We start from the raw sequence: 549,569 nt of genomic DNA, 5'->3' as shown, positions 1-549,569 counted from the left end.
CCCCCAAATGTCACCCCCAGTGTCACCTCTGTCACTCCCCCCAGTGTCACCTCTGTCACCCCCCAGTGTCACCAGGGCCCTGTCACCCCCCCAGTGCCACCCCCCAGTGTCACCTCCGTCACCCCTCCCAGTGCCACCTCTGTCACCCCCCAGTGTCACCAGGGCCCTGTCACCCCCCCAGTGCCACCCACCAGTGTCACCTCTGTCACCCCCCCCAGTGCCACCTCTGTCACTCCTCCCACTGTCACCCCCCCAGTGTCACCCCCTCAGTGTCACCTCTGTCACCCCCCCAGTGCCACCTCTGTCACTCCTCCCACTGTCACCCCCCCAGTGTCACCCCCTCAGTGTCACCTCTGTCACCCCCCCAGTGCCACCTCTGTCACTCCTCCCACTGTCACCCCCCCAGTGTCACCCCCTCAGTGTCACCTCTGTCACCCCTCCCAGTGCCACCTCTGTCACTCCTCCCACTGTCACCCCCAGTGTCACCAGGGCCCTGTCACCCCCCCCAGTGTCACCATGGCCCTGTCACCTCCCCCAGTGTCATCCTCAGTGTCACCTCTGTCACCCCCCCGAAGTGTCACCCCCCCAGTGTCACCTCTGTCACCCCCCAAGCGTCACCAGGGCCCTGTCACCCCCCCAAGTGTCACCCCCCCAGTGTCACCAGGGCCCTGTCACCCCCCCAAGTGTCACCCCCCCAGTGTCACCAGGGCCCTGTCACCCCCCCAAGTGTCACCCCCCCAGTGTCACCAGGGCCCTGTCACCCCCCCAAGTGTCACCCCCCCAGTGTCACCCCCCCATGTCCCCGTCCCCCCCTTTTGTCCCCCACCTTGCGAGCTCGGTGGCCACGGTGACGTTGGGGCAGGTGACGAAGGCGGCGGCCACACTGCCGGGGACGTAGGTGTCCCCGGTGTCCCCGGGGGGGTCGGTGGCCCCGGTGGTGGCCGCGGGGGGGTCCCGCGAGGCCATGGCGAGGAAGCGCCGCCCCAGGCCCTGCAGCAGCGGCACCGTCACCAGCGCCAGGACCAGCACCTGTGGATAGGGGACACCGTCACGATACAGACCGGCACTGTCGCGATACTGCTCCTCCTATCGTGATAGGGGCCCTCCCCGTCGTGACACAGCTCCCTCCTATCGCGATATGGTCTCTCCCTATATGATACAGCCCCTTCCCATCACAATATGGACCATCCCTGTTGCGATATGCTCCCCTCCTCCTCACGATACGGACCGCCCCTGTTGCGATATTGCTCCTCCTATCACGATATGGCCCCCTCCCCATCACGATATGAACCCTCCCATCACAATACAGCTCCCTCCTATCCTGATAGGGCCCCCTGTCACAATGCAGCTCCCTTGTCACAATATAGCCCCTTCCCACAGCAATATAGTCCCTCCTACCACGATGTGGATCGCCCCTGTTGTGATATGGCTCCCCTCTATCGTGATATGGTCCCTCCTCCCCATCACGATATGTAGCTCTGTCATGATACAGACTACCCCTATCACGATATGATCCCCCTCCTATATCAATATGGACCCCCGTCACGATATGCGCCCCCCCATCGCGATATGGTCTCCCTGTCGCGACCCAGGGCAGCCGTGGGGCAGCCACTCACTCACCCCACAGGCCACTTTCATGTGGGGCAGGAGCCGGCGAACGCCCTGCGGGAGCCGCAGCCTCAGCAAACCCGGCCCCACGGCCGCCCCATAGCTGCCCCATAACTGCCCCCACACTGCCCCACGGCCGCCCCATAACTGCCCCGCGGCATCCCAACAACTGCCCCATAGCTGCCCCACAGCCTCCCCACAACTGCCCCACGGCCGCCCCATAACTGCCCCGCGGCATCCCAACAACTGCCCCATAGCTGCCCCACAGCCTCCCGACAACTGCCCCTCAGCTGCCCCACAACTGCCCCCACACCCCCCAAACTGCCCCCACACCCCCCAAACTGCCCCGCGGCCGCCCCACAGCTGCCCCTTTATTGCCCCCCAGGACACCCCCCCAGTCCCTTTATTGCCCCCTATATCGCCCCCCCACCCCTTTATTGCCCCCCAGGACCCCTCCCGACCCCTTTATTGCCCCCTATATCGCCCCCCCCCCCCCCCGTCCCTTTATTGCCACCCCGGACCCTTATTGCCCCCTATATCACCCCCAACCCCTTTATTGCCCCCCAGGACCCCCTCCCAATCCCTTTATTGCCCCCAGGACCCCTCCCAACCCCTTTATTGCCCCCCAGGACCCCCTCCCAATCCCTTTATTGCCCCCCAGGGCACCCCCCAACCCCTTTATTGCCCCCCAGGACCCCCTCCCAATCCCTTTATTGCCCCCCAGGACGCCCTCCCAACCCCTTTATTGCCCCCCAGGACCCCCTCCCAACCCCTTTATTGCCCCCCAGGACCCCCTCCCAACCCCTTTATTGCCCCCCAGGACCCCCTCCCAATCCCTTTATTGCCCCCCAGGACCCCTCCCAACCCCTTTATTGCCCCCCAGGACCCCCTCCCAACCCCTTTATTGCCCCCCAGGACCCCCTCCCAATCCCTTTATTGCCCCCCAGGACCCCTCCCAACCCCTTTATTGCCCCCCAGGACCCCTCCCAACCCCTTTATTGCCCCCCAGGACCCCCTCCCAATCCCTTTATTGCCCCCCAGGACCCCTCCCAACCCCTTTATTGCCCCCCAGGACCCCCTCCCAATCCCTTTATTGCCCCCCAGGACCCCCTCCCAATCCCTTTATTGCCCCCCAGGACCCCCACCAACCCTTTATTGCCCCCCAAGACCCCCACCAACCCCTTTATTGCGCCCCAGGACCCCTCATAGCCCCTTTATTGCCCCCCTTTTTGCCCCCTCAGCCCTTTTATTGCCCCCATTTCGCGCCCCCCTCCCCCCCCCGTACCCGCCACGCGCCGCTCGCTGCCGCCCCACGTGACCCGGGCGACACCACGTGACCGTGGGGGCGGTCCCCGCCTCCCACGTGACCCAGGGCGGGGGGCCTCCACGTGACCATTGTGGCACCGCCCCCTGCACCCTCCCGCGCGACCGGAAGTGGAGGAGGGAGGGGGGGAGCGCGGGGAAGGGCGGCGCAGTGTGAACTGGGAGCGACTGGGAGCGCTGGGGTGGGGGCACTGGGAGCGACTGGGAGCACTGGGAGAGCGAGTGCAGGGTTACTGGGAGTGCTGGGAGCTACTGGGAGGGCAGGTGCAGGGGCATTGGGAGCACTGGGAGCTACTGGGAGGGCAGGTGCAGGGGCATTGGGAGCACTGGGAGCTACTGGGAGGGCGAGTATAGGGGCACTGGGAGGCAATGGGTGCTACTGGGAGCACTGGGAGGGCGAGTTCAGGGGTACTGGGAGTGCTGGGAGCTACTGGAAGGGCAAGTGCAGGGGCATTGGGAGCACTGGGAGCTACTGGGAGCACTGGGAGGGCGAGTATAGGGGCACTGGGAGGCAATGGGAGCTACTGGGAGTGCTGGGAGCTACTGGGAGGGCAAATGCAGGGGCATTGGGAGCACTGGGAGCTACTGGGAGCACTGGGAGGGCGACTATAGGGGCACTGGGAGCTACTGGGAGCACTGGGAGGGGCGAGTGCAGGGTTACTGGGAGTGCTGGGAGCTACTGGGAGGGCAAATGCAGCAGCACTGGGAGCTGCTGGGAGGGCAAGTGCAGGGGCACTGGGAACACGCCTTACTGGGAGCACTGGGATGGGGACACTGGGAGCGCTGGGAGCTCAGGAACGGCTGGGTGCAGGGGCTCGGGTTACTGGGAGCACTGGGAGAACTGGGAGGGGTGAGTGCGGGGCTACTGGGATGGGGACACTGGGAGCACTGGGATGGCGTCGCTGGGTCACTGGTTTTACTGGTGTCACTGAGTCGCTGTTGTCACTGGTTTTACTGGTGTTAATGGTTTTACTGGTGCCACTGGGTCACTGGTTTTGCTGGTGTCACTGGTCTTACTGGAGTCACTGGGTCACAGGGTCGCTGGTTTCACTGGTGTCACTGGGTCGCTGGTGTCACTGGTGTTACTGGTTTTACTGGTACCGCTGTTGTCGCTGCTGTCACTGGTTTTACTGGTGTCACTGGTTTTACTGGTGTCACTGGTTTCGCTGCTTCCCCTTCCCCGCCCCGGTTCCTCCCCCGCATTCTGGGTCCCCTCCCCCCAGTTCCCACTCCCACCTCACTCCTCCCCCCTCCCCCCTCCGGTTCCCCGCCCCCCCCTCGGCTCCGCCCTCCCCCGGTTCCCCCCTCCCCCCCGGTCCCTCCCCCGGACGCTGGGTCCCCCGCGCCGCCCGTGCCGGCGCCCGGGGGAAGCGAGCGGCGGAGGAACCATGTCCTATGTCCCTTTCCGAGGTACCGGTACCGGGCGGCGGGGGAGGGGGAGGGGGGGGCACCGGGGAGGTGGGGAGTCGGCCCTGACCCCGCTCTGGAACCGGGAGGCACCTGGTGGGGCCGGTTTCAGCACCAGGGACAGCGGCACCGGCGGTCCCGGTACCGGAGGGGGCTGGTGCAGCACCAGGGACAGCGGCACCGGCGGTCCCGGTACCGGAGGGGGCTGGTTCAGCACCAGGGACAGCGGCACCGGCGGTCCCGGTACCGGATGAGGACGGGTTCAGCACCAGGGACAGCGGCACCGGCGGTCCCGGTACCGGGTGTGCTGGTATTGGTGGTTCCCGGTACCGGATGACGCTGGGATCAGCACCAGGGACAGCGGCACCGGTGTTACCGATACCGGAGGGGGCCGGGTTCAGCGGCACCGCGGTTACCAGTACCGGGTATGCCGGTATTGGTGGTTCCCGGTAGCAGATGACGCTGGGGTCAGCACCACGGAGAGCGGCACCTGGGTTACCGGTACCGGAGGGGGCGTATGGATTAGGGTTAACGGTACCGGGTGGGGTGTGCAGCACCAGGAACAGCGGCACCGGGGTTCCCGGTATCGGTGGGAGCCGGGTTCAGCAGCACCGGAGTTACCGGTACCGGGTGTGCTGATATTGGTGGTTCACGGTACTGGATGAGGCGGCTTCAGCACCAGGGACAGCCGCACCGGCGTTCCCGGTACCGGGTGTGCTGCTATTGGTGCTTCCCGGTACCGGATGAGGCGGCTTCAGCACCAGGGACAGCGGCATCGGGGTTACCGGTTCGGCCCCGGGTGGATCAGGGTTACCGGTACAGGGGGAGGGGGCGGATTCAGCACCAGGGACAGCGGCACCGGGACCGAGTGGGGCGGAGGGGACTGGGGTTACCGGTACCGGTACTAGGGGCTACTGGTACCGGTGGGATCGAGTCCGTGGGATACTGGTACCGGGGTGGGGCTTGGAACCGGGGATGCCGGCACCGGGAGAAAGATGTTGGTACCGGGGGTGCCGCTACTGGGTGTTACCGGTACCGGGGGAGGCTGCCTTTACCGGGAAAGGGGGGTCGGTGTCGGAGGATGCCGGGACTGAGGGATGCTGGTACCGGCGGGGAGGGGAGGGGGGGGGTCCCCCCAGTACCGGGAGGAGGTGAGACTGGAGGGGAATGCTGGTACCGGGGGTTACTGGGAGCCGTTACTGGGGGGAGGCTGCTGGTACTGGGGTTACTGGTACTGGGGGAGGATGCCGGTACCGGGGAGGATGCCGGTACCGGTATGGGAGACGCTGATACTGGGGGATACTGGGACTGCCGGTACTGGGGAGGATGCCGTTACCAGGGAGATACCAGTACGGGGGGGGGGATGCTGTTACTGGGAGGTGCTGCTACCCGGGAGATGCCGTTACTGGGGGGTACTGGTGGCCATTGACAACGGTACTGGGGATACTGGGGCTTATTGATGCTGTACTGGGAGAAGGTGCTGTTACTGGGGGATACTGGTGGCCATTGATGGTGTTACTGGGAGAGGATGCTGTTAATGGGAGAAGCTGGTACTGGGGATACTGGTGGCCATTGATGGTGTTACTGGGAGAGGATGCTGTTAATGGGAGATGCTGGTACTGGGGATACTGGTGGCCATTGATGGTGTTACTGGGAGAGGATGTTGTTAATGGGTGATGCTGGTACTGGGGATACTGGTGGCCATTGATGGTGTTACTGGGAGAGGATGCTGTTAATGGGAGATGCTGGTACTGGGGATACTGGTGGCCATTGATGGTGTTACTGGGAGAGGATGTTGTTAATGGGTGATGCTGGTACTGGGGATACTGGTGCCCATTGATGCTGTTACTGGGGGATACTGGTGCCCATTGATGTCGTTACTGGGGGATACTGGTGCCCATTGATGCTGTTACTGGGAGAGGATGCTGTTACTGGGAGAGGATGCTGTTACTGGGAGAGGATGCTGTTACTGGGGGATACTGGTGGCTGTTGATGCCAGTACTGGGTGAAGATGCTGTTACTGGGAGATACTGGTGCCTATTGATGCTGTTACTGGGAGAGGATGCTGTTACTGGGAGAGGATGCTGTTACTGGGGGCTGCTGGTACTGGGGGATACTGGTGCCCATTGATGCTGTTACTGGGGGATACTGGTGCCCATTAATGCTGTTACTGGGAGAGGATGCTGTTACTGGGGGGATGCCAGTACTGGGTGATACTGGTGCCCATTGATGCTGTTACTGGGAGAGGATGCCGTTACTGGGGAGATGCCAGTACTGGGGGATACTGGAGCCCATTAATGCTGTTACTGGGGGATACTGGTGCCTATTTATGCTGTTACTGGACAAGAATACCAGTATGGGGGGATGCTGGTACTGGGAGATACTGGGATCAGGTAATGCCGGTGCTGTGGGCAGCCTGGGGGCTTATGGGGTCGGGGGGGGGTTTATGGGGTCGGGGGGTGCTTATGGGGTCGCGGGGGGGGTTGTGTGGCCGAGGAGGGGGTTATGGGGCCAGAGGTTCCCCAGAGACCAGTCTGACCCAGTTTGGAAATGGGGCCGGAACTGGAGAGGGAGGGAGGAACCTGCCCTGAGGCCGAGAGACCTGAGGGGTTTTTTGGGGGGGGGGGGGGGAACAACACCAGGGGGTTTTGGAGGAGGATCCGGGGGGTTTTGGGGGGCACCAAAGGGTTTTGAGGGGGGAGGGGACGCCCAGAGGTTTGGGGGAGACCCAGGAATCCGGGGGGGGGGGTGTCCAGGAATCCGAGCCTTGAGCATCCTCCGTGTGGGAGGGCGAGGGATCCAGGTGCTCCAGATTTTGGGGGGGCACTCAGGCATTTTTGGGGGGACCACCCAGGTATATAAAGGGGGGGGTGTCCAGGATTTTGGGGGGGCACCAAGAAAGCCAGAAAGGACCCACGAATCCACGCCTTGAGCATCCTCCGTGTGGGAGGCTGAAGGATTTGGGAATGGGGGGAGGAGATTCCAGGATTTTTTTTTTTCGGGGGGGGGGGGAAAGGGGGGGGTAGGATTTTGGGGGGGCTCCAGGATTTTTTTGGGGGGGGCACCAAGACAGCCAGAGGGGTCCCAGGTGGGATCCAGGCCTCGAGCATCCTTCATCCTCAGCATGAGGTTGAGGGAACCCAAGTGTTCCGGAGTTGGGGGGGGTTCCAAGGATCGGGGGGGGTCCAGATGTTTTTTGGGGGGGTACTAAGACAGCCATGAGGGATCCAAGTGTTTTTTGGGGGGGCACTAAGACAGCCATGAGGGATCCAAGTGTTTTTTGGGGGGGCACTAAGGCAGCCAGGAGGGATCCAGGAATCCAGACCTTGAGCATCCTCAGTGTGGGAGGTCAAGGGATACAGATGTTGGGGAATATTGGGGTCCACGTGTTTGGAGGGGGGGGGAATCCAAAGCTTTTGGGGGGGGGGGTTGTCCAGGCGTTTGGGGGGGCCCAGGATTTTGGGGGGATGGGGGCCACCAAAGCAGCCAGGTGAGATCCAGGGATCCAAGCCTTGAGCATCCTCAGCTTGGGGGGTCAAGGGATCCACGCATTCCAGATTGGGAGGGGGGGTCCAGGCATTTTGGGGGGGTCCAGGCATTTTTTGGGGGGGTCCATGCACTTGGGGGGGTTCCAGGGTTTGGGGTGATCCAGGAATTTTGGGGGGGGCACCAAGGCAGCCAAGTGGGATCCAGGGATTCAAGCCTTGAGCATCCTCAGCTTGGGGGGTCAAGGGATCCAGGCATTCCAGGTTGGGGGGTGTCCAGGCATTTTGGGGGGTGTCCAGGCATTTTAGGGGGGGTCCAGGCGTTTGTGGGGGGCTGCCAAGGCATTTTGAGGGGGTCCAGACACTTTGAGGGGCCCCCAGCGATCCAGAGGGGCATCCAGGCATGTGGATCTTGAGCATCTTCAGCGTGGGAGGGCGAGTGGTCCAGGCTTTTATTTTGGGGGGGTGGGGGGTGTCCAGGTGGGTTTTTTTTGGGGGGGAAGAGGGGGAAAAAGGGGGGGGTCAGGAATCCAGGAGGCACTCAGGGGTCCGGAAGGGACCAAGGAGGGATCCAGGCATCCGGGCCTTGAGCATCCTCAGCGTGGGAGGTTGAGGGATCCAAGCGTTCCGGAGTTGGAAAGGGGGGGGGGGGGGTGTTGGAATTCAGGCATTCCAGAACTTGGAAGGATGGGGGGGGGGTCTCCAAGCTTTTAAAGCCAGGGGGGGGGGGGTGGAATTTTGGAGAGGGAGGGAGGAGGGGGGCCAAGAATCCGGAAAGGATCCAGGAGGGATCCAGGCATCCGGGCCTTGAGCATCCTCAGCGTGGGAGGACGAGGGATCCAGGCGTTCCGGGGAATCCAGGCGTTTCGGGGTGGGGGGGTGTCCAGGCGTTATATTTTTTGTTTCGGAGAGGGGGGGGTGCGATCGGTATCCAGGCGACCCCAAGAATCCCAAGGGGGGCCCCCCCCAAGATCTCTAGGTTTTCTTCCCCCCCCCCCCCCCCTTTCCCTTATATTCCATCCCGTTGGGCTGCGGCGAAGCGGAGCGATGCGCGAACCCGGCACCCATGGGTGGGGGGGGCAGCCGAGGGGGTGGGGGGGGCTTCCAGCTGTGAACCCCCCCTTCCTGCCAGATGTGCGAGGAGGACCCCCCCCCTTGGCCCGTGGGCCTTACGCCCCCTCCCCTTACGAACGGCCCCCCTGGAACCCCCGTTTCTGCATCATCTCCGGGAATCAGCTGCTGATGCTGGATGAGGAGGAGGTGAGTTTTTATTGGGGGGGGTCTTCATATCTCTTTTTTTTGGGGGGGGGGGTTAGGATATAAAATGAAAAGGGGGGTGCCTCTTCTTCTATTTTAACCCCCCCCTTTCATCCTCATCATCTCAGATCCATCCTTTGCTTCTCCGGGATCGCCGGAGCGAACCGTGTCGGAGCAAACTGCTGCGCCGAACCGTCAGCGTCCCAGTTGAGGGGCGCCCCCACCCCGAACACGGTACTGGGATGGGATAAGGAGGGAAGGGGGGGGGAAGGAAATAAATTGAGAGGGGACCCCCCCATACCCCCCCCCCCCAAGAAAAAACCCAAACCCCAAACCCCTTTGAGGAGGGAGAAAAAGGAGGCTCAGCATCACCCCCCGCCCCCCCCCCCTTCCCCCCATCCCCCCGGTTCACCCCCCCAACCCCCCCAAACGCCCCCCCCCCCGGTAAAAGCTGAAAAGAGCCATCCCATAATGCTCACTGGAGGCACGCATGGCTGCTCGGCAACGGTTGCCATGGAGACGGCGCAGGGAGGCGGCTGGTCCTACCCCCCCCCTCCTTTTAACCCCCCTTTTCCCCCCTTCCTTTTCCCCCCTTCCTTTTTCCCCCCTTCCTTTTCCCCCTTCCTCTTTCCCCCCTTCCTCTTTCCCCCCTTCCTTTTCCCCCCTTCCTTTTCCCCCCTTCCTTTTCCCCCCTTCCTTTTCCCCCCTTCCTTTTCCCTTTTCCCCCTTCCTTTTCCCCCCTTCCTTTTCCCCCCTTCCTTTTCCCCCCTTCCTTTTCCCCCCTTCCTTTTCCCCCATTCCTGTTCCCCCCGTCACTTTCCCCCATTCCTCTTCCCTTTTCCCCCCTTCCTTTCCCCCCTTCCTCTTTCCCCCCTTCCTCTTCCCCCCTTCCTCTTTCCCCCCATCCTTTTCCCCCCTTCCTTTTCCCCCCTTCCTCTTTCCCCCCTTCCTCTTTCCCCCCTTCCTCTTTCCCCCCTTCCTCTTTCCCCCCTCCTCTTTTCCCCCTTCCTCTTTCCCCCCTTCCTTTTCCCCCTTCCTTTCCCCCCCTTCCTTTTCCCCCTTCCTCTTTCCCCCTTCCTCTTTCCCCCCATCAATGGCCCCCCGGGGGGGGGGTTGGGGACCAGGAAGGGGTTTTGGGGACACTCGGGTCCCCCCATTCCCCCTCCCTCTCCCCCCCCCACTTCCAAACCGGCTCCATTTTTCCCGGGATGCTGAAGCGTCTCCATGGCAACGGGGGGGGGGGGGGGCGAGAGCCACCCCCGCCACCACTGTCCCCAGTGTCCCCAGTATCCCCATCACTGTCCCCAGTGTGGTCCCCAGTGTCCCCAGTATCCCCATCGCTGTCACCAGTGTGGCCCCCAGTGTCCCCAGTATCCCCATCGCTGTCCCCAGTGTGGCCCCCAGTGTCCCCAGTATCCCCATCGCTGTCCCCAGTGTGGCCCCCAGTGTCCCCAGTATCCCCATCACTGTCCCCAGTGTGGCCCCCAGTGTCCCCAGTATCCCCATCGCTGTCACCAGTGTGGCCCCCAGTGTCCCCAGTATCCCCATCGCTGTCACCAGTGTGGCCCCCAGTGTCCCCAGTATCCCCATCACTGTCCCCAGTGTGGCCCCCAGTGTCCCCAGTATCCCCATCACTGTCCCCAGTATCCCCAGTATCCCTATCGCTGTCCCCAGTGTGGCCCCCAGTATCCCCAGTATCCCCATCGCTGTCCCCAGTGTGGCCCCCAGTGTCCCCAGTATCCCCATCACTGTCACCAGTGTGGTCCCCAGTGTCCCCAGTATCCCCATCACTGTCACCAGTGTGGTCCCCAGTGTCCCCAGTGTCCCCATCACTGTCCCCAGTGTCCCCAGTATCCCCATCACTGTCACCAGTGTGGTCCCCAGTGTCCCCAGTATCCCCATCACTGTCCCCAGTGTGGCCCCCAGTGTCCCCAGTATCCCCATCACTGTCCCCAGTATCCCCAGTATCCCTATCGCTGTCCCCAGTGTGGCCCCCAGTATCCCCAGTATCCCCATCGCTGTCCCCAGTGTGGCCCCCAGTGTCCCCAGTATCCCCATCACTGTCACCAGTGTGGTCCCCAGTGTCCCCAGTATCCCCATCACTGTCACCAGTGTGGTCCCCAGTGTCCCCAGTGTCCCCATCACTGTCCCCAGTGTCCCCAGTATCCCCATCGCTGTCCCCAGTGTGGCCCCCAGTGTCCCCAGTATCCCCATCACTGTCCCCAGTGTGGCCCCCAGTGTCCCCAGTATCCCCATCGCTGTCCCCAGTGTGGCCCCCAGTGTCCCCAGTATCCCCATCACTGTCACCAGTGTGGCCCCCAGTGTCCCCAGTATCCCCATCACTGTCACCAGTGTGGCCCCCAGTGTCCCCAGTATCCCTATCACTGTCACCAGTGTCCCCAGTATCCCCATCGCTGTCCCCAGTGTCCCCAGTGTCCCCATCACTGTCACCAGTGTGGCCCCCAGTATCCCCAGTATCCCCAGTATGCCCATCGCTGTCACCAGTGTCACCAGTGTCACCATCCCTGCTGCTCCCAGTGCTCCCAGTGCCCCCCCAGTGCCCCCCATGCCACCATCCCCAGTTTCACCAGTGCTCCCAGTACCACTCCCCCTCTGTTCCCAGTGCCATCAGTGCCACCTCTACTCCCAGTGCTCCCAGTACCACTCCTACCCCATTCCCAGTGCTCCCAGTACCACCCCTACCCCCACTCCCAGTGCCCCCAGTGCTCCCAGTACCACCCCTACCCTCACTCCCAGTGCTCCCAATGCTCCCAGTACCACCCCTACCCCCACTCCCAGTGCTCCCAATACCTCCACCCCCACTCCCAGTGCTCCCAGTACCCCCCACCCTCATTCCCAGTGCTCCCAGTTCCCCCCACTCCCACTCCCAGTGCTCCCAGTACCCCCCCCACCCCCACTCCCAGTGCTCCCAGTACCCCCACCCTCCTTCCCAGTGCTCCCAGTACCCCCCACCCTCACTCCCAGTGCTCCCAGTACCCCCCCACCCCCACTCCCAGTGCTCCCAGTACCCCCCCACTCCCCCCAATGGGGACCCTGCTGACGTCACCGGGGTGGGGTGGGGGGGGTGTTCTTTCCCGCGGTGGCGGCGGAGGGGGCGTGTCCTGTCGCCATGGCAACGTGGCCCCGCCCCCTCCCTCGCTCTCTCCCCCCCCCCCTCCCGGGCCGTGGGGGCGGGGCGAGCGCGGGGCGGCGGCGGCGGCGGCGGCGGAGGGGGGGGTGAGTGAGGGAGGAGGGGGCGAGTGTGCAACGGAGGGGGCGAGTGTGCAAGAGATTGAGCGTGCAAAGGGACGGGGGGGCGGGGGAGCGTGCAAGGGAGCCGGGGGCGAGCGTGCAAAGCGAGGGGCGAGCGTGCAAAGCGGGGAGGCGAGTGTGCAAAGGAGGGGGCGAGTGTGCTAAAGAGGGGGCGAGTGTGCAAAGGAGGGGGCGCGCGGGGTGCTGAGGGGGGCGGGGGGCGTGCGAAGGAGGCGGTGGCGAGCGTGCAAAGGAAGGGGCGAGCGTGCAAAGGAAGGGGCGAGCGTGCAAAGCGGGGGGCGAGCGTGCAAAGCAAGGGGTGAGCGTGCAAAAGAGGGGGCGAGCGTGCAAAGGAGGGGTCGTGCGAGGTGTCGGAGGTGAGGGCGAACGTGCAAAGGAGGGGGTGGTGAGTGTGCAAACGAGGGGGCGACGGAGCCGGGGAAGGGGGTACTGAGCGGAGGAGGGGATGAGTGTGCAAAGGTGAGGAGGAGCGTGCAAAGGAGGGGGCGAGCGTGCAAGGGGAGGGGGGACGAAGTGGGAGAGAGGGAGCCTGCGAGGTGCTGAGGGTGAGTGTGCAAAGGGGGGGGTGAGTGTGCAAAGGAGGGGGTGTGCACGGTGCTGGGCTGAGCGTGCAAGGCAGGGGGTGAGTGTGCAAGGAGGGGCTGCGTGGGAGGCTTCGGGGGCACCGGGGAGCGTGCAAGGTGCTGGGTTTGAGTGTGCAAAGGCTGGAAGGGATCGCGCGAGGCTTTTTGGGGGGTGCCGGGGAGCGTGCAAAGAGCTGAGGGGGGTGTGTGTGTGCAAGGCTTTGGGGGTGCACGGCTGGCATGGAGCGTGCAAGGTGCTGCAGGTGAGCGTGCAAAGGGCTGAGGGGGGGGAAGGTGAGCGTGTGAGGCTTTGGGCTGAGCGTGCATGGCTGCTCAGGTGAGTGTGCAAGGCAGGAAAGGGGGTGGGGAGCAATAGGGGTGAGCGTGCAAGGCCGGGGGGGGAGTGTGTGAGGGCTGCGGTGAGTGTGTGCGGTCTGAGGGGAGTGTGCACGGGCCCGGGGGGGGGAGTGTGAGTGCACAGAGCTCGGTGTGAGTGTGCAAGGCCAGAGGGGAGCGTGCATGGCTCCTGGGGCGAGGGCGAGTGTGTGCAGCTCCAGGAGCGAGTGTGCAAGGCCTGGGGCGAGCGTGAGCAGCCAGAGCTGAGTGTGCAAGGCCTGAGGGGAGCGTGCGTGGCTCCGGGGGGGAGTGTGAGCGTTGCACGACCCGGGGGGTGGGTGTGCGAGGCCAGGAGCGACCGTGCAAGGCTGGGGGTGAGCGTGCAAGCTCCAAAGTGAGCGTGCAAGCTCCAAAGTGAGCGTGCGAGGCCCCGTGGGGGAGCGTGTGAGAGCTCAGGGGAGCGTGCAAGGTTGGGGCTGAGCGTGCAAGGCCAGGGGGAGTGAGTAGGAGCTCAGGTGAGCGTGCAAGGCCAGGGGGAGCGTGCACGAGCTCAGGGGAGTGTGCAAAGCCGGCGCTGAGCGTGCACGAGCTCCGGGCAGCGTGCGTGAGTGTGCAAAGCCGGGGCTGCCGAGCGTTCACGAGCTCAGGGGAGCGTGCGAGGCCAGGGGTGAGCGTGCAAGGGTGGCGTTGAGTGTGCAAGGGTGGCATTGAGCGTGCAAAGCCCCCGGCGAGCGTGCATGACCTCCGGTGAGCGTGCAAAGCTAAGAGCGAGCGTGCAAGGCTAAAAGCGAGCGTGCAAGCCCCTCCCCTCCCTTGCACACGCGCGTGCAAGGATGCTGCCCGTGGCCCTGAGCCCCCCCAGGGGCTCTCGGGGGCCTCTCGGGGCCCCTCCGGGGTGGCTTTAGGTACCCCCCCCACCCCCCCACCCCCCAAAACTAAAGGTCAGGATGTGGGGGTCCCCCCCCCCCCCCCCCCCCTTGGGCGCTGAGGGGCACTCTCGGGGCCCCCCCCGGGCCCAGAACGAGCCTCGACCCCACCAGCAGGACCCTGGCCGGTAAACTGGGGGGGAAGGGGTTAATATGGGGGGGGGGGTTAATATGGGGGGGGCAGAAATGGGGGGGTGGGAAATGGGGGGGGGGGAAAAATGGGGGGGAACGAAAAATGGGGGGAACTGATGTGGGAGGGTGAAAAATGGGGGGAAGATGAAAAATGGGGGACGAATATGGGGGAATGAAAAAATGGGGGGAACTGAAATAGGGGGGAAAAATGGGGGAATGAAAAATGGGGGGAACTGAAATAGGGGGGAAAAATGGGGGGAATGGAAAATGGGGGGAACTGAAATAGGGGTGAAAAATGGGGGGAAAAAATGAGGGGGGTGTTAATGGACCCCCAAAAATGGGGGGGGAATAATAAGGGGGGGAATAATGGGGGCAAAAATGGGGGGGGGAAAAATAGGGGTAAAAATCGGGGGGTAAAAAGTAGGGGGTCGAAAATGGGGGGGTTAAAAAAGGTGGTAAAAAGGGGGGGTGTAAATGGACCCCAAAAAATGGGGGGGGAATAATAAGGGGAGGAATAAGGGGGGCAAAAATGGGGGGGGGAAATAGGGGGGTAAAAATGGGGGGGTAAAAAATGAGGGGTAAAAAAGGGGGGTCAAAAATGGGGGGGTAAAAAATGGGGGGTAAAAATGGGGGGGTGTTAATGGACCCCAAAAACGGGGGGGGAATAATAAGGGGAGGAATAAGGGGGGCAAAAATGGGGGGGGGAAAAATAGGGGTAAAAAGTAGGGGTTCAAAAATGGGGGGGTTAAAAAGGGGGGTAAAAAGGGGGGGTGTTAATGGACCCCCAAAAATGGGGGGGGAATAATAAGGGGAGGAATAATGGGGGCAAAAATGGGGGGGGGAAATAGGGGTAAAAATGGGGGGGTAAAAAGTAGGGGACACCGGAATGGGGGGGCAAAAAAATGGGGGAAGGAAACTTGGGGGACCCAGAAAGGGGGGGGGGGCAAAAAATAGGGGGGGACCCAAAAATGGGGGGACCAAAAAATAGGGGGACTCAAAAGTGGGGGGGACCCAAAAAATGGGGGGACTGAAAATTGAGGGGACTCAAAATGGGGGGGAACCAAAAATGGGGGGGACTCAAAAATGGGGGGACTCAAAAATGGGGGGGACCAAAAATGTGGGGGACATAAAAAAGGGGGGGACCAAAAATGTGGGGGACTCAAAAGTGGGGGGATTCAAAAAAAGGGGGGACCAAAAAATGAGGGGACCCAAAAATGAAGGGGAGGGAAATGGGGGGGGGGGCAAAAAATAGTGGGGGGCAAAAAGGGGGGGGCAAAAAAAAGGGGGGGGCAAAAATGAAGGGGGACTGAAAAATGGGGGGGCCTCAAAAATGGGGGGGGCAAAACTGGGGGGGTTGAGGGGGCAGAAATGGGGGGGGCAGAGTTAGGGGGGACCCAAATATTGGGGGGGGGGCAAAAAAATAGGGGGGGGAACCCAAAACTGAGGAGGGAGGGGCAAAGTGTGGGGGGGGGCACCCCAAAACTGGGGGGGTGAAAAGGGATTTGGGGGGAGGAGGAGGGAGGGAAGCACCACCCCCCCCCTCAGGGCCCCCCCAAATCCTTTCTGGGTGCTGAGACCCCCCCCAAATTCCTCCCCCCCCCCCCCCAACTCCTGCCCCCCCTTTTCTTCCCCCCCAACTCCTCCCCCCCCCAAATTCCTGCCCCCCCAATTCTTCCCCCCCCCAAATTCCTGCCCCCCCCCTTCTTGCCCCCCCCCCCCCCAAAATCCCCCCCCACTTCAATCTTGGCCCCCCCAAATCCTTCCTTTGGTGATGGGGGGGATAAGGGGTTTTGGGGGGGATGGGGGGGCTGTTAAGGCTGATGGGGGGGTTTTGGGGGGATTCTGCCCCTCCTGCCCCCCCCAAACTCCTTTTTGCCCCCCCCTTTGCCCCCCCCTCCAAAATCCCCCCTCCCCTTCAATCTTGGCCCCCCCAAATCCTTCCTTGGTTGGGGGGGGGGGGGGAATGGATGAGAGATGGAGATGGGATTTGGGGGGATGGGGGGGGTGTTTAAGGCTGATGGGGGGGTTTTGGGGGGATTCTGCCCCCCTGCCCCCCCCCCAAACTCCTTTTTGCCCCCCCCTCCAAAATCCCCCCCTCCCTTCAATCTTGGCCCCCCCAAATCCTTCCTTGGGGGGGGGAAAGGATGGGAATGGGGATGGGATTTGGGGGGATGGGGGGGGTTAAGGCTGATGGGGGGGTTTTGGGGGGATTCGGCCCCCCTGCCCCCCCCCCCCAAACTCCTTTTTGCCCCCCCTTTTTGCCCCCCCCCCCCCAGATTACCACGGCGGCCGCTCCCGCAGGAAGAGCGTTCCGGGCGGGAAGCAGCCGAGCATCAGCATGGAGGGGCCGGCGCCCCCCCTTCCGGCCCTCGGTGAGTGCACACACGCCTGTTGCCATGGTTACCGCATCCCTCACACGCCTGTCGCCATGGCAACCACCCCCCCCAACATGCCTGTTGCCATGGTTACTCCACATCCCCCCCCCCCAATCTCTGCTATGGGAACCCCCATCCTGTGGTACCCGTTGCCATGGGAACCCCGTCCTTGGGGTAAGTGTTGCTATGGTAACCCCGGTTGCCATGGGAACCCCATCCTTGGGGTACCTGTTGCTATGGTAACCTCGGTCCTCTGGCCTATGGTAACCCCCTTAGTTGTTGCCGTGGTAACCCCACTCTATATGGTGACCCCCTGTTGCCATGGTAACCCCATCCTATATAGTGACCCCTATCCTGTTGCCACGGTAACCCTATCCTATATAGCGACCTCTATCCTGTTGCCATGGTAACCCCATCCTATATAGTGACCCCTATCCGTTGCCATGGTAACCCTGTGCTATATAGTGACCCCTATCCTGTTGCCATGGTAACTCCATCCTATATGGTGACCTCTATCCATCCTGTTGCCATGGTAACCCCATCCTATATGGTGACCTCTATCCATCCTGTTGCCATGGTAACGCCATTCTATAGTGACTCCGGCCCTATATGCCTTGTTGCCATGGTAACCCTATTCTATAATGAACCCCGGTCAGATGTATCCTGTTGCCACGGTAACCCCAGCCATGGTAACTCAGGCCCTGTGGTACCCGTTGCCATGGTAACGCCACCCTCCCCATCACCCTGGCAACCCCACTCCTACAGGATGACATTAGTCTTCCGCATCTCGTTGCCACGGTAACGCCAGCCTCCCCATCACTGTGGCAACCCAGGGCCTATGGTACCCGTTACCATGGTAACCGCGGCCCTATGGTACCCGTTGCTATGGTAACCGCGGCCCTATGGTACCCGTTGCTATGGTAACCGCGGCCCTATGGTACCCGGCTCCTTCTCCATCCTCATTCCCACCACCAAATCCCGCTCCCCCCCCCCCCTCCCCTGGACTTTGGAACCCCCCCAGGACCCCCCGAGGACCCCCCCAGGACTCCCTCAGGACCCCCCATGATCCCCTCAAGACCCCCCTGGGACCCCTCAGGACCCCCCATGATCCCCTCAGGACCTCCTCATGACCCCTTCAGGACCCCCCACGACCCCTCAGGACCCCCCTATGACCCCCAAGACCCCCTCAGGACCCCCCATGACCCCCTCAAGATCCCCCTGGGACCCTCCAGGACCCCCCAAGACCCCCTCAGGACCTCCCTATGACCCCCAGGACCCCCCCAGAACCCCCAAAACCCCCTCAGGACCTCTTAAGACCCCCCCCAGGACTCCCCTGGGACCCCTCAAGTCCCCCCATGATCCCCTCAAGAGCCCCCTGGGACCCCCAGGAGCCCCTCAGGACCCCCCTATGACCCCCAAGACCCCCTCAGGACCCCCCATGACCCCCTCAAGATCCCCCTGGGACCCTCCAGGACCCCCCAAGACCCCCTCAGGACCTCCCTATGACCCCCAGGACCCCCCCAGGACCCCCAAAACCCCCTCAGGACCTCTTAAGACCCCCCCAGGACTCCCCTGGGACCCCTCAAGTCCCCCCATGATCCCCTCAAGAGCCCCCTGGGACCCCCAGGAGCCCCTCAGGACCCCCCTATGACCCCCAAGACCCCCTCAGGACCCCCCATGACCCCCTCAAGATCCCCCTGGGACCCCCCCAAGACCCCCTCAGGACCTCCCTATGACCCCCAGGACTCCCCCAGGACCCCCAAAACCCCCTCAGGACCTCTTAAGACCCCTCCAGGACTCCTCTGGGACCCTTCAAGTCCCCCCATGATCCCTTCAAGAGCCCCCTGGGACCCCCCAGGACACCCCCAGGACCCCCTCAGGACCCCCCTAGGACCCTCAGGACCCCCTCAGGACCCCCCTATGGCCCCCAAGACCCCTCTGGGACCCTCCGGGACCCTCCAGGACCCCCCAAGACCCCCTCAGGACCCACCAGGACACCCTCAGGACCCCCAAGACCCCCTCAGGACCCCCCAGGACCCCCTCAGGACCCCCCCAGGACCCCCAAGACCCCCTCAGGACCCACCAGGACACCCTCAGGACCCCCAAGACCCCCTCAGGACCCCCCAGGACCCCCTCAGGACCCCCCTGGGACCCTCCAGGACCCCCCAAGACCCCCAAGACCCCCTCAGGACCCCCCAGGACCCCTTCAGGACCCCCCCAGGACCCCTCAGGCCCCCCCGGGGCCCCCCCTCATCCGCCTGTACCCCAGCAAGGCTTCCTGAGCCGCCGCCTCAAGAGCTCCATCAAGCGCACCAAGAGCCAACCCAAGCTGGACCGGACCAGCAGCTTCCGGCAGATCCTGCCGCGGTTCCGCAGCGCCGACCACGACAGGTGGGGGGACACGGGGGGACAGCGGGGGGGACAGCGAGGGGAGGGAGAGGGGAGGGAGAGGGGACAGCGAGGGGACAGCGAGGGGAGGGAGAGGGGACAGCGAGGGGACAGCGAGGGGACAGCGAGGAGAGGGAGAGGGGACAGCGAGGGGACAGCGAGGGGAGGGAGAGGGGAGGGAGAGGGGACAGCGAGGGGAGGGAGAGGGGACAGCGAGGGGACAGCGAGGGGAGGGAGAGGGGACAGCGAGGGGAGGGAGAGGGGACAGCGAGGGGACAGCGAGGGGAGGGAGAGGGGACAGCGAGGGGACATCGAGAGGATGGAGAGGGGACATCGAGGGGACATCGAGAGGATGGAGAGGGGACAGCGAGGGGACAGCGAGGGGATGGAGAGAGGACAGTGAGGGGATGGAGAGAGGACAGCGAGGGGATGGAGAGGGGACATCGAGGGGACATCGAGAGGATGGAGAGGGGACAGCGAGGGGACAGCGAGGGGAGGGAGAGGGGGCAGCGAGGGGACATCGAGGGGAGGGAGAGGGGGCATTAATGAGATGGAGAGGGGACATTGAGGGGACATTACTGAAATGGAGAGGGGACATCGAGAGGATGGAGAGGGGACAGTGAGGGGATGGAGAGGGGACATTGAGGGGACATCGAGAGGATGGAGAGAGGACAGTGAGGGGACATTGAGGGGATGAAGAGGGGACATTGAGGGGACATCGAGAGGATGGAGAGAGGACAGTGAGGGGACATTGAGGGGATGAAGAGGGGACATTGAGGGGACATCGAGAGGATGGAGAGAGGACAGTGAGGGGACATTGAGGGGATGAAGAGGGGACATCGAGGGGACATCGAGAGGATGGAGAGAGGACAGTGAGGGGACATCAAGTGGATGGATAGGGGACATCGAGGGGACATCAAGAGGATGGAGAGAGGACAGTGAGGGGACATCAAGAGGATGGAGAGGGGACATCGAGGGGACATTAAGGAGATGGAGAGGGGATGGAGAGGGGACATTGAGGGGACATTAAGGAGATGGAGAGGGGACATCGAGGGGATATCAAGAGGATGGAGAAGGGACATCGAGGGGACATTAAGAGGATGGAGAGGGGACATCAAGGGGACATCGAGAGGATGGAGAGAGGACAGTGAGGGGACATCAAGTGGATGGATAGGGGACATCGAGGGGACATTAAGGAGATGGAGAGGGGACATTGAGGGGATGGAGAGGGGACAGCGAGGGGACGTTAAGGAGATGGAGAGGGGACAGTGAGGGGACATTGAGGGGATGGAGAGGGGACAGTGAGGGGAGGGAGAGGGGACGGAGAGGGGACATCGAGGGGACGTTAAGGAGATGGAGAGGGGACAGTGAGGGGACATCGAGAGGATGGAGAGGGGACATCGAGGGGACATCAAGGAGATGGAGAGGGGACAATGGGGGGATGGAGAGGGGACAGTGAGGAGACGGATAGGGGACATCGAGCGGAGGAAGAGGAGACAGTGAAGGGACATTAAGGGGATGGAGAGGGGACATCGAGGGAAGGGAGTGGGGACAGCGTGGGGACATCGAGGGGATGAGGTCGGGGCACAGTGGAGGCACCGTTGTGCGCTGGGGGAGAGGTGGTGGACGTCGGTGACGTGGGGACAGCGTCGGCCAAGTGGCACCAGGATGGGCTTGGGGACAATCCCAAGGTGGCACTGGGTCACGTGTGGGGACTTTGATGTTCAGGTGACACCAGGGTGGGCGTGGGGACAACCCTGTCCGGATGACACCAGGGGGGACACAGCAGTGGCCCTTCTCTTTGGGTGTCACCAAGGATGGGGTTGGGGACAGTCCTGGGTGGCCCTGAGATGGGTTTGGGGCAGAGGTGTCGTCCCCCGGACACCTTGGGGACACCTTGGGGACAGAGTGGCCGGGCCACCAGCCCGGTGTCACCATCACCGTCACCACCCATGGGGACAGACCCTGTCCTCGGTGTCCCCCGGGATGTCCCTCGGCCCCAAAGGTGTCCTTTGTCCCCAGAGATGGGGTCTCCTGTCCCCAAGGGGTGTCCCTTGGGGTGTCCTTTGTCCCTTGGGGTGTACCTTTGTCCCCAGGGGTGTCCCTTGGGGTGTCCTTTGTCCCTTGGGGTGTCCTTTGTCCCCAGGGGTGTCCCTTGGGGTGTCCTTTGTCCCTTGGGGTGTCTCTTTGTCCCCAGGGGTGTCCCTTGGGGTGTCCTTTGTCCCTTGGGGTGTCCCTTGTCCCCTTGAGGTGTCCCCTGGGGTGTCCCCAGGGATGTCCCTTGTGCCTTGGGGCGTCCCTTGGGGTGTCTCTTTGTCCCCTGGGGTGTCCCTTGGGGTGTCCTTTGTCCCCAGGGGTGTCCCTTGGGGTGTCCTTTGTCCTTTGGGGTGTCCTTTGTCCCCAGGGGTGTCCCTTGGGGTGTCCTTTGTCCCTTGGGGTGTCCTTTGTCCCTTGGGGTGTCCCTTGGGGTGTCCTTTGTCCCCTTGGGGTGTCCCCAGGGGTGTCCCTTGGGGTGTCCTTTGTCCCCTTGGGGTGTCCGTTGTCCCCAGGGATGTCCCTTGGGGTGTCCTTTGTTCCTTGGGGTGTCCTTTGTCCCCTTGGGGTGTCCCTTTGTCCCCAGGGGTGTCCCTTGGGGTGTCCTTTGTCCCTTGGGGTGTCTCTTTGTCCCCAGGGGTGTCCCTTGGGGTGTCCTTTGTCCCTTGGGGTGTCCCTTGTGCCTTGGGGTGTCCCTTGGAGTGTCTCTTTGTCCCTTGGGGTGTCCTTTGTCCCTTGGGGTGTCCCTTGGGGTGTCCTTTGTCCCCTTGGGGTGTCCCCAGGGGTGTCCCTTGGGGTGTCCTTTGTCCCCTTGGGGTGTCCGTTGTCCCCAGGGATGTCCCTTGGGGTGTCCTTTGTTCCTTGGGGTGTCCTTTGTCCCCTTGGGGTGTCCCTTTGTCCCTTGGGGTGTCCCTTTGTCCCCAGGGGTGTCCCTTGGGGTGTCCTTTGTCCCTTGGTGTGTCCTTTGTCCCCTGGGGTATCCTTTGTCCCCTGGGGTGTCCCTTGAGGTGTCCTTTGTCCCTTGGGGTGTCCCTTGTCCCCAGGGGTGTCCCTTGGGGTGTCCTTTGTCCCTTGAGGTGTCCTTTGTCCCTTGGGGTGTCCCTTGTCCCCAGGGGTGTCCCTTGGGGTGTCCTTTGTCCCTTGGGGTGTCCCTTGAGGTGTCCCTTGGGGTGTCCTTTGTCCCCTTGGGGTGTCCCCAGGGGTGTCCCTTTGTCCCCAGGGGTGTCCCTTGGGGTGTCCTTTGTCCCCAGGGATGTCCCTTGGGGTGTCCTTTGTCCCTTGAGGTGCCCTTTGTCCCTTGGGGTGTCCCTTTGTCCCCTTGGGGTGTCCCTTGGGGTGTCCTTTGTCCCCAGGGGTGTCTCTTGGGGTGTCCCTTGTCCCCAGGGGTGTCCCTTGGGGTGTCCTTTGTCCCCAGGGGTGTCTCTTGGGGTGTCCCTTGGGGTGTCCCCAGGGGTGTCCCCAGGGGTGTCCCTTGGGGTGTCCTTTGTCCCCTTGGGGTGTCCTTTGTCCCCAGGAATGGGGGTTCCTGCCTTTGGGGGGGGTTATTTTTAGCCCTGCCACCCCCTCGGACGGGGTGCGGGTGACAAAGTGCCGGTGACGGCGTTGGGGACAGCGTTGGGGACACAGTGGGGACGATGCTTACGCAGCTCCAGCGATAAAAATAGCGCCCGGAGGCGGTTTCGCTGCGGCAGCGCCCGAAGAGGGGGGAAAGGGGGGGGGGAGCCCTCTTTGGGGGGGCAAAAGTCGGGGTGCGCCTGGATTTTGGGGGGCAAAGGTCTGAATCCATGTGTTTTAGGGGGCAAAAGTCGGGGTCCCCCTGTTTTGGGGGGGCAATAGTCGGGGTCCCCCTGTTTTTGGGGGGCAATAGTCTGGGTACCCCTGTTTTGGGGGGCAAAAGTCAGGGTCTCCCGGTTTTGGGGGGGACAAAAGTCGGGGTCCCCCTGTTTTTGGGGGGGCAAAAGTCGGGGTCCCCCTGTTTTGGGGGGCAAAGGTCTGAATCCACCCGTTTTGGGGGGGCAATAGTCGGGGTACCCCTGTTTTTGGGGGGGCAAAGGTCTGAATCCACGTGTTTTGGGGGGCAAAAGTCAGGGTCCCCCTGTTTTGGGGGGGAAAAAGTCGGGGTACCCCTGTTTTGGGGGGGCAAATGACTGAATCCACCTGTTTTGGGGGGGCAAAAGTCGGGGTCCCCCTGTTTTTGGGGGGGCAAAGGTCTGAATCCATGTGTTTTGGAGGAGCAAAAGTTGGGGTCCCCCTGTTTTTGGGGGGGCAAATGTCTGAATCCACGTGTTTTGGAGGAGCAAAAGTTGGGGTCCCCCTGTTTTGGGGGGGCAATAGTCGGGGTCCCCCTGTTTTTTTGGGGGGGCAAAAGTCAGGGTCTCCCGGTTTTTGGGGGGGCAAAAGTCAGGGTCCCCCTGTTTTGGGGCAAAGGTCTGAATCCACCTATTTTTGGGGGGGCAAAAGTCAGGGTCCCCCTGTTTTTGCATCTGGTTTTGGGGGGCAAATGTCGGAATCCACGTGTTTTGGGGGGCAAAAGTCAGGGTACCCCTGTTTTGGGGGGGCAAAAGTCTGAACCCACCCGTTTTGGGGGGGAAAAAGTCGGGGTCCCCCTGTTTTTGGGGGGCAAAAGTCAGGATTCTCCTGGTTTTGGGGGGGGCACATACGTGGTCCCCCTATTTGTGAGGGAGCAGATATTGGGGTCCCCTTGACTTGAGGGGGACCGATATTGGGGTCCCCCTGGTTTGGGGGTGTTTGGATGTCTGGGTCCCCCCCCCTTGTTTTGGGGGGGGGCAGATACTGAGGTCCCCCTATTTGGGGAGGGGCAGATAATGGGGTCCCCTTATTTTGGGGGGGCAGATAATGGGGTCCCCCTTTTTTGGGGGGACTCATATACTGTTTTGGGGGGACGGATTTTGGGGTCCCCCTATTTGTGGGGGCAGATACTGAGGTCCCCCTATTTGGAGGGGGAGGGCAGATATTGGGGTCCCCCTGTTTGAAGGGGCAGATATTGGGGTCCCCCATTTGGTGGGATGGGCCCGATCCTGGGATCCCCCTTATTTTTTGTGGGGGGGGCCCCGATCCTGGGATCCCCCTTATTTTTTGGGGGGGGGGCAATCCTGGGATCCCCCTATTTTGGGGGGGCCCGATCCTGGGATCCCCCTTATTTTTTGGGGGCCCGATCCTGGGATCCATCTATTTTTGGGGGGGCCTGATCCTGTGATCCCCCATTTGGGGGGGGCCCGATCCTGGGATCCCCCTTATTTTGAGGGGGGGCAATCCTGGGATCCCCTTATTTTGGGGGGTCCTATCCTGGGATCCCCCTTATTTTTTAGGGGGCCCAATCCTGGGATCCCCCTATTTCTTTGGGGGGGCCCGATCCTGGGACCCCCCTTACTTTTTGGGGGGGGTCCTATCCTGGGACCCCCCTTATTTTTTTGGGGGGGCCCAATCCTGGGATCCCACTATTTCTTTGGGGGGGCCCGATCCTGGGACCCCCCTTATTTTTTAGGGGGCCCAATCCTGGGATCCCCCTATTTTTTTGGGGGTCCTATCCTGGGACCCCCCTTATTTTTTAGGGGGCCCAATCCTGGGATCCCCCTATTTTTTGGGGGGGGCCCGATCCTGGGACCCCCCCTTATTTTTTAGGGGGCCCGATCCTGGGATCCCCCTTACTTTTTGGGGGGGTCCTATCCTGGGATCCCCCTTATTTTTTAGGGGGCCCAATCCTGGGATCCCCCTATTTTTTAGGGGGCCCAATCCTGGGATCCCCCTTATTTTTTAGGGGGCCCAATCCTGGGATCCCCCTATTTTTTTGGGGGGGCCCAATCCTGGGACCCCCCTTATTTTTTAGGGGGCCCAATCCTGGGACCCCCCTTATTTTTTTGGGGGGGCCCAATCCTGGAATCCCTTTCTTTTTGGCGTCGCTGCCCTTCAGTTTTGGGGGGGGGGGATCTCCCCATGTCCCCCATGTGGTGGTCTCCGGGGGGGGGGTGTGTGGATATTGATATTGGGGTGTAGTGGTGGTGGTGGGGGGGGGGTCTCTCTCTCCCCTGATTGCCCCCCCCCCCCCCTTTTGCCCCCCCTGACTCTCTCTCTCTCTGTCCGTCGCGGCGCCGCGGACGCGTCCCCAGGTCCCGCGCGGAGGCCCCAGGTACCCCCAAACCCCCCCCAGATGCCACCACCACCACCACCACCACCCCAACAACTCGCATGGCACCACCACCACCTTCTCCTTGGGCACCACCACCTCCCCTCCCACCCCCCAACTTCCAAACCCCCCCTTCCCCCCAAAATTCCACCCCACCCCCCAACCACCAACCCCCTCCCCGAGCGTTCCCCCCCCCCCTCCGCAGGGCGCGGCTGATGCAGAGCTTCAAGGAGTCGCACTCGCATGAGTCCCTCCTGAGTCCCAGCAGCGCGGCCGAAGCGTTGGAGCTCAACTTGGATGAGGACTCCATCATCAAAGCGGTCCACAGCAGTATTTTGGGCCAAGAGTTCTGCTTCGAGGTACGGTTTCCACCTTCCCGTCGTCCACGCGGACGTTGTTATGGAGTTCCGTCACCCGTTGACCGTCGCCCGTAGGTGACCACGGCCTCGGGGACCAAGTGCTTCGCTTGTCGCTCGGCTGCCGAGAGGGATAAATGGATCGAGAACCTGCAGAGGGCGGTGAAGCCCAACAAGGTGAGGAGGAGGAGGTCGTGGTGGGGGTGGTCAATCGTTGGAGGAGGTCAACTGATGGAGGGGAGGTCAACTGGGATGGATGGAGGGGGTCAATCGTTGGAGGAGGTCAACTGGGGTGGATGGAGGTGGTCAGTCATTGGAGGAGGTCAACTGGGATGGGTGGAGGTGGTCAACTTGGAGAGATGGAGGTGGTCAATCATTGGGGGAGGTCAACTGGGGTGGATGATGGTGGTCAACTTGGAGAGATGGAGGTGGTCAGTCATTGGGGGAGGTCAACTGGGGTGGATGATGGTGGTCAACTTGGAGAGATGGAGGGGGTCAATCGTTGGAGGAGGTCAACTGATGGAGGGGAGGTCATCTGGGGTGGATGGAGGTGGTCAACATGGAGAGATGGAGGTGGTCAATCATTGGGGGAGGTCAACTGATGGAGAGGAGGTCAACTGGGATGGATGGAGATGGTCAACTTGGAGAGATGGAGGTGGTCAATCGTTGGAGGAGGTCAACTGATGGAGGGGAGGTCAACTGGGGTGGATGGAGGTGGTGAACTTGGAGAGATGGAGGTGGTCAGTCATTGGGGGAGGTCAACTGATGGAGGGGAGGTCAACTGGGATGGATGGAGGTGGTCAACTTGGAGAGATGGAGGGGGTCAGTCATTGGGGGAGGTCAACTGGGATGGATGACAGTGGTCAACTTGGAGAGATGGAGGTGGTCAATCATTGGGGGAGGTCAACTGGGGTGGATGGAGGTGGTCAACTTGGAGAGATGGAGGTGGTCAATCATTGGGGGAGGTCAACTGGGGTGGATGGAGGTGGTCAACTTGGAGAGATGGAGGTGGTCAATCATTGGGGGAGGTCAACTGGGGTGGATGGAGGTGGTCAACTTGGAGAGATGGAGGTGGTCAATCATTGGAGGAGGTCAACTGATGGAGGGGAGGTCAACTGGGATGGATGGAGGTGGTCAACTTGGAGAGATGGAGGGGGTCAGTCATTGGGGGAGGTCAACTGATGGATGTGGTGAACAGGTGGGGATGGGGCTGATCAGCTGATAGGGGTGGGGAGGGTCAAGTGTTCGAGATGGGGAGGGTTGGTCAACTGGTGAGGATGGAGAGGGTCAACTGAGTTATATGGAGAGGGTCAACTGGTCGAGATGGAGAAGGTCAACTGGTTGATATCTGAAGGATCAACTGGTAGAGGTGGAGAGAGTCAACTGAGTTATATGGAGAGAGTCAACTGGTAGTGATAGAGAAGGTCAACGGGTAAAGATGGAGAGAGTCAACTGAGTTATATGGAGAGAGTCAACTGGTAGTGATAGAGAAGGTCAACGGGTAAAGATGGAGAGAGTCAACTGAGTTATATGGAGAGGGTCAACTGGTAGAGATGGAGAGAGTCAACTAAGAGATATGGAGAGGATCAACAGGTAAAGATGGAGAAGGTCAACTGGTTGATATGGAGAGAGTCACCTGAGTTGTATGGAGAGGGTCAACTGGTAGTGATGGAGAAGGTCAATGGGTAAAGATGGAGAAGGTCAACGGGTAAAGATGGAGAGAGTCAACTGAGTTATATGGAGAGAGTCAACTGGTAGTGATGGAGAAGGTCAACGGGTAAAGATGGAGAAGGTCAACTGGTCAAGATGGAGAGAGTCAGCTGGTAGTGATGGAGAAGGTCAACTGGTAGATATCTGAAGGATCAACTGGTAGATATGGGGAGAGTCAACTGGTAGAGGAGAAGAGGGTCAACTGAGTTATATGGAGAGGGTCAACTGGTAGTGATGGAGAGAATCAACTAAGAGATATGGAGAGGGTCAACAGGTAAAGATGGAGAAGGTCAACTGGTAGTGATGGAGAGAGTCAACTGAGTTATATGGAGAGGATCAACTGATTTATATGGAGAGGATCAACTGGTAGAGATGGAGAAGGTCAACTGAGTTATATGGAGAGGGTCAACTGGTAGAGATGGAGAGAATCAACTAAGAGATATGGAGAGGGTCAACAGGTAAAGATGGAGAAGGTCAACTGGTTGAGATGGAGAGAGTCAACTGAGTTATATGGAGAGGATCAACTGGTAGTGATAGAGAAGGTCAATGGGTAAAGATGGAGAAGGTCAACTGGTCAAGATGGAGAGAGTCAACTGGTAGAGATGGAGAGAGTCAACTGGTAGATATCTGAAGGATCAACTGGTAGATATGGGGAGAGTCAACTGGTAGAGGAGGAGAGGGTCAACTGAGTTATATGGAGAGGTTCAACTGGTAGAGATGGAGAAGGTCAACGGGTAAAGATGGAGAAGGTCAACTGGTCAAGATGGAGAGAGTCAACTGGTCGAGATGTAGAGAGTCAACTAAGAGAGATGGAGAGGGTCAACTGGTAGATGTGGAGAAGGTCACCTGGTAGATATGGAGAGGGTCAACTGAGTTATATGGAGAGAGTCAACTGGTAGAGATGGAGAGGGTCAACTGGTAAAGATGCAGAAGGTCAACTGGTAGAGATGGAGAGAGTCAACTGAGTTATATGGAGAGAGTCAACTGGTAGAGGTGGAGAGGGTCAACGGGTAAAGCTGGAGAAGGTCAAGTGGTTGAGATGGAGAGAGTCAACTGAGTTATATGGAGAGAGTCAACTAAGAGATATGGAGAGGGTCAACTGGTAGATATCGGAAGGGTCAACTGGTGGAGATGGAGAGAGTCAACTGAGTTATATGGAGAGGGTCAACTGGTTGAGATGGAGAAGGTCAACTGGTTGAGATGGAGAGAGTCAAGCGGTGAGGCCGGAGAAGCTCAACCGACGCAGCTAAAGAAGGTCACGAAGGACACCCCATTGCCCTTCCCCATCGCTCCCCCTTCCCTTCCCCCCTCCGTGCAGGACAACAGCCGCCGTGTGGACAACGTCCTGAAGCTGTGGGTGATCGAAGCGCGCGACCTTCCCCCCAAGAAGCGCTACTACTGCGAGCTGTGCCTGGACGACATGCTCTACGCCCGCACCACCAGCAAAGCCCGGACCGACAACGTCTTCTGGGGAGAACACTTCGAATTCAACAACCTCCCGTCCGTCCGCACCATCCGCCTCCACCTCTACAAGGACACGGATAAGAAACGGAAGAAAGACAAAAGCAATTACGTGGGGATGGTGAGCATTCCCATCGCCAGCGTCACCGGAAGGCATTTTGCCGAGCAGTGGTATCCTCTGAGTCAACCGAGCGGCAGTAAGAGCAAAGCCGGGTGTCCGGCGCTGCGGGTGAAGAGCCGTTTCCAAACGATGAGTATTTTGCCGATGGAGCTCTACAAGGAATTTGCGGAATACGTGACGAATAATTATCGGATGCTCTGCGCCGTCCTGGAACCCGTCCTGAGCGTCAAAAGCAAAGAGGAGGTGGCGTGCGCGTTGGTGCACATCCTGCAGAGCACCGGGAAGGCCAAGGTGGGAATGGAGGGGGGAAACAGGGAGAGAGGGAGGGGTGAGGGATGGATGAGGGGTGAGGGATGGAGGGATGGATGAGGGGTGAGGGATGGAGGGATGGATTGAGGATGGATGGATGGAAAGAGAGTGGAGAGCAAAGAGGGCGTTGGTGCACATCCTGCAGAGCACCGGGAAGGCCAAGGTGGGAATGGAGGGGGGGAACGCGGGGAGAGGGAGGGAGGAGGGATGGATGAGGGGTGAGGGATGGAGGGATGAAGAATGGATAGAGGAGGGATGGATGGAAAGACAATGGTTAAAGGATGGATGAGGGATGGATGGATGGATGAGGGATGGATGATGGGTGGATTGAGGATGGATGGAAGGAGGAAAGGAGGATGGATTGAAGGAAGATGGATGGATGGATGGATGGATGGAGGGATGGATGGATGGATGGATGGATGGATGGAGGAGGGATGGAGAGTGGAGAGCAAAGAGGAGGTGGCGTGCGCGTTGGTGCACATCCTGCAGAGCACCGGGAAGGCCAAGGTGGGAATGGAGGGGGGAAAACGCGGAGAGAGGGAGGGGTGAGGGATGGATGAGGGATGAGGGATGGATGGGTGGATGGAGGATGGATGGATGGATGGAGGAGGGATGGATGGAAAGAGAATGGTTAAAGAAAGGATGGATGGATGGATGGAAAGAGAGTGAAGAGCAAAGAGGGCGTTGGTGCCCATCCTGCAGAGCACCGGGAAGGCCAAGGTGGGAATGGAGGGGGGAAACGGGGAGAGGGAGGGATGAGGGATGGATGAGGGATGAGGGATGGAGGGATGAAGAATGGATGGATGGAGGAGGGATGGATGGAAAGACGATGGTTAAAGAAAGGATGGATGGAAGGATGGATGGATGAGGGATGGGTGGATGATGGGTGGATTGAGGATGGATGGAAGGAGGAAAGGAGGATGGATTGAAGGAAGATGGATGGATGGATGAGGAATGGATAGAGGAGGGATGGATGGAAAGAGAATGGTTAAAGGATGGATGGAGGGATGGATGGATGGATTGAGGATGGATGGATGGAAAGAGAGTGGAGAGCAAAGAGGAGGTGGTCTGCGCGTTGGTGCACATCCTGCAGAGCACCGGGAAGGCCAAGGTGGGAATGGAGGGGGGGAACAGGGAGAGAGGGAGGGGTGAGGGATGGATGGAGGGATGAGGGATAGAGAAGGGATGGATAGAAGAGGGATGGATGGAAAGACGATGGTTAAAGAAAGGATGGATTGAAGGATGGATGAGGGATGGATGATGGGTGGATTGAGGATGAATGGAAGGAGGAAAGGAGGATGGATTGAAGGAAGATGGATGGATGGATGAGGAATGGATAGAGGAGGGATGGATGGAAAGAGAATGGTTAAAGGATGGATGGATGGATGGATGGATGGATGGATGGATGGATGAGGGATGGATGATGGGTGGATTGAGGATGGATGGAAGGAGGAAAGGAGGATGGATTGAAGGAAGATGGATGGATGGATGATGGATGGATAGAGGAGGGATGGATGGAAAGAGAATGGTTAAAGGATGGATGGAGGGATGGATGGATGGATGGAAAGAGAGTGGAGAGCAAAGAGGAGGTGGTCTGTGCGTTGGTGCCCATCCTGCAGAGCACCGGGAAGGCCAAGGTGGGAATGGAGGGGGAGAACAGGGAGAGAGGGAGGGGTGAGGGATGGATGAGGGATGAGGGATGGATGAAGAATGGATGGATAGAGGAGGGATGGATGGAAAGACAATGGTTAAAGAAAGGATGGATGGATGGATGGATGGATGGATGAGGGATGGATGGATGATGGGTGGATTGAGGATGGATGGAAGGAGGAAAGGAGGATGGATTGAAGGAAGATGGATGGATGGATGATGGATGAATAGAGGAGGGATGGATGGAAAGAGAATGGTTAAAGAAAGGATGGATGGATGGATGGAGGATGGATGGATGGAAAGAGAGTGGAGAGCAAAGAGGAGGTGGTCTGTGCGTTGGTGCCCATCCTGCAGAGCACCGGGAAGGCCAAGGTGGGAATGGAGGGGGGGAACAGGGAGAGGGAGGCGTGAGGGATGGATGAGGGATGAGGGATGGATGAGGGGTGAGGGATGGATGAGGGGTGAGGGATGGATGGAGGGATGGATGGATTGAGGATGGTTGGGTGGATGAGGGATGGATAGAAGAGGGATGGATGGAAAGACAATTGTTAAAGAAAGCATGGATGGATGAGAGATGGATGATGGGTGGATTGAGGATGGATGGAAGGAGGAAAGGAGGATGGATTGAAGGAAGATGGATGGATGGATGGATGAGGAATGGATAGAGGAGGGATGGATGGAAAGAGAATGGTTAAAGAAAGGATGGATGGATGGATGGAAGGAGGAAAGGAGCATGAATGGAAGGAAGATGGATGGATGGATGAGGGATGGATGGAGGGAGGGATTGAGGATGGATGGATAGATGATGGAAGAAAGAATGGATTGCAGGAAGGTGGATGGATGAGGGATGGATGGATGAGGGATGGTTGGAAAGATGATGGCTAATGGATGGATGGATGGAGGAGGGATGGATGAATGGAGGGATGGAGGGATGGATGGAGGAAAGGAGGATGGATGGAAGGAAGTTGGATGGATGGAGGAAAGGAGGATGGATGGATGGGTAGAAGAAAGATGGACGGATGGATGGATGATGGAGGAATGATGGAGTGATGGGTGGAGAAGGAAGGAAGGAAGGAAGGAGGATGGATGGATGGATGGATGGATGGATGGATGATAGACGGATGATGGCTGGAGCAGGATGGACAGACGGGTGGGAGTCGGGTCGAAGCCAAAGAGAGGACACCTGGAAGGTTGGCGAGAGGATTGGGTGGAGGATCGGAGGGGTGAAGGAGAGCCCCACGGAGGGTGGATGGATGGATGGATGGATGGATGGACGGATGGAGAGAAGGAGGAAGGATGGAGAAGGGCAAGAGAACAGATGGAGAATGGGTGGAGGATGGACGGACGGACGGACGGGTGGAAGATGAAGACCCGAGGATGGACGGAGGGGGGGCTGCGGCGGCCTGGGGGGGCTCCGGGACGCCCTGACGGCCGTGGGCAGGACTTCCTGTCGGACATGGCCATGACGGAGGTGGATCGTTTCATGGATCGGGAGCACCTGATCTTCCGGGAAAACACCCTCGCCACGAAAGCCATAGAGGAGTACCTGAAGCTCATCGGCCAGAAATACCTCAAGGACGCCATCGGTGAGCGCCAGCGGCCACCGGGAGGTCCTCGTCACGGCCGGGGGTCCCCAAGAATGCTGGGGGGACAGTGGGTGGCCTCCACGCATGGCCGTGTCCTCCTAAAGGGACAGCTGAGGGGTTCCTGGGCCCTCCTCGTAGCTGGGTCCTCATGGGCGTGGCCAGGGGATGGTTGGGTGGTGCCTTCTCAGGGCCAGGAGGTGGTTGGGTGGTCCTTCTCATGTCTGTGTCCCCTTTGTTGTGGTCATGGGGTGGTTGGGTGGTTCCTTCTCATGGCCATATCTCCTTTGTTGTGGTCATGAGGTGGTTGGATGGTCCCTTCTCGTGGCCATATCTCCTTTGTTGTGGTCATGAGGTGGTTGGATGGTCCCTTCTCATGGCCATGGGTTGGTTGGGTGGTCCCTTCTCATGGCCATATCTCCTTTGTTGTGGTCATGAGGTGGTTGGATGGTCCCTTCTCATGGCCGTATCTCCTTTGTTGTGGTCATGAGGTGGTTGGGTGGTCCCTTCTCATGGCCATATCTCCTTTGTTGTGGTCAGGAGGTGGTTGGATGGTCCCTTCTCATGGCCATATCTCCTTTGTTGTGGTCATGAGGTGGTTGGATGGTCCCTTCTCGTGGCCATATCTCCTTTGTTGTGGTCATGGGGTGGTTGGATGGTCCCTTCTCATGGCCATATCTCCTTTGTTGTGGTCAGGAGGTGGTTGGATGGTCCCTTCTCATGGCCATGGGTTGGTTGGGTGGTCCCTTCTCATGGCCATATCTCCTTTGTTGTGGTCATGAGGTGGTTGGATGGTCCCTTCTCATGGCCGTATCTCCTTTGTTGTGGTCATGAGGTGGTTGGGTGGTCCCTTCTCATGGCCATATCTCCTTTGTTGTGGTCAGGAGGTGGTTGGATGGTCCCTTCTCATGGCCATATCTCCTTTGTTGTGGTCATGAGGTGGTTGGATGGTCCCTTCTCGTGGCCATATCTCCTTTGTTGTGGTCATGGGGTGGTTGGATGGTCCCTTCTCATGGCCATATCTCCTTTGTTGTGGTCAGGAGGTGGTTGGATGGTCCCTTCTCATGGCCATATCTCCTTTGTTGTGGTCAGGAGGTGGTTGGATGGTCCCTTCTCATGGCCATATCTCCTTTGTTGTGGTCATGAGGTGGTTGGATGGTCCCTTCTCGTGGCCATATCTCCTTTGTTGTGGTCATGGGGTGGTTGGATGGTCCCTTCTCATGGCCATATCTCCTTTGTTGTGGTCAGGAGGTGGTTGGATGGTCCCTTCTCATGGCCATATCTCCTTTGTTGTGGTCATGGGGTGGTTGGGTGGTCCCTTCTCATGGCCGTATCTCCTTTGTTGTGGTCAGGAGGTGGTTGGGTGGTCCCTTCTCATGGCCATATCTCCTTTGTTGTGGTCATGAGGTGGTTGGGTGGTCCCTTCTCATGGCCGTATCTCCTTTGTTGTGGTCATGAGGTGGTTGGATGGTCCCTTCTCATGGCCATATCTCCTTTGTTGTGGTCATGGGGTGGTTGGATGGTCCCTTCTCATGGCCATATCTCCTTTGTTGTGGTCATGGGGTGGTTGGGTGGTCCCTTCTCATGGCCGTATCTCCTTTGTTGTGGTCAGGAGGTGGTTGGGTGGTCCCTTCTCATGGCCATATCTCCTTTGTTGTGGTCAGGAGGTGGTTGGATGGTCCCTTCTCATGGCCATGAGTTGGTTGGATGGTCCCTTCTCACAGCCATGGGTTGGTTGGGTGGTCCCTTCTCGTGGCCATATCTCCTTTGTTGTGGTCATGGGTTGGTTGGATGGTCCCTTCTCATGGCCATATCTCCTTTGTTGTGGTCATGAGGTGGTTGGGTGGTCCCTTCTCGTGGCCATATCTCCTTTGTTGTGGTCAGGAGGTGGTTGGGTGGTCCCTTCTCACGGCCATGAGGTGGTTGGATGGTCCTTCCTCCCGAGCCGGTGGGATGGTCCCTCCTGAACTCTCCCCTTTTCCATCAGGTGAGTTCATCCGAGCGCTGTACGAGTCGGAGGAGAACTGCGAGGTGGACCCCATGAAGTGCTCGGCCTCCACCTTGGCCGACCACCAAGCCAACCTCCGCATGTGCTGCGAACTCGCCCTCTGTAAGGTGGTCAACTCCCACTGGTGAGTCCCTCAAGACCTTGAGGACAACCCACCGCCTTCATCCGAGCCCCATCCCAACAACTCATGGACCTTCTCCGTGGTCTTCACGCAGCGTCTTCCCTCGAGAGCTGAAGGAAGTCTTCGCTTCGTGGCGTCTGCGTTGCGCCGAGAGGGGTCGGGAGGACATCGCCGACCGCTTGATCAGCGCTTCGCTCTTCCTGAGGTTCCTGTGTCCGGCGGTGATGTCTCCGAGTCTGTTTGGGCTGATGCAGGAGTACCCGGACGAGCAGACGGCGCGAACCCTCACCCTCATCGCAAAGGTCATCCAGAACTTGGCCAACTTCACCAAGTGAGAGGAACCGGGGGCGGAGGAGAAGGGCGGGAGAAGGGGGAGGGGAGGGGTGGGGGAGGAGAGGGGGGAGGAGGTGGAGGGAGGAGGAGAAGATGGATGGGAATGGATGGGAAGATGGGTGAGAAGATGGATGGAGGGATGGATGAGGAGAAGATGGATGAGAAGATGGGTGGGAAGGAGATGGATGAGAAGATGGGTGGATGGAGGGATGGATGAGGAGAAGATGGATGAGAAGATGAATGGATGGGTGGAGAGAAGATGGATGGATGCATTGATGGATGAGAAGATGGGGAGAAGAAGGGTGGATACATTGATGGGGAGAAGATGGATGGATGGATGGAGGGATGGAGGGATGGAGGGATGGATGAGAAGATGGATGGATGAGGAGAAGATGGAGAGATGGGTTGATGGGAAGGAGATGGATGAGAAGATGGGTGGATGGATGGAGGGATGCATTGATGGATGAGAAGATGGGGAGAAGATGGATGGATGGATGGATGGATGAGAAGATGGATGAGAAGATGGATGGATGAGGAGAATGTGGAGAGATGGGTTGATGGGAAGGAGATGGATGAGAAGATGGGAGGATGGATGGAGAGAAAATGGGTGGATGGATGGATGGATGGATGAGAAGATGGGGAGAAGAAGGGTGGATACATTGATGGGCAGAAGATGGGTGGATGGATGGATGGATGGATGGATGAGAAGATGGATGAGAAGATGAATGGATGGAGGGATGGATGAGAAGATGGATGGATGAGGAGAAGATGGAGAGATGGGTTGATGGGAAGGAGATGGATGAGAAGATGGGTGGATGGATGGATGGAGAGAAGATGGATGGGAAGATGGATGGATGGGAGGATGGATGGATGGATGGATGGGAGGATGGGAGGATGGATGAGGAGAAGATGGATAAGAAGATGGATGAGAAGATGGATGAGAAGATGGATGGAGGGATGGGTGGAGAGAAGATGGATGGGAAGATGGATGGATAGATGCATTGATGGATGAGAAGATGGGGAGAAGAAGGGTGGATACATTGATGGGGAGAAGATGGATGGATGGATGGATGGATGGAAAGGTGGATGGATGAGGAGAAGATGGAGAGATGGGTTGATGGGAAGGAGATGGATGAGAAGATGGGTGGGAAGATGGATGGATGGAGGGATGGATGAGAAGATGGATGAGAAGATGGATGAGAAGATGGATGGGAAGATGGATGGAGGGATGGATGGATGAGAAGATGGTTGAGAAGATGAATGGATGGACGGATGGAGGGATGGATGGATGGGAAGATGGATGGATGAGGAGAAGATGGATGAGAAGATGGATGGATGGATGCATTGATGGATGAGAAGATGGGGAGAAGAGGGGTGGATACATTGATGGGGAGAAGATGAATGGATGGATGGATGGATGGATAAGAAGATGGATGAGAAGATGGTTGAAAAGATGAATGGATGGACGGATGGATGGGAAGATGGATGGATGAGGAGAAGATGGAGAGACGGGTTGATGGGAAGGAGATGGATGAGAAGATGGATGGATGGATGGATGGATGGAGAGAAGATGGATGGGAAGATGGATGGATGGATGGATGGATGGGAGGATGGGAGGATGGATGAGGAGAAGATGGATAAGAAGATGGATGAGAAGATGGATGAGAAGATGGATGGAGGGATGGGTGGAGAGAAGATGGATGGGAAGATGGATGGATGGATGCATTGAGGGATGAGAAGATGGGGAGAAGAAGGGTGGATACATTGATGGGGAGAAGATGGATGGATGGATGAATGGATGGAAAGGTGGATGGATGAGGAGAAGATGGAGAGATGGGTTGATGGGAAGGAGATGGATGAGAAGATGGGAGGATGGATGGATGGATGAGAAGATGGATGAGAAGATGGATGAGAAGATGGATGGATGGATGGATGGGTGGAGAGAAGATGGATGGGAAGATGGATGGATGGATGCATTGATGGATGGATGGATGGATGGATGGGGAGAAGAAGGATGGATACATTGATGGGGAGAAGATGGATGGATGGATGAGAAGATGGATGGATGGATGGATGGATGGAAAGGTGGATGGATGAGGAGAAGATGGAGAGATGGGTTGATGGGAAGGAGATGGATGAGAAGATGGATGGATGGAGAGAAGATGGGTGGATGGATGGATGGACGAGAAGATGGATGGGAAGATGGGTGGATGGATGCATTGATGGATGAGAAGATGGGGAGAAGAAGGGTGGATACATTGATGGGGAGAAGATGGGTGGATGGAGGGATGGATGGATGGGAAGATGGATGGATGAGGAGAAGATGGAGAGATGGGTGGGTGGGAAGGAGATGGGTGAGAAGATGGGTGGATGGATGGGAAGATGGGGAGAAGAAGAGTGGATACATTGATGGGGAGAAGGTGGGTGGATGGATTGATGGATGGATGGATGGATGGATCGGGAGAAGATGGGTGGATGGAGGGATGGATTAGAAGATGGATGAGAAGATGGAGGGATGGATTGATGCATGCATTGATGGATGGATGAGAAGATGGATGAGAAGATGGATGGATGGATGGATGGATGCATTGAGGGATGAGAAGATGGGGAGAAGATGGATGGATGGATGGATGGATGAGAAGATGGATGGATGGATGGATGGATGGATGGATGAGAAGATGGATGGATGGAGGGATGGATGGACGGAGAACGAGAGGACAGCAGCCCTGGCTGAAGCCCAGATGTGGCTTTATGAAGGACCACCTGGAAGCTTGAGGAGCAGCAGGTTCCAAAGATACCAGACGAGGCCGATGGGGGGAGGGGACCACCGGGACCGACCACATCCGGTGGGAGGGGACCGGAGAGGACCTCTCTGAGCTGCCACCCACAGGTTTGGCAGCAAAGAGGAGTACATGGCCTTCATGAACGAGTTCCTGGAGCTGGAGTGGACCAGCATGCAGCAGTTCCTCTACGAGATCTCCAACTTGGACACCTTGACCAACAGCACCAGCTTTGAGGGCTACATCGATCTGGGCCGCGAGCTCTCCACCCTCCACGCTCTCCTCTGGGAGGTCATGTCCCAACTCAGCAAGGTACCTCGGCCACCACAGGTCCCCACCGCCACACGGGTCTTCTCCTGGGGGACCACCAGAGGGCCGCGGCCCATCAGAAGAGGCCCTTGGAGTCCCACCTATTGATGGCCACCACGGGAGAGCGTGGAGGTCCCATCCAGCCGTGTCCCACCAGGGGAGGTTCCTCAGGGACCATCCAGCCATGTCCCACCAGGGGAGGTCCCTCAGGGCCCATCCAGCTGTGTCCCATCAGAGAAGGTTCCTCAGGGCCCATCCAGCCGTGTCCCACCAGGGGAGGTCCCTGAGGTCCCATCCAGCCATGTCCCACCAGGGGAGGTTCCTCAGGTCCCATCCAGCCATGTCCCACCAGGGGAGGTCCCTCAGGGCCCATCCAGCCATGTCCCACCAGGGGAGGTTCCTCAGGGCCCATCCAGCCGTGTCCCACCAGAGAAGGTCCCTGAGGTCCCATCTACTCATATCTCACCATAGAAGATCATTGAGGTCCCATCCAGCCACGTCCCACCAGGGGAGGTCCCTGAGGTCCCATCCAGCCGTGTCCCACCAGGGGAGGTCCCTGAGGTCCCATCCAGCCATGTCCCACCAGGGGAGGTCCCTCAGGTCCCATCCAGCCATGTCCCACCAGGGGAGGTTCCTCAGGTCCCATCCAGCCATGTCCCACCAGGGGAGGTCCCTGAGGTCCCATCCAGCCGTGTCCCACCAGGGGAGGTTCCTCAGGTCCCATCCAGCCATGTCCCACCAGGGGAGGTCCCTCAGGGCCCATCCAGCCGTGTCCCACCAGGGGAGGTTCCTCAGGGCCCATCCAGCCGTGTCCCACCAGGGGAGGTTCCTCAGGTCCCATCCAGCCATGTCCCACCAGGGGAGGTCCCTCAGATCCCATCCAGCCATGTCCCACCAGGGGAGGTTCCTCAGGTCCCATCCAGCCATGTCCCACCAGGGGAGGTTCCTCAGGTCCCATCCAGCCATGTCCCACCAGGGGAGGTTCCTCAGGTCCCATCCAGCCATGTCCCACCAGGGGAGGTTCCTCAGGTCCCATCCAGCCGTGTCCCACCAGGGGAGGTCCCTCAGGTCCCATCCAGCCATGTCCCACCAGGGGAGGTCCCTCAGGTCCCATCCAGCCGTGTCCCACCAGGGGAGGTTCCTCAGGTCCCATCCAGCCGTGTCCCACCAGGGGAGGTTCCTCAGGGCCCATCCAGCCGTGTCCCACCAGGGGAGGTCCCTGAGGTCCCATCCAGCCGTGTCCCACCAGGGGAGGTTCCTCAGGTCCCATCCAGCCGTGTCCCACCAGGGGAGGTCCCTGAGGTCCCATCCAGCCGTGTCCCACCAGGGGAGGTTCCTCAGGGCCCATCCAGCCATGTCCCACCAGGGGAGGTTCCTCAGGGCCCATCCAGCCGTGTCCCACCAGGGGAGGTTCCTCAGGGCCCATCCAGCCATGTCCCACCAGGGGAGGTTCCTCAGGGCCCATCCAGCCGTGTCCCACCAGGGGAGGTTCCTCAGGTCCCATCCAGCCGTGTCCCACCAGAGAAGGTCCCCGAGGTCCCATCTACTCATATCTCACCATAGAAGATCATTGAGGTTCCATCTGCCCATGTCCCACCAGGGGAGGTCCCTGAGGTCCCCTTCATCCCTCTCCCACCACAGGAGGTCCCTGAGGTCCCATCCACCCATATCTCACCATAGAAGATCATTGAGGTCCCCTCCATCCCTGTCCCACCAGAGGATGTCCTCGAGGTCCCATCTACCCATATCTCACCATAGAAGATTATTGAGGTCCCACCTATCCCTGACCACCACAGGAGATCCCTGAGGTCCCCTCCATCCCTGTCCCACCAGAGGAGGTTCCTCAGGTCCCATCCACCTGTGTCCCACCACAAGAGGCTGTTGGTGTCCCACCTATCCCTGACCACCACGGGAGATCGTTGAGGTCCTCTCCATCCCTGTTCCACCAGAGGAGGTCCCTGAGGTCCCATCTCCCCATATCTCACCATAGAAGATCGTTGAGGTCCCACCTATCCCTGACCACCCCAGGAGATCATTGAGGTCCCATCCACCCATATCCCACCAGAGGAGGTCCCTGAGGTCCCATCCACCCCTGTCCCACCACAAGAGGCCATTGGGGTCCCACCTATCCCTGACCACCACGGGAGATCATTGAGGTCCCATCCACCCACGTCCCACCAGAGGAGGTCCCTGAGGTCCCCTCCATCCCTCTCCCACCAGAGGAGGTCCCTGAGGTCCCATCCATCCCTGTCCCACCAGAGGAGGTCCCTGAGGTCCCATCTACCCATATCTCACCATAGAAGATCGTTGAGGTCCCACCTATCCCTGACCACCCCAGGAGATCATTGAGGTCCCATCCACCCATATCCCACCAGAGGAGGTCCCTGAGGTCCCCTCCATCCCTGTCCCACCAGAGGAGGTTCCTCAGGTCCCATCCACCCACGTCCCACCACAAGAGGCCATTGGGGTCCCACCTATCCCTGACCACCACGGGAGATCATTGAGGTCCCATCCACCCACGTCCCACCAGAGGAGGTCCCTGAGGTCCCCTCCATCCCTCTCCCACCAGAGGAGGTCCCTGAGGTCCCATCTACCCATATCTCACCATAGAAGATCGTTGAGGTCCCACCTATCCCTGACCACCCCAGGAGATCATTGAGGTCCCATCCACCCATATCCCACCAGAGGAGGTCCCTGAGGTCCCCTCCATCCATATCTCACCATAGAAGATCATTGAGGTCCCATCCATCCATATCCCACCAGAGGAGGTTGCTCAGGTCCCATCCACCCCTGTCCCACCACAAGAGGCTGTTGGTGTCCCACCTATCCCTGACCACCACAGGAGATCATTGAGGTCCCATCCACCCATATCCCACCAGAGGAGGTCCCCTCCCCTCGTGTCCCCCCGCCCCGGGCAGTTCCTGGAGCTCTGGTGGGTACCCACAGGGGTTGTCCCACCCGCAGGAGGCTCTGCTGAAGCTCGGTCCTCTGCCGCGGCTCCTGACGGACATCAGCGTAGCGCTGCGCAACCCCCACCTGCAGCGGCAGCCGAGTCAGGGCGAGCGGCTGCCCCCGAAGGGCTTGGTCCTGCGCGGGCCCTCCGCCGACCTCCAGCCCTACCTCGTCCGCGACCTCAACAGGTGGCCACCTCCTCGTCCTCATGGTTCCTCCTCATCCTTATGGTTCCTCAACATCTCCATGGTTCCTCCTCATCCTTATGGTTCCTCCATATCTCCATGGTTCCTCCTCATCCTTATGGTTCCTCCACATCCTTATGGTTCCTCCTCATCCTCGTGGTTCCTCCTCATCCTTATGGTTCCTCCACATCCTTATGGTTCCTTCTCGTCCTTATGGTTCCTCTTCATCCTCATGGTTCCTCCTCATCCTTATGGTTCCTCCTCATCCTTATGGTTCCTCCATATCTCCATGGTTCCTCCTCATCCTTATAGTTCCTCCTCGTCCTTATGGTTCCTCCTCATCCTTATGGTTCCCCCTCGTCCTTATGGTTCCCCCTCGTCCTTATGGTTCCTCCTCATCCTTATGGTTCCTCCTCGTCCTTATGGTTCCTCCTCGTCCTTATGGTTCCTCCACATCCTTATGGTTCCTCCTCGTCCTCATGGTTCCTCCTCGTCCTCATGGTTCCTCCTCGTCCTCATGGTTCCTCCTCATCCTTATGGTTCCTCCTCATCCTCATGGTTCCTCCTCATCCTTATGGTTCCTCCTCATCTCCATGGTTCCTCCTCGTCCTTATGGTTCCTCCATATCTCCATGGTTCCTCCTCATCCTTATGGTTCCTCCTCGTCCTTATGGTTCCTCCTCATCATTATGGTTCCTCCTCATCCTTATGGTTCCTCTTCGTCCTTATGGTTCCTCCTCATCCTTATGGTTCCTCCTCGTCCTTATGGTTCCTCCTCGTCCTTATGGTTCCTCTTCGTCCTTATGGTTCCTCCTCGTCCTTATGGTTCCTCCTCGTCCTTATGGTTCCTCCTCGTCCTTATGGTTCCTCCTCATCCTTATGGTTCCTCCTCATCCTTATGGTTCCTCCTCATCCTTATGGTTCCTCCTCATCCTTATGGTTCCTCCTCGTCCTTATGGTTCCTCTTCATCCTTATGGTTCCTCCACATCTCCATGGTTCCTCCTCGTCCTTATGGTTCCTCCTCATCCTTATGGTTCCTCCTCATCCTTATGGTTCCTCCTCATCCTTATGGTTCCTCCTCATCCTTATGGTTCCTTCTCATCCTTATGGTTCCTCCTCATCCTTATGGTTCCTCCACATCCTTATGGTTCCTCCACATCTCCATGGTTCCTCCTCATCCTCATGGTTCCTCCTCATCCTTATGGTTCCTCTTCATCCTTATGGTTCCTCCTCGTCCTTATGGTTCCTCTTCATCCTTATGGTTCCTCCTCATCCTTATGGTTCCTCCTCGTCCTCATGGTTCCTCCACATCTCCATGGTTCCTCCTCGTCCTTATGGTTCCTCCTCATCCTTATGGTTCCTCCTCATCCTTATGGTTCCTCCTCGTCCTCATGGTTCCTCCTCGTCCTTATGGTTCCTCCTCATCCTTATGGTTCCTCCTCATCCTTATGGTTCCTCCTCGTCCTCATGGTTCCTCCTCATCCTTATGGTTCCTCCTCATCCTTATGGTTCCTCCTCATCCTTATGGTTCCTCCTCATCCTTATGGTTCCTCCTCATCCTTATGGTTCCTCCTCATCTTCATGGTTCCTCCTCGTCCTTATGGTTCCTCCTCATCCTTATGGTTCCTCCTCATCCTTATGGTTCCTCCTCGTCCTTATGGTTCCTCCTCGTCCTTATGGTTCCTCCTCATCCTTATGGTTCCTCCTCATCCTTATGGTTCCTCCTCATCCTTATGGTTCCTCCTCATCCTTATGGTTCCTCCTCGTCCTTATGGTTCCTCCTCATCCTTATGGTTCCTCCTCATCCTTATGGTTCCTCCTCATCCTTATGGTTCCTCTTCATCCTTATGGTTCCTCCTCGTCCTTATGGTTCCTCCTCATCCTCGTGGTTCCTCCTCATCCTTATGGTTCCTCCTCATCCTCGTGGTTCCTCCTCATCCTTATGGTTCCTCCACATCCTTATGGTTCCTCCTCGTCCTTATGGTTCCTCCATATCTCCATGGTTCCTCCTCATCCTTATGGTTCCTCCTCATCCTTATGGTTCCTCCATATCTCCATGGTTCCTCCTCATCCTTGTGGTTCCTCCTCATCCTTATGGTTCCTCCTCGTCCTTATGGTTCCTCCTCGTCCTTGTGGTTCCTCCTCATCCTTATGGTTCCTCCTCGTCCTTATGGTTCCTCCTCGTCCTTATGGTTCCTCCTCGTCCTTATGGTTTCTCCTCATCCTTATGGTTCCTCCTCGTCCTCATGGTTCCTCCTCATCCTTATGGTTCCTCCTCATCCTTATGGTTCCTCCTCGTCCTTATGGTTCCTCCTCGTCCTTATGGTTCCTCCTCGTCCTTATGGTTCCTCCTCATCCTCATGGTTCCTCCTCATCCTTATGGTTCCTCCTCATCCTTATGGTTCCTCCTCGTCCTTATGGTTCCTCCTCGTCCTTATGGTTCCTCCTCATCCTTATGGTTCCTCTTCATCCTTATGGTTCCTCCTCATCCTTATGGTTCCTCCTCATCTTCATGGTTCCTCTTCATCCTTATGGTTCCTCCTCGTCCTTATGGTTCCTCCTCATCCTTATGGTTCCTCCTCGTCCTTATGGTTCCTCCTCATCCTTATGGTTCCTCCTCGTCCTTATGGTTCCTCCTCGTCCTTATGGTTCCTCCATATCTCCATGGTTCCTCCTCATCCTTATGGTTCCTCCTCGTCCTTATGGTTCCTCCTCATCATTATGGTTCCTCTTCGTCCTTATGGTTCCTCCTCGTCCTTATGGTTCCTCCTCGTCCTTATGGTTCCTCCTCATCCTTATGGTTCCTCCTCATCATTATGGTTCCTCCTCATCCTTATGGTTCCTCCTCGTCCTTATGGTTCCTCCTCGTCCTTATGGTTCCTCCTCATCCTTATGGTTCCTCCTCATCTTCATGGTTCCTCTTCATCCTTATGGTTCCTCCTCATCCTTATGGTTCCTCCTCATCCTTATGGTTCCTCCTCGTCCTTATGGTTCCTCTTCATCCTTATGGTTCCTCCACATCCTTATGGTTCCTCCACATCCTTATGGTTCCTCCTCATCCTTATGGTTCCTCCTCATCCTTATGGTTTCTCCTCATCCTTATGGTTCCTCCTCGTCCTTATGGTTCCTCCTCATCCTTATGGTTCCTCCTCGTCCTTATGGTTCCTCCTCATCCTTATGGCTCCTCCTCGTCCTTATGGTTCCTCCTCGTCCTCGTGGTTCCTCCTCATCCTATGTCCGCCCCGGGTTGTCCTCTCCCACCATGGGACCCATCGTCACTCGGTCTCTGTCCCCACAGCTCTGTGGACCTCCAGTCCTACATGGTGCGCGGCCTCAACAGGTGGGTGGGGACACGGGTGGAGATGGGGAAGGAGATGGGGATGGAGATGGGGATGGAGATGGGGATGGAGATGGAGATGGATGGGATGGGGATGGAGATGGGGATGGGGATGGGGATGGAGATGGGGATGGAGATGGGGATGGGGATGGAGATGGGGATGGGGATGGAGATGGAGATGGGGATGGAGATGGAGATGGGGATGGGGATGGAGATGGAGATGGGGATGGGGATGGGGATGGAGATGGGGATGGGGATGGAGATGGGGATGGGGATGGGGATGGAGATGGGGATGGAGATGGGGATGGGGATGGAGATGGAGATGGGGATGGGGATGGGGATGGAGATGGGGATGGGGATGGGGATGGAGATGGGGATGGAGATGGAGATGGGGATGGGGATGGGGATGGAGATGGAGATGGAGATGGGGATGGAGATGGGGATGGAGATGGAGATGGGGATGGAGATGGAGATGGAGATGGGGATGGGGATGGAGATGGGGATGGAGATGGAGATGGAGATGGGGATGGGGATGGAGATGGGGATGGAGATGGGGATGGAGATGGAGATGGGGATGGGGATGGGGATGGAGATGGGGATGGGGATGGGGATGGAGATGGGGATGGGGATGGGGATGGGGATGGAGATGGGGATGGGGATGGGGATGGGGATGGGGATGGAGGTGGGGATGGAGATGGGGATGGAGATGGAGATGGGGATGGAGAGGAGATGGAGATGGGGATGGGGATGGGGATGGAGATGGGGATGGGGATGGGGATGGAGATGGGGATGGAGATGGAGATGGGGATGGGGATGGGGATGGGGATGGAGATGGGGATGGGGATGGAGGTGGGGATGGAGATGGGGATGGAGATGGAGATGGGGATGGAGAGGAGATGGAGATGGGAGGGATAAAGATGGAGATGGGTTGGATGACGATGGAGATGGGGATGGGGATGGAGATGGGGGTGAGGATGGAGAGGAGATGGAGATGGGGATGGGGATGGATGGGATGGAGATGGGGATGGAGATGGGGATGGGGATGGAGATGGAGATGGGGATGGAGATGGAGATGGAGATGGAGATGGAGATGGAGATGGGGATGGAGATGGGGATGGGGATGGGATGGGGATGGAGATGGGGATGGGGATGGGGATGGAGATGGGGATGGGGATGGGGATGGGGATGGAGATGGAGATGGAGATGGGGATGGAGATGGGGATGGAGATGGAGATGGGGATGGAGATGGAGATGGAGATGGGGATGGGGATGGAGATGGAGATGGAGATGGGGATAGAGATGGAGATGGAGATGGAGATGGGGATGGAGATGGGGATGGGGATGGGGATGGAGATGGGGATGGAGATGGGGATGGAGATGGAGATGGGGATGGGGATGGGGATGGGGATGGGGATGGAGATGGGGATGGAGATGGGGATGGAGATGGAGATGGGGATGGGGATAGAGATGGAGATGGAGATGGAGATGGGGATGGGGATGGAGATGGAGATGGGGATGGGGATGGGGATGGAGATGGGGATGGAGATGGAGATGGAGATGGGGATAGAGATGGAGATGGAGATGGGGATGGGGATGGGGATGGGGATGGAGATGGAGATGGGGATGGAGATGGAGATGGAGATGGAGATGGAGATGGGGATGGAGATGGAGATGGAGATGGGGATGGGGATGGAGATGGGGATGGGGATGGAGATGGGGATGGAGATGGGGATGGAGATGGGGATGGGGATGGATGGGATGAAGTTGGCGATGGGGATGGAATGGATAGGATGAAGATGGAGATGGAGATGGGATGGGGATGGATAGGATGGAGATGGAGTTGGCGATGGGGATGGAGATGGATGGGATGGAGATGGTGATGGCGATGGGGATGGATAGGATGAAGTTGGCGACGGGCCTGGGCCTCTCCGCAGCTCCATGGAGGTTCCCCGGCTGCCGTCGCCACCGCAGGAGAAGGGTCCTCAGGAGGTGCTGGTGCTGAGCCGCCCGCCCTTGGCCCGCTCGTCCCCCGCCTACTGCACCAGCAGCTCCGACCTGACGGAGCCCGAGGGCGGCCGCGGAGCCCTCGGCGTTGGCAAGAGCGTCTCCATGTTGGACCTCCAAGACGGCCGCGTGGACAGCGTTCCCAGCTTGCCGGCCGAGCTCCTGGCGGCCGGAGGTCCTCCCCCGGGAGGCGCCGGAGGAGGGCTTCGTCCCGGTCGCCTCTCGCAAGGCAGCGCCTCCAGTTTGGCTCCTCCTCGCCTCGGCGTCCCCGATCCGGGGGGACCTCAACTTCGAGTCCCTTTATCCTTCCAGAACCCTCTTTTCCACCTGGCGGCCGACGGACCCCTTCGAGGTCCCGAAGGAGGATCTTCCGGAGGGGTCGGAGAGGTTCCGTTCGCTCCTCCGCTTCACGGTTACAGCAAAAGCGAAGAGTTGACGGCGCCTCCGGCAAAACACATCACCCACAGCCACAGCTACAGCGATGAGTTCGCCCGGCCCGGAGGGGACTTCGGAAGGAGGCAATTATCCCTTCAGGATACTTTGGCTCCTCCTCAGATCACCATCGGAGCTCCTCCGCCACCGACTCCTCGCGGCGGCCGCGCCGGCAAAGGCGGAAGCGCAGCGGCTCTCGGGGTACCCAGCAAACCGCGTCCGGCCAGTGGGAATCTGTTGGCGTCTCCCGAACCCACCTACGGACCTCCGCGATCCCGGCAGCCGTCGTTGGCCAAGGAGGCGTCCGTGGCCGGAATGAAAGCGCCCGTCACCAAACAGGTCCCGGAGGCGACGGAGGAGGAGGAGGACTTGGGAGGAGGGAAGGGTGGAGGAGGTGGGAAAGAGGATGGAGGAAGGGATGGAGGACAGAGGGATGGGGAACGTAGGGATGGAGAAGGTGGGACGGATGGAGAACGTAGGGGTGGAGGGTGGAGGGATGGAGAACTTGGGAGGGATGGAGGACGTAGGGATGAAGAAGGTGGGAAAGAGGGAGGAGGGAGGGATGGAGGAGGTGGGAAAGAGGGAGGATGGAGAAGGTGGGAAAGAGGAGGGAGGGATGGAGGAGGTGGGAAAGAGGAGGGAGGGATGGAGGAGGTGGGAAAGAGGGAGGAGGGAAGGATGGAGGACAGAGGGATGGAGAACGTAGGGATGGAGGGTGGAGGGATTGAGAACTTGGGAGGGATGGAGGACGTAGGGATGGGGAAGGTGGGAAAGAGGGAGGAGGGAAGGGTGGAGGAGGTGGGAAAGAGGGAGAGGGAAGGGTGGAGGAGGTGGGAGGGATGGAGGACAGAGGGATGGGGAACGTAGGGATGGAGAAGGTGGGACGGATGGAGAACGTAGGGGTGGAGGGTGGAGGGATGGAGAACTTGGGAGGGATGGAGGACGTAGGGATGGAGGAGGTGGGAAAGAGGGAGGAGGGAAGGATGGAGAAGGTGGGAAAGAGGGAGGAGGGAGGGATGGAGGAGGTGGGAAAGAGGGAGGAGGGAAGGGTGGAGGAGGTGGGAAAGAGGGAGGAGGGAGGGATGGAGGACAGAGGGATGGGGAACGTAGGGATGGAGAAGGTGGGACGGATGGAGAACGTAGGGGTGGAGGGTGGAGGGATGGAGAACTTGGGAGGGATGGAGGACGTAGGGGTGGAGGAGGTGGGAAAGAGGGAGGAGGGAGGGATGGAGGAGGTGGGAAAGAGGGAGGAGGGAGGGATGGAGGAGGTGGGAGGGATGGAGAAGGTGGGAAAGAGGGAGGAGGGAGGGATGGGGAACGTAGGGATGGAGAAGGTGGGACGGATGGAGAACGTAGGGGTGGAGGGTGGAGGGATGGAGAACTTGGGAGGGATGGAGGACGTAGGGATGGAGGAGGTGGGAAAGAGGGAGGAGGGAGGGATGGAGAAGGTGGGAGGGATGGAGGATGGAGGGATGGGGAACGTAGGGATGGAGAAGGTGGGACGGATGGAGAACGTAGGGGTGGAGGATGTAGGGATGGAGAAGGTGGGAAAGAGGGAGGAGGGAGGGATGGAGGAGGTGGGAAAGAGGGAGGAAGGAGGGGTGGGGAACGTAGGGATGGAGAAGGTGGGACGGATGGAGAACGTAGGGGTGGAGGGTGGAGGGATTGAGAACTTGGGAGGGATGGAGGACGTAGGGATGGAGAAGGTGGGAAAGAGGGAGGAGGGAGGGATGGAGGAGGTGGGAAAGAGGGAGGGAGGGAACGATGGAGGAGGTGGGAAAGAGGGAGAAGGTGGGAAAGAGGGAGGACGGAAGGATGGAGAAGGTGGGACAGATGGAGAACGTAGGGGTGGAGGGTGGAGGGATGGAGAAGGTGGGAAAGAGGATGGAGGGATGGAGGAGGTGGGAAAGAGGGAGGAGGGAAGGGTGGAGGAGGTGGGAAAGAGGGAGGAGGGAGGGATGGAGGAGGTGGGAGGGATGGAGGACAGAGGGATGGGGAACGTAGGGATGGAGAAGGTGGGACGGATGGAGAACGTAGGGGTGGAGGGTGGAGGGATTGAGAACTTGGGAGGGATGGAGGACGTAGGGATGGAGAAGGTGGGAAAGAGGGAGGAGGGAAGGGTGGAGGAGGTGGGAAAGAGGGAGAAGGTGGGAAAGAGGGAGGAGGGAAGGATGGAGGAGGTGGGAGGGATGGAGGACAGAGGGATGGGGAACGTAGGGATGGAGAAGGTGGGACAGATGGAGAACGTAGGGGTGGAGGGTGGAGGGATGGAGAACTTGGGAGGGATGGAGGACGTAGGGATGGAGAAGGTGGAAGGGGCGGAGGACATAGGACTGGAGGGACCTGGGAGAGATGGAGAAGGTGGTGGAGATGGAGGAGACGGTTGAGTTGAAAGCTGAGAGGATGGAGAACGCGATGGAGATGGAGAAGATGTGGTGGGGATGGGGCAAATGGAGCCCCGGGAGGGATGAAGGACATATCGGGGACACGATGGGGACATGGGATGAAGGACGTGGTGGAGACGGAGAACATGGAGACACGGAGAGGCCACACACGGGGGAACACGGGGGATGAGCGGGAGGAACGTGGTGAGGACGTGGAGATGGGTGGGTTCGCTGAGGAGAAGAGTGGACACAGAAGGGGTGGGACAAGCGAGAGGACCCAAGAGCATCTCGAGAGGACCCAGGAGCATCTCGGTGAGCTCCTCCGTGTCCTCCAGGCGTCGCAGACGCCGTCGACGCTGAACCCGGTGATGCCGGCGGCGGAGCGGACGGTGGCGTGGGTGTCCAACATGCCCCACCTCTCGGCCGACATCGAGAGCTCCCACATCGAGCGGGAGGAGTACAAGTTGAAGGAGTACTCCAAGTCCATGGACGAGAGCCGGCTGGACCGGGTAGGGACCACCGATGGACCCGCGGGGCCACCGCCGGTGGGAAAGGGCTCCCGGGGACACAGGGGTCCACGTCCCACGAGGTGATCCTGATGGTTCCAGGTCTCCAGGATCCAAGACATGACCCTGGTGGCCCTGAGACCCAAGTGTTCCAGGTCCCAGGAGATGATCCTGGTGGACCCAGGTCCCAGGAACCCAAATGTCCAGGTCCCAGGAGATGATCCTGTTGGACCCATGTCCCAGGAACCCAAGTGTCCATGTCCCAGGAGATGATCCTGGTGGATCCAGGAACCCAAGTGTCCAGGTCCCAGGAGATGATCCTGGTGGATCCAAGTCTCCAGGATCCAAGACATGACCCTGGTGGCCCTGAGACCCAAGTGTCCATGTCCGAGGAGATGATCCTGATGGCCCCAGGTCCCAGGAACCCAAGTGTTCCAGGCCCAGGAGATGATCCTGGTGGACCCAGGTCCCAGGAACCCAAGTGTCCATGTCCCAGGAGATGACTCTGATGGATCCAAGTCTCCAGGATCCAAGACATGACCCTGGTGGCCCTGAGACCCAAGTGTTCCAGGTCCCAGGAGATGATCCTGGTGGACCCAGGTCCCAGGAACCCAAGTGTCCATGTCCCAGGAGATGATCCTGGTGGATCCAAGTGTCCAGGATCCAAGACATGACCCTGGTGGCTCCGGGAACCAAGTGTCCATGTCCCAGGAGATGATCCTGGTGGACCCAGGTCCCAGGAACCCAAGTGTCCAGGTCCCAGGAGATGATCCTGGTGGACCCAGGTCCCAGGAACCCAAGTGTCCATGTCCCAGGAGATGATCCTGGTGGACCCAGGTCCCAGGAACCCAAGTGTCCAGGTCCCAGGAGATGATCCTGGTGGACCCATGTCCCAGGAACCCAAGTGTTCCATGTCCCAGGAGATGATCCTGGTGGACCCAGGTCCCAGGAACCCAAGTGTCCATGTCCCAGGAGATGATCCTGGTGGACCCAGGTCCCAGGAACCCAAGTGTCCAGGTCCCAGGAGATGATCCTGGTGGACCCAGGTCCCAGGAACCCAAGTGTCCATGTCCCAGGAGATGATCCTGGTGGACCCAGGTCCCAGGAACCCAAGTGTCCAGGTCCCAGGAGATGATCCTGGTGGACCCATGTCCCAGGAACCCAAGTGTCCATGTCCCAGGAGATGATCCTGGTGGATCCAAGTCTCCAGGATCCAAGACATGACCCTGATGGCTCCAGGAACCAAGTGTTCCAGGCCCCAGGAGATGATCCTGATGGCCCCATGTCCCAGGAACCCAAATGTCCATGTCCCAGGAGATGACTCTGATGGATCCAAGTCTCCAGGATCCAAGACATGACCCTGGTGGCCCTGAGACCCAAGTGTTCCAGGTCCCAGGAGATGATCCTGGTGGACCCAGGTCCCAGGAACCCAAGTGTCCATCTCCCAGGAGATGATCCTGGTGGATCCAAGTCTCCAGGATCCAAGACATGACCCTGATGGCTCCGGGAACCAAGTGTTCCAGGCCCAGGAGATGATCCTGGTGGACCCAGGTCCCAGGAACCCAAGTGTCCATGTCCCAGGAGGTGATCCTGGTGGACCCAGGTCCCAGGAACCCAAGTGTCCAGGCCCAGGAGATGATCCTGGTGGATCCAAGTCTCCAGGATCCAAGACATGACCCTGGTGGCCCTGAGACCCAAGTGTTCCAGGTCCCAGGAGATGATCCTGGTGGATCCAAGTGTCCAGGATCCAAGACATGACCCTGGTGGCCCTGAGACCCAAGTGTTCCAGGTCCCATGAGGTGATCCTGGTGGACCCAGGTCCAAAGAACCCAAGTGTCCATGTCCCAGGAGATGATCCTGATGGCCCCATGTCCCAGGAACCCAAGTGTCCATGTCCCAGGAGATGATCCTGGTGGATCCAAGTGTCCAGGATCCAAGACATGACCCTGATGGCTCCAGGAACCAAGTGTTCCAGGCCCAGGAGATGATCCTGGTGGACCCAGGTCCCAGGAACCCAAGTGTCCATGTCCCAGGAGATGACTCTGATGGATCCAAGTCTCCAGGATCCAAGACATGACCCTGGTGGCCCTGAGACCAAGTGTTCCAGGTCCCAGGAGATGATCCTGGTGGACCCAGGTCCCAGGAACCCAAGTGTCCATGTCCCAGGAGATGATCCTGGTGGATCCAAGTCTCCAGGATCCAAGACATGACCCTGGTGGCCCTGAGACCCAAGTGTTCCAGGCCCAGGAGATGATCCTGGTGGACCCAGGTCCAAAGAACCCAAGTGTCCATGTCCCAGGAGATGATCCTGATGGCCCCATGTCCCAGGAACCCAAGTGTCCATGTCCATGGAGATGATCCTGGTGGCCCCAGATCCCAGGAACCCAAGTGTCCATGTCCCAGGAGATGATCCTGGTGGACCCAGGTCCCAGGAACCCAAGTGTCCATGTCCCAGGAGATGATCCTGGTGGACCCAGGTCCAAAGAACCCAAGTGTCCATGTCCCAGGAGATGATCCTGATGGCCCCAGATCCCAGGAACCCAAGTGTCCGTGTCCCAGGAGATGATCCTGGTGGATCCAAGTCTCCAGGATCCAAGACATGACCCTGGTGGCCCTGAGACTCAAGTGTTCCAGGTCCCAGGAGGTGATCCTGGTGGACCCAGGTCCCAGGAACCCAAGTGTCCGTGTCCCAGGAGATGATCCTGGTGGACCCATGTCCCAGGAACCCAAGTGTCCGTGTCCCAGGAGATGATCCTGGTGGCCCCAGGTCCCAGGAACCCAAGTGTCCATGTCCCAGGAGATGATCCTGGTGGCCCCAGGTCCCAGGAACCCAAGTGTCCATGTCCCAGGAGATGATACTGGTGGATCCAAGTGTCCAGGATCCAAGACATGACCCTGGTGGCCCTGAGACCCAAGTGTTCCAGGTCCCAGGAGATGATCCTGGTGGACCCAGGTCCCAGGAACCCAAGTGTCCATGTCCCAGGAGATGATCCTGGTGGACCCAGGTCCCAGGAACCCAAGTGTCCATGTCCCAGGAGATGATCCTGGTGGACCCAGGTCCCAGGAACCCAAGTGTCCATGTCCCAGGAGATGATCCTGGTGGACCCAGGTCCCAGGAACCCAAGTGTCCAGGTCCAGGAGATGATCCTGGTGGCCCCATGTCCCAGGAACCCAAGTGTCCAGGTCCCAGGAGATGACCCAGATGGACCCAGGTCCCAGGAACCCAAGTGTTCCAGGCCCAGGAGATGATCCTGATGGACCCAGGTCCCAGGAACCCAAGTGTCCAGGTCCCAGGAGATGACCCAGATGGACCCGGTTGTCCAGACTCCAAGAGATGACCCGTGATGGGCCCCAATCCTGGGATCCAGGTCCCAGGAGATGACCCGGATGGCCCCAGGTGTCCACACATCACCACGGTTGAGTCCCATATGTTGGAGCATCGCCGTGGTGGACTCCCAAAGTGTCGTTGCATCCGTGTTGATGGGACGTAGGTCCCTCTATGTCACCGTTGGGCGAATGCGGTGGTGGTGGTGGTGAAGGTGGGGAGATGCCACCAGGCTCCTGCAGTGTGGACTGTGGCAGGTGAAGGAGTACGAGGAGGAGATCCATTCGTTGAAGGAGCGGCTTCACATGTCCAACCGTAAACTGGAAGAGTACGAGCGGCGTTTGGTGTCGCAGGAGGAGCAGACGAGTCGCATCCTCCTCCAGTACCAACACCGCCTGGAGCAGAGCGAGAAGCGCCTGCGGCAGCAGCAGGCCGAGAAGGACTCCCAGATCAAGAGCATCATCGGCAGGTGAGGGAGGAGCCCGGCCCCGCCGGCAGAGACGGGACACGGGGACGCTGGGAACGGCCCGCGACGGCGACGGAGACCGACGGGGTGGAGGAGACGGGAGGAGACGGGAGGATGGAGAGGAGACGGGAGGAGACGGGAGGATGGAGAGGAGATGGGAGGAGACGGGAGGATGGAGAGGAGACGGGAGGAGACGGAAGGATGGAGAGGAGACGGGAGGAGATGGAAGGATGGAGAGGAGACGGGAGGAGATGGAAGGATGGAGAGGAGACAGGAAGGGATGGAAGGATGGAGAGGAGACGGGAGGAGACGGAATGATGGAGAGGAGACGGGAGGAGATGGAAGGATGGAGAGGAGACGGGAGGAGACGGAAGGATGGAGAGGAGACGGGAGGAGACGGGAGGATGGAGAGGAGACAGGAGGAGATGGAAGGATGGAGAGGAGACGGGAGGAGATGGAAGGATGGAGAGGAGACGGGAGGAGATGGAAGGATGGAGAGGAGACGGGAGGAGATGGAAGGATGGAGAGGAGACGGGAGGAGATGGAAGGATGGAGAGGAGACGGGAGGAGACGGGAGGATGGAGAGGAGATGGGAGGAGATGGAAGGATGGAGAGGAGATGGGAGGAGATGGAAGGATGGAGAGGAGACGGGAGGATGGAGAGGAGATGGGAGGAGATGGAAGGATGGAGAGGAGATGGGAGGAGACGGGAGGACGGAGAGGAGATGGAAGGATGGAGAGGAGACGGGAGGAGATGGAAGGATGGAGAGGAGACGGGAGGAGATGGAAGGATGGAGAGGAGATGGGAGGAGACGGAAGGATGGAGAGGAGACGGGAGGAGACGGAAGGATGGAGAGGAGATGGGAGGAGACGGAAGGATGGAGAGGAGACGGGAGGAGACAGAAGGATGGAGAGGAGACGGGAGGAGACGGGAGGATGGAGAGGAGACGGGAGGAGATGGAAGGATGGAGAGGAGACGGGAGGAGATGGAAGGATGGAGAGGAGACGGGAGGAGATGGAAGGATGGAGAGGAGATGGGAGGAGACGGGAGGATGGAGAGGAGACGGGAGGAGACGGGAGGATGGAGAGGAGACGGGAAGGGATGGAAGGATGGAGAGGAGATGGGAGGAGACAGAAGGATGGAGAGGAGATGGGAGGAGACGGAAGGATGGAGAGGAGACGGGAGGAGACGGAAGGATGGAGAGGAGACGGGAGGAGACGGAAGGATGGAGAGGAGACGGGAGGAGATGGAAGGATGGAGAGGAGACGGGAGGAGATGGAAGGATGGAGAGGAGACGGGAGGAGACAGAAGGATGGAGAGGAGACGGGAGGAGATGGGAGGATGGAGAGGAGACGGGAGGAGATGGAAGGATGGAGAGGAGACGGGAGGAGATGGAAGGATGGAGAGGAGACGGGAGGAGATGGGAGGATGGAGAGGAGACGGGAGGAGATGGAAGGATGGAGAGGAGACGGGAGGAGACAGAAGGATGGAGAGGAGACGGGAGGAGATGGGAGGATGGAGAGGAGACGGGAGGAGATGGAAGGATGGAGAGGAGACGGGAGGAGATGGAAGGATGGAGAGGAGATGGGAGGAGACAGAAGGATGGAGAGGAGACGGGAGGAGATGGGAGGATGGAGAGGAGACGGGAGGAGATGGAAGGATGGAGAGGAGACGGGAGGAGACGGGAGGACAGAAAGGACGGGGACGGGGTGGAGGAGACGGGAGGAGACGGAAGGATGGAGAGGAGACGGGAGGAGACGGGAGGATGGAGAGGAGACGGGAGGAGATGGAAGGATGGAGAGGAGACGGGAGGAGACGGGAGGACAGAAAGGATGGAGATGGGGTGGAGGAGACGGGAGGAGACGGAAGGATGGAGACGGACGGGGTGGAGGAGAGACGGGAGGAGATGGAAGGATGGAGATGGGGTGGAGGACATGGGAGGACGTGGAGGAGGAGATGGAAGGACGGAGAGGGTGTGGAGGACACAGAAGGATGGGAAGGATGGAGAGGGGGTGGAGGAGATGGGAGGAGGACGGGAAGGATGGAGAGGAGACGGGAGGAGACGGAAGGACAGAAAGGATGGAGACGGACGGGGTGGAGGAGATGGGAGGAGACGGAAGGATGGAGAGGAGATGGGAGGAGATGGAATGATGGAGAGGAGATGGGAGGAGATGGAAGGATGGAGAGGAGACGGGAGGAGACGGGAGGACAGAAAGGATGGAGACAGACGGGGTGGAGGAGACGGGAGGAGACGGAAGGATGGAGAGGATGGAGACGGACGGGGTGGAGGAGACAGGAGGAGATGGAAGGATGGAGAGGAGACGGGAGGAGACGGGAGGAGATGGAAGGATGGAGAGTAGACGGGAGGAGACGGGAGGATGGAGAGGAGACGGGAGGAGACGGGAGGACAAAGGATGGAGAGGAGACGGGAGGAGACGGGAGGACAAAGGATGGAGAGGGGGTGGAGGACATGGAGGAGACGGAAGGATGGAGAAGGTGTGGAGGACACAGGAGGACATGGAGGAGATGGAAGGATAGAGAGGGGGTGGAGGAGACGGGAGGAGGGGGAAGGATGGAGAGGAGACGGGAGGAGACGGGAGGACAGCAAGGATGGAGACGGGGTGGAGGACATGGAGGAGGTGGAAGAATGGAGAAGGTGTGGAGGACACGGGAGGAGGGGAAGGACGGAGAGGGGGTGGAGGACACAGAAGGAGGGGAAGGACCCGCGGTGTCCCCAGAGTTGTCCTTGGGTGTCCTCATGGGTGTCCCCATGACCCGGAGTGTCCCCAGAGTTGTCCTTGGGTGTCTCCATGGGTGTCCCCATGACATGGGGTGTCCCCAGGGTTGTCCTTGGGTGTCTCCATGGGTGTCCCCATGACCTGGGGTGTCCCCAGGGTTGTCCTTGGGTGTCTCCATGGGTGTCCCCATGACCTGGGGTGTCCCCAGGGTTGTCCTTGGGTGTCTCCATGGGTGTCCCCATGACCCGGGGTGTCCCCAGGGTTGTCCTTGGGTGTCTCCATGGGTGTCCCCATGACCCGGAGTGTCCCCAGGGTTGTCCTTGGGTGTCTCCATGGGTGTCCCTATGGCCCAGGGTGTCCTCAGGGTTGTCCTTGGGTGTCTCCATGGGTGTCCCCATGACCCGGGGTGTCCCCAGGGTTGTCCTTGGGTGTCTCCATGGGTGTCCCCATGACCCAGAGTGTCCCCAGCGTTGTCCTTGGGTGTCTCCATGGGTGTCCCTATGACCCGGGGTGTCCCAGGGTTGTCCTTGGGTGTCTCCATGGGTGTCCCCATGACCCAGAGTGTCCCCAGCGTTGTCCTTGGGTGTCTCTATGGGTGTCCCCATGACCCAGGGTGTCCCCAGGGTTGTCCTTGGGTGTCTCTATGGGTGTCCCCATGACCCAGAGTGTCCCCAGCGTTGTCCTTGGGTGTCTCCATGGGTGTCCCCATGACCCGGGGTGTCCCCAGGGTTGTCCTTGGGTGTCTCCATGGGTGTCCCCATGACCCGGGGTGTCCCCAGGGTTGTCCTTGGGTGTCTCCATGGGTGTCCCCATGACCCGGGGTGTCCCCAGGGTTGTCCTTGGGTGTCTCTATGGGTGTCCCCATGACCCGGGGTGTCCCCAGGGTTGTCCTTGGGTGTCTCCATGGGTGTCCCCATGACCCGGGGTGTCCCCAGGGTTGTCCTTGGGTGTCTCTATGGGTGTCCCCATGACCCGGGGTGTCCCCAGGGTTGTCTTTGGGTGTCTCCATGGGTGTCCCTATGGCCCGGGGTGTCCCCAGGGTTGTCCTTGGGTGTCTCTATGGGTGTCCCCATGACCCGGGGTGTCCCCAGGGGTGTCCTTGGGTGTCTCTATGGGTGTCCCCATGACCCGGAGTGTCCCCAGGGTTGTCCTTGGGTGTCTCCGTGGGTGTCCCCTTGACCCGGGGTGTCCCCAGGGTTGTCCTTGGGTGTCCCCATGACCTGGGGTGTCCCCATGACCCGGGGCGTCCCCAGGGTTGTCTTTGGGTGTCTCCATGGGTGTCCCCATGACCCGGGGTGTCCCCAGGGTTGTCTTTGGGTGTCTCCATGGGTGTCCCCATGACCCGGAGTGTCCCCAGGGTTGTCCTTGGGTGTCTCCATGGGTGTCCCCATGACCCAGAGTGTCCCCAGGGTTGTCCTTGGGTGTCTCCATGGGTGTCCCCATGACCCGGAGTGTCCCCAGGGTTGTCCTTGGGTGTCTCCATAGGTGTCCCCATGACCTGGGGTGTCCCCAGGGTTGTCCTTGGGTGTCTCCATGGGTGTCCCCATGACCCAGAGTGTCCCCAGGGTTGTCCTTGGGTGTCTCCATGGGTGTCCCCATGACCCATAGTGTCCCCAGGGTTGTCCTTGGGTGTCTCCATGGGTGTCCCCATGACCCGGGGTGTCCCCAGGGTTGTCCTTGGGTGTCCCCATGGGTGTCCCCATGACTCGGGGTGTCCCCAGGGTTGTCCTTGGGTGTCTCCTTGGGTGTCCCCATGACCCAGAGTGTCCCCAGGGTTGTCCTTGGGTGTCCCCATGGGTGTCCCCATGACCCGGTGTGTCCCCAGGGTTGTCCTTGGGTGTCTCCATGGGTGTCCCCATGACCCGGGGTGTCCCCAGGGTTGTCCTTGGGTGTCTCCATGGGTGTCCCCATGACCCGGAGTGTCCCCAGGGTTGTCCTTGGGTGTCTCCATGGGTGTCCCCATGACCCGGGGTGTCCCCAGGGTTGTCCTTGGGTGTCTCTGTGGGTGTCCCCATGACCCGGGGTGTCCCCAGGGTTGTCCTTGGGTGTCTCCATGGGTGTCCCCATGACCCGGAGTGTCCCTAGGGTTGTCCTTGGGTGTCCCCACGGGTGTCCCCATGACCCGAAGTGTCCCCAGACTGGGTGTCCCCATCACCCAAGTTGTCCCCATGACCTCGAGTGTCTCCAAAGGGGTTGTCTTTGAGTTCCCCGGAGGTGTCCCCATGCGGGGTTGTCCCCAGGGGCGTCCCCGGGGGTGGCAGCGGGCCCCCGGGGGGTGTCCCCGTTTAGCCGGGGTGCCCCCCCCGGGGGTGGCAGCGTGACCCCGGTGAAGCCTGGCCCCGCAGGCTGATGCTGGTGGAGCAGGAGCTGCGCAGGGATCACTTGGGCGCCCACGACCCAACCGAGGGCCGGCGGCGGCTGCTCGACGCTCAGGTGGAAATTACAATGTCATTGCTCTGCTCCGTGTGACATCGGCCATCCCACGCCGCGCTGGGGGCGGGGCCCCTGGGGGGGGGGGGGGGGGGGGGGTAGAGGGGAACTGGGGGGGGCTAAGGAGGGAGATTGGGGGTGTTTGGGGGGGATTGGGGTGGTCTATAGGCGGTGTTGGGGGTCTATAAAGGGATATAAGGGGATATCGGGGGTCTGTGGGGGGCATTGGGGGTCTATAGGGGGATATTGGGGGTCTGTGGGGGGATATTGGAGGTCTGTTGGGGACATAGAGGGGTCTATGGGGGGATGTTGGGGGTCTATGGACGGTATTGGGGGTCTATAGGAGGATATTGGGGGTCTATGGGGGGCATTGGGGGTCCATTGGGGACATAGAGGGGGTCTATGGGGGGGATATTGGGGGTCTATAGATGGTATTGGGGGTCTATAGGGGGATATTGGGGGTCTATGGGGGGGCATTGGGGGTCCATTGGGGACATAGAGGGGTCTATGGGGGGGATATTGGGGGTCTATGGGGAGGTTGGGGGTCTATAGGGGGATATTGGGGGTCTATGGGGGGATATTGGGGGTCTGTTGGGGACATTGGGGGGTCTATGGCGGGGATATTGGGGGTCTATGGACGGTATTGGGGGTCTATAGGAGGATATTGGGGGTCTATGGGGGGGCATTGGGGGTCTGTTGGGGACATTGGGGGGTCTATGGGGGGGATATTGGGGGTCTATGGGGAGGTTGGGGGTCTATAGGGGGATATTGGGGGTCTATGGGGGGGCATTGGGGGTCCGTTGGGGACATAGAGGGGTCTATGGGGGGGATATTGGGGGTCTATGGACGGTATTGGGGGTCTATAGGGGGATATTGGGGGTCTATGGGGGGATATTGGGGGGTCCGTTGGGGACATAGAGGGGTCTATGGGGGGGATATTGGGGGTCTATGGGGAGGTTGGGGGTCTATAGGAGGATATTGGGGATCTATGGGGGGATATTGGGGGGTCCGTTGGGGACATAGAGGGGTCTATGGGGGGGATATTGGGGGTCTATGGGGAGGTTGGGGGTCTATAGGAGGATATTGGGGGTCTATGGGGGGATATTGGGGGTCTGTTGGGGACATTGGGGGCTCTATGGGGGGATATTGGGGGTCGGGGGGGGGCATTGAGGGTCTATTGGGGGATTGGGGGTCTATGGGGGGCATTGGGGGTCCATTGGGGACATAGAGGGGGTCTATGGGGGGGATATTGGGGGTCTATGGGGGGGTTGGGGGTCTATAGGGGGCATTGGGGGTCTATTAGGGGGATATTTGGGGTCTATGAGGGACATTGGGGGGTCTATGGGGGGAATATTGGGGGTCTATGGGGGGTTGGGGGTCTATAGGAGGATATTGGGGGTCTATGGGGGGATATTGGGGGTCTATGGGGGGGCATTGAGGGTCTGTGGGGGGATTGGGGTCTGTGGGGGGCATTGGGGGTCTATTAGGGGGATATTTGGGGTCTATGAGGGACATTGGGGGTCTATGGGGGGAATATTGGGGGTCTATGGAGGGGTTGGGGGTCTATAGGAGGATATTGGGGGTCTATGGAGGGATTGGGGGTCTATGGGGGGCACTGTGGGTCTATTAGGGGGATATTTGGGGTCTATGGGGGGCATTGGGGGGACATTGGGGGTCTATGGGGGGTTGGGGTGTCTACAGGAGGATATTGGAGGTCTAGGGGGGCATTAGGGGTCTGTGGGGGTATTGGGGGGGTTATGGGGGGTATTGGGGCTCTATGGAGGCATTGGGGGGCTATAGGGAGATATTGGGGTCTATGGGGGGATATTGGGGCTCTATGGAGGCATTGGGGGGCTATAGGGGGATATTGGGGGTCTATGGGGGGTATTGGGGGTCTATGAGGAGGCATTGGGGAGTCTATGGGGGGGACATTGGGGTCCATGGAGGACATTGGGGGTCTATGGGGGGGACATTGGGGGGTCTATGGAGGCATTGGGGGGTCTATGGGGGGATATTGGGGGTCTATAGGGGGTATTGGGGGCCTGTGGGGGGATATTGGGGGTCTATGGGGGGGTCTGTGAGGTGTTGGGGGTCTATAGGGGGATATTGGGGGTCCGGGGGGGGGTATTGGGATCTGTGGGGGGTTGGGGGTGTATGGGGGCGCATTGGGGGTCTATGGGAGGATATTGGGGGTCTATGGGGGGATATTGGGGTCTATGGAGGCAGAGTTGGGGGTCTATGGGGGTATTGGGGGTCTGGAGGGGGTGGGAGGCATTGGGGGTCTATGGGGGAATATTGGGGGTCTATAGAGGGGTCGGGTGTCTATGGGGCGCATTGGGGGTCTATGAGGGGATATTGGGGGTCTATGGGGGGATACTGGGGATCTATGGGGGCCATTGGGGGGTCTATGGGGGGATATTAGGGGTCTATGGGGGGACATTAGGGATCTATAGGGGATATTGGGGGGTCCATGGGGGGTATTGGGGGTCCGTGGGGGGATTTTGGGGGTCTCTGAGGGGATATTGGGGGTCTACAGGAGGATATTGGGGGTCCAGGGGGGGCGTTAGGGGTTTATAGGGGGTTTGGGGGTCCATGAGGGGATATTGGGGGTCCGTGGGGGGGTTTGGGGGTCTATGGGGGGGCATTAGGGGTTTATAGGGGGTTTGGGGGTCCGTGGGGGGCTTTGGGGGTCCATGGGGGATATTGGGGGTCTATAGGAGGCTTTTGGGGGTCTATGGGGGGGCATTAGGGGTTTATAGGGGGTTTGGGGGTCCATGGGGGGTATTGGGGGTCCGTGGGGGGCTTTGGGGGTCCATGGGGGATATTGGGGGTCTATGGGGGGTTTGGGGGTCTATGGGCACCCCTGGGGGGGGGGTTGGTGGCTCTTGGGGGGCACAGGGCCACCCTAGAGGGGACACAGGGATTGGGGGGGGACGACAGTGACCGTGGCCTCTGGGGGGGGGGGACACAAAGGGACAGAGCCACCCCTGGGGGGGACATGGGGACACGTGGGGGGGGGGGGTGAGGGGACAGGGCCACCCCTAAGGGGGACAGGGCCACCTCCAGGGGACACCTGGGGGGGAAGGGGGGGACAGGGGGGGACAGGGCCACCCCCAGAGGGGACAGGGCCACCCCAATGGGGACAGGGCCACCTCCAGGGGACACCTGGTGACCTGGGGGGGGAAGGGGGGGACGGGGGGCAACAGGGCCACCTCAGAGGGGACAGGGCCACCTCTGAGGGGACAGAGCCACCCCCAGAGGGGACAGGGCCACCCCAATGGGGACAGGGCCACCCCAGAGGGGACAGGGCCACCCCAATGGGGACAGGGCCACCCCAGAGGAGATAGGGCCACCTCTGAGGGGACACAGTTGCCCTTAGAAGGGACAGAGCCACTCTTGAGGGGACAGGGACACCTCTGAGGGGACACAGTTGCCCCTAAAAGGGGACAGGGCCACCCCCAGAGGGGACAGGGCCACCCCCAGAGGGCACAGGGCCACCCCTGGGGGGACAGGGACACCTCTGAGGGGACACAGTTGCCCCTAAAAGGGGACAGGGCCACCCCCAGAGGGCACAGGGCCACCCCCAGAGGGGACAGGGCCACCCCTGGGGGGACAGGGACACCTCTGAGGGGACACAGTTGCCCTTAGAAGGGACAGGGCCACTCTTGAGGGGACAGAGCCACCCCTGAGGGGACAGGGACACCTCTGAGGGGACACAGTTGCCCCTAAAAGGGGACAGGGCCACCCCCAGAGGGGACAAGGCCACCCTGAGGAGGCCTAAAGTCACCCCAATGGGGACAGGGCCACCTCTGGGGGGGTCACAGTCACCCCCAGTGTGGACAGGGCCACCTCTGAGGGGACACAGTTGCCCCCACAGGGGACAAGGCCACAACAGTGGGGACAAGGTCACTTCTGAGGGGACAGGGCCACCCTTGAGGGGACACAGTTGCCCCCAGAGGGGACAGGGCCACCCCCAGAGGGGACAGGGCCACCCCTGAGGGGACAGGGCCACCCCCAGAGGGGACACAGTTGCCCCCAGAGGGGACAGGGCCACCCCTGAGGGGACAGGGCCACCTCAATGGGGACAGGGCCACCCCTGAGGGGACAGGGCCATCCCCAGAGGGGACAGGGCCACCCCTGAGGGGACAGGGCCACCCTCTGAGGGGACACAGTTGCCCTCACAGGGGACAGGGCCACCTCTGAGGGGACAGGGCCACCTCTGAGGGGACACAGTTGCCCTCAGAGGGGACAGGGCCACCTCTGAGGGGACAGGGCCACCTCTGAGGGGACAGGGCCACCTCAATGGGGACAGGGCCACCCCTGAGGGGACACAGTTGCCCCCAGAGGGGACAGGGCCACCTCTGAGGGGACACAGTTGCCCTCAGAGGGGACAGGGCCACCCCTGAGGGGACAGGGCCACCTCTGAGGGGACAGGGCCACCTCAATGGGGACAGGGCCACCCCTGAGGGGACACAGTTGCCCCCAGAGGGGACAGGGCCACCCCTGAGGGGACAGGGCCACCTCCAGGGAGGACACTAGAGGGACACAAGGGGGTGTGACAAAGCCACCATCTTCCCCCCCACCCCCCAACCTCCCCCCCCCAGCTTAGGGACAGGGCCACCACCGTGTCCCCAAGGCCACCACCTCCAAGTGACCTCCACCTCGCTTCCCTTTCCCCCCCCCCCACTGCCCCCAAAGGCCACCAGCGGGACACGGAGTGTCCCCAAGTCCCCCCAGACCCCCTCATATCCCCCCCACCCCCCCGAAATCCCCGTGGGGACGCGCGTGTCCCCCGCGGTGGCCCTGACCCCCGTGTCTCTCTTCGTCCTAGCTGTCCGTCAGGTAGCGCGAGCCAGCCCGGCCCTTGGCACGGGACCCTCGGCCTCCGGGGACACGCCAGGTGGGTCCTCCCGTCCCCGTCCCCGTCCCCCACCCCACAGCCAGCGGCTCTGGGGGCCCCATGGCCCTCAGGAACACTGGGAACCCCTTGGGGACAAGGGTCCAGGTGTCCCCATGGCCTTCAGGGTCATCGGGAACCCTTGAGGACAAGGATCCATGATGTCCCTAAGACCCCTTGGTGTCCCCATGGCCTTGAGGGTCATCGGGAACCCTTGAGGACAAGGATCCATGATGTCCCTAAGACCCCTTGGTGTCCCCATGGCCTTGAGGGTCATCGAGAACCCTTGGGGACAAGGATCCAGGTGTCCCCATGGCCTTGAGGGTCATCGAGAACCCTTGGGGACAAGGATCCAGGTGTCCCCATGGCCTTGAGGGTCATCGAGAACCCTTGAGGACAAGGATCCAGGTGTCCCCATGGCCTTCAGGGTCATCGGGAACCCTTGGGGACAAGGATCCAGGTGTCCCCATGGCCTTGAGGGTCATCGGGAACCCTTAAGGACAAGGATCCATGATGTCCCTAAGACCCCTTGGTGTCCCCATGGCCTTGAGGGTCATCGAGAACCCTTGGGGACAAGGGTCCAGGTGTCCCCATGGCCTTGAGGGTCATCGGGAACCCTTAAGGACAAGGATCCATGATGTCCCTAAGACCCCTTGGTGTCCCCATGGCCTTGATGGTCACTGGGAACCCTTAGGGACAAGGATCCAGGTGTCCCCATGGCCCTCAGGGTCATCGAGAACCCTTAGGGACAAGGATCCAGGTGTCCCCATGGCCTTGAGGGTCATCGAGAACCCTTGGGGACAAGGATCCATGATGTCCCTAAGACCCCTTGGTGTCCCCATGGCCTTGAGGGACATTGGGAACCCTTGGGGACAAGGGTCCATGATGTCCCTAAGACCCCTTGGTGTCCCCATGGCCTTGAGGGACATTGGGAACCCTTGGGGACAAGGGTCCAGGTGTCCCCATGGCCTTGAGAGTCATCGGGAACCCTTGGGGACAAGGATCCAGGTGTCCCCATGGCCTTGAGGGTCATCGGGAACCCTTAGGGACAAGGATCCAGGTGTCCCCATGGCCTTGAGGGTCATCGGGAACCCTTGGGGACAAGGATCCAGGTGTCCCCATGGCCTTGAGGGTCATCGGGAACCCTGAGGGACAAAGATCCAGGTGTCCCCATGGCCTTGAGGGTCATCGAGAACCCTTGGGGACAAGGATCCAGGTGTCCCCATGGCCTTGAGGGTCATTGGGAACCCTTAGGGACAAGGATCCATGATGTCCCTAAGACCCCTTGGTGTCCCCATGGCCTTGATGGTCACTGGGAACCCTTAGGGACAAGGATCCAGGTGTCCCCATGGCCTTGAGGGTCATCGAGAACCCTTAGGGACAAGGATCCAGGTGTCCCTAAGACCCCTTGGTGTCCCCATGGGCCTGAGGGACATTGGGAACCCTTGGGGACAAGGATCCAGGTGTCCCCATGGCCTTGAGGGTCATCGGGAACCCTTGGGGACAAGGATCCAGGTGTCCCCATGGCCTTGAGAGTCATCGGGAACCCTTGGGGACAAGGATCCAGGTGTCCCCATGTCCCTTCTGTCCCTCAGGGACACTGGGAACCCTTAGGGACAAGGATCCAGGTGTCCCCATGGCCTTGAGGGTCATCGAGAACCCTTGGGGACAAGGATCCATGATGTCCCCGTGTCCCTTCTGTCCCTCAGGGACACTGGAAACACTTGGGGACAAGGATCCAGGAGTCCCCATGGCCTTGAGGGTCATCAAGAACCCTTAGGGACAAGGATCCATGATGTCCCTAAGACCCCTTGGTGTCCCCGTGGCCTTGAGGGTCACTGGGAACCCTTAGGGACAAGGATCCATGATGTCCCCATGTCCCTTCTGTCCCTCAGGGTCATTGGGAACCCTTAGGGACAAGGATCCAGGTGTCCCCATGACCTTGATGGTCACTGGGAACCCTTAGGGACAAGGATCCAGGTGTCCCCATGGCCGTGAGGGTCATGGAGAACCCTTAGGGACAAGGATCCATGATGTCCCCATGGCTCTCGGGGACATCGAGAGCCCTTGAGGGCAAGGATCCATGGTGTCCCCAGGTCCCTCAGAGTCACTAGGAACCCTTGGGGACAAGGATCCATGATGTCCCCATGTCCCTTCTGTCCCTCAGGGACACTGGGAACCTCTTGGAGACAAGGATCCAGGTGTCCCCATGTCCCTCCTGTGTCCCCATGGCCCTCAGGGACATCGGGAACCCCTGGAGACAAGGATCCAGGTGTCCCCATGGCCCTCAGGGACATCGGGAACCCCTGGGGACAAGGATCCAAGTGTCCCTGTGTCCCTCTTGTGTCCTCATGTCCCTCATGGATATTGAGAACCATTGGGGACAAAGATCTCGCTTGTCCCCAAGACCCTCTGGTTGTCCCCATGTCCCTCAGGGACATGGGGATCCCTTGGGGACAAGGATCCAGGTGTCCCCATGTCCCTCCTGTGTCTCCCAGGTGTCCCTGCTGTGTCCTCCTGGCCCTTGTCCCCTCCTTGGTCTCCCCCATCCCAGAGGATGTGGCTTTGGGATGTCCCCATGTCCCTTTCCTGTCCCTCACCCATGTGGCACTGCGGTGACACAGGTTGGGATGTCCTGGCCAGGACGTTCCATAGGGACAACCTTGTCCCCTCCTGGTGTCCTTTGTCTCTTGTCCATCTCAGGGGACGTGGATCCAGGTGTCCCCATGTCCTTCCGGTGTCCCCATGGCCCTTAGGGACATTGGGAACCCTTGGGGACACAGATCCAGGTGTCCCCATGTCCCCTTTAGCCATGGATCCAGGTGTCCCCATGGCCCTCCTGTGTCCCCATGGCCCTTAGGGACATGGGGAACCCTTGGGGACACAGATCCAGGTGTCCCCATGTCCCCTTTAGCCATGGATCCAGGTGTCCCCATGTCCTTCCTGTGTCCCCATGGCCCTCAGGGACATCGGGAACCCTTGGGGACACGGATCCAGGTGTCCCCGTGTCACCTTTAGCCATGGATCCAGGTGTCCCCATGGCCCTCCTGTGTCCCCATGTCCATTAGGGACATCGGGAACCCTTGGGGACACGGATCCAGGTGTCCCCATGTCCCCTTTAGCCATGGATCCAGGTGTCCCCGTGGCCCTCCTGTGTCCCCATGTCCATTAGGGACATCGGGAACCCTTGGGGACACGGATCCAGGTGTCCCCATGGCCCTCCTGTGTCCCCATGTCCCCCTTAGGACATGGATCCAGGTGTCCTCAAGTGTCTCCTGTCCTCGTGTCCCCCTCAGGATGTGGCTTCTGGTGTCCCCATGGCCCTTAGGGACATCGGGAACCCTTGGGGACACGGATCCAGGTGTCCCTGTGTCCCCTTTAGCCATGGATCCAGGTGTCCCCATGTCCTTCCTGTGTCCCCATGGCCCTCAGGGACATCGGGAACCGTTGGGGACACAGATCCAGGTGTCCCCATGTCCCTCCTGTGTCCCCATGGCCCTTAGGGACATCGGGAACCCTTGGGGACACAGATCCAGGTGTCCCCGTGTCCCCTTTAGCCATGGATCCAGGTGTCCCCATGTCCCTCCTGTGTCCCCATATCCATTAGGGACATTGGGAACCCTTGGGGACACAGATCCAGGTGTCCCCATGTCCCCTTTAGCCATGGATCCAGGTGTCCCCATGGCCCTCCTGTGTCCCCATGGCCCTCAGGGACATCGGGAACCCTTGGGGACACGGATCCAGGTGTCCCCATGTCCCCTTTAGCCATGGATCCAGGTGTCCCCATGGCCCTCCTGTGTCCCCATGGCCCTCAGGGACATCGGGAACCATTGGGGACACGGATCCAGGTGTCCCCATGTCCCCTTTAGCCATGGATCCAGGTGTCCCCATGGCCCTCTTGTGTCCCCATATCCATTAGGGACATCGGGAACCCTTGGGGACACAGATCCAGGTGTCCCCATGTCCCCTTTAGCCATGGATCCAGGTGTCCCCATGTCCTTCCTGTGTCCCCATGGCCCTTAGGGACATCGGGAACCCTTGGGGACACGGATCCAGGTGTCCCTGTGTCCCTCCTGTGTCCCCATGTCCCCCTTAGGACATGGATCCAGGTGTCCTCAAGTCTCTCCTGTCCTCGTGTCCCCCTCAGGATGTGGCTTCCGGTGTCCCCATATCCATTAGGGACATCAGGAACCCTTGGGGACACGGATCCAGGTGTCCCCATATCCCCTTTAGCCATGGATCCAGGTGTCCCCATGTCCCTCCTGTGTCCCCATGGCCCTCAAGGACATCGGGAACCCTTGGGGACACAGATCCAGGTGTCCCCATGTCCCTCCTTGTCCCCATGTCCCCCTTAGGACATGGATCCAGGTGTCCTCAAGTCTCTTCTGTCCTCGTGTCCCCCTCAGGATGTGGCTTCCGGTGTCCCCATGTCCATTGGGGACATCGGGAACCCTTGGGGACACGGATCCAGGTGTCCCCATGTCCCCTTTAGCCATGGATCCAGGTGTCCCCAAGACCCTCTGGTGTCCCCATGTCACCTTTAGCCATGGATCCAGGTGTCCCCATGGCCCTCCTGTGTCCCCATGTCCATTGGGGACATCGGGAACCGTTGGGGACACAGATCCAGGTGTCCCCATGTCACCTTTAGCCATGGACCCAGGTGTCCCCATGGCCCTCTGTGTCCCCATGGCCCTTAGGGACATCGGGAACCCTTGGGGACACGGATCCAGGTGTCCCCGTGTCCCCTTTAGCCATGGATCCAGGTGTCCCCATGGCCCTCTGTGTCCCCATGGCCCTTAGGGACATCGGGAACCCTTGGGGACACGGATCCAGGTGTCCCCATGAGGCTCTGTCCCTGTCCCTGGGGGTGACAACGGTGTCCCCTGGGGGTGGGAGGGCCACCACCGTCCCCAGCGCTGGCGTCACCCGCCTCGTCTCCATCCCTGTGTCTCGTGTCCGTCCCCATCTCACCTCACCGGGGAGGGGGGTGACACGCGTGTCCCCTGTGCCGTGTCCTGTCCGGGGGAGGGGGGGACAGGACAGGGGACAGGGAGGGGGACATCATGGGGGTGGTGGTGACACGCGTGTCCCCGTGCCATGGCTATGGGGAGGGGAGGGGGGACATTGGGGAGGGGACAATGGTGTCCTTGTGCCATGTCCTGTCCGGGATGGTGACACTGAGGGAGGTGACACACGTGTCCTCGTCCCGTGTCCTGTCCTGTCCCGTTTGGGGACACTGAGGTCACTGGAGGGAGGTGACACGCGTGTCCCTGTCCCATCCCTGTCCTGGATGGTGACACAATGACACGATGGGGACATTTGGGTGCCAGTGGGAGGTGACACGTGTGTCCTTGTCCCGTGTCCTGTCTGGGGAGGGGGGGGGTGTGACATTGAAGGGGTTGAGGTGACATTGAAGGGATTGAGGTGACATTGAAGGGGTTGAAGTGACATTGAAGGGGTTGAGGTGACATTCAAGGAGTTGAGGTGACATTGAAGGGGTTGAGGTGACTTTGAAGGGATCAAAGTGACGTTATAGAGGTTGAAGTGACATTGAAGGGGTTGAGGTGACATTGAAGTGACATTGAAGGAGTTCAGGTGACATTGAAGGGGTTGAAGTGACATTGAAGGGATTGAGGTGACATTGTGGGGGTTGAGGTGACATTATAGAGGTTGAAGTGACATTGAGGGTGTTGAGGTGACATTGAAGTGACATTGGGGGGCGTGGGGTGACATTGAAGGGGTTGAGGTGACATTGAAGTGACATTGAAGGATTTCAGGTGACATTGAAGGGGTTGAGGTGACATTGAAGGGATTGAGGTGACATTGAAGGGGTTGAGGTGACTTTGAAGGGATCAAAGTGACGTTATAGAGGTTGAAGTGACATTGAAGGGGTTGAGGTGACATTGAAGTGACATTGAAGGAGTTCAGGTGACATTGAAGGGGTTGAAGTGACATTGAAGGGATTGAGGTGACATTGTGGGGGTTGAGGTGACATTATAGAGGTTGAGGTGACATTGAAGGGATTGAGGTGACATTGAGGGGGGTTGAGGTGACATTGAAGGGATTGAGGTGACATTGAGGGGGTTGAGGTGACATTGAAGGGGTTGAGGTGACATTGAAGGGATTGAAGTGACATTGAAGGGATTGAGGTGACATTGAGGGGGTTGAGGTGACATTGAAGGGGTTGAGGTGACATTGAAGGGATTGAAGTGACGTTATAGAGGTTGAAGTGACATTGAAGTGACATTGAGGGTGTTGAGGTGACATTGAAGGGTTGAGGTGACTTTGAAGGGATTGAGGTGACATTGAAGGGGTTGAGGTGACATTGAAGGGATTGAGGTGACGTTATAGAGGTTGAGGTGACATTGAAGGGGTTGAAGTGACACTGAAGGAGTTGAGGTGACATTATAGAGACTGAGGTGACATTGAGGGGTTGAGGTGACATTGAATGGATTGAAGTGACGTTATAGAGGTTGAAGTGACATTGAAGTGACATTGAGGGTGTTGAGGTGACATTGAAGGGGTTGAGGTGACACTGAAGGAGTTGAGGTGACGTGATAGAGGTTGAGGTGACACTGAAGGGGTTGAGGTGACGTTGGGCAGTTGCGTTATTATTATGGGCTGTCCCCTCTCCAGGTGAGTGTTTCTCTGGGCCAATGGGATGGATTTTGGGGGGGGGGGGGATTTGTGGGTTCTTTTCGGGGGGGGTCCTTTGGGGACCGTCTCTTTGCCGGGGGGGGGGGGAACGGAGGGGTTGAAGGATCCCTCTGCGGTGCTTTACAGGAGAGGCAGTTTTCCGCCGTGGGTGCAGCAGACATTGAGGGGGTTGAGGTGACATTGAGGGAGTTGAGGTGACATTGAGGGGGTTGAGGTGACATTGAAGGAGTTGAGGTGACATTGAGGGGGTTGAGGTGACATTGAGGGGGTTGAGGTGACATTGAAGGGATTGAAGTGGCATTGAGGGGGTTGAGGTGACATTGAAGGGGTTGAGGTGACATTGAAGGGTTGAGGTGACATTGAAGGGATTGAGGTGACATTGAAGGGTTGAGGTGACATTGAAGGGTTGAGGTGACATTGAAGGGATTGAAGTGACATTGAAGGGATTGAGGTGACATTATAGAGACTGAGGTGACTTTGAAGGGGTTGAGGTGACATTGAAGTGACACTGAAGTGGCATTGAAGGGGTTGAGGTGACATTGAGGGGGTTGAGGTGACATTGAAGTGACATTGAAGGAGTTGAGGTGACAGTGAAGGGATTGAAGTGACATTGAGGGGGTTGAGGTGACATTGAAAGGATTGAGGTGACATTGAAGGGGTTGAGGTGACATTATAGAGGTTGAGGTGACATTGAAGGGATTGAAGTGACATTGAAGGGATTGAAGTGACATTGAAGGAGTTGAGGTGACATTATAGAGGTTGGGGTGACATTGAAGGGGTTGAGGTGACGTTATAGAGGTTGAGGTGACACTGAAGGGGTTGAGGTGACATTGAATGGATTGAGGTGACATTATAGAGGTTGAGGTGACACTGAAGGGGTTGAGGTGACGTTATAGAGGTTGAAGTGACACTGAAGGGGTTGAGGTGACATTGAAGGGGTTGAGGTGACGTTGAATGGATTGAAGTGACATTATAGAGGTTGAGGTGACACCAAAGGGGTTGAGGTGACGTTGGGCAGTTGCGTTATTATTATGGGCTGTCCCCTCTCCAGGTGAGTGTTTCTCTGGGCCAATGGGATGGATTTTGGGGGGGGGGGGGGGGTTTGTGGGTTCTTTTCGGGGGGGGTCCTTTGGGGACCGTCTCTTTGCCGGGGGGGAACGGAGGGGTTGAAGGATCCCTCTGCGGTGCTTTACAGGAGAGGCAGTTTTCCGCCGTGGGTGCAGCAGACCCGGGTGTGAACTGGGTCGGGGGGGTCCCCGCGCGACCCCCTCCTCCGCCCCCGCCACCCCCGATCACGGCCAACGGCGTCGGCCCCGTTGTTGAGCACTGACCCCCCCGGGGGTCCCCGGGAACCCCCTCCGCCCTCTGCGGCGCCCGGAGACCCCCGAAACCCCCCCCCAGCCCGGGGGGAGGGGGAGAGGAGAGGAGAGGAGGAGGGGGGGACGACACCCCCCGAGATCCCCGATACCATCGTCACCCCCTCCTCCCTCCCACCCACCCGATGGCCCTCTGGAATGGAGGAGGGGAGAGGGGGGGGGATCCCCTCCTCGTGCAAAGGGGCCTCGTGCAAAGGGGCCTCGTGCAAAAGCTCCTCATGCAAAGGGAGCCGAGGGGCCTCGTGCAAAGGGGCCTCGTGCAAAGGCTCCTCGTGCAAAGGGAGCCGAGGGGCCTCGTGCAAAGGGAGCTGAGGGGCCTCGTGCAAAGGGGCCTCGTGCAAAGGCTCCTCGTGCAAAGGGAGCCGAGGGGCCTCGTGCAAAGGGAGCTGAGGGGCCTCGTGCAAAGGGGCCTCGTGCAAAGGCTCCTCGTGCAAAGGGAGCCGAGGGGCCTCGTGCAAAGGGAGCTGAGGGGCCTCATGCAAAGGGGCCTCGTGCAAAGGGGCCTCATGCAAAAGCTCCTCGTGCAAAGGGAGCCGAGGGGCCTCATGCAAAGGGAGCTGAAGGGCCTCGTGCAAAGGTGCCTCGTGCAAAGGGAGCTGAAGGGCCTTCTGCAAAGTCTCCTTGTGCCAAGGGTCCTCGTGCAAAGGCTCCTCGTGCAAAGGCTCCTCGTGCAAAGGGAGCTGAAGGGCCTTCTGCAAAGGCTCCTCGTGCCAAGGCTCCTCGTGCAAAGGCTCCTCGTGCAAAGAGAGCTGAGGGGCCTCGTGCAAAGGTTCCTTATGCAATAGGAGCTGTGAGGCCTCGTGGAAAAGCACCTCGTGCAAAGGGAGCTGAGAGGCCCCGTGCAAAGGCTCCTTGTGCAAAGGCTCCTCGTGCAAAGGGAGCTGAGAGGCCTCGTGCAAAGGCTCCTCATGCAAAGGGGGGGAGCTGAAGGGCCTTGTGCAAAAGCTCCTCGTGCAATAGGAGCTGAGAGGCCTCGTGCAAGGGCTGCTCGTGCAAGGGGAGCTGGGCGGCCTCATGCAACGGCTCCTTGTGCAACAGCTCCTCGTGCAATGGGAGCCACGAGGCCTCGTGCAAGGGCTCCTCATGCAACAGCTCCTCGTGCAACAGGAGCCACGAGGCCTCGTGCAACAGCTCCTCATGCAACAGCAGCCACGAGGCCTCGTGCAAGGGCTCCTCGTGCAACAGCAGCCACAAGGCCTCGTGCAAGGGCTCCTCGTGCAACAGGAGCAGTGAGGCCTCGTGCAACGGCTCCTCGTGCAAGGGCTCCTCGTGCAAGGGCAGCAGGGAGGACTCACGCCACAGCTCCTCGTGCAACGGCACCTCAGGCAACGGGAGCCCTCGTGCAACGGCTCCTCGTGCAGCGGGGGCGGCGAGGCCTCGTGCACCTCTCACCCCAGGACCAGGGGGCGACCCTCGTGCAACGAGACTCAAGGGGGGGGGGGAAACAACACAGCCCTCGTGCGACACGCTCGGGGCGGCCTCGTGCAACGGCTTCTTGTGCTCCAGGACCGGCTATCCCTCGTGCGACACCTCCTCGTGCACCAGGACCAGCTCCTTTCCCTCCTTTTCTCCTCGTGCATCACTCTCCTTGCACCAGGACCGGCTTTTTTTCCTCCCCCTTTCCACCCTCGTGCATCGCCTCGTGCACCACCGACCTCCTCGTGCACCCGGAACCTTCTCCTCCGGCGTCACACACACACACACACTCACATGGAGCTTCCCTCGTGCACCACCACCGGAACTTTCCTCGTGCATCGTTCACCCCTCGTGCATTTCCTCCTCCCTCCTTTTCCTTCCACGTGCACCGGGATGGAACCTTTCGCCCTCGTGCACCATCGCCCTCGTGCACCATCGCCCTCGTGCACCCACCGACCTCGTGCCCCAGGACCGGAGCTCCTCGTGCAACACCTCCTCGTGCGACACCACAGGGGGGGGTCCTCCCCCCCCCCTCCTTTTCCTTCTTTTTCTCTCGTGCATCGCACAATCCCTCTTTTCTTCTTTTCTCTCGTGCATCGCACAATTCCCCCCTCCTCTTCCCATCCTCGAGCCCTGCACCGAGGGATCCTCGTGCGACCAGGAGCGGGGCGTCGCTTTGCACCATTGTCCTCGTGCGACACCATCGCGGAGTCACTGTGCACCGGGGGGGGGGGTCCGGGCAGTGGGGTTTGGGGGAGTCCTCGTGCATCGGAGGGGGTTCCTCGTGCATCGGGAGAGGTCCTCGTGCATCGGAGGGGGTTCCTCGTGCATCGGAGGGGGTTCCTCGTGCATTGGGAGAGGTCCTCGTGCATCAGAGGGGGTTCCTCGTGCATCAGAGGGGGTTCCTCGTGCATCGGAGGGGGTTCCTCGTGCAACGGGAGAGGTCCTCGTGCATCGGAGGGGGTTCCTCGTGCATTGGAGGGGGTTCCTCGTGCATTGGGAGAGGTCCTCGTGCATCAGAGGGGGTTCCTCGTGCAACGGGAGAGGTCCTCGTGCATCGGAAGAGGTTCCTCGTGCATCGGAGGGGGTTCCTCGTGCATCAGAGGGGGTTCCTCGTGCATCGGAGGGGGTTCCTCGTGCATCAGAGGGGGTTCCTCGTGCATCGGAGGGGGTTCCTCGTGCATCAGAGGGGGTTCCTCGTGCATCGGGAGAGGTCCTCGTGCATCGGAGGGGATTCCTCGTGCATCGGGAGAGGTCCTCGTGCATCGGAGGGGGATCCTCGTGCATCAGAGGGGGTTCCTCGTGCAACGGGAGAGGCCCTCGTGCATCGGAGGGGGTTCCTCGTGCATCGGAGGGGGTTCCTCGTGCATCAGAGGGGGTTCCTCGTGCACCGGAGGGGGTTCCTCGTGCATCGGAGGGGGTTCCTCGTGCATCGGAGGGGGTTCCTCGTGCAACGGGAGAGGTCCTCGTGCATCGGAGGGGGTTCCTCGTGCATCGGAGGGGGTTCCTCGTGCAACGGAGGGGGTTCCTCGTGCATCGGGGAGAGGTCCTCGTGCAACGGAGGGGGTTCCTCGTGCAACGGAGGGGGACTTTGCACCATCGTCCTCGTGCGACACCATTGGGATGTCCTCGTGCACAAGGACCCCCATTTATTGCCCCCCCCATTGCACAAAGACCCCCCCCAGTGCACCAGGACCCCCCCTTTTAGCCCCCCCATTGCATCAGGACCCCCATTTTTGCCCCCCCATTGCACTGGGACCCCCCAATGCACAAAGACCCCCCCTTTTAGCCCCCCCATTCCACCAGGACCCCTATTTATTGCCCCCCCATTGCACTGGGCCCCCTCTCAGTGCACCAGGACCCCCCCTTTTATTGCCCCCCCAATTGCACAAAGACCCCCCCAATGCACAAAACCCCCCCTTTTCACCCCCCCCATTGCATCGGGACCCCCATTTTTGCCCCCCCATTGCACTGGGACCCCCCTATTGCACAAAGACCCCCCCTTTTCACCCCCCCATTCAACCAGGACCCCCATTTATTGCCCCCCCCGTGCACTGAGCCCCCCCCCATTGCACCAGGACCCCCCCTTTTCACCCCTCCATTGCACTGGGACCCCCCCAATGCAAAAAGACCTCCCTTTTTCGTCCCCCCCATTCCACCAGGACCCCCATTTTTGCCCCCCCCCATTACACTGGGACCCCCCTATTGCACAAAGGCCCCCCCTTTTCACCCCCCCCATTGCACTGGGACCCCCCCCATTGCACAAACCCCCCCCTGTTCACCCCCTCATTCCACCAGGACCCCCATTTTTGCCCCCCCAAATGCACCGGGACCCCATTTATTGCCCCCCCATTGCACAATGACCCCCCCCAGTGCACCAGGACCCCCATTTTTGCCCCCCCAAATGCACTGGGACCCCATTTATTGCCCCCCCATTGCACAATGACCCCCCCCGGTGCACCAGGACCCCCATTTTTGCCCCCCCCCCAGTGCACTGAGCCCCCCCAAGAGCACCAGGACCCCCCCATTTCGCCCCCCCATTCCACCAGGACCCCCATTTTTGCCCCCCCCATTGCACTGGGACCCCCCATTGCACCAGGGCCCCCCCTTTTCACCCCCCCATTGCATCAGGACCCCCATTCTTGCCCCCCCCAATGCACTGGGACCCCCATTTATTGCCTCCCCATTGCACTGGGACCCCCGCCATTGCACCGGGACCCCCATTTATTGCCCCCCCATTGCACTGGGCCCCCCCCAATGCACAAAGAACCCCCCTTTTAGCCCCCCGATTGCATCAGAACCCCCATTTTTGCCCCCACCATTGCACTGAGCCCCCCCAAGAGCACCAGGACCCCCATTTATTGCCCCCCCATTCCACCAGGACCCCCTTTTTGCCCCCCTCATTGCACTGGGACCCCCCCCATTGCACAAATCCCCCCCTTTTAGCCCCCCCATTCCACCAGGACCCCCATTTTTGCCCCCCCCCAGTGCACTGAGCCCCCCAAGAGCACCAGGACCCCCATTTATTGCCCCCCCATTCCAACAGGACCCCCATTCTTGCCCCCCCCAATGCACCGGGACCCCATTTATTGCCCCCCCATTGCACAATGACCCCCCCCCAGTGCACCCAGGACCCCCCCTTTTCACCCCCCCAGTGCACCAGGACCCCCCCTTTTCACCCCCCCATTCCACCAGGACCCCCATTTATTGCCCCCCCATTGTACTGGGACCCCCCCATTGCACCAGGACCCCCATTTTTGCCCCCCCCCCATTGCACTGGGACCCCCCCCAATGCACAAAGACCCCCCCCCTTTTCGCCCCCCCATTCCACCAGGACCCCCATTTTTGCCCCCCCCAATGCACTGGGACCCCATTTATTGCCCCCCCATTGCACAATGACCCCCCCCGGTGCACCAGGACCCCCATTTTTGCCCCCCCCAGGGCACTGAGCCCCCCCAAGAGCACCAGGACCCCCCCATTTCACCCCCCCTCAGTGCACCAGGACCCCCATTTTTGCCCCCCCATTGCACTGGGACCCCCCCAATGCACAAAGACCCCCCCTTTTCGCCCCCCCATTCCACCAGGACCCCCATTTTTGCCCCCCCAAATGCACTGGGCCCCCATTTATTGCCCCCCCATTGCACAATGACACCCCCCCGGTGCACCAGGACCCCCATTTTTGCCCCCCCCATTGCACTGGGACCCCCCATTGCACCAGGGCCCCCCCTTTTCACCTCCCCATTGCATCAGGACCCCCATTCTTGCCCCCCCCAATGCACTGGGACCCCTATTTATTGCCCCACCATTGCACAATGACCCCCCCCAGTGCACCAGGACCCCCATTTATTGCCCCCCCCATTGCACTGGGCCCCCCCCCATTGCACCAGGACCCCCATTTATTGCCCCCCCATTGCACCAGGACCCCCATTTTTGCCCCCCCCATTGCACTGGGCCCCCCCTCAGTGCACCAGGACCCCCATTTTTGCCCCCCCCATTGCACTGGGCCCCCCCTCAGTGCACCAGGACCCCCATTTATTGCCCCCCACATTGCACCAGGACCCCCATTTATTGCCCCCCCATTGCACTGGGACCCCCCCCATTGCACCGGGACCCCCATTTATTGCCCCCCCCATTGCACTGGGCCCCCCCTCAGTGCACCAGGACCCCCATTTATTGCCCCCCCATTGCACTGGGACCCCCCCATTGCACCAGGACCCCCATTTATTGCCCCCCCATTGCACCAGGACCCCCCTTTTTGCCCCCCCCATTGCACTGGGCCCCCTCTCAGTGCACCAGGACCCCCCCCTTTTCACCCTCGCAGTCGCACCAGGACCCCCCCCCCATTTTCGCCCCCCCCCCCAGTCGCACCAGGACCCCCCTCATTTTCGCCCCCCGCCCATTTTTGACCCCCCTCGCCCATCGCACCGGGCCACGCCCATTGCACCAGGCCCCGCCCCCCCCAATTTGGGGCTCCCCCAATCGCCCCGGGCCCCCCTCCCCCCCCCCTCGCTTTCCGGCCCCCCCCGAAGGCGGCGCCGTTGGCCGCGCCCCCACAATGGCGGCCCCAGGGCGGGTCTGGGCTGGCTCCACCCCCGCCGGGGCCGCGGCCCAGAGCCTTTAATAAACGCCAGCGGTCTTGTACGGGCGCCTCGCGGAGGGGGCGGGGCTTGAGGGAGGGGGCGGGGCTTGACGGAGAGAATGGGGCTTGAGGGGGCGCTGTATAAGGTGGTGTCGGGGAGGGGCGGGGCTTGAGGGAGGGGGCGGGGCTTGAAAGAGGGGCGGGGCTTGAGGGAGAGAATGGGATTAAGCAGTGCTGAGAGGGAGCGGGGTTTGAGAGAAAGAACGGCATAAGGTGGTCCTGGGAGGGGCGGGGCTTGAGCAAGGGGGCGGGGCTTGGGAGAGAATGGGGCTTGAGGGAGGGGGCGGGGCTTGAGGGAGAGAATGGGGCTTGAGGGAGGGGGCGGGGCTTGAGGGAGAGAATGGGGCTTGAGGGAGAGAATGGGGCTTGAGGGGGTGCGGTATAAGGTGGTGTCGGGGAGGGGCGGGGCTTGAGGGAGGGGGCGGGGCTTGAGGGAGAGAATGGGATTAAGTGGTGCTGAGAGGGAATGGGGCTTGAGGGAAAGAACGGCATAAGGTGGTCCTGGGAGGGGCGGAGCTAGAGGGAGGGGGCGGGGCTTGAGGGGGGCGCGGTATAAGGTGGTGTCGGGGAGAGGCGGGGCTTGAGGGAGGGGGCGGGGCTTGAGGGAGGGGCGGTGCTTGAGGGAGAGAATGGGATTCAGTGGTGCTGAGAGGGAGCGGGGCTTGAGGGTAAGAACGGCATAAGGTGGTCCTGGGAGGGGCGGGGCTTGATGGAGGGGGCGGGGCTTGATGGAGGGGGCGGGGCTTGAGGGAGGGAGCCTCCTGGGACCCCCTTAGTGTCTTCTAGAAGCCATCTAGAGCCCCCCTGGACCCCTCGAGAGCCCCTTGGGACTCAATTAAGACCTTCCCGGAAAAATCTGGGACCTACAGGACCCCTCTCGAGCCCTCTGAGACCTTTTTAGTGCCTTCTAGGGGCCATCTAGGACCACAAGAACCCCTCTGGAGCCCTCTGGGACCCCTTTAGTGTCTTCTAGGACTCATCAAATACTCTCTGGACCACTCCAGAGTGGACTGGGACCCCTTTAGTGCCTTCTAGAACCCATCTAAGCTGCCCTGGACCCCTCTAAAGCCCTCTGGGACCCCTTTAGTGTCTTCTAGAAGCCATCTAAGCCCCCCTGGACCCCTTTAGAGCCACTTGGGACTCTATTAAGGCACTCCAGGACCCCTCTATGAACCCCAGGACCCCTGTAGAGCCCTCTGGGTCATTTTAGTGCCTTCTAGGTGCCATCTAGGACCACAAGAACCCCTCTGGAGCCCTCTGGGACCCCTTTAGTGTCTTCTAGGACTCATCAAATACTCTCCGGACCACTCCAGAGTGGACCGGGAGCCCTTTAGTGCCTTCTAGAACCCATCTAAGCCGCCTGGACCCCTCTAAAGCCCTCTGGGACCCCTTTAGTGCCTTCTAGGACTCATCAAATACTCTCTGGACCACTCCAGAGTGGACTGAAAGCCCTTTAGTGCCTTCTAGAAGCCATCTAAGCACCCCTGGACCCCTCTAAAGCCCTCTGGGACCCCTTTAGTGCCTTCTAGAAGCCATCTAAGCCCCCCTGGACCCCCCTAAAGCCCTCTGGGACCCCTTTAGTGCCTTCTAGAAGCCATCTAAGCCCCCCTGGACCCCTTTAGAGCCACTTGGGACTGTATTAAGACACTCCAGGACCCCTCTATGAACCCCAGGACCCCTGTAGAGCCCTCTGGATCATTTTAGTGCCTTCTAGGTCCCATCTAGGACCACAAGGACCTCTCTAGAGCCCTCTGGGACCCCTTTAGTGCCTTCTAGAAGCCATCTAAGCCCCCCTGGACCCCTCGAGAGCCCCTTGGGACTCAATTAAGACCTTCCCGGAAAAATCTAGGACCTACAGGACCCCTCTCGAGCCCTCTGAGACCTTTTTAGTGCCTTCTAGGTGCCATCTAGGACCACAAGAACCCCTCTGGAGCCCTCTGGGACCACTTTAGTGTCTTCTAGGACTCATCAAATACTCTCCGGACCACTCCAGAGTGGACTGGGAGCCCTTTAGTGCCTTCTAGAAGCGATCTAAGCACCCCTGGACCCCCCTAAAGCCCTCTGGGACCCCTTTAGTGTCTTCTAGAAGCCATCTAAGCCCCCCTGGACCCCTTTAGAGCCACTTGGGACTCTATTAAGACACTCCAGGACCCCTCTATGAACCCCAGGACCCCTGTAGAGCCCTCTGGGTCATTTTAGTGCCTTCTAGGTCCCATCTAGGACCACAAGAACCTCTCTAGAGCCCTCTGGGACCCCTTTAGTGCCTTCTAGAACCCAACTAAGCCCACCTGGACCCCTCGAGAGCCCCTTGGGACTCAATTAAGACCTTCCCGGAAAAATCTAGGACCTACAGGACCCCTCTCGAGCCCTCTGAGACCTTTTTAGTGCCTTCTAGGTGCCATTTAGGACCACAAGAACCCCTCTGGAACCCTCTGGGACCCCTTTAGTGTCTTCCAGGACTCATCAAACACTCTCCGGACCACTCCAGAGTGGACTGGGACCCCTTTAGTGCCTTCTAGAAGCCATCTAAGCACCCCTGAACCCCTCTAAAGCCCTCTGGGACCCCTTTAGTGCCTTCTAGAAGCCATCTAAGCCCCCCTGGACCCCTCTAAAGCCCTCTGGAACCCCTTTAGTGCCTTCTAGAAGCCATCTAAGTCCCCCTGAACCCCTTTAAAGCCCTCTGGGACCCCTTTAGTGCCTTCTAGAAGCCATCTAAGCCCCCCTGGACCCCTCTAAAGCCCTCTGGGACCCCTTTAGTGCCTTCTAGAAGCCATCTAAGCACCCCTGGACCCTTCTAGAACCCCCTGGAACCCCTTTAGTGTCTTCTAGAACGCACCTAAGCCCCCCCATGTCCCCTCTAGAGCCCCCTGGGACACATGAAGGCCTTCCAGGACCCCTCTAAGACCACCGGGACCCCTCTAGAGCGACTTAGGACTCTATTAAAGGCACCCCAAGACCCCTCTCGAGCCCTCTGGGACATCTTAGTGCCTTCTAGGTCCCATCTAGGAGCTCCAGGACCTCTCTAGAGCCCCCCTGGGACCCCTTTACTTTCCTCTAGAACACATCTAAGACCCCTAGGACCCCTCTCGGGCCCTCTTCCTCCTCCCCCTTCCCCTCCTCTTCCTCCTCCCTTCCTCCCTCCTCTTCCTCCTTCCCTTCCCCCTCCTCTTCCTCCTCCCCCTTCTCCTCCTCCCCCTTCCCTTCCCCTCCTCTTCCTCCTCCCCCTTCCCCTCCTCTCCCTCCTCCCCTTCCCCTTCTCTTCCTCCTCCCGCTCCTCTTCCTCCTCCTTCCTCTCCTCCTTCCTCCCCTCCTCTTCCTCCTCCCCTCTTCCCTCCACTTCCTCCTTCTCCTTCCCCTTCCCTCCTCCTCTATGGTCATCAGTCCTCCAAACACCCGGAAGCGCTCCTCTATCCTCCGAGGCTACCGTGCCACTCAGTCCTCCAACCTAATTCTCTATGGTTCCTCCGGGCCTTCCCTTTCTCCCCGCCCGGCGCCATCTTCTTTGCGCGCCTGCGCGTTGCGGCCTCCCCGCCCCTCGCCTGTCGCTTCCCGTGGCGCTGCCGGAGCGCCGCAGGGTCGGACCTCCCCCTCCCTCCTCCGTCCCGCCGTTTGGACGTGGATTTAGGGTGGGGGAGAGGGCGGGAGGGAGGGGGGGTGTGGGGGGGGAGTGTTGCCGTACAACGGCGGCGTCAAAATGGCGGCGCGCGGGGGCCTGCCGGTGTGGAGGCCCCGGATGTGAAGCGCCGCGCTGATTGGCCGCCGAGTGCCGTACGGTATCATGGCGGCACCCGCGGCCCTCACTTCCGGTCCTGCGCACAGCGGCAGCGGCGGCGGCGGCTTCGGTGGTGGCGGCGCCGGAGAACGGAGAGAAGAGGCGGTGAGGGCGGGGCCGGGGGGGGGGGGGGAGGAGGGGGAGGGGGGGGGAACGGAGAAGAAGGGGGGAACGGAGAGGGAGGGGGCGGGAACCGGGAGGGGGAGGGGGGAGGGCGGGGCCGGAGGAACCGGTACCGGGATGGGGGGGGCGGGGAGGGGGAACCCCCATACCGGGAGAGGCGGAAAGGGGGGGGGGGGAAAGGGAACCGGTATGAGGGGGGGCAAAAAGAGGGGGGGGGGAATAAAGGGGGAGAACGGGGAGGGAGGGAGTGGGGGAAGGGGGGGGCAATAGGGGGAGAAATGGGGGGTAAAGAGGGGGGAAAATGGGGGGTAAGGGGGGGCAGTGGGGGGTACAGAGGGGTTAAGGGGGGGCAATAGGGGGAGAAATAGGGGGGAATGGGGGGGTAAAGGGAAAATGGGGAGTAAGGGGGGCAATAGGGGGTAAAGAGGGGGGTAAGGGGGGAAAGAGGGGCTAAAGAGGGGGTACAGGGGGGCAGTGGGGGGTAAAGAGGGGGTAATGGGGGTTAAGGGGGGAAAGAGGGGCTAAAGAGGGGGTACAGGGGGGCAGTGGGGGGTAAAGAGGGGGTAATGGGGGTTAAGGGGGGAAAGAGGGGGCAATGGGGGGTAAAGAGGGGGTGCGGGGGGGCAACAGGGGGTAAAGAGGGGGTAATGGGGGGTTAAGGGGGACAATAGGGTGTAAAGAGGGGGTGCAGGGGGCAATAGGGGGAGAAATGGGGGGAAGAAGGGGGGAATGGGGGGGTAAAGGGAAAATGGGGGTAAGGGGGGGCAATAGGGGGTAAAGAAGGGGTACAGGGGGGCAATAGGGGGTAAAGAGGGGAGTAATGGGGGTTAAGGGGGGCAATAGGGGATAAAGAGGGGGTACAGGGGGGCAATAGGGGGTAAAGAGGGGGTACGGGGGGGCAACAGGGGGAGAAATGGGGGGAAGAAGGGGGGAATAGGGGCTGTCTGTGTTGTGTTTTTGGGGTTCAGGGTTATTTTTGGGGTGTCCGTGTTGTGGTTTTGGGGTTCAGGGTTATTTTTGGGGTACCCGTGTTGTGTTTTTGGGGTTCAAGGTTGTTTTTCGGGGTACCTGTGTTGTGTTTTTGCGGTTCGACGTTGTTTATGGGGTACCCATGTTGTGGTTTTGGGGTTCGGGGTTGCTTTTGGGGTACCCCTGTTGTGTTTTTGTGGTTCGACGTTGTTTTTGGGGTACCCGTGTTGTGGTTTTGGGCTTCAGGGTTATTTTTGGGGTACCCCTGTTGTGTTTTTGGGGTTCAGGGTTATTTTTTGGGGTACCCCCATGTTGTCTTTTGGGGTTCAGGGTTACTTTTTGGGGTACCCCTGTTGTGGTTTTGGGGTTCAGGGTTATTTTTGGGGTGTCCGTGTTGTGTTTTTGTTGTTCGGGGTTATTTTTTGGGGTACCCCTATTGTGTTTTTGGGGTTCAGGGTTGCTTTTGGGGGGTTCAGGGTTATTTTTTGGGGTACCCCTGTTGCGTTTTTGGGGTTCAGGGTTATTTTTTGGGGTACCCCCATGTTGTCTTTTGGGGTTCAGGGTTACTTTTTGGGGTACCCATGTTGTGGTTTTGGGGTTCAGGGTTATTTTTGGGGTGTCCGTGTTGTGTTTTTGTTGTTCGGGGTTATTTTTTGGGGTACCCCTATTGTGTTTTTGGGGTTCAGGGTTGCTTTTGGGGGGTTCAGGGTTATTTTTTGGGGTACCCCTGTTGCGTTTTTGGGGTTCAGGGTTATTTTTTGGGGTACCCCTGTTGTGTTTTTGGGGTTCAGGGTTATTTTTTGGGGTACCCCTACTGTGTTTTTGGGGTTCGGGGTTATTTTTTGGGGTACCCTTGTTCTCTTTTGGGGTTCGGGGTTATTTTTCGGGGTACCCCTGTTGTGTTTTTGTGGTTCGACGTTGTTTTTGGGGTACCCATGTTGTGTTTTTGGGGTTCAGGGTTATTTTTTGGGGTTCCCGTGTTGTGTTTTGGGGTTCAGGGTTATTTTTTGGGGTACCCCTGTTGTGTTTTTGGGGGTTCGGTGTTATTTTTTGGGGTACCCCTATTGTGTTTTTGGGGTTCAGGGTTATTTTTGGGGTGTCCGTGTTGTGTTTTTGGGGTTCAGGGTTATTTTTTGGGGTACCCCTATTGTGTTTTTGGGGTTCAGGGTTATTTTTGGGGTGTCCGTGTTGTGTTTTTGGGGTTCGGGGTTATTTTTTGGGGTACCCATGTTGTGTTTTTGGGGTTTGGGGTTATTTTTTGGGGTACCCCTGTTGTGTTTTTGGGGGTTCAGTGTTATTTTTTGGAGTACCCCTATTGTGTTTTTGGGGTTCAGGGTTATTTTTGGGTGTCCGTGTTGTGGTTTTGGGGTTCAGGGTTATTTTCGGGGTACCCAGGTTGTGTTTTTGGGGTTCAGGGTTATTTTTTTGGGTACCCCTGTTGTGTTTTTGGGGTTCAGGGTTATTTTTTGGGGTACCCGTGTTCTCTTTTGGGGTTCAGGGTTATTTTTTGGGGTACCCCTGTTGTGTTTTTGGGGTTTGGGGTTTTTTTTTGGGTACCCGTGTTGTGTTTTTGGGGTTCGGGGTTATTTTTTGGGGTACCCATGTGGTGTTTTTGGGGTTCGGGGTTATTTTTGGGGTACCCCTGTTAGGTTTTGGGGGTTCAGGGTTGCTTTTGGAGGCTTTAGGGTTATTTTTTGGGGTATCCGTATTGTGTTTTTGGGGTTCAGGGTTGGTTTTGGGGTTCAGGGTTATTTTTTGGGGTGTCTGTGTTGTGCTTTTGGGGTTCGGGGTTATTTTTTGGGGTGCTGACCCCCCCCTTTTCTCTCCCGCAGGAGCCCCGCCCCCCCCACTTTGGGGGCGCCCCCCGCCATGGCCGCCGCCCCCCCCCCCGCCGAGGGGGTCATCGTCTTGGATGAGGATGAGGACGAGGGGGCGCCCCCCCTGCACCCCCAAAACCCGAAGCCCCCCCAAAACCCGAAGCCCCCCCAAAACCCGGGGCCCCCCCAAAACCCGGGGCCCCCCCCAAAACTTGGGGCCCCCCCCGGCTGAACCCCGCGGCGGCGCCTACAGGGAGGACAACCAGCGGCTCTTCGGAGAGGTGGGGGTCCCCTCTATTTTGGGGGGGGTCCCCTCTAGTTTGGGGGGGTCCCTCCTCTATTTTAGGGGTCCCCTCTATTTTAGGGGGTCCCTCTATTTCTGGGGGGTCCCCTCTAGTTTGGGGGGGGTCCCTCCTTTATTTTAGGGCTCCCCTCTATTTTAGGGGGGGGTCCCCTCTAGTTTGGGGGGGTTCCCTCCTCTATTTCTGGGGGGTCCCCTCTAGTTTGGGGGTTCCCTCCTCTATTTTAGGGGTCCCCTATAGTTTTGGGGGGGACCCCTCTATTTTAGGGGGCTCCCTCCTCTATTTTTTGGGGGGGTCCCCTCTATTTTTGGGGGGTCCGTCCTCTATTTTAGGGGTCCCCTCTATTTTAGGGGGGTCCCTCCTCTATTTTTGGGGGGTCCCCTCTAGTTTGTGGGGCTCCCTCCTCTATTTCTGGGGGGTTCCCTCCTCTATTTTAGAGGTCCCCTCTATTTTTGGGGGTCCCCTCTAGTTTGGGGAGTACCTCCTTTATTTTAGGGCTCCCCTCTATTTTTGGGGGTCCCCTCTAGTTTAGGGGGGTCCCTCCTCTATTTTAGGGGGCTCCCCTCTATTTTTAGGGGGTTCCCTCCTCTATTTTTAGGGGGTCCCCTCTATTTTTGGGGGGTCTCTCCTCTATTTTAGAGGTCCCCTCTATTTTTGGGGGTCCCCTCTATTTTTGGGGGGGTCCCTCCTCTATTTTAGGGGTCCCCTCTATTTTAGGGGGGTCCCTCCTCTACTTTCGGGGTCCCCTCTAGTTTGGAGGGGTCCCCTCTCTTTCGGGGTTATCACCTCTTTTTGGGGGCTGTCACTTCTAGTTTGGGGTCCCCCTCTATTTTGGGGTCCCCCTCTATTTAAGTGGGGATCCTCTCTATTTTGGGGGGGGTCCCATTCTCTTCCACTCTCTCCATATCTCCTCAACACCTCCGTATCTCCTCAACTCCTCCATATCTTCTCAACGCTTCCATGTTCCTCAACATCTCCTCTTCCACTCTCTCTCCACATCTCCTCAACACCTCCATATCTCCTCAACACCTCCGTAGCTCCTCAACACTTTCGTGTCCCTCAACATCTCCTCTTCCATTCTCTCTCCATATCTCCTCAACGTCTTCATATCTCCTCAATGTCTCCGTGTCCCTCAACATCTCCTCTTCCACTCTCTCCATATCTCCTCAACACCTCCATATCTCCTCAACACCTCCATATCTCAACACCTCCATATCTCTTCAACACCTCCATATCTCCTCAACACCTCCGTATCTCCTCAACACCTCCATATCTCCTCAACACCTCCATATCTCAACACCTCCATATCTCCTCAACACCTCCATATCTCCTCAACACCTCCGTATCTCCTCAACACCTCCATATCTCCTCAACATCTCCATATCTCAACACCTCCATATCTCCTCAACACCTCCGTATCTCTTCAACACTTCCATATCTCCTCAACACCTCCATATCTCCTCCACTCCTCCGTATCTCCTCAACGCTTCCATGTTCCTCAACATCTCCTCTTCCATTCTCTCTCCATATCTCCTCAACACCTCCATATCTCCTCAACACCTCCATATCTCAACACCTCCATATCTCAACACCTCCACATCTCCTCAACGCCTCCGTCTCCTCTTTCACCCCACAGTTCGTGGAGCTCTGTACCCGCCTGACAGAGGAACACCCTGAGGTCATTCCTTTCCTTTCTGCTCGCCATCAAAAAGCCAATCCGGACTTTTTATCCTCCGCCGAATTCCGCAACATTTTGAGCCGTTGCCTCGGCCGCGTCCGTTCTCATCGTAACAAAGTCTACGTTTACATCAATGAGCTCTGTACGGTCCTCAAAGCCCACACTCTTCGCCGGAAATTAACCCTCACCTCCGCTCCGGCCGCTTCTTCATCTTCTCCTCCATCTCCATCATCTCCATCTCATCCTACGTCCTCACCACCGCCTCCGCCATCACCTTCCCCTTCCTCTTCACGTCCTCCCGGTGGTTCCAAACGTCAAATCCGTTATTTGGAGAACCTCCTTCGCGTTTACGTAGGGGAAATCCAACGGTTACAAGAACGGGAATTAGATTTGGCCGAATTGGATAGCGAAGACTCTTCGTACCTCCAAGAAAGTCGTCTCAAGAGGAGGATGATCCGCATCTTCCGACGCCTTTGCGAGTTGAAACGGTGCAGCAGTTTAACCGGACGCGTCATCGAACAACGCATTCCCTATCGCGGCACTCGGTATCCCGAAGTCAACCGTCGCATCGAACGTTTCATTAACCGCCCGGAAGCTTTTCCCGATTACGCCGATATCCTCAAAGTCATCCAAAAAGCGAGCGTTCGCCATAGCTTAGGATTGGCCCAAAAGCAGATGGAGAATATGGCGCAGGACGCTTTCCGCGAGGTGGGAAACCGCCTGCAGGAACGGAGGCACCTGGATTTGGTCTATAACTTCGGCAGTCATTTGACGGATCAGTATCGGCCCGGTGAGGGGCGCGGTGGGGACGGTACAGGGGGGGGAACGGGTGGGTTCTGGAGCTCAGAAAGAGGTTGTGGAGCTCAGAAAGAGGTTCTGGAGCTCAGAAAGAGGTTCTGGAGCTCAGAAAGAGGTTCTGGAGCTCCTGGAGAGGTTCTGGAGCTCATATAGACGTTGTCATGGAGCTCATAAAGAGGTTGTGGAGCTCAGAAAGAGGTTGTGGAGCTCATAAATAGGTTCTGGAGCTCCTAAAGGGGTTGTGGAGCTCCTAAAGAAGTTCTGAAGCTCCTAAAGAGGTTGTGGAGCTCCTAAAGAGTTTCTGGAGCTCAGAAAGAGGTTCTGCAGCTCCTGAGGAGGTTGTGGAACTCATAAAGAGGTTGTGGAGCTCATAAAGAAGTTCTGGAGCTCATAAAGAGGTTGTGGAGCTCATAAAGAGGTTGTGGAACTCATAAAGAGGTTGTGGAGCTCATAAAGAGGTTGTGGAGCTCAGAAAGAGGTTGTGGAGCTCAGAAAGAGGTTGTGGAGCTCCTAAAGAGGTTGTGGAGCTCCTAAAGAAGTTCTGAAGCTCATAAAGAGGTTGTGGAGCTCATAAAGAAGTTCTGGAGCTCATAAAGAGGTTGTGGAGCTCATAAAGAGGTTCTGGAGCTCAGAAAGAGGTTGTGGAGCTCCTAAAGAGGTTGTGGAGTTCATAAAGAGGTTGTGGAGCTCATAAAGAGGTTGTCATGGAGCTCCTAAAGAGGTTGTGGAGCTCCTAAAGAGGTTGTGGAGCTCAGAAAGAGATTCTGGAGCTCATAAAGATGTTGTGGAGCTCCTGGGGCGGTTGTCATGGAGCTCCTAAGGAGGTTGTGGAGCTCCAGAGGAGGTCTGCAGGAACGCAGACACCTGGATTTGGTCTATAACTTTGGCAGTCATTTGACGGATCAATATCGGCCCCGTGAGGGGCGCGGTGGGGACGGTACGGGGGGAGGATGGGTGGGATATGGAGCTCAGAAAGAGGTTGTGGAGCTCAGAAAGAGGTTCTGGAGCTCCTGGAGAGGTTTATGGAGCTCATAAAGAGGTTGTGGAGCTCAGAAAGAGGTTGTGGAGCTCATAACAAGGTTGTCATGGAGCTCCTGAGGAGGTTGTGGAGCTCCTAAAGAGGTTCTGGAGCTCAGAAAGAGGTTGTGGAGCTCATTAATAGGTTCTGGAGCTCAGAAAGAGGTTCTGCAGCTCCTGAGGAGGTTGTGGAACTCATAAAGAGGTTGTGGAGCTCATAAAGAAGTTCTGGAGCTCAGAAAGAGGTTCTGCAGCTCCTGAGGAGGTTGTGGAACTCATAAAGAGGTTGTGGAGCTCATAAAGAGGTTCTGGAGCTCAGAAAGAGGTTCTGCAGCTCCTGAGGAGGTTGTGGAACTCATAAAGAGGTTGTGGAGCTCAGACAGAGGTTGTGGAGCTCATAAAGAGGTTGTCATGGAGCTCATAAAGAGGTTCTGGAGCCCCTGAGGAAGTTGTGGAGCTCCTAAAGAGGTTGTGGAGCTCCTAAAGAGGTTGTGGAGCTCATAAAGAGGTTGTGGAGCTCATAAAGATGTTGTGGAGCTCCTGGGGCGGTTGTCATGGAGCTCCTAAGGAGGTTGTGGAGCTCCAGAGGAGGTCTGCAGGAACGCAGACACCTGGATTTGGTCTATAACTTCGGCAGTCATTTGACGGATCAATATCGGCCCCGTGAGGGGCGCGGGGGGGACGGTACGGGGGGGGGGGACGGATGGGTTCTGGAGCTCAGAAAGAGGTTCTGGAGCTCCTGGAGAGATTCTGGAGCTCCTGGAAAGGTTCTGGAGCTCATATAGACGTTGTCATGGAGCTCATAAAGAGGTTGTGGAGCTCCTAAAGAGGTTGTGGAGCTCATAAAGAGGTTGTGGAGCTCCTAAAGAGGTTGTGGAGCTCATAAAGAGGTTGTGGAGCTCCTAAAGAGGTTGTCATGGAGCTCCTAAAGAGGTTGTGGAGCTCCTAAAGAGGTTGTGGAGCTCCTAAAGAGGTTGTGGAGCTCCTAAGGAGGTTGTGGAGCTCCAGAGGAGGTCTGCAGGAACGCAGGCACCTGGATTTGGTCTATAACTTCGGCAGTCATTTGACGGATCAGTATCGGCCCCGTGAGGGGCGCGGTGGGGACGGTACAGAGGGGGGGGGACGGGTGGGTTCTGGAGCTCAGAAAGAGGTTCTGGAGCTCCTGGAGAGGTTCTGGAGCTCCTGGAGAGGTTGTGGAGCTCATATAGACGTTGTCATGGAGCTCATAAAGAGGTTGTGGAGCTCAGAAAGAGGTTCTGGAGCTCATAAATAGGTTCTGGAGCTCATAAATAGGTTGTGGAGCTCCTAAAGGGGTTGTGGAGCTCCTAAAGAGGTTCTGGAGCTCCTAAAGAGGTTGTGGAGCTCCTAAAGAGTTTCTGGAGCTCAGAAAGAGGTTGTGGAGCTCATTAATAGGTTCTGGAGCTCAGAAAGAGGTTCTGCAGCTCCTGAGGAGGTTGTGGAACTCATAAAGAGGTTGTGGAGCTCATAAAGAAGTTCTGGAGCTCATAAAGAGGTTGTGGAACTCATAAAGAGGTTGTGGAGCTCATAAAGAGGTTGTGGAGCTCAGAAAGAGGTTGTGGAGCTCCTAAAGAGGTTGTGGAGCTCCTAAAGAAGTTCTGAAGCTCATAAAGAGGTTGTGGAGCTCATAAAGAAGTTCTGGAGCTCATAAAGAGGTTGTGGAGCTCATAAAGAGGTTCTGGAGCTCAGAAAGAGGTTGTGGAGCTCCTAAAGAGGTTGTGGAGTTCATAAAGAGGTTGTGGAGCTCATAAAGAGGTTGTGGAGCTCAGAAAGAGATTCTGGAGCTCCTAAAGATGTTGTGGAGCTCCTGTGGAGGTTGTCATGGAGCTCCTAAGGAGGTTGTGGAGCTCCAGAGGAGGTCTGCAGGAACGCAGACACCTGGATTTGGTCTATAACTTTGGCAGTCATTTGACGGATCAATATCGGCCCCGTGAGGGGCGCGGTGGGGACGGTACGGGGGGGGGGGACGGGTGGGTTCTGGAGCTCAGAAAGAGGTTGTGGAGCTCAGAAAGAGGTTGTGGAGCTCAGAAAGAGGTTGTGGAGCTCCTGGAGAGGTTCTGGAGCTCATAACGAGGTTGTCATGGAGCTCATAAAGAGGTTGTGGAGCTCATAAAGGGGTTGTGGAGCTCATAAATAGGTTCTGGAGCTCCTAAAGGGGTTGTGGAGCTCATAAAGAGGTTGTCATGGAGCTCCTGAGGAGGTTGTGGAGCTCATAAAGAGGTTCTGGCGTGCAGAAGGAGGTTGTGGAGCTCCTGGAGAGGTTTATGGAGCTCCTGAGGAGGTTGTGGAGCTCCTGGAGAGGTTTGTGGAGCTCTTAAAGAGGTTCTGGAGCTCAGAAAGAGGTTGTGGAGCTCCTAAAGAGGTTGTGGAGCTCATAAAGAGGTTGTGGAGCTCATGAAGAGGTTCTGGAGCTCAGAAAGAGGTTGTCATGGAGCTCCTAAAGGGGTTGTGGAGCTCCTAAAGAGGTTGTGGAGCTCCTAAGGAGGTTGTGGAGCTCCAGAGGAGGTCTGCAGGAACGCAGACACCTCGATTTGGTCTATAACTTTGGCAGTCATTTGACGGATCAATATCGGCCCCGTGAGGGGCGCGGTGGGGACGGCGGGGGGGGGGGGACGGGTGGGTTCTGGAGCTCCTGGGGAGGTTCTGGAGCTCATAAAGAGGTTGTGGAGCTCCTAAAGAGGTTGTGGAGCTCCTAAAGAGGTTGTGGAGCTCCTAAAGGGGTTGTGGAGCTCCTAAAGAGGTTGCGGAGCTCCTAAAGAGGTTGTGGAGCTCAGAAAGAGGTTGTGGAGCTCCTGAGGAGGTTGTGGAGCTCAGAAAGAGGTTATCATGGAGCTTCTGGGGAGGCTCTGGAGCTCAGAAAGAGGTTGTGGAGCTCTTGGAGAGTTTCTGGAGCTCCTGGAGAGGTTGTGGATCTCCTGGGGACATTCTGGAGCTCCTGAAGCGGTTCTGGAGCTTATAAAGAGGTTCTGGAGCTCCTGGAGAGGTTCTTGAGTTCCTTGAGGGTTGTGGAGCTCCTGGAGAGGTTCTGGAGCTCCTGGAGAGAAATTCTGAAGCCTCTGGAAGGTTCCAGAGCCTCTGGAAGGTTCCGTAACCTCTGGTCCATCTCCTTTTGGTTTTGTGGTGTTTCCCCGTAGGGACGGATCCGGCGTTGATGGACGCCGCGTTGGCCAAACGCCTTCGGAAGAACCGAACGGTGGAGCTCCTGGAGAGGTTCTGGAGTTCCTTGAGAAGTTCTGGAGCTCCTGGAGAGGTTCTTGAGTTCCTGGAGAAGTTCTTGAGTTCCTTGAGGGTTGTGGAGCTCCTGGAGAGGTTCTGGAGTTCCTTGAGAAGTTCTGGAGCTCCTGGAGATGTTCTGGAGCTCCTGGAGAAGTTCTTGAGTTCCTTGAGGGTTGTGGAGCTCCTGGAGAGGTTCTTGAGTTCCTTGAAGGTTCTGTAGTTCCTGGAGAGGTTCTGAAGCTCCTGGAGAGGTTCTGAAGCTCCTGGAGAGGTTCCTGAGCTCCTGGAGAGGTTCTTGAGTTCCTTGAGTGTTGTGGAGCTCCTTGAGAGGTTCTGGAGCTCCTGGAGAGAAATTCCAGAGCCTCTGGAAGATTCCAGAGAATCTGGAAGGTTCCGTAACCTCTGGTCCATCTCCTTTTGGTTTTGTGGTGTTTCCCCGTAGGGACGGATCTGGCGTTGATGGACACGGCGTTGGCCAAACGCCTTCGGAAGAACCGAACGGTGGAGCTCCTGGAGAGGTTCTGGAGTTCCTTGAAGGCTCTGTAGTTCCTGGAGAGGTTCTGGAGCTCCTGGAGATGTTCTGGAGTTCACAGGGGTGTTCTGGAGCTCCTGGAGAAGTTCTTGAGTTCCTTGAGTGTTGTGGAGCTCCTGGAGAGGTTCTGGAGCTCCTGGAGATGTTTTTGAGTTCCTTGAGGGTTGTGGAGCTCCTGGAGAGGTTCTTGAGTTCCTTGAAGGTTCTGTAGTTCCTGGAGAGGTTCTGAAGCTCCTGGAGAGGTTCTGGAGCTCCTGGAGAGGTTCTTGAGTTCCTTGAGGGTTGTGGAGCTCCTGGAGAGGTTCTGGAGCTCCTGGAGAGAAATTCCGAAGCCTCTGGAAGGTTCTGGAGCCTCTGGACTGTTCCGTAACCTCTGGTCCATCTCCTTTTGGTTTTGTGGTGTTTCCCCGTAGGGACGGATCCGGCGTTGATGGACGCGGCGTTGGCCAAACGCCTTCGTAAGAACCGAACGGTGGCTCTGACGCGTTTGGACGACGTTATTTCTCACTACGCCAAACTGCAGGACGAGGGCGAAGAGCAGGAGCGGCGGCGGAAGCAAACGGCGCGTCAGGAACCCCTCCGGAACGCGGTGAGGAGAAGACACCGGGGGACCTCAAAGCTTGGAAGGAGGAGAGGTCCTCAAAAGTCCGATGTCTTCAACCTCCTCCCCAACCTCTGTGGCTTCAGGGACGGAGGGAACATCAGGAGGAAGAGGAAGAGGAAGAGGAGGATTCGGAAGAGGAAGAGGAGGAGGAAGAGGAAGAGGAGGAGGAAGGTTCTTCCGATGGAAGTGGTGGGAAAGGCCACGAGGAAGAAGAAGAGGAGGAAGAAGAGGAGGAGGAAGAAGAAGAGGAGGAGGAAGGGAGCGAAGCGGCGCCGGCACAGGGTGAGGAACCTATAGAGCCCCATAGAGCTCCTAAAGGTCCATAGAGGCCCTATAGAGACCGTAGAGGCACCTACAGACCCCATAGAGCCCCTAAAGGTCCATAGGGACCCTATAGAGACCATAGAGGCACCTACAGACCCCATAGAGCCCCTAAAGGTCCATAGAGCCCCTATAGAGACCATAGAGGCACCTACAGACCCCATAGAGTCCCTACAGCTCCATAGGGTCCCCATAGAGCCCCTAAAGGTACATAGAGCCCCTATAGAGACCATAGAGGCACCTACAGACCCCATAGAGCTCCTACAGCCCCATAGAGCTCCTAAAGGTCCATAGGGACCCTATAGAGACCATAGAGGCACCTACAGACCCCATAGAGCCCCTACAGCCCCATAGAGCTCCTAAAGGTCCATAGGGCCCCTATAGAGACCATAGAGGCACCTATAGACCCCATAGAGCCCCTACAGCCCCATGGGGTCCCCGTAGAGCTCCTAAAGGTCCATAGAGCCCCTATAGAGACCATAGAGGCACCTACAGACCCCATAGAGCCCCTACAGCCCCATAGAGCTCCTAAAGGTCCATAGAGCCCCTATAGAGACTATAGAGGCACCTACAGACACCATAGAGCCCCTACAGCCCCATAGGGTCCCCATAGAGCCCCTATAGAGACCATAGAGCCTCTACAGCCCCATACAAACCATACAGAGACCATAGAGCCCCTACAGCCCCATGGGGTCCCCATAGAGCCCTATAGACACCATAGAGCCCCTACAGCCCCATAGGGTCCCCATAGAGCCCTATAGACACCATAGAGCCCCTACAGCCCCATGGGGTCCCCATAGAGCCCTATAGACACCATAGAGCCCCTACAGCCCCATAGGGTCCCCATAGAGCCCTATAGACACCATAGAGCCCCTACAGCCCCATGGGGTCCCTATAGAGCCCTATAGACACCATAGAGCCCCTCCAGCCCCATAGGGTCCCCATAGAGCCCTATAGACACCATAGAGCCCCTCCAGCCCCGTGGGGTCCCTATAGAGCCCTATAGACACCATAGAGCCCCTCCAGCCCCATAGGGTCCCCATAGAGCCCTATAGACACCATAGAGCCCCTACAGCCCCATGGGGTCCCTATAGAGCCCTATAGACACCATAGAGCCCCTACAGCCCCATGGGGTCCCCATAGAGCCCTATAGACACCATAGAGCCCCTCCAGCCCCATGGGGTCCCTATAGAGCCCTATAGACACCATAGAGCCCCTACAGCCCCATGGGGTCCCTATAGAGCCCTATAGACACCATAGAGCCCCTACAGCCCCATGGGGTCCCTATAGAGCCCTATAGACACCATAGAGCCCCATAGGGTCCCTATAAAGCCCTATAGACACCATAGAGCCCCTCCAGCCCCATGGGGTCCCCATAGAGCCCTATAGACACCATAGAGCCCCTACAGCCCCATAGGGTCCCCATAGAGCTCCTAAAGGTCCATAGAGCTCCTATAGAGACCGTAGAGGCACCTACAGACCCCATAGAGCCCCTACAGCCCCATAGGGTCCCCATAGAGCTCCTAAAGGTCCATAGAGCCCCTATAGAGACCATAGAGGCACCTACAGACCCCATAGAGCCCCTACAGCCTCATAGGGTCCCCATAGAGCCCCTAAAGGTTAATAGAGCCCCTATAGAGACCATAGAGCCTCTACAGCCCCATACAAACCATATAGAGACCATAGAGCCCCTCCAGCCCCATGGGGTCCCCATAGAGCCCTATAGACCCCATAGAGCCCCTCCAGCCCCATGGGGTCCCCATAGAGCCCTATAGACCCCATAGAGCCCCTACAGCCCCATGGGGTCCCAATAGAGCCCTATAGACACCATAGAGCCCCTACAGCCCCATAGGGTCCCTATAGAGCCCTATAGAGACCATAGAGCCCCTACAGCCCCATAGGGTCCCTATAGAGACCATAGAGCCCCTACAGCCCCATAGGGTCCCCATAGAGCCCCTATAGAGACCATAGAGCCCCTACAGCCCCATGGGGTCCCCATAGAGCCCTATAGACACCATAGAGCCCCTACAGCCCCATAGGGTCCCTATAGAGCCCTATAGACACCATAGAGCCCCTACAGCCCCATGGGGTCCCTATAGAGCCCTATAGACACCATAGAGCCCCTACAGCCCCATAGGGTCCCTATAGAGACCATAGAGCCCCTACAGCCCCATAGGGTCCCCATAGAGCCCCTATAGAGACCATAGAGCCCCTACAGCCCCATGGGGTCCCCATAGAGCCCTATAGACACCATAGAGCCCCTACAGCCCCATAGGGTCCCTATAAAGCCCTATTGACACCATAGAGCCCCTACAGCCCCATGGGGTCCCTATAGAGCCCTATAGACACCATAGAGCCCCTACAGCCCCATGGGGTCCCTATAGAGCCCTATAGACCCCATAGAGCCCCTCCAGCCCCATGGGGTCCCCATAGAGCCCTATAGACCCCATAGAGCCCCTACAGCCCCATAGGGTCCCTATTGACACCATAGAGCCCCTACAGCCCCGTGGGGTCCCTATAGAGCCCTATAGACCCCATAGAGCTCCTACAGCCCCATAGGGTCCCTATAGAGCCCTACAGACACCATAGAGCCCCTACAGCCCCATAGGGTCCCTATAAAGCCCTATAGACACCATAGAGCCCCTACAGCCCCATGGGGTCCCCATAGAGCCCTATAGACACCATAGAGCCCCTCCAGCCCCATGGGGTCCCTATAAAGCCCTATAGACACCATAGAGCCCCTACAGCCCCATGGGGTCCCCACAGAGCCCTATAGACACCATAGAGCCCCTACAGCCCCATAGGGTCCCTGTAGAGCCCTATAGACACCATAGAGCCCCTACAGCCCCATAGGGTCCCCATAGAGCCCTATAGACACCATAGAGCCCCTCCAGCCCCATGGGGTCCCTATAGAGCCCTATAGACACCATAGAGCCCCTACAGCCCCATGGGGTCCCTATAAAGCCCTATAGACAGCATAGAGCCCCTACAGCCCCATAGGGTCCCCATAGAGCCCCTATAGAGACCATAGAGCCCCTACAGCCCCATGGGGTCCCAATAGAGCCCTATAGACACCATAGAGCCCCTACAGCCCCATAGGGTCCCTATAAAGCCCTATTGACACCATAGAGCCCCTACAGCCCCATGGGGTCCCCATAGAGCCCCTATAGAGACCATAGAGCCCCTACAGCCCCATGGGGTCCCCATAGAGCCCTATAGACACCATAGAGCCCCTACAGCCCCGTGGGGTCCCTATAGAGCCCTATAGACACCATAGAGCCCCTGCAGCCCCATAGGGTCCCTATAAAGCCCTATTGACACCATAGAGCCCCTACAGCCCCATGGGGTCCCCATAGAGCCCTATAGACACCATAGAGCCCCTACAGCCCCGTGGGGTCCCTATAGAGCCCTATAGACACCATAGAGCCCCTGCAGCCCCATAGGGTCCCTATAAAGCCCTATAGACACCATAGAGCCCCTACAGCCCCATGGGGTCCCTATAAAGCCCTATAGACACCATAGAGTGCCTACAGCCCCATGGGGTCCCTATAGAGCCCTATAGACCCCATAGAGCCCCTACAGCCCCATAGGGTCCCTATAAAGCCCTATAGACACCATAGAGCCCCTACAGCCCCATGGGGTCCCTATAGGGCCCTATAGACAGCATAGAGCCCCTACAGCCCCATAGGGTCCCTATAGAGACCATAGAGCCCCTACAGCCCCGTGGGGTCCCTATAGAGCCCTATAGACACCATAGAGCCCCTACAGCCCCGTGGGGTCCCTATAGAGCCCTATAGACCCCATAGAGCCCCTACAGCCCCATGGGGTCCCCATAGAGCCCTATAGACACCATAGAGCCCCTACAGCCCCATGGGGTCCCCATAGAGCCCCTATAGAGACCATAGAGCCCCTACAGCCCCATAGGGTCCCCATAGAGCCCCTATAGAGACCATAGAGCCCCTACAGCCCCATAGGGTCCCCATAGAGCCCCTATAGAGACCATAGAGCCTCTACAGCCCCATACAAACCATATAGAGACCATAGAGCCCCTACAGCCCCATAGGGTCCCCATAGAGCCCTACAGACCCCATAGAGCCCCTCCAGCCCCTTATGGCCCCTATATGGCCCCTATAGGGCCCCTCTAGAGCCCCTGTACCCCCCCCCCCCCTTTCCAGGCGCGCCCCCCCCCGCGGACTCGGAGCTCTTTGTGTTGGAGATTGAGGCAGCGCTGGAGGCGGGTGAGACCCCCCCCTCATCTCCGGGGGGGTCGGAGGCCACCCCCAAAGCGGCCCCCCCTTCACCACCACCCCCCCCCGCCCCCCCCTCACCTGGGGGTCCCCCTTCCCCCGTTTCTTCCCGGACTTTACCCGATGGAGACCCCCCCTCACCACCACCACCGGTCCCCCAAAAAGGGGCGAAGCGCCCCCTTTTCCTTCTCCTTTCTGACCCCCCCGGGAAAGAAGAGGTGGCGGCGGCGGTGGTGACGGCGGCGGCGGTGGAAGTTGGGGGGGTTGGGGGGGGCGAGGGGGGGGGCGGCACCACCATCAGCTCCACCAGCTTCAACGGCACCGCCGAAGTCGGGGGGGGACGGGGGGACCACGACGACGATGACGATGACAACAACCTCGCGCCCCCCCGGAAACGGAGCCGGAGGGAGACGGCGGGGGGGGGCAGGTATGGGGGAGGGGGGGGGCTGAGGGCTTTCTTGGGGGGGGTCTGGGGGTGCTGGGAGGGGTCTAGGGGGGGTTTTGGGGGGGGTCTGGAGGTGCTGGGAGGGGGCTGAGGGGGTTTTGGGGGGGGTCTGGAGGTGCTGGGGGGGGCTGAGGGGGTTTTGGGGGGGTCTGGGAGTGCTGGGGGGGGTCTAGGAGGGGTTTTGGGGGGGTCTGGGGGTGCTGGGGGAGGGTCTAAGGGGGGGGGTTTGGGGGGGTCTGGAGGTGCTGGGGGGGTCTAGGAGGGGTTTTGGGGGGGTCTGGGGGTGCTGGGGGGGTCTAGGAGGGGTTTTGGGGGGGTCTGGGGGTGCTGGGGGGGGTCTAGGAGGGGTTTTGGGGGGTCTGTGTGGTGCTGGGGGGCTTTATGGGGTGCTGGGAGGGGTCTGTGTGGTGCTGGGGGGGCTTTATGGGGTGCTGTGGGGGGTCTGGGGGGGTTGGGGGGCTTTATGGGGTGCTGGGAGGGGTCTGAAGGGGTTTTGGGGGGTTTTGGGGGGCTTTATGGGGTGCTGGGAGGGGTCTGAGGGGGTTTTGGGGGGTCTGTGTGGTGCTGGGGGGGTTTATGGGGTGCTGGGAGGGATCTGAGGGGGTTTTGGGGGGTCTGTGTGGTGTTGGGGGGGCTTTATGGGGTGCTGGGAGGGGTCTGGGGGGGTTTTGGGGGGGTCTGTGTGGTGCTGGGGGGGTTTATGGGGTGCTGGGAGGGGTCTGAGGGGGTTTTGGGGGGTCTGTGTGGTGCTGGGGGGGCTTTATGGGGTGCTGGGAGGGGTCTGAGGGGGTTTTGGGGGTGCTGGGGGGGTCTGAGGGGGTTTTGGGGGGGTCTGTGTGGTGCTGGGGGGGCTTTATGGGGTGCTGGGAGGGGTCTGAGGGGGTTTGGGGGGGTCTGCGGGGGTTTTGGGGGGGTCTGTGTGGTGCTGGGAGGGGTCTGAGGGGCTTTTTGGGGGATCTGTGTGGTGCTGGGGGGGCTTTATGGGGTGCTGGGAGGGGTCTGTGTGGTGCTGGGGGGGCTTTATGGGGTGCTGGGGGGGTCTGAGGGGGGTTTGGGGGGGTCTGTGTGGTGCTGGGAGGGGTCTGAGGGGGTTTTGGGGGGTCTGGGGGTGCTGGGGGGGTCTAGGAGGGCTTTTGGGGGGGTCTGGGGTGCTGGGGGGGCTTTATGGGGTGCTGGGAGGGGTCTGAGGGGGTTTTGGGGGGTCTGTGTGGTGCTGGGGGGGCTTTATGGGGTGCTGGGAGGGGTCTGAGGGGGTTTTGGGGGGTCTGTGTGGTGCTGGGGGGGCTTTATGGGGTGCTGGGAGGGGTCTGAGGGGGTTTTGGGGGGGTCTGGGAGGGGCTCTATGGGGTGCTGGGAAGGGTCTGAGGGGGTTTTGGGGGGGTTTGGGGGGTTTTGGGGGTGCTGGGAGGGTTCTGAGGGCTATTGAGGGGGGCTTTGGGGTGCTGAGGGGGGTCTGGGGGGTTTTGGGGGGGTCTGTGTGACACTCGGGGGGGTCTGAGGGCTTTTTTGGGTGGGGGTTCAGGGTCTCAAGGGGGGGATTGGTTTTGGGGGTCTCAAGGAGGGGATTGGTTTGGGGGGGTCTGAAGGGTGGGATTGGTTTGGGGGTGTCTCAAGGGGGGGATTGGTTTTGGGGGGGTCTGAAGGGGGGGATTGGTTTTGGGGGGGTCTCGAGAGGGATTGGTTTGGGGGGGTCTCAAGGGGGGGATTGGTTTTGGGGGGTCTCAAGGGGGGGGATTGGTTTGGGGGGGTCTCAAGGGGGGGGATTGGTTTTGGGGGGGTCTCAAATGGAGGGATTGGTTTGGGGGGTCTCAAGGAGGGGGATTGGTTTGGGGGGGGTCTTGGGGGGGGGATTGGTTTGGGGGGTCTCAAGGGGGGGGATATTGGTTTTGGGGGGTCTCAAGGGGGGGATTGATTTTGGGGGGGTCTCAAGGGGGGGATTGGTTTGGGGGGGTCTCAAAGGGGGATATTGGTTTTGGGGGGGTCTCAAGGGGGGGATTGGTTTGGGGGGGTCTCAAGGAGGGGGATTGGTTTGGGGGGGTCTCGGGGGGGGATTGGTTTGGGGGCTCTCAAGGGGGGGATTGGTTTTGGGGGGGGTCTCAAGGGGGGGATTGGTTTTGGGGGGGTCTCAATGGGGGGGATTGGTTTGGGGGGGTCTCAAGGGGGGGGATTGGTTTTGGGGGGGTCTCAATGGGGGGGATTGGTTTGGGGGGGTCTTAGGGGGGGGATTTGTTTTGGGGGGGCCTCAAGGGAGGGGGATTGGTTTTGGGGGGTCTCAGGGGGGGGATTGGTTTTGGGGGGGTCTCAAGGGGGGGATTGGTTTGGGGGCGTCTCAAGGGGGGGATTGGTTTTGGGGGGGTCTCAAGGGGGGGATTGGTTTGGGGGGGTCTCAAAGGGGGATATTGGTTTTGGGGGAGTCTCAAGGGGGGCATTGGTTTTGGGGGGGTCTCAAGGGGGGGGATTGGTTTTGGGGGGGGTCTCAATGGGGGGGATTGGTTTGGGGGGGTCTCAAGGGGGCGTTCTTGGGGTGACATTTATCCCCCCCCCCCTTTTCCAGCAAAGTGCACAGCGCAGGGTCGGAGGAAGAGGAGGAGGAAGAGGATGCGGATGGGGGGGGGTCGCACGGGGGGGTCCCCCTGGGGCTGCGCCCCCCCCCCCCGGCACAGCCCCCTCCCCGACTCCACTCGCGCCGATTCCCCCGGGGGGGACCTCGTCAGCAGCTCCCAGGGCAGCCCCCGGCGCCCCCCCCGCGCCCAGAAAGTGAGTGACCCCCCCCCCAAGAAAGTGGGGGCGCCCCTGTGCTGTTTGGGAGGGGGGCCCTGTCCTGTTTGGGGGGGCCCTGTCCTGTTTGGGGGGGGTCTTGGGGGATCCCTGTGCTGTTTGGGGGGGGGGTTGTACCATGGGAGGGGTCTCTGTCCTGTTTGGGGGGGTCCCTGTGCTGTATGGGGGGGCCCTGTGCCATGGGGGGGGTCCCTGTCCTATTTGGGGGCGTCTTGGGGGGTCCCTGTCCTGTTTTGGGGGGGGTCCTGGGGGGGTCCCTGTGGTGTTTCGGGGTGGTCCTTGTGCCTTTGGGGGGGTCCCTATGTTGGGGGGGATCCCTGTGCCTTTGGGGGGGGTCCCTATGTTGGGGGGGTCCTGGGGGTGTCCCTGTTCTCTTTGGGGGGGTCCCTGTGTTGGGGGGGTCCTGGGGGGGTCCCTGTGCCTTTGGGGGTGTCCCTGTGTTGGGGGGGTCCTGGGGAGGTCCCTGTTCTCTTTGGGGGGGTCCCTGTGTTGGGGGGGTCCTGGGGGGGGTCCCTATGTTGGGGGGGTCCTGGGGGGTCCCCTGTTCTCTTTGGGGGGGGTCCCTATGTTGGGGGGGTCCTGGGGGGGTCCCTGTGTTGGGGGGGTCCTGGGGGGGTCCCTGTTCTCTTTGGGGGGGTCCCTGTGTTGGGGGGGTCCTGGGGGGGGTCCCTATGTTGGGGGGGTCCTGGGGGTGTCCCTGTTCTCTTTGGGGGGGTCCCTGTGTTGGGGGGATCCTGGGGGGAATCCCTATGTTGGGGGGGTCCTGGGGGGTCCCCTGTTCTCTTTGGGGGGGATCCCTATGTTGGGGGGGTCCCTGTGTTGGGGGGGTCCTGGGGGGGGGTCCCTGTGTTGGGGGGGTCCTGGGGGGTCCCTGTTCTCTTTGGGGGGGTCCCCATTTAACCCTTTCCCCCCCCAGACCAGCGTGGCGACGCAGTGCGACCCCGTGGAGATCATTGTGCTCTCCGACTCGGAGTGACCCCCCCCGCACTGGCCACCCCCACCTTGTGGCTAGCCACGCCCTCCCCGGGATAGCCACGCCCCCCTCGGGCTAGCCACGCCCCCTTTCGGACTGGCTGAGCCCCTCCTGACTTGACCCCACCCCACCCCACCCCTTCCCTTTTGGACTGGCCACCCCCAGTTTGGGGCTAGCCACGCCTCTTTTTGGGCTAGCCACGCCTACTTTTGGGCTAGCCACGCCCCCTTTGGACTGGCCACGCTCCCTTTTGGACTGGCCATGGCCCCTGACCTGACACCCCCTTCCCCTTTTGGACTGGCCACCACTGGCCCTCTCGGACTAGCCACGCCCCCTTTCGGGCTGGCCACGCCCCCTTTGGGGTTAGCCTCACCTCCTTTAGGGCTAGCCACGCCCCCTTTGGAGCTAGCCACGCCCCCTTTGGACTAGCCATGTCTACCTTTGGACTGGCCACATCTCTTTCAGGTTTGCTGTGCCCCCTCTAGCCACGCCTCCTTCGAGGCTAGCCACGCCCCCTTTGGAGCTAGCCACATCCCATTTGGACTAGCCACATCTCTTTCAGGTTAGCTGTGCCCCATTTGAGGCTAGCCACGCCCCCTTTAGAGCTAGCCCCGCCTCCTTTAGGACTGGCCACGCCCCCTTTGGACTGGCCACGCCCCCTTTTAGTGACTGCTTTGCCTGTGGTGGCAGCGCCGCGTGACTGAGCTGCCGTTGCTGGCCACGCCCCCTTTCATTGGCAACTGTCCGCTGTGGCCACGCCTCCTCCGTCCTGGCCACGCCCTCAACGGACTGACCGCGCCCCCTCTGGACTGACCACGCCCCCTCCGACTCCCCCATCCCTTTCATTGACAGCTGTCCTCGTGACCACACCCCCCTTCGAGCCTGGCCCCGCCCCCTTCGGGCCTGGCCCCGCCCCCGACACCCCCCCGCTCTGATTGGCCGCAGTCTCATCCAATAAAAGCGTCTGTTTTTATGGCTCCGCCCCCTTTTCGGAGCGATGACCCCGCCCCCGGGGTGGGCGGGGCCTTGAGGGGGTAAAGGCGGGGGGGGGCTCCTTCAAGGAGGGGGCTTTGAGGGGGGACACGGAGGGGGGGACATACGGGGGGGGCTTTAAGAGGGGGAGAGGCCCATTTGGGGGGGGACACACGGGGGGGGTTAATGGGGGGCGCTAAGGGGGTAACAGCCTTCAAGGGGGGGTTTAAAGGGGGGAGAAACCCCTTCAAAGCGGGGGGGAACCCTTTTGGGGGGGAACCTTTAAGGAGGGGTTTTAAGGGGAAGGTTTAAGGGGGGGGGCACTAAGAGGGGTAACAGCGGGGGGGGGCTTTAAGGGGGGAAAAACCCCTTCAAGGGGGGGAACCTTTGAGGGGGGGAACCTTTAAGGAGGGGTTTTAAGGGAGGACACGCATGGGGGGGGGCCTTAAGGGGGGGCACTAAGGGGGAACAGCCCCTTCAAGGGGGGGGGGGGGGAGCGGCTTCTTTAAGGGGGGGCGGGGCCGAGGCTCCAAGATGGCGGCGGCGCCCTGAGCTCTAGGTACGGGGCTATAGGGGAGCCTATAGGGGGCGGGAGGGGGGTATAGGGGAGCCTATAGGGGGCGGGAGGGGAGGTATAGGGGCTATAGGGGAGCCTATAGGGGGCGGGAGGGGGGTATAGGGGCTATAGGGGAGCCTATAGGGGGCGGGAAGGGGGGTATAGGGGCTATAGGGGAGTCTATAGGGGGCGGGAGGGGGGTATAGGGGCTATAGGGGAGCCTATAGGGGGCGGGAAGGGGGGTATAGGGGCTATAGGGGAGTCTATAGGGGGCGGGAGGGGGGTATAGGGGCTATAGGGGAGCCTATAGGGGGCGGGAGGGGGGTATAGGTGCTATAGGGGAGCCTATAGGGGGCGGGAGGGGGGTATAGGTGCTATAGGGGAGCCTGGGGGGGGTATACGGTGTCTTTGGGGAGCCTATAGGGGATATAGGGGATACCTGGGGAACCTGTAGGAGGTATAGGGGTTGTTTGGGGAGCCTATAGGGGGCATCAGGGGTGTATAGGAAGCCTATGGGGGAGCCTATAGGGTGTGTTTACACCTGTGGGGGTGTATAGGGAGCCTATAGGAACCATAGGGGAGGCTGTAGGGTGTATAGGGAGCGTTTAGAGAGCCTCTGTGGTCTATAGGGGTTGTTCGGGGTGTTTAGGGAACGTATAGGGGCGCCTATAGGTGCCTACCAGGGGTATATAGGGAGCCTATAAGGGCTATAGAGGGGAACCTATTGGGATCAGCCTATAGGGGTTGGGGGCTATAGGGGGGGTCTGTAGGGGCTATAGGGGTGTGGAAGAGTAGGGGAGCCTATAGGGATCAGGCTATAGGGGCAGGGGGTGTTTGGGGAGTCTATAGGCGCTGAGGGGAGAGGGATTGGGGGCTACAGGGGCTCTATAGGGCCTCTATGGAGCTGTATGGGGCTATAGGGGATCTATAGGGGCTGTATGGGGTCTATAGGATCTCTATGGGGCTATAGGGGCTCTATAGGGCCTCTATGGAGCTGTATGGGGCTATAGGGGATCTATAGGGGCTGTATGGGGTCTATAGGATCTCTGTGGGGCTATAGGGGCTGTATGGGGGCTATAGGATCTCTATGGGGCTATAGGGGCTCTGTAGGGCTTCTATTGAGCTCTAGGGGGCTATAGGGGATCTATAGGGGCTGTATGGCACCTATAGGATCTCTATGGGGCTATAGGGTCTCTATGGGGCTGTCGGGGCTCTATAGGGGCTGTATGAGGTCTATAGGATCCCTATGGGGCTATAGGATCTCTATGGGGTTATCGGGACTCTATAGGGCCACTATGGAGCTCTATGGGGCTATAGGGGCTGTATGAGGTCTATAGGAGCTCTATGGGGCTATTTGGGCTCTATATTGGCTCTATGGGCTCCATAGGGGCTCTGTGGGTTGTATGGGCTCTATAGGGGCTCTGTGGGGTGCATGGGTGCTGTGGGCTCTATAGGGGCTCTATGGAGCTGTATGGGTTCTGTAGGGGCTCTGGAGCTGTATGGGGTGTATGGGCTCTATAGGGGCTCTATGGAGCTGTATGGGGTGTATGGGCTCTATAGGGGCTCTATGGGGTCTATAGGGGCTCTACGGAGCTGTATGGGGTCTACAGGGCTCTAGGGGTTGTATGGGCTCTATAGGGGCTCTGTGGGGTGCATGGGCGCTGTGGGCTCTATAGGGGCTCTATGGAGCTGTATGGGGTGTATGGGCTCTATAGGGGCTCTACGGGCTCTAAAAGGGCTCTGTGGGGTGTATGGGCTCTATAGGGGCTCCTTATGGGCTCTATGGGCCTATAGGGACTAAAGGGGCTCTATGGAGCTGTATGAGGTGTATGGGCTCTATAGGGGCTCTATGGAGTGTAGGGGCTCTATGGGGTGTATCGGCTCTATAGGGGCTCTATGGGCTCTGTAGGGGCTCTATGGGCTCTATAGGGACTCTATGGGGTGTATTGGCTCTATAGGGGCTCTATGGGCTCTGTAGGGGCTCTGTGGGCTGTATGGGCTCTATAGGGGCACTATGGGGTGTATGGGCTCTGTAGGAGCTCAATGGGCTCTTTAGGGGCTCTATAGGGGCTCTGTGGGCTGTATGGGCTCTATAGGGGCTCTGTGGGCTGTATGGGCTCTATAGGGGCTCTGTGGGCTGTATGGGCTCTATAGGGGCACTATGGGGTGTATGGGCTCTGTAGGAGCTCAGTGGGCTCTGTAGGGGCTCTATGGGCTCTATAGGGGCTCAATGGGCTCTGTAGGGGCTCTGTAGGGGCTCTGTAGGGGCTCTATGGGCTCTGTAGGGGCTCTATGGGCTCTATAGGGGCTTTATAGGGGCTCTATGGGGTGTATGGGCTCTATAGGGGCTCTATGGGCTCTTTAGGGGCTCTGTAGGGGCTCTATGGGGTGTATGGGCTCTATAGGGGCTCTATGGGCTCTATAGGGGCTCTATAGGGGCTCTATGGGGTGTATGGGCTCTGTAGGAGCTCAGTGGGCTCTGTAGGGGCTCTATGGGCTCTGTAGGGGCTCTATGGGGTGTATGGGCTCTATAGGGGCTCTATGGGCTCTTTAGGGGCTCTATAGGGGCTCTACGGGGTGTATGGGCTTTGTAGGAGCTCAGTGGGCTCTGTAGGGGCTCTATGGGCTCTATAGGGGCTCTATAGGGGCTCAATGGGCACTGTAGGGGCTCTGTAGGGGCTCAATGGGCTCTGTAGGGGCTCTATGGGCTCTTTAGGGGCTCTATAGGGGCTCAATGAGCTCTGTAGGGGCTCTGTAGGGGCTCAATGGGCTCTGTAGGGGCTCAATGGGCTCTATAGGGGCTCTATGGGGTGTATGGGCTCTGTAGGGGCTCTATAGGGGCTCTATAGGGGCTCTATAGGGGCTCAATGGGCTCTGTAGGGGCTCTGTAGGGGCTCAATGGGCTCTGTAGGGGCTCTAGGGGCTCTATAGGGGCTCTATAGGGGCTCTATGGCCCCTCCCCCCCTCCCCCGGGCCTTCCTTTAGTCTTGGAGACTCTTCGAGGGGTGCCCTTTTGGTCCCTTTTTGGGTGGAAAGAAGGCGATTTGACGCCTCTGAGCCCTCATTATTTTTCCCCCCCTTTCCCCGTCAGGAGCGTCGCCGCCGGGGCAGCGCTATGGAGGCCTCGTGCGGCGGCGGCGGCGGCGGCGGTGGTGGCGGTGGCCTCGTCCACGTTGACTTCCCGGAGATCACCAGCGCTTTATTGGCCAACCTCAACCAACAACGCGTGGAAGGAAAGCTCTGCGACATCTCCATCCACGTCCAAGGGAGGGTTTTCCGCGCCCATCGCGCCGTCTTGGCCGCCTCTTCGCCGTATTTCCACGACCAGGTCCTCTTGAAGAACATGACCTCCATCGTTTTACCCAACGTGATGGATCCCGGCGCTTTCGAGACCGTTTTAGGTTCAGCCTATACCGGACGTCTTTCTATGGCTCCCGAAGAGATCGTTAACTTCTTGACGGTGGGCAGCGTCCTCCAGATGTGGCACATCGTGGATAAGTGCACCGAGCTCCTCAAGGAAGGCCGAGCAGCTCCGGTTCCTCACGGACCTTCTTCTTCATCGTCTTCGTCGTCGTCATCGTCGTCTTCTTCTTCATCCTTACGCCCCCACTCCGGCCGCGCCAGTGAGAACCAATCCCCCAGCAGCACCAACTACTTCAGCCCTCGCGACGCGGCCGAAGGCGCTTCCGAAGCCCTCAAATACCCACCGCGAGGAGGAGGAGGAGGAGGAGGAGGTCCGGATGAAACCCCCAAAGGAGAAGCGACGGCGGATGACCTCCTGGAAGAAGGAGAAGAAAGTGGCGAGGACGGCGCCCGCCGCCCTCTCTACGTCCAACCCAGCATCGTTCCGCACAAGCAATGGGTTTACGTCAAACAAGAATGGCTGCAGGAGGACCTCGTCCTCACCTGCGAGGAGGACGAAGAACCGGCGGACGGCGACGGCGGTGGCGATGGCGCCTCCGTATCGACGCCGCGAGCCAAGCTGGAAGACCAAGTCAACTTCTGCGAATCTTCCGATGGTTTCTCTTCGCCGTACGAGGCTTTGGATGAGGCCGGATCCTTCCCTCCTCGTTCCCTCCTCCCTCTGGACATGCAAGGCAACCAAATCTTGGTCTTCCCGCCTCAAGCGGCGGTGGAACACGGCGCCGTCCAAGTGGCGGCGGCGGCGGCCGACGGCAATAAGATCTTCATGTGCCATTGCGGCAAAGCCTTCTCCCACAAAAGCATGAGGGATCGGCACGTCAATATGCACCTCAACCTGCGGCCCTTCGCCTGCCCCGTCTGCAACAAGAAGTTCAAGATGAAGCACCACCTGACGGAGCACATGAAGACCCACACGGGCCTCAAACCCTACCAGTGCGACGCCTGCGCCAAGAAATTCATGTGGCGCGACAGCTTCATGCGGCACAAAGGCCATTGCGAGAGGCGCCAGCGTTTGGCCGCTGTCCTTCCGGCTTCGGCGGTGCCTCCTCTTCCTCCTCTTCCTCCTCACGGGAGAACCGCAACGGTCCAAAAGGAGCAAAGGGTGGGGGGAAGCGGCGGAGGAGAAGGGGAGTGGGGGGGGGGCGGTGAGGGAAGGGTCGCCGAGAGGGGAGGGGGGGGTGGGAGGAGGGAGGGTGTGAAGAGGGGGAGGGGGGGGAAAAGGGGGGAGGGGGAAATCGCGGCGGATCGGGGGGGGGGTGGAGCGCATCCCGCCTGGAAATGGGGGTCGCGTCCTGTCCAGATGTTTGGGTCCCATCCCACCTGGGTCGCCTCCTGCCCAGATGTTTGGATCCCATCCCACCTGGGTGGAATCACAGCCAGATGTTTGGATCCCATTCCGCCTGGAAAAGTGGGTCCTGTCACGCCCAGATGTTTTGATCCCACCTGGAAATGTGGGTTGCATCCTGTCCAGATGTTTGGATCTCATCCCACCTGGAATCCTGGATCGCATCCTGCCCAGATGTTTGGATCCCACCTGGAAACGTGGGTCCCGTCACGGCCAGATGTTTCAATCCCACCTGGAAATGGGGGTCCCATCCTGTCCAGATGTTTGGATCCCATCCCACCTGGAAATGTGGGTCATGTCATGCCCAGATGGTTGGATCCCATCCTGCCCAGATGTTTGGGTCCCATCCCACCTGGAAACGTGGGTCGCGTCCTGCCCAGATGTTTGGATCCCACCTGGAAACGTGGGTCCCATCCTGTCCAGATGTTTGGGTCCCATCCCACCTGGGTCACCTCCTGCCCAGATGTTTGGATCCCACCTGGAAATGGGGGTCGCGTCCTGCCCAGATGTTTGGATCCCATTCCACCTGGAAAAGTGGATCCCATCCCACCTGGAATCCTGGGTCACATTGTGCCCAGGTGTTTGGATCTCATCCCACCTGGAATCCTGGGTCCCATCCTGCCCAGATGTTTCGATCCCACCTGGAAATGTGGGTCATGTCATGCCCAGATGGTTGGATCCCATCCTGCCCAGATGTTTGGGTCTCATCCCACCTGGAATCCTGGGTCACCTCCTGCCCAGATGTTTGGATCCCACCTGGAAACGCGGGTCACATCCTGTCCAGATGTTTGGGTCCCATCCCACCTGGGTCGCCTCCTGCCCAGATGTTTGGGTCCCACCTGGAAATGGGGGTCGCGTCCTGTCCAGATGTTTGGATCCTGCCTGGAAATGGGGGTCGCATCCTGTCCAGATGTTTGGGTCCCATCCCACCTGGGTCCCATCCTGCCCAGATGTTTGGATCCCACCTGGAAATGTGGGTCCCATCCTGCCCAGATGTTTGGATTCCATCCCACCTGGGTGGAATCACAGCCAGATGTTTGGATCCCACCTGGAAACGTGGGTTGCATCCTCCCCAGATGTTTGGGTCCCACCTGGAAATGTGGGTCGCATCCTGTCCAGATGTTTGGATCCCACCTGGAAATGGGGGTCCCATCCTGTCCAGATGTTTGGATCCCATCCCACCTGGAAATGTGGGTCGCATCCTGCCCAGATGTTTGGGTCCCCATCCTGCCTGGAAATGGGGGTCGCGTCACGCCCAGATGTTTGGGCCCCATCCCACCTGGGTCCCATCCTGCCCAGATGTTTGGATTCCATCCCACCTGGGTGGAATCACAGCCAGATGTTTGGATCCCACCTGGAAACGTGGGTTGCATCCTGCCCAGATGTTTGGGTCCCATCCCACCTGGGTCGCCTCCTGCCCAGATGTTTGGGTCCCACCTGGAAATGGGGGTCGCGTCCTGTCCAGATGTTTGGATCCTGCCTGGAAATGGGGGTCCCATCACGCCCAGATGTTTCGATCCCACCTGGAAATGTGGGTTGCATCCTGCCCAGATGTTTGGATCTCATCCCACCTGGAATCCTGGGTCCCATCCTGCCCAGATGTTTCGATCCCACCTGGAAATGTGGGTCATGTCATGCCCAGATGGTTGGATCCCATCCTGCCCAGATGTTTGGGTCTCATCCCACCTGGAATCCTGGGTCACCTCCTGCCCAGATGTTTGGATCCCACCTGGAAACGCGGGTCACATCCTGTCCAGATGTTTGGGTCCCATCCCACCTGGGTCACCTCCTGCCCAGATGTTTGGATCCCACCTGGAAACGTGGGTTGCGTCCTGTCCAGATGTTTGGATCCTGCCTGGAAACGTGGGTCGCCTCCTGCCCAGATGTTTGGATCCCATCCCGCCTGGAAATGGGGGTCCCGTCACGCCCAGATGTTTGGATCTCATCCCACCTGGAATCCTGGGTCGCATCCTGTCCAGATGTTTGGATCCCATTCCACCTGGAAATGTGGGTCCCATCCCGCCTGGGTCACCTCCTTCCCAGATGTTTGGATCTCATCCCACCTGGAAACGTGGGTCGCCTCCTTCCCAGATGTTTGGATCTCATCCCGCCTGGAATCCTGGGTCCCATCCTGCCCAGATGTGTGGGTCCCCCCCGGACTCTTGGGTCCCACCCTATCCAGATGTTTGGGGCCCCCCCTGGACTCTTGGGTCCCACCCTATCCAGATGTTTGGATCCCATCCTATCCAGATGTTTGGGGCCCCCCCGGACTCTCGGGGGTTCCCCCGTTTCGGTGTTGGTTTCTGTGTAACGACCGGTGCTGAGCTCGGAATCGTCCTCGTTCCCCCCCTCTTCGGTACGGCCTTGGGGACCCCCCAAGTTTTGGGGTCCCCCCCGAGTTTTGGGGTCCCCCCCGGGGCTTAGGGTTACCCCCTCGGCTTTTGGGGTCCCCCTCGGGGTTTTGGGGGTCCCCCCCGAGGTTTTGGGGGGTCCCCCTCCTTTTTTTTTGTATTTTGGGTCGATTTGTGGCTTTTTTTTAATCTGTCGATAAATGAAGAGGAGAACGAAACGGCGGAAAATGGGGGAGAGGGGAAAAGGGGGACCCCAAAATGGGAACTCTGGAGATCCCGGGAAGGGTCTGGAGGGTCTCAAGAAGGGTCTGGAGATGCTGGAAAAGGGTCTGGAGGGTCCTGGGAAGGATCTTGAGATCCCGGGAAGGGTCTGGAGGGTCCTGGAAAGGGCCCAGAGATGCTGGAAAAGGGTCAGGAGGGTCCTGGGAAGGGTCTGGAGATCCTGGGAAGGGTCTGGAAGATACCGGGAAGGGTCTGGAGATGCTGGGAAGGGTCTGGAGGGTCCTGGGAAAGGTCTGAAGATCTTGGGAAGGGTCTGGAGGGAACTGGGAAGGGTCAGGAGAGTCCTGGAAAGGGTCTGGAGGGTCCCGGGAAGGGTCTGGAGATGCTGGGAAGGGTCTGGAGGGTCCCGAGAAGGATCTCGAGATCCCAGGAAGGGTCTGGAGGGTCCTGGGAAGGGTCTGAAGGGTCCCGGGAAGGGTCTGGAGATGCTGGGAAGGGTCTGGAGGGTCCTGGGAAGGGTCTGGATGATCCTGGGGAGGGTCCTGGGAAGGGTCTGGAGATCCCAGAAAGGGTCTGGAGGGTCCTGGGAAGGAAGGACATGAGCCCCAATCCTCGTGCAAAGGCTCCATCTGAGCCCCAATCCTCGTGCAAAGGCCCCATCTGAGCCTCATCCTCGTGTGAACGTTCCCCATGACCCTCATCCTCGTGCAAAGGCTCCGTCTGAGCCCCATCCTCGTGCAAGGAGACACCGCATCCCACTCCCTCTTCCCCGTCCTCGTGCGAAGCCTCTGTCCCCCCTCGTTTGAGGCTCCGTCCCCCCTCGTGCGAAGCTCCCGTCCCCCCTCGTGCGAAGGCTCCGTCGGTGGTGTGAAACTCTCTCTTTCTTTATTGGTGTCACTTTTTCTTGGACACTCCGACGGTTCTCCCGCGTCGTCCCGTGGTTTTCGTGTGCTGTCCTCGCACGCGCAGCCTGCGCACACCCACCGCGGTCACCAACGCCGCCCCAATGCCCTCCAGTGACCCCAAATCCCCCTCCGTGGCCCCAAATCCCCCTTTAATGTCCCCAAACCGCCCTCTGATATCCCCAAATCTCCCTCCAATGGCCCCAAATCACTTTAATGTCCCCAAACCGTCCTCTGATATCCCCAAATCCCCCCTTAATGTCCCCAAATCCCCCTCCGGTGGCCCCAAATCCCCCTCCGTGGCCCCAAATCCCCCCTTTAATGTCCCCAAATCACTTTAATGTCCCCAAATCCCCCTCCGTGGCCCCAAATCCCCCTTTAATGTCCCCAAACCGCTCTCTGATATCCCCAAATCTCCCTCCAGTGTCCCCAAATCACTTTAATGTCCCCAAACCGTCCTCTGTTATCCCCAAATGCCCCTCAATGTCCCCAAATCCACTTTAATGTCCCCAAACCGCCCTCTGATATCCCCAAATCCCCCTCCGATGGCCCCAAATCCCCCCTTAATGTCCCCAAATCACTTTAATGTCCCAAAATGCCCCTCCAATGGCCCCAAATCCCCCCTTTAATGTCCCCAAACCGCCCTCTGATATCCCCAAATCTCCCTCCAATGGCCCCAAATCCCCCTCAATGTCCCCAAACCGTCCTCTGATATCCCCAAATCCCCTTTGATGTCCCCAAATCACCCTCTGATATCCCCAAATGCCCCTCCATGTCCCCAAACCCCCCTCCGATGTCCCCAAATCCCCTTTGATGTCCCCAAATCTCCCTCCAATGTCACCAAATCCCCCTCAATGTTCCCAAATCCCTCCTCAATGTCCCCAAACCACCCTCTGATGTCCCCAAATCCACTTTAATGTCCCCAAACCCCCTCTGATGTCCCCAAACCACCCTCTGATGTCCTCAAATCCCCTCGATGCCCCCAAATCCCCCTCCGATGGCCCCAAACCCCTCCTTGATGTCCCCAAATCCCTCCTTGATGCCCCCAAATCCCTCCTTGATGTCTCCAAATCCCCCCTTTGATGCCCTCAAACCCCTCCTCGATGTCCCCAAATCCCCTTTGATGTCCCCAAACCCTTCCTTGATGCCCCCAAATCCCCCCTCGATGTCCCCCGTGTCCCCTCACCCCCAGAAGTGCCGCAGGCCGCGATGCGCTCGGATCTTCTTGAGCCGCTCCAGGTCCTCACGCAGTTTGTTGTCCAAACCGTTGGCCAAGACCTGGGGACAAAGGGGACATCGGGGACATCAGGGGACAAAGAGGGACACAGAGGGGACATCAGGGACACAGGGGACAAAGAGGGATGTGGGGGTGACATCGGGGAATCAAGAGGGACACGGGGGGACAAAAAGGGACACGAAGGGACATTGGGGGACATCAGGGACACGGGGGACAAAGAGGGACATGAGGGACATCAGGGACACGGGGGACAAAGAGGGATGCGGAGGTGACATCGGGAAATAAAGAGGGACATGGGGGGACATCAGGGAATAAAGAGGGATGTGGGGGAACAAAAGGGGACAAACAGGGACCCGGGGGGACATTGGAGGACATTAGGGACACAAAGGACAAAGAGGGACATGGGGGGACATCAAGGGGACAAAGAAGGACACCGGGGGACATTAGGGGACATCAGGGGACAAAGAGGGACACAGGGGGACATACAGGATATCAGGGATACAGGGGACAAAATGGGACATTGGGGACATGAGGGATACAGAGAACAAAATGGGACATTGGGGACATGAGGGATACAGAGAACAAAGAGGGACATTGGGGGCCAAAGAGGGCCATGGAGGGCCAAAGAGGGACATTGGGGGTCAAAGAGGGACGTGGGGGGTCAAAGAGGGCCATGGAGGGCCAAAGAGGGCCATGGAGGGCCAAAGAGGGACATTGGGGGTCAAAGAGGGATATTGGGGGCCAAAGAGGGACATTGGGGGCCAAAGAGGGACATTGGGGGCCAAAGAGGGCCATGGAGGGCCAAAGAGGGACATTGGGGGTCAAAGAGGGATATTGGGGGCCAAAGAGGGCCATGGAGGGCCAAAGAGGGACATTGGGGGGCCAAAGAGGGATGTGGGGGGTCAAAGAGGGACGTGGGGGGCCAAAGAGGGACATTGGGGGGTCAAAGAGGGACATTGGGGGGCCAAAGAGGGACATTGGGGGGCCAAAGAGGGACATTGGGGGTCAAAGGGGGCCATGGAGGGCCAAAGAGGGACATTGGGGGTCAAAGAGGGACATTGGGGGTCAAAGGGGGACATTGGGGGTCAAAGGGGGCCATGGAGGGCCAAAGAGGGACATTGGGGGGCCAAAGAGGGACATTGGGGGTCAAAGGGGGCCATGGAGGGCCAAAGAGGGACATTGGGGGTCAAAGAGGGACATTGGGGGTCAAAGAAGGCCATGGGGAGCCAAAGAAGGCCCAAGATGGCCACCAGGGCGCCCGTACTTGGCTGTATTTGCCGTCCTTGACGTCCTTCTGGCGATTGAGGAACCAGTCGGGGATCTTGTACTGTCGCGGGTTCTGCATTATGGTGATGACGCGTTCCACCTGTCGCGACCGCAAAGCGCCACTGAGCCAAACCGGCCCCAAACGGACCCGAAACCACCCCAAAACCACCCCCGACCGCCCCAAAACAGCCCCAACTGCCCCAAAGTGGCCCCAAAATGGCCCAAACTCCCCCAAAACGGCCCCAAAATTATCCCGATGCTTCCTAAAATGGCCCCAAAACAGCCCAAATATGGCCCAAAGTGGCCCCAACCACCCCCAAAATGGCCCAAACACCCCAAAATGGCCCCAAAATGGTGCCGATTACCCCCAAAATGGCCCAAACGCTCCCAAAACGGCCCCCAAATTATCCCGATGCCTCCTAAAATGGTCCCAAAATAGTGCTGACTGCCCCAAAAAGGGCCCAAATGCCCCCAAAACAGCCCCAATATGGACCAAAGTGGCCCTTAAATGGCCCAAACCACCCCCACAATGGCCCAACCACCCCCAAAATGGCCCAAACGCTCCCAAAACTATGCTGATGCCTCCTAAAACGGCCCCAAAAAGGTGCTGACTACCCCCAAAAAGGGCCCAAATGCCCCCAAAACAGCCCAAATATGGCCCAAAGTGGCCCCAAAACACCCCCAAAATGGCCCAAACACTCCCAAAACGGCCCCAAAATTATCCCGATGCCTCCTAAAATGGCCCCAAAAAGGTGCTGACTACCCCCAAAAAGGGCCCAAATGCCCCAAAACAGTCCAAATATGGCCCAAAGTGGCCCCAAAACACCCCCAAAATGGCCCAAACACCCCCAAAACAACCCCAAAATTATGCCGATGCCTCCTAAAATGGCCCCAAAAAGGTGCTGACTATGCGAAAAAGGGCCTAAATGCCCCCAAAACAGCCCCAATATGGCCCAAAGTGGCCCTTAAACGGCCCAAACCACCCCCACAATGGCCCAACCACCCCCAAAATGGCCCAAACGCTCCCAAAACAGCCCCAAAATTATCCCGATGCCTCCTAAAATGGTCCCAAAATGGTGCTGACTACCCCAAAAAGGGCCCAAATGCCCCCAAAACAGCCCAAATATGGCCCAAAGTGGCCCCAAAACACCCCCAACCACCCCCAAAATGGCCCAAACACCCCCAAAACGGCCCCAAAATTATCCCAATGCCTCCTAAAATGGCCCCAAAACGGTGCTGACTACCCCAAAAAGGGCCCAAATGCCCCCAAAAGAGCCCAAATATGGCCTAAAGTGGCCCTTAAACAGCCCAAACTACCCCCAAAATGGCCCAACCACCCCCAAAATGGCCCAAACGCTCCCAAAACAGCCCCAAAATTATGCCGATGCCTCCTAAAATGGCCCCAAAATGGTGCTGACCACCCCAAAAGGGCCCAAATGCCCCCAAAACAGCCCCAATATGGCCCCAAAACAGTCCCAACCACCCCCAAAATGGCCCAAACGCTCCCAAAACAGCCCCAAAATTATCCCGATGCCTCCTAAAATGGTCCCAAAAAGGTGCTGACTACCCCAAAAAGGGCCCAAATGCCCCCAAAACAGCCCCAATATGGCCCAAAGTGGCCCCAAAACACCCCCAACCACCCCCAAAATGGCCCAAACGCTCCCAAAACAGCCCCAAAATTATGCCGATGCCTCCTAAAATGCCCCCAAAAAGGTGCTGACTGCCCCAAAAACGGCCCAAATGCCCCCAAAACAGCCCCAAAATGGCCTAAAGTGGCCCCAAAATGGCCCAATCACCCCCAAAATGGTGCTGACTACCGCAAAAAGGGGCTCAAATGCTCCCAAAACTGCCCCAACACCCCCAAAATGGCACCAAAATGGCTCCAACCACCCCAAAAATGGTGCCAATTACCCCCAAAATGGCCCCAACACCCCCAAAATGGCACCAATTACCCCAAAAATGGCCCAAAATGGCACCAAAATGGCTCCAACCGCCCCCAAAATGGTGCCAATTACCCCCAAAATGGCACTGAAACCCCAAAACCGGCACCAAAACAGTGCTGACTACACCAAATATGGCCCAACCACCCCCAAAATGGCGCCGATTACCCCCCAAAATAACCCAAACGCCCCCAAAATGGCACTGATACCCCAAAAATGGCCCCAATTACCCCAAAAATGGCCCAACCACCCCCAAAATGGTGCCGATTACCCCAAAAATGGCTCAAGCGCCCCCAAAATGGCCCCAATGCCCCTCCAAACAGCCCTATAACAGCCCCAACCCCCCCCGATTTGCCCCAAGACCCGCTCAGATTTGCCCCCCCCCCCCAATTTACGCCCCACCCCCTAAATTTACCCACTTCCTTACCCTCCATCAGCCCCCCCCAAAGCCCCATATCCGCTCAGGCCACTCCACCACCCCTCAACCCCCCCAGGTTTGCCCCAAGACCCCCACAGATTTGCCCCCCCACACCCTAAATTTGCCCCAAGACCCCCTCAGATTTGCCCCCACACCCTAATTTGCCCCCAGACCCCCTCAGATTTGCCCCTCACCCCCTGATTTGCCCCCCACCCCCCAGATTTGCCCTCTACCTTACCCTCCATCAGCCCCCCCAAAGTCCCATATCCGCTCAGGCCACTCCACCACCCCTCAACCCCCCCAGGTTTGCCCCAATACCCCCACAGATTTGCCCCCCATACCCTAAATTTGCCCCAAGACCCCCTCAGATTTGCCCCCCACACCCTAATTTGCCCCAAGACCCCCTCAGATTTGCCCCCCACACCCTAATTTGCCCCCAGACCCCCTCAGATTTGCCCCTCACCCCCTGATTTGCCCCCACCGCTCCAGATTTGCCCTCTACCTTGTCCTCCATCAGCCCCCCCAAAGTCCCATATCCGCTCAGGCCACTCCACCACCCCTCAACCCCCCCAGATTTGCCCCCCACCCCCCAGATTTGCCCCCTACCTCCCTGATTTGCCCCCCACCCCCCCCAGATTTGCCCCCCCAGCCCCTCACCTCATCCTCAGTGAGCTCTCCCGCCCGTTTGGTCAGGTCGATGTCGGCTTTACGCAGCACCACGTGAGCGTAACGGCGCCCCACGCCCTGAGGGGTACAAAAAAAAGGGGGTTTGGGGGTTAAATGGGGGTCTTACCCCATTCCTGCCCCCCCCCCCCCCCCCCCCGTGACACCCCCCCCTCTCCTCACTTTGATGGCGGTGATGGCAAAGGCGATTTTACGGCGTCCGTCGATGTTGGTGTTGAGCACCCGGAGAATGTGCTGGAACTTCTCGGGGATCACCAGAGACTGTGGGAGGGGGGAAAAATGGGGGGGACACACGGTTATGGGGGGCAAATACGGTTATGGGGGGCAAATACAGTTATGGGGGGCAGAGAGGGACATGGTTTTGGGGACACACATGGTTATGGGGGGCAGAAAGAAGGGAACATGTTTGGGGGGTGGGGGCGACGTAGGTTTTGGGGGGCAGAGGAAGAAGATGCGGTTATGGGGGGCAGAAAGGGGGGGCCACACGGTTATGGGGGGCAGAAGAGGGGGACACACCCGGTTGTGGGGGACAGAGAGTGTGGACACATGGTTTTGGGGGACACACACAGTGTTATGGGGGACACACACACGATTATGGGGGGAATAGGGACACACACGGTTTTGGGGGGGACACACGATTATGGGGGACACAGACACATACGGTTATGGGAGGCAGAGACGAGGGACACATGGTTTTTGGGGGGACACACGGCTATGGGGCGCAGAAAGGGGGGACGCAAAGAAGGGAACACGTTTAGGGGGTGGAGAGGATGTGGGTTTTGGGGGGCAGAGGAAAAAGACGCAGTTATGGGGGGCAGAAAGGGGAGCACACAGTTATGGGGGGCAGAAGAGGGACACACACACGGGTTTGGGGGGGACACGGTTATGGGGGGCAGAAGAGGGGGCCACACACGGGTTTGGGGGGGGACACGGTTATGGGGGACACACACATGGTTATGAGGGGCAGAAAGGGGGGACACACTCGGTTATGGGGGGCAGAGGGGAACACATTTGGTTATGGGGGGACACATGGTTATGGGGGGCAGAGGAGGGACACATACGGTTATGGGGGAACACACGGGGGACACATACGGTTATGGGGGGACACACGCACGTTTATGGGGGGCAGAGGGGGACACACTCGGTCATGGGGGACACACACGGTTATGAGGAACACAGTGGAAACACATACGGTTTTGGGGGGATACAAACGGTTATGAGGGGACAAAGAGGGGACACACACGGCTTTGGGGGGGCACAGACGGTTATGGGGGACACACACGGTTGTGAGGGACACACACGGTTATGTGGGGGACGGGGGAGACAGACGATTATGGGGGGCACAAGGGGACACACACGGTTATGGGGGGACACACACGGTTATGGGGGACGGAGGGGGGACACACGGTTTTGGGGGACACACACGGTTATGGGGAATGAGAGAGGACACACGGTTACGGGGGGACATATACGGTTATGAGGAGCAGAGGGGGGACACACGGTTTTGGGGGGCAGAGGGGGACACACACGGTTTTGGGGGGGCACACACGGTTATGGGGACATAAACACACACGACTATGGGGGGACACACGCGGTTACGGAGTTAAAGGAGTAACGGGGGGACAACGGCCGCCATGACGGACCAGGCCTCGCCAAGGCCGTGAGGGGGGGGGTGTGGCATGTCCGCCCCCGTCCCGCCGCCATCCTTGCCCGCCGCCATCCGTTCCCGCCGCCATCCCCTCCCTCCTCGCCCGCCGCTCCCCCTCGCCCCCTCGCCCCCTTCCCGCCGCTCCCCCGCTCCTCCCGCACTCGGATGGCGGCAGATTCCACCGAGCGCTCACCATGGCGGCGGCGTCCTCCTCTCAGCGCTCAGGCGGGAAGGGAAGGGCGGAAGTGACGTCACCGCGGCGGGAGGGGGGCGCGAGTCACGTGACGGAGGCTGCGGAGAAAAGTGCGGAGGGCGGTGTCACGTGACGGGAAGCGCCAAGCGGTCTCACGTGACCGGGCGTCGGCGTCACGTGACGCGACGGCCATGGCGGAGGAGGAGGCGGCGGTGGTGCGGCTGAGCCCGGGGGGCAAAGGGGGGTTTGGGGGGGCAGTGGGGGGGGTTGGGGGACGGGGGGGAGAAATGGGGGGATTTGGGGGAGAAATGGGGGGATTTGGGGGGTCAAAGAGTTTGGGGGGGAAATGGGGGGAATGGAGGTTTGGGGGTTCAAAGGGTTTGAGGGGAAATAGGGGGGAAAATGGGGGATTTGGTGGGGGATCACTGTGAGGGACTGGGGGTCCCTGGGAGGTTTTGGGGGGTCCCTGGGAGGTTTTGGGGGGTCCCTGGGAGGTTTGGGGGGGTCCCTGGGAGGCACTGGGGGGGGCACTGGGAGGTTTTGGGGGGTCCCTGAGAGGTTTGGGGGGCACTGGGGGGGTCCCTGGGAGGTTTTGGGGAGTCCCTTGGAGGTTTGGGGGGCACTGGGAGGCACTGGGAGGTTTTGGGGGGTCCCTGGGAGGTTTGGGGGGGCACTGGGAGGTACTGGGGGGGCAGTGGGAGGTTTTGGGGGTGTCCCTGAGAGGTACTGGGGGGGTCCCTGGGAGGTACTGGGGGGGCACTGGGAGGTTTTGGGGGTCCCGGTGAGGTTTTGGGGGTCGCTGTGGCAGGTGGGGAGCGCAGAGGTGGGGTCGGACCCCCCCGAACTGGAACTGGAGCAACTGGAGGAACTGGAGGAACTGGGACTGGAGGAGGTGGACGGTACTGGGGGGAGAGACTGGGGGATACTGGGAGGGACTGGGGGGGGGACTGGGAGGGATGAGAGGGGGACTGGGAGGGACTGGGGGATACTGGGGGGGATACTGGGAGGGATGAGAAGGGGTGCTGGGGGGGCTGGGGGATACTGGGGGGGACTGGGGGATAGTGGGGGGGCACTGGGAGGAACTGGGGGCACTGAGAGGGACTGGGGGATACTGGGAGATACTGGGAGGGACTGGGGGGAAGTGGGAGGGAACTGGGGGGCACTGGGAGGGACTGGAGGGGGGGCTGGGGGATAGTGGGGGGGAACTGGGAGGGACTGGGGGATACTGGGGGGCACTGGGAGATACTGGGGGGGACTGGGGGATAGTAGGGGGGAACTGGGGGATAGTGGGGGGGACTGGGAGGGACTGGGGGATAGTGGGGGGGGAACTGGGGGATAGTGGGGGGGACTGGGGGATAGTGGGGGGGAACTGGGAGGGACTGGGGGGGAACTGGGGGATACTGGGAGGGACTGGGGGGGCACTTGTGGGTCAGGGCTCACTTGGGGGGCAGTTGGGGGTCATTTGGGGTCACTTGGGCAGTGGGGGGGCAGTTGGGGGTCATTTGGGGGTAGTTGGGGGTCAGAGCTCACTTGGGGGGCAGTCGGGGGTCACTTGGGGGGCAGTTGGGGGGCAGCCGTGGGGCAGAGGTCTGAGGCGCCGCCCCCAGTTCACATTCAGGCCAACCTGGAGGATGCGCTCGTGCAGGAGGCGCTGCAGACGGTGAGCGCTTGGGGGGCTGCCCCACACCCTGCCCCACACCTGCCCCACACCTGCCCCACACCTGCCCCACACCCGCCCCACACCCGCCCCACACCCGCCCCACAGCTGCCCCACAGCTGCCCCATAGCAGCCTCATGGCTGCCCTTATGGCTGCCACACACTCACCCCAGAGCTGCCCCTTGGGTGCCCCACATTCTGCCCCACACTCTGCCCCATGGCTGCCCCACAGCTGCCCCATGGCTGCCCCACAGCTGCCTTATGGCTGCCTTAAAGCTGCCCTATAGCTGCCCCACGGCTACCTTGTAGCTGCCCCACACTCTGCCTCACAGCTGCCCTATAGTTGCCCCATGGCTGCCCCACACTGTGCCTCACAGTTACCTTATAGCTGCCCTATAGCTGCCCCACGGCTGCCCTATAGCTGCCGTACATCCACCCCATAGTTACCTCATGGGTGCCCCACACTGTACCCCACACTCTGCCCCACGGCTGCCCCACAGCTGCCCCGTGGCTGACCTACACTCTGCCCCACGGCTGCCCCACACTGTGCCCCACTCTCTGCCCCATGGCTGCCCCACGCTGTGCCCCATGGCTGCCCCATGGCTGCCCGACGCTGTGCCCCACACTGTGCCCCATGGCTACCCGACGCTGTGCCCCACACTGTGCCCCCCACTCTGCCCCCCACTCTGCCCCCCACTCTGCCCCCCACTCTGCCCCACTCTCTGCCCCACACTGCCCCCCACACTGTGCCCCACACTGCCCCACACTGCCCCCCCCCACTCTGCCCCCCACTCTGCGCCCCACACTGCGCCCCACTCTCTGCCCCATGGCTGCCCCACACTGTGCCCTACACTGCCCTACACTGTGCCCCACACTGCCCCACACTATGCCCCACACTGCCCCACACTCTGCCCCACGGCTGCCCCACACTGCGCCCCACACTGCCCCACACTGCCCCCCCCACTGCCCCACGGCTGCCCCACCCTGCCCCCCCCACTGCCCCACACTGTACCCCACGCGGTGCCCCCCACTGCCCCCCCCCCACTGCCCCACGCGGTGCCTCTGTCTCTCAGGGCGTGGATTTGCGGCAGTTTTCGGCGCAGGTGGAGCTCCAACTGCAAACGCTCGAGAGGGCGACGCTGCGCGACTGTATCCCCTCAGGGGCCCCTCAGTGTCCCCTCAGTGTCCCCAATGGCCCCTCAGGGTCCCCACAGTGTCCCCTCAGTGTCCCCAACGGCCCCTCAGTGTCCCCAATGGCCCCTCAGGGTCCCCACAGTGTCCCCAATGGCCGCACAGTGTCCCCTCAGTGTCCCCAATGGCCCCTCAGGGTCCCCTCAGTGTCCCCAACAGCCCCTCCTGTCCCTTCAGGGTCCCCTCAGTGTCCCCAATCTCCCCTCCTGTCCCCACACTGTCCCCAACAGCCCCTCCTGTCCCCTCAGGGTCCCCTCAGGGTCCCCAATGGCCTCTCAGTGTCCCCTTCTGTCCCCTCAGTGTCTCCTCAGTGTCCCCACAGCGTCCTTACGCTGTCCCCAAGAGCCCCTCAGTGTCCCCTCCTGTCCCCAACGGCCCCTCCTGTCCCCACAGTGTCCCCACAGTGTCCCCACAGTGTCCCCACAGTGTCCCCTCAGGGTCCCCACGCTGTCCCCTCTGTCTCCGTTGTCCCTTAACGTCCCCTCAGACATCCGAGAGAGTGAGAACATTGCGGCGCTGCACACGCAGATCACGGCCTGTGACGCCATCCTGGAGGTGACACCCCTGTCCCCTCTGTCCCCTCCCCTGTCCCATTGTCCCCTCTCCTGTCCCCTCTCCTGTCCCCTCTGTTCCCTCTCCTGTCCCATTGTCCCCTCTCCTGTCCCCTCTGTCCCATTGTCCCCTCTGTCCCATTGTCCCCTCTGTCCCATTGTCCCCTCTCCTGTCCCCTCTCCTGTCCCCTCTGTTCCTTCTCCTGTCCCATTGTCCCCTCTCCTGTCCCCTCTGTCCCATTGTCCCCTCTGTCCCATTGTCCCCTCTGTCCCATTGTCCCCTCTCCTGTCCCTCTGTCCCCTCTCCTGTCCCCTCTCCTGTCCCCTCTGTCCCCTCTCCTGTCCTATTGTTCCCTCTGTCCCCTCTCCTGTCCCGTTGTCCCCTCTCCTGTCCCGTTGTCCCCTCTCCTGTCCTGTTGTCCCCTCCCCTGTCCCTCTGTCCCCTCCCCTGTCCCATTGTCCCCTCCCCTGTCCCTCTGTCCCCTCTTCTGTCCCCTCTGTCTCCCTGAGGTGACCCCGAGTCCTCTTCATTCCCTTCTGAAGTCCTCAAGATGTCCCCAAGATGTTTCTGTGTCCCCTTTCGTGTCCCCAAGATGTCCCCAACGTGTACCTTTGTTTCCTCTTGATGTCCCCTCTGGACGTCCCCTCCTGTCCCCGTTTGTCCCCTCTGGACGTCCCCGTGACGTCCCTCTCAATGTCCCCTCTTGATGTCCCTCTTGATGTTTCTCCTGATGTCCCTTTCAGTGTCCCCTCTGGACGTCTCCTGATGTCCCTGTTTGTCCTCTCTTGATATCCCCTCTCGATGTCCCTCTCGATGTCCCTCTCGATGTCCCTCTCGATGTCCCCTCTGGATGTCCCTGTGGTGTCCCCTCTCAATGTCCCCTCTCGACGTCCTCTGATGTCCATTTGTCCCCTCTGGACATTCCCTGATGTCCCTCTTGATGTCCCTCTTGATGTCCCTCTTGATGTCCCCTCTCGATGTCCCCTCTGGACATCCTCTGATGTCCATTTGTCCCCTCTGGACATTCCCTGATGTCCCTCTTGATGTCTCCTCTCGATGTCCCCTCTGGACGTCCCTGTGATGTCCCTCTTGATGTCCCTCTTGACGTTCCACTCAATGTCCCTTCTCGATGTCCCCTCTGAACATCCTCTGATGTCCATTTGTCCCCTCTGGACGTCCCCTGATGTCCCTCTGGTTGTCCCCTGATGTTCCTCTGGTTGTCCCCTCTGGTTGTCCCCTCCGGTTGTCCCCTGATGTTCCTCTGGTCGTCCCCTCTGGTCGTCCCCTCTGGTCGTCCCCTCTGGTTGTCCCCTCTGGTTGTCCCCTCCGGTTGTCCCCTGATGTCCCCCTGGTTGTCCCCTCCGGTTGTCCCCTGATGTCCCCCTGGTCGTCCCCTCTGGTTGTCCCCTGATGTCCCTCTGGTTGTCCCCTCTGGTTGTCCCCTCTGGTTGTCCCCTCCGGTTGTCCCCTGATGTCCCTCCGGTTGTCCCCTGATGTTCCTCTGGTTGTCCCCTCTGGTTGTCCCCTCCGGTTGTCCCCTGATGTCCCCTCTGGTTGTCCCCTCTGGTTGTCCCCTCTGGTTGTCCCCTCTGGTTGTCCCCTCTGGTTGTCCCCTCTGGTTGTCCCCTCCGGTTGTCCCCTGATGTCCCTCTGGTTGTCCCCTCCGGTTGTCCCCTGATGTCCCTCTGGTTGTCCCCTCCGGTTGTCCCCTGATGTCCCTCTAGTTGTCCCCTGATGTCCCTCTGGTTGTCCCCTCTGGTCGTCCCCTCTGGTTGTCCCCTGATGTCCCTCTGGTTGTCCCCTCTGGTTGTCCCCTCTGGTTGTCCCCTCCGGTTGTCCCCTGATGTCCCTCTGGTTGTCCCCTCTGGTCGTCCCCTCCGGTTGTCCCCTGATGTCCCTCCGGTTGTCCCCTGATGTCCCCCTGGTTGTCCCCTCAGCGGATGGAGCAGATGTTGAGCGCTTTCCAGTGTGATCTGAGCAGCATCAGTTCCGAGATCCGAACCCTTCAGGAGCACTCGGTGAATATGAACCTTCGGCTCCGCAACCGACGCTCCGTCCGACGCCACCTCAGTCACCTCCTGGACGAGCTCGTGGTGCCGGCGCCCATGATCAGGTGGGACACCGCCCCCCACGTCCTCCTTGGGCCCCTTTGAGGGCCTCGTTGGTCTCCTCAGATCTTTGTTGGTCCATTGAGGTCCTTTTTTTGGCCCTTTGAGGTCCATTTTTATTGCTTTGAGGTCCTTTTTGGGCCCTTTGAGGTCCTTTTTGGTCCTCTGAGGTCCATTTTTGGTCCTCTGAGGTCCATTTTTGGTCCTTTGAGGTCCCTTATGGTCCCCTCAGATCCTTTTTGGTCCTCTGAGATCCATTTTTGGTCTTCTGAGATCCATTTTTGGTCCTCTGAGGTCCTTTTTGGTCCCTTTGAGGTCCTTTTTGATCCCCTCACATCCTCCTTGGGCCCCTTTGAGGGCCTCTTTGGTCTCCTCAGATCCTTTTTGGTCCATTGAGATCCTTTTTTTGGTCCTTTTTGGGCCTTTTTGGCCCTTTGAGGTCCATTTTTATTGCTCTGAGATCCTTTTTGGGCCCTTTGAGGTCCTTTTTGATCCCTTCAGATCCATTTTTGGTCCCCTGAGATCCATTTTTGGTCCCCTGAGGTCCATTTTTGGTCCTCTGAGATCCATTTTTGGTCCTCTGAGGTCCATTTTTGGTCCATTGAGGTCCTTTTTGGTGCCTTTGAGGTCCTTTTTGGTGCCTTTGAGGTCCATTTTTATTGCTTTGAGGTCCTTTTTGGTCCTCTGAGGTCCATTTTTGTTCCATTGAGGTCCTTTTTGGTGCCTTTGAGGTCCTTTTTGGTCCCCTTTGAGGTCCTCTTTGGTCTCCTGAGATCTTTTTTGGTCCATTCAGGTCCTTTTTTTGGCCCTTTGAGGTCCATTTTTATTGCTTTGAGGTCCTTTTTGAGCCCTTTGAGGTCCTTTTTGGTCCCTTTGAGGTCCTTTTTGGCCCTTTGAGGTCCTTTTTGGCCCTTTGAGTTCCTTTTTGATCCCTTCAGATCCATTTTTGGTCCCCTGAGGTCCATTTTTGGTCCTCTGAGGTCCTTTTTGGGCCCTTTGAGGTCCTTTTTGGCCCTTTGAGGCCCTTTTTGGGCCCTTTGAGGTCCTTTTTGGTCCTCTGAGATCCATTTTTGGTCCCCTAAGGTCCATCTTTGGTCCTCTGAGGTCCTTTTTGGTCCCCTGAGGTCCTTTTTGATCCCTTCAGATCCATTTTTGGTCCGCTGAGATCCATTTTTGGTCCCCTAAGGTCCATCTTTGGTCCTCTGAGATCCATTTTTGGTCCGCTGAGATCCATTTTTGGTCCTCTGAGGTCCTTTTTGGTCCCTTTGAGGTCCTCTTTGGTCTCCTGAGATCCTTTTTGGTCCATTGAGGTCCTTTTTTTGGTCCTTTTTGGCCTTTTGAGGCCCTTTGAGGTCCTTTTTGGGCCCTTTGAGGTCCTTTTTGGGCCTCTGAGGTCATTTTTGGTCCCTTTGAGTTCCTTTTTGATCCCTTTGAGGTCCTTTTTGGTCCTTTGAGGTCCTTTTTTTGGTCCTTTTTGGTCCCTTTGAGGTCCTTTTTGGTCCCTTTGAGATCCTTTTTGGTCCATTTTTGTTCCTCTGAGGTCCATTTTTGTTTCCCTGAGGTCCTCTTTGGTCCCCTTTTGTCCTTTGAGGTCCTTTTTTTGGTCCTTTTTGGTCCCTTCGAGGTCCTTTTTGGTCCTCTGAGGTCCATTTTTGTTTCGCTGAGGTCCTCTTTGGTCCCCTGAGGTCCCCTTTGGTCCTTCGAGGTCCTCTTTTTGGTCCTTTTTGGTCCCTTTGAGGTCCTTTTTGGTCCCTTTGAGGTCCTCTTTGGTCCCCTCAGATCCTTTTTGGTCCTCTGAGGTCCATTTTTGGTCCATTGTGGTCCTTTTTGGCCCCTTGAGGTCTTCTTTTGGCTGTTTGAGGTCCTTCTTGGTTTCCTGAGGTCCTTTTTTGGCCCTTTGAGGTCCTTTTTGGTCCCCTGAGGTCCCTTTTCGGTCCCCTTTGGGTTCATCTTTGTTGTCCCCTCTGGGCAGTACCATCCTGGAGGTTCCGGTGACGGAACCGGAGTTCCTGGAGCAGCTGCAGGAGCTCAACGGGAAGATCAACTCGGTGAAGGAACAGGCGTTCAGGGACACAGTGGCCTGCGCCGACGTCCAACACGTCCTCGAGAAGCTCAAGATTAAGGTGAGGGACCTTCAGAGGGCAAAGGAGCTTCTCTGGAGTCGCAGGAACCCACCCCAGATCCAGGGGGACCTCCAGGATGGTCCAGAGGAACCTCCTTAGATCCAGAGGAACCTCCAGTGGATCTAAAGGGACTTTCTCAGACCCACAGGAACCCCTCTTAGATGTGAGGAACCTTCTCCGAGATCCATAGGAACCTCCTCAGACCCACAGGAACCCCTCTTAGATGTGAGAAACCTTCTCTAAGACCCACAGGAACCCCTCTTAGATGTGAGGAACCTCTTCCCAGATCCATAGGAACCTCCTCAGATCCATAGGAACCTCCTCAGACCCACAGGAACCCCTCTTAGATGTGAAGAACCTTCTCCGAGATCCATAGGAACCTTCTTAGACCCACAGGAACCCCTCTTAGATGTGAGGAACCTTCTCCGAGATCCATAGGAACCTCCTCAGACCCACAGGAACCCCTCTTAGATGTGAGAAACCTTCTCTAAGACCCACAGGAACCCCTCTTAGATGTGAGGAACCTCTTCCCAGATCCATAGGAACCTCCTCAGATCCATAGGAACCTCCTCAGACCCACAGGAACCCCTCTTAGATGTGAGGAACCTTCTCCGAGATCCATAGGAACCCCCTCAGACCCACAGGAACCCCTCTTAGATGTGAAGAACCTTCTCCGAGATCCATAGGAACCTCCTCAGGCCCACAGGAACCCCTCTTAGATGTGAGGAACTTTCTCCGAGATCCACAGGAACCTCCTCAGACCCACAGGAACCCCTCTTAGATGTGAGGAACCTTCTCCGAGATCCATAGGAACCTCCTCAGACCCACAGGAACCCCTCTTAGATGTGAGGAACCTTCTCAGATCCATAGGAACCTCCTCAGACCCACAGGAACCCCTCTTAGATGTGAGGAACGTTCTCAGATCCATAGGAACCTCCTCAGACCCACAGAAACCCTTCTTAGTTGTGAGGAACCTTCTCTGAGATCCATAGGAACCCCCTCAGACCCACAGAAACCCTTCTTAGATGTGAGGAACCTTCTCTGAGATCCATAGGAACCCCCTCAGACCCACAGAAACCCTTCTTAGATGTGAGGAACCTTCTCCGAGATCCATAGGAACCTCCTCAGACCCACAGGAACCCCTCTTAGATGTGAGAAACCTTCTCTGAGATCCACAGGAGACCCCTCAGACCCACAGGAACCCCTCTTAGATGTGAGAAACCTTCTCTGAGATCCACAGGAGACCCCTCAGACCCACAGGAACCCCTCTTAGATGTGAGGAACCTTCTCCGAGGTCCATAGGAACCCCCTCAGACCCACAGGAACCCCACTTAGATGTGAGGAACCCTCTCCGAGATCCATAGGAGACCCCTCAGACCCACAGGAACCCCTCTTAGATGTGAGAAACCTTCTCTAAGATCCACAGGAACCCTTCTTAGATGTGAGGAACCTTCTCTGAGATCCATAGGAACCTCCTCAGACCCACAGGAACCCCTCTTAGATGTGAGGAACCTCTTCCGAGATCCATAGGAACCCCCTCAGACCCACAGGAACCCCTCTTAGATGTGAGTAACCTTCTCTGAGATCCACAGGAGACCCCTCAGACCCACAGGAACCCCCTCAGACCCACAGGAACCCCTCTTAGATGTGAGGAACCTTTTCCAAGATCCATAGGAACCCCTCTTAGATGTGAGGAACCTTCTCCGAGATCCACAGGAGACCCCTCAGACCCACAGGAACCCCTCTTAGATGTGAGGAACCTTCTCTGAGATCCATAGGAACCTCCTCAGACCCACAAGAACCCCTCTTAGATGTGAGGAACCCTCTCTGAGATCCATAAGAACCTCCTCAGACCCACAGGAACCCCTCTTAGATGTGAGGAACCTCCCTAACCCTCATCCCTTGGTCCTTCCCAAGGCCGTCTCCAAGATCCGGGAGTTCATCCTGCAGAAGATCTCGTCCTTCCGCAAACCCATGGCCAACTACCAGATCCCCCAGAACGCTCTCCTCAAGCACAGGTGGGGAGCGGTCGATGGGAGAAGGGACACCAAAGGGGGCGTCGGGAGACCTTCGGCCGTGGTGGGACCTTCTCGTCTTCTCCTCCGTCTCCTCCCGAAGGTTCTTCTACCAATTCCTGCTGGGCCACGAGCGGGCGGTGGCGCAGGAGCTGCGCGAGGCCTACGTGGACACCATGAGCAAAATCTACTTCTCCTATTTCAAGTCCTACATCGGTCGTCTCATGAAGATCCAGGTGGGGGCGCGAAGGGTCCCATCCCCTTCCCATCCCCTTCCGATCCGGTTCTGATCCGGTTCCGCTCTGATCTCACTCCGATTCCGCTCCGATTCCGCTCTGACTCTGCTCTGATCTCACTCCGATTCTGCTCCGATTCCGCTCTAATTCCGCTCTGATTCTGCTCTGATTCCACTCCGATTCTGCTCCGATTCCGCTCTAATTCCGCTCTGATTCTGCTCTGATCTCACTCCAATTCTGCTCCGATTCCGCTCTGATCTCACTCCGATTCTGCTCCGATTCCGCTCTGATTCTGCTCTGATCTCACTCCGATTCTGCTCTGATCTCACTCCGATTCTGCTCTGATCTCACTCCGATTCTGCTCTGATCTCATTCTGATTCCGCTCTGATTCTGTTCCAATTCCGCTCTGATTCTGCTCCGATTCTGCTCTGATCTCACTCTGATTCTGCTCTAATTCCACTCCAATTCCGCTCTGACTCTGCTCCGGTTCCACTCCGATTCTGCTCTGATTCTGCTCTGATCTCACTCCGATTCTGCTCTGATTCCACTCTGATTCTGCTCTGATTCCGCTCCGATTCTGCTCTGATTCTGCTCTGATCTCACTCTGATTCTGCTCCAATTCTGCTCCAATTCTGCTCTGACTCTGCTCCGGTTCCGCTCCGATTCTGTTCTAATTCCACTCCGATTCTGCTCTGATCTCACTCCGATTCTGCTCCGATTCTGCTCCGATTCTGCTCCGATTCTGCTCCGATTCCACTCTGATTCTGCTCTGATTCCGCTCTGATTCTGCTCTGATCTCACTCTGATTCTGCTCTGACTCTGCTCCGGTTCCGCTCCGATTCTGCTCTGATCTCACTCCGATTCTGCTCTGATCTCACTCCGATTCTGCTCTGATCTCACTCCGATTCTGCTCTGATTCCACTCTGATTCTGCTCTGATCTCACTCCAATTCCGCTCTGATCTCACTCTGATTCTGCTCTGACTCTGCTCCGGTTCCGCTCCGATTCTGCTCTAATTCCGCTCTGATTCTGCTCTTATTCCATTCTGATCTCACTCTGATTCCGCTCTAATTCCGCTCTGATTCCGCTCCAATTCCGCTCCGGTTCCGCTCCGATTCTGCTCTAATTCCACTCCGATTCTGCTCTAATTCCGCTCTGATTCCGCTCCAATTCCGCTCTGATTCCGCTCTGATCTCACTCTGATTCTGCTTCAATTTCACTCGGATTTTGCTCTGATCTCACTCCGATTCCGCTCTAATTCCGCTCTGATTCTGCTCTGATCTCACTTTGATTCCACTCCACTTCCACTCCGATTCTGCTCCAATTCTGCTCTGATCTCACTCCGATTCTGCTCCGGTTCTGCTCCGGTTCTGCTCCGGTTCTGCTCCGGTTCTGCTCCGATTCTGCTCTTAATTCCGCTCCAATTCTGCTCCAATTCCGCTCCAATTCTGCTCTAATTCCGCTCCGATTTTGCTCTAATTCTGCTCCGATTCTGCTCTGATCTCACTCCGATCCTGCTCCAATTCCACTCTGATTCTGCTCTGATCTCACTCCAATTCCACTCCAATTCTGCTCTGATTCTGCTCTGATTCCGCTCCAATTCTGATCCTGTTCTCATTTTATGCCATTTCCTCTCCGATTCCACTCTACTTCCGCTCCGATTCCGCTCCAATTCTGATCCTTCTCTCATTCTATGCCATTTCCTCTCCAATTCCACTCCATTTCCTCTCCGATTCCACTCCACTTCCGCTCCAATTCTGATCCTTCTCTCATTTTATGCCATTTCCTCTCCGATTCCACTCCACTTCCGCTCCAATTCTGATCCTTCTCTCATTCTATGCCATTTCCTCTCCAATTCCACTCCATTTCCTCTCTGATTCCACTCCACTTCCGCTCCAATTCTGATCCTTCTCTCATTTTATGCCATTTCCTCTCCAATTCCACTCCACTTCCGCTCCGATTCCACTCCACTTCCACTCCAATTCTGATCCTTCTCTCATTTTATGCCATTTCCTCTCCAATTCCACTCCACTTCCACTCCGATTCCACTCCACTTCCACTCCAATTCTGATCCTTCTCTCATTCTATGCCATTTCTTCTCTGATTCCACTCCATTTCCGCTCCGATTCCACTCCACTTCCACTCCAATTCTGATCCTTCTCTCATTTTGTGCCATTTCCACTCTGATTCCACTCCAGTTCTGATCCTTCTCTCATTCTATGCCATTTCCTCTCCGATTCCACTCCATTTCCACTCCGATTCCACTCCACTTCCACTCCAATTCCACTCCAGTTCTGATCCTTCTCTCATTTTATGCCATTTCTTCTCCGATTCTGCTCCACTTCCACTCCAGTTCTGATCCTGTTCTCATTCTATGCCATTTCCTCTCCGATTCCACTCCATTTCCGCTCCGATTCCACTCCACTTCCACTCCAATTCTGATCCTTCTCTCATTTTATGCCATTTCCTCTCCGATTCCACTCCACTTCCACTCCGATTCCACTCCACTTCCACTCCAATTCCACTCCAATTCTGATCCTTCTCTCATTTTGTGCCATTTCCACTCCGATTCCACTCCAGTTCTGATCCTTCTCTCATTCTATGCCATTTCCTCTCCGATTCCACTCCATTTCCACTCCGATTCCACTCCACTTCCACTCCAGTTCTGATCCTTCTCTCATTTTATGCCATTTCTTCTCCGATTCTGCTCCACTTCCACTCCAGTTCTGATCCTGTTCTCATTCTATGCCATTTCCTCTCCAATTCCACTCCATTTCCACTCTGATTCCACTCCAATTCTGATCCTTCTCTCATTCTATGCCATTTCCACTCCGATTCCACTCCACTTCCACTCCAATTCTGATCCTTCTCTCATTCTATGCCATTTCCACTCCGATTCCACTCCACTTCCACTCCAATTCTGATCCTTCTCTCATTCTATGCCATTTCTTCTCCAATTCCACTCCACTTCCACTCTGATTCCACTCCAATTCTGATCCTTCTCTCATTCTATGCCATTTCCTCTCCGATTCCACTCCACTTCCACTCTGATTCCGCTCCAGTTCTGATCCTTTTCTCATTTTATGCCATTTCCTCTCTGATTCCACTCTACTTCCGCTCCGATTCCGCTCCAATTCTGATCCTTCTCTCATTTTATGCCATTTCCTCTCCAATTCCACTCCATTTCCACTCCGATTCCACTCCACTTCCACTCCAGTTCTGATCCTTTTCTCATTCTATGCCATTTCCTCTCCGGTTCCGCTCCGGTTCCGCTCCACTTCGCCTCCGCTGGGGCCGCAGTACGAGGAAGTGGCGGAGAAGGACGACCTCATGGGGGTGGAGGACACTGCCAAGAAAGATATCCTCTCGTTAACGAACGCCATAACGAGTTTTGGGGCTCCGTTTGGATCGGTTTGGGGGGCATTCCCGGATCTCCTCGTTGCTTCCTTGACTCCGGATTCCCTCACGGTTCTTCTCGAAGCCCTCTTTGAAGAACCGCAACACCGTCTTCACTTTGGGAAACCGAGGAAGCGTCATCGGAGCCACCGAACTGGAAGGACCCATTATCGTCCCCCACGCGGCGCAGAAGAGCGACGTCCGGGTGAGGGCCTCACCGTCCCCTTCCCGTGGGGAGGAGCTCCGGGAGGGTCTCCAGAGGGATCCGGAAAGGTTGGATCCGTGGGGGGAGGGCAATGGGATGAGGGCAATGGGATGAGGACAATGAGGTCAATGGGGTCAATGGGATGAGGGCAATGGATGAGGACAATGGGGTCAATGGATGAGGTCAATGGGGTCAATGGATGAGGGCAATGGGGTCAATGGGATGGGGTCAATGAATGGGGTCAATGGGATGAGGTCAATGGGGTCGATGAGGACAATGGGGTCAATGGGATGGGGTTAATGGGGTCAATGGGATGAGGGCAATGGATGAGGGCAATGGGGTCAATGGGGTCAATGGGATGAGGACCATGGGGTCAAAGGGATGAGGTTGATGAGGTCAATGGGGTCAATGGGATGAGGGCAATGGAGGAGGTCAATGGGGTCAATGGAGGAGGTCAGTGAGGTCAATGGGGTCAATGGAGGAGGTCAATGGGGTCAATGGAGGAGGTCAATGGGGTCAATGGAGGAGGTCAATGAGGTCAATGGGATGAGGTCAGTGGGATGAGGTCAATGGGGTCAATGGATGAGGGCAATGGGGTCAATGGATGAGGGCAATGGGGTCAATGGATGAGGTCAGTGGGGTCAATGGATGAGGGCAATGGGGTCAATGGGATGAGGACAATGGGGTCAATGGATGAGGGCAATGGGGTCAATGGATGAGGTCAATGGGGTCAATGAGGTCAATGGGATGAGGTTAATGGAGTCAATGGATGAAGTCAATGGGGTCAACGGATGGGGTCAATGGATGAGGGCAATGGATGAGGTTTGGGGCCTCCATCCATGAAAGTCATTATCCTCCATCCCCGGAGGTCGTTATCCTCCATCCATGACGGTCGTTATCCTCCATCCCCGGAGGTCGTTATCCTCCATCCCCGGAGGTCGTTATCCTCCATCCATGACAGTCGTTATCCTCCATCCATGACGGTCGTTATCCTCCATCCATGACGGTTGTTATCCTCCATCCATGACGGTCGTTATCCTCCATCCCCGGAGGTCATTATCCTCCATCCCTGGAGGTCGTTATCCTCCATCCATGACGGTCGTTATCCTCCATCCATGGAGGTCGTTATCCTCCATCCCCGGAGGTCATTATCCTCCATCCCCGGAGGTCGTTATCCTCCATCCATGACAGTCGTTATCCTCCATCCCCGGAGGTCATTATCCTCCATCCATGGAGGTCGTTATCCTCCATCCATGATGGTCGTTATCCTCCATCCCTGGAGGTCGTTATCCCTCTTTTTCCGGGCTGGGATGTGGTTTCCGGGGCGCAGTTCCCGTTCGAGTCGCTGTTCCGCAGTCAACACTACGCCCTCCTGGACAACAGCTGCTGTGAGTTCCTCTTCCTCTGCGACTTCTTCCTCGTGACGGGAAACGGCGCCATCGACCTCTTCCACTGCGTCATGGGCAGAACCCTCAGCCTCTTCCTGGTACGGGAAAAGATGGAAACGGGGCGGGAAATGGGGAAACTGAGGCGAGAAATGGGGAAACTGAGGCGAGAAATGGGGAAACTGGGGTGGGAAATGGGGAAACTGAGGCGGGAAATGGGGAAACTGGGGCGGGAAATGGGAAAAGTGGGGCGGGGAATGGGAAACTGAGGTGGGAAATGGGGCGGGAAATGGGGAAACTGGGCGGGAAATGGGGAAACTGGGCGGGAAATGGGGAAACGGGGGTGGGAAATGGGGAAACTGGGCGGGAAATGGGGAAACTGGGCGGGAAATGGGGAAACTGGGCGGGAAATGGGGAAATGGGGTGGGAAATGGGGAAGTGGGGCGGGAAATGGGGAAACTGAGGCGGGAAATGGGGAAACTGAGGCGGGAAATGGGGAAATGGGGCGGGAAATGGGGAAAATGGGGCGGGAAATGGGAAAATTGGGGAGGGGAATGGGGAAACTGAGGTGGGAAATGGGGAAATGGGGCGGGAAATGGGGAAAATGGGGCGGGAAATGGGAAAATTGGGGAGGGGAATGGGGAAACTGAGGTGGGAAATGGGGAAACTGGGGCGGGAAATGGGAAAAGTGGGGCGGGAAATGGGAAACTGGGGTGGGAAATGGGGAAATGGGGCGGGAAATGGGGAAACTGAGGCGGGAAATGGGGAAACTGAGGCGGGAAATGGGGAAACTGGGGTGGGAAATGGGGAAATGGGGCGGGAAATGGGGAAATGGGGTGGGAAATGGGGAAACTGAGGCGGGAAATGGGGAAATGGGGCGGGAAATGGGGAAATTGGGGAGGGAAATGGGGAAACTGAGGCGGGAAATGGGGAAATGGGGCGGGAAATGGGGAAACTGGGCGGGAAATGGGGAAACGGGGTGGGAAATGGGGAAAATGGGGCGGGGAATGGGAAAATTGGGGAGGGGAATGGGAAACTGGGGTGGGAAATGAGGAAACTGGGGTGGGAAATGGGGAAACTGGAGTGGGAAATGGGGAAACAGGCAGGAAATGGGGAAACTGGGGCAGGAAATGGGAAAACGGGGGTGGGAAATGGGGCGGGTAAGGGGAAGGAAGAGGAAGGGGAAAGGAAGGGAAGGAGAAGGAGAAGGGAAGGGGAAAGGAAGGGAAGGAGAAGGGGAAGGGAAGGGGAAAGGAAGGGAAGGGGAAAGGAAGGGAAGGGGAAAGGGAAGGAGAAGGAGAAGGGAAGGGGAAGGGGAAGGAGAAGGAGAAGGGAAGGGGAAGGAGAAGGAGAAGGGAAGGGGAAAGGGAAGGGGAAGGAGAAGGAGAAGGGAAGGGGAAAGGGAAGGAGAAGGGGAAGGGAAGGGAAGGGAAGGGGAAAGGGAAGGGGAAGGAGAAGGAGAAAGGAAGGGGAAAGGAAGGGAAGGGGAAAGGAAGGGAAGGGGAAGGGGAAGGGAAGGGGAAAGGGAAGGGGAAGGGAAGGGGAAAGGAAGGGAAGGAGAAGGGGAAGAGAAGGGGAAGGGGAAAGGAAGGGAAGGGGAAGAGGAAGGGGAAGAGGAAGGGGAAGAGGAAGTGCGAGGCGGCGGGGCGGTTGTGCGGCAGAAGCACATGGAGTCGTACGTGAGCGACTGCTACGACGCCATCGCCGTCTTCCTCTGCATTCACATCGTCCTCCGCTTCCGAACCATCACGGCCAAACGCAACGTCCCGGCCATCGACGCGTGAGGCCCGCGGCACCCCAAAAACACCCCAAAACCAGCCCTGAACCCCAAAAACAGCCCAAAACACCCCAAAAACAACCCTGAACCCCCAAAAACTGCCCAAAACACCCCAAAACCAGCCCTGAACACCCCAAAACCACCCCTGAAACCCCACAGCCCCCGAAAAACACCCCAGAAACACCCCAAAACCACCCCTGAACCCCAAAAACCAGCCCTGAACCCCCCCAAAACCAGCCCAAAACACCCCAAAAACAACCCTGAACCCCCAAAAACACCCCAAAACACCCCAAAAACACCCCAAAACACCCCTGAACCCCAAAAAACACCCCAAAACCAGCCCTGAACACCCCAAAACCAACCCTGAACCCCCACAGCCCCCCAAAACCACCCCAGAAACACCCCAAAACCAGCCCTGAACCCCAAAAAACAGCCCCGAACACCCCAAAAACACCCCAAAACCAGCCCTGAGCACCCCAAAACAGCCCAAAACACCCCAAAAACACCCCAAAACCACCCCTGAACCCCCCAAAACCAGCCCTGAGCACCCCAAAAACAGCCCAAAAACCCCCCCAAACCACCCCTGAACCCCCACAGTCCCCCAAAACCACCCCAAAACCAGCCCTGAACCCCCCAAAACAGCCCAAAACACCCCAAAAACAACCCTGAACCCCCCAAAACTGCCCAAAACACCCCAAAAGCTGCCCAAAACACCCCAAAACCAGCCCTGAACCCCCCAAATCCAGCCCTGAACCCCCAAAACCAGCCCTGAACCCCCCCAAAACAGCCCGAAACACCCCAAAACCAGCCCTGAACCCCCCAAAAACAGTTCAAAACACCCCAAACCAACCCTGAACCCCTCAAAACAACCCCTGAACCCCCATAGCCCCCCTAAAACAGCCCAAAACCAGCTCAGAACACCCCAAAACCAACCCTGAACCCCCCAAAAACAGCCCTGAACCCCCAAACCCAACCTTGAACCCCCCAAAACCAGCCCAAAACACCCCAAAACCACCCCTGAACCCCCACAGCCCCCGAAAAACACCCCAGAAACACCCCAAACCCAACCCTGAACACCCCAAAACACCCCAAAACCAGCCCTGAACAACCCAAAACACCCCCAAAACAACCCTGAACCCCCAAAAACAGCCCTGAACCCCCGCAGCCCCCCAAAAAAAGCCCTGAACCCCCCCTTAGACCCCTCCGAACCCCCTTTGGACCCCCCAAAACCCCTTTAGACCCCTCAGAACCCCCTTTAGACCCCTCAGAACCCCCTTTAGATCCCTCCAAACCCCCTTTAGACCCCTCCGAACCCCCCTTAGACCCCTCCGAACCCCCTTTAGATCCCTCAGAACCCCCTTTAGACCCCTCCGAACCCCCTTTAGACCCCTCCGAACCCCCTTTAGACCCCTCAGAACCCTTTTAGACCCCTCCGAACCCCCTTTAGATCCCTCCGAACCCCCTTTAGATCCCTCCGAACCCCCCTGAGATCCCTCAGAACCCCCCTGAGATCCATCAGAACCCCCTTTAGACCCCTCCGAACCCCCTTTAGACCCCTCCGAACCCCCTTTAGACCCCTCAGAACCCTTTTAGACCCCTCCGAACCCCCTTTAGATCCCTCCGAACCCCCCTGAGATCCCTCAGAACCCCCCTGAGATCCATCAGAACCCCCTTTAGACCCCTCCGAACCCCCCTTTAAATCCATCTTTTTCTTTTCCCCCCCCTCTCCAGGTATTGGGAGGCTCTTCTGGAGCTCCTTTGGCCGCGCTTCGAGTACATCCTGGAACTCAACATCCAAAGCATCCAAAGCACCGACCCCCAGAAACTCGGCTTCCTCGACACCCGCCCCCACTACGTAAGGGGGTGGGGATGAATTTTGGGGTGTCGCCCCCCTCCTTTCTTCATTAAACCCCCATTTTCATCCCCATTTCTCTCCTCCAAGATCACACGGCGTTACGCCGAGTTCTCCTCCGCCATCGTTAGCATCAACCAGACCTTCCCTAACGAGAAGACCAACGCGTTGTTGGGGCAACTCCAGGTATTTTTGGGGTGTTTGGAGGGGACCTCAAGGATCGGCTCCCCCAAAACTTTCAAAGGGGACCCCAAAACTCAACCCCCTCTCCCCCCCCTTTTTCATTTTCTCCTTTTCTTTCCTTCTTCTCGAAGGTGGAAGTGGAGAACTTTGTGCTCCGCGTTGCGGCCGAGTTCTCCTCCCGCAAAGAGCAGCTCATCTTCCTCATCAACAACTACGACATGATGTTGGGGGTCCTCATGGTAGAGAGAGAGAAGCCCCCCCAGATCCCTCAGAGCCCCCCAGATCCCTCAGAACCCCCTTTAGATCCCTCCAAACCCCCTTTAGATCCCTCAAAACCACCTTAAACCCCTCAGAATCCCCTTTAGATCCCTCCAAACCCTCTTTAGACCCCTGAGAATCCCCTTTAGACCCCTCAGAACCTCCTTTAGATCCCCCAGAACCCCTCGTAGATCCCTCCGAACCCCCTTTAGACGCCTCCGAACCCCCCAGATCCCTCAGAGCCCCCTTAGACCCCTGAGAACCCCCTTTAGATCCTTCCAAACCCTCTTTAGATCCCTCAAAACCACCTTAAACCCCTCAGAATCCCCTTTAGATCCCTCAGAACCCCCTGTAGATCCCCCAGAACCCCCTTTAGATCCCTCAGAACCCCCTTTAGATCCCTCAAAACCACCTTAAACCCCTCAGAATCCCCTTTAGATCCCTCAGAACCCCCTTAGACCCCTCAGAACCCCCTTTAGACCCCTCAGAACCCTCTTAGACCCCTCCAAACCCCTATTAGACCCTTCAGAACCCCCTTTAGACCCTTCAGAACCCCCTCAGAACCCTCTTTAGATCCCTCAGAACCCCCTTTAGACCCCTCAGAACCCCCTTTAGATCCCTCAGAACCCCCTTTAGACCCTTCAGAACTCTCTTTAGATCCCTCACAACCCCCTTTAGATCCTTCAGAACCCCCTTTAAATCCCCCAAAACCCCCTTTAGACCCCTCAGACCCCTCAGAACCCTCTTAGACCCCTCCAAACCCCTATTGGACCCCTCCGAACCCCCTGTAGACCCCTCCAAACCCCCTTTAGATCCCTCAGAATCTCCTTTATATCTCTCCGAACCCCTCTTAGATCCATCAGAACCCCTTTAGATCTCTCAGAACCCCCTTAGACCCCTCAGAACCCCCTTTAGATCCCTCAGAACCACCTTAGACCCCTCTAAACCCCTATTAGACCCCTCAGAACCCCCTTCAGAACCCCCTTTAGACCCCTCAGAACCCCCTTTAGACCCCTCAGAACCCCCCTTAGACCCCTCCAAACCCACTTTAGGTCCCTCCGAACCCCCTTTAGGGCCCCTCAGAACCCCCTTTAGACCCCTCCGAATCCCCCTTAGACCCCTCCAAAACCCGGAGACACCCCAAATTTCAAGTTTGGGGGGGTCCTCCAAACCTGTGTCCCCCCCCTTTTTTTTCCTCCCCCCACTTAGGAACGAGCGGTGGAGGAGAGCAAAGAGGTCGAGGGCTTCCAACAGCTCCTCTCCGCTCGCACTCAGGTGAGTTCCGTCCATGTCCCCCCAGTTTTTTGGGGGGGATCTTTGAAGTTTGGGGGGGACGGGGGGGTCCCCCATTATTTTTGGGGGGGTGTTTGATGGGTTTTTTGATCCCTCCCCCCTCTCAGGAGTTCATCGAGGAGATCCTGTCCCCCCCTTTCGGGGGAATGATCGCCTTCGTCAAAGAGGCGGAAGCGCTGCTGGAAAAGGGGCAGTTGGAGCGGCTCCGCGGAGAGGAGGGTGGGAGAGATTTCGGGGTGTCCCCAGCACCCCCTCTTTTAAACAACAGGATCCCCCCCCCCCTTCAAAACTACCCTATGCCCCCCAGGACACCCCCAAAACCCCTCTGTGCCCCCCAGGACACCCCCAAAACCTCTCCAGTCCCACCCTCAGACCCCTCTGTGCCCCCCGGGACCCCCCAAAACCCCTCTGTGCCCCCGAAGACACCCCCAAAACCTCTCCAGTCCCACCCTTAGAGCCCTCTGTGCCCCCCAGGACACCCCCAAAACCTCTCCAGTCCCACCCTCAGACCCCTCTGTGCCCCCTGGGACCCCCCAAAACCCCTCTGTGCCCCCGAAGACACCCCCAAAACCTCTCCAGTCCCACCCTTAGAGCCCTCTGTGCCCCCCAGGACCCCCCAAAACTCCCCTATGCCCCCCAGGACACCCCCAAAACCTCTCCAGTCCCACCCTTAGAGCCCTCTGTGCCCCCCAGGACCCCCCAAAACTCCCCTATGCCCCCCAGGACACTCTCAAAACCTCTCCAGTCCCACCCTCAGACCCCTCTGTGCCCCCCCAAAACCCCTCTCTGCCCCTCAGGACACCCCCAAACCCCTCTATGCCCCCCTCAGGACTCCCCCAAACCCCTCCAGTCCCACCCCCAGGACCCCCCAAAACCCCTCTATGCCCCCCAAAACCCCCTCAGACCCCTCTATCCCCCCAAGACCACCCTCAAACCCCTCTATGCCCCCCAGGAGCCCCCCAAAACCTTTCCATTCCCACCCTCAGACCCCTCTATACACCCCAAAACCCCCTCAAACCCCTCTATGCCCCCCAGGAGCCCCCCAAAATCTTTCCATTCCCACCCTCAGACCCCTCTATGCCCCCCAGGACCCCCCAAAACCTTTCCATTCCAACCCTCAGACCCCTCTATGCACCCCAAATCCCCCAAAACCTTTCCATTCCAACCCTCAGACCCCTCTACGCACCCCAAATCCCCCTCAAACCCCTCTATCCCCCCAAACCCCCCCCAAACCCCTCTATCCCCTCAAAACCCCCCTCAAACCCCTCTATTCCCCCCCCAAAACCCCCCCTCAAACCCCTCTATCCCCCCCAAAACCCCCCCCCAAAACCCCCTCTGAAACCTCTCTATCCCCCCTAAAACCCCCCTCAAACCCCTCTATCCCCCCCAAAATCCCCCTCAAACCCCTCTCTTCCCCCCAAAATCCCCCTCAAACCCCTCTATCCCTCCTAAAACCCCCTCCAATCCCCCCCTAAACCCCTCTGAACCCCTCAATTTTGGGTTTTGCCCCCCAGAATCCCCCCAAAACCTTTCCAGTCCCACCCTCAGACCCCTTTGTGCCCCCCAGGAGCCCCCCAAAACCTTTCCATTCCAACCCTCAGACCCCTCTATGCACCCCAAAACCCCCCTCTGTCCCCCCCAAAACCCCCCTCAAACCCCTCTATCCCCCCCAAAACCCCCCTCAAACCCCTCTATCCCCCCTAAAACCCCCCTCAAACCCCTCTATCCCCCCCAAAAACCCCCCTCAAACCCCTCTATCCCCCCCAAAACCCCCCTCAAGCCCCTTTTCCCCCCCAACACCCCCCTCAAGCCCCTCTATCCCCCCCAAAATCCCCCCTCAAAGCCCTCTATCCCCCCCAAAACCCCCCTCCATCCCCCCCCAAAACCCCCCTCAAACCCCTCTATTCCCCCCAAAACCCCCCTCAAACCCCTCTATTCCCCCCAACCCCCCCTCGAACCCCTCTATTCCCCCCCAACCCCCCCTCGAACCCCTCTATTCCCCCCCAACACCCCCCTAAACCCCTCTATCCCCCCCCAAACCCCCCTCCATCCCCCCAAAACCCCCCTCAAGCCCCTCTATCCCCCCCAAAATCCCCCCTCAAAGCCCTCTATCCCCCCCAAAACCCCCCTCAAACCCCTCTATTCCCCCCCAACACCCCCCTAAACCCCTCTATTCCCCCCAAAACCCCCCTCCATCCCCCCCAATACCCCCCTCAAACCCCTCTATTCCCCCAAAACCCCCCTCAAACCCCTCTATCCCCCCCCAAATCCCCCGTCAAACCCCTCTATCCCCCCCAAAACCCCTCTCAAACCCCTCTACCCCCCCCCAAACCCCCCCCGAACCCCTCAATTTTGGGCTCCGTCCCCCCCCAGCTCGTGTCACCCAACTGGCTCGAGGCTTCTCCAGCACTTGGAAGGCGGCGGTGGAAGCTTTGAGTCAGGACGTGATGCGTTCCTTCACCAACTTCAAGAACGGCACCGGCATCATCCAGGTTGGATGGAGCATCTTCAAGGGGGGTGGTGGTGTTTTTTGGGGTTCAAACCCCCCCTTTTAACCCCCCCTTTTGTTTTCCCAGGGGGCTCTGACCCAATTAATCCAATATTATCACCGTTTCCATAAGGTTTTGGCGCAGCCGCCGCTGCGCTCGTTACCCGTTCGCGCCGATCTCATTAACATCCACCACCTCATGGTGGAGCTCAAGAAGCACAAACCCAACTTCTAAAAGTTGGGGGGAAAGGGAAAGAATCCATGGGGACCCCCCCCCGCCCCCCAAAATCAATTGGAACCCCTTCCCAGTGTCCGTCTGTCCATCCCCATCCTTTGTCCCCTATGGATGAAGGACGGAAGGCGAAAAAGAGGACCAATGGGGTGGAAAAGACACTTTTGGGGACCCCCCCCCAGGGTGGAGGTGGGACCCCCAAATCCATCCCATGTCCGTCTGTCCCCCCTAAATCCATTCCATGTCTGTTTGTCCCCCCAAATCCATCCCATGTCCGTCTGCCCCCCCTAAATCCATCCCACGTCCGTCTATCCCCCCATGAATAAAGACCAGGAGGTCTCTAAGTGATGGTTAATTAGGATGGGGGGGTTAATTAAAGAGGGAGGGGGTTAATTAGAGGGAGGGGGTTAATTAGAGGGGGGGAAGATACTTTTGGCCCCCCCAAATCCATCCCATGTCCGTCTGTCCCCCCAAAATCCATCCCACGTCCGTCTGTCCCCCCATGAATAAAGACCAGGAGGTCTCCAAGTGATGGTTAATTAGGATGGGAGGGGTTAATTAAAGAGGGAGGGGTTAATTAAAGGGGGAGAAGATACTTTTGGCCCCCCCAAATCCATCCCATGTCCGTCTGTCCCCCCTAAATCCATCCCACGTCCGTCTGTCCCCCCCATGAATAAAGACCAGGAGGTCTCCAAGTGATGGTTAATTAGGATGAGGGGGGGTTAATTAAAGGGGGAGGGGGTTAATTAGAGGGGGGAAAGACACTTTTGGCCCCCCCAAATCCATCCCATGTCCGTCTGTCCCCCCAAAATCCATCCCACGTCCGTCTGTCCCCCCATGAATAAAGACCAGGAGGTCTCCAAGTGATGGTTAATTAGGATGGGGGGGGTTAATTAAAGAGGGAGGGGTTAATTAAAGGGGGAGGGGGTTAATTAGAGGGGGGGAAGATACTTTTGGCCCCCCCAAATCCATCCCATGTCCGTCTGTCCCCCCAAAATCCATCCCACGTCCGTCTGTCCCCCCATGAATAAAGACCAGGAGGTCTCCAAGTGATGGTTAATTAGGATGGGAGGGGTTAATTAAAGAGGGAGGGGTTAATTAGAGGGGGGAAAGATACTTTTGGCCCCCCCAAATCCATCCCATGTCTGTCTGTCCCCCCTAAATCCATCCTACGTCCGTCTGTCCCCCCATGAATAAAGACCAGGAGGTCTCCAAGTGATGGTTAATTAGGATGGGGGGGTGTTAATTAAAGAGGGAGGGGGTTAATTAGAGGGAGGGGTTAATTAGAGGGGGGGGGAAGACACTTTTGGCCCCCCCAAATCCATCCCATGTCCGTCTGTCCCCCCTAAATCCATCCCACGTCCGTCTGTCCCCCCATGAATAAAGACCAGGAGGTCTCCAAGTGATGGTTAATTAGGATGGGGGGGGTTAATTAAAGAGGGAGGGGTTAATTAGAGGGAGGGGGTTAATTAGAGGGGGGGAAGATACTTTTGGCCCCCCCAAATCCGTCCCATGTCCGTCTGTCCCCCCAAAATCCATCCCACGTCCGTCTGTCCCCCCCCTAAATCCATCCCACGTCCGTCTGTCCCCCCATGAATAAAGACCAGGAGATCCCTAAGTGATGGTTAATTAGGATGGGGGGGTTAATTAAAGAGGGAGGGGTTAATTAAAGGGGGAGGGGGTTAATTAGAGGGGGGGGAAGACACTTTTGGCCCCCCTAAATCCATCCCACGTCCGTCTGTCCCCCCCCCCAAATCCATCTGTCCCCCCATAAATAAAGAAGAAGAGAACCCCAAATGATGCTTTATTGCTCGGGGGGGGGATGGAAAAAGAGATATATTTTGGGGGGGTCACAATCTTGGGGGGTCCCTGGGTTTGGGGGGGCAATAGGATTGACCCCCCCCCTCCGCCCCCCCCCCAAAAGTCCTCTCTGCCCCCCAAAAATGGGGGCAGGCAGTAGGGGCTTCAATCCATAAGGGCTTTTCTAGGGGTTCTGGGGGTCCCCAAAGCCCCCCGGGGGGGGTCTTTGACCCCCCCGGGGGGCTTTGGGGACCCCCAGAACCCCCTAAATTTTTGGGGGGGTGGGGGACCCCCCTTTATTTTTGCTCTTTTGTGGGGGCGTAGTAGAGCTCGAGGGGTTTGCTGACCTTCCAGTACTTCTCGTTCACCAACTCCAACGTCAGTGATCCGTTGAGTGTCTAAAGAGGGGGGGAAGAAAAAGTGGGGTGACCCCCCCCCCCCCCCCCCAAAATCCCCCCAGGAACCCCCAAACCCCCCTGTACTGGGGATGGAGAGTAGGTTTGGCTTCTGGGACCCCCCAAAAAACCCATGCAGGACACCCCAAAAAGCCCTTTAGGAATCCTCAAAAGCCCCTTCAGGACACCCCAAAAGCCCTCCAGGAACCCCCAAAGTCCCCCAGGAACCCCAAAACCACCTTCCAGGACCCCCCAAAACTCCTTCAGGACCCCCCAAAACCCCTCCAGGACCCCCAAACTCCCCCTCAGGACCCCCAAACCCCCACCAGGACCCCCCAAACTCCCCCTCAGGACCCCCAAAACCCCTCCAGGACCCCCAAACCCCCTTCAGGACCCCCCAAACTCCCCCCTCAGACCCCCAAACCCCCACCAGGACCCCCCAAACTCCCCCTCAGGATCCCCAAACCCCCTTCAGGACCCCCAAACACCCCCCCAGGACCCCCAAACCCCCTCCAGGACCCCCCAAAACCCCTTCAGGACCCCCAAACTCCCCCTCAGGACCCCCAAAGCCCCCCTCAGACCCCCCAAACCCCCTTCAGGACCCCCAAACCCCCACCAGGACCCCCAAACTCCCCCTCAGATCCCCCAAACCCCTTTCAGGACCCCCCAAACTCCCTGTCAGGACCCCCAAATCCCCTTCAGGACCCCCCAAACTCCCCCTCAGACCCCCCAAACCCCTTCAGGACCCCCAAAGTCCCCCCTCAGACCCCTCAAACCCCCTTCAGGACCCCCAAACTCCCCCTCAGACCCCTCAAATCCCCTCCAGGACCCCCCAAACTCCCCCCCAGGACCCCCAAACCCCCTCCAGGACCCCCCAAAACCCCTTCAGGACCCCCAAACTCCCCCTCAGACCCCCCAAACCCCCTTCAGGACCCCCAAACTCCCCCCCAGGACCCCCAAACCCCCTCCAGGACCCCCCAAAACCCCTTCAGGACCCCCAAACTCCCCCTCAGACCCCCCAAACCCCCTTCAGGACCCCCCAAACTCCCCCTCAGACCCCTCAAATCCCCTCCAGGACCCCCAACCCCCCCCCCTCAGACCCCCCAAACCCCCTTCAGGACCCCCAAACCCCTTCCAGGACCCCTCAAACCCCCTCCATGACCCCCCAAACTCCCCTCTCATACCCCCAAACCCCCCCTCAGGACCCCCAAACCTCCTTCAGGACCCCCAAACCCATCCCAGAAGCCCCCCAAACCCCCCCCAGGACCCCCCAAAACCCCTTCAGGACCCCCAAACTCCCCCTCAGGACCCCCAAAGCCCCCCTCAGACCCCCCAAACCCCCTTCAGGACCCCCAAACCCCCTTCAGGACCCCTAAACTCCCCCTCAGGACCTCCCAAACCCCCCCTTCGATCCCCCAACACCCCCCCAGAAGCTCCCCAAAACCCCTTCAGGAACCCCAAAACCATCCCAAAACCCCTCCAGGAACCCCATATCCATTCCAGAAGCCCCTCAAACCCTCTCCAGGACCCCTCAAATCCCCTCCAGGACCCCCAAACCCATCCCAGAAGCCCCTCAAACCCTCTCCAGGACTCCCCAAACCCCCTGCAGGACCCCCAAATTCCTCCAGGACCCCCAAACCCATCCCAGAAGCCCCTCAAACCCTCTCCAGGACCCCCAAACCCCCTCCAGGACCCCTCAAATCCCCTCCAGGACCCCCAAACCCATCCCAGAAGCCCCTCAAATCCCCTCCAGGACCCCCAAACCCCCTCCAGGACCCCCAAACCCATCCCAGAAGCCCCTCAAACCCCCTCCAGGACCCCCCAAACCCTCTCCAGGACCCCCCAAACCCCCTCCAGGACCCCCAAACCCATCCCAGAAGCCCCTCATACCCCCTCCAGGACCCCCAAACCCCCTCCAGGACCCCCAAACTTCCCCCTCAGACCCCCCAAACCCCCTTCAGGACCCCCAAAGTCCCCCCTCAGACCCCAAAACCCCCTTCAGGACCCCCAAAGTCCCCCCTCAGACCCCTCAAACCCCCTCCAGGACCCCCAAACTCCCCCCTCAGACCCCCCAAACCCCCTTCAGGACCCCCCAAACTCCCCCTCAGACCCCCCAAACCCCCTTCAGGACCCCCAAACCCCCACCAGGACCCCCAAACTCCCCCTCAGACCCCCCAAACCCCTTTCAGGACCCCCCAAACTCCCTGTCAGGACCCCCAAATCCCCTTCAGGACCCCCCAAACTCCCCCTCAGACCCCCAAACCCCCTTCAGGACCCCCAAAGTCCCCCCTCAGACCCCTCAAACCCCCTCCAGGATCCCCCAAACTCCTTCCAGGACCCCTCAAACTCCCCCTCAGACCCCCCAAACCCCCTCCAGGACCCCCCAAATTCCTCCAGGACCCCCAAACCCATCCCAGAAGCCCCTCAAACCCTCTCCAGGACCCCTAGGACCCCTCAAATCCCCTCCAGGACCCCCAAACCCATCCCAGAAGTCCCTCAACCGCCCTCCAGGACCCCCCCAAAGGCTTTGGGGGTCCCCCCCGTACCGTGAAGGCGCCGCCGGCGGTGGTGATGTAGATGGTGTATTGCTTCTCGCTGACCCCCTCGAGCCCCGCGTTGGCGTCGGGCCCCGCGTTGGCCTCTTCCAGCGCGATGCGCAGCGCCAGGTACTTGGAGAGGTGGTCCACCGTGGCGTTGGCCGTCGTCTTCACGTACCTGACGGCGAGGAAGAGGAAGAGGAAGGGGAAGAGGAAGGGGAAGAGGAGAAATGGAGGAGGAGAAGGAGGAGGAGATGGAGGAGGAGAAGGAGGAGGAGAAGGAGGAGGAGAAGGAGGAGGAGAAGGAGGAGGAGAAGGAGGAGGAGAAGGAGGAGGAGAACGAGGAGGAGATGGAGGAGGAGAAGGAGGAGGAGAAGGAGGAGGAGAAGGGGAGGAGATGGAGGAGGAGAAGGAGGAGGAGATGGAGAAGGAGATGGAGGAGGAGAAGGAGGAGGAGATGGAGGAGGAGAGGAGGAGGAGGAGAAGGAGGAGGAGATGGAGGAGGAGATGGAGGAGGAGATGGAGGAGGAGAGGAGGAGGAGGAGAAGGAGGAGGAGAAGGAGGAGGAGATGGAGGAGGAGATGGAGGAGGAGATGGAGGAGGAGAGGAGGAGGAGGAGGAGGAGAAGGAGGAGGAGAAGGAGGAGGAGAAGGAGGAGGAGAAGGAGGAGGAGATGGAGGAGGAGGAGGAGATGGAGGAGGAGATGGAGGAGGAGATGGAGGAGGAGATGGAGGAGGAGATGGAGGAGGAGATGGAGGAGGAGATGGAGGAGGAGGAGAGGAGGAGATGGAGGAGGAGGAGGAGGAGGAGGAGGAGAAGGAGGAGGAGAAGGAGGAGGAGAAGGAGGAGGAGGAGAAGAGGAGATGGAGGAGGAGATGGAGGAGGAGAGGAGGAGGAGAAGGAGGAGGAGAAGGAGGAGGAGATGGAGGAGGAGATGGAGGAGGAGGAGGAGGAGGAGGAGAAGGAGGAGGAGATGGAGGAGGAGGAGGAGATGGAGGAGGAGAAGGAGGAGGAGAAGGAGGAGGAGATGGAGGAGGAGAGGGAGGAGGAGAGGGAGGAGGAGAGGGAGGAGGAGATGGAGGAGGAGATGGAGGAGGAGATGGAGGAGGAGATGGAGGAGGAGAAGGAGGAGGAGAGGAGGAGGAGAAGGAGGAGATGGAGGAAAAGGAAAGGAAAGGGAGGAGGAAAAGATAGGGAAGAGGAGGGAGGAGAAGGAGGAGGAAAAGAAAAGGAGGAGAGGAGGAGTGAGAAGGGAAAAGTGGGAGAAAGGAAAAAGAGGGAGGGAGGAGAAGGAAAGAAGTTTTGAAGACCAATTCTTGGCTTTTAGGGGTTCCTTTCTGGTTTTGGAGGATCTCTTTGGCTTTTGAGGGCCAACCTTTGGCTTTTGAAGACCAACCCTTGACTTTTAGGGGTTCCTCTCTGCTTTTGGAGGATCTCTTTGGCTTTTGAGGGCCAACCTTTGGCTTTTGAGGGCCAATTCTTGGCTTTTAGGGGTTCCTCTCCGGTTTTGAAGGCCAACTCTTGGCTTTTGAAGCCCAACCTTTGGCTTTTGAAGGCCAACCCTCGGCTTTTAGAGGTTCCTCTCTGCTTTTGAAGGCCCTCTTTGGCTTTTGAAGGCCAACCCTCGACTTTTAGGGGTTCCTCTCTGCTTTTGGAGGATCTCTTTGGCTTTTGAAGGCCAACCCTTGACTTTTAGGGGTTCCTCTCTGCTTTTGGTGGACCTCTTTGGCTTTTGAAGGCCAACCCTCGACTTTCAGGGGTTCCTCTCTGCTTTTGGTGGACCTCTTTGGCTTTTGAAGGCCAACCCTTGGCTTTTAGGGGTTCCTCTCTGCTTTTGAAGGCCAATCCTTGGATTTTAGAGGTTCCTCTCTGCTTTTGAAGGATCTCTTTGGCTTTTGAGGGCCAACCCTCGGCTTTTGAAGCCCAACCTTTGACTTTGAAGGCCAATTCTTGACTTTTATGGGTTCCTCTCTGCTTTTGGAGGCCCTCTTTGGCTTTTGAAGACCAACCCTCGGCTTTTAGAGGTTCCTCTCTGCTTTTGGAGGATCTCTTTGGCTTTTGAAGGCCAACTCTTGGCTTTTAGGGGTTCCTCTCTGGTTTTGAAGGCCAACCCTTGGCTTTTAGGGGTTCCTCTCTGCTTTTGGAGGATCTCTTTGGCTTTTGAGGGCCAACTCTTGGCTTTTGAGGGCCAACCTTTGGCTTTTGAAGACCAACCCTCGGCTTTTAGGGGTTCCTCTCTGGTTTTAAAGGCCAACTCCTGGCTTTGAAGGCCAACCCTTGACTTTCAGGGGTTCTTCTCTGGTTTTGAGGGCCAACTCTTGGCTTTTGAAGCCCAACCTTTGGCTTTGAAGGCCAATTCTTGGCTTTTAGGGGTTCCTCTCTGGTTTTGAAGGCCAATTCTTGGCTTTTAGGGGTTCCTCTCTGGTTTTGAAGGCCAATTCTTGGCTTTTAGGGGTTCCTCTCTGCTTTTGGAGGATCTCTTTGGCTTTTGAGGGCCAACCCTCGGCTTTTGAAGGCCAATTCTTGGCTTTTAGAGGTTCCTCTCTGCTTTTGGAGGACCTCTTTGGCTTTTGAAGGCCAACTCTTGGCTTTTAGGGGTTCCTCTCTGGTTTTGAAACCCAACTCTTGGCTTTTGAAGGCCAATTCTTGGTTTTTAGGGGTTCCTCTCCGGTTTTGAAGGCCAACCTTTGGCTTTTGAAGGCCAACCCTCAGCTTTTAGAGGTTCCTCTCTGCTTTTGGAGGCCCTCTTTGGCTTTTGAAGGCCAATTCTTGGCTTTTAGAGGTTCCTCTCTGCTTTTGGAGGATCTCTTTGGCTTTTGAAGGCCAATTCTTGGCTTTTGAGGGCCAACCCTCAGCTTTTAGGGGTTCCTCTCTGCTTTTGGAGGCCCTCTTTGGCTTTTGAAGGCCAATTCTTGGCTTTTAGAGGTTCCTCTCTGCTTTTGGAGGATCTCTTTGGCTTTTGAAGGCCAATTCTTGGCTTTTGAGGGCCAACCCTCAGCTTTTAGGGGTTCCTCTCTGCTTTTGGAGGCCCTCTTTGGCTTTTGAAGGCCAACCCTCGGCTTTTGAAGGCCAATTCTTGGCTTTTAGGGGTTCCTCTCTGGTTTTGAAACCCAACTCTTGGCTTTTGAAGGCCAATTCTTGGCTTTTAGAGGTTCCTCTCTGCTTTTGAAGGCCCTCTTTGGCTTTTGAAGGCCCTCTTTGGCTTTTGAAGGCCAACCCTCAGCTTTTAGGGGTTCCTCTCTGGTTTTGGAGGCCCTCTTTGGCTTTTGAAGGCCAATTCTTGGCTTTTGAAAGCCCATTCTTGACCTTTAGAGGTTCCTCTCTGCTTTTGAAGGCCCTCTTTGGCTTTTGAAGGCCCTCTTTGGCTTTTGAAGGCCAACCCTCGGCTTTTAGAGGTTTCCCCCGTGTGGTTCTCGAGGTCCCTCCGGGAGGTCCTCTCTCCTCACCGTGTCTGCGAGTACTCTCCCTTCTCCACGAGGAGCGGATGCGGACGGAAGACGAGTTCGATCTCGCTGCCTCCGGGTTCGGCCTCGGGAGTGGCTCTGCCGCCGCCGCCGTCCTGCGACGCCTCCGGATCGGGATCGGCGCCGGAATCGTCGGACGCACGAGACCTCTTCCGACTGGGTCCGGCCTCGGGGTGACTCGGAGCCGAGGCGTTACTGAGGTGCGAACGACTATCGCAGTTGTCTTCTCCACCGCTGAAGGTGGCGTTGTCCGATTCTTGGTGGAGTTTCCGAACCCTTTGCGCCCTACGGAGAAGGTAAAAAGAGGACCTTAGAAAGCCTTTGGGTTTCAGAAGGAGCTTCCAAAGGGTCATGGAAGTCCAAGAAAAAAGGGTTTCGAGGGATGGAGGATCTTCCATTGGATCTCAAAGATCATCCAATTCAACTTTGAGGGGTTCCGGGATGGAGAATTGTCCATCAGAGGCCATCGACGCAACCTTGAGGAGCTCCAGGATGGAGAACTGACCACCAGATCCCATCAACGCAACCTTGAGGAGCTCCAGGATGGAGAACTGACCACCAGATCCCATCAATCCAACCTTGAGGAGCTCCAGGACGGAGAACTGACCACCAGATCCCATCAATCCAACCTTGAGGAGCTCCAGGAGGGAGAATCTCCCATCGATCCAACCCTGAGGAGCTCCAGGAGGGAGAACTGACCACCAGATCCCATCAACCCAACCTTGAGGAGCTCCAGGAGGGAGAATCTCCCATCAACCCAACCTTGAGGAGCTCCAGGATGGAGAACTGACCACCAGATCCCATCAACCCAACCTTGAGGAGCTCCAGGATGGAGAATCTCCCATCAATCCAACCTTGAGGAGCTCAAGGAGGGAGAACTGACCACCAGATCCCATCAACCCAACCTTGAGGAGCTCCAGGATGGAGAATCTCCCATCAATCCAACCTTGAGGAGCTCCAGGAGGGAGAACTGACCACCAGATCCCATCAACCCAACCTTGAGGAGCTCCAGGAGGGAGAACGGACCACCAGATCCCATCAATCCAACCTTGAGGAGCTCCAGGATGGAGAACTGACCACCAGATCCCATCAATCCAACCTTGAGGAGCTCCAGGATGGAGAACTGACCACCAATCCAACCTTGAGGAGCTCCAGGATGGAGAACTGACCACCAGATCCCATCAACCCAACCTTGAGGAGCTCCAGGATGGAGAACTGACCACCAGATCCCATCAACCCAACCTTGAGGAGCTCCAGGAGGGAGAATCTCCCACCAATCCAACCTTGAGGAGCTCCAGGATGGAGAATCTCCCACCAACCCAACCTTGAGGAGCTCCAAGAGGGAGAACTGACCACCAGATCCCACCAACGCAACCTTGAGGAGCTCCAGGATGGAGAACTGACCACCAGATCCCATCAATCCAACCTTGAGGAGCTCCAGGATGGAGAACTGACCACCAGATCCCACCAATCCAACCTTGAGGAGCTCCAGGATGGAGAACTGACCACCAGATCCCATCAACCCAACCTTGAGGAGCTCCAGGAGGGAGAATCTCCCATCGATCCAACCTTGAGGAGCTCCAGGATGGACAATCTCTCATCAATCCAACCTTGAGGAGCTCCAGGATGGAGAATCTCCCACCAATCCAACCTTGAGGAGCTCCAGGATGGAGAACTGACCACCAGATCCCACCAACCCAACCTTGAGGAGCTCCAGGAGGGAGAACTGACCACCAGATCCCATCAATCCAACCTTGAGGAGCTCCAGGATGGAGAATCTCCCACCAACCCAACCTTGAGGAGCTCCAGGATGGAGAACGGACCACCAGATGCCATCAACCCAACCTTGAGGAGCTCCAGGATGGAGAACTGACCACCAGATCCCATCAATCCAACCTTGAGGAGCTCCAGGAGGGAGAACTGACCACCAGATCCCATCAACCCAACCTTGAGGAGCTCCAGGATGGAGAACTGACCACCAGATCCCATCAACCCAACCTTGAGGAGCTCCAGGATGGAGAACGGACCACCAGATCCCATCAACCCAACCTTGAGGAGCTCCAGGATGGAGAATCTCCCACCAATCCAACCTTGAGGAGCTCCAGGATGGAGAACTGACCACCAGATCCCACCAACCCAACCTTGAGGAGCTCCAGGAGGGAGAATCTCCCACCAATCCAACCTTGAGGAGCTCCAGGAGGGAGAACTGACCACCAGATCCCATCAATCCAACCTTGAGGAGCTCCAGGATGGAGAATCTCCCACCAACCCAACCTTGAGGAGCTCCAGGATGGAGAACTGACCACCAGATCCCATCAATCCAACCTTGAGGAGCTCCAGGAGGGAGAACTGACCACCAATCCAAGCTTGAGGAGCTCCAGGATGGAGAACTGACCACCAGATCCCATCAATCCAACCTTGAGGAGCTCCAGGATGGAGAACTGACCACCAGATCCCACCAATCCAACCTTGAGGAGCTCCAGGATGGAGAACTGACCACCAGATCCCACCAATCCAACCTTGAGGAGCTCCAGGATGGAGAACTGACCACCAGATCCCATCAACCCAACCTTGAGGAGCTCCAGGATGGAGAACTGACCACCAGATCCCACCAATCCAACCTTGAGGAGCTCCAGGATGGAGAACTGACCACCAGATCCCACCAATCCAACCTTGAGGAGCTCCAGGATGGAGAACGGACCACCAGATCCCATCAATCCAAGCTTGAGGAGCTCCAGGACGGAGAACTGACCACCAGATCCCACCAATCCAACCTTGAGGAGCTCCAGGATGGAGAACTGACCACCAGATCCCATCAACCCAACCTTGAGGAGCTCCAGGATGGAGAACTGACCACCAGATCCCACCAATCCAACCTTGAGGAGCTCCAGGATGGAGAACTGACCACCAGATCCCATCAACCCAACCTTGAGGAGCTCCAGGATGGAGAACTGACCACCAGATCCCACCAATCCAACCTTGAGGAGCTCCAGGATGGAGAACTGACCACCAGATCCCATCAACCCAACCTTGAGGAGCTCCAGGATGGAGAACTGACCACCAGATCCCACCAATCCAACCTTGAGGAGCTCCAGGATGGAGAACTGACCACCAGATCCCACCAATCCAACCTTGAGGAGCTCCAGGATGGAGAACTGACCACCAGATCCCACCAATCCAACCTTGAGGAGCTCCAGGATGGAGAACGGACCACCAGATCCCATCAACCCAACCTTGAGGAGCTCCAGGAGGGAGAATCTCCCACCAATCCAACCTTGAGGAGCTCCAGGATGGAGAACTGACCACCAATCCAACCTTGAGGAGCTCCAGGATGGACAATCTCCCACCAACCCAACCTTGAGGAGCTCCAGGATGGACAATCTCTCATCAATCCAACCTTGAGGAGCTCCAGGATGGAGAATCTCCCACCAACCCAACCTTGAGGAGCTCCAGGAGGGAGAACTGACCACCAGATCCCATCAACCCAACCTTGAGGAGCTCCAGGATGGAGAACTGACCACCAGATCCCATCAACCCAACCTTGAGGAGCTCCAGGAGGGAGAATCTCCCACCAACCCAACCTTGAGGAGCTCCAGGAGGGAGAACTGACCACCAGATCCCACCAACCCAACCTTGAGGAGCTCCAGGAGGGAGAATCTCCCACCAATCCAACCTTGAGGAGCTCCAGGATGGAGAACGGACCACCAGATCCCACCAACCCAACCTTGAGGAGCTCCAGGAGGGAGAATCTCCCACCAATCCAACCTTGAGGAGCTCCAGGATGGAGAACTGACCACCAGATCCCACCAACCCAACCTTGAGGAGCTCCAGGAGGGAGAATCTCCCACCAACCCAACCTTGAGGAGCTCCAGGAGGGAGAACTGACCACCAGATCCCACCAACCCAACCTTGAGGAGCTCCAGGAGGGAGAATCTCCCACCAACCCAACCTTGAGGAGCTCCAGGATGGACAATCTCCCATCAATCCAACCTTGAGGAGCTCCAGGAGGGAGAATGAAGGAGTTGTGGAGGACCTTCAGATGACGGTGGAAGACAATATGGACCCATTGTGGTTGGAGGATCCATCCTGAGATGGAACCATTGACCACAACCCTTTGGTTGCCACCGTCCACCACGTTCCTGAGGGTCAACTCCACCCAACGAAGAGGTTGTGGAGGTCCTTCAGATGACGGTGGAAGACATACGGACCTATTCTGGTTGGAGGATCCATCTCTGGATGGAACCATTGACCATAACCCTTTGGTTGCCACCATCCACCACGTTCCTGAGGGTCACCTCCACCCAAGGAAGAGGTGGTGGAGGTCCCACCTGTGCATCGCCTGCATCTTGAGGCCCTCCTCGATGCTGCTGCTCAGGGCCTGTTGGTTGTGGAGACGACTGAGTTTGGCCAAGACTCGGTCCTGGTGGGCCTCGTACTCGTCTCGGCTCGGGTAGATCTTGGAGATGAGGGCATCAAAGTTGGGATCCGGGCGTAAAGATCGTTTGGAGACCAATTTCTTCCGACAGGTGGGACATTCCTTGTTCCTGGGGGAAAGGGGAAGAGAGGACAATGTGGCAGAGAAAGGAGCTCCGAGGTGGGACCAAAGGGACCTTCAGGAGGGGATCTGAAGAGCCTTCAAGGTGGGATCTAAAGAGCCTTCGAGGTGGGATCTAAAGAGCCTTCGAGGTGGGATCTAAAGAGCCTTCGAGGTGGGATCTAAAGAGCTTCCGAGGTGGGATCTAAAGAGCTTCCGAGGTGGGATCTAAAGAGCCTTCAGGATGGAACCTAAAGGACCTTCAAGATGGGATCTAAAGAGCTTCCAAGGTGGGATCTAAAGAGCTTCCAAGGTGGGATCTAAAGAGCTTCCGAGGTGGGATCTAAAGAGCTTCCGAGGTGGGATCTAAAGAGCTTCCGAGGTGGGATCTAAAGAGCCTCCGAGGTGGGATCTAAAGAGCCTCCGAGGTGGGATCTAAAGGACCTTCAGGATGGAACCTAAAGGACCTTCAAGATGGGATCTAAAGAGGTTCCGAGGTGGGATCTAAAGAGGTTCCGAGGTGGGATCTAAAGAGGTTCCGAGGTGGGATCTAAAGAGGTTCCGAGGTGGGATCTAAAGAGGTTCCGAGGTGGGATCTAAAGAGGTTCCGAGGTGGGATCTAAAGAGGTTCCGAGGTGGGATCTAAAGAGGTTCCGAGGTGGGATCTAAAGAGGTTCCGAGGTGGGATCTAAAGAGGTTCCGAGGTGGGATCTAAAGAGGTTCCGAGGTGGGATCTAAAGAGCCTCCAAGGTGGGATCTAAAGAGCTTCCAAGGTGGGATCTAAAGAGCTTCCAAGGTGGGATCTAAAGAGCTTCCAAGGTGGGATCTAAAGGACCTTCAAGATAATACCTAAAGAGCCTCTGAGGAGGCATCTAAAGAGCTTCCAAGGTGGGAACTAAAAAGCCTCCGAGGTGGGATCTAAAGGACCTTCAGGATGGAACCTAAAGGACCTTCAGAATGGGATCTAAAGAGCCTCTGAGGTGGGATCTAAAGAGCTTCCGAGGTGGGACCTAAAGAGCTTCCGAGGTGGGACCTAAAGAGCTTCCGAGGTGGGACCTAAAGAGCTTCCGAGGTGGGACCTAAAGAGCTTCCGAGGTGGGAACTAAAGGACCTTCAGGATGGGACCTAAAGGACCTTCAAGATGGGATCTAAAGAGCTTCCGAGGTGGGATCTAAAGAGCTTCCGAGGTGGGACCTAAAGAGCCTTTGAGGTGGGATCTAAAGGACCTTCAGAATGGGATCTAAAGAGCCTCTGAGGTGGGATCTAAAGAGCTTCCGAGGTGGGACCTAAAGAGCTTCCGAGGTGGGACCTAAAGAGCTTCCGAGGTGGGACCTAAAGAGCTTCCGAGGTGGGACCTAAAGAGCTTCCGAGGTGGGATCTAAAGAGCTTCCGAGGTGGGATCTAAAGAGCTTCCGAGGTGGGATCTAAAGAGCTTCCGAGGTGGGATCTAAAGAGCTTCCGAGGTGGGATCTAAAGAGCTTCCGAGGTGGGATCTAAAGAGCTTCCGAGGTGGGACCTAAAGAGCTTCCGAGGTGGGATCTAAAGAGCTTCCGAGGTGGGATCTAAAGAGCTTCCGAGGTGGGATCTCAAGAGCTTCCGAGGTGGGATCTCAAGAGCTTCCGAGGTGGGATCTCAAGAGCTTCCGAGGTGGGATCTCAAGAGCTTCCGAGGAGAAGAAGGAGAAGGAGGAGGAGAAGGAGGAGGAGAAGGAGAAGAAGACATCTCACCCACTGCGGAGAGCGGTGACGATACAATCGGAGCAGAACCGGTGGAGACATTCCTTGGTGGTCATCGTGTTCTTCAACATATCCAAACAGATGGGACACATCAACTCGCTGTGGAGACTCCGTGGGGACACGGCGATCTCCGTCCCATCCATAATGGCCTCCTGGAGGAGAAGACAATCCGTCACGGAGGTTGAGGGGACACTTGGGATGGTCCTCACTTTGCTTTGGACCATCTCAGGTCACGGAGTCACCTCCAAATGGGGATCTCGTGGGGTTTAGGAGGACACAATGCGGTTCTCCACCCCACGATGGACACTCAGAGGTGGAGACACCTCCTTTGAAGGACATCTTCTGGAGGTTTGGGGGGACACAACGTTGTGCCCCACTTCGTTTTGGGGTCTCTGTGGTGGTGACACCGCCTCCAATCCACATCTCCGGAGCTTTGGTGGAACCTCACTGAGGTTTTGGGGGTTCCGCAGTGGAGGAACCTCCATGGATTGAGGATCTCCTCTGGGTTTGGGGTCACCTCAGCTTTGAGGACACCTCAACTCTGTCCCTTCTGTGGGACTTTGGGGGACACCGAGTGGGTCCCCACTTTGTTTGGACCATCTCAGGTCACAGAGTCACTTCCGAATGGGGATCTCATGGGGTTTAGGAGGACACAATGCGGTTCTCCACCCCACGATGGACACTCAGAGGTGGAGACACCTCTTTGAAGGACATCTTCTGGAGTTTGGGGGGACACAACGTTGTCCCCCACTTCGTTTTGGGGTCTCTGTGGTGGTGACACCTCCTTCAATCCACATCTCCGGAGCTTTGGTGGAACCTCACTGAGGTTTTGGGGGTTCCACAGTGGAGGAACCCCATGGATTGAGGATCTCCTGTGGGTTTGGGGTCACCTCAGCTTTGAGGACACCTCAACTCTGTCCCTTCTGTGGGACTTTGGGGGACACCGAGAGGGTCCCCACTTTGTTTGGACCATCTCAGGTCACGGAGTCACCTCCTAACGGGGATCTCATGGGGTTTAGGAGGACACAATGCGGTTCTCCACCCCACGATGGACACTCAGAGGTGGAGACACCTCTTTGAAGGACATCTTCTGGAGTTCTGGGGGGACACAACGTTGTCCCCCACTTCGTTTTGGGGTCTCTGTGGTGGTGACACCGCCTCCAATCCACATCTCCGGAGCTTTGGTGGAACCTCACTGAGGTTTTGGGGGTTCTGGAGTGGAGGAACCTCCATGGATTGAGGATCTCCTGTGGGTTTGAGGTCACCTCAGCCTTGAGGACACCTCAACTCTGTCCCTTCTGTGGGACTTTGGGGGACACCGAGAGGGTCCCCACTTTGTTTGGACCATCTCAGGTCACGGAGTCACCTCCTAACGGGGATCTCGTGGGGTTTAGGAGGACACAATGCGGTTCTCCACCCCACGATGGACACTCAGAGGTGGAGACACCTCCTTTGAAGGACATCTTCTGGAGTTTGGGGGGACACAACGTTGTCCCCCACTTCGTTTTGGGGTCTCTATGGTGGTGACACCGCCTCCAATCCACATCTCCGGAGCTTTGGTGGAACCTCACTGAGGTTTTGGGGGTTCCACAGTGGAGGAACCTCCATGGATTGAGGATCTCCTCTGGGTTTGGGGTCACCAAAGGCTCCACTTCCCCCATTCCCAACTCTAAAGGGGTCCCCAGTCCCTCCCAGTCCCTCCCAGTACTATACTGGGAGGGTTCCCAGTCCCCATGTGCCGTGTCCCCAACTCTAGGAGTGTCCCCAGTCCCTCCCAGTCTCTCCCAGTCCCTCCCAGTACTATACTGGGAGGGTTCCCAGTCTCCATGTGCCGTGTCCCCAACTCTAGGAGTGTCCCCAGTCCCTCCCAGTCCCTCCCAGTACTATACTGGGAGGGTTCCCAGTCCCCATGTGCCGTGTCCCCAACTCTAAAGGGGTCCCCAGTCCCTCCCAGTCTCTCCCAGTACTGTACTGGGGGGTTCCCAGTCCCCATGTGCCGTGTCCCCAACTCTAGGAGTGTCCCCAGTCCCTCCCAGTCTCTCCCAGTACTATACTGGGAGGGTTCCCAGTCCCTATGTGCCGTGTCCCCAACTCTAGGAGTGTCCCCAGTCCCTCCCAGTGCCTCCCAGTGCCCCCCTGTCCCCCATCAGACCCTCCCAGTGCCCCCCCGTCCCCCTCCCAGTGATCCCAGTCCCATACTGGGATAGTTCCCACCCCCCAGTCCCCCCACCCCCCGCCCCGGAGGTGCCCCCATTTCCCCCCCAGTCCCCTCCCAGTCCCTCCCAGTGCTCCCAGTCTCTCACTGGGGGGGTGTTCCCAGGCCCCCTGTAACCCCCCAGTCTCTCCCAGTGCCTCCCAGTCCCTCCCAGTGCTCCCAGTCTCTCACTGGGGGGGGTTCCCAGGCCCCCCTGTCCCCCCCAGTCCCTCACAGTCCCTCCCAGTCCCTCCCAGTGCCTCCCAGTGCTCCCAGTCTCTCACTGGGGGGGTGTTCCCAGCCCCCCTGTCCCCCCCCAGTCCCTCCCAGTCCCTCCCAGTCCCATACTGGGATGGTTCCCACCCCCCAGTCCCCCCACCCCCCACCCCGGAGGTGCCCCCATTTCCCCCCCAGTCTCCTCCCAGTGCCTCCCAGTCGCTCCCAGTGCTCCCAGTGGTACCTGCGGGGTGCGGTGCAGTTCGTACAGACTCAGTTCCCAGGTTTTACTCGCGCTCTGCGCGTTCCCGGGCGCCGCCATTGCGCTCCCGGGGCGGGGGGGTGGCCCGGCCACGCCCCCCTTTTCCGTCACTTCCGGCGTGCGTGCGTGCGTCGTGACGTCACGGCCACAAAGGACACGCCCGCTCCTTCCTCTCTGTCTCCGCAAGCGGCGGCCAATGGGAAACCGCGCTTTGGCGGGGGGGTGGGCGTGGCTTGGAAAGGGGCGTGGCTTTGGCAGCGGCGCAGCCAATGGGGCGTGGATAAGGTAGTAGGGGCGGGGCTTTGGGGTAAGGAGGCGTGGCTTGGTGCGGGCAGGGCGGGCAATGGGGGCGCAGCCAAGGGAGCAGGGGGCGTGGCTTGAGGGCAGGGGGCGTGGCTTAGGAGCCACCGGGATTCACTGGGAGAGGGTCGGGACCCACCGGGAAAGGGACGGGATCGACCGGGAAAGGGTCGGGATTTACCGGGAAAGGGTCAGAATAGACCGGGAAAGGGTCGGGATCCATCGGGATCCACTGGGAAAGGATCGGGACCCACCGGGATCCACCGGGAAAGGGTCGGGATCGACCGGGAAAGGGTCGGGATCCATCGGGATCGATTGGGGAAGGGTTGGGATCAACCGGGAAAGGGTCGGAATTGACTGGGAAAGGGTCGGGATCCACCCGGAAAGGGTCGAGACCCACCGGGAAAGGGTCGGGATCTACCGGGAAAGGGTCGAGATCCACCGGGATCCACCCGGAAAGGGATGGGATCGACTGGGAAAGGGTCGGGATCCACCGGAAAAGGGTCAGGATCGACTGGGAAAGGGTCGAGATCCACCGGGATCCACCGGGAAAGGGTCGGGATCAACCGGGAAAGGGTCGAGATCCATCAGGATCCACCGGGATAGGGTTGAGACCCACCGGGATTGATTTGGGAAGGGTTGGGATTGACCGGGATCCACCGGGAAAGGGTTGGGACCCACCGGGATCGATTGGGGAAGGGTTGGGATCCACCGGGAAAGGGTCGGGATCCACCAGGAAGGGGGTGGGATCCACCGGGAAAGGGTCGGGATCCACCGGGAAGGGGTTGGGATCCACCGGGATCCTCCAGGAAAGGGTTGGGACCCACTGGGATCCACCGGGAAGGGTCGGTATCCACCAGGATCAACTGAAAAGAGTCGGAATCCACCGGGAAAGGGTCGGGATCCGCCAGGATCCACCGGGAAAGGGTCGGGATCCACCGGGAAGGGGTTGGGATCCACCGGGATCCTCCAGGAAAGGGTTGGGACCCACTGGGATCCACCGGGAAGGGTCGGGATCCACCGGGATCAACTGAAAAGAGTCGGAATCCACCGGGAAAGGGTCGGGATCCGCCAGGATCCACCGGGAAAGGGTCGGGATCCACCGGGGGAGGGTTGGGATCCACTGGGACCCCCAGATCCCCCCCCTTGTCACCCCAATAAGAGATGGGGACCCCCAGGACCCCCCCTTGTCACCTCAATAAGGGATGGGGACCCCCCCCCCGTCACCCCAATAAGGGATGGGGACCCCCCTTGTCACCCCAATTAGAACTGGGGACCCCCAGGACCCCCCCTTGTCACCCCAATAAGGGATGGGGACCCCCCCTGTCACCCCAATTAGAGCCGGGGACCCCCAGGACCCCCCCTTGTCACCTCAATAAGGGATGGGGACCCCCCTTGTCACCCCAATTAGAACTGGGGACCCCCAGAACTCCCCCTTGTCACCCCAATAAGGGATGGGGACCCCCCTTTGTTACCCCAATTAGAACCGGGGACCCCCAGGACCCCCCCTTGTCACCCCAATAAGGGATGGGGACCCCCCTTTGTCACCCCAATTAGAACTGGGGACCCCCAGGACCCCCCCTTGTCACCCCAATAAGGGATGGGGACCCCCCGTTGTTACCCCAATTAGAACCGGGGACCCCCAGGACCCCCCCTTGTCACCCCAATTAGAACTGGGGACCCCCAGAACCCCCCCTTTGTCACCCCAATAAGGGATGGAGACCCCCAGGACCCCCCTTGTCACCCCTCCCGGTGACAGAGGGGACAGCAGAGACGGTGGCAGCTTTTTTGGGGGGGGGGGTGTCCCCTCGTTTATTTTGAGGGGGACGGACACGGGGGTGGGGACACAGGGACAGATCCGTCACATGAAGAGACCCCCTGGAATGAGAGAGGGGACATGGGGACAGGGGGACATTGCGGGCACAGAGGGGGACAGGGGGATATTGGGGGGGACATGGGGACAAGAAGACAGGGGGATGGGGGACATTGGGGGGAAAGGGGGACATTGGGGGGACAGAGGGACATTGTGGGGACAGGGGGACATTGGGGGGACATGGGGACAGGGGAATGGGGGACATTGGGGGGAAAGGGGGACATTGGGGGGACAGAAGGATATGGGGGGACAGAGGAATATGGGGGGACAGGGGACACAGGGGAGGTGACAAGGACACGGGGGGGTGACAAGGACACGGGGGGTGACAAGGACACGGGGGGGGGTGACAAGGACACGGGGGGGGGTGACAAGGACGCCGTACCTGTCACCTCCACGCTGGCACCGGTGATGTAGGCACTGTCCCCCGAGGCCAGAAAGGCGCAGACATCGGCCACCTCTGGGGGACACCGGGACAGCGCTGTCCCCTCGTGTGTCCCCACAGCCCCACTGCGTCCCCCCATATCCCACATATATACCCCATATCCCCCATATCCCCATATCCCCCATATCCCCATATCCCCATATCCCCATATCCCCCCCATATCCCCATATCCCCATATCCCCCATATCCCCATATCCCCCCATACCCCCCATATCCCCCATATCCCCCATATCCCCATATCCCCCATATCCCCCATATCCCCCCATATCCCCCATATCCCCTATATCCCCCATATCCCCATATCCCCCATATCCCCCAATCCCCCATATCCCCATATCCCCCCATATCCCCCATATCCCCCCATATCCCCCATATCCCCCATATCCCCATATCCCCCATATCCCCCAATCCCCCATATCCCCCATATCCCCCCATATCCCCATATCCCCCATATCCCCCATATCCCCATATCCCCCATATCCCCATATCCCCCATATCCCCCAATCCCCCATATCCCCATATCCCCCCATATCCCCCCATATCCCCCATATCCCCATATCCCCCATATCCCCCAATCCCCCATATCCCCATATCCCCCATATCCCCATATCCCCCCATATCCCCCATATCCCCCATATCCCCCATATCCCCCAATCCCCCATATCCCCCATATCCCCCCATATCCCCATATCCCCCATATCCCCCATATCCCCATATCCCCCATATCCCCATATCCCCATATCCCCCCCATATCCCCATATCCCCCCATATCCCCATATCCCCCTATCCCCCTGTCCCCCCGTGTCCCCCCGTGTCCCCCCATGTCCCCACTCACCCTCGGGGTCCCCGAGGCGCCCCATTGGCACCAGCCCTGCAAACTGAGCCAGGATGGGGTCACACACGCGCTGCCGTGTACCCCCCCCCCCAGGTGTCCCCCCAAGTGTCCCCAAGTGTCCCCTCACCTTAGCCAAGACTTTGGGGGGCACCTTCTGGCTCATGGGGGTGACGATGAACCCCGGCAGCACCGCGTTGCACCGGATCCCGAACCTGAGGGGACAGCGGTGTCACCCCCCCGTGTCCCCATGGACCCCCCACCTCTGTCCCCCCTCCCCAAGCCACCCCCCACCCCGTCCCTCTTGTGTCCCTGGGTCCTTGTGCCCACCCCTTTGTCCCCTCTGTGCCCCCCTCTGTGCCCCCCACGTCCCCTCTGTGTCCCCCTTATGTCCCCGGGTCCTTGCGTCCCCCCCCCCCCCATGTCCCCTCTGTGTCCCCATGATGTCCCTTTGTCCCCCCATGTCCCCATCTCCCCTCTGTGTCCCCCCACATCCCCCATATCCCCATATCTCCCCCATATCCCCATATACCCCATATGTCCCCATATCCCCATATCCCCCATATCCCCCCATATCCCCCCATATCTCCCCCATATCCCCCATATCTCCCCCATATCCCCCCATATCCCCCCATATGTCCCCCATATCTCCCCCATATCTCCCCATATCTCCCCCATATCCCCCGTATCGCCCCATATCTCCCCATATCCCCATATCTCCCCCATATCCCCCATATCGCCCCATATCTCCCCATATCTCCCCCATATCCCCATATCTCCCCCATATGTCCCCATATCCCCCCATATCCCCCATATCCCCCCATATCTCCCCCATAACCCCCATATCTCCCCCATATCTCCCCATATCCCCATATCTCCCCCATATCTCCCCCATATCCCCATATCTCCCCCATATCCCCCATATCTCCCCATATCTCCCCCATATCCCCCATATCTCCCCCATATCCCCCCATATCGCCCCATATCCCCCCATATCCCCCATATCGCCCCATATCCCCCCATATCCCCATATCTCCCCCATATGTCCCCATATCCCCCATATGTCCCCATAGCCCCATATCTCCCCCATATCCCCCATATGTCCCCATGTCCCCCCGATGTCCCCGATGTCCCCACCGGGAGAGCTCTTTGGCGCAGCTCCGCGTCAGCCCCTCGACACCGGCTTTGGAGGCCGCGTAGTTGGTCTGACCCACATTCCCCACCTGTGGGGACAGCGGTGACAACAGGGGACACCGGTGACAATAGGGGACACCGGGGGCGGGGGGGACACACACAGGTGTAGGGGGAGGGGGACACGATGGGGACAAGAAGAGGGGGACACGAATAGGGGAGGGGGACACAATGGGGGGACACGAGGGGGGACGAGAAGAAGGGGACACGAATGGGGACGAGGGACACAAATGGGGTGACATAAATGGGGGTGACACGAGGGGGGACAGGAAAAGGGGGACATGAAGAGGGGAGGGGGACAAGTGGGGACGGGTGACACAAAGGGGGTGACATGAGTGGGACGAGAAGAGGGGGACACGAATGGGGACGAGGGACACAATGGGGTGACATAAATGGGGGGGTGACATAAATGGGGGGTGACACGAGGGGGGACATGAAAAGGGGGACATGAAGAGGGGAGGGGGACAAGTGGGGACGGGTGACACAAAAGGGGGGTGACATGAGTGGGACATGAATGGGGACGAGGGACACAAATGGGGTGACATAAATGGGGGTGACACGAGGGGGGGGACAGGAATGAGGGGTGACAAGGGGGAGGTGACACGAGTGGGGGGGGTGACACAAAGAAGGGTGACACAAGGGGGAGGTGACACCAATGGTTGTGTGATGAGGGGACACAAGGGGGGGGTGACACGACCAGGGTGACACGAGGAGGAGGGGGGTGACGGGGGGGGTGACAGTGGGGGGGTGACAGGGGTGTCCCTTGTCCCCACCTTAGCGACGATACTGCCCACGTGGACGATGGAGCCTCCGGTCCCCGCGGCCACCAGCGCTCGGGCCACCGCCTGTGTCACCAGGAATGTCCCCTGGGGGAGGAGGTGACAATGTCCCCTGTGTCCCCTCTGTGTCCCATGTCCCCCCATGTCCCCATATGTCCCCTGTGTCCCCTGTGTCCCCTCATCCCCATGTCCTCCATGTCCCCATATGTCCCCTCTGTGTCCCCATGTCCCCCCTCTCCCCATATGTCCCCTCTGTCCCCTCATCCCCATGTCCTCCATGTCCCCATATGTCCCCTCTGTGTCCCCATGTCCCCCCTGTCCCCATATGTCCCCTCTGTCCCCTCATCCCCATGTCCTCCATGTCCCCATATGTCCCCTCTGTGTCCCCATGTCCCCCCGTCCCCATATGTTCCCTCTGTCCCCTCGTCCCCACATCCTTCATGTCCCCATGTCCCCCTGCTGTCCCCATGTCCCCTCTGTCCCCATCCCTGCTGTCCCCCTGATGTCCCCATGTCCCCCAATGTCCCCATGTCCCCCCGTCCCCCTCTGTCCCCCTGATGTCCCCCTGTCCCCTCTGTCCCTGCTGTCCCCCTGATGTCCCCATGTCCCCTCTGTCCCTGCTGTCCCCGTCCCCCTAATGTCCCCATGTCCCCCCGTCCCCCTCTGTCCCTGCTGTCCCCGTCCCCCTAATGTCCCCATGTCCCCCCGTCCCCCTCTGTCCCCGCTGTCCCCCTAATGTCCCCATGTCCCCCCGTCCCCCTCTGTCCCCGTTGTCCCCTAATGTCCCCATGTCCCCCCGTCCCCCTCTGTCCCCGCTGTCCCCCTGATGTCCCCATGACCCCTCTGTCTCCTCTGTCCTCGTTGTCCCCCTGATGTCCCCCTGTCCCCCCGCTGTCCCCATGTCCCCTCTGTCCCCAAGTCCCCCTGTCCCCCCTGATGTCCCCTCTGTCCCCCCATCCCCACTGTCCCCCTGATGTCCCCATGTCCCCTCTGTCCCTGCTGTCCCCCATCCCCCTACTGTCCCCATGCCCCCTCTGTCCCCTCTGTCCCCGCTGTCCCCCTGATGCCCCCATGTCTCTTCTGTCCCCCTGTCCCTGCTGTCCCCTCTGTCCCTGCTGTCCCCCTGATGTCCCCATGTCCCCTCTGTCCCTGCTGTCCCCCCACCCCCCTACTGTCCCCATGTCCCCTCTGTCCCCCGTCCCCCTCTGTCCCCGCTGTCCCCCTGATGTCCCCGTCCCCCCTCTGTCCCCTCTGTCCCCCCATCCCCCCTGTCCCCCTGATGTCCCCGTGTCCCTCCGTCCCCCTGATGTCCCCTGATGTCCCCTGATGTCCCCCGTCCCCCCTCTGTCCCCTCTGTCCCCCCTGTCCGCCTGATGTCCCCATGTCCCCTCTGTCCCCCCATCCCCCTGCTGTCCCCCTGCTGTCCCCATGTCCCCTCTGTCCCTGCTGTCCCCCCATCCCCCTACTGTCCCCATGTCCCCCGTCCCTCTGTCCCCCTCTGTCCCCACTGTCCCCTGATGTCCCTCCGTCCCCCTGATGTCCCCCTGTCCCCCCGCTGTCCCCATGTCCCCTCTGTCCCCCCATCCCCCTGATGTCCCCATGTCCCCTCTGTCCCCCCGTCCCCCCGTCCCCCTGATGTCCCCATGTCCCCCGTCCCCCTCTGTCCCCACTGTCCCCCGATGTCCCCATGTCCCCTCTGTCCCCGCTGTCCCCCTGATGCCCCCATGTCCCTTCTGTCCCCCTGTCCCTGCTGTCCCTCCTGTCCCCATGTCCCCTCTGTCCCCCCATCCCTACTGTCCCCCTAATGTCCCCATGTCCCTTCTGTCCCCATGTCCCCCCGTCCCCCTGATGTCCCCATGTCCCCTCTGTCCCTGCTGTCCCCCCATCCCCCTACTGTCCCCATGTCCCCTCTGTCCCCCGTCCCCCTCTGTCCCCGCTGTCCCCCTGATGTCCCCATGTCCCCCCTGATGTCCCCATGTCCCCTCTGTCCCTGCTGTCCCCATGTTCCCTCTGTCCCCGCTGTCCCCCCATCCCCCTACTGTCCCCATGTCCCCTCTGTCCCCCCGTCCCCCTGATGTCCCCTTTGTCCCCCCTGTCCCTCCGTCCCCCTCTGTCCCCACTGTCCCCCTCTGTCCCCCCGTCCCCTCTGTCCCCCCTCTGTCCCCCTGTCCCCCCGCTGTCCCCATGGCCCCTCTGTCCCCCCATCCCCTCTGTCCCCCGTCCCCCTCTGTCCCCATGTCCCCCCGTCCCCCTGATGTCCCCTTGTCCCCGCTGTCCCCCTGATGTCCCCGCTGTCCCCGCACCTGCAGGTTGACCGCCAGCACCTCCTGGAATGTCCCCTCGTCCATGCGGAGCAGAAAGTCGTCCCTCGTCACCCCCGCGCAGCAAACTGCCACCCTGGGGGGGGACCCGAAATGCTCCTGGGGGGGGGACAGGGGACACTTTGGGGACATTGTGGGGACACGGGGACAATGGGGATATGGGGGGAGCACAGGGGTGACACTGGGGGGGACATTGGGGTGACATTGGGGAGGGGGGGTGACAGCCCCGGGGGTGACACTGAGGGGGATGTGGGGACATTGGGGGGACATTTTGGGGACATTGCGGGGACACGAGGACAGAGAGGGACACAGGGATGGAGGGACCCAGGGGTGACACTGGGGGGGACAGGGGTGACATTGGGGGGAAAGGAAAGCCCCGGGGGTGACACTGGGGGGGACAGGGGTGACACTGGGGGGTGTGACAGCCCCAGAGGTGACAGGGGTGACACTGGGGGGGACAGAGGTGACATTGATGGGGAGGTGACAGCCCCAGGGGTGACACTGGGGGGGACAGAGGTGACATTGGGGGGGGTGGCAGCCCCAGGGGTGACACTGGGGGGACAGGGGTGACACTGGGGGGGGTGACAGCCCCAGGGGTGACACTGGGGGGGACGGGGGTGACACTGGGGGGGGTGACAGCCCCGGGGGTGACACTGGGGGGGACAGAGGTGACACTGGGGGGGACAGGGGTGACATTGGGGGGGGTGACAGCCCCAGGGGTGACACTGGGGGGGACAGAGGTGACACTGGGGGGGACAGGGGTGACACTGGGGGGGGTGACAGCCCCAGGGGTGACACTGGGGGGGACAGAGGTGACATTGGGGGGGGTGGCAGCCCCAGGGGTGACACTGGGGGGGACAGGGGTGACACTGCGGGTGTGACATTGGGGGGAGTGACAGGAGGTGACACAGGGGGTGACGCGGTGGCCACACCTGGACGCGGCGCAGCAGGCGGGTGACACTGGTGGCCGAGGCCACATCGACGTCGAAGGCGGCGTTGAGGGAGGGGACAACGGACGAGGGTTGTTGGTGGCCTTCGTGTCCCCAAAGTGTCCCCAAGGTGTCCTCTGCCCCCGCCGTGTCCCTGTCGGCCACCGCCACGCGGGCGCCATCGCGGCACAGCCGGGAGCACACGGCGCGGCCGATGCCACTGCCACCGCCTTGGGGACACCCGTCACCCCCACTGTCACCTCTGTCACCCCCAGTGCCTGTCACCCCCCCAATGTCACCCCTGTCACCCCCAATGTCACCCCTGTCCCCCCCAGTGTCACCCCTGGGGCTGTCACCCACCTCAATGTCACCCCTGTCCCCCCCAGTGTCACCCTCGGGGCTGTCACCCCCCCTCAGTGTCACCTCTGTCCCCCCCAGTGTCACCCCTGGGACTGTCACACCCCCCAATGTCACCCCTGTCCCCCCCAGTGTCACCCCTGGGGCTGTCACCCCCCCTCAATGTCACCTCTGTCCCCCCCAGTGTCACCCCCGGGGCTGTCACCCCCACCTCAATGTCACCTCTGTACCCCCCAGTGTCACCCTCGGGGCTGTCACCCCCCCTCAATGTCACCCCTGTCCCCCCCAGTGTCACCCCTGGGGCTGTCACCCCCCCTCAATGTCACCTCTGTCCCCCCCAGTGTCACCCCCGGGGCTGTCACCCCCACCTCAATGTCACCTCTGTCCCCCCCAGTGTCACCCCTGGGGCTGTCACCCCCACCTCAATGTCACCTCTGTCCCCCCCAGTGTCACCCCTGGGGCTGTCACCCCCCCCCTCAATGTCACCCCTGTACCCCCCAGTGTCACCCCTGGGGCTGTCACCCCCCCTCAATGTCACCTCTGTCCCCCCCAGTGTCACCCCTGGGACTGTCACACCCCCCAATGTCACCCCTGTCCCCCCCAGTGTCACCCCTGGGGCTGTCACCCCCACCTCAATGTCACCCCTGTCCCCCCCAGTGTCACCCCTGGGACTGTCACACCCCCCAGTGTCACTCCTGTCCCCCCCAGTGTCACCTCTGTCCCCCCAGTGTCACCCCTGGGGCTGTCACCCCCCCCTCAATGTCACCCCTGTCCCCCCCAGTGTCACCTCTGTCCCCCCCAGTGTCACCCCTGGGACTGTCACACCCCCCAGTGTCACTCCTGTCCCCCCCAGTGTCACCCCTGGGGCTGTCACCCCCCCCCAATGTCACCTCTGTCCCCCCCAGTGTCACCCCTGGGGCTGTCACCCCCCCCCAATGTCACCTCTGTCCCCCCCAGTGTCACCCCCGGGGCTGTCACCCCCCCCTCAATGTCACCTCTGTCCCCCCCAGTGTCACCCCTGGGGCTGTCACCCCCCCCAGTGTCACCCCTGTCCCCCCCAATGTCACCCCCGGGGCTGTCAGCCCCCCCTCAATGTCACCTCTGTACCCCCCAGTGTCACCCTCGGGGCTGTCACCCCCCCTCAATGTCACCCCTGTCCCCCCCAGTGTCACCCCTGGGGCTGTCACACACCCCCAATGTCACCTCTGTCCCCTCCAGTGTCACCCGTGGGGCTGTCACACCCCCCAGTGTCACCCCTGTCCCCTCCAGTGTCACCCCTGGGGCTGTCCCCCCCAATGTCACCCCTGGGGCTGTCACACCCCCTCAATGTCACCCCTGTCATCCCCCCCTCAACGTCACCTCTGTCCCCCCCAGTGTCACCCCTGGGACTGTCACACCCCCCAGTGTCACCTCTGTCACCCCCAGTGTCACCCGTGGGTCTGTCCCCCTCCCAGTGTCACCCCTGTCCCCCCCAGTGTCACCTTCAGTGTCACCCCGGGTCTGTTTCCCCCTCCCCAGTGTCACCCCTGTCCCCCCCAATGTCACTCCTGTCCCCCCCAGGGCCACCCCCGGGTCTGTCACCCCTCTATTGTCCCCATTGTCCTCCCCAATGTCACCCCTCTCCCCCCGTTGTCCCCCTCAATGTCACCCCTGTACCCCCATTGTCCCCCTTAATGTCATCTCTGTCCCCCCAATGTCACCTCTGTCCCCCCATTGTCCCCCCAATGTCACCCTTGTCCCCCCATTTTCCCCCTTAATGTCATCTCTGTCCCCCAATGTCACCCCTGTCCCCCCATTGTCCCCTCAATGTCACCCCTGTCCCCCCATTGTCCCCCTTAATGTCATCTCTCTCCCCCCAAGTCACCCCTGTCCCCCCATTGTCCCCCTCAATGTCACCCCGTCCCCCCCATTGTCACCCCTGTACCCCCATTGTCCCTCTTAATGTCACCCCTGTCCCCCCAATGTCACCCCTGTCCCCCCATTGTCCCCCCAATGTCACCCTTGTCCCCCCATTTTCCCCCTTAATGTCATCTCTGTCCCCCAATGTCACCCCTGTCCCCCCATTGTCCCTCTTAATGTCATCTCTGTCCCCCCAATGTCCCCCCTGTCCCCAATTGTCCCCCCTGTGTCCCCCCCCACCTGTGACCAAAGCCACGACCCCTCGCAGCCGCCCCGCCATGGCGGCACCGGAAGTACCAACGAGCGCCCCCTTCCCCCCCCCCTCCAATACCAAACCGGGCCCCGCGCGCCGCCGCTCTACCCGCGCCTCGATGGTCCCGGTCCTCCAAGAACCCCAATTTCCCCTCTTTTCACCCCAAAATCTCGGGGGTTTTACGTCACGAACGCCCCGAACCCCCGGGGGGACCCCCCGGGAACCGCTCAGCGCTCGTTCTTTAATGAAACAAACTCGCCATTCGCTACAGTCGTTATAAAAACACCCCCCAATAATGCCCCCAAATCCACCTGGGAATGAATGGGGCACCTGTACCCCTAAACTGGGGTCCCCAAAACAGGGACCCCCCCCCCCATCCCGGGGACCCCCCCATATTGGGGACCCCCCTCATGCCAGGGACCCCCCAAGTTGGGGAACCTCCCCCCAAACTGGGACCACCCCCCCATCCCAGGGACCCCCCCATATTGGGGACGCCCCTCATCCCAGGGAACCCCCAAGTTGGGGAAACCCCCCCCAAACTGGGACCACCCCCCCATCCCAGGGACCCCCCCATATTGGGGACCCCCCTCATGCCAGGGACCCCCCAAGTTGGGGAAACCTCCCCAAACTGGGACCCCCCCCATCCCAGGGACCCCCATATTGGGGACCCCTCATCCCAGGGACCCCTCAAGTTGGGGAAACCCCTCAAATCGGGACCCCCCCCATCCCAGGGACCCCCATACTGGGGACCCCCTCATCCCAGGGACCCCCCCAAGTTGGGGAAACCCCCGAAACTGGGACACCCCTTCCCATCCCAGGGAACCCCCATATTGGGGACCCCCCCCATCCCAGGGACCCCCCCAAGTTGGGGACCCCTCCCCCATCCCAGGGACCCCCATATTGGGGACCCCCCTCATCCCAGGGACCCCCCCAAATTGGGGAACCCCCCAAACTGAGACCCCCTCATCCCAGAGACCCCCAACTGGGGGTCCCCATGATCCCAAACTGGGGGTCCTGAGGTCCCCATGTCCCCAAACTGGGGGTCCCCATCATCCCAAACTGAGGGTCCCCGTGTCCCCAAACTGGGGGTCACCTTGATCCCAAACTGGGGGTCCTGAGGTCCCTGTGTCCCCAAACTGGGGGTCCCCATCATCCCAAACTGGGGGTCCTGAGGTCCCCATGTCCCCAAACTGAGGGTCCCGAAGTCCCCATGACCCCAAACTGGGGGTCCCCGTGTCCCCAAACTGGGGGTCCCCATGACCCCAAACTGGGGGTCCTGAGGTCCCCTCTGTCCCCAAACTGGGGGTTCCCATCATCCCAAACTGGGGGTCCTGAGGTCCCCAAACTGGGGGTCCCCATGACCCCAAACTGGGGGTTCCCATCATCCCAAACTGGGGGTCCTGAGGTCCCCAAACTGGGGGTCCCCATGACCCCAAACTGGGGGTCCCCAATCTCCCCAAACTGTGGGTCCCCACGTCCCCAAACTGGGGGTCCCCTTGATCCCAAACTGGGGGTCCCCATGACCCCAAACTGGGATCCCCTGTGTCCCAAACTGGGATCCCCCGTGTCCCCAAACTGGGGGTCCCCATCATCCCAAACTGGGGATCCCCATGACCCCAAACTGGGGGTCCTGAGGTCCCCATGTCCCCAAACTAGGGCTCCCCATGACCCCAAACTGGGGGTCCCCATCATCCCAAACTGGGGGTCCCTGTGTCCCCAAACTGGGGGTCCTGAGGTCCCCAAACTGGGGGTCCCCATGACCCCAAACTGGGGGTCCCCTTGATCCCAAACTGGGGGTCCCCAATCTCCCCAAACTGGGGGTCCCCACGACCCCAAACTGGGGGTCCCCTTGATCCCAAACTGGGGATCCCCATGTCCCCAAACTGGGGGTCCTGTCTGTCCCCAAACTGGGGGTCCTCTTGATCCCAAACTGGGATCCCCATGTCCCCAAACTGGGGGTCCCCATCATCCCAAACTGGGGGTCCCTATGACCCCAAACTGGGGGTCCCCTCTGTCCCCAAACTGGGGATCTCCATCATCCCAAACTGGGGGTCCCCACGTCCCCAAACTGGGGGTCCCCGTGTCCCCAAACTGGGATCCCCCGTGTCCCCAAACTGGAGATCCCCATCATCCCAAACTGGGGGTCCCCTTGATCCCAAACTGGGGGTCCCCATGACCCCAAACTGGGATCCCCTGTGTCCCAAACTGGGATCCCCCGTGTCCCCAAACTGGGGGTCCCCATGATCCCAAACTGAGGGTCCCCGTGTCCCCAAACTGGGGGTCCCCTCTGTCCCCAAACTGGGGGTCCCCATCATCCCAAACTGTGGGTCCCCTCTGTCCCCAAACTGAGGGTCCCCATGACCCTAAACTGGGATCCCCTGTGTCCCCAAACTGGGGGTCCCCATGACCCCAAACTGGGGGTCCCCATCATCCCAAACTGGGGGTCCCTGTGTCCCCAAGCTGGGGGTCCCATCTGTCCCCAAACTGGGGCTCCCCATGACCCCAAACTGGGGGTCCCCAATCTCCCCAAACTGCGGGTCCCCATGACCCCAAACTGGGGGTCCTGAGGTCCCCTCTGTCCCCAAACTGAGGGTCCCCGTGTCCCCAAACTGGGGGTCCCCTCTGTCCCCAAACTGGGGATCCCCATAACCCCAAACTGGGGGTCCCCAATCTCCCCAAACTGGGGGTCCCATCTGTCCCCAAACTGGGGCTCCCCATGACCCCAAACTGGGATCCCCCGTGTCCCCAAACTGGGGACCCCCATCATCCCAAACTGGGGGTCCCCATCATCCCAAACTGTGGGTCCCCACGTCCCCAAACTGGGGGTCCCCATCATCCCAAACTGGGGGTCCCCTTGATCCCAAACTGAGGGTCCCCATCATCCCAAACTGGGGGTCCCCAATCTCCCCAAACTGTGGGTCCCCACGTCCCCAAACTGGGGGTCCCCAATCTCCCCAAACTGGGGGTCCCCATGACCCCAAACTGGGGGTCCCCACGTCCCCAAACTGGGGGTCCCCTTGATCCCAAACTGGGGGTCCCCATGACCCCAAACTGGGGGTCCTGAGGTCCCCACGTCCCCAAACTGGGGATCCCCATGACCCCAAACTGGGGGTCCTGAGGCCCCCAATCTCCCCAAACTGGGGGTCCCCGTGTCCCCAAACTGAGGGTCCCCATCATCCCAAACTGGGGCTCCCCATGACCCCAAACTGGGATCCCCCGTGTCCCCAAACTGGGGGTCCTGAGGTCCCCAATCTCCCCAAACTGGGGGTCCCCGTGTCCCCAAACTGGGGGTCCCATCTGTCCCCAAATTGGGGCTCCCCATGACCCCAAACTGGGATCCCCCGTGTCCCCAAACTGGGGACCCCCATCATCCCAAACTGGGGGTCCCCATGACCCCAAACTGGGGGTCCTGAGGTCCCCAATCTCCCCAAACTGGGGGTCCCCATGACCCCAAACTGGGGGTCCCCATCACCCCAAACTGGGGGTCCTGAGGTCCCCGTGTCCCCAAACTGGGGGTCCCGAAGTCCTCATGACCCCAAACTGGGGGTCCTGAAGTCCCCAAACTGGGGATCCCCACGTCCCCAAACTGGGGGTTCCCATCATCCCAAACTGGGGGTCCTGAGGTCCCTAAACTGTGGGTCCCCACGTCCCCAAACTGGGGGTCCCCATGATCCCAAACTGGGGGTCCCCATGACCCCAAACTGGGGGTCCCCAATCTCCCCAAACTGTGGGTCCCCACGTCCCCAAACTGGGGGTCCCCAATCTCCCCAAACTGGGGGTCCCCACGTCCCCAAACTGGGGGTCCCCTTGATCCCAAACTGGGATCCCCCGTGTCCCCAAACTGGGGTGGGGTCCTCCTCCTCCCTCCCCCCCCCTTCCCACCCCCCCAGTCCCTCGGTGGCTACTCCAGGTGGGCGATGGCTACCATCATGGCCAGCCCGGCTAGCAGGGCCAGCAGGCGGCGAGCGGCGTGGCCGGGACCGGCGTCGCGGAGGACTTCGGGAATCACGGAAACGGCGGCCACGTAAACGAATCCACCGGCCGTGAAGGGCAGAACTCGCCGCGTGGCTACCGAACCGATCCCTTCGGCTACCAAAGAGCAACAAGCGCCGGCCACCGCCCCCAGAGCCGTCACCAGCTGCAGCCGCATGGCCTGCGGGGAAACGGCCTTACTGGGAGCACTGGGAGGCGATGGGAGGGGGAACGGGGAGGTGGTGGCCATGTGGGCTACTGGGGGCACTGGGGACGTGGTGGCCACTGGGGGCACTGGGGACGTGGTGGCCACTGGGGGTGCTGGGGGTACTGGGGACGTGGTGGCCACTGGGGGTGCTGGGGGTACTGGGGACGTGGTGGCCACTGGGGTTACTGGGAGGCGATGGGAGGGGAAACGGGGAGGTGGTGGCCATGTGGGCTACTGGGGACACTGGGGACGTGGTGGCCACTGGGGCTACTGGTGGCTACTGGGGCTACTGGGAGCACTGGGGACGTGGTGGCCACTGGGAGCACTGGGGACATGGTGGCTACTGGGGCTACTGGGGACACGGTGGCCACTGGGGCTACTGGGGGTACTGGGAGCACTGGGGATGTGGTAGCCACTGGGGCTACTGGGGGTACTGGGGATGTGGTGGCCACTGGGGCTACTGGGAGCACTGGTGGCTGCTGGGGCTACTGGGAGCACTGGGGACGTGGTGGCCACTGGGGTTACTGGGGGCACTGGGGATGTGGTGGCCACTGGGGCTACTGGGGGCACTGGGGAGATGGTGGCCACTGGGGCTACTGGGAGCACTGGGGAGATGGTGGCCACTGGGGCTACTGGGAGTACTGGGGACACGGTGGCCACTGGGGCTACTGTGGCTACTGGGAGCACTGGGGACACGGTGGCCACTGGGGCTACTGGTGGCCACTGGGGCTACTGGGGGTAGTGGGGATGTGGTGGCCACTGGGGCCACTGGGGACATGGTGGCCACTGGGGCCACTGGGGCTACTGGGGGCACTGGGGACGTGGTAGCCACTGTGGCTACTGTGGCTACTGGGGGCTACTGGTGGCCACTGGGGCTACTGAAGGCACTGGGGACATGGTGGCCACTGGGAGTACTGGGGTTACTGGGGACATGGTGGCCATTGGGGCCACTGTGGCTACTGGCAGCACTGGGGACATGGTGGCCACTGGGGCTACTGGGGCCACTGGGGGCTACTGGGGCTACTGGGGAGCACTGGGGACGTGGTGGCCACTGGGGGTACTGGGGACACTGGGGATGTGGTGGCTACTGGGGCTACTGGGGAATACTGGGGAACACTGGCACATACTGGGAGACACTGAGGGATATGAGGGGACACTGGGGACACTGGGAATACTGGGAACACTGGTGGTATAAGCAGATATATGGGTGGATACTGGTGGCTACTGGTGCATACTGGTGGCTACAGGGGCATACTGGTGGCTACTGGTGGGTGCTGAGAGCTACTGGGGGATGCTGGTGGCACTGGGAATACTGGGAACACTGGTACCATAGGTGGATATATGGGTGGATACTGGTGGTTACTGGTGCAAACTGGGGGATACTGGGGGCTACTGGGGCATACTGGTGGCTACAGGGGCATACTGGTGGCTACTGGTGGGTGCTGGGGGATGCTGGTGGCACTGGGAATACTGGGAATACTGGGAACACTGGTGGCATAGGTGGATATATGGATGGATACTGGTGGCTACTGGTGCATACTGGGGGAAACTGGTGGCTACAGGGGCATACTGGTGGCTACTGGTGGGTGCTGGGGGATACTGGGGGATGCTGGTGGCACTGGGGACACTGGGAATACTGGGAACACTGGTGGTATAAGTGGATATATGGGTGGATACTGGTGGTTACTGATGCAAACTGGGGGCTACTGGGGCATACTGGTGGCTACTGGTGGGTGCTGGTGGCTACTGGTGGGTGGTGGGGTATACTGGGGGATGGTTGGGGCCACTGGGAATACTGGGAACACTGGGAATACTGGTGGCATAGGGAGCTCTGGGTCTCTCGGGAGGGTAATGGTGGCTACTGGTGCGTACTGGTTCTTACTGGTTTGTACTGGTGCTCACCTGGCGCTTGGAGCAGCCGGCCTGGACCAAGATGGCGAAGTCCCCGATCTCGTGGGGCAGTTCGTGGAGGAGGACGGTCACGGCTGTCACCGTCCCCAACGCCGGTCCGGCAGCAAACGCCGCCCCCAACGCCAATCCGTCCGTGAAGTTGTGCGCCGCGTCCGCCACCACGTTCAGGACCCCCGAAACCCCCAACGCTGGGGACACCCGCGTCACCAAGGGGTCCCCAGTGTCACCAAGGGGTCCCCCGGGTCACCTCCAGCTCCACAGTGTCACCCACGGGGTCCCCGTTGAGCCCCAATGTCCCCAACGTCACCCAACGGAGATCCATCGTCAACCCCAAGTTGACCATTGTCCAATCAGGAGACGCAACGATGGGGACAACGATGTCACCAAGGGGTCCCCAGTGCCACCCAGGGGTCCCCCGGGTCACCTCCAGCTCCACAGTGTCACCCACGAGGTCCCCGTTGAGCCCCAATGTCCCCAACGTCACCCAACGGAGACCCATCGTCAACCCCAAGTTGACCATTGTCCAATCAGGAGACGCAATGATGGGGACAACGATGTCACCCATGGGTCCCCAGTGTCACCCAGAGGTCCCCCGGGTCACCTCCAGCTCCACAGTGTCACCCATGGGGTCCCCATTGAGCCCCAATGTCCCCAACGTCACCCAACGGAGACCCATCGTCAACCCCAAGTTGACCATTGTCAACCCCAAAGTCCCCATTATCCAACCAGGACCCCCAACAATGGGGACAACAATGTCACCAAGGGGTCCCCAGTGTCACCCAGGGGTCCCCCGGGTCACCTCCAGGTCCACAGTGTCTCCCACGGGGTCCGCGTTGAGCCCCAATGTCCCCAACGTCACCCAACGGAGACCCTTCATCAACCCCAAGTTGACCATTGTCCAATCAGGAGACGTAACGATGGGGACAACGATGTCACCAAGGGGTCCCCAGTGTCACCCAGGGGTCCCCCGGGTCACCTCCAGCTCCACAGTGTCACCCACGGGGTCCCCGTTGAGCCCCAATGTCCCCAACGTCACCCAACGGAGACCCATCGTCAACACCAAGTTGACCATTGTCCAACCAGGAGACCCAATGATGGGGACAACGATGTCACCAAGGGGTCCCCAGTGTCACCCAGGGGTCCCCCAGGTCACCTCCAGGTCCACAGTGTCACCCACGGGGTCCCCATTGAGCCCCAATGTCCCCAACGTCACCCAACGGAGACCCTTCGTCAACCCCAAGTTGACCATTGTCCAATCAGGAGATGCAACGATGGGGACAACGATGTCACCAAAGGGTCACCAAAGGGTCCCCAGTGCCACCCAGGGGTCCCCCGTGTCACCTCCAGCTCCACAGTGTCACCCACGAGGTCCCCATTGAGCCCTTAATGTCCCCAACGTCACCCAACGGAGACCCATCGTCAACACCAAGTTGACCATTGTCCAATCAGGAGATGCAACGATGGGGACAACGATGTCACCAAGGGGTCCCCAGTGTCACCCAGGGGTCCCCCAGGTCACCTCCAGGTCCACAGTGTCCCCCACGGGGTCCCCGTTGAGCCCCAATGTCCCCAACGTCACCCAACGGAGACCCATCGTCAACCCCAAGTTGATCATTGTCCAATCAGGAGACGCAACGATGGGGACAACGATGTCACCAAGGAGTCCCCAGTGTCACCCATGGGTCCCCAGTGTCACCAAGGGGTCCCCCGGGTCACCTCCAGCTCCACAGTGTCACCCACGGGCTCCCCGTTGAGCCCCAATGTCCCCAACGTCACCCAGCGGAGACCCATCGTCAACCCCAAGTTGACCGTTGTCACCCCCAGGGATGGGGACACCGATGTCCCCACAGGTCCCCAGTGCCACCCACGGGTCGGCGGTGTCACCGATGGGTCCCTGTCCCCGTACCCGGCTCGGGGGGGGTCCCCCGTCCCTTCTTGCGCTGCCCCCCCTTGTCCTCGCTCTCGCTCGAGCTGCTCCTGCCCTTCGCTCCTGGGGACATTGGGGACAACGAGGGGACAACGGGGGGGGGGGGGGGGGGGAGTCAGGGCTCACCTCACCCCCCTCAGTGTCCCCTTTGTCCCCAGTGTCCCCATCACCCCCACTGTCCCCATTGTCCCCCCATTGTCCCCATTGCTCCCATTGTCCCCATCGCCCCCCACTGTCCCCTTTGTCCCCATCACCCCCTTTGTCCCCCATTGTCCCCATTGCTCCCATCGTCCCCATCGCCCCCATTGTCCCCTTTATCCCCATCACCCCCCATTGTCCCCATCACCTCCCACTGTCCCCTTTGTCCCTATTGTCCCCTTTGTCCCCATCGCCCCCATTGTCCCCATCACCTCCCACTGTCCCTTTTGTCCCTATTATCCCCATTGTCCCCATCACCCCCACTGTCCCCATTGCCCCCACTGTCCCCTTTGTCCCCATTGCCCCCACTGTCCCCATCGCCCCCCATTGTCCCCTTTATCCCCATCACCCCCACTGTCCCCTTTGTCCCCATCGCCCCCATTGTCCCCTTTGTCCCCATTGTCCCCTTTATCTCCATCGCCCCCCATTGTCCCCTTTGTCCCCATCACCCCCACTGTCCCCTTTGTCCCCATCGCCCCCACTGTCCCCATCACCCCCATTGTCCCCATCACCCCCACAGTCCCCTTTGTCCCCATCGTCCCCATTGTCCCCTTTGTCCCCATCACCCCCACTGTCCCCATCACCCCCCACTGTCCCCATTGTCCCCATCACCCCCCACTGTCCCCATTGTCCCCATCGCCCCCCATTGTCCCCTTTATCCCCATTGCCCCCATTGTCCCCTTTGTCCCCATCGCCCCCACTGCCCCCTTTGTCCCCATCGCCTCCCACTGTCCCCTTTGTCCCCATCGCCCCCACTGTCCCCATTGTCCCCATCACCCCCACTGTCCCCATCGCCCCCACTGTCCCCATTGTCCCCATCACCCCCACTGTCCCCATCGCCCCCACTGTCCCCATCGCCCCCACTGTCCCCATCGTCCCCGTCGCCCCCCCCCGCTGTCCCCTCTCACCGTGGCTGTGCCCGTGTCCCCCCTTGAGGTGACGCACGGCCATCTCCAGCGCCAGGAAGGTGACAATCCCGGCCAGGACCCACGTCCCCACCGCCAACGTCCTCGCGTGCTCCTCACCTGGGGACAAGGGACACCCGCAGTTCCCCCCCCGCCCCGGGCCCTGTCCCCCCCCCAGGGTCCCTGTCCCCATGGGGTCCCTCTTGTCCCCCCCCCTTCATTGTCCCCATCACCCCATAATGTCCCCATTGTCCCCATCGACCTCATTGTCCCCATCACCCCCTATTGTCCCCTTTGTCCCCATCACCCCCAGTGTCCCCATCACCCCCACTGCCCCCTGTGTCCCCATTGCTCCCCAAGTGTCCCCATCACCCCCCAAGTGTCCCCATCACCCCTTTTGTCCCCATCACCCCCTCAGTGTCCCCATTGCCCCCCATTACCCCCTATTGTCCCCATTGTCCCCATCGCCCCCATTGTCCCCATCATCCCTCATTGTCCCCATCGTCTCCATTGCTCCCAATGTCCCCTCACCCCCCACTGTCCCCATTGCCCCCCACTGTCCCCATAGTCCCCCCATTGTCCCCATTGTCCCCATCGCCCCCACTGTCCCCATCATCCCCATCGCCCCCATTGTCCCCATCGTCCCCCATTGCCCCCACCGCCCCCATCGTCCCCACTGTCCCCATCGCCCCCAATGTCCCCATTGCCCCCCATTGTCCCCATCGCCCCCATTGTCCCCATCGCCCTCCCCCATTGTCCCCATCACCCTCATTGTCCCCATTGTCCCCATCGCCCCCATTGTCCCCATTGTCCCCATCACCCCCACTGTCCCCATCACCCCCATTGTCCCCATCGCCCCTCATTGTCCCCATCGCCCCTCATTGTCCCCATCGCCCCCACTGTCCCCATCGCCCCCATTGTCCCCTTTGCCCCCATTGTCCCCATCGCCCCCATTGTCCCCATCGCCCCCATTGTCCCCATTGCCCCTCATTGTCCCCATCGCCCCCACTGTCCCCATCACCCCCACTGTCCCCATCACCCCCATTGTCCCCATCGCCCCCATCGTCCCCACTGTCCCCATCGCCCCCATTGTCCCCATCACCCCCACTGTCCCCATCGCCCCCATCGCCCCCATTGTCCCCATCGCCCCCATTGTCCCCATCACCCCCACCGCCCCCATTGTCCCCATCGCCCTCATTGTCCCCATCGCCCCCACCATGCGAGTGTCCATGACCTCCTCCTTCCTCCCGGTGGCCACTTCCGCCCTCCTGGTGGCCCCCATCGCCGTGGGGCGCTACGAGAAGACAAAGACAAACCCCGTCGGCCATCGTCATCGTCCCCGATGACGTCCCCGAAGACGGCGAAGGAGGGGGACAGGGCCACCAACCCAAAGCGTGAGGGATGAGATGGAGGAAGGCGTCACCCAACAGAGCTCCGGCCGCGAAGCTGAGGAGCAACTTGAGGAGCGCCTGATGCCGCGGAGCGTTGGATTCCACCGGGATGAGGAAGAGCACGAGGTACGGCGCCGCGCTGATCACCGCCGTGGCCGCCAGCGTCTGCGGGGACAACGCCGGCGCTCAGCCGATGGCCCCCCGGAACCCCCTTCCCCGGAGCTGAGAACGAGGAGGAACTCACGTGCAACCACAGCGTCAACGTGTCCGTGCGCGGAGGAGAAGGAGACGGGCGGGGAAGGTCGCGGTGGCCATGGGGGAGGTCGTGGTGGCCATGGTGGAGGTCGTGGTGGCCATGGGGAAGGTCTTCGTGGGAGTGGCCATGGTGGAGGTCTTCATGGGAGTGGCCATGGTGGGCGTCCTTGTGCGAATGGCCATGGTGGAGGTCTTCATGGCCATGGTAGAGGTCTTGATGGCCATGGTAGAGGTCTTGGTGGCCATGGTAGAGGTCCTTGTGCGAGTGGCCATGGTGAAAGTCCTCATGGGAGTGGCCATGGTGGGCGTCCTTGTGTGAATGGCCATGGTGGAGGTCTTCATGGCCACGGTAGAGGTCCTCGTGCGAGTGGCCGTGATGGAGATCCTCGTGCAAGTGGCCGTGGTAGAGGTCCTCATGAGCGTGGTGGCCATGGTGAAGGTCCTGGTGGCCATGGTGGAGGTCCTCTTGGGCGGCCCGGGGCGCGGGCAGCAGGCAGAGCGCCAGCACGACGGCGATGGCAGCGCCGCCTGTCCTCACCGCCATCGCACCGGGGACGGGTCACCAAGGGATCCTACCATAGAGAGGAAGGGATGAGGGACCAGAGCGGCCCCGAGGGCTCCTGGGGTCGGGGAGGGGGAAAAGGAATCAGAGAGACGGAGACCAGAGAGGAGCCTCAGAGGTGCCACAGAGTGGGGAGATGGTGGCTAGAGCGGCCCTACCATGGAGACAGAGGAGATAGAGCGGTCCTACCACGGAGCTAGAGGGGACAGAGTGGCCCTACATGGAAATAGAGGGGATAGAGTGGCCCTACCATGGAGATAGAGGAGATAGAGTGGCCCTACCATTGAGATAGAGGGAATAGAGTGGCCCTACCATTGAGATAGAGGGAATAGAGTGGCCCTACCACCGAAACAGAGGGGATAGAGCGGCCCTACCATGGAGATAGAGAGGATAGTGTGGCTCTACCATAGAGATAGAGGGAATAGAGTGGCCCTACCATTGAGATAGAAGGGATAGAGTGGCCCTACCATGTAGATAGAGAGGATAGAGTGGCTCTACCATGGAGATAGAAGGGATAGAGTGGCCCTACCATTGAGATAGAAGGGATAGAGTGGCCCTACACCGAGATAGAGGGGATAGAGTAGCCCTACCATGGAGATACAGGAGATAGAGCGGTCCTACCACGGAGCTAGAGGGGACAGAGTGGCCCTACATGGAAATAGAGGGGATAGAGTGGCCCTGCCATGGAGATAAGAGGTGATAGAGCGGCCCTACCATGGAGATAGAGGTGATAGAGCGGCCCTACCACCGAGATAGAGGGGATAGAGCGGCCCTACCATGTAGATAGAGAGGATAGAGTGGCTCTACCATAGAGATAGAGGGGATAGAGTGACCCTACCACCGAGACAGAGGGGATAGAGTGGCCCTACCATGTAGATAGAAAGGATAGAGTGGCTCTACCATGGAGACAGAGGGGATAGAGCGGCCCCAAACAGCCCTACCACAGAGAGGAAGGGAGAGCAACCAGAGGAGCCCCAGTGGTGCAAATCATAGAGACAGAAACCAGAGTGGAGCCTCAGAGGTGCCGCAGAGTGGGGAGAGGGGGTCTGGAGCGGCTCTACCATAGAGATAGAGGGGATAGAGCAGCCCTACCATAGAGATAGAGAGGGTAGAGTGGCCACGAGCAGCCCTATCATAGAGAGGAAGGGATGAGGGTCCAGAGAGGCCCCAAGGGCTCCTTGGGGGGGAACCAGAGAGAGAGAGACCAGTGAGGAGCCTCAGAGGTGCTACAGAGTAGGGAGATAGTGGCTAGAGCGGCCCGACCATGGAGATAGAGGGGATAGAGCGGCCCCAAGCAGCCCTACCATAGAGAGGACGGGATGAGTGACCAGAGCGGCCCCCCAGCACCACAGAGATGGAGAGAAGCAGCCAGAGCGCCCCCACTCCCTTCAATACTACAGACAAAAAGGGCTGAGAAGCCCCCCAAGCACCACAGAGACGGTCCAGACGAGGGTCCAGAGCGCCCCCACACCCCAGGCACCATCGAGACGGGCCTGGCGCGGCCAGATCGTCCCCGTTCCCCCCTCCAGCACCATAAAGAGGAAGGGGCGAGGGTCCAGAGCGCCCCCCACCCCCACAGAGCAGCGGGGCCATAGAGAGCAGAGCCCTGAGGGGGGTAGAGCGGCCGCGTCCCGCAGTGGGAGCCGCTCTGGCCGCGTCTCGGTACCCCGGGGGGGGGTCTCACCGTGCGCCCGCTCCGCTCCCGCCGCTTCGGCCCCGACGTGGCAGCGCCCGCCCCGAAAATCGCGCGAGATCTCGGCGGAAGCGGGAGAGCGGAAGTGGGTGAAGGTGCCGGCGCCATCTTGGAAGCGGGCAGGTTAAGGGCAGGACGGAAGAAGCGCGGGCGGAAGTGGCTGAAGGCGCCGCCGCCATCTTGGATTGGGGCACGTTGAGGGCAAGAGAAGATGCGCGGGCGAAAAGTGACTGAAGGCGCCGTCGTTGTATTGGAATCGGGCACGTTAAGGGCAAGAGAAGAGGCGCGGGCGGGAAGTGGCTGAAGGAGGCGCCGTTCTGTTGGGATCGGACACCTTAAGGCAAAGGGCCGGAGCGCGGGCGGAAAAGGCTGAAGGCGCCGCCGCCATATTTGGTTGGGGCAAGTTGAGGGTAAGCGCGGAAGCTCGAGCGGAAGTGGCTGACGGAGCCGCCGCCATTTTGGAACCGGGCACGTTGAGGGCAAGAGAAGAGGCGCGAGCGGAAGTGGCTGAAGGCACCGCTGCCATCTTGGATTGGGGCACGTTAAGGGCAAGAGAAGAGGAGCGGGCGGAAGTGGCGGACGGCGCGGTAGCCATCTTGGAATGGGGCACGTTGAGGGCAAAAGAAGCGGCGCTGCCTCCATCTCAGAATGGGGCACTTTAAGGGTAAGAGAAGAGGCGCGAGTGGAAGTGGCTGAAGGCGCCGTCGTTGTATTGGAATCGGGCACCATAAGGCAAAGGGCCGGAGCGCGGGCGGAAATGGCTGAAGGCGCCGCCGCCATCTTGGATTGGGGCACGTTGAGGGCAAGAGAAGACCGGCGGCCGGAAATGGCTGAATGCGCCGCCGCCATCTTTGATTGGGGCACGTTGAGGGCAAGCGAAGACCGGCGGCCGGAAGTGGCTGAAGGCGCCGCCGCCATCTTCGATTGGGGCACGTTGAGGGCGGGCGGAAGTGTCTGAAGGCGCCGCCGCCATTTTGGAATCGGTCACGTTAAGGGCAAGCCGAGAAGCGCGGGCGGAAGCGGCTGAAGGCGCCGCCGCCATGTTGGAAGCGGACAGCGGTCGGAGGTCGGCGCCGCCGCCGCGGGGCATTGTGGGCGCGGCGCGGGGCATTGTGGGAGCGCGGGCGGCGGCGGCGGCGGCCGGAGAGGAGCCCCGGGACCGGGGGGGGGGAGGGGAGGGGAGGGGGGGGCGGCGGAGAACCGGAGCCCCCCCGGAACCGCGGGATGGGAGACAGCGACCGCGGTACGGGGGGGGGGGCGGAGATTGGGGGGGGGGGGTGAGATTGGGGGGGGTGAGATTTGGGGGGGTCTCATGGGGGGGTCACATTCGGGGGGGTCACAATGGGGGGTGAGATTTGGGGGTCACTTTGGGGGGGTCTCATTATGGGGGTGAGATTCGGGGGGGGGTCACTTTGGGGGGAGTGAGATTTGGGGGTCACATTGGGGAGGGTCTCAGGTGAGATTTGGGGGGGTCACTTTGCGGGGAGTGAGATTTGGGGGTCCCATTCGGGGGGGTCGCTTTGGGGGGTGAGATTTGGGGGGGTCTCATTGAGGGGAGTGAGATTTGGGGGTCACATTGGGGAGGGTCTCATGGGGGTGAGATTTGGGGGGGCCACTTTGGGGGGAGTGAGATTTGGGGGTCACATTATGGGGTGTGAGATTTGGGGGTCACTTTGGGGGGTCACATTCGGGGAGGGTGAGATTTGGGGGTCACTTTGGGGGAGGTGATATTGGGGGGTGAGATTTGGGGTTCACATTATGGGGGGTGAGATTTTGGGGGGTCTCATTGGGGGGTGAGATTTGGGGGTGTCATTGCGGGGAGTGAGATTTGGGGGTCACTTTGAGGGGGGGTGAGATTGGGGGAGGTGAGATTTGGGGGTCACATTATGGGGGTGAGATTTGGGGGGGGTCTCATTGGAAGATCTCATTTTGGGGGTGGGATTTGAGGGGTCACTTTGGGGGAGGTGAGATTTGGGGCTCACGTTGGGGGGTATGAGATTGGGGGGGGGTCTCATTGTGGGGTGAGATTTGGGGGTCTCATTTGTGATGGGTTTGGTGGGACCTGAGGAGCTCCTGGAGGTCATTATGGGTCTGAAGGACCTCAAAGTGAACTTCTGGGTTTGGTGGAGTTGGAGATGGGTTTGATGGGACCTGAGGAGCTCTTGGAGGTCATTATGGGTTTGATGGGACCGTGAGGAGAACCTGAAGGTCTGATGGACTTTGTGGTGGGTTTGATGGGAGTTGAGAAGGTCCTGGAGGTCATTATGGGTCTGAAGGACCTCAAAGTGAACTTCTGGGTTTGGTGGAGTTGGAGATGGGTTTGGAGGAACCTGAGGAGCTCTTGGAGGTCATTATGGGTCTGATGGGACCATGAGGAGAACCTGAAGGTCTGATGGACTTTGTGATGGGTTTGGTGGGAGCTGAGGAGCTCCTGGAGGTCGTTATGGGTCTGAAGGACCTCAAAGTGAACTTCTGGGTTTAGTGGAGTTGGAGATGGGTTTGGTGGGAGCTGAGGAGCTCCTGGAGGTCATTATGGGTCTGATGGGACCGTGAGGAGAACCTGAAAGTCTGATGGACTTTGTGGTGGGTTTGGTGGGAGTTGAGAAGGTCCTGGAGATCATTATGGGTCTGAAGGACCTCAAAGTGAACTTCTGGGTTTGGTGGAGTTGGAGATGGGTTTGGAGGAACCTGAGGAGCTTGGGTCTGATGGGACCATGAGGAGAACCTGAAGGTCTGATGGACTTTGTGATGGGTTTGGTGGGAGCTGAGGAGCTCCTGGAGGTCATTATGGGTCTGAAGGACCTCAAAGTGAACTTCTGGGTTTAGTGGAGTTGGAGATGGGTTTGGTGGGAGCTGAGGAGCTCCTGGAGGTCATTATGGGTCTGATGGGACCGTGAGGAGAACCTGAAGGTCTGATGGACTTTGTGGTGGGTTTGGTGGGACCTGAGAAGCTCCTGGAGGTCATTATGGGTCTGATGGGACCATGAGGAGAACCTGAAGGTCTGATGGACTCTGTGATGGGTTTGGTGGGACCTGAGGAGCTCCTGGAGGTCATTATGGATTTGAAGGACCTCAAAGTGAACTTCTGGGTTTGGTGGAGTTGGAGATGGGTTTGATGGGACCTGAGGAGAACCTGAAGGTCTGATGGACTCTGTGATGGGTTTGGTGGGAGTTGAGAAGGTCCTGGAGGTCATTATGGGTCTGAAGGACCTCAAAGTGAATTTCTGGGTTTAGTGGAGTTGGAGATGGGTTTGGTGGGACCTGAGAAGCTCCTGGAGGTCATTATGGGTCTGATGGGACCATGGGGAGAACCTGAAGGTCTGATGGACTCTGTGATGGGTTTGGTGGGACCTGAGGAGCTTCTGGAGGTCATTATGGGTCTGAAGGCCCTCAAGATGGACCCTATGGGTATGCGGTGGGGTTGGTGACGTCTCTGAGGTCCCTCCAGATTGCCGGAGCCCCGACAGCTCCTCCCTGAGCGCCTCTCCGGAGCCGACGGTGCCGCGTTCGGCCATGACCTCGTTACCACCGTTGGGATCTCCGTTCCCGGTCATCAGCTCCTCGTTAGGATCTCCAGGACTTCCTCCGGCACCGGCTTTGGCCTACGGACCCGTCAGTAGTCCTCAGGTGAGGTGGGGACGTGGGATGGAGTCCCACCAGAGCTTCTGGAGTCCATGAGGTCCTCTCAGAGCTCTTGAGCGGAGGCTCTGAGGTGGGGACGTGGGATGGAGTCCCACCAGAGCTTCTGAAGCTCATGAGGTCCTTTCAGAGCTCTTGAGTGGAAGCTCTGAGGTGGGGACGTGAGTTATGGATCCCACCAGAGCTTCTGAAGCCCATGAGATCCACTCAAAGCTCTTGAATGGAGGCTCTGAGGTGGGGACGTGGGATGGAGTCCCACCAGAGCTTCTGGACTCCATGAGGTCTTCTGAAAGCTCTTGAGTGGAGGCTCTGAGGTGGGACGTGAGTTATGGATCCCACCAGAGCTTCTGAAGCCCATGAGGTCCACTCAGAGCTCTTGAGTGGAGGCTCTGAGGTGGGGACGTGGGATGGAGTCCCACCAGAGCTTCTGGAGTCCTTGAGGTCCACTCAGAGTTCTTGAGTGGAGGCTCTGAGGTGAGGACGTGAGTTAAGGATCCCACCAGAGCTTCTGAAGCCCATGAGATCCACTCAAAGCTCTTGAATGGAGGCTCTGAGGTGGGGACGTGAGTTACGGATCCCACCAGAGCTTCTGGAGTCCATGAGGTCCTCTCAGAGCGCTTGAATGGAGGCTCTGAGGTGGGGACGTGAGTTACGGATCCCACCAGAGCTTCTGAAGCCCATGAGATCCACTCAAAGCTCTTGAGTGGAGGCTCTGAGGTGGGGACGTGAGTTACGGATCCCACCAGAGCTTCTGAAGCCCATGAGGTCCTCTCAGAGCTCTTGAGTGGAGGCTCTGAGGTGGGGACGTGGGATGGAGTCCCACCAGAGCTTCTGAAGCCCATGAGGTCCACTCAAAGCTCTTGAATGGAGGCTCTGAGGTGGAACGTGGGATGGAGTCCCACCAGAGCTTCTGAAGCCCATGAGATCCACTCAAAGCTCTTGAGCGGAGGCTCTGAGGTGGGGACGTGGGATGGAGTCCCACCAGAGCTTCTGAAGCCCATGAGATCCACTCAAAGCTCTTGAGTGGAAGCTCTGAGGTGGGGACGTGAGTTACGGATCCCACCAGAGCTTCTGAAGCCCATGAGGTCCATTCAAAGCTCTTGAGTGGAGGCTCTGAGGTGGAACGTGGGATGGAGTCCCACCAGAGCTTCTGCAGTCCATGAGATCCACTCAAAGCTCTTGAGCGGAGGCTCTGAGGTGGGGACGTGGGATGGAGTCCCACCAGAGCTTCTGAAGCCCATGAGATCCACTCAGAGCTCTTGAATGGAGGCTCTGAGGTGGGGACGTGGGATGGAGTCCCACCAGAGCTTCTGAAGCCCATGAGATCCACTCAGAGCTCTTGAATGGAGGCTCTGAGGTGGGGACGTGGGATGGAGTCCCACCAGAGCTTCTGAAGCCCATGAGGTCCTCTCAAAGCTCTTGAACAGAGGCTCTGAGGTGGGGACGTGGGATGGAGTCCCACCAGAGCTTCTGAAGCCCATGAGGTCCTTTCAGAGCTCTTGAGTGGAAGCTCTGAGGTGGGGACGTGAGTTATGGATCCCACCAGAGCTTCTGAAGCCCATGAGATCCACTCAAAGCTCTTGAATGGAGGCTCTGAGGTGGGGACGTGGGATGGAGTCCCACCAGAGCTTCTGTCCCCCCCTGCAGATCAACTCCACCGTCAACCTCTCGGGTCTCCACCCCGTCAGCTCTTCGGAGGACGTGAAGCCCCCGTTGGGCCTTCGCTCCGTCTCCTCTCACCCCCACGGTCCCTCCGGCGCCGGGAAACGCCTCTGCGCCATCTGCGGCGATCGCTCCTCAGGTATGGGGTGGGGTGGGACGGGACAAGGGGGGGCTCGGGGGGGGCTCCGTGGGGCGCGAGGACGTCTGGGACCTCTCTGAGGTCTCTTGAGGAACATTGGGAGCTTCTGTGGGGTCACCTGGACCTTCTATGGACCATCTATGGGGTCTCTGTGGGGCAGGAGGACATCTTGGACCTCTCTGAGGTCTCTTGAGGAACATCGGGAGCTTCTGTGGGGTCATCTGGACCTTCTATGGACCATCTGTGGGGTCTCTATGGGGCAGGAGGACATCGTGGTCTTCTCTGAGGTCTCTTGAGGAACATCGGGAGCTTCTATGGGGTCTCTATGGGGTCATTTGGGCCATCTATGGGGTCTCTATGGGGCACGAGGACATCTTGGACCTCTCTGAGGTCTCTTGAGGGACATCGGGAGCTTCTGTGGGGTCATCTGGAACTTCTATGGACCATCTATGGGGTCTCTATGGGGCACGAGGACATCGTGGTCTTTTCTGAGGTCTCTTGAGGAACATCTGGAGCTTCTGTGGGGTCTCTATGGGGTCATTTGGACCTCCTATGGGGTCTCTATGGGGCATGAAGACATCTTGGACCTCTCTGAGATCTCTTGAGGAACATCTGGAGCTTCTATGGGGTCATCTGGACCTTCTATGGACCATCTGTGGGGTCTCTGTGGGGCAGGAGGACATCTTGGTCTCTTCTGAGGTGTCTTGAGGGACATCTGGAGCTTCTGTGGGGTCTCTATGGGGTCATTTGGACCATCTATGGGGTCTCTGTGGGGCACGAGGACATCTTGGACCTCTCTGAGGTCTTTTGAGGAACATTGGGAGCTTCTGTGGGGTCATCTGGATCTTCTATGGACCATCTATGGGGTCTCTGTGGGGCATGAAGACATCTTGGACCTCTCTGAGGTCTTTTGAGGAACATCTGGAGCTTCTGTGGGGTCTCTATGGGGTCATCTGGACCATCTATGGGGCTTCTATGGGGTTGTTTGGACCACCTATGGGGCACGAGGACATCTTGGACCTCTCTGAGGTGTTTTGAGGAACATTGGGAGCTTCTATGGGGTCATCTGGACCTTCTATGGACCATCTATGGGGTCTCTGTGGGGCAGGAGGACATCTTGGACCTCTCTGAGTTCTCTTGAGGGACATCTGGAGTTTCTATGGGGCTCCTGTGGGGTCATTTGGAGCTTCTATGGAGTCTCTATGGGGCAGGAGGACATCTTGGACCTCTCTGAGGTCTCTTGAGGGACATCGGGAGCTTCTATGGGGTCATCTGGAACTTCTATGGACCATCTATGGGGTCTCTATGGGGCAGGAGGACATCGTGGTCTTTTCTGAGGTCTCTTGAGGAACATTGGGAGCTTCTGTGGGGTCTCTATGGGGTCATTTGGACCTCCTATGGGGTCTCTATGGGGCATGAAGACATCTTGGACCTCTCTGAGGTCTCTTGAGGAACATTGGGAGCTTCTATGGGGTCATCTGGACCTTTTCTGGACCATCTATGGGGTCTCTGTGGGGCAGGAGGACATCTTGGTCTCTTCTGAGGTCTCTTGAGGAACATCTGGAGCTTCTATGGGGTCTCTATGGGGTCATTTGGACCATCTATGGGGTCTCTATGGGGCGCGAGGACATCGTGGTCTTCTCTGAGGTCTCTTGAGGAACATCTGGAGCTTCTGTGGGGTCTCTATGGGGTCATTTGGACCATCTATGGGGTCTCTACGGGGCACGAGGACATTTTGGTCTTCTCTGAGGTCTTTTGAGGAACATCGGGAGCTTCTGTGGGGTCTCTATGGGGTCATTTGGACCTTCTATGGAGCTTCTATGGGGTCATTTGGACCACCTATGGGGTCTCTGTGGGGCACGAGGATATCTTGGACCTCTCTGAGGTCTCTTGAGGAACATCGGGAGCTTCTATGGGGTCATCTGGACCTTCTATGGACCATCTATGGGGTCTCTATGGGGCATGAAGACATCGTGGTCTCTTCTGAGGTCTCTTGAGGAACATCGGGAGCTTCTATGGGGCTTCTATGGGGTCATTTGGACCTTCTATGGGGTTTCTGTGGGGCACGAGGACATCTTGGACCTCTCTGAGGTGTCTTGAGGGACATCTGGAGCTTCTATGGGGTCATCTGGACCTTCTATGGACCATCTGTGGGGTCTCTGTGGGGCACGAGGACATCTTGGACCTCTCTGAGGTCTTTTGAGGAACATCGGGAGCTTCTATGGGGTCATCTGAACCTTCTATGGACCATCTATGGGGTCTCTGTGGGGCACGAGGACATCTTGGACCTCTCTGAGGTCTCTTGAGGGACATCGGGAGCTTCTGTGGGGTCTCTATGGGGTCATTTGGACCTCCTATGGGGTCTCTATGGGGCATGAAGACATCTTGGACCTCTCTGAGGTCTCTTGAGGAACATTGGGAGCTTCTATGGGGTCATCTGGACCTTTTCTGGACCATCTATGGGGTCTCTGTGGGGCAGGAGGACATCTTGGTCTCTTCTGAGGTCTCTTGAGGAACATCTGGAGCTTCTATGGGGTCTCTATGGGGTCATTTGGACCATCTATGGGGTCTCTACGGGGCACGAGGACATTTTGGTCTTCTCTGAGGTCTCTTGAGGAACATCTGGAGCTTCTGTGGGGTCTCTATGGGGTCATTTGGACCTTCTATGGGGCTCCTGTGGGGTCATTTGGACCTTCTATGGGGTCTCTGTGGGGCACGAGGACATCTTGGACCTCTCTGAGGTCTCTTGAGGAACATCGGGAGCTTCTATGGGGTCATCTGGACCTTCTATGGACCATCTATGGGGTCTCTGTGGGGCACGAGGACATCGTGGTCTTCTCTGAGGTGTCTTGAGGAACATCTGGAGCTTCTATGGGGCTTCTATGGGGTCATTTGGACCTTCTATGGGGTCTCTGTGGGGCACGAGGACATTTTGGACCTCTCTGAGGTGTCTTGAGGAACATTTGTAGCTTCTATGGGATCTCAATGTTCCTCAAGATGTGGTTTGAAGCCACTGAGATGCTCCTCGTGGTGGGACGTGGGGATGGGACCTCCTCAATGTTCCTCAAGATGTGGTTTGAAGCCACTGAGATGCTCCTCATGGTGGGACGTGGGGATGGGACCACCTCAACCTTCTTCTTGGTGGGGTTTGAAGCCACTGAGATGCTCCTCCTGGTGGGACGTGGGGATGGGACCACCTTAATGTTCCTCAAGATGGGGTTTGAAGCCACTGAGATGCTCCTCGTGGTGGGACGTAGGGATGGGATCATCTCAATGTTCCTCAAGATGGGCTTTGAAGCCACTGAGATGCTCCTCATGGTGGAACATAGTGATGGGACCACCTCAATGTTCCTCAAGATGTGGTTTGAAGCCACTGAGATGCTCCTCGTGGTGGAACATAGTGATGGGACCTCCTCAATGTTCCTCAAGATGGGATTTGAGGCCACTGAGATGCTCCTCGTGGTGGGACGTGGGGATGGGACCTCCTCAATGTTCCTCAAGATGGGGTTTGAAGCCACTGAGATGCTCCTCATGGTGGGACGTGGGGATGGGACCACCTCAACCTTCTTCTCGGTGGGGTTTGAAGCCACTGAGATGCTCCTCATGGTGGGACGTGAGGATGGGACCACCTCAATGTTCCTCAAGATGGGATTTGAGGCCACTGAGATGCTCCTCATGGTGGGACGTGGGGATGGGACCACCTCAATCTTCTTCTCGGTGGGCTTTGAAGCCACTGAGATGCTCCTCATGGTGGAACGTAGGGATGGGACCACCTCAACCTTCTTCTTGGTGGGGTTTGAAGCCACTGAGATGCTCCTCGTGGTGGGACATGGGGATGGGACCTCCTCAATGTTCCTCAAGATGGGCTTTGAAGCCACTGAGATGCTCCTCGTGGTGGAACGTAGTGATGGGACCTCCTCAATGTTCCTCAAGATGGGCTTTGAAGCCCCTGAGATGCTCCTCGTGGTGGGACGTGGGGATGGAACCATTTCTTCTCCTCCTTTCTCTCCAGGGAAGCATTATGGGGTGTACAGCTGCGAAGGTTGCAAAGGGTTCTTCAAGAGAACCATCCGGAAGGACCTCACCTACACCTGTCGGGACAACAAAGATTGCGTCGTGGACAAACGCCAACGCAACCGATGTCAATACTGTCGCTACCAGAAGTGTTTGGCCACCGGCATGAAGCGAGAAGGTACCTTAGATCCACCAGGAGGGCTTTGGGAGGACCTCTTTTGGGGGTTGGGTCTTCTTTTATGGTCCTTTTTTGGACCTTTTTTGGTGTCGGATCTTCTCTTATTGTCCTTTTTTTGACCTTTTTTGGTGTCGGATCTTCTCTTATGGTCCTTTTTTGGACCTTTTTTGGTGTCGGATCTTCTCTTATGGTCCTTTTTTTGACCTTTTTGGTGTCGGATCTTCTCTTATGGTCCTTTTTTGGACCTTTTTTGGTGTCGGATCTTCTCTTATGGTCCTTTTTTGGACCTTTTTTGGTGTCGGATCTTCTCTTATGGTCCTTTTTTTGACCTTTTTGGTGTCGGATCTTCTCTTATGGTCCTTTTTTGGACCTTTTTGGTGTCGGATCTTCTCTTATGGTCCTTTTTTGGACCTTTTTGGTGTCGGATCTTCTCTTATGGTCCTTTTTTTGACCTTTTTTGGTGTCGGATCTTCTCTTATGGTCTTTTTTGGACCTTTTTGGTGTCGGATCTTCTCTTATGGTCCTTTTTTTGACCTTTTTGGTGTCGGATTTTCTCTTATGGTCCTTTTTTTGACCTTTTTGGTGTCGGATCTTCTCTTATGGTCCTTTTTTTTGACCTTTTTGGTGTCGGATCTTCTCTTATGGTCCTTTTTTCTCCTTTTTTGGTGTCGGATCTTCTCTTATGGTCCTTTTTTGGACCTTTTTTGCTGTCGGATCTTCTCTTATGGTCCTTTTTTTCTCCTTTTTGGTGTCGGATCTTCTCTTATGGTCCTTTTTTGGACCTTTTTGCTGTCGGATCTTCTCTTATGGTCCTTTTTTGGACCTTTTTTGGTGTCGGATCTTCTCTTATGGTCCTTTTTTTGACCTTTTTTGGTGTCGGATCTTCTCTTATGGTCCTTTTTTGGACCTTTTTGCTGTCGGATCTTCTCTTATGGTCCTTTTTTGGACCTTTTTTGGTGTCGGATCTTCTCTTATGGTCCTTTTTTTGACCTTTTTTGGTGTCGGATCTTCTCTTATGGTCCTTTTTTGTCCTTTTTGGTGTCGGATCTTCTCTTATGGTCCTTTTTTTGACCTTTTTTGGTGTCGGATCTTCTCTTATGGTCCTTTTTTGTCCTTTTTTGCTGTCGGATCTTCTCTTATGGTCCTTTTTTGGACCTTTTTTGGTGTCGGATCTTCTCTTATGGTCCTTTTTTTGACCATTTTGGTGTCGGATCTTCTCTTATGGTCCTTTTTTGGACCTTTTTTGGTGTCGGATCTTCTCTTATGGTCCTTTTTTTGACCATTTTGGTGTCGGATCTTCTCTTATGGTCCTTTTTTGGACCTTTTTTGGTGTCGGATCTTCTCTTATGGTCCTTTTTTTGACCATTTTGGTGTCGGATCTTCTCTTATGGTCCTTTTTTGGACCTTTTTGGTGTCGGATCTTCTCTTATGGTCCTTTTTTTGACCTTTTTTGGTGTTGGATCTCCTCTTATGGTCCTTTTTTTGGTGTCGGATCTTCTCTTATGGTCATTTTTTGGACCTTTTTTGGTGTCGGATCTTCTCTTATGGTCCTTTTTTTGACCTTTTTTGGTGTCGGATCTTCTCTTATGGTCCTTTTTTTGACCTTTTTTGGTGTCGGATCTTCTCTTATGGTCCTTTTTTGGACCTTTTTTGCTGTCGGATCTTCTCTTATGGTCCTTTTTTTGACCTTTTTTGCTGTCGGATCTCCTCTTATGGTCCTTTTTTGGACCTTTTTTGGTGTCGGATCTTCTCTTATAGTCCTTTTTTGGACCTTTTTGGTGTCGGATCTTCTCTTATGGTCCTTTTTTGGACCTTTTTTGGTGTCGGATCTTCTCTTATGGTCCTTTTTTTGACCTTTTTGGTGTCGGATCTTCTCTTATGGTCCTTTTTTTGACCTTTTTTGGTGTCGGATCTTCTCTTATGGTCCTTTTTTGGACCTTTTTGGTGTCGGATCTCCTCTTATGGTCCTTTTTTGGACCTTTTTGGTGTCGGATCTTCTCTTATGGTCCTTTTTTGGACCTTTTTGGTGTCGGATCTTCTCTTATGGTCCTTTTTTTGACCTTTTTGGTGTTGGATCTTCTCTTATAGTCCTTTTTTGGACCTTTTTGGTGTCGGATCTTCTCTTATGGTCCTTTTTTTGACCTTTTTTGGTGTCGGATCTTCTCTTATGGTCCTTTTTTGGACCTTTTTTGGTGTCGGATCTCCTCTTATGGTCCTTTTTTTGGACCTTTTTGGTGTCGGATCTTCTCTTATGGTCCTTTTTTTGAACTTTTTGGTGTCGGATCTTCTCTTATGGTCCTTTTTTGGACCTTTTTTGGTGTCGGATCTTCTCTTATGGTCCTTTTTTTGTCCTTTTTGGTGTCGGATCTTCTCTTATGGTCCTTTTTTGGACCTTTTTGGTGTCGGATCTTCTCTTATGGTCCTTTTTTTGACCTTTTTTGGTGTTGGATCTCCTCTTATGGTCCTTTTTTTGGTGTCGGATCTTCTCTTATGGTCCTTTTTTTGACCTTTTTGGTGTCGGATCTCCTCTTATGGTCCTTTTTTTGGTGTCGGATCTTCTCTTATGGTCCTTTTTTGGACCTTTTTTGGTGTTGGACCTTCTCTTATGGTCATTTTTTGTCCTTTTTTGGTGTTGGATCTTCTCTTCTGGTCCTTTTTTTGACCTTTTTTGGTGTCGCATCTTCTCTTATGGTCCTTTTTTTGTCCTTTTTGGTGTCGGATCTTCTCTTATGGTCTTTTTTTGGACCTTTTTGGTGTCGGATCTTCTCTTATGGTCCTTTTTTGGACCTTTTTTGGTGTCGGATCTTCTCTTATGGTCCTTTTTTTGACCTTTTTTGGTGTCGGATCGTCTCTTATGGTCCTTTTTTTGACCTTTTTTGGTGTCGCATCTTCTCTTATGGTCCTTTTTTTGACCTTTTTTGGTGTCGCATCTTCTCTTATGGTCCTTTTTTTGTCCTTCAGCCGTTCAAGAAGAACGTCAACGCGGGAAAGAGAAAGAAAGCGATGGCGATGTGGGAGTCAACGCCAACGAGGAAATGCCGGTGGAGAAGATCTTAGAAGCCGAATTGGCCGTCGAACAGAAATCGGACCAAAACGTTGACGGTTCCGGTGGTGGTGGTGGCGGTGGCGGCACTTCGGTGAGTTTAAAGGTTGGAAGAAGATGAAGATCAATCAATCCAACCTTCCGGAAGGTTCCTCAGCCACTTTGACGTGTCCCAACCCCCCTACTCATCAGCCCAATGACCCGGTGACCAACATCTGCCAGGCCGCCGACAAGCAGCTCTTCACTCTGGTCGAGTGGGCCAAGAGGATCCCCCACTTCTCCGAGTTACCGTTGGATGACCAAGTGATTCTCCTGAGGGCCGGTGAGATCTTGGAGGACCTCGGAGGGACCGCGGAAGGGGGTTTGGGGGCTCCTGGAGGAGGTTTGGGGGCTCCTGGAGATGGTTTTGGGGCTCCTGGAGGTGGTGGATGGATCATGGAGGAGGTTTTGGGGCTCTTGGAGGAGGTTTTGGGGCTCCTGGAGGTGGTGGATGGATCATGGAGGAGGTTTGGGGTCTCCTGGAGGAGGTTTTGGGGCTCCTGGAGGTGGTGGATGGATCATGGAGGAGGTTTGGGGGCTCCTGGAGGAGGTTTGGGGGCTCCTGGAGGAGGTTTGGGGGCTCCTGGAGGTGGTAGGTGGATCATGGAGGAGGTTTGGGGTCTCCTGGAGGTGGTGAAGGAATCATGGAGGGGATTTTGGGGTTCCTGAAGGTGGTGGATGGATCATGGAGGAGGTTTGGGGGCTCCTGGAGATGGTTTTGGGGCTCCTGGAGGTGGTGGATGGATCATGGAGGAGGTTTGGGGGCTCTTGGAGGAGGTTTTGGGGCTCCTGGAGGTGGTGGATGGACCATGGAGGAGGTTTTGGGGCTCCTGGAGGAGGTTTTGGGGCTCCTGGAGGTGGTGAATGAATCATGGAGGGGATTTTGGGGTTCCTGAAGGTGGTGGATGGACCATGGAGGTGGTTTGGGGGCTCCTGGAGATGGTTTTGGGGCTCCTGGAGGTGGTGGATGGATCGTGGAGGAGGTTTGGGGTCTCCTGGAGGAGGTTTTGGGGCTCCTGAAGGTGGTGGATGGATCATGGAACGGGTTTTGGGGATCCTGGAGATGATGGATGCACCATGGATGGGGTTTGGGGTCTCCTGGAGGAGGTTTGGGATCTCCTGGAGGAGGTTTGGGGTCTCCTGGAGGTGGTGGATGGACCATGGAGGAGGTTTGGGGTCTCTTGGAGGAGGTTTGGGGTCTCCTGGAGGTGGTGGATGAATTACGGAGAAGGTTTGGGGGTTCCTGGAGGACCTCAGAGGGACCATGGAGAGGGTTTTGGGGCTCCTGGAGGAGATTTGGGATCTTCTGGAGGAGTTTTGGGGGTCCTGGAAGGGCCCATTTGGAGTCTGAGGGGGGCGGAAGGGCCCATTTGGAGTCTGAGGGGGCGGAAGGGACCATTTGGGGTCAGAGGGGGCGGAAGGAACCATTTGGGGTCTGAGAGGGGCGGAAGGAACCATTTGGTGTCTGAGGGGGGCGGAAGGGACTATTTGGGGTCTGAGGGGGGTGGAAGAAACCATTTGGGGTCTGAGGGGGCGGAAGGGCCCATTTGGGGTCTGAGGGGGTGGAAGGGACCATTTGGGGTCTGAGGGGGTGGAAGGAACCATTTGGGGTCTGAGGGGGCGGAAGGGACCATTTGGGGTCTGAGGGGGCGGAAGGAACCATTTGGGGTCTGAGGGGGCGGAAGAGACCATTTGGGGTCTGAGGGAGTGGAAGGGACCATTTGGGGTCTGAGGGGGCGGAAGGAACCATTTGGGGTCTAAAGGGGCGGAAGGGACCATTTGGGGGTCTGGGGGGGGTTCCTGACGCCATGTTTCCCCCCCCCACAGGGTGGAACGAGCTGCTGATCGCCTCCTTCTCGCATCGCTCCATCGCGGTGAAGGATGGGATCCTTTTGGCCACGGGGCTGCACGTCCACCGCAACAGCGCCCACAGCGCCGGCGTAGGGGCCATCTTCGACCGGTGGGGGCCAAAATCACCTTACAGCGTCCCTTTTCCTCATAACCACCCCCCAAATCTGCACCACAGACCCCCCCCAGACCCAAAAATCCCCCCCCAAAAGCACCCAAATCCCCCCAGGCCCCAAATGGTTCCTTCCACCCCCTCAGACCCCAAATGGGCCCTTCCACCCCTTCAGACCCCAAATGGGCCCTTCCGCCCTCTCAGACCCCAAATGGTCCCTTCCGCCCTCTCAGACCCCAAATGGTTCCTTCCACCCTCTCAGACCCCAAATGATCCCTTCCACCCCCCTCAGACCCCAAATGGTTCCTTCCACCCCCTCAGACCCCAAATGGATCCTTCCACCCCCTCAGACCCCAAATGGTCCCTTCCACCCCTCTCAGACCCCAAATGGTTCCTTCCACCCCCTCAGACCCCAAATGGTCTCTTCCACCCTCTCAGACCCCAAATGGTTTCTTCCACCCTCTCAGACCCCAAATGGTTCCTTCCACCCCCCCAACCCCCTAATTACCCCCTCAAATCCCCCTTTTTCCTCCCTAATTGCCCCCAGGACCCCCCCAAACCCCTAATTATCCCCCCAGGACCCCTCCAATTGCCCCCAGGACCCCCTCAAACCCCTGATTCCCCCCTCAATCCCCCCTTTTCCCCCCCCAGGACCCCCTCAAACCCCAATTACTCCCCCTATTTCTCCCTTTTGTTCCCTATTTCCCCCCTAAGGTCCCTCCAAACCCCTAATTACCCCCCCAAGACCCCCCAAATTGCCCCCAGGATCCCCTCAAACTCCTAATTACCCCCTCGATCCCCCCTTTTTCCCCCCCAGGACCCCCCCAAACCCCTAATTACCCCCCAGGACCCCTCCAATTGCCCCCAGGACCCCCTCAAACCCCTGAATCCCCCCCAATCTCCCCCTAATCCCCCCCAAATTGCCCCCAGGACCCCCTCAAACCCCTAATTACCCTCTCAATCCCCCCTTTTTCCCCCCCAGGACCCCCTTAAACCCCTAATTATCCCCCCAGGACCCTCTCAAACCCCCAATTACTCCCCCTATTTCTCCCTTTTGTTCCCTAATTCCCCCCTAAGGTCCCCCCAAACCCCTAATTACCCCCCCAGGACCCCTCCAATTGCCCCCAGGACCCCCTCAAACCCCTAATTACCCCCTCAATTCCCCCTTTTTCCCCCCCAGGACTCCTCCAATTACCCCCAGGACCCCCTCAAACCCCTGAATCCCCCCCCATCCTCCCCCTAATCCCCCCCAATTGCCCCCAGGACCCCCTCAAACCCCTTATTACCCCTCAATCCCCCCCTTTTTCCCCCCCAGGATCCCCTCAAACCCCTAATTATCCCCCCAGGACCCCCTCAAACCCCCAATTACTCCCCCTATTTCTCCCTTTTGTTCCCTAATTCCCCCTTAAGGCCCCCCCAAACCCCTAATTACCCCCCCAAGACCCCCCAAATTGCCCCCAGGACCCCCTCAAACCCCTGAATCCCCCCCCAATCTCCCCCTAATCCCCCCCAACTGCCCCCAGAACCTCCTCAAACCCCTAATTACCCCCTCAATCTCCCCTTTTTCCCCCCCAGGACCCCCTCAAACCCCTGAATCCCCCCCCTAATCGCCCCCAATTGCCCCCAGGACCCCCTCAAACCCCTAATTACCCTCTCAATCCCCCCTTTTTCCCCCCCAGGACCCCCTCAAACCCCTAATTACCCCCCCAAGACCCCCCAAATTGCCCCCAGGACCCCCTCAAACCCCTAATTACCCCCTCAATCCCCCCTTTTTCTCCCCCAGGACCCTCCAAACCCCTAATTACCCCCTCAATCCCCCCTTTTTCCCCCCCAGGACCCCCTCAAACCCCCAATTACTCCCCCTATTTCTCCCTTTTGCCCTCTAATTCCCCCCTAAGGCCCCCCCAAACCCCTAATTACCCCCCCAAGACCCCCCAAATTGCCCCCAGGACCCCCTCAAACCCCTGAATCCCCCCCCAATCTCCCCCTAATCCCCCCCAACTGCCCCCAGAACCCCCTCAAACCCCTAATTACCCCCTCAATCTCCCCTTTTTCCCCCCCCAGGACCCCCTCAAACCCCTGAATCCCCCCCCTAATCGCCCCCAATTGCCCCCAGGACCCCCTCAAACCCCTAATTACCCCCCCAAGACCCCCCAAATTGCCCCCAGGACCCCCTCAAACCCCTAATTACCCCCTCAATCCCCCCTTTTTCTCCCCCAGGACCCTCCAAACCCCTAATTATCCCCCCAGGACCCCTCCAATTGCCCCCAGGACCCCCTCAAACCCCTAATTATCCCCCCAGGACCCCCTCAAACCCCCAATTACTCCCCCTATTTCTCCCTTTTGCCCCTAATTCCCCCCCTAAGGTCCCCCCAAACCCCTAATTACCCCCCCAAGACCCCCCAAATTGCCCCCAGGACCCCCTCAAACCCCTAATTACCCCCTCAATACCCCCTTTTTCCCCCCCAGGACCCCCCCAAACCCCTAATTATCCCCCCAGGACCCCTCCAATTGCCCCCAGGACCCCCTCAAACCCCTGAATCCCCCCCCAATCTCCCCCTAATCCCCCCCAACTGCCCCCAGGACCCCCTCAAACCCCTGATTCCCCCCTCAAACTCCCCTTTTTCCCTCCCAGGACCCCCTCAAACCCCTAATTATCCCCCCAGGACCCCCTCAAACCCCCAATTACTCCCCCTATTTCTCCCTTTTGCCCCTAATTCCCCCCTAAGGCCCCCCCAAACCCCTAATTACCCCCCCAGGACCCCCCTAATTACCCCCAGGACCCCCCTAATTACCCCCAAGACCCCCCAAATTGCCCCCAGGACCCCCCCATAACCCTCCCGCTGTGGTCCTCGTAGGGTTCTGACCGAACTGGTCTCCAAGATGCGGGACATGCGGATGGACAAGACGGAACTCGGTTGCCTCCGCGCCATCATCCTCTTCAACCCCGGTACGCGATGGGGAGGATTTTAGGGTGGGGGATAAAAAGCTTTTTTTTTAGGGTGAAAAAGACGTTTTTTTGGGGTGAGGGAACCCTTAAAGACATCTTTTGATCTCCTTTTACGCAGATGCTAAAGGTCTTTCCAATCCCGGTGAGGTGGAACTCCTCCGCGAGAAGGTTTACGCGTCTTTGGAATCTTATTGCAAACAGAAATATCCGGAGCAACAGGGAAGGTAAAAAAGAAAAGGAGGGGGTTTAAAGGATCTGGGGGGGTTATTTGGATTGAGGGGGGGCTTTATCCAACCCCCCCTTCATTTTCCTTTCAAGGTTTGCAAAGCTTCTCCTCCGTCTCCCGGCTCTGCGCTCCATCGGTCTCAAGTGTTTGGAGCATCTTTTCTTCTTCAAACTCATCGGGGATACCCCCATCGACACTTTCCTCATGGAGATGCTCGAAGCCCCCCACCAGCTCTCCTGAGAAACCCCCCCCCACCAGAAAAAATTCGGGGGACACACACACACAAAAGACTCCCCTGGAGTGGATTTTGGGGGGGGTCCAAGTGTCTCCGTCCCTTCCCAGAGCCATCGCGGACCCCTCATCCCCATCCCTTGGGGGGTTTCAATGGGTTTTGGGGGGGTCTTGATGGGTTTGGGGGGGCCCTTTATGTGTTCCCCCCCTCTTCCAGACCCATTGTGACCCCCCCTTTCCATCCTAGAGGGGGTTTGGGGGGGTCCCATTGTCCTCATCCCCTCCCAGAGCCATCGGGGACCCCTCATCCCCATCCCTTGGGGGGTTTCAATGGGTTTTGGGGGGTTTCAATGGGTTTTGGGGGGCCTCGATGGGATTTGGGGGGTCTCAGTGGGTTTGGGGGGGCCCTTTATGTGTTCCCCCCCTCTTCCAGACCCATTGTGACCCCCCCTTTCCATCTTAGAGGGGGTTTGGGGGGGTCCCCGTGTCCTCATCCCCTCCCAGAGCCATTGGGGACCCCCATCCCTGGGTTTGGGGGGGGGGTGATGCATTTTGGGGGGGTTCAATGTGTTTGGGGGGGGGCTGATGTGTTTTGGGGGGGTCTCAATGTGTTTCTGGGGGGGCCCTTTATGTGCTCCCCCACTTCCCAACCCATTCTGACCCCCTCTTTCCATCCTGGGGGAGGGGGGGTCCCCCCATTGTCACCCCCCCCCCCAAAATCCCACTTCACTTCCTTGGAGAAATGCGGGGGGGGGGGGGGTTGATTTTGGGGTGGATTTAAGTGTTTTGGGGGGGGGCACCCCCTTATCAGCATGTCCCAAGTCTGGGGGGGGGGGGGGTCCCCCAATATTCCCCCCCTTCCTCCTCCCTTTTTGCCCCCCCCACCACCACTCAGGCACCCGATAGCACTTTGCCCCCCCCCCCCCCATGCAGTCGCAATTGGGGGGTCCTGAGCGCCCCCCCCCCCCGAGGGGTGATTTTGGGGGTGTAGGGGGGGGGGTTGTTTTTATTGTAGGTCCTACAGCCCCCCCAGATTCCCCCCCCCGATTTTATTGGCTTCGGCGTTTCCCCCCCCCCAAAAAAATCGCTTTGGATTTTCAGTGATTAAAAGTTGCTGCTTCTGAGTCGTTTTATTTGGGGGGGGGGGTGGGGGAAGTGGGGACCCCCCCCCCCCAACACCTTTGGACCCCCCCCAAATCCCTTTGTCCCCCCCGAACCCCTTTGCACCCCCCAAATCCCTTTGATCCCCCCCAAAACCCTTTGACCCCCCCCAAACCCTCTGTTCCCCCCCAAACTCTTTTGACCCCCCCCCAAATCACTTTGGACCCCCCCGAACCCCTTTGGACCCCCCAAACCCCCCTTTGATCCCCCAAATCCCTTTGATCCCCCCCCCAACTCCTTTGACCCCCCCCAAACTCTTTTGACCCCCCCCGAACCCCTTTGGACCCCCCAAACCCCCCTTTGATCCCCAAATCCCTTTGATCCCCCCCCCCAACTCCTTTGACCCCCCCAAACCCTCTGTTCCCCCCAAACTCTTTGGACCCCCCCGAACCCCTTTGGACCCCCCAAACCCCCCTTTGATCCCCCAAAACCCATTGACTCCCCCCAACTCCTTTGACCCCCCCCAAATCCTCTGTTCCCCCCAAACTCCCTTTGAACCCCCCTGAACCCTTTTGGACCCCCCCAAAATCTCTTTGATCCCCCCAAAACCCATTGACCCCCCCCAACTCCTTTGACCCCCCCCCCCACAAACCCTCTGTTCCCCCCAAACTCCCTTTGGACCCCCCCAAACCCCTTTGGACCCCCCAAACCCCCCTTTGATCCCCCAAATCCCTTTGATCCCCCCCCAACTCCTTTGACCCCCCCAAACCCTCTGTTCCCCCCAAACTCCCTTTGAACCCCCCTGAACCCTTTTGGACACCCCAAAAATCCCTTTGATCCCCCCCAAACCCATTGACCCCCCCCCCCAAACCCTCTGTTCCCCCCAAACACCCTTTGGACCCCCCCAAATCCCTTTGGACCCCCCCCGAACCCCTTTGGACCCCCCAAATCCCTTTGATCCCCCCAAAGCCCATTGACCCCCCCCCAACTCCTTTGATCCCCCCCCAAACCCTCTGTTCCCCCCAAACTCTTTTGACCCCCCCCAAATCACTTTGGACCCCCCCAAATCCCTTTGATCCCCCCCAAAACCCATTGACCCCCCCCCAACTCCTTTGACCCCCAAACCCCTTTTGACCCCCCCCGAACCCCTTTGGACCCCCCAAATCCCTTTGGACCCCCCCCCAAACCCCTTTGGACCCCCCCAGAACCCTTTGACTGAGACGGCACTGGAATGAGATTGGGACGAGACTGGGGTGGACTGGGATCGAACTGGGACGGCACTGGTGTGACACTGGGATGGACTGGAGCGGACTGGGATGGACTGGGATGGCACTGGGATGGACTGGAACGGACTGGGATGGCACTGGGATGGACTGGAGCGGACTGGGATGGACTGGAACGGACTGGGATGGCACTGGGACGGGAGTGGGACGACACTAAGACTGACTGGGACGGACTGGGATGCACTGGGACGGACTGGAATGGAGTGGGATGGGACCGGGATGGCATTGGGATGGACTGGGACGGGAGTGGGACTACACTGGGACTGACTGGGATGGACCGGGACGAGAGTGGGACGATACTGGGACTGACCGGGATGCACTGGGATGGACTGGGACGGCCTGGGGTGGACTGGGGCGAGAGTGAGATGGACTGGGACGGCACTGGGACGGACTGGGAAGGCTCTGGGACTGATTGGGATGGACTGGGATGGACTGGGACGATACTGGGACTGACTGTGACGCACTGGGATGGACTGGGATGCACTGGGACCGGACTGGGATGGACTGGGACGGGACTGGGACGGCACTGGGATGGATTGGAACGGACTGGGACTGACTGGGATGGCACTGGGACGGACTGGGAAGGCACTGGGATGGATTGGAACGGACTGGGACTGACTGGGATGGCACTGGGACGGACTGGGATGCACTGGGACGGGCCGGGACGGCACTGGGATGGACTGGGACAGACTGGGACGGGACTGGAACGGACTGGGACTGACTGGGATGAACTGGGACGGGACGGGACGGCACTGGGATGCACTGGGACGGACTGGGGCGGCGCTGGGACGGGACTGGAATGGACTGGGAAGGCACTGGGATAGACTGGGACGGGACTGGAACGGACTGGGACTGACCGGGACGGCACTGGGATGCACTGGGACGCACTGGGACGGGATTGGAACGGACTGGGACTGACTGGGAATGCACTGGGATGGCACTGGGACGGACTGGGATGCGCTGGGACTCACTGGGATGCACTGGGACGGACTGGGAAGGCACTGGGACGGACTGGGAATGCACTGGGATGGCACTGGGGCGGCGCTGGGCCGGCACTGGGATGGAACTGGGACAGACTGGGGCGGACTGGGGCGGGGGCGGGGCCGGGGCGGGGCCTCGCGGGTCCGTTCCCGTTTCGGCGCCTCTCGGGGCTCATTCGGCTCCGGAGCGGCTCCGGAGCGGCTCCGGATCGGTCCCGGTATGGCCCCGCGCGGCCCCGCGGTCCTTCTCCTCCTCCTCCTCAGCGCCGGCATCGCCCGCCCCGACCGGCCAGGTGCGACTGGGAGCACTGGGAGCACTGGGAGAGGGGCTGGGAGCACTGGGAGAGGGGCTGAGAGAGGGACTGGGAGCACTGGGAGCACTGGGACAGGAACTGGGAGAGGGGCTGGGAGCGCTGGGAGAGGGACTGGGAGAGGGACTGGGAGCACTGGGAGAGGGACTGGGAGCGCTGGGAGAGGGACTGGGAGCGGGACTGGGAGCACTGGGAGAGGGACTGGGAGCGCTGGGAGAGGGACTGGGAGCACTGGGAGCACTGGGAGAGGGGCTGGGAGCGCTGGGAGAGGGACTGGGAGAGGGACTGGGAGCACTGGGAGCACTGGGAGCACTGGGAGAGGGACTGGGAGCGCTGGGAGAGGGACTGGGAGCACTGGGAGAGGGGCTGGGAGCACTGGGAGAGGGACTGGGAGCACTGGGAGCGCTGGGAGAGGGACTGGGAGCACTGGGAGAGGGGCTGGGAGCACTGGGAGCGCTGGAAGCGCTGGGAGAGGGACTGGGAGCGCTGGGAGCGCTGGGAGAGGGACTGGGAGCACTGGGAGAGGGACTGGAAGCACTGGGAGCGCTGGGAGAGGGACTGGGAGCACTGGGAGAAGGACTGGGAGCACTGGGATAGGGACTGGGAGCACTGGGAGAGGGATTGGGAGCACTGGGATAGGGACTGGGAGCGCTGGGAGAGGGACTGGGAGCACTGGGAGAGGGATTGGGAGCACTGGGAGAGGGACTGGGAGCACTGGGAGAGGGATTGGGAGCGCTGGGAGAGGGACTGGGAGCACTGGGAGAGGGATTGGGAGCACTGGGAGAGGGACTGGGAGCGCTGGGAGAGGGACTGGGAGCACTGGGAGAGGGACTGGGAGCACTGGGAGAGGGATTGGGAGCACTGGGAGAGGCGCCGGGTGCACTGGGAATGTTACTGGGAGCACTGGGAGAGGGACTGGGAGCGCTGGGAGTGTTACTGGGAGCGCTGGGAGAGGGACTGGGAGCGCTGGGAGAGGGACTGGGAGCACTGGGAGCGTTACTGGGAGCACTGGGAGAGGCGCCGGGTGCACTGGGAGTGTTACTGGGAGCACTGGGAGCGGGATTGGGACGACTGGGAGTGTTACTGGGAGCACTGGGAGCGGGATTGGGAGCACTGGGAATGCGACTGGGAAGCACTGGGCGGACTGGGAGCACTGGGGGAACTGGGAACACTGGGAGAACTGGGAAGAAGCGGCTCGGGATGCTGCTGGGCAACTGGGAGCACTGGGAGCACCACAGGATGCTACTGGGGGAACTGGGAGCACCCCAGTATGCTACTGGGAGCACTGGGGGGATGCTGCCAAGCGCTAACTGGGAGAACTGGGACTGGGAGAACTGGGAGCACTGGGAGGATGCGGCTCAGACTGGAAGGTCCTGGAGATGGGAACTGGGAGATACTGGGAGGTACTGGGAAGCGGTAACTGGGGCAACTGGGAGCGGGTGTTTTGTAACTGGGAATTGGTGACTGGGAGCACTGGGGAGACTGGGAGATACTGGGATTGGAGGGGGATCCTTTAACTGGGGCAACTGGGAGAGGGCGTTGTAACTGGGAATGGGTGACTGGGAGATACTGGGAGATACTGGGACTGGGATTGGAACTGGGAGGTGAACTGGGAGCTACTGGGACTGGGGGGGGGTGTGTGTGCAGTACCACTGGTCCACGGGGTGTACTGGGCTGTACTGGTTTATACTGGGCTGTACTGGTTTAGGCTGGGCTGTACTGGTTTGTACTGGGCTGTACTGGTTTGTAGTGGTTTGTACTGGTTTGTACTGGGCTGTAATGGTTTGTAGTGGTTTATACTGGTTTGTAGTGGTTTATACTGGTTTGTACTGGGCTGATCCCACCCCGTTTATTTATAGCCCAGTGGCCACACCAGTAACACCAGTGGCCCCCGAGGAGCCACAGGGTCCCTGTGCCCCTCCCCGGTTGTGTCCCCCTCATTTGTGTCCCCCCCTCATTTGTGTCCCCCCCCATTTGTGTCCCCCCTCATTTCTACCCCCCAATTTCTATCCCCCCCATATTCCCCCCATATCCCCCCATATCCCCCCATATCCCCCCCATATCCCCCCATATCTCCCCATATCCCCATATCCCCCCCATATCCCCCCCATATCCCCCCATATCTCCCCATATCCCCCCATATCCCCCATATCCCCCCATATCCCCCCATATCTCCCCATATCCCCCATATCCCCCATATCCCCCATATCCCCCATATCCCCCCATATCCCCCATATCCCCCATATCCCCCCATATCTCCCCATATCCCCCATATCCCCCATATCCCCCATATCCCCCATATCCCCCATATCCCCCATATCCCCCCATATCCCCCATATCCCCCATATCCCCCCATATCCCCATATCCCCCCCATATCCCCATATCCCCCCATATCCCCCATATCCCCCCATATCCCCCCATATCCCCATATCCCCCCCATATCCCCATATCCCCCCATATCCCCCATATCCCCCATATCCCCCCATATCCCCCCATATCTCCCCATATCCCCCCATATCCCCATATCCCCCCATATCCCCCCATATCTCCCCATATCCCCCCATATCCCCCCATATCTCCCCATATCCCCATATCCCCATATCCCCCCCATATCCCCCCCATATCCCCCCATATCTCCCCATATCCCCCCATATCCCCCCATATCCCCCATATCCCCCCATATCCCCCCATATCCCCATATCCCCCATATCCCCCCATATCCCCCCATATCTCCCCCATATCCCCATATCCCCCCATATCCCCATATCCCCCCATATCCCCATATCCCCATATCCCCCATATCCCCCCATATTCCCCCATATCTCCCCCATATCCCCATATCCCCCCATATCCCCCCATATCCCCCATATCCCCCCCATATCCCCCATATCCCCATATCCCCCATATCCCCATATCCCCCCATATCCCCCCATATCCCCCATATCCCCATATCTCCCCATATCCCCCCCATATCCCCCCCATATCCCCCCATTTCCCCCCATATCCCCCCATATCCCCCCCATATCCCCCCCATATCCCCCCATTTCCCCCCATATCTCCCCCATATCTCCCCATATCTCCCCCATATCTCCCCATATCCCCCCATATCCCCCCATTTCCCCCCCATTTCCCCCCCATATCTCCCATTTCCCCCCATATTCCCCCCCATATCCCCCCATTTCCCCCCATATCACCCCCATATCCCCCATATCCCCCATATCCCCCCCATATCCCCCACCTGTCCCCCCCCCTTTGTCCCCCCCCTTTCTCAGCCACATTCCTTCTCCTTTTTCCATTGGCAACACCCGCTGGAAATTCCATGAATTCGAGGTGTTTATTCCTGTCCCCCCCCCATGCCCCCCCCCTTTTCCTGTCCCCCCCCCTTCCACCTTTTCCTGCCCCCCCCAGGGCCCCCCCAAGCCCTATAGAGGGGTCAAACCTCCCCCCACCCCAAAAAAAAAAGAGGGTTTCAGGTTTGGGGGTGTATGGGGGGGGGGGGCAACTTGGGGGGGGGTAACTAAGGATTTGGGGGGGTCTTAGGGGTCCCCTAAGGGTCTAAGGAGGGGTTTGGGGGTCCCCCAGGAGTCCAAGGGAATTTGGGGGGGGGCACTTAGGGGTTTTGGGGGGGCACTTGGGGGTTTTGGGGTCCCCCCAAGAGTCTAGGGGATTTTGGGGGGGCACTTGAGAGGCCGGGGGGGGGGACTTGGGGATTTGGGGGTCCCCCAGGAGTCCAGGGAGCACCTGGAGATTTGGGGGGGGGGGGGGGGCACTTGGGGGTCTGGGATGGACTCAGAAACTTGGGGGGCACTTGGAGGGGGGGATGGGATCCCCTCTTTGGTGGCAGAGGATGATGGGGGGGGGGGGATGGGAAGGGGCCCCCCCTTTTTCTCCCCTTCCCCCCCCCATGGGTTGAGTTATGAAGGGGAGAAGAAAGAGGTCTCTGTTCTTGGGGGGGGGGGGGGGGGAGGAAAAGGGAGGGGGGGGGTTTGGTTTGGAGACCCCCCCCGAGACCTGGAAAAGGGGGGGCGGGAGGGGTTTGGGGGGGTCTTAGGGGGGTTTAGGGGAGGATTAAGGGGTTTTTGGGGGGGTCTGAGGGGGGTTTAAGGGGTTTAAGGGGGGATATTAAGGTGTTTGGGGGGGCTTAAGGGGTTTTAGGGGGATTTAGGGGGGATTAAGGGTTTTTTGGGGGGGTTTAAGGGGGGGGTTAAGGAGTTTTGGGGGGTAATAAGGGGTTTTGGGGGGGTTAAAGGGGTCTTAGGGGGGATTAAGGGGGTTTAGAGGGGGTTTAAGGGGGGGTTAAGGGGTTTTGGGGGGTATTAAGGGGGTCTGGGGGGGTTTAAGGGATCTTAGGGGGGATTTAGGGGGGATTAAGGGGTTTTAGGGGGGGTTTAAGGGGGGGTAAGGGGTTTTGGGGGGTAATAAGGGGTTTTGGGGGGGTTTAAGGGGGGGTTAAGGGGTTTTGGGGGGTAATAAGGGGTTTTGGGGGGGTTTAAGGGGGGGTTAAGGGGTTTTGGGGGGTAATAAGGGGTTTTGGGGGGTTTAAGGGGTCTTAGGGGGGATTTAGGAGGGATTAAGGGGTTTTGGGGGGTATTAAGGGGTTTTGGGGGAGTTTAAGGGGTTTTGGGGGGTTTAGAGGTCTTAGGGGGGGATTAAGGGGTTTTGGGGGGTAATAAGGGGTTTGGGGGGGGTTTAAAGGGTTTTAGGGGGGATTTAGGGGGGATTAAGGGGTTTTAGAGGGGGTTTAAGGGGGAGTTTAAGAGGTTTTGGGGGGTATTAAGGGGTTTTGGGGGAGTTTAAGGGGTTTTGGGGGGTTTAGAGGTCTTAGGGGGGGATTTAGGGGGGATTAAGGGGTTTTGGGGGGTAATAAGGGGTTTGGGGGGGGTTTAAAGGGTTTTAGGGGGGATTTAGGGGGGATTAAGGGGTTTTAGAGGGGGGTTTAAGAGGGGGTTAAGGGGTTTTGGGGGGTATTAAGGGGTTTTGGGGGGTTTAAGGGGTCTTAGGGGGGATTTAGGGGGATTAAGGGGTTTTAGGGGGGATTTAGGGGTTAATAAGGGGTTTTGGGGGGTATTAAGGGGTTTTAGGGGGATTTAGGGGGGATTAAGGGGGTTTAGAGGGGGTTTAAGGGGGAGTTTGAGGGGTTTTAGGGGAGTTTGAGGGTTTTTGGGGGGTTTAAGGGGTTTTAGGGGGGATTAAGGGGGAGTTTAAGGGTTTTTTGGGGGGTATTAAGGAGTTTTGGGGGGTTAAGGGGTTTGGGGGGTGATTTAAGGGGTTTTGGGGGGGTTTAAGGGGATATTAAGGGGTTTTGGGGGGGCTTTGGGGGAGTTTAAGGAGTTTGAAAGGGGATTTTGGGGGAATTTGGGGAGGTTTTGGAGGTGATTTTGGGGGTTTGGGGGGTTTTGGGGGGATTTGGGGTAGGTTTGGGGCTGAATTTGGGGGTTCTGGTGTCCTTTTGGGGTGAATTTGGGGGGATTTTGGGGTGAATTTGGGTTTTATGGGGGTGAATTTGGGAGGTTTTGGGGGGTTTTGGAGCGATTTGGGGAGTTTTGGGGTGATTTTGGGGTGAATTTGGGGAGTTTTGGGGTTAATGTGGGGGATTTGGTGTGAATTTGGGGATTTTGGGGTGATTTGAGGTGAATTTTGGTGATTTTGAGGCGCTTTTGGGGGGTTTTGGGGTGAATTTTAGTGATTTAGAGGTGCTTTTGGGGGGGTTTGGGGTGATTTTGGGGGTTTTGGGGTGAATTTTAGTGCTTTTGAGGCGCTTTTGGGGGGTTTTGGGGTGAATTTTGATGATTTTGAGGTGCTTTTGGGGGCTTTTGGGGTGATTTTGGGGGTTTTGGGGTGAATTTTGATGATTTAGAGGTGCTTTTGGGGGGTTTTGGGGTGATTTTGGGGGGTTTTGGGGTGAATTTTGGTGCTTTTGAGGTGCTTTTGGGGGGATTTCGGGGTGATTTTGGGTGTTTTGGGGTGATTTTGGGGGTTTTGGGGTGAATTTTAGTGATTTTGAGGTGCTTTGGGGGTGTTTTGAGGTGTTTTGGGGAGATTTTGGAGTGAATTTAGGGGGTTTTGGGGTTGGAGCTTCCCCACAGCGGTGCCCCCCACTATGGGGCCAAGAAGGAAAAAAGGGGGGGACATGGGGGGGGCTGAGGTTGATGAGAAACCCAGATTGGGGCTGGAAGACGGATGGACAGACGGACAGAATTGGGGGGAGGGGGGGGTCCCCCTATACTTTGGAGGGGGGGACGACTATGGGGGGGATGGGGGGTGTGGGGGGTGATGGGGGGTGTTTTTTGGGGGGGGTCTTGGCCCTTTGTGGGGGGTCTTGAGGGCTTTGGTGTCCGTGTGTCCGTCTGTCCGTCCGGCGTTGATGGGTTCTGCAGGTGGGGGGGGGTGGGAAGAGGGGGGGCACAGGTTTGGGGGGAGCCAAAAAGAAAGAGGGGGGGAACACAAAGAGCCCCTTCATGGCAGAAGGCGGCGGCGGTGGTGGTGGCGGCGGACGGACGGACGGACGGACGTGGGGAGGGACGGGCACAGCGGTGCCCCACAGCAACCGGGGGGTCCAGGGGGACCCAGAGGGACCTATAGGGCCCCGTGGAGCCTATAGGGACCCATAGGGACCCATAGAGACCCATAGAGACCCATAGAGACCCATAGGGATCATAGGGACCCATAGAGACACATAGGGACCCATAGGGACCCATAGGGCTCCATAGAGACACATGGAGACCCATAGAGACCCCATAGAGACCTATAGGGACCTATAGAGACACATACGGACCATAGAGACCCACAAAGCCCATAGGGACCCATAGAGACCCATAGAGACCTATAGAGACACATAGGGACCCATAGGGACCCACAGAGACACATAGAGACCCATAGGGACCCATAGGGACCCATAGGGCTCCATAGAGACACATGGAGACCATAGAGACACATAGGGACCCATAGAGACCCATAGAGACCCATAAGGACCCATAGAGACACATAGAGACCCGTAGAGACCCATAGGGACCCATAGAGACCATAGGGACCCATAGAGACCCATAGGGACCTATAGAGACCCATAGAGACACATAGAGACACATAGGGACCCATAGAGACCCATAGAGACCATAGGGACCTATAGAGACCCATAGAGACCCATAGAGACCCATAGGGACCTATAGAGACCCATAGAGACACATAGAGACACATAGGGACCCATAGAGACCCATAGGGACCCATAGGGCTCCATAGAGACCCATAGAGACCATAAGGACCCATAGGGACCCATAGAGACACATAGGGTCCCATAGAGACCCACAGAGACCATAAGGACCCATAGAGACACATAGAGACCCATAGGGATCATAGGGACCCATAGAGACCCATAAGGACCCATAGGGCCCCACAGAGCCCCATAGAGACCCATAGGGACCTATAGAGACCCATAGGGACCCACAGAGACCCATAGGGACTCATAGGGCCCCATAGAGACCTATAGAGACACATAGGGATGCATAGAGACCACAGGGCCCCATAGAGACTCATAGGGACCCAGAGAGACCCATAGGGATGCATAGAGACCATAGGGCCCCATGGAGCCCATAGGGCCCCAGAGAGACCGTAGGGACCTATAGAGCTCCATAGTGCCCTATGGAACCCTATAACACTCCATGGTGCCCCACAGCAGCCGGGGGGTCCAGGGGGACCCATAGAGCCCCATAAGGCCCCATGGAGCCCATAGAGACCCATAGGGACCCATAGAGACCCTTAGAGCCCCATAGAGCCCCATAGAGACCTGTAGAGACACATAGGGACCCATAGGGACCTATGGAGACACATAGGGCCCCATAGAGCCCCATAGAGCCCCATAGTGCCCTATGGAACCCTATAACACCCCATGGTGCCCCACAGCAGCCGGGGGGTCCAGGAGGACCTATAGAGCCCCATAAGGCCCTATGGAGCCCATAGAGACCCATAGGGACCCTTAGAGACCCATAGAGCCCCATAGAGCCCATGGTAACCTATAGAGCCCCATAGTGCCCTATGGAACCCTATAACACCCCACGGTGCCCCACAGCAGCCGGGGGGTCCAGGAGGACCTATAGAGCCCCATAAGGCCCTATGGAGCCCATAGGGACCCATAGAGACCCATAGGGACCCTTAGAGACCCATAGAGCCCCATAGTGCCCTATGGAACCCTATAACACCCCACGGTGCCCCACGGCAGCCGGGGGGTCCAGGGGGACCTATAGAGCCCCATAGGGCCCCATGGAGCCCATGGTAACCTATAGATCCCCATAGCGCCCTATGGAACCCTATAATAGCCCACTGTGCCCCACGGCAACCCGGGGGTCCAGGGGGACCCATAGATCCCATAGTACCCCCTGGACCCCCATAGTGCCCCATAGCACCGCATAGCACCCCATGGCACCCTATGGAACCTTATGGCACCCCATAGCACCGCATAGCACCCCATGGCACCCTATGGTGCCCCATAGCACCGCATAGCACCGCATAGCACCCCATGGCACCCTATGGAACCTTATGGCACCCCATGGCACCCCATAGCACCCTATAGCACCCTATGGCACCCCATAGCATCCACAGCACCCCATAGCACCCTATGGCACCCCATAGTATCCACAGCACCTTATGGCACCCCATAGCACCCCATAGTGCCCCATTGAACCCTATAGCACCCCATAGCGCCCCATAGCATCCATAGCGCCCCATAGCACCCTATGGCATCCACAGCACCCCATAGCACCCTATGGCACCCCATAGCATCTATAGCACCCCATAGCATCCATAGTGCCCCATAGCACCCCATGGCACCCCATAACACCCCATGGCACCCTATGGCACCCCATAGCGCCCCATAGCACCCCATAGCATCCACAGCACCCCATAGCACCTTATGGCACTCCATAGAGCCCCATAGCGCCCCATAGCACCCCATAGCGCCCCATAGCACCCTATGGCACCCTATGGTGCCCCATAGCGCCCCATAGCATTCTATAGCACCCTATGGCACTCCATAGCGCCCCATAGCACCCTATGGCACCCTATGGCACCCCATAGCACCCCATAGCACCCTATGGCACCCTATAACACCCCATAGCGCCCCATAGCACCCCATAGCGCCCCATAGCACCCTGTGGCACCCTATAGCGCCCCATAGCAACCTATAACACCCCATAGCACCCCATAGCACCCCATGGCACCCCATAGCGCCCCATAGCACCCTATGGCACCCCATGGCACCCCATAGCACCCCATGGCACCTTATGGCACCCCATAGCACCCCATAGCACCCCATGGCACCCCATAGCGCCCCATAGCACCCCATAGCACCTTATGGCACCCCATAGCACCCCATAGCACCCTATAACACCCCATAGCACCCCATAGCACCCCATGGCACCTTATGGCACCCCATAGCACCCCATAGCACCCTATAACACCCCATAGCGCCCCATAGCACCCCATAGCATCCATAGCGCCCCATAGCGCCCCATAGCATCCATAGCGCCCCATAGCACCCTATGGCATCCATAGCGCCCCATAGCACCCTATGGCACCCCATGGCATCCATAGCCCCCCATAGCCCCCCATAGCCCCCCATAGCGCCCCATAGCACCCTATGGCACCCCATAGCGCCCCATAGCACCCTATAACACCCCATAGCACCCCATAGCACCCCATGGCACCTTATGGCACCCCATAGCACCCTATGGCACCCTATAACACCCCATAGCGCCCCATAGCACCCCATAGCATCCATAGCGCCCCATAGCACCCTATAACACCCCATAGCACCCCATAGCACCTTATGGCACCCCATAGCACCCCATAGCACCCCATGGCACCCCATGGCACCCTATGGCATCCATAGCGCCCCATAGCACCCTATGGCATTCATAGCCCCCCATAGCACCCCATAGCATCCCATAGCACCCTATGGCATCCATAGCGCCCCATAGCACCCTATGGCACCCCATAGCGCCCCATAGCCCTCCATAGCACCCTATGGCGCCCCATAGCGCCCCATAGCACCTCATAGCACCCTATGGCACCCTATGGCACCCCATGGCATCCATAGCACCCTATGGCGCCCCATAGCCCCCTATGGCGCCCCATAGCCCCCCATAGCGCCCCATAGCACCCTGTGGCACCCTATAGCGCCCCATAGCACCCTATAACACCCCATAGCACCCCATAGCACCCCATGGCACCTTATGGCACCCCATAGCACCCCATAGCACCCTATAACACCCCATAGCACCCCATAGCACCCCATAGCATCCATAGCGCCCCATAGCGCCCCATAGCATCCATAGCGCCCCATAGCACCCTATGGCATCCATAGCGCCCCATAGCACCCTATGGCACCCCATGGCATCCATAGCACCCTATAGTGCCCCATAGCACCCTATGGCGCCCCATGGCATCCATAGCCCCCCATAGCCCCCCATAGCCCCCCATAGCGCCCCATAGCACCCTATGGCGCCCCATAGCCCCCCATAGCGCCCCACAGCGCCCCATAGCGCCCCATAGCGGCGGTGGTTGTGGGGTGGTCCGAGCGTGCCGTGTTCCCCCCGGAGGTGTCGTGGATGTGCTGCGGGTTCTGGAAGTGGAGGCTCAGCCCGAAGGAGTCCGGAAGGTTCCGGGTTTTTGCTCCCAACGCGGCGTCGGCTCCGATGTGGCCTTTCGGATCACGCGGGGGGCGCAGCTCAGCGCCCCCACACGAAAGCTCTTCCCCGGTGAGAGGGGGGACACAATGGGGGGGGACACAATGGTGGGGGGAACCGATGGGGGGGGGAACCAATGGTGGGGGGAACCGATGATGAGGGGAACCGATGATGAGGGGAACCAAGGGGGGACACAATGGTGGGGGGAACCAATGGTGGGGGGAAAAATGGGGGGGACACAATGGTGGGGGAACCAATGGGGGGGACACAATAGTGGGGGGAACCAATGGGGGGGGACACAATGGTGGGGGAAACCAATGGTGGGGGGACACAATGGTGGGGGGACACAATGGTGGGGGGAATCTAATGGTGGGGGGACACAATGGTGGGGGGAACCAATGGTGGGAGGACACAATGGGGGGGGGACCCAATGATGAGGGGAATCCAATAGTGGAGGAACCCAATGATGAGGGGGACCAGATGATGAGGGGACCCCAACGATGGGGGGAACGTAATGATGGAGGAACCCAACGATGGAGGAACCGAATGATGGAGGGACCCAACGATGAGGGGAACCCCAACAATGGAGGAACCCAACGATGGGGGAACCCAACGATGGGGGAACCCAACGATGAGGGGAACCCAACGATGGGGGAACCCAATGATGAGGGGACCCCAACGATGAGGGGACCCCAATGATGAGGGGAACCCAATGATGAGGGGACCCCAACGATGGGGGAACCCAATGATGGAGGGACCCAACGATGAGGGGAACCCAACGATGAGGGGAACCCAACGATGGAGGAACCCAACGATGAGGGGAACCCAACGATGAGGGGAACCCAATGATGGGGGAACCCCAACGATGAGGAGAACCCAATGATGGAGGAACCCAACGATGGAGGACCCCAACGATGAGGGGAACCCCAACAATGGAGGAACCCAATGATGAGGGGAACCCAACAATGAGAACTTTATGATGGGGGAACCCAATGATGGAGGGACCCAACGATGAGGGGAACCCAACGATGAGGGGAACCCAACGATGAGGGGAACCCAATGATGAGGGGACCCCAACGATGGGGGAACCCAATGATGGAGGGACCCAACGATGAGGGGAACCCAACGATGAGGGGAACCCAACGATGAGGAGAACCCAATGATGGGGGAACCCAACGATGGGGGAACCCAACGATGAGGGGAACCCCAACAATGGAGGAACCCAATGATGAGGGGAACCCAACAATGAGAACTTAATGATGGGGGAACCCAATGATGGGGGAACCCCAATGATGGGGAGAACGTAACATTGGGGGAACCCAACGATGAGGGGAACCCCAACGATGAGGGGACCCCAACGATGAGGAGAACCCAACGATGAGGAGAACCCAACGATGAGGGGAACCCCAACAATGGAGGAACCCAACGATGAGGGGAACCCAACGATGGGGGAACCCAACGATGAGGGGAACCCCAACGCCCCCCAACCCTTCTCTCCTCCCTTTTCCCCCCCCTTTGTAGGACCTTTCCCGGTGGACTTCTCCATTGTGGCGTTGGTGAAGGTCAAAGCCGGCGCCCACCCTTTCCTCCTCTCCATCTACGGCCAAGATGGCGCCCAACAGCTCGGCCTGGCCTTGGGTCGCTCTCCCGTCTTCTTCTACGGTGGTGGTCCTCCACCACCTCCTGAGGACCTCCGGCGTTTCCGGGGGGTGGATTTCACCGACGGCAGGTGAGGAATTGACCCATCTTGGAGGGGGAGGGACCTCGGAGGTCCAAGATGGCCGAACTGAGCTGGAGGTGTCTCCTCGGAGGTGGCACCGGGTGGGACTGAGCGTCCGCGGCCGTTGGGTCACTCTCGTGGTGGACTGCGAGGAACGAGGGACGCGGCCCTTGGCCCGAAGGCTCCGGGCGCCCCTCGACAGCCGCGGGGTCACCGTCGTCGGCGCTCGCGGCAGCGATGGCTTCCAGGTGACCTCTGAGCCTCCGGGTCCTCATCGCCTTCTCCTCCATCTCCATCTCTTCATCTCCATCTCCTCCATCTCCATCCCTTCCATCTCCTTCTCCTCCATCTCCTTCTCCTCCATCTCCATCTCTTCATCTCCTTCTCCTCCATCTCCATCTCTTCCATCTCCATCTCTTCATCTCCATCTCTTCATCTCCATCTCTTTCACCTCCATCTCTTCCATCTCCATCTCCTCCTTCTCCTCCATCTCCTTCTCCTCCATCTCCTTCTCCTCCATCTCCATCTCTTCATCTCCTTCTCCTCCATCTCCTTCTCCTCCATCTCCATCTCTTCATCTCCATCTCTTCCATCTCCATCTCTTTCACCTCCATCTCTTTCACCTCCATCTCCTCCTTCTCCTCCATCTCTTCATCTCCATCTCCTCCATCCCCATCTCTTCATCTCCTTCTCCTCCATCTCCATCTCTTCATCTCCATCTCTTCATCTCCATCTCCTCCTTCTCCTCCATCTCCATCTCTTCATCTCCTTCTCCTCCATCTCCTTCTCCTCCATCTCCATCTCCTCCATCTCCATCTCCTCCTTCTCCTCCATCCCCATCTCTTCATCTCCTTCTCCTCCATCTCCATCTCTTCCATCTCCATCTCTTCATCTCCATCTCTTCCATCTCCATCTCCTCCTTCTCCTCCATCTCCTTCTCCTCCATCTCCTTCTCCTCCATCTCCATCTCTTCATCTCCTTCTCCTCCATCTCCTTCTCCTCCATCTCCATCTCTTCATCTCCATCTCTTCCATCTCCATCTCTTTCACCTCCATCTCTTTCACCTCCATCTCCTCCTTCTCCTCCATCTCTTCATCTCCATCTCCTCCATCCCCATCTCTTCATCTCCTTCTCCTCCATCTCCATCTCTTCATCTCCATCTCTTCATCTCCATCTCCTCCTTCTCCTCCATCTCCATCTCTTCATCTCCTTCTCCTCCATCTCCTTCTCCTCCATCTCCATCTCCTCCATCTCCATCTCCTCCTTCTCCTCCATCTCCATCTCTTCATCTCCATCTCCTCCATCTCTTCCATCTCCATCTCTTCATCTCCATCTCCTCCATCTCTTCCATCTCCATCTCTTCCATCTCCATCTCTTCCACCTCCATCTCTTCCACCTCCATCTCTTCATCTCCATCTCTTCATCTCCATCTCCTCCATCTCTTCCATCTCCATCTCTCCACCTCCATCTCTTCCACCTCCATCTCTTTATCTCCATCTCTCCATCTCCATCTCTTCCACCTCCATCTCTTCATCTCCTTCTCCTCCATCTCTTCATCTCCATCTCCTCCATCTCCATCTCTTCATCTCCATCTCTTCAATTCCATCTTTTCCATCTCCATCTCCTGATGTTCTCCATCTCCTCCATCTCCTCCATCTCCATCTCCTCCATCATCTCCTGATGTTCTCCATCATCTCCTGATGTTCTCCATCATCTCCTCTGCCGTTAACCCTTCGTTTCCCTCAGGGGGACCTTCAGGAGTTCTTTGTGGCCGATGACCCTCAGGTCGCCTTCGACCATTGCCATCGCTGTCCCCCCCAGGTGAGGGGGGGGACCCCAAAATCCCCCCCCAGGGACCCCCCAAACCCTTCCCCCCCCCCAAAATCCCCCCTCAGGGCCCCCCCAAACCCATCTCCCCCCCCCAAATCCCCCCTCAGGGCCCCCCCAAACCCATCCCTCCCCCCCAAAATCCCCCCCAAACCCTTCCTCCCCCCAAATCCCCCCCACAGGGCCCCCCCAAACCCATCCTCCCCCCAAAATCCCCCCTCAGGGCCCCCCCAAACCCATCCCCCCCCAAAATCCCCCCTCAGGGCCCCCCGAACCCATCCCCCCCCCCAAAAATCCCCCCAGGGCCCCCCCAAACCCATCCCCCCCCCCAAAATCCCCCCCCAGGACAAAAAGGGGACCCCCAAATCCTTCCCCCCCCCCATTTTTCACCCCCAAATCCCCCCCTCCAATTTTGCCCCCCCCCAAAAAAAGAGGGGGGGGTCCCCCCCAACTTCATCTTCTGCCCCCCCCCCCCCCTTTAAAGCCCCCCCAGAGCCCCCCCCGAATGCTGAACACGGCCCCCGCCCGGGGGGGACCCCCCAAAACTCGTTTCCGAGAGGTATGGGGGGGCTTTAAACTGGGGTTAAACTGGGGGGGTCCCATGGGGGGTATTTTTGGGGTGGGGGGGTCATTTTGGGGGTCCCAGGGGGGTTCTGGGGGGGTCATTTGGGGGTTGGGGGGTCCCAAGTGGGTATTTTTGGGGGTTTTGGGGGTCCCAAGTGGGTATTTTTTTGGGGGGGTCCCGGGGGGGTCATTTTGGGGGTCCCAGGGGGGTTCTGGGGGGGTCATTTTGGGGGTTGGGGGGGTCCCAAGTGGGTATTTTGGGGGGTTTTGGGGGGTCCTAAGGGGGTATTTTTGGGGTTTGGGGGGTCCCGGGGGGGTCATTTTGGGGGGTTTGGGGGTCCCAAGTGGGTATTTTTTTGGGGGGTCCCAAGGGGGTCATTTCGGGGGTCCCAGGGGGGTTCTTGGGGGGTCATTTTGGGGTTGGGGGGGTCCCAAGTGGGTATTTTGGGGGGTTTTGGGGGGTCCTAAGGGGGTATTTTTGGGGTTTGGGGGGTCCCAGGGGGGTCATTTTGGGGGTTTTGGGGGTCCCAAGTGGGTATTTTTTTGGGGGGGGTCCCAAGGGGGTCATTTTGGGGGTTGGGCGGTGTCCATGGGGGGTATTTTTTTGGGGGGGGTCCATGGGGGGTATTTTTGGGGTGGGGGGGTCATTTTGGGGGTCCCAGGGGGGTTCTGGGGGGGTCATTTGGGGGTTGGGGGGTCCCAAGTGGGTATTTTTTGGGGTTTTGGGGGGTCCTAAGGGGGTATTTTGGGGGTTTTGGGGGGTCCTAAGGGGGTATTTTGGGGGGGGGGGTCCTGGGGGTCATTTTTGGGGTCTGGGGGTCCCATTTGGGTCATTTTTGGGGTGTGGGGGGGTCCATTGGGGTCATTTTGGGGGTCCCGGGGGGGTTCTGGGGGGGTCATTTGGGGTTGGGGGGGTCCCAAATGGGTATTTTTGGGGGTTTTGGGGGGTCCTAAGGGGGTATTTTGGGGGTGGGGGGGTCCCGTGGGGGTCATTTTGGGGGTTTTGGGGGTCCCAAGTGGGTATTTTTTTGTGGGGGGTCCCAAGGGGGTCATTTTGGGGGTCCCAGGGGGGTTCTGGGGGGGTCATTTGGGGTTGGGGGAGTCTCAAGTGGGTATTTTTGGGGGTTTTGGGGGGTCCTAAGGGGGTATTTTTGGGGTTTGGGGGGTCCCGGGGGGGTCATTTTGGGGGTGGGGGGGTCCCAAGTGGGTATTTTTTTGGGGGGGGCCCTAAGGGGGTCATTTTGGGGGGTTGGGGGTGTCCATGGGGGGTATTTTTTTGGGGGGGGGTCCATGGGGGGTATTTTTGGGGTGGGGGGGGTCATTTTGGGGGTCCCAGAGGGGTTCTGGGGGGGTCATTTGGGGGTTGGGGGGTCCCAAGTGGGTATTTTGGGGGTTTGGGGGGGTCCTAAGGGGGTATTTTGGGGGGGGGGGTCCTGGGGGGTCATTTTTGGGGTCTGGGGGTCCCATTTGGGTCATTTTTGGGGTGTGGGGGGAGTCCATTGGGGTCATTTTGGGGGTTCTGGGAGGATCCTTTTGGGGTGTCGGGGGGGTCATTTGTGGGGGGGTCCATTGGGGTCATTTTGGGGGTCCCAGGGGGGTTCTGGGGGGGTCATTTGGGGGGTTGGGGGGGTCCCAAGTGGGTATTTTGGGGGGTTTGGGGGGTCCCAAGGGGGTCATTTTGGGGGTTTGGGGGTGTCCATGGGGGGTATTTTTTTGGGGGGGGGGATCATTTTTGGGGTGTGGGGGGGCCACACCTCTGCCCCCCCCCTGCCCCCCCCCCCCCAGACCCCATCACGTGGTTCCAAAGGTGAGAAAGGCGACGCCGCTGTCCTCGAACCGGTACGTGACCCCCACTTTTGGGGGGACCCCCCCAACCCCCCCCTTAACCCCCCCAATTCATTTTTGGGGTACCCCCCCCCCCTTAACACCCCCTTTTGGGGTTTATTCCCCTCAGGGAATGCTCGTGGAGGGCCCCCCCGGACCCGAAGGACCTGCGGTAATGACACCCCCCCCCCCCCCAAAAAAAATGGGGGGTCCCCCCCTTAATTATGGGGGATCCTCCTTAATTATAGGGTCCCCCCCTAATTATAGGGTCCCCATCTTAATTATAGAGCCCCCCCTTAATTATAGGGTCCCCCCTTTAATTATAGAGCCCCCCTTAATTATGGGGGACCCCCTTGATTATAGAGGCCCCCCTTAATTATGGGGTCCCCTCCTTAATTATAGAGCCCCCCCCTTAATTATGGGGGACCCCCTTAATTATGGGGTCCTTCTCTTAATTATAGAGCCCCCCTTAATTATGGGGGACCCCCTTGATTATAGAGGCCCCCCTTAATTATAGAGCCCCCCCCTTAATTATAGGGTCCCCATCTTAATTATAGGGTCCCCATCTTAATTATAGAGCCCCCCTTTAATTATGGGGTCCCCTCCTTAATTATGGGGGACCCCCTTGATTATAGAGCCCCCCCTTAATTATGGGGTCCCCCCTTTATTATGGGGTCCCCTCCTTAATTATAGAGCCCCTCCTTAATTATGGGGGACCCCCTTAATTATAGGGTCCCCATCTTAATTATAGAGCCCCCCCTTAATTATAGGGTCCCCCCTTAATTATGGGGGACCCCCTTAATTATAGTGTCCCCATCTTAATTATAGAGCCCCCCCTTAATTATAGGGTCCCCCCTTAATTATGGGGGACCCCCTTGATTATAGAGCACCCCCTTAATTATAGAGCCCCCCCTTAGTTATGGGGTCCCCTCCTTAATTATAGAGCCCCCCCTTAATTATGGGGGACCCTCCTTAATTATAGGGTCCCCCCCTTAATTATGGGGGACCCCCTTGATTATAGACCCCCCCCTTAATTATGGGGTCCCCCCTTTATTATGGGATTTCCCCCTTAATTACAGAGCCCCCCCTTAATTATAGGGTCCCCCTTAATTATGGGGTCCCCTCCTTAATTATAGAGACCCCCCCTTAATTATAGGGTCCCCCCCTTAATTATAGACCCCCCCACCCCTTAATTATGAGATGCCCCCCCTTAATTATTGACCCCCCTTAATTATAGACCCCCCTTTAATTATTGAACCCCCCTTAATTATAGAGACCCCCCCTTAATTATAGACCCTCCCCTTAATTATAGACCCCCCTTAATTATAGACTCCCCTTAATTACAGAGCCCCCCCTTAATTATAGGGTCCCCCTTAATTATGGGATTCCCCCCTTAATTATAGAGACCCCTCCTTAATTATAGACCCCCCTTTAATTAGAGACCCCCCCTTAATTATAGAGACCCCCCCTTAATTATAGACCCCCCCTTAATTATAGACCCCCCTTTAATTATAGACCCCCCCTTAATTATTTATCCCCCCTTAATTATAGACCCCCCTTTAATTATAGACCCCCCCTTAATTATTTATCCCCCCTTAATTATAGACCCCCCTTTAATTATAGAGCCCCCCCTTAATTATAGGGTCCCCCTTAATTATGGGATTCCCCCCTTAATTATAGAGACCCCCCCTTAATTATAGACCCCCCTTTAATTAGAGACCCCCCCTTAATTATAGAGACCCCCCCTTAATTATAGACCCCCCTTTAATTATAGACCCCCCCTTAATTATAGACCCCCCTTTAATTATAGACCCCCCCCTTAATTATAGACCCCCCTTTAATTATAGACCCCCCCTTAATTATAGACCCCCCTTTAATTATAGACCCCCCCTTAATTATAGACCCCCCTTTAATTATAGACCCCCCCTTAATTATTTATCCCCCCTTAATTATTGACCCCCCTTAATTATTAACCCCCTCCTTAAGTATTGACCCCCCCTTAATTATTGACCCCCCCTTAATTATTAACCCCCTCCTTAATTATTGCCCCCCCCTTCCCCCCCGTTAATGAATTTTGGGGTCCCCCGCAGGGCCCCTCGGGCCCCCCCGGCACTCAGGGCCCCCCCGGAGCTCCGGGCGATCCGGGACAAAGGGTGAGTTTGGGGGTGTCCCCCCCTTTCCCAGTGCCTCCCAGTGCCTCCCAGTGCCTCCCAGTAAGACCAGTGACACCCCCAAACCTTTCCCCCCCCCCCATCCTCCAGGGCCCCCCCGGGCGCCCCGGGCTCCCCGGATCCGACGGAACCCCCGGTCCCCCCGGCACTGCCATGATGCTGCCCGTGAGTCCTAATCCCAATCCCAATCCTAATCCCAATCCTAATCCCAATCCCACTCCTATTCCTCCCCTTAAACCAAATCCCGCTCCAAACCCCAATCCCACTCCTAATCCGACCCCAAATTCCACTCCTAATCCCACACCCACTCCAAATCCCATTCCAAATCCCACTCCAAATCCCACTCCCACTCCAAATCCAACTCCAAATCCCATTCCCACTCCATATCCCACTCCTCATCCCACTCCAAATCCCTCTCCCACTCCTAATCCCGCACCCAATCCCGCTCCCAATCCCTCTCCCAATCCGAATCCCACCCCAAATCCCACTCCCATTCCGTATCTCACTCCAAATCCCACTCCCACTCCAAATCCCACTTCTAATCCCTCTCCAAGTCCCACTCCCACTCCTAATCTGACTCCCAATCCCACTCCCCATCCCGCTCCAAATCCCTCTCCCATTCCAAATCCCACTCCCAATCCCACTCCCACTCCCAATCCCACTCCCAATCCCTCTCCCAATCCCACTCCAAATCCCAATCCCACTCCCAATCCCAATCCCTCTCCCAATCCCTCTCCCAATCCCACTCCCAATCCCACTCCCAATCCCTTCTCCCCATCCCATTCCCACTCCCACTCCCAATCCCAATCCCACTCCCACTCCCAATCCCAATCCCACTCCCCATCCCACTCCCACTCCAAATCCCACTCCGAATCCCAATCCCTCTCCCACCCCCATTCCCACTCCCAATCCCACTCCAAATCCCAATCCCTCTCCCACTCCCACTCCCACTCCAAATCCCACTCCGAATCCCAATCCCTCTCCCAATCCCACTCCCACTCCAAATCCCACTCCAAATCCCACTCTGAATCCCAATCCCAATCCCACTCCCTCTCCCACTCCCAATCCCACTCCCAATCCCATTCCCACTCCCACTCCCAATCCCTCTCTTAATCCCACTCCCTCTCTTAATCCCAATCCCACTCCCAATCCCACTCCCAATCCCTCTCCCAATCCCACTCCCCATCCCACTCCCAATCCCACTCCCAATCCCAATCTCATTCCCACTCCCAATCCCACTCCCAATCCCACTCCCACTCCCACTCCCTCTCCCACTCCCAATCCCTCTCTTAATCCCAATCCCACTCCCCATCCCACTCCCAATCCCACTCCCAATCCCAATCTCATTCCCACTCCCAATCCCACTCCCACTCCCACTCCCTCTCCCACTCCCAATCCCTCTCTTAATCCCACTCCCAATCCCAATCCCACTCCCTCTCTTAATCCCAATCCCACTCCCTCTCTTAATCCCAATCCCACTCCCATTCCCTCTCCCACTCCCAATCCCTCTCTTAATCCCAATCCCTCTCTTAATCCCACTCCCAATCCCAATCCCACTCCCACTCCCTCTCTTAATCCCAATCCCAATCCCACTCCCTCTCTTAATCCCACTCCCAATCCCAATCCCACTCCCCTCCGGCTGTGCCGCAGTTCCGGTTCGGCTCTTCCGGGGGTGGGAAGGGCCCCGCGGTGGCGGCAGCGGAGGCTCAGGCGGAGGCCCTTCTGCTCCAGGCCCGGGTGAGCGCCCCATATCAGTCACTCAGTCATTAGGGGGTAATTAATTAATTAGGGGTAATTAATTAGGGGTAATTAATTAATTAGGGGTAATTAATTGGGGGGTTATTAATTGTGGGGTTATTAATTGGGAGGGTAATAATTGGGAGGGTGATATGAATGGGGAGGGTGATATTAATTGGGGGTGTAATTAATTGGGGGTAATTAATTGGGGGGTGATTAATTGGGGTAATTAATTGAGAGGTAATTAATTGGGGGGTAATTAATTGGGGGGTTATTAATTGGGGTAATTAATTGGGGGTTATTAATTGGGAGGGCAATAATTGGGAGGGTACTATTAATGGGGAGGGTGATATTAATTGGGGGTAATTAATTGGGGGTTATTAATTGGGGGTAATTAATTGGGGGTTATTAATTGGGAGGGTAATAATTGGGAGGGTAATATTAATGGGGAGGGTGATATTAATGGGGGTGTAATTAATTGGGGGTAATTAAATGGGGGTAATTAATTGGGGGGTAATTAATTGGGGGTTATTAATTGGGGGTAATTAATTGGGGGGTTATTAATTGGGAGGGTAATAATTGGGAGGGTGATATGAATGGGGAGGGTGATATTAATTGGGGGGTGTAATTAATTGGAGGTGTAATTAATTGGGGGTAATTAATTGGGGGTTAATTAATTGGGGGTTATTAATGAGGAGGGTAATATTCTGCCCCATTTTTCCCCCTTTCACCCCCCTTTTTTGTACCCCCTTCCCCCTTTTCTGCCCCCCCTTTTCTGCCCCCCCTTTTCTGCCCCCCTTTTTCCTCCCTTTCTCCCCCCCCCTTTCTGCCCCCCCCTTTCTGCCCCCCCCTTTCTGCCCCCCCTTTCTGCCCCCCCTTTTTGCCCCCCCAGGTTGCTCTGCGGGGCCCCCCCGGGCCAATGGGCTTCACGGGCCGCCCCGGCCCTATGGTGCGATTTTGGGGTTCGGGGGGGGGGGACACGACTTGGGGGTCACTGGGGGGGGATATTGGGGCCATTTGGGGGATATTGGGGGGATTTGGGGTGATTTGGGGGTTCTGGGGTGTTTTGGGGGGGATTTGGGGTAATTTGGGGGGGATTTGGGGGGATTTGGGGGTTCTGGGGGGATTTGGGGGTGATTTGGGGTAATTTGGGGGTGATTTGGGGGTGATTCGGGGGGACTTTGGGGGATTTGGGGTGATTTGGGGGTGATTTGGGGGTGATTTGGGGTGGTTTGGGGGTTCTGGGGGTGATTTGGGGGTGATTTGGGGTAATTTGGGGGTGATTTGGGGGTGATTCGGGGGGACTTTGGGGGATTTGGGGTGATTTGGGGGTGATTTGGGGGTGATTTGGGGTGGTTTGGGGGTTCTGGGGGTGATTTGGGGGTGATTTGGGGTAATTTGGGGGTCCTGGGGGTGATTTGAGGGTGATTTGGGGGTGATTTGGGGTAATTTAGGGGTGATTTGGGGAAGATTTTGGGGTGATTTGGGGTAATTTGGGGGTTCTGGGGGTGATTTGGGGGTGATTTGGGGGTGATTTGGGGTAATGAAGGGGTAATTTGGGGGGGATTTGGGGTGTTTTGAGGTGATTTTGGGGTGGTTTGTGTGACTTTGGGGGTGATTTGGGGTAATTTGGGGGTGATTTGGGGGTTCTGAGGTGTTTTGGGGGGATTTGGGGGTGATTTGGGGGTAATTTAGGGGTGATTTGGGGGTGATTTTGGGGTGATTTGGGGGTTCTGGGATGATTTGGGGGAGATTTGGGGGTGATTTGGGGGTGAATTGGGGTAATTTGGGGGTGTTTTGGGGTGATTTGGGGGTGATTTGGGGGGATTTTGGGGGTGATTTGTGTGACTTCGGGGTGATTTGGGGTGATTTGGGGGTGTTTTGGGGGTGATTTGGGGTGATTTGGGGGTGATTTGGGGGTGATTTTGGGGTGATTTGTGTGACTTCGGGGGTGATTTGGGGTGATTTGGGGGTTCTGGGGTGATTTGGGGGTGATTTGGGGTGAATTTGGGGGTGTTTTGGGGTGATTTGGGGTAATTTGGGGGTTCTGGGGGTGATTTGGGGGTGATTTGGGGGTGATTTGGGGTAATGAAGGGGTAATTTGGGGGGGATTTGGGGTGTTTTGAGGTGATTTTGGGGTGATTTGTGTGACTTTGGGGGTGATTTGGGGTAATTTAGGGGTGATTTGGGGGTTCTGGGGTGATTTGGGGGTGTTTTGGGGTGATTTGGGGGTTCTGGGGTGATTTGGGGGTGATTTGGGGTGAATTTGGGGGTGTTTTGGGGTGATTTGGGGTGATTTGGGGGTTCTGGGGTGATTTGGGGGTGATTTGGGGGTGTTTTGGGGGTGATTTGGGGTGATTTGGGGGTGATTTGGGGGTGATTTTGGGGTGATTTGTGTGACTTCGGGGGTGATTTGGGGTGATTTGGGGGTTCTGGGGTGATTTTGGGGTGATTTGGGGGTGTTTTGGGGGTGTTTTGGGGTGATTTGGGGGTTCTGGGGTGATTTTGGGGTAATTTGGGGGTGATTTGGGGGTGATTTGGGGGTGATTTGGGGGTTCTGGGGGTGATTTGTGTGACTTTGGGGGTGATTTGGGGTAATTAAAGGGGTGTTTTGAAGGTGGTATTTTGGGGGCGATTTTAGAGGGATTCGGGGGTGGTTTTTGGGGGTTGTTTTGGGGGTGTTTGGGGGGGGTTGAGGTTTTGGGGTGCCCCCCCCGACCCCCCCCTTTTCCCATTCCCATTCCCTCCAGGGCCATCCGGGCAGCGCCGGAATGAAGGGCGAATGCGGAGACTTTGGTCCTCAGGTGAACCCCCAAAAACTGGGACCTCTCCTTAAGGCTTTGGGGGTGTCCCGTGTGTGACCCCCCCAAAATATAACCACCGTTTCAGGGTCCTCGTGGTCCCCCAGGGCTGATGGGACCCCCCGGAAAACCGGGACAGAGGGTGAGGAGGGGGGCGGGAAAAGGGGGGGAGGGGGAGATGGAGGTGGAGGTGGAGGTGGAGATGGAGATGGAGGTGGAGGTGGAGGTGGAGGTGGAGATGGAGGTGGAGGTGAAGGTGGAGGTGGAGGTGGAGGTGGAGGTGGAGATGGAGGTGGAGGTGGAGATGGAGGTGGAGGTGGAGGTGGAGGTGGAGGTGGAGATGGAGGTGGAGGTGGGGATGGAGGTGGAGATGGAGGTGGAGGTGGGGATGGAGGTGGAGATGGAGGTGGAGGTGGAGGTGGAGGTGGAGGTGGGGATGAAGATGAGGATGAGATGAAGATGGGATGAAGATAAGGATGAGGATGAGGAAGAGATGGAGATGGAGATGGAGATGGAGTTGGGATGAGGATGAGATGAAGATGGGATGAATATGAGGATGGAGATGGAGATGAAGATGAAGATGAGGATGAGGAAGAGATGGGGATGGAGATGGGGATGGAGATGGAGATAGAGATGGAGATAGAGATGGAGATGGAGATGGAGATGGAGATGGAGATGGAGATGGAGATGGAATGAATATGAGGATGAAGATGAGGATGGAGATGGAGATGGAGATGAAGATGAGGATGAGGATGGGATGGGATGGAATGGAGATAGAGATGGGATGAAGATGAGGATGAGATGGAGATGGAGATGGAGATGGAGATGGAGATGGAGATGGAGATGGAGATGGAGATGGAGGTGAAGATGGGATGAAGATGAGGAAGAGATGGAGATGGAGTTGGGATGAGGATGAAGATGAGGATGGGATAGAGATGGAGATGAAGATGAAGATGAGGATGAGGAGGAGATGGAGATGGAGATGAAGATGAAGATGAGGATGAGGATGGGATGGGATGAAGATGAGGAAGAGATGGAGATGGAGATGGAGATGGAGATGGAGGTGGAGGTGGAGGTGGAGGTGGAGATGGAGGTGGAGGTGGAGGTGGAGGTGGAGGTGGAGGTGGAGATGGAGGTGGAGATGGAGGTGGAGGTGGAGGTGGAGGTGGAGATGGAGGTGGAGATGGAGGTGGAGGTGGAGGTGGAGATGGAGGTGGAGATGGAGGTGGAGGTGGAGGTGGAGATGGAGGTGGAGGTGGAGGTGGAGGTGGAGATGGAGGTGGAGGTGGAGGTGGAGGTGGGGATGAAGATGAGGATGAAGATGAGGATGAGATGAAGATGGGATGAAGATAAGGATGAGGATGAGGAAGAGATGGAGATGGAGATGGAGATGGAGTTGGGATGAGGATGAGATGAAGATGGGATGAATATGAGGATGGAGATGGAGATGAAGATGAAGATGAGGATGAGGAAGAGATGGAGATGGAGTTGGGATGAGGATGAAGATGAGGATGGGATGGAGATGGAGATGAAGATGAGGATGAAGATGAGGATGAGGATGAGGAAGAGATGGAGATGAAGATGAGGATGAGGATGGGATGGAATGGAGATGGAGATGGGATGAAGATGAGGATGAGATGGAGATGGAGATGAAGATGAAGATGAAGATGAAGATGAGGATGAGGATGAGGAGGAGATGGGGATGGAGATGGAGACGGAGATAGAGATGGAGATGGAATGAATATGAGGATGAAGATGAGGATGGAGATGGAGATGGAGATGAAGATGAGGAAGAGGATGGGATGGGATGGAATGGAGATGGAGATGGAGATGGAGATGGAGGTGAAGATGGGATGAAGATAAGGATGAGGATGAGGAAGAGATGGAGATGGAGATGGGATGAGGATGAGGTTGAGTTGAAGATGGGATGAATATGAGGATGAAGATGAGGATGGGATGGAGATGGAGATGGAGATGGAGATGGAGATGAAGATGAGGATGAGGATGAGGTGGAGATGGAGATGGAGATGAGGATGGGATGAAGATGAGGGTGATGATGAGGATGAAGATGAGGATGAGATGGAGACGGAGATAGAGATGGAGATGGAATGAAGATGAGGATGAGGAAGAGGATGGGATGGGATGGAATGGAGATGGAGATGGAGGTGAAGATGGGATGAAGATAAGGATGAGGATGAGGATGAGGAAGAGATGGAGATGGAGATGGGATGAGGATGAGGTTGAGTTGAAGATGGGATGAATATGAGGATGAAGATGAGGATGGGATGGAGATGGAGACAGAGAAGGAGATGAGGATGAGATGAGATGGAGATAGGATGAAGATGAGGATGGAGATGGAGATGGAGATGGAGATGGAGATGGAGATGGAGATGGAGATGGAGATGGAGATGGAGATGAAGATGAGGATGAAGATGAGGATGAGGAAGAGATGGAGATGATGGAGATGGAGATGGAGATGGGATGAACATAAGGATGAGGATGAGATGGAGATGGGGATGGGGATGAGGATGAAGATGAGGATGAGATGGAGATGGAGATGGAGGTGAAGATGGGATGAGGATGAGGATAAGGATGGAATGGGATGGGGATGAAGATGAGGATGAGGATGGGATGGAGGTGGATGAGATGGAGGTGAAGACGAAGATGAGGATGGGGACCGAGATGAGGATGGGATGGAAGGGATGGAGATGGGGATGAAGATGAGGATGGAATGGAATGGGATGGGGATGAAGATGAGGATGAGGATGAGGATGGGATGGAGGTGGATGAGATGGAGGTGAAGACGAAGATGAGGATGGGGACCGAGATGAGGATGGGATGGGAGGAGATGGGGATGAAGATGAGGATGGGGATGGAGATGGAGGTGGAGATGAGGATGGGGATGAAGATGAGGATGAGGATGGAGGTGGAGGTGGAGATGAGGATGGGGATGGAGATGAGGGTGAGGATGGGATGGAAGGGATGGAGATGGGAGGGATGGATGGGATTTGGGGGGTCCCTCACCCTCGTGTCCCTCAGGGCCGTCCGGGAGCCGATGGCACACGGGGAATGCCGGGAGATCCCGGCGTGAAGGTAACGCCTCGGTCGGAGTGGAGGATCCTGGTTGGATCCTGGTGGATCCCAGTTGATCCCAGTTGGCTCTGGGTTGTTCCCAGTTGATCCCAGTCGGCTCTGGGTTGTTCCCAGTTGCTCCCAGTAGCTCCCAGTTGGCTCTGGGTTGTTCCCAGTTGCTCCCAGTTGCTCCCAGTTGGCTCTGGGTTGTTCCCAGTAGTTCCCAGTTGGCTCTGGGCTGTTCCCAGTTGTTCCCAGTAGTTCCCAGTTGGCTCTGGGCTGTTCCCAGTTGTTCCCAGTAGTTCCCAGTTGGCTCCGGGTTGTTCCCAGTTGTTCCCAGTTGGCTCTGGGTTGTTCCCAGTTGTTCCCAGTTGGCTCCGGGTTGTTCCCAGTAGTTCCCAGTTGGCTCTGGGTTGTTCCCAGTTGTTCCCAGTTGGCTCCGGGTTGTTCCCAGTAGTTCCCAGTTGGCTCTGGGTTGTTCCCAGTTGTTCCCAGTTGGCTCCGGGTTGATCCCAGTTGTTCCCAGTTGCTCCCAGTTGGCTCTGGGTTGTTCCCAGTAGTTCCCAGTTGGCTCCGGGTTGTTCCCAGTTGCTCCCAGTAGTTCCCAGTTGGCTCCGGGTTGTTCCCAGTTGTTCCCAGTTGGCTCCGGGTTGTTCCCAGTAGTTCCCAGTTGGCTCTGGGTTGTTCCCAGTTGTTCCCAGTTGGCTCCGGGTTGTTCCCTGTTGCTCCCAGTTGGCTCCGGGTTGTTCCCAGTTGCTCCCAGTAGTTCCCAGTTGGCTCCGGGTTGTTCCCAGTTGTTCCCAGTTGGCTCCGGGTTGTTCCCAGTTGTTCCCAGTTGGCTCCGGGTTGTTCCCAGTAGTTCCCAGTTGGCTCTGGGTTGTTCCCAGTTGTTCCCAGTTGGCTCCGGGTTGTTCCCAGTTGTTCCCAGTTGGCTCCGGGTTGTTCCCTGTTGCTCCCAGTTGGCTCCGGGTTGTTCCCAGTTGCTCCCAGTAGTTCCCAGTTGGCTCCGGGTTGTTCCCAGTTGTTCCCAGTTGGCTCTGGGTTGTTCCCAGTTGTTCCCAGTTGGCTCTGGGTTGTTCCCAGTAGCTCCCAGTTGGCTCCGGGTTGTTCCCAGTTGCTCCCAGTTGGCTCTGGGTTGTTCCCAGTAGTTCCCAGTTGGCTCTGGGTTGTTCCCAGTTGCTCCCAGTTGACTCCGGGTTGTTCCCAGTAGTTCCCAGTTGGCTCCGGGTTGTTCCCAGTTGCTCCCAGTTGTTCCCAGTTGCTCCCAGTTGGCTCTGGGTTGTTCCCAGTAGTTCCCAGTTGGCTCCGGGTTGTTCCCAGTTGCTCCCAGTTGTTCCCAGTTGCTCCCAGTTGGCTCTGGGTTGTTCCCAGTTGTTCCCAGTTGGCTCCGGGTTGTTCCCAGTTGCTCCCAGTTGGCTCTGGGTTGTTCCCAGTTGCTCCCAGTTGGCCCCGGGTTGTTCCCAGTTGTTCCCAGTTGTTCCCAGTAGCTCCCAGTTGGCTCTGGGTTGTTCCCAGTTGTTCCCAGTAGCTTCCAGTTGGCTCTGGGTTGTTCCCAGTTGCTCCCAGTTGGCCCCGGGTTGTTCCCAGTTGTTCCCAGTTGCTCCCAGTAGCTCCCAGTTGGCCCCGGGTTGTTCCCAGTTGTTCCCAGTAGCTTCCAGTAGGCTCCGGGTTGCTCCCAGTTGATCCCAGTCCCGGGGTCCCCTCTCCCCTCAGGGTGACCGTGGTTTCGAGGGGCTGCCGGGGCTGCCGGGGGACAAAGGACACCGCGTGAGTGCCCCCCGGGACCCCCCCCGGGACCCCCATTATCCCCTGAACACCCCCAGGACCCCCCAGGAACCCTCTGGGACCCTATTGGGACCCCCCCTGGACCCCCCCCCGGATCCCCCCATTATCCCCTGGGACCCCCAGGACCCCCCTGGACCCCCCTGGACCCCCCCATTATCCCCTGGGACCCCCCTGGGACCCCCCCGTGACCCCCAGACCCCCTCTGGACCCCCCCATTATCCCCTGGGACCCCCCTGACCCCTTTGGGACCCCCCTGGACCCCCCCTGGGACCCCCAGGACCCCCCTGGGACCCCCCCGGACCCCCCCACTATCCCCTGGGACCCTATTGGGACCCCCCTGGACCCCCCCTGGATCCCCCCATTATCCCCTGGGACCCCCCTGGGACCCCCCTGGACCCCCCCATTATCCCCTGGGACCCCCCCTGGAACCCCCAGGACCCCCCTGGGACCCCCCCATTATCCCCTGGGACCCCCCGGGACCCCCTGGGACCCCATTGGGACCCCCTGGGACCCCCCCGTGACTCCCAGACCCCCTCTGGACCCCCCCATTATCCCCTGGGACCCCCCTGACCCCTTTGGGACCCCCCTGGACCCCCCCTGAACCCCCCCATTATCCCCTGGGACCCCCCCTGGAACCCCCAGGACCCCCCTGGACCCCCCCATTATCCCTTGTGACCCCCCCAGGACCCCCCTGGGACCCCCCTGGACCCCCCCATTATCCCCTGGACCCCCCCTGGAACCCCCAGGACCCCCCTGGGACCCCCCCATTATCCCCTGGGACCCCCCGGGACCCCCTGGGACCCCATTGGGACCCCCTGGGACCCCCCCGTGACTCCCAGACCCCCTCTGGACCCCCCCATTATCCCCTGGGACCCCCCTGACCCCTTTGGGACCCCCCTGGGACCCCCCCTGGACCCCCCCGGGACCCCCCCCAGGACCCCCCCGGACCCCCCCATTATCCCCTGTGACCCCCCGGGACCCCCCCTGGACCCCCCCGACCCCCCCTTGTGACTCCCAGGACCCCCCCGGACCCCCCCATTATCCTCTGGGACCCCCCCCGACCCCCTTTGGGACCCCCCTGACCCCCCCCGGGACCCCCAAACCCCCATAACCCCCCTTGGACCTCCCCCTTTGGGACCCCCTTTTTTCCCCCCCCCGGCCCCCCTGACCGCCCCCCTTGATTTGGGGGTCCCCCCATGACCCCCCCGTTTGTACCCCCCCCCCAGGGTGACCCCGGCCCTCAGGGCCCCCACGGACCCCCCGGCGAGGACGGCGAGAGGGTGAGGGACCCCCAATGCCCCCCCCCCGGCCCCCCAAAACCCCCCCTCACCCCCCCTTTTCACCCCAAATCCATCCTTCTTCACCCCAAAATCCCCCCTTTTTGACCCCAAAATCCCCCCTTTTTGACCCTTAAATCCCCCCTTTTGGACCCCTAAATCCCCCCTTTTGACCCCCAAATCCCCCCTTTTTGACCCAAATTCCCCTTTTTGACCCAAATTCCCCCTTTTTCACCCCAAAATTCCCCCTTTTTGACCCCTAAATCCCCCCTTTTGACCCAAATTCCCCCTTTTTCACCCCAAAATCCCCCCTTTTTGACCCAAATTCCCCCTTTTTCTCCCCAAAATCCCCCCTTTTTGACCCAAATCCCCCCTTTTTGACCCCTAAATCCCCCCTTTTTGACCCAAATTCCCCGTTTTGGACCCCTAAATCCCCCCTTTTTGACCCAAATTCCCCCTTTTTGACCCCTAAATCCCCCCTTTTTGACCCAAATTCCCCCTTTTGACCCCCAAATCCCCCCTTTTTGACCCAAATTCCCCCTTTTTCACCCCTAAATCCCCCCTTTTTGACCCAAATTCCCCCTTTTTGACCCCCAAATCCCCCCTTTTTGACCCAAATTCCCCCTTTTTCACCCCAAATCCCCCCTCTGCCCCCAAACCCCTTCTGACCCCCCTTTTAACCCCAAATCCCCCCTTTTTGACCCCAAATTCCCCCTTTTTACTCCCAATTCCCCCCCTTTTGTCCCCAAATTCCACCTTTTTACCCCAAATCCATCCTTTTTCACCCCCAAATCCGCCCTTTTGACCCCAAATCCCCCCTTTTTGACCCCAAATTCCCCCTTTTTACCCCAAATCCCCTTTATTCACCCCCATTTCCCCCCTTTTTTCCCCCCAAATCCCCCCATTTCCCCCTTGCCCCCCAAATCCCCCCTTTATTCCCCCATTTCCCCCCTTTTCCCCATTTCCCCCTTTCCCCCCAAATCCCCCCATTTCCCCCCTTTATTCCCCCCATTTCTCCCCAAATCACCCCTTTATTCCCCCCATTCCCCCCATTTCCCCCCTTTATTCCCCCCAAACCCCCCATTTCCCCCCTTTATTCCCCCCAAACCCCCCATTTCCCCCTTTATTCCCCCCATTTCCCCCCTTCCCCCCCAAATCCCCCCTTTATTCCCCCCTTCCCCCCCTTTATTCCCCCCATTTCCCCCTTCCCCCCATTTCCCCCTTTATTCCCCCATTTCCCCCCTTTATTCCCCCCTTTCCCCCCAAATCCCCCCATTTCCCCCTTTATTCCCCCCATTTCCCCCCTTTATTCCCCCCATTTCCCCCCTTTATTCCCCCCCATTTCCCCCCTTTATTCTCCCCATTTCCCCCTTCCCCCCATTTCCCCCCTTTTTCCCCCAAATCCCCCCATTTCCCCCCTTATTCCCCCAAATCCCCCCTTTATTCCCCCCATTTCCCCCCTTTATTCCCCCCTTCCCCCCCTTTATTCCCCCCATTTCCCCCCTTTATTCCCCCCATTTCCCCCCTTTCCCCCCTTTGTTCCCCCCATTTCCCCCTTTCCCCCCAAATCCCCCCAAATGCCCCCATTTCCCCCCTTTATTCCCCCCATTTCCCCCATTTCCCCCCTTCCCCCCCAAATCCCCCCTTTATTCCCCCATTTCCCCCATTTCCCCCCTTATTCCCCCATTTCCCCCCTTTATTCCCCCCAAATCCCCCCTTTATTCCCCCCATTTCCCCCTTCACCCCCATTTCCCCCCTTTCCCCCCAAATTCCCCCATTTCCCCCCTTTATTCCCCCATTTCCCCCCTTTATTCCCCCATTTCCCCCCCATTTCCCCCCCATTCCCCCCCACTTCCCCCCCAAATCCCTTTCCCCCCCCCCCCAGGGTGACGATGGCATCGTGGGACCCCGCGGTCTCCCCGGAGAAGCGGTACAGCCCCCCCAAATTTAACCCCCCCCCAAACCCCCCCCCATTATTTTTTGGGGTTCCCCCCCCCCTTTTTTTTTTACCCCCCACTTTTAACCCCTTTCTACCCCCCCTTCCTCCACCTTTTTAGGGTCCCCGTGGTCTCCTCGGCCCTAAAGGCCCCCCCGGAATTCCTGGACCCCCCGTAAGTTTTTGGGGTACCCCCCCCCTCCCCATGACCCCCCCCTATTTTCCCCCCCCCCCTTATTTTTTACCCTCTCCATAGGGTGTTCGAGGCAGCGATGGTCCCATTGGTCCCAAAGGGGGTTCGGTAAGTTTTGGGGGACCCCCCCCCAAAATTTCTCACCTTATTTGGGGGTATTTTTTTTGGGGGGGCTCCTATATTGACCCCCCCACTTTTTATACCCATCACAGGGACCACAGGGGGAACCCGGTCCCCCCGGGCAACAGGGGACCCCCGGAACTCAGGTAAAGAGGGGGACCCCCCAAAAAAAATTAGGGGGGACCCCCCTTTTTCCCCCCCCCTTTTCCATTGGGGGGTAATTCTTGACCCCCCCCCCCAATATTTTAGGGTCTCCCCGGACCTCAAGGAGCGATGGGACCCCCGGGGGAAAAGGTGGGTGCAGGGGGGGAGGGGGACCCCCCCAGTTTTGGGGTGCTGGGGAGGGGGTGTGGGACCCCAGTTTTGGGGTTGGGGGGGGAACAGGGGGGATGGGATCCCAGTTTTGGGGTACTGGGGGGGGGCTGGGACCCCAGTTTTGGGATTGGGGGGGAACAGGGGGGCTGGGACCCCAGTTTTGGGGTGCGGGGGGGGCTGGGACCCCAGGTTTGGGGTTTGGGGGGGCACAGGGGGGATGGGACCCCAGTTTTGGGGTGCGGGGGGGGGCTGGGACCCCAGGTTTGGGGTGCGGGGGGGAACAGGGGGGATGAGACCCCAGTTTTGGGGTACTGGGGGGGGCTGGGACCCCAGTTTTGGGGTTGGGGGGGAACAGGGGGGAGGAGACCCCAGTTTTGGGGTGCTTAGGGGGGGATGGAACCCCAGTTTTGGGGTACGGGGGGGGCTGGGACCCCAGTTTGGGGGTTGGGGGGGCACAGGGACCCCAGTTTTGGGGTGCGGGGGGCACAGGGACCCCAGTTTTGGGGTTTGGGGGGGCACAGGGGGGATGGGACCCCAGTTTTGGGGTTTGGGGGGGCACAGGGGGGCTGGGACCCCAGCTTGGGGGTTGGGGGGGCACAGGGACCCCAGTTTTGGGGTGCGGGGGGGGACTGCGACCCCAATTTTGGGGTGCGAGGGGCACAGGGACCCCAATTTTGGGGTGCGGGGGGGGCACAGGTACCCCAGTTTTGGGGTACGGGGAGCACTGGGACCCCAATTTTGGGGTGCGGGGGGGACTGGGACCCCAATTTTGGGGTGTGAGGGGGCACAGGGGGGGCTGTGACGCCAATTTTGGGGTACAGGGGGAGGTGTCTGGGGTGAATTTGGGGGTACGGGGGGGGTTTTGGGGGGGGGGTCTGACCCTATTCCCCCCCCCCCCCCCCCCAAAAAAAAACAGGGACCCCAAGGAAAACCGGGGCTCCCCGGAGCGCCCGGAGCCGATGGACCCCCCGTGAGTGACACCCCCGTACCCCAAAAGTCCCCCTGAACCCCCAAATGTCCCCAATGTCCCCCCATAGCCCCTCTGTCCCCCCAATATCCCTTTATCCCCCCAATATCCCTCTGTCCCCCCAATACCCCTTTATCGCCCCAATATCCCTCTGTACCCCAAAATCCCTCTGTCCCCCCAATATCCCTCTGTCCCCCCAATATCCCCTTTATCCCCCCAATATCCCTCTGTACCCCAATATCCCTTTATCCCCCCAATATCCCTTTATCCCCCCAATACCCCTCTGTCCCCCAATACCCCTCTGTCCCCCAATATCCCTTTATCCCCCCAATATCCCTCTGTCCCCCCAATATCCCCTCTGTCCCCCAATATCCCTCTGTCCCCCAATATCCCTCTGTACCCCAATATCCCTCTGTCCCCCCAATATCCCTCTGTACCCCCAATACCCCTTTATTCCCCCAATACCCCTCTGTCCCCCCAATACCCCTCTGTCCCCCAATATCCCTTTATCCCCCCAATATCCCTCTGTCCCCCCAATATCCCTCTGTCCCCCAATATCCCTCTGTCCCCCCAATACCCCTTTATCCCCCCAATATCCCTCTGTCCCCCAATATCCTTTTGTCCCCCCAATATCCCTCTGTCCCCCATATCCCTCTGTCCCCCCAATATCCCTTTATCCCCCCAATATCCCTCTGTACCCCCAATATCCCTTTATCCCCCCAATATCCCCTCTGTCCCCCCAATATCCCTCTGTACCCCAATACCCCTCTGTCCCCCCAATATCCCTCTGTACCCCAAAATCCCTCTGTCCCCCAATTATCCCTTTATCCCCCCAATATCCCCTCTATCCCCCCAATATCCCCTCTGTACCCCAATATCCCCTTTATCCCCCCAATATCCCCTCTGTACCCCAATATCCCCTCTATCCCCCCAATATCCCTTTATCCCCCCAATATCCCTCTGTCCCCCAATATCCCTCTGTCCCCCAATATCCTTTTGTCCCCCAATATCCCTCTGTCCCCCAATACCCCTCTCTCCCCCCAATATCCCTCTGTCCCCCAATATCCCTCTGTCCCCCAATATCCTTTTGTCCCCCAATATCCCTCTGTCCCCCAATACCCCTTTATCCCCCCAATATCCCTCTGTCCCCCCCAAATCCCCCCTTTTTTTTCTTTAGGGTCACCCCGGGAAAGAGGGTCCCTCCGGCACAAAGGGCCATCAGGTAAACCCCCCCCTCCCCTTTTTTGGGGTCCCCCCCACTTTTTGGGGTCCCCTTCAGCCCTCAATTCTTTTGGGGGTCCCCCCTAATATATATGTCCCCCCTTTTTTCCCCCCTTTCAGGGTCCCTCAGGTCCCCAAGGTCCCCTCGGCTATCCGGGACCTCGGGGGGCCAAGGTGAGTTTTGGGGTGCTGGGGGGGGTATTTTTGGGGTACCCCCCCCTCTTACTTCATTTTGGGGTGAAATCAGAGCTTTTTTGGGGGGGTTTAACCTTATGGACACCCCAATTTTTTTTGCTCCTCAGGGTGTGGACGGCATTCGGGGGCTCAAAGGACATAAGGGAGAAAAGGTGGGGGGGGGGCACCCCAAAAATGAAGGGGGGGTCCCCCCCACAATGTCGACCTTCACCCCAAGATCTCAGACACCCCCTGAGCCTCGGGGGGGGTCCCCAATATCCCCTTCACCCCAAAATCTTGGATTCTATGGACTTGGGGGGGGATATGGGGGTCCCCAATATCCCCTTCACCCCAAAATCTTGGATTCTATGGACTTGGGGGTGGAATATGGGGGTCTGGGGGGGTCCCCAATATCCCCTTCACCCCAAAATCTTGGATTCTATGGACTTGGAGGGGGATTTGGGGGTCTGGGGGGGTCCCCAATATCCCCTTCACCCCAAAATCTTGGATCCTATGGACTTGGGGGGGGGATTTGGGGGTCTGGGGGGGTCCCCAATATCCCCTTCACCCCAAAATCTTGGATTCTATGGACTTGGGGGGGGATATGGGGGTCCCCAATATCCCCTTCACCCCAAAATCTTGGATTCTATGGACTTGTGCGGGGATTTGGGGGTCTGGAGGGTCCCCAATATCCCCCTTCACCCCAAAATCTTCGATTCTATGGACTTGGGGGGGGATATGGGGGTCCCCAATATCGCCTTCACCCCCAAAATCTTGGATCCTATGGACTTGGGGGGGGATTTGGGGGTCTGGGGGGTCCCCAATATTCCCCTTCACCCCAAAATCTTGGATTCTATGGAATTGGGGGGGGATATGGGGGTCTGGGGGGGTCCCCAATATCCCCTTCACCCCAAAATCTTGGATCCTATGGACTTGGGGAGGGGATATAGGGACATTTTGGGGGGCTGTGGATTTGGGGGGGTCCCCTGTGCCCCCCCCTCACTATCCTTGCCCCCCAAAAGGGCGAAGAGGGGTTCCCCGGATTGAAGGGCGACGTTGGTCTCAAAGGAGAGAGGGTATGGGGGGGGGGGTCATGATGGGGGGACCCCCCCAAAGATATGGGGGGACCCCGCAAAGGGATGTGTGTGGGGGGGTATGGGGGGGATATGGGGGATATTGGGGTGATATGGGGGTGATATGGGGGGATATGGGGGGGATATGGGGGAGATATGGGGGGATATGGGGGGGATATGGGGGGATATGGGGGGATACGGGGGGATATGGGGGATGTGAGGATATGGGGGGACATTGGGGGACACCGTTGGATATTGGGGTGTCCCCGCAGGGGGAGGAGGGTCTCCCCGGCCCTCGCGGTGAAGACGGCCCCGAAGGGCCCAAAGGACGAACGGGAACTGTTGGGGACCCCGGACCGGGGGGGGCGGCGGGGGACAAGGTGAGAGACCCCCCCATAGCCCCCCAAAATCACACTGTACCCCCAATATCCCTCTGTTCCCCAATATCCTCTCTGTCCCCCCAATATCCCCTCTGTCCCCCCAATATCCCTCTGTCCCCCAATATCCCTTTATCCCCCCAATACCCCTCTGTCCCCCAATATCCCTTTATCCCCCCAATATCCCTCTGTCCCCCAATATCCCTTTATCCCCCCAATATCCCTTTATCCCCCCAATACCCCTCTGTCCCCCAATATCCCTTTATCCCCCCAATACCCCTCTGTCCCCCAATATCCCTCTGTCCCCCAATATCCCTCTGTCCCCCCAATATCCCTCTGTCCCCCATATCCCTCTGTCCCCCAATATCCCTTTATCCCCCCAATATCCTTCTGTCCCCCAATACCCCTCTGTCCCCCAATATCCCTTTATCCCCCCAATATCCTTCGGTCCCCCAATACCCCTCTGTCCCCCAATATCCTCTCTCTTTCCCGCAGGGGAAGTTGGGGGTCCCCGGTTTGCCCGGTTACCCCGGTCGTCAAGGCCCGAAGGTAAGTGGGGCCGCTATGGGGCTGCCCCCCAAGTGATGCTATGGGGCTGCCCCCCATGTCCCCTATGGGGCTGCCCCCCAAGTGATGCTATGGGGCTGCCCCCCAAGTGCCGCTATGGGGCTGCCCCCCAAGTGATGCTATGGGGCTGCCCCCCATGTCCCCTATGGGGCTGCCCCCCAAGTGCCGCTATGGGGCTGCCCCCCAAGTGCCGCCATGGGGCTGCCCCCCAAGTGATGCTATGGGGCTGCCCCCCATGTCCCCTATGGGGCTGCCCCCCAAGTGATGCTATGGGGCTGCCCCCCAAGTGCCGCTATGGGGCTGCCCCCCAAGTGATGCTATGGGGCTGCCCCCCATGTCCCCTATGGGGCTGCCCCCCAAGTGATGCTATGGGGCTGCCCCCCAAGTGCCGCTATGGGGCTGCCCCCCAAGTGATGCTATGGGGCTGCCCCCCATGTCCCCTATGGGGCTGCCCCCCAAGTGCCGCTATGGGGCTGCCCCCCAAGTGCCGCCATGGGGCTGCCCCCCAAGTGATGCTATGGGGCTGCCCCCCATGTCCCCTATGGGGCTGCCCCCCAAGTGATGCTATGGGGCTGCCCCCCATGTCCCCTATGGGGCTGCCCCCCAAGTGATGCTATGGGGCTGCCCCCCAAGTGCCGCTATGGGGCTGCCCCCCAAGTGCTGCTATGGGGCTGCCCCCCAAGTGATGCTATGGGGCTGCCCCCCATGTCCCCTATGGGGTTGCCCCCCAAGTGCCGCTATGGGGCTGCCCCCCAAGTGATGCTATGGGGCTGCCCCCCGAGTGATGCTATGGGGCTGCCCCCCAAGTGATGCTATGGGGCTGCCCCCCGAGTGCCGCTATGGGGCTGCCCCCCAAGTGATGCTATGGGGCTGCCCCCCAAGTGCCGCTATGGGGCTGCCCCCCAAGTGATGCTATGGGGCTGCCCCCCGAGTGCCGCTATGGGGCTGCCCCCCAAGTGATGCTATGGGGCTGCCCCCCAAGTGCTGCTATGGGGCTGCCCCCCAAGTGCCCCCCAACTCTCCCCTCAGGGCTCTCAGGGTTTCCCTGGATTTCCCGGTACCAACGGCGAGAAGGGGGCGCGGGTGAGACCCCCCACTGCCCCCCACTGCCTCCCAGTTCCCCCCAGTGCCCCCCAGTACCTCCCAGTGCCTCCCAGTTCCCCCCACTGCCCCCCACTGCCCCCCAGTGCCCCCCAGTACCTCCCAGTGCCTCCCAGTTCCCCCCACTGCCCCCCACTGCCCCCCACTGCCCCCCACTGCCCCCCAGTGCCCCCCAGTACCTCCCAGTTCCCCCCAGTACCTCCCACTGCCCCCCTGTGCCTCCCAGTACCTCCCAGTGCCCCCCAGTGCCTCCCAGTTCCCCCCAGTGCCCCCCAGTACCTCCCAGTTCCCCCCAGTACCTCCCAGTTCCCTCCAGTACCTCCCAGTGCCTCCCACTGCCCCCCAGTGCCTCCCAGTGCCTCCCAGTGCCCCCCACTGCCCCCCAGTGCCCCCCAGTGCCCCCCAGTGCCTCCCAGTGCCCCCCAGTCCCTCCCAGTTCCCCCCACTGCCCCCCACTGCCCCCCAGTGCCTCCCAGTGCCTCCCAGTGCCCCCCCAGTACCTCCAGTACCTCCCAGTTCCCCCCAGTGCCTCCCAGTTCCCCCCAGTGCCCCCACAATTCCTCTCCCAGTAACTCCCAGTTCCTCCCAGTGACTCCCAGTTCCTCCCAGTGCCCCCCAGTTCCCCCAGTGCCCCCCAATTCCCCTCCCAGTGTCCTCCCAGTTCCTCCCAGTCCCCCCAGTGTCCCCCCAGTTCCCCCAATTCCCCTCCCAGTTCCCTCCAGTGCCTCCCAGTTCCCCCCAGTGCCCCCCAGTTCCCCCCAGTGCCTCCCAGTTCCCCCCAGTTCCACCCAGTGCCCCCACAATTCCTTTCCCAGTGACTCCCAGTTCCTCCCAGTGCCCCCCAGTTCCCCCAGTTCCCCAATTCCCCTCCCAGTGACTCCCAGTGCCCCCCCAGTTCCCCCAGTGCCCCCCAACTCCCCTCCCAGTTCCTCCCAGTGTCCTCCCAGTGCCCCCAGTACCCCCCAGTACCTCCCAGTGCCCCCCAGTGCCTCCCAGTGCCTCCCAGTACCTCCCAGTTCCCCCCAGTGCCTCCCAGTACCTCCCAGTTCCCCCCAGTGCCCCCCAGTTCCTCCCAGTACCTCCCAGTTCCCCCCAGTTCCCTCCAGTGCCTCCCAGTTCCCTCCAGTTCCTCCCAGTTCCTCCCACTGCCCCCCAGTGCCTCCCAGTACCTCCCAGTGCCCCCCAGTGCCTCCCAGTACCCCCCAGTTCCCCCCAGTGCCTCCCAGTGCCTCCCAGTTCCTCCCAGTGCCCCCCAGTTCTCCCCAGTTCCCTCCAGTGCCCCCCAGTGCCTCCCAGTACATCCCAGTACCCCCCAGCGCTTCCCAGTGCCTCCCATTGCCCCCCAGTTCCCCCCCAATTCCCCTCCCAGTTCCTCCCAGTCCCCCCAGTGTCCCCCCCAGTTCCCCCAGTTACCCTCTCAGTTCCTGCCAGTGCCCCCAGTGCCCCCCAGTATCCCCCCAATTCCCCTCCCAGTGACTCCCAGTTCCCTCCAGTGCCCCCCAGTTCCTCCCAGTGCCTCCCAGTTCCCCCCAGTGCCCCCACAATTCCTCTCCCAGTAACTCCCAGTTCCTCCCAGTGACTCCCAGTTCCTCCCAGTGCTCCCCAGTTCCCCAATTCCCCTCCCAGTGACTCCCAGTTCCTCCCAGTTCCCCCCAGTTCCCCCCAGTTCCCCCCCAATTCCCCTCCCAGTCTCCCCAGTGCCCCCCCAGTTCCCCCAGTTCCCCCCAATTCCCCTCCCAGTTCCCCCCAGTGCCCCCAGTTCCCCTCCCAGTTCCTCCCAGTGCCCCCAGTTCCACTCCCAGTAACTCCCAGTTCCCCCCAGTTCCCCCAGTTCCCCCCAGTTCCCCTCCCAGTTCCTCCCAGTGTCCCCAGTTCCACTCCCAGTAACTCCCAGTGCCCCCCCAGTTCCCCCAGTTCCCCCCAATTCCCCTCCCAGTTCCTCCCAGTGCCCCCAGTTCCCCTCCCAGTAACTCCCAGTTCCCCCATTCCCTTCCAGGGCCATTCGGGCACCTCCGGGCGAAGGGGGGAGCGCGGACCCACGGTGAGGACCCCCCCCCCCCCAAACTGGGAACCCCCAAACTGGGAACCCCCCCAAACTGGGAATCCCCCCCCTTAAACTGGGAACCCCCCAAACTGGGACGGGGGGGGGGCACTGGGAGGGAATTGGGGGCAACTGGGAGGGAACTGGGAGGCGCTGGGATGGGGGGGGGGCACTTGGAGGGGGGGTCAGAAGTGGGGGGGGACCCCCAAACTGGGAATCCTCCCCCCTAAACTGGGAATCCCCCCATACTGGGATGGGGGGGGCACTGGGAGGGGTACTGGGGGCAACTGGGAGGGAACTGGGATGGAACTGGGATGGAACTGGGATGGAACTGGGATGGGGGAGGCACTGGGATGGGGGGGCACTTGGGGGGGGGTCAGAAATGGAGGAGGGGGGACAGAGGGGACCCCCCCAAACTGGGATCGCCCCAAACTGGGATGAGGGGGGGGTACTGGGGGCAACTGGGAAGGGAATTGGGAGTAACTGGGAGGGAACTGGGAGGGAACTGGGAGGTACTGGGATGGGGGGGGCACCTGGGGGGGGGTCAGAAATGGAGGAGGGGGGACAGAGGGGACCCCCCCAAACTGGGATCCCCCCAAACTGGGATGAGGGGGGGGTACTGGGGGCAACTGGGAAGGGAATTGGGGGCAACTGGGAGGGAACTGGGAGGGAACTGGGAGGCACTGGGATGGGGGGGGCACTTGGAGAGGGGGGGACGGACAGAGGGGACCCCCCCCAAACTGGGAATCCCCCCAAACTGGGAATCCCTCCCCCCCCAAAAAAAAGGGGATTGGGACCCCATTAAAGGGAGGATACTGGTCAAACTGGTGGGAACTGGGAGGCACTGGGAGGGGGAACTGGGAGGAACTGGGAGGTCATGGACCCCCCCCTTTTTCTTCCCACAGGGACCCCGAGGGCAGAGGGGACCCCGAGGGGCAACTGGGAAGGGGGGGGCGAAGGTGAGTAGGGGGGAACTGGGAGCACTGGGAGGCACTGGGAGGGGATACTGGGGAGGAATGGGGAGAACTGGGCAAACTGGGAGGGACTGGGGAGCAATGGGGGGGGGCAGTGGGTGGGACTGGGAGGTAACTGGAGGGCACTGGGAGGGAACTGGGCAAACTGGGAGGCACTGGGGGGGAACTGGGCAAACTGGGAGGGACTGGGGAGCAATGGGGAAGCACTGGGTGGGACTGGGAGGTAACTGGGGGGCACTGGGAGGCACTGGGAGGGACTGGGGAGCAATGGGGGGGGCAGTGGGTGGGACTGGGAGGTAACTGGGAGGCACTGGGAGGAAATTGGGGGACTACTGGGGGGCACTGGGAGGTAACTGGGAGGCACTGGGTGGGACTGGGAGGTAACTGGAGGGCACTGGGAGGCACTGGGGGGGGAACTGGGGAAACTGGGAGCGACTGGGGAGCAATAGGGGGGGCACTGGGTGGGACTGGGAGGTAACTGGGAGGCACTGGGTGGGACTGGGAGGGAACTGGAGGGCACTGGGAGGTAACTGGGGAAACTGGGAGGCACTGGGGAGTAATGGGGGGGGCACTGGTTGGGACTGGGAGGTAACTGGGAGGCACTCGGTGGGACTGGGAGGCACTGGGAGGACACTGGGGGGCACTGGGAGGAAACTGGGGGGCACTGGGAGGCACTGGGCAAACTGGGAGGGACTGGGGAGCAATGGGGGGGGCACTGGTTGGGACTGGGAGGTAACTGGGAGGCACTGGGAGGGACTGGGAGGCACTGGGAGGACACTGGGGGGGAAACTGGTGCAACTGGGAAGCACTGGGGAGCCATGAGGGGGTTACTGGGAGGCAACTGGGCGGTACTGGGAGGCACTGGGAGGCACTGGGAGGGGGTCCTCCTCACTTTTTCCCCCCTCCCCTCCAGGGAACCTCCGGCAGCGATGGCCCCTCCGGACCCCCCGGCGAGAGGGTGAGGGGGGACCCCGGGGCTTTGGGGGGACCCGGGGGGGATTTTGGGGTGCGGGGGGGGGTCCAGGGCGGATTTGGGGGTCCCAGCGTGGATTTTCGGGGGTCCCAGGGGGGATTTGGGGGGGTCCCAGGGGGGGATTTTGGAGGTCCCAGGGGGGATTTTGGGGGGTCCCAGCGTGGATTTGGGGGTCCCAGCGTGGATTTTGGGGTGCAGGGGGGGTCCCAGGAGAGATTTAGGGGGTCCCAGCCTGGATTTGAGGGTGCAGGGGGTTCCCAGGGTGAATTTGGGGGGGTCCTGGGGTGGATTTTGGGGTGCGGGGTGGGTCGCAGGGTGGATTTAGGGGGTACCAGGCTGGATTTTGGGGTGCGAGGGGGGTCCCAGGGTGGATTTTGGGGTGCGGGGTGAGTCCCAGGGTGGATTTGGGGGTTCAGGGGGGGTCCCAGCGTGGATTTGGGGGGGTCCCAGGATGGATTTTGGGGTACGGGGGGGTCCCAGCCTGTATTTGGGGGGTCCCAGCGTGGATTTTGGGGTGTGGGGGTGTCCCAAGGTGGATTTGGGGGGGTCTCAGGGTGGATTTTGGGGTGCGGGGGGGGGTCCCAGCCTGGATTTTGGGGGGTCCCAGGGTGGATTTGGGGGATCCCAGGGTGGATTTTGGGGTGCGGGGGGGGGTCCTGGGTGGATTTAGGGGGTCCCAGCCTGGATTTGGGGGGTCCCAGGGTGGATTTAGGGGGTGCCCGGGGTGGATTTTGGGGTGCGGGGTGGGTCCCAGCCTGGATTTGAGGGGTCCCAGCGTGGATTTTGGGGTTCAGGGTGGATTTAGGGGTGCGGGGTGGGTCCCAGCCTGGATTTGAGGGGGCCCAGCGTGGATTTGGGGGTTCAGGGTGGATTTTGGGGTGCGGGGGGGGGTCCTGGGTGGATTTAGGGGGTCCCAGCCTGGATTTGGGGGGGTCCCAGGGTGGATTTGGGGGATCCCAGGGTGGATTTTGGGGTGCGGGGTGGGTCCCAGGGTGGATTTGGGGGTTTAGGGGGGATCCCAGGGTGGATTTGGGGGGTCCCAGGATGGATTTTGGGGTTCAGGGGGGGTCCCAGGGTGGATTTGGGGGGTCTCAGGGTGGATTTTGGGGTGCGGGGTGGGTCCCAGGGTGGATTTTGGGGTGCGGGTGAGTCCCAGGGTGGATTTGGGGGTTCAGGGTGGGTCCCAGGGTGGATTTGGGGGGGTCCCAGGATGGATTTTGGGGTACGGGGGGGGTCCCAGCCTGTATTTGGGGGTTCAGGGTGGATTTTGGGGTTCGGGGGGGGTCCTGGGTGGATTTGAGGGGGTCCCAGCCTGGATTTGGGGGTCCCGGGATGGATTTGAGGGTGTTCCAGGATGGATTTTGGGGTGCGGGGGGGGTCTCAGCCTGGATTTGAGGGGTCCCAGCGTGGATTTGGGGGTTCAGGGTGGATTTTGGGGTGCGGGGGGGGTCCTGGGTGGATTTAGGGGGTCCCAGCCTGGATTTGGGGGGGTCCCAGGGTGGATTTTGGGGTGCGGGGTGGGTCCCAAGGTGGATTTGAGGGGTCCCAGCCTGGATTTGGGGGTTCAGGGTGGATTTTGGGGTGCGCGGGGGGGTCCTGGGTGGATTTGGGGGGTCCCAGCCTGGATTTGGGGGGGTCCCAGGGTGGATTTGGGGGATCCCAGGGTGGATTTTGGGGTGCGGGGTGGGTCCCAAGGTGGATTTGGGGGGGTCCCAGCGTGGATTTGGGGGTTCAGGATGGATTTGGGGGTTCAGGGGGGGTCCCCCCTAATTTCCACCCCCCCCCCCCCAGGGTGTTCCGGGCCCTCAAGGACCGAACGGCTTTCCGGGACCCAAAGGTCCCCCCGTGAGTATTGGGGGGTCCCCTCTCCCCCTCCCCCCCCCCCCCGACACCCCCTCTTTTCTGACCCCCCCCCATAACCAAACAGGGCCCCCCCGGAAAAGATGGGGTCCCCGGACACCCCGGGCAGCGCGGAGACGGGGTGAGTGACCCCCCAGTGCCTCCCAGTATGCCCAGTGCCCTCCCAGTGCCCTCCCAGTGCCTCCCAGTATGCCCAGTTCCCTCCCAGTGCGCCCAGTTCCCTCCCAGTGCCCTCCCAGTTCCCTCCCAGTGCCCCCCAGTGCCCCCCCATTGCTCCCCAGTGCCTCCCAGTATGCCCAGTTCCCCCCCATTGATCTCCAGTGCCTCCCAGTATGCCCAGTTCCCCCCCCATTGATCTCCAGTGCCTCCCAGTATGCCCAGTTCCCCCCCCATTGCTCCCCATCGCTCCCCAGTGCCTCCCAGTATGCCCAGTTCCCCTCCCAGTGCCCCCCAGTGCCTCCCAGTATGCCCAGTTCCCCCCCATTGCTCCCCCATTCTTCCCCAGTACCTCCCAGTATGCCCAGTTCCCTCCCGGTGCCCTCCCAGTTCCCCCCCCAGTGCTCCCCATTGCTCCACAGTGCCTCCCAGTATGCCCAGTTCCCTCCCAGTTCCCCCCCAGTGCCCCCCCATTGCTTCCCAGTGCCTCCCAGTATGCCCAGTTCCCTCCCAGTTCCCTCCCAGTTCCCTCCCAGTGCTCCCCATTGCTCCCCAGTGCCTCCCAGTATGCCCAGTTCCCTCCCAGTTCCCTCCCAGTGCTCCCCATTGCTCCCCAGTGCCTCCCAGTATGCCCAGTTCCCTCCCAGTGCCCCCCCATTGCTTCCCAGTGCCTCCCAGTATGCCCAGTTCCCTCCCAGTGCCCTCCCAGTTCCCCCCCATTGCTCCCCATTGCTCCCCAGTGCCTCCCAGTATGCCCAGTTCCCTCCCAGTTCCCTCCCAGTTCCCTTCCAGTTCCCCCCCCAGCGCCTCCCAGTTTGCCCAGTACCCCCCCAGTGCCTCCCAGTTCCCTCCCAGTTCCCTCCCAGTGCCCCCCAGTTCCCTCCCAGTACCCCCCTCCACCCCAACTGCCCCTCCCAGTGCCCCCCCCCACTTCCCTCAACCCAATTTCCCCCTCCCAGTCCCTCCCAGTCCCTCCCAGTTCCCTCCCAGTCCCTCCCAGTCCCCTCTAGTCCTTCCCAGTTCCCTCCCAGTTCCTCCCAGTTCCTTCCCAGTTCCTCCCAGTTCCTCCCATTTCCCCCCCCTCAGGGTTTCCAAGGCAAAGCCGGACCCCCAGGTCCCCCCGGAGTGGTGGGGGCACAGGTATGGGGGGGGGGTACTGGGAGGCACTGGGAGGGAACTGGGAGGGAATTGGAAGGACTAGAGGGGACTGGGAGGGACTGGGAGGGAACTGGGAGGGAACTGGGAGGGAACTGGTGGGACGGGGGGGTACTGGGAGGCACTGGGAGGGAACTGGTGGGACGGGGGGGTACTGGGGGGCACTGGGAGGGAATACTGGGAGGACTGGTTTGGGATCACTGCTGCTACTGGTGCTACTGGTTTGGGGTCTCTGCTGTTACTGGTGTTACTGGTTTGGGTCTCACTGGTGCTACTGGTTTTGGGGTTCCTGCTGTTACTGGTGCTACTGGTTTTGGGGTCTCTGCTGTTACTGGTGTTACTGGTTTTGGGGTCTCTGCTGTTACTGGTGTTACTGGTTTGGGTCTCACTGGTGCTACTGGTTTTGGGGTCTCTGCTGTTACTGGTGTTACTGGTTTTGGGGTCGCTGCTGCTACTGGTGTTACTGGTTTGGGTCCCCCCGGTGCTACTGGTGTTACTGGTGCTACTGGTTTTGGGGTTCCTGCTGCTACTGGTGCTACTGGTTTGGGTCTCACTGGTGCTACTGGTGCTACTGGTTTGGGTCTCACTGGTGCTACTGGTGCTACTGGTTTTGGGGTTCCTGCTGCTACTGGTGTTACTGGTTTGGGGGTTCCCGGTGTTCCTGGTGTTACTGGTGTTCCTGGTTTGGGGTCCCCCGGTGTTACTGGTGTTACTGGTGCTACTGGTGTTACTGGTTTGGGGGTCCCCCGGTGTTACTGGTGTTCCTGGTGTTACTGGTTTGGGTCCCCCGGTGTTACTAGTGTTACTGGTGCTACTGGTGTTACTGGTTTGGGGGTTCCCGGTGTTCCTGGTGTTACTGGTGTTACTGGTTTGGGGGTTCCCGGTGTTACTGGTGTTACTGGTGTTCCTGGTGTTACTGGTTTGGGGGTTCCCGGTGTTCCTGGTGTTACTGGTGCTACTGGTGTTACTGGTTTGGGGGTTCCCGGTGTTCCTGGTGTTACTGGTGTTACTGGTTTGGGGGTTCCCGGTGTTACTGGTGTTACTGGTGTTACTGGTGTTACTGGTTTGGGGGTTCCCGGTGTTACTGGTGTTCCTGGTGTTACTGGTTTGGGGGTTCCCGGTGTTACTGGTGTTCCTGGTGTTACTGGTTTGGGGGTTCCCGGTGTTACTGGTGTTACTGGTGTTACTGGTTTGGGGGTTCCCGGTGTTACTGGTGTTACTGGTGTTACTGGTTTGGGGGTTCCCGGTGTTACTGGTGTTACTGGTGTTACTGGTTTGGGGGTTCCCGCTGTTACTGGTGTTACTGGTGTTACTGGTTTGGGGGTTCCCGGTGTTCCTGGTGTCACTGGTGTTACTGGTTTGGGGGTTCCCGGTGTTACTGGTGTTACTGGTGTTACTGGTTTGGGGTTCCCGGTGTTCCTGGTGTTACTGTGTTACTGGTTTGGGGGTTCCCGGTGTTACTGGTGTTACTGGTGTTACTGGTTTGGGGGTTCCCGGTGTTACTGGTGTTACTGGTGTTACTGGTTTGGGGTTCCCGGTGTCACTGGTGTTCCTGGTGTTACTGGTTTGGGGGTTCCCGGTGTTACTGGTGTTCCTGGTGTTACTGGTTTGGGGGTTCCCGGTGTTCCCGGTGTCACTGGTGTTACTGGTTTGGGGGTTCCCGGTGTTACTGGTGTTACTGGTGTTACTGGTTTGGGGGTTCCCGGTGTTACTGGTGTTACTGGTTTGGGGGTTCCCGGTGTTACTGGTGTTCCTGGTGTTACTGGTTTGGGGGTTCCCGCTGTTACTGGTGTTCCTGGTGTTACTGGTTTGGGGGTTCCCGCTGTTACTGGTGTTACTGGTGTTACTGGTTTGGGGTTCCCGGTGTTACTGGTGTTACTGGTGTTACTGGTTTGGGGGTTCCCGGTGTTCCTGGTGTTACTGGTGTTACTGGTGTCACTGGTGTTACTGGTTTGGGGGTTCCCGGTGTCACTGGTGTTACTGGTTTGGGGTTTCCCGGTGTTCCTGGTGTTACTGGTGTTACTGGTTTGGGTCTCCCCGGTGTCCCTGGTGTTACTGGTTTGGGGGTTCCCGGTGTTACTGGTGTTACTGGTTTGGGGTCCCCCGGTGTTACTGGTGTTCCTGGTGTTACTGGTTTGGGGGTTCCTGGTGTTCCTGGTGTTACTGGTGTTACTGGTTTGGGGGTTCCTGGTGTTCCCGGTGTCACTGGTGTTACTGGTTTGGGGGTTCCCGGTGTTACTGGTGTTACTGGTGCTTCTGGTTTGGGGGTTCCCGGTGTTACTGGTGTTACTGGTGTTACTGGTTTGGGGGTTCCCGGTGTTCCTGGTGTTACTGGTTTGGGTCCCCCGGTGTTACTGGTGTTACTGGTGTTACTGGTGTTACTGGTTTGGGGTTCCCGGTGTTCCTGGTGTTACTGGTTTGGGGGTTCCCGGTGTTACTGGTGTCACTGGTATTACTGGTTTGGGGGTTCCCGGTGTCCCTGGTGTTACTGGTTTGGGGGTTCCCGGTGTTACTGGTGTTACTGGTGTTACTGGTTTGGGGGTTCCCGGTGTCACTGGTGTTACTGGTTTGGGGGTTCCTGGTGTTACTGGTGTTACTGGTGCTTCTGGTTTGGGGGTTCCCGGTGTCCCTGGTGTTACTGGTTTGGGTCCCCCCGCTGTTACTGGTGTTACTGGTGTTACTGGTGCCGGCAGGGCGCGGCGGGCGAGTCGGGGCCTCGGGGCGAGCGGGGGCACCCGGGCCCCCCCGGACCCCCCGGAGAACAGGGGCTGCCGGGACCCGCCGGGACGGGGGGCTCCAAGGTGGGGGCAAACTGGGAGCACTGGGAGCACTGGGAGGGGGGGGCCAGGCTGGATTTGGGGGGTCCCAGGGTGGATTTTGGGGGTCCCAGGGTGGATTTTGGGGGTGCGGGGGGGGTCCAAGGGTGGATTTGGGGGTCCCAGGGTGGATTTTGGGGTGCGGGGGGGGGGTTTAGGGGGTCTCAGCCCTGATTTGGGGGTGCAGGGGGGTCCCAGGGTGGATTTAGGGGGGTCCCAGGGGGGATTTTGGGGTGCGGGGGGGGTCCCAGAGTGGATTTTGGGGTGCGGGGGGGGTCCCAGGGTGGGTTTAGGGGGACTCAGCCCTGATTTGGGGGTGCACGGGTATCCCAGGGTGGATTTAGGGGGGTCTCAGGGGGGATTTTGGGGTGCGGGGGGGGTCCCAGGGTGGATTTTGGGGGGTCTCAGGGTGGATTTAGGGGATCCCAGGGTGGATTTTGGGGTGCAGGGGGGGTCTCAGGGTGGATTTTGGGGGTCCCACGGTGGATTTTGGGGTGCGGGGGGGGTCCCAGGTTGGATTTGGGGGGTCCCAGGGTGGATTTTGGGGTGCGGGGTGGCGTTTAGGGGGTCTCAGCCCTGATTTGGGGGTGCACGGGTATCCCAGGGTGGATTTAGGGGTGTCCCAGGGGAAATTTTGGGGTGCTGGGGGGGTCCCAGGGTGGATTTAGGGGGTCCCAGGGTGGATTTTGGGGTGCGGGGGGAGTCCCAGCCTGGATTTGGGGGGTCCCAGGGTGGATTCAGGGGGTGTCAGCCCTGATTTAGGGGGGGTCCCAGGGCGGATTTTGGGGTTCGGGGGGTCTCAGTCCCAATTTGGGGGGTCCCAGGGTGGATTTTAGGGTGTAGGGGGTGTCCCAGGGTGGGTTTTGGGGTACGGGGGGGTATCCCGGGGTGGATTTTAGGGTGTAGGGAGTGTCCCAGGGTGGGTTTTGGGGTACGGGGGGGTATCCCGGGGTGGATTTTGGGGTGCTGACCCCCCCGTTTGTGCCCGCAGGGGGACCCCGGCCCCCCCGGCCCCCCCGGCAAGGATGGACCCGCGGGGTTTCGGGGGTTCCCCGGGGAGCGGGGGCTGCCCGGCCCCCCCGTGAGTGAACCCCAAAACCTGAACCCCACCCCCAAACCCCTCTGAACCCCCAAATCCCCCCCGAACGCCAAAACCCCTCTGAACCCCCAAAACTCCTTTGATCCCCAAATCCCTTTGAGCCCCCAAACCCCTCTGAACCCCTCAAACCCCTCTGAACCCCAAAACCCCTCTGAACCCCAAAACCCCTTTGACCCCCTCAAACCCCTCTGAACCCCCAAACCCCTTTGACCCCCTCAAACCCCTCTGAACCCCAAAACCCCTCTGAACCCCCAAACCCCTCTGAACCCCCAAACCCCTTTGACCCCCTCAAACCCCTCTGAACCCCAAAACCCCTCTGAACCCCCAAACCCCTTTGACCCCCTCAAACCCCTCTGAACCCCAAAACCCCTCTGACCCCCTCAAACCCCTCTGAACCCCCAAACCCCTTTGACCCCCTCAAACCCCTCTGAACCCCAAACCCCTCTGAACCCCCAAACCCCTTTGACCCCCTCAAACCCCTCTGAACCCCCAAACCCCTTTGACCCCCAAACCCCTCTGAACCCCAAAACCCCTCTGAACCCCCAAACCCCTTTGACCCCCAAACCCCTCTGAACCCCAAAACCCCTCTGAACCCCCAAACCCCTTTGACCCCCCCAACCCCCCCTGAACCCCCAAACCCCTCTGAACCCCAAAACCCCTCTGAACCCTCAAACCCCTCTGAACCCCCAAAACCCCTCTGAACCCCCAAACCCCTTTGACCCCCTCAAACCCCTCTGAACCCCAAAACCCCTCTGAACCCCCAAACCCCTTTGACCCCCTCAAACCCCTCTGAACCCCAAAACCCCTCTGAACCCCCAAACCCCTTTGACCCCCTCAAACCCCTCTGAACCCCAAAACCCCTCTGAACCCCCAAACCCCTTTGACCCCCTCAAACCCCTCTGAACCCCAAACCCCTTTGACCCCCTCAAACCCCTCTGAACCCCTCAAACCCCTCTGAACCCCCAAACCCTTTGACCCCCTCAAACCCCTCTGAACCCCAAAACCCCTCTGAACCCCCAAACCCCTTTGACCCCCTCAAACCCCTCTGAACCCCAAAACCCCTCTGAACCCCCAAACCCCTTTGACCCCCCAAACCCCTCTGAACCCCCAAACCCCTCTGAACCCCTCAAACCCCTCTGAACCCCCAAAACCCCTTTGACCCCCTCAAACCCCTCTGAACCCCAAAACCCCTTTGACCCCCCAAACCCCTCTGAACCCCCAAAACCCCTCTGAACCCCCAAAACCCCTTTGACCCCCTCAAACCCCTCTGAACCCCCAAATCCCTCTGAACCCCCAAACCCCTCTAAACCCCTCAAAACCCTCTGAACCCCAAAACCCCTTTGACGCCCTCAAACCCCTCTCAACCCCAAAACCCCTCTGAACCCCCAAACCCCTTTGACCCCCTCAAACCCCTCTGAACCCCAAAACCCCTCTGAACCCCCAAAACCCCTTTGACCCCCAAAACCCCTCTCTGAACCCCAAAACCCCTTTGACCCCCTCAAACCCCTCTGAACCCCTCAAACCCCTCTGAACCCCAAAACCCCTCTGAACCCCCAAACCCCTCTGAACCCCTCAAACCCCTCTGAACCCCAAAACCCCTTTGACGCCCTCAAACCCCTCTGAACCCCAAAACCCCTCTGAACCCCCAAACCCCATTGACCCCCTCAAACCCCTCTGAAACCCCAAACCCCTCTGAAACCCCAAAACCCCTTTGACCCCCTCAAACCCCTCTGAACCCCCAAACCCCTCTGAACCCCCAAAACCCCTTTGACCCCCCAACCCCCCCTGAACCCCCAAACCCCTCTGAACCCCAAAACCCCTCTGAACCCCCAAACCCCTTTGACCCCCTCGAACCCCTCTGAACCCCCAAATCCCTCTGAACCCCCAAACCCCTTTGACCCCCTCAAACCCCTCTGAACCCCCAAACCCCTTTGACCCCCCAAACCCCTCTGAACCCCAAAACCCCTTTGACTGCCCCAAACCCCCTGAACCCCTCAAACCCCTCTGAACCCCAAAACCCTCTGAACCCCCAAACCCCTCTGAACCCCCAAACCCCCCCCTGAACCCCCAAATCCCCCCGAACCCCCTTTTCCAGGGCGGCCCCGGACTGAAGGGCAATGAGGGACCCGCGGGACCCCCCGGACCAGCAGTGAGTGACCCCTCCCAGTGCTCCCAGTGACCCTCCCAGTGCTCCCAGTAACCCCCTCCCAGTGCTCCCAGTAACCCCCTCCCAGTGCTCCCAGTGACCCCTCCCAGTGCTCCCAGTAACCCCCCAGTGCTCCCAGTGACCCCTCCCAGTGCTCCCAGTGACCCCTCCCAGTGCTCCCAGTGACCCCCTCCCAGTGCTCCCAGTGACCCCTCCCAGTGCTCCCAGTAACCCCCTCCCAGTGCTCCCAGTAACCCCTCCCAGTGCTCCCAGTGACCCCTCCCAGTGCTCCCAGTAACCCCCAAACCAGTGCTCCCAGTAACCCCTCCCAGTGCTCCCAGTGACCCATCCCAGTGCTCCCAGTGACCCCTCCCAGTGCTCCCAGTAACCCCCTCCCAGTGCTCCCAGTAACCCCTCCCAGTGACCCCTCCCACTGCTCCCAGTAACCCCCAGTGACCCCTCCCAGTGCTCCCAGTGCCCTCCCAGTGCTCCCAGTAACCCCTCCCAGTGCTCCCAGTGACCCCTCCCAGTGCTCCCAGTGACCCCTCCCAGTGCTCCCAGTAACCCCCTCCCAGTGCTCCCAGTAACCCCTCCCAGTGCTCCCAGTGACCCCTCCCAGTGTTCCCAGTGCCCCCATCCCCATCCCAGTGCTCCCAGTACCCCCCCATCCCCATCCCAGTGCTCCCAGTGCCCTCCCAGTACCCCCCATCCCCATCCCAGTGCTCCCAGTGCCCCCCATTTCCATCCCAGTGCTCCCAGTGTCCCTCCATCCCCATCCCAGTGCCCTCCCAGTGCCCTCCCAGTGCTCCCAGTGCCCTCCATCCCCATCCCAGTGCTCCCAGTACCCCCCCATCCCCATCCCAGTGCTCCCAGTGTCCCTCCCTCCCCATCCCAGTGCTCCCACTGCCCTCCCTGTGCCCCTCCATCCCCATCCCAGTGCTCCCAGTGCCCTCCCAGTGCTCCCAGTGCCCCTCCATCCCCATCCCAGTGCCCTCCCAGTGCCCTCCATCCCCATCCCAGTGCTCCCAGTACCCCCCCATCCCCATCCCAGTGCTCCCAGTGCCCCCCATTTCCATCCCAGTGCTCCCAGTGTCCCTCCATCCCCATCCCAGTGCCCTCCCAGTGCCCTCCCAGTGCTCCCAGTGCCCCTCCATCCCCATCCCAGTGCCCTCCCAGTGCCCTCCCAGTGCTCCCAGTGCCCCTCCATCCCCATCCCAGTGCTCCCAGTGTCCCTCCCTCCCCATCCCAGTGCTCCCACTGCCCTCCCTGTGCCCCTCCATCCCCATCCCAGTGCTCCCAGTACCCCTCCATCCCCATCCCAGTGCTCCCAGTGCCCTCCCAGTTTCCCCCATCCCCATCCCAGTGCTCCCAGTGCCCCTCCATCCCCATCCCAGTGCTCCCAGTGCCCCTCCATCCCCATCCCAGTGCTCCCAGTGCCCCTCCATCCCCATCCCAGTGCTCCCAGTGCCCTCCCATCCCCATCCCAGTGCTCCCAGTGCCCTCCCAGTGCCCCTCTCTCCCCATCCCAGTGCTCCCAGTGCCCTCCCAGTGCTCCCAGTGCCCCCCCATCCCCATCCCAGTGCTCCCAGTGCCCTCCCAGTGCTCCCAGTGCCCCCCATTTCCATCCCAGTGCTCCCAGTGCCCCTCCATCCCCATCCCAGTGCTCCCAGTGCCCTCCCAGTGCTCCCAGTGCCCCTCCATCCCCATCCCAGTGCCCTCCCAGTGCCCTCCATCCCCATCCCAGTGCTCCCAGTACCCCCCCATCCCCATCCCAGTGCTCCCAGTGCCCCTCCATCCCCATCCCAGTGCTCCCAGTGCCCCTCCATCCCCATCCCAGTGCTCCCAGTGCCCTCCCAGTGCTCCCAGTGCCCCTCCATCCCCATCCCAGTGCCCTCCCAGTGCCCTCCATCCCCATCCCAGTGCTCCCAGTACCCCCCCATCCCCATCCCAGTGCTCCCAGTGCCCCCCCATCCCCATCCCAGTGCTCCCAGTGCCCCCCATTTCCATCCCAGTGCTCCCAGTGTCCCTCCATCCCCATCCCAGTGCCCTCCCAGTGCTCCCAGTGCCCTCCCAGTGCCCTCCATCCCCATCCCAGTGCTCCCAGTGCCCTCCATCCCCATCCCAGTGCTCCCAGTGCCCCCATCCCCATCCCAGTGCTCCCAGTGTCCCCTCCATCCCCATCCCAGTGCTCCCAGTGCCCTCCCAGTTTCCTCCCATTTCCATCCCAGTACTCCCAGTACCCCTCCATCCCCATCCCAGTGCTCCCAGTGCCCCCTATCCCCATCCCAGTGCTCCCAGTGCCCCTCCATCCCCATCCCAGTGCCCCCCCAGTGCTCCCAGTGCCCCCCCATCCCCATCCCAGTGCCCCCCCAGTGCCCTCCCAGTGCTCCCAGTACCCCCCCATCCCCATCCCAGTGCCCTCCCAGTGCCCTCCCAGTGCTCCCAGTGCCCCCCCATCCCCATCCCAGTGCCCCCCCAGTGCCCTCCCAGTGCTCCCAGTGCCCCCCCATCCCCATCCCAGTGCCCCCCCAGTGCCCTCCCAGTGCTCCCAGTGCCCCCCCATCCCCATCCCAGTGCTCCCAGTGCCCTCCCAGTGCTCCCAGTGCTCCCAGTAACGCCCTTTCCCTCAGGGCTCTCCGGGCGAACGCGGTGATTCGGGACTCGGAGGTCCCATTGGGCCTCCGGGAAGACCCGGAGCTCAGGGCCCCCCGGGAGCCGCCGGAGAAAAGGGGGAGACCGTGAGTGGGGACCTCCTCGTGGGGTCCCATCGGGGGGGGGCAGTGTTGGGGTCCCACCAGAGACGTCATTTTGGGGTCCCACCAGGAGATATCACCATAGGGTTCCATCAGAGACGTCATTTTGGGGTCCCACCAGGAGATATCACCATAGGGTTCCATCAGAGACGTCATTTTGGGGTCCCACCAGGGAGATATCACCATAGGGTTCCACCAGAGACGTCATTTTGGGGTCCCACCAGGGGGATATCACCATAGGGTTCCACCAGAGACGTCATTTTGGGGTCCCACCAGGAGATATCACCATAGGGTTCCACCAGAGACGTCATTTTGGGGTCCCACCAGGGAGATATCACCATAGGGTTCCACCAGAGACGTCATTTTGGGGTCCCACCAGGGGATATCACCATAGGGTTCCACCAGAGACGTCATTTTGGGGTCCCACCAGGAGATATCACCATAGGGTTCCATCAGAGACGTCATTTTGGGGTCCCACCAGGAGATATCACCATAGGGTTCCACCAGAGACGTCATTTTGGGGTCCCACCAGGAGATATCACCATAGGGTTCCACCAGAGACGTCATTTTGGGGTCCCACCAGGAGATATCACCATAGGGTTCCACCAGAGACGTCATTTTGGGGTCCCACCAGGGGGATATCACCATAGGGTTCCACCAGAGACGTCATTTTGGGGTCCCACCAGGGAGATATCACCATAGGGTCCCACCAGAGACGTCATTTTGGGGTTCCACCAGGAGATATCACCATAGGGTTCCACCAGAGACGTCATTTTGGGGTTCCACCAGGAGATATCACCATAGGGTTCCACCAGAGACGTCATTTTGGGGTTCCACCAGGAGATATCACAATAGGGTTCCAACAGAGACGTCATTTTGGGGTCCCACCAGGGAGATATCACCATAGGGTTCCATCAGAGACGTCATTTTGGGGTTCCACCAGGAGATATCACCATAGGGTTCCATCAGAGACGTCATTTTGGGGTCCCACCAGGAGATATCACCATAGGGTTCCACCAGAGACATCATTTTGGGGTCCCACCAGGAGATATCACCATGGGGTTCCATCAGAGACGTCATTTTGGGGTCCCACCAGGGGGATATGTCAATGAGGTCCCATCAGAGACGTCATTTTGGGGTCCCACCAGGAGATATCACCATAGGGTTCCACCAGAGACGTCATTTTGGGGTCCCACCAGGAGATATCACCATGGGGTTCCACCAGAGACGTCATTTTGGGGTCCCACCAGGGAGATATCACCATGGGGTTCCACCAGAGACGTCATTTTGGGGTCCCACCAGGGGGATATCACCATAGGGTCCCATCAGAGACGTCATTTTGGGGTCCCACCAGGAGATATCACCATAGGGTTCCACCAGAGACGTCATTTTGGGGTCCCACCAGGGAGATATCACCATAGGGTTCCACCAGAGACGTCATTTTGGGGTCCCACCAGGGGGATATCACCATAGGGTTCCACCAGAGACGTCATTTTGGGGTCCCACCAGGAGATATCACCATAGGGTTCCACCGGAGACGTCATTTTGGGGTCCCACCAGGAGATATCACCATAGGGTCCCATCAGAGACGTCATTTTGGGGTCCCACCAGGAGATATCACCATAGGGTTCCACCAGAGACGTCATTTTGGGGTCCCACCAGGAGATATCACCATAGGGTTCCACCAGAGACGTCATTTTGGGGTCCCACCAGGAGATATCACCATAGGGTTCCACCAGAGACGTCATTTTGGGGTCCCACCAGGGGGATATCACCATAGGGTCCCATCAGAGACGTCATTTTGGGGTCCCACCAGGGAGATATCACCATAGGGTTCCACCAGAGACGTCATTTTGGGGTCCCACCAGGAGATATCACCATAGGGTCCCACCAGAGACGTCATTTTGGGGTCCCACCAGGAGATATCACCATAGGGTCCCATCAGAGACGTCATTTTGGGGTTCCACCAGGAGATATCACCATAGGGTTCCACCAGAGACGTCATTTTGGGGTCCCACCAGGAGATATCACCATAGGGTTCCACCAGAGACGTCATTTTGGGGTCCCACCAGGGAGATATCACCATAGGGTTCCACCAGAGACGTCATTTTGGGGTCCCACCAGGAGATATCACCATAGGGTTCCATCAGAGACGTCATTTTGGGGTCCCACCAGGAGATATCACCATAGGGTTCCACCAGAGACGTCATTTTGGGGTCCCACCAGGAGATATCACCATAGGGTCCCATCAGAGACGTCATTTTGGGGTCCCACCAGGGAGATATCACCATAGGGTTCCACCAGAGACGTCATTTTGGGGTCCCACCAGGGAGATATCACCATAGGGTTCCACCAGAGACGTCATTTTGGGGTCCCACCAGGGAGATATCACCATAGGGTTCCACCAGAGACGTCATTTTGGGGTCCCACCAGGAGATATCACCATAGGGTTCCACCAGAGACGTCATTTTGGGGTCCCACCAGGAGATATCACCATAGGGTCCCATCAGAGACGTCATTTTGGGGTCCCACCAGGAGATATCACCATAGGGTTCCACCAGAGACGTCATTTTGGGGTCCCACCAGGTGGACGTGTGGATGGGTTCCCACCACACCTTCTCTTCCAGGGCGAGAAGGGTCCTCAGGGCCCATCGGGCCGCGATGGTCTCCAGGGTCCCGTTGGTCTTCCCGGTCCCTCAGGTCCTCCCGGTGGTCCTGGCGAGGATGGGGACAAGGTGAGATGTCTCCATCCCACCCCACCGATGTCCCCCTGGTGACCTCCTGCCGTGGGGGTGACCTCTAAGTTGTCCTCTCAGGGTGAGGTGGGAGAACCGGGTCAGAAGGGGCCAAAGGGCACCAAAGGAGAGCACGTGAGTCACCTCCAAGATCTCCACCCCCCAAATGTCCTCCTGGAGCACCTCCAGATGTCATCGAAGAGTCTTCTTCTCATCCATAGGGACCTCCTGGACCTCCAGGACCCATCGGAGCTGTGGGACAACCTGGAGCTGCGGTGGGTGGCCAAGAGGAGGACATTGAGGGGGGGAGATGGACCATGGGGGGACCATCGGGGTGGGAGATGATGGTGGGACCATGATGGGACCATGAAGTTGAGGTCTGATGGGACCATCGTGGTGGGACCATGAGGTTGAGATGTGATGGAACCATCGTGGTGGGAGATGGTGGGACACGATGGGACCATCATGGTGGGACCTGATGGGACTGTTGTGGTGGGATCTGATGGAACCATCATGGTGGGACCATGAGGGTGAGATGTGATGGGACCATCGTGGTGGTGATGGGACCGTCATGGTGGGAGATGATGGGACCATGAAGCTGAGGTCTGATGGAACCATGATGGTGGGACCATGAGGTTGAGATGTGATGGAACCATCATGGTGGGAGATGGTGGGACACGATGGGACCATTGTGGTGGGACCTGATGAGACCATCAAGTTGAGATCTGGTGGAACCATCATGGTGGGACCATGAGTTTGAGATGTGATGGGACCATCGTGGTGGGAGATGATGGGATCGTAATGGTGGGACCATGATGGGACCATGAAGTTGAGGTCTGATGGGACCATGATGGTGGGACCATGAGGTTGAGATGTGATGGGACCATCGTGGTGGGACGTGATGGGATCATCAAGTTGGGATCTGATGGAACCATCACGGTGGGACCATGATGAGATCATGATGGTGGGACCATGAGGTTGAGATGTGATGGAACCATCGTGGTGGGAGATGGTGGGACACGATGGGACCATCATGGTGGGACCTGATGGGACTGTTGTGGTGGGATCTGATGGAACCATCATGGTGGGACCGTGATCTTGAGATGTGATGGGACCATCGTGATGGGACCATCAAGTGGAGATCTGGTGGGACCATCATGGTGGGACCATGAAGTTGAGATGTGATGGAGCCATCATGGTGGGACCATGAGGGTGAGATGTGATGGGACCATCGTGGTGGGAGATGATGGGATCGTGATGGTGGGACCATGATGGGACCATGAAGTTGAGGTCTGATGGGACCATGATGGTGGGACCATGAGGTTGAGATGTGACGGAACCATCGTGGTGGGAGATGATGGGACCATCGTGGTGGGACGTGATGGGATCATCAAGTGGAGATCTGGTGGAACCATCATGGTGGGACCATGAGGTTGAGATGTGATGGGACCATTGTGGTGGGACCTGATGGGACCATCATGGTGGGAGATGGTGGGACCATCATGGTGGGACGTGATGGGATCATCAAGTGGAGATCTGATGGAACCATCGTGGTGGGACCATGAAGTTGAGATGTGATGGAGCCATCATGATGGGACCATTGTGGTGGGAGATGGTGGGACCATCAAGTGGAGATCTGGTGGAACCATGATGGTGGGACCACGATCTTGAGATGTGATGGGACCATCATGATGGGAGATGGTGGGACCATCGTGGTGGGACGTGATGGGAGTATCGTGGTGGGACCTGATGGGACCATCAAGTGGAGATCTGATGGAACCATCATGGTGGGAGATGGTGGGAGATGATGGGACCATCGTGGTGGGACGTGATGGGATCATCAAGTTGAGGTCTGATGGGACCATCACGGTGGGACCATGAGGGTGAGATGTGATGGAACCATCATGGTGGGATCTGATGGGACCATCACGGTGGGACCATGAGGGTGAGATGTGGTGGGACCATCGTGGTGGGATCTGATGGGACCATCGTGGTGGGACGTGACCGGAAGTGCCTCTCAGGGCGCCGATGGGGCTTTGGGGCCTCGAGGCCCTCAGGGCGGCTTTGGGGCCAAAGGGGACGATGGGACGCGCGGATTCAATGGGGCACCGGGACCCATCGGCCTCCAGGTGAGACCCACGGCTGACCCACGGCTGACCCATAACTGACCCATAACTGCCCCACAGCTGCCCCACAGCTGACCCACAGCTGACCCATAACTGACCCATAGCTGACCCATAGCTGCCCCATAGCTGACCCATAGCTGCCCCATAGTTGCCCCACAGCTGCCCCATAGCTGCCCCATAGTTGCCCCACAGCTGCCCCATAGCTGACCCATAGCTGCCCCACAGCTGCCCCACGGCTGCCCCATAACAGCCCCTCTGCCCCACAGCTGCCCCATAACTGTCCCACAACTGCCCCATGGCTGCCCCATAACTGCCCCTCTGCCCCACAACTGTCCCACAACTGCCCCACGGCTGCCCCACAACTGCCCCTCAGCTGCCCCATAGCTGCCCCTCTGCCCCACAACTGCCCCACAACTGCCCCACGGCTGCCCCATAACTGCCCCTCTGCCCCACAGCTGACCCATAACTGCCCCACAGCTGCCCCACAACTGCCCCTCTGCCCCACAACTGCCCCATAACTGCCCCACAACTGCCCCACAGCTGCCCCTCTGCCCCACAACTGCCCCATAACTGCCCCACAGCTGACCCATAACTGACCCATAACTGCCCCACAACTGCCCTACAACTGCCCCACAGCTGTCCCTCTGCCCCACAACTGTCCCACAGCTGCCCCACAGCTGCCCCATAGCTGACCCATAGCTGCCCCACAACGGCCACACAGCTGCCCCATAACTGCCCCTCTGCCCCACAGCTGCCCCACAACTGCCCCACAACTGCCCTATAGCTGCCCCTCTGCCCCATAGCTGAACCACAACTGCCCCACAACTGCCCCATAGCTGCCCCTCTGCCCCATAGCTGAACCACAGCTGCCCCATAACTGCCCCTCTGCCCCATGGCTGCCCCAAAACTGCCTCTCTGCCCCACATCCCCCTCTGCCCCCCATCCCCTGTGCCCCACATCCCCCTCTCTGCCCCACATCCCCTGTGCCCCACATCCCCCTCTCTGCCCCACATCCCCCCTCTGCCCCACATCCCTCTCTGCCCCACATCCCCCTCTGCCCCACATCCCCCTCTCTGCCCCACATCCCTCTCTGCCCCACATCCCCTCTGCCCCACATCCCCTCTCTGCCCCACATCCCCTCTGCCCCACATCCCCCTCTGCCCCACATCCCCTCTCTGCCCCACATTCCCCCTCTGCCCCACATCCCCCTCTCTGCCCCACATCCTCTCTGCCCCACATCCCCCTCTGCCCCACATCCCCCTCTCTGCCCCACATCCCCCTCTCTGCCCCACATCCCTCTTTCTGCCCCACATCCCCATCTGCCCCACATCCCCTCTCTGCCCCACATCCCCCTCTGCCCCACATCCCCTTCTGCCCCACATCCCTCTCTCTGCCCCACATCCCCCTCTCTGCCCCACATCCCCTCCGCCCCACATCCCTCTCTGCCCCACATCCCCCTCTCTGCCCCACATCCCCCTTCTGCCCCACATCCCTCTCTGCCCCACATCCCCCTCTCTGCCCCACATCCCCTCTGTCCCACATCCCCCTCTGCCCCACATCCCCCTCTGCCCCACATCCCCCTCTGCCCCACATCCCCCTCTCTGCCCCACATCCCCCTCTGCCCCCCATCCCCTGTGCCCCACATCCCCCTCTCTGCCCCACATCCCCCTTCTGCCCCACATCCCCCCTCTGCCCCACATCCCTCTCTGCCCCACATCCCCCTCTGCCCCACATCCCCCTCTCTGCCCCACATCCCTCTCTGCCCCACATCCCCTCTGCCCCACATCCCCCTCTGCCCCACATCCCCTCTCTGCCCCACATTCCCCCTCTGCCCCACATCCCCCTCTCTGCCCCACATCCTCTCTGCCCCACATCCCCCTCTGCCCCACATCCCCCTCTCTGCCCCACATCCCCCTCTCTGCCCCACATCCCTCTTTCTGCCCCACATCCCCATCTGCCCCACATCCCCTCTCTGCCCCACATCCCCCTCTGCCCCACATCCCCTTCTGCCCCACAGCCCTCTCTCTGCCCCACATCCCCCTCTCTGCCCCACATCCCCTCCGCCCCACATCCCTCTCTGCCCCACATCCCCCTCTCTGCCCCACATCCCCCTTCTGCCCCACATCCCTCTCTGCCCCACATCCCCCTCTCTGCCCCACATCCCCTCTGTCCCACATCCCCCTCTGCCCCACATCCCCCTCTGCCCCACATCCCCCTCTGCCCCACATCCCCCTCTCTGCCCCACATCCCCCTCTGCCCCCCATCCCCTGTGCCCCACATCCCCCTCTCTGCCCCACATCCCCCTTCTGCCCCACATCCCCCCTCTGCCCCACATCCCTCTCTGCCCCACATCCCCCTCTGCCCCACATCCCCCTCTCTGCCCCACATCCCTCTCTGCCCCACATCCCCTCTGCCCCACATCCCCCTCTGCCCCACATCCCCTCTCTGCCCCACATTCCCCCTCTGCCCCACATCCCCCTCTCTGCCCCACATCCTCTCTGCCCCACATCCCCCTCTGCCCCACATCCCCCTCTCTGCCCCACATCCCCCTCTCTGCCCCACATCCCTCTTTCTGCCCCACATCCCCATCTGCCCCACATCCCCTCTCTGCCCCACATCCCCCTCTGCCCCACATCCCCTTCTGCCCCACATCCCTCTCTCTGCCCCACATCCCCCTCTCTGCCCCACATCCCCTCCGCCCCACATCCCTCTCTGCCCCACATCCCCCTCTCTGCCCCACATCCCCCTCTGCCCCACATCCCCTCTGTCCCACATCCCCCTCTGCCCCACATCCCCCTCTGCCCCACATCCCCTCTGTCCCACATCCCCCTCTGCCCCACATCCCCCTCTCTGCCCCACATCCCCTCTGTCCCACATCCCCCTCTGCCCCACATCCCCCTCTGCCCCACATCCCCCTCTCTGCCCCACATTCCCCTCTGCCCCACATCCCCCTCTGCCCCACATCCCCCTCTCTGCCCCACATCCCCCTCTGCCCCACATCCCCCCCTCTGCCCCACATCCCCCTCTCTGCCCCACATCCCTCTCTGCCCCACATCCCCCTCTCTGCCCCACATCCCCTCTGCCCCACATCCCCCCCTCTGCCCCACATCCCCTCTGCCCCACATCCCCCTCTCTGCCCCACATCCCCTCTGCCCCACATCCCCCTCTCTGCCCCACATCCCCTCTGCCCCACATCCCCCCCTCTGCCCCACATCCCCTCTGCCCCACATCCCCCCTCTGCCCCACATCCCCTCTGCCCCACATCCCCCTCTGCCCCACATCCCCCTCTCTGCCCCACATCCCCTCTGCCCCACATCCCCCCTCTGCCCCACATCCCCTCTGCCCCACATCCCCCTCTGCCCCACATCCCCCTCTCTGCCCCACATCCCCCTCTCTGCCCCACATCCCCTCTCTGCCCCACATCCCCCTCTCTGCCCCACATCCCCTCTGCCCCACATCCCCCTCTCTGCCCCACATCCCCCTCTGCCCCACATCCCCCTCTCTGCCCCACATCCCCCTCTGCCCCACATCCCCCTCTCTGCCCCACATCCCCCTCTCTGCCCCACATCCCTCTCTGCCCCACATCCCCCTCTCTGCCCCACATCCCCCTCTCTGCCCCACATCCCCTCTCTGCCCCACATCCCCCTCTCTGCCCCACATCCCCTCTGCCCCACATCCCCCCCTCTGCCCCACATCCCCCTCTGCCCCACATCCCCCCCTCTGCCCCACATCCCCCTCTCTGCCCCACATCCCTCTCTGCCCCACATCCCCCTCTCTGCCCCACATCCCCTCTGCCCCACATCCCCCCCTCTGCCCCACATCCCCTCTGCCCCACATCCCCCTCTCTGCCCCACATCCCCTCTGCCCCACATCCCCTCTCTGCCCCACATCCCCTCTGCCCCACATCCCCCTCTCTGCCCCACATCCCTCTCTGCCCCACATCCCTCTCTGCCCCACAGGGTTCTCCGGGTCCGGCGGGAGAGAAGGGTGAGACGGGCGACGTGGGGCCCATGGTGAGCGCCCCCCAACCTTCTGCCCCACATCCCTCCGGGCGGGAACTGCCCCACAGCGGCCTCACCCCCCACATCCCCCCTCTGCCCCACACAGGGCCCCCCCGGACCCCCCGGACCCCGCGGCCCTTCCGGAGCCTCCGGAGCCGACGTGAGTGACCCCCAATATCCCCCTCTTCCCTTCCCACGGGAACGAGGAGTGACTCCGGATTAACCCCATGGGTTTATATGGAACGAGGAGTGACTCCGGATTAACCCCATGGGTTTATATGGAACGAGGAGTGACTCCGGATTAACTCCATTGGGTTTATATGGAACCAGGAGTGACTCCGGATTAACTCCATTGGGTTTATATGGAACCAGGAGTGACTCCGGATTAACTCCATGGGGTTTATACGGAACCAGGAGTGACTCCGGATTAACCCCAATGGGTTTATATGGAACCAGGAGTGACTCCGGATTAACCCCATGGGGTTTATATGGAACCAGGAGTGACTCTGGATTAACCCCAATGGGTTTATATGGAACCAGGAGTGACTCCGGATTAACCCCATGGGTTTATATGGAACCAGGAGTGACTCCGGATTAACCCCATGGGATTTATATGGAACCAGGAGTGACTCCGGATTAACCCCATGGGGTTTATATGGAACCAGGAGTGACTCCGGATTAACCCCATGGGGTTTATATGGAACGAGGAGTGACTCCCACTCCCCCCATTCCGTTTCCGTGGAACCGGGAGTCACTCCGGATTCCCCAATCCTGTTTACACGGAATTAGGAGTGATTTCGGTTCCTCTTTATCCCACAGGGACCTCAAGGACCCCCCGGAGGCGTCGGGAATCTCGGACCGCCCGGAGAGAAGGTGACTCCAAAGTGCCGGAGTCACTCCACATCCATCGGGAGTCGCTCCACATCCATTGGATTCACTCCACATCCATTGGGATTCGCTCCACATCCGTTGGGATTCACTCCACATCCATTGGGATTCACTCCACATCCTTTGGGATTCACTCCACATCCATTGGGATTCACTCCACATCCATTTGGATTCACTCCACATCCATTGGGATTCACTTTTAATCCATTTGGATTCACTCCACACCCATTGGGATTCACTCCACATCCATTTGGATTCACTCTCATCCATTGGGATTCACTCCACATCCATTGGGATTCACTCCACATCCATTGGGATTCACTCTCATCCATTGGGATTCACTCCCATTTCATTGGGATTCACTCCACATCCATTGGATTCACTCCACATCCATTGGGATTCACTCCACATCCATTTGGATTCACTCCACATCCATTGGGATTCACTCCACATCCGTTGGGATTCACTCTCATCCATTGGGATTCACTCCACATCCATTTGGATTCACTTCACATCCATTGGGATTCACTCCCATTTCATTGGGATTCACTCCACATCCATTGGATTCACTCCAATCCATTTGGATTCACTCTCATCCATTGGGATTCACTCCACATCCTTTGGGATTCACTCCATATCCATTTGGATTCACTCCACATCCATTTGGATTCACTCCACACCCTTTGGATTCACTCCACATCCATTTGGATTCACTCCACATCCATTGGGATTCACTCCACATCCATTGGGATTCACTCCCATTTCATTGGGATTCACTCCACATCCATTGGGATTCACTCTCATCCATTGGGATTCACTCCACATCCATTGGGATTCACTCCATATCCATTGGGATTCACTCCACATCCATTGGGATTCACTCTCATCCATTGGGATTCACTCCACATCCATTGGGATTCACTCTCATCCATTGGGATTCACTCCCATTTCATTGGGATTCACTCCACATCCATTGGATTCACTCCACATCCATTGGGAATCACTCCACATCCATTGGGATTCACTCCACATCCATTTGGATTCACTCCACATCCATTGGGATTCACTCCACATCCATTGGATTCACTCCATATCCATTTGGATTCACTCCACATCCATTTGGATTCACTCCACATCCATTGGATTCACTTTTAATCCATTTGGATTCACTCCACATCCATTTGGATTCACTCTCATCCATTGGGATTCACTCCACACCCATTGGATTCACTCCACATCCATTGGGATTCACTCCACACCCATTGGATTCACTCCACATCCATTGGATTCACTCCAATCCATTGGGATTCACTCCACATCCATTTGGATTCACTCCACATCCATTGGATTCACTCTCATCCATTGGGATTCACTCCCATTTCATTGGGATTCACTCCACATCCATTGGATTCACTTCACATCCATTGGATTCACTCCACATCCATTGGATTCACTCCACATCCATTGGGATTCACTCTCATCCATTGGGATTCACTCCTAATTCATTGGGATTCACTCCACATCCATTGGATTCACTCCAATCCATTTGGATTCACTCTCATCCATTGGGATTCACTCCACATCCTTTGGGATTCGCTCCCATCCATTGGATTCACTCCAATCCATTGGGATTCACTCCACATCCATTGGATTCACTCCACATCCATTGGATTCACTCCACATCCATTGGGATTCACTTCACATCCGTTGGGATTCACTCCACATCCATTGGATTCACTCCACATCCATTGGGATTCACTCTCATCCATTGGGATTCACTCCACATCCATTGGGATTCACTCCACATCCATTGGATTCACTCCACATCCATTGGATTCACTCCACATCCATTGGGATTCACTCCAATCCATTTGGATTCACTCCACATCCATTGGGATTCACTCCACATTCATTGGGATTCACTCCACATCCATTGGATTCACTCCACATCCATTGGGATTCACTCCACATCCATTGGGATCCGCTTCACTTCTTTCCCTTCCCATTCCAGGGCGATCCCGGCGAATCCGGATCACCGGGAATCCAGGGCGAGCCGGGAATCAAGGTGAGCGCCAGCGACGACTCCCGATATCCGTCTTCGCTTCCCTTCGGATCTGATCCCGTTCTTTTCCGCAGGGACCACGAGGAGAACGAGGAGAGAAAGGAGAATCCGGAGCCGCCGGAGCCGCCGGACCTTCCGGTGGGAAAGGACCACCCGGAGATGATGGACCGAAAGGGAATCCTGTGAGTGAATCCCATTCCGACGGAGCGTTCGCACCCGGAAGGCTTTGGATTCGGGAATGCCGAGAGGGAGGATTCGCTCCGGGAAAGTTTGGGATTGAGGGAATGGGGAGAGGACTCATTCCAAGAGGATTTGGAGTCGTTTGGGATTCAGGGAATGGGGAGAGAACTCATTCCAAGAGGATTTGGAGTCATTTGGGATTCAGGGAATGTGGAGAGAACTCATTCCAAGGGGATTTGGAGTCATTTGGGATTCAGGGAATGGGGAGAGAACTCATTCCAAGCGGATTTGGGGTCATTTGGGATTCAGGGAATGGGGAGAGAACTCATTCCAAGAGGATTTGGGGTCATTTGGGATTCAGGGAATGCGGAGAGAACTCATTCCGAGAGGATTTGGAGTCATTTGGGATTCAGGGAATGGGGAGAGAACTCATTCCAAGCGGATTTGGGGTCATTTGGGATTCAGGGAATGCGGAGAGAACTCATTCCAAGAGGATTTGGAGTCATTTGGGATTCAGGGAATATGGAGAGAACTCATTCCAAGAGGATTTGGAGTCGTTTGGGATTGAGGGAATGGGGAGAGAACTCATTCCAAGGGGATTTGGAGTCGTTTGGGATTGAGGGAATATGGAGAGAACTCATTCCAAGGGGATTTGGAGTCGTTTGGGATTCAGGGAATGTGGAGAGAACTCATTCCAAGAGGATTTGGGGTCGTTTGGGATTGAGGGAATATGGAGAGAACTCATTCCAAGAGGATTTGGAGTCATTTGGGATTGAGGGAATGGGGAGAGAACTCATTCCGAGAGGATTTGGAGTCATTTGGGATTGAGGGAATGGGGAGAGAACTCATTCCAAGAGGATTTGGAGTCGTTTGGGATTGAGGGAATGGGGAGAGAACTCATTCCAAGCGGATTTGGAGTCATCCGGGATTCAGGGAATGGGGAGAGAACTCATTCCAAGAGGATTTGGGGTCATCTGGGATTGAGGGAATATGGACAGAACTCATTCCAAGAGGATTTGGGGTCATTTGGGATTCAGGGAATGGGGAGAGAACTCATTCCAAGGGGATTTGGGGTCATTTGGGATTCAGGGAATGGGGAGAGAACTCATTCCAAGAGGATTTGGAGTCATTTGGGATTCAGGGAATGGGGAGAGAACTCATTCCAAGAGGATTTGGAGTCATTTGGGATTCAGGGAATGGGGAGAGAACTCATTCCAAGAGGATTTGGAGTCGTTTGGGATTCAGGGAATGCGGAGAGAACTCATTCCAAGAGGATTTGGAGTCGTTTGGGATTCAGGGAATGCGGAGAGAACTCATTCCAAGAGGATTTGGAGTCATTTGGGATTCAGGGAATGGGGAGAGAACTCATTCCAAGAGGATTTGGGGTCATCCGGGATTGAGGGAATGGGGAGAGAACTCATTCCAAGAGGATTTGGAGTCATTTGGGATTCAGGGAATGGGGAGAGAACTCATTCCAAGCGGATTTGGAGTCATTTGGGATTCAGGGAATGCGGAGAGAACTCATTCCAAGAGGATTTGGAGTCATTTGGGATTCAGGGAATGGGGAGAGAACTCATTCCAAGGGGATTTGGAGTCGTTTGGGATTCAGGGAATGCGGAGAGGACTCAATCCAAGAGGATTTGGAGTCATTTGGGATTCAGGGAATGCGGAGAGGACTCAATCCAAGAGGATTTGGAGTCATTTGGGATTCAGGGAATGGGGAGAGAACTCATTCCAAGCGGATTTGGAGTCATTTGGGATTCAGGGAATGCGGAGAGAACTCATTCCAAGAGGATTTGGGGTCATTTGGGATTCAGGGAATGGGGAGAGAACTCATTCCAAGAGGATTTGGAGTCATCCGGGATTCAGGGAATGGGGAGAGAACTCATTCCAAGAGGATTTGGAGTCATTTGGGATTCGGGGAATGGGGAGAGAACTCATTCCAAGAGGATTTGGAGTCATCCGGGATTCAGGGAATGGGGAGAGAACTCATTCCAAGAGGATTTGGAGTCATTTGGGATTCGGGGAATGGGGAGAGAACTCATTCCGAGAGGATTTGGAGTCATCCGGGATTCAGGGAATGGGGAGAGAACTCATTCCAAGAGGATTTGGAGTCATCCGGGATTCAGGGAATGGGGAGAGAACTCATTCCGAGAGGATTTGGAGTCATTTGGGATTCAGGGAATGGGGAGAGAACTCATTCCAAGAGGATTTGGGGTCATTTGGGATTCAGGGAATGGGGAGAGAACTCATTCCAAGAGGATTTGGAGTCGTTTGGGATTCAGGGAATGGGGAGAGAACTCATTCCGAGAGGATTTGGGGTCGTTTGGGATTCAGGGAATGGGGAGAGAACTCATTCCAAGAGGATTTGGAGTCATTTGGGATTCAGGGAATGCGGAGAGAACTCATTCCAAGAGGATTTGGAGTCATTTGGGATTCGGGGAATGGGGAGAGAACTCATTCCAAGAGGATTTGGGGTCATCCGGGATTCAGGGAATGGGGAGAGAACTCATTCCAAGAGGATTTGGAGTCATTTGGGATTCAGGGAATGGGGAGAGAACTCATTCCGAGAGGATTTGGAGTCATTTGGGATTCGGGGAATGGGGAGAGAACTCATTCCGAGAGGATTTGGGGTCATCCGGGATTCAGGGAATGGGGAGAGAACTCATTCCAAGGGGATTTGGAGTCATCCGGGATTCAGGGAATATGGACAGAACTCATTCCAAGCGGATTTGGGGTCATTTGGGATTCAGGGAATGGGGAGAGAACTCATTCCAAGAGGATTTGGAGTCATTTGGGATTCAGGGAATATGGAGAGAACTCATTCCAAGCGGATTTGGAGTCATTTGGGATTCAGGGAATGGGGAGAGAACTCATTCCAAGAGGATTTGGAGTCATCCGGGATTCAGGGAATGGGGAGAGAACTCATTCCAAGAGGATTTGGAGTCGTTTGGGATTCAGGGAATGGGGAGAGAACTCATTCCAAGAGGATTTGGGGTCATTTGGGATTCAGGGAATGGGGAGAGAACTCATTCCAAGAGGATTTGGGGTCATTCGGGATTGAGGGAATGCGGAGGCGGAGCAGAGGACATTCCCATCCGGAAGGATTTGTGTCCCATGGGGATCCCCTCTGGATCCGGACTCTCTTTTCCAGGGTCCCGTTGGCTTTCCGGGCGATCCCGGTCCTCCCGGTGAAATGGGTCCCAGAGTGAGTGTCTCCTTCCGCCCTTTCCGACCCTTCTCCCACCGCCGGAGTTCGGGAAACGCCGTTGGAATTTGGGGGAATTCTCCTCTTAATGCCGTGGGGGTTTGGGGGGTTTTTTTTCCCCTCTTTTTTCCGATAGGGCCAAGATGGCGCCAAAGGGGAACGCGGAGAGGACGGAGAACCCGGAGAGCCGGTGAGGGCCTCCTTCCGGAATGTTCTTCCGTCTCCGTTGGGAGAGCCCAACCGGAAGCTTTGGAATGGGATCAATCGCACCGCGTTGGGGGAACCCCGAAAAGAAAGGGGGAAAAAACTGAGGGGGACCCTAAAAAAGGGGAAAAGGGTGGGATTTGATGGGATTTGGGATGTGGGGACACTAAAAAGAGGGAAGAGAGTGGGATTTGGGGGGATTTGGGATGTGGGGACACTAAAAAGAGGGAAGAAGGTGGGATTTGGGGGGATTTGGGATGTGGGGACCCGAAAAAGAGGGAAAAGGGTGGGATTTGGGGGGATCCGGGATGTGGGGACCCTAAAAAGAGGGAAAAGGGTGGGATTTGGGTGGATTTGGGATGTGGGGACCCTAAAAAGAGGGAAGAGAGTGGGATTTGGGGGGATGAGGGACCCGAAAAAGAGGGAAAAGAGTGGGATTTGGGGGGATCCGGGATGTGGGGACCGTAAAAAGAGGGAAGAGATTGGGATTTGGGGGGATTCGGGACCCGAAAAAGAGGGAAAAGGGTGGGATTTGGTGGGATCCAGGATGTGGGGACCCTAAAAAGAGGGAAGAGAGTGGGATTGGAGGAGATTTGGGACCCGAAAAAGAGGGAAAAGGGTGGGATTTGGGGGGATCCAGGATGTGGGGACCCTAAAAAGAGGGAAGAGAGTGGGATTGGAGGAGATTTGGGACCCGAAAAAGAGGGAAAAGGGTGGGATTTGGGGGGATCCGGGATGTGGGGACCCTAAAAGGGGGGAAGAAGGTGGGATTTGGGGGAATCCGAGACCCTAAAAAGAAGGAAGACGGTGAGAATTGGAGGGATTCGGGATGTGGGGACCCTAAAAAGAGGGAAGAGGGTGGGATTTGGGGGAATCCGGGATGTGGGGACACTAAAAAGGGGGGAAGAAGGTGGGATTTGAGGGAATCCGGGACCCTAAAAGGAGGGAATAGGATGGGATCTGTCCTGGGATGCTCCCATCCCTCTCGGTGCTCCTCTTGTTGCGTGGGATCCCCCTTCCCACCTTCTTCTCCGTCCCATGGATTCCTTCTCTTCTCCTTCCGTAGGGTTCTCCAGGTCCGACAGGCGAGAACGGTCCTCCCGGTCCTCTTGGGAAGAGGGTGAGCGCTCGGATGAGGCCCTTTGGAAGTGGGACACATCCTTTACATCCCACCTGGATCTTCCTTGTCCGTCATCTCCGTGTTTTTCCGCTCCGTAGGGTCCGGCCGGTTCTCCTGGTCCGGAGGGACGTCAAGGAGAGAAAGGATCAAAGGTGAGCGGGAATGAGATGATTCCCGAGCTCCGTATGTGCCGACGGATTGGATGGATCTCACCCGGTTCCGTTGTTTCCTCAGGGAGAATCCGGCGCTGTGGGGGCTCCCGGAAAAACGGGTCCGGTGGGACCTCAAGGTCTTCCTGGAAAACCGGGTCCTGATGGTCTCCGAGGGCTTTCCGGCTCCGTGGTGAGTGGGATGTGGGATCTCGGGATCCTAATCCTTGGGATGAAAGCGTGGCGTGCGTTTCCCGGCACGGGAAGGAAGGGATTGAGGGTCGGACCGAGTCCCACCACTATCCCTGTGGTCCATACGGAGCCACCGGACACCGATTCCGGACTTTCCGTGTCTTCTCGTAGGGAGAACAAGGAAAACCCGGCAACACCGGCCAAGCCGGACCACCGGGACCGGTGGTGAGTGGATCCTCCTCTTCCCTTTTCCCGGGAATCTCCCGTTTTCCCGCTCATCCCACTTTTCCTTCTGCTTCCGTAGGGTCCTCCAGGTCTTCCCGGTCTCAAAGGTGACACCGGAGCCAAAGGAGAGAAGGTGAACCCTCCGAGATTCCACCATTGATCCGTAGGGATCCTCCAAACGTCGGCTGAGATCCCATCGGAATGGTGGTGGGGGTTTTTTTTTCCAGGGCCATCCGGGTCTGATCGGATTGATCGGACCGACGGGAGAACAAGGGGAGAAGGGAGAGAGGGGACTTCCCGGACCTCAGGGATCGGCGGGACAGAAGGGAGAGAGCGTGAGTGCGGAATGGTGGGAATGGGGGACGATGGGAGGGGTCTGGGGGGGAGCCGGGATGGGGGGGACACGAAAAAGTGGGAAGAGAGTGGGATTTGGGGGGGATTCGGGACGCTAAAAAGAGGGAAAAGGGTGGGATTTGGGGGGATCCGGAATGGGGGGACCCTAAAAAGAGGGAAGAGCGAGGGATTAGGGGGGATCCGGGATGCGGGGACCCTAAAAAGAGGAAAAAAGATGGGATTTGGGATGTGGGGACCCTAAAAAGAGGGAAGAGGGAGGGATTTGGGGGGATCCAGGATGGGGGGACCCTAAAAAGAGGGAAGAGGGAGGGATTTGGGGGGATTTGGGGGGATCTGGGGGATCCAAGACCCTAAAAAGAGGGAAGAGGGTGGGATTTGGGGGGATTCGGGACCCTAAAAAGAGGAAAAAAGGTGGGATTTGGGGGGATCTGGGATGTGGGGACACTAAAAAGTGGGAAGAAGATGGGATTTGGGGGGATCCAAGACCCTAAAAGGAGGGAAAAGAGTGGGATTTGGGGGGATCTGGGATGTGGGGACACTAAAAAGAGGGAAGAAGATGGGATTTGGGGGGATTCGGGATGTGGGGACCCTAAAAAGAGGGAAGAGAGTGGGATTTGAGGAGATTCGGGACCCGAAAAAGAGGGAAAAGTGTGGGATTTGGGGGGATTTGGGGGGATCTGGGGGATCTGGGGGATCCAAGACCCTAAAAAGAGGGGAAAAGGTGGGATTTTGGGGGACCCAGGATGTGGGGACCCTAAAAAGAGGGAAGAGGGAGGGATTTGGAGGGATCCAGGATGTGGGGACCCTAAAAAGAGGGAAAAGGGAGGGATTTGGTGGGATTCGGGATGTGGGGACACTAAAAAGAGGGAAAAGGGTGGGATTTGGGGGGATCCGGGACCCTAAAAAGAGGAAAGAGAGTGGGATTTGGGGGAATTTGGGATGTGGGGACACTAAAAAGAGGGAAGAGGGTGGGATTTGGAGGGATTTGGGGGGATCTGGGGGATCCAAGACCCTAAAAAGTGGGAAAAGGGTGGGATTTGGGGGGATCTGGGATGTGGGGACCCTAAAAAGTGGGAAGAGAATGGGATTTGGGGGGATTCGGGACCCTAAAAAGAAGGAAAACAGAGTGATTTGGGGGGATTTGGGATGGGGGGACCCTAAAAAGAGGGAAAAGGGTGGGATTTGGTGGGATCTGGGATGTGGGGACACTAAAAAGAGGGAAGAAGATGGGATTTGGGGCGATCCGGGACCCTAAAAAGAGGGAAGAGAGTGGGATTTGGGGGGATTTGGGGGGATTTGGGGGGATCTGGGGGATCCAAGACCCTAAAAAGAGGGGAAAAGGTGGGATTTGTGGAGATCCGGGATGTGGGGACATCAAAAAGAGGGAAGAGGGAGGGATTTGGGGGGATTTAGGGGATCCAAGACCCTAAAAAGAGGGGAAAAGGGTGGGATTTGGGGGGATTTGGGATGTGGGGACACTAAAAAGAGGGAAGAGGGTGGGATTTGGGGGGGATTCGGGACCTTAAAAAGAGGGAACAGGGAGGGATTTGGGGGGATCCGGGATGTGGGGACCCTAAAAAGAGGGAACAGGGAGGGATTTGGGGGGATCTGGGATGTGGGGACCCTAAAAAGAGGGAAGAGGGTGGGATTTGGGGGGATTTGGGGGGATTTGGGGGGATCCAAGACCCTAAAAAGAGGGAAAAGAGTGGGATTTGGGGGAATTTGGGATGTGGGGACCCTAAAAAGAAGGAGAAGAGGACAATTTGGTGGTCTCTGGGATGGCGGAGGTGGGAATGAGGCTCTTCCCGATTTTCCTCACTCCGGTTTCTGCTCCTCTTCCATCCCAAAGGGAATCCCAGGTGCCACCGGACCCATCGGCCCCTCCGGACAACCCGGACTTCCCGTGAGTTTCCGACCTCTTCCGGAGTCCTCTTTCTTTCTCCCATCCCTTCGATCCTGAGATCCCGTTTTCCTTCCGATCCGTCCCCGCTGACGTCATTCCCGGTTTTCCTCCGTAGGGTCCAGCGGGTCCCAAAGGAGCCAAAGGGGCCACGGTGAGCGTTGATGGATCCTTCATCCCATCACCTCCTTCCGTCCTTTCCGAAGGTGATGATATCCATGAGTTTCTTTTCCCGATAGGGCCAAGCGGGACCCAAAGGAGAACGAGGACCTCCGGGACCTCCGGGACATCCGGTGAGTGGCTCCAGGAATGGACATTCCGTAGGGTGGAGGACATCAAGGAATGGATGAAGATGGAGATATTCCATCTTTGAGGCGGAATATGGAGCAGGAATGGGATTTGGGATGGAGGAACGGCCTCTCCGTAGGGTGGAGGACATCAAGGAATGGATGAAGATGGAGATATTCCACCTCTGAGGTGGAATGTGGAGCAGGAATGGGATTTGGGATGGAGGAATTTCCTCTCCGTAGGGTGGAGGACATCAGGGAATGGATGAGGATGGAGATATTCCATCTCCGAGGTGGAATGTGGAGCAGGAATGGGATTTGGGATGGAGGAACGGCCTCTCCGTAGGGTGGAGGACATCAGGGAATGGGTGAGGATGGAGATATTCCATCTCTGAGGTGGAATGTGGAGCAGGAATGGGATTTGGGATGGAGGAACGGCCTCTCCGTAGGGTGGAGGACATCAGGGAATGGGTGAAGATGGAGATATTCCATCTTTGAGGTGGAATGTGGAGCAGGAAAGGGATTTGGGATGGAGGAACAGCCTCTCCGTAGGGTGGAGGACATCAAGGAATGAACGAAGATGGAGATATTCCATCTCCAAGGTGGAATGTGGAGCAGGAATGGGATTTGGGATGGAGGAACGGCCTCTCCGTAGGGTGGAGGACATCAGGGAATGGATGAAGAGGGAGATATTCCATCTTTGATGTGGAATGTGGAGCAGGAAAGGGATTTGGGATGGAGGAACGGCCTCTCCGTAGGGTGGAGGACATCAGGGAATGGGTGAAGATGGAGATATTCCATCTCTGAGGTGGAATGTGGAGCAGGAATGGGATTTGGGATGGAGGAACGGCCTCTCCGTAGGGTGGAGGACATCAGGGAATGGATGAAGATGGAGATATTCCATCTCTGAGGTGGAATGTGGAGCAGGAATGGGATTTGGGATGGAGGAACGGCCTCTCCGTAGGGTGGAGGACATCAGGGAATGGATGAAGATGGAGATATTCCATCTTTGATGTGGAATGTGGAGCAGGAAAGGGATTTGGGATGGAGGAACGGCCTCTCCGTAGGGTGGAGGACATCAGGGAATGGGTGAAGATGGAGATATTCCATCTTTGATGTGGAATGTGGAGCAGGAAAGGGATTTGGGATGGAGGAACGGCCTCTCCGTAGGGTGGAGGACATCCGGGAATGGATGAAGATGGAGATATTCCATCTTTGAGGTGGAATGTGGAGCAGGAATGGGATTTGGGATGGAGGAACGGCCTCTCCGTAGGGTGGAGGACATCAAGGAATGGGTGAAGATGGAGATATTCCATCTCCGAGGTGGAATGTGGAGCAGGAATGGGATTTGGGATGGAGGAACGGCCTCTCCGTAGGGTGGAGGCCATCAAGGAATGGATGAAGATGGAGATATTCCATCTCCGAGGTGGAATGTGGAGCAGGAATGGGATTTGGGATGGAGGAACGGCCTCTCCGTAGGGTGGAGGCCATCAAGGAATGGGTGAAGATGGAGATATTCCATCTCTGAGGTGGAATGTGGAGCAGGAATGGGATTTGGGATGGAGGAACGGCCTCTCCGTAGGGTGGAGGCCATCAAGGAATGGGTGAAGATGGAGGTCTCCAAGGCTGAGTGTGGGTTTGTGACCGTTCCGTTCCTTCCCAGGGTCCTCCCGGTGAGGTGATCCAACCGCTTCCCATCCAACTTCCCAAGAAAACCAAGCGCTCCGTCGACGGCAGCCGAGCGGTGGAAGAGGACGAGGACCGGGAGAGCCGCGACGGAGTGGAGGAGATCTTCCTTTCCCTCAGTTCCCTCAAAGAGGAGATCGAGGGATTGAGGAGACCCATGGGAACGCGGGAAAATCCCGCCCGGACCTGTCAGGACCTTCAATTGAGTCACCCGGAATTGCCGGATGGTGAGCGATGCCGGAAGGAGGAGGAGATGTTCGGATCCTCTTCCCGACGCTGATCCTTCTCCTTCTTCTCCGTCTTCAGGAGATTATTGGATTGATCCCAATCAAGGATGCGTCCGAGATTCTTTCCGGGTCTTCTGCAACTTCACGGCGGGAGGAGAAACCTGCGTTTTTCCGAAGGAGGATGTGAGGGAGGTGGGAATGAGGATCTTCTGGAGATGGGAAAGGGTTTGGAGAGGGATACGGAGAGGTTGGATCCATGGATGGAGGATTGGAAGGGTTTGGAGAGGGATACGGAGAGGTTGGATCCATGGATGGAGGATTGGAAGGGTCTGGAGAGGGATACGGAGAGGTTGGATCCATGGATGGACCATTGGAAGGGTTTGGAGAGGGATACGGAGAGGTTGGATCCATGGATGGAGGATTGGAAGGGTTTGGAGAGGGATACGGAGAGGATGGATCCATGGATGGAGGATTGGAAGGGTCTGGAGAGGGATACGGAGAGGTTGGATCCATGGATGGAGGAATGGAAGGGTTTGGAGAGGGATACGGAGAGGTTGGATCCATGGATGGAGGATTGGAAGGGTTTGGAGAGGGATACGGAGAGGTCGGATCCATGGATGGAGGATTGGAAGGGTTTGGAGAGGGATACGGAGAGGTTGGATCCATGGATGGACCATTGGAAGGGTCTGGAGAGGGATATGGAGAGGATGGATCCATGGATGGAGGATTGGAAGGGTTTGGAGAGGGATACGGAGAGGTTGGATCCATGGATGGAGGATTGGAAGGGTTTGGAGAGGGATACGGAGAGGTTGGATCCATGGATGGAGGATTGGAAGGGTTTGGAGAGGGATACGGAGAGGATGGATCCATGGATGGAGGATTGGAAGGGTTTGGAGAGGGATACAGAGAGGATGGATCCATGGATGGAGGATTGGAAGGGTCTGGAGAGGGATACGGAGAGGTTGGATCCATGGATGGACCATTGGAAGGGTTTGGAGAGGGATACGGAGAGGTTGGATCCATGGATGGAGGATTGGAAGGGTTTGGAGAGGGATACGGAGAGGATGGATCCATGGATGGAGGATTGGAAGGGTCTGGAGAGGGATACGGAGAGGTTGGATCCATGGATGGAGGATTGGAAGGGTTTGGAGAGGGATACGGAGAGGTTGGATCTATGGATGGAGGATTGGAAGGGTCTGGAGAGGGATACGGAGAGGTCGGATCCATGGATGGAGGAGTGGAAGGGTTTGGAGAGGGATACGGAGAGGTCGGATCCATGGATGGAGGATTGGAAGGGTCTGGAGAGGGATGCGGAGAGGTTGGATCCATGGATGGAGGATTGGAAGGGTTTGGAGAGGGATACGGAGAGGTTGGATCCATGGATGGGCGATTGGAAGGGTCTGGAGAGGGATACGGAGAGGATGGATCCATGGATGGAGGATTGGAAGGGTCTGGAGAGGGATACGGAGAGGTTGGATCCATGGATGGGCGATTGGAAGGGTCTGGAGAGGGATACGGAGAGGATGGATCCATGGATGGAGGATTGGAAGGGTTTGGAGAGGGATACGGAGAGGTTGGATCCATGGATGGAGGATTGGAAGGGTCTGGAGAGGGATACGGAGAGGTTGGATCCATGGATGGAGGATTGGAAGGGTTTGGAGAGGGATACGGAGAGGTTGGATCCATGGATGGACCATTGGAAGGGTTTGGAGAGGGATACGGAGAGGATGGATCCATGGATGGAGGATTGGAAGGGTCTGGAGAGGGATACGGAGAGGTTGGATCCATGGATGGAGGATTGGAAGGGTTTGGAGAGGGATACGGAGAGGATGGATCCATGGATGGACCATTGGAAGGGTCTGGAGAGGGATACGGAGAGGTTGGATCCATGGATGGAGGATTGGAAGGGTTTGGAGAGGGATACGGAGAGGTTGGATCCATGGATGGAGGATTGGAAGGGTTTGGAGAGGGATACGGAGAGGATGGATCCATGGATGGAGGATTGGAAGGGTCTGGAGAGGGATACGGAGAGGTTGGATCCATGGATGGAGGATTGGAAGGGTTTGGAGAGGGATACGGAGAGGTTGGATCCATGGATGGAGGATTGGAAGGGTCTGGAGAGGGATACGGAGAGGTTGGATCCATGGATGGAGGATTGGAAGGGTTTGGAGAGGGATATGGAGAGGTTGGATCCATGGATGGAGGATTGGAAGGGTCTGGAGAGGGATATGGAGAGGATGGATCCATGGATGGAGGATTGGAAGGGTCTGGAGAGGGATACGGAGAGGTTGGATCCATGGATGGAGGATTGGAAGGGTTTGGAGAGGGATATGGAGAGGTTGGATCCATGGATGGAGGATTGGAAGGGTTTGGAGAGGGATACGGAGAGGTTGGATCCATGGATGGACCATTGGAAGGGTCTGGAGAGGGATACGGAGAGGTTGGATCCATGGATGGACCATTGGAAGGGTTTGGAGAGGGATACGGAGAGATTGGATCCATGGATGGAGGATTGGAAGGGTTTGGAGAGGGATACGGAGAGGTCGGATCCACGGATGGAGGTCGGAAGGCTCTCCCGAGGGTTCTCCCGGAATGGGCTGAAGGATCTGAGGGGGCTTTGATGTGGACTCAGAGGAACTGAAGGGAACCCCTCATCCTCTTCCAGGTGAAGGCGTCGCCATCGGAGAAGGAGATTCCACGGAGGTGGTTCAGCCAATTCCGCTCGGGCCGTCGGGTGAGGACACTCCGCCGCTCCTGAAGGACCTCAACCTCCTCTTCCCACCGGATTTACGCTGGGAATGTGTCCCACAGGAGCTTCCGGCACTTCCCTCGGCTCTTCCAACCCTCCTCCTCATCCAGGAGATCCCAATCCCTTTTCCCTCCCGACTTTTGGGCCAAGTTATGGACCACCATCATCTTCTCCTCCTTCTCCTCCTCCTCTTCCAGTTTTCCTACGTGGATTCGGAAGGTGGAGATCTCGGAGTGGTGCAGTTGACTTTCTTGAGGCTCCTCAGCGTCTCCGCGCGGCAAAACGTCGCTTTCCGGTGTCACCGCGACGCGGGCGGAAAGAAGGGAGACGCCGGAGATGGTCGGAAGGTTCTGCGTCTCCTGGCGGCCAATGAGGAGGAGATCGTCTTCCAAAGGAGTCCCTACGTCCGAGTGGTGACGGATAATTGCGAGGTGAGAGGGGGATCCGTGGGGAGAAGGAGGGGAGGAAAAGGAGGATCCGTGGGGAGAAGGATGGAGGATCCGTGGGGAGAAGGATGGAGGATCCATGGGGAGAAGGAGGGAAGAAAAAGGAGGATCCGTGGGGAGAAGGATGGAGGAAAATGGAGGATCCGTGGGGAGAAGGATGGAGGATCCGTGGGGAGAAGGATGGAGAGGAAAAGGAGGATCCGTGGGGAGAAGGAGGGACAGGGATGGAGGATCCATGGGGAGAAGGAGGGAAGGAAAAGGAGGATCCGTGGGGAGAAGGATGGAGAGGAAAAGGAGGATCCGTGGGGAGAAGGATGGAGGATCCGTGGGGAGAAGGAGGGAAGGAAAAGGAGGATCCGTGGGGAGGAGGAGGGAAGGAAAAGGAGGATCCATGGGGAGAAGGACGGACGGGGATAGTGGATCCGTGGAGAGAAGGATGGAGACAATGGAGGATCCGTGGGGAGAAGGATGGATAAAAAAGGAGGATCCATGGGGAGAAGGATGGACGGAGATGGAGGATCCGTGGGGAGAAGGATGGAGACAATGGAGGATCCGTGGGGAGAAGGATGGAAGGAAAAGGAGGATCCGTGGGGAGAAGGATGGAGGATCCATGGGGAGAAGAATGGACGGGGATGGAGGATCCATGGGGAGAAGGATGGAGAGGAATGAGGATCCATGGGGAGAAGGAGGGAGGATCCGTGGGGAGAAGGATGGAGGATCCGTGGGGAGAAGGATGGAAGGAAAAGGAGGATCCATAGGGAGAAGGACGGATGGGGAGGGAGGATCCGTGGGGAGAAGGTTGGAAGTGGACAGGAGGACCTCTCGGTGCGGAGGTCCCTCTCGTGACGCTCTCTCCTTTCCTTCAGGGCCGTTTGGACGGAGGTCGAATGGAACTGGAGGTGAAGACCCCTCTTCCGGAGCATCTTCCGCTCTTGGATGTCCATCTCGGAGACTTCTTCCATTCCGACCAACGCTTCGCCTTCGCGTTGGGCCCCGTTTGCTTCCGGGGGTGAAGTCCCTCCCTCCGTCTCCGTCTCTTTCCGTCTCCGTTTCCTCGTATCCATTCTGGATGCTCTGGAGATGGTTCTCCACCTCTTTCTCGTGGGCATCTCCGGTTCCAACCGGAGACTGAGATCTGGAGGACTTCAACCTTTGGAGAGCGTCTACGGAGAGAGGCCGTGAGGAAAAGGCGGATCTGATCCATCTCCGGGGGCTTCTGCCCAATCTCAGCGCTGGTCTCCATCTTCCAACCGGTCCACGGAAACCCCTCGGAGATCCAAGAACCTCTTGGAGCTCCAAAGGAACTCTTTGAGATCCAAAGAACCTCTTCTTCCTCCAAGAACCTCTTTGAGCTCCAAAGGACCTCTTCTTCCTCCAAGAACCTCTTTGAGCTCCGAAGGAACTCTTTGAGCTCCAAAGGACCTCTTCTTCCTCCAAGAACCTCTTTGAGCTCCAAAGGAACTCTTTGAGCTCCAAAGAACCTCTTCTTCCTCCAAGAACCTCTTTGAGATCCAAAGAACCTCTTTGAGCTCCAAAGGACCTCTTCTTCCTCCAAGAACCTCTTTGAGATCCAAAGAACCTCTTTGAGCTCCAAAGGACCTCTTTGAGATCCAAAGGACCTCTTCTTCCTCCAAAGAACCTCTTTGAGATCCAAGAACCTCTTTGAGCTCCAAAGGACCTCTTTGAGCTCTAAAGAACCTCTTTGAGCTCCAAAGAACCTCTTTGAGCCCCAAAGAACCTCTTTGAGATCCAAAGGACCTCTTCTTCCTCCAAGAACCTCTTTGAGCTCCAAAGGAACTCTTTGAGCTCCAAAGAACCTCTTCTTCCTCCAAGAACCTCTTTGAGCTCCGAAGGAACTCTTTGAGCTCCAAAGAACCTCTTCTTCCTCCAAGAACCTCTTTGAGATCCAAAGAACCTCTTTGAGCTCCAAAGGACCTCTTCTTCCTCCAAGAACCTCTTTGAGATCCAAAGAACCTCTTTGAGCTCCAAAGGACCTCTTTGAGATCCAAAGGACCTCTTCTTCCTCCAAAGAACCTCTTTGAGATCCAAGAACCTCTTTGAGCTCCAAAGGACCTCTTTGAGCTCTAAAGAACCTCTTTGAGCTCCAAAGGACCTCTTTGAGCTCCAAGAACCTCTTTGAGCTCCAAAGGACCTCTTTGAGCTCCAAGAACCTCTTTGAGCTCCAAAGAACCTCTTTGAGCTCCAAGAACCTCTTTGAGCTCCAAAGGACCTCTTTGAGCTCCAAGAACCTCTTTGAGCTCCAAAGAACCTCTTTGAGCTCCAAGAACCTCTTTGAGCTCCAAAGGACCTCTTTGAGCTCCAAAGGACCTCTTTGAGCTCCAAAGGACCTCTTCTTCCTCCAAGAACCTCTTTGAGCTCCAAAGGACCTCTTCTTCCTCCAAGAACCTCTTTGAGCTCCAAAGGACCTCTTTGAGCTCCAAAGGACCTCTTCTTCCTCCAAGAACCTCTTTGAGCTCCAAAGGACCTCTTTGAGCTCCCAAGAACCTCTTTGAGCTCCAAAGAACCTCTTTGAGATCCAAAGAACCTCTTTGAGATCCAAAGGACCTCTTTGAACTCCAAAGGACCTCTTCTTCCTCCAAGAACCTCTTTGAGCTCCAAAGGACCTCTTCTTCCTCCAAGAACCTCTTTGAGATCCAAAGAACCTCTTTGAGCTCCAAAGGACCTCTTTGAGCTCCAAAGGACCTCTTTGAGCTCCAAAGAACCTCTTCTTCCTCCAAGAACCTTTTTGACCTCCAAGAACCTCTTGTGGCTCTGAGGAACCTCTTTGATCTCCGGAACCTTCTGTGGCTCTGAGGAACCTCTTTGATCTCCAGAACCTTCTGTGGCTCTGAGGAACCTCTTTAAGCGAGGAGGAAGCAAAGGGCAAAGAAGGAGGAAGCGAGGAGGAAATGAGAAGGAAGCCAGGTGGAAACCATAAGGAAACCAGGTGGAAACCAGGAGGAAACAAGGAGGAAAGAAGGTGGAAGCAATGAGGAAACCAGGAGGAAACAAGGAAGAAACAATAAGGAAACCAGGAGGAAACAATAAGGAAACCAGGAGGAAACAAGGAGGAAAGAAGGTGGAAACCAGGAGGAAACAAAGAGGAAAGAAGGTGGAAACAATAAGGAAACCAGGAGGAAACAAGGAGGAAACCAGGAGGAAACAAGGAGGAAACCAGGTGGAAACCAGGAGGAAAGAAGGTGGAAACAATAAGGAAACCAGGTGGAAACAAGGAGGAAACCAGGAGGAAAGAAGGTGGAAACAATAAAGAAATCAGGTGGAAACGAGGAGGAAATGAGGAGGAAACCAGGTGGAAACAAGGAGGAAACCAGGAGGAAGCCAGGAGGAACCGAGGGGGAACCGAGGAGGAAGTGAGGCGGAAGGGAGGCGGAAGGGAGGCGGAAGGACGGACGCTGTTTTTCGTGCGTTTTGAATGTTTTAAGTTAATGTTCTTATTTAAAAGAGAGGAGAAGAGCTCTTCCGCCGCTGCGAAGGGGCGAATTTCCACCCCCCCCGGAGCCAAATCCGGGATCAAAGCAATAAAAAACCAAAAAGGGAAGAAAAGCACTAAAAATGGAGCTTTTTTGGGGGCGCAGTTTGGGGGAATGAAGGAAAGAGGGGGGGAACTGGGCCGAACTGGGCCAAACTGGGCCAAACTGGGCCGAGAGGAGGGGAACTGGGCCAAACTGGGCCAAACTGGGCCAAACTGGGCCGAGAGGAGGTGGATTGGGCCGAACTGGGCCAAACTGGGCCAAACTGGGCCGAGAGGAGGGGAACTGGGCCGAACTGGGCCAAACTGGGCCGAGAGGAGGTGAATTGGGCCGAACTGGGCCAAACTGGGCCAAACTGGGCCAAACTGGGCCGAGAGGAGGGGAACTGGGCCGAACTGGGCCAAACTGGGCCGAGAGGAGGTGAATTGGGCCAAACTGGGCCAAACTGGGCCAAACTGGGCCAAACTGGGCCAAGGGATCGAGCGGAGCGGAAGTGGGCCAAGAGGAGTCCGGCCAAGAGGAGGGGAACTGGGCCAAACTGGGCCAAACTGGGCTGAGAGGTGGTGAATTGGGCCAAACTGGGCCAAACTGGGCCAAGGGATCGAGCGGAGCGGAAGTGGGCCAAGAGGAGTCGGGCCAAGAGGAGGGGAACTGGGCCAAACTGGGCCAAGAGGAGGGGAACTGGGCCAAACTGGGCCAAACTGGGCCGAGAGGAGGTGAATTGGGCCAAACTGGGCCAAACTGGGCCGAGAGGAGGTGAATTGGGCCAAACTGGGCCAAACTGGGCCGAGAGGAGGAACTTATGGGGCACCAAATGTGGCACTTATGGGGCACAAATATGGCACTTATGGGGCACCAAACTGGGCCGAGAGGAGGTGAACTGGGCCAAACTGGGCCGAACTGGGGGGGAAGTTCAGCCCCAGTTCCCCCCAATTCCTCCTCCCCAGTTCCTCCCAGTATCCCCCAATTCCCCCCCAGTTCCCCCCATTCCTCCCCTTCCAGTGCCCCCCCCTCCAGTATCCCCCCAGTTCCCTCCCAGTTCCCTCCCAGTATCCCCCCAGTTCCCTCCCAGTTCCCTCCCAGTATCCCCCCCCAGTTTCGCCCTCAATTCCCTCCCCAGTTCCCCCTTCCCAGTTGCTCCCAGTGCTCCCAGTCTGGCCCAGTGCCTCCAAGGAATGGGGTCGGGGGATACTGGGGGGGAACTGGGAGGAAATTGGGGGATACTGGGGGGGAATTGGAGGATACTGGGGGGGACTGGGGGATACTGGGGAGATACTGGGAGGAACTGGGGGGAATTGGGGGGAACTGGGGGGATAATGGGAGGAAATTGGGGGATACTGGGGGGATACTGGGAGGAACTGGGGGGGAATTGGGGGATACTGGGAGGAACTGGGGGGAATTGGGGGATACTGGGAGGAATTAGGGGGGAATTGGGGGGAACTGGGGGATACTGGGAGGAACTGGGGGGAATTGGGGGTAACTGGGGGGTAACTGGGAGGAAATTCGGGGATACTGGGGGATACTGGGAGGAATTGGGGGATACTGGGAGGATACTGGGAGGAACTGGGGGGAACTGGGGGGGAACTGGGGGATACTGGGAGGAATTGGGGGGAATTGAGGGGGAACTGGGAGGGAACTGAGGGGAACTGGGGGGGAATTGGGGGATACTGGGAGGAACTGGGGGGGATTGAGGGGGAACTGGGAGGGAACTGAGGGGAACTGGGGGTTACTGGGATGGGGGGGGGGTACTGGTTGAGCACTGGGAGCTCCGTGCCCGGAATCTGCCGGAGAATGGTGACGCGGCCCAGTCCCGCCCAGTAACTGGTTAAACTGGGGATACTGGGGGACAGGGAGGGCCCCGAAACACTGGCGTGGTTGGAAATCCCCACTGGGGGGGGGACTGGGAGGAACTGGGAGGAACTGGGAGGGAACTGGGGGAGGCGGACACCCAGGAACTTGGCGGGGGGGGCACTGGGAGGGAACTGGGAGGGACTGGGAGGGACTGGGAGGGAACTGGGTGTACTGGGAGGGAACTAGGGGGAACTGGGGGGGGACTGGGAGGGAACTGGGGGTACTGGAAGGGAACTGGGAGGGAACTGGGGGGGACTGGGAGGGACTGGGAGGGAACTGGGTGTACTGGGAGGGAACTAGGGGGAACTGGGGGGGGACTGGGAGGGAACTGGGGGTACTGGAAGGGAACTGGGAGGGAACTGGGGGGGACTGGGAGGGACTGGGAGGGAACTGAGGGTACTGGGAGGGAACTGGGAGGGAACTGGGAGGGAGAGGGGCACCCAGGAACTGGGGGGGATTACTGGGAGGAACTGGGAGGGAACTGGGGGGAACTGGTTGTACTGGGAGGGAACTGGGAGGGAACTGGTTGTACTGGGAGGGAACTGGGGGGATACTGGGGGGGGGGGCAAACTGGTCGGGGGGAGGGGGGAAACTGGTTTAGGGGGGGACACTGGACTGGGAGCACTGGGAGGGCACTGGGGGGGTACTGGGGGGTATTGGGAGGGTACTGGGAGCACTGGGGGGGTACTGCGGGGTACTGGGAAGGCACTGGGGGGTACTGGGGGGTACTGGGAGCACTGGGGGGGTACTGCGGGGTACTGGGAGGGCACTGGGGGGTACTGGGGGGTACTGGGAGGGTACTGGGAGCACTGGGGGGCACTGGGAGGGTACTGGGAGCACTGGGATGGCACTGGGGGAGTACTGGGAGGGCACTGGGGGGTTACTGGGGGTACTGGGAGGGTACTGGGAGCACTGGGATGGCACTGGGGGGGTACTGGGGGGCACTGGGAGGATACTGGGAGCACTGGGGGGCACTGGGAGGGTACTGGGAGGGCACTGGGGGGTACTGGGGGGCACTGGGAGGGTACTGGGAGGGCACTGGGGGGTACTGGGGGGCACTGGGAGGGTACTGGGAGGGCACTGGGGGGTACTGGGGGGCACTGGGAGGGTACTGGGAGGGCACTCCCAGTTCCCTCCCAGTACCTCCCAGTAGAACTTATGGGGCACAAATATGGCACTTATGGGGCACCAAAGCCATCACTTATGGGGCACCAAAGCCGTCACTTATGGGGCACCAAAGCCATCACTTATGGGGCACCAAAGATGTCACTTATGGGGCACCAAAGCCGTCACTTATGGGGCACTAAAGACGTCACTTATGGGGCACCAAAGCCATCACTTATGGGGCACCAAAGCCGTCACTTATGGGGCACCAAAGCAATCACTTATGGGGCACCAAAGCCATCACTTATGGGGCACCAAAGTCACCACTTATGGGGCACCAAAGCCGTCACTTATGGGGCACCAAAGTCGTCACTTATGGGGCAAAAGCCATCACTTATGGGGCACCAAAGCCGTCACTTATGGGGCACCAAAGCCATCACTTATGGGGCACCAAAGTCACCACTTATGGGGCAAAAGCCATCACTTATGGGGCACCAAAGCCATCACTTATGGGGCACCAAAGCCATCACTTATGGGGCACCAAAGTCACCACTTATGGGGCACCAAAGCCATCACTTATGGGGCAAAAGCCGTCACTTATGGGGCACCAAAGCCATCACTTATGGGGCACCAAAGCCATCACTTATGGGGCACCAAAGCCATCACTTATGGGGCAAAAGCCGTCACTTATGGGGCACCAAAGCCATCACTTATGGGGCACCAAAGCCGTCACACGAGAGCCTTTTGGACACCATCTTTGTGTCCTTCGAAGGTCCTGAGATGCCACCAAGAAGGTCCAATGGGGCCCTGAGCTCCCCCTCCACCCCCTTCTTCTGCCCCACATCTTCCACCCCATAGATTTTCCCACCCCATAGATTTTCCCACCCCATAGATTTTTTTTCTCTCCCCCTTTTTTTGGGGTTCTCGTGGAGAACGTTGAGGACCACACATTGACGTCAACTCAACGGCTTTTATTGTGGTGTCAAAGCAGGAGGAGAAGGGGCGGAATGGGGCGCTGTGGGGCAGCTGTGGGGCAGCTGTGGGGCAGCTGTGGGGCAGCTGTGGGGCAGGACAACACCTCGTTGGCTTCGTGGAGATCCTGTCTCAAAGGTGGGAGGAGATACTGTGGTTGGAGATGGTATCCAAAGACCCTCAAAGTTCTTCTGAAGATCCTCAAAGTTCTTCCGAAGACCCTTAAAGTTCTTCTGAAGACCCTCGAGGTTCTTCCAAAGACCTTCGAGGTCCTCTGAAGACCCTCAAAGTTCTTCTGAAGGCCCTCGAGGTTCTCTGAAGACCCTCAAAGTTCTTCCGAAGACCCTCAAAGATCTTCCAAAGACCCTCAGGGTTCTCTGAAGACCCTCAAAGTTCTTCCAAAGACCCTCAAAGTTCTTCTGAAGACCCTCAAAGATCTTCCAAAGACCCTCGAGGTTCTCTGAAGACCTTCAAGTTTCTCGGAAGACCCTCAGGGTTCTTCCAAAGACCCTCGAGGTTCTCCGAAGACCCTCAAAGTTCTTCCGAAGACCCTCAAAGTTCTTCCGAAGACCCTCGAGGTTCTCCAAAGACCCTCAGGGTTCTTCCAAAGACCCTCGAGGTTCTCCGAAGACCCTCAAAGATCTTCTGAAGACCCTCAAAGATCTTCCAAAGACCCTCGAGGTTCTCCAAAGACCCTCAAAGTTCTTCCAAAGACCCTCAAAGATCTTCCAAAGACCCTCGAGGTTCTCTGAAGACCCTCAAAGTTCTTCTGAAGACCCTTGAGGTTCTTCCAAAGACCTTCGAGGTCCTCTGAAGACCCTCGAGGTTCTTCTGAAGGCCCTCAAGGTTCTTCAGAAGACCCTCGAGGTTCTTGCAAAGACCTTTGAGGTTCTCTAAAGACCCTCAAAGTTCTTCTGAAGACCCTCGAGGTCCTCCCGCAGCCCCTCCGTCTTCTTCCACCTCACAAGGGGTCGCGTCGGGTGTTGGCGCTCCTCATCTTCATGGCTTTGATGATGAGGACGGTGCCCACGGCGATGCCGATGATACCCACGGCCAAACCCAGGGCACAAACCACCGTCTCGGTGGTCTCGGAAACGGGGAGATCCACTTGAAGTTCTGGAGAAGGTTGAGACGGAGGTGTTGAGGTCCCTCTAAAGAGGGGCCGTGGGGCACACGGTGATGAGAGAGGTCTTCTCCTCACCCCAATGGCGCTTCAAAGGGGTGGGGTGACCCCAGTGCTCCACTCGGCAGTCGTAGGACTCTCCGCGGGTGGGGATGAAGGTCAGGTAGGAGAACTTGCGGAAGGTGTGGTCGTCACGGGGGTAGAAGACGGTCTCGAAGACTCCGTCCTTCACCTTCTCGCCGTTCTTCAACCACGAGATGTCGACGATGGACGGCCAAAACTTGTCCACGTAGCAGATGAGGACGTTGGGGTCACCGAGTTCCACGGGGTGTTTGGGGAACACCGTCACCTCCGGTGGCACTGGGGACAACGGGAGGGAGGTCAGCGTTTGCTGAGGGGTGGGGATGGGGTGGGGTGGGTTGGAAGGGACCTCGAAGCCCATCCAGATGCTCCTCATGACCTGAGAAGAGACCATGAGGTCATGGAGGGATGGGTTGAGTTGAGATGGGTTGAGTTGGATGGGTTGGAAGGGACCTCAAAGCCCATCCGGGTCCTCCTCATGACCTGAGAAGGGACCATGAGGTCGTGGAGGGATGGGATGGGTTGAGTTGGATGGGTTGGAAGGGACCTCGAAGCCCATCCGGGTCCTCCTCATGACCTGAGAAGGGACTGTGAGGTCATGGAGGGATGGGATGGGTTGAGTTGGGTTGGATTGGGTTGAGTTGGATGGGTTGGAAGGGCCCTCGAAGCCCATCCAGATCCACCTCATGACCTGAGAAGGGACCGTGAGGTCATGGAATCATGAGTTGGGTTGAGTTGGATGGGTTGGAAGGGACCTCAAAGCCCATCCAGATGCTCCTCATGACCTGAGAAGGGACCGTGAGGTCATGGAGGGATGGGATGGGTTGAGTTGGATGGGTTGGAAGGGCCCTCAAAGCCCGTCCGGGTCCTCCTCATGACCTGAGAAGGGATCGTGAGGTCATGGAGTCATGGGTTGGGTTGAGTTGGATGGGTTGGAAGGGCCCTCAAAGCCCATCCTGATCCACCTCATGACCTGAGAAGGGATCGTGAGGTCATGGAGTCATGGGATGGGTTGAGTTGGATTGGATTGGGTTGGGTTGGATGGGTTGGAAGGGCCCTCAAAGTCCATCCAGGTCCACCTCATGACCTGAGAAGGGACCATGAGGTCATGGAGGGATGGGATGGGTTGGGTTGGATGGGTTGTGTTGAGTTGGATGGGTTGGAAGGGACCTCGAAGCCCATCCAGATCCACCTCATGACCTGAGAAGAGATCATGAGGTCATGGAGGGATGGGATGGGTTGAGTTGGATGGGTTGGAAGGGACCTCGAAGCCCATCCAGATCCTCCTCATGACCTGAGAAGGGACTGTGAGGTCATGGAGGGATGGGATGGGTTGAGTTGGGTTGAGTTGGATTGGATTGGGTTGGGTTGGATGGGTTGGAAGGGCCCTCAAAGCCCATCCAGATCCTCCTCATGACCTGAGAAGGGATCGTGAGGTCATGGAGTCATGGGTTGGGTTGAGTTGGGTTGAGTTGGGTTGAGTTGGATGGGTTGGAAGAGCCCTCAAAGCCCATCCAGATCCTCCTCATGACCTGAGAAGAGACCGTGAGGTCATGGAAGGATGGGATGGGTTGAGTTGGGTTGGATTTTGTTGAGTTGGATGGGTTGGAAGGGCCCTCAAAGCCCATCCAGATCCTCCTCATGACCTGAGAAGGGATCGTGAGGTCATGGAGTCATGAGTTGGGTTGAGTTGGATTGGGTTGAATTGGATTGGAAGGGCCCTCAAAGCCCATCCAGATGCTCCTCATGACCTGAGAAGGGATCATGAGGTCATGAAGTCATGGGATGGGTTGGGTTGGGTTGAGTTGGATGGGTTGGAAGGGCCCTCAAAGCCCATCCAGATCCACCTCATGCCCTGAGAAGAGACCATGAGGTCATGGAATCATGGGATGGGTTGAGTTGGATGGGTTGGAAGAGACTTCAAAGCCCATCCGGGTCCTCCTCATGACCTGAGAAGGGACCATGAGGTCATGGAGGGATGGGATAGGTTGAGTTGGGTTGAGTTGGATTGGATTGGGTTGAGTTGGATGGGTTGGAAGGACCCTCAAAGCCCATCCAGATGCTCCTCATGACCTGAGAAGGGACCATGAGGTCATGGAGGGATGGGTTGAGTTGAGATGGGTTGAGTTGGATGGGTTGGAAGGGCCCTCAAAGCCCATCCAGATGCTCCTCATGACCTGAGAAGGGATCATGAGGTCATGGAGGGATGGGATGGGTTGAGTTGGATTGGATTGGGTTGGATTGGATTGAGTTGGATGGGTTGGAAGGGCCCTCAAAGCCCATTCAGATCCACCTCATGACCTGAGAAGGGACCGTGAGGTCATGGAGGGATGGGATGGGTTGAGTTGGATGGGTTGGAAGGGACCTCAAAGCCCATCCAGATCCACCTCATGACCTGAGAAGGGTCCGTGAGGTCATGGAAGGATGGGATGGGTTGAGTTGGGTTGGATTTTGTTGAGTTGGATGGGTTGGAAGGGCCCTCAAAGCCCATCCAGATCCTCCTCATGACCTGAGAAGAGACCATGAGGTCATGGAGGGATGGGTTGGGTTGAGTTGGATGGGTTGGAAGAGCCCTCAAAGCCCATCCAGATCCTCCTCATGACCTGAGAAGGGATCGTGAGGTCATGGAGTCATGGGATGGGTTGAGTTGGATTGGATTGGGTTGGGTTGGATGGGTTGGAAGGGCCCTCGAAGCCCATCCAGACCCTCCTCATGACCTGAGAAGGGCCCATGAGGTCATGGAGGGATGGGTTGGGTTGAGTTGGATTGGATTGGGTTGAGTTGGATGGGTTGGAAGGACCCTCAAAGTCCATCCAGGTCCACCTCATGACCTGAGAAGGGCCCATGAGGTCATGGAGGGATGGGATGGGTTGAGTTGGATGGGTTGGAAGGGACCTCGAAGCCCATCCAGATCCACCTCATGACCTGAGAAGGGACCGTAAGGTCATGGAATCATGAGTTGGGTTGAGTTGGATTGGGTTGAATTGGATTGGAAGGGCCCTCAAAGCCCATCCAGATGCTCCTCATGACCTGAGAAGGGACCATGAGGTCATGGAGGGATGGGATGGGTTGAGTTGGATTGAGTTGGGTTGAGTTGGATGGGTTGGAAGGGCCCTCAAAGCCCATCCTGATCCACCTCATGACCTGAGAAGGGTCCGTGAGGTCATGGAAGGATGGGATGGGTTGAGTTGGGTTGGATTTTGTTGAGTTGGATGGGTTGGAAGGGCCCTCAAAGCCCATCCAGATCCTCCTCATGACCTGAGAAGGGATCGTGAGGTCATGGAGGGATGGGATGGGTTGAGTTGGATTGGATTGGGTTGGGTTGGATGGGTTGGAAGGGCCCTCAAAGCCCATCCAGATCCTCCTCATGACCTGAGAAGGGACCGTGAGGTCATGGAGGGATGGGTTGGGTTGAGTTGGATGGGTTGGAAGAGCCTTCAAAGCCCATCCAGATCCACCTCACGACATGGAAAGGGTCCATGAAGTCATGGAGGGATGGGTTTGGTTGAGTTGGATGGGTTGGAAGAGCCCTCAAAGCCCATCCAGATCCTCCTCATGACCTGAGAAGGGCCCACGAGGTCATGGCATCATGGATTGAGTTGCGTTGGCTCAAAGGCCCCTCCCATCCCACCCACCTCCAACCTCTTCCCACCAGCAAACCCCTCCCCCTCCCCCCTGAGGTTCTCCAAACCCTCTCCCAAACTCCTTTGGAGTTCCATCCCTGGAGCAGAAGGTCCACTCGGGTGGTTTTTACCCACCGATGGTTCCTTGGGAGCCGTTGGACCTTTGGATGATGATCTCCAGGTTGTGTTTGCCGATGGCCGCGTTCTGCAGCGCCCCCTGAGCCTCGAAGCTGGTGACCTCCCCGAACTCGGGCAGGCGCCACACGGTCTCCTGTTTCTCCAGGTCTACGTGGAAGACCTCATCGGCGTTGAAGGACTGTTGGTATTCGCCCACGTCCGACCCCGAGGGCTCCAAACGCTGCTGGAACTCCGCTTGGTGGATGGTGTTCCTCACTGCCACGAGAGCCACAGCACTGCCGCGTCCCACCGGTGACCACGAAGCCACCGGAGAAGGACCACCGGTGACCACAAAGCCACATCATCAATGGGTGAAGGACCACCGTTGACCCCAAACCCACATCATCAATGGGTGAAGGACCACCGGATCCCACCAGTGACCCCAAAGCCACCGGAGAAGGACCACCGTTGACCCCAAAGCCACTGGAGAAGGACCACCAGATCCCACCATTGACTCCAAACCCATGGGAGAAGGACCACCGTTGACCCCAAAGCCACTGGAGAAGGACCACCGGATCCCATCTTTGACCCCAAACCCATATCATCATCGGGAGAAGGACCACCATTGACCCCAAACCCATTGGAGAAGGACCACCATTGACCCCAAACCCATGGAAGAAGGACCACCTTTGACCCCAATCCTACATCATCAATGGGAGAAGGACCACCATTGACCCCAAATCCATTGGAGAAGGACCTCCTTTGACCCCAAACCCACATCATCAATGAGTGAAGGACCACCATTGACCCCAAACCCATGGGAGAAGGACCACCGTTGACCCCAAACCCACAGGAGAAGGACCACCGTTGACCCCAAACCCACATCATCAATGGGAGAAGGACCACCATTGACCCCAAACCCATTGGAGAAGGACCACCGTTGACCTCAAACCCACAGGAGAAGGACCACCATTGACCCCAAACCCATGGAAGAAGGACCACCATTGACCCCAAACCCATTGGAGAAGGACCAACGTTGACCTCAGACCCACAGAAGAAGGACCACCAGATCCCATCTTTGACCCCAAAGCCACATCATCAATGGGAGAAGGACCACCAGAGCACTGGGAGCTCACAGAGAGGCACCAGGATGGGACTGGGGGGCGCTGGAGGTAACTGGGAGGCACTGGGAGCTCATTGAGGGGCACCAGGATGGGACTGGGGAGGACTGGGAAGAACTGGGAGGCACCAGGATGGGACTGGGAGGCACTGGGAGGGACTGGGAGGGACTGGGGGGGCACTGGGGGGCACTGGGAGGGACTGGGAGGCACTGGGAGGGACTGGGAGGGACTGGGGGGGCACTGGGGGGCACTGGGAGGGACTGGGAGGCACTGGGGGGGAATGGGAGCTCACAGAGAGGCATCAAGATGGGACTGGGGGGGCACTGGGGGTAACTGGGAAGCACTGGGAGGCACTGGGAGGCACCAGGATGGGACTGGGGAGGACTGGGGGGGACTGGGAGGCACTGGGAGGGACTGGGGGGGAACTGGGAGGGACTGGGAGGCACTGGGAGGCACCAGGATGGGACTGGGAGGCACTGGGGGGGACTGGGAGGCACTGCGAGGGACTGGGGGGAACTGGGAGGGACTGGGAGGCACTGAGAGGGACTGGGGGGGAACTGGGAGGGACTGGGAGGCACTGGGAGGCACCAGGATGGGACTGGGAGTACTGGGAGGCTCATTCCCCCCTGACCCACAGCATCTATGGGTCCGGGACCCCCCTGGACACCCCATTACCCCCTGACCCATAGCTCCTATGGGTCTGGGACCCCCCCCAGACCCTGACCCACAGCACCTATGGGTCCAGAACCCCCAAGCCCCCCATTACCCCCTGACCCACAGCTCCTATGACTCCAGAACCCCCCTGAACCCCACTTTACCCACTGACCCACAGCATCTATGGGTCCAGAACCCCCCCAAACCCCCATTACCCTCTGTCCCACAGCTCCTATGGGTCCAGAACCCCCCTGAACCCCCCTTTACCCACTGACCCACAGCATCTATGGGTCCAGAACCCCCCTGGACACCCCTTTACCCCCTGTCCCACAGCTCCTATGAGTCCATGACCCCCCTGAACCCCCCTTTACCCCCTGACCCTCAGTTCCTATGAGTCCAGGACCCCCTCTTTATCCCTTGCCCCACAGCATCTATGGGTCCAGAACCCCCAAACCCCCCATTACCCCCTGACCCACAGCTCCTATGAGTCCAGAACCCCCCTGAACCCCCCTTTACCCACTGACCCACACCACCTATGGGTCCAGAACCCCCCTGGACACCCCATTACCCCCTGACCCACAGCACCTATGGGTCCAGGACCCCCCTGGACACCCCATTACCCCCTGACCCACAGCTCCTATGAGTCCAGGACACCCCTGAACCCCACTTTACCCCCTGACCCTCAGTTCCAATGAGTCCAGGACACCCCCAGACCCCCCTTTACCCCTGGACCCACAGCACCTATGGGTCCAGGACCCCCCTGGACACCCCATTACCCTCTGTCCCACAGCTCCTATGAGTCCATGACCCCCCTGAACCCCTCTTTACCCACTGACCCACACCACCTATGGGTCCAGAACCCCCCTGGACACCCCATTACCCCCTGACCCACAGCACCTATGGGTCCAGGACCCCCCTGGACACCCCATTACCCCCTGACCCACAGCTCCTATGAGTCCAGGACACCCCTGAACCCCACTTTACCCCCTGACCCTCAGTTCCAATGAGTCCAGGACACCCCCAGACCCCCCTTTACCCCTGGACCCACAGCACCTATGGGTCCAGGACCCCCCTGGACACCCCTTCACCCCCTGACCCACAGCTCCTATGAGTCCATGACCCCCCTGAACCCCTCTTTACCCACTGACCCACAGCACCTATGGGTCCAGAACCCCCCTGGACACCCCATTACCCCTGACCCACAGCACCTATGGGTCCGGAACTCCCCATTTACCCCCTGCCCCACACCACCTATGGGTCCAGAACCCCCCTGGACACCCCTTTACCCCCTGACCCACAGCTCCTATGAGTCCAGAACGCCCCTGGACACCCCATTACCCCCTGATGCACAGCTCCTATGGGTCCGGGACTCCCCATTTACCCCCTGCCCCACAGCACCTATGGGTCCGGGACCCCTCCTTTACCCCCTGCCCCCCCCATCCCCCCCCATTCCCCCCCTCCGACCTGTCTCGCCCCCCGCTCGCTGCAGACTGAACCCCAACAGCAGCACCAACGCCACATCGCGTCCCAGTGCCATCGCCGCTGTCGCTCTGCAAAGTGGGGCAGAACTTTCGGGACCCACAAGAAATGAGGATGGGGGTTAAACCCCCCCCAGAGCTATGGGCCAATGTCGGGGAGCCCCGAGGGCGCCTCAGCTGTTCCCAGGCAGAGCCCCGGCCCAGAGCCCCCTGAGGAGCAGAGAGACGGCCGCGCGCCCGCGCCTCTGCCTGGAGACGAGTGATGCTGCCCAGCTGCGCTGCGCACTGGGCCGGGCTGGGACTCCCAGTGCCCCACTGGGCAGCACTGGGGCGAGAGCGCGCCCGGCAGAGTGCGGCTGGCTCGGGGGGGCCGGGAGCACCATGGGGGCTGCTGGCGTGCTGGGAGCTGGGGCCGTGCTGGTGGCACTGGTGGCGCTGGGAGCGCCCGGGGCTGCTGGCGACGAGACCCGACGTGAGCTGGGGGGGCTGGGAGGCACTGGGAGATGAGATGGGGCGGCTGGGAGGCACTGGGAGATGAGATGGGGGGACTGGGATGAACTGGGAGCTGAGATGGGGGGGCTGGGATGCACTGGGAGATGAGCTGGGGGGACTGGGAAGCACTGGGAGATGAGCTGGGGGGGACTGGGAGGCACTGGGAACTGAGCTGGGGGGGCTGGGAGGCACTGGGAGATGAGATGGGGGGGACTGGGATGAACTGGGAGATGAGATGGGGGGGCTGGGAGGCACTGGGAGATGAGCTGGGGGGACTGGGAGGCACTGGGAGATGAGATGGGGGGGACTGGGATGAACTGGGAGATGAGCTGGGGGGACTGGGAGGCACTGGGAGCTGAGCTGGGGGGGCTGGGAGGCACTGGGAGATGAGCTGGGGGGACTGGGAGGCACTGGGAGATGAGCTGAAGGAGGTTGAGATGAACTGGAAGCAAAGGCAGGGGTACTGGGATGCACTGGGAGGTAACCTAGAGGAGACTGGGATGCACTGATGGGCAGACTGGGATGCACTGGGAGCTGAGGAGCCTGGAATTCATTGGGCAGGAGCTGGGAAGATTGGGACGCAGTGGAACCCAAAGCAGGGAGACTGGGATGCACTGGGAGCGGAGCTGGGGGCACTGGGATGCACTGGGAGCTCAGCCCCACGGCGTGGGGAGGCACTGGGCGCTGCCGGGGGGTGGGAGCCCGGCTTGGGGGGCGCTGGGGGGGTTTGGGGTGCTGACCCCCAGCTCTGCTCCTCCAGGGCTCTTCCAGCTCCAGTCGAAAGCCGACTGTTATTTCACCAACGGCACCGAGAGGGTGAGGCTTGTGGAGAGATACATCTACAACCGAGAGCAGATTCTGCACTTCGACAGCGATGTGGGGGTCTACGTGGCCGACACCCCCCTGGGAGAGCCTGAAGCCGAGTCCTGGAACAGTCAGGAGAGCCGCCTGGCGTACGCACGAGCTGCGGTGGACACCTTCTGCCGACACAACTATGAGGTGGATTCCCCTTTCACCGTGGATCGTGTAGGTGAGCGCGTGGCAGCGCCTTTCCCGGGGGGCCGGGCCCGATCCGAGCCCCCGGCGCACAGGAGGGCAGCGCGTGTCCGTGCCGCGCTCCCGCAGAGCCCCCGCGCCCTTCCCCGAGGCCGCCAGCCCCACGGCGCCCACAGCCCGAAGGGTCCCCCGAGGCTCGTCCGCCCCAAGTCCCGGCCCTGCCCGCCACCACCCCAACGCTCCCCCCGCGCCCCAAAGGCTTCGGCGACCTCGGCCGTCCGGCGGCCACCACGGCTGCCCCGGGGAGAAGCCCCTGCGCCGAGAACCTCGGCCCCACGGCCGAGCCCACCCTCCCCTGGCGCAGCTTCCCCGCGCCCTCGCCGGGCTGAGCGGGGGCGGCCGAGGGGCCTGGGGGGGTTCAGCCCGGAGAAGGGCAGCCGAGGGGAGACCTCGTCGCCGGCCGCCACGGGCTGGGGAGGTGGGTGCCGGGCTCTTCTCCCGAGGGCCGCGACCGGAGGGCAACGGCGTGCGGCGGCCGTTGGGCCGCGAGCGAAGCCTCTGCCCCGGCGCGCGCCGCTCCAGGCATTTCCCATCTCGTTTCATCCATCCATCCATCTCTCTGTCCATCCATCTGTCCGTCCATCCATCTGTACATCGATCTGTCCATACATCTGTCCATCCGTCCATCCATTCTTCCACCCATACATCCCTCCATCCCTCCCTCCCTTCCTCCCTCCCTCCATCCCTCCCTCTCTCCCTCCCTCCCTCCATCCTTCTCTCCTTCTCTCCATCTCTCCCTCCCTCCCTCCATTTCTCCCTCCCTCCCTCTCTCCCTCCATCCCTCCCTCCCTCCCCCCTCCCTCCATCCCTCCCCTCCATCCCTCTCTCCCTCCCTCTCTCCTCCCCCCCTCCATCCCTCCCTCTCTCCATCCCTCCCTCTCCCTCTCTCATCCCTCCCTCCCTCCCTCCATCCCTCTCTCTCTCTCCATCCCTCCCTCCATCCCTCCATCCCTCTCTCTCCCTCCCTCTCCCTCCCTCCCTCCCTTCCTCCATCCCTCCCTCCCTCTCTCCATCCCTCCCTCCCTCTCTCTCTCTCCCTCCCTCTCTCCTTCCCTCCCTCTCTCCCTCCATCCCTCCCTCCCTCTCTCCTTCCCTCCCTCCCTCCCTCCATCCCTCCCCCCCCTCTCCCTCCATCCCTCCCCTCCATCCCTCTCTCCCTCCCTCTCTCCATCCCTCCCTCTCTCTCCTCTCTCCTCCCTCCCTCTCTCCCTCTCTCCCTCCCTCTCTCCCTCCATCCCTCTCTCCCCCCGTCCCTCTCTCCCTCTCTCCCTCCCTCTCCCCTCCATCCCTCTCTCCCTCTCTCCCTCCCTCTCTCCTCCCTCCCTCTCTCCTCCATCCTCTCTCCCCCTCGGTCTCTCCTCGCCAGCGCAGCCCCGCGTGTCCGTCTCGGCCGTGCGCTCGGGCTCTCTGCCCCAGCCCGACAGGTTGGTTTGCGCCGCCGTGGATTTCTACCCCGCCGCCATCGAGGTGAAGTGGTGGAAGAACGGGCGGGAGGAGGTGGAGCGCGTGGTGTCCACGGAGGTGCTGCAGAACGGAGACTGGACCTACCAGGTGCTGGTGATGCTGGAGAGCATCCCGCAGCGCGGCGAGACCTACACGTGCCAGGTGGAGCACGCCAGCCTGCGGCGCCCCGTCACCCGGGCGTGGGGTAAGGCCCTGGGCTGGGGGCCCCCGGGGCAGGGGGGAGTGGGACGGGGCCCCCCCAGCCCTGAGCCCCTGCTCTCGGCCCCGCAGAGCTGCAGGCGGACGGCGCCAGGAGCAAGATGCTGACCGGGGTGGGGGGCTTCGTGCTGGGCTGCGGCTTCCTGGCGCTGGGGCTCGGCCTCTACGGGCGCAGCAAGGTCGGGGCGACGGGGGGGGGCAGGGGGGTTTGGGGGGGTCTTTGGGGTATGTGTGGGTCATTGGGGTTTGGGGGTCTTTGGGGGGGTCATTGGGATTTGGCTGGTCTGGGAGTGGTGGGGTCATTGGGGTATGTGGGGGTCATTGGGGTTGGGGGGTCATTGGGCTTTGGGGGGGTCATTGGGGTTTGGGGGGTCATTTGGGTTTGGGGGGTCATTAGGGTTTGGAGGGGTCATTGGGCTTTGTGGGTGGTCTTTGGCGTTTGGGGGGGTCATTGGGGTTTGGGGGTCATTGGGGTTTGGAGGGGTCTTTGGGGTTTGGGGGGTCTTTGGTGTTTGGGGAATCTGGGAGTGGTGGGGTCATTGGGGCATGTGGGGGTCATTGGGGTTTGAGGGAGGCTTTGGGGTCTGTGGGTGTCATTGGGGTTTGGGGGGACATTGGGGTTTGGGGGGGCAGTGGGGTTTGGGGGGGCATTGGGGTTTGGATGATCTGGGAGTGGTGGGGTCTTTGGGGTTTGGAGGAGCATTGGGGTTTGGGGGGCATTGGGGTTTGGGGGGTCATTGGGGTTTGGGGGGGTCATTGGGGTTTGGGGGGGCAGTGGGGTATGTGGGGGTCTTTGGGGTATGTGGAGGTCATTGGGGTTTGGGGGTCTTTGGGGTCTGTGGGGGTCATTGGGCTTTGGGTGATCTGGGGGTGGGGGGGCATTGGGGTTTGGGGTATCATTGGGGTTTGGAGGGGTCTTTGGGGTATGTGGGGGTCATTGGGCTTTGGGTGGTTTGGGGGTGGGGGGTCTTTGGGGTTTGTGGGTGTCATTGGGGTTTGGGGGGGGTCATTGGGGTGTGGGGGATCTGGGGGTTGGGGGGCATTGGGGTTTGGGGGGGTCATTGGGGTGTGGGGGATCTGGGGGTTGGGGGTCTCTGGGGTTTGGGGGGGTGTTGGGATTTGGAGGGGTCTTTGGGGCTTGAGGGGGTCCTTCAGGTCTGGGTGGCCCTGAGGGTTGGGGGGGGCATTGGGATCTGGGGGTCTCTGGGGTTTGGGGGTCTCTGGGGTCTGGAGGAGTCTTTGGGGTTTGGGTCACTCGTGGGTTGAGGGGGACATTGGGTTTTGGAGGGGTCTTTGGGGGTCTCTGGAATTTGGGGGGGTCCCTGGGGCTTGAGAAGGGCCTCTGTGTTTGGGGGTCATTGGGGTTTGGGGTCTCTGCCCCCCTCATTTCATCCCTTTGCCCCCCCAGAGCTCCTGAAGGAACTGCAGCTCCTGCGCAGCCGCTGCAGCGCCGTCCGTGAACCCCAACACCCCCCGACACCCCCCGCCCCACTGGGGGCTCCCCCCAGGCCGCCCCCCGCCCCACTCGGGGCTCCCCTCGACCCCCTCCCGCCCCACTGGGGGCTCCCCCCAGGCCGCCCCCCGCCCCACTCGGGGCTCTCCCCGACCCCCTCCCGCCCCACTCGGGGCTCCCCCCGATCCCCTCCCGCCCCACTCGGGGCTCCCCCCAGCCCCCCCGCTGCTCCCTCGGGGTCCGGGCAGGGGCTCTGCTTGATAAACACTGAGAGCTGCACTGGGGGCTTCGACTGCGACTGAACTGGGGGGACTGGGATGGACTGGGACAGGAGCTGGGGGGGGCTGGGATGGACTGGGACAGGAGCTGGGGGGGGCTGGGATGGACTGGGACAGGAGCTGGGGGGGGCTGGAATGGACTGGGACAGGAGCTGGGGAGACTGGGATGGACTGGGACAGGAGCTGGGGAGACTGGGATGGACTGGGACAGGAGCTGGGGGGGGCTGGGATGGACTGGGACGGGAGCTGGGGGGGGCTGGGATGGACTGGGACGGGAGCTGGGGGGGGCTGGGATGGACTGGGACGGGAGCTGGGGGGGGCTGGGATGGACTGGGACAGGAGCTGGGGGGGGCTGGGATGGACTGGGACAGGAGCTGGGAAGACTGGAATGGAAAGGGAGGGGCTGGGATGGACTGGGGGAACTGGGAAGGAGTGGGATGGACTGGGGTAGACTGGGATGGAAAGGGAGGGGCTGGGATGGACTGGGGGAACTGGGAAGGAGTGGGTTGGAAAGGGAGGGGCTGGGATGGACTGGGAAGGAGTGGGAGGGACTGGGGTAGACTGGGGGAATTGGGATGGAAAGGGAGGGGCTGGGATGGACTGGGGGAACTGGGATGGAAGGGGAAGGGACTGGGATGGAATAGGGAACTGGGAAGAAATGGGAGGAACTAAGGTGGAATGGAAGGATTACAGTGGAACGGGGGAAGAGACTGAGGGAACTGGGAAGGACTGGGAGAGGCTGAGGGAACTGGGAAGGACTGGGAGAGGCTGAGGGAACTGGGAAGAAATGGGGGAGGCTGAGGGAAACTGGGAACGAATGGGAGAGACTGGGGCAACTGGGAAGGAATGGGAGAGACTGGGGCAACTGGGAAGGAATGGGAGAGACTGGGGCAACTGGAAAGGACTGGGAGAGGCTGAGGGAACTGGGAAGGACTGGGAGAGGCTGAGGGAACTGGGAAGGACTGGGAGAGGCTGAGGGAACCGGAAGAGGCTCAGGGGACTGGGAAGGAATGGGAGAGACTGGGGGAACTGGGAAGGAGTGGGAGAGGCTGAGGGAACTGGGATGAAATGGGACTGTAGTACCAGAGTGGAATGGGACAGTCTGGGGGAACTGGGACAGAATGGGGCAAACTGGGCTGGAAGAGAAGGGACTGGAATGGACTGGGAGAACTGGGCCGACCCCCCCCCACCGAGTCCCCCAATGCATCCCGGCTCGGCTCCAATAATATTTCCTTTATTTACACGTTCAAGACGGGGAAAGGTTTGGAATCTCAGAGGGAGGAGATGGAAACACAGCTCCGAGGGGAGGAGGGGGAGGAAAAAGGGGGGGGAAAAAACCCAAACCGAACTGAAACGAGTAGAAAAAAATTATACAGTCAACGTAAAAAAGGGGTGTCCCCTCCCTCCCCCCTTCCCGCGGGAGCATGCGCCGGCCGTGCCGGGGGGGGCTGTACAGGGCGCAGCCGGATCCGGCCCCGCGCTTCCAATAAATTAAACACCCCCGCAGCCCAGGGGAGGGGGCGAGGGCGGGGGGCGAGAGCCAAGGCGGGAATGGTGAGCCCCAAATTGGGAATCCCGAGCCCCAAGTTGAGAATTGCAGCTTCCAAGGTGGGAATCGGGAGCCCCAAGTTGAGAATTGCAACTTCCAAGGTGGGATTGCAACCCTGAAATTGGGAACTGGAACTTCCAAGGTGGGAATTGTGAGCCCCAAATTGAGAATCCCGAGCCCCAAATTGAGAATCGCAATATCCAAGGTGGGAATCACAACTTCCAAGGTGGGAACTGAGAGCCCCAAGTTGAGAATCACAACTTTCAAGGTGGGAATCGGGAGCCCCAAGTTGAGAATCGCAACTTCCGAAGTGGGAATCAGGAGCCCCAAGTTGAGAATTGCAACTTCCAAGGTGGGATTGCAACCCTGAAATTGGGAACTGGAACTTCCAAGGTGGAAATCAGGAGCCCCAAACTGGGAATCATAACTTCCAAGGGGGGAATCGGGAGCCCCAAATTGGGAATCGCAATATCCAAGGTGGGAATCACAACTTCCAAGGTGGGAATCGCGAGCCCCAAGTTGAGAATCACAACTTCCAAGGTGGGAATTGAGAGCCCCAAACTGGGAATTGCACCTTCCAAGGTGGGAATCGGGAGCCCCAGGTTGAGAATCACAACTTCCAAGGTGGGACTGCAACCCTGAAATTGGGAACTGGAACTTCCAAGGTGGGAATCGGGAGCCCCAAATTGGGAATCGCAATATTCAAGGTGGGAATCGCAATATCCAAGGTGGGAATCGGGAGCCCCAAATTGAGAATCGCGAGCCCCAAGTTGAGAATTGGAACTTCCAAGGTGGGAATTGAGAGCCCTAAACTGGGAACTGGAACTTCCAAGGTGGGAATTGGGAGCCCCAAATTGAGGGTCACGAGCCCCAAACTGAGAATCGCAACTTCCAAGGTGGGACTGCAACCCTGAAATTGGGAATTGGAACTTCCAAGGTGGGAATCGGGAGCCCCAAATTGGGAATTGCAACTTCCAAGGTGGGACTGCAACCCCCAAACTGGGAACTGGAACTTCCAAGGTGGGAATCGGGAGCCCCAAACTGGGAATCTCAACTTCCAAAGTGGGACTGCAACCCCCTGTTTGGTAATCACAACTTCCAAGGTGGGAATCACAACTTCCAAGGTGGGAATCACAATCCCAACAGGGACCTGCGACCCTCAAGACGGGAATCGCAACCTGAACTTGGGAATCGCCGCTGCCAAGGTGGGAATTCTCAACTCCCCCCTCCTCGAAATCACAAAGCCAAGTCAGGAATTGCAATCCGCAATGCGGGATCACGACCTCCCAGGGCAGGAGTCACCACCCGCAAGGCCGGATCGTGACTTCCAAGACGGGAATTGCAACTCCAAGGCAGAATCACGACTCCCCCCCACAAGGTGGGATCATAACTTCCAAGATAGGATCTGCAACCCCCAGGGTGGGAATTCCAACCCCCAATACAGGAATTACAACTTCCAAGATGAGATCTGCAACCCCCAGGGTGGGAATTCCGACCCCCAAAGCAGGAATCGCAACTTCCAAGATGGGATCTGCAACCCCCAGGGTGGGAATTCCGACCCCCAAAGCAGGAATCGCAACCCCCCAACTCGGGAATCTCAACCCCCCCCCGGGGCTTTGTATTTTGTTTTTTCCTGGTTTTTTTTTTTTAAAAGATTTTTAATTTTTTTCCTGTTTTTTTTTTCACTTTTCTTTTTTTTTTTTTTCCCCGTTTTCTTAAAAACCCCCAAACTTTTCCCCTTTGGAAAATATCCCCCAAGTCCGAAAAAAAAAACCAAAATAAAACCCCTAAAACAACAAACAGTAAAACCTGCTGGGGGAGAAAAAAAAAAGGGGGGGGGTGGGAAAAAAAAACGGGGGGGCAACCCCGCAGCCAGGTTTCCCCCCCCTACAACCCGGCGCTGCTTCCGGCCTGTAAACACTGGGATCCCCCCGCCCGGCGCATCCGAAGGGCGCAGCCGTCGGGAATGGGGGGCTCCCCCTGGCCCCCCAGGCTCTGCCTGCCGGGCGGAGGCCACCCCTTAGTCCGGTTCACCAGAGTCCGGTCTCGCAGAGCCGCTGCCGTTTCCGAACCTGCCCACGTGCTCCGCCCCGGCTGCCATTACCGGAAGATTCTAATGGCCTCTATCCCGAATCCGAATCGCTGGTGTCCGAGGATGAGGAACTGGAGCTGGAGCTGCTAGAATCCGAGCTGGAACTGGAGGCGCTGAGCCGGGATATGGCCACTTGTTGGGCAGATTCCGGTTTCTCGTTGGCTGTTAAGGACACGGCGCAAGGATTAGCTGCACCAAAAAGAGGGAATACGCCCCAATCCAGACCCGGATCCAGGCGCTTCCGGCACTCACCCTTCTTAGGGGGCTTCTTGGCAGAGTTAAGCTGCCCGCTGACATCCTGCAGCCGCTTCTCCAGCTCCCGCTTCTTCTCCAGCGCCAACTCCTCTTTCGTTTTCCCCACCGGCTTCTTCATGGCTGCAAGAGGAAAAGCGGGAAAGGCTCAGCCAAGGCCTCGGCCTCATCCTACGGCTCTCCCCCGGATCCTTCCGGAAGCGCTTACTCTCGCTGTAGGGCTTGCGAGGCTTCTTCCGTAGGCAGGAGAGGACGTAGCGCTCCAGCTCCCGCAGCGTCGAGGGTTTGAGGGTCTCGAAGTCGATCTCGATCTCCTCAGGGTTGGAATCCCGCAGGGAAGGCTCCCGGGATTGGATGATGTGGACAACTCGGCCCAGTTTCTCCCCAGGAAGCTTGTTGATGTCCAAGCTGAGCTGGCGTTTCTCATCGTAGGTCATGGGTTTGCTTTCCTCCTCCTCTTCCGAGTCGTAAAGCGCCGGCGGCACCGGCAACGCCGCTTTTGCCGCCTTCTTGGAATTCCTGTTAGGAAAAAAACCACGCAGCGACATCAGAAGCGGCTGCAAAACCCAACCCCGCAACGGCGCCGCGAGGTTGGCGGCACTCAGATGGGGTTGGCTTGTTCCGTTCGCTTCCTCGCCACGGTCGATCCGGTGGGGAAAGGAGTCATCACGGCCGCTTCCGCTCCCCACGATCCCATTCATTCCCCCCCAGCACCGCACTCACTTGGAGCTGCCGCTTCCGCCGCTCCCGCCGGCTTTTTTGGCTTTGCGGAGCTGGGCCTGGCGCGCCCGGGCCTCGTCGTCACCTCCTCGTCCTTTGTGCTTCTCTGATTTCTTCTTTTTCTTCTTTTCCCGCTTCTTTTTGGGTTTGGAAACGGGGCCCTGTGAGAGGGCAGCCAGCTGCTCGTGCACGGCCCGCAGCTGTGGGGGGAGACAGGGGTGAGGCGGGCGCGGGGCACGGACACGAGGAACGGCACGGAGCCCGCTCCGGCCCTCACCTGCTCCTGCAGCTCGGCCAAGCGGTTAGCGCGTTCCTCCTCTGAGTCGGAGCTCTCTTCGCTCTCCGAGGAGCTCTCGCTGCTGCTCTCATCCTCGTCGTCGTCTTCGTCGTCTTCGTCATCTTCGTCTTCGTCGCTTGAGGATTCTTCGGAGGAGGATTTGGAGAGAGCACCGGCGAGCGGCGCCGACACCGAGGGCGGGCTGGTGTCCTGCGGCTCGTCCGGCATCTTGGCGTAGCTGAACTCAAAGACGTCCTGCGAGGGGAGCGGCCAGCGGGGCTAGTGAGCGGCTAGTGCAGCGGGCGAGGGGCTAGCGGGGAGGGCGAGGAGCCAGTGCAGTGGCCAAGGGGCTAGCAAGAAGGGCGAGGGGCTATCAGGAAGGGTGAGGGGCCAGTGCAGCAGGCGAGGGGCCAGCGGGGAGGGTGAGGGGCTACCGGGGAGGGCGAGGGGCCAGTGCAGTGGCCAGGGGCTAGCAGGAAGGGCGAGGGGCCAGTGCAGTGGGCGAGGGGCTAGCGGGGAGGGCGAGGGGCCAGTGCAGTTGGCGAGGGGCTAGCAGGGAGGGCGAGGGGCCAGTGCAGTGGCCAAGGGGCTAGCGGGGAGGGTGGGGGGCCAGCAGAGACAGCGAGGGGGCCAGCAGGGTGGCAAGTGCGGCCCATGGGTAGGTGGCCACCGCACCTAGTGACGAGGGAACCAGCACAGGGCAAGCAAGGGGCAAGTAAGGGGGCCATTGTGGCAAGTGCAGGTTGTAGGGTGATTGAGGGGACCAGGACAGTGATCAGGGGGGCCACCAAGCGTGAGGAGAGGGCCACCAAGTGTGAGGAGAGGGCCACCAAGCGTGAGGAGGGGGCCAGCGTGCTGACCTGCAGCTTGCGTGCCATGGCCACCACGTCGTGGTCGGGCGGGTTGTACTTGTAGCAGTTGGAGAACATCAACCGGACGTCGGCGGCGAATTCCTGCGCATCGTGGTAGTCCCGGTTCTCCATCTTCCGCTGCAGGGAGAGGAAAAGAAGGAATTGGCTGATGGGAATCACCAAACCGCTCTCCGTGATGTTTTCTGAAGAGTATCGGCAGTCGCCAGAAGTCCACGGTGACCAAAAGACGTTGAGGCCGTCTTCAAAAAGGGTGAAAAAGAGCCTGGAAACTCCCAATCCATCCAAGTACCAGGGAAGATCATGGAATAGATCCTTCTAGAAGCCACGCTAAAGCACACGGAGGCGACTGGAGACAGCTACCACGGCTTCACCAAGGGCGAGTCCTGCCTGACCAACCCAGTGGCCTTCTCCGATGGGATGACCACGGAAAACAACGGATGGTGTCTATCTGGGCTTCTCTAAGGCCTCAGATACGGTCATCCCCAACATGGAATGGGCCGGAAAGGACACTTCCCACCGGATCAGGGCCCTCACAGCCCCACGGAAGGCGGTGGATGGATCGGTGGATCCACGGAAGGCTCAGTGGAGAGGTGAAAGACGGAATGTTGAGCGGAGAGTTGGAGAGAGAGGTCATTGGATGGAAAAGTAAATAGTTTTAAGCAGAAAGAAGGAAGATTTAGTTGAGATATTGTTCCCTGTGAGGCCCTGGTTCAGGTTGCCCGGAGAAATCATGACTTCTCCGTCCCCGGAGGCGTTCAAGGCCAGGTTGGATGGTGCTTGGAGCAACCTGATCCAGTTGTCCTTGCCCATGGCAGTAGGTTGGAAGTGGACGGGCTTTGAGTTCCCTTCCCACCCAACCCATCCCACGATTCTACGACGGGAAAAGCCACGGGGCTCCCACGAAAAGTCTTTTGGGGCCCCACCTTGATGGTGCTGAGGTCCATGGGGTGTTTGATGATGTCGTGATAGTCGTGCAGACCCAGGGCGGAGGCGTCGACGGGCTTGTAGAAAGGCCAAGCGTAGGCCGCATGCTTCTTGGAGAGCAACTCCTTCAGGATCCCATTGCAGTACTTGAGCTGCTCCGATAATTTGCCCTTCTTCGACGTCTGGTGCTGCTGCGAATCCGGTAAATCCTTCCGGGGTGGTTTGATGGGGCGACCGCTCTCGCGCCGGGCGGGAATCTTGGCCGCTTTAGGCTCCACCAGAGTGGCTGAGGGTGAGGATTCGCCACTGGTGGCGATGATGGCGGTGGTGGTGGGGGTGGTGGTGTCCGCTTTCCGCTTGACGCCTTTCTTCTGTCAGAGGGAAACCGATCCAGCGTGAGGCACAGCCGGCCCCACGCAAACCAAACCCCTCTCCGCCCCACGGAAATCACTCCAGCCCCACATTCCGGCCCCACGGGAGCCGGCCCCACACTCCAGCCCTGCACTCCAGCCCTTTCCAGCCCCACGGAAGCCGGCCGTCTCCTCCTACCTTGGCCACGGGCTGGGTGGGAGCGGGCGCAGCCAGGACGGCCGGGGCGGTGGAGTGCAGCGACTTGAGGAGCGGAGCGGAGATCACGGATGGGTGGGGAATGTTGACGATGGTGGTGGGGATGTCGGGGCTCGGGGTGAAGACGGTGGTGTGGGACACGGAGGAGACAGCCGGCACTTGTTGAGCAGCCGTCAGTCCCGCCAGGAGCGCTGGGCCGGGATATGGAGCCGCCGTTAGCGCCACTGCCGTGCCGGAGGAGGGGGATGCCAGGCCCCATGGAGCACCCACCCACCCACGGCCCTGCGCCCCCCAGGATCCCTCCCACGGCGGAACCATCCCGCCCCATACCTGCTGCCCGCGATGCCCCTTTCTTATGGCTGTTCTTGGCTACCGGCACCACGATCTCCTGCTCCTCCGGCGGCATCTGCGCCACCTTCTGCAGGAAGATCTTCTCCAGGGTTTGGGCCATGAGCACGATGTCATCTGTGGGCTGAGGGGAGAACCGGAGGCAGGGTCAGAATCCACCGGGAAAGTGCCGGAGAACGCATCGGCAGCACCGGCACAGTTCCCACCTTGTTGTAGATGTAGCAGTTGGTGAACATGGTGTTGAAGTCCTGCATGCACTCCGCAGCGCCCCAGTAGTAGTTGTTCTCCAAGCGCCGCTTGATTGTCCCCATATCCATGGGCTGCTTGATGATCTTGTGGTAATCCTGACGGCAAAAAACATGGAAGCAGCGGTCAGGGGTGCCCTGGTTCACCGTGCCGTGTCACCATGGCCTGCATCCCCGCTCCCACCATCGCTTGGCACCCGTATCCGAGCTGGGACCAGCGCAGATTAGCGTGTCCGAGCCACGCAACGGCCCAGGGCCGGTTCCCCCACGCCAAAGCCGGAACGAGACTCTGGGAACAGCTGCCCACACTCGAGCCAGCGCCGCGCTCCAGGATCGGCACTAATCCAGAGCCAGCTCGCCCGCGGCCAAGCTGGAGCGACACTCCAGATCAGTGCAACGCTCCGCGGCCCACTCATATGCATCCAAACCGGAGCCACGCTCCAGGATCAGCACTAATCCAGAGCCAGCTCGCCCGCGGCCAAGCCAGAGCGACACTCCAGATCAGTGCAACGCTCCGCGGCCCACTCATATGCATCCAAACCGGAGCCACGCTCCAGGATCAGCACTAATCCAGAGCCAGCTCGCCCGCGGCCAAGCCGGAGCGACACTCCAGATAAGCGCAATGCTCCACGGCCCACTTGCACGCATCCAAACCGGAGCCATGCTCCAGGATCGGCACTAATCCAGAGCCAGCCCATCTGCATCCGAACCAGAGCGACACTCCAGATCAGCGCAACACTCCGCGGCCCACTCACCCACATCCAAACCAGAGCCAGCGCAACACTCCGGAACCAACCATCCGTTCACACACCAACTTCCACTCCTCAGCCAAGCGCAGGCAGGGGTCGGCTCGGGATTAGGGATTCCCAATCCGGGCCCCATCCCAAGAGTGCCGCCATCGGGGAGGGCCCTACGGAGCAGCCGGCTCTGCCGGGGGGTGTCTACGCTACCAGATCTCAGCACCGGGAAGGCAAACCCGCGTCCCAGGTGAGAGGCGGGATTGGGCTCGGGGAACGCTAAGGCTAATTTTGGAAGAGCAAAACCTCTGCGGAAATTACCTCTGGGCTTTAACTCCTTGGGCGCCACAGGTGCACAGGGGGGCTGGCCTTTAAAATTGGGGTCACAGGATGTCTTCTACAAATTCATGGATGGGAATCTGCAAAACGCATTCAGGGCACAAAAAGATTAGGAGGAAAAGCAGCCGGGACAACGCCAGAACGGCTGCGTCACCTCATCCATACCTTTGTAGGGGACATCGGGGACAAAAGAAAGGCGACAGCTGCTCTGAGAACATCACCAGGACCAACCTGGACGCCTCCAAGAGGCTGAGGGGCAACCGGAATGGATTTGGCCCTTCGGGATAAAAGGATGGCACAGCCCAAACACCTGCGGCTGCATCGCTGTGGCGGAGCCCCGGGACGGGACCAGTGCAGGCCCTGGCAACTCTCAAGTTGGGATGCCACATTCCAATGTGGAATTTTGGGATACGGCTGCCCTAAACCCCCCCTCCCCGCCTGCGCGGGGACACACACACACACACACACAGAAGCAAGACTCATGCGCGCCGTTGCATCAACCGCACGCAGGGCTGGTTACCGGCAGGCCCAGCTTGACGGCGTCAACCGGTTGGCGGAAGGGCCAAGCAAATTGGTGCTTCCAGAGCGCTTTCATCACCACTTTGTGCAGGTACTGGAGCTGGTTGGTGATCCGACCCGGTTTCTTGGGATTGGAAACCTCCGGCGGAGGCGGATTCACCTGCGGGGACGGCAGGGCCGGCACCGATGCCATGGTGGGGCTCTCAAAGCCCTCATAGAGGAGCGAAGGTTTACGGATCCGCTTGCCGGGAGTCGATTCCGTCGCCAGGCCCATGAGCCCGGCATTGCCCTCTCCCAGAATCCTGCGGAGGAGAGCAGAGACAGCATTTAGAGCGCCAGAAAAAGAACCGGAACGCCGCATCGCCACCAAAAAAACTGCAGCTGAGGCATAGGTTTCCCAGGAGGAACTCCCGGAGGGCGGCAACGCCGTCGCCGCGCTTGGTTACGGCAAAGCGGAAAGAGCCGATCCCAGTTCCCAGGACGCCAGCGAGCTCCCATCCGGCATTGCCAAAGGCAGAAAGGGGGCAAAAATCAGAATTTTAGGGCAAAAATTAGCATTTGGGGGCAAAAATCAGCACTCGGGGGGGGCAAAAATTAGAATTTCAGGGGAAAAATCTGCACTTAGGGGGCAAAAGTCAAAATTTTGGGGCGAAAATCAGTATTTGGGGGTAAAAGTCAGCACTTTGCAGAGACAAAAGTCACTATTTCTATGATTCTATTTTAAGGTTAAATTTAGCCTTTTGGGAAAATCCCCCAATAATTTAAACTCAAAATTCAGACTTTATGGACAACCCCCCAATATTTCAGGGTCAAAATTCAGCCTTTCCAGACAACCCCCCAATATTTTAAGGTCAAAATTCAGCCTTTCCGGACAACCCCCCAATATTTCAGGGCCAAAATTTAGCCTTTCCAGACAACCCCCCAATATTTTAAGGTCAAAATTCAGCCTTTCCAGACAACCCCCCAATATTTTAGGGTCAAAATTCAGCTTTTCAAGGCCAAATATCAGCATTTTGGAGCCAAACGTCAGCATTTTAAACCTCAAAATCAGCACTTTAAGGCCAAAACGATCTTTAGGGGCAAAAACCCCAACATTTTGGGGCCGAACCCTCAGTATCTTAGAAATAAAGCCAAAAATCATCATTTTAAGGGCAAAAATAAGCAATTTCGGGCAAACACCGCTGTTTGAGGGTCTCTTGAGGCGCTTCTCCAGCCCTCCCCCCCCCCAAAATGGGGGGTGAAGCCCCCCCTTTGTCCCCAGGTGACCTGGAGGGGGCGGTACCCACAGCTCCCAGTAACACCAGTATCAGCACACCCCGGCCTCACTGGTCCCAGTAACAGCTGTCACAGCTCCCAGTGACACCACTGCCCCCCCCCCCCCCCAGCCCCACAGCTCCCAGTAACACCAGCACTGGCTCCCAGTAACCCCCGTGTCCTCCAGCCCCACGGCTCCAATAACACCAGTGTCCCCCACACTTCAATAATCCCCCGTGTCCTTTCCCAGTGACACCAGTACCACCTCCCAGTGTCCCCCAGCTCCCAGGGACACCAGTGCCGGCTCCCAGTTGCACCAGTGCTGCCTCCCAGTACCCCACAGCTCCCCGGTTACCAGTAATCCCCCTATCACCTCCCAGTGACACCAGTACCACCTCCCAGTGCTCCCCAGTGACACCAGTGCCCCCCAGCTCCCAGTAATCCCTGCGTCACCTCCCAGTGACACCAGTGCAGCCTCCCAGTCCCCCCCACCTCCCAGTGACACCAGTGCCACCTCCCAGTGCCCCTCAGCTACCAGCAATCCCTGTGTCACCTCCCACTCCCCCCCAGTTCCCTACCGACACCACTGCCTCCAGCTCCCAGTAATCTCCATGTCACCTCCCAGTGACACCAGTGCCGCCTCCCAGTCCCCCCAATTCCCTACTGATACCAGTGCCTCCCAGCTCCCAGTAATCCCCACATCATCTCCCAGTGACACCAGTGCCGCCTCCCAGTCCCCACAGCTCCCAGTGATACCAGTAATACCTCCCAGTGCCTCCCAGTACTCCCAGCTCCCAGTAATCCCCATGTCACCTCCCAGTGACACCACTGCCACCTCCCAGTCCCCCCTAGTTCCCTACTGACACCAGTGCCTCCCAGCTCCCAGTAATCCCCATGTCACCTCCCAGTGACACCACTGCCACCTCCCAGTCCTCATAGCTCCCAGTGACACCAGTGCCGCCTCCCAGTGCTCCCAGTCCTCATAGCTCCCAGTGACACCAGTGTCGCCTCCCAGTGCCCCCCAGTCCTCCCATCTACCAGTAATCTCCCTGTCACCTCCCAGTGACACCAGTGCTGCCTCCCAGTACCCCCTAGTTCCCTACTGACACCAGTGCCCCCAGCTCCCAGTAATCCCCACGTCACCTCCCAGTGCCTCCCAGTCCCCGCAGCTCCCAGTGACACCAGTGCCTCCCAGTACTCCCAGCTACCAGTAATCTCCCTGTCACCTCCCAGTGACACCGGTGCCGCTTCCCAGTACCCCCCAGTCCCCACAGCTCCCAGTGACACCAGTGTCGCCCCCCAGGTCCCTAGCGACACCAGTGCCTCCCAGTACTCCCAGTAATCTCCCTGTCACCTCCCAGTGACACCAGTGCCACCTCCCAGTACCCCCCCGTTCCCTACCGACACCAATGCCTCCCAGTTGCACCAGTGCCGCCTCCCAGTTCCCCTCAGCTCCCAGTCCCCCCCATATCACCTCCCAGTTCCCCCGTGGCCACCAGCACCTACTTGCTCTGGGGATTCACATTCTGCAGCATCGCGGCGGCGGCTGCGCGCTCGGTCCGCGCTCCCGGTCGCCCTTCGTCTCCTCCTCCTCCTCCTCCCGTCGCCTCCTCCGACGAGCCCCCCACTTTGCCCGGCGACCCCTTCCCGCTCAGCGCATCACCGGGCAGCGGGGAGGGGGGGAAAGAACGAGCCGGGGACCCCCTCCCCTACCCCGGGGCAGGGTTGGCTTCAGGCGGCGGCTGCTCCGGCCGGTGAGCGGCGCGGGACCACGCACCGGCCTTCACATCAACGGCCACGGAGAAAATGGCGGCGGATGTTGTGAGGGGAAAGGAAAGGGGCGGGGGGGGGGGGGGTCCCCTCTTCAGAGCCCCCGCCGGGCCCCCAAATCCTGCGCGATCCCGTCAATACAAGCCTCGCCGCGTCGCTAAGAGCTTGTAGCGTTCGTAGAAACCGGAGATGAAGCGACGCGCGGCGATCCGGGAGGCGGATGACAACGGATTGTAAACGGGGAAATCACTGGCCGGGCTCCATCTTGGCTTCGCTGAGGGGAGGAGGCCGGGGATGGGGCCCCCCTCGCCGCCGGCCGCAGGCAGGGGTCGCTACGGAGGCCGGGCAGGGTCCGGCGGAGCCCGCCGGGAGCGCGGAGGCGGGGGATAGATCCGGATTGGGGCCGCCCCCCCGCCCGCCCTGCACCGGGCCCGACCCGCTCCGTCCCGCGTCCCAGCGAAATGGCGCCTCCCGGCCTGCCCCCCACCGTCCTTATATAGACAACACGCGGCCTCCCATTGGCCGCCGGCGCCGCTGACGTCACGCGCCGGCCAGGCCACGCCCCCCCGCGCCCCCATTGGGCGGAGGCGCTCCGCTGGCGCCGCTCCCATTGGCCGAACGAGCTGCCAATCACCCGCCGCCCTCCACTCCCCTCCCGCCCTCGCGCCCGGCCCCGCCCCCAACGCGGCCCGCTGCGCGCGCGCCCATTGGCCGCCGCCTGCCATCCGTTGCGCGCCCATTGGCCGGCGGGTCACGTGACGGGGCGGGGGCCGCGCGGCCGTTGGCGGTTGTTGACGCTGCCGAAAAGGGGGAAGACGGGGCCGCCGGGCGCCATCTTGGCCGGCGGCGGCCGCACCGCCGGGACAATGAAACCCCACGCTCTCGGCCGACCCCGCCGCCTCCCCGTTACCCGCGGGGCCCGGGGGGGATCGCTTTAAACCTCGTCACCCCCCTCGCCGCGGCCCCGCGGGGCTCACAGCCCGGTGACACCGGGACCACCGCCACCGCCACCCCCACTCGCCTCCCCGCGCTCCGCCGCCTCCGCCTCGCACCGAGGGGGCCGCGGCGACACCCCTCGGTATCAGCTGGGACCCCAAGGCCCTCCCCCCTTACGGCGGCCCCGGTGAGGCCTAACCTGACCCCCCCCCCCCCCGCGCCAGCACCGATCGCGACAGGGGACACCCCCCCCGCCGCCCGCAAGGAGAGGGCTTTGGGGGGCAACGCGGTGTCCCCTCCGTTCGCTCAGGCCCCGGGACGGCCCCTCCCCACCCCCACGCCGTGACACAGCACTTGGGGCCGTGCCCGCCGCCCCCGCGCGAACACCCAAACATGGCGCTTTTCGCCCCAAAACCGCCGCCCCGCGGCGCCGCCGCAGCGCACAAAGCGGCCCCGCCCCTCCTGGGCGCTCATTGGCTGAGGCCCCGCCCTCCCCCGCGCTCATTGGCTGCCGCCACACCGCCCTCTACGCTCATTGGCTGTCGCCCGGCTCAGGGGGCGTGGCCTCGCGTGATTGACAGCTCCCCGCCAACACGTGACCTCCCCCACCCGCGCCTCAATGGAAGGGGGGCAAGGCGAGGTCGGTTCCCCCCCCCCCCCCCAATTCACTCACCTGAGCCGCCCCCGCGCCGGGCCGCGACCCCCGAGCCCGGGCCCGCTTCATCCTCCCCCGCTCCGCGCCCCCCCGCCAGAAAAGCCCCGCTTTGGGGGTAAAAAAGCTGAAAAAAACCCATCCCAGGGCAGAAAAGGGAGCCACGCGCTACGTCACCCGCGCCCCGATTGGCTCCCCGCCGTCACGTGACCCCCCCGCGGCTCCCAGGGCCCCATTCACCCCCACCCCCCCCATTCCCCCCCTTCCCTTCCACTTCCCGGTGGGGCCCCGCGGGGTCCTAGTGCCGCCCCACCCCCATCTACAGGCGCTGCGCATGCGCCGTGCGGGGCTGCTGCAGAGGGGGCGGGGCTGGGGGTGACCGTGGAAGGGGGTGCGGGGCAGGAATGGGGGTGCTGAGGGTGCAAAGATGGGGTGTATTGGCTGTATGGGGAGGAATGGGGGGGCATTGGGTGTATGGGGGCAGGAATAGGGGTGCATTGGGTGTATGGGGCAGGAATGGGGGTGCTCTGGGTGCAAAGATGGGGTGCATTGGGTGTATGGGGCAGGAATGGGGGTGCTCTGGGTGCAAAGATGGGGTGCATTGAGTGTATGGGGGCAGGAATGGGGGTGCTGAGGATGTAAAGATGGGGTGCATTGGGGCTATGGGGAGGAATAGTGGTGCTGAGGGTGCAAAGATGGGGTGCATTGAGTGTATGGGGGCAGGAATGGGGGTGCATTGGGTGTATGGGGCAGGAATAGGGGTGCATTGGGTGCAAAGATGGGGTGCATTGGGTGTATGGGGCAGGAATGGGGGTGCATTGGGTGTATGGGGCAGGAATAGGGGTGCATTGGGTGCAAAGATGGGGTGCATTGGGTGTATGGGGCAGGAATGGGGGTGCTCTGGGTGCAAAGATGGGGTGCATTGGGTGTATGGGGCAGGAATGGGGGTGCATTGGGTGCAAAGATGGGGTGCATTGGGTGTATGGGGGCAGGAATGGGGGTGCAGGGGGTGCTCTGGGTGCAGAGGGTGCAGGAATGGGGGTGCAGGACGTGTTCTGGAAGGGGAGCTCCCAGTTTGGAAGAGCAGCTCCCAGTTTGGAAGAGGAGCTCCCAGTTTGGAGCGAGGAGCTCCCAGTTTGGAAGGGGGATCTCCCAGTTCGGTGTGAGGAGCTCCCAGTTTGGAAGAGGGGCTCTCAGTTTGCAGGAGGGATCTCCCAGTTTGGTGTGGGGAGCTCCCAGTTTGGAAGAGTGGCTCCCAGTTTGGAAGAGGAGCTCCCAGTTTGGAAGAGGAGCTCCCAGTTCGGAAGGGGGAGCTCCCAGTTTGGAAGAGGAGCTCCCAGTTTGGAAGAGGAGCTCCCAGTTTGAAGCGAGGAGCTCCCAGTTTGGAAGAGGAGCTCCCAGTTCGGTGCGAGGAGCTCCCAGTTCGGTGCGAGGAGCTCCCAGTTTGCAGGAAGGAGCTCCCAGTTTGAAGCGAGGAGCTCCCAGTTTGGAAGAGGAGCTCCCAGTTTGGTGTGGGGAGCTCCCAGTTTGCAGGAAGGAGCTCCCAGTTTGGAGCGAGGAGCTCCCAGTTTGGTGCGAGAAGCTCCCAGTTTGGTGCGGGGAGCTCCCAGTTTGGAATAGGAGCTCCCAGTTTGGTGCGGGGAGCTCCCAGTTTGGAATAGGAGCTCCCAGTTTGGAATAGGAGCTCCCAGTTTGGTGCGGGGAGCTCCCAGTTTGGAAGAGGAGCTCCCAGTTCGGTGCGGGGAGCTCCCAGTTTGGTGCGGGGAGCTCCCAGTTTGGAAGAGCGGCTCCCAGTTTGTGGGAAGGAGCTCCCAGTTTGGAAGAGGAGCTCCCAGTTTGCCGGAAGGACCTCCCAGTTCGGAAGGGGGAGCTCCCAGTTTGGAAGAGGAGCTCCCAGTTTGAAGCGAGGAGCTCCCAGTTTGGAATAGGAGCTCCCAGTTTGGAAGAGGAGCTCCCAGTTTGGTGTGGGGAGCTCCCAGTTTGCAGGAAGGAACTCCCAGTTTGGAAGAGGAGCTCCCAGTTCGGTGCGAGGAGCTCCCAGTTTGCGGGAAGGAGCTCCCAGTTCGGTGCGAGAAGCTCCCAGTTTGGTGCGGGGAGCTCCCAGTTTGGAAGAGGAGCTCCCAGTTCGGAAGGGGGAGCTCCCAGTTCGGTGCGAGGAGCTCCCAGTTCGGAGCTCCCCCCGGCAACTGCTGACGCGCTCTGCGCCGGTGGCGCTGTGGCCGCTCCCACTGCCCCATCGGGGGGAGGTTTGGGGGGGTCGGAAGTTGGGGCGCAACCATGGGGGCTGCGGGGGGGGTGGCGGCGGCGCTGCTCTGCATCGCCCTGACCGGCGGCCACGGTGAGGGGCGGGGGGCAACGGGGCAGGGAGGGGGTAACTGGGCAGGGGGAGGGGGTAACTGGGCAGGGGGAGGGGGTAACTGGGCAGGGGGAGGGGGTAACTGGGCGGGGAGGGGGTAACTGGGCACGGGGAGGGGTAACTGGGCAGGAGGAGGGGGTAACTGGGCAGGGGGAGGGGGTAACTGGGCAGGGGGAGGGGGTAACTGGGCACGGGGAGGGGTAACTGGGCAGGGGAGGGGGTAACTGGGCAGGAGGAGGGGGTAACTGGGCAGGGGAGGGGGTAACTGGGCAGGGAGGGGGTAACTGGGCAGGAGGAGGGGGTAACTGGGCAGGAGGAGGGGGTAACTGGGCAGGGAGGGGGTAACTGGGCAGGAGGAGGGGGTAACTGGGCAGGGGAGGGGGTAACTGGGCAGGGGAGGGGTAACTGGGCAGGAGGAGGGGGTAACTGGGCAGGAGGAGGGGGTAACTGGGCAGGGGAGGGGGTAACTGGGCAGGAGGAGGGGGCAACTGGGCAGGGAGGGGGTAACTGGGCAGGGGAGGGGGTAACTGGGCAGGGGGAGGGGGTAACTGGGCAGGAGGAGGGGTAACTGGGCAGGAGGAGGGGGTAACTGGGCAGGGAGGGGGTAACTGGGCAGGAGGAGGGGGTAACTGGGCAGGGAGGGGGTAACTGGGCAGGAGGAGGGGGTAACTGGGCAGGGAGGGGGTAACTGGGCAGGGGAAGGGGTAACTGGGCAGGGGAGGGGGTAACTGGGCAGGGGGAGGGGGTAACTGGGCAGGAGGAGGGGGTAACTGGGCAGGGAGGGGGTAACTGGGCAGGGGAGGGGGGGTAACTGGGCAGGGGGAGGGGGTAACTGGGCAGGGGGAGGGGGGGTAACTGGGCAGGGGGAGGGGGGTTCCATGGGGTCCATAGGGTGGGAGGTCCTTCAGTTTGAAGGTCCAATGGGTGGTGGAACTCCATGGGGTCCATAGGGTGGGAGATCTTTGGGTTTGGGGGTCCATTGGGTTGAGGGTCTCCAGGATTTGGGGGTCCATGGGGTGGTGGAACTCCATGGGCTCCATAGGGTGGGAGATCCTTAAGTTTGAAGGTCCATTGGATGGTGGGAATCCATGGAGTCCACCAGGTAGGAGATGGACCGCGGGGTTGAGGGTCTTCGGGTTTGGGGGTCCGTTGGGTTGAGGGTTCCATGGGGTCCACAGGGTGGGAGGTCCTTAGGGTTGAAGGTCCATGGGGTGGTGGGATTCCATGGGGTCCATGGGATGGGAGGTCCTTGGGGTTGAAGGTCCATTTGGTTGAGGGTCTCCAGGATTGGGGGTCCATTTGGTTTAGGGTTCCATGGGGTCCATAGGGTGGGAGATCCTTAAGTTTGAAGGTCTATGGGTGGTGGGAATCCATGTGGTCCATAGGGTGGGAGATCCTTCAGTTTGAAGGTCTATGGGTGGTGGGAATCCATGGGGTCCATAGGGTGGGAGATCCTTAAGTTTGAAGGTCTATGGGTGGTGGGAATCCATGGGGTCCATAGGGTGGGAGATCCTTGAGTTTGAAGGTCTATGGGTGGTGGGAATCCATGGGGTCCATAGGGTGGGAGATCCTTAAGTTTGAAGGTCTATGGGTGGTGGGAATCCATGGGGTCCATAGGGTGGGAGATCCTTGAGTTTGAAGGTCCATTTGGTTTAGGGTTCCATGTGGTCCATAGGGTGGGAGGTCCTTAAGTTTGAAGGTCCATTGGGTGGTGGCATTCCATGGGGTCCATAGGGTGGGAGATCCTTAAGTTTGAAGGTCCATGGGGTGGTGGCATTCCATGGGGTCCATAGGGTGGGAGATCCTTAAGTTTGAAGGTCTATGGGTGGTGGGAATCCATGGGGTCCATAGGGTGGGAGATCCTTAAGTTTGAAGGTCCATTGGGTTTAGGGTTCCATGGGGTCCATAGGGTGGGAGATCCTTAAGTTTGAAGGTCTATGGGTGGTGGGAATCCATGTGGTCCATAGGGTGGGAGGTCCTTGAGTTTGAAGGTCCATTGGGTGGTGGGATTCCATGGGATCCACGCGGTGGGACACGGGGGTTGGCTTCTCCAGGATTGAGATCTTTGGGGTGGTGGACCCTCAGCTTTGGTTGCCCTTGAGTTTGCGCGGGTGGATGCAGTCCTTCCTTCCATCGCGGTGTCCTCAGAGCCGCCGGCGCACGTCCTGGCCGAGGTCCTCTTCTGCCAACCGCCGTGGCCCTCGTTGGGCGCCGCCTTCACCTTCGACTCCGACCAACTCTTCTGGTTTGACTTCCCCGGGTCCCGTTGGACCTCTCGGCTGCCCGACCTCCCGCCGTGGCCTCCAGGCCTGGAGACGCCGGCCCAGATCCTCCAGGACGCCACGCTCTGCCAGGACCTGCGCCGCGCCGTCACCGCCCTGGCCACCGGCACGCTGCCCGAGTCCAGGGGTAGGGGACAGCGTGGTGGCCTCACGTGGGCCACCAGCACCATCCTGATGGCCTCCATCACGTTGTCTCTCAGTTGGGTGGTGGCATCCAGAGGGTCATGGTCAAGGGTTCCATATCCACGTGGAGATACTGGAGGAGGTCCATATCCTCTTCTGTGACCTTCAGGTGGTCCTTCACAACGTTCTGGAACCACTCAAGGTTGGGTTGATGGAGCTCTGAAGTGGTGGGAGATGCTCCATCCTTGGAGCCACTCAAGGTCGGGTTGGTGGAGCTCTGAAGTGGTGGGAGATGCTCCATCCTTGGAACCACTCAAGGTTGGGTGGATGGAGCTCTGAAGTGGTGGGAGATGCTCCATCCTTGGAATGTTAATGGTTGGGTTGATGGAGCTCTGATGTGGTGGGAGATGTTCCATCCTTGGAACGTTCAAGGTTGGGTTGATGGAGCTCTGATGTGGTGGGAGATGTTCCATCCTTGGAACGTTCAAGGTTGGGTGGATGGAGCTCTGATGTGGTGGGAGATGTTCCATCCTTGGAGCCACTCAAGGTTGGGTTGGTGGAGCTCTGAAGTGGTGGGAGATGCTCCATCCTTGGAACGTTCAAGGTTGGGTGGATGGAGCTCTGATGTGGTGGGAGATGTTCCATCCTTGGAGCCACTCAAGGTTGGGTTGGTGGAGCTCTGAAGTGGTGGGAGATGCTCCATCCTTGGAGCCACTCAAGGTCGGGTTGATGGAGCTCTGAAGTGGTGGGAGATGTTCCATCCTTGGAACCACTCAAGGTTGGGTTGATGGAGCTCTGAAGTGGTGGGAGATGCTCCATCCTTGGAGCCACTCAAGGTTGGGTGGATGGAGCTCTGAAGTGGTGGGAGATGTTCCATCCTTGGAACCACTCAAGGTTGGGTTGGTGGAGCTCTGAAGTGGTGGGAGATGCTCCATCCTTGGAGCCACTCAAGGTCGGGTTGATGGAGCTCTGAAGTGGTGGGAGATGTTCCATCCTTGGAGCTCTGAGCGACCTGATGTGGTGGGAGATGGGCTCCACCCCACCCAGATGACCCCTTGATGGTTCCTCTCCCACCCCATCCCTTCTCTCCCATCCCAGGTGTCCCTCTGGCCGACGTCTTCCCCATGCGACCTCCGGTCCCGGGTGACCCCAACACTTTGGTGTGTCTGGTGACCAACATCTTCCCCGCGGCGGTGGAGATCCGTTGGGTGTTGGATGGGGTCCCCATCACCCAAGGGGTCACCCACACCCACTACACCCCAACGGCCGATTTGGCCTTCGTCCTCTTCTCCTATCTCCGGGTCACTCCGACCACTGGGGACATCTACGGCTGCGTCGTCACCCGCGAAGGGGACAATGCCTCCGCCATCGCCTACTGGGGTGAGGACCGGGACACCGGGGGTGAGGACGGCGACCTTGGAGGTGGTGGGCGCCCATAACCACGTGTCCTCCTCGTAGTTCTTCAACCGCCTGTGGACTCGGAGGAATTGGAGACGGCGCTGTGCGGCGCCGCCATGGCCTTGGGCGTCCTCTTGGCTCTTCTCGGCGTCGCCATGGTGGCGGCCGCGCGACGGGCGAGGAGGTGACCACGGGGTGTCCTCAACCCCAACTCTCGTGGCTTTGTGCCCTCTCCCTGGAATTAAACTCCTCAGTTGCGACTCTGCCTCAGTTTCCCCACTTGGAATGGGAAGAGGTGGCTGTGGGGTTGGGTTGGATCAAACCCTCCAAAGAGCCACCTTTGATCCGTGCCTCAGTTTCCCCACTTGGAATGGGAAGAGGTGGCCATGGGGGTGGCTTCTCCGCGGGCTGATAGGGGATACCACCCCCATATCCCCCATATATCCCCCATATCCCCCCATATCCCCCATATCCCCCATATATCCCCCCATATCCCCCATATCCCCCCCATCTCCCCATATCCCCCCATATCCCCCCATATCCCCCCATATCCCCCCCATATCCCCCCCATATCTCCCCCATATCTCCCCCATATCCCCCATATCCCCCCATATCTCCCCCATATCCCCCATATCCCCCCATATCCCCATATCCCCCATATCCCCATATCCCCCATATCCCCCATATCCCCATATCCCCCATATCCCCATATCCCCCATATCCCCCCATATCACCCCCATATCCCCATATCACCCCCATATCCCCATATCCCCCCATATCTCCCTTTGTGCTCTGTGGCTCTTTGTGGGCTCCCAGTATTCCCAGTTTGGATGCAAACACGTTACTGGGGGAGTGATTAACGCTATGGGCAGAAGCGCTTTTGGGGGACACACAGGGACCCCCTTTGAGGGGAAAGGGGGGGACACACAGCCCTTTTCTCGGAGGGGTCCCCAAGCGGACGGTGACCCCATCGTGATGGTGACAGTGTGGGGACCCCTCCAGTGCCTCCCAGTTTGATACTGGGGCAGCCACTGGGCCCTTCTGCTCCGGCAACTGGTGACGCCAGTGGGTACCGGAGCCCCATTGGGTGCTGGGGGGGGGGGAAGGGGGGGGCTGAGCTTTGGGGTGCGGGGGGGGGGGGGGGGGACAGGGAGGGGCCACACCCCCCCACCCCCACCACACCATGCTGGTGTTACTGGGACTGGTACTGGGAGCCCGGGGGGCAGGTGAGGCACTGGGGGGACTGGGAGGGACTGGGGGGACTGGGGGGGGACTGGGGGGGATGGAGGGGACTGGGAACAGGGGCACTGGGGGCACTGGGGGGACTGGGGGGGACTGGGAACAGGGGGCACTGGGGGGACTGGGGGGCACTGGGGGGACTGGGGGGGACTGGGAACAGGGGGCACTGGGGGGACTGGGGGGGACGGGGGGGACTGGGAACAGGGGGCACTGGGAGGACTGGGGGGGACTGGAAACGGGGATACTGGGGGGGATGGGGGGACTGGGGGGGACTGGGAACAGGGGGATACTGGGGGGGATGGGGGCACTGGGGGGAACTGGGGACAGGGGGCACTGGGAGGACTGGGGGGGACTGGGAACAGGGGCACTGGGAGGACTGGGGGGACTGGGGGGGACTGGGAACTGGGGGCACTGGGGGGACTGGGGGGGACTGGGAACAGGGGGATACTGGGGGGTACTGGGAGGGACTGGGGGGACTGGAGGGGACTGGGGGGCATTGGGGGCACTGGGGGGGACTCGGGCGGACTGGGGGGCACAGGAGTGAATGGGGGAAGTAGTGGGGACTGGAAGAACTGGGAGGGACTGGGGGGAACTGGGGACAGGGGCACTGGGGGGACTGGGGGGCACTGGGAGGACTGGGGGGAACTGGGGTGAACTGGGGGGACTGGGAGGGATTGGGGACAGGGGGGCAGGGCCGTCCACCTCTGTCCACCTCTGTCCACCTCCATCCACCTCCATCCACCTCCATCCACCCCCATCCATCTCCATCCACCTCCATCCACCTCCATCCACCTCCATCCACCTCCATCCACCTCCATCCACCTCCATCCACCTCCATCCATCTCCATCCACCTCCATCCACCTCCATCCACCTCCATCCACCTCCATCCACCTCCATCCACCTCCATCCACCTCCATCCACCTCCATCCACCTCCATCCACCTCCATCCATCTCCATCCACCTCCATCCACCTCCATCCACCTCCATCCACCTCCATCCACCTCCATCCACCTCCATCCACCTCCATCCACCTCCATCCACCTCCATCCACCTCCATCCATCTCCATCCATCTCCATCCACCTCCATCCACCTCCATCCACCTCCATCCACCTCCATCCACCTCCATCCACCTCCATCCACCTCCATCCACCTCCATCCATCTCCATCCACCTCCATCCACCTCCATCCATCTCCATCCATCTCCATCCACCTCCATCCACCTCCATCCATCTCCATCCATCTCCATCCACCTCCATCCACCTCCATCCACCTCCATCCATCTCCATCCACCTCCATCCACCTCCATCCACCTCCATCCACCTCCATCCACCTCCATCCATCTCCGTCCATCTCCATCCACCTCTATCCACCTCCATCCACCTCCATCCATCTCCATCCATCTCCATCCACCTCCATCCACCTCCATCCACCTCCATCCACCTCTATCCATCTCCATCCACCTCCATCCACCTCCATCCATCTCCATCCATCTCCATCCACCTCCATCCACCTCCATCCACCTCCATCCATCTCCATCCATCTCCATCCACCTCCATCCACCTCCATCCACCTTCATCCATCTCCATCCACCTCCATCCACCTCTATCCACCTCCATCCACCTCCATCCACCTCCATCCACCTCCATCCACCTCTTCCCACCTCCGTCCACCTCCATGGGCCCCACAGGTGCCTTCCTGGTGCACGTGACCAGCTCCTGCCCGCTGGCGGCCAACGGCTCCGTGCTGGACTTTGACTTCGCCATCGTCTTCAACAAGAACCCCTTGGTCTGCTACGACCCCAGGGCCCGGCTCTTCGTCTCCTGCGATTGGGGACTGCTCCGCGGCGTCGCCGACGTGGTGGCCTCCAACCTCAACAACGACAGCGCCTGGCTGCAGCGCGCCGAGGACCGGCACCGCGCCTGCCGTGACCTCGGCCACCACTTCTGGGCCTCCACCGCGCTGCGGCGGAGTGAGGCCTGAGGGACACCTCATGGGGACACCTCATGGGGACATCTCGAGGGGACATGGGGACATCTCGAGGGGACACCTCATGGGGACATGGGAACATCTCGAGGGGACACCTCATGGGGACATCGCGTGGGGACATGGGGACATCTCGAGGGGACACCTCATGGGGACATCACATGGGGACATGGGAACATCTCAAGGGGACACCTCATGGGGACACCTCATGGGGACATTGCGTGGGGCATGGGGACATCTCGAGGGGACACCTCATGGGGACATCACATGGGGACATGGGGACATCTCAAGGGGACACCTCATGGGGACACCTCACGGGGACATGGGGACACCTCACAGGGACATCACGTGGGGACATGGGGACATCTCTTAGGGACATCGCATGGGGACATCGCATGGGGACGTTGCAGTTGGGCATGGTGACACCTCATGGGGACATCTCATGGGGACACGGGGATATCTCAAGGTGACACCTCATGAGGACATCACATGGGGCATGGGGACATCTCTTGGGGACGTTGCATGGGGACGTTGCAGTTGGGCATGGGGACACCTCACGGGGACATGGGGACACCTCACAGGGACATCACGTGGGGACATGGGGACACCTCATGAGGACATCACATGGGGCATGGGGACATCTCTTGGGGACATCTCTTGGGGACGTTGCAGTTGGGCATGGGGACACCTCAAGGGGATGACACCTCATGGGGACATCTCATGGAGCATGGGGACATCTCTTGGGGACGTCGCATGGGGACGTTGCAGTTGGGCATGGGGACACCTCATGGGGACAACTCATGGGGACATCTCATGGGGCATGGGGACATCTCTTGGGGACATCTCATGGAGACGTTGCATGGGGACGTTGCAGTTGGGCATGGGGACACCTCAAGGGGACGACACCTCATGGGGACATCTCCTGGGGACACGAGGACACCATCCAGGGTGGGGAGGATCCCATCCCACCCCCCCCCTGACGTGCCCCGTTCCCCGTTGCAGCCCCACCCCAAGCCCGCGTCATGGCCTCCAAGACCTCCAACGCGCGGGCGCCCGTCCTCCTCACCTGCCACGTGTGGGGCTTCTACCCGGCCGAGGTGACCGTCGTCTGGCTGCACAACGGGGACATCATCGGCCCCGGTGACCACCCCCCAACCTCCGCCATCCCCGACGGCGATTGGACCTACCAGACGCAGGTGACCCTCCTGGTGGACCCGGTGGCCGGAGACACCTTCACGTGTTGCGTGCAGCACTCCAGCCTGGAGCAGCCCCTCCTGGAGGCCTGGGGTGAGTTGGAGGACACCCAACTCTGGACGTCTCCGTGGTCACCACCTCATTGGCCACAGCCGCCGTGTCCCCACAGGTCCTGGTTTGTCCCCAGGGTTGACGTTGAAGGTGGTGGTGGCCACTGTGGTGATGGTGGTGGGACTCGGCTGCTTCGTCGCTGGCGTCTACCACTCCCGCGTGAGGCCAACGGCCAACGGTGGGTGGTGGAGGGACAGGGGTGGGGACAATGGCCGGGGAGGTGACACAGACCCTCCTCACCCCCTCGACTCTTCCACCCAGGTTACACCCTCCTTCCTGGAGGCAACTACCACGCAGGTAAGGAGATGTCCACCCCACCCCGTGTGTCCCCCCGAGGGGCGTCACCCCCTCTGCCACCCCGTGTCCCCTCCAGACGGCATCTGAGGACCTTCGGAAGGACGACGTCCTGGCAACCATGGCCCCAAATTGTCACCATCACCATGGGGGGACACCACAGAGAGGACAATAAAGAGGCTCCGCAATGGAGTGGTGTCGGATGGGGACGATGGACACGGAGGACACCGGGAATGAGGGACACTGGGGACAAGGGGACATCGCGCAGGAGGAACGTTGGGGATGGGGGACACCAGGAATGAGGGACACTGGGGACAAGGGGACATCGGGCAGGAGGAACGTTGGGGATGGGGGACACCAGGAATGAGGGACACTGGGGACAAGGGGACATCGGGCAGGAGGAACGTTGGGGATGGGGGACACCAGGAATGAGGGACACTGGGGACAAGGGGACATCGGGCAGGAGGAACGTTGGGAACGGGGGACACCAGGAATGAGGGACACTGGGGACAAGGGGACATCGGGCAGGAGGAACGTTGGGGATGGGGGACACCAGGAATGAGGGACACTGGGGACAAGGGGACATCGCGCAGGAGGAACGTTGGGAACGGGGGACACCAGGAATGAGGGACACTGGGGACAAGGGGACATCGCGCAGGAGGAACGTTGGGAACGGGGGACACCAGGAATGAGGGACACTGGGGACAAGGGGACATCGGGCAGGAGGAACGTTGGGAACAGAGGACACCAGGAATGAGGGACGCTGGGGACAAGAGGACATTGCGCAGGAGGAATGTTGGGGATGGGGGACACCAGGAATGAGGGACACTGGGGACAAGGGGACATCGGGCAGGAGGAACGTTGGGAATGGGGGACACCAGGAATGAGGGACGCTGGGGACAAGGGGACATCGGGCAGGAGGAACGTTGGGGACAGGGGACACCAGGAATGAGGGACACTGGGGACAAGGGGACATCGGGCAGGAGGAACGTTGGGGATGGGGGACACCAGGAATGAGGGACGCTGGGGACAAGGGGACATCGGGCAGGAGGAACGTTGGGGATGGGGGACACCAGGAATGAGGGACACTGGGGACAAGGGGACATCGCACAGGAGGAACGTTGGGAATGGGGGACACCAGGAATGAGGGACACTGGGGACAAGGGGACATCGGGCAGGAGGAACGTTGGGGACAGGGGACACCAGGAATGAGGGACACTGGGGACAAGGGGACATCGGGCAGGAGGAACGTTGGGGATGGGGGACACCAGGAATGAGGGACGCTGGGGACAAGGGGACATCGGGCAGGAGGAACGTTGGGGATGGGGGACACCAGGAATGAGGGACACTGGGGACAAGGGGACATCGGGCAGGAGGAACGTTGGGAACGGAGGACACCAGGAATGAGGGACACTGGGGACAAGGGGACATCGGGCAGGAGGAACGTTGGGGATGGGGGACACCAGGAATGAGGGACGCTGGGGACAAGGGGACATCGGGCAGGAGGAACGTTGGGGATGGGGGACACCAGGAATGAGGGACGCTGGGGACAAGGGGACATCGGGCAGGAGGAACGTTGGGGATGGGGGACACCAGGAATGAGGGACGCTGGGGACAAGGGGACATCGGGCAGGAGGAACGTTGGGAACGGAGGACACCAGGAATGAGGGACGCTGGGGACAAGGGGACATCGGGCAGGAGGAACGTTGGGGATGGGGGACACCAGGAATGAGGGACACTGGGGACAAGGGGACATCGGGCAGGAGGAATGTTGGGGACAGGGGACACCAGGAATGAGGGACACTGGGGACAAGGGGACATCGCACAGGAGGAACGTTGGGGATGGGGGACACCAGGAATGAGGGACACTGGGGACAAGGGGACATCGGGCAGGAGGAACGTTGGGGACAGGGGACACCAGGAATGAGGGACACTGGGGACAAGGGGACATCGGGCAGGAGGAACGTTGGGAACGGAGGACACCAGGAATGAGGGACGCTGGGGACAAGGGGACATCGGGCAGGAGGAACGTTGGGGATGGGGGACACCAGGAATGAGGGACACTGGGGACAAGGGGACATCGGGCAGGAGGAACGTTGGGGATGGGAGACACCAGGAATGAGGGACACTGGGGACAAGGGGACATCGCACAGGAGGAACGTTGGGAACGGGGGACACCAGGAATGAGGGACACTGGGGACAAGGGGACATCGGGCAGGAGGAACGTTGGGGATGGGGGACACCAGGAATGAGGGACACTGGGGACAAGGGGACATCGGGCAGGAGGAACGTTGGGGACAGGGGACACCAGGAATGAGGGACACTGGGGACAAGGGGACATCGGGCAGGAGGAACGTTGGGGACAGGGGACACCAGGAATGAGGGACACTGGGGACAAGGGGACATTGGGCAGGAGGAACGTTGGGAGTGGGGGACACCAGGAATGAGGGACACTGGGGACAAGGGGACATCGGGCAGGAGGAACGTTGGGGATGGGGGACACCAGGAATGAGGGACACTGGGGACAAGGGGACATCGGGCAGGAGGAACGTTGGGGATGGGGGACACCAGGAATGAGGGACGCTGGGGACAAGGGGACATCGCGCAGGAGGAACGTTGGGGATGGGGGACACCAGGAATGAGGGACACTGGGGACAAGGGGACATCGGGCAGGAGGAACGTTGGGAGTGGGGGACACCAGGAATGAGGGACACTGGGGACAAGGGGACATCGGGCAGGAGGAACGTTGGGGATGGGGGACACCAGGAATGAGGGACACTGGGGACAAGGGGACATCGGGCAGGAGGAACGTTGGGGATGGGGGACACCAGGAATGAGGGACACTGGGGACAAGGGGACATCGGGCAGGAGGAACGTTGGGAACGGAGGACACCAGGAATGAGGGACGCTGGGGACAAGGGGACATCGCACAGGAGGAACGTTGGGGATGGGGGACACCAGGAATGAGGGACACTGGGGACAAGGGGACATCGGGCAGGAGGAACGTTGGGAACGGGGGACACCAGGAATGAGGGACACTGGGGACAAGGGGACATCGGGCAGGAGGAACGTTGGGAGTGGGGGACACCAGGAATGAGGGACGCTGGGGACAAGGGGACATCGGGCAGGAGGAACGTTGGGAACAGAGGACACCAGGAATGAGGGACACTGGGGACAAGGGGACATCGGGCAGGAGGAACGTTGGGGATGGGGGACACCAGGAATGAGGGACACTGGGGACAAGGGGACATCGGGCAGGAGGAACGTTGGGGATGGGGGACACCAGGAATGAGGGACACTGGGGACAAGGGGACATCGGGCAGGAGGAACGTTGGGGATGGGGGACACCAGGAATGAGGGACACTGGGGACAAGGGGACATCGGGCAGGAGGAACGTTGGGAACGGGGGACACCAGGAATGAGGGACACTGGGGACAAGGGGACATCGGGCAGGAGGAACGTTGGGGATGGGGGACACCAGGAATGAGGGACACTGGGGACAAGGGGACATCGGGCAGGAGGAACGTTGGGAACGGAGGACACCAGGAATGAGGGACGCTGGGGACAAGGGGACATCGGGCAGGAGGAACGTTGGGGATGGGGGACACCAGGAATGAGGGACACTGGGGACAAGGGGACATCGGGCAGGAGGAACGTTGGGGATGGGGGACACCAGGAATGAGGGACACTGGGGACAAGGGGACATCGGGCAGGAGGAACGTTGGGAGTGGGGGACACCAGGAATGAGGGACACTGGGGACAAGGGGACATCGGGCAGGAGGAACGTTGGGGATGGGGGACACCAGGAATGAGGGACACTGGGGACAAGGGGACATCGGGCAGGAGGAACGTTGGGATGGGGGACACCAGGAATGAGGGACACTGGGGACAAGGGGACATCGGGCAGGAGGAACGTTGGGGATGGGGGACACCAGGAATGAGGGACACTGGGGACAAGGGGACATCGGGCAGGAGGAACGTTGGGAACGGGGGACACCAGGAATGAGGGACACTGGGGACAAGGGGACATCGCACAGGAGGAACGTTGGGGATGGGGGACACCAGGAATGAGGGACACTGGGGACAAGGGGACATCGGGCAGGAGGAACGTTGGGAACGGAGGACACCAGGAATGAGGGACACTGGGGACAAGGGGACATCGGGCAGGAGGAACGTTGGGGATGGGGGACACCAGGAATGAGGGACGCTGGGGACAAGGGGACATCGGGCAGGAGGAACGTTGGGGATGGGGGACACCAGGAATGAGGGACACTGGGGACAAGGGGACATCGGGCAGGAGGAACGTTGGGGATGGGGGACACCAGGAATGAGGGACACTGGGGACAAGGGGACATCGGGCAGGAGGAATGTTGGGGACAGGGGACACCAGGAATGAGGGACACTGGGGACAAGGGGACATCGGGCAGGAGGAACGTTGGGGATGGGGGACACCAGGAATGAGGGATACTGGGGACAAGGGGACATCGGGCAGGAGGAACGTTGGGGACAGGGGACACCAGGAATGAGGGACACTGGGGACAAGGGGACATCGGGCAGGAGGAACGTTGGGGATGGGGGACACCAGGAATGAGGGACACTGGGGACAAGGGGACATCGGGCAGGAGGAACGTTGGGGATGGGGGACACCAGGAATGAGGGATACTGGGGACAAGGGGACATCGGGCAGGAGGAACGTTGGGGACAGGGGACACCAGGAATGAGGGACACTGGGGACAAGGGGACATCGGGCAGGAGGAACGTTGGGGATGGGGGACACCAGGAATGAGGGACACTGGGGACAAGGGGACATCGGGCAGGAGGAACGTTGGGGATGGGGGACACCAGGAATGAGGGACACTGGGGACAAGGGGACATCGGGCAGGAGGAACGTTGGGGATGGGGGACACCAGGAATGAGGGACACTGGGGACAAGGGGACATCGGGCAGGAGGAACGTTGGGGATGGGGGACACCAGGAATGAGGGACACTGGGGACAAGGGGACATCGGGCAGGAGGAATGTTGGGGATGGGGGACACCAGGAATGAGGGACACTGGGGACAAGGGGACATCGGGCAGGAGGAACGTTGGGAACGGAGGACACCAGGAATGAGGGACGCTGGGGACAAGGGGACATCGGGCAGGAGGAACGTTGGGAGTGGGGGACACCAGGAATGAGGGACACTGGGGACAAGGGGACATCGGGCAGGAGGAACGTTGGGAACGGGGGACACCAGGAATGAGGGACACTGGGGACAAGGGGACATCGGGCAGGAGGAACGTTGGGAGTGGGGGACACCAGGAATGAGGGACACTGGGGACAAGGGGACATCGGGCAGGAGGAACGTTGGGGATGGGGGACACCAGGAATGAGGGACACTGGGGACAAGGGGACATCGGGCAGGAGGAACGTTGGGAACGGGGGACACCAGGAATGAGGGACACTGGGGACAAGGGGACATCGTGCAGGAGGAACGTTGGGGATGGGGGACACCAGGAATGAGGGACACTGGGGACAAGGGGACATCGGGCAGGAGGAACGTTGGGAATGGGGGACACCAGGAATGAGGGACACTGGGGACAAGGGGACATCGGGCAGGAGGAACGTTGGGAATGGGGGACACCAGGAATGAGGGACACTGGGGACAAGGGGACATCGGGCAGGAGGAACGTTGGGGACGGGGGACACCAGGAATGAGGGACACTGGGGACAAGGGGACATCGGGCAGGAGGAACGTTGGGGATGGGGGACACCAGGAATGAGGGACACTGGGGACAAGGGGACATTGGGCAGGAGGAACGTTGGGGATGGGGGACACCAGGAATGAGGGACACTGGGGACAAGGGGACATCGGGCAGGAGGAACGTTGGGGATGGGGGACACCAGGAATGAGGGACACTGGGGACAAGGGGACATCGGGCAGGAGGAACGTTGGGGATGGGGGACACCAGGAATGAGGGACACTGGGGACAAGGGGACATCGCACATCCCTCCATCCATCCCATCCCTCCATCCTGGATAAAGGACTTCCCTCCCCATCCATCGTTCCCTGCAATCCATCCCCTCTGGATCCGTCCCTTCCCTCTGGATCCGTCTCTTCCCTCTGGATCCATCCGTTCCCTCTGGATAAAGGACTTCCCTCCCCATCCATCCCTCCCCTCCCATACAATCCATTCCCTCCGGATCCATCTCTTCAGCTCTGGTCCAAACGTTCCCTTTGCATCCAACGCTTCCCTCTGGATCCGTCCCTTCCCTCTGGATCTGTCCCTTCCCTCTGGATCCGTCCCTTCCCTCTGGATCTGTCCTTTCCCTCTGAACACAGGGTTGTCCAACCTCCCCCAGCTCCTGTCCCAGTCCATCCCAGTCCCCCCCAGCTCCTGTCCCAGTCCATCCCAGTCCCCCCAGCTCCTATCCCAGTCCATCCCAGTCCCCCCAGCTCCTGTCCCAGTCCATCCCAGTCCCCCCCAGCTCCTGTCCCAGTCCATCCCAGTCTCCCCAGTTCAGTCGCAGTCGAAGCCCCCAGTGCAGCTCTCAGTGTTTATCAAGCAGAGCCCCTTATCAGTGTTTATCAAGCAGGGGGCGGTCGGGGGGTGCCCCAAGCGGGGCGGGAGGGGGTCAGGGGGTGTCGGGGGGAGCCCCCAGTGGGGCGGGGGGGTGTTTGGGGGTGTTGGGGGGTGTTGGGGTTCACGGTTGGCACTGCAGCGGCTGCGCAGGAGCTGCGGTTCCTTCAGGAGCTCTGGGGGGGCAAAGGGATGAAATGAGGGGGGCAGAGACCCCAAACCCCAATGACCCCCAAACAGAGAGGCCCTTCTCAAGCCCCAGGGACCCCCCAAATTCCAGAGACCCCCAAAGACCCCTCCAAAACCCAATGTCCCCCTCAACCCACGAGTGACCCAAACCCCAATGACTCCTCCAGACCCCAGAGACCCCCAAACCCCAGAGACCCCCAGATCCCAATGCCCCCCCCAACCCTCAGGGCCACCCAGACCTGAAGGACCCCCTCAAGCCCCAAAGACCCTTCCAAATCCCAACACCCCCCCAAACCCCAAAGACCCCAAAGCCCCCCTCAAACCCCAATGCCTCCCCAATCCCAAAGACTCCCCCCAAACCCCAATGCCCCCCAACCCCCAGATCCCCCACACCCCAATGACCCCCACAAACCCCAAAGACCCCCACCCCCAAATCACCCAAAGCCCAATGACCCCCACATACCCCAAAGACCCCTCCAAACCCCAATGACCCCATAACCCCAGAGACCCCCAATCCCCAATGACCCAAAAACCCCAAAGCCTCCCCCAAACCCCAAAGAACCCCCAAACCCCAATGACCCCCCAAACCCCAATGACACCCCCAAACCCCAATGCCCCCCTCAAACCCCAATGCAATCCCCAACCCCCAGATCATCCAAACTCCAAAGACCACCCAAACCCCAAAGACCCCCCCAAACCCCAATGACCCCCCCACCCCCAATGACCCCACCACTGCCAGATCCCCCAAACCCCAATGACCCCCCCAAACCCCAAAGACCCCCCCAAAACCCCAATGACACCCACAGACCCCAAAGCCTCCCTCAAACCCCAATACCCCCCCCACCCCAATGACACCCCCAAACCCCAATGACCTCTCCAAACCCCAATGACACCCCCAACCCCAATGCCCCCCCAAACCTCAAAGACCCCCCCAACCCCCAGATCCCCCAAACCCCAATGACCCCCCCAAACCCCAAAGACCCCTCCAAACCCCAATGACCCCCAAACCCCAATGACCCCCCCAAATGCCAAAGACCACCCACAAAGCCCAATGACCCCTCCAAACCCTAATGACCCCCCAAACCCAAATGACCCCCCAAACCCCAATGACCCCCCCAAAGCCCAATGACCCCCCAACCCCAATGACCCCCACATACCCCAATGACCCCACCACTCCCAGACCAGCCAAATCCCAATGACCCCCCCAAAGACCCCCAAACCCCAATGACCCACACATACCCCAAAGACCCCTCCAAACCCCAATGCCCCCTCCAAACCCCAATGATACCCTAAACCCCAATGCCCCCCACCCCCAGATCACCCAAAGCCCAATGACCCCCACAGACCCCAAAGACCCCCAAACCCCAATGACCTCCACATACCTCAAAGACTCCCACATACCCCAATGCCCCCCCAAACCTCAATGAGCCCCCCAACCCCAATGGTCCCCCCAAACCCCAATGACACCCACAGACCCCAAAGCCTCCCTCAAACCCCAATGACCCCCACATGCCCCAATGACCCCACCACTCCCAGATTCCCCAAACCCCACTGCCCCCCCAAACCCCAATGACCCCACCACTCTCAGATCATCCAAACCCCACTGCCCCCCCCAAACCCCACTGCCCCCCCAAACCCCCCTGCCCCCCCCCGTCGCCCCGACCTTGCTGCGCCCGTAGAGGCCGAGCCCCAGCGCCAGGAAGCCGCAGCCCAGCACGAAGCCCCCCACCCCGGTCAGCATCTTGCTCCTGGCGCCGTCCGCCTGCAGCTCTGCGGGGCCGAGAGCAGGGGCTCAGGGCTGGGGGGGCCCCGTCCCACTCCCCCCTGCCCCGGGGGCCCCCAGCCCAGGGCCTTACCCCACGCCCGGGTGACGGGGCGCCGCAGGCTGGCGTGCTCCACCTGGCACGTGTAGGTCTCGCCGCGCTGCGGGATGCTCTCCAGCATCACCAGCACCTGGTAGGTCCAGTCTCCGTTCTGCAGCACCTCCGTGGACACCACGCGCTCCACCTCCTCCCGCCCGTTCTTCCACCACTTCACCTCGATGGCGGCGGGGTAGAAATCCACGGCGGCGCAAACCAACCTGTCGGGCTGGGGCAGAGAGCCCGAGCGCACGGCCGAGACGGACACGCGGGGCTGTGCTGGCGAGGAGAGACCGAGGGGGAGAGAGGATGGAGGAGAGAGGGAGGGAGAGAGGGAGAGAGGGATGGAGGAAGAGAGGGATGGAGGGAGGGAGAGAGGGAGGGAGGGATGGAGGAAGAGAGGGATGGAGGGAGGGAGGGAGGGGAGGGATGGAGGGAGGGAGGGATGGAGGAGAGAGGGAGGGAGGGAGGAAGAGAGGGATGGAGGGATGGAGGGAGGGGAGGGAGGGAGGGAGGGAGGGAGGGGAGGGATGGAGGGAGGGAGGGAGAAAGGAAGGGAGGGAGGGAGAGAGGGAGGGAGGGATGGAGAGAGAGGGATGGAGGGAAGAAGGGAGGGAGGGGGGAGGGAGGGAGGGAGGGATGGAGGGAGAGAGAGGGATGGAGGGAGGGAGGGAGAGAGAGGGAGGGATGGAGGGAGGGAGGGAAGGATGTATGGGTGGAAGAATGGACGGACGGATGGACAGATGTATGGACAGATTGATGTACAGATGGACGGACGGACAGACAGATGGATGAATGGATGGAATGAGATGGGAAACGCCTGGAGCCGCGCGCGCCGGGGCAGAGGCTTCGCTCGCGGCCCAACGGCCGCCGCACGCCGTTGCCCTCCGGTCGCGGCCCTCGGGAGAAGAGCCCGGCACCCACCTCCCCAGCCCGTGGCGGCCGGCGACGAGGTCTCCCCTGGGCTGCCCTTCTCCGGGCTGAACCCCCCCAGGCCCCTCGGCCGCCCCCGCTCAGCCCGGCGAGGGCGCGGGGAAGCTGCGCCAGGGGAGGGTGGGCTCGGCCGTGGGGCCGAGGTTCTCGGCGCAGGGGCCTCTCCCCGGGGCAGCCGTGGTGGCCGCCGGACGGCCGAGGTCGCCGAAGCCTTTGGGGCGCGGGGGGAGCGTTGGGGTGGTGGCGGGCAGGGCCGGGACTTGGGGCGGACGAGCCTCGGGGGACCCTTCGGGCTGCGGGCGCCGTGGGGCTGGCGGCCTCGGGGAAGGGCGCGGGGGCTCTGCGGGAGCGCGGCACGGACACGCGCTGCCCTCCTGCGCGCCGGGGGCTCGGATCGGGCCCGGCCCCCCGGGAAAGGCGCTGCCACGCGCTCACCTACACGATCCACGGCGAAAGGGGTCCACGCTTCGTAGTTGTGTCGGCAGAACCTGTCCACCGCAGCTCGTTTTCGCTCCAGGCGGTCCTCCTGACTGTTCCAGTACTTGGCATCAGGCTCTCCCAGGGGGGTGTCGGCCACAAAGACCCCCACATCGCTGTCGAAGTGCACATATTGCTCTCGGTTGTAGATGTATCTCTGCACAAACCTCACCCTCTCGGTGCCGTTGGTGAAGGAACACTCGGATTTCGCCTGGAACTGGAAGAACCCTGGAGGAGCAGAGCTGGGGGTCAGCGCCCCAAACCCCCCCAGTGCCCCCCAAGCCGGGCTCCCACCCCCCGGCAGCGCCCAGTGCCTCCCCACGCCGTGGGGCTGAGCTCCCAGTGCATCCCAGTGCCCCCAGCTCCACTCCCAGTGCATCCCAGTCTCCCTGCTTTGGGTTCCACTGCGTCCCAATCTTCCCAGCTCCTGCCCAATGAATTCCAGGCTCCTCAGCTCCCAGTGCATCCCAGTCTGCCCGTCTTGGATCTCAGTGCATCCCAGTCTCCTCTAGGTTACCTCCCAGTGCATCCCAGTACCCCTGCCTTTGCTTCCAGTTCATCTCAACCTCCTTCAGCTCTTGCCCCAGTGCCTCCCAGTCCCCCCAGCTCAGCTCCCAGTGCCTCCCAGCCCCCCCAGCTCATCTCCCAGTGCTTCCCAGCCCCCCCAGCTCATCTCCCAGTGCCTCCCAGCCCCCCCCATCTCATCTCCCAGTTCATCCCAGTCCCCCCATCTCATCTCCCAGCGCCTCCCAGCCCCCCCATCTCATCTCCCAGCGCCTCCCAGCCCCCCCAGCTCAGTTCCCAGTGCCTCCCAGTCCCCCCCAGCTCATCTCCCAGTGCTTCCCAGTCCCCCCCAGCTCAGCTCCCAGTGCCTCCCAGCCCCCCCAGCTCATCTCCCAGTTCATCCCAGCCCCCCATCTCATCTCCCAGTGCCTCCCAGTCCCCCCCATCTCATCTCCCAGTGCCTCCCAGTCCCCCCCAGCTCATCTCCCAGTGCTTCCCAGTCCCCCCAGCTCATCTCCAAGTGCCTCCCAGTGCCCCCAGCTCATCTCCCAGTGCCTCCCAGTCCCCCCCCATCTCATCTCCCAGTGCCTCCCAGTCCCCCCCAGCTCATCTCCCAGTGCCTCCCAGCCCCCCCATCTCATCTCCCAGTGCCTCCCAGCCCCCCCAGCTCACGTCGGGTCTCGTCGCCAGCAGCCCCGGGCGCTCCCAGCGCCACCAGTGCCACCAGCACGGCCCCAGCTCCCAGCACGCCAGCAGCCCCCATGGTGCTCCCGGCCCCCCCGAGCCAGCCGCACTCTGCCGGGCGCGCTCTCGCCCCAGTGCTGCCCAGTGGGGCACTGGGAGTCCCAGCCCGGCCCAGTGCGCAGCGCAGCTGGGCAGCATCACTCGTCTCCAGGCAGAGGCGCGGGCGCGCGGCCGTCTCTCTGCTCCTCAGGGGGCTCTGGGCCGGGGCTCTGCCTGGGAACAGCTGAGGCGCCCTCGGGGCTCCCCGACATTGGCCCACAGCTCGGCCACCTCCTCCTCCCCCAGCGCCCCCCTCCTTCTGCCCTGGGCGGCCTCGCTGCCCCCTGGAGCCTTCCCTTCCCTCTGGGTCCTTCCCTTCCCTCTGGGCCCTTCCCTTCCTTTTGGATCCTTCCCTTCCCTCTGGACCCATCTCTTCCCTCTGGATCAGATTCCCCCCCTCTGGATCCATTTCTCCCCTCTTGGTCCGTCCTTTCCCTCTCGACACAGGGTTGTCCAACCTCCCCCAGCTCCTGTCCCAGTCCGTCCCAGTCCCCCCAGCTCCTATCCCAGTCCATCCCAGTCTCCCCAGCTCCTGTCCCAGTCCATCCCAGTCCCCCCAGTTCAGTCGCAGTCGAAGCCCCCAGTGCAGCTCTCAGTGTTTATCAAGCAGAGCCCCTTATCAGTGTTTATCAAGCAGGGGGGGTCGGGGGGGGGCCCCCAGTGGGGCGGGGGGGGGGTCTGGGGGGGTCGGGGGGGCCCCCAGTGGGGCGAGGGGGGTGTTGGGGGGTGTTGGGGGGTGTTGGGGTTCACGGACGGCGCTGCAGCGGCTGCGCAGGAGCTGCAGTTCCTTCAGGAGCTCTGGGGGGGCAAAGGGATGAAATGAGACCCCCAAAGACCCCTTCAAAACCCAATGCCCCCCCTCAACCCACAAAGTGACCCAAACCCCAAAGACCCCTCCAACCCCCAATAACCCCTCACAAACCCGAGACCCCCAAACCCCAATGATTCCCCGAAATTATAGATCACTCGAACCCCAATGACTGCCTCAAACCCCAGAGACCCCCAAACCCCAATGACCCCTTCTAATCTCGAATGCCCCCCCAAACCCCAGAGACCCCCAAACCCCAGAGACCCCCTGAATCGCAGATCACTCGAGCCCCAATGACTCCTCCACACCACAGATGACTTTGAACCCCGATGACTCCCTCAAACCCCAAAGACTCCCAAACCCCAATGCCCCCCCAAACCCCAATGGCCCCCCCAAACCCCAATGGCCCCCCGAAATCCCAAAGACCCCTCCAAACCCCAAAGACCCCCCAAACCCCAATGACCCCCCAAACCCCAAATACCCATAATGGCCCCATAACCCCAGAGATCCCCAAACCCCAAAGACCCCGCAAACCCAATGACCCCCCAAACCCCCATGAGACCCACAGACCCCAAAGCCTCCCTCAAACGCCAACGCCCCCCCCAGACCAGCCAAACCCCAAAGACCTTCCAAACCCCAATGCCCCCCCAAACCCCAATGACCCCCCCAAACCCCAAAGACCCCCCAAACCCCAATGACCCCCCAAACCCCAAATACCTCATAACCCCAATGACCCCCAAACCCCAATGACCCCCCCAAACCCCAATGATACCCCCACCCCCAGATCCCCCAAACCCCAATCATCCCCCAAACCCCAAAGACCCCCCAAACCCCAATGACCCCCCAACCCCAATGACCCCCACATACGCCAATGACCCCCAAACCCCAATGACCCCTCCAAACCCCAAAGACCCCCACATACCCCAATGACCTTATAACCCCAAAGACCCCTCCAAACCCCAATGCCCCCCCAACCCCCAGACTGCTCACACCTCACTGCCCCCCCCAAACCCCCCTGCCCCCCCCCGTCGCCCCGACCTTGCTGCGCCCGTAGAGGCCGAGCCCCAGCGCCAGGAAGCCGCAGCCCAGCACGAAGCCCCCCACCCCGGTCAGCATCTTGCTCCTGGCGCCGTCCGCCTGCAGCTCTGCGGGGCCGAGAGCAGGGGCTCAGGGCTGGGGGGGCCCCGTCCCACTCCCCCCTGCCCCGGGGGCCCCCAGCCCAGGGCCTTACCCCACGCCCGGGTGACGGGGCGCCGCAGGCTGGCGTGCTCCACCTGGCACGTGTAGGTCTCGCCGCGCTGCGGGATGCTCTCCAGCATCACCAGCACCTGGTAGGTCCAGTCTCCGTTCTGCAGCACCTCCGTGGACACCACGCGCTCCACCTCCTCCCGCCCGTTCTTCCACCACTTCACCTCGATGGCGGCGGGGTAGAAATCCATGGCGGCGCAAACCAACCTGTCGGGCTGGGGCAGAGAGCCCGAGCGCACGGCCGAGACGGACACGCGGGGCTGCGCTGGCGAGGAGAGGCGGACGGAACAATGGATGGAGGAGAGAGGGATGGAGGAGAGAGGGAGGGAGGGAGAGAGAGGGAGAGAGGGAGGGAGGGAGAGAGAGGGAGGGAGGGAGGGAGAGAGAGGGAGGGAGGGAGGAGAGAGAGGGAGGGAGGGAGGAGAGAGAGGGAGGGAGGGAGGAGAGAGGGAGGGAGGGAGGGAGGGAGAGGGAGGGAGGGAGGGAGGAGAGAGGGAGGGATGGAGGGATGGAGGGAGGGAGGGAGAGATGGAGGGGGGAGAGAGGGATGGAGGAGAGAGGGAGGGAGAGAGGGAGAGAAGGATGGAGGGAGGGAGGAGAGAGGGAGGGAGGAGAGAGGGAGGGAGGAGAGAGGGAGGGAGGAGAGAGGGAGGGATGGAGGGAGAGAGGGAGGGAGGGAGAGAGGGAGGGAGGGAGGGAGAGAGAGGGAGGGAGGGAGGGAGGAGAGAGGGAGGGATGGAGGGGAGGGATGGAGGGAGAGAGGGAGGGAGGGATGGATGGAGAGAGGGAGGGAGAGAGGGAGGGAGAGAGGGAGGGAGAGGGAGGGATGGAGAAAGGGATGGATGGAGGGAGGGAGGGAGGGAGGGATGGAAGGATGTATGGGTGGAAGAATGGATGGACGGATGGACAGATGTATGGACAGATCGATGTACAGATGGATGGATGGACGGATGGATGGACGGAGGGATGGACGGACCGACAGACAGATGGATGAATGGATGGAATGAGATGGGAAACGCCTGGAGCCGCGCGCGCTGGAGCAGAGGCTTCGCTCGCGGCCCAACGGCCGCCGCACGCCACCGTGGTGGCCGCCGGACGGCCGAGGTCGCCGAAGCCTTTGGGGCGCGGGGGGAGCGTTGGGGTGGTGGCGGGCAGGGCCGGGACTTGGGGCGGACGAGCCTCGGGGGACCCTTCGGGCTGTGGGCGCCGTGGGGCTGGCGGCCTCGGGGAAGGGCGCGGGGGCTCTGCGGGAGCGCGGCACGGACACGCGCTGCCCTCCTGCGCGCCGGGGGCTCGGATCGGGCCCGGCCCCCCGGGAAAGGCGCTGCCACGCGCTCACCTACACGATCCACGGCGAACGGCGTCATCGCCTCATAGTTGTGTCGGCAGAAGGTGTCCACCGCAGCTCGTCTTTGCTCCAGGAGGTCCTCCCGGCTGTTCCAGGACTTGGCATCAGGCTCTCCCAGGGGGGTGTCGGCCACGTAGACCCCCACATCGCTGTCGAAGTGCACATATTGCTCTCGGTTGTAGACGCGTCTCTCCACAAACCTCACCCTCTCGGTGCCGTTGGTGAAATAACAGTCGGCTTTGAACTGGTACTGAAAGAACCCTGGAGGAGCAGAGCTGGGGGTCAGCGCCCCAAACCCCCCCAGTGCTCCCCAAGCCGGGCTCCCACCCCCCGGCAGCGCCCAGTGCCTCCCTACGCCGTGGGGCTGAGCTCCCAGTGCATCCCAGTGCCCCCAGCTCCGCTCCCAGTGCATCCCAGTGCGTCTCCCTAGTTTGGGTTCCACTGCATCCCAATCTTCCCAGCTCCTGCCCAATGAATTCCAGGCTCCTCAGCTCCCAGTGCATCCCAGTCTGCCCATCTTGGATCTCAGTGCATCCCAGTCTCCTCTAGGTTACCTCCCAGTGCATCCCAGTACCCCTGCCTTTGCTTCCAGTTCATCTCAACCTCCTTCAGCTCTTGCCCCAGTGCCTCCCAGTCCCCCCAGCTCACCTCCCAGTGCCTCCCAGCCCCCCCCAGCTCATCTCCCAGTGCCTCCCAGCCCCCCCAGCTCATCTCCCAGTGCCTCCCAGCCCCCCCAGCTCATCTCCCAGTGCCTCCCAGTCCCCCCAGCTCACGTCGGGTCTCGTCGCCAGCAGCCCCGGGCGCTCCCAGCGCCACCAGTGCCACCAGCACGGCCCCAGCTCCCAGCACGCCAGCAGCCCCCATGGTGCTCCCGGCCCCCCCGAGCCAGCCGCACTCTGCCGGGCGCGCTCTCGCCCCAGTGCTGCCCAGTGGGGCACTGGGAGTCCCAGCCCGGCCCAGTGCGCAGCGCAGCTGGGCAGCATCACTCGTCTCCAGGCAGAGGCGCGGGCGCGCGGCCGTCTCTCTGCTCCTCAGGGGGCTCTGGGCCGGGGCTCTGCCTGGGAACAGCTGAGGCGCCCTCGGGGCTCCCCGACATTGGCCCACAGCTCGGCCACCTCCTCCCCCCCCCAGCGCCCCCCCTCCTTCTGCCCTGGGCGGCCTCGCTGCCCCCTGGAGCCTTCCCTTCCCTCTGGGTCCTTCCCTTCCCTCTGGATCCATCCCTTCCCTTTGGGACCATCCCTTCCCTCTGGGTCCTTCCCTTCCCTCTGGACCCATCTCTTCCCTCTGGATCAGATTCCCCCCCTCTGGATCCATTCCTCCCCTCTTGGTCCGTCCCTTCCCTCTGGATCTGTCCCTTCCCTCTGGACACAGGATTGTCCAACCTCCCCCAGCTCCTTTCCCAGTCCATCCCAGTCCCCCCAGCTCCTGTCCCAGTCCATCCCAGCCCCCCCCAGCTCCTGTCCCAGTCCATCCCAGTCCCCCCAGTTCAGTCGCAGTCGAAGCCCCCAGTGCAGCTCTCAGTGTTTATCAAGCAGAGCCCCTTATCAGTGTTTATCAAGCAGGGGGGGTCGGGGGGGGGGCCCCAGTGGGGCGGGGGGGGGGGTCTGGGGGGGGTCGGGGGGGCCCCCAGTGGGGCGAGGGGGGTGTTGGGGGGTGTTGGGGTTCATGGACGGCGCTGCAGCGGCTGCGCAGGAGCTGCAGTTCCTTCAGGAGCTCTGGGGGGGCAAAGGGATGAAATGAGACCCCCAAAGACCCCTCCAAAACCCAATGCCCCCCCCTCAACCCACAAAGTGACCCAAACCCCAAAGACCCCTCCAGACCCCAATAACCCCTCACAAACCCGAGACCCCCAAACCCCAATGATTCCCCGAAATTATAGATCACTCGAACCCCAATGACTGCCTCAAACCCCAGAGACCCCCAAACCCCGATGACCCCTTCTAATCTCGAATGCCCCCCCAAACCCCAGAGACCCCCAAACCCCAGAGACCCCCTGAATCGCAGATCACTCGAGCCCCAATGACTCCTCCACACCACAGATGACTTTGAACCCCGACGACTCCCTCAAACCCCAAAGACTCCCAAAGCCCAATGATCCCCCCAACCCCCAGCACTCACACCCCAAAGACCCCCCCAAACCCCAATGACCCCTAAACCCCAATGACCCCCAAACCCCAAATCACCCAAACCCCAAAGACCCCCCCAAACCCCAATGACTCCCTCACCCCCAAAGACCCCCCCAAACATCAATGACCCTCACATACCCCAATGCTCCCCTCAAACCCCAATGACCTCATAACCCCAATGACCCCCAAACCCCAATGACCCCCACATACCCCAATGCTCCCCCAAACCCCAATGACCCCCATAAACCCCAAAGAGTCCCCCAAAACCCAATGATCCCCCAGCCCGAAATCACCCAAACCCCAATGCCCCTCCCAACCCCCAGACCACTTACACCCCAAAGACCCTCCAAACCCCAATGCCCCCCCAAACCCCAATGACCCCCCCAAATCCCAAAGACCCTCCAAATCCCAATGCCCCCCCAAACCCCAATGACCCCCCAAACACCAATGACACCCACAGACCCCAAAGCCTCCCTCAAACCCCAATGACCCCCACATGCCCCAATGACCCCACCACTCCCGGATTCCCCAAACCCCACTGCCCCCCCAAACCCCAAAGACCCCACCACTCTCAGATCATCCAAACCCCAATGCCCCCCCCAAACCCCCCTGCCCCCCCCCGTCGCCCCGACCTTGCTGCGCCCGTAGAGGCCGAGCCCCAGCGCCAGGAAGCCGCAGCCCAGCACGAAGCCCCCCACCCCGGTCAGCATCTTGCTCCTGGCGCCGTCCGCCTGCAGCTCTGCGGGGCCGAGAGCAGGGGCTCAGGGCTGGGGGGGGCCCCGTCCCACTCCCCCCTGCCCCGGGGGCCCCCAGCCCAGGGCCTTACCCCACGCCCGGGTGACGGGGCGCCGCAGGCTGGCGTGCTCCACCTGGCACGTGTAGGTCTCGCCGCGCTGCGGGATGCTCTCCAGCATCACCAGCACCTGGTAGGTCCAGTCTCCGTTCTGCAGCACCTCCGTGGACACCACGCGCTCCACCTCCTCCCGCCCGTTCTTCCACCACTTCACCTCGATGGCGGCGGGGTAGAAATCCACGGCGGCGCAAACCAACCTGTCGGGCTGGGGCAGAGAGCCCGAGCGCACGGCCGAGATGGACACGCGGGGCTGCGCTGGCGAGGAGAGGCGGACGGAACAATGGATGGAGGAGAGAGGGAGGGATGGAGGGAGGGAGGAGAGAGGGATGGAGGGAGAGAGGGAGGGAGAGAGGGGGGAGGGATGGAGGAGAGAGGGAGGGAGAGAGAGAGGGAGGGAGGGATGGAGGAGAGAGGGAGGGATGGAGGGAGGGAGGGATGGAGGGAACAATGGATGCATGGAACGATGGATGGATGGAGGAAGAGAGGGAGAGAGGGATGGAGGAATGGATGGAGGGAGGAATGGATGGAGGGAGGGAGGGAGGGATGGAGGGAGGGAGGGAGAGAGGGAGGGAGGGAAGGAGGAATGGAGGGATGGATGGAGAGAAGGATGGATGGATGGATGGATGGATGGATGGATGGATGGACAGATCAATGGATGGATGTATGGATGGAAGGAGGGATGGAGAGATGAATGGATTGACGGATGGATGGACAGATCGATGGATGGACGGACGGACAGACAGATGGATGAATGGATGGAATGAGATGGGAAACGCCTGGAGCCGCGCGCGCTGGGGCAGAGGCTTCGCTCGCGGCCCAACGGCCACCGCACGCCGTTGCCCTCCGGTCGCGGCCCTCGGGAGAAGAGCCCGGCACCCACCTCCCCAGCCCGTGGCGGCCGGCGACGAGGTCTCCCCTCGGCTGCCCTTCTCCGGGCTGAACCCCCCCCAGGCCCCTCGGCCGCCCCCGCTCAGCCCGGCGAGGGCGCGGGGAAGCTGCGCCAGGGGAGGGTGGGCTCGGCCGTGGGGCCGAGGTTCTCGGCGCAGGGCCTTCTCCCCGGGGCAGCCGTGGTGGCCGCCGGACGGCCGAGGTCGCCGAAGCCTTTGGGGCGCGGGGGGAGCGTTGGGGTGGTGGCGGGCAGGGCCGGGACTTGGGGCGGACGAGCCTCGGGGGACCCTTCGGGCTGCGGGCGCTGTGGGGCTGGCGGCCTCGGGGAAGGGCGCGGGGGCTCTGCGGGAGCGCGGCACGGACACGCGCTGCCCTCCTGCGCGCCGGGGGCTCGGATCGGGCCCGGCCCCCCGGGAAAGGCGCTGCCACGCGCTCACCTACACGATCCACGGCGAGAGGGGAATACACCTCATAGTTGTGTCGGCAGAACCTGTCCACCGCAGTTCGTTCATCCTCCAGGATGTCCTCCTGGCTGTTCCAGTACTCGGCATCAGGCTCTCCCAGGGGGGTGTCGGCCACGTAGACCCCCACATCGCTGTCGAAGTGCACATATTGCTCTCAGTTGTAGATGTATCTCTGGACATACTTCACCCTCTCAGTGCCGTTGGTGAAGGAACACTCGGATTTCGCCTGGAACTGGAAGAACCCTGGAGGAGCAGAGCTGGGGGTCAGCACCCCAAACCCCCCCAGTGCCCCCCAAGCCGGGCTCCCACCCCCCGGCAGCGCCCAGTGCCTCCCCACGCCGTGGGGCTGAGCTCCCAGTGCATCCCAGTGCATCCCAGTGCCCCCAGCTCCGCTCCCAGTGCATCCCAGTCTCCCTGCTTTGGGTTCCACTGCGTCCCAATCTTCCCAGCTCCTGCTCAATGAATTCCAGGCTCCTCAGCTCCCAGTGCATCCCAGTCTGCCCATCAGTGCATCCCAGTCTCCTCTTGGTTACCTCCCAGTGCATCCCAGTACCCCTGCCTTTGCTTCCAGTTCATCTCAACCTCCTTCAGCTCTTGCCCCAGTGCCTCCCAGTCCCCCCAGCTCAGCTCCCAGTGCCTCCCAGTCCCCCCCATCTCATCTCCCAGTGCCTCCCAGTCCCCCCCAGCTCATCTCCCAGTGCTTCCCAGTCCCCCCAGCTCATCTCCCAGTGCCTCCCAGTCCCCCCAGCTCAGCTCCCAGTGCCTCCCAGCCCCCCCATCTCATCTCCCAGTGCCTCCCAGCCCCCCCAGCTCATCTCCCAGCGCCTCCCAGTCCCCCCAGCTCATCTCCCAGCGCCTCCCAGTCCCCCCAGCTCATCTCCCAGTGCCTCCTAGTCCCCCCCAGCTCAGCTCCCAGTGCCTCCCAGTCCCCCCATCTCATCTCCCAGTGCCTCCCAGCCCCCCCAGCTCATCTCCCAGTGCCTCCCAGCCCCCCCAGCTCATCTCCCAGTGCCTCCCAGCACCCCCATCTCATCTCCCAGTGCCTCCCAGTCCCCCCAGCTCATCTCCCAGTGCCTCCCAGCCCCCCCCATCTCATCTCCCAGTGCCTCCCAGCCCCCCCAGCTCATCTCCCAGTGCCTCCCAGTCCCCCCCAGCTCATCTCCCAGTGCCTCCCAGTCCCCCCAGCTCATCTCCCAGTGCCTCCCAGCCCCCCCAGCTCATCTCCCAGTGCCTCCCAGCCCCCCCAGCTCATCTCCCAGTGCCTCCCAGCCCCCCCAGCTCATCTCCCAGTGCCTCCCAGCCCCCCCAGCTCACGTCGGGTCTCGTCGCCAGCAGCCCCGGGCGCTCCCAGCGCCACCAGTGCCACCAGCACGGCCCCAGCTCCCAGCACGCCAGCAGCCCCCATGGTGCTCCCGGCCCCCCCGAGCCAGCCGCACTCTGCCGGGCGCGCTCTCGCCCCAGTGCTGCCCAGTGGGGCACTGGGAGTCCCAGCCCGGCCCAGTGCGCAGCGCAGCTGGGCAGCATCACTCGTCTCCAGGCAGAGGCGCGGGCGCGCGGCCGTCTCTCTGCTCCTCAGGGGGCTCTGGGCCGGGGCTCTGCCTGGGAACAGCTGAGGCGCCCTCGGGGCTCCCCGACATTGGCCCACAGCTCGGCCACCTCCTCCTCCCCCAGCGCCCCCCTCCTTCTGCCCTGGGCGGCCTCGCTGCCCCCTGGAGCCTTCCCTTTCCCCTGGAGCCTTCCCTTCCCTCTGGATCCATTCCTCCCCTCTTGGTCCGTCCCTTCCCTCTGGATCTGTCCCTTCCCTCTGGACACAGGATTGTCCAACCTCCCCCAGCTCCTGTCCCAGTCCATCCCAGCCCCCCCCAGCTCCTGTCCCAGTCCGTCCCAGTCCCCCCAGCTCCTGTCCCAGTCCATCCCAGTCCCCCCAGCTCCTGTCCCAGTCCATCCCAGTCTCCCCAGTTCAGTCGCAGTCGAAGCCCCCAGTGCAACTCTCAGTGTTTATCAAGCAGAGCCCCTTATCAGTGTTTATCAAGCAGGGGGCGGTCGGGGGGGGGCCCCCAGTGGGGCGGGGGGGGGTCGGGGGGTGTTGGGGTTCATGGACAGCGCTGCAGCGGCTGCGCAGGAGCTGCAGTTCCTTCAGGAGCTCTGGGGGGGCAAAGGGATGAAATGAGACCCCCAAAGACCCCTTCAAAACCCAATGCCCCCCCTCAACCCACAAAGTGACCCAAACCCCAAAGACCCCTCCAACCCCCAATAACCCCTCACAAACCCGACACCCCCAAACCCCAATGATTCCCCGAAATTATAGATCACTCGAACCCCAATGACTGCCTCAAACCCCAGAGACCCCCAAACCCCAATGACCCCTTCTAATCTCGAATGCCCCCCCAAACCCCAGAGACCCCCAAACCCCAGAGACCCCCTGAATCGCAGATCACTCGAGCCCCAATGACTCCTCCACACCACAGATGACTTTGAACCCCGATGACTCCCTCAAACCCCAAAGACTCCCAAAGCCCAATGACCCCCCCAACCCCCAGACCACTCACACCCCAAAGATCCCCTCAAACCCCAATGACCCCTCCAAACCCCAATGACCTCATAACCCAAATGACCCCCAAACCCCAATGACCCCCAAACCCCAAAGACCCCCCCAAATCCCAATGACTCCCTCACCCCCAAAGACCGCCCAAACATCAATGACCCCCACATACCCCAATGCTCCCCTCAAACCCCAATGACCTCATAACCCCAATGACCCCCAAACCCCAATGACCCCCACATACCCCAATGCTCCCCCAAACCCCAATGACCCCCATAAACCCCAAAGAGTCCCCCAAAACCCAATGATCCCCCAGCCCGAAATCACCCAAACCCCAATGCCCCTCCCAACCCCCAGACCACTTACACCCCAAAGACCCTCCAAACCCCAATGCCCCCCCAAACCCCAATGACCCCCCCAAATCCCAAAGACCCTCCAAATCCCAATGCCCCCCCAAACCCCAATGCCCCCCCGAACCCCAATGACCCCCCCGAACCCCAAAGACCCTCCCAACCCCAATGACCCCCCCACCCTCAGATCCCCCAAACCCCAAAGACCCCCCAAACCCCAAGGTCCCCCCCAAATCCCAAAGACCCCTCGAAACCCCAATGGCCCAATAACCCCAAACCCCACTGCCCCCCCAAACCCCAATGCCCCCCCAAACCCCAATGCCCCCCCAAACCCCAATGACACCCACAGACCCCAAAGCCTCCCTCAAACCCCAATGACCCCCACATGCCCCAATGACCCCACCACTCCCAGATTCCCCAAACCCCAAAGACCCCTCCAAACCCCAATGACCCCCCAAACCCCCCTGCCCCCCCCCCGTCGCCCCGACCTTGCTGCGCCCGTAGAGGCCGAGCCCCAGCGCCAGGAAGCCGCAGCCCAGCACGAAGCCCCCCACCCCGGTCAGCATCTTGCTCCTGGCGCCGTCCGCCTGCAGCTCTGCGGGGCCGAGAGCAGGGGCTCAGGGCTGGGGGGGCCCCGTCCCACTCCCCCCTGCCCCGGGGGCCCCCAGCCCAGGGCCTTACCCCACGCCCGGGTGACGGGGCGCCGCAGGCTGGCGTGCTCCACCTGGCACGTGTAGGTCTCGCCGCGCTGCGGGATGCTCTCCAGCATCACCAGCACCTGGTAGGTCCAGTCTCCGTTCTGCAGCACCTCCGTGGACACCACGCGCTCCACCTCCTCCCGCCCGTTCTTCCACCACTTCACCTCGATGGCGGCGGGGTAGAAATCCACGGCGGCGCAAACCAACCTGTCGGGCTGGGGCAGAGAGCCCGAGCGCACGGCCGAGATGGACACGCGGGGCTGCGCTGGCGAGGAGAGACCGAGGGGGGAGAGAGGGATGGAGGAGAGAGGGAGGGATGGAGGGAGGGATGGAACGATGGAGGGATGAAGGGATGGAGAGAGGGAGGGAGGGATGGAAGGATGTATGGGTGGAAGAATGGATAGACGGATGGACAGATGTATGGACAGATTGATGTACAGATGGATGGACGGAGGGATGGACGGAGGGACAGACAGATGGATGAATGGATGGAATGAGATGGGAAACGCCTGGAGCCGCGCGCGCCGGGGCAGAGGCTTCGCTCGCGGCCCAACGGCCGCCGCACGCCGTTGCCCTCCGGTCGCGGCCCTCGGGAGAAGAGCCCGGCACCCACCTCCCCAGCCCGTGGCGGCCGGCGACGAGGTCTCCCCTCGGCTGCCCTTCTCCGGGCTGAACCCCCCCAGGCCCCTCGGCCGCCCCCGCTCAGCCCGGCGAGGGCGCGGGGAAGCTGCGCCAGGGGAGGGTGGGCTCGGCCGTGGGGCCGAGGTTCTCGGCGCAGGGCCTTCTCCCCGGGGCAGCCGTGGTGGCCGCCGGACGGCCGAGGTCGCCGAAGCCTTTGGGGCGCGGGGGGAGCGTTGGGGTGGTGGCGGGCAGGGCCGGGACTTGGGGCGGACGAGCCTCGGGGGACCCTTCGGGCTGCGGGCGCCGTGGGGCTGGCGGCCTCGGGGAAGGGCGCGGGGGCTCTGCGGGAGCGCGGCACGGACACGCGCTGCCCTCCTGCGCGCCGGGGGCTCGGATCGGGCCCGGCCCCCCGGGAAAGGCGCTGCCACGCGCTCACCTACACGATCCACGGCGAACGGCGTCATCACCTCATAGTTGTGTCGGCAGAACCTGTCCACCTCAGCCCGTATTCGCTCCAGGATGTCCTCCCGGCTGTTCCAGGACTTGGCATCACACTCTCCCAGGGGGGTGTCGGCCACGTAGACCCCCACATCGCTGTCGAAGTGCACATATTGCTCTCGGTTGTAGATGTGTCTCTGCACAAACCTCACCCTCTCGGTGCCGTTGGTGAAATAACAGTCGGCTTTGAACTGGTACTGGAAGAGCCCTGGAGGAGCAGAGCTGGGGGTCAGCACCCCAAACCCCCCCAGTGCTCCCCAAGCCGGGCTCCCACCCCCCGGCAGCGCCCAGTGCCTCCCCACGCCGTGGGGCTGAGCTCCCAGTGCCTCCCAGTCCCCCCAGCTCATCTCCCAGTGCCTCCCAGCCCCCCCAGCTCATCTCCCGTTGCCTCCCAGTCCCCCCAGCTCATCTCCCAGTGCCTCCCAGCCCCCCCATCTCATCTCCCGTTGTCTCCCAGTCCCCCCAGCTCATCTCCCAGTGCCTCCCAGCGCCCCCAGCTCATCTCCCAGTGCCTCCCAGCCCCCCCAGCTCATCTCCCAGTGCCTCCCAGTCCCCCCATCTCATCTCCCAGTGCCTCCCAGCCCCCCCAGCTCATCTCCCAGTGCCTCCCAGCCCCACCAGCTCATCTCCCAGCGCCTCCCAGCCCCCCCAGCTCACGTCGGGTCTCGTCGCCAGCAGCCCCGGGCGCTCCCAGCGCCACCAGTGCCACCAGCACGGCCCCAGCTCCCAGCACGCCAGCAGCCCCCATGGTGCTCCCGGCCCCCCCGAGCCAGCCGCACTCTGCCGGGCGCGCTCTCGCCCCAGTGCTGCCCAGTGGGGCACTGGGAGTCCCAGCCCGGCCCAGTGCGCAGCGCAGCTGGGCAGCATCACTCGTCTCCAGGCAGAGGCGCGGGCGCGCGGCCGTCTCTCTGCTCCTCAGGGGGCTCTGGGCCGGGGCTCTGCCTGGGAACAGCTGAGGCGCCCTCGGGGCTCCCCGACATTGGCCCACAGCTCGGCCACCTCCTCCTCCCCCAGCGCCCCCCTCCTTCTGCCCTGGGCGGCCTCGCTGCCCCCTGGAGCCTTCCCTTCCCCCTGGAGCCTTCCCTTCCCCCTGGAGCCTTCCCTTCCCTCTGGAGCCTTCCCTTCCCTCTGGGTCCTTCCCTTCCCTCTGGACCCATCTCTTCCCTCTGGATCAGATTCCCCCCCTCTGGATCCATTCCTCCCCTCTTGGTCCGTCCCTTCCCTCTGGATCTGTCCCTTCCCTCTGGACACAGGATTGTCCAACCTCCCCCAGCTCCTGTCCCAGTCCATCCCAGTCTCCCCAGCTCCTGTCCCAGTCCATCCCAGTCCCCCCAGTTCAGTCGCAGTCGAAGCCCCCAGTGCAGCTCTCAGTGTTTATCAAGCAGAGCCCCTGCCCGGACCCCGAGGGAGCAGCGGGGGGGGCTGGGGGGAGCCCCGAGTGGGGCGGGGGGAGGTCGGGGGGAGCCCCGAGTGGGGCGGGAGGGGGTCAGGGGGTGTCGGGGGGAGCCCCCAGTGGGGCGGGGGGGTGTTTGGGGGTGTTGGGGGGTGTTGGGGTTCACGGACGGCGCTGCAGCGGCTGCGCAGGAGCTGCAGTTCCTTCAGGAGCTCTGGGGAGGCAAAGGGATGAAATGAGGGGGGCAGAGACCCCAAACCCCAATGACCCCCCAAACAGAGAGGCCCTTCTCAAGCCCCAGGGACCCCCCAAATTCCAGAGACCCCGAAAGACCCCTCCAAAACCCAATGTCCCCCTCACAACCCACAAGTGACCCAAACCCCAATGCCCCCTCCAGACCCCAGAGACCCCCAAACCCCAGAGACCCCCAAACCCCAGAGACCCCCAGATCCCAATGCCCCCCCCAACCCTCAGGGCCACCCAGACCTGAAGGACCCCCTCAAGCCCCAAAGACCCCTCCAAATCCCAACACCCCCCCAAACCCCAGAGACTCCAAAACCCCAATGATCCATCCAAAGCCCAAAGACCCCAAAGCCCCCCTCAAACCCCAATGCCTCCCCAACCCCAAAGACCCCCCCAAACCCCAATGCTCCCCTCAAACCCCAATGCCATCCCCAACCCCCAGATCCCCCAAACCCCAATGACCCCCCCAGACCCCAATGACCCCACCACTCCCAGATCCCCCAAACCCCAATGTCCCCCCCAAATCCCAAAGACCCCTCCAAACCCCAATGGCCCCCCAAACCCCAAAGACCGCCCCAAACCCCAATGACCCCCAAACCCCAATGACCTCATAACCCCAAAGACCCTCCAAACCCCAATGCCCCCCCAACCCCCAGACCGCTCACACCCCAAAGACCCCCCCAAACCCCCCTGCCCCCCCCCCGTCGCCCCGACCTTGCTGCGCCCGTAGAGGCCGAGCCCCAGCGCCAGGAAGCCGCAGCCCAGCACGAAGCCCCCCACCCCGGTCAGCATCTTGCTCCTGGCGCCGTCCGCCTGCAGCTCTGCGGGGCCGAGAGCAGGGGCTCAGGGCTGGGGGGGCCCCGTCCCACTCCCCCCTGCCCCGGGGGCCCCCAGCCCAGGGCCTTACCCCACGCCCGGGTGACGGGGCGCCGCAGGCTGGCGTGCTCCACCTGGCACGTGTAGGTCTCGCCGCGCTGCGGGATGCTCTCCAGCATCACCAGCACCTGGTAGGTCCAGTCTCCGTTCTGCAGCACCTCCGTGGACACCACGCGCTCCACCTCCTCCCGCCCGTTCTTCCACCACTTCACCTCGATGGCGGCGGGGTAGAAATCCACGGCGGCGCAAACCAACCTGTCGGGCTGGGGCAGAGAGCCCGAGCGCACGGCCGAGACGGACACGCGGGGCTGCGCTGGCGAGGAGAGACCGAGGGGGAGAGAGGATGGAGGAGAGAGGGAGGGAGAGAGGGAGGGAGGAGAGAGGGATGGAGGGAGGGAGGAATGGAGGAAGGGAGGGAGGGAGGGAGAGAGGGAGAGAGGGAGGGAGGGAGGGAGGGAGGGAGGCAGAGAGGGATGGAGGGAGGGAGGGATGAAACAATGGAGGGAGGGAGGGATGGAGAGAGGGAGAGAGGGAGGGGTGCAGAGATGGAGGGAGGGAGGGAGGGATGGAACGATGGATGGATGGAGGGAGAGAGGGAGAGAGGGAGGGATGGAGAGAGGGAGGGAAGGATCAATGGAGGGAGGGATCGATGGAGGGATGGACGGATGGATGGATGGACAGACGGATGGAATGAGATGGGAAACGCCTGGAGCCGCGCGCGCCGGGGCAGAGGCTTCGCTCGCGGCCCAACGGCCGCCGCACGCCGTTGCCCTCCGGTCGCGGCCCTCGGGAGAAGAGCCCGGCACCCACCTCCCCAGCCCGTGGCGGCCGGCGACGAGGTCTCCCCTCGGCTGCCCTTCTCCGGGCTGAACCCCCCCAGGCCCCTCGGCCGCCCCCGCTCAGCCCGGCGAGGGCGCGGGGAAGCTGCGCCAGGGGAGGGTGGGCTCGGCCGTGGGGCCGAGGTTCTCGGTGCAGGGCCTTCTCCCCGGGGCAGCCGTGGTGGCCGCCGGACGGCCGAGGTCGCCGAAGCCTTTGGGGCGCGGGGGGAGCGTTGGGGTGGTGGCGGGCAGGGCCGGGACTTGGGGCGGACGAGCCTCGGGGGACCCTTCGGGCTGCGGGCGCCGTGGGGCTGGCGGCCTCGGGGAAGGGCGCGGGGGCTCTGCGGGAGCGCGGCACGGACACGCGCTGCCCTCCTGCGCGCCGGGGGCTCGGATCGGGCCCGGCCCCCCGGGAAAGGCGCTGCCACGCGCTCACCTACACGATCCACGGCGAAAGGGGAATCCACCTCATAGTTGTGTCGGCAGAAGGTGTCCACCGCAGCTCGTCTTTGCTCCAGGATGTCCTCCTGGCTGTTCCAGTACTTCACCTCAGGCTCCCCCAGGGGGGTGTCGGCCACGTAGACCCCCACATCGCTGTCGAAGTGCAGAATCTGCTCTCGGTTGTAGATGTGTCTCTCCACAAGCCTCACCCTCTCGGTGCCGTTGGTGAAATAACAGTCGCCTTTGAACTGGAGCTGGAAGAGCCCTGGAGGAGCAGAGCTGGGGGTCAGCACCCCAAACCCCCCCAGCGCCCCCCAAGCCGGGCTCCCACCCCCCGGCAGCGCCCAGTGCCTCCCCACGCCGTGGGGCTGAGCTCCCAGTGCATCCCAGTCCCCCCAGCTCATCTCCCAGTGCCTCCCAGTCCCCCCCATCTCATCTCCCAGTGCCTCCCAGTCCCCCCCAGCTCATCTCCCAGTGCTTCCCAGTCCCCCCAGCTCATCTCCCAGTGCCTTCCAGCCCCCCCATCTCATCTCCCAGTTCATCCCAGTCCCCCCCATCTCATCTCCCAGCGCCTCCCAGCCCCCCCAGCTCATCTCCCAGTGCCTTCCAGCCCCCCCAGCTCATCTCCCAGTGCCTCCCAGCCCCCCCAGCTCATCTCCCAGTTCATCCCAGCCCCCCATCTCATCTCCCAGTGCCTCCCAGTCCCCCCCATCTCATCTCCCAGCGCCTCCCAGCCCCCCCCAGCTCATCTCCCAGTGCCTCCCAGCCCCCCCAGCTCATCTCCCAGCGCCTCCCAGTCCCCCCAGCTCACGTCGGGTCTCGTCGCCAGCAGCCCCGGGCGCTCCCAGCGCCACCAGTGCCACCAGCACGGCCCCAGCTCCCAGCACGCCAGCAGCCCCCATGGTGCTCCCGGCCCCCCCGAGCCAGCCGCACTCTGCCGGGCGCGCTCTCGCCCCAGTGCTGCCCAGTGGGGCACTGGGAGTCCCAGCCCGGCCCAGTGCGCAGCGCAGCTGGGCAGCATCACTCGTCTCCAGGCAGAGGCGCGGGCGCGCGGCCGTCTCTCTGCTCCTCAGGGGGCTCTGGGCCGGGGCTCTGCCTGGGAACAGCTGAGGCGCCCTCGGGGCTCCCCGACATTGGCCCACAGCTCGGCCACCTCCTCCTCCCCCAGCGCCCCCCTCCTTCTGCCCTGGGCGGCCTCGCTGCCCCCTGGAGCCTTCCCTTCCCTCTGGGTCCTTCCCTTCCCTCTGGATCCTTCCTTTCCCTTTGGGACCATCCCTTCCCTCTGGCTCCGTCCCTTCCCTCTGGGTCCGTCCTTTCCTTTTGGATCCTTCCCTTCCCTCTGGACCCATCTCTTCCCTCTGGATCAGATTCCCCCCCTCTGGATCCATTCCTCCCCTCTTGGTCCGTCCTTTCCCTCTGGACACAGGGTTGTCCAACCTCCCCCAGCTCCTGTCCCAGTCCATCCCAGCCCCCCCCAGCTCCTGTCCCAGTCCATCCCAGTCCCCCCAGCTCCTGTCCCAGTCCATCCCAGTCCCCCCAGTTCAGTCGCAGTCGAAGCCCCCAGTGCAGCTCTCAGTGTTTATCAAGCAGAGCCCCTGCCCGGACCCCGAGGGAGCAGCGGGGGGCCTGGGGGGAGCCCCGAGTGGGGCGGGGGCGGGGCGGGGGGAGCCCCAATTGGGGCGGGAGGGGGTCGGGGGGAGCCCCCAGGGGGGCGCGGGGGTGTTTGGGGGTGTTGGGGTTCATGGACGGCGCTGCAGCGGCTGCGCAGGAGCTGCAGTTCCTTCAGGAGCTCTGGGGGGGTCGAAGGGATGAAATGAGGGGGGCAGAGACCCCAAACCCCAATGACCCCCAAACAGAGAGGCCCTTCTCAAGCCCCAGGGACCCCCCAAATTCCAGAGACCCCCAAAGACCCCTCTAAAAACCAATGTCCCCCTCAACCCACAAGTGACCCAAACCCCAAAGACTCTTCCCTCTGGGTCCATCCCTTCCCTCTGGATCCGTCCCTTCCCTCAAAATACTGTGAACAACTCGGACCATAATGGTGTCACACTGAGAGCAACTGAACACCCCCCCTTCTCTCCAAATCTCCGCTTTGCCGGAAGTGACGTCAACAGCCGCGCCTCGCCTTCCCATTGGCCGTCGCGCCGCGGCCGGAAGTGACATCATCACGGCGCGTAGTTTGAATCGCGAGCGGCGGCGGCGGCCGCGCAGGTTTTTGCGGGGGGGAAAGGGGGGGGGGGGGGCAGAGGAGGAGGAGTGGGTATCGTGACAGTGGTGTCGCGACTCGCGGCTTGATGCTATCAAAGAGGGTTGGGGCTGCGGGGTGGGGGGGCGTTGGGTTCTCCCGGTCGCCGCCAACGGGATTCTTTTGGGTCCCATCCAGGTCTCCCCGGACCCCCCTGTACCGGATCCCGTGGACCCCCCAACCCGGACCGGATCCCTTCCCTCCCCCCCATGCCCCGCCCCAAACCCCCCGCCCCCCGCCGCCGCCCGCCCCCCCCGCCGCCATCGCCGCCGCCGCGGAGACGCAGTGAGTGGGGCGGGGGGGACACACGACACACCCCTATAGACCTTATAGACACCTATAGAATTGTGAAGACCCTATAGGCCAAATAAAGGCGTATAGACTCCTATAGACACCTATAGACACCCCTATGGACCCCATAGACCCCCTATAGACCCCTATGTATCCTATAGACCCTATGGACCCTATAGACCCCTATAGACCCTATGGACCCAGTAGACTCTTATGGACCCCAATGGATCCCTATAAACCCCTATGGATCCCATAGACCTCTATTAGACCCTTTTAGACCCCTATAGACCATATGGACCCAGTAGACCCTTATGGACCCCAATGGATCTCTATAAACCCCTATGGATCCCATAAACCTCTATTAGACTCTTTTAGACCCCTATAGACCATATGGAACCCTATGGATCTCTATAAACCCCTATGGATCCCATAAACCTCTATTAGACCCTTTTAGACCTCTATAGACCATATGGACCTCTATGGACCCAGTAGACCCTTATGGACCCCAATGGATCCCATAGACCCCTATGGACCCCTTTAGACCCCAATGGACCCCACAGACCCCCTTTAGCCTCAATGGACCCCATAGACCCCTATGGACCCCTTTAGACCCCAATGGACCCCACAGACCCCCTTTAGCCCCAATGGACCCCATAGACCCCTATGGACCCCTTTAGACCCCAATGGATCCCATAGACCCCAATGGACCCCTTTAGACCCCAATGGACCTCATAGACCCCTATGGAACCCTTTAGACCCCTATGGAACCCTTTAGACCCCAATGGACCCCACAGACCCCCTTTAGACCCCAATGGACCCCATAGATCTCTATGGACCCCTTTAGACCCCCATGGACCCCACAGACCCCCTTTAGACCCCAATGGACCCCATCGACCCCCTTTAGATCCCTATAGACCCCAATGGACCCCATTGACCCCTATTAGATCCCTATAGACCCTTTAGACCCCCATAGAACCCTTGGGACCCCAATGGACCCCTATAGGCCCCTATGGACCCTATAGAGACCCCTATGGACCCCCTAAAGGCCCTTATTGCCCCCCCCCCCCACTCCCCATCCCAGGATTCCGTCCCGGCACGCGGGCGCTCCAGGAGATCCGCAAATACCAGAGCAGCACTCGGCTCCTCCTGCGCCCGGGGCCCTTCTCCCGCCTGGTGAGAAACAATTGCCCCCCCCCTGCCCCCTAACTGCCCCCCCTGCCCCACATCTGCCCCACAACTGCCCCCCTGTGCCCCAAAACTGCCCCCCTGTGCCCCAAACCGACCCCTGTGCCCAATGCCCTTTGCCTGCCTGGGGAGACAATTGCCCCCCCTAACTGTGCACCTGCCCCCCAACTGCCCCCTAACTGCCCCCCCTGCCCCACATCTGCCCCACAACTGCCCTCCCGTGCCCCAAAACTGCCCCCTTTTGCCCCAAAACTGCCCCCTTGTGCCCCAAACCGACCCCTGTGCCCAACGCCCTTTGCCTGCCTGGGGAGACAATTGCCCACCCCCTAATTGCCCTCCTGCCCCCCAACTGCCCCCCTTGTGCCCCAAAACCCCTCAAGGGGCCCCAAAACACACCCTCTCAGCACCCCAAAGCAGCCCAGGGGACCCCAAAACACCACAAGGGACCCAAAACTACCCCAGGAGACCCCAAAACAGCACCTGGGACCCCCAAACAGCAGCTGGGACCCCCAAAACACCACAACTGCCCCCCCTCCCCTATTTTTGGGGACCCAAAACCTCTCCGGGGACCCCCAAAACACCCACGATCCCCAAAATCACCCCTTGGATGCCCAAACAGAGCCAAACCAGCCAGGATTCCCCCCCAAATACCCCCCCAGGGGACCCCAAAACCCCCAGGAGGACCCAAACCACCTCTGGGGACCCCAAACCCCTCCCGTGTCCCCCCAACGTCACTGTGTCCTCCCCCTTGTCCTTGTGTGGGCCCACCCCCCCCAATGTCCTTGTGTCCCCTCCCTCTTCCCCGCCCCCCCCCCCCCCCACTTCGGCCTTGTGTCCCCCCCAATGTCCTTGTACACCCCCCCTCCGGTGTCCTTGTGTCCCCTCCCCCCCCCCCCATGGTATCCCTTCTGTCCCTCCCCACCCCCGTCCCCAATGTCCCCCATGTCCCCCCGTCCCCAATGTCCCCTGACCCATTGTCCTTCTGTCCCCAATGTCCCTCTGTCCCCAAAGTCCTCCTGTCCCTCACGTCCCCCCAATTTCCCAATGTCCCCCTGTCCCCAATGTCTCTGTCCCCCGTCCCTAATGTCCCTCTGTCCCCAATGTCCCCCATGTCCCTGTCCCTCCATCCCTAATGTCCCCCTGTCCCCTGTCCTCAATGTCCCCTGACCCATTGTCCCCCTGTCCCCCTGTCCCTCATGTCCCCCCAATTTCCCAATGTCCCCGTCCCCATCCCCCTGTTCCCAATGACCCATTGTCCCACTGTCCCCAATGTCCCTCTGTCCCTCATGTCCCCCAATTTCCCAATGTCCCTCTGTCCCCATGTCCCCTCTATGTCCCTGTCCCGATGTCCCCGATGTCCCCGTCCCCAATGTCTCTGTCCCCCTGTCCCTAATGTCCCTCTATCCCCAATGTCCCCTGTCCCTAACGTCCCTCTGTCCCATGTCCCCTATGTCCCCGATGTCCCTCTGTCTCCCTGTCCCCAATACCCCCCATCCCTAATGTCTCTGTCCCCAATGTCCTCCATGTCCCCCCTGTCCCTCATGTCCCCCCAATTTCCCAATGTCCCCCTGACCCATTGTCCTTCTGTCCCCAATGTCCCCCTGTCCCTAATGTCCCTTTGTTCCCATGTCCCCCCAATTTCCCAATGTCCCCCTGTCCCCAATGTCCCCCATCTCCAATGTCCCCTGTCCCTAATGTCCCTCTGTCCCATGTCCCCCTATGTCCCCGATGTCCCTCTGTCCCCAATGTCCCCATCCCTAATGTCCCTCTGTCCCTAATATCCCTCTGTCCCCAATGTCCCCCATCTCTAATGCCCCTCTGTCCCTCTGTCCCCCTGTCCCTCTGTCCCCAATGTCCCCTGTCCCTAATGTCCCTCTTTTCCCATGTCCCCACAATGCCTCTCTGTCCCCAATGTCCCCCAATGTCCCCCTGTCCCCAATGTCCCCCTGTCCCCCAATGTCCCCCTGTCCCCCAATGTCCCTCAATGTCCCCCAATGTCCCCCTGTCCCCAATGTCCCCCAATGTCCCCCTGTCCCCCAATGTCCCCCCGTCCCCCAATGTCCCCCTGTCCCCCAATGTCCCTCAATGTCCCCCAATGTCCCCCTGTCCCCAATGTCCCCCAATGTCCCCCCGTCCCCCAATGTCCCCCTGTCCCCAGGTGCGGGAGATCTGTCTGCTCTTCACTCGAGGTGTCGATTATCGGTGGCAGCGAATGGCGTTGGTGGCCCTGCAGGAGGTGGGGACAGAGGGACATTGGGGACAGGGGGACATTGGGGATGGGGGGACAGGGGACATGGGGACAGGGGGACATTGGGGACAGGGACATTGGGGACAGGGGGATGGGGGACATGGGGACAGGGGGACATTGGGCACGGGGGGACATTGGGGATGGGGGACAGGGGGACATTGGGGACAGGGGGACATTGGGGACAGGGGGACATTGGGGATGGGGGGACAGGGGACATGGGGACAGGGGGACATTGGGCACGGGGGGACATTGGGGATGGGGGACAGGGGGACATTGGGGACAGGGAGATGGGGGACAGGGGGACACAGGGGACAGGGGGACGGGGGGACATTGGGGACAAGGGGATGGGGGACAGGGGGACATTGGGGACGGGGATGGGGGGACAGGGTGATGGGGGGACAGAGGGACATTGGGGACAGGGGGACATTGGGGACAGGGGGATGGGGGACAGGGGGATGGGGGGACATTGGTGACGGGGGTGGGGGACAGGGGGACATTGGGGACAGGGGGACATGGGGACATTTGGGACGGGGGATGGCGGGACAGGGGGATGGGGGGACATTGGGGACAGGGGGATGGGGGGGACAGGGGGATGGGGGACGGGGGATGGGGGACAGGGGGACATTGGGGACATTGGGGATGGGGGACAGGGTGGACATTGGGGACAGAGATGGGGGACAGGGGGACATTGGGGTTGGGGGGACAGAGGAATGGGGGGACATGGGGACATTGGGGACAGGGGGACATTGGGGGGACAGTGGGGCTCTATGGGGGGTGTTGGGGTGATTTTGGGATCCCTGGGGGGAGTTTCGGGGTGTAGTACGGGGTTTGGGGGTCCCGTGTGGGGCATTTAGGTGGGACTGGGGGTGCAGTTGCTGCCCCACCCCCTCCCTATGCCCCCCCCTCATTTTTGGGGTGCACTTTTGAAGCTTTTCAGGATGATTTTGCGGTCCCTTTGGGGTCCCTTTGCGACTCCAGTTTGGGGGCATTTACAGACCCCAGTTTGGGGGTTTTGGGGGGGCATTTTGGGGGGGCTGGGGGTGCAGTTGGTGACCCCCCCTCATTTTTGGGGGGCAGGCGGCCGAGGCCTTTGTCGTGCGGCTGTTGGAGGATTCCTACCTGTGCTCGCTCCACGCTCGCCGCGTCACTCTTTACCCCAAGGACGTGCAGCTTGCTCGGCGCTTACGTGGTTTTGAGGGGGGGGTCGTCTGAGGGGGACCCCCCCAACTCTAAGACCCCCCCAAAAACCCAAAGACCCCCCCCGTGAAACCCATCCTGAAAGCCCCAAACCCATCCTGAAAGCCCCAAACCCCATCCTGAAAGCCCTGATCTCTCTGCACCCCAATAACCCCCCTCAAAGTTCCCCCTGTGACCCCCCCCAAACACTCCCCTGAGCCCCCCCCAGACCTAAAGACACCCCCAAACCCATTCTGAAAGCCCCAATCTCCCTGCACCCCTATAACCCCCGCCTCAAAGTTCCCCCTGTGACCCCCCCCAAACACTCCCCAGGACCCCCCCCAGACCTAAAGACACCCCCAAAGCCATTCTGAAAGCCCCAATCTCCCTGCACCCCAATAACCCCCCTCAAGGCTCTCCCTATTACCCCCCCCGCGGACCCCCCCAATTATCCCCCATGTTCCCCCCCACCCCAAATGACCTCCTCAGACCAAAAGACCCCCCCCCACCTGACCCCCCCCCCCCCAAACCCCCAGCACCCCAAAATGCTGCAACTGGGGAGAGACAGTTTGGTAACCCCCCCCCCCCAAAAATGACACCCCCACCCCCCCCTTTGTGGGATTTTGGGGGGGAAGGAGCAGCATAGGGACCCCTCCCCATGTGAAATCCCCACCCCCTCAATAATGGGGGACTTGGGGACCTGATAATGGGGGGGACCACCCCCCAAATAAATGTGTTGAACTCCCCCTGTTGTTGACTATGGGGGTGGGGGGGTATTTGGGGGGGGGTCCTGGGGTGCCTTTTGGGGTTTGGGGGGGGGGCAGATTTGGGAGGAGGGACATTGAGGGGGGAAGGTGGGGGGGGCAGATATGGGTCTGGGGGGCAAATTTGGGGCTGGGGGCAGATTTGGGGCTGGGGGGCAGATATGGGGCTGGGGGGGCAAATTTGGGGCTGGGGGGCAAATATGGGGCTGGGGGGCAGATATGGGGCTGGGGGGGCAAATTTGGGGCTGGGGGCATTTGGGGAGGGCGGGGGGAAGAGGGAGGGGGCGTGGTCTCAAGATAGGGCGTGGTCTGTGAGGGGGCGTGGCCACTTCCCGCTATAAAGGCAGCTCCCGCTTCCACCTGCCCCCCCATAACCCGGTGCGATGGCGTCGGCGGCGCGAGGGGGGCGTGGCTTGAGCGAAAGGGGCGTGGCCTCAGATGGAGTCTCTCTCGGATTGGCTGAGGCGAGCTGGGGGCGTGGCTTATGGGCGGCGCTGGGCGGGGCTTTGGGGGCCGCTTGGAGGGCGCTGCGCGGGTTGGTTGGCGGTGGGCGTGGCTTGAGCGAAGGGGGCGCGGCCTCGGCGGGCGCCGCGCGCGGATTGGCTGAGGCGGGAGGTGGGCGTGGCTTCTGGGCAGCGCTGGGCGGGGCCGCTCGGAGGGGGCTGCGCGGGTTGGTTGGTGCGCGAGGGAGGCGTGGCTTGAGCGAGGAGGGCGTGGCTTCGGCTGGGGCCGCGCGCGGATTGGCTGAGGAGGACGAAGTAGGCGTGGCCTCGCCTCAAGCGGCGCTGCCATTGGCCGGGCCGGAGAGGGGGCGGGTCCCGCAGGTGTCGGCGTTTCACCTGCTGCATCGAGGGGGGGCGCTGCACCTCGAGCGCCTCGCGCGGCAGTGCGGACCCGTCCTGCGCATGCGCATGGGGGGGCGCGGTGAGTGGAGGGGGGGTGGAACCCCTAAATCGACGCCCACACCCCCAAAATGACCCTCCCCGAACCCTAAACCTGGCGCACCTGAACCCCCAAACTCGACCCCCCCTGCACCCCTAAACCTGACCCACTGCACCCCAAACCTGACCTCGTGAACCCCCAAATCTGACCCCCCCGAACCCCCAAACCTGACCCACTGCACCCCAAATCTGACCCCGTGAACCCCCAAATCTGACCCCTCCGAACCCCCAAATCTGACCCACTGCACCCCAAACCTGACCCCGTGAACCCCCAAACTGACCCCCAGAACCCCTCATTTCGGGGTGTCCCCCAGAGGTTTTGGTGCTGGGCGCAGCGGGACCGATCCGGGAGGCGCTGGCACGAAACTGGGGGGCCTGGATGGGGCGCCCCCCAAGTTACCTCGGTCAGTGGGGAGCTATGGGGCTGGGGGGGCTCTATGGTCTCTATGGGTCACTGTAGGTCCCTATGGTCTCTGTGGGTCTCTGTGGGTCTCTATGGGTCCCTATGGTCTCTATGGGTCTCTGTGGGTCTCTATAGGTCCCTATGACTTCTTATGGTCTCTGTGGGTCTTTGTGGGTCTCTATGGGTCTCTGTGGGTCTCTATGGTCTCTATGGGTCCCTATGGTTCCCTATGACTTCTTATGGTCCCTGTGGGTCCTTGTGGGTCTCTATGGGTCTCTGTGGGTCTCTATGAGTCCCTATGGTCTCTATGGGTCTCTATGGATCCCTATGACTTCTTATGGTCTCTGTGGGTCTTTGTGGGTCTCTATGGGTTTCTATAGGTCTCTATGGGTCCCTGTGGATCCCTATGGCTCCTTATGGTCTCTGTGGGTTCCTGTGGGTCTCTGTGAGTCCTTATAGGTCTCTGTGGGTCTCTATGGGTCTCTATAGTCTCTATGGGTCCCTATGAATCCCTATGACTTCTTATGGTCTCTGTGGGTCTCTATGGTCTCTATGGGTCCCTATGGCTCCTTATGGTCTCTGTGGGTTCCTGTGGGTCTCTGTGGGTCTCTATGGTCTCTATGGGTCCCTGTAGGTCTCTATTGGTCTCTATGGTCTCTACGGGTCTCTATGGGTTTCTACAGGTCTCTGTGGGTCTCTATGGGTCTCTGTGGGTGTCTATTGGTCCTTGTGGTCTCTATGGATCCCTATGGGTCTCTATGAGTCCCTGTGGTCCCTATGGGTCCCTATAGGTCTCTATCGGTCTCTGTGGGTCTCTATGGTCTCTATGGGTCCCTACGGGTCTCTGTGGGTCCCTGTGGTCTCTGTGGGTCTCCATGTTCTCTATGGGTCCCTATGGATCCCTATGGGTCCCTATGGGTCTGTGTCGCAGGGTCCCTGGTGTCACTTGGGGGTCAGGACCTGGCGCTGGGCGCCCCCTGCCGGGCGTGGCGGGCGCAGCGCGGGGCGGCGCGGGCGGCGCTGTCGGGGCCGGGACTGCAGGGGGCGCTGCGGAGCCAGGCGGAGGCGCTGGCCCGGGTGAGAGCCCGCCCCATAGCGCCCCACACCTGCCCCATAGGGACCTGAAACCGCCCCATAGACACCCAACTCCCCCCCAGAGTACCCAAACCCGCCCCATAGAGACCCAAACCCACCCAATAGAGACCCGAACCCTCCCCATAGCGCCCCACACCTGCCCCATAGCGCCCCACACCTGCCCCATAGGGACCTGAAACCGCCCCATAGACACCCAACTCCCCCCAGAGTACCCAAACCCGCCCCATAGAGACCCAAACCCACCCAATAGAGACCCGAACCCTCCCCATAGCGCCCCACACCTGCCCCATAGCGCCCCACACCTGCCCCATAGGGACCTGAAACCGCCCCATAGACACCCAACTCCCCCCAGAGTACCCAAACCCGCCCCATAGAGACCCAAACCCACCCAACAGAGACCCGAACCCTCCCCATAGCGCCCCACACCTGCCCCATAGCGCCCCACACCTGCCCCATAGGGACCCGAAACTGCCCCATAGACACCCAACTCCCCCCAGAGTACCCAAACCCGCCCAATAGAGACCCAAACCCGCCCCATAGCGCCCCACACCTGCCCCATAGGGACCCGAAACTGCCCCATAGACACCCAACTCCCTCCCCCGAGTACCCAAACCCACCCAACAGAGACCCAAACCCGCCCAATAGAGACCCGAACCCGCCCCATAGCGCCCCACACCTGCCCCATAGGCACCCAAAACTGCCCCATAGACACCCAACTCCCCCAAGAGTACCCAAACCCGCCCCATAGCGACCCAAAACTGACCCATAGCACCTAAAACTGCCCCATAGCGACCCGAAGCTGCCCCATAGCACCCAAACCCTGCCCCATAGGGACCCGAAACCGCCCCATAGCGCCCCAGACCTGCACCATAGCAGCTCAAACCTCTCGATAGGACCCAAAACTGACCCATAGCGACCCTAAACTGCCCCATAACCCCCAAACCTGCCCAATAGTGCCCACCCAATGCCCCCCCAAACCCCTTTGGGGACCCTAAATCCCCCTCATTTAACCCTAGGACCCCCCCAGACCCCCCTTAGGGATCCCAAAACCCCCTTGGAACCCCCACCTCCCCCTCCAGCGACCCCCAACCCTCCCATGGGGACCCCAAATGTCCCCTCCCTCTGCCCCTCAGGAGCTTCGTTCCTATGGGGGGGCCCCCCTGGACCCCTTTGAGGTTTTCTCCTTCCACACCTGCAGCACCATCGGGCGCCTCCTCTTCGGGGACTTGGTAAGGGGGGGGGGGCTATGGGGCAGGGATGGTGTTCTGGGGTGCTATGGGGTGGGTTTTGGGGTGCTAGGGGGCAGATTTGGGGGTCAAAGGGTGGGTTTTGGGGTGCTGTGGGGCAGATTTGGGGGTCAAAGGGTGGGTTTTGGGGTGCTATGGGCAGATTTGGGGTGCTATGGGGCAGCTTCGAGGGGACTGGAGGTCTATGGGGTGGGTTTTGGGGTGCTAGGGGGCAGATTTGGGGGTCAAAGGGTGGGTTTTGGGGTGCTATGGGGCAGATTTGGGGGTCAAAGGGTGGGTTTTGGGGTGCTATGGGTCAGATTTGGGGGTCAAAGGGTGGGTTTTGGGGTGCTAGGGGCAGATTTGAGGGTCAAAGGGTGGGTTTTGGGGTGCTAGGGGGCAGATTTGGGGGTCAAAGGGTGGGTTTTGGGGTGCTATGGGTCAGATTTGGGGGTCAAAGGGTGGGTTTGGGGTGCTAGGGGTCAGATTTGGGGGTCAAAGGGTGAGTTTTGGGGTGCTAGGGGTCAGATTTGGGGGTCAAAGGGTGGGTTTGGGGTGCTAGGGGTCAGATTTGGGGGTCAAAGGGTGGGTTTTGGGGTGCTATGGGTCAGATTTGGGGGTCAAAGGGTGGGTTTTGGGGTGCTATGGGTCAGATTTGGGGGTCAAAGGGTGGGTTTTGGGGTGCTAGGGGGCAGGATTCGGATGCTATGGGGCAGGTTTGGGTGCTGTGGGGCAGCATTTGGGGGCGCTATGGGGCAGGTTGGGTGTGGGGTTCCCCCCCCTCTGCCCCATAGCGCCCCCCCCTGCCCCATAGCTGCCCCCCGAGCCGGAGGTTCGAGCCTTCGCTCGGTGCCTGGTGGAACTGCTCGACGTGTGGGGCAGAACGAGCGTCCGCGCCCTCGATATGTGCCCTGCGCTGAGGGTGAGCTGTGGGGCAGGGAGTGCTGGGGGTCCCTATGGGTCCCTATGGGTCCCTAAGGGTCTCTATGGGTCTCTATGGGTTCCTATGGTCTCTGTGGGACACTGTGGGTCCCTATGGGTCTCTGTGGGTCCCTATGGGTCTCTGTGGGTCCCTATGATCTCTATGGGTCTCTGTGGGTCCCTATGGTCTCTGTGGGTCTCTATGGGTCTCTGTGGGTCCCTATGGTCCGTATGGGTCTCTATGGGTCTCTGTGGGTCCCTGTGGTCTCTATGGGTCCCGATGGGTCTCTATGGGTCTCTGTGGGTCCCTGTGGTCTCTATGGGTCCCGATGGGTCTCTATGGGTCTCTGTGGGTTCCTATGGTCTCTATGGGTCTCTGTGGGTCCCTATGGTCCCTATGGGTCTCTATGGGTCTCTGTGGGTCCCTATGGTCTCTGTGGGACACTGTGGGTCTCTATGGGTCCCTATGGGTCTCTATGGGTCTCTGTGGGACACTGTGGGTCTCTATGGGTCCCTATGGGTCTCTATGGGTCTCTGTGGGACACTGTGGATCCCTATGGGTCTCTGTGGGTCCCTATGGGTCTCTATGGGTCTCTGTGGGTCCCTATGGGTCTCTATGGGACACTGTGGGTCTCTATGGGTCCCTATGGGTCTCTATGGGTCTCTATGGGTCCCTATGGTCTCTATGGGACACTGTGGGTCTCTATGGGTCCCTATGATCTCTGTGGGTCCCTATGGGTCTCTATGGGTCTATGTAGGTCCCTGTTGTCTCTATGCATCTCTGTGGGTCCCTATGGGTCTCTGTGGGTCCCTATGGTCTCTATGGGACACTGTGGGTCTCTGTGGGTCCCTATGGATCTCTATGGGTCTCTATGAGTCTCTGTGGGTCCTTATAGTCTCTATTGGTCTCTGTGGGTCCCTACGGATCTCTATGGGTCCCTATGGGTCTCTATGGGTTTCTATGGGTCTCTATTGCCCTTATGGCTCTTTGTGGGGCAAAGGGGTGCCCTGTGGGATCTCTAGGGTGCCTATAGGGGTCTATAGGGTCTATAGGGTCCCTAGGTCCTGCCCCACCCAGGGCTGCGGCAACTCCAGCGCCTGATCCAGCACCGCGACAGCTTCGTGGAGAAACAGCTCAGCCGGTACCGGGTCCGTGTGGGGCAGAGCTGTGGGGCAGGGGTGGGTAGGGGGGTGCTGTGGGGCTGGGAGGGTGTTCTATAGGGTCTATAGGTGAGGGGGGGGGGCGCTAGAGGCCTGGAAGGGGGGGGGCTATAGGTGCTCTATGGGGTTGGGGAGGGAGATGTGTGGGGCTGGGGGTGAGGATGTGGGGATGTGAGGGGGACTATGGGGTCCTTATGGGTCTCTATGGGTCCCTGTGGTCTCTATGGGTTTCTCTGGGTCCCTATGGTCTCTGTGGGTCTCTATGGGTCCCTATGGTCTCTGTGATCTCTATGGGTCCCTATGGGTCCCTATGGGTCCCTATGGGTCCCTATGGACTCTGTGGGTCTCTAAGGGTCCCTATGGTCTCTATGGGTCCCTATGGGTCCCCATGGTTTTTATGGGTCTATATGAGTCCTTGTGGTCTCTATGGGTCCCTATGGTCTCTATGGGTCCCTGTGTTCTCTATGAGTCCCTATGGGTCCCTGTGGGTCCCTATGGGTCCTTGTGGGTTCTATGGTCTCTATGGGTCCCTATGGTCTCTATGGGTCTCTATGGGTCCTTGTGGTCTCTATGGTCTCTGTGAGTCCCTATGGTCTCTGTGGGTTCCTATGGGTCCTTGTGGTCTCTGTCGTCTCTATGGGTGTCTATGGGTCTCTATGGTCCCTATGGGTCCCCATGGTCTCTATAGGTCTCTATGGGTTTCTATGGGTCTCTATGGGTCTCTCTGGATCTCTGTGGGTCCTCATGGTCCCTATGGGTCCCTATGGTCTCTGTGGATCTCTATGGGTCTCTATGGATCCCTATGGGTCCCCATGGTCTCTATGGGTCTCTGTGGGTCTCTGTGGGTCTCTACGGGTCTCTGTGGGTCTCTATGGGTCCCCATGGATCCCTATGGGTCCCCATGGTCTCTATGGGTCTCTATGGGCCTCTATGGGTCCCCATGGTCTCTATGGGTCTCTATGGGTCCCTATGGTCTCTATGGGTCTCTATGGGTCCCCATGGTCCCTATGGGTCCCCATGGTCTCTCTGGGTCCCTATGGGTCTCCATGGTCTCTCTGGGTCCCTATGGGTCCCCATGGTCTCTATGGGTCTCTATGGGTCCCTATGGTCTCTATGGGTCTCTATGGGTCTCTATGGGTCTCTATGGGTCCCCATGGTCCCTATGGGTCCCCATGGTCTCTATGGGTCTCTATGGATCCCTATGGGTCCCTGTGGGTCCCCATGGTCTCCATGGCTCTCTATGGGTCCCTATGGGTCTCTATGGGTCCCCATGGGTCCCTATGGGTCCCCATGGCCTCCATGGGTCTCTATGGGTCCCTATGGGTCCCTATGGGTCCCCATGGTCTCCATGGCTCGCTATGGGTCGCGCTCCCCCCCCCCCCCCCGCAGGCCTTGCACCCCGAGGGGTCCCCGCTGCCCCCCGCCTCCCCCGAGGTTGGGGGGCGCCCCACGGCGCTGCCCCCCGCCCGCCTGCATATGGCGCTCGTCGACCTCTTCTTGGGGGGCACCGAGACCACGGCGGCCGCGCTGGCCTGGGCCCTCGCCCTCCTCGCCCACCGCCCCGAGGTGACACCGTGTGTCCCCTCCCCACGCGTGTGTCACCCCTCCGAGTCCCCACACGTGTCCTCGTGTCCCCACACGGGTCGTCCCCTGTGTCACACCTGTGTCCCCGAAGCAACCCGTGTCCCCACGTCCAACCCGTGTCCTCTGGGTGACACCCGTGTCCCCTCCCCGTGTGTCATTCCGTGTCCCCTTCCGTGTCCCCATGCGTGTCCTGTGTCACACATGTGTCCCCATATCCCCTGTGTGACACTCGTGTCCCCTCCCCACATGTCCCCATGTCCCCACACGTGTCCTGTGTCACACACGTGTCCCCATATCCCCTGTGTGACACTCGTGTCCCCTCCCCACGTGTCCCCATGTCCCCTTCTGTGTCCCCACACCTGTCCTATGTCACACACGTGTCCCCATATCCCCTGTGTGACACTCGTGTCCCCTCCCCACGTGTCCCCATATCCCCTTCCGTGTCCCTACACGTGTCCTATGTCACACACGTGTCCCCATATCCCCTATGTGACACTCATGTCCCCCCCCCACGTGTCCCCATGTCCCCTTCTGTGTCCCCACACGTGTCCTATGTCACACACGTGTCACCATATCCCCTGTGTGACATTTATGTCCCCTCCCCACGTGTCCCCATGTCCCCTTCTGTGTCCCCACACGTGTCCTGTGTCACACACGTGTCCCCATATCCCCTGTGTGACACTCATGTCCCCTCCCCACGTGTCCCCATGTCCCCTTCCGTGTCCCCACACGTGTCCTGTGTCACACACGTGTCCCCATATCCCCTGTGTGACACTCATGTCCCCTCCCCACGTGTCCCCATGTCCCCACACGTGTCCCCACACGTGTCCTGTGTCACACACGTGTCCCCATATCCCCTATGTGACACCCGTGTCCCCTCCCGTGTCCCCCCCTCCTGTGTCCCCCGTGTCCCCTCCTCGTCGGACACCCGTTCTGGGTGTGTGACACGCGTGTGACACGCGTGTCCCCTCGTGTCCCAGCTGCAGGCGCGGCTGCGGGATGAGCTGTGGCGCGAATTGGGGCCCTCGGGGACCCCCGAACCCGGGGACACCGCGCGGCTCCCGCTGCTCCTCGCCACCCTCAACGAGACCCTACGCCTGCGCCCGCCCGCCCCGCTCGCCCTGCCCCACTGCGCCCTGCGCCACACCAGGTACGGACCAGTACGGACCAGTACGGACCAGTACAGACCAGTACGGACCAGTACGGACTACCAGGAACCAGCGTAGACCAGTGGGAACCACCAGGAATCAGGCTGCAGCGCTCTGCATCAATGTGTTTTGGACCAGTGTAGACCAGTATGGACCAGTATAGCCCAGTTTAGATGAGTACGGTCCAGTATGAACCAGTACGGACCAGTACGGACCAGTACAGACTACCAGGAACCAGCGTAGACCAGTGGGAACAACCAGGAATCAGGCTGCAGCACTCTGCATCAATGTGTTTTGGACCAGTGTAGACCAGTATAGACCAGTATGGACCAGTATGGTCCAGTTTAGATGAGTACAGACCAGTATGAACCAGTACGGACCAGTTTAGATGAAGATGGACAACCAGGAACCAGCGTAGACCAGTGGGAACCACCGGGCATCAGGCTGCAGCGCTCTGCATCTGTGTGTTTTGGACCAGTATAGACCAGTATAGCCCAGTTTAGATTACTACAGACCAGTATAGCCCAGTTTAGATGAGTACGGTCCAGTTTGAACCAGTACGGACCAGTACGGACCAGTACAGACTACCAGGAACCAGCGTAGACCAGTGGGAACCACCGGGCATCAGACTGCAGCGCTCTGCATCAATGTGTTTTGGACCAGTGTAGACCAGTATAGACCAGTATGGACCAGTATGGCCCAGTTTAGATGAGTACAGACCAGTATGAACCAGTACGGACCAGTACGGACCAGTACAGACTACCAGGAACCAGCGTAGACCAGTGGGAACCACCAGGAATCAGGCTGCAGCGCTCTGCATCAATGTGTTTTGGACCAGTGTAGACCAGTATAGCCCAGTTTAGATTACTACAGACCAGTATAGCCCAGTTTAGATGAGTACAGACCAGTATGAACCAGTACGGACCAGTTTAGATGAATATGGACACCCAGGAACCAGTGTAGACCAGTGGGAACCACCAGGAATCAGGCTGCAGCGCTCTGCATCAATGTGTTTTGGACCAGCATAGACCAGTATGGACCAGTGTAGCCCAGTTTAGATGAGTACGGACCAGTATGGACCAGTACGGACCAGTACAGACCAGTACAGACTACCAGGAACCAGCGTAGACCAGTGGGAACCACCGGGCATCAGGCTGCAGCGCTCTGTATCAATGTGTTTTGGGCCAGTGTAGACCAGTATAGCCCAGTTTAGATTACTACAGACCAGTATAGCCCAGTTTAGATGAGTACAGACCAGTATGAACCAGTATGAACCAGTTTAGATGAATATGGACGACCAGGAACCAGCATAGACCAGTGGGAACCACCGGGCATCAGGCTGCAGCGCTCTGCATCAATGTGTTTTGGACCAGTATAGACCAGTATAGACCAGTATAGCCCAGTTTAGATGAGTACGGACCAGTATGAACCAGTACAGACCAGTTTAGATGAATATGGACAACCAGGAACCAGTGTAGACCAGTGGGAACCACCAGGAATCAGGCTGCAGCGCTCTGCATCAATGTGTTTTGGACCAATGTAGACCAGTATAGACCAGTATAGCCCAGTTTAGATGAGTACGGACCAGTATGAACCACTAGGGACCATTATGAACCAGTACAGACCAGTATGGACTACCAGGAACCAGCAGGAACCAGTGTAGACCAGTGGGAACCACCGGGCATCAGGCTGCAGCGCTCTGCATCTGTGTGTTTTGGACCAGTGTAGACCAGTATGGACCAGTAGAGCCCAGTTTAGATGAGTACAGACCAGTACGAACCAGTACGGACCAGTTTAGATGAGTATGGACAAGAAAGAACCAGCGGGAACTGGTATAGACTAGTGGGAACCAAGCACATCCCCAGTAGACCCCAGTAACCCCCCAGTATGACCCCAGTAGACCCCCAGTCAATCCCAGTAGACCCCAGTATGTCCCCAGTATCCCCCAGTCAATCCCAGTATGCTCCCAGTAGCCCCCAGTCAATCCTAGTAGACCCCAGTAGTCCCCCAGCAGCCCCTAGTAGATCCCAGTATGGCCCCAGTAGCCCTCCAGTCAATCCCAGTATGCTCCCAGTAGACCCTCCGTCAATCCTGGAATACCCCAGTAGACCCCCAGTAGATCCCAGTATGGCCACAGCAGCCCCCTAGTCAATCCCAGTAGCCCCCAGTATGGCCCGAGTACCCCCCAGTCAATCCCAGAAGCCCCCAGTATGGCCCGAGTACTCTCCAGTCAATCCCAGTAGCCCCCAGTATGGCCCCAGTACCCCCCAGTCAATCCCAGTATGCTCCCAGTAGATCCCGGTCAATCCCAGTAGACCCCAATATACCCCAGTAGAGCCCTCCAGAAGCCCCCCCAGTCGATCCCAGTAGCCCCCAGTATGGCCCCAGTACCCCCCAGTCAATCCCAGTAGACCCCAATATACCCCAGTAGAGCCCTCCAGAAGCCCCCCCAGTCGATCCCAGTAGCCCCCAGTATGGCCCCAGTACCCCCCAGTCAATCCCAGTACGCTCCCAGTAGACCCCCAGTCAATCCTAGTATACCCCAGTAGACCCCCAGTAGATCCCAGTAGATCGTAGTACGGCCCCAATAACCTCCAGTCAATCCCAGTATGGTCCCAGTAGACCCCCAGTCAATCCCAGTAGACCCCCAGTAGATCCCAGTCAATCCCAGTACGCTCCCAGTAGACCCCCCGTCAATCCTAGCATACCCCAGTAGACCCCCAGTAGATCCCAGTAGATCGTAGTACGGCCCCAATAGCCCCCAGTCAATCCCAGTATGGTCCCAGTAGACCCCTAGTCAATCCCAGTAGACCCCCAGTAGACCCCCAGTAGATCCCAGTATGGCCCCAGTAGCTCCCAGTACGGCCCCAGTAGCTCCCAGTACCCCCCAGTCAATCCCAGTAGCCTCTACTCCAGCTCCAGTGTGAACCCAACAGCCCCCCCAGTCAATCTCAATCGATCCCAGTTCCCCCCCCAGGAGCTCTTCCCAGTGCTCCCAGTCCATCCCAGTGCTCCCAGTAACCCCAGTTTGCAGCGTGGCGGGGGTACTGGTCCCCACGGGCTCCGTGCTGGTCCCCAACCTCCTCGCGGCCCACCTGGATCCCAGCGCCTGGTGCCGCCCCCGCGCCTTCCTGCCAGGTACTGGGACAAACTGGGATAAACTGGGACAAACTGGGACATACAGGGACCCCAAACTGGGACCCCAAAACCCAGCCCCCCCCCCCAAACCAGTGACTCCAAACTGGGAGCCCAGTGCCTGGTGCCACCCTCATGCCTTTCTGCCAGGTACTGGGGCAAACTGGGGCAAACTGGGACAAACTGGGAATCCCCTCCAAACCAGTGACCCTGGCAAACTGGGAACCCACCCCAAACCAGTGACCCTGCTAAACTGGGAACCCCCAAACTGGGAGCCCAGTGCCTGACACCATGTATATGCCTTCCTGGCAGGTACTGGGGCAAACTGGGACAAACTGGGACCCTGAACTGGGAACACCCCACACGGGGACACTGAAACCAGTGACCCCCAAACTGGGATCCGCAAACTGGGACCCTAAACTGGGACCCTGAAACCAGTGACCCCCAAACTGGGACCCACTCCAAACTGGGACCCCAAACTGGGAACCTGAAACCAGTGACCCCCAAACTGGGAACCACCCCAAACTGGGACCCCAAACTGGGACCCTGAAACCAGTGACCCCAAACTGGGACCCTAAACTGGGACTTTGAAACCAGTGACCCCAAACTGGGAACCACTCCAAACTGGGACCCTCAAATCAGTGATCCCCAAAATGGGAACCCCAAACTGGGACCCCAAACTGGGACCCTGAAACCAGTGACCCCAAACTGGGGATCACTCCAAACTGGGACCCTAAACTGGGACTTTGAAACCAGTGACCCCAAACTGGGAACCACTCCAAACCTTGGACCCTGAAACCAGTGACCCCCAAACTGGAAACCACTCCAAACTGGGACCTCAAACTGGGACTTTGAAACCAGTGACCCCAAATCTTGGACCCCAAACCCTGGGGACCCTGAAACCCCTGGGACCCCAAAACCTTGGATCCTCCAAACCCTGAGACCCCCAAACCTTGAACCCCCAAACCTCGAGACCCCAAAACCTTGGAACCCAAACCCTGGGGACCCTGAAACCCCTGGGACCCCAAAACCTTGGAACCCCCAAACCTTGAGACCCCAAAACCTTGGAACCCAAACCCTGGGGACCCTGAAACCTTGGAACCCCAAACCCTGGGGACCCTGAAACCCCTGGGACCCCAAGACCTTGGATCCTCCAAACTCTGGGACCCCAAACCTCAGATCCCAGACCTTGGACCCCCAAACCCCTGGGACCCCAAACCTTGAGACCCCAAAACCTTGGACCCCCAAACCCCTGGGACCCCAAACCTTGGAACCCCCAAACCTTGAGACCCCGAAACCTTGGACCCCAAACCCTGGGGACCCTGAAATCCCTGGGACCCCAAAACCTTGAGACCCTGACCCCTGGGGACCCCAAAACCTTGGATCCTCCAAACTCTGGGACCCCCAAACCTCAGACCCCAAACCTTGGACCCCCAAACCCCTGGGACCCCAAAACCTTGGAACCCCCAAACCTTGAGACCCCCAAACCTTGGAACCCAAACCCTGGGGACCCTGAAATCCCTGGGACCCCAAAACCTTGGATCCTCCAAACCCCTGGGACCCCAAACCTTGGAACCCCCAAACCTTGAGACCCCAAAACCTTAGAACTCAAAACCATTGGACCCCAAACCCTGGGGACCCTGAAACCCCTGGGACCCCAAAACCTTGAGACCCTGAAACCCCTGGGACCCCAAAACCTTAGGACCCCAAAACCTTGGACCCCCAAACCCCTGGGACCCCAAACCTTGAGACCCCAAAACCTTGGAACCCAAACCCTGGGGACCCTGAAACCTTGGAACCCCAAACCCTGGGGACCCTGAAATCCCTGGGACCCCAAAACCTTGGATCCTCCAAACCCCTGGGACCCCAAACCTTGGAACCCCCAAACCTTGAGACCCCAAAACCTTGGACCCCAAACCCTGGGGGCCCCAAAACCTTGAGACCCTGAAACCTCTGGGGACCCCAAAACCTTGGATCCTCCAAACTCTGGGACCCCCAAACCTCGAACCCCAAACCTTGGACCCCCAAACCCCTGAGACCCCAAACCTTGAGACCCCAAAACCTTGGAACCCCCAAACCTTGAGACCCCCAAACCTTGAGACCCCCAAACCCTGGGGACCCTGAAACCTTGGAACCCCAAACCCTGGGGACCCTGAAATCCCTGGGACCCCAAAACCTTGGATCCTCCAAACCCCTGGGACCCCAAACCTTGGAACCCCCAAACCTTGAGACCCCCAAACCTTGGACCCCAAACCCTGGGGACCCCGAAACCCCTGGGACCCCAAACCTTGAGACCCCAAAACCTTGGAACCCAAAACCTTGGACCCCAAACCCTGGGGACCCTGAAACCCCTGGGACCCCAAAACCTTGAGACCCTGACTCCTGGGGACCCCAAAACCTTGGATCCTCCAAACTCTGGGACCCCCAAACCTTGAACCCCCAAACCTTGAGACCCCAAAACCTTAGAACTCAAAACCATTGGACCCCAAACCCTGGGGACCCTGAAACCCTTGGGACCCCAAAACCTTAGGACCCCAAAACCTTGGGACCCCAAAACCTTGGATCCTCCAAACTCTGGGACCCCAAACCTCAGACCCCAAACCTTGGACCCCCAAACCCCTGGGACCCCAAACCTTGGAACCCCCAAACCTTGAGACCCCAAAACCTTGGAACCCAAACCCTGGGGACCCTGAAACCTCTGGGACCCCAAAACCTTGAGACCCTGACCCCTGGGACCCCAAAACCTTAGGACCCCAAAACCTTGGATCCTCCAAACTCTGGGACCCCAAACCTCTGGGACCCCAAACCCTGGGGACCCTGAAACCCCTGGGACCCCAAAACCTTGAGACCCTGACCGCTGGGGACCCCAAACCCTTGGATCCTCCAAACTCTGGGACCCCAAACCTTGGGGACCTCAAAGCCCAGGGGACCCCCAAACCAAGGGTCCCCCCTCTTTTCTCCCCGCAGAGCGGTTCCTGCTCCCGGACGCCCCTCGGCGCTCGCTGCTGCCCTTCGGCTGCGGGGCTCGATCCTGCGTGGGCGCTGCGCTGGCTCGCTCCGAGCTCCTGGTATTCCTGGGGCGCATCCTGTGGGAATTCCGCATCGAGCCCCCGGCGCCGGGGCAGCTGCCGGGCCTGGAGGGCACCCCGGGAACCGTCCTGCGCCCCGCGGGATGCAGCCTGCGCCTCGTGCCCTGGCACAGCCCGGCCTGAGCCCGCGGCCTCCTGCATCCCGGGATCCGCATCCTGCAGCCTCCTGCATCCCGGGATCCGCATCCTGCAGCCTCCTGCATCCCGGGATCCGCATCCTGCAGCCTCCTGCATCCCGGGATCTGCATCCTGCATCCTCCTGCATCCCAGGATCCGTATCCTGCATCCTCCTGCATCCTGGAATCCGCATCCTGCATCCTCCTGCATCCCAGGATCCGTATCCTGCAGCCTCCGGCATCCCGGGATCCGCATCCTGCATCCTCCTGCATCCCGGGATCCGTATCCTGCATCCTCCGGCATCCCGGGATCCGCATCCTGCATCCTCCTGCATCCCGGGATCCGTATCCTGCATCCTCCGGCATCCCGGGATCCGCATCCTGCATCCTCCTGCATCCTGGAATCCGCATCCTGCATCCTCCGGCATCCTCCTGCATCCCCATCCTGTGTCCTCCTGCATCCCAGGATCCGCATCCTGCATCCTCCTGCATCCCGGGATCCCCATCCCGCATCCTCCTGCATCCCGGGATCCGTATCCTGCATCCTTCTGCATCCCAGGATCCGCATCCTGCATCCTCCTGCATCCCGGGATCCGTATCCTGCATCCTCCTGCATCCCGGGATCCGTATCCTGCATCCTCCGGCATCCTCCTGCATCCCCATCCCGTGTCCTCTTGCATCCCGGGATCTGCATCCTGCAGCCTCCTGCATCCCAGGATCCCCATCCCACATCCTCCTGCATCCTCGTGCATCCTCCTGCATCCCAGGATCCACATTCTGCATCATTCTGCATCCCAGGATCTGCATCCTGCATCCTCCTGCATCCCCATCCTGTGTCCTCCTTCATCCCGGGATTCATATCCTGCATCCTCCTGCATCCCAGGATCCGTATCCTGCATCCTCCTGTATCCCCATCCCACATCCTCCTGCATCCCGGGATCCGCATCCTGCATCCTCCGGCATCCTCCTGCATCCCCATCCTGTGTCCTCTTGCATCCTGGGATCTGCATCCTGCAGCCTCCTGCATCCTGGGATCCCCATCCCACATCCTCCTGCATCCTCATGCATCCTCCTGCATCCCAGGATCTGTATCCTGCATCCTCCTGCATCCCAGGATCCATATACTGCATCCTCCTGCATCCCGGGATCCGTATCCTGCATCCTCCTGCATCCTCATCCTGTGTCCTCCTGCATCCTGGGATCCGCATCCTGCATCCTCCTGCATCCTCCTTCATCCCAGGATCTGCATCCTGCAGCCTCCTGCATCCTGGGATCCGTATCCCGCATCCTCCTGCATCCCAGGATCTGCATCCTGCATCCTCCTGCATCCCAGGATCCGTATCCCGCATCCTCCTGCATCCCAGGATCTGCATCCTGCATCCTCCTGCATCCCAGGATCCGTATCCTGCATCCTCCAGCATCCCCATCCCGCATCCTCCTGCATCCTGGGATCTGCATCTTCGTGCATCCCAGGATCCGCATCCTGCATCCTCCTGCATCCACATCCTCCTGCATCCCAGGATCAGCATCCTGCATCTCCCTGCATCCCAGAAAAAAATGGGATCTGCATCCCACCTCCTGCATCCCGGGATCCCACATCCCGAGATTCCTGGATCCCACCTCCTCCTGCATCCTGGGATCCCTCGATTCATTTGCTCCTGCATTCCCGGAACCGCATCCTCCCGCATCCCAGGATTCCCAGATCTGCATCCGCCTGCACGCCGGGATCCTCCTGCTCCGGCATCCTTGGAGCTGCGTCTTCCCACCCCTCAGGATAACGGGATCCACCTCGTCCCAGGATCCTGGGATCCGCATCCTCCTGCATCCCAGGACATCCAGATGCCCCCAAATCCCGGGATCCTCGGATCCACCTCCTCCCACAGCCCAGGATCCAGGATCCGCTCCCCCCGGTTCCGCTTGCTGGGATCGGGGATTCCAAAACCGTTTTTATTCCCCTTTTCCCCTCATAAAAGCTTTGCCCCCGCGAGTCCCGGCTCTTCCTGGTGCCACCGGGATCCCATTCGGATCCAGATCCCATTCCGGACACGAGATCGCATTCCAGATGCTGGAGCCCGTTCCAAATGCTGGGATCCCATTCTGGATCCAGATCCCATTCCAGATGCTGGATCTCATTCCAGGTGATAGGATCCCATTCTGGATCCGGATCCCATCTGGATGCTGGGATCCTGTTCTGGATGCTGGATCCCATTCCAGATGCTGGGATCCCATTCTGGATCCAGATCCCATCCGGATGCTGGGTCCCATTCCAGAAGCTGCATCCCATCCCAGATACTGGGATTCCATTCGGGATCAGAATCCCACTCTGGATCCGGATCCCATTCTGGATGCTGGGATCCTCTTCTGGATGCTGGATCCCATCCCAGATGCTGGGATCCCATTCTGGATCCGGATCCCATCCCGGATGTGGATCCAGTTCTGGCCACTGGATCCTATTCTGGACACTAGGATCCCATCCTGGATCCGGATCCCGTTCTGGATGCCGGAATCCAATTCCAGACGCAGGGATTCCATCCCGGATCCACATGCCATTCTGGAAATGGGATTGCATGGATGCTGGATCCCATCTGGGTGCTGGATCCCATTCCGGATCTGGATCCCATTCCAGATCTGGATCCCATTCCGGATCCTGGATCCCATTCTGGATCTGGATCCTAGTCCGGATGCTGGATCCCATTCCAGATCTGGATCCCATTCCGGATCTGGATCCCATTCCAGATGCTGGATCCTAGTCTGGATGCTGGATCCCATTCCGGATCTGGATCCTAGTCCGGATGCTGGATCCCAGTCCGGATCCTGGATCCCAGTCCGGATCTGGATCCCATTCCAGATCTGGATCCCATTCCGGATCTGGATCCCATTCCAGATGCTGGATCCTAGTCTGGATGCTGGATCCCATTCCGGATCTGGATCCTAGTCCGGATGCTGGATCCCAGTCCGGATCCTGGATCCCAGTCCGGATCTGGATCCTAGTCCGGATGCTGGATCCCATCTGGGTGCTGGATCCCATTCCGGATCTGGATCCTAGTCCGGATGCTGGATCCCATTCCGGATCTGGATCCTAGTCCGGATGCTGGATACCATCTGGGTGCTGGCTCCCATTCCGGATCCTGGATCCCATTCTGGATCTGGATCCCATTCCGGATGCTGGATCCCTTTCCGGATCCGGATCCCGTTCCGTCTCCCTCAGTGGTGTTGGGGCCGTAGTTTCATCTCAGTGAAGGGGATGGAGAACTCGAAGCCCTTCCAGGGGAACCAATGCACTCCCTGGGGAGAGTGCGGTGTCACCTATAGACCCCTATGGGCACCTATAGACCCCTATGGGCACCTATAGACCCCTACGGACCTCTGTGGGCACCTATAGACCTTATAGACCCCCAACAGACCCTGTAGAGCTCTATGGACCTATGCTATAGGCCCCTTGTGTCCCGTATGGCTCCCTATAGGTTCTCAATGGCTCCTTACGGACCCTATGGACTCTATAGAACCCCATGGCTCCCTATGGCCCCTATAGGACCTCTATGGCTCCTTAGAGATCCTATGGCTCCCTATGGATCCTATAGGTCCCGATGGCTCCCTGTGGCCCCTATAGGTCCCCTATGACCTCTATGGCTGCATATGGTCCCTACAGGACCTCAACGGTTCCTTATGGATACAACGGCTCCCTATGTTCCCTATGGCCCCTATAGGTCCCTATGACCTCTATGGCTCCCTATGGTCCCTACAGGACCTCAAGGGCTCCTTATGGATCCAACGGCTCCCTATGAACCCCGTGGTTCCCTATGGCCCCTATAGGTTCCCTATGACCCCTATGGCTGCGTATGGTCCCTACAGGACCTCAACGTCTCCTTATGGATCCAACGGCTCCCTATCGACCCCATGGCTCTCTACGGCTCCTATAGGTCCTCTGTGGTGGCGTATGGTCCCTACAGGACCTCAATGGCTCCTTATGGATCCAACGGCTCCCTACGGACCCCATGGTTCCCTATGGCCCCTATAGGTCCCCTATGACCCCTATGGCTCCCTATGGGCCTTACAGGACCTCAGTGTCTCCTTATGGATCCAACAGCTCCCTATGAACCCCATGGCTCCCTACAGCCCCTATAGGTCCCCTATGGCCCCTATGGGCACTACAGGACCTCAATGTCTCCTTATGGATCCAACAGCTCTCTATGAACCCCGTGGCTCCCTATGGCCCCTATAGGTTCCCTATGACCCCTATGGCTGTGTATGGTCCCTACAGGACCTCAACGGCTTCTTATGGATCCAACAGCTCTCTATGAACCCCATGGCTCCCTACAGCCCCTATAGGTCCCCTATGACCCCTATGGCTGTGTATGGTCCCTACAGGACCTCAACGGCTCCTTATGGATCCAACGGCTCTCTATGAACCCCATGGTTCCCTATGGCCCCTATAGGTCCCCTATGACCCCTATGGCTGCGTATGGTCCCTACAGGACCTCAACGGCTCCTTATGGATCCAACGGCTCCCTATCGACCCCATGGCTCTCTACGGCTCCTATAGGTCCTCTATGGTGGCGTATGGTCCCTACAGGACCTCAATGGCTCCTTATGGATCCAACGGCTCCCTATGAACCCCGTGGCTCTCTACGGCTCCTATAGGTCCTCTATGGCTGCGTATGGTCCCTACAGGACCTCAGCGGCTCCTTAAGGATACAACGGCTCCCTACGAACCCCATGGTTCCCTATGGCCCCTATAGGTCCCCTATGACCCCTATGGCTCCCTATGGGCCCTACAGGACCTCAACGGCTCCTTATGGATCCAATGGCTCCTTATGGATCCAACGGCTCCCTACAGACCCTATGACCCCTGTAGGACCTCTACGGCTCCCTACGGCCCCTATAGGTCCCCGTATGGCCCCTCTGGCCCCCCTGTATGGCCCCCATACGTGCCTGGTGGCCAGTGGTGACGCCGTAGCGGCCGTTGAGGTTGGCGTAGTGGCAGTTGCGGTACCACCAAGCGCCGGTGTAGGCGACGGCGCAGGGGCGGGGGCGGCGCCGTGGGTCGCGGTCCCGCGTGGAGAAGGGGCTCCCAGCGTGGTACGAGAGAGCGTCCCCTGCGACCCACAACGACTCCCAGTCCCTCCCAGTGCCTCCCAGTGCTCCACCATCCCCATCCATACCCCTCCCAGTCCCTCTTAGTTTACTCCCAGTGCGTTCCAGTGCCTCCCAGTCCCTCCCAGTGCCTCCCAGTTCTCCACCATCCCCATCCATACCCCTCCCAGTGCCTCCCAGTTTACTCCCAGTGCATTCCAGTTTACTCCCAGTGCCTCCCAGTTCTCCACCATTCCCATCCATACCCCTCCCAGTGCCTCCCAGTCCCTCTCAGTTTACTCCCAGTGCATTCCAGTGCCTCCCAGTCCCTCTCAGTTTACTCCCAGTGCATTCCAGTGCCTCCCAGTCCCTCTTAGTTTACTCCCAGTGCATTCCAGTCCCTCCCAGTGCCTCCCAGTGCTCCACCATCCCCATCCATACCCCTCCCAGTGCCTCCCAGTCCCTCTTAGTTTACTCCCAGGGCATTCCAGTGCCTCCCAGTCCCTCTCAGTTTACTCCCAGTGCATTCCAGTGCCTCCCAGTCCCTCCCAGTGCCTCCCAGTTCTCCACCATTCCCATCCATACCCCTCCCAGTGCCTCCTAGTCCCTCTTAGTTTACTCCCAGTGCATTCCAGTGCCTCCCAGTCCCTCTTAGTTTACTCCCAGTGCATTCCAGTGCCTCCCAGTCCCTCTCAGTTTACTCCCAGTGCATTCCAGTTCACTCCCAGTCCCTCCCAGTGCCTCCCAGTCCCTCTTAGTTTACTCCCAGTGCATTCCAGTGCCTCCCAATCCCTCTTAGTTTACTCCCAGTGCATTCCAGTGCCTCCCAGTCCCTCTTAGTTTACTCCCAGTGCGTTCCAGTGCCTCCCAGTCCCTCCCAGTTTTCTCCACCATCCCCATCCATACCCCTCCCAGTGCATCCCAGTCCCTCTCAGTTTACTCCCAGTGCATTCCAGTGCCTCCCAGTGCCTCCCAGTGCTCCACCATCCCCATCCATACCCCTCCCAGTGCCTCCCAGTCCCTCTCAGTTTACTCCCAGTGCATTCCAGTTTACTCCCAGTGCCTCCCAGTTTACTCCCAGTGCCTCCCAGTGCCCTCCAAGATGCCAATTTCCCCCTTAGCCCCTTATAGAATCCCTATGGTTGCCCTCCCGGTCCCTCTCACTTCCCTCCCAGTGCCTCCCAGTTTACTCCCAGTGCATTCCAGTGGCTCTCAGTGCCCTCCCAGTTCCTCCCAGTCCCTCCCACTTTCCCCCCAGTGCCTCCCAGTGCCATCCCAGTGCCTCCCAGTGCCCCCAAGACCCCTATTTCCCCCTTAATCCCCTTTAGAAGCCTCCCAGTTGCCCTCCCAGTGCCTCCCAGTTTACTCCCAGTGCATTCCTGTGGCTCTCAGTGCCCTCCCAGTTCCTCCCAGTCCCTCCCACTTTCCCCCCAGTGCCTCCCAGTGCCTCCCAGTGCCCCCCAAGACCCCTATTTCCCCCTTAATCCCCTTTAGAAGCCTCCCAGTTGCCCTCCCAGTCCCTCCCAGTGCCTCCCAGTTTACTCCCAGTGCATTCCAGTGGCTCTCAGTGCCCTCCCAGTTCCTCCCAGTCCCTCCCACTTTCCCCCCAGTGCCTCCCAGTTCCTCCCAGTCCCTCCCAGTGCCCCCCAAGACCCCTATTTCCCCCTTAATCCCTTTTAGAAGCCTCACAGTTGCCCTCCCAGTGCCTCCCAGTGCCTCCCAGTTTACTCCCAGTGCATTCCAGTGGCTCTCAGTGCCCTCCCAGTTCCTCCCAGTCCCTCCCACTTTCCCCCCAGTGCCTCCCAGTGCCATCCCAGTGCCTCCCAGTGCCCCCCAAGACTCCTATTTCCCCCTTAATCCCTTTTAGAAGCCTCACAGTTGCCCTCCCAATCCCTCCCAGTGCCTCCCAGTTTACTCCCAGTGCATTCCAGTGGCTCTCAGTGCCCTCCCAGTTCCTCCCAGTCCCTCCCACTTTCCCCCCAGTGCCTCCCAGTGCCCCCCAAGACCCCTATTTCCCCCTTAATCCCTTTTAGAAGCCTCACAGTTGCCCTCCCAGTCCCTCCCAGTGCCTCCCAGTTTACTCCCAGTGCATTCCAGTGGCTCTCAGTGCCCTCCCAGTTCCTCCCAGTCCCTCCCACTTTCCCCCCAGTGCTCTCCCAGTGCTCTCCCAGTGCCTCCCAGTGCCCCCCAAGACCCCTATTTCCCCCTTAATCCCTTTTAGAAGCCTCACAGTTGCCCTCCCAGTGCCTCCCAGTGCCTCCCAGTCCCCTCCCAGTGCCTCCCAGTACCGGCGGTGCCGCTGTAGGCTCCCAGTTGGAGGCTATACTGGTGTTGGGGGCCGAGGACGGCGAAGTCGCGATAGTGGGCGAAGGCCGAGGCGTTCGGGGTGCGAAGGTCGACGCGGAGCTCGTGGGGCGCCGAAGCCGTCAGAGCGTGTAGAGCGGCGTTCCCTGTCCCCAAACTGGGAGTCCAAACTGGGGGACCCCCAAACTGGGAGCCCCCCCAAACCCCTGGGAGACCCCAAAACCCCTGGGAGACCCCAAAACCCCTAGGAGATCCCAAACTGGGAGCCCAAACTGGGAGATCCCCCAAACTGGGAACCTGAAAGGTGGGACCTCAAATCCCCTTTACCCCAAACTGGGACCCCTAAACTGGGGGACCCCCAAACTGGGAGCCCCCCCAAACCCCTGGGAGACCCCAAAACCCCTGGGAGATCCCAAACTGGGAGCCCAAACTGGGAGATCCCCCAAACTGGGAACCTGAAAGGTGAGACCTCAAACCCCCCTTCACCCCAAACTGGGAGTCCAAATTGGGGGACCCCCAAACTGGGAGCCCCCCCAAACCCCTGGGAGACCCCAAAACCCCTGGGAGACCCCAAACTGGGAGCCCAAACTGGGAGATCCCCCAAACTGGGAACCTGAAAAGTGGGACCTCAAACCCCCCTTCACCCCAAACTGGGAGCCCAAATTGGGGGACCCCCAAACTGGGACCACCCCGAAATGGGAGACCAAATTGGGGGACTTCTAAATTGGGGGACCCCTAAAGTGGTTGACGCCCAAACTGGGAGCCCCAAAAACCCTTGGGAACCCCCAAACTGGGAGACCCCCAAATTGGGAACCTGAAAGGTGGGACCTCAAACCTCCTTCACCCCAAACTGGGAGCCCAAACTGGGGGACCCCCAAACTGGGACCACCCCGAACTGGGAGCCCAAACTGGGGGACCCCCAAACTGAGACCACCCTGAATTGGGGGACCATGAAACTGTGGGACCCTAAACTGGGGGACCCCCAAACTGGGACCTACCCCAAACTGGGAACCCCAAACCTGGGACCCCCAAACTGGGAGCCCAAACTGGGGGACTATGAAACTGAGAGACCCTAAACTGGGGGACCCCAAAAACCCCTTGGGAACCCCTAAACTGCAAAACTGGGACCTCAAACCCCCTTCAACCCAAACTGGGAGCCCCAAACTGGGAGCCCAAAACGTGGCACTCCCAAACTGGGGACCTCAACCCTTCTGCACCCCAAACTGGGAGCCCAAACTGGGGGACCCCCAAACTGGCACCACCCCAAATTGGGGCACCATGAAACTGTGGGACCCTAAACTGGGGGACCCCCAAACTGGGACCTACCCCAAACTGGGAACCCCAAACCTGGGACCCCCAAACTGGGAGCCCAAACTGGGGGATTATGAAACTGAGAGACCCTAAACTGGGGGACCCCAAAACCCCTTGGGAACCCCTAAACTGCAAAACTGGGACCTCAAACCCCCTTCAACCCAAACTGGGAGCCCCAAACTGGGAGCCCAAAACGTGGCACTCCCAAACTGGGGACCTCAACCCTTCTGCACCCCAAACTGGGAGCCCAAACTGGGGGACCCCCAAACTGGGACCACCCCACAATCAGGGGACCATGAAACTGTGGGACCCTAAACTGGGGGACCCCCAAACTGGGACCTACCCCAAACTGGGAACCTCAAACCTGGGACCCCCAAACTGGGAGCCCAAACTGGGGGACTATGAAACTGAGAGACCCTAAACTGGGGGACCCCAAAAACCCCTTGGGAACCCCTAAACTGCAAAACTGGGACCTCAAACCCCCTTCAACCCAAACTGGGAGCCCCAAACTGGGAGCCCAAAACGTGGCACTCCCAAACTGGGGACCTCAACCCTTCTGCACCCCAAACTGGGAGCCCAAACTGGGGGACCCCCAAACTGGCACCACCCCAAATTGGGGCACCATGAAACTGTGGGACCCTAAACTGGGGGACCCCCAAACTGGGACCTACCCCAAACCGGGAACCCCAAACCTGGGACCCCCAAACTGGGAGCCCAAACTGGGGGACTATGAAACTGAGAGACCCTAAACTGGGGGACCCCAAAAACTCCTTGGGAACCCCCAAACTGCAAAACTGGGACCTCAAACCCCCTTCAACCCAAACTGGGAGCCCCAAACTGGGAGCCCAAAACGTGGCACTCCCAAACTGGGGACCTCAACCCTTCTGCACCCCAAACTGGGAGCCCGAACTGGGGGACCCCCAAACTGGGACCACCCCACAATCAGGGGACCATGAAACTGTGGGACCCTAAACTGGGGGACCCCCAAACTGGGACCTACCCCAAACTGGGAACCCCAAACCTGGGACCCCCAAACTGGGAGCCCAAACTGGGGGACTATGAAACTGAGAGACCCTAAACTGGGGGACCCCAAAAACCCCTTGGGAACCCCTAAACTGCAAAACTGGGACCTCAAACCCCCTTCAACCCAAACTGGGAGCCCCAAACTGGGAGCCCAAAACGTGGCACTCCCAAACTGGGGACCTCAACCCTTCTGCACCCCAAACTGGGAGCCCAAACTGGGGGACCCCCAAACTGGGACCACCCCAAATTGGGGCACCATGAAACTGCGGGACCCTAAACTGGGGGACTCCCAAACTGGGATCCCCCCAAACTGGGAGACCATGAAACTGCAGGACCCTAAACTGGGGGACCCCCAAACTGGGGGAAACTGGGAGACCGGTTTGGGGGTCCCCCAGTTTGGGGGTCCCCCCTCACCGAGCCAGAACTCGCCGGTGACGTTCCCGAAGCCGCGCTCGTACTCGTCCCACCCGCGCCAGAACTCGGTGCTGCCGTCGCGGCGGCGCTGGAAAACCTGAGCGAGACCCCAAAAACCCTCCCAGTGCCTCCCAGTTCCTCCCAGTTTGCCCAGTCTCACCGACCAGTCCCTTCCAGTTCACTCCCAGTTCCTCCCAGCCCTTTCCCGTGCCCCCCAACACCCCTATTTTGCCCCTTAATCCCCTATGGAAGCCACCCAGTCCCTCCTAGTGCCGCCCAGTTCCTCCCAGTTTACTCCCAGTTTGCCCAGTCTCACCACCCAGTCCCTCCCAGTGCCCCCCAAAACCCCTATTTTGCCCCTTAACACCCTATTGAAGCCACCCAGTGCCTCCCAGTCCCTCCCAGTGTCCCACCATCCCCATCCATGCCCCTCCCAGTGCCTCCCAGTCCCTCCCAGTGCCCCACCATCCCCATCCATGCCCCTCCCAGTGCCTCCCAGTCCCTCCCAGTGCCCCATCATCCCCATTCATGCCCCTCCCAGTCCCTCCCAGTCCCTCCCTGCCCCTCCCAGTGCCTCCCAGTCCTTCCCAGTGCCCCATCATCCCCATCCCTGCCCCTCCCAGTCCCTCCCATTGCCTCCCAGCGCCTCCCAGCGCCTCCCAGTCCCTCCCAGTCCCCCCAGTCTCACAGTCCAGCTGCCCCCATCGCTGTCCCAGTGCCTCCCAGTCCCTCATCATCCCCATCCCTGCCCCTCCCAGTCCCTCCCATTGCCTCCCAGCGCCTCCCAGTGCCTCCCAGTCCCTCCCAGTCCCCCCAGTCTCATAGTCCAGCTGCCCCCATCGCTGTCCCAGTGCCTCCCAGTCCCTCATCATCCCCATCCCTGCCCCTCCCAGTCCCTCCCATTGCCTCCCAGCGCCTCCCAGTGCCTCCCAGTCCCTCCCAGTCCCCCCAGTCTCACAGTCCAGCTGCCCCCATCGCTGTCCCAGTGCCTCCCAGTCCCTCATCATCCCCATCCCTGCCCCTCCCAGTCCCTCCCATTGCCTCCCATTGCCTCCCAGTGCCTCCCAGTCCCTCCCAGTCCCCCCAGTCTCACAGTCCAGCTGCCCCCATCGCTGTCCCAGTGCCTCCCAGTCCCTCATCATCCCCATCCCTGCCCCTCCCAGTCCCTCCCATTACCTCCCATTGCCTCCCAGCGCCTCCCAGTCCCTCCCAGTCCCCCCAGTCTCACAGTCCAGCTGCCCCCATCGCTGTCCCAGTGCCTCCCAGTCCCTCATCATCCCCATCCCTGCCCCTCCCAGTCCCTCCCATTGCCTCCCATTGCCTCCCAGTGCCTCCCAGTCCCTCCCAGTCCCCCCAGTCTCACAGTCCAGCTGCCCCCATCGCTGTCCCAGTGCCTCCCAGTCCCTCATCATCCCCATCCCTGCCCCTCCCAGTCCCTCCCATTACCTCCCATTGCCTCCCAGCGCCTCCCAGTCCCTCCCAGTCCCCCCAGTCTCACCGTCCAGCCGCCCCCATCGCTGTCCATGTCGCAGAAGACGCGCAGCGCCCCCTCGCGGTGCCCTCCGGGGAAGATACGGACGGGGCGCGACGGGCGGGGGGCGTTGAGGCGCTCCTGCTGACAGTCCCGGGGCAGCGGCACCCGCGGGGGCGCTGCGGGGGGCTCAGCACCATCCTGCACCCCCGGACCGTGCACCCGGCACCCATCCTGCACCCCCCGGACCGTGCACCCGGCACCCATCCTGCACCCCCGGACCGGGCACCCAGCACCCATCCTGCACCCCCGAACCGTGCACCCGGCACCCATCCTGCACCCCCAGCACCCATCCTGCACCCCCGAACCGTGCACCCGGCACCCATCCTGCACCCCCCGAACCGTGCACCCGGTACCCATCCTGCACCCCCCGAACCGTGCACCCGGCACCCATCCTGCACCCCCCGAACCGTGCACCCAGCACCCATCCTGCACCCCCGGACCGTGCACCCAGCACCCATCCTGCACCCCAGAACCGTGCACCCATCCTGCACCCCAGAACCGTGCACCCAGCACCCCCTGACCGGGCACCCGGCACCCATCCTGCACCCCCCGAACCATGCACCCGGCACCCATCCTGCACCCCCAAACCGTGCACCCAGCACCCCCGGACCGTGCACCCAGCACCCATCCTGCACCCCCAGCACCCATCCTGCACCCCCAAACCGTGCACCCGGCACCCATCCTGCACCCCAGAACCGTGCACCCAGCACCCATCCTGCACCCCAGAACCGTGCACCCATCCTGCACCCCCAGCACCCATCCTGCACCCCCCGAACCATGCACCCAGCACCCATCCTGCAGCCCCAAACCGTGCACCCAGCACCCCCGGACCGTGCACCCAGCACCCATCCTGCACCCCCCGAACCGTGCACCCGGCATCCATCCTGCACCCCCAAACCGTGCACCCAGCACCCCCAAACCGTGCACCCAGCACCCCCGGACCGTGCACCCAGCACCCATCCTGCACCCCCAAACCGTGCACTCAGCACCTATCCTGCACCCCCGAATCGAGCACCCAGCACCCATCCTGCACCTCAAAATCTTGCACTCAGCACCCATCCTGCACCCCCGGACCGTGCACCCAGCACCCATCCTGCACCCCCAGCACCCATCCTGCACCTCCAAACCGTGCACCCAGCACCCATCCTGCACCCCCAGCACCCATCCTGCACCCCCAAACCGTGCACCCAGCACCTATCCTGCACCCAAAGCATGCACTCAGCACCCTTAGACCAGGCTTAGGACTCATAAAGCGGGACTCAGCACCCCTAAACCGAGGCCCAGCATCCCAAACCCATCCACTGCCGACCCCCATCACCCCTACAGCGTGACCCAGCACCCCTAAACCACCCATCCTGCACCCCAAAGCTCAGCCTGAGACGTGTACCCTACCCCTAGCACCACGGAATGGGGGGGCTCAGCACCCCCAAAGCACCCATCCTGCACCCCAGTACCATCAGCCCCTCCACTCACGGGTCTCAAACGTGGCTTCCAGGGGGGCGGGGGGCCTGCGTCCCCCCCTGCCCCACAGCTGCACCCCATAACGCTGCGCCGGCTCCAGGCCCCACAGCTCGTGGCTCCTCACGTCGGGGGGCAGCCGCACCGTCTGGGGGGGACAGCAAGGTTTTAGGGTCCCCCAAGGCACTTTTGGGGGTCCCTCAAGGCACTTTTGGGGTCCTTTTGGTGGTTTTGGGGTTCCCCCTGAGCAGTTTTGGGGTCCCTGAGGAGGTTGAGGTTCCACAAGGAAATCTTGGGGTTCCACCAGGAATTCTGGGGTCCCCTTGGGATGGGATCCCCAAGCTGGAGTTGAAGGTTTTGGGGTTCCCAGGGTGGGGTCAGAGGTTTTGGGGTACCCAGGGGTGTCGTTACCTTTCGGGGTCCCCCATAGGGTTATTTGGGATCATGAGGATGCTGAGGTTCCATAAGGAAATCTTGGGGTTCCACCAGGAATTCTGGGGTCCCGGGGGGAAGATTGGGGTCCCCTTGGGATGGGATTTGAGGTCCCCAGGCTGGAGTTGAAGGTTTTGGGGTCCCCAGGGTGGGGTCAGAGGTTTTGGGGTACCCAGGGGTGTCATAACCTTTTGGGGTCCCCCATAGGGTTATTTGGGATCATGAGGAAGCTGAGGTTCCGTAAGGAAATCTTGGGGTTCCACCAGGAATTCTGGGGTCCCGGGGGAAGATTGGGGTCCCCTTGGGATGGGATTTGAGGTCCCCAGGCTGGAGTTGAAGGTTTTGAGGTCCCCAGGGTGGGGTCAGAGGTTTTGGGGTGCCCAGGGGTGTCATTACCTTTCGGGGTCCCCCATAGGGTTATTTGGGATCATGAGGATGCTGAGGTTCCATAAGGAAATCTTGGGGTTCCACCAGGAATTCTGGGGTCCCGGGGGAAGATTGGGGTCCCCTTGGGATGGGATTTGAGGTCCCCAGGCTGGAGTTGAAGGTTTTGGGGTCCCCAGGGTGGGGTCAGAGGTTTTGGGGTGCCCAGGGGTGTCGTAACCTTCCGGGGTCCCCCATAGGGTTATTTGGGACCATGAGGAAGCCTGAGGAAATCTTGGGGTTCCACCAGGAACTTGGGGGGTTGGGGGGAGGTTGGGGTCCCTTTGGGGTAGTCGTTACCGTTTGGGGTCCCCCGTCGGGGCCGTAGACGAGGTCGTAGCCATCGGAGGGGACATCCGGGGACGCCCAATGGAGCCAAGCGCTGCGGGGCCACAGGGTCCCTACCCAGAGGGTCCCCGGGGCGCCTGAGAGGGGGACAATGGGAGATTCCACCAGTGATGACCCCACCACGCAGGAGGCCCCATGGACATTCCCACCGCCAGACCCCAAATAGTAACCATCAGTCATTCCACCATCAACCATCCAACCAACAGCCATCGACTGTCCAACCATCAACAGTTGACCATCAGCCGTTCCACCATCAACTGTCCAACCATCAACTGTCCAACCATCAACTGTCCAACCATGAAGAGTCCAACCGTGAAGAGTCCACCATACACAGTCCAACCATCAACTGTCCAAACATCAACAGTCAATCAGCAACTGTCCCTCCATCAACTATCCAACCATTGACTGTCCAACCATCAACTGTCCAACCATCAACAGTCCAACCATCAACTGTCCAACCGTGAAGAGTCCACCATCAACTGTCCAACCATCAACTGTCCAACCATGAAGAGTCCACCATCAACTGTCCAAACATCAACTGTCCAAACATCAGCAGTCAATCAGCAACGGTCCCACCATCAACTATCCAACCATTGACTGTCCAACCATCAACTGTCCAACCATCGACTGTCCAACCATCAACTGTCCAACCATGAAGAGTCCAACCATCAACTGTCCAACCATCAACTGTCCAACCATCAACTGTCCAACCATCAACTATCCAACCATGAAGAGTCCACCATCAACTGTCCAACCATCAACTGTCCAACCATGAAGAGTCCAACCATCAACTGTCCAACCATCAACTGTCCAACCATCAACTGTCCAACCATCAACTGTCCAACCATGAAGAGTCCACCATCAACTGTCCAACCATCAACTATCCAACCATGAAGAGTCCACCATCAACTATCCAACCATTGAGTGCCCAACCATCAACAGTCCAACCATCAACTGTCCAACCATGAAGAGTCCACCATCAACTGTCCAACCATCAACTGTCCAAACATCAGCAGTCAATCAGCAACGGTCCCACCATCAACTATCCAACCATTGACTGTCCAACCATCAACAGTCCAACCATCAACTATCCAACCACTGACTGTCCAACCATCCAAACTCACCTACCTCTCTATCCAACCCTCCATCCATCCATCCATCCACCCAATGATCCACTCATTCTACCACCGTCCACACAACAACTCATCCACACCCTTGATAGACCCAAGAGATGCTCCCAGTTCCCACCAGGACAGGCCGTGACCAACCTCCTGCTGCTCCAAACGGGCACCAAGCTGGCCTAGATGATGTCCAAAGCCCCCTCACCTGTGATGGCCTCAGTGGAGATGGGGCCCAGGCGCTTCTCACCCGACACCCCGTACAGGTTGAACTTGTAGTGATGGGATGGGGACAACCCGGGCACGGTCAGCGTGTGGGTACCACCGTCCACGAGCAGTGACTTGGGCTGCCCTTGGGCGTCCCTGTACTCCACTATGAAGGAGTCAAAGGTGCCCTCGAGGATGTTCCACTCCAGCTGGACGGAGTCCGGGGTGATGTGAGGGGCTGTGAGGTCTCCCAGACGGGGTTCAGATGGGGGTTCCTCCTTTAGTGGAGCTGGAGCTGCAACAGAGGGGTCAAAAATGCAGGGCATGAATGTCCTTCCTTCCATCCATCCATCCATCCATCCATCCATCCACCAACCAACAATTCCTCTAACCATCCATCCATCCATCCATCCATCCATGCGCCTTTATCCATCCATTCAATCATCCGTCTTCCATCAATAAATCCATGCCATCATCTCCCCACCCATCCATCCCTCCATGGGACGGTGTTACCCAATGCCTTCAAACCTGCATGGTCCCATCCATGCCCTCATCCATCCATCCATCCATCCATCCACACTTTCATTCAACCTTCAATCCATCCAAACTTCCCTCAATCCATCCGACCTTCCTTCCATTCACCCAATCTTCCATGCATATATCAACCTTCAATCCGTCCGTCTGTCCATTCAACCATCCATCCATCCATCCATCCATCCATCCATCCATCCCTATATCCAAGTTTCCTGCCATTAAAGCAACCATCCACTCATCCATCCTTATATCCAACTTTCCTGCCATTAAAGTATCCATCCATCCATCCATCCGTCTGTCTGTTCATCCATCCATCCATCCATCCATCCATCCATCCACACTTTCATTCAACCTTCAATCCATCCAACCTTCCTTCCATTCACCCAATCTTCCATGCATATATCAACCTTCAATCCGTCCATCTGTCCGTTCAACCATCCATCCATCCATCCATCCATCCATCCATCCCTATATCCAACTTTCCTGCCATTAAAGCATCCATCCATCCATCCATCCATCCATCCATCCATCCACACTTTCATTCAACCTTCAATCCATCCAACCTTCCTTCCATTCACCCAATCTTCCATGCATATATCAACCTTCAATCCGTCCATCTGTCCGTTCAACCATCCATCCATCCATCCATCCATCCATCCATCCATCCCTATATCCAACTTTCCTGCCATTAAAGTATCCGTCCATCCATCCATCCATCCATCCATCCATCCATCCATCCATCCATCCTTTTATTCAACCTTCAATCCATCCAACCTTCCTTCCATTCAACCAAACTTTCGTCCATATACCAACCTTCAATCCATCCATCCACCCATCCATCCATCCATCCATCCATCCATCCATCCATTCCCCAGCCAGATGTTTCCACCACCTACTGGGCCCAAGGAACCGGGATGAACCCTGCCCAAACTCTTCCACCACCAAACCCAAGAACCACAGAGAGCTTGGATGCCCCCGGCACAGGTCCTCACCTGTCATGGTGTCAAGGAAGATGGGACCCAGACGTTTGTGCCTCGATGTCCCATAGAGGTAAAAATTGTAGCGGCGTGATGGGGACAGCCCAGGCACGGTCAGCGTGCGGGCACCACCGTCCACGAGCAGCGACTCCAGCTGTCCTTGGGCATCCCTGTACTGCAGCGTGAAGGAGTCAAAGGTGCCCTCGGGGACGCTCCACTCCAGCTGGACGGAGTCCGGGGTGATATTGGAGGCTGTCAGCTCGCCCAAGACAGGCTGAGATGGAAGTTCCTCCTCATCTGTAGCTGGACCTTCAACAGAGAGGACACAATACAGGGCAATTCCTTCCATCCTCCATGCATCTTTCTCCGTCCATTCAATTATCCATCTTCCATCAATCCATCCATGCCACCATCCATCCAGCTCTTCATCCTACCATGTGTTTGCACATCCATCCCACCATTATCCACCAACTCATCCGTTCCTCCAATCCCATCTGCTCCATCCATTCATTCATTCACTTGCCCATCTGCTCCATCCGTCTCCTCCATGCTTCCACCTACCCATCCCATCCTATCCCATCCATCCATCCATCCATCCATCCATCCATCCATCCGTCCATCCACCACTCCAATCCCCCTCACCTCTCCTCCCTGTTCCCATCCCCACATCCATCCATCAAACACCACCCAAGAGATGTCCCCATTGCCCAGTTTCCTGCCCCACTCCAACCCCAGGGCCACCAGGGACCATGGATGGAGCCCACAGCCCCCTCACCTGTGACGACGTCGGTGGAGATGGGTCCCAGGCGCTTCCGACCCCACACTCCGTAGAGGTTGAACTTGTAGCGGCGTGACGGGGACAGCCCAGGCACGGTCAGCGTGCGGGCACCACCGTCCACGGGCACCACCTGGGGCTGCCCTTGGGCATCCCTGTACTGCAGCGTGAAGGAGTCAAAGGTGCCCTCGGGGACGCTCCACTCCAGCTGGACGGAGTCGGGGGTGACCTGGGAGGCCGTCAGCTCCCCCAGGGTGGGCTGCGATGGGGGTTCCTCCTCCTTTGGTGGGGCTGGAGCTGTAACAGGAACATCACAATGGAGAACATTTGGGAGACATCCATCCATCCATCCATCCATCCATCCATCCATCCCTCCCTCTTTCACTCTATTTAACCATCCAACCAACCTTCCAATCACACGTTCCATGCCATTAATCCCATGTGTCCACTCATTCACCTGTCCAATCCCATCTCCTCATCCATCCACACATCCACATCCATCCATCATCCACCCACGCACCCAGTCCCATTTCAACCATCCCAACCCTCCATCCATCCATCCATCCATCCATCCATCCATCCATCCATTATCCACCAAACCATCCAATCCCATCCATCCCTTCAATTTAATCCATCCATCCACTCATTCTCTTACCCATCTACTCTGTCCCTCTCCTCCATTCTTCCACTCACCCATCCATCCTATCCCATCCATCCATCCATAAATCCATCCATCCTTCCACCCACGTCTCCAATCCCACTCACCTCTCCTCCCTGTTCCCATCCCTACATCCATCCATTAAACACCACCCAAGAGATGTCCCCATTGCCCAGTTTTCCACCCCACTCCAACCCCAGGGCCACCAGGGACCATGGATGGAGCCCACAGCCCCCTCACCTGTGACAACATCGGTGGAGATGGGTCCCAGGCGCTTCCGACCCCACCCTCCGTAGAGGTTGAACTTGTAGCGGCGTGACGGGGACAGCCCAGGCACGGTCAGCGTGCGGGCACCACCGTCCACGGGCACCACCTGGGGCTGCCCTTGGGCATCCCTGTACTGCAGCGTGAAGGAGTCAAAGGTGCCCTCGGGGACGCTCCAGTCCAGGTGGACGGAGTCGGGGGTGACCTGGGAGGCCGTCAGCTCCCCCAGGATGGGCTGCGATGGGGGTTCCTCTTCCTTTGGTGGGGCTGGAGCTGTAACAGGAACATCACAATGGAGAATATTTGGGAGACATCCATCCATCCATCCATCCATCCATCTATTATCCACCAAACCATCCAATCCCATCCATCCCTACAATCTAATCCATCCATCCACTCATTCTCTTGCCCATCTCCTCTGTCCCTCTCCTCCATTCTTCCACTTACCCATCCATCCTATCCCATCCATCCGTCCCATCCTATCCCATCCATCCATCCACCCACCACTCCAATCCCCCTCACCTCTCCTCCCTGTTCCCATCCCTACATCCATCCATCAAACACCATCCAAGAGATGTCCCCACTGCCCAGTTTTCTGCCCCACTCCAACCCCAGGGCCACCAGGGACCATGGATGGAGCCCACAGCCCCCTCACCTGTGACGATGTCGGTGGAGATGGGTCCCAGGCGCTTCCGACCCCACACTCCGTAGAGGTTGAACTTGTAGCGGCGTGACGGGGACAGCCCAGGCACGGTCAGCGTGCGGGCACCACCGTCCACGGGCACCACCTGGGGCTGCCCTTGGGCATCCCTGTACTGCAGCGTGAAGGAGTCAAAGGTGCCCTCGGGGACGCTCCACTCCAGGTGGACGGAGTCGGGGGTGACCTGGGAGGCCGTCAGTTCCCCCAGGATGGGCTCAGATGGGGGTTCCTCCTCCTTGAGTGGGGCTGAAATTGTAACAGGAACATCACAATGGAGAACATTTTGGAGACATCCATCCATCCATCCATCCCTCCCTCTTTCACTCTATACAACCATTCAACCAACCTTCCAATCACATGTTCCATGCCATTAATCCCATGTGTCCACTCATTCACCTGTCCAATCCCATCTCCTCATCCATCCACACATCCACATCCATCCATCATCCACCCACACACCCAGTCCCATCTCAACCATCCCATCCATCCATCCATCCATCCATCCATCCATTATCCACCAAACCATCCAATCCCATCCATCCCTTCAATCTAATCCATCCATCCACTCATTCACTTGCCCATCTCCTCTGTCCATCTCCTCCATTCTTCCACTCACCCATCCCATCCCATCCTATCCCATCCCATCCATCCATCCATCCATCCATCCACCCACCCACGTCTCCAATCCCCCTCACCTCTCATCCCTAAATCCATCCATCAAACGCCACCCAAGAGATGTCCCCATTGCTCAGTTTCCTGCCCCACTCCAACCCCAGGGCCACCAGGGACCATGGATGGAGCCCACAGCCCCCTCACCTGTGACGATGTCGGTGGAGATGGGTCCCAGGCGCTTCCGACCCCACACTCCGTAGAGGTTGAACTTGTAGCGGCGTGACGGGGACAGCCCAGGCACGGTCAGCGTGCGGGCACCACCGTCCACGGGCACCACCTGGGGCTGCCCTTGGGCATCCCTGTACTGCAGCGTGAAGGAGTCAAAGGTGCCCTCGGGGACGCTCCACTCCAGGTGGACGGAGTCCGGGGTGACCTGGGAGGCCGTCAGCTCCCCCAGGATGGGCTGCGATGGGAGTTCCTCCTCCTCTGGTGGGGCTGGAGCTGTAACAGGGACATCACAATGGAGAACATTTGGGAGACATCCATCCATCCATCCCTCCGTCCCTCTTTCACTCTATACAACCATCCAACCAACCTTCCAATCACATGTTCCATGTCATTAATCCCATGTTTCCAGTCATTCACCTGTCCAATCCTATCTCTTCATCCACCCACACACCCAGTCCCATCTCAAGCATCCCATCCATCCAACCATCCATCCATCCATCCATCCATCCATCCAACCATCCACCCACCACTCCAATCCCCCTCATCTCTCCTCCCTGTTCCCATCCTTACATCGATCCACTAAACACCACCCAAGAGATGTCCCCATTGCTCAGTTTTCCGCCCCACTCCAACCCCAGGGCCACCAGGGACCATGGATGGAGCCCACAGCCCCCTCACCTGTGACGATGTCGGTGGAGATGGGTCCCAGGCGCTTCCGACCCCACACTCCGTAGAGGTTGAACTTGTAGCGGCGTGACGGGGACAGCCCAGGCACGGTCAGCGTGCGGGCACCACCGTCCACGGGCACCACCTGGGGCTGCCCTTGGGCATCCCTGTACTGCAGCGTGAAGGAGTCAAAGGTGCCCTCGGGGACGCTCCACTCCAGGTGGATGGAGTCGGGGGTGACCTGGGAGGCCGTCAGCTCCCCCAGGATGGGCTGCGATGGGTGTTCCTCCTCCCTTGGTGGGGCTGGATCTGTATCAGGAACATCACAATGGAGAACATTTTGGAGACATCCATCCATCCATCCATCCATCCACCCATCCCTCTTTCACTCTATACAACCATCCAACCAACCTTCCAATCACATGTTCTATGCCATGAATCCCATGTGTCCACTCATTCACCTGTCCAATCCCATCTCCTCATCCATCCACACATCCACATCCATCCATCATCCACCCACACACCCAGTCCCATCTCAACCATCCCAAACATCCATCCATCCATCCATCCATCCATCCATCCATCCATCGATCCATCCATCCATTATCCACCAAACCATCCAATCCCATCCATCCCTACAATCTAATCCATCCATCCACTCATTCTCTTGCCCATCTCCTCTGTCCATCTCCTCCATTCTTCCACTTACCCATCCCATCCCATCCTATCCCATCCATCCATCCATCCATCCATCCATCCATTCATTCACCACTCCAATCCCCCTCACCTCTCTTCCCTGTTCCCATCCCTACATCCATCCATCAAACACCACCCAAGAGATGTCCCCATTGCCCAGTTTCCTGCCCCACTCCAACCCCAGGGCCACCAGGGACCATGGATGGAGCCCACAGCCCCCTCACCTGTAACAACGTCGGTGGAGATGGGTCCCAGGCGCTTCCGACCCCACACTCCGTAGAGGTTGAACTTGTAGCGGCGTGACGGGGACAGCCCAGGCACGGTCAGCGTGCGGGCACCACCGTCCACGGGCACCACCTGGGGCTGCCCTTGGGCATCCCTGTACTGCAGCGTGAAGGAGTCAAAGGTGCCCTCGGGGACGCTCCACTCCAGGTGGACGGAGTCCGGGGTGACCTGGGAGGCCGTCAGCTCCCCCAGGATGGGCTCAGATGGGGGTTCCTCCTCCTCTGGTGGGGCTGGAGCTGTAACAGGAACATCACAATGGAGAACATTTGGGAGACACGCATGCATCCATCCATCCATCCATCCATCCATCCATCCCTCCGTCCCTCTTTCACTCTATACAACCATCCAACCAACCTTCCAATCACATGTTCCATGCCATGAATCCCATGCCTTGTGTCCAGTCATTCACCAATCCCATCTCCAATGTCCAATCCCATCTCTTCATCCATCCACACATCCACATCCATCCATCATCCACCCACACACCCAGTCCCATCTCAACCATCCCAAACATCCATCCATCCATCCATCCATCCATCCATCCATCCATCGATCCATCCATCCATTATCCACCAAACCATCCAATCCCATCCATCCCTAGAATCTATTCCTCCATCCACTCATTCTCTTACCCATCTACTCTGTCCATCTCCTCCATTCTTCCACTTACCCATCCCATCCCATCCTATCACATCCATCCATCCATCCATCCATCCACCACTCCAATCCCCCTCACCTCTCCTCCCTGTTTCCATCCCTACATCCATCAATCAAGCACCACCCAAGAGATGTCCCCATTGCCCAGTTTCCTGCCCCACTCCAACCCCAGGGCCACCAGGGACCATGGATGGAGCCCACAGCCCCCTCACCTGTGACGACGTCTGTGGAGATGGGTCCCAGGCGCTTCCGACCCCACACTCCGTAGAGGTTGAACTTGTAGCGGCGTGACGGGGACAGCCCAGGCACGGTCAGCGTGCGGGCACCACCGTCCACGGGCACCACCTGGGGCTGCCCTTGGGCATCCCTGTACTGCAGCGTGAAGGAGTCAAAGGTGCCCTCGGGGACGCTCCAGTCCAGGTGGACGGAGTCGGGGGTGACCTGGGAGGCCGTCAGCTCCCCCAGGATGGGCTCAGATGGGGGTTCCTCCTCCTCTGGTGGGGCTGGAGCAGTATCAGGAACATCACAATGGAGAACATTTGGGAGACACACATCCATCCATCCATCCATCCATCCATCCATCCATCCCTCCCTCTTTCACTCTATACAACCATCCAACAAACCTCCCAATCACATGTTCCATGCCATTAATCCCATGTGTCCACTCATTCACCTGTCCAATCCCATCTCCTCATCCATCCACACATCCACATCCATCCATCATCCACCCACGCACCCAGTCCCATCTCAACCATCCCAAACATCCATCCATCCATCCATCCATCCATTATCCACCAAACCATCCAATCCCATCCATCCCTACAATCTAATCCATCCATCCACTCATTCTCTTGCCCATCTCCTCTGTCCACCTCCTCCATTCTTCAACTCACCCATCCCATCCTATCCCATCCATCCATCCATAAATCCATCCATCCTTCCACCCACCACTCCAATCCCACTCTTCCCTGTTCCCATCCCTACATTCATCCATCAAACACCACCCAAGAGAGGTCCCCATTGCCCAGTTTTCCACCCCACTCCAACCCCAGGGCCACCAGGGACCATGGATGGAGCCCACAGCCCCCTCACCTGTGACAATGTCGGTGGAGATGGGTCCCAGGCGCTTCCGACCCCACACTCCGTAGAGGTTGAACTTGTAGCGGCGTGACGGGGACAGCCCAGGCACGGTCAGCGTGCGGGCACCACCGTCCACGGGCACCACCTGGGGCTGCCCTTGGGCATCCCTGTACTGCAACGTGAAGGAGTCAAAGGTGCCCTCGGGGACGCTCCACTGCAGGTGGACGGAGTCGGGGGTGACCTGGGAGGCCGTCAGCTCCCCCAGGATGGGCTGTGATGGGGGTTCTTCCTCTGGCTCTGATACAGCTGCAATGGACAAAGGACAACGTAGAGTATGAGCACCCACAAGTCCCTCCGAATATTCAACCATCGATGTCTACATCCCTATGTCAATCCATCCATCCATTCATCCATCCATGTATCCATCCATGCACTCATCCATCCATGCACTCATCCATCCATGCACCACTCCAAACGTTAACGCACTCGTCTCATCAACTGCAAATTGGGCAGCATCCAAGAGATGTTCCCAGTTCCCACCAGCAGAAGGCACCACGATAGGCTCTGACTAAGCTTCTGTCCACTGAAAATGAGCCCCAAAGGGGACACAGAAATATCCAGAGCCTCCTAACCTGTGATGACATCGGTGGAGATGGGTCCCAGGCGCTTCCGACCCCACACTCCGTAGAGGTTGAACTTGTAGCGGCGTGACGGGGACAGCCCAGGCACGGTCAGCGTGCGGGCACCACCGTCCACGGGCACCACCTGGGGCTGCCCTTGGGCATCCCTGTACTGCAGCGTGAAGGAGTCAAAGGTGCCCTCGGGGACGCTCCACTCCAGCTGGACGGAGTCGGGGGTGACCTGGGAGGCCGTCAGCTCCCCCAGGATGGGCTGCGATGGGGGTTCTTCCTCTGGCTCAGATGCAGCTGCAATGGACAAAGGACAACGTAGAGTATGAGCACACACAAGTCCCTCCAAATAATCAACCATCGATGTCTACATCCCAATGTCCATCCATCCATCCATTCATCCATCCATGCACTCATCCATCCATGCACCACTCCAAATGTAAACACACTCATCTCATCAACTGCGCTCTGGGCATCAACCAAGATGTTCCCAGTTCCCACCAGGACAAGGACCAGGACAGACCCTGATCAAGATTCTGTCCACTGAAAATGAGCCCCAAAGGCAAACCAGAAACATCCAGAGCCACCTCACCTGTAATGATGTCGGTGGAGATGGGTCCCAGGCGCTTCCGACCCCACACTCCGTAGAGGTTGAACTTGTAGCGGCGTGACGGGGACAGCCCAGGCACGGTCAGCGTGCGGGCACCACCGTCCACGGGCACCACCTGGGGCTGCCCTTGGGCATCCCTGTACTGCAGCGTGAAGGAGTCAAAGGTGCCCTCGGGGACACTCCACTCCAGGTGGACGGAGTCGGGGGTGACCTGGGAGGCCGTCAGCTCCCCCAGGATGGGCTCAGATGGGGGTTCCTCCTTTGGTGGGGCTGAATCTGTATCAGGAACATCACAATGGAGAACACTTTGGAGACATCCTTCCGTCCATCCACCCATCCACACATCCAACCTTCCACCCATCCACCCAATCCCAACCATCCATTTACCAATTTTATCCCAACCATTCATCCCTACCAATCCCTTCTATCCATCCATGTAAACCTTCATCCAACCATCTCACGCACTTCCATTCACCTATTCAATCCCATTCATCCAAACCATCTGTTTTCCACCAACCCATCCAATCCCATCCATCTCTCCAATCCCATATGCTCCATCCATCCCTTCAATTGCCCACCTGCTCCGTCCAACTCCTCCACGCATCCACGTACCCACCCTATCCAATCCATCCTATCCCATCCATCCATCCATCCATCCATCCATCCATCCATCCACCCACCACTCCAATCCCCCTCACCTCTCTTCCCTGTTCCCATCCCTACATCCATCCATTAAACACCACACAAGAGATGTCCCCATTGCCCAGTTTCCTGCCCCACTCCAACCCCAGGGCCACCAGGGACCATGGATGGAGCCCACAGCCCCCTCACCTGTGACGATGTCGGTGGAGATGGGTCCCAGGCGCTTCCGACCCCACACTCCGTAGAGGTTGAACTTGTAGCGGCGTGACGGGGACAGCCCAGGCACGGTCAGCGTGCGGGCACCACCGTCCACGGGCACCACCTGGGGCTGCCCTTGGGCATCCCTGTACTGCAGCGTGAAGGAGTCAAAGGTGCCCTCGGGGACGCTCCACTCCAGGTGGACGGAGTCCGGGGTGACCTGGGAGGCCGTCAGCTCCCCCAGGATGGGCTCAGATGGGGGTTCCTCTTCCTTTGGTGGGGCTGGAGCTGTAACAGGAACATCACAATGGAGAACATTTGGGAGACATCCATCCATCCATCCATCCATCCATCCATCTATCCATCCATCCATCCATCCATCCATCCATCCATCCATCCCTCCATCTATCCCTCCCTCTTTCACTCTATACAACCATCCAACAAACCTTCCAATCATATGTTCCATGCCATTAATCCCATGTGTCCACTCATTCACCTGTCCAATCCCATCTCCTCATCCATCCACACATCCACATCCATCCATCAACCACCCACACACCCAGTCCCATCTCAACCATCCCAAACATCCATCCATCCATCCATCCACTCATTCTCTTGCCCATCTCCTCTGTCCATCTCCTCCATTCTTTCACTTACCCATCCCATCCTATCCCATCCATCCATCCAACCATCCACCCACCACTCCAATCCCCCTCACCTCTCCTCCCTGTTCCCATCCCAACATCCATCCATCAAACACCACCCAAGAGATGTCCCCATTGCTCAGTTTTCCACCCCACTCCAACCCCAGGGCCACCAGGGACCATGGATGGAGCCCACAGCCCCCTCACCTGTGACGATGTCGGTGGAGATGGGTCCCAGGCGCTTCCGACCCCACACTCCGTAGAGGTTGAACTTGTAGCGGCGTGACGGGGACAGCCCAGGCACGGTCAGCGTGCGGGCACCACCGTCCACGGGCACCACCTGGGGCTGCCCTTGGGCATCCCTGTACTGCAGCGTGAAGGAGTCAAAGGTGCCCTCGGGGACGCTCCACTCCAGGTGGATGGAGTCGGGGGTGACCTGGGAGGCCGTCAGTTCCCCCAGGATGGGCTGAGATGGGGGTTCCTCCTCCTTGAGTGGGGCTGAAATTGTAACAGGAACATCACAATGGAGAACATTTTGGAGACATCCATCCATCCATCCATCCATCCATCCATCCATCCATCCCTCTTTCACTCTACACAACCATCCAACCAACCTTCCAATCACACGTTCCATGCCATTAATCCCATGTGTCCACTCATTCACCTGTCCAGTCCTATCTCTTCATCCACCCATGCACCCAGTCCCATCTTAACCATTCCAAACATCCATCCATCCCAAACATCCATCCATCCATCCATCCATCCATTATCCACCAAACCATCCAATCTCATCCATCCCTACAATCTAATCCATCCATCCAATCATTCTCTTGCCCATCTCCTCTGTCCATCTCCTCCATTCTTCCACTTACCCATCCCATCCTATCCCATCCATCCATCCATCCATCCATCCATCCATCCATCCATCCACCCACCACTCCAATCCCCCTCACCTCTCTTCCCTGTTCCCATCCCTACATCCATCCATTAAACACCACCCAAGAGATGTCCCCATTGCCCAGTTTCCTGCCCCACTCCAACCCCAGGACCACCAGGGACCATGGATGGAGCCCACAGCCCCCTCACCTGTGACGACGTCGGTGGAGATGGGTCCCAGGCGCTTCCGACCCCACACTCCGTAGAGGTTGAACTTGTAGCGGCGTGACGGGGACAGCCCAGGCACGGTCAGCGTGCGGGCACCACCGTCCACGGGCACCACCTGGGGCTGCCCTTGGGCATCCCTGTACTGTAGCGTGAAGGAGTCAAAGGTGCCCTCGGGGACGCTCCACTCCAGCTGGACGGAGTCGGGGGTGACCTGGGAGGCCGTCAGCTCCCCCAGGATGGGCTGCGATGGGGGTTCCTTCTCCTTTGGTGGTGCTGGAGCTGTAACAGGAACATCGCAATGGAGAACACTTTGGAGACATCCATCCATCTGTCCATCCATCTATCCATGTGCATGTCCCTCCATCCTTCTTATCACCCACCCATCACTCATCTCTCTCAAGCATCCCTCCTTTCATTCATGTCCCCCTCCACCTCTTTCTCCCTCCACCTCGAATTCTGGGTTCAATTTTGTGCCCCTCACTCCAAGAAAGACCTTGAGGGGCTGGAGGGCACCTGAAGAAGGGAAGGGGCTGGAGCTGAGTAGACTGAGCGGGGTTTGGTCTGGAGAAGAGGAGGCTGAGGGGAGACCTCATTGGTCTCTGCAGCTCCCTGAGAGAAGGTTGTGTTGAGGTGGGTGTTGGTTTCTTCTCCAAAGGAACAAGGGAGGGGATGAGAAGAATTGGCCTCAAGATGGGCCACAGGAGGTTTAGATTGGATATGAGGAAAATGTCCTTCATGGAAAGAGTGGTGAAGCATTGGAAGAGGCTGCTCGAATCAGTGGTGGAGTCTCCATCCCTGGAGGGGTTCTAAGAATGTGTAGATGCAGCATTTTGAGTCATAGTCACAATGGGGTTGGACTGGATGATCTTAGAGGTCTCTTCCAAACTTCATGATTTCGTGATCCTATCTGTGATCCTAAGCCAGGAGGATGAGCTGAGTCTGAACTTTGAGTTACGCAAAGGAAATCCCAAGGCTGAGTCAAGGCACAAAACACTGAATTTTCTCCAGCTGCAAGCCCTGAAGATCAGGAAAGAGATGTTTTGCCCGGAAATAGGATGAAAAAACAACTTGGGAGAAGAACCCAGCTCCTGAAGTATCATTGGAGGAGCCGTTGCGTGAAGACCACATGGAAGATGTGGATCTGACCTCACGTGCACCTACGCCCACCACCAGATCAAGGGCCAGATGCTCATGACTTATTCTTCAAGGTCAAAGGACCATGGACATGCTGAGGCTCCAAATCCAAAGAGGACGTGGAAGGGGCACGTAGATGTCCTCACCTGTGACGGCGTCGGTGGAGATCAGACCAATTCGCTTTCGACCCCACACCCCATAGAGGTTGAACTTGTAGCGGCGTGATGGGGAGAGCCCAGGCACGGTCACCCCACGGGAGCTGCCATCGACCGCAAGTGCTTGAGGTTGGCCTTGGGCATCCCTGTACTGCACGGTGAAGGAGTCAAAGGTGCCCTCGAGGACATTCCACTCCAGCTGAATGGAGTCAGAGGTGACCTTGGAGACTGTGAGCTCTCCCAGGCGAGGCCGGGCTGGTGGCTCCTCCAATGATGGGGCTGGTTCTGGAGTGGAAATGGCACATGAAGATCCATCCATGAGTGCTTCTGCTAAATCCATCCACCCATCTGTCTCATCCTGCACCCTTCAATCCAAGCACCCAACCACCCTCACAATAATCCAACCAGGTGCTCTATCCATCCAATCATCTGTTCTTCTGGCCTTCAGTTTGTTCACATGTCTGTCCACTCATTTGTCCGTTCAAGGTTCCAGGCTTCCACCTATCCAGCCTTATATTTATCCAACCACGATTCATCATCCGTCCATCCATCCATCCATCCATCCATCCACTCGTTCAACCACAATGCAGTCTTCCATCCTCCCACCCATCCAACCATCCATCTACCCATCCAACCATCCATCCATCCATCCATCTGTCTATTCAAGCTTCCATGCACCCACATACCCATCCACCTGTCCTACTGTCCATCCATCCATCCACCCACCCATCCACCCATCACTCAGTCAACCATCATACAGTCATCCATCCTTTCACCTATTCCTTCTTTCACTCATCCATCCATCCAACCCTGACTCATCCATCCTTTCACCCACCCAACCACTACACACTCATCCATCCACTCACTTACCTCTCTCTCTATCCAACCCTCCGTCCATCCATCCATCCATCCATCCATCCATCCATCCATCCATCCAATGATCCACTCATTCAACCACCGTCCACGCTCTTTTTCCTTCCTTCCTTCCTTCCTTCCTTCCTTCCTTCCTTCCTTCCTTCCACCCACACAACCATCCCCACCTCCTTTACCAAGACCAGGTCATCCTCAACATTGAGTTCCTTTCATCGCCACCATGGACCACCAGTTGGTACCTGCTTTGGCTATGACACCTTGGGGCTCCATCAGCTCCACCTCATACAGACTCTCCCAGTCCAGCGGGGGCTCCTCTATGCCACCGACTCCTGTTCCCAGAAGAGGATTACGGTGGTTATGGGATGTCCCCATCCAATGCCGTTCCCATCTCCATCCCTGTCACCCACCTGCCTTCACCAGGAATGTGTAGGACTTGGAGACTTGTCCCCTCACCACGCCGTGCACCTCCACCCGGTACGTGGCCCCTGGCACCAGCCCTGTCACCCGGGCCACCGCTGTGTCCCCCGGCACCTGAAGCTCCCCCTCGTCCCCATCCAGCTCTTCCAGGAGCCGGTAACGGATCACCACAGTCTCCGCGTGGCCCCGAAGACCATCCAGGTCCACCAGAGCCTCACCAGCAGCTCCTGGCATCAGCTGGGGCTTGGGATGGGGGACCTGGAGGAGAAGCTGGTGACGCAACAGGGCTGGGCTACGGCGGAGAAGGTAAGAGAGGATGGCACGGGCTACAGCTGGCACTGTTTGGTTGCCCCGGAGGGGGAAGTTGGTAGCCCGGAGGTGGCTTTCCAGACGCTGCAGCAAGGAGCCATTGTAGGAGGAGAGCTTGGCTCCAAATTCCTGCAGGGATGGGATGCTTGGGAGTGCTGGGGACAGCGGGGATGCTGGGGCTACTGGGGACCATGGAGGTGGAGGTGACACAGGGGACTGTGGCAATGCTGGAGACCGTGGTGACGCTGAGGACCGTGGAGATGTAGGTGGCTTTGGGGGCACTGGGGATGTTTGCGCCTCTGGGGACCTTGGAGATATTGGGGATCCTGGTGCCTCTGGGGACATTGGTGATGCAGGTGACACTGGAGACCTCGGGGATGCTGGTGACCCCGGAGACCCTCGAGATCCTGGGGATGCTGGAAACCTTGGAGATGCTGGGGATGCTGGTGACCCCAAAGACCCTGATGACCCCAAAGATGCATCCGGTGACAGTGGGGACCTTGGGGATGCCGGAGAGCCTCGGGCTGATGGTGACGCCGGGGCCACTGGTGATGCCGGGGACCCCAGGGGACCTTGAGAAGACCCTGGGGACCCCGCGTGGGTGGGCAGGATCTGGGCAAGCGCTGCGAGAGCAAAGGGGACCAGAGTCAGCAACCTGTCCCAAAAGTCCCGATGAGCCAGAGCCTGGGGACTCACACCGGGGACGTGGGGAAGGGTGGGGACAGACGGATGTGTACGGACAGACTGGGACACCCGTGGGGGCAAACTGGGACAGACAGACTGACAGGGACAGCCTGGAGACATCTGGGCCCAGACAACAGAAGGAGGCACCAGGAGATGTGGGGACATGGGGAGAGAGGAACCATGGGGACACGAGGATCCGTGGGGACCCGTGAGGACAGAAGGACCTGTGGGGACAGAAGGACCCATGGAGACAAAAGAGCCCATGTGGACACAAGGACCCATGGGGACAGGTGAGCCAGTGGGAACAGAGGAACACTTGGGGACACACGGACCCATAAGGACACATGAGTCCGTAGGGACGGATGGACCTGTGGGAACACACGGGGACGCATGGGGACAGATTGATAGCACAGAGAACCACCAGGACAGACAGACGCACATGGACTCTTGGGGACAGATGAGCCCATGGGGACATATGGACACGCGGGGACACAAGGACCCACATGGATATGTGGACCCATGGGGACACAAGGACCCATGGGGACAAAGGAACTCACAGGGACACACGGAGCCATAGGGACACAGGAATCCACAGGGACTGATGGAGCCATGGGGACACATGGACTCATGGGGACAGATGAGCCCATGGGGACACAAAGACCCATGAAGACACATGGACCCATTTGGACACATGGACCCATTGGGGCACATGAACCCGTGGGGACAGAGGAACCCGTGGGGACACACGGACCCATTGGGACTCACGGGGACTGGCTAGTGGCACAGAGAACCACCAGGACAGACAGACAGACACACGTGGACCCATGGGGACAGATAGACCCGTGAAACACACAGAACCCTGGGGACAGATGGATCCATAGGGACAGATGAGCTTGTGGGGACAGAGGAACACATGGGGACACACGGACCCATGGGGACACGTGGACTTGTGGGGACAGACAGACCTGTGGGCAATCAGAGACCCACGGGGACACATGGACCCATGGAGACGCAAGGACCCACAGGGACACACATAGAATCATAGAATCACCGGCTCGGAAAAGACCTCTTGGATCGTGGAGTGCAACCATTCCTATCTGCCACTAAACCATGTCCATGAGCACCTCATCTCCCCGTCTTTTAAAGACCTCCAGGGATGGGGACTCCACCTCCTCCCTGGGCAGCCTCTGCCAGGGCCCCAGGACCCTTTCTGTGAAAAATTTCTTCCGGATGTCCACTCTGACCCTCCCCTGGTGCAGCTTGAGGCCATTCCCTCTTGTCCTGTCCCCTGTCACTTGGGAGAAGAGCCCAGCACCGTCCTCTCCACAACCTCCTTTCAGGGAGTTGTAGAGAGCAATGAGGTCTCCTCTCAGCCTCCTCTTCTCCAGGTCCCTCAGCCGCTCTTCGTCAGACTTGTTCTCCAGCCCCTCACCAGCTTCGTTGCTCTTCTCTGGACACACTCCAGAGCCTCAACACCCTTCTTGGAGCGAGGAACCCAGAACTGAACCCAGGATTCGAGGTGTGGCATCACCGGTGCCGAGTCTAGAGCAAGAATTCCCTCCCTGGACCTGCTGGTCACGCCGTTTCTGATCCAAGCCAAGATGCCGTTGGCCCTCTTGGCCACTGCTGGCTCATCTTCTGTCGCTGTCAATCAAGATCCCAGGTCCTTCTCCTCCAGGCAGCTCTCCAGCCACTCTTCCCTTGGTCTGTAGCCACATAGGGTTGTTGTGCCCCAAGTGCAGGACCTGTCATTTGGCCTTGTTAAACCTCATGCTGCTGGTCTTGGTCCATCAATTCAGCCTCTTCAGATCCCTCTGGAGAACCTCAACCCCCTCCAGTAGATCGGCACGTCCTCGCAGCTTGGTGTCGTCTGCAAACTCGCTAAGAGTGCGCTCACGCCTTCATCCATTGATAAAGACATTGAACAGGACCCGGCACTGAGCCCTGGGGACACCACTGGTGACCGGTCTCCAGCTGGAGAGAACTCCATTGATCACCACTCTTTGGGCCCGGCCATCCAACCATTTTTCCAGCCAGGAGAGGATGCGCCTGTCCAGGCCAGAGGCAACCAGTTTCCTAAGCAGAATGCTGTGAGGAACTGTGTCAAACAAATCCACGGGGACAGAGGAAGACGTGGGGACACATGGACCTACAAGGACACACGGACCCATGGGGACACATGAACCCATAGGGACAAATAAGTCCATGGGGACAGATTGACCCACAGCGACACACAGACCCATGGGGACACATGGACCCATGGGGATAGACAGACCCATGGGGACATGTGGACCCATGGGGACACGTGGATCCATGAGGACAAAAGGACCTGTGGGGACAGATGGAACCACGGGGACACAAGGACCCACCGGGATAAATGAACCCATGGGGACAAATGAGCCTGTTGGGACAGAGGAACGTGTAGGGACATGAGGACCCATGAGGACACGCGGAGCCGTGGGGACCCACGGACCCATGGGGGCACATGGGGACAGACTGGTGGCACAGAGACCCACCAGGACAGACGGACACACGTGGACCCATGGGGACACATGGACATGTGGGGATGGGCAGAGGCTGCAGGCACCGTCCTTGTCCCCAAGCTGTCCCCATCCCATCCCATCCCTGTTCTCCTCATCCCTGTCCCCATCCCCATGTTGTCCCCACATCACCCCCGTCCCCACGTCTATGCCATCTCCGTGGCTGTCCCTGTTCCCATCCTTGTCCCCATGTCATCCCCACCACTGTCTCCATGACCATCTCTTCACCGTCTCCACCCCCTTGCCGCCCCCATCCCTGTCTCCATCACTGTCCCCACACCCATGACCTTGCCACCACTGTCCCCATCCATGTGACATCCGTGTCCCCATGTTCTCCCCATGCCTATGACCACCCATCATGTCTCCCTCCCTGTCCCCACCCTTGTGCCATCTCTACTGCCATCCCCACGCTGTCCTCATGTTCACAACCATTGTCATCTTCTTGTTGTCCCCATCACTGCCCCCATGCCCATCCCTATGACATCTCCATCTTGTTATGTCCCCATCCTCAATGCCACTTTCATCCCTGGGTCATCTCCGTCCCATCCCCACGCTCATCCCTGTCACCATCCTGGTGGTGTCTCCATGTCCACACCCATCACTGTCTCCATTCGTGTCCCCATGTTCATCCCTGCTGTCATCTTCATGTTGTCCCCATCGCTGTCCCCGTCCCCATCCTGTGATGTCCCCTTCCCCAATGCCACCCTCATCCCTGTGTCACCTCCATCCCCCTCCCCACGTCATCTCCATGCTGTCCCCATCCCTGTCGCCATCCTTGTGGTGTCCTCATGTCCACACCCACTGCCATCTCCACACCGTCCCATCACTGCCATCTCCACACTGTCCCATCCCTGTCCCAATGCTCATTCCTGTCACCATCCTCATGGTGTTCCCATCTCCACACCCATTGCCATCTCCATGCTGTCCCCATCCCTGTCCCCATGCTCATCTTCATCGCCATCTCCGTTTTGTCCCCATCCCTACGTCCATCTCGACACCTGTTGCCATCCCCATGTTGTCCCTACCCCTGTCCCCAACCCATTGCCATCTCCATGCTCTTCCCATCCCCGTGGTGTCCCTGTCCCGTCGTGGTCCCCATGCCAAGCAGGTGGCACCTACGGGTGCGGACGCGTAGGGTGCCGGGCGCCCCAAGGTGCTTCTCCCTCTGGGGTTGGATGAAGACCTCGAAGGTGTGGCCAGGTGACAGTCCTGTCACCTCAAATGTGACAGCAGAGCCGGGCAGCTCATGGGTGGTCATCGCCGCTGGCTCATCCTGGGAACAAGGACACATTGGGGACACCATGAGGGAACACCATGATGGGACTCATCCCTAAGCCAAGCAACCGATGGGTGACACCACCATGGCTCATCCTGGGGACAAGGGATGTGGTGGGGACACATTGGGGACACCATGATGGGACCCATCCCAAGCAGAAGGTGGGTGATACCACCATGGCTCATCCTGGGGACAAGGGATGCATTGGGGACACCATGGTGGGACCCATCTCTAAGCCAAGCAGAAGATAGGTGACATCACCGTGGCTCATCCTGGGGACAAGGACAGGTTGGGGACACCATGGGGGGACACCATAGTGGGATATCATGGAAGGACATCGTGGTGGAACTCATTCCTAAGCCAAGCAACCAAAGGATGACACCACCATGGCTCATCTTGGGAACAATGAATGTGGTAGGGACACACTAAGGGCACCATGGTGGGACCCATTGCAAGCAAAAATGGGTGACATCAACATGGGGACAAGAGATGCATTGGGGACACCACGGGGGGACACCATGGTGGGACTCATCCCTAAGACAGGCATCACCATGGCTCATCTTGGGGACAAAGATGCACTGGGGAAACCACGGGGACACATTGGGGTCCACCATGAATGAAACATCATGGTGGGACCCATCTCTAAGCCAGGAAGAAGGTGAGTGACCCCACCATTGCTCATCATGGGGACATAGGATGCATTGGGAACACGTTGAGGACACCACGAGAGGACATTCATGGTGTCCCCCACATGGCAGCAGTGGGTGGTCCTGGATGTCACCTCATCCTGGAGGTGAAGATCACGTTGTGGCCACCACCATGGTGGCACTGGGGACCCGTCCCCACCCCTGTCCCCATCCCCAGCTCACCAGGGGGATGAGGGCCACCTGGTAGCCATCTACAGGTGTTGGTGGCTGCGGCCAGGTGACACGGAAGGATGTCTGGTTGCGAGCAGCCAAGCGCGGCTTCACTGAGGGGATCTCTGTGGGGACACGGATCCGTCAGCAGGTGCCACCCATGGGGACACCCTGGGGTCACCATGGGATGGGGAACCCATGGGATGGGGACAATATGGAGACAGAGAACCCATGGGATTGGGACATCATGGGGAGGGGAACACCGTGGGGACACTATGGGGACAGGGAACCCATGGGATGAGGACACCATGGGGACACTGGGGATGGGGAACCCATGAGATGAGGACACCTTGGGGACATGGGGTGGGGAACCCATGGAGGTGGGGAATCCATGGGATGGGGACACCATGGGGACACCAAGGGGACAGGGAACCCATGGGGCGGGGACACCATGTGGACATGGGACGATGAACCTATGGGGTGGGGACAACTTGGGGATGGGGAGACCTTGGGGATGGGGACACCATGGAGACAGGGAAGCCATGGGGTGGAAACACCATGGGGAGAAGGGTCCCATGGGATGGGGACACCTTGGGGATGAGGACACCATGGGGATTGGGACACTATGGGGACAAGGAACCCATGGGACGCTTGGGGACACAGGGAGGTGACATCAGGGCTCAGGATGGTTGGGAAAGAAGCATGAGGGATACTGGGAGCACTGGGATGGGGACTTTTGGAGAGCCTTGGTGACATTTAGGGTGGCACTTGGGGGCGCATGGGGACACAGGGAGGTTGCATCAGAACTCAGGATGGTTGGGGAGGGAGCACTGGGGGTTACTGGGAGCACTGGGACGGGACCCTTTGGAGACTCTTGGTGACATTTAGGGACATTGGGAGACCCTTGGTGACGCTGGAGGACCTTGAGGGCATTTGGGGACACATCAAGGTGGCATCAGGGCTCGCTGTGACTGGGAAATGAGCACTGGGAGGTACTGGGAGCACTGGGATGGGGACATTTGGAGACCTTTAGGGACATTTGGGGATATTGGTGACCCTTGGTGACCTTTGGCAGCCCTTGGGGACACTTGGGGACACAGGGAGGTGGTATCAAGGCTCAGGATGGTTGGGTAGGGAGCACTGGGGGGTATTGGGAGCACTGGGATGAGGACCTTCAGAGACCCTTGGGGACCTTTGGGGACCCTTGGGGACCTTTGGTGGCCCTTGGGGACACGGTGGCCATACCAAGGTGACAGCGGGGTCCCCCTCGCCCGGGGGCGCAGGCGGGAGTGGCGCAGGCAGGGCCGGTGAAACCTGGGAAGCAGCGGCAGCGGCCACCGAGGCAGCGCCCTTGGTCATTGCAGCCTTGGGGACACTTGGGGACATCGTCGGGGACAGCGGGGGACACACAGAGCTCCTGCGACAGTGTCTGGCCTGCGGGGACAGCGCGACGACCCCTATCTCCTTGCCCCCTGTGTCCCCTGTCCCCATGTCCTCCCTGGCCCCATGTCCTCCCTGTCCCTCTGTCCTCCTGTCCCCCTGTCCCCATATTCTCCATGTCCTCCACAGCCCTGTGGCCCCATGGCCCCCATGTCCTCATGTCCCAATGTCTGCGATGTCCTCTATGTCCCCAACGTCCCCCATCTGCCCGATGTCCCCCATGTCCTCCATATCCCAATGCCCCCGATGTCCCCATCTCTCCCATGTCCTCATGTTCTCTGTGTTCTCCATGTCCCCCTATCCCCAATGTCCCCATGTCCTTCATCTTCTCTATGTCCTCCATGGTCTCTCTGTCCCCCCATCTCCCCCCAAGTCCCCCATGTCCCTGGTGTCCCCCATCTCCAGTGCCAGCCTGTGGTCTCCCAATGTCCCTATGTCCTCCATGTCCCCCTGTTCCCAATGGCCCCATCTTCTCCATGGCCCCGTGTCCCCCATATCCCCCAAAGTCCCCCAAGTCCCCCATGTCTCTGGTGTCCCCCATTTCCAGTGTCAGCCTGTGGTCTCCCAATATCCCCATGTCCTCCATGTCCCCATGTTCCCAATGTCCCCATGTTCTCCATGGCCCCCACATTCCCCAAAGTCCCCCATGTCCCCAATGTCCCCATGTCCTCATGTCCTCCATGTCCCCATGTCCTCACATCCTCCATGTCCCCATGTTCTCCATGGCCCCTTGTCCCTCATCTCCCCCAAAGTTCTCCAAGTCCCCCATGTCCCTGGTGTCCCCCATTTCCAATGTCAGCCTGTGGTCCCCCAATGTCCCCATGTCCTCCATATCCCCCTGTTCCCAATATCCCCATGTCCTCCATGTTCCCATGTCCCCATATCCCCATGTTCTCCATGCCCCCACGGCCCCCACATCCCCCAAAGTCCTCCAATTCCCCCATGTCCCCAGTGCCCCCCATTTCCAGTGCCAGCCTGTGGTCCCCCAATGTCCCCATGTCCTCCATGTCCCCCTGTTCCCAATGTCCCCATCTTCTCCATGGCCCCGTGTCCCTCATATCCCCCAAAGTCCCCCAAGTCCCCCATGTCCCTGGTGTCCCCCATTTCCAGTGTCAGCCTGTGGTCTCCCAATATCCCCATGTCCTCCATGTCCCCATGTTCCCAATGTCCCCATGTTCTCCATGTTCTCCATGGCCCCCACATTCCCCAAAGTCCCCCATGTCCCTGGTGTCCCCCATTTCCAGTGCCATCTTGTGGTCCCCCAATGTCCCCATGTCCTCACGTCCTCCATGTCCCCATGTTCTCCATGGCCCCATGTCCCTCATATCCCCCAAAGTCCCCCAAGTCCCCCATGTCCCTGGTGTCCCCCATTTCCAGTGTCAGCCTGTGGTCCCCCCATGTCCCCATGTCCTCCATATCCCCCTGTTCCCAATATCCCCATGTTCTCCGTGTTCTCCATGTTCTCCATGGCCCCTTGTCCGTCATATCCCCCAAAGTCCCCCAAAGTCCCCCAAGTCCCCCATGTCCCTGGTGTCTCCCATTTCCAGTGCCAGCCTGTGGTCTCCCAACATCCCTATGTCTTCCATGTCCCCATGTCCCCAATGTCCCCATGTCCTCATGTCCTCCATGTCCCCATGTTCTCCATGGCCGCTTGTCCCTCATATCCCCCAAAGTTCTCCAAGTCCCCCATGTCCCTGGTGTACCCCATTTCCAGTGTCAGCCTGTGGTCCCCCAATGTCCCCATGTCCTCCATGTCCCCCTGTTCCCAATGTCCCCATCTTCTCCATGTCCCCATGTTCTCCATGGCCGCTTGTCCCTCATATCCCCCAAAGTCCTCCAAGTCCCCCACGTCCCTGGTGTCCCCCATTTCCAGTGTCAGCCTGTAGTCCCCCAATGTCCCCATGTCCTCCATGTCCCCCTGTTCCCAATGTCCCCATGTCCTCCATGTCCTCCTGTTCCCAATGTCCCCATGTCCTCCATGTCCCCCTGTTCCCAATGTCCCCATGTTCTCCGTGTTCTCCACGTTCTCCACGTTCTCCATGGTCCCGTGTCCCCCACATCCTCCAAAGTCCCCCGTGCCCCCCACGTTCCCGATGTCCCCCGTTACCGGTGCCAGCCTGGGGTCCCTCCATGTCCCCACAACGTCCCTGCAGTGCCTTCACCTGCTCCTCCAGCTCCCGAAGCCGCGCCAGCACGGCCACCAGAGCTGCCGCCCCGCAGCGCTGGGACACGGGAGGGGACACGGGAGGGGACACCAGTGAGTTCCCTGTGTCCCCCCCCAGTGCCAGTGCCACCAGCAGCAGCGGCAGCACGGGGGGCATCGTCTGGAGGGACCTGTGGGACAGATGGACACGCGTGGGGACATCAGCAAGGGACACTCAGGGGACAGATGGACACATGTGGGGACACCCAGGGGACATAGGGACATCGGCAAGGGACAGATGGACACCCAGAGGACGGATGGACACTCCTAATGGGCACCGAAGAGGACAGACAGACACATGATAGGATACGGGGATATCATAAGGGGCACCCAGGGGACAGATGGACAGCGGTGGGGACAGACGGACATGCAGGGGACAAGTGGACACCTGCAAGGGCCACCAAGGAGACAGACAGACACATTGGGGACATGTGTGGGGACACATGGACATCAGTAAGGGACACCCAAGGGACAGATGGACAGCGGTGAGGGACAGATGGACATGCAGGGGATATGTGGATGCCCGTAAGGGACATCAAGGGGACAGACGGACATGCTAGGGAGATGGGGACATCAATAAGGGACATCCAGACAGTGGTGAGAGACCGTGGTAGGGACAGACGGACAGTGTGGGGACACGAGAGCACTTGTAGGGACACCCAGGGGACAGACGGACACGTGTGGGGACACATGGACATCAGTAAGGAACACCCAAGGGACAGATGGACACGTTGGGGACACGTGTGGGGACACATGGACATCAGTAAGGGACACCCAAGGGACAGATGGACAGCGGTGAGGGACAGATGGACACGCAGGGGACATGTGGATGCCCGTAAGGGACATCAAGGGGACAGACGGACATGCTAGGGAGATGGGGACATCAATAAGGGACATCCAGACAGTGGTGAGAGACAGTGGTAGGGACAGACGGACAAGCGTGGGGGCATGGGAGCACCTGTGGGGACATCCAGGGGACAGACGGACACGTGTGGGGACACATGGACATCAGTAAGGAACACCCAAGGGACAGATGGACAGCAGTGAGGGACAGACGGACACGCAGGGGACATATGGATGCCCGTAAGGGACATCAAGGGGACAGACGGACACTGTGACCCACGGTCACCATGATGGCCCTTGCGTGGCCCCAGCACCAGCGCCCCCAGTAACCCCAGTAACCAGCAGTGAAACCAGTAAAACCAGTAACCCCAGTCACTTCCAGGAACACCAGCAGCTCCAGTAAGACCAGTAAACAGCAGTACAACCAGTAACCCAGTCACCTCCAGCCAAACCAGTAACACCAGTCATCCCAGTAAGGACCAGTAAACCCAGTAAGACCAGTAACCTAGTCACCTCCAGGCGCTCCAGCTGCACCAGTAACACCAGTAAGCACCAGTAACACCAGTAAGCACCAGTAAAACCAGTAACTCCAGTCAATTCCAGCTGCTCAGTAACCCCAATAAACACCAGTAAAAAACAGTAAAACCAGTAAAACCAGTAACCCCAGTCACCTCCAGCCACTCCGGCTGATCCTGCCACGCCAGGAACACCAGTAAGACCAGTAAACACCAATAAACCCAGTAAAACTAGTCACCTCCAGCCACTCCAGCCACACCAGTAACCCCAGTAAACCCCAGTAAAACCAGTAAACTTGTCACCTCCAGCACAATAGTAACCCCAGTAAGCACCAGTAAACACCAGTAAAACCAGTAACCCCACCCTCTCCAGCCACAGCAGCAACACCAGTAAAGCCAGCAACCCCACTCACCTCCAGCTGCACCAGTAACACCAGTAAAAACAGTAACTCCGGCCAATTCCAGCTGCTCCAGTAACCCCAGTAAACACCAGTAAACACTACTAAAGCCAAGTAAAACCAGTAACCCCAGTCACCTCCAGTCAACTCCAGCTGCTCCAGCCGCACCAGTAACCCCAGGAAGCCCCAGTAAACACCAGTAAAACTAGTAAACGTGTCACCTCCAGCCACACCAGTAAGACCAGTAAGACCAGTAAGCTGGTAAAACCAGTAACTCATTCACGTCCAGCCACTCCACTAACCCCAGCAAGCACCAGTAAACACCACTAAAAAACAGTAAACACCAGTAAAACCAGTAACCCAGTCACCTCCAGCTGCTCCAGCCACACCAGTAACCCCAGTAAACCCCAGTAAAACCAGTAACCTGGTCACCTCCAGCCATTTCAGCTGCACCAGTTACACCAGTAACACCAGCAATGCCACTCACCTCCAGCTGCTCCAGTCACACCAGTAACACCAGTAAACACCAGTAACCCCACTCACCTCCAGCTGCTCCAGTCACACCAGTAACACCAGTAACACCAGCAACCCCACTCACCTCCAGCTGCTCCAGTCACACCAGTAAACACCAGTAAACACCAGTAACCCTGGTCACCTCTGGCTGCACCAGCAGCACCAGTAACTCCAGTAAACACCAGTAAACCCCAGTAAACACCAGTAAACACCAGTAACCCTGGTCACCTCTGGCTGCACCAGCAGCACCAGTAACTCCAGTAAACACCAGTAACCCACTCACCTGAAACCACTCCAGCCGCACCAGTAACCCCAGTAAACACCAGTAAACACCAGTAAATCCCAGTAAACACCAGTATCCCGCTCCCCTCCAGCCCCTTCGGCCGCCCCCGTCCCTCCCAGTAACCCCCAGTAACGCCCAGTAACGGCCGCCCCCGCCACCCCCAGGGGACCGGGCGGGTACCCCCCCCCCCCCTTGTTTATGGGGTACCAGTTGCCATGGCAACCAAACATCTGGGCGCGGCTGCAGCTGGAAAGGGGGGGGGGTGGTGGTGTTGGCCAAGGGCAGCTCCCAGCAACACCAGTAACACCAGTAAACCATCCCCACAGCTCCCAGTAAGACCAGTTATGCAGCCTCACAGTGCCCAGTTACACCAGTAAAACCAGTTATGGGAGTCTAGGGGAGGGACTATGAATGCAGTGGGGGGGGGCTATGGGGGGGCCTGTTGTGGGGGGGCTATTGAGGGGCTATGGGGTCTATGGGGGGCTGTAGGCAGTCTATGGGGGCTATTGGGGGGCTATGGGTGGGCTATGGGGGGCTATGAGGACTATGGGGGGCTATAGGGTGTCCATGGGGCTATGGGGGGGCTATGGGGACTATCAGGGGCTGTGGGTGGCTATGGGGGGGCTATGGGGGGCTATAGGGTGTCCATGGGGGGGGACAGGAGGCTATTGAGGGGCTATGGGGTCTATGGGGGGCTGTAGGCAGTCTATGGGGCTGTGGGGGCTATGGGGGGCTATTGGGGGGCTATAAGGACTATCGGGGACTATGGGAGGCTATTGAGGGGCTATGGGGGGCTATAGGGTGTCCATGGGGCTATGGGGGGGCTATGAGGACTATCAGGGGCTGTGGGTGGCTATTGAGGGGCTATGGGGGGCTATAGGGTGTCCATGGGGCTATGGGGGGGCTATGGGGACTATCAGGGGCTGTGGGAGGCTATTGAGGGGCTGTGGGGTCTATGGGGGGCTTTAGGCAGTTTATGGGGCTGTGGGGGCTATGAGGGGCTATTGGGGGGCTATAAGGACTATGGGGGACTATGGGAGGCTATTGAGGGGCTATGGGGGGCTATAGGGTGTCCATGGGGCTATAGGGGGGGCTATGGGGACTATCAGGGGCTATGGGTGGCTATTGAGGGGGTATGGGGGGCTGTAGGTGGTCTACAGGGCTGTGGGGGGCTATTGGGGGGCTATGGGTGGGCTATGTGGGGCTATGAGGACTATGGGGGGTTATAGGGTGTCCATGGGGGGGCTATGGGGACTATCGGGGGCTCTGGGAGGCTATTGAGGGTCTATGGGGGGCTGTAGGTGGTCTATGGGGCTATAGGGGCTATTGGGGGGGCTATGGAGTCTACAGGCGCTGTGGGTGCTATGGGGGCTATGGGTGGCCCATGGGGTTGGGGGGGCTAGGGGTGGCCTATGGGGGGCTATAGGGGGTCCATGGGGCTGGGGGGGGCTAGGGGTGGCTACGGTGGCTCTGGAGGGCTATGGGGGGCTATAGGGGGTCCATGGGGTTAGGGGGGGGGGCTAGGGGTGGCCTATGGGGGGGGCTACAATGGCTCTGGAGGGCTATGGGGGGCTATAGGGGGTCCATGGGGTTAGGGGGGGGCTAGGGGTGGCCTATGGGGGGGGCTACAATGGCTCTGGAGGGCTATGGGGGGCTATAGGGGGTCCATGGGGTTAGGGGGGGGCTAGGGGTGGCCTATGGGGGGGGCTACAATGGCTCTGGAGGGCTATGGGGGGCTATAGGGGGTCCATGGGGTTAGGGGGGGCTAGGGGTGGCCTATGGGGGGGCTACAATGGCTCTGGAGGTCTATGGGGGGCTATAGGGCGTCCATGGGGTTGGGGGGGGCTAGGGGTGGCCTATGGGGGGGCTATGATGGCTCTGGAGGTCTATGGGGGGCTATAGGGGGTCCATGGGGTTAGGGGGGGGCTATGAGTGGCCTAGGGGGGGGCTGCGATGGCTCTGGAGGGCTATGGGGGGGCTATGAGGACTATTGGGGGCTATGGGGGGCTGTAGGTGGTCTATGGGGCTGGGGGGGCTATGGGTGGGCTATGGGGGGGTCTACGACGGCTCTGGGGGGCTATAAGGGGTCCATGGGGCTAGGGGGGGGCTGTGGGGGGCTACCATGGCTCTGGAGGGCTATGGGTGGGCTATGGGGGGCTATGGGGGGTCCATGGGGCTATGAGTGGCTCTACAATGGCTCTGGAGGGCTATAGGGAGCTATAGGGGGTCCATGGGGCTATGGGGGGGCTATGGGGGGGGGGCTACGATGGCTCTGGAGGGCTATGGGGGACTATAGGGGGCCCATGGGGCTATGGGGGGGCTATGGGAACTATCGGGGACTATGGGAGACTATTGGGGGCTATGTGGGGCTATGGGGGGCTGTAGGCGCTCTGTGGGGGCTATGGGGGGGCTATGGGGGTCCATGGGTGGCCTATAGGGGGGCTATGGTGGGCTTGGGGGGCTATGGACAGTTATGGGGGCTGTGGGGTCTATGGGGGGGGCTACGATGGCTCTGGAGGTCTATGGGTGGGCTATGGGGGGCTATAGGGGGGCAAAGGGGCTATGGGGGGGGCTACGATGGCTCTGGACGGCTATAGGGAGCTATAGGGGATCCATGGGGCTATGGGTGGGCTATGGGAACTATGGGAGGCTATGGGGGGCTGTAGGCGGTCTGTGGGGGCTATGGGGGGCTATAGGGGGTCCATGGGGGGCTATGGGTCGGCTATGAGGGGCTATATGTGTGGGGGGGGGGCTATGGGGAGATATGGGGGGCTATGGAGGGCTATGGGTGGCCTATAGGGGGTTGTGGGGGGCTAAGAGGGGCTAAGGGGTCTGGGGGAGACTAGAGGGGGATTTATGGTGGCTATAGGGGGGGTCTATGGGGTGCTATGGGGGCCTATGGATGGCTTTTGGTGCTCTGGTGGTGGTGGGGGCTATGGGGGCTATGGGAGGGCTATGGCAGACTATGGGGAGCTATGGGGGCTATAGGGGGCTATGGGGGGGCTATGGAGAGGTATGAGGACTATGGGGGCTATGAGGGGGTTATGGGGAGCTATCAGGGCTATGGGGAGGCTGTGGGGGTTCTATGGGGGTTTTGGGGGGCGCTTTGGGGGCTATAGTGGCTATGGGGCACTATGGGAGCTATGGGGCACTATGGAGACTATTGCAGCAGTGGGGACTGTGGGGGGGGTTTGTGGGGCCAAGGGGAGCTATGGGGAGAGCTATGGGGGGCTATGGGGCCACAGGGAGCTATGGGGGGGCTATGGGGGGCTTTGGGTTGGCTATGGGGAATTATGAAGCCTATGAGGGGCTGCTGTGTCTATGGGTGGGCTAAGGGGGGGCTATGGGGGCTAAGGAGGGCTCTATGGGGGGCTATAGGGGCTATTTGGGGGGGGGTATGGCAGGGCTATGGATCTCTATGGACCTCTGTGGGTCCCTATGGGTCTCTATGGTCTCTATGGGTCTTTACAGGTCCCTACAGGTCTCTATGTGTCCCTACAGGTCCCTGTGGGTCTCTGTGGGTGTCTATGGGTCTCTATGCATCCCCATGGGTCTCTATGGCCCCTAAGGGTTTCTATAGGTCTCTATGGTCCCCGTGGGTCTTCATGGGTCTCTATAGGTCTCTATGGGTCTTTGTGGATCTCTATGGTCCCTATGCTTCTCTATGGTCCCTCTCAGTCTCTATGGGTCCCTATAGGTCTCTATGGGCCTCTTATGGTCTCTATGGCTCTCTATGGTCTCTGTGGGTCTCTGTGGGTCTCTACAGTCCCTCTCAGTCTCTATAGGTTTCTATGGATCTGTGTGGTTCCTTATCGGTCCTTACAGGTCTCTATGGTCCCTGTGTGTCTCTGTGGTTTCTATGGGTCTCTGTGGGTCTCTATGGGTCGCTGTGGGGTAGCATTTGGGGGTCCTGTGGGGCAGGGGGCCCTGGCTCAGCCCCACAGCAGTTCTGCCAAGGAATGTTCTGGGCAGCAATCCCAGTCCCGCCCAGTGCTTCCCAGTGTTCCTAGTCCCTCACAGCATCCCCACCCCAGCTCCCTGCTCCCCATCCCGGTTTCCAGTCAATTCCAGTTCCCTGTCCCATCCCAATTCCCAGTGTCCCCAGGCTTTCCGTTCTCTGTTGGTCATTATTCTTCTTTAAAGCCCACCCTGATAATTCACCTCTACTCCCTCGTTTCCATTCTCCCTCAGAAGCGATGCTTCGCGTTTCTCCGCCAACCGCAAAAATCGCTTATCTTCCTTCTAGAGACGTTTCTCCTTCTTCTTCAAAACTCCCCAAAGAAAACCTCAAGCAGTTGCACTATATTATATCTACGCCTACGCTCGAAGTGGTTTAACCTTTTAATCGTTAATTATCGTTAAATCAAATACCTTTTCTAGGTACGACGTTTCTTGCTCAACCTATTGATTCACCTGGATTGGGCTCCGAAGCACCCATGGAAAGGGCTCTGCGTAACCGAGCGGTAGTCTTATAACAGCCCTAAAAATTACTTTCCCAACACCGGTTCCGATGACACTCTTAACACAATACTCTATTTATCACAATCCGCTAACAATAATAGCCGAGTTTTACATGGATACAGTCATCGTACCTCCTTATTTTCATTAACACCGCGTTAATTCACCCTTCCATAGGGCTCCCGGGGATACTGAGAGAGCCGCGGGAGTCATGTAGATCTCTACAGAGCCCCAGGAGCCTCTCAGTATCACGGGGAGCCCTGTGGGGAGCCCTGTAGAGAGCCCCAAGAGCCTCTCGGTATCCCCATGAACCCTGTAGAGAGCCCCAGGAGCCTCTCAGTACCCCCTGAAGACCTGTAGAGAGCCCCAAGAGCCTCTCGGTATCCCCATGAACCCTGTAGAGAGCCCCAGGAGCCTCTCAGTACCCCCTGGAGACCTGTAGAGAGCCCCAGGAACCTATCAGGATCCCCTGGAGACCTGTAGAGAGCCCCAAGAGCCTCTCAGTACCCCCTGGAGACCTGTAGAGAGCCCCAGGAACCTATCAGGATCCCCTGGTCCCCTGTAGAGAGCCCCAGGAGCCTTTCGGGACCCCCAGAAGCCTTTCAGTATCCCCAAAAGCCCTGTAGAGAACCCCAGGATCCTTCCAGGATTCCTTTAGAGAGCCCCAGGAGACTTTCAGGATTCCCAGGAAACCCTGTAGAGAGCCTTAGTATCCTTCCAGGAGCCTCAGGAACCCTCTAGAAACACTCAGCAGCCTTTCAGGATCCTCAGGAGCCCTGCAGAGACTCCCAACATCCTTTCAGAATCCCGAGGAAATTTTCAGAGACCTCCAGGAACCCTGTAGACACCCACGGGAGACTTTCAGGGTCCCCAAGTACCTTGCAGAGACTTCAAGGAGCCTTTCAGGATCCCCAGAAGCTCTGTGGAGACAACCACGGGAACCTTTCAGGGTCCCCTGGAACCCTGCAGATACTCCCAGGAGCCTTTCAGGATCCCCAGAAGCTCTGTGGAGACAGCCATGGGAGCCTTTCAGGGTCCCCAAGAACCCTGTAGAGACTCCCAGGGGCTTTTCAGGATCCCCAGGAACCCTGTAGACACACCCAGGGTCTTTCATGATCCCCAAGAGCCTTTCAAGATCCCGAAAATCCTTGCAGAGACTCCCGGGGAGACCTTCAGGATCCCCAGGAGCTCTGTGGAGACACCCACGGGAACCTTTCAGGGTCCCCAAGAACCTTGCAGAGACTCCCAGGAGCCTTTCAGGATCTCCAGAAGCTCTGTGGAGACAACCATGGGAACCTTTCAGGATCCCCAAGAACCTTGCAGAGACTCCCAGGAGCCTTTCAGGATCCCCAAGAGCCTTTCAAGATCCCGAAAATCCCTGCAGAGACTCCCAGGAGCCTTTCAGGATCCCCAGAAATCTTGTAGAAAGCCCCAGGAGCCTCTCAGTATCCCCAGGAGTCCTGCAGAGAGCCCCATGAGCCTCTCAGAATCCCCTGGAGCCCTGTAGAGAACACCAGAAGCCATGCAGAGAGACCCAGGAGCTTCTCAGTATCTCCAGGAGCCCTGTAGAGAGCCCCAGGAGCCTCTCAGTATCCCCTGGAGGCCAGCCGAGAGCCCCAGGAGTATTTCAGTATCCTCGGGAGCCCTATAGAGAGCGCCAGGAGGCTCCCAGAGTCCCCGGGAGCCCTGTAGAGAGCCCCAGAAACATCTCAGTGTCCCTGGGAGCCCTGTAGAATGCACCTAGAGCATCCCAGTGTCCCCATGAGCCCTGTAGAGAGCTCCAGGAACCTCTCAGAATCCCCGGGAGCCCCGTAGAGAGCCCCAGGAGCTTCTAAGTAACATCTGGAGCCCTGTAGAGAGCCCCAGGAACCGCTCAGTATCAATGGGAGCCCTGTAGAGAGCCCCAGGCACCACTCAGAATCCCCGGGAGCGCTGTAGAGAGCTCGAGGAACATCTCAGAATCCCCGGGAGTCCTGTAGAGAGCTCGAGGAACATCTCAGAATCCCAGGGAGCCCTGTAGAGAGCTCGAGGAACATCTCAGAATCCCAAGGAGTCCTGTAGAGAGCTCGAGGAACATCTCAGAATCCCCGGGAGCCCTGTAGAGAGCTCGAGGAACATCTCAGAATCCCCGGGAGCCCTGTAGAGAGCTCGAGGAACATCTCAGAATCCCAGGGAGTCCTGTAGAGTGCACCAGAGGCTTCTCAGTAACACCTGGAGCCCTGTAGAGAGCCCCAGGAGCCTCTCAGATAACTCCAGGAGCCCTGTAGAGAGCTTCAGGAGCCTCTCAGAATCTCCTGGAGCCCTGTAGAGAGCCCCAGGAGCCTCTCAGGATCCCCAGGAGCCCTGCAGACACTCCCAGGACAAGTTTAAGGCCTTCCAGGACCACTCTAGGACCCCAGGACACGTCTAAAGGCCGCTGTGACCCCTTTAAGGCTTTCCAGAACCTTTCTAAGATCCTCAGGACTCCTCCAGAGCCCCTGTGGACCCCTTTAAGGCCTTCCTGGACCCCATTGGAGCCCCCAGGAGCCCTCCAGAGCTACTTTAGAAGCCTTCAGTGTCTTCTAGAACTCATCCAAGACCCCCAGAACCCCTCTAGAGCTTGATGGGACCCTTTAAAGCCTTCCAGGACCCACCTAGGACCTTCAGGACTCCTCTAGATGTCCCTGAGACCCCTTTCATATCTTTCAGGACCTCTCTAGGACCCCCAGGACCCCTCTCGAGAGGCCTGGAACCATTTTAGTGCAGTCTAGGACACATCTAAGACCTTTTTGCACCCCTCTAGAGCCCCCTGGAGCCCCTTTAAGGCTTTCTAGGACCCTTATAAGACCTTCAGGACCCACCTAGAGTGGCCTGGCACCCATTGAAGGCCTTCCAAGACCTTTCTAGGACCCCCTAGAGCCCCCTGAGACCCCTTGAAGGTCTTCCAGGATCCCTGTAGACCCCAAGGACCTCTCTAGAGCCTGATGGGACCACTTTAAGGCCTCCCAAGACCCTTCCAGGGCCCTCTGGACCCCTCGAGAGCCCCATGGGACCAGCAGTATTCCTCTAGAGGCACCTGGGACCCCTCTAGTGTGGTCCTGAGTGTCCTAGAGGGGTTCTGGGAGGTTTAAAATCTTCCCAGAGGGGACCGGGGTCCTTTAGAAGGGTCCTGGGTGTCTCTAGAGGGGTTCTGGAAGGCTCTAGTGGGGTCCCAGAGGTCCTGGATAAGTCCAGGAAGGGCTTAAAAAGGCTCCAGAGGAACCTAGAAGGGTCCAATAGGTCTTGGAAGGGTCCAATAGGTCTTGAAAGGGTCCTGGATCACCTTAAAAAGGTCCCATCAGGCTCTAGAGGGGTCCTCGTAGTGGTTTCTGAGACAATGGAGCTTTACTTAGTAGTGGGAAGAGAATGCGACCTGGACCCAGGGACGTCGCTGCTACCTCGTGAATCTTTGGGAATTAATCACAGAATGATGGAATGGTTTGGGCTGGAAGAGACCTTAAAGTCATGGAGAGTTCCCACAGGATCAGGTTGCTCCAAACGCCATCCAACCCGGCCTTGAACGCCTCCAGGTGACCGTTTCTGGTGAACAATTGAGCTGTCGGTGAGATTTCAGCTTGAGGAGATCGAGGTGAGCAATCAGGGCGAGGGAGCAGGACGAGGAACTGGGTCAAACGGGGCTAAAGTAGGTCAAGTTGGGTCAAACCACGCCAATCTCAGCTGAAGGAGGTCGAACTGGGTCTCACTTGGCGAAACTGCGTCAAACCAGGTCAACGTGAGCTGAACTGGGATGAACTGGGTCTAAAAGGCCAATATGAGCCCAAACTGGGCGCAACTTGGTGGAACCAGGCCAATATGAGCTGAACTGGGTGAAAACGGGCCAAACTGAACAATAGGAGCCGAATCGGGCTTGAACCGAGTCAAACCAGGCCAATATGAACTGAACTGGAGCGAACCAGGTCATTATGAGCTGAATCAGGCCAAACTGGGTCAAACTTGGCCAAACTGGGTGGAACTAGGTCAATAGGAGCTGAACCCCATCCTGAGGACGTCTTCCCCGCTCCGCGTCCTCGTGTTTACCGCAGTGCTGGAAGGAGCCGGACCAGATCAGGATTCAACACATTCTGTATTTGAATTATTGGACTTTTTTTCCCCACTCCCCAGAAATACAGGAAAAAAATAAAAGGGGGAGGGGAAAATGGGACACAAAAATCGGGTGCGGGAAAAGGGAAGGGGAAAAAAAGAGTTTAAAACAAAATAAGCCAAATATTTCCCTCCCATATCCTTTTTCCCACTCCCTTTTTAACTGCCCCCCTCCCACCCCCCCACCCCCAGTTTGGGATCCGGGATGCTGAGGCTTCACCGTACCAGGAACAAAGCGCCAACGGAGCCCAAATCCCCACCAGGAGCTGTAGCCCCTCCATCTGATCCCACCCAGAGCCATTCCTGCTTCTCCCGGTCTCTGGCCAGGAATTGGTTCCTTGCTGCTAGGGAGGATGGAGGAAGGATCCCACCTTCATCCTGGCCCTCCAGGACATGGGTTTGGGGCAGAAACCAGTTAAAATCGTCTGTCTTCCCAGTATATCCCCATTACAAACTATGTTTATGGGGCGCCGGTGAAATAGAAAGCTCTGTCCTCCCAGTGTTCCCAGTAAAGACCCCCAGTAACGGAGCCTCGTCCTCTCCACGTGGCGCTGCCTTCTTCCCAGTACACCAGTTCAAACCCTCCAAGTGTACACCAGTAAGAAAGTTCAGTCCTCCCAGCACACCAGTTGAAATAAGCGATCTTCCTCCCAGTATACTTAGTTAAGAATCACCGTCTTCCCAGTATATACCAGTTAAAAAAAAACACACCCAAACCGTCTTCCCAGTACGCAAAACAAATAACCACCTTCCTCCCAGTATACCAGTTAAAACCCCCACCTTCCTCCCAGTATATCAGTTCCCCCGCACCCTTCCAGTCCAGTACCCCCATCCTACCTCCTCCCAGTGACCAACTGGGAGAGGCGTCCCACCCCAGTGCCCGCGCGTCAAGGCCACGGTCTCCAGATACGGCACGGTGGCCCCGGCAGATCCCCGCCCTCCTCCTTGGCCCAGCGCTGCTCCGAGTCCTCATGGCCAATGGGGCCACCAACGGGGCCATCATGGGAGCCATGCCGGGGCCCACGGATGGGTCCCCAACGAGACCTGAGGCCGAGCCCGTTGTAACTGGGGCAACTGGTGTCATCAATGGGGCAACTGGAGACATCAATGGGGCAACGGGGGCTGTTGCGAGGGCAACCGGAGACATCAATGGGGCAACTGGGGGTGTTGCGAGGGCAACTGGAGCCATCAATGGGGCAACTGGGGGTGTTGCGAGGGCAACTGGAGCCATCAATGGGGCAACTGGGGGTGTTGCGAGGGCAACTGGAGACATCAATGGGGCAACTGGGGCTGTTGCAGGGGCAACTGGAGCCATCAATGGGGCAACTGGGGGTGTTGCGAGGGCAACCGGAGACATCAATGGGGCAACTGGGGCTGTCGCGGGGGCAACTGGAGACATCAATGGGGCAACTGGGGCTGTTGCGAGGGCAACCGGAGCCATCAATGGGGCAACTGGGGCTGTCACGGGGGCAACTGGGGCTGTTGCGAGGGCAACTGGAGCCATCAATGGGGCAACTGGGGCTGTTGTGAGGGCAACTGGAGCCATCAATGGGGCAACCTGAGCCATCAATGGGGCAACTGGGGCGGTCGTGGGGGCAACGATGACCATCAATGGGGCAACTGGGGCTGTCACATGGGCAACTCAGGCCACCATAGAGGAAACTGGGGCTGCTGTGGGGGCAACCGGGGATGTCGCGGGGGCAACCGGGGATGTCACGGGGGCAACTGTCTCCTGTGGGGAGTCGGTGGCGGCAGCTGGAGCACCCGGAGGTGTTGGTGGCGAGTGGTGGGGGGCAGCGAGCCGTGGGGTCCGGAGCAGGAGAAGGGGGTTCTGCCGGGAATGCCTGCAGGAAGCGGGCGGCGCGGGCCAAGCACTCGTGGTAGCTGCTCCAGTAGCGCCGTAGGAAGAGCTCCTCCATCACCGCGGCGTCTGTGCCGGAGAGAAAGAGGGTGACCACTTCCGTTACCCCCCCTTTGACTCACACCCCACAGCTTGGGGGCGCTGTGGGGCAGGGGGGTGGTCGAGGGGTGGAGGGCAGACCTGAGAGGGGCTGCGTCCGCAGGAATTGCACCGCTTTCCGCAGGATCTCGGCTTTCTCCACTTTGGGGCTCCGCAGGCTCTGTGGGGAGCGGGAGAGAGGGGGCGAGAGAAGGGACACACGCATGTCACATGGATCGCGACGGGGAGGGGTGGGCGGCTGCGGTGTCGCGACAGAACCACCAGAGGGCCCTGGAAGCACCCATAGAGAGATGGGTTCAAGCTTGGGGGAGACGTAGTGTAATGATAGAGCCCCGATAGAGCCCCGATAGAACCCCGATAGAGCCCCGATAGAGCCCCGATAGAACCCCGATAGAGCCCCGACAGCGCCTCCTGACAGAGTTAAATGGAACCCCAGGAGGGTCTCAATCATGACCCAACAACATACTGAGACCGTCCCGAGAGTGAACCAAGAGCATCACGATATTGTCCCGACAGAGCCCCCATCTGATCCCAGCAGGATCCTGATGGTGACCCCACAGACCCCCCAAGAGGGCCCCAGCAGCGCCTTGAGAGCACCCTGACAGTGTCCCAAGACTGACCCGATTGTATCGCGATAGCATCCCCCTGCAGAGCCCCAAGAGCGTCCCAACACTGCTGCGATAGTGTCGCGACAGACCTCCCAGCAGCGCCCGTGATGGAAGGAGGCACAGGGACAAAGCTGCTGCAGGTGACAGGAGGGAGGAATGAGGTGACAATCGCAATAGAGCCCGAAGAGAACCTTGAACATCAGGACAGAGTCACGATAGAGCCTCCAGAGTCACAATATAGCCACGACAGAGACCAGATTGCAATGGGGTCACGACAAAGACATGGCAGAGTCTCAAGGGAAGTAACAGTCATGATAGTCATGACAGAGCCCAGCTGGAACTATGAGAGTCACCACAGAGCCAGAACTGTCACGACAGTTGCAATAGTCATGATAGTGCAATGACAGAGCCCTGAAGGTCACCAGAGGGCTGTGACAGAGCTGCAATAGTCAAAATAGAGCCCAGCTAGAGATGTGACAGTCGCGATAGTATCACAACTGGGAGCTGTGATGGACACAGCAGAGCCCTCAGAGAGCCCCAAGAGTTGCAATAGTGTCATGAGAGCCACAGGAGAGAGAGCTGTGAGGAGCTGCCATCAAACTCAGAGTTCAGACAGAGCCATGAGAATTCCATGATAGCCGTGACAGAGCCGCGATAGGCGCGATAGAGCCACGATAGCACCAAGAGCGTCATGACAGAGCCATGACTGTCGCGGCAGAGCAGTGATAGAGCCACGATAGCACCAGGATAGTCGCGACAGAGCCATGCCAGGGCCGTGGCAGTTGCGATGGTCACGACAGAGCCTCATGGTCACGACAGAGCCTCACCTCGTCGCAGGTGGCCGCCAGCAGTAGGAGCCGGAGACGGTCGAGGCTGCGGTTCATCCGGTCGCGACGCCGCTTCTCCAGGAGCGGCTTCAGGAGCTGCCGGGATGGGGAGGGAGGGAGGGAGGGGCAGAGGCAAAGTGAGGCCCAACCCGGGCCACAATGGGGCCAAACTGGGATGTGACGGGTCAGACTGGGGCCAAAAAGGGGTGGGATGGGTTCAGTTGGGACCAAACTGGGACTGGTTGGGTTCAAACTGGGATGAATTGGGTTGAGCTGGTCTCAAACTGGGATGGGCTGCGTCGAGTTGGGGCCAAATCAGGATGGGATGGGAGAAGTTGGGGCCAAAGTAGACCAAACTGGACTGGGGTCAACTGGATTGGGAGCAAAATGGAGTGGGATAGGGCTTAACTGGGCCAATCCAGGTCAATATGAGCCCAACTGTGTGAAACTGGACAAGATGACCCTAATTGAGCTGAACCGGGTCAAACTGGGTGAAACTGGTTCAAATCAGGCCAATCTGAGCTAACAGGGTGACTTTGAGCTGAACTGGGTCAAACTGGGTTGATGTGGGTCAAGTCCTAACTGGGCAAATGGGCCAAGTTCTACCAGGGCCAGACTGGGTGGGACTGGGCTGAATTGGGCTGAACCAGGCAAAGTCTAAACTGGGCCAAACTGGTCTGAGCTGAGAAAAACCTAACAGGCTGAGCTGGGCAAAAGGGACTGAACCAGTTAAAGTCTCAAACTGATCACACTGGGCCAAAGTGGGCTGAACTAGGATGAAGGGGTCCAAACGAAGCCAACTCCTTGCTGGGTTGAACTGGGCGAAACTGGCCTGAACCAGGCCAAACTGGACTGAACTGGGACAAAACTACATCAGATGGAGCCAGGGCAAAATGAGCCAAATCAGTTAAAGTCCGAGCTGGGCTGAACTGGGCCACATTGGGCTAAGCTGGGTCAAACCCAAACCAAGCTGAATTGGTCCAAGGCAAACTGAGAAAACCCAGGCTGAAACAGGCCAAGCAAGTCCAAACCCGTTAAAGATCAAACAAGGCTGAACACGGCCAAACTGTCCTGAACGGGGACAAACATAAACCATGATGAATTGGGCCAAAAGGGGCCAAACCAGTTACATTCCCAAACCAGGATGAATGGGGCCAATTAATAGCTGGGCTGAACTGGGACAAACCGGGCTGAATTGGACCAAGAAGGTCCAAATCAGGCCAATCCCAAACCAGACCAAACCAGACTGGGGGAAAGAGGAGCTGGGCTGGGGTGGGGGCTGAACTGGGCTGGAGTGGGACTGAACTGGGCTGGGGGGGGACTGAACTGGGCTGGGGAGGGACTGAACTGGGCTGGGGAGGGACTGAACTGGGCTGGGGGGGACTGAACTGGGCTGGGGAGGGACTGAACTGGGCTGGGGGGGACTGAACTGGGCTGGGGAGGGACTGAACTGGGCTGGAGTGGGACTGAACTGGGCTGGGGGGGGACTGAACTGGGCTGGGGAGGGACTGAACTGGGCTGGGGGGGACTGAACTGGGCTGGAGGGGACTGAACTGGGCTGGGGGGGACTGAACTGGGCTGGAGGGGACTGAACTGGGCTGGGGGGGACTGAACTGGGCTGGGGAGGGACTGAACTGGGCTGGGGGGGGACTGAACTGGGCTGGAGTGGGACTGAACTGGGCTGGAGTGGGGGGGCTGAACCGGGCTGGAGTGGGACTGAACTGGGCTGGGGGGGACTGAACTGGGCTGGGAGGGGAACTGAACTGGGCTGGAGTGGGAATGAACTGGGCTGGGGGGGATTGAACTGGGCTGGGGGGGATTGAACTGGGCTGGGGGGGGACTGAACTGGGCTGGGGAGGGACTGAACTGGGCTGGGGGGGGACTGAACTGGGCTGGGGGGGACTGAACTGGGCTGGAGGGGACTGAACTGGGCTGGAGTGGGAATGAACTGGGCTGGGGGGGATTGAACTATGCTGGGGGGGGACTGAACTGGGCTGAGGGGGGACTGAACTGGGCTGGAGTGGGACTGAACTGGGCTGGGGAGGGATTGAACTGGGCTGGGGGGGGATTGAACTGGGCTGGGGAGGGACTGAACTGGGCTGGGGGGGGACTGAACTGGGCTGGAGTGGGACTGAACTGGGCTGGGGGGGATTGAACTGGGCTGGGGAGGGACTGAACTGGGCTGGGGAGGGACTGAACTGGGCTGGGGGGGGGATTGAACTGGGCTGGAGTGGGAATGAACTGGGCTGGGGAGGGACTGAACTGGGCTGGGGGGGATTGAACTGGGCTGGGGGGGACTGAACTGGGCTGGGGGGGAACTGAACAGGGTTTGGGGGGGACTGAAGGGGGTTGGGGGGACTGAAAGGGGCTGGGGGGGCTGAACTGGTCCGGGGACTCGTCCAGGTCACCCCATTACCTTCCTGTCGCCGTGGGGCTCCGCTGCGCTGCTCATGGTGTGGGGTTGGGGTCCTACCGGGGCCTTTTTATGGGCCGGGGGTCCCGCCCCGGGGCTGAGGGGGGAGGGAGGGATTGGAGAGGTGTGAGAGAGGGGTGGGGGATCAGGGGGGTTACAGGGGAGAGACTGCGGGCAGTGGGAGCACTGGAGGGCAATGGGAGCACTGGGGATACTGGGGGGGTCTGGGTGGGGTGGGTTGTTTCTGGGGTCCCTGGGAGGCAATGGGAGCACTGGGGGTACTGGGGAGCACTGGGGAGCACTTGGGGTACTGGGGAGCACTGGGGAGCACTGGGGAGCACTTGGGGTACTGGGGAGCACTGGGAGTGCTGGGGAGCACTGGAACCCTGAGAGGCAATGGGAGCACTGGGGGTACTGGGGAGCACTGGGGAGCACTGGGGAGCACTTGGGGTACTGGGGAGCACTGGGGGTACTGGGATCTCTGGGACCCTGAGAGGCAATGGGGGTACTGGGGAGCACTGGGACCCTGAGGGGCAATGGGAACACTGGGGGTACTGGGGAGCACTGGGGGTACTGGGGAGCACTGGGGGTTACTGGGGAGCTCTGGGACCCTGAGAGGCAATGGGAGCACTGGGGGTACTGAGGAGCACTGGGGGTTACTGGGGAGCACTGGAGGTACTGGGGAGCACTGGGACCCTGAGAGGCAATGGGAGCACTGGGGGTACTGGGGAGCACTGGGGGTACTGGGGAGCTCTGGGACCCTGAGGGGCAATGGGAGCACTGGGGGTACTGGGGGGTACTGGGGAGCACTGGGGAGCTCTGGCACCCTGAGGGGCAATGGGGGTACTGGGGAGCACTTGGGGTACTGGGGGCTTTGGGAAGCACTGGGTGTACTGGGGAGTACTGGGACCCTGAGGGGCAATGGGAGCACTGGGGGTACTGGGGAGCACTGGGGGTACTGGGGAGCTCTGGGAAGCACTGGGGGTACTGGGGAGCACTGGGACCCTGAGGGGCAATGGGAGCACTGGGGGTACTGGGGAGCACTGGGGGTACTGGGGGGTACTGGGGAGCACTGGGGAGCTCTGGCACCCTGAGGGGCACTGGGGGTACTGGGGAGCACTTGGGGTACTGGGGGCTCTGGGAAGCACTGGGTGTACTGGGGAGTACTGGGACCCTGAGGGGCAGTGGGAGCACTGGGGGTACTGGGGAGCACTGGGGTTACTGGGGAGCTCTGGGACCCTGAGGGGCAATGGGGGTACTGGGGGTACTGGGGAGCACTGGGGGGGCTTAGTAGGGGCTGAGAGAAGGGGGGAGAGAAGGGTCTGAGAGTACTGGGAGCACTGGGGGTAGACTTGAGGGCACTGGGGGGACTGGGAGCATTGGTGGGGAGTGGGAGCAGGTGGGGGTTACGACGGTACTGGGAGGGACTGGGGGGAATGGGAGCACTAAGGGAGTCAAAGGGAGCTTTGGGGGGAACTGGTGAGAGTACTGGGAGAATTGTGGGGAGAACTGGGAGGATCACTGGGAGCACTGAGGTTGAGGTTGGGGGGGGTCTGGCTCCTCTGCCTGGGTCCCCCCCCAAACCCTGAGACCCCCCCAAAACCCCCTCCCAAGTCCAGCACTGGGAAGAGGGGGAAGTGTCCACTTGGATTCCCTGTGGGAATGGGGGGAGGGAAAGACCCTGGGAATCCGGTCACCTGGATTCTCCCACGGCTGTTGTCACCTCCCTCCCCCCATCCCGTCTTTGGGGCTCCTTTGAGGCCTCTTCCCTCCCCCCATCCCGGACACTGGGGATCCTGGAGGTGACAAAGCAGCCGGAGATGGGGGAGGGAAGGTCCTCGTGCCCACACGTGCCCAACACCTCCCACACCCCCATCCCAGAGCTTGGGTGGGGGAAGGGGATCCGCATCCCAAATGTCATCCCCCTAAGAGACCCGGAGTCCGGGTGTCCTTCCCAAGGAACCCCGAGAGCCCCCACTTGGGAAAGATATTGTGCGTTGCTCGAGCGGCGTAAAGAAATAGGGAGAGAAAAGGAGATTAATAGCAGCGCAAGAAGGGAAAGCTGTGGGAAAAAGAGGATATAGGGAAGATACGGGAGAAGGGGACGAAATTGGACCCCCTACAACCGAAAAACCAGGAACAGACAGGAGAAAATCCATGTGTATAACATGAAAAGGAGGGGCACTGGAAGCAGTTCTCGGTAGAACAGGACCAAAGAACGGAGGAATATTCTCCGGTTAAATTCAAGCCGTTGGAGGAGGAAACTGAATTTCTGGTGGATATCAGGGGTTGTGTACTCTATATTGAGCGCTTTGAAAGGATAATAATGGTAATCATCACAATAATAATAAGATATAACCAAATATAACCATCATTTGTGTGATGGGAGGCAGAGAAAGCCAACTATTCCTTAAACCTTTGGAATTTAAATTAGGAAAACTGCAGATAACGCATCAGTTTGTTTTATTTGCCGGGCTTCCCCAAATTGTTGTTAGGAAAGGATTTGCTTGGAAAATTAGAATGTTAACGGTAACCATAAACCTAATGTTAACCGCAACCCTAACCCTAATGTTAACCGTAACCCTAACCCTAATGTTAACCCTAACCCTAATGTTAACCGCAACCCTAACCCTAATGTTAACCATAACCCTAATGTTAACCATAACCCTAACCCTAATGTTAACCGTAACCCTAACCCTAATGTTAACCATAACCCTAATGTTAACCACAACCCTAACCCTAATGTTAACCATAACCCTAATGTTAACCACAACCCTAACCCTAATGTTAACCATAACCCTAACCCTAATGTTAACCATAACCCTAATGTTAACCATAACCCTAACCCTAATGTTAACCCTAACCCTAATGTTAACCATAACCCTAACCCTAATGTTAACCATAACCCTAATGTTAACCGCAACCCTAACCCTAATGTTAACCATAACCCTAACCCTAATGTTAACCCTAACCCTAATGTTAACCATAACCCTAACCCTAATGTTAACCATAACCCTAATGTTAACCATAACCCTAACCCTAATGTTAGCTGTAACCATAACCCTAACCGTAACCGTAACCGTAGCAGCTCAGGATGCCTCCAGGGACACCCAGGACCCCTCTGGAGACCCCAGGACTCCCCTGGTTCCACCCCCCTCCCGCTGGGGGCTGCTGGAACCCATTTAGAATCTTGCCGGACCCCCAGAGGATTCCCAGGATTCCTTCCAGAGCCCCCGGCACCCAGCGAGAGATGCCCAGGACTGTCTGTAGCCCTCCAGGAGTCCTCCAAGAGCCCAAGAACCCCTTTAGGGACCACCAAGACCCTTGTAGGACCCCCAGGACCTCTCTAGGACCCCCCAAGAGCTCTCTCAAGCTCCCCAGCATCTGTCCAGGGACCCAAAGGACCCCTCTAGGATCCCAGGATCCATAAAGCCATCCAGGACCTTTCTAGGATCCCTAGGACCCTTCTAGGGACCCCCAGGATCCTTCTGGAGCCCCCCAGGACCCCTCTAAAACCCCCAGGACTCCTCTAGAGCCCTCTGGGACCCCTCTTGAGCCCCCCAGGATCATTCTAACACCCCCAGGACCCCTCTAGAGCGTGCTGGGTCCCCTTGAAGACCCCTCTTGGACCCCCAGGACCCCTCTAGAGGCCCCTGGGACCCATTTAGTGTCTTCTAAGACCCATCTAAGACCCCCTGGACTCCTCTAGAGCCCCTTAAAACCCCTTTAAGACCTTCCGCGACTTATCTAGGAACCCCAGGACCCCACTAGCGCCTCCCAGGACCCCTCTAAGACCCCCAGGACCCATCTCGAGCCCTCATGGGAGTCCTTTAGGGGCTCTTAGGACCCGTCTTGAACTTTAAGGGCCCTTTCAAGACCCACGGAATCACTCTAGGACACTGTGGACACCTCCAGAGCCCCCTGGGACCCTTTTAGTGCCTTCTAGGTCCCATTTAGGACTCTGTGGACCCCTCTAGGGCCACCTGGGACCCCTTTAGTGTCTTCTAGAATCCATCTAAGCTCCCCTGGACCTCTCTAGAGCCCCCTGGGACCCTTTTAGTGCCTTCTAGGTCCCATCTAGGACTCTGTGGACCCCTCTAGGGCCACCTGGGACCCCTTTAGTGTCTTCTAGAATCCATCTAAGCTCCCCTGGACCTCTCTAGAGCCCCCTGGGACCCTTTTAGTGCCTTCTAGGTCCCATCTAGGACTCTGTGGACCCCTCTAGGGCCACCTGGGACCCCTTTAGTGTCTTCTAGAATCCATCTAAGCTCCCCTGGACCCCTCTAGAGCCCCCTGGGACCCCTTTAAGGCCTTCTAGGTCCCATCTAGGACTCCCTGGACCCCTCTAGGGCCACCTGGGACCCATTTAATCCTCTCTAGGTCCCATCTAGGACTCTCTGGACCCCTCTAGAGCACCTTGGGACCTCTTTAGTGCCTTCTATGACCCATCTGGGACTCTCTGGACCACTCTAGAGACCACTGGGAGCCCTTTACTGTCTTCTAGAAGCCATCTAAGCCCATCTGGAACCTTCTAGAGCCCCTTGAGACTCAATTGAGTCCTTCCTGGACACATCTTGGACCTTCAGGACCTGTCTAGAGGCCCTTGGGACCCCTTTAAGGTCTTACAGGACACCTCCTGGACTCCTGAAACCGCTCTAGAGTGCACTGGGACCCCTTTAGTGCCTTCTAGGTCTCATCTAGGACTCTTGGGACCCCACTAGTGCCCACTGGGATCTCTTTAGTGTCTTCTAGAACCCATCTACGCCCCCCTGGATTCCTCTAGATCCTCCCAGAACACCTTTAAGGCCTTCCAGGACCCCTCTAAGACCCTTCGGACTCCTAAAGGGCCCTTTGGGACTCAATTAAGGCATTCCCGGAACCATCTAGGACCTCCAGGACCCCTCTAGAGGCACTTGGGACCTCTTTAAGGCCTTCCAGGACCCCTCTAATACCATTAGGACCCCTGTAGAACCATTTGGGATACAATTAAGGCCTTCCTGGACCCATCTAGGACCTTCAGGACCCCTCCAGAGACACTTGGGACCCCTTTAAGGCATTCCAGGACCTTTCTAGGACGGCTGAGACCGCTCTAGAGTGGACAGGGACGCCTTTAGTGCCTTCTAGGTCCCATCTAAGACTCTCTGGACCCCTCTAAAGCCCCCTGGGACACATTTAATGTCTTCTAGAAGTCATCTAAGTCCCCCTGGACCCCTCTAGAGCCCCCCTGGGATGCCTTTAAGACCTTCCAGAACCCCTCTAAGACCCCTAGGACCCCTCTAGAGACCTTTGGGGCTCTATTAAGGCATTCCAGAACCCCTCTACGAAACCCAGGACCCTTCTAGAGCCCTCTGGGACCCCTTTCTTGTCTTCTAGAAGCCATCTAAGTCCCCTGGACCCCTCTAGAGCTTCCTGGGACATGTTTAAGGCCCTCCAGAATCCCTGTAAGACCATTAGGGCCCCTCTAGAGCCTTTTGGGACCCAATTAAGGCCTTCCCAGACCCATCTAGGACCTCCAGGACCCCTCTAGAGCCCCTGGGACCCATTTAATTCTTTCTAGATCCCATCTAGGACATTGAGGACCCCTCTAGAGCACCTTGGGACTTCTTTAGTGCCTTCTAGAACCCATCTAGGACTCTCTGGACCTCTCAAGAGCCCCCTGGGAGCCCTTTACTGTCTTCTGGAAGCCATATAAACCCCTCTGGAACCTTCTACAGCCCCTTGAGACTCAATTGAGGCCTTCCTGGACACATCTTGGACCTCTAGGACCCCTCTAGAGGCCCTTCGGACCCCTTTAAGGCCTTCCAGGAAAACTCCAGGACCCCTGAAACTGCTCTAGAGTGCACTGGGACCCCTTTAGTGCCCTCTAGGGCCCATCTAAATCTCACTGAATCCATCTAGATCTCCCCTGGAACACCTTTAGTGCCTTTTAGGTCCCATCTAGGACTCTCTGGACCCCTCCAGAGCCCACTGGGACCTCTTTATTGTCTTCTAGAACCCATTTAAGCTCCCCTGGACCCCTCTAGAGACCTCTGCGACCCCTTTAAGGCCTTCCAGGACCCCTGTAAGATCCTATGGACCCCTCTAGAGCCCTTTGGGACTCAATTAAGGTCTTCCCAGAACCATCTAGGACCTCCAGGACTCTTCTAGAGGCACTTGGGACCCCTTTAAGGCCTTCCAGGACACATCTAGAACTCTCTGGACTCCTCTAAAGCCCCTTTGGGACACCTTTAATGTCTTCTAGAAGTCATCTAAGTTCCCCTGGACCTCTCAAAAGCCTCCTAAGTTGCTTTAAGGCATTCCAGGACCCCTCTAAGACCCCTAGGACCCCTGTAGAGACCTTTGAGACTCTATTAAGGCATTCCAGGACCCCTCTACAAAACCCAGGACCTCTCTCAAACACTCTGAGACCTCTTTAGTGTCTTCTAGAGCCAATTTAGGCCCCCCTGGACCCCTCTAAAGCTTTCTGGGACACCTTTAATGCCCTCCAGAACCCCTCTAAGATGATTAGGGCCCCTCTAGAGCCTTTTGGGTCCCAATTAAGGCCTTCCCGGACCCATCTAGGACCTCCAGGACCCTTCCAGAGACCCTTGGGACCCCCGTAAGTTCTTCCAGGACCCTTGCCGTACCCCCGGAACACCCCTAGAGTGGCCTGGGACTCCTTTAGTGTCTTCTAGGACACGTTTAAGACACTCTAGATCCCTCTAGAGCTCTCTGGGACCTCTTTATTGACTTCTAGAAGTCATCTAAACCCCCCTGGACCCCTCTAGAGCCTTCTGAGATGCCTTTAAGCCCTCCAGAACCCCTCTAAGACCATTAGGACCTCTCTAAAGCCCCTTGGGACTCCATTAAGGTTTTCACGGAAGCACCTAGGACCTCCAGGACCCCTCTAGAGGCCCTTTGGACCCCTTGAAGGCCTTCCAGGACTCCTCTACGACCCCCAGAACCCCTCTAGAGTGACCTGGAATGCCTTTACTACCTTCTACGTCCCATCTAAGACCCTCTGGACCCATCTAGAGCCCCCTGGGACCCCTTTAAGGTCTTCTAGGTCCCATCTAGGACTCTCTGGACCCTCTAGGGCCACCTGGGACCTTTTTCATGCTCTCTAGGTCCCACCTAGGACATCCAGAACCCCTCTAGAGCACCTTGGGACCTTTTTGGTGCCTCCTAGGACCCATCTAGGACTCTCTGGTCCACTCTAGAGACCCCTGGGAGCCCTTTACTCTCTTCCAGAATCCATCTAAGCCCCTCTTGGACCTCCAGGACCCTCCTAGAGGCCCTTAGGACACCTTTAAGGCTTTCCAGGACACCTCTGGGACCCCCTGAAACTGCTCTAGAGTGCACTGGGACACATTTAGTGCCTTCTAGGGCCCATCTAAGACACTCTGGACTCCTCTAGATTAATCTCAGACCCCTTTAGTGTCTTCTAGGTCTCATCTAGGACTCTCTGGACCCCTCTAGAGCCTACTGGGACCTCTTTAGTGTCTTCTAGAACACACCTAATCCCCCCTGGATTCCTGTAGAACCTCCCGGAACCCCTTTAAGGCCTTCCAGGACCCCTCTAAGACCCTTTGGACCCCTCTAGAGCCCTTTGGGACTCAATTAAGGCCTTCCAGAACCCATCTAGGGCCTCTAAGGCCCCTCTAGAGACCCTTGGGACCCCTTTAATGCCTTGCAGGACCCTTCTAGGACCCCTAGGACCCCTCTAGAGTGGCCTGGGACCCATGTAGTGTCTTCTTGAACCCGTCTAAGACACTTTGGACCCATCTAGAGCACCCTGGGACCCCTTTAGTGCGTTCCAGGACTCCTCTAAGACCCTTAGGACCCCTCTAGAGCCCTTTGGGTCTCAATTATGGCCTTCCTGGATGCATTTAGGACCTTCAGGACACCCCTAGAGACCCTTGGGACCCCTTCAAAGGCTTCCAGGGCTCTTCTAGGACCCGCAGGACCCCTCTAGAGCCCCCTAGGACTCCTTTAGTGCCTTGTAGAACCCGTCTAAGACACTCTGGACCCATCTAGAGGCCCCTCAGACTCCTTTAATGTCTTGTAGAAGCTATTTAAGCCCCCCTGGACCCCTCTAAAGCCCCCCTGGGATGCCTTTAAAGCCTTTTAGGACCCCTCTAAAGCCCCTAGGACCCATCTAGAGCCCCTTCAGTCTCAATTAAGGCTTTCTCAGATGTATATAGGACCTCCAGGACCTCCAGGACCCCTCTAGAGACCCTTGGGACCCATTTAAGTCTTTCCAGTACCCCTCTAATAACCCTAGGACCCCTCTAGAGCCCCCTGGGACCCTTTTAGTGCCTTCTAGGTCCAATCTAGGACTCTCTGAACCACTCTAGAGCCCCCTGGGAGCACTTTACTGTCCTCTAGAACCCATCTAAACCCCTCTGAACCCTTCTCGAGCCCCTTGGGACTCAATTATGGCCTTCCTGGATCCATCTAGGACCTCCAGGACCTCTCTAGAGACCCGGGGGACACATTTAACGTCTTTTATAACCCCTCTAAGAACCCCAGGACCCCTCTAGAGCCCTCTGGCAGCATTTTAGTGCCTTCTAGGTCACATCTTGCACCACAAGGAGCCCTCTAGAGCTACTTGGGACGCAAATAAGGCCTTCCAGGACCCCTCTAAGACCCCCAGAATATTTCTATTTACCTCTGAGAGCCCTTTAGTGTCTTCTAGAACCAATCTAAGGCCCCCTGGACACCTCTAGAGCACCCTGGAACCACTTTAAAGCCTTCCAGGACCCCTCTAGGACAACAAAGACACTTCTAGAGCCTCGTGGGAGCTTCTTAAGGCTGTCCAGGACCCTTTCAGGACCCACTGGACACCTCTAGATCCCTCTGAGGCCTTTTTAAACCCTTCCAGGACTTATCTAGGACCTCCGGGACCACACTAGAGCCTCCCACAACCCCTCTAGACACCCCTAGGACCCTTCTAAAAAGGTCCCAGAGGACACTAGAGGGGTCTTAGAGATCTTAGAGGAGTCCTGGAAAGCCTTCAAGGGATCCCAGGGGGATCTAGAGAGGTCCAGAGGGTCTTAGAGGGGTTCTAGGAGGCACTAAAGGGGCCTCAGGGGGCTCTAGAGGAGTCCCAGGGGTCCTAGAAGGGTCCCAGAAGGCCTTAAAAGGGTGCCAAGCGTCTCTAGAGGTGTCCTGGAGTCCCTAGATGGGTCCGGGAGGGCCTTAATTGAGTCCCAAATGGCTCTAGAGGGGTCCTAAGTGTATTAGAGGGGTCCTGGAAGGCCTTAAAGTGGTCCCAGAAGGCTCTAGATGGGTCCAGGGGGGCTTAGATGGCTTCTAGAAGACACTAAAGAGGTCCCAGAGGGTTCTAGGGGGGTCCTAGGGGGTCTTAGAGGGGCCCTGGAAGGCCTTAAAGGGGTCCCACTGGGCACTAGAGGGGTCCAGGGGGGCTTCGATGGCTTCTAGAAGACACTAAAGAGGTCCCAGTGGGCTCTAGAGGGGTCCAGAGAGTCCTAGACGGGACCTAGGAGGCACTAAAGGGGTCCCAGGCCACTCTAGAGGGGGTCTGGGGGTCCTAGACATGTCCTGGATGACCTTAAAGGGGTCCCAAGTGCCTCTAGAGGGGTCCTGGAGGTCCTAGATGGGTCCAGGAAGGCCTTAATTGAGTCCCAAAGGGCTCTAGAGGGGTCCTAGAAGCCTTACAGAGGTCCCAGAAGGTCTTAAAGGGGTCCCAGGGGACTCTAGAGGGGTCCAGGGTGGCTTAGATGGGTTCTAGAAGACACTAAAGGGCTCTCTGTCCACCCTAGAGTGGACAGAGAATATTTGACGAGTCCTAGAAGACACTAAAAGGGTCCCAGGGGGCTCTAGAGGGGTCCTGGAACTCCTAGATGGGATCTCGAAGGCACTGAAAAGGTCCCAGAGGGCTCGAGAGGGGTCCTGGAGGTCCTAGATGGTTCCAGGAAGACCTTAATTGAGTCCCGAGGGGCTATAGAGGGGTCCTAGAGGTCTTAGACGTGTTCTAGAAGATAGTAAAGGGGACCCAGGGGAGCTTAGATGGGTTCAGGGGGGCTTAGATGGGTTCTAGAAGACACTAAAGGGGTCGCAAGGGACTCTAGACAGGTCCTGGGTGTCTTAGAGGGTCTTGGAAGGCCATAAATGAATGCCTTAATGTGGTTCCCAGGCCGCTCTAGATGGGCCCAAGAGGCCCCCTGGCCGTTTCTGGGGGTCTTAGGGGGTTGTTGGGTGTCCCTACAGGGGTCCTGAGGGCTCTAGGGCAGTCCTGTGGTGCTTTAGATAGGTCTGGGGGCCTGGGAGTCTCTAGAGGGATTTGGAGTATCTGGAAAGGGTCCTGGGGGGTGTCTAAATGGGTGCTGGTAATCCTGAAAAGGGTCTCAGGGGGCTCTAGAGGGATGCAGGGGGTCCTGTGGGTCTTGAAAGGGTCCTTCAAGTCCAAGAAGGGTCCTAAGAGCCCCTAAAAGAGTCCCATGAGTGCTCGAGATGGGTCCTGGGGGTCTTAGAAGGGTCCTGGGAGGCGCTAGTGGGGTCCTGGGGGTCCTAGATAGGTCGCTGAAGGCCTTAAAGGGGTCTCAAGGGGCTCTAGAGGAGTCCAGGGGGTCTTAGATGGGTCTTAGAAGACACTAAATGGGTCCCAGGGGCCTCTAGAGGGGTCCCATGGGTCCAAGAGGGGTCTTCAAGGGGTCCCAGCATGCTCTAGAGGGGTCCTGGGGGTGTTAGAATGATCCTGGGGGGCTCAAGAGGGTTCCAGAGGGCTCTAGAGGAGTCCTAGGGGTTTTAGAGGGGTCCTGGGGGGCTCCAGAAGGATCCTGGGGGTCCCTAGAAGGGTCCTAGGGATCCTAGAAAGGTCCTGGATGGCTTTATGGGTCCTGGGATCCTAGAGGGGTCCTTTGGGTCCCTGGACAGATGCTGGGGAGCTTGAGAGAGCTCTTGGGGGGTCCTAGAGAGGTCCTGGGGGTCCTACAAGGATCTTGGTGGTCCCTAAAGGGGTTCTTGGGCTCTTGGAGGACTCCTGGAGGGCTACAGACAGTCCTGGGCATCTCTCGCTGGATGAGAGGGGTAAACTCTTCACCAGTAACTAATTGCTGACCATGGGCTTAACCAACCCAACGAGTACCTTCAGAGGTTTTTGAACAAGACCCACCCTTTTAACAGCAAACCCAGAATCCCACTTAGGATGCGGAATAAGAAATTACTCCTAAATATAAAATGTCCGTGGTTTACTGAAAGTTCAATGTATGACAGCCAGGCCTACTGGAAGGCCTTAAAGGAGTCCCAGGGGTCTCTAGAAAGGTTCAGAGGGTCTTAGATGGATCCTAGAAGGCATTAAAGGGGTCCCAGGGGGATCTAGAGGAGGCTTGAAGGGTCTTAGAGGGAACCTGGAAGTCCTTAAAGGGGTCCCAGGCCTCTCTGGAGGGTTTCTAGAGGTCCTAGAGGGGTCCTGGAAAGCCTTCAAGGGGTCCCAGGGTGCTCTCGAGAGATCCTGGGTGTCCTAGAAGGCTTCTAAGTGGCTCTAGAGGGGTCCTGGGGGTTCTAGAGGAGTCCTGGAAGGCCTTCAAGGGGTCCCAGGGTGCTCTCAAGCGATCCTGGGTGTCCTAGAAAGCTTCTAAGGGGCTCTAGAGGGGTCCTGGGGGTTCTAGAGGAGTCCTGGAAGGCCTTCAAGGGGTCCCAGGGTGCTCTCAAGAGATCCTGGGTGTCCTAGAGAGCTTCTAAGGGGCTCTAGAGGGGTCCTGGGGGTTCTAGAGGAGTCCTGGAAGGCCTTCAAGGGGTTCCGGGGGGCTCTAGAGAAGTCCTGGTGGTCTTGGAGTGGTCCTGGAAGGCTTTAAAGTGGTCCCAAAGTGCTCTAGAGGGGTCCTGGGGATCCTAGAGGGGGTCCTGAAAGGCCTTAAAGGGGTCCCATGAACCGCTAGAGGGCTCCAGAGGGTCTTAGATGGGTCCTAGAAGGCACAAAAGAGGACTCAGGGAGCTCTAGAGGGGTCCTTGGGGTCCTAGAGTGGTCCTGGAAAACCTTAAAAGGATCTCAGTGGGCTCTAGAAGGGTCCTGGGAGTCCTAGAGGGTTCCTGTGGAGCTCAGGAAGGGTCCTGGAGGTCTTAAAGAGGTCCTGGAAGGCCTTGAAAAGGTTCCAGAGGGCTCTAGAGGGGTCCAGAGGTTCTTAGATGGGTCCTAGACGGCATGAAAGAGGTCCCAGGGGGCTGTAGAGGAGTCCTGGGGGTCCTAGAGGAGTCCTGGAAAGCCTTAAAGTGGTCCCCGTAGGGCCTATGAGGGGTCTTGGGGTCTTAGAGGTGTTCTGGAAGGCCTTAAAGGGGTCCCAGCAGGCTCTAGATGGGTCCTGGTGGTTGTAGAGGGGTCCTTGAAAGGTCAACTGTATTCTGGGCTCCGTTAGAAGCGTGGCCATCAGGTCAAGGGAGGAGACTCTACCCCTCTATTCCTCTCTTGGGAGACCTCATCTGGAGGATGGTGTCCAGTTCTGGAATCCTCAACAGAAGGAGATGGAGCTGTTGGAGTGGGTCCAGAGGAGGCTACAAGGAAGATCCTAGGGCTGGAGAACCTTCCCTACAAGGACAGGCTGAGAGAGTTGGGCTTGTTCAGCCTGGAGAAGGCTCGGAGGAGACCTTAGAGTGACCTTCCAGTACCTGAAGGGGCTCCAAGAAAGCTGGGGAGGGACTTCACAAAGGCTTGGAGTGATAGGACGAGGACAATGGGTAGAGGGGCAGATTTATACTGGACACGAAGAGGAACTTCTTCACTATGAGAATGATTTCCTGGAACAGTGGCTGCCCCATCCCTGGAGGTGTTCAAGGCCAGGTTGGATGGGGCCTTGGGCAGCCTGATCCAGTAGGAGGTGTCCCTGCCCATGGCATGGAACTGGTTGATTTCTAAGGTCCCTTCCAACCACAACTCTTCTATGATGCAAATTAGAGCTTGGAAATTAATAAAATACGAATAAGGTTTCTGGAAATATTTATTCATATGAACTTAAGAGGGACATCTCTTCTGTCCTAGCCTTAGTCTGGTGGCACGTGATTGACGGAGATCGTCCATCGATCAGACCATTCACCATCTTGGGCTTGATGAAGGATGCTCGCTTTCTAAACCTCCCAAATGAGTCTTAAAATAAGTTTTTATTTGATGACATTTTTGGTATCACAAGAACGATGGGATGCAAACCCCTTGGAGATGCCTACAGACCTGAAGTGTCAGCAGCAGAAGGGTGAGGAGATGCAGCTCCACCACCAGTGACATCATCAGCCCCATGAAGGTGTTAATTAGCGTTAATGTCCCTGAGCAGCCTTACCTAGGATAGGCTGATGGCTCCATTCAAGCCCAGCCCAGGGTGCTCCACCCTCCTTGAGAAGCTGTGGTGATGGTTCTTCTTGAGCTGCAGCCTTGGTTCCTGGCTCTGTGGACCTGCTGGATGATCCAGACCCTTGGCTGGACCTTGGCAGCACCCTCCTCCCCTTCCAACACCCCATGAATGTCAAGAGGAGAGGTTTTATGGAAACAACACCTCTTATAAATACAGGAGAATGGCTTGGACCTCAAGAACCAACCACCACGAATCCCCTACTGCAGGAACAGCCAATGGAGACCATCCCCCTCTGCCTTCCACTGGCCAGGCTTGGTGGGACTCCAGGGACTGGACATGAAGTGGAAAATAAGGTGGAGATGCAACACTCCTTCTTCCTAGACCCATCTTGGTGTTGGCATGGAGGGGTTTTCCTTCACATATCTCAGGTGGGTTTGGACAACCTGGTGGTCTGGACTCTGCCGGGAGTTGAAGGCTGCAGCATAAGGACTTCCAGGAGCTGGGAGCCTGCTTGGAGGTGTCACCTTTGGAGAAGACAGATGCATCTTGGCCACCACTCCACCTTCCTGCAGACCAGATCGGTGCCACTCCAGTGGAGATGCTGTCATGGCTGCCCTAGAAGAGTCTTGGCATGCCGTGGTGGTGCCATGTTCTCCAGAAGAGCCTTGGCATGCCGTGGTGGCACCATGTTCTCCAGAAGAGCCTTGGCATGCCGTGGTGGCACCATGTTCTTCAGAAGAACCTTGGGCATTGATCATGGCTGCTTGTGGGTGGCACCATGGATGTCCCAGTCCTGGTCATGTCCTGCCATCTGGTGCTTGTGGGGCCTGGTGGCCCACAGGGAGGCTCTGCAGGGGTAGCATGAGCCGAGCAGGGCCTCCTCCACACTGGGCACACGTGGGGGTTGAGGAGGTGACTTCAGGCAGAGCTGGGCGATCGGCCCCACGCGGAACCAGGGCCGGATCTTCTCCCCACTCAACGGGGCCAGCGGGAAGGTGAAGAGCAGGTCCTGGTTGTCAGCATTGAAGAAGGCAACCTTCTGCTCCTCAAAGTCCAGGTAGATCCTGATCAGCCGGGGGTTCTGGGTGAGGTGCAGGGCTGTGTGGTCTGGGGAGGTCAGGGCCCAGTACTTGCCCCCACAGAAGAAAAGAGCCAAGATCCCATCTTGAGGAGCGGGGTTGATCCATCCCTTCCTCTTCATGGACTCCTTGGCCACCCCCATGGCCCAGACCCCTCCTTCCTCTGTCCCCACATCCACCTCCCAGAAGTGTCTTCCTGAGAAGAAGACCTCCTGGCCCAGGACGCAGTGGTAGGTGTCGTATCGCTCAGGGTTGTCCGGCATGGCTTGCCGTGTGTCCCCACGCCGTATCCTCTTCCCACCAGCTGAGAGGATGAGCTGGGGGTGGGCGGTGTCCTCATCCAGCGTGACATGCACTGTGAGGAGAAGACAACTCAACCGGGAACCCCTCTGTTGCCTTTGGAGACCCTTCTGTTGGCTTTTTTAGACCCCCTAAGGTTGGTTCCTCTTGGAGAAATGTTTTTTTGTGACACCTCAAGTGCTCAGCACTGCCAGAGCTTCATCCTGTCTCCAACGTGGCCCCAAGTGATGCCTCCACTTGGAGATCAAGTTGGCCAAGCGTTGGTTGGGATGTCCCTGCCCCAGTTTGGGGGTAAAGGGATCTTGTGATGTGGGGCTGCCCTGGGCCAGTGCCACTCAATCACTTTAGGAGGCATCTCACTAAACATCTGGATCTGCCTCTTGGGGACCAAGGGCATCACCTGGGGTGGAACCACGGGCATCACCTGGGTGGAGGTGCAAGGAGGTTCCTCATCCCACAACCCTCTTCCCAGGAGATGCATCCCAGCTTGGCCTCTACTCTAACACCGACTTCCTTGGGTCAGGACTTTGGGTCTTTAGGAATGGCCCAAAAGAGAGAAAAATACTGATTTAGCAGGAAAACGAAGGAGAACCCATTAGAGATGTTGGGAGGTGGAGGCCCAGCCCTCGATTTACCCATCCCTGCCACGGAGGAGACCCCCAGAGAGGTAAAACATGAAAGCCAGGTACCTTCTTCCACCGGGACAATGGTGTTCCTCCATCCTGCAACCAGAAAGAGGTGAGCACCAGAGGTTCCTCTGCCACGCGGGGAGGGGGTGGGTGGGGTAGTGGTCCCAGATCTCCTTTGGTCTTATACCCAAATTGAATCAATTTTACAACATAAAATGCACCAAAATGGGTCCTTTTGGGTCCAATTCATCATTTTTAAGACCCCAGAGGTGCTTTTCAATCGACATTGGGGAGGACTTGGAAATAAAACCAAGCCAAGGCCTATCCCACCCCACCAAAAACCCATGCCTGGACCACGGCACTGGAGTCAAGGCAGAGCGAGGCCCAAACTTACGCAGTTCAGCAGCATGTTTCTCTGGAAAAGAAGAGGAAAAAGTCATGGTTTTGATCAAAAACGTGCTTTTTGGGGGGTCAAAATCTCCTACTTGGATCCACATAACCCAAGGGTATGTTGAGAGGTCCTCTTGTGGTGCCAGACCTCCAAAAGGAGGAGGAAGAGGAAGGAGATAGGAGGGAAAACAGGCTTGGAGTAAAGAATCTGGGGCACCTCCATGGGCTGGAAGGGGTTGGGGATGTTGGGGCCACCAAGAAGTTTGGCCCAACCTCACCCAGCCGGGCCTAACCTCAGCTGGAACTGGATGAAGAACAGGGGGAAGGTCTTCTCCTCCACCCCAGGCTGTTTATGGGTGAGAGAAGCAAAGCACCACTCACCGATTTCCTTATCGCGTTCACCTGGAAAGGCAAAACCCACAAATAAAAGCAGGAAATAAATGGGTGGAATTAGTAAAACATACTAATTTGGTGCTGACACCTCGTTCCGGTGCCCAAGGAACCTTCTGCTCTTTCTTCTGCCTGGGGAGCTGAGTTGCAGGAAGGATGGGTTGGTGTTGGAAGGTGATGAAAGGCTTTTTTGGGGTGGAAAAGTGCCAAATGGATTTGTCTTAACTGAGGTTTTAATAGTGGCTTAGAATCATGGAATGGGTTGGGTTGGAAGGGACCTCAAAACTCATCCAGTTCCACCCCACTGCCATGGGCAGGGACACCTCCCACTGGATCAGGTTGCTCCAAGCCCCATCCAACCTGGCCTCGATCACCTCCAACCCATGTCTCATCTCCACATGAAGGCTTAAATGATCTTCATGGCACAGAAACGCAAGCATTGGTCAAGTGGTTGCCCTTTGGGTTGGAAGGGACCTCAAAGCCCATCCAGTTCCACCCCCCTGCCATGGGCTAGGAGACCTCCCACTGGATCAGGAGGCTCCAAACCCCATCCAACCTGGTCTTGAACACCTCCGGAGATGAGGCAGCCACCACTTCTCTGGGCAATCTGGGCCAGGGCCTCCCCACCCTCACAGTGGGAGACTCAAAGAGCCAAAGGGTTTTTGGTTTTTCTCTCATGAGATGATGCTATGTTGGCCACGTTGCCATCAAAGCGAGAAATTTCAACTTGGGAAAGAAGAAACTTTGGAGGCTTCTTGCTTTCTCAGGTGGCTTTTGATGAGAAATATGCTGATTTGAATTTTCTTCCTCCAAACCCAAGGTAGTTTGTCTCGATTACCCCAAAATTTGATTCCTCCAAGCCCACAGAAGCTCATTTTAAACATTCCAAGCCTTTATGACCCCAAACCCAAGTTCTCCTCAAAAGCCAAGTTCTCCAACAATGTCATGGACCATTGGAGGCAAAAATCCTTGGAGGGCTTCAAAGAACATGTGGATGCAACACTTTGGAACAGGGTTTGGTCAGCATGGTGGGGTTGGGCTGATGATTGGACTGGATGAGCCGAGAGGCCTTCTCCAACCACAACACCACCATGATTCTACAGATGCTTCCCAAGTGTCTCCATCTCCTCAGAGGTTCATTACCTCAACATGAAGAGGTTTGGTCATCCCTACAGTTGGTCGCCCAACTTGGCCAACCCAACTCAACTCATCCACCTCCCAGTGTTCTCCTTTTCTCCTCGCTGGGTTGGGGACCCCAGGATAAAGCCATCACTTACAGATTTCAGCATCACGTTTCTCTGAAAGGCAAAGCAGAAACCACCATGAGGGGACCTTCTCCTTCTGGCAGGGAAGCTATCAGTGGCCAGAAGCTCAGCGTCAATGCCAGAACTAGCAGAGCTCGGTTCAAAAAGGGGGAAAAAACAGGAAAAATAGGAACTTTCCCAATTTTGTACTTTTTTTGGGGTTCGTTTTCAGGACTTCAATGATATTTTCAAGCCTTTCCTGCTTTTTAATTCTTCCAAATGTGGGGGTTTTTTTGGTAGGAAATTGCCCAGAAAAGATGATTTTAAAGGCAAATTTTGGAGGTGTTTGCTTTGAGACCCAACCCTTCACCACCACAAAGAAATCGGGTTTAAAAGAGGGGAAAATCCCATTTCTTACCAAGTTCCGAGGCGTGTTGGGCTGTGAGAGAGAGAAGAGAAGGGTCAAAGGAAAGTTTCTCCCATACCTGCGTCATGCAAGGTTGGACCACGGTGGAGGTGGTAGTTGGATACAGGGTTTTTTTTAGGCTTGGTTGATGCCAGAGAGGGAGAATTTAGTGGGAAATGGAGGTGTTTGCTCCAATCAGAGCTGCTTTTTGCGTCTCACCCATATGGTTTGATAGAACCATGGAATCCTGGAATGGGCTGGGTTGGAAGGGATCTCAAAGCCCGCCCAGTTGCACCCCCCTGCCATAGGCAGGGACACTTCCCACTGGATCAGGTTGCTCCAAGCCCCATCCAACCTGGCCTTCAATACCTCCAGGGATGGGGCAGGACCACTTCTCTGGGCATTTGAGAGGCTTTGGTGACCACCTTGGCCAAGGTCATGAGCTGTTGGGGATGGAGATGACTCTTCCAGTCACTACAGAGTGGTCTTATTGGGAACACTTCAATGGGATGGAGTTCTAGGAACTCTCAAATGGCTGGGACTTCCTGGGTTGGGTCCGTATCCATTCAGTGGGGTCTTCGTTCGCCTCAAAGCCCCTTCTTGGTTGCCCCAAAACGCCCTCTTGGTTGCCCAAAACGCCCTCTTGAGTGGCCCAGATGCCCTCTTGGTTGCCCAGATTCCCTCTTGGTTGCTCCAAAACACCCTCTTCATTGCCCAAAACTCCCTCTTGATGGTTCCAAAGCCATCCCACCCATCCCAAGCTCCTCACCTCGTAGCCGTACGGCGAGAAGAGCGAAGCTAGCGAGCGAAGCCACGCAGGCGGCCAAGGTGGCGAACAGGGCCACCATCCACGGGGACCCACGTGGGAAGATGACGGCTGCAAAAGAGACGTTCCCAGCGCCGCGTTCACCATGGAGCACGTGGGGCCACGTGGTGGGGCCACACTCATACCCCACAGCCATTGATCAACCCCAAAGTGGGGAGGAACCCCCAGAAACCCTTCATGTTTGACGTCCCGATGCAAGAAGGTGGGGAAAAATGGCAGTGCCGGAGCCCCCGGCCACCCCAGAGCGTCACTGGGGAGGCCCCGTGGCTGCTTTGGGAACGGTGGCGCTTGAAATCGGAAGAGGAAACTTGATTCTACCGGAAAGTTTAAATTTGAGAATAAATTTTCCATTCTATCACGATTTAAAAAAAAAAAATTAATGGAAATATTTAAATAGAAAGTTAAAATTTTAATGGACTATTCTGAATTTTAAAGATAAGATGTTAAAATGTTAACGGATTTTAAAAGGTTAATAGAGACTTTAAAAAATAGATTTTTTAAGTAGAGATTTTTTTTCAAACAGGGATTTTTCAAATAGAGATTTTTTTTGAAGTAGAGATTTTTTTTTTTTCCAAATAGAGATTATTTTTGAAGTAGATTTTTTAAATAGATTTTTTTTTTGAAGTAGGGATTTTTTTTTTCTAAATAGAGATTTTTGGAAAACTTAGAGATTTTTCTTTTAAATAGAGATTGATTTATTTATTTTAGATATAGAGATCTTAAAAAATTTCATTTCATAGAGATTTTTGCAACATGTGAAGAGGGAGCCCCTGCTTTGCGCCGGTTCTGAAGGAAACAGCACCAAATCAACTTCCAGATAATTCTGCATCATCCTGGTTTGGTCCCATTCCTCCCCCATCCCCACTCGCACGTGGAGGTTCCCACCTGGGGGAGGAGTGGGTCTCCACAAAAGCCTCCTCAGATGCCTTCAACAATGCTTGGGTGCAGAAAATCAGAGGAGAAAGCCCTTATTGCACCTGTTTGGCCTCTAGAAGGTGACTCCTGGTGGTGGCTCACCTGAGATGTTGATGGTCGCGTCCTTCTCCTGGGGGAGCTGCGTGTTCCGGATGGAGCAGGACAGGTTCCGGTTGGCGTTCCTTTGGATGATGATGGACTTCTTGACCTCAAACAAACCATCCTGGTCCTGGGAGTCAGCGATGGTGAGGGATGGGAGTTGGTGGCCCTGGGCATCCAACCACAGTATCTCTGGCTTCGGGTACCAGCCAGCTGCTCGGCATCCCACCCGGATACCCCCATCCTGGTAATCCTCCACGGAGAGGACGGGGCTGGAACCTGAAACTGGGAGCAGGAAATCCCATCTCAACCATCCTGGAAGATTCTTTCCCAAAGCTTTCTCCATTGGCAGCCACCAAGTCTGGGCAGGACGCGCGGAGAACTTCCTGGTGTGTGGTCACATTGAGGTCATTCTTTCCTATTTTCATCCTTCCTCAAACAAACTCCAAACCTCATCAACTTTCACTTTCAGGACAGCCTGGGCCCAAGATGTTCCTCCTCGGCAAAGCCCTTGGTGTCACAAGACAACTGTGAGATCCCACCACCATCTGGCACAGCCTCTCCTAAAGAGAAGGATGCGGCAGATGGAAGGTCCTGAGATGAAGCCAACTCCACACAGGTGGACGCTCACCCACTCTACAGACAAAGCAAGGTGAGACCTGGTGGTTTCAGGGAGGGCAGTGGTGGTTTTAGGACATGAGAAATGCTTGGCCAGCAGCAAAGTCAATGTTCTCCAGCTGGGAAACCTGTGGTGCCCATGTTCACATCTGCTCATGTCACACCTTGGGACAGTTTAGAGACCCCAACCTTAATAGGGGGAAAAAAACGTGCACGTGGTGTTTGGCTGTGTCATCTCCCACCACTTCTGGGGAGGTTTGAAGCAAGTCAACGAGAGAGGGGCTGTGGTCTGAGGTGATTGGCCTGGGGGACCCAGGAGGTTTCTCCTGGGTTAGAGGATGGTGGTGATGTGAGGTTTTGGGAGTTTGGTGAGGGACAATCCATGTCCTGAGGCCATGCAGGTTGGGAGATGATCGTGAGGAGCATCAAAAAACATTCAAAGGGGCTTCTGAGTTGTGGTCAACGGGAATCGCCTGAGGTCCACCTCACAGACAACCCCGACTCCTGGTTTTTACCTGTTGCCTTCAGTTCCACCGTGGCTTCTTCATAGAAGTTCCCATCCCTGACGAGACACTGGTACTGCCCCTCATCGCTCAGCCTGGTTCTGAGGATCCTCAAGGAGACATTTCCGACAGAGATGCCCTCTTTCAATAACTCAGTCCTCTCCTGGTATTCGGGCATCTGGGAGGAGTAGTGGTCCTGCCCACTGTGGTAGAGGTGGACATAGATGGAGAAGTGGGACCGAAACCACCTCACCTCCATCTTCTCAGCGTTCAGCCCTGGGGAGAGGTGGCAGGGCAGGATGACATCTTCTCCTACCACAGTGGTGATGGGGTGATCAGGTCCCAGGACCTTGAACAAGGCTGCGGAAGGTAAGAAGGAGACATGTGGACACGAGTGGTTCTGCTGCAACATCGACTGCGCAAATAATGGCATTTATTGGTGGTTTTTTTAAGGATTCTGGTCCGGTTCCTGGTATGCCCGGAAGGAACCAACATCAAGCAAGCATGGAGAAGCCACCTGGAAGCTACACAAATTATCGAGGAGAAGGCATGGAGGGAGAAGACACATTTTGGGGGCCACAGAAGTGTTGGAAGATGGATCTTTTTAGATGGCGTCAGGCTGAGCTCGCTCTTGAGCTTCGCCCACGGAGTGATGGACCCTCATACCCTCACCTCTAGGTCAGGCCCTTCTCCCCACTGACTCCCCAGGACTTCCTCTTTATCCCACCGATCCCACCATTTGCATAACATTAACGAGCCAGAGGTGGGAAATGCATAACGATGGATGGATGTGACGGAAGGAGCAGCTCTGGAGATGCTTACCGCAGTCCAGCTCATGGACATGGAAGCCAAAGAAGAAAATCAGGACACAAGCCAGGACAGAGCTGACGCGAGGGAGGTGGGAGCAGGAGGAAACCAACATCTTCTCACACAGTTTCACTGGGGAAAGATGAAAAGAGAATAAAAACATTAATTAAGTTGATATCAAGCCGAGGATGGGGTGGAGAACATCAACATGATGAGGCTTTTCCAGCTAAAACCTGGAGAACAAAGCAATAGGCACCACAAAAGGAGGTTGGATGGGACCACAGGATCTCAGGACCAAGCCCTGCCCACAACACGGCCAGGGAGGTTGGGTAGCACCTCTCCAGGGGTGTTTGGGGCCTCCAAGAGTGGAGATCCTCCTCCTCCAAGGACCTTTCCAACACACCCATGGGACAATCCCACCCATGTTGGTGTCCCCACTGCTACACAGCCCGGGCTAAAACGAGGCACTGCCGTCATAACTCCGTGACGGCTCAGGGCTTCCTGCAAAGGGGGAAATCCAAGAACATTAGGAGTAGGGGGGAGGCATTTTCCCGAGCTGTGTTGTTCCTTCAAGGATTTCTGTGAGTTAAAACGATGGGGTTTGCGGAAAAACAGAGCACGAGAAACCCCCACCATGGTCCTCTGTGGCGCTGGAGATGCTGCGTGAGGTCACGTTTCGGGGGGGTGACACTGTGGGATGGGGTTTAACCAACCCCAAGTCTCCAAAAGAACAACCGAAACCCCTAAAACCACCCCAAAAAATCCACGCCCAGCCCCATGCCGGGGTCTCCTGGGCCTGGAGGTCTACAAAGACCTCATGTAGGGACCTCCTGGCTTGACCCCATCCACCCTGTCCCCCCTGGATCGCCCCTTACCCTACCGGGACACAGGTGGCATCGCCCCTTGGTGCAGGTTGCAGTCTCACCAACCCTCTTTGGTTAAGAGCTGTAGGGAGGAGGGAGAGGAAGGCAGATCCCATCAACCACATCCGCCACCGGAATCCTCGCCCTCTTCCTGCTTGAGGGATTCAGAGAACTGGGGGTGGAGCTGAACCCGGTGACACGAGGCCATCACCATCGCGGTTGCCGGGCCAAAGTCCTCAAGGACAAAGCTCCTCCTCCATGCGTCCATCCATGTGTCCACCCTTGCGTCCATCCATGCATCCATCCATCCATGCGCCCATCCATCCATGCGTCCACCCATCGTGGTCCCTGCTGGAGCTGGGGCTGCTGGTGCTGATTTTCTATCTCTAAAATCCAGGAAAATGGGTTGGATTTTCACTTGGGAGCCCCAGGCTGAGCTTTTATTGACCCATAAAGCTCCCGATTCCACCCTCCGAGCTCTTCCCTTTGGCGCCAGCAGACGAGGGCGTGCGTCACAGCTTCGTCCCTACCCTTTGCCCAGAGAAGACGCCGCCCGGACCCTTCCCTGGAAACGAGGCAGGAGCCACTCCCAGGGTCCTTTTGGTGTGAAAAACAGGGAAAAGAGGTTTTCAAGAGGGTGAAACCCATAGGTGCCCAACTTGCATTCCACACCTCCACCCATCCAATGCTTGGTGGGTTTGGGATGGGGTTGGGAGACGGTACCAGGAATAAACCTCATACTATGCTGATTCTCATCTATTTTGCCCCAAAAATCAACCTTTGATTCCACTTTTCCCATATTTTTTTCCTCCTTCCCATTTTTTTTTCCCCTCCTCTTTTCCCTCCTGTGTGGTCTTTGGTTTCACAAAGACAAACTGGAATAAAACCAGGAGGGTGGAACCATCTCGGAGCTTTTGCTCTTCCCCATTTGATATGCCGGAAAGGGAATTCACCAGAAAGGGGTGAATTTATCGGCTTTAGGAGCAAAAAAAAATTGGTAAATATCGGTCTATGAGAAAAAAAAATCCCAGTGGCAAAGGAAAATTCCCCCCATGTCACAAGGATCCTCACAGATCCCTTGGATGGAACCACATTGGCCTGATGCCATCTCCACCTCCGGCATCACCTCACCCCATTTTGGGTTGAATTCCATTTATTCCAACTGGATTTGGGGTTGAATTCAGTTTATTCCAACCAACCTTGCGGCTCCACCAACTCTACAACTCAGGATAAAATTCCAACCCCAGAGATCCAACAGCACCGCCCTCTCTGAGCGCCCAACCTGGACTCATCGTTCCCCGAGACGTGGAGTCACCGGGAGAGGAGGAGCCACCCCATCACCTCTGATGGCAGCAGAAATGCTCCGTCTTGGTGCAAATAACTAGGATTTTTCGCAATCCTGATGATTCCTTTGGAACTGAGGGATCGGGAGGTCTGAGCATTGCTCCACACCCACTGACCCCTCCCTGCTCCATCCCCACAAACCTCCTAGGAAGGTGGTCTTGGGCACCACGAAGCTCAGCTCCACGCCGGATCTGTTTGGAGACTTTTTTCCTATGAAAATGACCCAAATTAATTGGAAAAGGAAGACCTTCCAGGAAACCCCACAATTTCTTTGCCGCATTTGGCTGGAATCGTTGCATCTTGGGTTGCTCTTAGCAATGACCGAGGAGGAAACCATTGTCAATCCACTTGGGACCATCAGGACCAGCTTCCTTCTCCAAACCAAGCAAGGATGGGAGTGAAAAATGGTCAAGTCCAGGGAAATAAGGGTTAAAAGCAGGGAAATAATGGTCAAATCCAGGGAAATTAGAGTAAAAGCAGCTGTTTTGGGGGAAAGGCAGCTGGTTTGGGGGTTGAAAGTAGCTGGTTTGGGGTAAGAACAAAATCCAGGTACAATAATAGTCAAATCCAGGGAAATAATGGTTAAATCCAGGGAAATAATGATTAAATCCAGGGAAATAATGGACAAATCCAAGGAAAATGGAGTAAAAGCCACCGGTTTGGGGGTTGAAAGTAGCAGGTAAAAACAAATCCAGGGAAAATAATGGTCAAACCCAGATAAAATGGTCAAATCCAGGGAAATAACGGTTAAATCCAAGGAAATTAATTATTAAATCCTGGAAAATTAATGGTTAAACCCAGGGAAAATGGTCAAATCCAGGACTCCAGGGGGAGTGCTGTGACGCATAGTGGGGGACATGAGGGCATCTGGGTCCCACGGGGGGGACATGAGGGGGGTCTGTGTTATCAGACGAGATAGAGGGGAGCCAATGGTCACCCCTGAACCCCCCCATGTGTGTTTGCCCCCCCCAAACCCACTGAGAGGACAATGCTGGTGCTCTGCAAAGAGGACTGAGACCCCTGGGACCCCCCAGGACAATAACCGACCTTGAACCCATGGCTGTGTGCACCCACCACACCCACATCCCCATCATCTCCCCCTTCAACACCCCCATATCCCCCCCATTCCCTACATCTCCACCACCCCCACCATCCCCATCTCTACCACCCCCATATCCCCCTCTCCCTCACCATCCCCACACCCCCATCACCTCCACCATCTCCATCTATCACCCCTATATCCCCACCACCTCTACCACCATCCCTACCACTCCCACCACCCCCACATTCCCACCACCTCCACCATCCCATCCCACCACCTCCACCATCTCTACCCCTCATCTCTATCTCCACCACCATCACATCCCCATCACCTCCATCTCCCCACCACCTCCACCATCTCTACCTCCCATCTCCATCTCCCCCACCCCCATCCCCACCACCTCCACCATCTTTACCCCTCCACCATCTCTATCTCCACCACCCTCACATCCCCACCACTTCCACCATCCCCACATCCCCCTCATCTCCATCTCCCCCACCTCATCCCCACCACCCCCACACCCCCACCACCTCCACCATCCCCAAATCCCCCTCATCTTCATCTCCTTCACCCCCATCTCCCCACCACCCCCCATTTCTACCTCCCTCACCCCCACATCGCCACCACCTCCACCATCCCCACCAGTCTCAACCCCCCACATCCCCCTCATCTCCACCTCTACCCCCCACCATCTCCATCTCCCCACCACCTCCATCTCTACCCCCCCACCATCTCCATCTCCCTCACCCCCACATCCCCATCCCTATCCCCATCCCCATCATCCCCTCCACCACCCCCACATCCCCCTCACCCCCATCTCCATCATCCCCATCCCCATCATCCCCATTCCTATCATCCCCATCATGATCTCCATCCCCATCATCCCCATCCCCTCCACCACCCCCACATCCCCCTCACCCCCATCTCCATCCCCCCCATCATCCCCATCCCCATCATCCCCATCCCCATCATCCCCATCCCCATCCCCATCATCCCCATCCCCATCATCCGAATCCCCATCATCCCCATCCCCATCCCCATCATCCCCATCCCCATCATCCCCATCCCCATCATCCCCATCCCCATCATCCCCATCCCCATCCCCATCATCCCCATCCCCATCATCCCCATCCCCATCATCCCCATCCCCATCCCCATCATCCCCATCCCCATCATCCCCATCCCCATCATCCCCATCCCCATCATCCCCATCCCATCCCCATCATCCCCATCCCCATCATCCCCATCCCCATCCCCATCCCCATCATCCCCATCCCCATCCCCATCCCCATCCCCATCCCCATCCTCCCCATCCCCATCCTCCCCATCCTCCCCCATCTCCCCATCATCCCCATCTCCCCCATCTCCCCATCATCATCCTCATCCCCATCCCCATCCCCATCCCCATCCCCATCCCCATCATCCCCATCCCCATCCCCATCCCCATCCCCATCCCCATCCCCATCCCCACATCCCCTCACCCCCATCTCCCCACCCCCTTTTAAGGGGGGGGGTCCTCAGCGCTGCCGCCCCCGCCCCTCTCTCGTGGCGTCTTGGCTTCTTCCGGGAATGGGTGGGGAGAGCGGGGGGTGGGGGGGAGGGGGGGGCGGGGCCTCCGGCTGCTCCGCGGCAACGGGGGGGGGGTTGGGGGGGAATCGCCCACCCTCCTCATTATCATCACCCCCCGCAGTACACATCAAACCCCCCCCCAATATCCTCCCTATCGCCCCACACCCCCCTTATCTCTCTCCCACAGCCTTCCACACCCCTCATCCCCCCCCCCCCCCCCGATGGCTGTTTTTGGGGTGAAAGCAGCAGTTTTTGAGTTCAAAGCAGCTGGTTTTGGGGTGAAAGCAGCTGATGTGGAGCGTAAAGCAGCTGGTTTTGGGGTGCAAGCAGCAGTTTTGGGGTGAAAGCAGCTGATTGGGAGCGTAAAGCAGCAGTTTTGGGGTGAAAGCAGCAGTTCTGGGGTGAAGGCAACAGTTTTTGAGCTCAAAGCAGCTGGTTTTGGGGTGCAAGGCAGCAGTTTTGGGGTGAAAGCAGTTTTGGGGTGCAAGGCAGCAGTTTTGGGGTGAAAGCAGCTGATTGGGAGTGTAAAGCAGCAGTTTTGGGGTGAAAGCAGCAGTTTTGGGGTGAAATCAGCAGTTTTTGAGTTCAAAGCAGCTGTTTTGGGGGTGCAAGGCAGCAGTTTTGGGGTGAAAGCAGCTGATTTGGAGCGGAAAGCAGCAGTTTTGGGGTGAAAGCAGCAGTTTTGGGGTGCAAAGCAGCAGTTTTGGGGTGAAAGCAGCAGTTTTTGAGTTCAAAGCAGCTGTTTTGGGGGTGCAAGGCAGCAGTTTTGGGGTGAAAGCAGCTGATTTGGGGGCTATTCCCACTTCTTTGCTCTTCCAAGGGTTTCTTCCACCCTCCCCCGTCTCGGCGAGGAAGGGGTTAAGGCGCTCCAACCCTCAGCGGCCATCGGAGCTGATGGTCCTGGCACAAAGGGCAGGAAGAGCCGGGGTGGGGGGTGGACCCCCAGGGGATGGGGATCAGGGACCCCCCCCTCCCCTCATCCCGGCCTCAGGGATGCTGGAATTCCGGGGAAGCTCGGGGACTTGAGCTGAGACCCCCACCCCCACCCCAAAACCTCCTTGGGGGGCTCTCAGGGAGGGGAGGTCACCATGGAAGCTTGGTGGCCACCACCAGGTTGAGGTTCACCATGGCTTCATGGTGGTGGACAGGATTGGGGCTGATTCCTCTGGGAATCCTGAAGGGTTCGGGTCAGGGAGATGTGGGGTTGATCTCCCCTTGGCCGAGCAGGGGAGGATCTAGTTTCCAGGAGACACCTCCAAGAGGTCCAAGGAGGGTGGGATGATGGTTTGTTCCCCACTGGGAGAAGATTCCCGAGGTGTTTTCGAAGACCAGGTAGGGTTCTCCATGGTGGGGGAGTGCATCCAACCCCTCTCTGCCTCCAAATCATCCCTTTGGGGTGAGAGGAGAAGACCCTTTGTTGGGTTACGCATCCGTGATGCATCCCATCCCTTCTTCCCACGGATCATCTGGAGGGTTGCCAAGGGAACCGGGACAACCCTGAAGAGGGGGACATCCCCCACATCCCTTTTTTCCTCGTCTACGTCAGCACGGGAACCATCCAGTTTGGAAAAAAATGGGAACAACCTCAGCGTTGGAAGACGATCCAAGAAGGTTCCTCTTCCCACCAGGGTGAGGTTGGGCAGAGCCCCCTCCCCACAGCCCTGGGATGGAGTTTCCACCTGAATGCTTGGATTAGGGAGGTATCGGGCGGGTGATCGAGGGAAGAAAGGGCAGTTGGCACCTGCAGGGTGGGCCTGGATGGTGAAGCTGATAACGTGGATTCTTTATCTCCTCCCTCAGGGAAGAAGAGGAGCTCTTCCAGCCAAAGACCAGGAAAATGGGCACCTCGGGGAGCTCAAATACCCATTTTTTGACCCAAATTCTCCAATTCCCTCTTTCCCATCCCAGCTCATCTCACATCTTCCACCCCACGCGTCCCGATGAGGAGGCGTCAGCCTTCATCCCATCCTTTCTCCAGCCCTCCTAATCCAGTGGGAGGTGTCCCTGCCCATGGCAGGGGGTGGAACTGGATGGGCTTTAAGGTCCTTTCCAACCCAAACCATTCCATGGTTCCTGGTGGCTTTGATTTTTCTGGGATGCCCATGTTGGCCGGCTTCATTTCTCTAGGGATGAGCATCTCCAGGATGCACCACCAGCTCTCCATCCATGGTAAGGAGATGGGAATTGCAGTGACGTGGTGTGAGTTGTCCTCTCTCCCTCCATGAGCTGCAGAACCTTGTTACACATAGACCCCCATCTTCAGCATCTCCATCAGACCACGTTCTCCATCCAATGCTCTCCAGCCCCGTTATGGAGAGGATGACACCTCAAACCATCCCATGAGATGGAGTTGGGTTGGATTTGCAACCTTGGGAAGTTGTCCTGTCCTGCTCCTCATTGAGGTTCACCTCCTCCATCCCCCCTGACTGTGGAGCTGCTTTGGTGTCCTCTCCTCTTCCATCCCACCAGCGAAGAGGTGGTGGGTTGATGTTCTCCATGGGTCCTGGAGATCAGCCAGTCAGGATGCACCGAGTCCTGTTGAGGTGACCACGTAAGGGTTGGGTGAGGACAAACATCCCAGAAATGGCTACAACTGGAAGAGGCTGAAAATGCCCAAGGAGAAACCAAGTTTGGACCGCGGGCAACCACTTTGGACCATGGGTAACTCATCCGAACCAATTTATTGGGGTAAATTTGTTGATTTAACAATTAAATTGTAGAATTTTGAAAGACAACTCGGAGGTTTTACTGTAATTTAATTTTAGGGGTCAAGAAGTGCAAAGAGAATTAATTACCAGGAATGGCATCAATTCCCGATTTCTCGATTATAGAGAATTTAGGATGAGGGTTATTTAACGATGCGTTAATTTATCAGATGTTTAAGTTACGATTTGTTAATTATTAGCGCGTGGGTTTTAATTATTCTGTGTTTTCGTTGTGTTGTCTCATTATTTATTGTATGATTGATTTGATTATTAGGAAAGGAAAAGGGGGAAAATGGGGGAAAATGTGGGGGGAAAGGGAGGAATGTGGGGGGAAAGGAGGAAATGGGGAAAATAGGGGAAATGGGAGAAATGGGGAGAAAGAGGAAAATGTGGGGGAAAATAGGGGGAAATGGGGAAAATAGGGGGAAATGAGGGGAAAATGGGGAAAAAAGGGAGGAATGGGGAAAAGGGGGGAATTGGGCAAAAGGAGGGGGAATGGGGAAAAAAGGGGAATGGGGGAAAAAGGGGGAATGAAAGGAAAATGTGGGGGAAATGGGGTAAAAAGGGGGAGTGGGGAAAAAAGGGGGAAATGGGGAAAAAGGGGGGGAAAATGTGGAAAAAAGGGGGAATGGGGAAAAAAGGGGGAATGGGGAAAAGGGGGAAATGGGGTAAAAGGAGGGGAATGGGGGAAAAGGGGAGGAATGGGGAAAAAGGGGGAATGGGGGAAAAGGGGAGGAATGGGGAAAAAGGGGGGAATGGGGGAAAAGGGGGAATGGGATAAAAGGGGGAAATGGGGTAAAAAGGAGGGGAATGGGAAAAAAGGGGAGGAATGGGATAAAAGGGGGAATGGGAAAAAAGGGGAGGAATGGGAGAAAAGGGGGGAATAGGGAAAAAGGGGGGAATGGGGGAAAAGGGGAAATGGGGGAAAAGGGGGGAATGGGGAAAAAAGGGAAATGGGGAAAAAGGGGGGAAATGGGAGAAAAAGGGGGAAAATGGAAGGAAAGTGTGAGGGGAAAATGTGGAAAAAAGGGGTGAAGTGTGGAAAAAAGGGGGGAAGTGTGGAAAAAGAGGGAAAATGTGGGAAAAAGGGGGGAAATGTGGGAAAAAGGGGGAAAATGTGGGAAAAAGGGGGAAAAGGGGGGAAATGTGGGAAAAAAGGGGGGAAATGTGGAAAAAAGGGGGGGAAATGTGGGAAAAAGGGGAAAAATGGGGAGAAGGAGGAAAGGGGAGGGGGGAAAGGGGGATCCAAGGGGGGCGAAGAGGGGGTCCCGGGCGCGGGGTCTCCTGGCTCCTCCCCGGAGGCGGCGGGAGCGCGGGTCCCGGTCCCCGGTCCTGTCCGGCCATGGCCGCGCCGCAGCCTCCGCAGGTCCCGGGGGGGACCCCGGGATGGGGGGGACCCCCTCCCCACCTCGAGATGGGGGGGGGGCGTCCCCGGGATTGGGGGGTCCCCGAGATGGGGGGTGGGGTGGGGGGGGGGGAGCGGGTTTTAGTGCTTTTCCTTTTTAAAAGGGATCTTTGTAACTTTTATTTCTCACCTCGCGTGGGAAAAAAAACGCTCGGACCGCAAAAAGAAAAAAAGGGATTTTTTACTTTGGTTTTTTATCTCTTTCTTTCTGACTTCGGGTTGGTTTTAAGTTTTATTTCTTAACTTGGGCTTAAAAGTTTCGTTTCATACTTTTTTTTTAAAAAAAAAAAATTACTTTTTATTTATTTATTTTACTTTATTTTTTATTTTACTTTATTTTTTATTTTATTTTATTTTTTTATTTTACTTTATTTTTATTTTACTTTATTTTTTATTTTATTTTATTTTTTATTTTACTTTATTTTTATTTTACTTTATTTTTTATTTTATTTTACTTTATTTTTATTTTATTTTACTTTATTTTTTATTTTACTTTATTTTTATTTTACTTTATTTTTATTTTATTTTACTTTATTTTTATTTTATTTTACTTTATTTTTTATTTTACTTTATTTTTATTTTACTTTATTTTTATTTTATTTTACTTTTTATTTTATTTTACTTTATTTTTTATTTTATTTTTTATTTTATTTCTCGATTTTGTCCCCCCCTTTCTTTTTCTTTAATTTCATTTCTTACTTTGCTTTCTAAATATTCTTTTTCCTTCTTTTTCTTTATTTCTTTGCTTTCTAAACATTTTCTCCTTCTTTTTCTTTATGTCTTTCTTTGGCTTTTAAACATTTTCTTTCTTCCCTTTTCCATTTCATTTCTTACTTTGCTTTTTAAACACTTTGTTTCTGCCCTTCTTTATTTCTTACTTTGCCTTTTAAACGTTTTCTTTCTCCCCTTTTCTTTAATTTTATTTCCTTTGCTTTTCAAATCTTTTATATCTTCCCTTCTTTCTTCCTTTCTTTGCTTTTTAACATTTTATTTCCCCCTTCTTTTTCTTTAATTTCATGTCTTACTTCGTTTTTTTTTTAATTTATTAATTTTTGTAAAAAATATTTTATTTCTTTTGTTTTCATTTTCTTCGGTTTTTAAGTCTTTTTTTTTCCTTTTTAAAACTTTCACGCCTTTATTTTTAGAAATAATTTATTTACTGTTTTTTCCCTCTTTAATTCTTTTTTTTGCTGTTATTTTTTTCCATTTTACTTTGTGACTTTTCTAAAACTTTGGTTCCGACTTCGCATTTTTTTTTTTGTGTTCTTTTTCCTTTTAATTTTGTGTCTTTTTTTCCCCCCCCTCTTTTTTTTTTCTGTTAATTTCGGTTCTTTGTTGGGAATTTCTCATTTCCAACCCCTTTCCCACCGATCCCCCCTCCTCCCCCAGGTGCCCGAGGCGCTGCAGGAGGTCACCGTCACCACCACCCCACCAGGTAAGCACCTCCTGTGCTCCATGGGGGCGGGGAGACTCATCCACCCCCATCCTGGTCCTGATGTTCACTGGGGATGGATCCACTTCCACCATCTCCATCCCGGTCCCACTTCTCCACCTTTCCCATCACCTTCTGGGTTCAACTCAGGCTCCTTTGAAACGAAATCCTACTTTTTCTCCTCGTTTTTACTATCTTGCAGCTCCTGGTGGGCTCCCAACTTCCATCCCACCCCGGATAATCCTTTGTAGTTCCTCTTCCCCACCTCAACCTTAAACTTTCTTGTCCCGAGGATGAGGGACACCAGGAAGGTGAAGCCGGTGATGATGCGGAAGGTGGGACCAGCCATAAAACATATTCATTTTTCCCTGTTCCGCTCTAGGATAGAGCTCCCAAAGCTTTCTTGGCTCACTCTGTGCGCGATGCACTATAATTAACTGCTTATAATTAGCCAGTTTTAATTAATCCGCCCTAAGAAACTTGGCTGAGAACTTGATGCCTCAGCCCTGACTCCTCAGCTGGATCCCATCCAGATGCTCTCCTCAACACCCATAACCCTTTGATCCAGTTGAGGTGCCCCAAGATCCCAGCCCGGGTGGGTGGATGCTCTTTTCCTGCCCCCTTCATGAGGAGAATGGCCAGAAAGGAGTTAAAAATGACCAGAAATAAGTTAAAAAACGACGAGGAAGGAGTTAAAAAATGGCCAGAAATGAGTTAGGAGTTGACTTGGAGGGATGTCCCACCTCCGTTTGGCTTGCAGTGCCCTCTGTTGACAGAAGAGCCACCTGGAGGCCACCTTAACAGGGACACTTTGGGGGATGGCGCAGCGCCCAGGTCTCCTCCAGCCGTGGAGCAGGAGTTGTGGGTCCAGGAAAGGAACGAGCGAGACCCAACGTTGACTCCAGTTGAGTTTTGATGTCCTTGGTTGGATGCAGAAGCTTTGGGGGGTCCAGTTTGGGTGGCTTTGAGAGCTTCTTTGTAGTAAGATGAGTGAACGTGAACTTAAATCCCACCATCTCGTGGATTTCCCACTTCTTTATGGTCCTTCCTGCCCTTTTCCGTTTGGATTTAATTTTGGGACTGGATGGCATCGGAACTTGACTTTCCAGGTCACTGCTGACGTCCCTGATGATGCCCAGGAGAAGACCGTGCTCTGGGTGTTCATTCATGGCAACAATTCAGTCTTGAAGAGCAGATGAAAATCGAGTCTGGTCCTCGAGTGTTGGCCCCTCCTTCTCGTGCTCCTCTTCCAACATCCTCCACTCACAGGAGATGTTCAATGTACCCAAGGGGCCAATTTAGTTGGGTGCAACCTCTTCATTTGAGAGCGGGGCTTGACCACCACTCCCCTACCAAGGATTTTTTTGCAGGTCACTTGGGTGAGAAGCCTTCAAGCCCCCCCGGCTTCACTCCGGGGATCTTCCAGCCTTCCTTTTCCTCCTGAGTCTTCCCAGCTGGACAACCTCCACCCTCCTCAACTGCTCTTGATCCCACTGGGCTTTTCTCTCTTCTTGAAAAGTGGTCTCGGGGCTGATTCCTCTCTGGTTCAACATTCTTCTTCCCTGGGATGCCTTCTCCACCACCTGGAAAGCTCTTATAGATACCCTCAGCCAACCCTGTTGGGAAGTCCCTCCTCAGAGACCCAAGCTCCTGGATTTTCCACCTGTTTTTGAAGAGGGATGAGCTTTACGGTCGCGCCTCTGTCTCCTCTCACGAGATTGTCAACCCAGTAACCCACCGTTGTCTACCCGAGCAGGCTTCCCCACATGTAATCCTGACCTGCTCACTCAGCCGGAGCATCCAGATGAGGTTTGGTTCCCCAACATCCAGAGCTCGGAGGAGGAGGAAGAGGAACAACTGGCGAGACCTCTCTTGAAGTTGTGGACAAGGAAAAGGAGGCGGTGGAGAAGCTGCCAAGATGCCGGGAGCTCCTCCGGCTCCAACTCCTCTTATTCAGGTAAGGAACTTGGTTTGCACCCCAAAACAGAGGTGGATTGTACTGGATACTGGTGTAACTGGGAGGAGGGTCCTGCAGAGGTGTGAGGACCTAGCTGGGCATCGGCAACCAGAGATACCAACCACGTCTCCTGGCAGGAGGTTGCTGCTGCATGTGGATCAGACAGGATGGAGGGATGGAATCCATCACTTCTTGGGGTGCTTCTCTGCATCCCTCCTCAAGCTCCCTCCCTGACACCTTCAGGACAGAGGTAGAGGTGGATTCCCGTCTTTGTTTTCCGCTTCTCCTGGCAGATGATGGATGGACGAGTGAGACAGAGGAGGACAGTTCCCAGGATGAAGATGGAGGGTCGATGAGGAAACCCAAAGGTGGCATCTCCCTGGGCTTCGAGAACCACAAGAACCATTCGGGAAGGAGATCAACTACTTCCACCCAAAATGGGAGGAAAACAAATGCCAAGAGCCCCTCAGGGAGACAGCAAAAGCACACATGCAGCAAGTGTGGGAAGAGCTTCAGCCGCGAGTCCTCCCTCCACCAGCACCAGAGGGTCCATCGAAGGGAGAAGCCCTTCACCTGCTCCAGATGCAGGAGAAGCTTCACGTGCAGCTCCAGCCTCAGGAACCACCAGAAGACCAACTGCCAAGAGAAACGCCACCAGTGCCCTACGTGCGAGAAACGCTTCGCATCCACCAAATCCCTCAGAACACACCGCAAGCTCCACCTGCGGAACGGACCATACCAGTGCTCCGACTGCGGGAAGACCCTCGCCTCCAACGCAGCTCTTGTCACCCACCGGAGGATCCACACTGGCGAGAGACCCTACCAGTGCGCCGACTGCGGGAAAACCTTCATGGCCAGCAAGTCCCTCAGCAAACATCGCAGGAGCCACAGGGAAAGCTCTGTCTTTGTGTGCCCAGACTGTGGCAAAAAACTCACTTCCAAGTCCACCCTCGTCATCCACCGTCGGATCCACACGGGGGAGAGACCCTACGAGTGTCCCGACTGCGGGAAAAGCTTCATGGCCAAGAAGTCGCTCAGCAAGCACCGCAAGACGCACCTGGCGGAGGGGACCTACACGTGTCCTGACTGCGGGGCCGTCTTCTCAAAGAACTCCACCTTAATTGCCCACCTGCGGACCCACCGGGGCCAAGCCCCGTACCCCTGCTCCGACTGTGGGGAAGCCTTCTTTGAAAGCTCAACGTTTAAGCAACATCTGAAAAAGCACTTGGTGAAGAAACCCTACCAGTGTCCTGACTGTGGGATCGGCTTCACGGTCCATTCGGGTCTTCTCCTCCATCAGAAAAGCCACGTAGGACCCAGGCCCTATGTCTGCTCCGACTGCGGGAAAGCTTTTCGGGAGAACACCACGCTCCGTAGGCACCAGAGGATCCATACAGGTGAGAAACCCTACCAGTGCTCTTACTGCGAGAAGAGCTTCCGGGCCAGCTCCACCCTCATCATCCACCGGAGGATCCACACCGGGGAGAAACCCTACAAATGCACCAAGTGCACCAAGTGCTTCATGTCCAGCTCCTCTCTCATGAAGCACCTGCGGGTCCATCTGCGAAAGGAGATGCTGGTGGGGCCCAATCAATGACTTTGTTTTGCCCAACTCCTTCAAGGTGCCTTTGGGGGCCCACCTAGCTGGAAGGTTGGATGGGCAGGCAGGTGGAATGATGGTGGGACAGACAGGTGGATAGATGAGTAGATGAATGGATGAGTGGATGGATGGGTGGATGGATGGATGGGTGGGTGGACGGATGGGTAGATGGATGGATGAGTGGATCTCATCCATTTTTAAGCTGCACCACGATGGATTCGGCTCAGTTGTGACTCCTTGTTTGTGGGTACCTGCTTGAAAACGAGGTGCAATAAAGTGGAACGGGGTTATCAGGAATGTGGGACCATGATTTGATTGCTAAGGGTTGGGAAAGCCTGGGGGGAAAACGAGGAACCCCCAAGGCTCCTCTGCTTCGGGTGGTGTCCCGAGCGGCTACGATGCTCTCAGCTGGTGGAAACCCAAGCTGCATCAGAGGTTGAGTGTGCAGATAGGGACGTGGTCCTGAGGAGCCACCTGCAACCCAGCCAGAAGCTGGGGAACGTGGTGGAGCTGGTGGTGGATCTGGAGAAGCCGATGGTGGAGCTGGAGGGAAAATGCTTGGGAATGTGGTCCTGGGAAGCCACCTATGCCCCAACCAGAAGCTGCAGAACCCGTTGGAGGTGGGGCTGGAGAGCTGGAGGCCTCTGATGGTGGAGCTGGAAGGGTTGTGCCTGTAGGTGGGGTGGCTTTGGGATGCTCCTGCACCCAGGGAGGACTGTGATGGGTCTGAATTCCCATGGATCACAACATCAAGGGTACATTGGACATGGTGGATGATGGGGACAAGCTCTGGGAATTGCCCCAGCCTTGGTGGCTCCTCTGCTCCTGTGGGGTGGCTTTGCCCCACAGCGTTCCCCGTGCAGGACCAGGCACCGTCCCAGCACGTCAGGAGCTCCATGACTCCGTGTGAGCTGGTACATTCCACCTAGGGCATCTTTATGGTGGGGTGGGCTCTTGATGAGATCAAAAGGAGACCCCCAGGGTGGGCAGAGGGTGGTACATTCCACCTTGGGCATCTTTACGGTGGAGTGGGCTCTTGATGAGATCAAAAGGAGACCCCCAGGGTGGTACATTCCACCTTGGGCATCTTTACGGTGGGGTGGGCTCTTGATGAGATCAAAAGGAGACCCCCAGGGTGGGCAGAGGGACCACGGCACACTATGAGCTCCTCTCCTTCATTCCAGCCGTGGCCCCATCACTCCGCTCTCTTGCGGAGCCCAAAAAGCACTGCTGGCAGCGGTGGGATTCGAACCCACGCCCCCGAAGAGACTGGAGCCTTAATCCAGCGCCTTAGACCGCTCGGCCACACTACCCAGGTGGGCACTTCAGGCAACGCTGGGAAACTCATAATGGACCTCCAGTGGTGGAACTTGGAGTTCTGCAGCCTTTGGATCATCTCCGTGGCTTCTAGACTTGCTCCAACAGCTCCGTGTCCTTCTTACGCTGAAGACTCCACACTGAACAACCCCAACTCTCCCAACCTGTCCTCATAGGGGAGGTTCTCCAGGCCCCAGATCATCTCCTCTGGATTCACTCCAACACATCCATGTCCTTTCTATGCTGAGGACTCCAGAACTGGATGCGGGGGCTCCAGGCAGGGGTCTCACCGGAGGGACAGAATTCTCTCCCTTGCCCTGCTGGTTCCACAGCTTTGGGTGCAACCCAAGACGTGGTTGGCTTGGACATCCACCATGTCCAATGTACCCTTGATGTTGTGATCCATGGGAACTCAGACCCACCACAGTGCTGCAAGCACTCGTTGCCAGCTCATGTGGAGCTTCTCATCCACCACCACTTCCAAGTCATTCTCTTCAGGGCTGACTCTCAGCATCCCAGGAATGAAACCAATGCCATGCACGGATAACACCCAAGTCAAGAGCACAGCACAGGGGTGTCCTGTGGAAGCCCCTTGCAGAGAGGGGTGGGAAAAGGTAGAAGGAGGGGTGGAAAAACCCCAAAAGAGGTGTTTCTGCCTGGTTTCGAACCAGGGACCTTTTGCGTGTGAGGCAAACGTGATAACCACTACACTACAGAAACCCATACAGGGCCCTCCTTGGGCTCCAATTTCACACAATGCAGAAGAAGACACCTTCATTCAACCCATTTCCTGCACGATAATTCCTGCTCCTCACACCTCTTGCACCTTTCGTCACTTCTCACACCTCCTCACCTTCTTCACGCCTCATCTTCATGCCCACACCAACAAACACTAAACCTTTCTCTTCTACGGTTCACTACACCCACAACGCTCAACCTTCCTACGCACCTCCTCCTGCTCAACAAACCCAGACACGCAAACAACGGAAAACCAACACGAGAGACTTTACACAGCCACGAACAACTCCCCGCCCATCAAAAACACTTCTGAATGGATCAAGACCACCATGACCACTACTTCCCAACACACTCCACAAAGGAGTTGGCATCTCCAGGTATCGATTCTAAGGTTCATATCCAATGTCCCTTCTCCACTTGACCAAACCAGAGGTGAAGGCCACTGGGCTGTCACCATTCCAACGCCTTCCATATCTGCCAGATAAGGAGAGAAAAAGACCTTAAAAGAGGTGTTTCTGCCTGGTTTCGAACCAGGGACCTTTCGCGTGTTAGGCGAACGTGATAACCACTACACTACAGAAACAGGGTGAAATGTGGGATTTGCTCCATTGCTGCGATACCGGGAACCGCAATTCCCTCACCGGATGCTCCGTAGCATCCCAAGACCCTCTTGGAGAGGCACTCTTCTCCCCATCCCCCTCCTCCCAGAATAGACCCCAAATCCACTTGGTTTTACCCCATTTGAGGCTGCAGGGAGGGGTTTGGAGCAGCAGGATGGGTACCGGGGCCACCCTGGAGAGGCAAAGCTCACGATTCCACGCTGGCAAAGAGTTCTTCCCACTGCAATTCCCTGCCCAGCAGAGCCCTGTGAGCCTCTGTCCTGGGTCCCACCAGCAGTTTCTTGACCAAAAGCTACAGGGATCGCGGAGAGGGTGAGATGTGCCCCGGGAAGAGTGGGATGGGGCAAATAATTCAGTTATTGAAGCCGGGTGCGAGCAGCAAAGGGTGCGATGGAGCCGGGCAGTGCCCAGATGGATGCGGCCAATATCCCGAGCCTCTGGAACCGGAACAGAAGGGGCCCTGCGGTGCTTTCGGTCCAGCCCAGGAACTCAGTGAAAGGATTCCGCTCCTTTTTAAACCCGGCGATGCCATCCCACAGGCTGGGAACAGACTGAGCAGCAACCGTACCTCGATCCAAGCCTCAAGATGATGCCGATGGGGACCCCCCAATTGCTTCCAGAAACCCAAGGTGGGGACAAAAGCCCAAAGCCCTTTGAGGGCCTCTTGCTTCACCCCACGTGCATCCCAGCAGCAGAGAATCCTTTACGTGTTTCCAGCCCCATGGACGTTTGGGTTTGGGTCTCATCTCTCCACCCGAAGGATGGGGAGCACCCGGCACAAAGGGAGCTGGTGGATCAGCGGAGGCATCTCCCACAGAGCCTCAGCACAGCCGGAACTGGTGTCCCCCCCCTCGCTCCCCCTTAGCTTTTTCCTGTGCCTCTGCTCAGCAAACCCGGCCAGCAACGCAGAGCGTCTGGGTCTGCAGCGGGAAGAGCAGGATCAGCATCCCGAGGTCTCCAGAGAGAGTGAGGAGGAACTGGATCAGCATCCTGGGGTCCCCAGGGAGAGCAAGGGAAAACGGGATCAGGATCCCAGGGTTACCAGGGAGAGCAAAAGGGAAGGGGATCGGCATCCTGGGGTCACTAAGGCGAACGAAAGGGAAGGGGATCGGCATCCCAGGGTGCCCAGGGTGAGTGAGGGGAATGGGACCAGCATCCCAGGGTTCAGAGAGCAAGCACAGGGGGGAGACAGCATCACATCCCATCCTGCGCCCCACAGCATCGCTCACCCCCTAGGAGAGGATAAAGCGTCGCTCTGGGAGCTGAAGGCTTTGGGGAGGGAGGGAATCACATCGCAGCCGAGAGCCTCCTGGGAAATAATCTCCCAGCCAAGGGGAGAGCAAGGGTCCCACCTGCGACTTGGACATAGTGTTCCCGGTAGCATCTGCGCCGCCCCAGGACCTGCAGATCGGCCTCAGGGTGGAAGAAGGGGAAGAGATGGCAGCTCCTGGTCCCACAGGGAGAGAGGAGACAAGTGGCTCCAGGAACATCCCTGCAGGTGAGAACTTGGGGAGTGGGAGAGGAGGCTCCAGGTGTTGCCTTCATTTCACCCCCATGTACGGGTGAGGATTGTGCCGGTGGGGTGGGTTTTCTGGGAATCATCCCTGCGTGGTCACCCTCCATCCCATGACTCCTGGGAACGTTCACCGATCTGTCGGTACCATCCCACTCCAGGGCAAGACATAACTCTATCTCCTCTCCATCTGCTCCTGCAGGAGATGAGATGCAGAGGGAAGCTGAAGGACACCGCATGGAGCTGGGATCTCCTGGTGGAGCCAAAGTGATGGTAAAAGCCAAAAGGAATGAGCCTGGGAGAGCTTGTGAGAGGAACCAGGAGATGGAGAGATCCCCAAGAACGAAGGAGAGCAACCAGGAGGTGGAGGGATGCCCAGGGATGGAGCAGAGAGATGGACTCACCTGTGAGGAGAGGGATCAGCAGCTCTTTGCAGAAGGAAGTCTCTACAAGTGTTCCCACTGCCAGGAACACTTCCAGGACCGGTCGGAGCTTATATACCACCAGAGGTTGCACAGAGGAGGAAGCATTTTTAGATGCCAGGAGTGCGGGAAGGATTTTGGGGAGAGCTCGGACCTGAGCTCCCATCAGAAAAGCCACATGGTAGAAAAGCCATACCAGTGCCTGACGTGCGAGAAGTTCTTCAAGGACAGGTCCACCCTCATCAGGCACGAGAGGGTGCACACGGGGGAGAAGCCCTACAAGTGCCTGGAGTGTGAGAAGAGGTTCACCCGCAGCTCAGACATAATCGTCCACCAGCGGACACACACCGGGGAGAAGCCCTTTGAGTGCTCCAAGTGTGGGAAGAGGTTCAGCCAACGGTCCAACCTCTTCACCCACCACATCGTACACACTGGAGAGAAACCTTTCACCTGCCACGAGTGTGGGAAAACCTTTGCCCGGAGATCAGAGCTCACCATCCACCAGCGGACCCACACGGAGGAGAAGCCCTACCACTGCTCCCGGTGTGAAAAGTCCTTCCGGGGCAGATATGGGCTCTTCAGGCATGAGCGGTTGCACACGGGCGAGAAACCCTACAAGTGCTCTGAGTGTGGGAAGAGCTTTGGCCAGAGCGGGGACCTCATCACCCACCAGCGCTTCCACACGGGGGAGAAACCCTACCACTGCTCCGCATGTGGGAAATTCTTTTGCAACAAATCCAGCCTCGTTAAACACCAGAAGTGGCATTCAGGGGAGAAGCCTTACAAGTGCCACGAGTGTGAGAAGAGCTTTGGGCAGAGCTCGGACCTCATTGCCCACCACCGGACCCACACCGGGGAGAAGCCCTACCCCTGCGGTGAGTGCGGAAAGAGGTTCACCAGGAAATCCAGCCTCATCGTCCACCAGCGTCGACACAGAAGGCAGAGAACAGGAGAACACTCAAAAAGTGGGAAGAGCTTGGAGGAAGACTCCAGCAATGATGCTCCCAGGAACGTGGGCGTGGGAGACAGCTCGTCCCCGCACTCTGAGTGTGCGAAGCCCCTTGAGGAGGCATCAAGCCTCCTTGACCACCAGAGCTGATTAGAGGAAGGAAAAAACCCTCCGAAGTGCCTGGATGAGGAGAGATGGCTTGGTTGGGTTGGGTTGGGTTGGCTTGGCTTGGCTTGGTTGGCTTGGCTTGGTTGGGTTGGCTTGGTTGGGTTGGGTTGGCTTGGCTTGGCTTGGCTTGGTCGGGTTGGGTTGGTTGGGTTGGGTTGGCCTGTTATCAAGACCATGCAAGACAAGGAGAAACAAGTGCAGCATGGGACAACCTCTCACGCCAGGTTTAACCATTCTGGTGGTCCTAGAGACTCCTCAGGGGAAGAAAAGACTCAAATGCTCTGGGTGGGTCCATCAGTCCTGGAGAAAGACCGAGTCCTGATTTCTCTGTTACCCCATCAATTGTCTCAGGCTTCACCCCGCTCCTCCAGCAGCTCCATCCAAACCTGTTGCTACCCAGTGAGACCCCTCCCGTCATCCCATCCCCTCTTTTTTCCCCAACATAGAATCACAGAACAGTTTGGGTTGGAAGGGACCTCAAAGCCCATCCAGTTCCAACCCCTGCCATGGACAGGGACCCCTCCCACTGGATCAGATTGCTCCAAGCCCCATCCAACCTGGCCTTGAACCCCTCCATCCAACACCTTGTTGTTCTACTTTTTAACGTCCACTGAGATGTGATCCCTGCTCCCCTTCAAGCATCCATCGCGTGTCCAGCCCCAACATCTAAAAACCCTTGACTTTAACCTCTCGAGTTGGTCGTTCCCACCGAGATTTTTATTTTACCATTTGATATTTCTGCACACGGCAAAAACCCAAGAAAATTTTGTCTTGCAAGAGGAACCTTGGAGGAACGAGCACTTTCCCCTCCCAAAGACAAAGACGTTTGTAATGGTGGAGAGAATCAAGAGCTCCACTGGGAATACGGAGTGTCCACTCCGTTCATCCAAGGGGAAACCAAGAGGTTTTGGAGAAAGGAGCTTGGCTTAAAGGGCTCAGTGGCCCAAAAGGACAATGTATACCCAATATAGTCAATAAATCACCCATTTCTTGTCATCGTTGCTGCACGCAGCAGGTGTCCATGAATGTCATGGTGGAATGAATGCTCCTCCATGAGACGTACCAGTGGGAGCTCTAGGCTGTTGGGTTTGACTGGGAGGACACGGTGGTCCAGGCATGCAGGGCTTCACTTGCCCGGCTCTGCACCCACTTACCTGCCTCTCATCTCATCGCCGAATTGGTCCCAGTGCTTCCTCGCTACTGGTGCCACAGCTGGAGCGTGCAACCAGATCCAGCTTTTAGCAGTGTGAAGAGGAAAGCCAAAGTCACCTTGTGGGCACAACCCAGAGGCCACGATGATGGCACCAGTCCCAAATTTGCCCCAAAATGAGGAAACCCTCACCTACCTCACGCCCACCACACAGGATGGTTCCCCTGGACCTTGGTGGGCACTCAGCATCTTCCGCACCAGCAACTGTGTGATGAGGGAGAAGCCAGGAGAGCAGTCCCATGGGATGAGGGAACATCTAGGGTTGAGATGGAGCCTAGTGCTCCAGGAGGAAGGATCTGGGGGCTCCAAGTGATGCAATGATGTCCTAATGATGACCCAGGTGTCCGAGTGGGGGAACCTAAGCATTGGAGGAGGGGGCCAGGCGTCTGGGATGGGGGGGGATCCAGGAACCTGGGAGTGGGGGGACCCTGGTGTTGGGGAAGGACCCAAACATTCAAGATGAGGGGAGACCCAGGAATCCAGGCCTTCTCTGGACTCGCTCCATCAGCTCCATGTTCTTCCTGCGCTGACGATTCCAGGCTGAACAACTCCAACTCTCCCAGTCTGTCCTCACGCAGGAGGCCCTCCAGCCCTTGGATGACCTCCATTGCCTCATCTGGACTTGCTTTAATAGTTCCATGTTCTTCCTCTGCTGAGGACTCCAGAACTGGACACAGGGCTTCAGACGGTGTCTCACCAGAGCAGAGCAGAGGGGCAGAATCCCCTCCCTGGCGCTGCTGGTCCCATCGCAGCCCAGGACACGGTTGGTTTCTGGGCTACAAGCGCTCATTGCCAGTTGATGTCGAGCTTCTCCTCCACCATCACCCCAAGTTCTTCTCTTCACGGTTGCTTCCAAACCATTCTCAGAGCCCAGATCCATTTGGGAATGTGCCGACCCATGACCAAGGATTTAAAAAAGACCTTGAAGATGGGCGATGGGATGAGGGACAGCCCAAAAGAGCAGACGGTTGGCGTGGGGTGTGGTGGGAGCAAGAACATTATGAACCAACACATGGAACCCTTGGAGCAAACTCAATAATAAGAGGAAATAATTAGCAAACAAAAAGAAACTGTGTCGTTACCCATCATCCTACTGCAGCTCATTTGCATGAGGTAGGTTTTTCCACTTTTGCTGTCTTTAAAATCAAATTTAACCAATAAGAAGCATTGACTTTTTTTTTCTCTTCCATGTAGGACATCTCAACTCTTCCCACCCCTCCTCTGCTCCAGGCACTTACAAAGTCATTTCTCCCGGTTGTTCAATGGGGTTTGACCCCTCCTTGAGACCCTCTGCACACTGGGGGCACTGGACAGAGTCCTTCCCCCCCATCCCACCCAAGTGGGAGTTGGGTTGGAAGCTTCTCCCACATTCCTGACACTTGCAAAGCCCCCCGTGCACCTTCTGATGGACGAGGAGGTTGGATCTCCTGCTGAAGCTCTTCCCGCAGAGCGCGCAGGGGTAGGGCTTCTCCCCGGTGTGGGTCCGGTGGTGGGCAATGAGGTCTGAGCTCTGCCCAAAGCTCTTCCCGCACTCATGGCACTTATAGGGCTTCTCACCTGCGTGGAGCCGCTGGTGCCGCACGAGGCTGGACGGTGCCTCCGCCCCTTCCTGCACCCCGGAATCCACGGAGGAGGAGAAGGGGGGGGGCACCTGAAACTGGGGGACACACTTGGGATGAGGGCTCCGAGGAGCACCGATACTCCCTGAGCTGGGATTTGGGGGGGGGGGGAAATCTTTGGTTTAATTAATTAATGAGTTTTCCCCTGCTCGTTAATTCTCCGGAAGGGATTTGTGCCCTTTCCGTCCCTTCCCACTCACTCCTCGGCTGAGGACACAAGTGACCGCACCGGTGGTTTGAGGTGACAAGGTTGGGTTGGTCCCGTGTCACTTTGGACTCCACAAGGTCAATGAGGCGATGCCTTGGCTCATCGTCTTCACCACCACCACCATGGGTGGTGGGTACCCCATGGGGTTAAATGCTATAGAAGTTCCACGTCACTTTGGATTCAACAAGGTCAACGATGTCTTGGCTCATCTTCTTCGCATGGATGGAGGCATCTCCCACCCAACCACCACCATCACGAGAGGAGGGGTTTAAACACATTAGAAGTCCTCTTCCAGACCCCATGTCTTGGGGGGCAAATCCCTGCATCCCAAGTAAGGAAGGGATCATAGGACAACTCCCTGGTTTCCCACCCCAGCTCCCCTTTGCTGTCACACAGCGGCCATGCCTGATCCTATGGGGAAGGATGGAGCAGGGAAAAGTCCTGGGATGTGACCCCACTTCCTGCCTGGAGCCATCCTGGAGCTGCATCCAAGGCTTGGCCCTTCCCACAGCCCCAGGAACATCTGGATGACATTAAACAAGGAATGAAAATTCCAGTTGTTTTGGTTTTGGAGCACGTTCTGCTGGAAGAGATTCCTGGGTAACATCATTAAAAATAAAAGATGGAAAAGGGTGGACAAAGAGCAGCAAAACCACCCGGAATCAGGAGGGGGTGAGGGCAAAGAGAGCTCACGGGCAGAGACGGAAGTGGGTTCCTCTCCCCAGCCAGAAGAATGGGAAGATGCTTTCCCCTCCAAACGAGGCTTTTTGGAAGGTGAAGATGGGGACCTCGCGCCCGTTGAGGTAAAATGCCACTCGCCCTGCTCCATAATCCAGAGCCACCCGCACCCTCCCAGTTTTCCCAGTGACGGGGAAGGTGGTGATGGGGGAGGTGAAGGCGTGGTACCGATTCCCGCACCGCCCCAGCGCCCAAATCCCCTTCTCCGGCTGAAACTCAAGCCATGTCTTCCTTGGCACAGAGAACCGGGCCACCCCAAGCGCCCAGGTCCTGCTTCCGACCACCTCCACCACCCAGGAATGCTTCCCCGTGGTGAAGCCCCGGCAGCCCAGGACGCAGCAGGAGACGTCGAATCGCTGTGGGGTGGGGGGCACCTCCTGGCCTGCGTCCCTCCATCGCACCCCACGTCGGTTCCGCGACAGGACAAGATGGGCGTTGGTGGTGTCGGGGTCCAGAGTGATGAACGCTGCAAGGGATGGAGGAGAAAGTGGTGTTAGAGGAGGACATCGCCTCCCAGAAACGCTTTGCCCCAGCTGGGAGAAGCATCGCACATCTGTCCTGGGCTTGAGAGCAGAGATATCTGCACCTCTTCCTGCTTGGGAAAGCCTGGCCTTGCGCTGGAGGACCAGGAGGAGCTTCTTTGTAGCTTCAGCGACCTCAACTCATCATTTCCTGACCATTTTAGGCACCGTTTTGGCAAATCCCAGCTTTGCCGGAGCCCTCCCTCACCACTGCTCTTCCCAAGAGCCTCACCTTCTCCATCTCCTCCTGGAGACGGTCCTTGCTCTTGCTCCAGTTCAGATGGCAACGTGTCTAGGCAACGAAGAGCAAAGGATGAAGAACACACTCTCCAGCTCTTAATTCTGCTGTCTCTGGCGTGGTTTTCCTGGGAGAACAGGAAAACCGGCAGCAGGCAGAGCTGCGCCCACCCTGAGTGGAGAAAATCCACCCCTGCCTCCATCTAGTCCCGTCCCACAGCACCTTGGAATCTCCCCAGCGTCTCTCCGAGGACCTTGGTTTGTTGAGAAATGACGCTGAGCCTCTGCTCCAGGTCCAAGAAGGTCTCCGTTGTCTTCTGGGTGCTGCTTATCTCCCACCTGGATGCAAATGTTTCTCCTCAGAGCCCGGACTCACAGCGATGAGCTGGGACCATCCCTCCTCCAGCCGGGGTGGTTTGGGGGTGGTGGGTGAGCTGGTGGTCCCCCATGTCCCTCTGTTCTGGGCTTGGAGATGCCAACCAGATCTGGACAGAAGGACAATTTGGTCCTCTTTGTCCTGACGTACCTGTCCACAGCGCCTTGGGCATCCTGAAAGAGAGAGAGGGACAAGGCTCAGTCTTCCCACCCTCAAACTGGAGGAAGACCCCAGCCAAGATAACGCTGTGTGTGACCTCTCTCCCATCTTGCCCAGTAGAGGATCCAACCTGCAGGAATCTGCTGGCAGGTTGCTCGAGCATCTTCTCCCTCTCGCAGATCAGGATGTCAAGGAGTGAAATCTGCCCTAACATCTTGGTGTCCTCTTCCTCCTGCCTCCTTATCATCTCTCTGTCCAGCTCTCCCAGCTGAACCAAGAGGATGAGCTCCTGATCCTTCAGAAACCGGCGCAGCTGCCGGAATTCCGACACTATCTTCTGCCTCTCGACCTCAGTCTGTGTCTGTAGGATGTGGAAAGATGACACCATAGACCACAGCGCTCCAACACCTCTGTTTTAGTGGGTGATGGCAACAGCCACTCACCAAATAGTCTTGGCATCGTCTCTCGCCACTCATCTTCAGCTCCAAAATCGCTTCCCTTTGTTTCTTGAGCTTCTCCAGGTCACAGCGTATTTGCTCCTGAAGGAAGAAAAACAGTTTGGGAGGGCGCGAGTGGGGATGGGATGGTTGGAAACACTTCTTCCCCCCAGTTTAGGAACAAAATCGCAGCGTGGACACGAGGATGGAGAAGATAGAGGGGGCAAAGGGTTTAGGCTGAAAAATCAATATTTTCCCAGTTTTAGCCCAACTAAGGGAGTTGTTGGTGTTTTCCTTTTCCACCTCTCTCCACTTATTTCCCTTTCATGGTGGAGAAAACAACTATGGAGAACCACTATCTGGCTGGAAGCCCATGATCCCAAGAAACTACAGCATCCCTCAAGGTGGTCAGAACGTTTTAGAGGAGAAATTAACCCCAACCTGTTCATGGACCTGACCTTGTCCTCATGGGCCGATTCCTCTTCATGGGTTGCAGCAGGACCTCCACAATTCCTTGGCCCACCACAGCTGAAGCCAGGTGGTTTTCCAACCCCCTTGGAGGCCAACATCCTCTTGCGCCAGGAGCAGAGATGTTCCCGCTCCCCGCTGCCTCCTTCCAGACCCAAGAGCTTCAGCTTCTCCACTAAATGCTCCAAATGCTGTTTTGGCTGGAAATTGCCTTTTCTGAGCTGCCTTCGGTAGCCAACAGCCTCAGCATCTCCAAACCTTCCTTGCTTAGGCCAGGATTGGGCCGTGCCACCTCCACAGCTGGTGGGTCCACAGCCCAGGTGCCTGGGATCTAACTGATGCTGCAGAACAGTGTGGTGGGTGCTTTCTTCTTCACTGTCCCCTGCTCTGGATGAACCAGAAGCCATGGCAGCAGCTTCTCCAGTTCCTCATCCCCTCACTGCCTGCAGTAGAGCAAACATAAAACCTCTTGGCATGGGTGGAAGAAGAAGGAGAGTAGGAGAGCAGCTCTACCCTATTTTAGATGTTGATTTGAGGAAGACTTGTCCTCCAGCAACATTTCGACTTGACGTCCATCTCTTGGACATCGAGGTTTGTCTCACCTATGTGCAAGTCTGCACCATGGGCACTGGCGTCTCCACCCTTGGGGTGGCCAAAGGAGAAGGAACCAACCTTCCCACCTGGTGGGAACTGGCATTTCCTTCCCAAATCTCAAGCTCAAACCTGCTCCCTTGCCGGTCCATGACCTGGTGTCCTCCCACGTCCGCTCCCCACCCTTTAAAGCTCAGCAACGCGATCCCCACTCCGGACAACTTGTGCCACCCAGACAGACTTCAGTGACCCCAAATTTAACGGCATTTCACACAGAAAAACATCTCGGCAGTGCTGGAGGGGCTGAGAGGGTGCCGGTTCCCTTTGCCGGAACGTTCCCCACCGTCCCAAAGGAGACACTTACCCGTTAGGCAGCAGCACAAAGTCTCGGTGGCTCCTCTCCAGCCTCCGCAGGGCTGCTGGAGCGCGGGCTCGGATCGCACGGAGGACAGAGGCGAGAGATCAGCCCTATTTAAGGAAACACGGAGAGGAATGTGCCGCCTGGCGCCTCCCAGCCGGGCCAGACTTGTCCACCTCCTTCTGTGGATCAGTGTCCCCAGCTTGGATTTATGATCCAAGATAAAGCTTGGATTTAGGATCCTTCGTCATTTTCAGCTATAGGTTTGGCGACTGGGCACGGTGGGGCATTGGCCACCACCCAACAAAGGCCCATCCGACACAGCCACCTCTGGAGCACCCACCACCCAACCTTGGCCATCACCGCAGGACAAAATAAGCGCAGCGCTTATGCCAGTGCTTTAAATAACGAGCGAGTTGGCTTTTCCATCTCCTGTCCAGCCTCTTTCATGTGTGGAATCATGGGACCACCTTGACTGCTATTTTTAATTAACGGCTTTGCAAAGTTGGGCTTTGAAGCCATGGAGTGAGATTTACAGCAGGGAGAAGGGGTGGTTTCTCCTCTGGGATGGTTGCCATATCGATGGTTACTTAGAAAAGAGGATTTATTATTATTTATTATACTGTTTTCACCCCAATTTCTGTCTTCTGTTACAAAGCAAGGAGGGATGAGGGTGTTTGAGCCGCTAGAGGAAGTGCGCTTTCTTAGATCGTGGATCATGGAATGGTTTGAGTTGGAAGGGACCTTAACCTTTAACATGTCATCATCTCAAAGCCCTCAGACATGAATGATCTGTCCCCCTTCTGCCTCTTCGCACCGCTTGGATCTTCTCCTGTCTGCCCTACACCCATGCCACCACCACCGTGGGTTGCAATAATGAAGGTTTCTGGCCTGACAAACTGCAGGAATCAGAATCATGGGATAGTTTGGGAAGGGATGTTCAAGATCATCCAGTTCCAACCTTACTGCCATGGGCAGGGACACCTTCCAGGAAGGAAGCCCAAACCCACAGGGCTGAGACCCTGAGATAACGTCGATGTTGCTCACAGGTGGGAGGTGAGAGCATCTGTCCCTGGTGGGATCCACCTCAAAGGTTCCCTGTTCTCCGGAGGGTCAAGAGTCTGCAAGGAGAGATGGTACAGGCTGAAGGCATCATCTGAGAGGGCCAGGATGGGCCCAGGTTGGACCAGCTGGAAAAAAGAAATCAAATGGACTCTGGAGAACCTCACATGGTTTATTGTCAGCTGGGAAACACCTGTTGGCCATTCCAGGGTGGGGCAGAAGACAAGGTTCCAGGCTTTACAGGTGGCTAAGAGCGAGCAGGGGTTAAAGCGGAATTCATCGGTGCTGTGAAACTGCAGTGGAAGGTGAAGACCATGGTGTCCATCCCCTCAGGTTTGCAGCCCGGGTTTCACCTCAGGGCATCACGCCTGCTTTGTCTTGACTCCAGGTTTCTCTCTTCTCCCAAAGTCTGAGCTAAACTCATAGACTCTGGCTAAGCCAGCTGGAATGAGATCATCATCCCACGGCAGATCCGAGTTGGATTTAGTCCTGCTAGAAGACACCACCGTGTCTGGCTCTGGTATGAAGGACCACAGGAGCAACGCCCTGACCAGCACCATGGAGGCTGGAGCAGTTGAGAAGAAACCTGTGCACAAAGATGACGGCATCGAGCAGGCGCCTTGGAGCTCTGCAGACAATCACAGAGGGTTGGCCACATCCCTTGGTCAAGGGCCTTAATGTGTACACAGGTTGCGTGAAGAGGAGTTGCTTAATCTCTTCCACGTGTAGTCTTCTCCAACAGTTGATGGAGAGAGGCACGGGATTGACCTGTCCCATTTTGACATCCATGACTGGATGAGAAGAGTTGTCCACTAGAAGTGTTGATTTCCCTTTACCTACTCTAAATGTGGCTTGAATGGTTGAACTCTACACGTCAACCACTAACCGAGAAGAAGAAAATGCTGGTGGGAGCCTGGACTCTCATTTGGGCGATGCAAGCGTCGACTCACCCCGGTGCCCAACTCTTCCCATCAACCAAAGGAGGAGCCTGCGTCTCTGCAGGTCGTTTGATGTTTGCTGGAACTGCAACTATGAGATGTTGGGCCCAGGGTTGAGGCTGGGCAGACCTTCCATCCACCAGAAGATGCAGGAGGGCCTGGTTTTCCTTCACACGATGACAGTTAGAGCACTCGATTGGGAACGGGGAAGAATGAATCATGGAATGGTTTGGGTTGGAAGGGATCTCAAAGCCCTTGCCATGGGCGGGGACACCTCCCACTGGATCAGGCTGCTCCAAGCCCCATCCATCCTGGCCTTGAACACCTCCAAAATGAGGTTTGATGCTGTTCTTCCGGTTAGCATTCCTTATCCTGGTCTCTATCCTGCTGCTCTTAACCACCTGGCTGTTGGCGTCTGGATGGAGTAAGGTGCTTCAACCACTCCTCCTGGCCCTCAAGCCACCCGCTCGCTGCTGGTGCTGAGCTCGCTGCACGAAGAGCAACACAAAAGGTCATCGGACCAGAGAGAGCGCGCCCAGCTCCACCCAGAACCACGGCCGGATCCGCTCCCCGGCAAAGGAAGCCGGAGGAAAAGTGAAAATGGGTGTTTTGTTGTCAAAGTCAAAGAACGCCACCTCTCCCCAGTCGTAGTCAAGACAGATCCGGATCCTTCTGGGGACGCGTGGGAGGTCCAGGAGGGTTGGAGGGTCAGTGAGGGCGCGGTTCTTGAATCCCCATTGCTGCACCGCCCAGATCCCCTCCTCGGGATTAAAGCTGATGGATCCCTTCCTCCGCAGAGACTCTTTGCTGACTCCGACGGCGCAGAACTGTCCCTCTGCAAGGTCCACCACCCAGCAGTGGCGCCCGGAGGTGAAGGCTTCGCAACCCAGCACGCAAGGATCAGCGTCAAACCGCTCGGGGTTGCTGGGAGGCTCCTGCAGGATATATTCCCATCTCACACTCTTCTGGTCCTGGGAGAGGATGAGGCGCGGGTGGGCTGTCTCTGGGTCCAGTGTCACGTTCGCTGTGGAAGAGGAAAGAGAGAGCGAGAAAGAGAATTAAGGTGATATAATCTGACGTTCACCCACGGACCGGGGTCTTCTTGCAAATCATGGAATGGTTTGGGTTGGAAGGGACTTCAAAGCCCGTATGGGTCCACCAAACCCCCTGCCATGGGCAGGGACACCTCCCACTGGATCAGGTTGCTCCAAGCCCCATCCAACCTGGCCTTCAACATCTCCAGAGTTGGAGCATCCTTGACTTCTCTGGACAACCTGTTCCAGGGCCTCCCCACCCTCAAAGGAGAACATTTCTTCCTAAGATCTCATCTCATTCTCCCCTCTTTCAGCTGAAAACTGTTGATGAGGCTTTGAGCAACCTGATCCAGTGGAAGGTGACCTTGCCCATGGCAAAGGGGTTGGAACTGGATGATCCATAAGGTCTTTTCCAACCCAAACCATTCCCTGAACCTGTGTTTCTCATCCTCCACCTCCCCAAGTCCTTGTCCTCTACTTCCAATCCATTTTCCCCACCAGTCTGGATCTGTTTGGGATTGCCCCGATCCAGGTGAAGGACCTTGCACTTGACCTTGTTGAACCTCATGAGGTTCTCCTCCACCTCTCCAACCTGTCCAGGTCCCTCTGTATGGCAAATCCAATTGGATGCTTTGTCTTTTCGTCGTCTGATAATTCAAGCCACATTCATTTTATCATTAGATATATAATATTGATAATGATTATCACACCCAATAATTCCCTACGCAGCTACTGGACATCACTCGGCAAAACAAAACAGCAATTTACTCACCCATTTTTTCTTCCTCTTTCGCTAAAAACGCCCAAGAAAAGACAAATCATTAACAAGGATGGAAACTCCAATCCCAAAACCAATGGGGGAATTTGTAGAAGAGGGAGAAAAAAATGCACTTACGGTGCTCGGCGATGCATTTCCCTTCAAAGAAACAGAAATTACATTAAAAAGTTGTTTTAACGAGGCGGGTTTGATGGCCCCAAAATGTATTTTTTAATGTTTTTGCTAATTTTTTGCTAATTTATTTGCTAATCTTCAACTTCCTCCCTTCTCGCCCCAAATGGAGTTGTTTTCCCGTGGGATTATGGTGCAAATCAAGACCTCATTTGGGTCCAAGTCATCATTTTGATTAAACCTCGCTAAAATGCCCCATCCCTGGAGGTGTTCAAGGCCAGGTTGGATGGGGCCTTAGGGCGGCCTGGTCTAGTGGGACACATCCCTGCTCATGGCAGGGGGGTTGGAACTGGATGGTCTTTAAGGTCCCTTCCAATCCAAACTCTTCTATGATCTATGAAAATAGAGATCATAGGTTGGAAAAGACCTCCAGGATCATCGAGTCCAACCATTCCCATCTGCCACTACACCATGCAGCTGATCACCGTCTCCAGGGATGGGGACTCAACCACCCTGATGAGGACTAATGACCCTTTCTGTGAAAAATGTTTTCCTGATGTCCATTCTGACCCTCCCCTGGCGGAGCTTGAGGCCATTCCCCCTTGTCCTGTCCCCTGTCACTTGGGAGAAGAGCCCAGCACCGTCCTCTCTACAACCTCCTTTCAGGGAGTTGTAGAGAGCAATAAGGTCTCCTCTCAGCCTTCTCCAGGCTAAACAACTCCAGGTCCCTCAGCCGCTCCTCGTCAGACGTTCTCCAGCCCCTTCACCAGCTTCGTTGCTCTTCTCTGGACACCTACAGAGCCTCAACTTCCTTCTTGGAGCGAGGAACCCAGAACTGAACTCAGGATTCAAGGTGTGTTCTCACCAGTGCTGAGTCCGGGGGCAGAATCCCCTCCCTGGACCTGCTGGTGACCCCATTTCTGATCCAAGCCAAGATGCCGTTGGCCTTCTTGGCCACCTGGGCACACTGCTGGCTCATGGTCAGTCAGGTGTCAACCAACACCCCCAGGTCCTTCTCCTCCAGGGAGCTTTCTAGCCACTCTTCCCCCAGTCTGTAGTGAAGGCGCCGCGTGGACAAAGCCACCCAAAGCCCCACCCACAATTCCCACTGCGATTGATGGGCGCTTGGATGCTCCGGAGAGTTGACCTTGATGATGTCCAAGGTCTTTTCCCACCTTGTAATTCTATAAGCAAGAGTTTTGCCTCTCTGGAGCCAACGGAGAGGACAAAAGGTCAAACTTCCCGGTTCCCCCATCCCAACGCCCCCCTCCCCTGGGATTCCCGGCAGCTCCACGGACACTCACGCAGTCGGGCTCTGTGCTCCTCTGGGGAGAGAAAAGAGGGAAATCGTTAACGTACGGCACTTCCTTCTTCCATTATCACTTTGTATGGCTTCAAAGGAGTCTGTTTCATTACTGATGCATCCTCATATATGGATTAATAACATATTTTATATCAAATACATCCTCATATATGGATTAATAATGTCTTTGATATCAAAAGCATCCTCATATCTGGATTAACAACTTATATCATATCAAATGTATCATCATAACTGTATTAATAACATATAATAATGCATTTAATATGAAAAATAACTGCATTAATAACAAATTTTCTATTAAATGCACTATTAGACCTCTATAATAACAACTTTATATTAATATATTATATATGATACGATTAATATTATATATAAAATAAATATATACTATACACTATATACTATATAAAAATGATATATACTATATACTATATACAAATGATATATACTATATACTATACACTATACACTATATACTATATAAAAATGATATATACTATATACTATATACTAATATATAAATAATAAATTTAATATAAATACACATATCTTTGCGATCCCTTCCAACCCAAACAACTGTATGACTCTATAAAACATTACTATTATTTTACATTATCGTATTAAATGCATTGTTGCAACTATTCATAACGAATCCTATATTAAATGCATATTTATAACGGTATTACGGTATAAAATAGCTGAAAGGATGCATTTGCTATCAAACGCGTCACTTCATCAATAACATGAATAATATCACTCCAATCAATCCCTCTTCTATAATCACATGCTCACTTGATCGGCATTATAAAATTCAATAGCTAAATTATAAATATTATAGATGTAATTATATTGACATAATAGAACTACATAATTATATAGATAAAACATAATTATATAGATATGAATTTATATACCTATAATACCTATAATACATATAATTAGATATATAATTATAACTATAACTGTAGATACATATATATATGTATAGATATACATATATATAGATGTATATCTAAATATACATATAATTATAGATATATATAATCATAGGTAAATATATAATCATAGATTATATAGTTAGATAAAGATTAATAGTTATATCGATATAAAATACCTATTACTATATTGTATCTAGATAGTCTATAAAAGAGATATAGAGATAAAATTATAGAGAGATATAATTAGATATATAACTACATGTAGATATTATTGTATGTATATATGTAATTAGATATATGTTGAATTGAATATATAATTCAATATAATTGAATATAATTGAATATGTATATAATAGATACAATTGACTATGCATATAATATATATAATTAGATATATAAAAACATGTAGACATGTATAATTATAGATATATTTATATAATTATAGATATATTTATATATTTCTATCTATATAATCATATAGAGATATAAATCTAGATCTATATAGTATAGATATTACTATATAATATCTAGATATAGTATCTAGACAGATATATATCTATATTATATATAGATAATAATAATAATATATATAATATATAATAATATATAATATTAATATATAATATTAATATATATAATTATATAATAATAATATTATATATAATATAATAATAATAAATATAATAATAATATAATAATATAGATAATAATATAGATATATATATATCTGTATATATACACTATAGATAATATATATCTAGATATAGATTAGTAATATCTATAGTGATATTAGATAATATAGACATAGATATATATATAGATATATAGACATATATATATAGATATATATAGCTATGTAGATTCTATGTTATATAAATCTATGTAGAATAAATAGAATTATTATTATTATATAGAATTATATAGAATTGATATTCTATAATATATAATATAGATAGAACTATATATATAGGTATAGAGATTAATTCTAGATATTAAATAGAATTATATCTATATAATATCTATATAATTTTATAGATATAATTTTACAGATTGGATTCAATTCGAATCAATTCCGAAGTATTTGTTGTATTGATCCCACTATCGGGGCTCGCAGCCCCAGTTCTTGTCCGATATCAATCCGTCTGTCCATCCCGGTTGATCGCGAGTCCCTCACCCAGCTCGGCCACCAGCACCTCTGCCAGGAGAAAGGATGGATGCGTTGGGATCGCTGTGGGGGAATCCCACCCGGAGCCCTGGAGCGCCCGGCACTCACCCATCCTCCGCTCACGTTTGGCTGGAAAGAAAGGCAAAAAAAAAAAGACAAAAATCCAAATTTTAATCATTTTTTTGGTCTAAAATCCAAATTTTCATCATTTTGTTGGTCTAAAATCCAAATTTTCATCATTTTGTTGGTCTAAAATCCAAATTTTAATCATTGTTTTGGTCATTGGATTCCAAATTGCACCAAAAAGAATCCCAAATCCATGGGTTTTTTTTTTTTTTCGGAAAACTCACCCATTGCTGTGGAGAGTTCGTCTGAAGAGAGGGGAAAAGAGGGATTATCGTTAATATTAGACAAATAAAAGCCAGGATTCTGTGCACCGCGGGATCCGGGACAGAGACGGACACGCACCGATCCGGGCGTCGCGCGCTTCTAAAGAGGGAAAACAAAAGGGAAAGGGGAAAAATGAAGGTATTATTATTACTTCTTATAATTACTCCTAATAATTGTTCCTAATAATTATTCCTATCCCCAGTAATTATTCCTTATAATTATCCCCAATAATTATTCCTAATATTCCCCAATAATTGTTCCTAAGAATTACTCCTAATAATCCCCGATAATTGTTCCTATTAATTATTTCTACTAATTGTTCCTAATAGTTACTCCCAATAATCCCTAATAATTATTCCTAATGATGATTCCTAATTATTCCCCTTTCCCTTTATCACCCAGAGAGAAAATGGATTTTTTTTTCCCATTCCCTAGAAGGAATTTTAATTGCAATTTCCATTTGGCCTCCAGTTTGCTGCAATTAACCCCTCCCTGATTGGTTTTCCAAGCCCAAGCCACGCCTTGCTCCGACCCAACCGAAATCAAAGCTAAATCTTGGGAAAAATGGGATTTTTTGGGGGGAAGTGGACGCACCCAGCTCCGCAGCGAGTTCCCCTGGGAAGAGAGGAAGGAAAATCGAGGTTAATTAATGAGCTTTGGGTCCCCCAACAAAGGATTCTGCACTTCCCTTCCCACCCTTTGCCGACGCTTACCAATTTGGGCATCCCGATCCGCTGGAAAAGGGGGAAAAAAGGGGAAAAAAAAAGGACAATTTAAAAGCATCCTCTGGGATTTTGGTTTTTATTTATTTTTTTTTTGTATCACTGACAAATTCCAAGCAGGAAATTTCCTGGTAGTGGGGGTTTGGGGGCTTTTTCCACGGGAAAAGTGGAAAAGAGGGGGGAAGGGGAAAAGGGGGGAAGGGGAAAAGGGGGGGAAGGGGAAAGGGGGGGAAGGGGAAGGGAAAAAAGGGGGAGGAGGGAAGGGGAAGGGAAAAAAGGGGGAGGAGGGAAAGGAAAAAAGGGGAAGACGGAAAGGGAAAGGGGGGAAAAGAGGAGAAGGGGGAAAAGAGGAGAAGGGGGAAAAGAGGAGAAGGGGGAAAAGAGGAGAAGGGGAAAGAGGAGAAGGGGAAAGAGGAGAAGGGGAAAGAGGAGAAGGGGGGAAGAGGAGAAGGGGGGGAAGAGGAGAAGGGGGAAGAGGAGAAGGGGGGGAAGAGGAGAGGGGGGGGAAGAGGAGAAGGGGGGAAGTGGAGAAGGGGGGAAGAGGGGAAGGGGGGAAGAGGCGAAGGGGGGAAGAGGAGATGGGGGGGAGAGGAGAAGGGGGGAAGAGGAGAAGGGGGGGAAGAGGAGAAGGGGGGGAAGAGGAGAAGGGGGGACGAGGAGAAGGGGGGAAGAGGAGAAGGGGGGAAGAGGAGAAGGGGGGAAGAGGAGAAGGGGGGAAGAGGAGAAGGGGGGAAGAGGAGAAGGGGGGGAAGAGGAGAAGGGGGGGAAGAGGAGAAGGGGGGAAGAGGAGAAGGGGGGAAGAGGAGAAGGGGGGAAGAGGAGAAGGGGGGAAGAGGAGAAGGGGGGAAGAGGAGAAGGGGGGAAGAGGAGAAGGGGGGAAGAGGAGAAGGGGGGAAGAGGAGTGGGGGGGGAATCGGAGAGGGGGGGGCAGTGGAGGGGGGGGGGGAGAGGAGAGGGGGGGAAGAGGAGAGGGGGGGAAGAGGAGAGAGGGGAAGAGGAGGGGGGGGAAGAGGAGACGGGGGGGAAGAGGAGAGGGGGGGGGAAGAGGGAGGGAAGAGGGAAGAGGGAGGGAAGAGGGAAGAGGGAGGGAAGAGGGAAGAGGGAGGGAAGAGGGAAGAGGGAGGGAAGAGGGAAGAGGGAGGGAAGAGGGAAGAGGGAGGGAAGAGGGAAGAGGGAGGGAAGAGGGAAGAGGGAGGGAAGAGGGAAGAGAGAGGGAAGAGGGAAGAGAGAGGGAAGAGGGAAGAGAGAGGGAAGAGGGAAGAGAGAGGGAAGAGAGAGGGAAGAGAGAGGGAAGAGAGAGGGAAGAGAGAGGGAAGAGGGAAGAGAGAGGGAAGAGGGAAGAGAGAGGGAAGAGAGAGGGAAGAGGGAAGAGAGAGGGAAGAGAGAGGGAAGAGGGAAGAGAGAGGGAAGAGAGAGGGAAGAGAGAGGGAAGAGAGAGGGAAGAGAGAGGGAAGAGAGAGGGAAGAGAGAGGGAAGAGAGAGGGAAGAGGGAACAGGGGGGAGAGGAAAAGAGAAGAAGGAGGGAAATCAAGGGAGAAAGGGAACAGACTCACCAAGCTCTTCCGTGATTTCCTCTTACAGGAAAGAAGGAAATGAAATAGTTGGGATTTTCCAGTTCCGTTGGCACCCGGGAGGGCTGAAGCCCACAAGATCCCAACCAAACCCTCCCAATGTCCCAACCACCACAGGGAAATCTGGGATTTGCGGGGGAAAAAATAGCTCCCGTGGTGGTTCCAGGGGTTGGGAAAACACAGCAGCAGGGACAACAACTCCGGAGCACCCGAATATCCCCAAGAACCCCAGAAACAAGAACAAAACCCACCGATTTTTTTATCGCGTTCCCCTAAAAACAAGGAAGATAAAACAGGATTGAGATAACTGGGAAGCATCTCCAGATGTTCCATCGTAGGGAATGCTTTCCCAACACCTTTTCCTTCTGAGTTGCTCCCATTGGGGATTCCATGTCCTGTTGGGTCTTGTTTCCCTCTCTGTTTCCCCATTAATATCCGGGCAACGAGGAAAACTCAGGAAGCTTTGGAAAAGCTTTTGGGAAAGGTTATAAATCAATCAACCACATACCCAGTGCTGCAGCGACGTCGTCTTGAGAGAGAGAAAAACAGGGATTTCTGTTAGGATCTGTTCATTCCCTGGATATTCCCCTCCTTCTTTACCCTTACAGATCTCCTTCCCTATTAGAAGAGCCAAATTCCGTCCCATTTTTGCCATTAAATTATGGAGAAACAGAAAAATCTGCTTCCAGCAAAGATGGAAAACACCAGTACTCCTTAAAATTATTTGGATTGAACCCTGCAGTGTTTGCTCCGGCTGTTTGCGAGGGGAATGGAGTCCAAAGCTCCCGAGCAAACCCCGAGCCTGGAGAAACTGGGAATTCATGTTGGGAAAGGAGGGAAGGAAAGGACTCACCGAGTTCAGGAGGGAATCCACCTGGAAAGGGGGAATAGGAGGTGGGCATCGCCTGCCCGTGGAGGATTCCGACACACGGGAAAGGTTTGTGCCGTGGTAGGAGGGGAAGGATGCTTACCTTGTGTGGGATTGTGCTCCTCTGGGAACAGAGCAGAGAAGAAAAAGAAAGAAAAGTCAGGAATCTCCTCAGGTTCCCCCTCTCCCAGCACCCCTGGCAGCCGTTCCCGGGACTGGGAATGAGTTTGTGACTTCTTCACTCCATTTATTCAATCTCAACTCGGCCCAGGACTCGGCGTTCCATGTCCCAGTCCATCCATCCCTGCTGACTCCCTGTCACCTACCCATCCTCTCCATCCCATTCCATCCCATCCTCTCCATCCCATCCTCTCCATCCCATCCTCTCCATCCCATCCTCTCCATCCCATTCCACCCCATCCTCTCCACCCCATCCTCTCCATCCCATCCTCTCCATCCCATCCCATTCCACCCCATCCTCTCCATCCCATCCTCTCCATCCCATCCCATTCCATCCCATCCCATCCCATTCCATTCCATTCCATCCCATTCCATTCCATCCCATCCCATTCCATTCCATCCCATCCTATCCATCCCATCCTCTCCATCCCATCCCATTCCATCCCATCCTCTCCATCCCATCCCATTCCACCCCATCCTCTCCACGCCATCCTCTCCATGCCATCCTCTCCATGCCATCCCATTCCACCCCATCCTCTCCATCCCATCCTCTCCATCCCATCCTCTCCATCCCATCCTCTCCATCCCATCCCATTCCACCCCATCCTCTCCATCCCATCCTCTCCATCCCATCCCATTCCACCCCATCCTCTCCATCCCATCCCATTGTATCCCATCCTCTCCATCCCATCCTCTCCATCCCATCCCATTCCATCCCATCCTCTCCATCCCATCCTCTCCATCCCATCCCATTCCATTCCATCCCATCCTCTCCTCTCCATCCCATCCCCACCGTCTGACCCCCTGTCCCCCCACCATCCCATCCCATCCCTTGTCCTCCCCAAATCCATGCTTGCCTTCTGAATCCAAGGAAAACCAGGAATTACCGAGCTCCTCGGGAGGTTCAGCTGCAAAGGAAGGAGAAGAAATGGTGATTTTGGCACTTTTGGGTTCAAGTCTCATCATTAAATTAGATTTTTGGTTGGGAATCTAACATAAAATCAATGGATAAAGGAATATTTTATAGAGAGAGAGACACATATGGATAAATGGGAATAAAAGACGTGAATATAGGGTTATTTTATATATTCACACGTATATATGAATAAATCGGAATAAAATACACAGATATAGGAATGTGTTATATACATTCATGTGGATATATGAATAAAAGGGAATAAAATCTATGGATCTGTGGATGTTTTATATCCCCACATGAATAAATAGGAATAAATTCCCTCTTTGACCCCCTAGAGGGGAAGGAACCCCCACTCACCGGCCGCTTCCCGAGCCTTTAATTCCTCTGGCAAAAAGAAAGAAAGGAGAAAAGGAAAAGGTGAAGCACGGATTTTTTTTTAAGTTAATTCGGGGTTTTCTGTACTTCATTCAGGGGTTTGATTTAATTGAGGTTTATTAAAATAAACTTCACGTTTGTAGAACTTAATTAAATGTGTGGTTTTTACACAGCTCAGGAGTTTTTTTACCTATTTCAGGTAAATATTTACTTGAATTCAGTTTTTTTACGTCATTCAGGGGTTGTTTTTACTTAAATCACGGGGTTTTTTTTTTACATAGTTTGTTTTTTCTACTTAATTCATTTTTAATTCATTATTTTTTAATTCATTCATTTTAATGGATTCCATTAATTTTCACTATTTCCCTAAATTCCAACCCGAAGCCACCTCAGCCCTCCCCCGCGCGCTCTCCAATCGCCCCCCGGGTTTCTCAGAGCATCTCAATTCCCTAAAACTTAAACAAAACCAGGACAGAAATGACCAAAATCCCTGCTTTTCCCCAATTTTTCATTTCCACATCCCAAGCTCCAGAGAGCAAAGCCCCCACTGCTCCACACACACGGCTGCGGAGAATCAATTCCCCGTTTATTTGGGAATCATTGATTCCCCATTTATTTGGGAATCATCAATTCATCTTCTATTTGGGAATCATTAATTCCCCATTTATTTGGGAATTATCAATTCATCTTCTATTTGGGAATCATTAATTCCCCATTTATTTGGGAATTATCAATTCATCTTCTATTTGGGAATCATTAATTCCCCATTTATTTGGGAATCATCAATTCATCTTCTATTTGGGAATCATTAATTCCCTGTTTTTTTGGGGAATCATCAATTCCCCGTTTATTCAAGGAGAGCCAACATTTTGTCAACGCCCCTCCATGGAAAACCATCCCAAAATAACCCGGATGTAGGGCAGAGAAGCTGCTCCCTGGACCTTTTCCTGCTGAATTCCTGAATATTTCCCTCAAATATAAAGATATTTGGGGATTCATCATTAATTCCAACAGTATTCCCTGCGAAAGGGACAACCAGGAGTGGATCCCACTTCCCACGGAGAATTCCCACCTCCAAGACATCCAAATGAACTTACGGATTTCTGACTCGCGCTCCTCTGGAAGAGAAAAGGACCAAAATTAACCCAAATTATCCCAATTTTCTCCACCAGCTTTCACTCCACTAATGGATTTTCTCAATTTATCCTTTGAGTAATTCCGGTTGTTCGGAGAGGACCGAAAAGCCGCGTTCGCGCTCTCCGTACGCAGAATTTAGGGGTGGGAAGGGGACTCACCCAGTAGCTCTGAGAGGCGCCCTGGAAGGCGAGAGAGATGGAGATTAGATGGAAACATGGGTTCGGAATACCAGAATTCAAGATATCACACGATTTATAATTAAATATTCATAATAAATGAGTTTTTATGGTCCTAATTATATATTTACAAGATACACGTGGCGCGTATTTACATATACAACTGCCATTGAGAAAGATACTGGATAATAGATGAAATAGAAATAGAATTAATAGATAAACCGGAAAATATTTATAGACAGAAACGGATATAAAGTAGAACTATCACTATAAAAGTAGGAATAAAGTAGAAATATTTCTATATCATATTAAAATCTGAATAGAAAATTTAGAAATATTAAGATATAAAGAGGAATACTGAGATCTATAGATACATATTGAGATATAAAGAGAAATATTAACATATAAAGATAAATATTAAGATATAAACCAGAAATATTAATATATAACCCAGAAATATTAATATACAATAGAGAGAATAAAGGTTTGGGATCCAACTGGGGCTCTTCCACAGCCATTTTGCCAGGGGCAGAATGTGGGATCCCATGTGTATCCCAACCCCATCCCAGCATAGGATTCCCATGTGTATCCCAACCCCATCCCAGGATAGAATTCCCACGTGTATCCCAACCCCATCCCAGGATAGGATTCCCACGTGTATCCCAACCCCATCCCAGGATAGAATTCCCATGTGTATCCCAACCCCATCCCAGGATAGAATTCCCATATGTATCCCAACCCCATCCCAGGATAGGAATGATGGTAGGAAACCCATCATTCCAGTCCCCCTTCCCTTCCCGTTTCCTCTTTAGCAAAGGAATTGAAAGCTTGGACCATTTGCAGCCCATATTCCTTGGGTTTCTCACTCCTGTATGGAATTTCTGCTGGGAGAACCCTTTTGTATTGGATTTATTGGTCTATGTTGGATCTATCTCAGAGTTATATTGGATCTGTTGGATCTATGTCGGATCTATTGGATTTATATTGAATCCATATCAGATCTATATTGGATCCATATCTGATCTATATAGGATCTATCTTGGATCATTATAGAATCCTTGTATGGATCTATGTTGGATCCATATCGGATCTGTATTGGATCCATGTTGGATTTTAAATTGACTCTAATGCAGGATTTCGTTTAAGCGAGAGCCCCCCACCCCAATCCATGGAGTACGGAAAACAACACTTACGGATTTCCGCTTCGTTTTCCCCTACAAGAAGAAAAAAAATGGGAATAAAACCATAGAACGTCAGCTTCTCCCATCCCATCCCATCCAGCCACCCTTGCCCTCGGCTCCCAACCACATCCGGGCTTGGCTTAAGGAATGTTCAAAGGGAAGAACCCGACTCAAGCCACCCCACAATTCCAACTGGGATCTAATAGCATCCAAGTGGGATTTCATAGGAGGAAAGAAAATGCCCAGTTTGGCACAAACCCCCCAATATTGGTTGTCCCATGGGTTTTTCCACCCTGTGGATTTGGCTCTCGCTGTCCGCAGACAATATTTTCTATTGATCCCCTTCCTCCCGGGTAGGTCCAAGCTCGTGGTGACCCCAAGCTCATCCATAAAAGCAAGGACGGAGCCGTCGGGATCCCGGCTCGCCCCGTACTTACTGATCCTCATGTCCCGTTCCTCTAAAATGACAAAGAAATCCAAATCAACCCGCGCGGAGCCGGGCTCTCCGGGCAGGAAAGCCAGGCTCTGCCAAGGGCTTGTAGCTTTTGAGGGGTTTCCTGGCTAGAAAGTTGCTTTGGAATCATGGTTTGGGGAAATCATATCATATTGTGGACTCACGGAATGGGTTGGGTTGGAAGGGACCTCAAAGCCCATCCAGTTCCACCCCGCGTCATGGGCAGGGACATCTCCCACCGGATAAGGTTGCTCCAAACCCCATCCAACCTGGCTTTGAACACCTCCAGGGATGGGGCAGTCATCACTTTTCTGGGTAATTTGGGCGGGCGCCTCATGACCCTCATCGTGAAGATCTTCTTCTTAAGATCTCATCTCAATCTCCCCTCTTTCAGCTTAAAACCATTCCCCTCATCCTATCCCTGCACTTCCTGATCAACAGCCCCTCCCCAGCTTTCCTGGAGCCCCTTTCCATACTGGAAGCTGCTCTAAGGTCTCCCCAAAACCTTCTCTCCTCCAGGCTAAACAACCTTAACTCTCCCAACCCATCATTATACCATATTACCCCATAATATATTGTATTATATCATTTTGCATTGTCTTACCCCATATTTATCACCCCATATTACATCATATTATACCATATTACCCCATATGACACTGTATTCTATCATATTACCCCATATTATATCAAATTATATCATATTATACAACATTATATTGCATTACACTATTATATAATGTCACACCATATCATATATATTACTTTACGCCATATTATATGTATTATACCATATTACCCTATATTAAAGCATTCTATATCACATCGCACCATATTATATTGCATTGTATCATATCATATTTACTATATTACCTCTTTTTACACTGCATTATATCACATTACATCATATTATATTGCATTACCCTGTATTACTTCCTATTATATATTGCCTCATATTACCCTATATTATATTGCACTGTATTAAATCATATTATATCATTACACCATACTATATATCACATTATCTCATCATATATTATATTACCCCACCTTAAATCATATCGGACCATACTATACATTACCCCACGTTATATTGCATTACTCCATATCATATTAGACCATACTGTATATCTATAGATATACTATGATATCGTATTATATCACACTACGCCAAATGATGTCATATTCCCCCATTTTATATCGCATTCTATCATATCGCATTACATGATACTACCCCGTATTATATCATTTTCTATAATATTGGAACATACATCGTATTCAATATTATACCGTATTAAACCATATCATATCAGACCGTGCTATATAGTATCACACCATACTATACGATATCACCCCATATTAAATCATATCAAACAATACTATAGAATATTAGATCATATCAGACCATAACATACCACATTACCCCAAACTACATGATATTACCCCATAATATTACTCCTCTAGAACACCCAGGACCCCTCTAGGACCCCCAAAACCCCTCTAGAGCCCTCCCAGGACAACTCTAGGGGCACCACGACCCTTGTAGGGCTCCCTCGGACCCCTCTAGGACCCCCAAAACCCCTCTAGAGCCCTTCCAGGACAACTCTAGGGGCACCACAACCCTTGTAAGGCTCCCTCGGACCCCTCTAGGACCCCCAAAACCCCTCTAGAGCCCCTCCAGGACAACTCTAGGGGCACCACGACCCTTGTAGGGCTCCCTCGGACCCCTCTAGGACCCCCAAAACCCCTCTAGAGCCCTTCCAGGACAACTCTAGGGGCACCACGACCCTTGTAGGGCTCCCTCGGACCCCTCTAGGACCCCCAAAACCCCTCTAGAGCCCTTCCAGGACAACTCTAGGGGCACCACAACCCTTGTAAGGCTCCCTCGGACCCCTCTAGGACCCCCAAAACCCCTCTAGAGCCCCTCCAGGACAACTCTAGGGGCACCACGACCCTTGTAGGGCTCCCTCGGACCCCTCTAGGACCCCCAAAACCCCTCTAGAGCCCTTCCAGGACAACTCTAGGGGCACCACGACCCTTGTAGGGCTCCCTCGGACCCCTCTAGGACCCCCAAAACCCCTCTAGAGCCCTTCCAGGACAACTCTAGGGACACCACGACCCTTGTAGGGCTCCCTCGGACCCCTCTAGGACCCCCAAAACCCCTCTAGAGCCCTCCCAGGACAACTCTAGGGGCACCACGACCCTTGTAGGGCTCCCTCGGACCCCTCTAGGACCCCCAAAACCCCTCTAGAGCCCTTCCAGGACAACTCTAGGGGCACCACGACCCTTGTAGGGCTCCCTCGGACCCCTCTAGGACCCCCAAAACCCCTCTAGAGCCCTTCCAGGACAACTCTAGGGGCACCACGACCCTTGTAGGGCTCCCTCGGACCCCTCTAGGACCCCCAAAACCCCTCTAGAGCCCTTCCAGGACAACTCTAGGGGCACCACGACCCTTGTAGGGCTCCCTCGGACCCCTCTAGGACCCCCAAAACCCCTCTAGAGCCCTTCCAGGACAACTCTAGGGGCACCACGACCCTTGTAGGGCTCCCTCGGACCCCTCTAGGACCCCCAAAACCCCTCTAGAGCCCTCCCAGGACAACTCTAGGGGCACCACGACCCTTGTAGGGCTCCCTCGGACCCCTCTAGGACCCCCAAAACCCCTCTAGAGCCCTTCCAGGACAACTCTAGGGGCACCACAACCCTTGTAAGGCTCCCTCGGACCCCTCTAGGACCCCCAAAACCCCTCTAGAGCCCTCCCAGGACAACTCTAGGGGCACCACGACCCTTGTAGGGCTCCCTCGGACCCCTCTAGGACCCCTAAAACCCCTCTAGAGCCCTTCCAGGACAACTCTAGGGGCACCACGACCCTTGTAGGGCTCCCTCGGACCCCTCTAGGACCCCCAAAACCCCTCTAGAGCCCTTCCAGGACAACTCTAGGGGCACCACAACCCTTGTAAGGCGCCCTCGGACCCCTCTAGGACCCCCAAAACCCCTCTAGAGCCCCTCCAGGACAACTCTAGGGGCACCACGACCCTTGTAGGGCCCCCTCGGACCCTTCTAGGACCCCCAAAACCCCTCTAGAGCCCTCCCAGGACAACTCTAGGGGCACCACAACCCTTGTAGGGCTCCCTCGGACCCCTCTAGGACCCCCAAAACCCCTCTAGAGCCCTTCCAGGACAACTCTAGGGGCACCACAACCCTTGTAGGGCTCCCTCGGACCCCTCTAGGACCCCCAAAACCCCTCTAGAGCCCTTCCAGGACAACTCTAGGGGCACCACGACCCTTGTAGGGCTCCCTCGGACTCCTCTAGGACCCCCAAAACCCCTCTAGAGCCCTCCCAGGACAACTCTAGGGGCACCACAACCCTTGTAAGGCTCCCTCGGACCCCTCTAGGACCCCCAAAACCCCTCTAGAGCCCTTCCAGGACAACTCTAGGGGCACCACAACCCTTGTAAGGCTCCCTCGGACCCCTCTAGGACCCCCAAAACCCCTCTAGAGCCCTTCCAGGACAACTCTAGGGGCACCACGACCCTTGTAGGGCTCCCTCGGACCCCTCTAGGACCCCCAAAACCCCTCTAGAGCCCCTCCAGGACAACTCTAGGGGCACCACGACCCTTCTAGGGCCCCCTTGGACCCCTCTAGGACCCCCAGGACCAAAACAGGATATCAATGGACTATATAAATGATATTATAGAATCATAGAACCATAGAATAGTTTGGGTTGGAAGAGATCTTAAAGGTCACTTAGTTCCAACCCCTGATTATCATCATACATCATTTTCTATCATATTAGACCATGTGATATCATATTCTATCATATTACCCTATATTAAATGATATTATCCCATTTTATACCACATTATCTCGCATCCTCCCACCGCGGGATGCTCTCTCCCACCAATCGATACCCGATCGCCCTGTTATCAATCAATCAATCCCTACCCAATTCCCATTGGGAATTCCTTACCCAGCTCGGCCGCGCGTTGCCCTTCGGGAGAGAAGAAGGGACACATGAGGGCTCGGCCCCGCTCCCGTTCTCCAGGGCGGATGCCAAAGCCAACTTACGGAGCTGGCGGTCGCAGTCCCCTACGAGAGATGGGAATCGGGGGATTTGGACGTCGGTTGGTGCCAATCCCAATGAATGGAACCCAACGGATGGAACCCAATGGGTGGACCTCAATGGACGGAACCCAATATGGAACCCAATGGATGGAACCGTACCAACGTCGGCGGTCAGCTGCCCTGGAGAGAGGGAGAACGGGTGTAATTCCCATCGGATTCCCGGTGACAGCAGCCATTTCTCATCCCTGGATGCCACCAGGAATCACGGCCAGGGATGTGCGGGGCCAGGAGTGCCCACCTACCAATCCTGGTATGCCGCTCGCCTGGGAGGGGGACAGAAACACCCATTTATTTACATCAAAGAGAGAACAGCGACACAAAAAAACGGCAAACACAAATATCGATAATTGCATCGATAGAAAAATCAAGAATTGAGGGAATTGCAATCATTCGGAGCCGCTCGGCACCTGCCCTGGCGGGGCTGGGTTCAACTAGAACGGGGAAAAATGAATGTGAGTTTGGGGCTGAAGTCGCGTTTGTCCAAGTGCAACTTCAGAATGGGTTAGCAATTCCATTTTTTTTTGCAATTCATTACTTTCTGTATTTTTCACAATCCATTATTTTCTCTATTTTTCACAATCCATTATTTTCTCTATTTTTCTCAATCCATTATTATCTCTATTTTTCTCAATCCATTATTATCTCTATATTTCACGATCCGTTATTTTCTCTATTTTTCACAATCCATTATTTTCTCTATTTTTCAGAATTATTTTCTGTATTTCTCAGAATTATTTTCTGTATTTTTCCCAATCCAACATCTTTGCACCCCCATTTTCTGTAGTTTTTTGTAATTCACCATTTCCTTTGCCCTCCGATTTTCTGTATTTTCCTTGCACCCCAACATTTTCTTTGCACCGCAGCATTTCTGTACTTTTCTGCAATTCACATTTTCCAATAGTTTGGCACTAAAAAACATTTTGCAATTCAGCGTTTTCAACTTCATAACTTTTGCAATGCAATAATTGTCTCCGATTTCTTTCCTGCCATTTAATTTTAAGAATTTATGCAATTCCCGTTTTTGCAATTGAAGAGAATTTTAGGGCAATTCAATATTTTTTTTGTTGGGGTTCAATTCATTATTTTTTTTCCCAAATCAAGGGTTTTTTTGTCATTAATAACTTTTCCCACCCACTACGAAGCGTCAAGGCAGGCGATGGACTCACCCAGCTCCACGGTGAAAATTCCTTCAAAGAGAAAAGCAAAGCAGCTCCCGTTAGGTTTCCTCATAGTAGGAGTCGCCGCTTCCCCCGCCCTCTGCTCTTCCCATGGGATTTCATAGAATGGTTTGGGTTGGAAGGGACCTTAAAGATCATCCAGTTCCAACCCCCCTGACATGGGCAGCGACACCTCCCATTGAATTAAGCTGCCCAAGGACCATCCAACCTGGTCTTCAACACCTCCAGGGATGGGGCAGCCACCACTTCCCCGGGCAACCTGTTCCAGGGTCTCACCACCCTCATGATGAAGAAGTTCCTCCTCATGTCCAGTCTAAACCTGCCCCTCTCCAGGTTATATCCGTTCCCCTTCATCCTATCCCCACAAGCCTTTATGAATAGTCCCTCTCCAGCTTTCCTGGAGCCCCTTCAGGCACTGGAAGGTCACTATAAGGTCTCCTCGAAGCCTTCTCTTCTCCAGCCTGAACAACCTCAACTCTCTCAACTTGTCCTCAGATGGGAGGTTCTCCAGCCCTCGCATCATCCTTGGAGCCTCTTCTGGACCCGTTCCAACAGCTCCGTCTCCTTCTTCTGTTGAGGATTCCAGAATTGGACACAGTATTCCAGAAGAGGTCTCCCAAGAGAGGAACAGAGGGGCAGAATCCCCTCCCTCGTCCCGCTGGCCGCGATGCTTCGAATGCGGCCCAGGACACGGTTGGTCTTCCTGGCTGCTCGTTAATAGCTCATGTGGAGCTTCTCATCGAACCGCACCCCAAATCCTTCCCTGCAGGGCTCCTCTCATAGAATCACCAGATTGGAGAAGACCTCTTGGATCAGTGAGTCCAACCATTCCTATCTGCCACTAAACCCTGAGCAATCATCCCATCATCCCCCATCGTGTATTGAAATCAGGGACTGCCCCAATCCAGGGCTCTGATTTCCCTTTCCCCCTGGAATTTTGGCTCTGGACTCCCCAGGGATCGTTTCCACGCCCCACCCAAATTCCGTTGAGCAAAGGGATTCCAGCGCCCGAGGTGGAGCCGCACTCACTGATGGTGGCGTCGCACTTGGCTGGAAACCAGAAAAACGAGAGAAAAGCAGAAATCCATCAGTTTTCCGGGATGGTGGTCACAGGTTCCCATAAAACCAGATGGAAGCCACTTACCGAGCTCCGCTGTCACCTGTCCTGGAACGAGAAAAAAAGGAGAAATAGTGTAAATTGCAAAAAGTTGAGCTTAAATATTGAAATTTTAGATTTTTTAAATAGAAATTTCTCTCCCGTGTGACATCAGTTGTTCTGAGCTTTGATGGGTCGACCTAGAAAATGATGTCATGGAGAGGAGAGCTGGGTGAAATTTGGGATAAAAATGTATGGAATGAGGGAATAAAATTGGAAATGATAGGGAGGAGAATCGAAAAAGATTTGAAAATGAGAGAGGATCAAAAATTGCGGCGAATCAAAAGGATTAAAACATGACAGAGAATCGAAAAAGTGGGAAAAAGATGGAGAATTGAATCAAAAATGACAGAGAACTGAAAAAGATAGATTAAAAAATAAAAGAGAGATTCAAAAGTTGCAGAGAATCAAAAAGGATGGAGAATTGAGTCAAAAAAAAAAGAAGAATCAAAAAAGATAAGTTTAAAAAATGAGAGCGATTCCACAGAATCAAAAAGGATGGAGAACTGAAAAAGCAGATTCAGAAATGACAGAGATTAAAAGATGATGGAGAATCACAAATTGTGGAGAATCAAGAGATTAAAAAATGATGGTCAATCAAAAAAAGATGGAGAATGAATCAAAAAATAAGGGAGAAAAAGACGGAGAATCAAAAATCGCGAAGTAACAAGAAGGAGAATTGAATGGAAAACGATGAAGAATTGAAAAAAGATCAAAAATGAGAGATTAAAAAAATTGGAGAGAATTAAAAAAATGCGGAGAACCGAATAAAAATTGACGGAGCATTGAATAAAAAAAGGTCATAAAATAGAAAATGGTGTAAATTTGACATCAAATATAACATTGCGGAAAGTGGGGACCCCCTGCCCAGGGAGGACCAGGTTTTACGCGCCAGGAAGAGAGAGAAAAGCGCCACGTACGGAGCTTGGAGTCACGATCCCCTGCGGGAAAAAGAGAAAAAGAACCAAGTTTAGCATTTTTGAGGTTGGTTTAGACCCAGCTCCACCCTCTCCCCCAGGTCCCGGAGCCACGAGCGCAGTAACTGTGGCGGCAAAGGGGGTTTTCCTCATTTTTCTCATGATTTTAATTAAAAATTGTGTTTCTTTTTCTTAAAAACCCAATAAAATCTGCATATTGAGTTCAAATTTTTTAAATTTTACTCAAACCTCAATGAAATCTACACATTGGGTTCAAATTTTTTTGCTTAATTTATCTAAAACAAATAAAATCTCCATGTTCAGTTCAGATTCTTAAATTTCATTTAAACCCCCAATAAAATCTGCACATTGAATCCAAATTTTTAAAACCCGATAAAATCGCCATATTGAATTAAAATTTTACTTAAACTCCGGATAAAATCTGCATATTGAATTCAAGTTTTAAATTTTACTTAAAGTCACAATAAAATCCGCACTTTCAGTTCAAATTCTTAAATTTCACTGAAACCTCCAATAAAATCTGCATACTGGGTTCCAATTTTTTTGCTTATTCTATCTAAAACTCAAATAAAATTTGCACTTTCAGTTCAAATTCTTAAATTTCACTGAAACCCCCAATAAAATCTGCACATTGGGTTCACATTTTTACATTTTTACTTAAAATCCAAATAAATTCTGCAGGTCAAGTTCAATCTTTTGGTTTATTTTACTTAAAAAATCCACTGAAATCCGCAGATTCTTGCAAAGAAGGGGAACACCCGACAAAAACTCGGACTCACCGAGCAGCGCCGTGAGTCTGCCTTGGAAATAAGAAGAAAAAAAATAGGGGTTAGGTCAATAAAGTAATAAAGATCATCAAATCATAGAATAGTTTGGGTTGGAAGGGACCTTAAAGCTCATCCAGTTCCACCGCTGCCATGGGCAGAGACACCTCCCATGGATCAGGGGCTCCAAAGCCCCATCCAACCTGGCCTGGAACCCCTCCAGGGATGGGGCAGCCACAACTTCCCTGGACAACCTGTTCCACGTCCTCACCACCCTCACCATGAAGTTCCTCCTCGTGTCCAGTCTAAATCTGCCCCTCTCCAGTATAAACCATTGTCCCTCGTCCTATCATTCCAGGACTGTGTAGAAAGTCCATCTCCAGCTTTCCTGGAGCCTCTTCAGGTATTAGAAGGTCGCTCGAAGACCTCCTCGGAGCCTTCTCTTCTCCAGGCTGAACAACCCCAACTCTCTCAGCCTGTCCTCGTACGGGAGGTTCTTCAGCCCTCGCATCATCCTTGGAGCCTCCTCTGGACCCATTCCAACAACTCCATCTCCTTCTTCTGTTGAGGATTCCAGAACTGGACACAATCCTCCAGATGAGGTCTCACCGGAGAGGAACAGAGGGGCACAATCCCCTCCCTTGTGCTGCTGGTTGCGATGCTTCGGATGCAGCCAAGGACATGGTTGACCTTCTGAGATGCTCAATTGCCGGTTCCTCTTGAGCTTCTCATCGAACAGCACTCCAAGTTCTTCTCCTCAGGGCTTCTCTCAATTACATCACTCCCCATCCTTGGTTGAAACCATAGGTTGCCCTGACGCAGCTGTAGGACCTCGCACTTGGCCTTTTTCAACCTCATGAGGTTCTCACAGGTTGCCCCTAAAATTGACCCTAAAAGAGGGTTTTCTAAGCCCAAATCCATTGGCTTTGGTTCAAGACTTACGGGTTTCTGCCGCGAGCTTGGCTGCAAAGAGAAAGAAAAATGATTTTGTGTGAATTTGGGGTTTCTCTGCAGGGGGAATCTTTTTTTTTTGGGGGGGAAAAGGTCCTTTTTTTGCTGCTTTTCGAGGACAGAGCACTGCGAGGCTGCCCCTCCCCAAACTCAGGGGGGTTCACCCCAAAAGCACAATGGAAAATGCCACTTACTGATTTTTCTGTCGCGTTCCTCTGGGAAGGAGGGGAGGAAAAGGAGAAAAAAAGCAATTATTAATCTACTTATTATTAAGTGATTAATATTAATAAGCCCTGAAGCACTTGGATCAGGAAAATTGCTTTTTCCTCCCAATTATTGCCTTGATATCAAAGAAATATTTGAAAATTAGGCTTTGTTCTGGACATCAGTCAAGCGAAAAAACCCCAAAATTAGGTTTTTAGAAGGAAATTCCATCTCCGCTCCCATTTTTAAGGGCAAAACAGAAGGGGAGGGGAATGGCACTTACTGAGCTTTGCGTCGCATTCGCCTGGAAGACAAGAAATAATAAAGACAAATAAATACAATGGAAGGAAAGACGATAAATACAGGATCAATAAATGCAAAGGCAACGAGCATCAACGGCGACAGAGGAAACGGCGACCAACGTCAACAGCGACAGAGCCAACGGTGACCAATGTCAACAGCGAAAGAGGCAAAGGTGACCAATGTCAAGGTGATCAGTGCCATGGTGACCAACAGCAATGGCAACAGAGCCAATGGCGACCAACGTCAACAGCGACAGAGCCAACGGTGACCAATGTCAACAGCGAAAGAGGCAAAGGTGACCAATGTCAAGGTGATCAGTGCCATGGTGACCAACAGCAATGGCAACAGAGCCAACGGTGACCAACGTCAACAGCGAAAGAGGCAAAGGTGACCAATGTCAAGGTGATCAATGCCATGGTGACCAACAGCAATGACAACAGAGCCAATGGCGACCAACGTCAACAGCGACAGAGCCAACGGTGACCAACGTCAAGGTGCTCAGTGCCATGGTGACCAACAGCAATGGCAACAGAGCCAATGGTGACCAACGTCAACAGCGACAGAGCCAATGGTGATCAATGTCAACAGCGATAGAGCCAATGGTGACCAACGTCAACAGCGACAGAGGCAAAGGTGACCAACGTCAAGGTGATCAATGCCATGGTGACCAACAGTAATGGCAACAGAGCCAATGGCGACCAACGTCAACAGCGACAGAGCCAACGGTGACCAATGCCAAGGTGATCAATGCCAAAGTGACCAATGTCAACGGCAACAGAGCCAATGACGACCAACGTCAACAGTGAGAGAGCCAACGGTGACCAACGTCAATAGTGAGAGCGCCAACGGTGACCAACGCCAAAGGTGATCAATGCCAAGGAGACCAATGTCAACAGCGACAGAGCCAAAGGCAACCAACGCTAAGGTGAGCAATGTCAAGGCGACCAACATCAACAGCGACAGAAGCAAAGGTGATGAACATCAACAGCGACAGAGGCAGAGGCGACCAACATCAACAGCAACCAATGCCAATGGTGACAAAGGCAATGGTGACCAATGTCAACAGCAACGGAGGCAAAAGCGACCAAGGCAAAGGCAATAAGTGCCAAGGCGATAGACACAAAGATGATAAACATCAACGTGAAGGTGACAAATGCCAAGGTGACAAATACACAATCAATAAAGGCCGAGCCAATCAATGCACAATCAAGAAAAGCAAAGCAGCTCCTCCCATCCCATCCCACCTCCCACGGTGCCGTCTTCATCATAGAATGATAGAATAGTTAGGGTTGGAATGGACCTTCAAGATCATCCAGTTCCAACCCTATCCCACTGGATCAGGTTGCCCAGGGCCCATCCAACCTGGCCTTCAACACCTCCAGGGATGAGGCAGCCACAACTTCCCTGGGCAACCTGTTCCAGGGTCTCACCACCCTCATCATGAAGAAGTTCCTCCTCATGCCCAGTCTAAATCTGCCCCTCTCCAGTTTATACTCATCGCCCCTCGTCCTATCACCATAAGCCTTTGTGAATAGTCCCTCTCCAGCTTTCCTGGAGCCCCTTTCAGGTACTGGAAGGTCGCTCTAAGATCTCCTTGGAGCCTTCTCTTCTCCAGGCTGAACAACGTCAACTGTCTCAGCCTGTCCTCAGATGAGAGATGCTTCAGCCCTCACATCATCCTTGTAGCCTCCTCTGGCCCCGTTCCAACAGCTCCATCTCCTTCTTCTGTTGAGGATTCCAGAACCGGACACAATCCTCCAGAAGAGGTCTCCCAAGAGAGGAACAGAGGGGCAGAATCCCCTCCCTCTTCACACCACAAACCTCAAACCCAATGCAATTCTGATTCCTCGGCCATCGCTTTTCCCCCATCAATCTTTGAAAAATGAGGTTTGTCGAGGAGCAACTCTTCCCCAAACCCTCTCATTCCTAAAAAAAATAAACCCCAAACCCTAAAATATTCTTTTGATTTTAATTAGTTACACTTGGCACTTAATTACACGTGTAATTAAGACTAATGATCATTTTGAGGAACACCAGCTCCTTACCTAGCTCCGCCGTCAGCTTCCCTTCAACCAAAAGACAGAGAACAGGACAACAACGTTAAATGGAGTTCCTTCCTCGGCACGCACACCCGGCAGATATCATGTCAGGGATCGGCAACGCCAGCGAGATGGGAATTGGGGAGAGGGAAGGGATTGGTATTGTGGGTAAAGAATCCATCCCATGGGTGGAGATGAAGGAATCAGGGGCAGCGTTGGGCTGGGGATGGATTTAAGAGGCAACACAGAGCCGAAAATCCCATATCCCACAGTGCAGAGCAACCCAAGCCCTCCTCAACCCGATGTCGAACTGGATCCAAACCACCCGGCATCAGGAACGAGACGCGGGGCTCACCGATTGTCCTGTCCCGCTCCTCTGGAGTAGAAAACAAAGAAGAAAGATCCGCGGTCAAGAAGAACCCTGAGATTTCGGTCATGCGCGTGGCCCCTATGTCGCCTCCAGCCTCAAAATTTGGGGATTATCACTTGAAATTACGCTTTTGCAAATGATTTCCTTTAAAATTACGCTTTTTCAAATGAATTTGTTTGAAATTATGCTTTTATCAAAACGATTTCCTTTGAAAATACACATTTATAAGAACGATTTTCATTGAAAATATGCATTTAACAAAATGATTTTCTTTGAAATAATGGTTTTTCATAGGATTTTCTTTGAAATTGCACTTTTTTCAACCTTTGTTTGTTAAATCATGCTTTTTAAAATTATTTTTTTTAAAGAATATGTTTTTTCTTTTCCTTATTTATTGCCTTTCTCTCCAGCACAGCTGAGCCAGGGCTCGGTTCTGTGCGTGGGGCCGGAATAATGACCCTCCCCTAAACCCATGGTGGACAAAGCCCCAAAGAAGCTCTCACTCACCAAGTTCCGCCGTCAGATCATCTGGAAAAGAGAAAAAAGAGGAAAAATCACTATCATTTTTTGGGAGGGACTCCAGGGAAGCTCCAACCCCGCATGGTCCCTTCTCCACTCAGGAAATCACAGAATCATAGAATAGTTTGGGTTGGAAGGGACCTTAAAGATCATCCAGTTCCAACCCCCCACCATGGGCAGGGACATCTCCCATTGGATCAGGTGCCCAAGGCCCATCCAACCTGGCCTTCAACACCTCCAGGGATGGGGCAGCCACAACTTCTCCAAGCAACCTGTTCCAGGGCCTCCCCACCCTCATCATGAAGAAGTTCCTCCTCATGTCCAGTCTAAATCTGCCCCTCTCCAGTTTATCCCCATTCTCCCTCGTCCCATCACCACGAGCCTTTATAAACAGTCCTTCTCCAGCTTTCCTGGAGCCCCTTCAGGTACTGGAAGGTCACTCTAAGATCTCCTCGGAGCCTTCTCTTCTCCAGGCTGAACAACCTCAACTCTCTCAACTTGCCCTCATACAGGAGGTTCTTCAGCCCTCGCATCATCCTTGGAGCCTCTTCTGGACCCATTCCAACAGCTCCATCTCCTTCTTCTGTTGAGGATTCCAGAACTGGACACAGTATTCCAGAAGAGGTCTCCCAAGAGTGGAACAGAGGGGCAGAATCCCTTCCCTCCCTGCTGGCTGCGATGCTTCTGATGTGGCCCAGGACATGGTTGACCTTCTGAGCTGTGAGCGCGCATTGCCGGCTCACGTGGAGCTTCTCACCAACCAGCACCCCAAGTCCTTCTCTGCAGAGCTGCTCTCAATCACATCATCCCCCATCGTGTACTGATATCGGTGATGGCCCCGGCGCAGGTGTCGGACCTTGCGCTTGGCCGTGTTGAACGTCCTGAGGTTCTCACAGGCCCACCTCTCCAGCCTATCCAGGTTCCTCTGGATGACATCCCATCCTTTCAGCCATTCTACACCCAACACCTCCCCTCTTCCAACCTCTACCATGAAAGACAGCGGAATTGAAGCCAGAAAAGGGATTTGAGTGGAATCAAAGCTGCTTTGGGCCCGCATATCCTGCAGGAATTCCCATCAACCGTGTTCACATACGGCTTTACCACCAAAGTGCCCTTTATTCCCTTTGTTATCGCATTCCCAGTGATCATAATTCCCATTTTTCTGTCCAGTTGGGGGCTTTTTTAATTAATTGTTGTTCAAAATTTCACGTACCACCCATTTTTTTTCAGAAGCAGGGAAGAAAAAGGGAATAAACCCTGGAAAATCACCCAAAATGTGACTCAAAACTACGGAGGAATGGATCGGACTCACCGATTTCTGCTGTAAGTTCACCTTAAACCAGAAATAAAGCAGGATTTGGTTAGAGGATGCTGGGATTCATTTCCCACTGGCTCCAGAGCCAAACCTTCCTGGCTTCAAATCCATGCAGAGCGCCAAGGGCAGAGACCAGCAGGATGGGACCGCGCATTCCCAATGGATGGATGCTCATCCCAGGGGGTCATTAAACCAGGAATTCCCCTCTCAGGATCGCTTTGATGAAGAGAAGGAAGCAGCACTCACCGATTTCTGCATTTCATCCCCCCAAAAAAAAAGAAAAGAGAAGGAAAATGGCTTTAAGTTATTTTTGTTCTCCACTTTCATATTTTATATCATTTAAAAGACATCAAATAATCGCTGTTCTCCTCTTTGGAGAAGGAATGAGGCTCTCAAAATTCCCAAATACAGAGACAAGCATTCATTTAAATTAAATATTATGGATTGGGAAGGATATTTTATCCCCAAAAGACGTGAAGGAGGTGGTTTGGGTTCTTTGGGTGTTAGAATTCCAGCGAATCTGTAAATCCAAGGACACTTACCATTTTCTGTGTCACATTCCTCTAAAAATAAGAAAGAGAGAAGGATAAGGGTTAGACTTTAGAGCTCTGTGCCTCTGGCACGATCCCACCGGTGAGCAAAGGGATTAGGGAATGCCACCGGATTCCACGAGACAGCACATCTCCTGGTGGAACCTGGAGATTCCACAGTGCTGATGGTTTGGGACTCTTCTCCTTGCCTATAATTGGGCGTAAAATGAAGATCCAGAGGATCTTTTCTGGTTTAAGGAGCCCATCCTTCATCCAAAAGGACTTTTTTCCATCTTCAGCAGCAACAAAAACCCCGGAACCGACGCCAAACTCAACTTACCGAGCTCGGTGTCACTCTCTTCTACATGAAATAAAGAAAAGCATTTATAGGGGCATCGGCCATTGGCGATGCTACAGCGCAGGAACACGTGTCTCCAGGTTTGGGAAGGGGAAGGACTTACCAAACTCTTCCGTTAACTTCCCTTAAAAGAAAGGAACGTTTGTTCAAGCCGTTAGAACCGAGGTTTTATGGGCACGGGAGGGAAAGAAGAGGAAAAGGTTCTTACGGATTTTTGCATCCCGATCTTCTACAAAAGAAAGAGAATTGAGCCCAGGTGGTGGTTTTGGTTTGTGTTATCGGAGTTGTCTTCAAAAACCATAGAATCACGCAATCATTAAGGTTGGAGAAGACCTCTAAGCTCATCCAGTCCAACCGTCAGCCCAACCCCACTGGATCTACTAAACCATGCCCCAAGTGCCACAACCACATGTTCCTTGACCACCACCGGGGGTCGAGGCCTCCACCACATTCCCTGGGCAGCCTCCTACAACGTTCTTCACCACTTTTTCCACGAAGGAATTTTTTCCGCTATCCAATCTAAGCCTCCCCAGGTGCAGCCTGAGGCCGTTTCCTCTCATCCTGTCACTTGTTTCTTGGGAGAAGAGATCAACACCCACCTCACCACAACCTCCTTCCCACAAGAGGTGTGGAGAGTGATAAGGTCTCCCCTCAGCCTCTTCTTCTCCAGGCTAAACAGCCCCAGGTCCCTCAGATGCTCCCAAACCCCCCTGGCCTCCAGACCCTTCCCCAGCTCTGTTCCCGTCTCATGACACGTTCCAGCCCCTCAAGGTCTTTCATGTAGTGAGGGGTCCATGGATCCCAAGCTCAGATCCCTCTGTCCTCCAGCCCACGGATCCAGCCTGTCCAGATCCTTCTGCAGAGTCTTCCTGCCCTCCAGCAGACCCACACTCCCACCCAATTTGACATCATCTCCAAACTTCCTGAGGGATCACTCGATCCCCCTCATTTGGATCATGGATAAAGAGTTGAAACAAGATCAGCACCAGCGCAGAGCTCTGACCACAACGTTCTTGAAAGGAGTGATGACGTTGTCTAACATGGTATGCAATAAAAAGAAGCCGAGGAGGCCAGAGGAGGTGAACGTTAACGAGATTTGTTTCGATGGAAGAAGGAAAAGCCACTCACCGAGATCCGTGTTCCTTTTCCCTGGAAAAGAAGAAAGGGAAAAGAAGGTCAATGTTTTCCACTCAACCAGAGCTGGGGTTAATCACAGAATCATAGAATACTTTGGGTCAGAAGGGACCTTAAAGCCCATCCAGTTCCAACCTCCTTCCATGGGCAGTGACATCTCCCATTAGATCAGGTCCCATCCAACCTGGCCTTCAACACCTCCAGGGATGGGGCAGCCACAACTTCCCTGGACAACCTTTTCCAGGGCCTCCTCACTCTCACAAGGAAGAAATTCCTCCTCACGTCCAGTCTAAATCTGCTCCTCTCCAGTTTATACCCATTTGCCCTCATCCTATCACTCCAAGCCTTCGTCAACAGTCCCTCTCCAGCTTTCCTGGAGCCTCTTCAGGTATTGGAAAGTCACTCTAAGGTCTCCTTGGACCCTTCTCTTTTTCAGGCTGAACAACCCCAACTCTCTCAGCCTGTCCTCATACAGGAGGTTCTCCAGCCCTCACATCATCCTTGTAGCCTCCTCTGGACCCATTCCAACAGCTCCATCTCCTTCCTCTGTTGAGAACTGGACACAATCCTCCAGATGAGGTCTCAGCAGAGAGGAACAGAGGGGCAGAATCCCTTCCCTCCCTGCTGGCCGCGATGCTTCTGATGCGGCCCAGGACACGGTTGACCTTCTGAGCTGTGAGCGCGCATTGCCGGCTCACGTGGAGCTTCTCACCAACCAGCACCCCAAGTCCTTCTCTGCAGAGCTGCTCTCAATGACTTTACGGAATGACCACAACTTGTTGAGAGCCGAGAAGAGGATCAAACATGGGAAAAAAAATCAAACCAGCAGCCCCAGAGCAAGACCTGGAGCCCTGCAGGCGTGGAAAAGCTGGGATTTAGCTGCCAAAGGAACCGGGAAGTTTGCACGTGTGCCAATAATAAATCTGTTTTCACGTACCTGATTCCATCATCACCTTCGCTTCCTAACTGGAACCGGTGCCAAGAGCTTCGTCAACCTGGTGAGACGAGAGGGAACATCCTTCCAGCAGCACATCCAGGGAAAACCAGGCCATTAGGAAAACGCATCAGGAAATGGGATATTTTGGCCCATGTGAGTAAACACAAGAAGTGAGGAAGCCATAGAGTCACAGAGCATTTTTCCCCTTTTCCCCCCAACTCTAAGACTTTGATATTGGAGATGTTTCCCAGTCTACACTGGGATGAATGGTGGGAAAGAGGGATCCAGGTCCCCATCAACATCCATCACCATCATGGATGGGATCCAGGGCCCACAGCTCAGTCATAAACATCCAATTACAGTTGCCTGAGCTTAAATTTCTCCTCTACACCACACAAATTACATAATATCAAGGAGCTGAGCTGCGGGAAGGCAAAATGGACCGATCTGGGCTGGGAAAAGGCACCTGATCATATTGGGAAGGGAGTTATTGGATGCTTTTCATGGGCTAAATTGGGATCTACAAGATAAATGCCGGTACAAGGAGCTAAATTTATAGAGGAACAGAGCAAGGAAGGAGGCACCGATGATTTCCACGTGGCGTTTTCCATAAAGGAAGGAGAATTTAACGTGATTCATGATTTTAGTGCTTCTCCTAGTTTTCAGTATCACCCGAGTCACGGACAGGCGTAAAATCATTTCGTTCCAGGCTTTTTTCCAGCCATCACAAAGATATCGCATTTCTTCTGCTTTCTAAACGCATCTTTCAGCCCCTCATGAAGATCCCAGAAGAGGATCCCCCCGAAATACACTTTTCCAGCCTCTCCGGTGCTTGTGGAAAGGGAAAAAAAAAACACCTTACCGAGACCAGCAGTTGCTTTTCTGTGATGCCAACGTTGACCGATTCGCTCCCGGAGTGCGTGGATGGCAACGGTTGCGTGCGTGGGGGTTGTCTGTCCTGGGAACGTCGGCAGGTTCTGGGATGGTGGCGTCCTGGGACGCAAGAACACGAGCTCAGCGGTGGCTTTGGGCGTCTGCAAGGAGATGGAGGAGGCGTCACGGAGGCGACAGCTGAGCCGGCAGCGAGGACGGGACCTTCCCAGTATCTAATTTTAGCTGGATGAAATGCTGAGGTGGAAGAAGGGGTGGAGGATCCCTATAAGGCAGGAACAGGATCTTCCAGAGGAGAAATAGCAACAGAGGTCTGGCCTGGTGTTCCAAGCACAAACACAGGCTGGGTGGAGAATGGATTGGGAGAAGAAGACAAAGACTTGAGGTGCTGGTGGATGAGAAGCTCCACAAGCCAACAATGTTGTGCTCACAACCCAGAAAGCCATCGCTGTCCTGGGCTGCATCCAAAGCTGTGGGACCAGCAGGCGAGGGAGGGGATTCTGCCCCTCTGCTCCACTCTGGTGAGAGCCCACTTGGAGTCTGTTGTCCAGTTCTGGAATCCTCCACACAAGTAGGACATGGAGCTGTTGGAGCGAGTCTAGAGGAGACCATGGAGATGATCCGAGGGCTGGAGAACCTTCTACATGAGGACAGGCTGAGAGAGTTGGGCTTCTTCAGCCTGGAGACAAGAAGGCTCCACGGAGACCTCGGAGCAGCTTCCAGTATGGAAAGGGGCTCCAGAAAAGCTGGGGAGGGGCTTTTGAACAGAGAGGGCAGGGATAGGACAAGGGGAAGGGTTTTGAGCTGAAAGAGGGGAGATCGAGATGACATCTTAGGAAGAAATGTTCTCCTGTGAGGGTGGAAAGGCCCTGGAACAGGTTGTCCAGGGAAGCTGTGGCTGCCCCATCCCTGGAGGTGTTGAAGGCCACGTTGGATGGGTCTTGAGTAGCCTGATCCAGTGGGATAGGGTTGGAACTGGATGATCTGGAAGGTCCATTCCAACTGGAGCAACCGGATCCAGTGGCAGGTCCCCCTTCCCATGGGCAGGGGGTGGATCTGGATGGCTTTCTTCCAACCCAAACCCTTCTACAATTCTGGCACCAAACTCCAGTGATGAAATCCTCTGGATTTCCAAGAGGAAAACACATTGCCACGGGGGGAAGAAACAGAAGGGAAACCTGAGGAAGGGAAGAGGCGATCAGGATGAAGGAGATGCCGGCTCTGGTTGGCAGCAGAGGTCTGGCATTCGGAGAAGCCGAAATAACCGGCGTACTCCTGGGGGGGCTCTGCCAAGAGAGGAATTTTGCAGGATGACACAACGGAGCAGCCAGGAAGGTCGGCAGCTCCTCTAAGCTGTCCCGAAGGAGAAGTCGCTCATCCACTGGTGCCAGCTCCGAACTCGCTCAGCAGCATCGATGAGCAAATCTGCCCCAGCGACGCAGCAGGAGTGGTTTCCTCGGCACAGAAAGCTGAGGAGTCGGCAACCTTTGGCATTTGAGGATATGGACTGATACCGGTTAGGAATGTCTGGGCTGAAACTTCAGACGCTGCGCTCTGAGGGCTGGGAAAATCAACGGCGGATGAGATTTCATCTCGGGGACGACTCGATTAAACCATTTCCATGCAGACCCTTCGTTCCGGTCGAGCTGTGTCTGTTTTCCAGGAAATTTCCTTGTGCTCCTGGATTTGAAAACACGCAGGAATTAAAAATTCCTTTATTCCCTTAAACTCCTGCGCCATCATCAGCCCCTCCGCATCCCTCAGGACCTCTCTTACGCCCCACAGACCCTCATCCCACCCCTCAGGACCTCTCTTATGCCCCACAGACCCCCATCCCACCCCTCAGGACCTCTCTTACGCCCCACGGACCCCCATCCTACTCCTCAGGACCTCTCTTATGCCCCACAGACCCCCATCCCACCCCTCAGGACCTCTCTTACGCCCCATGGACCCCCATCCCACCCCTCAGGACCTCTCTTATGCCCCACAGACCCCCATCCCACCCCTCAGGACCTCTCTTATGCCCCACGGACCCCCATCCCACCCCTCAGGACCTCTCTTATGCCCCACGGACCCCCATCCTACTCCTCAGGACCTCTCTTATGCCCCACAGACCCCCATCCCACCCCTCAGGACCTCTCTTACGCCCCATGGACCCCCATCCCACCCCTCAGGACCTCTCTTATGCCCCACAGACCCCCATCCCACCCCTCAGGACCTCTCTTATGCCCCACAGACCCCCATCCCACTCCTCAGGACCTCTCTTATGCCCCATAGACCCTCATCCCACCCCTCAGAACCTCTCTTATGCCCCACAGACCCCCATCCCACTCCTCAGGACCTCTCTTATGCCCCACAGACCCCCATCCCACCCCTCAGGACCTCTCTTACACCCCATAGACCCTCATCCCACCCCTCAGGACCTCTCTTACACCCCATAGACCCTCATCCCACCCCTCAGGACCTCTCTTACGCCCCACGGACCCCCATCCCACTCCTCAGGACCTCTCTTATGCCCCACAGACCCCCATCCCACTCCTCAGGACCTCTCTTACGCCCCACAGACCCCACCCACCCCTCAGGACCCTCTCTGTGACTCCCAGCCCCCTCCCTATGCCCCACAGCCTATTCCCCTGCCCCCCGGACCCTCCCCTGTTGCCCCACTTACCTGCCCCACTCCAGGACCCTCCCTGTTGCCCCACAGACTCCCTCCAGGACACTCCCTGTGCCCCACAGACCCCTCAACCCCCCCCCTCCCCCCCCCCCAGCATCCTCCCTGTGCCCCACAGACCCCTCAACCTCCCCCACCCGACACTCCCTGTGCCCCTCAGACCCCCCAACCCCACCCAGGACCCTCCCTGTGCCCCCTAAAGCCCTCAACCCCCCACCATGACACATTCTGTGCCCCACAGACCCCCTCCAGGACACTCCCTGTGCCCCACAGACCCCTCAACCCCCCACCACGACACTCTCTGTGCCCCATAGACCACTCAACCCCCCACCACGACACTCTCTGAGCCCCCTAGAGCCCCCAACCCCACCCAGGACCCTCCCTGTGCCCCCCAAACCCCTCAACCCCCAACCATGACACTCCCTGTGCCCCACAGACCCCTCAACCCCCCCCCCCACGACACTCTCTGTGCCCCACAGACCCCTCAAACCCCCCACCACGACACTCTCTGTGCCCCCCAGAGCCCCCAACCCCACCCAGGACCCTCCCTGTGACCCCCAGCCTCCCCCCAAACCCCCTCCCTGTTGCCCCACACACTCCCCTCTCCCACTTCCAGTGCCCCCCACGACCCTCTCCTCTCCCCCACAGCTCCCAGGGACCTTTCCCTGCCCCCCCCCGCCCCTTCTTGTCCCTTCCACCCCCCCATTCTTCTCCCTCAGACCCCCAGACCCCTCCCCACGCTCCCCCCCATTTACCACAGCTCCTCCCCACACCTCTTTCCGTACAGAGCAATAGGCGCCGCCATATTTGCCTGGGCGCAGCCATATTTACCAGGGAGCCGCCATGTTGCTGTACGTCTCCGCGCTACTTCCGCTTCCGCCGGAAGCTACCTCGGTCTCTTTCTCTCTCCGCGCTGGCGGCAGCAGTGGCGGCCGAAAGGGCCTGGGCCGTGGCTTCCTTTTAATCCGCCGCCATCCTCCCTTCTCGCCGCCACCATGACGGAGCAGATGACCCTGCGGGGCACCCTGAAGGGCCACAATGGCTGGGTGACCCAGATCGCCACCACCCCGCAATTCCCGGACATGATTCTCTCGGCCTCCCGCGGTGAGGGCCGGGGCGGATGGGACCATTGGAAATGAGGGGGTGGGGACGGACAGGGAGAGACCATCGGGGGTGGGGAGGGGGAGAAGGGGCAGAGGGAGACCAGGAACCCAGAGGGAGGAGGGGCAGGGAAGGTTGTGGGACTTGGGAAGAGAGAGATGGGGGGGAAATGGGAAACCGTGATCCAAGGGGACCAGGGAGATCATCAGGGAGAGGGAACAAGGGGAGACCGGGAGTCTGGAAGGGAAAGTGGTAGGGAAGGGTGTGGAGGAAAGAGAGAGACCATGATCCAGGGAGACCATGAGGGGGAGAGGGCAATGGGAGACTAAGAAGCCAGAGTGGGGAGGAGGAGGAGGGAATGCTATGGGGCTGGGGAGAAGGAAGGAAGGAGAAACCATGATCCAAGGAGATCATGGAACTGGAGCGGTTGCTCGGTGAAGTCGTGGCTGCCTCATCCCTGGAGGTGTTTAAAGCCAGGTTGGATGAGGCCTTGGGCAGCCTGATCTGGCGGGATAGGGTTGGAACTGGATGATCTTGAAGGTCCGTTCCAACCCTAACTATTCTGTCATTCTGCGATGAAAACAGCACCGTGAGAGGTGGGATGGGATGAGCCGCTTTGCTTTTCTTGATTGTGCATTGATTGGCTTGGCCTTCTTGGGAGACCTTGTCCCTTCTTGGGAGGTCCCCATGGGAGGGGGGTTGGAACTATATGATCTTTAAGGTCCCTTCCAACCTAAACTATTCTATGATTCTGTGAAAGAGGCCAAGGGGAGACCAGGGAGGAGAGGAGTATGGAACGCTGTGGGACTTGGGAGGAAGGAGAGGCTGTGATCCAGGGAGAGTGGCCAAGGGCTGACCACGATCCAGGGAAACCATAAGGGAGAGAAGGCAGTGAGAGACTGGGAACTCGGAGAGGAGCAGGGAATGCTGTGGAGCTTGGGAGGAGGAAGGAGGGACCATGATTCAGGGAGACCTATCGGGGAGAGAGGGCAAGGGAAGACCAGGAACTCACATGGGGGAGGAGTATAGAATGCTGTAGGACTTGGGAGGAGGAAGGAGAGACCAAGATCCAGGGAGAGGGGCCAAGGGGAGACCATGATCCAGGGAGACCATCAAGGAGAGAGGGCAAGGGGAGACAAGGATCCTGGAGTGGGGCAGGAGTGGCCGTGGAGCTTGGGAGGAGAGAGGAAGGAGAGAACGCTCAACGAGAGGGGGCAAGGAGAGAATGATCCAAGGAGATCATCAGAGGGAGAAGGGGCAAGAAGAGACCATGATCCAGGGAGATCATCAGAGGGAGAAAGGGCAAGAGAAGAGGGGCAGGCTATGGGGCTTAGGAGGAGGAAGGAGAAACCATGATCCCACAAATCCAGGGAGATCATCAGGGTGGAGGAAGGTTGGTCTTTGCAGTAGGGACTACAGGAGCAGAGGCCTGGTCACCCCACTTTCTTTGGAAGCCCCCGCGTTCCCACGGGTGAGGAGGATGGAATCGGGGCGGTGAGAGGGCAGCGGTTCCCAAAATGAGCCCCTCTGCCTGCCTTCTCCCCAGACAAAACCATCATCATGTGGAAGCTGACCCGTGACGAGACCAACTATGGGATCCCGCAGCGAGCTTTGCGCGGGCACTCGCACTTTGTCAGCGACGTTGTCATCTCCTCCGATGGGCAGTTCGCGCTCTCGGGATCCTGGGATGGCACCCTGCGCCTCTGGGATCTCACCACGTGAGCTGCCGAGATGAGGGTGGGTTGGGTAGGGGGGTTTAGTGGCCTCCCCGCTCCGTTTAGGTGCTGGGAGAAGAGATGAGGTCGGTAACGCACTTGCAAACGAGGTGATTTGTCCTTAGGATGGGAGATAAATCCCAGTGGGGGGCAGTTTTCCACGGCTGGTGTCACAATTTCCAACAGAGGTGGGAACCGGGGTGTTGGGCTGCTCCTTCTTGGCTCCTTCTCCTAATGATTAAACCTGACACTCCGCTGATCCCCTCCAGGATCTGAGGATACGTCCTGCAATTATGATGGGATGGAGGTGTCAGAGGAGCAGAGAGTGAGGCCTATGCTTTTTGGGGGCTTTTTGGGCTGGGTTGGGGGTCCAGACAGGAGAAGAGGCTCGAGATTCCTGGATTAACTCATCCCAATTCCTCCAGTCCTTCTCTCAAGCTCTTTTTCTGAAGGAAAATGGGAACTAGCACTCCTTACCCTTTCATAGACCACTTTGTGTTTTGCTTTACCTTGGAATCTGCGTTTTCCCACTACCTTGGCGGACTCAGGAGCTCTCCCGTTGTCCCTCTCTCCTGGCAGAGGCACCACCACCCGTCGCTTTGTCGGCCACACCAAGGATGTCCTGAGCGTTGCCTTCTCCTCTGACAACCGCCAGATCGTTTCTGGCTCTAGGGACAAAACCATCAAGCTCTGGAATACTTTGGGAGTCTGCAAGTACACGGTGCAGGTTAGGCTTCTGGAAGGCACCTCCATGGAAAAAGGGCTGCTGCGGGCTTGGATTTAGGCCCTTTCCCACCAGTTTTGATGGGAATCTGGGTCTCCCAATCCCATCCTGATGATTAGAAGTGAGACATTGCCTGCTGACCTCTTCCTGGGGGTCTGAGGAGCAGTCCTGCAATTCTGAGGGATGAGGAAGGGAGGCCCAGAAAGGCTTCGGGGTGCTGGGATGCAGCAGGTCGCATCTTGCAGCGCTCCATGGATGGGGTGGGAAAGACCTGGCCCTGTTTCCTCACCGTGAACCCAGTGTTGTTGCTTTTTCCGCAGGATGAGAGTCACTCGGAGTGGGTGTCGTGCGTCCGCTTCTCTCCGAACAGCAGCAATCCCATCATCGTTTCCTGCGGTTGGGATAAGCTGGTGAAGGTGAGCCAAGATCGCCGCCTCGCAGCTGATCTGCAGCGCTGGGGGAGCAGTGAAGCAGCTGGGGAAGGGTTTTCCCCCCTCCATATCCCTGGAATTGGGCTGCAGCGATGCTGTTTAACTCCCTTTTCTCCTATCCCATTGGATTTTCCCTGCCTAGGTCTGGAATTTGGCGAACTGCAAGCTGAAGACGAACCACATCGGACACACGGGCTACCTGAACACTGTGACCGTCTCTCCCGATGGCTCTCTCTGTGCCTCTGGTGGGAAGGTACGTGGCCCACGGCAGGGCCGAAGACAAGATCCATGCATCCTCCCAGTAGTTCCACCACATTCCCATGTTTCCCATCCTGGAAACGGGCTCCACATCCTGCAGGGGTGACAACCCAAAGATCTGCTGGTCCTGGCGAGGGGGGAAGACTGCTCACTCAGCTCCAGGGATTGCTGTTAGCTCTCCATGTGGTTCCCTTGGAATTTTCCTGCTGTGTCCTTGAACTCTTCCATATCCATGCTGCCCTGCGGCAAGGTGCTCCAGCTTAACCCATAGTCAGGGTGGAAGAAGGCCCATTTCCAGGCAGGAAAGGGGCCCAATTAGGGAAAAGGGGAGAGAAAAGGCTCCTTTTGGGCTCCAAAGGCTGGGTTGGAGTGGGAAAGGGCTGTTTGGGCACATGGAGTGGGAGCAGCTCCGAGGTCGGCGTTCCAACAGGACGGACAGGCGATGCTGTGGGACCTGAACGAGGGAAAGCATCTCTACACGCTGGACGGCGGTGATGTCATCAATGCCCTCTGCTTCAGCCCCAACCGCTACTGGCTCTGTGCCGCCACCGGGCCCAGCATCAAGATTTGGGTACGGATCCTTTGGAATGCGCTTCCACAGATTCTGGGCATGTGGGGTTTGAGTCACTGAGGCTGTGTTTTCCTTGGATTCTGGGTCATTCTGAGTTTGGAGTCACCACGGCTTCACTTTCCTTGGATTTGGGGGTTACAGAGGCCTTGTTTTCCTCTCATTTGGGGGTCATTCTGGGTTTGGAGTCACCAAGGCCTCACTTTCCTCCGATTCAAGGGTTGTCCTGGGTTTGGGGTCACGCAGCTCATGCTGGGTTCGGAATCACTTGAGGCCACTCTTTCCTTGGTTTTGGGGTCATTCCAGGTTTGGAATCCTCTCGCTGTGATGAAACATTCCATGCCATCTGATTGCATCTCTGTGCAGAAATCCAGAGGCTGTTTCTGAGCAACTCCTTGCTTCGGGCCGACATTCCAGCTGCTGTGGCAGGAGTCTCCATGCCAGACGCTTGATCCCTGATGCGTTCCCTTTTCTCCACAGGATCTGGAAGGGAAGATCATCGTGGATGAGCTGAAGCAGGAGGTGATCAGCACCAGCAGCAAAGCGGAGCCGCCCCAGTGCACATCCCTGGCCTGGTCTGCCGATGGGCAGGTAAATCCCGCTTGGAATGCCAAATCTGGCATCTCAGCCCTGTGAGCGTGGGGAAGATGGGATCCACCTCTGCCAGCAAGGGCAGGGACTTCCCTAAATCCCTCTTTGGATTCTTCCCTTTCTTTTGAGCCCTCTCCTTTCCTTGGATCCTTCCCTTCTCTCCTGGGACCTCCCTCCTCCTTTGGATCCCTCATCCATCTGAAGCTCTTCCCAACTCCTGAGGCCACTGGTGGCCTCTCTCCATTTCTGGATTCACCCCCCAACACACACAGTCCGTTTCCCACGTATCTCAAATCCCAACCCTGGTCCCCATCCCACCTTTCTGTGTCCCAACTCCTGTTTTTCTCCGCAGACGCTGTTCGCCGGCTACACGGATAACCTCGTCCGGGTCTGGCAGGTCACCATCGGCACCAGATGAGGTCACGGGAACGGGAAACCGTAGATTTTGTGTACAAAACTCAATAAAAGCGCGCTCTGCCCAGCTCGTGTCCCTGGGGATCATCCCACAGCCTGCAATTCCACAGCAGATCCAGGGCTGGAGCTTTTCTCCATTAGGAATCTTAAGGGAGAGGCCAAAGCCCAACATCCTGGACCCGGGAGGGCTTTAGATCCACCAGGAGATGTCCCCACACCCCCAAGGTTGAGGATGCTGTGATGGGAAGGGGTTGGGGATGAGGAAAGTTGACGGCTGGTGGAATTCTGGGAGCTGCGGGATTGATTTAAACCCTGGAATGCAGAGAAGTAACAATGGAGGGAGATAATTACGCACTTGTAGGCAGGGATAGGACTTGGAACAATGCTCTCTGTCCTTCCAGCTTCTCTCATGCCCCGTGTCACTGCAGAAAAACTGGGAAAACAAACACCATTCCCAAGAAAACCCCCTAACCAGCTAAATTTGGGAAGCAGCCGTAGTTGCGATTCTCGCCTTGTCGCCCACCAGGGATTTTGGAGGTGCTGTTAGAGAAGGAGAGGTTAAACATGGAATTTCTCATCGCAGCCATCTCCCAGCACTGATTCTGGGTACAAACAGCCATTTTTCAGGGATTTAGGGCTGTTTTTTGCCCTTTTGAGGTTGGCGGATCTGTAATTCCTACCTAGCGTTGAGCCGGAACGAACCCTGGTGCCATTGGGTGCTGCCCACAAGCGGGCAGAGTTGGCTGCGTCAGGAAGGCAGATGCAGAATTGCGGCTCTGGGCCAGATCTCATCTAATTAAGAGGGATTCGGTCAAGATTAACGAGGCCGAGCTGATTGTCAGAAGGATCTCGGTAACAGCAAGGCCAGGCCAGACTCTAATCCCCGTCCCGTTCAATCCAAACCTGTTCCCAGCTCCCGGAAGCCGGCTCCCAGCTCTCCGAAGCCTCCGCTGGGATCGCAATGAGCCAAAGCCTAGAATTTACAACTTGACTCTTTATTAATCATTTCCTGACATCTCATAAAACTAAAATCTCCGTTTAATTCGCGTTTTTAGCCAAAAATATTTTGAACTAACTCTGGAATTCCAACAGGGAAACAAACAAACAAACAAAGAAACAAACAAAAAAAAAACCCAATCCACCAACAAAAAAAAAAAAATGCAGAATAAAACACAACTGGAGCGGGCAGAGTCTCTGGAGTGGGACCGGACTCAGCTGGAAACTCGGCCGCAGCTGAGAAAAAGAAGGAAAGAGGGAGAGAAAATAAATATTCCCATCTCAGAGCTCTGCAAGGGGAGGCCGGATCCGGCACCTGTGGGCGGGATGTGCCAGCTCCAGAGGGGGAAAAATCAGCTCCTCGCACCCTCCTCGGCCCCTGATAAAGTGCCAGGTCCACAAGGAATGGGAATGGGGGGAACGTGGAGTCGGGAGACTCCCAGAAATGACAAGGAAAGAGGGGACATTGCAGGTTGAAGCGGGGTCAACTCCGGGTCCAAACGCCGGTTGGGAGCTGAGGATGGATCCCAAGAAATCCAGGCACCGCGGATACAAAAGCTGATGGTTTTGGAATGGTGACGATGGCAGTTTGGAGACGTCAGGAGCGCTCGCTCCCGATTTACGGAGCTTGAAGGATTGAGCTCCGTTTCTGAGGGGAGCCAAGAGGCACCTCCGAACTCAACTGCACTAAAAAGCTTCGGCATCGACTGGAAAGAGGGAGAGTGCAGCTCGGAGCACTGAGAGAGAGCCAGTGGGAGAGGGGGATCCTTCCCTGTTCCAACCAAAAGCAGTGGGAAGACGCTTCCGAGGGGATCCTCCCCTGTTCCAACCAAAACCAGCGATCCCGGAGGGAAAAGGCCTTGGGAGCAAGCGGGTACAAGAAGACAAGTGCAGCGTTCGATCCCCAAACGGGATCTGAGGAATAAAGGGAGTGGGGAAAGAGCGTGGCTGTGTGCAAGGCCAGATCCGGCACGGAGAGGCGAGGGCCAGTCAGGCACAGATTTTGATGCGGGTGCCCTTGGCCAGGATCCGGAAGAAGGGAAAGATCCGCTCGTGGAAGGAGGCATTGAAGGTGTGGATGTGGGCCATGCTCTCGGCATTGTAGAAGCCGAGCTGGCCCCGCTCGTAGTCCAGGTAAACTCCAAAGCGCCGAGGCCGCTCACCGGGCGCCAGCGCCGTCTGTTCCGTCGCCGTCAGCGCTTGGTACTTCTTCCCGTTGGTGCCCACGCACCAGATTTCCCGTTTTTGGTGCGGTCCTAACGTTTTCTCCTTGCGCCGAGCGGTTTCCCGCGCTGCTCCCACCGCCCAGCCCCGGCGGCCTCCCACCTCCACTTCCCAGTAGTGGCGGCCGGATGTGAATCCCTGCGATCCCAGCACGCAATAATCCGAATCGAAGCGTTTGGGGTTGTCCGGCAGATCCTGGCGGCGTTCGCCCAGCTTGACGCTCCGGCGATCCAGGGAGAGGCTCAGGCGAGGGTGGGCCGTATCCGGATCCAGGGTGATGTCGGCTGCCAGGGAGACAGGGATGTCAGGGGGAGCAGATCCCAAGACCGTTTTCCTCTCCTCTAAGTCCCCAATTCCAAATCTCAGTCCCAAATCCTCACTCGCATATGGATCCGCGGCACTAGTGGCCGTTGTGACCGAGTTAAACCCCTTCTTCCACCCCAGCGTCTCCTGGCTCCTCCAAGCCCTCCAGTTTCTCCCAACTCCAGGACAGGTCCCATCCCATCCCAGCCCCACCTGGAGCCAGACTCTGGATCCAGCTCCGCTTTTGGGTTGGGAGGAGCTGGCAGCTGCGTTAAGAGAGGATCTGGATTAAAGGATGGGACAAGGCATGGAGAGGAGGAAGAGGCCGTTACGGAGAATTAGGGGTGAAAAAACTGGGAATACAGAGATCCCAGCAGGACAGGGTAAGAAGGAGTCCCCTGAGAAGCTGCATCTCCCTCACCATGAGGGACTTTGCTGAAGACCTTCTCCATCTTCCTCAGCACCACGTCTTGCAGGAAGTAGTTGCGATATTTCTTCCCCACATCTACTGGCACCATCTCTGGCTCCTGGAATCTGATGTTCTCGCATCTGCCGGGAGGGGAAAAAAAGCAAGGATTCAGCATAAAGAGCCAACAGGAGAAACCAGACTCCAAGAAAGTCAGAGCAGGGCCAAGATTGGCCAAACCGGTTGTGCTGGTACAGTCAGTATGGCCGCATCCAGCTGGGATGGAGCCACGTCCAACCAGCACTGGGAGAGCCAGGCCACGCTCCGACACGAAGCGTTACCCGCCAGCAAGCGGCTGGGGCCGATTTAGAGACAAAAAAGGAGGGGAAAAATTATCCCTCTGGAATTCCCAGTAGCAAGAGATCCACATGGACACATCTCACTCCCGAGAGCTCTTCCCAGCTTTTCTCTTCTCCTGCACATCCCCAGTCATCCTCCAAATCCCGTTTGTTCCCTACCAGGCCATCAGCCTGGAGTTTCTGCTGTCCCAAATCCTGTTTATCTCCTGCTGCGCCATCAGCCTGGAGTTCCCACCATCCCAAATCCCAGAAAAGCACCCACGGCACTAAGCTCAAAACAAATGCTCTTATGGTTTTTCTCCACCCAAACGCTATTTAGAGGGAGATGCCGACAGACCGGGAATGCCACTAACCTGATGAAAGTGCCTTTGATGTCCTGCACGAGGATGCAGCCGGGTGGGAAGAAAGAGAAAACGATTAGGGAGAACCAGCGCCGATACCAACACCCCAAGGGCCAGGATAAGTGCCCTCCCGTGGAGGACTATCCCACCGAGACACATATCCCATGGATTCACCCCTTGGAGAAAGCTTTTCCTGCTACCACAGACACCCCAGGACCCCTAAATCCCATTCTCGTCATGTTTTCCCCGCTCTGATCCACAGACATGCGGGATCCCTGGCAGGATGGATGGGGAAGGATACAGCCCACCAGGCAATGATGTTCCCCCAAGGAGAAGACTTTTTGGAGCAAGGTCTGTTCCCGTCTGGAAGCTCTGCGCAATTCCCATCTCTCTCCGTTATCTCCCTGCCATAAAGCCCAGCCTGAGCTCCCGGCACAGAGCCAAGCGAGGGTTCACGGTCCAGAGATCAACCATGCGAGCGATCCAAATTTACAGCCCTTTGGGAAGGTTCAAACCCAACTGGGAGAGGCCCTGCCCTCTGCCCAGAATTCCCTGAGCACGGCTTTCTCTCTTCCCAACCCAGGGATGGGATTAAAGACAGACCTTGAGGAGCTGGAGCCCGTCCTGCTTGCTCTTGTCCTCCGCCTCAGCGATGAGCCGGCTGAGGGCTGCGCTCTGCTCTTCTAGCTGGCCAATATTCCGGCTCTGCCGGGCCAGGAGGCTCTCGTAGCGTTCCTCCAGCTGGTGCAGGAGCAGGACCTGCTCCCCAATCAGGAACTGGTGCAGCACCTCGAAATCTGACTCAAATTCCTTGATCTCCAGCTTCATCTTGTCCTGTGGAGTGGGAGAAGGAAAAGCATCCTTAGCTCCCACTAAGGATGGATGCTCCCACTAAGCTTCCACTAAGCAGACATGGATTTGTCCTCTCTTCCATGCATTCAGGCACAAAATTCCCTTCACGAAGCTCTAATCTAGCAGGGAAGCAGCTTCCAGTCCCTGTGATCCCAACGGATTCCGGCAAAGGGACTGCAATGCCTTCATTGGAGCTCAAACCTGCAAGGCAGGGAGGGAAAAGCTTCCCTGCTCATCCCGCTTGCCAGATTCCAGGCCAAGCCACGCTCCCGGCCTGGCTGTTTCAGCTTCCTCCTTCCCCAAGGGCTGACAGAGAGGTGGAAGATGGAGAAATGGGAATAAGAGTGGAAAAGAATCGCATACAGGAGTGCGCGCTGTGCCAGGAGTGGTCGGCTCTTACCCTCAGCTCCGTGATCTTCTCCTCCTCACTGGATTTCTGCTTCAGGACCGCATCCAGCTTCTTCTTCAGCGGCTCCAAGTGGCTCTGGAGTTTGTTCTGGGAGAGAGAAACACGTTTCAGGCATTCCTGCCTCAGGGAATCCCTGCCTTGGATCTCTTAACTCCATGGCAGGGCTGAGAACAAAGCCTCTTGCCTGGATTTCTGACCCTTTTCCGTAAGCGCGTGTGCTGGGAGTAGGTTTTAAAGCCCCAAATCCTGCCCTACCAGAGCAGGGAAGATCTGGATTCACGATCACCGGGCATAAACTGCTGGATGCATGGATTGAGCCATGGAATATGCATCCCACTGCCTTGGGATCAGGATCCTGTGCTCCCAAACCCAAAGCCCGAGCCAGCTTGGAGTGTCCTTCTGAGCAGCATCTCCTGGATCAGCAAAAGCCAACACCAAACCACTACCTACTTCCCTGCACCAGATAAGCCTTGGCATTCCCAAAACTCCAACCCCTTCCACCGTTCCACCCTCCCAGGACGTTCCTTCTGCCCGCAAGAGATAAACCTTCTCCCTTCTTGAGTCTACGCAGCGCTTTTCCCAAAGCAAAGGGAAGGCAAAACGGACTGAGCTGAGCAAAGAGCTGCTGGCAATGCTCCAACAACCCACTCCAAAGCAGCTGGATGAAGGGAAGCACAGCCCATTGATGTCCTTCCCACCCCAAGCTGCCTCGATCTCCCCCCGGCCTCCTCCTGGCTACCAAATTCCCCCCGAGAAATCCCAAGGAGCCGGCTCCGATGGGAGCTGCCAAAGTATCAGCCATGGCCAGAGCTCCGAGTGCTTCCAGTGAGAGAGAACGAGGTGAGACGCAACCACGTGCAGCCGGAATCCCTCCACGATGCTTTTGGATATCACAGGAATCAACAACCCCGTTCCTTTCCTCCTGAAGATCCCCAAAACGGATCACAACCTCAAAGAGCAGCTGAAGCCACGAGAGACTAAAGGGTTCAGTGCCCACTGTCCACTGTTCTTCCTTCGCTTCACGGCCCTCAGTCGCATCCAATTGGGAACTGAGACCTTCCAGATGGCAAAGCTGCCTCATTAAAGCCCTCGACAAAGCATCTCTGCTGCTGGGGCTGTGGAATCTGGCTCTGAAGCCCCTCAGGTAGGAATTGCATCCCGCATCCAGCCCAGCAGGACCTGCTGAGCTCCCCGGGGGAGTTCAGTTTCTCCTTGGATCCCAGGGAGAAACCAGTCTCCAACCAGTCCCTCCCCATCCAAACCATTCCAGCTGGTTTCCTGGCTTTCCAGCCTCCTGCATCCCAACCCACACACCCCGTTTGTGCCTCCCCGGCTTCGCCGCTCGCTGAACCAGCCCGGCGAGACGCACCCAGATGCCGGCTCCAACCCCCCAACACGGTCTGCCTGCCACCAGCCCACGTCATTGACTCCCACAACTCTGTTTCCCCCCACAACCCTACCCCGTTATCCCAATCCCAAACCTTTCCCACCTTGTAATCCTGCACCACCTCCTCGAGGGGGACGACACTGTGGTGCTTGTGGCTCCGGGACTCCCTGCACACCACGCAGATGGCTTCTTCATCCACCTCGCAGAAGAGTTTGAGGGGTTCCTGGTGCTTCTCGCACAAATTCGGAGACCCCTGACCCCCCACCGCTACCAGGACAGCCGGAACGCCGCCAGCAGCTCCCGAAACGGAGGATCCAGCTGTTGGTGGTGCGAGACGCTGGGGGTGCGGGTGCAGCTGGCGGATGATTTGCACCATGTTGGCCAGTTGAAGATTGGGTCGGAAATTCCGCTGGAAAAAGGTTTTCCGGCACTGCGGGCAGGTGAAGGTCTGGAGGCGCCGGGGCCGCGCGGCTAAGACAGGGGGAGGAGGCGTCTGCACTTCTTCTTCCTCCTCTTCCACCTCCTCCTCTTCCTCCACGTCCTCCTCCATCACGTCCTCGTCGTAGTCCTCGTCCCCAAAGTAAAGCTCGCCCCCGACCCCACCATCCCACATCTCCTCCTCCACGGGATCATCCCACAGGTCGGCATCCTCCTCCTCGCTCCAGATATCCTCTTCCTCCTCCTCTGCCCCACCATCCTCTTCCTCCTCCTCCTCCTGCACTACATCCAGCTCGTCCTCTTCCAGCTCATCCTCCTCTTCCTCCTCCTCCAGCTCCTCTTCCAGCACCTCACCCATACCCGCTTCTCCGCCGCCCACGGCGCCGGGGGTCACGTCGTACTCGCCGCCTTCGCCTCCCCACAGCTGCGAGATGCACACGCGGCAGAAGTTGTGCCCGCAGCCGATGGACACGGGCTCCACGAAGTAGTCCAAGCAGATGGCGCAGATGGCTTCTTCCTGCAACGTCTCCACCGGGTTCAGCCGTCCGCCGCAGCCCCCCGCGGGGATCCCATTGCTCACAGCCCCCGGGGCCGCCATGGCGAAGGGCTTGAGGGGGGTTTAGCTTCCTCTTCGCCGCACCCCGAGCTCCCCACGGGCCTGGAAGACGCAACCGGTCCCCGCCCTGAGGGCAGCGAGGCCTCGAGGCTCCGCTTCCTCCTTCCCCTCCGCTTCCCCCCACCTCTTCTCCGGGCCCTAGCGCTGCTCCGCCCCTCGCTTCGCCCCAACCGGTGGGGCCCGGCGCTGCTCCTCGCCCCGCAGCACCCCGAGAGGCCCGGCCGGGCGCGCTGGAGGCCTCACTCCACCTTCAACCCGCGGCTCCCCGCTTCCCCTCGCTGCTCCCCGCCGCCTGCCCCGGTCCCGGCCGTGCCGCCCTCGCTAGGCCACAGCCCCGCCGCCCCGGGGAGCCGCTCTAGCCCCGCTCCCGCCGCCCCCGCCGCTGTTCTCTATGGTGCGAGCTCCGCCAACTGACGGGAAACGCCGCGAAGCTTCCGCTTTCCGGTCTGCGCCGCCGCAAAACCCGCCCCTTTAGCGTCACCTGACCGGAAGTGGCTCTAGGCAGCCCGGCAGGGTCCTAAGGAACGGAGTGGGCGGGACAGAGGCGGGCGAGATTTTAACCACCCACCTCCTCGCTGCAACAGCCGTAGCGGGAGCCGAGGCGCGCGGTGTCCGCGCAGCCATAAAGACATAGGTAGTCTCTCTACTCGTTCTGTGAGGGATTGTCTGCCCCGCTAGCTCGTTGGTCTTGGAGGTTTAGGGCAGCTGACAACGACTTGGCCTGAGGGGGCGTGGCCACCCGGGGCGCTGCCTGCGGCGCGGGCGGGCCCGAGACACAGAGGCGCGGGCGGGCGTGTTCGCAGAGCCCGGCTAGTTCAGTCGGTACCGTATGAGACCCTTCATCTCAGAGTTGTGGGTTCGCGCCGCACGTGGGGCGCTTTCCATTTTAACCCCTCCGGGTCTCGGTTTCCTTTCCCACCAAACTCTTTTCCCTTGAGCAAAACTGCACACCTCGCCTCCCTAGAAAGAGCCGTAGTCTTGTGGGGGAGCCCATTTTCCCGTGGCGTTTCTGTAGTGTAGTGGTTATCACGTTCGCCTCACACGCGAAAGGTCCCCGGTTCGAAACCGGGCAGAAACACATCATTTTTCCTGTAGTCTTTTTCACTTTCCCACTTCTTCCCACAAGCGCTTTTAGGTCTTAGGGACACACCGACCCCGCAGCTCGGATGGAAACACGCGGTTCTTTGCGGGTCCCGCTGTGGGCTTCTTGTGGTGCCGTTCCTGACTTCACGCAGGTCTCGATGGGGGCTCTGTGCGGGTCCCATTCCCGACTCCGAAGGGGTCCCGGTGGGGGCTCTGAACGGCTCCCGGTGGGGACTCCGTGCGGGTCTCATTCCCGACTCCGAACGGCTCCCGGTGGGGGCTCCGTGCGGGTCCCGGTTGGGGTTCTGTGCGGGTCCCATTCCCGACACCGAAGGGCTCCCGGTTGAGGCTCTGTACGGATCCCGGTGAGGGCTCCGAAGGGCTCCCGGTTGGGGCTCTGTGCGGGTCTCATTCCCGCCTCCGAAGGGCTCCCGGTTGGGCTCTGTGCGGGTCCCGGTGGGGGCTCCGTGCGGATCTCAGTCCCAGATAGAGCTCCCGGTGCGACCCATACGCACTCCGGCGGTTGAACCACCTCAGTACCACCGGGGAGGAGGTTCTAGCAGCAGCCCGGCTAGCTCAGTCGGTAGAGCATGAGACTCTTAATCTCAGGGTCGTGGGTTCGAGCCCCACGTTGGGCGAGTTCGATGTTTTTCCCTTCTCAAGCCAGAAAATAACATTTCTTCTCTCAGAACTCCTTCGGGAACGCAGCTGTGCTCCTGCTCTTCATGTTCTTATTACCCGTCCCCCATCTCTTCGTGTTTTTATTATCTGTGCCTCAGCTCTTCGTGTTTTTTTTTAATTAGAAAACTACATTTGCTCACAGCAAAACTCTTTGTAATTTTACAAGAAAATGTCTTTTCTGCCCCAGGGATCCGTTCCCCAGGAGCAGCCTGTGGTTTGGAGAGAGAAAATCAGCTTTTCTCCACCTCTGAGGTCTTTCTGGAAGCCTCAGTGCAAATTCTGGCCCGTTCTCATTTGACACCGGCATCTTTCCCATCACAAACTACACCAGAGACAGGAAAGCTCAGGAGGGGCTCTGGATCTGGGAGTGCAGGGAGAGGACAAGGTGAACAGTTTTGACGTGCAAGAGAGAAGATTGAGATGAGATCTTAGGAAGAAACGTTCTCCTGGGAGGGTGGGGAGGTCCTGGTCCAGGTTGCCCAGAGCAGTGGTGGCTGCCCCATCCCTGGAAGGGTTCCAGGCCAGGTTGGATGGGGCTTTGGAGAACCTGATCCAGTGGGAGGTGTCCCTGCCCATGGCAGGAGGTGGAACTGGGTCGGCTTTGAGGTCTCTTCCAACCCAACCCATTCCATGATTGGCTTCGGAGAGTGAGAAACTCCAGCGCTTCCAGGAAAGGATAAAAATGGGATGGGCATCTCCGGGTCTTTACCTCCCTGCGCTGCTACTTAGCAGCTCCAGCAGATCATCATAAACAAAAGTATTCCCTGAAGACCTGCTAGAAAGGGGTTGGATCTTGGTTTAACCAATGGCTTAGAAGCAGGAAAAGAAACCTCTGTTCCTTCCTGCTCAAAGTGAAACAAACTCAGCGACTCTCCGAGGCAGCTGGGATGTCTGTGGAAAAACTCCGGAATGAAGTCTCCTGCTTCCTCTGCCAGGGATTTTTCAAGGATCCTGTGTCCATCCACTGTGGGCACAACTTTTGCCAGGCGTGCATCGCTCGGTTCTGGGAAGGACGGACCGACGACTTTTCCTGCCCCTCCTGCAAGGAGACGGTGCCCCAACGGAGCCTCCGACCGAGCTATGAGTTGGCCAACATCACTGAAGTAGCCAAGGGGTGGACCTTGCAACTGGCCAAAGAGGTGAAGAAAAAGGAAAAAGGGGAGAACTGGTGCGAGGAGCACCAGGAAGCCCTGAAACTCTTCTGCGAAGACGAGAAAAAGCTTATCTGTGTAGTATGCGACAGGTCCAAGGTCCACCGTGAGCATTCCGTGGTCCCCGTGAACGAGGCGGCCCAGGAGTACAAGGTGAGGTGGGTTGGGCGCGTGTTGACGTACAAAGGGCCACAAGTTCATGGCGTTGCCGCTCTTGATGGGTGCAGAGGCCCTGATCCTGTGGGAGGTGTCCCTGCCCGTGGCCGGGGGTTCGGACAGGATGGACCTCAAGGTCCCTTCCAACCCAAACCATTCCATGATTCTCCCTGCTCGCAGCAAAACCATCCTCTAGGTTCATCCGTCTCCCGCTGCTGCGGACCAGTTGGCGTTAGATGTGAAAGCTCTTCAGCGGGCCTGGAAGGAGCCCACTCTAAGTTTGCGTTGAGCTTTTTCTTTCTTGCTTTCACTCCTCACGAGGTTCTTTCCAGCAACGATGCCTCCGCGGGCAGCTCAAACCAACTTGAAACCGGTTTCCTCCTGCACTCGAGAAGCTGGAAGGTCCCAGAATGACTTTGGAGCCGGCTGTGGACTAGGAAGCACCGTTGGCGTTGCACAATAGCAAAGAGACAACCTCCGCTGCTGGACAATGCCACTAAACAAGGGACTTCTTTCTTTCCTCTCAGGAACAAATTTGCACCCAACTACAGCATCTGAAAACGGAGCAACATGCGCTTCTGTCTTCCAGGGATGAAAGAATATACAGAATCCAGTACCACGCTGTAGGTGCCCATCAGTTTTCCTTGGCAGGAGAGGGAGGAAGAAAGCAGGAACATCTCCTCCTCTTCTCTCCTATGGGTGGGAGATGCCCAAGGGGTGTGGGGAAGGAAGAGGGGGCTTGGATCTTCCCCAAATCCATCTTTTTGTGGATACCACCAAAGCACGACTGACCGTAGGCTCGTGATACTCTCGTCCTGCTCTCTGCTTCTCTTTACCCTCCTCTCCTTGCTCTCGGCAGAAGAAGATGGAGATTGAAAAGCAGAAGATCGTGACTAAATACAAGCAGCTGAAAGAGTTCCTGGAGGAGCAGAAGTCCTTTCAACTGGACTACCTGGAGCAGCTGGACACAGAGATAATGAAGGCACATAATGGAATCCTCAACAAGATTTCGGAGAAGATCACAAGCCTGGAAATGCTGATGGACAAGATGGAGAAGACATGCCGGAAGCCAGACTGTGAACTCCTGAAGGTGAGACCCCAGGCTTCCCAATACTGCTGTGAAGACACTGGTTGAGCACCAGATTGGTCTCCAGCTCTTGGTTTTATACCCTAAAAAAAGGGAAGGCCATTACAGTTGGATCCCAGTGCTCCAAAGGGAGACGTTCCATGTCACTAAGTCTCTTTCTCTCTCCCTTCTAGGACATCAAAGCCATTTTCAGCAGGTATGTGGTCCTTCTCCTATCAAAATCTCACCGCGATAGAGTGGGGTTGTGGCGAGATACTGGGAGAAATAACATAGGGACAGGTTGGTTCTTCTGCCTTTGGACTTGGCTGAGGACGCTGGGGTTTGGAAGGAGGGCTCTTCTTCTCTACGTAGTTAATGATAAATCCAAACGGTTACTGGTGCCACCAGCCCGGTCACCTGCACGAGCTGAACCAGGAGGACAAGGCTCCATTTCAGAAGGGCATAGGTTTCCAAACTCTCAAAGTGAATAGCTGGCGGGGGCGCGTTGGGAAGAATCTAAAGCCACTGCTGAAGAAATAGCTGAGCATCGCCCTGGAACAAGTTGTCAGGGTGCAAGAGGGGCTGGTGGCTCCATATGGAACTGCACATGACCACATAGGGAGTGAAGACATCACCAACCATAGCTCCATTCCACATACCCGGTCAAGGAGAAGACAAACGGGGCTGGGAAGAGCAGGTGAGGGCAGCCCAGATCATCAGGTAGGTCCATGGGCAGGAGGCAGGGCTCGAAGCGAGCCATGGGGTGGATTAGGTGGGTTCCATGGCCGTGCATGGATGTTCCTCCAAAGCAGCCTGCAAAAAGCTTGGATGCTGCAGGGCTGAGCTTAAATAGAGCCCCTGGACCACGAATGTGGGATCCCAGGTGGGGCTTCTCAGGGAATTTAGTTCCCATCAGGATCCTGACACAACCACCTCAACCTTTCACAGCAGAAGCAGAACATCTACGAGGGGTGATCAGGTGTAGTTTGCCGTCTAAGATGTGCGATACGGCGTAGACCCATCGTCTTCCTTTATCTCATTCTCCCCACTGACTGCCGATAACGCATCGAGTAGCAAACAGGTGTAGACACATTCCCTCTTTCCTTCCAGGTGCGAAAAGGAGAACTTCTCGGAACCCCTCGATATTCCCCCTGAGCTGAAAGAGAAATTCAGTGATTTCACAGAAAAAACGACTATCGTCATGAAGGAAATAGAGAAATTTCAAGGTACCATGAGCGGGTCCAGAAAAGAAAAGCATCGTCATATGCTTCTTGGTGGGGAGTGATGTCCAGAGGAGGGTGCAGAGATGATCCAAGGGCTGGAGGACCTCCCATACAAGGACAGGCTGGGAGAGTTGGTGTTGTTCGGTCAAGAGAGGACTGTGGTGAGACCTTAGAGCAGCCTCTCAGTATAGAAAAGGGGCTCCAGGAAAGCTGGGGAGAGGCTCTTGATCAGGAAGGACAGGGTTTGGACGAAGGGAAGGGTTTTGAGCTGAAAGAGGAGAAATTGAGATGTGATCTTATGAAGAAATGTTCTCCTGTGAGGGTGAGGAGGCCTTGGCCCAAATTACTCGGAGAAGTGGCGGCTGCCCCATCCCTGGAGGTGTTCCAGGCCAGGTTGGATGGGACTTGGAGCAACCAGATCCAGTGGGAGGTGTCCCTGCCCATGGCATGGGGTGGAGCTGGATGGGCTTTGAGGTCTCTTTCAACACAGTTTACCAAACCTCGTATTTTCTTCCTTCCTCTAGGGATACTGGACTTCAACCTTTTTTTATCAAGTAAGTGAACCCAACGTGTGTCCAACCAACCCCGCATATTAAATCAAAACACACAGCAAACCAAGTTCTTCTGATTCCCCCTCCCCTGCAAAATAACCCGAACTCTTCTGCTGCCTCCTTTCCTCCTTCTCGCATCCCGGTCCCACCACGAGGCAATGGAAAGGAGGGAGATCCCAACTGGATCGGGTGGATGGGAAGGGTGAGAAAAAGCCCCGTTCCCCCCAAAAAATCCGCTGCAATGATGCTGATGCTCTTTCTACCTCCAGCAAAAATGACGCTGGACCCAAAGACCGCCAGCGCCGAACTTCAGCTCTCGGAAGACTGCAGGAGTATGTCATGGGAAAACCCTAAGAAGGACCCACCCTCTGACCCGGAGAGGTTTGAGTTCCATCCTTGCGTGCTGGGCTCGAGGGGCTTTTCATCAGGTCGGCACTGCTGGGAGGTGGAGGTCTCCAAGGAAGGTCTGTGGGCCATCGGGGTGGCCAAGGAGTCGGTGCCAAGGAAGAGCCGGTTTCCCCTGAAGCCCGAGGCCGGGGTGTGGGCACTGTGTCACAACAAAGATGGGTACAAGGCTCTAACCTCTTCGCACTCCTCCCAATTGCTTTCGTGTGGAAATCCCCGGCAGATACGCGTCTGCTTGGACTGCAAGAAAGGGAGGGTGATGTTTTTTGATGCTGTGAACAAGGTGCGGCTTTTTGCTTTTCGGTGGGCTTCTTTTGGAGGGGAACGCATCTACCCGTGGTTCCTGGCGATGAAGGATGCTGGCCTCCAACTTGATTCCCAAGGCAATGGAAAGAAAACCCAAACCCCCAATCAAGTGACCACTAACAAACAAGCCAGGGGCTGAATTTTGTACCAACTCCACCGTGTTCTGGTTTGAGCTGAACCAGAACCATTCTTCTAACTTTTTGCTTAAGTAATGTCATTTTCTGAAAGTTCACAACGTGTTTTTCAGTTACTGTCTGACTCTAGAGGTGATAACGCTTCTTATTTATAGTTATCACCAAAGTAACGAGGCACTGGGATGCAGAAAGGCCATTGTTTACGCTTATTCCTGGAGAAACCAAGGCCATCCCAGAGCTGGTGGGGCCGTAAGTCAAAAGGGTGCACCTGTGTGGAGAAGCAGGCAGGAGAGGTGACTCCAAACTGGCCAAGAGTATCCCATTCCATAAATATCATACTTGGGGTAAAGCTTAGGGATCATGAGAATTGTGGAATTGTTTGGTTAGAAAAGACCTTTGAGATCATCGAACCTGTCCACTACTAAACCAGACCCCTGAGCACATTGTCCACCTGTCTGTTAAACACCTCCAGAGATGGTGACTCCACCACCTCCCTGGACAACCTCTGCCAGTGCCTGAGAACCCTTACGGTGAAGAAATTCTTCCCCATATCCCATTTAAACCTCCCCTGGTGCAATCTGAGGCCGTTTCTTCTCATCCTATCGCTTGTTACTTGGGAGAAGAAACCAGCATCCACCTCACCTCCACCTCCTCCTGGGTAGTTGTAGATGGTGATCAGGTCTCCCCTCAGTCTCCTCCAAGCTAAACAACTCCAGCTCGCTCAGCCGCTCCTCATAACCCGGGTTCTCCAGCCCCTTCTCCAGCTTTGTTCCTCTTCTCTGGATGCACTTCAGCCCCTCAATGTCCTTCTTGTTGTGAGGGGCTCAAAACTGAACATCATATTCGAGGGGCAGGGTGAAGTAGTCTTCTTCGAGGTGTCCAGTGAGGACATTGTCCATCTGCTCCCAATCCTGAATCAAGTTCCTGAATCCAGCTCCCGTTTCCCACCCGGTCCCAGACTGGGACCTTTCCCCACAGCATCAGTTGTGACGCGTAGTCATAGAGGGCTTTCATTCTCTATATTCCTATAGATTTTATTCTTGTTAATATGATTATTACCCTTTTTATTGCTATTATTTCATTAAAGCTGTTGTCTTTTCCAACCACCAAGTCTCTCCTTCTCCCATTTCCTGGAAGATGTCCTTGCTCATGGCAGGGGCTTGGAACCAGATGAGCTTTGAGGTCCCTTCCACCCCAAACCATCCTACGAGTCTACGATTTCCCCTTCCCTCTTGGGTGGGAATTAGGACACAACCACCCAGTTGAGCTGCCCATCATGCCTCAGGGGAGGCTAAACCACAACACACCATGAACCGATTTATCTCCTGGTGGTACAACAAACATGGGTTACTGGAGCTTCGCAAAGCTTTTGCCCGGCTCCGAGCTCTGATGGGAATTCCTGGCCTGGAGGGCCTTCAACCTCTCTCTCCAACCCAAGTCCTACCACGCCCCACCATCAAGGACAACTTCTCCCTCCAACCCAAGCCTCAAATGAAAGCAGAGTGGTGACCAAGATCCTTTCCTTTAGTGGAAAATGGGACCATTGTCGTGCCCTAAAATATATGTTGATCTTTTTATCACTAAATGACTCTTCCTGAGTGTCCGAAATAAACACGTAGAAGCTCCTTTTGGTATTGGCCCAACGTGATTCCTGGTGCAAGAGATTGGATTCTTTCCTTGAGGATCTACAACAGACACAGGGATTTGGATGAAGGTCCACCAAGTCCCTGTCCTGTCTCCGAAAAGCAGATGCCTAGGAAAGCAGAACAAGGATGATTATGGGCCCGTTTAAGCAGCCTAAATAGGTAATTAAACAATTAAAAGAGTATAATGAGAGGCATGGAGTGGTTTAGTGTTTAGCTCTGTCCTCTCTCTCTACCCTAGAGACAATCGACACAAGAGACCCAAGACAGCGATTTGATCCTTCCCCTTTCCAAGCTGGACAATCCCAGGCTCTCCCCATCCATCCTGGGCTCCAATTTGGTGGCCTGACCCCATCTGCCATGGACTGGGAGGCCCCAAACTGGTCCCAGCATGCAGATATGGCCTCTTATGTGCTGATGGAGGGGAGAAATGTGGGGCTGATATCTTTGGTGCACGGTCCCACCACTGACTCATGGACAACCTGTCGTCCCCAAGACCCTGCAGCTCCATTCCATGGATTCCTGGGTGTCCCACCCACCCCAAGCCTCGTGGAATTTCTCCCCCGCCGCTCCTCCAGCCCCTCAGGTCCCGCTGAGGAGCAGCCCTGCCCTCCAGTCTCCTATCTGCTAACTCACATCTGGCTCAACCTCAACTGAACCGAAACCACTGCGAGGCTGGCGGGAGGCGAGGACGCAACATCGGGCGCACTCGTCTTCTTCTCACTCCTCTCCGAGCCTCCCATGCCGCTATTTCGTGGCATCAGGGCTGGGACTTAGTTTCCCCACTTTGCAACTGCCAAGCCACAAGGAGAAGCGTCCTCCTCCTCGCCTTCCTGCGAATCAAAGCTCCTTTGATCCCATCACAGAGGTCAGTTGGGAAGAGCCATGGCTACGCAGAAGCCAACCCAAAGCCTGCAGAGCGAAGCCTCCTGCTCCATCTGTTTGTGTTTCTTCCAAGATCCCGTCTCCATCCACTGTGGCCACAATTTCTGCCGGGCGTGCATCGCACGCTGCTGGGAAGGGCTGGAGACATCTTTCTCCTGCCCACAGTGCCGGCAAGTGGCTTCGCAGAAGAGTTTCCGTCCCAGCAGAGAGCTGGCAAACATCGCCGAGATCGCCCGGCAGCTGAGCCAACGGGCACGACGAGGACCGGTGGAGCAGAAGAACCTCTGCAAGGTGCACCAGGAGGCTCTAAAGCTCTTCTGCAAGGAGGACCAGCGGCCCATCTGCGTGGTGTGCGACAGGTCCCAGGCTCACCGCTTCCACACCGTGGTCCCCATCGAAGAAGCTGCCCAGGAATATAAGGTAAAGCCCGGTGTGGTTCTTGCACCTCTTCCCCTCGCGGAAAATCCATTTCCAGGGGCGAAGTGCAGGTGTGTGATTGCATCCATTCTCCGTGCGCCTCCGTGGCGCCACTGCTCTTTGGGTGCCACCCACGTGCTCCCTCTTCGCATTTGATTGCGCCGACGTTTCAGAGAACGATAGACCCATCAAGGTCTATGGAAAAGACCTCAAAGACCCTCCTGTCGACCACTGCTTCGCCACCCTCACGGGAGAGCATTTCTTCCTAACATCACGGTTCCTTGTTCCTCAGGAAGAAATCCAAGCCCGCCTTCAGGTTTTAAAGGAGGAGAGAGAAAAATACCTGGAAAGCAGAAAAAACAGAGCGAGGAGGAGCTCATACCTGGTAGGTGCCCTCCAGCACGAGGGTGGGTGAGCGGTGTGCCCTCCCTGAGCACTGCTGGTGTATTTTGAGGCCATTTCTTGTATAATTTGTATGTTTTCTTGTATGTTCTTCTATATTTGGCTCGCAGAGTGTTTGCATTTTGCTCTGGGAATTGGCCAAGCTGGTGTTTATCTGCTGGGGTTTCACATCAGCCGGAGCCTGTGCTGAGGAGATAACCCTGGCAGCTCCACCACGAGGCAACCGGAGGGGGTGAGGGGCAGGTTGTACCCAGCCTGGGACAGACAGATGGCTTGGAAGGTTATTTTTTCCTCCCCTAAACTCCATAAATCTCCCTCTTACAGCACCCACTTGAGGTTGCGTCCTCTGGTTTTGCTTCCCCAATAAGTCCATGCTGCCTCCTAAACCCCCAGCGAGATGGCTCGGCGTCAAACTCACCCTAGTGTTGACTGGATGTCACCAAGGACGTGGTACCACTAGACCAGCCTGGTGGTCTTGAAGCACTAACCTGATTTTCTTGGATGTGGTGGGGTTTATTTTTCCGTAGCCCCTATCATCTCCTGCCTATCTTGCAGAGCTTTCCCTGAGGCTGCTGTGATGCCTTCTGGCGTTGTCACAGCCCCACAGACTGTGGGAGCCTCAGATGTGACACCAAGAGAAATTAGAACGCCATAAAAATAATCCACGAGGGAATTTCTGGCCGGTGTTACAGGTGGAGGAGTTGTAGAGAGGTCATGGTGTGTCTTCTGTTGAGTAGGGAGGGCTCCTGCTCCTCGTTCATCCCTTTGTCATCATCTCTGATCCCGGCAGGAGAAAACCAAAAGCGAAGGGAAGAAGATCGTGTGTGAATTCGAGCAATTGCACCAGTTTTTGAAGGATCAAGAGCGTCTCCTCCTGACTCAGCTGGCAGACCTTGACAGGGCCATCGCCAGGGGCCAGGACGAAGCGGTGGCAAAGGTCTCAGAGGAGATGTCCCACCTCGACACCCTGATCTGGGAGATGGAAGGGAAATTCCAGCAGCCGGCAAGCCTGTTCCTGCAGGTGAGAGCCCAAACCACCAGACCTGGTGGGGAAGGAAGGGACAGAGCAAAGCCTGAGACCCGGGAGCCCAAATTCAGCCCCATGGGAGATGCCTGGTGGGATCATCCCATGCATTACGTCCTTCTTTGCTACTGCATTGCCATAATAATATACAACAATAGAAGACCACTTATTCCTCTTTCCCAACTGTCTCTCCTCTCTCTCTTCTTTCCACCTTTAGGACATCAGAAGACTCCTGAATAGGTAACGTGGCTCCATCTCACCTTCCCCACCTTCTGATGCTTGGAGAGGTTTGGATACTACCTGAGTGAATCCTGAGGTCCGGGTTTCAAAGCAGACAGATGCAGACGAAGGACTGCTTCTCCTCTTCTTCTCCTCCTCTCCTCCTCTCCTCCTCTTCTCCTCTTCTTCTCCTCCTCTCCTCCTCTCCTCCTCTTCTCCTCTTCTTCTCCTCCTCTCCTCCTCTCCTCCCACCTTCTCCCCCTCTCCTGTCCTTCAGCCCCTTCTCCACCTCCATTCCCTTCTCCGGACGTTCTCCATCCCCTCAATGTCCTTCTTGTCCTGAGGAGCCCAGAACTGCCCCCCAGAACTGGAGTTGTCACCTTCTCAGGAGGACAATCCGTGGCCTTCTCCCGGTGGTCCATCCGGGGCTGATCCAGACCACCATTCCCATGACTTTCTTGACCCCCGTGAGGTCCTTCTCGTGGGAGCTCATCCTCCCACGACGACGTTTTGTGTTCAGAACCATCTGTTCAGTGACTGCAGGGGGAACCAAACTGCAAAGAAAGGAAAGGGAGGTTTGGTTGCTCCTGTTGAAGCCTCCTCAGCCCATCCCAGAGTTCCTCCTGCGTCATTCAATGAGAAAAACAACAATCTTTATATCAGGGAGATGACAAGGGGGAACGGTTTTCAGCTGCACGAGGGGAGATTGAGATGAGATCTTAGGAAGAAATGTTCTCCTGTGAGGGTGAGGAGGCTCTGGCCCAGGGAAGACTTGGCTGCCCAATCCCTGGAGGTATTGAAGGCCAGGTTGGATGGGGCTTGGAGCCCCTGATCCCGTGGGAAGTGTCCCTGCCCATGGCAGGGGGTGGAAGTGGATGGACTTTGAGGTCCATTCCAACTCAAACCATTCCATGATTCTATGCTCATACCTGGTTTCTACTCTCTTTGCAGCTGTGAGATGATGACCTTCAACCCTCCAGTGGAGATCTCCTCTGATCTGGAGGGAAGGCTTGAGGACTTTGTTCAGAGGAACGTCCTCGTGAGAGGCACGCTGCGGAAATGCCAAGGTACCGAGCAGCATTAGGAGAGGGCACATTGCCCCACGTGCCCCATAACTGCGAGATATAGGGTTCTTGGGTTCTGGCTGCTACTTCAAAACCCACCCAGTAACTGTCGTAAATAAATGCAGCTGAAACTTAACCCGAGAAGGACACCAACAGTATTTTTTTCCCTGGGGCAAAACCAGTTGGGAAGTGGAAAGGAGAGAAAAACAAGCTCAGCAAAGAGATCTCCTCTCCCAGAACTCATGAACAAAGAAAATTCAAACAGAGCTGCCAGTGTGGTTGCTCCCATCGCTTCCAGGCTGGTGGGAAATTAAAGCTCATGTTGGGTACAAAACCAGGGAGGGGGAGGGAGAAATCCATTGCAGTGTCTCTTGGAGATGATATGATTGAGATCAGCCCTACAGAGAAGGACTTAGAGGTGGTAGGTGATAAGAAGCTCCACATGAGACGGCAACGTGCGCTCGCAGCCCAGAAACCAACGGCATCCTGGGCTGCATCAAAAGCAGAGTGGCCAGCAGGGCGAGGGAGGGGATTCTGCCCCTCTCTTCCTCTCTTGGGAGACCTCATCTGAAGGATGGTGTCCAGTTCTGGAATCCTCAACATAAGAAGGAGAAGGAGTTGTTGTAACGGGTCCAGAGGAGGCTACAAGGATGATCCAAGGGCTGGAGAACCTCCCGTATGAGGACAGGCTGAGAGAGTTGGCGTTCTTCAGCCTGGAGAAGAGAAGGCTCTGAGGAGACTTTAAAGTGACCTTCCAGTACATGAAAGGGGCTACAAGAAAGCTGGAGAGGGACTGTTCACAAAGGCTCGTGGTGATAGGATGAGGGCGAATGGGTCTAAACTGGAGAGGAGTAGATTTAGCCTGGACATAAGGAGGAATTTCTTCACGATGGGAGTGGTGAGACACTGGAATGGGTTGCAAAGGGAAACTGTGACTGCTCCATCCCTGGAGGTGTTCAAGACCAGGTTGGATGGGGTCTGGGCAGCTGATCCAGTGGGATATCTCTGCCCATGGCATGGGGATTGGAACTGGATGACCTTTAAGGTCCCTTCTAACCCAAACTCTTCTACGATTCTATGAGTTCACCTTGGCCAGGGGCTTCATTTTTCCCCTGGGTTTGGGAGAGTTGTGTGGCCACCACAGCATCAATACCTGCACCAGAGCAAGCCAAGCCCTCACCCCATCAATATTCCCCCTCCCGAGTCTCCCTGTAGACATTCCACCTCCCCATCCTGCAGGAGAAAGCTCAGCTGCAGCTGCTTTGCCTCATCCAATCCTGATTCTGTGCAATCTCTCTCCTCTTTAGACAGCCTGACGTTTAAATTGCAGGAGCCAAGTAAGTCACTGGCAGCAGGTGAGAAAGATGGGGTTTGGGGTTGTGGAAGAGATTCCCGTGAGAAAACCAAGGGGAGAGGGAGAGAAGGGTGACAGATCCTGGTGTTGATGCTTGCAGTGTGTCCAGGGGCTGAGATATGGACCCCATAAAGCCAGATGTCCCTCTGGGACCCAAAGAAATGGAACCCCCAAAAGAACATTTGCTCTTCTTCCCTCCCCGTGAATTTCTCCCCCTTCTCCTCCCACCCAGCACCATCCCTACTGGGGGTCTCCAAGGCTAAGGCCAACCCATGCCCCCATGGAGCATCCAGAGCTGGGAGAAGTAGGAGAACAGGGTTGGTCCCAAGTGCTGGGAGGGAATGAAGGATCTCCAGCACCTCCTGGAGCAAGGTCTTACCTCCAATATTCTGGTTCTCTCTTGTCCTGCAGCCAATGTGACCCTGGACCCACACACAGCTCACCCCAACCTTCACCTCTCCGAGGACCAAAAGCAATGCAGGGGACAGCTGATGCAGCAGGACCTCCCGGACAACCCGGAGAGATTTGACTTCGAACCCTGCGTGCTGGGCTGTGAGGGCTTCAGCTCGGGGAGGCATTTCTGGGAGGTAGAGGTGGGGCAGGGAGGGGTCTGGGCCGTTGGGGTGGCTCGAGCATCGGTCAAGAGGAAGGGACCGACGAGCGTCAGCCCCAAGGAGGGAGTGTGGGCGTTGGAGGCTTATCACTCCCTCACATCCCCTCGTGCCAACCAGCGCCTGAACCCGCTTCCCAGGAGGATCCGAGTCTCCTTGGACTACGAAGCGGGGCGGGTGGCGTTTTTCAGTGCAGATGATGATGCTCTCATCCTGGTTTACACCAGAGCAGCGTTCAATGGGGAGAGGGTCTTCCCCTGGTTCAAGATGGGGATGGGGGCTCGTTTGCAAGAGATCACCCAAACTCTACCCTCAGAAGACCAGCCCACGACCGGGCAGCTGATGTCCCCTCTGGACTGGGTAGGGTTCCAGTCTCCCCTCCGGATCTGTCCTTGAGGAATCAGTCAAAGGGACCACTCCTTCCTGCTGCCAGGTGGTTGCTGTGGTTGATCAGAGCGTCTCAACTTGCTGCTCCTCTCCCACGTCCATCTCCATCGGGACCTTTGGGATGGCACCTGCACGGCAAAGATGGGGAGATGTGACACCAACAGAGGAGGAAGGATCAGCGGATACGAGAGGATGGAGTCAGCACATCAGAAGAAAAGGAATATTGAGTTGACCAAGGATGGAGAGCACTCAGGACTTGCAAATGTGTGGTCTTGTTTAAATCTGTCCCTACAAACTGGCTTCATTTTTGGAGCTCCTCTCCATTTCTATGTCTCTGACATTTATTTTAATAAAAGAACATTTTGTCTTGCACTTTCTGCCTCACTACGGATGCGTTATTCGGGATTTCTTAGCCTTTGCGCCAGCACGATTAAGAAAAGCTGCACAGGACGGGGACACCTTGCTTGTCTTTCCACCTTCTAGTGGTGGACCTCCAGGCATTCAAGCCCCCTTTGCAGGCCGTGAAGGGAAACAAACCCACCCGGAATGCAATTTTCCACACCCTTAGACACATGTGGCTTCCTAGATAACATCCACATTATCCTGTTGGCTGTTCAGGAGCGATAAGATGGGATAAATTGTACCCAAGGCTCCTGTGGCCGTGATGATGAGATGTTCCTCAACTATAAAAGCAGCTGGAGTGGTGAAACACAAGTTCTGGCATTTTGGCCCAACTCACCTATGTTGGATTCTCTCAAAACCTGTTGATTTCGTTCCAAGGAAACCCACAAGAGGAAGCAGCATCCTCGAAATATATACATATTATTGATTAGAGAACCGAGAAGAGGAACCAGAAGCGAGAGTGGGAGGGAGCAGGCGATGCTGGGCTCAGAATAACAGATGAGAGATGAGAGGGCACACCATGATGAAGCCCCACCTCAACAAACTCACGGCCAATATTTCAGTGCTGCTCCTCGTTCCATTGTCACATCTTCTCTCCACCCACGCTCCTCAGGCTCGTTCGTCGCTGTCACTCGGTCCTGTCCCTTGGGAAACACGGGGGGATCTCGCTGCAGGATGGACATCGACCTTCTGCAAATCCAACCTGGAACCACTGCAGGAGCTCAAGCACGAGGATTTGTTAAAACACGGAATCGGGGCTTCCGGGAAAGACTTCTGAGCAAAAAGCCTTGAGTGCTTTTTGTTGTTTCTCCCATCTCATCCCCTTTCCCACATCTCCAATGAGGTGATCCTATGGGTCACCTTGCGAGTTGGGTCCATGTCGTGACCCCAATTCCAGCTCAGCTGGGAAAGGCAGAGGGTAACAGGGATACACAGGCTCTCCGTGCAGGTATTGATGCTGTGGTAGCCACACAACTCTCCCCAAACCAGGGGAGATGAAGCCCCTGGCCAAGGTGAACTCACAGAATCATAGAATAGTTTGGGTTGGAAGGCACCTTAAAGACCATCCAGTTCCAATCCCCCTGCCATGGGCAGAGATATCCCACTGGATCAGCTGCCCAAGGCTCCATCCAACCTGGCCTGGAACCCCTCCAGGGATGGAGCAGTCACAGTTTCCCTTTGCAACCCATTCCAGTGTCTCACCACTCCCATCATGAAGAAATTCCTCCTTATGTCCAGTCCAAATCTGCCCCTCTTCAGTTTAGACCCATTCGCCCTCATCCTATCCCCACGAGCCTTTGTGAACAGTCCCTCTCCAGCTTTCTTGTAGCCCCTTTCATGTACTGGAAGGTCATTTTAAAGTCTCCTCAGAGCCTTCTCTTCTCCAGGCTGAAGAACGCCAACTCTCTCAGCCTGTCCTCGTACGGGAGGTGCTCCAGCTCTCTGATCATCTTTGTAGCCTCCTCTGGACCCATTCCAACAGCTCCATCTCCTTCTTATGTTGAGGATTCCAGAACTGGACACCATCCTCAAGATGAGGTCTCCCAAGAGAGGAATATGGGGGCAGAATCACCTCCCAACCTCGAGGGACCAAAGCTCTTGAGCTGTTCCACAGGGACATATCTGGGGGTTGCAGGAGGTCCCTGGACCACTGTGATCCCACCACGTTCCTCTCAGAGGCATCTGCTGAGAAACACAAAGCACAAACCCCCAAATACCGGTAAAACTGGATGCTTTCCTCAGAAGAAGAGATTGATGCTTTTCCTAAATCCATCAAGTTCTCACCATGTCCCACCCAGCTCGGGGAACTCCAGCGCCCTTCCAGGGTGCCCCTTCCCTCTAGAAGTCGTCTGCAATGCAGATGCCTCCACCCCAGCCAGTTTTCCGGGTTCCGTAGACACTTTTAGGGTGCAACTCACTTGCCCAACCATAGGCACCTAATTTTGAGATGAAAGAAGCTGTGCCCTGGGCTCCGCCAACGGCGCAGAGCCGCTCTCCTCCAAAGAGCAAAGAGCTCAGAGGCATCTCATTAGACACCAATATCCACCCACTTCTTCCTGGCAGGACAGGTTACCTCCCAACCCGCTCCAGGCCACGCTTCCCTGGGAATCGGTTGCAGGGTGTTTGCTTCTTGTCTTGCTGCTGTTCCTGGGGTGACCGACTCCCTCATGACTTTTCCTCTTGGGAATAGTTTGCTGGAATTGATTCATTTCTCCAAACCTGGCCAAGGGATTGCAACTGGGAGAGTTCTCAGTTGGTGACCCTTCAGCCAAGTCAGCGACTCCGTCTCCAAAAACTCCCACTTGCTGCCATGTAATATATATATTATATATTATAATTATTATATATATTATTTATTATATATTATATATTATTATAGTATTATATATTATAATATATATTATTAATTATATATTATTATATATATTATATAATTTTCTATACATATATAGCCATGCAGCTTAACAAAGGAGCAGGGGGTGAGAAATTGCT

The 549,569-nt window shown here is 57.9% G+C and overlaps 32 protein-coding genes, 3 long non-coding RNA genes, 5 other non-coding genes and 1 pseudogene across 68 annotated transcripts in view; 18 read left to right on the top strand and 23 right to left on the bottom strand.

The window, feature by feature from the left end:
• The window catches only part of CUTA (cutA divalent cation tolerance homolog), an 8,302-nt gene extending 5,277 nt beyond the window's left edge, over positions 1-3,025 (bottom strand). The window contains exons 1-3 of one of the 2 annotated variants that reach the window (XM_054052027.1): positions 2,894-3,003; positions 1,621-1,662; positions 827-1,029 (exon numbers count right to left, since the gene is read on the bottom strand). In XM_054052027.1, coding sequence (XP_053908002.1) covers positions 827-1,029; positions 1,621-1,638 — 221 coding nt within the window. In that variant the 5' untranslated portion in view covers positions 1,639-1,662; positions 2,894-3,003. Of the gene's footprint in view, positions 1-826; positions 1,030-1,620; positions 1,663-2,893 lie in introns of both variants that reach the window. The other variant, XM_054052026.1, reaches the window with a different exon arrangement.
• A 1,208-nt stretch (positions 3,026-4,233) lies between these two features.
• Positions 4,234-71,710, top strand: SYNGAP1 (synaptic Ras GTPase activating protein 1). 14 transcript variants are annotated; one of them, XM_054051997.1, is made up of 21 exons: positions 4,234-4,341; positions 8,956-9,083; positions 9,209-9,314; positions 16,587-16,682; positions 18,955-19,076; positions 25,235-25,254; positions 25,457-25,610; positions 25,686-25,784; positions 28,636-29,190; positions 32,300-32,444; positions 34,429-34,573; positions 34,665-34,901; positions 37,794-37,995; positions 40,957-41,132; positions 44,428-44,469; positions 46,401-47,241; positions 49,622-49,795; positions 53,381-53,586; positions 58,654-58,754; positions 63,583-63,651; positions 71,501-71,710. In XM_054051997.1, exons 1-21 carry the CDS (start codon positions 4,320-4,322, stop codon positions 71,626-71,628), a joined length of 3,768 nt encoding a protein of 1,255 aa, XP_053907972.1. In that variant the 5' UTR covers positions 4,234-4,319; the 3' UTR covers positions 71,629-71,710. The 14 variants fall into 14 exon arrangements, 12 of the variants coding, with proteins under 12 accessions (XP_053907972.1, XP_053907982.1, XP_053907971.1 ...); XM_054051996.1 differs by having other exon boundaries at positions 4,235-4,341; positions 53,375-53,586; positions 71,501-71,709; XR_008447446.1 differs by having other exon boundaries at positions 4,236-4,341; positions 53,375-53,586; positions 58,667-58,754; positions 71,501-71,637.
• Positions 71,711-84,572: 12,862 nt separating this feature from the next.
• On the top strand, positions 84,573-101,427 carry DAXX (death domain associated protein; the record flags this gene model as incomplete). Its single annotated transcript, XM_054051965.1, has 8 exons — positions 84,573-84,698; positions 86,356-87,187; positions 92,392-92,567; positions 92,666-92,864; positions 97,079-97,302; positions 97,406-97,577; positions 100,150-100,352; positions 101,290-101,427. Coding segments are annotated over 8 exons (1,992 nt in total), but the record flags the coding sequence as incomplete, so codon positions are not given.
• Positions 85,895-86,349, bottom strand: LOC128849617 (uncharacterized). Its single transcript, XR_008447449.1, has 3 exons — positions 86,169-86,349; positions 86,004-86,019; positions 85,895-85,965 (listed from the first exon to the last, which is right to left on the bottom strand). It is a non-coding gene; the product is annotated as an uncharacterized LOC128849617 (long non-coding RNA).
• Positions 101,428-105,989: 4,562 nt separating the features above from the next.
• ZBTB22 (zinc finger and BTB domain containing 22) lies at positions 105,990-107,734 on the top strand. The gene is made up of 2 exons (XM_054051964.1): positions 105,990-107,428; positions 107,638-107,734. The coding sequence occupies exons 1-2, from the start codon at positions 105,990-105,992 to the stop codon at positions 107,732-107,734; spliced, it is 1,536 nt and encodes a 511-aa protein (XP_053907939.1).
• Positions 107,735-111,078: 3,344 nt separating this feature from the next.
• On the bottom strand, positions 111,079-118,580 carry RPS18 (ribosomal protein S18). The gene is made up of 6 exons (XM_054052028.1): positions 118,504-118,580; positions 116,825-116,923; positions 116,636-116,722; positions 113,619-113,720; positions 112,304-112,395; positions 111,079-111,185 (listed from the first exon to the last, which is right to left on the bottom strand). The coding sequence occupies exons 1-6, from the start codon at positions 118,504-118,506 to the stop codon at positions 111,110-111,112; spliced, it is 459 nt and encodes a 152-aa protein (XP_053908003.1). The 5' UTR covers positions 118,507-118,580; the 3' UTR covers positions 111,079-111,109.
• An 82-nt stretch (positions 118,581-118,662) lies between these two features.
• On the top strand, positions 118,663-141,495 carry VPS52 (VPS52 subunit of GARP complex). 2 transcript variants are annotated; one of them, XM_054052012.1, is made up of 20 exons: positions 118,663-118,718; positions 119,312-119,402; positions 120,111-120,163; positions 121,234-121,309; positions 121,839-121,906; positions 123,841-124,016; positions 125,984-126,134; positions 128,052-128,152; positions 128,253-128,385; positions 131,686-131,743; positions 131,853-131,986; positions 133,317-133,472; positions 135,033-135,151; positions 136,880-137,003; positions 137,091-137,186; positions 137,315-137,422; positions 138,651-138,716; positions 138,842-138,953; positions 141,108-141,226; positions 141,311-141,495. In XM_054052012.1, the coding sequence occupies exons 1-20, from the start codon at positions 118,695-118,697 to the stop codon at positions 141,455-141,457; spliced, it is 2,112 nt and encodes a 703-aa protein (XP_053907987.1). In that variant the 5' UTR covers positions 118,663-118,694; the 3' UTR covers positions 141,458-141,495. The 2 variants fall into 2 exon arrangements, with proteins under 2 accessions (XP_053907987.1, XP_053907986.1); XM_054052011.1 differs by lacking the exons at positions 118,663-118,718; positions 119,312-119,402 and having other exon boundaries at positions 120,089-120,163; positions 135,036-135,151.
• A 1,999-nt stretch (positions 141,496-143,494) lies between these two features.
• RING1 (ring finger protein 1) lies at positions 143,495-158,730 on the bottom strand. Its single transcript, XM_054052022.1, has 6 exons — positions 158,575-158,730; positions 155,912-156,072; positions 153,979-154,194; positions 149,633-149,935; positions 146,196-146,364; positions 143,495-143,652 (listed from the first exon to the last, which is right to left on the bottom strand). The coding sequence occupies exons 1-6, from the start codon at positions 158,650-158,652 to the stop codon at positions 143,551-143,553; spliced, it is 1,029 nt and encodes a 342-aa protein (XP_053907997.1). The 5' UTR covers positions 158,653-158,730; the 3' UTR covers positions 143,495-143,550.
• A 1,948-nt stretch (positions 158,731-160,678) lies between these two features.
• Positions 160,679-169,805, bottom strand: HSD17B8 (hydroxysteroid 17-beta dehydrogenase 8). The gene is made up of 9 exons (XM_054052025.1): positions 169,756-169,805; positions 167,263-167,489; positions 166,313-166,429; positions 164,004-164,096; positions 163,177-163,262; positions 162,170-162,254; positions 162,043-162,085; positions 161,148-161,222; positions 160,679-160,770 (listed from the first exon to the last, which is right to left on the bottom strand). The coding sequence occupies exons 1-9, from the start codon at positions 169,793-169,795 to the stop codon at positions 160,754-160,756; spliced, it is 783 nt and encodes a 260-aa protein (XP_053908000.1). The 5' UTR covers positions 169,796-169,805; the 3' UTR covers positions 160,679-160,753.
• Positions 169,806-173,656: 3,851 nt separating this feature from the next.
• On the bottom strand, positions 173,657-182,894 carry SLC39A7 (solute carrier family 39 member 7). 2 transcript variants are annotated; one of them, XM_054052015.1, is made up of 9 exons: positions 182,782-182,894; positions 180,936-181,107; positions 180,525-180,881; positions 180,277-180,445; positions 180,106-180,183; positions 178,893-179,009; positions 177,766-177,849; positions 175,851-176,047; positions 173,657-173,921 (listed from the first exon to the last, which is right to left on the bottom strand). In XM_054052015.1, the coding sequence occupies exons 2-9, from the start codon at positions 181,077-181,079 to the stop codon at positions 173,670-173,672; spliced, it is 1,398 nt and encodes a 465-aa protein (XP_053907990.1). In that variant the 5' UTR covers positions 181,080-181,107; positions 182,782-182,894; the 3' UTR covers positions 173,657-173,669. The 2 variants fall into 2 exon arrangements, with proteins under 2 accessions (XP_053907990.1, XP_053907989.1); XM_054052014.1 differs by having other exon boundaries at positions 180,525-181,107.
• Positions 182,895-183,936: 1,042 nt separating this feature from the next.
• RXRB (retinoid X receptor beta) lies at positions 183,937-201,232 on the top strand. 2 transcript variants are annotated; one of them, XM_054052019.1, is made up of 10 exons: positions 183,937-184,033; positions 186,239-186,417; positions 188,077-188,230; positions 192,243-192,422; positions 195,384-195,559; positions 195,688-195,787; positions 197,332-197,464; positions 200,323-200,414; positions 200,533-200,638; positions 200,733-201,232. In XM_054052019.1, exons 1-10 carry the CDS (start codon positions 184,015-184,017, stop codon positions 200,878-200,880), a joined length of 1,287 nt encoding a protein of 428 aa, XP_053907994.1. In that variant the 5' UTR covers positions 183,937-184,014; the 3' UTR covers positions 200,881-201,232. The 2 variants fall into 2 exon arrangements, with proteins under 2 accessions (XP_053907994.1, XP_053907993.1); XM_054052018.1 differs by having other exon boundaries at positions 195,658-195,787; positions 200,733-201,229.
• Positions 201,233-204,425: 3,193 nt separating this feature from the next.
• COL11A2 (collagen type XI alpha 2 chain) lies at positions 204,426-284,114 on the top strand. The gene is made up of 65 exons (XM_054051963.1): positions 204,426-204,528; positions 215,137-215,295; positions 216,745-216,952; positions 217,035-217,191; positions 218,690-218,764; positions 219,255-219,329; positions 221,120-221,173; positions 221,289-221,330; positions 223,249-223,311; positions 223,420-223,494; positions 224,980-225,066; positions 225,959-226,015; positions 227,817-227,870; positions 227,956-228,009; positions 230,907-230,960; positions 232,653-232,706; positions 233,951-234,004; positions 235,887-235,931; positions 236,059-236,112; positions 236,194-236,238; positions 236,343-236,396; positions 236,500-236,544; positions 237,482-237,535; positions 238,710-238,754; positions 238,874-238,927; positions 239,056-239,100; positions 239,950-240,003; positions 240,273-240,380; positions 240,873-240,926; positions 241,974-242,027; positions 244,042-244,086; positions 244,992-245,045; positions 245,974-246,018; positions 247,825-247,878; positions 247,961-248,014; positions 249,136-249,189; positions 251,898-252,005; positions 253,012-253,101; positions 255,215-255,268; positions 257,896-258,003; positions 260,646-260,753; positions 260,835-260,888; positions 260,975-261,028; positions 262,775-262,882; positions 266,839-266,892; positions 266,987-267,040; positions 267,700-267,753; positions 269,780-269,833; positions 269,905-270,012; positions 273,165-273,218; positions 273,355-273,408; positions 274,489-274,542; positions 274,641-274,694; positions 274,777-274,884; positions 275,055-275,108; positions 275,188-275,241; positions 275,336-275,443; positions 277,312-277,365; positions 277,481-277,516; positions 277,602-277,655; positions 279,313-279,562; positions 279,642-279,754; positions 282,228-282,296; positions 282,509-282,742; positions 283,624-284,114. Exons 1-65 carry the CDS (start codon positions 204,456-204,458, stop codon positions 283,768-283,770), a joined length of 4,917 nt encoding a protein of 1,638 aa, XP_053907938.1. The 5' UTR covers positions 204,426-204,455; the 3' UTR covers positions 283,771-284,114.
• A 1,140-nt stretch (positions 284,115-285,254) lies between these two features.
• Positions 285,255-285,661, bottom strand: LOC128849616 (uncharacterized). Its single transcript, XR_008447448.1, has 3 exons — positions 285,500-285,661; positions 285,362-285,400; positions 285,255-285,282 (listed from the first exon to the last, which is right to left on the bottom strand). It is a non-coding gene; the product is annotated as an uncharacterized LOC128849616 (long non-coding RNA).
• Positions 285,662-290,986: 5,325 nt separating this feature from the next.
• Positions 290,987-298,517, bottom strand: LOC104054867 (H-2 class II histocompatibility antigen, A-Q alpha chain-like). 2 transcript variants are annotated; one of them, XM_054052023.1, is made up of 4 exons: positions 295,547-295,739; positions 295,138-295,464; positions 291,377-291,658; positions 290,987-291,291 (listed from the first exon to the last, which is right to left on the bottom strand). In XM_054052023.1, the coding sequence occupies exons 1-4, from the start codon at positions 295,725-295,727 to the stop codon at positions 291,137-291,139; spliced, it is 945 nt and encodes a 314-aa protein (XP_053907998.1). In that variant the 5' UTR covers positions 295,728-295,739; the 3' UTR covers positions 290,987-291,136. The 2 variants fall into 2 exon arrangements, with proteins under 2 accessions (XP_053907998.1, XP_053907999.1); XM_054052024.1 differs by lacking the exon at positions 295,547-295,739 and adding an exon at positions 298,359-298,517 and having other exon boundaries at positions 290,994-291,291; positions 295,138-295,395.
• LOC104058596 (class II histocompatibility antigen, B-L beta chain-like) lies at positions 298,514-303,124 on the top strand. The gene is made up of 5 exons (XM_054052030.1): positions 298,514-298,844; positions 299,625-299,894; positions 301,287-301,568; positions 301,655-301,761; positions 302,991-303,124. Exons 1-5 carry the CDS (start codon positions 298,514-298,516, stop codon positions 302,997-302,999), a joined length of 999 nt encoding a protein of 332 aa, XP_053908005.1. The 3' UTR covers positions 303,000-303,124.
• Positions 303,125-304,376: 1,252 nt separating this feature from the next.
• LOC128849586 (uncharacterized) lies at positions 304,377-306,507 on the top strand. Its single transcript, XM_054051962.1, has 3 exons — positions 304,377-304,392; positions 305,471-305,653; positions 305,696-306,507. The coding sequence occupies exons 1-3, from the start codon at positions 304,377-304,379 to the stop codon at positions 306,184-306,186; spliced, it is 690 nt and encodes a 229-aa protein (XP_053907937.1). The 3' UTR covers positions 306,187-306,507.
• Positions 306,508-306,649: 142 nt separating this feature from the next.
• On the bottom strand, positions 306,650-316,230 carry BRD2 (bromodomain containing 2). 3 transcript variants are annotated; one of them, XM_054052009.1, is made up of 12 exons: positions 315,515-316,230; positions 312,756-313,056; positions 311,121-311,258; positions 310,897-311,038; positions 310,549-310,757; positions 309,999-310,370; positions 309,064-309,192; positions 308,204-308,458; positions 307,930-308,087; positions 307,415-307,725; positions 307,207-307,329; positions 306,650-307,116 (listed from the first exon to the last, which is right to left on the bottom strand). In XM_054052009.1, the coding sequence occupies exons 1-12, from the start codon at positions 315,541-315,543 to the stop codon at positions 306,986-306,988; spliced, it is 2,298 nt and encodes a 765-aa protein (XP_053907984.1). In that variant the 5' UTR covers positions 315,544-316,230; the 3' UTR covers positions 306,650-306,985. The 3 variants fall into 3 exon arrangements, with proteins under 3 accessions (XP_053907984.1, XP_053907983.1, XP_053907985.1); XM_054052008.1 differs by having other exon boundaries at positions 307,930-308,126; positions 315,515-316,228; XM_054052010.1 differs by lacking the exon at positions 315,515-316,230 and adding an exon at positions 312,218-312,315 and having other exon boundaries at positions 307,930-308,126; positions 312,756-312,893.
• Positions 316,231-319,625: 3,395 nt separating this feature from the next.
• LOC104054230 (class II histocompatibility antigen, M alpha chain) lies at positions 319,626-371,463 on the top strand. The gene is made up of 6 exons (XM_054052122.1): positions 319,626-319,704; positions 320,765-320,824; positions 321,871-322,131; positions 323,226-323,507; positions 323,586-323,734; positions 371,451-371,463. Exons 1-5 carry the CDS (start codon positions 319,644-319,646, stop codon positions 323,711-323,713), a joined length of 792 nt encoding a protein of 263 aa, XP_053908097.1. The 5' UTR covers positions 319,626-319,643; the 3' UTR covers positions 323,714-323,734; positions 371,451-371,463.
• LOC128849645 (HLA class II histocompatibility antigen, DM beta chain) lies at positions 324,669-328,556 on the top strand. Its single transcript, XM_054052123.1, has 6 exons — positions 324,669-324,751; positions 326,454-326,735; positions 327,752-328,036; positions 328,113-328,232; positions 328,316-328,351; positions 328,428-328,556. The coding sequence occupies exons 1-6, from the start codon at positions 324,709-324,711 to the stop codon at positions 328,436-328,438; spliced, it is 777 nt and encodes a 258-aa protein (XP_053908098.1). The 5' UTR covers positions 324,669-324,708; the 3' UTR covers positions 328,439-328,556.
• Positions 334,979-339,940, bottom strand: LOC128849644 (class II histocompatibility antigen, B-L beta chain-like). The gene is made up of 5 exons (XM_054052121.1): positions 339,542-339,940; positions 338,324-338,593; positions 336,953-337,234; positions 336,760-336,866; positions 334,979-335,083 (listed from the first exon to the last, which is right to left on the bottom strand). The coding sequence occupies exons 1-5, from the start codon at positions 339,630-339,632 to the stop codon at positions 335,075-335,077; spliced, it is 759 nt and encodes a 252-aa protein (XP_053908096.1). The 5' UTR covers positions 339,633-339,940; the 3' UTR covers positions 334,979-335,074.
• LOC128849649 (class II histocompatibility antigen, B-L beta chain-like) lies at positions 340,364-344,167 on the bottom strand. The gene is made up of 5 exons (XM_054052129.1): positions 343,830-344,167; positions 343,048-343,317; positions 341,692-341,973; positions 341,499-341,605; positions 340,364-340,450 (listed from the first exon to the last, which is right to left on the bottom strand). Exons 1-5 carry the CDS (start codon positions 343,918-343,920, stop codon positions 340,442-340,444), a joined length of 759 nt encoding a protein of 252 aa, XP_053908104.1. The 5' UTR covers positions 343,921-344,167; the 3' UTR covers positions 340,364-340,441.
• Positions 344,763-349,058, bottom strand: LOC128849585 (class II histocompatibility antigen, B-L beta chain-like; annotated as a pseudogene).
• On the bottom strand, positions 349,434-353,116 carry LOC128849647 (class II histocompatibility antigen, B-L beta chain-like). The gene is made up of 5 exons (XM_054052126.1): positions 352,754-353,116; positions 352,035-352,304; positions 350,961-351,242; positions 350,768-350,874; positions 349,434-349,532 (listed from the first exon to the last, which is right to left on the bottom strand). Exons 1-5 carry the CDS (start codon positions 352,842-352,844, stop codon positions 349,524-349,526), a joined length of 759 nt encoding a protein of 252 aa, XP_053908101.1. The 5' UTR covers positions 352,845-353,116; the 3' UTR covers positions 349,434-349,523.
• Positions 353,586-357,083, bottom strand: LOC128849646 (class II histocompatibility antigen, B-L beta chain-like). Its single transcript, XM_054052124.1, has 5 exons — positions 356,679-357,083; positions 355,863-356,132; positions 354,640-354,921; positions 354,447-354,553; positions 353,586-353,703 (listed from the first exon to the last, which is right to left on the bottom strand). Exons 1-5 carry the CDS (start codon positions 356,767-356,769, stop codon positions 353,695-353,697), a joined length of 759 nt encoding a protein of 252 aa, XP_053908099.1. The 5' UTR covers positions 356,770-357,083; the 3' UTR covers positions 353,586-353,694.
• Positions 358,322-363,102, top strand: CENPA (centromere protein A). The gene is made up of 4 exons (XM_054052127.1): positions 358,322-358,397; positions 359,485-359,576; positions 361,747-361,824; positions 362,914-363,102. The coding sequence occupies exons 1-4, from the start codon at positions 358,322-358,324 to the stop codon at positions 363,046-363,048; spliced, it is 381 nt and encodes a 126-aa protein (XP_053908102.1). The 3' UTR covers positions 363,049-363,102.
• LOC128849643 (steroid 21-hydroxylase-like) lies at positions 364,159-378,743 on the top strand. Of its 3 annotated transcripts, none has more exons than XM_054052119.1 (10): positions 364,159-364,700; positions 365,032-365,121; positions 366,052-366,197; positions 367,414-367,444; positions 368,256-368,363; positions 369,441-369,511; positions 370,913-371,089; positions 372,088-372,257; positions 375,290-375,393; positions 378,358-378,743. In XM_054052119.1, exons 1-10 carry the CDS (start codon positions 364,160-364,162, stop codon positions 378,600-378,602), a joined length of 1,683 nt encoding a protein of 560 aa, XP_053908094.1. In that variant the 5' UTR covers position 364,159; the 3' UTR covers positions 378,603-378,743. The 3 variants fall into 3 exon arrangements, with proteins under 3 accessions (XP_053908094.1, XP_053908093.1, XP_053908095.1); XM_054052118.1 differs by having other exon boundaries at positions 367,349-367,444; positions 369,425-369,511; XM_054052120.1 differs by lacking the exon at positions 365,032-365,121 and having other exon boundaries at positions 367,349-367,444; positions 369,425-369,511.
• Positions 375,407-377,392, bottom strand: LOC128849650 (uncharacterized). Its single transcript, XR_008447455.1, has 3 exons — positions 377,326-377,392; positions 376,212-376,310; positions 375,407-375,964 (listed from the first exon to the last, which is right to left on the bottom strand). It is a non-coding gene; the product is annotated as an uncharacterized LOC128849650 (long non-coding RNA).
• A 2,931-nt stretch (positions 378,744-381,674) lies between the features above and the next one.
• On the bottom strand, positions 381,675-420,744 carry LOC104058349 (tenascin-X-like). Its single transcript, XM_054052128.1, has 29 exons — positions 420,640-420,744; positions 417,992-418,218; positions 415,690-415,878; positions 414,457-414,569; positions 413,431-413,584; positions 408,769-409,710; positions 408,601-408,690; positions 407,480-407,773; positions 406,182-406,478; positions 405,303-405,593; positions 404,443-404,739; positions 403,589-403,887; positions 403,005-403,287; positions 402,385-402,678; positions 401,505-401,795; positions 400,575-400,871; positions 399,667-399,957; positions 398,965-399,261; positions 398,104-398,394; positions 396,527-396,823; positions 395,767-396,060; positions 394,242-394,535; positions 392,868-392,992; positions 391,728-391,860; positions 390,219-390,370; positions 388,721-388,817; positions 385,957-386,118; positions 383,528-383,691; positions 381,675-381,880 (listed from the first exon to the last, which is right to left on the bottom strand). Exons 2-29 carry the CDS (start codon positions 418,203-418,205, stop codon positions 381,800-381,802), a joined length of 7,023 nt encoding a protein of 2,340 aa, XP_053908103.1. The 5' UTR covers positions 418,206-418,218; positions 420,640-420,744; the 3' UTR covers positions 381,675-381,799.
• A 27,210-nt stretch (positions 420,745-447,954) lies between these two features.
• On the bottom strand, positions 447,955-461,341 carry LOC104058347 (butyrophilin subfamily 1 member A1). Of its 7 annotated transcripts, none has more exons than XM_054052060.1 (13): positions 461,241-461,341; positions 458,859-458,927; positions 457,386-457,759; positions 456,526-456,642; positions 455,716-456,063; positions 454,586-454,867; positions 453,512-453,619; positions 452,755-452,775; positions 452,370-452,390; positions 451,084-451,104; positions 450,707-450,727; positions 450,373-450,405; positions 447,955-449,738 (listed from the first exon to the last, which is right to left on the bottom strand). In XM_054052060.1, exons 4-13 carry the CDS (start codon positions 456,623-456,625, stop codon positions 449,059-449,061), a joined length of 1,635 nt encoding a protein of 544 aa, XP_053908035.1. In that variant the 5' UTR covers positions 456,626-456,642; positions 457,386-457,759; positions 458,859-458,927; positions 461,241-461,341; the 3' UTR covers positions 447,955-449,058. The 7 variants fall into 7 exon arrangements, with proteins under 7 accessions (XP_053908035.1, XP_053908033.1, XP_053908038.1 ...); XM_054052058.1 differs by having other exon boundaries at positions 457,391-457,759; XM_054052063.1 differs by having other exon boundaries at positions 457,386-457,455.
• A 4,025-nt stretch (positions 461,342-465,366) lies between these two features.
• On the top strand, positions 465,367-478,589 carry LOC104058346 (zinc finger protein 585A). The gene is made up of 7 exons (XM_054051960.1): positions 465,367-465,399; positions 466,828-466,873; positions 468,627-468,827; positions 469,121-470,422; positions 473,991-474,068; positions 474,421-474,600; positions 474,818-478,589. Exons 1-7 carry the CDS (start codon positions 465,376-465,378, stop codon positions 476,134-476,136), a joined length of 3,150 nt encoding a protein of 1,049 aa, XP_053907935.1. The 5' UTR covers positions 465,367-465,375; the 3' UTR covers positions 476,137-478,589.
• TRNAL-AAG (transfer RNA leucine (anticodon AAG)) lies at positions 471,659-471,740 on the bottom strand. Its single transcript has one exon. It is a non-coding gene; the product is annotated as a tRNA-Leu (tRNA).
• Positions 472,392-472,464, bottom strand: TRNAV-CAC (transfer RNA valine (anticodon CAC)). The gene has a single exon. It is a non-coding gene; the product is annotated as a tRNA-Val (tRNA).
• On the bottom strand, positions 472,993-473,065 carry TRNAV-AAC (transfer RNA valine (anticodon AAC)). The gene has a single exon. It is a non-coding gene; the product is annotated as a tRNA-Val (tRNA).
• A 403-nt stretch (positions 478,590-478,992) lies between the features above and the next one.
• On the bottom strand, positions 478,993-482,534 carry LOC104059735 (zinc finger protein RFP). The gene is made up of 7 exons (XM_054051959.1): positions 482,118-482,534; positions 481,666-481,761; positions 481,435-481,583; positions 481,214-481,236; positions 480,911-481,042; positions 480,683-480,742; positions 478,993-480,395 (listed from the first exon to the last, which is right to left on the bottom strand). The coding sequence occupies exons 1-7, from the start codon at positions 482,532-482,534 to the stop codon at positions 479,881-479,883; spliced, it is 1,392 nt and encodes a 463-aa protein (XP_053907934.1). The 3' UTR covers positions 478,993-479,880.
• On the bottom strand, positions 482,530-512,271 carry LOC128849638 (tripartite motif-containing protein 10-like). The gene is made up of 37 exons (XM_054052098.1): positions 512,256-512,271; positions 510,932-510,952; positions 510,410-510,430; positions 510,061-510,081; positions 507,996-508,016; positions 507,703-507,723; positions 507,500-507,520; positions 506,573-506,593; positions 505,776-505,796; positions 504,844-504,864; positions 504,729-504,749; positions 503,688-503,708; positions 502,764-502,784; positions 502,621-502,641; positions 502,465-502,485; positions 502,367-502,387; positions 498,383-498,403; positions 497,958-497,978; positions 496,747-496,767; positions 496,549-496,569; positions 495,434-495,460; positions 495,015-495,065; positions 494,081-494,101; positions 493,963-493,983; positions 493,618-493,638; positions 493,361-493,381; positions 493,092-493,112; positions 491,530-491,550; positions 491,411-491,431; positions 490,895-490,915; positions 490,777-490,797; positions 490,436-490,555; positions 488,304-488,324; positions 487,006-487,026; positions 486,883-486,903; positions 483,083-486,100; positions 482,530-482,570 (listed from the first exon to the last, which is right to left on the bottom strand). The coding sequence occupies exons 17-36, from the start codon at positions 498,390-498,392 to the stop codon at positions 485,589-485,591; spliced, it is 1,035 nt and encodes a 344-aa protein (XP_053908073.1). The 5' UTR covers positions 498,393-498,403; positions 502,367-502,387; positions 502,465-502,485; positions 502,621-502,641; positions 502,764-502,784; positions 503,688-503,708; positions 504,729-504,749; positions 504,844-504,864; positions 505,776-505,796; positions 506,573-506,593; positions 507,500-507,520; positions 507,703-507,723; positions 507,996-508,016; positions 510,061-510,081; positions 510,410-510,430; positions 510,932-510,952; positions 512,256-512,271; the 3' UTR covers positions 482,530-482,570; positions 483,083-485,588.
• A 7,398-nt stretch (positions 512,272-519,669) lies between these two features.
• On the top strand, positions 519,670-524,648 carry RACK1 (receptor for activated C kinase 1). Its single transcript, XM_009561431.2, has 8 exons — positions 519,670-519,883; positions 521,427-521,598; positions 522,175-522,322; positions 522,640-522,735; positions 522,893-523,003; positions 523,439-523,579; positions 524,057-524,167; positions 524,520-524,648. Exons 1-8 carry the CDS (start codon positions 519,775-519,777, stop codon positions 524,583-524,585), a joined length of 954 nt encoding a protein of 317 aa, XP_009559726.1. The 5' UTR covers positions 519,670-519,774; the 3' UTR covers positions 524,586-524,648.
• Positions 524,649-525,565: 917 nt separating this feature from the next.
• On the bottom strand, positions 525,566-532,255 carry TRIM41 (tripartite motif containing 41). Its single transcript, XM_009561443.2, has 6 exons — positions 530,962-532,255; positions 529,463-529,558; positions 528,814-529,044; positions 528,223-528,245; positions 527,526-527,653; positions 525,566-527,085 (listed from the first exon to the last, which is right to left on the bottom strand). Exons 1-6 carry the CDS (start codon positions 531,892-531,894, stop codon positions 526,568-526,570), a joined length of 1,929 nt encoding a protein of 642 aa, XP_009559738.2. The 5' UTR covers positions 531,895-532,255; the 3' UTR covers positions 525,566-526,567.
• A 662-nt stretch (positions 532,256-532,917) lies between these two features.
• Positions 532,918-532,990, top strand: TRNAV-CAC (transfer RNA valine (anticodon CAC)). Its single transcript has one exon. It is a non-coding gene; the product is annotated as a tRNA-Val (tRNA).
• Positions 532,991-533,560: 570 nt separating this feature from the next.
• Positions 533,561-533,633, top strand: TRNAK-CUU (transfer RNA lysine (anticodon CUU)). Its single transcript has one exon. It is a non-coding gene; the product is annotated as a tRNA-Lys (tRNA).
• An 807-nt stretch (positions 533,634-534,440) lies between these two features.
• On the top strand, positions 534,441-538,673 carry LOC104059730 (zinc finger protein RFP-like). Its single transcript, XM_054052077.1, has 7 exons — positions 534,441-534,980; positions 535,511-535,606; positions 535,843-536,073; positions 536,244-536,266; positions 537,160-537,275; positions 537,797-537,826; positions 538,093-538,673. The coding sequence occupies exons 1-7, from the start codon at positions 534,564-534,566 to the stop codon at positions 538,671-538,673; spliced, it is 1,494 nt and encodes a 497-aa protein (XP_053908052.1). The 5' UTR covers positions 534,441-534,563.
• Positions 538,674-541,172: 2,499 nt separating this feature from the next.
• Positions 541,173-549,569, top strand: part of LOC104059725 (zinc finger protein RFP) — a 13,001-nt gene continuing 4,604 nt past the window's right edge. The window contains exons 1-8 of the mRNA XM_054051958.1: positions 541,173-541,616; positions 541,906-541,998; positions 542,806-543,036; positions 543,257-543,279; positions 544,210-544,325; positions 545,630-545,659; positions 546,088-546,675; positions 547,261-547,279. Of these exons, the coding sequence (XP_053907933.1) occupies positions 541,197-541,616; positions 541,906-541,998; positions 542,806-543,036; positions 543,257-543,279; positions 544,210-544,325; positions 545,630-545,659; positions 546,088-546,675; positions 547,261-547,279 (1,520 nt within the window). The 5' untranslated portion in view covers positions 541,173-541,196. The remainder of the gene's footprint in view (positions 541,617-541,905; positions 541,999-542,805; positions 543,037-543,256; positions 543,280-544,209; positions 544,326-545,629; positions 545,660-546,087; positions 546,676-547,260; positions 547,280-549,569) is intronic.

The sequence above is a fragment of the Cuculus canorus genome, chromosome 31 (genome assembly GCF_017976375.1).
Source record: "Cuculus canorus isolate bCucCan1 chromosome 31, bCucCan1.pri, whole genome shotgun sequence".
Taxonomy (NCBI): Eukaryota; Metazoa; Chordata; class Aves; order Cuculiformes; family Cuculidae; genus Cuculus; species Cuculus canorus.
Note: the sequence above shows the minus strand (reverse complement) of the source record. Positions and strands in the feature narration are given on the sequence as shown.

Excerpts from the sequence above, each read along its gene's own strand:
- ZBTB22 (XM_054051964.1), top strand. The coding sequence starts at position 105,990 with ATGGAGGCCTCGTGCGGCGGCGGCGGCGGCGGCGGTGGTGGCGGTGGC. Across the intron at positions 107,429-107,637 it reads AGCGGCGGAGGAGAAGGGGA|ATGTTTGGATCCCATCCCAC; the intron begins GTGGGGGGGGGG and ends CCTCCTGCCCAG.
- LOC128849649 (XM_054052129.1), bottom strand. The coding sequence starts at position 343,920 with ATGGGGGCTGCTGGCGTGCTGGGAGCTGGGGCCGTGCTGGTGGCACTG. Across the intron at positions 341,974-343,047 it reads GTTCGCCGTGGATCGTGTAG|CGCAGCCCCGCGTGTCCGTC; the intron begins GTGAGCGCGTGG and ends TCTCCTCGCCAG. Across the intron at positions 341,606-341,691 it reads CCCCGTCACCCGGGCGTGGG|AGCTGCAGGCGGACGGCGCC; the intron begins GTAAGGCCCTGG and ends TCGGCCCCGCAG.
- HSD17B8 (XM_054052025.1), bottom strand. The coding sequence starts at position 169,795 with ATGGCGGGGCGGCTGCGAGGGGTCGTGGCTTTGGTCACAG. Across the intron at positions 166,430-167,262 it reads GCCTGCTGCGCCGCGTCCAG|GAGCATTTCGGGTCCCCCCC; the intron begins GTGTGGCCACCG and ends TCCCCCCCCCAG. Across the intron at positions 164,097-166,312 it reads TGCTGGCGGTCAACCTGCAG|GGGACATTCCTGGTGACACA; the intron begins GTGCGGGGACAG and ends CTCCTCCCCCAG.
- LOC104059730 (XM_054052077.1), top strand. The coding sequence starts at position 534,564 with ATGTCTGTGGAAAAACTCCGGAATGAAGTCTCCTGCTTCCTCTGCCAG. Across the intron at positions 536,074-536,243 it reads CAGACTGTGAACTCCTGAAG|GACATCAAAGCCATTTTCAG; the intron begins GTGAGACCCCAG and ends TCTCCCTTCTAG. Across the intron at positions 537,276-537,796 it reads GGAAATAGAGAAATTTCAAG|GGATACTGGACTTCAACCTT; the intron begins GTACCATGAGCG and ends TCCTTCCTCTAG.
- RPS18 (XM_054052028.1), bottom strand. Across the intron at positions 113,721-116,635 it reads GAGAGCTCACTGAGGATGAG|GTGGAACGCGTCATCACCAT; the intron begins GTGAGGGGCTGG and ends CGGTCGCGACAG. Across the intron at positions 111,186-112,303 it reads GGCCTGCGGCACTTCTGGGG|GCTGCGCGTGCGAGGACAGC; the intron begins GTGAGGGGACAC and ends GGGTGTGCGCAG.
- TRIM41 (XM_009561443.2), bottom strand. The coding sequence starts at position 531,894 with ATGGCGGCCCCGGGGGCTGTGAGCAATGGGATCCCCGCGGGGGGCTGC. Across the intron at positions 528,246-528,813 it reads ACGGGCTCCAGCTCCTCAAG|GACATCAAAGGCACTTTCAT; the intron begins GTCTGTCTTTAA and ends ATCCTCGTGCAG. Across the intron at positions 527,086-527,525 it reads CTTCAGCAAAGTCCCTCATG|CCGACATCACCCTGGATCCG; the intron begins GTGAGGGAGATG and ends TCTCCCTGGCAG.
- LOC104054230 (XM_054052122.1), top strand. The coding sequence starts at position 319,644 with ATGGGGGCTGCGGGGGGGGTGGCGGCGGCGCTGCTCTGCATCGCCCTG. Across the intron at positions 320,825-321,870 it reads GAATCCATGGAGTCCACCAG|AGCCGCCGGCGCACGTCCTG; the intron begins GTAGGAGATGGA and ends CGGTGTCCTCAG. Across the intron at positions 322,132-323,225 it reads CACGCTGCCCGAGTCCAGGG|GTGTCCCTCTGGCCGACGTC; the intron begins GTAGGGGACAGC and ends CTCCCATCCCAG.
- BRD2 (XM_054052008.1), bottom strand. The coding sequence starts at position 315,543 with ATGCTGCAGAATGTGAATCCCCAGAGCAA. Across the intron at positions 310,758-310,896 it reads AGGGGCATCGCGGGCAGCAG|CGCTCCTGGCGGGACTGACG; the intron begins GTATGGGGCGGG and ends ATCCCGGCCCAG. Across the intron at positions 307,330-307,414 it reads TCGCAAGCCCTACAGCGAGA|CCATGAAGAAGCCGGTGGGG; the intron begins GTAAGCGCTTCC and ends TTCCTCTTGCAG.
- LOC104058596 (XM_054052030.1), top strand. The coding sequence starts at position 298,514 with ATGGGCCAATGTCGGGGAGCCCCGAGGGCGCCTCAGCTGTTCCCAGGC. Across the intron at positions 299,895-301,286 it reads TTTCACCGTGGATCGTGTAG|CGCAGCCCCGCGTGTCCGTC; the intron begins GTGAGCGCGTGG and ends TCTCCTCGCCAG. Across the intron at positions 301,569-301,654 it reads CCCCGTCACCCGGGCGTGGG|AGCTGCAGGCGGACGGCGCC; the intron begins GTAAGGCCCTGG and ends TCGGCCCCGCAG.
- LOC104058347 (XM_054052056.1), bottom strand. The coding sequence starts at position 459,075 with ATGGTCCCAAGTGGATTGACAATGGTTTCCTCCTCGGTCATTGCTAAG. Across the intron at positions 454,868-455,715 it reads GGTGGAACTGAAGGCAACAG|TTTCAGGTTCCAGCCCCGTC; the intron begins GTAAAAACCAGG and ends TCCTGCTCCCAG. Across the intron at positions 453,620-454,585 it reads CGCGACCATCAACATCTCAG|CCGTCATCTTCCCACGTGGG; the intron begins GTGAGCCACCAC and ends TCTCTTTTGCAG.
- RXRB (XM_054052018.1), top strand. Across the intron at positions 195,560-195,657 it reads GTGGCGGTGGCGGCACTTCG|CCCAATGACCCGGTGACCAA; the intron begins GTGAGTTTAAAG and ends CCTACTCATCAG. Across the intron at positions 197,465-200,322 it reads GTAGGGGCCATCTTCGACCG|GGTTCTGACCGAACTGGTCT; the intron begins GTGGGGGCCAAA and ends TGGTCCTCGTAG.
- SYNGAP1 (XM_054051996.1), top strand. The coding sequence starts at position 4,320 with ATGTCCTATGTCCCTTTCCGAG. Across the intron at positions 29,191-32,299 it reads AGAGCACCGGGAAGGCCAAG|GACTTCCTGTCGGACATGGC; the intron begins GTGGGAATGGAG and ends GGCCGTGGGCAG. Across the intron at positions 34,902-37,793 it reads AACTTGGCCAACTTCACCAA|GTTTGGCAGCAAAGAGGAGT; the intron begins GTGAGAGGAACC and ends TGCCACCCACAG.
- CENPA (XM_054052127.1), top strand. The coding sequence starts at position 358,322 with ATGCCCCGCCCCAAACCCCCCGCCCCCCGCCGCCGCCCGCCCCCCCCG. Across the intron at positions 359,577-361,746 it reads CGGGGCCCTTCTCCCGCCTG|GTGCGGGAGATCTGTCTGCT; the intron begins GTGAGAAACAAT and ends CCCTGTCCCCAG. Across the intron at positions 361,825-362,913 it reads CGTTGGTGGCCCTGCAGGAG|GCGGCCGAGGCCTTTGTCGT; the intron begins GTGGGGACAGAG and ends TTTGGGGGGCAG.
- RACK1 (XM_009561431.2), top strand. The coding sequence starts at position 519,775 with ATGACGGAGCAGATGACCCTGCGGGGCACCCTGAAGGGCCACAATGGC. Across the intron at positions 519,884-521,426 it reads GATTCTCTCGGCCTCCCGCG|ACAAAACCATCATCATGTGG; the intron begins GTGAGGGCCGGG and ends CCTTCTCCCCAG. Across the intron at positions 523,004-523,438 it reads TCTGTGCCTCTGGTGGGAAG|GACGGACAGGCGATGCTGTG; the intron begins GTACGTGGCCCA and ends GCGTTCCAACAG.
- LOC128849646 (XM_054052124.1), bottom strand. The coding sequence starts at position 356,769 with ATGGGGGCTGCTGGCGTGCTGGGAGCTGGGGCCGTGCTGGTGGCACTG. Across the intron at positions 354,922-355,862 it reads TTTCGCCGTGGATCGTGTAG|CGCAGCCCCGCGTGTCCGTC; the intron begins GTGAGCGCGTGG and ends TCTCCTCGCCAG. Across the intron at positions 354,554-354,639 it reads CCCCGTCACCCGGGCGTGGG|AGCTGCAGGCGGACGGCGCC; the intron begins GTAAGGCCCTGG and ends TCGGCCCCGCAG.
- LOC128849644 (XM_054052121.1), bottom strand. The coding sequence starts at position 339,632 with ATGGGGGCTGCTGGCGTGCTGGGAGCTGGGGCCGTGCTGGTGGCACTG. Across the intron at positions 338,594-339,541 it reads TGCTGGCGACGAGACCCGAC|GGTTCTTCCAGTTCCAGGCG; the intron begins GTGAGCTGGGGG and ends CTGCTCCTCCAG. Across the intron at positions 336,867-336,952 it reads CCCCGTCACCCGGGCGTGGG|AGCTGCAGGCGGACGGCGCC; the intron begins GTAAGGCCCTGG and ends TCGGCCCCGCAG.
- LOC128849647 (XM_054052126.1), bottom strand. The coding sequence starts at position 352,844 with ATGGGGGCTGCTGGCGTGCTGGGAGCTGGGGCCGTGCTGGTGGCACTG. Across the intron at positions 351,243-352,034 it reads GTTCGCCGTGGATCGTGTAG|CGCAGCCCCGCGTGTCCATC; the intron begins GTGAGCGCGTGG and ends TCTCCTCGCCAG. Across the intron at positions 350,875-350,960 it reads CCCCGTCACCCGGGCGTGGG|AGCTGCAGGCGGACGGCGCC; the intron begins GTAAGGCCCTGG and ends TCGGCCCCGCAG.
- LOC128849638 (XM_054052098.1), bottom strand. Across the intron at positions 495,066-495,433 it reads AAAGGCTCGGGAAGCGGCCG|CTGAACCTCCCGAGGAGCTC; the intron begins GTGAGTGGGGGT and ends CTTCCTTTGCAG. Across the intron at positions 487,027-488,303 it reads GGAGCACAGAGCCCGACTGC|GGAAATGCATCGCCGAGCAC; the intron begins GTGAGTGTCCGT and ends GTTTCTTTGAAG.
- LOC104058349 (XM_054052128.1), bottom strand. The coding sequence starts at position 418,205 with ATGCCCCCCGTGCTGCCGCTGCTGCTGGTGGCACTGGCACTGGGGGGG. Across the intron at positions 399,958-400,574 it reads CTCCACCGACGTTGTTACAG|CCCCACCAAGGGAGGAGGAA; the intron begins GTGAGGGGGCTG and ends ATACAGATCCAG. Across the intron at positions 383,692-385,956 it reads AGCCTACAGCGGCACCGCCG|GGGACGCTCTCTCGTACCAC; the intron begins GTACTGGGAGGC and ends TGTGGGTCGCAG.
- LOC128849645 (XM_054052123.1), top strand. The coding sequence starts at position 324,709 with ATGCTGGTGTTACTGGGACTGGTACTGGGAGCCCGGGGGGCAG. Across the intron at positions 324,752-326,453 it reads ACTGGGAGCCCGGGGGGCAG|GTGCCTTCCTGGTGCACGTG; the intron begins GTGAGGCACTGG and ends TGGGCCCCACAG. Across the intron at positions 328,037-328,112 it reads GCCCCTCCTGGAGGCCTGGG|GTCCTGGTTTGTCCCCAGGG; the intron begins GTGAGTTGGAGG and ends GTGTCCCCACAG.
- RING1 (XM_054052022.1), bottom strand. The coding sequence starts at position 158,652 with ATGGCGGCGCCCGGGAACGCGCAGAGCGCGAGTAAAACCTGGGAACTG. Across the intron at positions 154,195-155,911 it reads GTCACCGCTCTCCGCAGTGG|GAACAAGGAATGTCCCACCT; the intron begins GTGAGATGTCTT and ends CCTTTCCCCCAG. Across the intron at positions 146,365-149,632 it reads GGAGAGTACTCGCAGACACG|GTACGTGAAGACGACGGCCA; the intron begins GTGAGGAGAGAG and ends CCTCGCCGTCAG.
- SLC39A7 (XM_054052014.1), bottom strand. The coding sequence starts at position 181,079 with ATGGCGGTGAGGACAGGCGGCGCTGCCATCGCCGTCGTGCTGGCGCTC. Across the intron at positions 180,446-180,524 it reads CGTTGACGCTGTGGTTGCAC|ACGCTGGCGGCCACGGCGGT; the intron begins GTGAGTTCCTCC and ends TTGTCCCCGCAG. Across the intron at positions 179,010-180,105 it reads AGGTCATGGACACTCGCATG|GTGAGGAGCACGCGAGGACG; the intron begins GTGGGGGCGATG and ends CCTTGTCCCCAG.
- LOC104058346 (XM_054051960.1), top strand. The coding sequence starts at position 465,376 with ATGGCCGCGCCGCAGCCTCCGCAG. Across the intron at positions 474,069-474,420 it reads TCCCGAGGTCTCCAGAGAGA|AATCTCCCAGCCAAGGGGAG; the intron begins GTGAGGAGGAAC and ends CTCCTGGGAAAT. Across the intron at positions 474,601-474,817 it reads CTCCAGGAACATCCCTGCAG|GAGATGAGATGCAGAGGGAA; the intron begins GTGAGAACTTGG and ends CTGCTCCTGCAG.
- LOC104054867 (XM_054052023.1), bottom strand. The coding sequence starts at position 295,727 with ATGATGATATGGGTTTGGGGTCAAAGATGGGATCCGGTGGTCCTTCTC. Across the intron at positions 291,659-295,137 it reads CGGCTCCCAAGGAACCATCG|TGCCACCGGAGGTGACGGTG; the intron begins GTGGGTAAAAAC and ends CGTTGTCCCCAG. Across the intron at positions 291,292-291,376 it reads CCCTTTGAAGCGCCATTGGG|AACTTCAAGTGGATCTCCCC; the intron begins GTGAGGAGAAGA and ends AACCTTCTCCAG.
- LOC104059735 (XM_054051959.1), bottom strand. The coding sequence starts at position 482,534 with ATGGCTTCTGGTTCATCCAGAGCAGGGGACAGTGAAGAAGAAAGCACC. Across the intron at positions 481,762-482,117 it reads AATCGGCCCATGAGGACAAG|GAGCAAATACGCTGTGACCT; the intron begins GTCAGGTCCATG and ends TTCTTCCTTCAG. Across the intron at positions 480,396-480,682 it reads TCCAGGAGGAGATGGAGAAG|CGTTCATCACTCTGGACCCC; the intron begins GTGAGGCTCTTG and ends CATCCCTTGCAG.
- VPS52 (XM_054052012.1), top strand. The coding sequence starts at position 118,695 with ATGGCGGAGGAGGAGGCGGCGGTG. Across the intron at positions 121,907-123,840 it reads CCTGTGACGCCATCCTGGAG|CGGATGGAGCAGATGTTGAG; the intron begins GTGACACCCCTG and ends TTGTCCCCTCAG. Across the intron at positions 138,717-138,841 it reads TCCTCTCCGCTCGCACTCAG|GAGTTCATCGAGGAGATCCT; the intron begins GTGAGTTCCGTC and ends CCCCCCTCTCAG.
- COL11A2 (XM_054051963.1), top strand. The coding sequence starts at position 204,456 with ATGGCCCCGCGCGGCCCCGCGGTCCTTCTCCTCCTCCTCCTCAGCGCC. Across the intron at positions 227,871-227,955 it reads GCGGAGACTTTGGTCCTCAG|GGTCCTCGTGGTCCCCCAGG; the intron begins GTGAACCCCCAA and ends CCACCGTTTCAG. Across the intron at positions 279,755-282,227 it reads CGAAGGAGGATGTGAGGGAG|GTGAAGGCGTCGCCATCGGA; the intron begins GTGGGAATGAGG and ends ATCCTCTTCCAG.
- LOC128849643 (XM_054052118.1), top strand. The coding sequence starts at position 364,160 with ATGGCGTCGGCGGCGCGAGGGGGGCGTGGCTTGAGCGAAAGGGGCGTG. Across the intron at positions 366,198-367,348 it reads AGGCGGAGGCGCTGGCCCGG|GAGCTTCGTTCCTATGGGGG; the intron begins GTGAGAGCCCGC and ends TCTGCCCCTCAG. Across the intron at positions 375,394-378,357 it reads CCCCCGCGCCTTCCTGCCAG|AGCGGTTCCTGCTCCCGGAC; the intron begins GTACTGGGACAA and ends TTCTCCCCGCAG.
- LOC128849586 (XM_054051962.1), top strand. Across the intron at positions 305,654-305,695 it reads TGAGAATTGGAACTTCCAAG|GTGGGAATTGGGAGCCCCAA; the intron begins GTGGGAATTGAG and ends GGAACTTCCAAG.